The 576,716-nt window shown below is 34.6% G+C and overlaps 1 long non-coding RNA gene and 1 pseudogene across 2 annotated transcripts; one reads left to right on the forward strand and one right to left on the reverse strand.

Moving 5' to 3' along the window:
- Window positions 1-112,431: 112,431 nt before the first annotated feature.
- LOC307182326 (signal peptidase complex subunit 2-like) lies at window positions 112,432-121,673 on the reverse strand (annotated as a pseudogene). The gene is made up of 2 exons: window positions 121,509-121,673; window positions 112,432-113,054 (listed from the first exon to the last, which is right to left on the reverse strand). The product of its transcript is annotated as a signal peptidase complex subunit 2-like (transcript).
- Window positions 121,674-141,095: 19,422 nt separating this feature from the next.
- Window positions 141,096-470,757, forward strand: LOC307182158. The gene is made up of 5 exons (XR_013827137.1): window positions 141,096-141,176; window positions 192,309-192,384; window positions 327,377-327,447; window positions 469,181-469,292; window positions 470,502-470,757. It is a non-coding gene; the product is annotated as an uncharacterized lncRNA (long non-coding RNA).
- Window positions 470,758-576,716: the final 105,959 nt, after the last annotated feature.

A 576,716-nucleotide genomic window follows, 5' to 3' on the forward strand; every position in this document is an offset into this window, starting at 1 on the left:
ACTTAACCTGTCAAAGTAAGATATCCAGAACCTTGTATAATTTATAAAATATTTCAGATTCTTATTATTTACATTTAAAAATTAATACCTTAGCTTAAAACATTTACATGTGAAAACACAAACAGTATTTATAAAGACCTCACCAAAGAAGAAAAACAGATGGCAAATAAGCATCTGAAAAAATGCTCTGCATCATATGTCATCAAGAAGATGCAAGTTAAAACAAAAATGAGATTCCACTAAACACCTAGTAGGGTGGCCAAAATCCAGAACACTGACAACACCAAGCGCTCAGGAGGATGTGGAGCAACAGGAACTATCATACACTGTTGCTGAAAATGCAAAATGGTACAGTCAATTTGGAAGACAGTTTAGTGGTTTTATACAAAACTCAGCATACTCTTAACATACAGTCCCACAATTGCGCTCCTTAGTGTTTACCCAAAGGAGTTGAAGACTTAGGTCCACGCAAAAACCTGCACGTGGATGTTTATAGCAGTTTCATTCATAATTGCCAAAACTCGGAAGCAACCAAGATGTCCTTCAGTAGGTGAATGGATAAATAAACTGTGGTACATCCAGACAACGGACTGTTATTCAACACCAAACAGAAATAAGATTTCAAGACATGAAATGACATTGAGAAACCTTAATTGAATATGACTAAGTGAGAAAAGGCCAATCTGAAAATGCTACATAATGTATGATTCAACCAAATGACATTATGGAAAAGTTAAAACTATGAAGATAGCAAAAATATCACTGGTTGCCAAGGTTTGTGAGAGAGGAATGATCAGTCAGAGCACAGACTTTTTTTTTTTTTAAATAAATTTATGTATTTATTTATTTATTTTCGGCTGTGTTGGGTCTTCGTTTCTGTGCGAGGGCTTTCTCTAGTTGTGGCAAGCGGGGGCCACTCTTCATCGCGGTGCGCAGGCCTCTCACTGTCGTAGCCTCTCTTGTTGTGGAGTACAGGCTCCAGACGCGCAGGCTCAGTAGTTGTGGCTCACGGGCCCAGTTGCTCCGCGGCATGTGGGATCTTCCCAGACCAGGGCTCGAACCCGTTATCCCCTGCATTGGCAGGCGGACTCTCAACCACTGCGCCACCAGGGAAGCCCAGAGCACAGACTTTTAAGGCAGTAAAAATACTCTGTGATATTGTAATGATGGATACATGTCATTATACAATTTTTCAAACCCCATAGAATGTACAACATCAAGAGTGAACTCTAATGTAAATGTTAATGGACTTTGGGTGATTATGATGCATTATTGTAGGTTCATCAGTTGTAACAAATGTACAACTCTAGTGGAGGATGTTAATAATGGGAGAAGCTATGCATGTGTAAAGTCAGGAGGCATATGAGAAACCTATCTTCCTCAATTTAATACAACTGAACATTAAATAGTTAAAGTCTTTAAAAAAGTGTTTATTTCAGCATTTTAATATCTGTGTATCCATTGGAACTGGTAAATGAAATCTGTGATATCTAAATGCTGCTGACCATGATATTTTAAGAAAACTAGGTTTGCCATTACTTCTTAGGAGAACTTGTAAGATATCTTACCACATCAAGTTTAGTAAGGCTGCACAATCAATAATTAAGGATACAATTTCATATAGACTACCAGAGATCTTTAGAACATAAGACCATCTGACAAGATTTTTGAAAGACATAGTCTTCCCAAATTCATTATATCTATGTCTGTATCTATATCTACATATCTCTTTAAATTTTACTTTTTTCCACTATTATGCCTCCTTCTCACTACCCCAGCTTAAAGCAAGTTGAGTTTTTTGTTTTGTTTTGTTTTGTTTTTTATCTTAAGTGTAGGATTTCATTCTGTTACTACATTTATCCAATGATAGACAAATGCCCTCATTTGGAAGTATCAGATTTCTCCCAACCCTTACCTTTGATAGAGTTTTGCTTGCTTCTAGGTTTCCCCTTCTAGATACCTTGGTTTCAACTTTTTGTGTTGATGAGTCACTTAATTCTCATCTGTCCTTTCCAGCATTCCCATATTTTGTTTACATCTCTCATCTGCTTTGCTTTCATCTCTTCTCCTTGTGGATTTATGCCTGTGTATGGGGTATGGGGCATGGGGTGGAGGTAGAGGTGTACATTCCCATGTGGTAAACTATTAATAAACAAGTGGCATTTTCCAATAAAATAAAAAAGTATAATCACCTATGATAAACTGGAAATCCGGTATTTGCAATTTTAAAAAATGTTCTTCTACTTCCAATGACTCCAGTTTATAATAATGCTGAGGAATAACAAAAAATACAATTTACAGGAATCTGTGGCTAGTGGTTGCTAGAGGCATAATCATAAGAATTTACAGTTTTAACTGAGACAAATAAAGGAAGAAAACATATCCGTTTCTTTTTTTTTTTTTTTTTAGTTTAAGTGTAGCTGATTTACAATGTTCTGTTAGTTTCAGGTGTACAAAAAAGTGATTCAAATATATATACATATATATGCATATATATATGTCTGTATATATACATATTTTCTTTTTCAGATTCTCTTCCGTTACTAAGGTTATTATATACAAGATACTGAGTATAGTTCCCTATGCTATACAGTAGGTCATTGTTGGGTATCTATTTTATATATAGTAGTGTGCCTCTGTTAATCCCAAACTCCTAATTTATCCCTCCCCGCCCTTTCCCCTTTGGTAACCATAGTTTGCTTTCTATGTCTGTGAGTCTGTTTCTGTTTTGTAAATAAGTTCATTTGTATCATTTTTTTAGATTCCACATATAAGTGATATCATATGATACTTGTCTTTCTCTGTCTAGCTTCACTTACTATGATAATCTCTAGGTCAATCCATGTTGCTGCAAATGACATTATTTCATTCTTTTTTATGATGGAGTAATATTCCATTGTGTATATACCACATCTTCTTTATCCATTCATCTGTCGATGGACCACTTAAGTTGCTTCCATGTCTTGGCTATTGTAAATAGTGCTGCTGTGAACATTGAGGTGCATGTATCTTTTCAAATGAGTTTTTGTCTTTTCCAGATATATACCCAGGAGTGGGATTGCTGGGTCATATGGTAACTTTACTTTTAGTTTTTTAAGGGACCTCCATACTGTTCTCCATAGTGGCTGCACAAATTTGCATTCCCACCAACAGTGTTGGAGGGTTTCCTTTTCTCCACACCCTCTCCAGCATTTATTATCTGTAAACTTTTTGATGATGGCCCTTCTGACTATTGTGAGGTGATCCCTTATTGTAGTTTTGATTTGTATTTCTGTAATAATTAGCTCTGTTGAACATACATCTGTTTATTGATGGAAGGCGTAAATAAGTATTTATTTTAATATAGAGAATATTTTCTCAGAACAAATTCATTAGATTATATTTTCTTAATTCTATTTGTTTAATAGATTCAGTATAAAAGTAATTCTTGATATTAGAAACTAATTATAACAAGCAAATTATATACAGGTTAGATCTGTATTCTTTCTAACAATTTTTATGTGCTCGGTTTTGTCCTACTCATACCTATCTAGTTTTCTTCAAGATATAATGTAATTTGTAGTAATAAATGATTCTAAACATTGAAGTTTCTCTTATTCAGAACATAGGGAAAATATATCTTGTGTGGTACATATCCTTCTCAAATACTACAGATTTAACTTCATACTGTCAGCACAGAAGAGCTCAATACATATGGGAAGAGGAAATGATCCAATTTCTGTATTTTTTCTTCTTAAAGAAATGCAGTTATTATCACAAACACTAACTGAAAAGATTGGTTAATATAGCTTTTCCCAGTAATTGGCCCATCTCATTTAAAGTACTGAGATTAATTTTCTTAGTAATTAAACTTTATCTTTCTCTCTCTCTTTTTTGCTTTTATTGGTATTATTACAAAATATTTATATCAATAATAACAATGAATAAATAATACACTATCAATGAACTAAGATACAGAATAAGCATTTTCAGTGTTTTGCTAAAAAAGTAGTAGTGTGATATTGATATTTCTTTCTTGCCTCCTATTTTAAAATAGAGAGGATAGGCTAAGTAATTTCTAATGTGTCATCTATAAAATTGTGTAACAGTGTATGTTTCCATTGACCTAAAACCTCAGAAATATGTTCATAAAAAGAAAGTAAATAGAATTTGATTTCAGAGTGGGATGTAGAAGGTAGTGGCAGGGCATAGGGAAGGTTAGGGTTAGGTCTAGTATTAGGGTTAAGGTTAAGTTTAGGGTTAGGGTTAGGTAAAGGTGAAAGAGACCAGGAGTGTGAAGGGAAAATTTTCAGACCGTCACGCTGACCTGACTCTATTAAATGAGAGGACAATGAAGGAGGAACGTGTAGGAATATCCTCAGACTGTGATGTACATCTCAGGAAGTCTCAGCCAGACCAACATATAGCCCCAGAGCAAAGAATGGCCCAGTGAGCACTGGTACACTGCAATGCTCAATCCTCATGGGGGAGCTTCTGTGAAGAACATAGTCTTGGCTCAAATGCACTGGCAGTTCCTGAAGGTGTTTCTGCTGGAGGCTCTAAGCCTATACTTCTCATAGAAGAGTCTCTCATGAGGGAAGATCTAAGCAATGGATCTCTATGTCTGACACAGTTATTCCTAAAACTAACCATAGACCTATCCTGTGACCTATCATTGCCATTTCTCATTATTACCCAAGAAAACTTAAAAAGTTATGTTATAAGAAGACTTCTACAAGAAGAGCCAACTAGAAATAATTAAAGTGCCTGTTATCAGAAGAGGAAATAAATATATCGTATTATATTGATACAATGGAGTATATTCATTAAAACCAATAAGTAAATATATACACAGATATAAATAAATAAACTGACACAAAAAGCTAAACCCACACACATAAGTTTAAAAAGTGCCAACTACTAATATTCAGTAGTAACATGGATGAGTAACTCTCAAGTGCATTATATTGAGTCCAAGAAGCCAAGTGCAACAGTAATCTGTGGTGATCCAAACTCAAATAGTGACTCTGTAGGAGGGGGAGAGGTTGGTGATTGATGATTGCCCAATGTCATGAGGGATAAAATATCTTAGAATTACTAAAATTTGCCTGAATATAATCAAGAAATATATATAAAACAAGGGAAATGAAGGTAAGGACTTACCTTATTGGATATTAGGAAATAATAATTATATTGAAATCAAAATATGTGTGTGTATTTGTGAGTGTGTGCACTTGTGTGAGTCATAGAAAAATGGACCATTGGATAAAAATAACAAAGCAAAAAATAGAGCCAGGCACAGATGGTAATGGAATGGGCATGTGTTTGTGTGTGTAGTTACACAAATATGCAAATAAAGATATATCACTGCATAATAGTAAAAATATGAACTCTAGTTCCAAACTATGTCACTTTGAAACCCAAGTCTATTATCTCCTGACTAGGAAACATTAAGCAAGTGCTTAAACTCTCTATGGCTTAGATTTCTCATTTACATAATGAGAATAGCATATTTTTTCAGTTTATTAATTAAATAAATATGTGAAAACCATGTAGAATAGTGTATGGAAACCAGTAAGCTCTTAATAAATATTGCTTACTATTATTACTACCATTTTCTTGTTATTACAATTATGTGATGTAAATGGCATTTCAAGAAATAGAGAAAATTATTGCTTAATAAATTAGATCATACCTTCATTTGAACTTTATTATAATAAATGTAAATATAAATTTCAGGTGGTTAAATATTATACACACATGGAGAGAAAAGAAAATGTAATCATTGAAATTTCACAATAAAATCTGGGAAAATAGGTGTAGAAATTCTTAGGAAAGAACATAAGTACCAGAAGGCATACAAGTAAAGCTAGATATACATCGATATCTAGCTTTAAAATTTTTAGAAGAGAAAAATAATGTAAAGAAATAACCCAACACTAAAACTAAGTGTTAAATAATAGTTAATAATAAAGGAAGACCTCCTTCAAATTTATAAGAAAAAAAAAAATCCACCAGGAAGGGGAATAAAATACGTGAAGAGAAAAGTAACAGAGGATGAAATACATGAACATATGAAGGTATAAGCAATTCACCAGTATTTATAAATATGCAAATAAAGTAAAAACAAATTTTTAGTGTAAAATATATTGCAAAAAAAATAATAGAGCATTTATCGCTGGTAGGTGAATAAGATATGGTGTATACTTATATATCACTTGTGAAAATGTGAACTGTTATAAAGCCTTTCCAGAAAGCAATGTGATAATATCTCCTAAATTTAAAAATACTTATACTATTTAATTAAACCACCCTACTACATATAACTTACTTCATAGAAAGCAAAAGTATATTAACTACAGGTAAAAATATAATGATTCATTTTGCACCATAATTTATAGTAGCTAAAACTGTAAGCAACTTGTCTGCTAATCACTGAAGAATGGTTGAATATATTATGGTTGAGTCAGTTATGCAGCTGTTATACAAGAAAGAATTAAAGCTCTACCAGTAAACTTGGAAGAATTTGTATGAGGTATTGGGTGAATAAAGCAGGATTCAGAGTAATGCATATAGTATGCATCCGTTTTGTAAATTAAATTTTTCTTTCTAAAATTTCTAAAATTTTCTTTATAGAAAATGTTTTTTCCTATATAAACATGGATAGATGTGCATTATTATATAAATGTGATTATAAAGTAGTTATGAAAGATATTTAATCAGCTGTTAACACAGATTACTTAGGTTGGATGACAAGCAAGTAGAGGGAAGAGGTGATGTAGTGTGGTGACAAGGAAAATAAGCAAAAAGAAAAAAAAAGATAAATGTGTATATGTATAAACTCATGTCCCATTTGTATTAAGTTATATATTGTATGCATGTATATGTACCTCATAATAAAAATATTTTAAATTTTCATTAAAAATTTAAAGATAAAAAATGTTTGTTACATAAATTCTAATGTTCAAGATAAAGCCATGATATCTGAGTTCTCAAACCATTAATAAATTGCCAATTCTCAGCTCTCAGTATACAGTGTAATGACATGTTATTAAATGATATGTCCAAGTTGTTAATTTTGCTCATTGCTCCACTGTAATAACTGATTTTAACATTTGTGAGCACAAAATATGAAACTTATTCCCAAGTATGTATGTGTAGATAGAGAGGTAGGTAGGTAGACAGATAGGTAGATTGAAAAGACTACATATCTTAAGATATCATGATAAAAAGAAAAGTCACATAACTTCTCTGAGTCTGTTTTCACTTGAGTTAAAAACATTTGCAGTAAACACCAAAATTCTTGAATATTTGTCAATATCAAATGATACAATATATGAAAAATGCACATTAAGACAGAATATTCACATACAAATTTGATATATGTTTACAAAGGAATGATATTTTACATTGTCCAAAAAAAGAATATAGATTAAGTTATGACCATACATCTTATTCAAGAAAATATTTTCCATCAATGCAATTGTATTTTCACACAACTTAAATCAAATGTATTAATACTTTACCCTACATTTGATTAACCTGTAATAATGTGATACAGATACAAATCCACTGCATAAAATGTATTAAAGTCTAAATATAATTATCTTGCTTGGCAGTAATTTGCTTTAATTAGCTTATTATTCTCTCATATTTTACTGCCTTTGGCATGGGGCTCTTTAAAACAAATTTAGTAAATAGTATCAGTCAACCATGCAAATAGATGAAAAATATTTACCAGCCCACGAAATGTTTTACCAGCCCTTCTGCTTTTGTGACATCCCAAATGTTGTAAAATTAATGTGATTAGAATCCTTTATGACTCACACAGCAAAAGCTCTTTTTTCCTCTGAATCCATAACTAATGGCTAATTTCCAAATATTAATCATTATTTCTGAATTATTTCCAACTTGAAACTGTGAATATAAGGCCATGACCTAATAATGTCTTGAATATCACTAAATAAAATAATTCTTCTATAACCAATATTGAAATATGTTCATGTATATTTTCAAACCTGAATATTTAACAAAATAGGAAAGAAGAGTGAGAGTATAATTGGCAAGAAATTTTTGAACAAATATTTCTCCTGTGATGACTCTACGCAGATAATCACTAAGCACTTTCCATAAAAACTAAATTCATTTGTTTGAGAGGAAAGCTGTAAGGTTTTTGCTTCAATCACTGTACTCAGCAGTTCCTTTTGCATTATTCCCAGAGAGATCAATGACTGGGAATTGACAACAGGAAGGAACAGATGATAAAAGGTGATTCATGCAGATCCCTGTGACCATCTTAGACTTTTAATGTTTTGCTAGTTTCCCTGACAGCTAGTTGCTGAGTGACAATTGGTATATGACTCTAGAAACATAATTCTTCTCTCACCTCTATCATTATTATTCAATGTGGGGCCTAAGCTTTGTCATTTAAAAGCTTGTTGGACTCTGATGTGCCTAATGTTAGAACAGGATTACACAATTAGTTAGATAATTTCTAAGCCCATCTGGATCATTAGAATGTTGCACCATTGCCTGACCTGTTTAGATCAGTGTGACATGGCATACCTACTGACAGGTACATTCTCAAGGCCACTTTGCTTAACATATGTGTCATTTTTAAATTCATGAAAATGAATTATTGGTAACTACACATTAATCGATCCACAAAAGGTGAGCATCATCTATCCTAGGCAACTAAGAAAGGTGTAAAAGAAGTGAAAACAATATCTAGCATTGAAAAAATTTATAAAACATGAAAAGTAAGAGAGCAAGAATGTATACTTACAGGTATAAGCTGGTAGTAGTCCATGTAGAAGGATTTTCACAAAAATTAGAGAGTTCAAAAGGTACAGAAATGGCAGAGCTTGAAACTTTAGGGAAACTGACCTATACAGTCCAGACAGGAAACAGAGCACCCAAAAGAAACAGAAGAATTATAGCACTGGTCAAAAATTGGTAGAGTTTATCATAGATATCAAGGGGAGAGAGAGTTCTGTGATTAAAGGAATCATCAAAAATGCTAAATTCTCCGTGCACCACAACTACTGAGCCTGCGTGCCACAACTACTGAGCCTGTGTGCCACAACTACTGAAGCTTGCACGCCTAGAGCCTGTGCTCTGCAACAAGAGAAGTCACTGCAATGAGAAGCCCTCACACCACAACAAAGAGTAGCCCCCACTCGCCGCAACTAGAGAAAGCCCACACTCAGCAACAAAGACCCACCGCAGCCAAAAATAAATAATTTTTTTTTAAAAAAAGGAAATCCTGCCATTTGCAACAATATAGATGAAACTTGAGGACATTCTGCTAAGTGAAATAAATCAGAGAAAGACAAATACTCTATTATCTCACTTATACGTAGAATCTAAAAAAAAAAAAAAACAGCTCCTAGAAACAGAGGTTGGGGGGTAGGGGAGATGGTGGGAGAATTGGGTGAAGGAGGTCAAAAGGTAGAAACTTCCAGTTATAAGATAAATAAGTTCTTGGGATGTAATGTACAGCATGACTATAGCTAACAATACTGTATTGTATATTTGAAAGTTAAGAGAGTAGATCTTAAAGTTCTCAATACAAGGAAAAAACTTTGTAACTACGTGAGGTGATTGGATGTTTACTAAACTTACTGTGGCAGTCATTTAATAATTTATAATATATAAAAACATTGTGTTGTATGCCTGAAATTTATACAATGTTATATATTAATTATATCTCAATAAAACTGGAAAAAAAGAAAAAAATAAATTGGAATTTCAAAAAAAAAAGGAATATATATATTAAAAATATTCAGCACCCAACAAAAGAAAGAAAAAAAAGCTAAATTCTTCCAGGGGCTCAAGTGTTCATTAGATTGTCAACAAAGATGGCATTGGTGACCCTAGTAAGGACAGGTTTAGAATACCTAAAGTCCTTCTTTATAGTCACTTGCCTTCTCCAACTGCTTATAAAGCTCCTATTCGCTCCTAGACTCAAGGGCAGAAAGAAGGCTCCCTGAGGCATAATACAGTTTGTATAGGTACACAGAAACATCAAGTTGGAGGTTGTCATACCCTTTTTATATCTGTGTTGCTCTTTTACATACCCTTTTATATTTCTGTTTGATCTTTTTGTTGCCAACTTTTAACAATGTGACTGTAATTGGTAGGTTCGATAAATGTAAAATGAGTTATATCCCTTTATATCTATAAAGAGATTATTCTAAATTTACAGTGCCTTCTATTTTGTGAACTTACGGAATTTCTTTCAAATTTCTTGAGAAATTCAAAGAACTCTATGATGCAAATAAAGTGACCTAGGTAATAGAGTAATTTGGGGCTAGATCTACTTAGATTTTTCTTTTTAATTTAAAGTAGTATATTTACCAGCAAATTCACACATGCTGAAGTGATGTAATCCTCACCCTCATTGCGTATGCTTATTAACAAAATTGGACTCGAAAATTTTCTAAGCCTTTTCTTTGTTTTGTGCTCAGTGTCCATTTGCGCTGCATTTTCCTTTCAATATAGAATTGTGACATAGGATTTTGATCCCTTTTGATGGCCTTAGTTACATATGAAGCTGTGAACTGGACAGTCATTTCCAGCAGGTTCACTATTTATAAAATAGATCTCTGCGTGAGGCAAAAAGTTTAACCTAAACATTTGTCCTCAATAAAGCCAAAAGAAGAGAGCTCCTAGGATTTGGCCCCAACATTACATGAATTTTTTACTTTTTTCTAGTCATACCTATGAGAAGCCTTTTTTAGGGCAGATACGTCCCTACTGGTTCAATTGTTACGATCTCTTCCTGGACTTGATGAGACAATATCTTAGAGATTTCCATTAGAATGGGCTCTATTGTTAAATAGGCCAAGTCAGGGCAACCTATATTCAAAGTCCACTCTTTTCATATTTCACACATTTTCCAGGCACTCAGGACTTTTTGTCTAACCACTGTGGCATTCGACCCTTTACCTCTTCACAGTTTATATGGCTCAGTTCCTCAGTGATTTGTTAAGTGACAAAGTGATGTTAATGAACATCACTCTTTTACTTCAATTGGATCTTAAATAGGGAAAAACATGACCTATATAGGAATTCAGGTCCTACAAATGCAGTTGTGGAACATGAGGGACGGGGAACATCCTGAACCACACAAGTTATTCTTTTTTCTAGTCTACCCTCCTTCATGCCAGAGAGTTGTCCATCCAACCAAAAGATCCTAGTCATGTTGGTTACTTTGTAAAAAAAAATTTCTATTGATTCTTACTGACTGCCAGTTAACAGCCAAGCTATTAAACACATCATACATGGCTTTCCAAGATTTGATCACATTTCTTTGCAGTTGGTTCCGCATACTATAGTGCAATATTATGAAGAGTAAGGATATCTCTTGAATGTTTTAATTGAAATAAACATTTAATTTGTTTAAGATATATTTAATATGCTGATACTTATGGGAAAATAATTAGTCCATATGTTAGCTTTTATCTGCACATGAGGGAGAAGTCCATCCCAATAGAGAGGGTTTTAGTATTCTCTAAATTCTCCTGTTTTCATATAGTGTTTTTAGTTTATATGTCCAAGGTATGTGAATTCATAGAAACAAAATATCTAATTTTAATCCTCATGAGATCAAGTATCTGGAAAAACAAAAGCTCCAGGAAGAATATAATCCAGATAACGCAAGTAAGAATAGTAAGTAAACTGAAAGACACAAATAGACCAACAGCTATATTACATGTTAGAAACAATACTATTAACTCAAATTTGACAAGAAATTGCCCCCAAAAAACACTGGAATTTGCCAAAAAAGCCAATTTGAAATACAGATTTGTATCTATTACTGTTAAAAATAAGTTTCTCCCATGGAACACAGTGTGCTAATATTACTAATAAGGCATAATTGCAGACAGTTACAAACTAATACCTAGAACACAGCCAAAAACTCTTTTAGTAGCACAAAACTTGCAAAATGTCATTTACTTCATATTTACTTATCCTTTAAAAAATGTTCCGTAGTGTATCACTAGAAATACAATAGTGAATGTATGTCATTTATAAATATAAAAATATGCCTCTATTTTCATAGAGGTTTTGTATTCTTTTTGTCTTTCTTTTTGTATTAGTGCATTCAGAGCTTCAGCATTCAGGCATTAATTACAGTATGAATGCACTCCTTCACATTGTGCAATACAAAGACTCTGTATGTATCACTAAAAGAGGTAAAATACCATTCAGGCACTGTATCTGGTCACATGTCTCATTTCCCTAGGCTATGAATTCTCCAAAGAAAGAAATATATATATATATATATATATATATATATATATATATATATATATATATATATATATAACTTTTTTGTTATATGTGTTTGTATCACAGTGCCTTAGGGGATATGTATATATAACTGCATCAAGTCCATCTGCCGATCACCCCAGGGTTCTGGAAATCAGATTGTCTGATATTTTTCAGTAACTATAACATAGCATATTCTCATGAAACTTATTTAATATTTGAAGATCATGGTGCTGATAAATCAGAGGTAAAAATAGTTTTGTGGGTTTTTTCTGTTTTTGTTTTTTTTTCAGTGATAACTTGAGTAAAATCCGTTTACAGAAATAAAAATGCTTAGAGTGACCTTGGCATGTGGTCAGTTAGAGAACCATCCTGCCCACATTATTAAACACTCATTTTAACTATAACTAAGATTTGTGGTAAAGAGAATCATTTTCCTTCATTAGTCTCTACTGTACAATATCAAAAAGAATGGAAGAGAATAGCAGATAAAATGTTCCAATGACCTTCTTCAAATGTGTCTAGAAAAACTTCTTATACTTTATATTTTTGAAGTACTTTAATACAAAATATGTTTCACTGAATATCTAAAACTCTAGAACATATCATGAATGTTTATTATAGAAACTAGAGAAATTATGGAAAAGAAGATGAGTAAAACTTGTCTAAGTACACAATCTACAGAAAATTACTACTAAAGTTGTGTAGTATTTATTTCTCATTTCTATTTTATGTATATGTTGTGAGGTTTAACAGAAAATCTTTAATATTAAAAACTAAAAAGAGTTTAAGAATGCTTTTTTAGGGTATTAATTTCATATAACTTTTCTTTTTCATTTTTTTCTTCTTATGTAACTCAGGTCCATAGAAATGAAATAATCAAGATTATTGGTTCATGGTTGCTCCTTTCCTCTCTAATAAAATAGGTTTATATTAATAAGTCAATAAGTAACTTTGAAATCACCATCCAACATAACCTATGACTTTGGCAATAAATTTTATCTAGCTCTGTTGAGCTGCAGAATTCCACTTCTGTTTATTACATAACCTTCCTGAATCCTATTGTTATCAATCCATTGTTTTTCTTTTTATGCAGTTTAACTTCATCAGTATGTATTCCTAAAAGCCTTCTTTTTGGTGTGCTTGTTTTTTAACATCAAAGGAGTGTAATTCAACTTTTACCCCATAAGTTAAATTTATCAACTCCCTTGATTTGTTTATTAATTTAAAATTTGTATGACCAAGTATGTCCTTTAAGATAATTTAAAATTTTCTATTAATGAGGTTTATCATACAAATTAAATAATTTTCTTATCTCCAAAGTAACATATATTCATAGTAAACCCTTCAAATAATAAAAAAAAATCCATAAACTGGAAAATAAAAGTTCATCCAATCTCAACATCAAAAAGAAGGCCATAGCTAGAAGTTTGATGTAAATTTGCCCAAACATAAATATCTCACCCAATTTTGAAGACATTATTCCAAGTTGGTATACATAGAGCTACATCAATTTTTGTAGATATAAAATGTAAATGTGTCTAATTTAGGGTCATTTACACCAAATCTGATTCATAATCTTTTAATTAATTTATTTGTATATATCATTATTATTATTGCACATCTCTGTACATGTTTCCAAAAGAGACACATTTAAAGGTGAAGAATATTAAAATTTTGAGTTATAAAGAGATTGCCTCACATCGCGGGGTGTTCTAATTCACACTCTCACAAACATTATCTGAGAGCCTGCTTAACCTCATTTGATAACAGTGGTAATTATTAAGCCTTTTCATTCTGTTGTACCATATTAAAAGGTAAAAGCAATCATCAAAGTGCCATACAGAGAAAAAATAAAGTTTCTGAATTCTGGGCATTTTCTTTATCTTTAAATAAAGTGCACTTTGGATACATATTCAAAGCTACATGGAAAAACAAAACAAAACAAATTTCACTCTTTGGCAAACATATAGCTTAGTTTCTGTTTGTTAAAACAGGAATGTATCCAGAAAAGAAGGGTTAATCGTTGTTGGCCCAATTAGTGCAACTTGAATGAACAACTTTTTTTTTTTTTTTGAGAGCTTGAGGGTAAATTAAGACATTTAGCTGTGCTTCATATTAGCTGTGCATAACTTCTCCCAAGAGCCTAATTAGCTCTGTCACACTAAGTGTCTAATCCATTTACACAAGAGAACATTTTCCTTCCCCTTACATTTTGTCATGTAATAAATGATTGCAATACTGAATTTGAACTTGCTTTTAGAGTAGTGATATGAAGTTTGCTGAAGGTTACATTTCCTGCAACTAAATAGACATTTTTGAAATTTTTTTTCTTGTGACCCTTGGGATATTGATCTAATATTAAAACTGGGCATATACCCTGAGAAAACCATAATTCAAAGAGAGTCATGTACTACAGTGTTCATTGCAGCTCTGTTTACAGTAGCCAGGACATGGAAGCAACCTAAGTGTCCATCGACAGATGAATGGGTAAAGATGTGGCACATATATATAATGGAATATTACTCAGCCATAAAAAGAAACAAAATTGAGTTATTTGTAGTGAGGTGGATGGACCTAGAGTCTGCCATACAGAGTGAAGTAAGTCAGAAAGAGAGAAACAAATACTGTATGCTAACACATATATATGGAATTAAAAAAACAAATGGTTCTGAAGAACCTAGGGGCAGGACAGGAATAAAGATGCAGCCGTAGAGAATGGACTTGAGGACACGGGGAGGGGGAAGGGTAAGCTGGGACAAAGTTAGAGAGTGGCATGGACTTATATATACTACCAAATGTAAAATAGATAGCTAGTGGGAAGCAGCCGCATCGCACAGGGAGATCAGCTTGGTGCTTTATGACCACCTAGAGGGGTGGGATAGGGAGGGTGGGAGGGAGACACAAGAGGGAGGAGATATGGGCATATATGTATAAGTATAGCTGATTCACCTTGTTATAAAGCAGAAACTAACACACCACTGTAAAGCAATTATACTCCAATAAAGATGTTTAAAAAAAAAAGTAGCAAAGTCTCCTCCTATTTTTTTTTTCCATATAGCCATTATACTCCACATTTGATAAAAATTTACTTTGGTGATTAAAATGTATCTGCTATCCTTTTAATAGTTGTTTATTGGGAAGGAGAAATGAAAAAAGTGAGGGTGTAAATAAGGTTGGGGAAGGAGAGAAAAGGAAGAGAAAGCTCATTTAATATAGTAAAACAAAATTGTGTGACTTTTATATCAAATATGTAAAATTTGACTTATATTTTTAAATTTCAATCAAGATAATGATTAAGTGTAAGTCACAGAGGTGCACATGCCTATCAGTTGATTTTCCAAGACTGCCCTTGATCTCTTGCAGAAGGTCCTTTGCCCTGGCTGAGAGCTAGAGTGGGCTTGCCCCTCCTCTGATTGTACCTTGCACCTGCGATTGAGAAGACCTGAGGCCACAGGGACATGCTCACCAGGAAGCTAAACACTGTCTTCCAGAACTAGCTCCCTTACTTGTGACCTTGGAATTAACTGTCGAACAAGCCCTGAGAAACTTATAATTTTGCCTTTTTAGGCCCAAGAGGTGGCCAAAGGACAGCATTTATGAAGTTGGGTGCTTGCACTTGAGGCTGGAATGTGCACACACAAGTCTTTGCCCACAAAAGCTTGTGCACACAAAAACAAGGCCCTTCACATGGCAGGAAGGATGGACAAGGCCATGGGAGATGACTAGGCAGTGCTTGGGAGGCCCTCTGCTTGAAGCCCTATTCAGGTTCAGGCTCTGAGCTTCTAGGAGTCAGAGAAGTCTGATTGAAACCTGGCCTTTTGGAACATGAATGAATCCTTTTGTTAGTTCTGTTTGTAAATTTTAAACTTTCACATACATGTTTACTTCCACCTGTACCCTTGGCCCCAAGCCCTATAAATGTTAAGAGGGATCTTTTCAAAATAATTCTAAAACTGCAAGCTGGCAAGGAGTTAACTACCAGGAAAAAAAAAAAAAGTATCAGAGTAAGATATAAATTTTATATTAGGCCTTATATAGAAAAAGTAGAGACTCACCACAGATTCTCATCCCATCCCATCTCTTTTCAGTAATCAAGGTTCAAAGTTCACACTCTGCATCCTCATTTGCTTCATCCTCATTATAGAAGGCTCCTAATCTCCAGCTCTCTAAATCCATTCTTAATTTAGCACCAAAATGCCTTTTTTGGAGATCCCACATCCTCAGATACTAGTTTCTGGTTAATACCTTTCTTCTCTCTAATTTCAGCTTTTTCCTCTATTGTCTTTTTCTTGTCCACATATCATGTTATCATTAAAAACAAATAGCAAGGAATTCCCTGGTGGTCCAGTGGTTAGGACTCTGTGCTTTCACTGCCGAGGGCCTGGGTTCGATCCCTGGTCAGGGAGCTAAGATCCCACAAGCTGCACAGCACAGCCAAAAAAAAAAAAGCAAAATTTAGAGAAATGGCTTTTCTTATGCCACTTTTTCCTTTAGATATTTTCTACATACTTCCGTTTAAGTCCAAATTTTTATAATTTTTCCTTAGTATAACTTTGTCTAAACTATTCTCCATTATTATGTTTCTTGTCCACCTATAATGATGTCTCTATCATTATAATTGCTTAATCATCTGTTTTCTCTACACTGTAGGCTCTGAAATGGGAAGGGTTATATTCTCTTTCATTGTGATATTATAGATGGATTTAAGTTAGGCCTAGCATGTTTCAGTAAATGTCTATTGAATAAAGAAAAAAAAAATGAGTGTTGATACCTTTTTACTTCTTTGTTTAAATATGTTGTAGATGGATATACAAAAAGACACATAGTAGTATATATTATTAAAGTAAACAATATTGTGGAAGAATTTATAATCAAGAGCACAAAGCAGACTCCAGTTCCACCCCGTTCTCACTATAATACCACTCTTCAGGGTCATCAAATGTAACCAGTATTGCTTATTGCTCACATGGTAGCTAATTGCATGCCTCTAAATAGTGTACTATTCTGCTTTTTCTGAGATTATCATCATTAATACTGTCTACTGAATTCTTGATTTGATAACAAAGCAGGTAACTTTCTTTTCCGATTCTCTCTTCTTTCCCTTTTCCAATCTTTTCTTGTTACACCACTAATTTTTGCTTCTTTCACTATCTTGCTGACTTCATAAAAACCTGTATATCTCTTTTTTGTCCTAATAGCTTTTATAGAATTTCCTGTCCTTCATTTTGCAAAGGAAGCAATTGTCACTCCTACCTTTTCATTCAATTTTCCTCTCATTTCTATTTATATTTACTTTATGAAGTACATTAGTACCCCTTATTCACAGTTTCCCTTTCTGCAGTTTCAGTTACCCTTGGTCAACTGCAGTCTGAAAATATTAAATGGAAAATTCCAGAACTAATTTGTACACTTTAAATTGCACACCATTCTGAGTCGTGTGATGAAATCTTATGCCATCTGCTCCTTCCCACTTGGGATTCCCAACCATTGGCATGGTGTGCTCCTGACATCCAACCATTGACATCACCATGGCTTGATGATTCAGGATCACTTGAAGCAGATGACCCTTCTCTGACATATTGTCAGAAGATCAATAGTAGCCTAATGTTACCTCACAATGCCTATATCATTCACCTCACTTCATCTCATGGTGTAGGCATTTTATCATCTCACATCATCACAAGAAGAAGGGTGAGTACAATAGATATTTTGAGAGAGGCTGTTACCGAGTTCACCTGTAGTCATTCACAGGTGGGCCTTGTCATGATGTTTCTTGTGAGCTAAATAAAGGCATTTAGTTTAATACTCATTACCTGGGAGGCAGGGTTCCCAGAGATGGACCAATATGTATAATTTAAGCTTATAGGCAACATCTCTGTAGTGTTTAACTTGTAATAGAATATAAAGGTTCTTCCCCATTACAAGGCCACATTCATGTAGCCTGTATTACAGTATATCATTATATTTGTTCTATTTTATACTTATTATTGTTAATCTCTTGCTTTATTTAGAAAACATGCTACCACCTTCTCTTGCTATTAGTTCATGCATATTTTCATTTGTTTTTTTTTTTTGAGAATACCACTGGCATTCTATCTTCATACTTATGCTAGAAATCCATCAAAGTTTAAAATTTTATATGTAAAATTTTATTACATAAAAGTTATAATAATGTTATTTACAAGTTTTTTCAAAGAACTGATTAAACGTATCCCTTAGAAAACATTCAGTATGGAGATGGCACTAAATATCTATGTCTTAAAGCTCTTATTCCCTAGGAGTTATGGGAGCTAATTTTCAAAAGAAAAACAATATAAATGACAAACTATCAACACTGTTACTTATTTGGGAGACCAAATAAGAAAAGTGGCTGGTCTTTAAAACAGAGTCACAATATATATACTGTTCTTGAAAACTGAATTGTAGCTGTATGACCTCTCATTACTACTGGCATTTTCAAAGTAAATGTCAGAATTATACTTCAAAGAAAACCCACTGTGCCATGTCAGTTTCTATATTATAGGTCTGTCAACCATGAGATCACCATCACCATAGCTTATGATACAAGTAGAAGTAAATGCAACTCTCTATATTAAGTACTTTGGACATGTACTCAAAGGAACAGATGTCACAGTATAGTTTTGCTATTATAGATTTAGATTTCTTTGCTACACAGATTCTTAATATGTACATTTCAACAAAATTTTTATTTTAATAAGTTTTAACTAAAATGTCATTGTTATTATCAAAATAATTCATTAGAAACTTAATATTCAATTATTCAGAAAGCTAATGTTTCTAAAGTAATTTTTAAAAGGCAGAGAACATAAGGCACAATTCGATTCTCCTGTGAGGCAGTTAGCTTGACTCTGTTTTGTGATCACCAGTTGTACTGCACCCTTGACTGACCTCAGTCTTAAGTGATAAAAGCAAATGTCTTTGCAGTTAAAGTTGCATATGATCAAAATCACACCCGCTATGTATTATTCACTCCTCCAAACATCTCTAGAAAGTTTCTTAGCTGAAATAAATTCCAACAACAAAGTCAACAACTGTAAAATACAGAAGTCAGCCTGACTTTAGCCTCCAACATTTTCCATTAACACAGATTAATTTGTCTGCTTAGCAAGATGTCAAGAGAGATAACATTAGTTTCATGTCTACCAAAACTCAATTACCATACCTGTATTTTCATGTCTCTTCTTTAATCTCCACAGCTATACTCTGAGCTAGGAAAAATTATTTCCATTTTACCAAAGAGTTAATTGAGGTTCATTTCTGGTAAAAGGGTGTTTCTAAATCAATTCTCCAAAAAGTGGGGAGGTTAGGATTTAAACCTGGATAATTGAGATGTCAAAAAATATGATGTAAATCAACTATACCCCAACAAAAATTAATATATATATGATATTTCAGTGCAGATTAATAGAAATACACAATAGAATCATAAATTTTAGTAAGAAATTAAAGTATGAGGGAGGAATGGGTCCTGAGAAGATAATTACCATAAACTAGGAAGCCAAAGGGCAAAGCTATCTTGTCTCAAATTGTTACCTAGGACTTCATGTAGTTAATACAAACAGAAAATAAGGAAATAATACTCTGTCAATATATAAAAAGAAACAATGAAATGAGGAAGAATGAAGAAAGGAAAGGATTAAAATAAAAACAGGAGAAAAAACGTAGTGAACTTGATACAATATATGTGAGATACAGAATGTGAATGACAGGTATGTTATTTTCATGAAGAACTCATTTGCTTATATTTTGCAAGGTAGAAAAATACTTGTCTTTACTTATTGTCTGCTAGTTTGATATGTACTCATTTATTTAGATTATATGTATATATATATAAAATTAGCTCAAGATGAAATCTCATCAGAAACTGTAAATTCAGAGATGACTCTAACTGGTATGTTTTGACTTGATTATCTTTTCTTGCATTTGAAGATTCCATAAAAGTTTTAAATGTATATATAATAATTAGATCAAGCAGTGAAGTGTTCATAATTATAATTAATTAAAATATATATGTATATATTGGTATATCTGTTGTAATGTCTAAGTAGTCAATAAATATGTGGTAGAAAACAACATAAATTAGGTTTCCACCTTTTGCATATATAGTAGCTACATTTATCACTTGGTTCTTTAGCTATGAAAGAAAAATTATAAGGAGATTGTATGAAATAGTCTTCTTTTACTTTGCATTGTACATAATTTAACAGTAATCTTGCAGTTTAAAGGATTTTTATCCTGAAAAGAAAGCATAGTGCAAAGTACACTTTAGTGATGTATCTCCTCACATGGACCTCTGGCTGATTAGGGACATATATAATTTGTCACCATTGCTCTGAAACACAGTGTATGTATGGTTTCCTTTGAATACTGTAATTGAAGAAAATTATCCTCAAGAGAGGATTTACTTGTCTCAAAACATCAGGGTATTTTCAGATAGATCTGACTTTGAGGAGACAGATAAAGGAAAGTTGTAATTATCCATTGGAATTATCTTAAGGATTTTCTAGCACATGTAATGTGCTTGTCATGGTCTTGAATTTAAAATAAATGTTTCCCTTTGTTGTATTCTCTACTGCCTTTCAAGCCAGACCATGACCCATGATTCTGGTTCCTTTTTCAGTGATACTGGTAGACACAAATATGTAAAAATGTCAGTTTATCTATGAATTTATTCCTGTTAAGCAGTGAATTCTAGCTCTTGTCCTATAAGCGGTATGTTTACTAGTATGTCTGTACTAGGTTACAAAATACACTGGAATCTGGACTGATTTCAAAATGTTCTAAAATACATATACTTTAGATGGCTTGTCTTCTGTTGACTCTTCTGTTAGATACTGTGTATCAATTAGGTAAGACCAGTTTATGCTCTAATAACAAACAAACAACAACAACAAAAACCTTAGTTTATAATCCAAGTGGCTATAGAAAGAAAGATTTGTTTATTGACTGTGCCAAATGTATATCACAAGTTGGCTGGGAAATCTGCTGATAATAATCTGTAAGGAATCTAGGCCAAACAAGATTCAATCTTCAAATGTACTTCCATGACCACTGAGTTAGAAGGATGAGGATACAGTGGATCTAAGTTTCAGCTCAGAAGTAATACACATCACTTCACTTCTGTATACATTTTATTGTACAAAACAAATCATTAATCCAAGTGCCTGAGGAAGTGCAATCCTGTGATATTCCAAAATGGAAATGAATACTTGGTAAAGAGGGCCAATGAATAAACATAGTGCCTTTGTTGTTTTTCTAAAGAGTTTTCAATTTCTCATAATCTCTGCATACATTCTGCTGTTATGTGAGTTACAAGTACTTATTTAAATTTAGTCATTTCATTTTACAAATGGTATATTCTGTGTATGTGGAAGTATTTTGTATTCATTATGTAATGGTTTCTGATTTGGGGACTATTGTTGGAAAGATCTTCCCTACTCCAGGGGTAAAATATATGGTCCAATTATTTGTCTACTTTAGATTCATTTTTTTAACATCAAAATCCTCCATATATGTTGATTTTATCTTAGCACATGGTGGAGGGCATTAATCTAAATATATTTTGAAGATGTCTACTCAAATGACCCAATATTTAAATAGTTATATTTTCTAAAATGAATTAAAATGCTTCCTTTATTATCTACTAAATCACCACATGTAATAGCTATATTATCTGTACTTTCTATTAAACCTAGTTTTAAAAATAAATTTAAGGGCTTCCCTGGTGGCGCAGTGGTTGGGAGTCCGCCTGCCAAGGCAGGGGACACGGGTTCGTGCCCCGGTCCAGGAAGATCCCACATGCCGCGGAGCGGCTGGGCCCGTGAGCCATGGCCGTTGAGCCTGCGTGTCCGGAGCCTGTGCTCCGCAACGGGAGAGGCCACAGCAGTGAGAGGCCCGCATACCACAAAAATAAATAAATAAATAAATAAATAAATTTAAAAGATTTAGCCAGTTACTGTTAAATTGAGGGAAATTGGAAAAATGGTAAAAGGACTGATGAGTATAATTTATTTAAAATAGACCTAAGGGGCTTCCCTGGTGGCACAGTGGTTGAATCCTTCTGCAAACGCAGGGGACACGGGTTTGAGCCCTGGTCCAAGAAGATCCCACATGCTGCAGAGCAACTAAGCCAGTGCGCCACAGCTACTGAGCCTGCGCTCTAGAGCCTGCGAGCCACAACTACTGAAGCCTATGCGCCTAGAGCCCGTGCTCCACAAGAAGAGAAGCCACGACAATGAGAAGCCCATGCACCGCAACGAAGAGTAGCCCCCGCTCAAGGCAAATAGAGAAAACCCACGTGCAGGAGCAAAGACCCAACACAGCCAAAAATAAAATAAATAAAATAAATAAATTTATCAAAAAATTAAGAAAAAAAAAGACCTAAGGTAAATCTAAACATATGGGAATTTTAGGTATAAAACGGTAATGTTAATGCTACAAACTGCACATTATAGCATTAGAGGACTAAAAACAATTGAGGTAGGGAGCAGAGAAAATTGGAATGAAAATACTAATATCCCTATATTAAATAGCTGGGAGTTTGTCAAATCTCCTGAAAATTAAATCATATAACTAAGAAACTAACTTCATCTTCAACATACATTTATTTGAATTAAAAATATGTCAATTTCTTTTTTATCTTAAATATAAATATAAATAGACATAATTTATTTTAAAGATTTAAATAGCACCCCGAAGTAAAATCTCATAACAAAAGTATTTGTCTACTCATACCTATATATAGAAAGATATCTGTATAAGTTCAATTAACTGTAACAAAGATTATTATAGAACATTAAAATTACTTTATAGTTTTTATCTGTGGCCCTTTCTGCTTTTTTTAATGATTGATAATGAACACATATACTTTACCCAAAATTTTTTTAGTTTTTATAAAAATGACTAAAATAAAATATGTCAAATAGTTAATAATGGTTACTTCTGGGCAATGGATATATTGTTAATTTCCATTTTCTTCTCTATACTTTTCTGTATTTTTTATTTTTTAAAATTAATCTGTATGAAGGTAATCTTAAGAGAATACTTTTCAAATAATTTTATAATATTTCAATTGATTGCCAGTTTCTGCAAGGGTTGGCCATGCTTTGTTATTCCTTTGCAGAATGACCCCCTTATTGGAAGTGTTCATGGTAATCCATTTTCGATCTCTTCCATAGTAGCAAATAGACTAAATAATGTTGTAGCTTTTTGACATCAGCCAAAAAGATATCTTAAATAAAAGTCATTGTTATCAAAATGTTAGTCTAAAGCATGTTAAACTAAGGGAGTAACCTAAGTAAATGTATTCTCAGTAAGTTAAAGTATGAATGAACACATTGCCATCAAATTCTTTTGAAAGTATACTTTACATTACTAACAAACCAGCTAACTAACTAGCTAGCTAAGTAAATTAGTAAATACACTTCCACCCATATTTAGTCAGGTACTTTGAGTTGTCTATAGAAAAGCAGTAAACTTTTCTAGAGTAGAAATAAGAGATCTTCTATGCTTCATTTACTTGAAGCATATCAACTATAAAGGTGATGAACTGAGTGTGTTTCTGTATGATCCAGTGATTATATTTCTGGGTATATACAAAAAAATCAGTGAAGGAAGATACTCAGACAGGTTTGTATACTCATGTTCATTGCAGCGTCATTCACAGTAGTCAAATGGTGGAAGCAACCCAAGTGTTTATTGACAGATGAATGGATAACCAAAATCTGGTAAATAAATTTTGAGCCTTAAAAAGGAAATTTTGGCACATGCTACAACACTGAAGACATTGTACTAAGTGAAATGTCAGTCACAAAAGGACAAATATTGTATGACTCATACAAGGTTTCTAGAGTAGCAAATTCATAGAGATGAAAAGTAGAATGGTGGTTAACAGGGGTTAGAGGAAGGGCTGAGTGGAGAGTTAGTGTTTAATAGGTACAGAGCTTTAGTTGGGGAAGATGAAAACCTTCTGGAGATGAATAGTGATGATGGTTGCAGAACAATGTGAATGTACTTAGTGCCACAAAATTGTACATGTAAAAATAGTTAAAATGATAAATTTTATATTATGTATATTTTACCACAAAAAAAGAAGGAATGCCTCTGATGAAGTTGCCAAATCTCATGTCAGTAGGCAAATTGTATTGCAAGGTATTAGATAGAGCCTCTGATGCTAATGCAGATTGATATAAAATGCAATTAAGTGAAGACACTCAAATGTTCACAAATCATTTCAAGTCATGAAGGTCCTCCATTTATATAGGGAGTCTAGATTTCTTTTGCTGTTGACATTGTACTGGTTATAGATTTGTTTTAAATCAAAGGTAATGGAACTGTGACATTTCCAAAAAAGCCCCCCCGCAAAAAAAAATAGAAATCCTTTTCTGTTGATGATGACATTTGGGTTTGACCTTGCAAAGAATTGTTAAAGTGTTATCTTACACAGTGAAGCAAATAGCCTAATTTTCAGTTCTTCAAAGAAATGTGTTGAAATGTAATAAAAATATGTTAATGATCTGGGTCAAATGGAATGCCATTGTTCTTTTTTTTTCTCTTTGTTCAGTAATGGTGTTCTGGACTATTTCCAGGCTTCGTCACATCATTCCCTCTCTATTAGTATTCATCATATTATATATTTAATAGGAAAATAATAATAGTAATAATAATAACTTATATTTCTGGAATGCTGAGTATTTGTCAAATAAAAGATACCTAGGACATTATGTTGATTATCTCAAATGAACCCAAAAATATACCTACAATATAGGTAGTCATACATCATTCTTTAGAGTAGGAAATTGAGGCTTATATAGCCTGAAAAAAATTGCCTGATATCATTTGAGATCAATCTCAGAGACAGGCAGAATTTAATTCTCTATATGTATGCTTTTGTGTGTGTGCACAAGTGTGTGCTCTTAACCAAATATATGTATTGTGAATCAATAACAATTCTAGGTTTTCATGACCAGGCTTTTCTCTTCTCTTGGAAAAAGCTCAAGTTCCAACATTTTCAAATTATCTTCCCTTTTGTGTGTGAAAAACTATTTTAACTGTGGATTTTTAAGATGGACTGACATACATAATTCTCAAGGTGTTTTGGTAAGAATGTTATTTCCATTGGCAAAGGCATCACTTCTTCAGAGACTCTGGATGTTGGTCTCAATATGCTAGCTTATAGATGGGTGTCGGAATAAAGGTAGTGAAAACTTCTTTATGCTCATTTTGTTTGATATTTTCTATCCTTAATTCTAATGTAGCCAAAACTAATATTCATATTCTAACCATAATAAACTACCTTATATGACAATTTACATTCATAGCTTAGCCGCTTGACACTTGCTACAGAAGTGTACATTTTAAAATACACTTAAAATTGTACATTGTAGTTTAGCATTTTTAACAAAGAGGATTTTTTAAACAACATGAAAAATGCTTGAAAAGAAATGAGGTTCAGATCTGAGAAATTATTGCTTGTTTGAATTTGAGATTAATTAGGGATATTAAAAATTATCAATGATGATGTGGCAAAACGGAGAAATAAACATTTATCTCTATATATCAGGTAGAAAAAAATGAATCAAGAATACATAAGAATTACTGTGTGTAATCCTGTATGTAAAAGCAACTGATTACTAATATAGTTGCAATAAATCCTAATTTAAGAGAGTGGATTGCTATCCTCAATAAGGAATATGAACATTTAAGTCACTAGAAAGATATATCCTTCTATTTTGCATTCAGTTTACTTTCCATTCATCAGTCTTTTGTAAATTTTCTTTTTATGACCTTCACTGAGGTCTACTAATTTCTAAGTGGACAGATAAAAATAATTTTTAAGTGTAAGATGGAGGACCAAAGCTCCATGTAACAGTAAATTAACCATATTCATGCCTTTCCATAAAGTAATTCATCAGCCTTTTGCCAAGCATTTTCTGTGAAATGAAATGCCATGATTTCACATCCTTACTGTACACAGAAAAAAAAATGGTGAATTTTTCAACAGCTCTCTTACTAAAATCAGGTGTTTTTGGTTTTTTGTTTCTTTGGCTTTTACACCTAAGGTGCAATACTTCACTTTAAGAGCAAACCAAGTAACCACACAAATTACTGCATGTGTGTGTGTGTATGTGTGTATACATACACACACAATATATATACACATATATTACACATAATATATCCATATATAGAACTTATCCATATAATATATATTGATAGGTGGACAGATAGAGAGAATGAAGGCCTGAGGTCCCACAGGTAATAATCTCATAATCTTTTAAAATATCTGCTGAACCCCATAATTTGATTGTACTCTTTTATTCTGATATTAAATTTAAAAAAACTTTTCCATAAAGATTCAATTGTTGTAAATAGAAATCAATCCAATTAAGTTCACAGTAAAAGAGAAGTTCCTACATATTGTTGGTATGCTAAAACTGGGATACTATTATTAATGTATTTGAACACATATTATATTAACAGCTTTAAAATATTCTACATTTTTTTTAATCTGAAAAATTTACTTTGGATATTCTGTCATGAAGAAATAAAATCAAATACAAAAATTACAAAAAAGTACTATGAATGAAGTTATCCGTGTAACGTTATTATAATTGTGAAAAAAGTGGAAATGACACAAACATCCAAATATATGACATGGTTAGGTCACTAATAGAAGATTAATCAATGAGATGTTATATAGCCACAAGAATTATGTAATATATTTAGTAATTGGTAATAAACTGGAAATTATTTTGTGCAAAAAAGCACATAATTGAGAAACAGAGAGCACAAAATATTGATTTCATCTTCTCAGCAATATTACCATTGTTACTGTTTTATCTCTAATGATAATACTAGATACTCTAAAGAACGTTAATTTTCTCTCCGAATTGTTCACTGGAGAATTCCCGATTTAGTTTTACTCTAAGAGATAAAATGTGTATCTCCCTTTCTTTTAATAAAATACATATTTTATATTTTATAATCACTTTCAATTACCTTTATCCTTATAATTATGTGATTCTGAAGTAATATCTTCTCATATTTATTTACTGAAATAAACATCTATTTAATGAGAAAATATCACAGTATATATCGTTTCATCCAATTTTCCTTCCTGACAACTATCAATATATTTCTAGCAGTTGTTCTCAGTTGAGGTGTGGGCAATTCTGTCTCCCATAAAGCAAGTGGCAATGTCTAGAGATATTTTTAGTTGTTATTGCAAATGGAAATATGGTTCTGGCACTGGTGGATAAAGGCTGATAAATATCCCACAATGAGTAGGACAGCTAGCCCCTGGCTCCCGGTAAAGAATTATCTAGCCCAACATATCAATAGTGCCAAGGTGAAAGAATTCTGATTTGTAGTTTAGTTATTTAACACTTCTTAACAAAAGCAATTAGAACAGAATCTGGCTAATTTATGAAGTTAGGTAATTTATTAAAGGATGCTTCGAAGATCACAGAATCAACGAGAGAGCCAAAGATTTAAGTTCAAAGATGAAACAGCCAGGAATACTAACTGTAGATTATGTTGCATAACTAATCTGATATACATACCACTGTCACAGTCAGTAGCCCAAGACATTGAGGTTGCACAATACTCCCCTCCCCCATAGTTGGACCCTGCAATAAGAATTACCTAATGATTATACTAGGTATTATTAGCGTTGACATCCCTCCTGCCTCTAGAAACTGAGTGAAGATATATAGGCATACCTCGGAGATATTTGGGGTTTGGTTCCACACCACCACAATAAAGGGAATATCACAGTAAAGTGAGTCACATAATTATTTTTGGTTTCCTAGTGCATATATAAGTTACAGTTATGCTATACTGTAGTCTATTTAGTGTGCAACAGTATTATGTCTTAAAAATGTACATACCTTAATTAAAATGTATTTGATTGCTAGAAAAATGTTAACTATCAGTTGAGCCTCAAGCGAGTTGTAATCCGTTTGCCAGTGGAGGGTCCTGCCTCAATGGTGATGGCTGCTGACTGATCAGGGTGGTGACTGCTGAAGACTGGAGTCACTGCTGCAATTTTGTAAAATAAGACAAAAGTGCAGTTTTCTGTATCTCCTGACTTCCTTTCATGAATGATTTTTTGCAGCATGCAATGCTGTTTGATAATATTTTACCCACAGTAGAACTTCTTTTAAAACTGGAGTCAATTCTTTCAAACCTTGTCACTGCTTTATCAACTAAGTTTTTGTAATATTCTAAATCCTTTGTTGTCATTTCAGCAGTCTTTGCAGCATCTTCACCAGGGATATAATCCATCTCAAGAAGCTATTTTCTTGGCTCATCCATAGGAAGCAACTCCCCATCTGTTAAAGTTTTATTATCAGATTGCAGCAATTCAGTCACATCTTCAGGCTCCACTTCTAATTCTAAGTTCTCTTGCTATTTCCACTACATCTGCAATGACATTCTGCACTGAAGCCCTGAAGCCCTCAGAGTTATCTATGAGATTCAAAATTAATTTCTTCCAAACTCCTATTAATGTTGTTATTTTGATATCTTCCTGTGAATCATGGATGTTCTTAATGGCATCTAGAATGGTGAATTCATTCCAGAAAGTCTTCTGTTTACTTTCCCCAGATTCATCAGAGGAATCACTATGTCAGCTCTAACCTTACAAAATGTATTTCTTAATTAATAAGACTTGGAAGTTGAAATGACTCCTTGATCCATGGCTTGCAGAAGGGATGTTGTGTTAGCAGGCACGAAAACATTCATCTCTTTTTATGTCTTCATCAGAGCTCTTGGGTGACCAGGTACATTGTCAATGAGCAGTAATATTTTGAAAGAGTCTTTTTTTCTGAACAATAGATCTAAATAGTGGGCTCAAAATATTCAGTAAACCCTGCTGTAAACACATGTGCTGTCATCCAGGTTTTGTAGTTCATTTACAGTGCACAAGTACAAGATTTAGCACAATTCTTTTTTATTCTTTTAGCACAATTCTTAAGGACCCTAGGATTTGTGGAATGGTGAACGAACATTGGGTTCAACTTCAAGTCACAAGCTGCGTTAGCCCCTAACAAAAGAATCAGCCTATCCTTTGTAACTTTGAGGCTAAGTATTGATTTATCCTCTCTAGCTATGAAAGTCCTACATGGCATCTTCTTTCAATAGAAAGCTGTTTCATATACATGGAAAATCTGTTGTTTAGTGCAGCCACCTTCACTGATTATCTTAGCTAGATCTTCTAGGTAACTTGCTGCAGATTCTACGTCAGCATCAGCACTTGCTGCTTTACCTTGTACTTTTGTGTTATGGAGAAGGCTTCTTTTCTTAAACCTTATAAACCGACATCTGCTAACTTCAAACTTTTCTCTGCAGCTTCTTCACCTTTCTCAGCTTTCCTAGAATTGGAGAGAGTTAGGGCCTTGCTCTGCATTAGGCTTTGGCTTAAGGGAATGTGGTTGGTTTGATCTTCTGTCCTCCATATCAGCAATAATGCTGTTTGTCTTTCCTATGATTCGTGTGTTCACTGGAGCAGCACTTTTTTCTTCAATAACTTTTCCTTGGCATTCACAACTTGGCAAACTATTTGGCACAACAGGCCAAACCTCTTAACAAAGAGGTTAATGGAAATAAATATTTTGAAAGTTTCATTATATCTACAGAAATCAACCACTTAAAAAGACATAATGGGGAACTTCCCTGGTGGTGTGGTTAAGAATCCGCCTGCCAATGCAGGGGACACGGGTTCGATATCTGGTCCGGGAAGATCCCACATGCTGTGGAGCAACTAAGCCCGTGCACCACAACTACTGAGCCTGCGCTCTAGAGCCCGAGTACCACAACTACTGAATCCCACGTGCCTAGAGCCCATGCTCCACAACAAGAGAAGCCACTGGAATGAGAAGCCCGTGCACTGTAACGAAGAGTAGCCCCTGTTCACCACAACTAGAGAAAGGCCACACACAGCAACAAAGACCCAAAGTAGCCAAAAATAAATAGATAAATAAATAAATAAATTTATTTTTTTTTAAAAAAAGCTAGACAAAGATATCACAAGAAAATAAATAAAATATTAAAAGACAATGGGAAACACTCATTTATAATAACAGTACTTAGGAATAAGTATAATACAAACTAAGCAAAATATTACAATATAAAAATGTCTCATTCCTGATCCCCCACTTCAAATGTGGAAAATAATAGAAAGGATTCCAGGTATTTGAGTAGGAAGAAAATCTCATAAATATATCAATTCTATTTATGTTAAACTATACATTTAATACCATGACTTTTTAAAGTAAGCTGATTTTAAAAATCCATTTGAATAAATAAAAGTTCCATCTTTGCTCATTTTTTTCAAAAAATTAATAATAAGGTGGTATGAGCCTACCTTTTCAAGATATTAAAATATATCTAAAAACTATATTGTAGTACTTCACAAAAATAGACTGAGAGATCTATGAAAAAGAATAGAAAGTCAGAAAATACACCTAAGTAAATATGAGATTTATTATACATTAGAGATAGCATTTTAAATAAAATGACAAAGGAAAGGTTATAAGTAAATTGTTCAGAAATAACTTTAGCGCTACCTAAAAAATAAGCTGGATTCATCCCTCAAACCTTACACCAAAAGAATTCCACATTTCAAAGATACAGTTGTATAAAAAGACTCTAGATGTGCTAAAATAACTCATGAGATATTTTTGTCATCATTAATAATATTGAAGTGGAGACAGCTTTTCTAAACATATTATAAGTTGCTATAATCATAAAATTAAACATGAATAATTTTGACCAACCAAACATTAAAGCAGTTTTGTCTGGCAAAGTGATTGAAATAACTGGGAAAAAAGTTCTATCTCATAGGATGAGTAGTAGAGTGACTTCCTTAACATATACAAGTTTCTTTTAAACAAAAAGCAAAAAATATAATATATCAAAGTAGGCTATAAAAAACTTCACAGAAACAAATACGTTTTTCTTATGCTTATGGAAAGACGATGCTTTCACTAGTAATAACAGAAAAGCAAATTACAACATATTGAGATATAAAGTTTCACCTTTCAAATAGGAATAGAATTTTAATAATTTGTAAAAAATCTTGTGTAGTTGAATGCTGAGGAAATAGTCATTTTCATATATTGCTAGAGCAATAGTAAATTGGTAAAATTCCAACTGGAGGGCACTTTAATAATGTATCCCCCAAATTATAAATGCATTCTCATTCATACATTGACCCATTAAATCTACTCATGAGAACTCAACCTACAGATATACTTGCATGTATATGAACTTGCTTTTCGAAGGTCATTCATTACAGCATTACTTATAATAGCAAAAAACTAAAACAACCAAAATCCACCAATAGAAAATTAGTTGTTATAATTTACTCATATGATGAAATAATTTAAAATTTAAAATCACAAGTTCTTTCTGTATTGATATGGGATGAGTTATATGAAATAAATTGTAAAACAAACTATAATATGTAGAACACACTACCTTTTGTATAAGAAAATTATATGTGTTTATCTTTGTACAGGTGTAGGGTTTTTCTAAAAGCTGAAAACCTTGCCTGGCCACCAGGTAGGGAAACTGAGTGGCTGGGTGTTAGGAAGGGAGACTTTTCATTATATACTCTTGTAATTTTTGAATTGTGTATAGGTGAACATATTACATATTCAAAGAATAAACGCACTTAAAAATAACTTCCTCTCTAAAGTCAGACCATAGTTATTTATTTTCTTGTTCCTCTTTCTCTCTTTCTTCTCTACATTCATTTTGGAATAAGTTAACATTATTGATTCTATACTGCCTCTCTACTCCTCTTGTAATCCCAAGAAAAATTATTTTCTTTTTTATGTGATTACTTATTCTTACTCCTGCTCAGCTTTTGTGTTGCTTTAGAATTGTATTCTCTTTAGAAGAAAGAAAGAAAAAAACATTTGAATTTTCAACCTCTCTTTTATTATACTTATGCATTGAGAGTTAAACAAAAGGACTTTGGACCTTATCCAAAATGAAGAAAATTACGTGAAATATTGAAACAAATATCTTTTAAATTCACTTTAAATATTGTTGACATTTTCAGTTTTCATTCCATGCTAGTATTTTCCAGTGCCTAAAAAAGCTAGAGTAGCCTAGCTGGAATTTCCTGCTTTCTAATAGAAGCCTAAGAGGAACCAATATGAAACTACTACCAATACTACTAATAATAACAACAGCAACAATTATTATAATAACCCAAACAGAAGCCCTAGAAATGAAGAGAAAGCATTCAATAAATTACATTCAACCATGGTCAGGGTCTGATACATAGGGTAGCTATGTCTATTTTCCTAGTACTTGTAAATACTTAACTCAGGATTGAAAGATTAATACATAACAAATTTTATTTAGGTTAATTTATCTAAGTTGATTGTTCAGTTTCATTTTCCTTTTATAAAACATTAAAATGTGTAGAAACTAAAAATTCAAGAATACACTATTTGAAATATTGACATATTAATTTTAAGAATATAATTAATATAACTGAAGATAGGAAACAATAATTCTGAGGAATATTGTAAAAAATGTTCATAGTAAATTCTAATATATAAGGTTTGTAAATTAAATGCTCAGAAATTTACAACAGAGCCAATTTCTAAACAATATATAGTATTTTACAATGCATTACACAGGAAACATAATGAGGTGACACACTCATAAATTTATTGCTTCTGAGGTTAAAAATGGAATATCATGCTGTTCAACCCCTTCAGCAGTTACAGAAGTTAGTCTTTATTCTGAAGAAGATGTATTCATGTATATCCAATGAAATATGAACAAGAGGTCTTCACCTTTATTTTGGTGGTTAACTCCCACTCAGTGATTTTCTCAGAACAGCTTGCCTTAGGTTATAGCAATTTAATGGCATAGTTGGCCATTTTTACCATCTCCTTGAACTCACAAATGAGAAAATTTAAACATCCCACATGGGATTTTGCTCCAATTGCCCTCAGAATAAATGCATATTGATAATGATTATCATAATTACCATGTTAATATGAAAGTAGGCAAATCTACTAAAATAATTAACAGTCTAAACTGGTAGGAGGATGAGGTGGTAGTTGAAGAGAGAGTAACCCCAATCTGAAATATGAACACACCACATGAACATAATGAATTGCATTAATGTTGTTAAAATGTAACATTCTATTTCTATATTTAAACGATCATGAGTTTTATTTTATGTCAGCCATCTTTGTCATTGAGATTTTTCAGCAGCAGAGACTCCTGTCTGGAACTTTAGATATCTGCACTGATCAGCACCTCTTCTTCTGGCTATCCTTCGTAGTCCATCTTCTCAGTGAGGCTTTTTCTAAACCACTATTCAAGATGACAAGGTTCTTCCACTCTCTCTGACCTGTTCATGGTTTAATTTTCCCCCAGCACTTATCACTATATGACAACATATACTATAATCGTTTTTTTCTTTATTATCTCTCTCACCTAACTAAACAGGAAACTCAGTATGATCTAAGTCACTTTGACCGTTATATTCACTGATATATTCTTAGTGCTGGAACATTGTCTGGAATATGGTGGGTTCCACAGATATTTATTAAATAAAGTGATGAATACATGAAATAGAAGGAGATGAATAAAGAGTAGGAGTATTTTATTGATAGATATTGTATTTTAGATGTTGATATTTTATAATTTTCAATTGTGACAAACCACTCTAAATTTGAACTATATCAGTGCTGCAAATTTTAGGTGAAATTTCAAAGGTAACTTAAGCATCTTGCTAAATAGAATGTCTGGATAGACAAAACATAGTGTGTAAAGAAGTACCAAAAATGTAAAGGATTCTAGTACATGGTATGTCTACTATTTTAATTTTAGCCATTCTAATAGATGCATAATGGTATTGTATTGTGGTGATTATTTGAATTCCCTATTGACAGATCTTTTCATTTGCTTATCATATGTACCATTTTTTTATTAGACTGCTGGCTCAAACATATTGTCCACTTTAACTCTTGTTTTTCTTGCTATTATTAAGTAGTAAGAATATTTCCATTTCTACAGGTCTTTAAAAAAATTATATATATATAAATTATATATATATGTAATTTCAGCCTAGAAATTCTGTACATATTTAGTTAGAATTATGAGGATATATTGGTTTTGATGCTGTAGTGTTAGACTTATAATATACCTTTAATAATACTTAATTATACTACTAATAATATTATCATATAAAGTATATCTTACAATGTATTATACTAATTATTGTACATCATATCAATACCTTGTACTACATGGCAGTATTTTTTATATTATTTTCCAGATGTTCATTAATAGTGTGTGTATATACATTTATATATATATATAATTTTATTTTTATATAGTGAATATATATCCTTATCTTGCAAAACTCTTATTAGTTCTAGTAACTTACTTGTAAATTATTTTAAACTCAATACAAAAAAAGGTAGGAAGAAATATGAAACAAAATAAAGCAAAAGCAAATAGAATGCTTAAAATGTACTTCTCTTCTATTTCTTATGCTGGGTACTCATGGCTACATGTTTTTTAAAAATTACACCTTACATATGGCTTACAACTTTTCATATAGTCATGTATGATTGACTATTCTTTTTTATAGAAATTGCATTTTCAATTCATGTCCATTTTGTACTATGCAATCTATTTTTACTGCTTGGTTTAAACACTTTACATGTAATATTAAAGAAATCAAATACCTCTCTGTCATATATATTGAAAATATTTTTACTCAATGTGGCAGTTTGCTTTTTAACTTGTAGTTTGTTTTTTTATTCATGTTCAAAATGTTAAATATTTATGTAGTCAAATTTATCAAAAATTTTCTTTATGCCTTCTGTAACTTTATGTCTAGCTGGACATGATTTTTCATTCTGAAAACACTTATTCATGCTTTGTGAAGTTTTATGACTTATTTTTTGCTCAAATACTTGATTCATATAGAACTAATTTTGGGAATAAATATATTAGGAGATATAGATAGATAGATAGATAGATAAATTTCTCTCTATATTTGGGGAATGGTGGTAATAAGTTGCCCAATTTGTCTCAACAGCATAAACTGCACTGTATAAGCCCTCTTTTACTCACTATCATAAAGTGAAGTCTTGTATGTATGCCTATTTTTAGAATTTTATCCATTTAATTTATATTTAATATTATCTCTTCTCCAGAATTCAATAATCATAATTACCATGAATTCATGGAATATTTTACTATCTGGAGTACTGGCCAAATATGTTTATTTTTCCCTCTTACTTTGTAAGTTTCCAAAGCAAATTTGTTGTCATTTTAACTGGGAAAACAATTTATTGCATAGTACTGCGTTTTCAGTACTTTGTCAGTCTTAATTATTATTAATTCAAGAGTCAGACTCCCATCCTTTAGCCCAGTTTTATACCCAGAGCACAGTGGATCCAGGGTGCCTGGGTTGTAGCTATCTGTTCCAGTTCCTATCTAGCCCAATGAGAAAAGAAAAAAATAAAACCTGTAATTTTATTGTAACTATGTATTTTAATTAAAACAATAACTGTTGTTTTTTTATTTTAAAGACTTTATTTTTTTTAACTTTTTATTTTATATTGGAGTATAGCCAACTAACAATGTTCTGATAGTTTCAGGTGCACAGCAAAGTGACTCAGCAATACATACACATGTATCCATTCTCCTCCAGACTCCCCTCCCATCCAGGCTGCCACATAACATTGAGCAGAGTTCCCTGTGTTATACAGTAGGTCCTTGTTGGTTATCCTTTTTAAATATAGTAATGTGAACAAACAGCTCATGGAGCTCAATATCAAAAAAACAAACAACCCAATTAAAGAATGGGCGGAAGACCTAAATAGACATCTCACCAAGGAAGACATACAGATGGCCAAGAGGCACGTGAAAAGATGTGCAACATCACTAATTATTAAAGAAATGCAAATCAAAACTTCAGTCATGAAGTTTGCAAATGCAAATCAAAACACCAATCAGAATGGCCATCATCAAAAAAATCTAGTTACAATAAATGCTGAGAGGGTGTAGAGAACAGGGAACCCTTTTGCACTGTTGGTGGGAATGTAAATTGATACAGCCACTATGGAGAACAGTATGGAGGTTCCTTAAAAAACTAAAAACAGAACTACTATATGACCTAGCAATCCCACTACTGGGCATATACCCTGAGAAAACCATAATTCAAAAGGACACATGTACCCCAGTGTTCATTGCAGCACTATTTACAATAGCCAGGACATGGAAACAACCTAAATGTCCAATGGTAGATGAATGGATAAAGAAGATGTGGTACATATACACAATGGAATATTACTCGGCCATAAAAAAGAACAAAATTGGGTCATTTGTAGAGATGTGGATGGACCTAGAGTCTGTCATACAGAGTGAAGTGAGCCAGAAAGAGAAAAACAAATATCGTATATTAACACATATATGTGGAATCTAGAAAGATGGTACAGATGAACCTACTTGTAGGGCAGGAATAGAGATGTAGATGTAGAGAACAGACATGTGGACACAGTGGGAAGGGGAGGGTGGGACGAATTGGGAGATTAGGTTTGACATAAATACACTACCATGTTAAAATAGGTAGCTTGGGCTTCCCTGGTGGCGCAGTGGTTGGGAGTCTGCCTGCCGACGCAGGGGACGCGGGTTCATGCCCCGGTCCGGGAGGATCCCACGTGCCGCGGAGCGGCTGGGCCTGTGGGCCATGGCCGCTGAGCCTGCGCGTCCGGAGCCTGTGCTCCACAACGGGAGAGGCCACAACAGTGAGAGGCCCGCGTACCACAAAACAAAACAAAACAAACAAAAAAAAAAAAATAGGTAGCTAGTGGGAACCTGCTATATAGCACAGGGAGTTCAGCTCGTTGCTCTGTGACTACCTAGATGGATGGGATGGGGGGTGGGAGGGAGGTCCAAGAGGGAGGGGATATAGGTATACATATAGCTGATTCACTTCACTGTACAGCAGAAACTAACACAACATTGTAAAGCAATTTTACTCCAATTAAAATAAATAGAAATAAATGGTTAATACACATTAGAATAGTGCCCACCCCATCGTATGTATTATAATATGTAAGAGCTAGCTATTATTATTGCTGTAATAATTGTTATTAAACAAAAACTAGAAGAGTTAGTTGAGATTATCAGAAAATTTCAGTAAAATTTTACACTTCCCATTTTCCATACAATAAATAAATAAATATAGCAGTGTGTACATGACTTTGTTTTTTTAGAACAGTTTTAAGTTCACAGCAAAATTGAAAGGAAGATACAGAGATATCCCATATACCCTCTAAACTCACACATGCATAGCCTCTCCACTATTTATTGTTGTTTTGAGAGTGGAAAGAGAAGTTTGAAAATGGATCTCACAGTGCATTTTGAGTACTACCTGATAATACTGAGTTTCAAAACTATTTTAAAACTTTTCTTATGAGAAATCTGAACATAGCTCAAGGTTAATTCACATACAAAATAATCAATACCTAAAAAGTAAACAGAATAGAAATTAAATGGTTATGATGTGCTTACCTCTGAGTGATCTCTAAGTTCTAAAAAGACATTTGAATTTACCACTACTATCCCAAGACTGATCAAGCAAATATGCTATAACTTCATAAGGTTTTCAATATTTATGATTTAAATACTGGTTCTTTATAAATACCTCCCTCTTAAATTATCATTACTTTAAAAAATATTCTAAACAATTGACCAGAAAAACTACTTTCTTAAAGAGAGTGAAAATAAGAAGCTATATTTCCAAGCATGAATATACCTACACCAGAGATAGTTGTACTTCTGTGCTATGTTTATACATCTTCTGGGAGGGATATTTCAGATTTCTTCCTTACTCTTTCTTTTGTTTCCCTAACAACTTAAGCACTTAGACTTTGGGGACTGGTAAGAGTACAAAATAGCTGAATTTACACCATGCCTAGATTTAAAATGACATTGTTGTTTCCTTGGTAAAGCTACATCTTACAGCTAGGTGAATTAGTTGTCAGAAAAGTGGCAGTGATGATCTATTCATAAGCCAGGAGCAAGTAGCAAAGATCTAAGGAAAATACTGGTTCTCTGGAGAAATTGAAAAATTGATTATGCTTGCTAGTGTTAAAGCCAACATTCCCTAGGTTCCTGCTTCAACTGATGGGGAAACAAGAATCATAACATTTTAAATAAAATAGGGAGGTGAATTTGGATTAGGTAAATTATGTTAAGCATCCTGTGAACAAGCAGTACCGATAAAAGAAAGGAATAATTGTTGAGATAAAATCTCTGTGAAAAATTAATTGTGCAGTCTTTCAATTTACTTAAAAAGCAAACAAAATTGAAATGTGTTTATATTAAGCTGTAAAATATTCAGGAAATATTAAATGTCATTGGAAATTATTACCAATTTGTTTATTAGGTGATATTTACATTAGAAATAAATTAGAATGCCAAAGCAGCAACATGGATACATATTTACTCCATGTGTATGCATGTGTATTTGTGTAAATCAGAAACAAAAACAATGTGTAATATATACACCATATATTTTGAATATACATGATTGTGGAGAAGAAAAAATAATTAGAAGGGGTATGAAGTTTGCAATTCACCAAAGGAGGTAAATGCAGTAAGAAAAGTTAAACCAGAGATTATGAGAATAAAGCACGGCAAACCAGGAATACTACAATGAAAAAGTAGTGTCAACAGTGAGAGGAAATTTTTTTTCTCTTTTTAGTCTTGTTTTTTTCATATATGGTCACATATACACAAAATGTATTGACATAAATGTGCATTTAAATACAAATACATGCAAATTACAGCAGCACTGTATTAGCTACAAATCACTTCACATAATACACTATTTCAGGTATATTATCATCACAAAACAACTCAGCAGTATAAAGCAATGATATATGCATATTTTGAAACTAAGTATGCTGGATATATTTTGCATCCTTCCAGAGCCACTCCAGAATCACATCTAAGAGTTAGTTCATATGTCCCTTGCCTTCCTGTTGGGTTTAACCAATGAGAAATCATAAAGGAGGACTGGAGAGTTTGAGGAGAGAGAGGTCAAAGTATGCAGTTCCCTGTTTCCCACACTGTGAGTCTACCCTGTGCTTGCCGTATCCCTTCAGAGAAGGGTGCTGTTTCTCCCATAATGACCTGTTCTACAGAATTCTCCTTTCTTTTGGAATTCTAAGTCTCTTCCTCATCTCTACTATTTGGAGCTAGAGGTGATGATAGTTGTATTGATACTAACCTCAAATCTGAGCACTATTCATTATGGTTCCCCCATATACCTCCCAAACTTTTGAAATTATTTTTTGTGAATAAAGTCTTAGTTATTCAAATTTGTTTGTGCCATCTGTTTCACATTGGGCCCTGACTAATACAATGAGAAAATAACGTTGATAATGAGAAAACAAAGTTGACCAACGGAAACAGTAGGAGTGGCAAAGCTTCATATAGAAAATACATCTGAATATGTACATAAACATCTGCAAATTGTGTTGTTCTATATAAGTGGTAACTTAAAGAAAAAAGAATGAGAAGCATGCTATCAACTATCATTACAATGCTCTCTAATTAGAATATCCTGTAGGTGCTCCTGATTCTCAAACTTCATTTTCAGTGTTATTTAGAGGAAATTGTTAAGATTCTTAGGACCTCGCCATAGAAATTTTGGTTTAGCAGATGAGGAGTGATTCATAAAACTGCATTTTAAACATCACCACAGGTGATTATACTACAGGTGTTCCAAAGAGCAGGATTTGAATAAAACACATGGACATAAATAAGATTATATTCCTTAAGAACAAACAAAAAATAACACTGCAAAACACTTAGCTATTATAACTGCAATATCTCACTAAACACTTGCTTGAGAACTTTAGCCAAACCACTCCTGCCTTCTTTATAAAGTAATATAAACAAAAGACTAGAACAAAATGGTTTCAGGATAGGTTTTTAAAGAATATGCCTTTTGCTGGTCAAAATAGTTTATCTGATTTCACGTATGACAAACCCTTTTTCTATGGTTACATGAAAGAAGCACTATGTTCAAGATACAATAGATTTAAATATATGTCCTGAATTTTATTTCTGTGATTATTTAAAGTCAAGACTGGGGGAAAGAGAAGTAATTTGAAGACTGGTCTTGAAATCAACATTTGTTGATAATATAAAGATTGCATTAAAACATCAATAAAGGGGCTTCCCTGGTGGCGCAGTGGTTGAGAGTCCGCCTGCCACAGGGAACACGGGTTCGTGCCGCGGAGCGGCAGGGAACACGATCTTCCGGGAAGATCCCACGTGCCGCGGAGCGGCTAGCCCCATGAGCCATGGCCACTGAGCCTGCGCGTCCGGCGCCTATGCTCCGCAACGGGAGAGGCCACAACAGTGAGAGGCCCGTGTACCGAAAAAAAAAAAAAAAAAAAATCAATAAAAAACCATAACGTCTTATAAACTGTGAACTTACCTAAGTTAGTAAGCAGCAATGAACTCAGAAGATTATATGGTTAGATTTATAGCTAATGTAGCCTCTTTTTTTGTGGCTATCTAAAACAACTAAAATATGTAAAATGACTTTTGATTAAGATTATCCTAAAACATTTAATAGATGTCTTGGCAATACTCCTAAAAATTTAATCTTCCCTATACAACTTGAAAATGTTATCATATCTATATACCACCTTACTAAATATCCATGTAGTGTTTTTCTGTTAATGAATTTTAAATCAATTCAGTTTTTTAGACATGCTCTAGAAATAATATTCATCAAGCCATTGATTTGATATTTGTAATGTAAAATGGTTTGTCAAGTAAATGATTTACCAGTGTGACAGTTAAAATAATTCTCCATATTATCATTGTTATACATATTATATCTTGTCAGGTATTAAAATGTCTGTATAATATTTTCAGATTCTATTTCTCTAACTCTGGGAATTTATCAGGTTCTTTGAAAATGTATAATTTCTTGTCTAGTTTTGAGTAGGTCAGTATTGCACTTGGCCAAATCAGGTACTATTGAGTAAAGAGATTTTTCTTATTCTTTTGCAATTGATTGGTTAACTGTTATCTTAATTTTAGCTATTATTATGCCCCAAACTAACTGAAAATTGATTTTTCATTTTCAAGAAATGGCTAGAGACAAAATATTTTAAGTTTATAATAACCATATGCAGAAGACAGGATTGATGCCTACTAGTTATATTTTTAATAACCAATCCCAAACTAACTTAGATTCTGATTCTCCACCTTCTAGAGAAAGAATGTCTTACTGAATAAAATCATAAGATTGACAACATTTAAAGAGAAAAGAATATCTTTTGTGTTTATATCTCAGAAGACGAGGAAAGATTCATTAGGCATGCTAGCTAACCATAGATGTTGGCACTAGAGAAGGCCCCTGGTGGTGAGGTTACATTAAACTGGAGTGTTAAGTGACAAAAAGGGATACTATCAGAAGTGTAAATATGCATTCCAGTATAGGAGGAATCTCCAGGTCACCATCATTGGCATAGGCTAAGGGATGAGGACCAAAGGTAACAATGAAAGTAAAAGATAAACAGGTCAGGAAACAAGAATTCAATGGAATAAAATTAACAATATAAGGATATATTTTATCAGTTATATAATTGACATATTATATATTGAAAGCATGTTACAGGTGTGGGTTGGTTATTATAGACTCACCTAAGAATAGACTGCACACTCCTTCTTGAGCCCATCAAGTCTTGATGTAACTTGCCTCTGTCACTTCTCCAAATATATCTTCTGTCTTTGCCTTCCTAATTCACTACATGCCATGCCTGCTGGCATTTTTTCTGTTCCACTAATATGCCCTATTCCTGTTTCCCAGACTTCAGATTTTCTGTAAACTCTGCCTAGAAAACTTGTGCCCTCAGATCTTCATATTGTTATTTTCTTCTTGTTATTCATATTTCAGCTCAAAATTCACACTCCTTAGACATGCCTTCCTGGTAATCATATTCAAATCCTAGAATTACCTAGGACCAAAAACCCACTGTTATATATCATCAGTAGTACCTACCACTCTCCAAAATTATCTTTTTATTTGTTTATTTGTTTATTTGTTTTCTCCCGCAAGAATGTAAACTTCACGAAGGGGAGGAAGGGGATTGCCTGTCATGCTAACAACTCTACTTCAACATCCTAAAAATGCCTGGTACATGGTAGGCAAAAATATATATTCACTAAATGTACCTATTTTAGTCAATTTTTATTAAAATTTTCTGTAGAAACAAGCACCCCCCAAATCTCATAAGGCTATTTCTTGCTTATGTTTTATGTTTGCTGCAAGTTTACAGCCAACATGCTCCAAAAGTTTTTATTCTAGGACTCAGAATGAAGGAGCCACCTTCAGCTGGCCATGACATTGTTGTTGCAGAGGGAAGATAGGGAATGGAAAAAGAGTTCAGTGACACTTAAAGTATGTCTTTTCCATTCACATTCTATTGTCTTATCAAGCGACTTGACCAAGTCTGATTTCAACGGGAATTGTTGCAATTCACATGGCAATGGTCAGGGTTGTACAACTCTGGCAGCATTTTATAGGTGTAAGTTGATTAAAGTGTATTATGCTAGAATAAATTACACACTATTCTGTGCCTTACAGAGAGGGAAACCAGATAATTATGAATAATAATTCAATTTATCATAGTATTAGAATTAATAGAAAGTGGGTGTAGCAAAAAGCCATAGAGAACATTATTTTCTGAGTGAAACTAAGTGAATTTTAGGTAAAGTTCAACCTGTGACTCAACTGTCAAGCACAATTAACATGCTGACCTAACTAACACTGGAAAATCCTTCTAAAAAATGTATGTATTTCATGAAACTAACTTATCAACCATTCTAAGATAACACCATTATTTTATGTATACCTATGAAAGAAAAAATAGCCAATGAAATAGACACAATGTTAAGAAGCATTAAGCAGAGACAGTAAAAGGAGACTAACACATAGATATTAAAATCAATAAAAGATGGTGGTGCTACATATTAGAAATTAATTATTCAAATAATTAGTAATTTGTATTCAATATTAATTATTTAAGCTTATGGTACTTTTCCACAAGCTGAATATGTATTTATTTTTGACTGAATAAAGAGGAGATTAACTATGCAAATTAACAGATCAAATATACTTGTGGGATCATATTTAATCTGCTTAATGTTCTTTAAAAATAATCACCTATTAATTTTGATCTATAAATGATTATTATTTCTAAGAAAATATTATCTACATGTCAACTGGACAGCTGTTGATACTTCAATTTGCAAAGAATACTGGGAAACAAGATAGAAAATCTGGTTCTTATTGCCACTTAACGAGCAATACTTCTTTGCAAATAAAAGTTGACCTCAGTGAGTCTCAGTTTCACATTCTGTACAATAGGAATGGATTAGAGCAGCTATTTTCAAGCTGCGCTTCATGGATTCTTACTTGATGGTATTCAGGGACCATTAAGGGATGGGAAATGTGGAGAAAGTAGGGGAAAAAAATCTCTTTACCTCTTCCCCAAATAGATAAGTTCATTTTTTAATCTATTCTATATAATGAAGTATCAAGTAACATTTCATATAAAAATTTAAAAAAGAAAATGTCTTTCTGACAAAAAGTTGAAGACTAGATAATTTCTATGAAAATATGTGTAAAAATTAAAATGAGAAATCACATATATAAATTTCATGATTCCTGGGCATGTCAAGTCTGAGAGACTGAAACAGACTAATATGTTAGGGTCTATCAGAAAGTGTAAGTTTTATACACTCAGGTTTACTTCACAGTGTCAACTAAAAAGTGTATAAAATGCTTTCTGATTATTAAAATATATAATACCATGATTGCCAATTCTGGCAGGTCTGGAATTGTCCTGAGCCATTTTACTGAAGTGAGGCATGTATCTGTATGACACTAACTCCTAGTCAAGGCATAGGTTTACCGATTAATACTGTTGCCATATAAAGAGCTTAAAAACCAGTTTAAGCTTAGCAGCATAGTTTATTCACAGTGGAGATAAATGACTCGCATGTGGTCTCAGTGAGACCCACAAGAGGGCGCTGCCATTGCAGTAGGTTACATAGAAAAATAAAGCCTATGTGACCTGCAGGGTGTAAGTCTGGGCTTATACTCTATTGTGGACTCCCTGATTCCATGGTACTCCATGTACAAGATAGTGATTCCTGACCCCCAAAAGAAAGCAGATCATGGTTCCCCTGCAGAGGAAGGATGATTGGAGATTGTATGCACATTATTTGAACCTCATCTATGAGCCAGCCTTTGAATTGTGATTATTTCTGTAACCTTTGCTATATGGTATCATTTTCCTGTTAATGCAGGATTTGTAAAACTTACCATTTTAGTCCTGTGGGTCATCTTCTGCAGCAAATGAACCCTGTCTAACTGCCACCATTAATGTGTGTGTGTATGCACATGTACACACATACATACACCTACATTTGCTAACTCTTTCCTAAATGATTTACTACACCTTTCACCTACCTCATGTCATTTGAGAACTTACTGGATGACAATAAGAAAATTAATGGATACTGATGAGATAGGATGGAAATATGGATGGTATCCTCAACATAGACAATTTACCTTCCTGCGAGAAAAAGAGTGTCCAGAGGCAGCAGATCACAAGCAAGACGTTTGGAGCCACACAAACCAGTGTTTGATACTGGCTCTACATTTATTTTCTTAGTAATCTTAACCAAGGAGATTAAACTCTTCAATGATGATACGTAAAAGGAAAAAAAATAATGCCTTGCATGTTCTTATCATGTGTATTAGGAAAAAGTATATCTGTATCTACATCTATAGAGCTCTCCCTCTCTCTCTCTCTCTCTCTCTCTCTCTCTCTATATATATATATATGTACATTCTTTATAAATACATATATATAAGTACATATATACCTATATAAATAGCTATACATCTATATCTATATTATATCAATATTAAAATTGCCTGTATCTAGTTGTTACTCAATAGTACCAAAAAAACAAAAAAACCCAAACCCCAAAACAACACTGATCTTCGTATTGAAATATTTAAACTACTTTGACATCCTTGGAACTTTCATTTTACTAAATAAATGTAAAATTCCTGATAAACCATGGCCACGCTTGATGAGAGATTGTTTTTTTTTTTTTTACAAAATTTAGACAGTGGCCATAGAGAATTGCTACACTTAACTCAAAAACAAGACAATTAGAAATTAAAGACAATAAGACAAAACAAAATTGGCATAGAAGAAAAAATATGTATTGTTAATTTTATATTATGTGATTGTATAATATGTAAAATGTGTCATAATCTCTACTTTTTCAAATAAACTTTAAATTTTTAAAAATGTGTATGATCACCTGAGAAGAGAAACAAAATTAAGTGTTTATGCATCACCATCACGGATCTAATTTGGAAAACATAGAACATAAATTATTTCTCCAATATATATGTGTTTGATTCCTATCCATTATTTTGCTAATAATAAGTTCATAATATAGAAATTGTCATATTAGGGACCACAGGGGTATAGAATTATAAATCAGAGATATATTTTGCAGTGGGGTTTATAACAGTAGGTGTAATATTCCTGTGCACTAATAATTAAATGCATAATAAATAATTGCTAAGTAGTATAAAGAAAATAGATATAAAATGTTTCAGGAGTTTAAATGTAGAAGAAATTAGTACTAGACATTCTGGAAAATATCACTCAGGAAGTGGTATTTTGTGATTCCAATTTTTCCGTTTCGTTTTCTAACTTGTTATTGTTAACATATAAAAAAGTTATTATTTTATACATTTATCTTTTATCAGGTGACTTGACTGAATTATGTTAATTCTAATAGTTCCTTTGGATAATTCTCTTGGATTTTCTAAGCAAACATTATATCATCTGCAAATAATGAATTCTGCTTATTATAAGTTTGTCTTATTGCATTGATTAAACCCTCCAGAACAATGTTTATTAAGAGTAGTGAGCATCCTTATCTTATTCTTTATTTTAATGGCAAAAATGCTGTTTCTTTTCATTTTATATGGATATTTATTTTCCTGTTAAAGAAGTTTCATTCTACTCCTATTTTATTAAGACCCTTAACTTGGAATGGCTCTCTTAAATTCCTTCTTAACTTCTAGAATATTGTTTTTTTCCTTTAATGTAAAAATTGTATTAATACATTTCCTAATGTGTATCTAGTTTTGCCTTCCTATAGTAAAATATATTTCAAAAGGATACATTATTCTTCTGGTATACTACTAGGAAATTTTTTATAGTTGATGCAAGAATTATTTAGAAAAATATATATATGTAATTCCAAATATACACACACACACACGTATAAGTTTTTTTCTTTCCAGTTTTAATATATTATAGTCAAAAATGTATCTTATAAGAATTCTACTTTTTGAAATTTAGTAATATTTGTCTTTTAGCCAGTTGTTCTAAAGTCCTATAGACATTTAAAAGCAATGTATGAGACAAAGCTTTAAGTATATTTGTGTAGAATATAAGATTCTAAATCTGTTATATTAAAATTATTAATATTATTCAAGGTGTTTCCATTCTTATTTATTTTTTCAACACTCAAAATAGTCTCAGGGAAATGTTAAATAATTCTCACTATGATTATAGATATTTTTCTTATATTTCTTCTGGTTTCTGCTTTATATATATTTGTTTCTTTGTTGTTAGGTGTACAGTGGTTCACAATGTCTACCTACTTTGTGAATTGTACCTTTTATCATTAAAAGTAGTCATTTTTGTTGCATTTAATTTTTTGCCTTGGGGTCTGTCAGATGTTAGTATAAATTAGATTTATAAAGGTCTCTGTGACTTCTATAGATTATATGAGAGCAAGATGGAGGCAAGGAAACCTATCAGAGGCAGTTGTTGATGTTAGTGCCAGAAACAGTGGAGACTTAACTAACTAAGCTTCGGGGGAATATGCAGAATGGGTCACCTTTGAGATGTATTTCGAGGATAAAACAAATAGTCCTAATGAAGAAATAGATGAGTAGGTAAAGAAATAACAGTAATCAAAGAAGACTTAGATTTTGAATTTATTGGTGTATACAATATTATAATCAAGATGGAAATATCTAGGGTAGGAAAATGTTTTCTAAAAATTCCATGGATTCTGTTCTTCAACTCTTAATTTTGAGAAGCTATTAGACATCCAGTGGGATTTTAGGGAGGAAATGTATAAGTTTGGTTTTCAAGGAAAAGTTTTGGCAGCCTCCAGGAGCTAATCATGGCCTTCAGGGGACAGTGGGTAAGGAAAGAGGGATTTCTACAGTATTCAATTGACTAATAAAAAGGATTTGGCACAAAAATGACCTTTGGTAACTTGACAGTGATAATTTCTGTAGAGAGGAGACATTTGCCTTATCAGAGAAGGTTAGTGAGAGAATAAGTGATGAATGTGGAGCCACTGAGTATGCACAGTTTGGGGGATTTTCCTGTGAAACAGAGGGGAGCAGATAAAGATAGTCTGAGGGGAGCAGAGTGATGGTGAGTGCATATTTCTCATAAAGAAGTATATAGTAAAACTATGCTGATAGGTATGATAAATAGAAGGGAGAACAATCACAGGAGCAAAATCCTTGAGAAGACAAGAGAGAACACCAAGTATTCAGTGTTGCTGCTTTCATTATATCAATGCGGAAAACATTGAAGATGGATACAGTGGTGTTAGCTTGATTTGGTAGATACGAAATGTGGCAGTTCTTAATAGCTTTCATTTCCGTCCTTATGGAAGTGCTTGTTGACAGTTTTAGGTGAAAGAAAAAAGATATGAAATAATTACTTGGGACAGTTGAAAATATAGAAGGATTTCCAGACAGTGATTATACCCGTTTGAGCTCTTTGGTCGTCAATGCAAAGTGAGAACAGTCAGCTCTATTCTTAGACATTTTTCCAAACGGCAAGTTAAATTGCTTGGGGAAAATCCAGATGGGTCTAAGAGATGACTGGGATGACCTGAGCTGCACCATTTGCAAAGAACTCACTTTAATGATTGAAAATGGACAACTTAATCAAGAGAACAAATCTAGGACCCAGCATTCAGGTCAGATATTATGCATTTAAGTGAATAATGAAATAAATGTAACAGTGCAGTAAATGATACTGCTCTAATTGCAACAAATATGGAGAGAAGAATGATGGGAGAAATTAAAAATAAAAATTAATTTTCATGGACATACGTTAAAAAAGAATATCCAAGCAATTTAAAAAATCATTTTGCTGGTTTCACCCTGATTCATACTTATTTTTAAATAGAAACAGAAAAAAAATAATTATGATAATGTAAATTTTGGAACTGAAAACGAGAATCTTGTAAGACTGAACATGGAAAATACTTTTTAAATCATGTACAGAAAAAAATATTTTCATGATTACAGTTTGGTTGCTTGTGTGATTTCACAATTGATATATTAACAAAATGATAAATAAGGCAGGAATATTTTTAAAGCCAAAGATAATATTCTCATAAAATTCCCAACGTAACTTGTCAAAATCAGTTTCTCCTGAGAGCATATTTTACTCAGTTGTGTTTTTATGACCCACTTTGCTAATAGTTTTTCATCCATGCAATGAAACGCATAATCTCTAATTTTACATATTTTTCCTATTAAATTATTGTTATTTTTAGACTTCTTTATTTAAAGTGTTAGATTTTTAACACTCCTATTAAAAACCTAATTTGCTCTGAACAAATTGGATTGGAAGATGCCTATGTTTTAAAGAATTAAACAAACAAAAAAAGAAAAGTAGAAAAGGAGTTTAAAAGTAATAATTTTATTTTTGTGGGACCAGTGAAGGTAGATCACAAATCTCAAATCGTATTTGAAGTATAAACCAAGTGAGAAAAGAAAACATTTGAAGATTAAACAGTAAATTCTTGGGTGACTAAAGAGCGACTATATTGTTGGTATTGGTGAGGATTGGAGGAAAAACAAATATTACCATGTTTTTCTGAAATCAAATTATAGTTAGATGAGTATAAAATGAAAATATAGGCTATCATTCTTATAAATTATACTTTTTGTATATATACAGGAATATACGTATATTCCTAGTTCCTGTATATTCCTATTTCCTGTATATTTCTAGTTCCCAATCTTAATAACTATGTAAACTTTAGAAAACTTAACCTTGCTAACTATTTTTTCTCTAAAATGAGAATAATATTCCCTCCAAACATTCAAAAAACATATTTAGCAAGTATCATTTATTATAGAATATTGTAGGCACTGGGACAATGTTGACAAAGCAGGCATGGTCTCTGCCCTCCATTGTAAAGATAGATAATTAGCAATTATGTAAATGATTATTTAATTAAATTATGAAAAGAGATATGTGGGAAGATTATAAGAGTTTTAATAAAGGATAGCTGGAGAAACTAGTTCAATGTAGGGCTGTCTTAAGTGAAACTTTTCTAAGAAGTGAAATTGTACTGAGGACCAGAGTTTGGTTAGACAGCTCATTAGAGAAAATATGAATGTAGCCAATTATTATATTTTTTAAAAGTTTATTAAAAATCATTAAAATGAAATTGAAAAGAGTATTTTTTCTCCATCTACCACAAAATATGATGGTACCCAATACTGATAAGAACTTGGAGATATGAGCACTTTCAGCCAATGCTAGTGAAAGCTTAAAATAGTACAAACAGCAGGCAATTTTTTTCTATTTTGCCCAATCTATAAAAAGCATCTGTCCTAAGACTTACATGTTTAGCATCTAGGCAATTATATTGAATAACAAATAATCAAAGAAAAATTTATAATAGAAATATTTATGTAGTTGAAAAAATACATAATGTCTAGTTCCATAACAAGGCATTTAAACTATTATGATGCCTAATGTAGAATAAAGTATATCTATTAAAATGATTCTTTAAGTGATTCTTACTATATTTTCAATCAAAGCAGTTCAAATTTGAATATATTATGAATAGAGTAAACTTATTTTTATAAATTTTATTATAAAAATCATGGAAAAGCATTCACCAAATGTGAACTATTGTTCTCTCTGAGTTTTAGCATTAAGAAGAACTTGTATCATTTATTTTTGCTATAGCTATAACAACACCTTCATAGATTAAAAAAACACAATATTAACCTGTTTATCTTGTTGTCTATGGAAGAATTATGACATATCTTGAAATAATAATTTTGAATATTTTCATTAATTATAAAATATATTTCATGAAACATAAATTTCAGATAAAATGGATGTTTGTTAAAGTGAACGTAGCTGAAATATAATTTTTTCAGGTTGGATGGAAGTAAAATAGATTAAAAAATCAAATGTTAGAGGAGCACCAGTCACAGTGCTACCAATACAGAATTGGCAGGAATTGTTTTAGAAATGGTAAATAATATTTTAATAAATATTTTGCCCTTTGACTGCTGCCTAATGCAAATATTATCATGTTCTGTGAAAAGTGTGAAAAACAGTGTTTCTGTATCCAAAAAAATCAACAGATTTTTCTTCAAATGGGAAGATATTAGATTAATTTGTACCATTTGCATATCTGACCTGCCCAAAACACAAACAAACAAAACCCAAATACAGATAGCCTATCAATTTACAAATATTCTATAAATTGTGTTTTATGTTATTCCAAACACTCCTAAGTCACTAGCACTGAAGCATGAATACATGCTTTGAAACAGGAAATAGTAGTGCCTTTTCATTAATTAGGATTATAATTTTTATAGAATTGCACCATCCAACTAGAATTTTAGTACAGTTTGGAATTGAAATATCACAGTTTGTGTTAAGACAGTGCTCAGGATGCTGGGTTAAATCTGGTAGTTCTTAAAAATGTATAATGAATAAAACATATCAATTCAAACTTGAAAATTTACAACATATTTTATTGCCACTTTACATGGAACTTACTACTCTGTTCAGCTCAGACTCCAAAGTCTGCCACTTTGCAGACAAACATTATCCAATTTCTGCACGTTGGGATGGTGGTTCTTTATAGGTCAAATATTGCTTCCATGCAGTGGATATTTATAGCGACCTACTTTGCTGGAGAAACGCTGACATTGCAATACTGTATTTAACTTGTGAGCTCAAATAACAGATTGGGTTGATAACATTAGTTCCAGCTTTTCATTTCACCTTTCTTCCTTCTTAGTCCATTTCTGTGAATCATTCTATCTACCTAGTTGCACAAATGTCATGTCTATCAATTCAGGGAAATATCTGTTCCTTGTTTCTTTTCTCACCCTGGAGCATGTACTTTACCTTGACAGATGCAAAATGAAAATAAAGTGTGTCAGACTGTTTCTCTAAGCAAGCTGATAAAAATGCATAGTGTTCTTGTTTGTGAGGTTTGGGGGTTTTATTTTCTTTTTTTCCTTCTAAAGTCTCAGAAAAAGCAGTGCATGCAGGCATGTACTCATTAAGTTCAAAAGCATCAAATACTGATTGGAATATGAAGAATCACTACACACGTCTGTCAGATATCAGTGCAGCCCTCTTAACCCTAAAGGAAATCTGTTACTGGCTCCAGTAGCAACATCCTAGTTAAATACATTTTAGAGTACATGCCGATTTGGCATATATAGCATCTCTGGTAATTTCCAGAATAAATATGCTGCAGTGAAGTATGACTAGCTGAAACAAAATAAATAATAATGATAATATTATTATACTTATCTGAATTTTATTGTCCTTTCACAAATTTCAAAACTAACCATCCCAACAATCCGAAACCAAAACATTGCAGTGTGTATATATTACAGCAATAGAAAACAAATTTCAAGATAAATAAAGGTAACTTCTTGGACAAAGTTCAATTGAATGATACAATATAAACTGAGATTGTCCTCACAGAGGATATGAAAGAATAATGAAGTTAACGAATTCACAGCTGACAGTTTCACCATCGACCTTAAATGAGCTTAGTTTGTTCTACAAAAAAAGACAGAAATATTCACAATAGTAAGTCATTAAAATAGGCACAATCAAAGTTGAAGTTTCAAAACTTTCACATACTCCTTATGTTTGGCAAATATTTACTTTATCATGTAAAAAAAATTAAGTGGCATTTGGTAAATTTCTCTTTCAGCCAATAGATTTTCATATTTGTGGTATCTAGAATTCATTTATATGAATAAGTGACTCAATGTTAAGTCCTTCATAAAAGTCACATGAGATTTTTAAAGCAGCTCAATAGAGGTATAAATCGTATGCAATTCAATTCACTGTTTCTATTTGAGTGTATATTTAAAGAGTTTTACCAATGTATATAATTTTATTACAACTACCACAATTGATATAGGGAACCCCAAAATGTATATTTCTATACTTTATTGATACTGATTTACCACAAACATCACTAGTTCACTAGTATATGAAAATTTTTTCAATATTTAATTTTCAATATTTAAATATCCAATAAATATCTGATAAAAGTAGTTTCCACTACTAATGTAAGGTAATATTTTGTCAAGAGAATCTTAATTGTAATTTTTTCAAAAAGAAATGTATTTTATAAATTATAATTAAAATAAAAACTTTTCATACTACATAAGCGAGGAATTGCTTTTAACTTCTGTCAATGGGATCTGAAAAAGTATAACTTGAAAAAATTAGTGGTTTTAATTTCACCACATAAAAAGAAACATAAAGGTGATGGTCCAGGGCTAGAACTAAAGAACTTTAGTGTCATTAAGAACCCAGACTCTTTCTTCACAGTCACCCTTATTCTATGCTTATTTGTGCACAGTCACAAGATGTCTACTAGAGTTCCGAGTATGGATGCTTAATATTCCGAGGAATAAGAAAATAAGATACAAAAAGGCAGTGAACAAAAGACATGTGCAGACTGTCAGCCAACACTGACCCCTAACCTACAACAAGCATGAATGAATGAATGAATCAATCAATAATATTTTTTTAAAATTAAAATGTATGCATTTCATGACATCGTTGGTAAAATGAAAAGGCAAGGTACACACTTGGAGGCAGAAAATTTGTAAAACATCTAACCAATCATCTGGCCACAGAAGTATACAAATAACTCTTAAAATTGAATGAGACAAAAATCTCAATAAAAAGAGGGCAAAAAATTTTGAAGTCAATTTAGTATAAAACAGTTAATAAGCACATTAACACTTCTCAAGATCAGTAGGCTTCATGAAATGCAAATTAAAAACTCAAGGAGATACCTTTACACACACAGAAGCATAGCTAAAATTTAAAAGAATGACGATACTAATTATTGGAAAGTATGTGGAATATCTAGAACATTCATTCATTGTTGGAGAAGTTCTAAATGGTACTACAGTTTTGGAAAATAATTTGTTTCTTATTAAGTTTAAAATGTATTTACCATATAACCTACTAGTTCAACCTAAAACAAATAAAAACATGTTAACACAAAATTCAGATGCAAGTGTTCATAACAACATTCATCTTAATATCCCAAATCAGAACATAAGTCAACTGGTGAATAAACAAATTTTGGTGAAGGGATAACGATAGAATACTATTGGTATATACAACATAGATTAATCTCAACGTATTTCCAGTTGTCAGGAGCTAGATGGGAAAAAAATTATATACTTTATGATTCTATTTACAAACAACTTTAGAAAAGGCAAAACTATAGGGACAGAAAGCAGAACAGTTTTTCCATGTAACTGGGGCCAAGAAGACTGTATCAACTGCAGTGAGCACAAGAAAATTTGGGAGAGATGATGAAAATAAGCTACAGCTGTATTGTGGTGGTGGATTCACTGAGCTGTGTACTTAATATGAGAGAATTTTATTTTATGTAAATTAAACCTGATTAACAGTTTTAAAATGTGTTACATTTCTTCTTTCTCTTATTTTTCCTCCTCTTTTCCCTTCATGAATGAATCAGCCTAAAGCTACTAATTAGGGTTAAATAAGGCAGACTGACTCCTGTGCTGGTGTGGTGGTAAAGGTATGGCCATAGTGGCTCACAAGAAGTTAGTAAGTGCTTCTATGCCAGAGGGTGATGGCCAGACATAGCTAGAACAGGGTGTCAGAACCCAAGTGGGTCAAACTTCTTCCCTGGGGATGCTGCTAGGACCCAGTATCACTTCTCTGATATACCTTCCAAAGATGCATGAAAAGTATTCTAAACAAGAAGTATCAAAGAGACTCAGATTTGGGACATTATGCAAAACAAAACAAAAAGAAAAACAGAAACACCAAACAAACAATAACAACAAAAAAACTGGCTAGAAATGTCAAGATCTTTACAATCAAGAAAAGACTAAAGATATAAGATAATATTCTTGTATGTGGGAAATATAAATAAAAATACTGAGGCATCATATGGGTAATTTTCTCTCAGATACTTCAGAAAAATATTTTAAAGTTTCTCTACTGCACTTTTCTCTAAATTTGAGATAATGTCTAAATAAAATTGAACTATATTTTATAGAATTCCAAAAATTAACACTGTAAGGATGCTATAAAATTCTGAGAAAGATTAGATGAATATGATAGTGAAGAAACTATCCCTGATATTTAATATTTTAGTTTATTGAAAAGTAACAGATCTTGGTATTTAAGGAAAAAAATTATACAAATACATTGATTATACAAATTTTTAAAATCATCACCTAACTTACAGTAAGTCAATAGTTTGATCTTTGAAACATGAATCTTATACACAGTATTTTTTTTAATTTATTTTATTTATTTTTATTTTTGGCTGGGTTGGGTTTTCATTGCTGCGTGAGGGGTTTCTCTAGTTGTGGCAAGAAGGAGCTACTCTTTGTCGTGGTGCACAGGCTTCTCATTATGGTAGCTTCTCTTGTGGAGCATGGGCTCTAGGCATGTGGGCTTCAGTAGTTGTGGCACACGGCCTCAGTAGTTGTGGCTCGTGGGCTCTATAGCACAGGCTCAGTAGTTGTGGTGCACGGGCTTAGTTGCTCTGCAGCATGTGGGATCTTCCCGGACCAGAGCTCGAACCCGTGTCCCCTGCATTGGCAGGCGGATTCTTAACCACTGTGCCACCAGGGAAGCTCCTTATATACAGTATTTTAAAGATTAAAAATGTTTTTAAATTATTTCTCAAAAATTAAAGTTAATTTTATGTCATTATTCAAACAGTAAAATCAATAATTCTGTGCAATTTATTTGCATTGAAAGATTCTTCCTGTTAACATATGTAGAGTCTGATCTATGGGAGAATGTTTGAAATAATTTACATTTTATACATTTTTTATTGAGACATTATTTAATCGAGTATAATTCACACTTTAAGCATACACTTTTATGATTTTGGACAATATGTATAGTCATGTACCCAACATCAAATCAAAATAATAGGATAGTTTAATCACAATATCAAAATTAAATTATTTTCAACTAGCAAATTCCAAATATTTTAAACATTAAAATGCAAATATTCATTAGTTTAAGTATTTGCTCTCATACACACATTCAATATATCATTAACAGACAAAAAGCTTTAGTCCTATGTTTTAACATTCTTTGTATCTCTTTCTTTCCATCTTGATATTCTATGAGAATTTGTATTTTGGCAAGAGGATGCTAGGACCACTGAACACAATAAAGATGACTTTTTCAACTCTAAAATAACTCATATAATTAAATAAATTTTAAGTAAAATTATTAATAACACATTTCTCACTTTTTTTTTTGGCCTTTATTTTCTCCTCGGAACAAATTATCAATCAAACCTAAAAATATTTTCTTTTTATTATTCTGTATCTCTTGGTCTTCATAGGAAAAATTTATGTATGCATGTGTGTATGTGTGGTCAAACAGGATTCTTATAAATATGTAACACATAGTCTTAGTGGGATCTTTCACATATAATGAAATATTAATCCCCCCCAATAAAAGGAAAGGAAGGGTAAATTGTTATCTCAAAGTTAAAAAACAGTTGTTTCACCCATTTCGTGAAAATATTTAATTCCATAATGATGTTTTCTCATCTTACAGAGTTTCTTGATCTATTGCTATTATTTTACATTTAATGACAAGTATATTAAAAGTAAAGAGCAATGTATACACACAAATTTCTTTAATTATTTATATTAACAGGACAGGGCAAGCAAGTGAAGAAGAGTCTTTAGGAACAATCAGTCCCAAAGCAACTAGTTTTAGAAATTTGAAAAAAAAAAATTGATGTATGGGCTCAATAAAATCTTACCTGGCAATTAATAGAGTGAATGGTGAATGTAGTCTCAAGGTTGCACAGATATTTTTCTCTGATATGGATACTTTTTAATAATCCCAAAGCATTGATGATATTAGAATATTTTATGTAGCCTAGAATGCATAATTCAATTGCCCTTTTTTACTGCCCTGAATTTACTGTTTCTCTGTCACTGGATTGTAAACACTGTCCTTATTAAACACTGACATCTGACATACGTCCTTTATCATTGAGAATTTAATCAAAATCTAGTAGAGTTATACTTTAAATCTTTTCTAGAGAGGATTAATGTATTTTAAAAACAGCAATTAAATTAATTATTTGTGAGCAGATGTACAAAATCTCAAATTTTCTACCATCATCTTAAAAATCAAACGTGTTTGGTGTCAACAAGATTCTCTCTCCCTCTTTCACTCTCCATCATTCTTCTCCCCCCACCCCTTCTTTTGACCATAGTCATTTGAGAATAAGTCATTTACTGACTACTTATTCAATAATACTATAACTTATGTCCTCTTCTTTTTCCTCCAGCAGTTCTTATAGTTTAGGGAAACAAAGATAAAACACCACATTTCTATCACCCTGACATTTGTGGAGTATTTGCCACAAGCTTTTTTATACGTATCTGTCTATTGGCCAATTGTTAATTTTATATATACCATATATGAAAGGTGGTATTGAGCTTTTCCCCATGAAAAATCACCATGAGATTTTCCATATCCTCTTAGAAGGTAAGTTTTACTGAAAAAAAAGTAAATATATTTAAGAATATTAAAAATATATATGACCATGGTGAATGTGATATGATTTAAAATGCTTCATCATGATTCAGTATTGCATCTTATTCTGAATACATTTTCTGTTGTATTCTGGCAAGAATATGGGAAACAGTGAATAAAAAAATATTTTATATCTAATATTGAAGGGCTCAGCCATATTTTATGCAAATCAATATCCTAACTAAGTCAAATTCCAAACCTCCTCTTCATAAATTTAATTATGTATTGAAAGTTGTAGATGTTACCTAGGATACTTAATATTCAGTTTCACTGCAATTATTTACATATTTTTAAATAATGTCTAAATATTCATGGAGCTCATATATAAGTACAAGTCAAATGTGGATACATTGCATTTGATTAATGCCTCTAATAAAAAAGTTATTTACTGCTTCAGCTCAATGGAAATACTGACTAGCATTGCCAGTCAATATTGCTGTTATTCACAAGAGAAAAATATAGATTTTTACCCTAGCATTCACTTCTGTCATATTAGAACAATTGTGGTTAAAGAGATTCTGGATAAAATAACTAGACCTTTACTACAGTTTTCTATAATGTTATAAGAATAAGCACAATGTTAATAATTCCCTTAATTTTCTGAAGACTTCTTATTATAAAAGGCAATGAACAGAGTAACAAAAAGTGATGCTTTTGCTTTTCTTCATGGCATATTTAGATGGGAATAACTGATAAATCCTATAATTACAATTTTATTATATCAATTATGAAATGCTTTAGGATGTCATAAAATACAATTTAATCACTCACCCATACCTAAAAGCATATTGGTAAAGAATGCTTGTTTTTGGATGTGGGACACTCTTCTTTATAAGGAAGGATACATGTTGACTCAATAGGCCCCTAATTTTTTTTCTATCTATGAAAAGTAGTTCCTACTCGGAAGGTAATTACCCAGTGATGAGGTGATTGTTTGACGTATAACAGACTCAGCAAATGACAATCACTTTGGTATTTACGTTTACTAAAAGAAAAATGATCCTTACAATGAAAACGCTTTTTTTTAATAGTGAAGACACTTTAATGGATAATTTTGTCTCATCAATTTATTTATTTTTTATTGAAGTATAGTTAATTTACAATGTTGTATTAATTACTTCAGTACAACAAAGTGACTCAGTTATACATATATATATACATTCTTTTTCATATTCTTTTCCATTATGGTTTATCACAGGCTATTGAATATAGTTCCCTGTGCTATACAGTAGGACCTTGTTGCTTATTCATTCTATATATGCCAGTTTGCATCTGCTAATCTCAAATTTCCAATCCATCCTTCTCCCACCACCCTCCCTCTTGGCAACCAACAGTCTATTCTCTATGTCCATGATTCTGTTTCTGTTTCATAGGTAGGTTCATTTGTGTCATATTTTACATTCCACATATAAGTGATATCATATGGTATTTGTCTTTCTCTTTCTGATTTACTTCACTTAGTATGCTAATCTCTAGTTGCATCCATGTTGCTGAAGATGGCATTATTTTGTTCTTTTTATGGCTGAGTAGTATTCCATTGTATATACGTACCATGTCTTCTTTATCCATTCATCTGTCAGTGGACATTTATGTTGTTTCCATGTCTTGGCTATTGTGAATAGTGCTGCTATGAACATCAGGGTACATGTATATTTTTGAATTATAGTTTTGTCTGGATATATGCCCAGGAGTGGGATTGCTGGAATTATACGGTAATTCTATTTTTAATTTTCTGAGGAACCTCCATAATGTTTTCCACAGTGACTGTACTAACTTACGGTCCCATCAGCAGTGTAGGAGGGTTCCCTTTTCTCTACATCCTCTCCAGCATTTGTTATTTGTAGACTCTTTTTTTTTTTTTGTCTTTCAACTATTTTAATCCAACCACTCACCATTGCAGTGGATCAATTTACAGGAAAATATTATGTTTGTATATTTTTCCAGAGTGTACAACAACCAACTAAATAAACAAAAATAAAACAAAAGTGAGAAATGTGCTCAGTAATGGACCAGAGCCACAGAGTGGCTGAGACTCATCTACAGGTGACTGTTTTCAAAAACGTTATTTTCACTTCTCATCCATGACAGAAAGATTGAAGGAGGGAGGATTTCATTTAATGTTTGTATCCAGTTACCTAAGAATCCCTCTAGATTTCACCCTATACAAAGTATTCCCACCAATTTTTAAGACTTCCTTCCTCCAACAAATTTTAAAGTACAAACACAAAATAATACTATAAAAAATAAGTGTCAGGCTTCCCTGGTGGCGCAGTGGTTGAGAGTCCGCCTGCCAATGCAGGGGACACGGGTTCGTGCCCCAGTCTGGGAATATCCCACATGCCGCTGAGTGGCTAGGCCCATGAGCCATGGCTGCTGAGCCTGCATGTCCGGAGCCTGTGCTCCACAACGGGAGAGGCCACAACAGTGAGAGGCCCGTGTACCACAAATAAAAATAAAAAAAATAAGTCTCAATGTATAATTTATATAATAGATTGAGCTAACATAGGACTTTTTCACTCAAATTATTTTAAAATGCTAGAAAAATTATAATTAAACATTTTAAAATACAGTTATGTTCAAATTTAAAGAAAACTTTCGATGCTAGAAATAAAGAACTCAAAACCAGAGCAATAAGTAAGCACTATTTTCTCCTTTTCTCTATGTGGGTTTCAGAACCAGATATACACATAAAGGGCTGAATGTGGATACAGGAATTACAGCCACAGTCCCAATGTGAAGTGCTGTTTCTGAGCTTTTTACATAAAATCATGAACCAAGAAAAGCTGACCCATCTTTGAAAAAAAAGATTACAAAACTCTGCCACTGTACTAGAGATATGGCATAGAGGCCAACTACTACAGTGGGTGGGAAAAGAAAACAGAGAAATATGAAACCAAATCCTTTAATGTGTAAAGCTAGGAAACTCCAGTTTGAGAAATTAACAGAAAACTAATTCAGTACTGGCAAAACTCTTAGAGCACAAGGAGAGTCAACCATAAAACAATCCCATAGAGGTATCTTCACATGAAGACATGTAGGACTTCCATGGAAACAATTTCTTAAAAGACAAATTCATAAGTCGAACTTACCAAAAAAAAAAATGAAGAAACGGATTGCCACAAAGCCAGGTCACAGATGCAATACACTGGAGAACTCATAGCACAGAAACAGCAAATAATAGAAAAATATGGAAGATATCTTAAAATAAGTATGCTTAAAGTGATCAAATAGATAGCAATAACAGAGATCTATGGCAAGAATAAGATAATATGGAAAACAACAGACAGCGTTTAGTTAAGTAGAACTAAAAGGAAATTCTTGAACTAAATATACGGAAAACAAAATTAAGAAGAACAATTCAAATTTAGGCTAAATAGCTTACTAGATACAGCAAGAATTAGGGAACTGAAAGATAGATTGGTAAAATTATTTTGAATGCAGCACAGAACGGTAGAATTTTTTTTTTACATCTTTATTGGAGTATAATTGCTTTACAATGGTGTGTTAGTTTCTGCTTTATAACAAAGTGAATCAGTTATACATATGCATATGTTCCCATATCTCCTCCCTCTTGCGTCTCCCTCCCTCCCACCCTCCCTATCCCACCCCTCTAGGTGGTCACAAAGCACCTAGCTTACCTCTCTGTGTTATGCGGCTACTTCCCACTAGCTATCTATTTTACGTTTGATAGTGTATATATGTCCATGTCACTCTCTCACTGTGTCACAGCTTACCCTTCCCCCTCCCCTTATCCTCAAGTCCATTCTCTAGTAGGTCTGTGTCTTTATTCCCATCTTACCCCTAGGTTCTTCATGACATTTTTTTTCATTTCTTTTTATGGCTAAGTAATATTCCATTGTATATATGTGCCACATCTTCTTTATCCATTCATCCAATGATGGACACTTAGGTTGTTTCCATCTCCTGGCTATTGTAAATAGAGCTACAATGAACATTTTGGTGCATGACTCTTTTTGAATTATGGTTTTCTCAGGGTATATGCCCAGTAGTGGGATTGCTGGGTCATATGGTAGTTCTATTTGTAGTTTTTTAAGGAACCTCCATACTGTTCTCCATAGTCGCTGTACCAATTCACATTCCCACCAGCAGTGCAAGAGTGTTCCCTTTTCTCCACACCCTCTCCAGCATTTATTGTTTCTAGATTTTTTGATGATGGCCTTTCTGACCGGTGTGAGATGATATCTCATTGTAGTTTCGATTTGCATTTCTCTAATGATTAATGATGTTGAGCATTCTTTCATGTTTGTTGGCAATCTGTATATCTTCTTTGGAGAAATGTCTATTTAGGTCTTCTGCCCATTTTTGGATTGGGTTATTTGTTTTTTTGTTATTGAGCTGCATGAGCTGCTTATAAATTTTGGAGATTAATCCTTTGTCAGTTGCTTCATTTGCAAATATTTTCTCCCATTCTGAGGGTTGTTTTTTGGTCTTGTTTATGGTTTCCTTTGCTATGCAAAAGCTTGTAAGTTTCATTAGGTCCCATTTGTTTATTTTTGTTTTTATTTCCATTTCTCTAGGAGGTGGGTCAAAAAGGATCTTGCTGTGATTTATGTCATAAAGTGTTCTGCCTATGTTTTCCTCTAACCGTAGACTTTTTTTTTTTTTTTTGTGGTACGCGGGCCTCTCACTGTTGTGGCCTCTCCCGTTGTGGAGCACAGGCTCCGGACGCGCAGGCTCAGCAGCCATGGCTCATGGGCCCAGCCGCTCTGCGGCATGTGGGATCCTCCCAGACCAAGGCACGAACCCGCGTCCCCTGCATCGGCAGGCGGACTCTCAACCACTGCGCCACCAGGGAAGCCCTAACCGTAGACTTTTTAATGATGGCCATTCTGACCTTGCCTCATCAGTTTAGATGTCACCTTTTCCTGGAAGCTTTTCCTCAACTGCAAAGACTACATTAAGTCTACTTCCTTTAGAGAACTCTCTGTTTATTCCTATGTTTTAGACCACAGAAAGTAACTGACTGAAATGGTGTTGATCTAGAAGAGCTGCTAATAAAATTATAGGGAGGGATGGAGAACCAGATTAAGGTTGATCTAGAGAAAAGATAGTACAGAAATTGGGAAAGCAGGAAAAAAATTATACTTCTCCTAGAAGAACTGAAGTTTAACAATCAATACAGATACATTACTGGTTCTAATAATTCCCCTGCTGTCAAGTAGAAAGCAAGAGTGACAAACAAACCCTGCCATGTGAAGTTGAAGGTTAAGGTCATTATTTCTAGAGAAGCAGAATAGGAGCAGGTAGGAGAGAAACTGTCCTAATTGAATCACTTTTCCTTGTAGCTGTTGTCATGTTATAAATGTCTGTGTGTGGCCCTGGCTACTTCTAACAATGAGTTATAATTGCAAATAAAATAAAAAACTAATAATTTTATACACATTATATATATGTTTTTATACAAATATTATGATTGGCTAGCCCAGAAAAATACACCTGAGAAGCAAAATAGGTCTTAAAATTGTCAGGTTTGATATGTGATTCTGTGGAATTTTGTTAACCTGCCATGAAATTAGAATATTACCTCTTTCGATTATTACTGAGTAATACTCTCTGTATTATCCAATATTTGAGTATTCTAGTTAGGCTACAATTTTTATAAGTAATTTAACAGTAAATATATAAAGTTATGTGAATGTCATGGGAGTACTTCAACATGCATTCAGTAACTAAAATCTTAATTAGAAAAGGCAATTTGGATCACACCAGCAAAACCAAGATATTCATAATTAAACAAAGGAAATGAGCTTATATGAAACAACATGTACCCTAATCCAAATAAACTTTTAACCATTCCATCAAAGTCAAACCACCTGAAATAAATTGATCTATCTCTGAAATATTTGTCATGAAACAAAGATGAAGACTCTCAGGGCAGTAAGCACTTTGTGGGATTTAAAATTTTCTTTTACTGTTGGTAATGTCTAAGTATTAAATTTTTGTGATGTCATCTTTCAATTTTTGAATGATCTTGTTTTGCCATTTACTTTATGTTCTTTATCTCATGACACATCACAAAATTTTACAGATTAGAAAACTAAAGACCATGAGATTAGCTATTTTGATATAGATCCTCATAGATTATGAATGGCACAGTTGAGATTAACTCATGTCCATCATACCATAAAGTGTCTTTCTATTGCACCATGCAAAATATCTGCATATGGTAGAAATTATTTCAGAGAATCATAAAAATTTTACACATGTGCCTTGTTTCAATATGTTTTAAAATAGTTTAATATATAATTTTCAGATTTTTCTTAAAACAGAATGAGAAATACACTCATCTGATATCACTTTATAGTTTTTTTTAAACTAGATTTTTACCCATTCTTACCCATACCTAATTTAATATGTTTTTATTTTGTCACATTTATCAAACTTTCAGAACCATCCAAACTATAGGAAGATCAACTTGAATTATTTTTATACCCATATATCATTGGCCTATAGAATACAAAACTACTTTATGTATAACACCTAAAATTGATAGAAATAGCTTTGTGATCAGAACAGCTGACTCTTTGTAGGCAAAACACTCAAATGTTGGCAGAAGAACTCTATCTTACAACTGAATGGTTTAATAAGCCTTGTCAGGGTCAGGCAACATGTCTTACATTGAAATAGAAAGCATCCACTAATCCAGAACAGAATCCTATTTTAAAAGTTTTCATTATACAGCAAATCTGAAGGTTTGTTTTGCATGATACATAGTGATAAAATTCCATAAATTTCACTAATGACATTTGGACAAGACTACAAGCTCATTCATGTATTTCTATATTGTATCAGGATACCTAGATCATATTAGATGCTGAATGAATATTTGTTGAATAAAAAGTTTGGTGGTTGGATGTGTAATGTATAACTTCCAAACTAGGAATGATTAATTCACTCCATTCAACAAATAATTGTTGAGCATCTACCTTAGCCAGACATATTTATAGACATTGAGAATAAAGCTATGATCAAAGTAGAAGAAAAACATGTCCTCATGAGACTTATATTTTAGGGCATATGATAGATAATCCACAAGATAAATTGGTAAAATACAAAAAAAGTAAAACAGATAGCGATGAACCGTCTATAAACTGTGTGGTGACAAGTGCCAAAAATTGGAAGCAAATATTAATCATTGATTAATTTTGGTACTCTTGCACACTTGGGTATAAGCAACTTAAAATGTGATGCCCTAGAAACTAGATGTATTAGAAGGTGATAATGGATAGTGTAAGTGACAGATATGCTTCTAACTTTCATCTGAATGGAAAAGTCAGAATGTTTCTTAGTATATCTATGTACTCTAAAAAAGTTCACAGTAACATCAGACATTTTCTTTAGATCTGATATGTCACGTGTGACAGTTTCTCATTTAACTTGCTTGCAGTCAGTACCAAATATGACATTTTGTTAACAAAAGCATGTTAATGAGAATTTCTTAGTTCTAATATTCAATCCTTTAGAGATTATTTAAAATATTTCCAAGTATACTTTATATGGAAAAGACTCTTAAAGGTTAAGTAATGCAGATATTTTAATTGTGATTCAATCTCCTTTACAAGTGCTCATCTAGACAGAGTATCTAAATTATTTAATAAGGAAAGTAATGGAATTTTAAAATGTATAGCTCTTAGTTGTTTTTTGTTGTTGTTTTTTCTTCATATTATTCCAGATTCTTTGCTGACTATATGTAAATTAGTTAATTTTAAGATTAAGAAAGATTTTTAAAAGTCTTCTGCAGCTAACTTTCTTCAGCTTTCCCAACGCTTTGCCCTACTATCATTTTCCTAACATATTGGAAAGCCAGTTTTAAGGCTATAGAATTTTTAAATCTTTTTGTACCAGTGTACCTCTCTTAGTGCTGGATTTCAGAGACCAGCTTTTTATCTCCTTTCTTTGCTTTTCTTTTCTCTCTCTCTCTCTCTCCCTCCCTCTCTCTCCCTCTCTCTCTTATTTTTAATGGGCAAGAATCCCAGTTTCAATCATCTATTAAAAACTGAGTTAATTATATATCTGTATGCCTACATGCAAATTTGTGGATGGAGTAAAATGTTTCTAAAGAAAAGGAAATGGAACCCATCTTTGCCTTTACAGGTTGATTTTGAGAGAAGTAATACTTTTAACATGTATCTATTGCAATAGTAGTAGGAAATCTTTTATGTTTGTTGTCAGCTGTTTAGAGCAGTACTTCACAAGTATTTAGGCTCAGGACTCCTTTGCATTATATATATTGATATTCATTTTGTTAGATATTAGAACTGTGGAATTTAAAACATACTAATGGATTAATTCATTTAAAATAGTATTAGGACACCCATTGCATTTTAATATATTTAACATGTTTTATGACAACAGTAACAATATTTTCCAAAACAAAACAAAATGAAACAAAACAAAACATAGTGAGAAGAGCTGCATGGTTTTGAATTTTTACAGATGTTTGATGTCTTCTTATACCTGTTCCTGAGTTGTCTGTTCGGAGAACATGTGTCAAATATGTAACCTCTGAATAACTCTACTGTACATTTTGAGAACTGCTATTTTGGAAACTTATTCATAATGATCTTGTACATTTCTCACATGATTTCTTAGGAATATTAGAATTTTTTCAACATGATTGTGAATGCCATTCTATTTAATCCGACTATGTTTTCTGAGTGGTTATGATTGGCTACTAGAAAGATTGTTGAAAGACATGTTTTGTTATTGTTTCTTCTGGTTTATTATTTTGCCTTAAATTCTCATTTTCTGATACTGGTAAAACAACACAAACTCTCTTTTTATCTTTATATGTGCATAGTATATTTAATGCAATTGCTGGTGTATTTGGTTTAGACCTATCACATATTTGTTTTCATGTTATACCTATTTATGTTCCCTTTTCTCTCTGTTTTTGGCTTCTTCATGTGAATATTTCCCCTTCATTAGCATTTGTTTAGGCATTCTTTTAGTGGCATCTCTAGAGATTTTAATATTTTTTTTATTATAAAGATGAGTATAATATCCATTTCTATTATCTCAAGAGGCATCACCCCCTGTGAATCTAGATTAAGCTCTATTTAATTTATTGACATTTTACCCATCATTTTGAATTTAGCAATACGTTTTCAGGAAAAAGTGATACGAAACAGAGCTCATAAATCTTTTTTAATTGGTCTCTTGCTTATTATGCTATGAGTATATATTTTAACTCCCCATCCATTTAAGCTCAACAGGTGAATATTGTTATTTCATACAGGCAATATTTATTTACATTTACCACTCATATGCTTTCCCTGCCAAATTTTTAAAATTTTATTTCTCTCCTGTTTGTCTGAACTGCCATCTAGGAATTATTTTTCTACTGCATGAATAACATCACTTTCATGCCAGTTTGTGCAGGTCTATTAGTCTCTTATTTTAGGTCCCATCCTTTAATCCCTATGTGCTTTAGCATGTTTATATTGTTCTGAACTGTATTTCAGTTCACTAATTCTCTCTTAGGTTCCCTCAAATCACCTTTTAAACTCATTCACTGAATTCTTAATTTCAGTTGTATTCTTTTAAATTCTGGGACATTCGTTTGCTTTATTTTTATAGTTGCTGGTTCTCTGCTTACTTTCTCCATCTTGTATTTCATTTTCCTGATCATATTATATATAATAATATTAAAATTTGTATTTAATAATTTTATTACATTATATTTCTTTGGTCATTTTCTGCTGTTCAACTTTGTGTTCACATCTTTGGAGACAGTCCTGTGTTTTTATAGGTCTGGTCATTTAGATAGAGAGATGGATCTTCTTTATGAAAAATCCTGTAGATAACTCAAAGCTCTGGCTTAGGTTTCCCATTGAGGATTTAATTTTGCTTCAGGCTGTCAGCTTGGCTGGAGGCAAAAGCAATCATAGATCAACTTAATTTAAATTAATTATAACTGGGCTTTGATCCCTATGAAGAGTGGTCTATTTCTGACGTATGCTTTCTCTTAAAGTTTGCCCACCATGGTTTCATCCAAAAAGTGGCAGTTACACCCTCCTTTCCACTATCTTTAGATGCAACTTACGTTTCTCCATTTTATCTTCCCTAAGGCTTAAACATTTCACATTCATCATTCACCAGAAGGGAAAAGTAATACCAAATGGGACTCACAATTTTGGTTTTCCCTACTTTTCAGGATCTTAGCTTCACAAGTTTTTACTAGCTTGTTAGCAATCTAATGACTTCAAGTATACATTAAACATTTGTCAGCATCGTGATACCAGGATTCATCTCAGGGATGTAGAGCTAGAAACACTTCACTCTCCCATACTTACAACAATACAGAAGATGAACTGTATATTAATGACTTCTGTTGAACCCATCAGAGAACCTAGGTCCCAGAGAATGGTGAATAAAGGGGGAAACCTGAGCATTTGCTTACTTGTGGCAGATGCCACCTGATATACAAAAGTCATAAATATTAATGTTCCTACAAGAAAGTTTTAGAAATTGCTAAAGTTTAACTGTAACCTGTGGTGAAGCTCCTGCTATCCACAGACATATGGAAGTTCCCACCCACTTGAAGGTTTTTCTTTAAGGGTATCCATCTGGCTCTTAAGAGAAGGACTGAGGAGAATTTAGAGATAGCCTCCCTCCCCCTATGTGGTGCTACTTGGTGGAGAGGAAAAACAGCTACTGCTGAAATTCATGTAAACTCATGTTCCCTATCTCACTTATGGAGCAAAGAATTTATTCTGCTGGGGAAAATTTCCACAGCAGCTGTTGGAAGACCAGGGAAGCCACATTCTGCCTGAACCAATTTTTCTTATATCCATCAGGTAACTAAGGCTTTAATCTGCAGGGGCAACAAATCCTAAACTGTAGTCTGAAGACACTGATGGACATCCACTGCAGTTGGAGAAAGAAAGAGAGTCCAAAAAAATAAACTCAATCCCTGGAGGAGGGGAAGAAAACTGGTGAAGGCTATACCCTCAACTCAGGTTCATAGCCTGAGGCTCAAGATGTTCCAAGAACCCCAGAACATCATAGAATGCTCCACATGACCCTTCCCCTCCACCACCATACCAACAAGCCCCAAGGAAAAATTAATAGTGGAAAAGTTAGGAAAGCTGCAGCAAAGAGACCCTTTCAGGGAAGCAGTACAAAGGAGAGCCCAAAACCCAATCAGGGAGACAAAATAATAATAATAATAATAATAAAAATATTACTACAGGAATTTGAAGTATCTGGTGAACAAAACAACAACAAATTCCAACTCTGGTAATCACAGTAACAACAAACTTTACACACAATCTGACTCCTAAATAGATTCATACAAATCCTCATACTAAAGGCCTATGAAAAGGAAATGGACTGTTCTCCAAACATTAAAAATAAGTCCCCCAGTATCGTTGTTTGATGGATGTCCAACTTTCATCAAGCAATTACCAAGCATGCCAAAATCAAGAAAAAATACTCTGAAGAGATGAATCAATTATGACAATCAGACACAGGTGTGACACAGGTTTGAGGACTAGGAACTACGAGGTAGAGAATCTTAAATAACTATGATTAATATGTTAAAGACCCTGATGGAACACACAGGAGCAGATAGGTAATGTCAGAAAAGATACGGAAATTGTAAGAAAAAACCAAATGGAATTGAGAGAAATCAAAAACAGTGTAACAGAAATAAAGAATGCCTTTGATGGACTCATTAGTAGACTGAACAGAACAGATAAAAGTATGGTGAACTTGAAGACATTTTGTGAAATTACCCATACAGAAAGTATCAGACAAACCTAACTTGAAAGACATTCTTCAAAATACATGGCCAGAACTCCTCAAGACTGCCAAAGTCATGGGAAAAATAAAAAAAGACTGAGAAACATTTACAAACCAAAGGAAACCAAGGAGACACGAAACTAAATAAATTTGCTATCTTGTATTGGATTTCTGGAGCAGAAAAAAAGCACATTGGTAGAAAACTGGTGAAATTCAAATAAAGTCTGAAGTTTATAGTATTGAAGCTTGTGTCAGTTTCTTAACTTTGACAAGTGCATCATAGATTTAAGATGTAACAGCAGGAGAAAAGGAGGAGTGCTATATGGTCTGAATGTGTCTCCCTAAAATTCATATTTTGAAATCTTAACCCCCAAAGTTGTGTGTACTAGGAGTTGTGGCCTTTGGGAGGATCTTAGGGCAGGAGGGTAATGCCCTCATAAATGGAATGAATGCTTTGTAAAAGAGACCTCACAGAGCTCCCTATCACCTTCTATCATGGGAAGACATAGTAAGAAGTTGTCATCTATGAGCCAGGAAGCAGGCCCTCACCAAGCTGCCCCACCTAATCTGGCAGTACCATGATCTTGGATTTCTCAGCCTCCAGAACTACAAGTAATAAATTTTTGTTATTTATAAGGTATCCAGTCTACGGTATTTTGTTATAGCCACCCAAATGGAATAAGGCAAAGGTTATATGGAAACTCTCTGTCCTATTTTTTATACTTTTTGTAAATCTAAATTTGGTTAAAAATTAAAAGTTTATTAAAAATTTTCTAATTCTAATTTTTTTTGTGGAATAATTAATTGAAAACAACCTGAATCACCATTTCTTGCCTCAAACACATTTATAGAGGGTTTTTAACATCAGCCTGAGTAGTTTGAATTTTATGTTTGTAAATATCCACTGTGAGTAACAGGACATGATCAAAGCAAATTTTTTGAGACGAATCTTCTTGCTGGAATTTTGAATAAAAAGTAACTTTGGAATCCATGTATTAAGTTTTGAGGATATTTCTATAATTGTAGTACTTCTAAGTATGAATTAAAAATGGACTAGTAAATTGTGGTGGTGATGGGAATGGGAAAAAGTACACTGATAGTATTTGAGAAGGAAGCACTACTAGGACTTTGTGACATATTACAATCTTCTTCTGATAATTAACATTATCTGATATTAATAATTATTCTTCATGTTTCTAATAATTAACAGAAATAATAAGACAGGGCTTTCTAATAACATAATTTCAGTTAATTTATCTCTGTGGAACAGATGGCATTAATACCTTAAACTTACTTTCACCTCAGCATGTGTTATTTGTGTGCCACCTGAAGCAACTAATACACTCATCAAAGCAGTGTGTTCTATGCTTAAATAAAGAGAGAAGAATATTAATAGAATCAGCCCTTAAAATCAAATGGTATCCCACATAAAAAGTACCTTGTTGTTATTAGCAGTGGTGGTAGTCGCGGTGTGTGGTTGTTTAGGAATTATTTTCTTAGTAAGATCTTTTTTTGTTTCTTTTTGTCTTACTTTTATACAATACAAAATTACTAATTACAAGGGTATGAAATACCCAATAATTGTTCTTTTAGAATAATAAGACCATGAATTTCAAGTCATTCATAATCTGCAATTGAGACAAGAAAAGCATACATGGTAAAGGATGAATTCATATATATTTAAGAGATAAAGGAAGGAATGAATGAGTACTGAGAAAATTCAAAACTGGGAAACAATTCTTATTAAATAGAGGTAAAAATAATGCTTCCAGGAGAGCAAGTGAAATTCTGTACATAGAGCTCAGTTAGAATCACATGATGACCTGTAGGAAAAATAAATTTGAATAACTTCATTTTTTTTACCTACTTTGCCCTTAGTAAGAATTGATAAAGGAAGTAAAACATATGAAAGACAAGAAGAAATTTAGGAAGAATAACAAAAATATAACATATTTTATAGTTTTCCTTCACTGTCATCTACTCTTTACTGAACAATGGGTTTTAACCCTGTTTTTGTAATTTTTAGTATCTGTTTATGACACATTATGCTTATTTTTTCATCGTTAAAGGAAAATAGTCAGATGGACAAGGTGTCCTTAGGCATAGTTCTCAAGATTATTTCCCCAATTTAGTATTGTAAAATGTTCTGTATTTTAAGGCAACAGCTAGATTCCTACATTACAGTAATTGTAAAACAACAATTTATTTCCTTACAAAGCTGTGTTACTTGTATATAGTACATGCGCTTGATGTATCTATCATGATAGCACATCTAGGCAAGATGAGCTACATCTTCAATGATAAACAGTTCCTTAAAGCTTTGCAGTTTTTATTTTCTCAAGACATTTCCAAAAAGCTGTTCAGAAAAAAATACATGTACCTATTAGGACACAATAAAAAACACTTTATTCGCCAAAAACTGAAGAGTGTGAAGTGGGAGTTTGGGGTTTCAAAATTATCCTTAGCTTTCCTGGAATAAATGCAGACATTTTCTTTAATAGGTTATTAGTTCTGAGGCTATCTTGGAAACTGGAGTCGCTACCATAAAAAAGTGTTATGGGAAACAATATCTTTTTAGTCTTTTCAAGAAACAAATGCTCTGGTAGTGACATTTCAGAAATGCCTTTCTGAAAATGAATTAATTAAATGTTTTTCCAACTATAGTTCTGAGAAATGACAGCAATGCTCTCTGGTTATTTAAGTTAATGGCATTTACATGTTTGCAGCAAAGCTCCTTTTAGGACAAATAAAATATCTAGTTCCATAGGTCTTCTAACACAACTGTTTCAACAGATTTAGAGATAGAATACCTCTTGCCTATACATAGGGGTGTGTGTGTGTGTGTGTGTGTGTGTGTGTGTGTGTGTGTGTGGTGTGGTGTGTGTGTGTGTATAACATCAGCTTAAAAAGAAACTTCCATAGATTCTTTATAAATAATGTCTTGAAATATGGAAAAATAAAGACAAATAAGGTTTTATCCAATTCCATAACATATAAAAGATAGAAAAAAAAGAGGAAAAGCATTCAGAAGTACACCATGAATTTTAGCCTACATTGATTATCCGTATTGAAATGAATCCCATAAAGCAAAATCTAAAATAAATACAATTATTGTCTTAGTCATTCGGGGCTGCTAGAACAAAATGCCATAGACTGGATGACTTATAAACAACAGAAATGTATTTCTTATGGTTCTGGAGGCTGGAAATCTGAAATCAAGGTGCCAGCATGGTTGGGTTTTGATGAGAGCCATCTTTTTGCAGGCTGCCAACTTCTCACTGTGTTCTCACATGGCAGAAAGAGAGGAAGCAAACTCTCTTGTGATTCTTAAAAGGGCTCTAAACCCGTTCATGAGAGCTCCACCTTCAAGAACTCATTTAATCTTTATCTCTCAGAGGTCCCACCTCTTAATACCTTCACATTGGGGAGTAGGGTTTCAACATATAGATTTGGGGTAGGGAGATATAAACATTCAGTCCCTAAGAATTATAGAAATTAATTTTTACCAAGATGTCATCCATTATTTTATTCATGATATAAATTTTCAATGATAATAGTGATATTTTAAAGATTATTTTCTATCTAAAATTACATGTGCATTTCAAGTCATAAGTCTACATAAATATCTGCACCACTGATGTCCATATCCTTGTGGACTATTCTGATTACCTCAACCTCTCATTTTGCTTGAGTCAGAGCTAATAATGGAACTGATTGCTGCCACATGTTGTCTCATTCTCAAACGGTAATTTGCATGAGTGTATTTTGAAAAATATGAAAATGTCTTGGGAGAGATATCTCAAACTTAACACACATTGTCGTGATAAATAATCGAAGATTTTTCAATTATTTTCCACATGAAAAGAGCAAAAAGATCTTTTGAGTAATGAATAGTTGGTGGCATGTATTATACAAGCAGGAAAGGAGCTTACCTCTTTTGCATATATAAATTTTTGCATAAATCATAAAACTTTTCCAGATCTTCTGAAAATATGTCCTCTGCAGTAAAAGAGTTCACTGATGCAATTGTCTATATTATTTTAATTGGAAAAAATAAATCTTGGTGTTTTTTAAAAAAGTGCTAATTGCTTACATAGTTGTTAATAAATATAAACACTACATTCTGTATATATTGTTGGAAAAGGCAGGCATGTTGTTTGGAATTACACATATATTCAAATACCTGCTCTACTTTATTTATGACCTTGCAGGCATCATGTTAAAAAGTTACCGTTCTATAGACTCTTCAAAATCTGTTAACTCTAAAATGAAAATAATGAATGATAAGTTTGTTGGAAGGATTAAAGGAGGAACTTATCTGTGTGTGCTAGAAGCAATTGCCTTTCTAAGGCTCAGTTTCCTAGTATGTGTTTTTTAAAATTGTTAAGTGCAGTAATTCATGTAAAGGGCTTGAGTGTTCAATTATTAGTATTGACATATTGAACCATGCTTGGCATAATAGATGCTTAATGCATGTTAATCACTTATTCTTAACCAGTAAGATATATTGCCCCAGAGTTTTAAAATACGGAAAATAAGAATCATTAAATATATTCCATGGAGTTTGGTAATATAATTTTCAAGTATCTGGACTTGAGATTGTTTGCTTCAATATAATTTAGATTTATGAATTCCAGATGATGAATTTTATACTTTATACTAAAGTAATAAGGATTAAAAAATAAGTGAAGAAGGAAAAAAAAGAGCACCAGAAAGAAAGCAAGGATGAAAGAGAGAGAAAATAAGAAAGAGAGAGGGAGGGAAGGGAAAAAGAAGTGAGAAGGAAGGAAGGGAGGGAGTGAGGGAAGAAAGGAAGTTTAGCTTTGCAATATGAGGTTTGTTTGGGGTTTGTTTTTTGTTTTTTGCTTTTCTCCACACATAGTCACCATCTGAACAGTCAGAGCCATTTGAATATTTAAATGTGTTGTGAAGCTACAGGAGACCACATGGCATATAAAAGTAATGTACTATATTGAAACTGTCCACTGTAAAAAAGTGCACAACCTAAAAATTGAAAATTATGTTTTATTTGTAGGCCTTGTTGAGGACTTAAGCCTAGGAGACAGCTTCTCAGATAGCTCTAAGGGACTGCTCTGAAGAGGTAAAGGAGGAGCCAGGATGTATAGGAGTTTTTGCAACAAAAACCAGGTAAAGATTACTGTTAATTAAAGAAAACAAGACATCTCAAGTTAATGAATTTAGTGCATGTCTTTGTATGGGAAGATGCAAGAGTCTGGGCTTACTGAAATCATTTTTTTTATATGCATTTGAGTATCTAAGGCCAGTATCCTGTTTTTCTCCATCCTGAATCCCCTCAGGGTGCACAGCTGGGGGTGGCTACAGTGGCTGATGGCTTGATGGCCACAACATCCTTTGTTTACTGATATGGCAGGTAGAATTCTTCATCCACTAAGCCAATGGGAATTGATGGAAAAGACTTATTAAAGGCTACAAATTAATCTGAGACTTTAGTGCCCAAAAGCTTCAACATGAACTAGCCAGGCTTAAAATAATTCTAAGTGTTATACTGTTAGGTTTTGAAAGCCTTAGTGTTAAAATTAAGCATTAGTTAAGACATTTGTTCCTCATAACTAATATTTAACAAACAGCATAACATATAGAAGACATGAGCATCTTTGATTTTGTGTGATAAACTTAGAATAGGTCAGCCTTAAATGTTTATTCTGAGATATAAATAACTAATTATGACATATCTACCAATTTAATTGATACTATGTTGATATTAATATAGTAACAAATAGAATGATTCACTGTTTCCAAGACATAAGGTAATTTTTTTTTAACATCTTTATTGGAGTATAATTGTTTACAATGGTGTGTTAGTTTCTGCTTTATAACAAAGTGAATCACCTATACATATACATATATCTCCATATCTCCTCCCTCTTGCATCTCCCTCACACCCTCATTATCCCACCCCTCTAGGTAGTCACAAAGCACCAAGCTGATCTCCCTGTGCTATGCGGCTGCTTCCCACTAGCTATCTATTTTACATTTGGTAGTGTATGTATGTCCATGCCACTCTCTCACTGCGTCCCAGCTTACCCTTCCCCCTCCCCATGTCCTCAAGTCCATTCTCTACATCTGCATTGACATAAGGTAAATTTTAAAAGATTATTGTATATTTTCCTTCTATCCCCTCAGTAACTCCTATACCCCAGCCCCTTTTACATTAAACATGCCTTTAATATATGTTTAATTTGTTCAGAGATTTAAATTGTTTACATTTGTAACAATTATGGAACTAAATTGTCAACCCTGAAACTGTAATTCATGTCATCATTTAATTTATTTGCAAGGATACTTCTGTGTGTGTGTGTGTGTTAAGAATTCATGTGGGAAATAGGGGAAGTGATGGATATTGAATTGAATTCTCAGTATGAAGGCTCCTCTGATGTCTTTTCATTGCCATCCATCTTAATAAGAAAAGAGTTTTCCTGTCTTGTCTTTTTTGAGGGGAACTATGCCATACAATGAAATTTATGTTCTGTAATTTATTTCAATTTAAAATGCTGGAATTCTATGTGTTAAAAAATGTATATGTATATACATTTATATGTGTTAAAAAAAGAATATATGTATATATATAATATTTGTAATATATATAAAATATATAATCAAAAATATATTTTTCAAAAGTATGAAATACATATACACATGTATAACTTTATACAGATAATTAGTAGAGTAGTTTGATATGCATCTAACAGACTTTTTATTATATCAATAAAAAGGAGATTCAGATATTCTGCTTTTTTTCAGCCTTCAAAATATTATCATTAAATATCATATGGAAAGATTGTATGTGTGCACGTGATCACTTATTCCTAGTATATAGTGTATTCTATACAAATTGAAACAACAGCAAGAAAGATTTTTAAATATCCTCATAGCTTTGGCAGACTGCCACTGGTTCTAGCCTGAATTCAAATTAGTCCATTGCTGAAATTTAAACTGGAATAAAAGAGTCATTGTTTTCTTTTACATACAGTTATCACTGATATTTATAAATTTTTAGAACAAACTCAATCAGTGCAAACACACAGGAGTGCTATTATTTATTCAAATAAATATCAAACCATAATAAACAAATATGAGGCTGTAAACTGACATTCTACTTCCTCAATTTATTCAACATATCAGTTAATAAAATACAGTTTTCTAGAATCATAGATAATTGAATATTGCCTTCTATGATGAGTTAAATCAACCTAAGTCATTTTTAAAACAATCAAAGGAGATAGAAATGTGTTTTGAAGTTGTAGCAATTCAAAATTTGAAAATGATATATCTCAGCATGGCTTAATCTATATGAACCACTTTTTACTGCATCTGAAATAATATTATACAGCTAGTAATATTTGCTTATCTGATTAGCTTACTTCATAAAACTTATGAAATTTGTGAAGAGACCTTCAAGGCAGAGGAGTAAGACATGGAGATCACCTTCCTCCCCAGAAATACATGAGAAATACATCTACATGCAGAACAACTCCTACAGAACACCTAATGAACACCGGCAGAAGACCTCAGACCTCCCAAAAGGCAAGGAACTCCCCACGTACCTGGGTAGGGCAAAAGAAAAAAGAATAAACAGAGACAAAAGAATAGGGACGGGACCTGCACCTCTGCGAGGGAGCTGTAAAGGAGGAAAAGTTTCCACACACTAGGAAGCCGCTTCACTGTCAGGGACGGGTGGTGGCAGAGGGGGAAGCTTTGGAGCCACGGAGGAGAGCGCAGCAATAGAGCTTCAGAGGGCAAAGTGGAGATGTTCCCACACAGAGGATCAGTGCAGACAAGCACTCACCAGCCAGAGAGGCTTGTCTGCTTACCTGCCAGGGCAGGTGGGGGCTGGGAGCTGAGGCTCCAGCTCCTGAGTTCAGATCCCAGGGAGAGGACTGGGGTTGGCTGTGTGAACACAGCATGAAGGGGGCTAATGCACCACAGCTAGCTGGGAGGAAATCTGGGAAAAAGTCTGGAACTGCCTAAGAGGCAAGAGACCATTGTTTGGGGTGCACAAGGAGAAGGGATTCACAGCACCGCCTAAATGAGCTCCAGAGACAGGCGCAAGCCAAGGCTATCAGTGCGGACAGCAGAGATGGGCATGAAATGTTAACGCTGCTAACACAGCCACCAAGAATCCTGTGTGCAAGCACAGGTCACTATCCATACCTCCCTTTCCAGGAGGCTGTGCAGCCCTGCACTGCCAGGGTCCTGTGATCCAGGGGCAACTTCCCGGGAGAACACACGGCACGCCTCAAGCTGGTGCAACATCATGCCGGCCTCTGCCACTGCAGGATCACCCCGCATTCCGTACCCCTCCCTCCCCGCAGCTTGAGGGAGCCAGAGCCCCCTAATAAGCTGCTACAGACGCCCTCAGGCAACCTACACACAGAGGAGGGGCCAAATCCAAAGATGAAGCCCAGGAGTTCTACGAACAAAGAAGAGAAAGGGAAATCTCTCCCAGCATCCTCAGGAGCAGTGGATTAAATCTCCACAATAAACTTGATGTACCCTATATCTCTGGAATACCTGAATAGACAATGAATCATCCCAAAATTGAGGCGGTAGACTTTGGGAACAACTGTAGATTGGGGTTTGCTTTCTGCATCTAATTTGTTTCTGGTTTTATGTTTATCTTAGTTTACTATTTTGACTTTATTTTCATTGATAGATTTTTTTATTGATTTGGTTGCTCTCTTCCTTTATATATATATATATTTTTTTCCTGTTTCTCTTTTTGTGAATGTGTATGTGTGTGCATCTTTGTGTGATTTTGTCTGTATAGCTTTGCTTTTACCATTGGTCCTAGGGTTCTGTCTGCCCGTTTTTGGTTTTTTCTTAGTATAGTTTTTAGTGCTTGTTATCACTTGTGGATTTGTTTTTTAGTTAGGTTACTCTCTTCTTTCTTTCTTTCTATGTTTTTAATTACTTATTAACTTTTTATTTTTAATAATTTAAAAAAATTTTTACTTTAACAACTTTATTTTATTTTATGTCATTTTATTTTATGTTATTCTTTTTCTTTCTTTCTTTCTTTCTTTCTTTCTTTCTTTCTTTCTTTCTTTCTCTCTCTTTCTTCCTTCCTTCCTTCCTTCCAACCTTCCTTCCTTTCTTTCTTTCTTTCTTTTTCTTTCTTTTCTCTCTTTCTCCCTTTCCTTCTGAGCTGCATGGCCAACAGGGTCTTGGTGCTCAGACCTGGTGTCAGGCCTGTGCCTCTGAGGTGGGAGAGTTGAATTCAGGACATTGGTCCACCAGAGACCTCCCAGCTCCACGTAATATCAATCAGCAAGAGCTCTCCCAGAGATCTCCATCTCAGCACTAAGACCCAGCTCCATTCAACGACCAGCAAGCTACAGTGTTGGACACCCTATGCCAAACAACTAGCAAGAGAGGAACACAACCCCATCCATTAGCAGAGAGGATGCCTAAAATCAAAATAAGGTCAAAGACACCCCAAAACACACACCGGATGTGGTCCTGCCCACCAGAAAGATAAGATCCACCCTGTCCACAAGAACACAGGCACCAGTCCCCTCCACCAGGAAGGCTACACAGCCCACTGAACGAACCTTAGCCACTGGGGACAGACACCAAAAACAATGGGAACTACTAACCTGCAGCCTGTGAAAAGGAGACACCAAACACAGTAAGTTAAGCAAAATGAGAAGACAGAGAAACACACAGCAGATGAAGGGGCAAGGTAAAAACCCACCAGATGAAACAAATGAAGAGGAAATAGGCAGTCTACCTGAAAAAGAATTCAGAGTAATGGTAGTAAGCATATCTAAAATCTTGGAAATAGATGCAGAAAATAGAAGAAATGATTAACAAGGACCTAGAAGAACTAAAGGGAAGACCAAACAAACAATGATGAACAACACAATAAATGAAATATAAAATTCTCTAGAAGGAATCAATAGCAGAAGAACTGAAGCAGAAGAACGGATAAGTAACCTGGAAGATAAAATAGTGGAAATAACTACTGTACAGCAGAATAAAGAAAAAAGAATGAAAAGCATTGAGGACAGTCTCAGAGATTTCTGAGACAACATTAAACACAACAACATTCGAGTTATAAGGGTCCCAGAAGAAGAAGAGAAAAAGAAAGGGACTGAGAAAATATATGAAGAGATTATAGTTGAAAATTTCCCTAATATGGGAAAGGAAGTAGTCAATCAACTCCAGGAAGTGAGAAGAGTCACATACAGGATAAATCCAAGGGGAAACATGCCAAGATACATATTAATCAAACTATCAAAAATTAAATACAAAGAAAAAATATTACAAGCAGCAAGAGAAAAATAGCAAATAACATACAAGGGAATCTCCATAAGGTTAATCCCCATAAGCTGCTCTTTCAGCAGAAACTCTGCAAGCCAGAAGGGAGTGGCAGGACATAGTCAAAGTGATGAAAGGGAAAAACCTACAAACAGGATTACTCTACCCATCAAGGATCTCATTCAGATTTGATGGAGAAATTAAAACCTTTACAGACAAGCAAAAGCTAAGAGAATTCGGTACCACCAAACCAGCTTTACAACAAATGGTAAAGGAACTTCTCTAGGCAGCAAACACAAGAGAAGGAAAAGACCAACAATAACAGACCCAAAACAATTAAGAAAACACTAATAGGAACATACATATCAATAACTACCTTAAATGTAAATGGATTAAATCCTTCAACCAGAAGACATAGACTGGCTGAATGGATACAAAAACAAGACCCGTATATATGCTGTCTACAAGAGACACACTTCAGACCTAGGGACACATACAGACTGAAAGTGAGGGGATGGAAAAACATATTCCATGCAAATGGAAATCAAAGAAAGCTGGAGTAGCAATTTTCATAACAGACAAAATAGACTTTAAAATAAAGACTATTACAGCAGACAGAGAAGGACACAACATAGTGATCAACAGATCAATCCAAAAAGAAGATATAACAATTGTAAATATTTTTGCACCCAACATAGGAGCACTTCAATACATAAGGCAAATGCTAACAGCCATAAAAAAGGAAACTGACAGTAACACAATCATACTAGGCGACTTTAACACCCCACTTTCACCAATGGACAGATGATCCAAAATGAAAATAAATAAGGAAACACAAGCTTTAAATAACACATTAAACAAGATGGACTTAATTGATATTTATAGGACATTCCATCCAAAAACAACAGAATACACTTTCTTCTCAAGTGCTCATGGAACATTGTCCAGGATAGATCATATCTTGGGTCACAAAACAAGCTTTTGTAAATTTAAGAAAATTAAAATCATATCAAATATCTTTTCCAACCACAGTGCTATGAGACTAGATATCATTTACAGGACGAAATCTGTAAAAAAATACAAACACATGGAGGCCAAACAATACACTACTAAATAACCAAGAGATCACTGAAGAAATCAAAGAGGAAATCAAAAAATACCTAGAAGAAAATGAAAATGAATACATGACAACCCAATACCTATGAACTGTAGCAAAAGCAGTTCTAAGAGGGAAGTTTATAGCAATACAATCCTACCTCAAGAAACAAGAACTATCTTAAATAAAAAACCTAAACTTACACCTAAATCAATTAGAGAAAGAAGAATAAAAGGACCCCAAAGTTAGCAGAGGGAAAGAAATCATAAAGATCAAGTCAGAAATAAATGAAAAAGAAATGAAGGAAACAATAGCAAAGATCAATAAAACTAAAAGATGGTTCTTTGAGAAGATAAACAACATTGATAAACCATTAGCCAGACTGATCAAGAAAAAAAGGGAGAACACTCAAATCAATAGAATTAGAAATGAAAAAGGAGAAGTAACAACTGACACTGCAGAAATACAAAGGATCATGAGATAAATACTAGAAGTAACTATATGCCAATAAAATGGACAAACTGGAAGAAATGGACAATTCTTAGAAAAGCACAACCTTCTGAGACTGAACCAGGAAGAAATACACAATTTAAACAGACCAAAGACAAGCACTGAAATTGAAACTGTGATTGAAAATCTTTCAACAAACAAAAGCCCAGGACCAGATGGCTTCACAGGTGAATTCTATCAAACATTTAAAGAAGAGATAAACCTATCCTTCTCAAACTCTTCAAAATATAGCAGAGGGAGGAACACTCCCAAACTCGTTCTATGAGGCCACCATCACCCTGATACCAAAACCAGACAAGGATGTCACAAAGAAAGAAAACTACAGGCCAATATCACTGATGAACATAGATGCAAAAATCCTCAACAAAATACTAGCAAACGGAATCCAACAGCACATTAAAAGGATCATACACCATGATCAAGTGAGGTTTATCCCAGGAATGCAAGGATTCTTCCATATATGCAAATCAATCAATGTGATACACCATATTAACAAATTGAAGGAGAAAAAACATATGATCATCTCAATAGATGCAGAAAAGCTTTTGACAAAATTCAACACCCATTTATGATAAAAACCCTCCAGAAAATAAGCATAGAGGGAACTTACCTCACCATAATAAAGGCCATATATGACAAACACACAGCCAACATCGTTCTCAATAGCTAAAAGCTGTTACCATTTCCTCTAAGATCAGGAACAAGACAAAGTTGTCCACCCTCACCACTATTATTCAACATAGTTTTGGAAGTTTTAGCCAGAGCAATCAGAGAGGAAAAAGAAATAAAAGGAAACCATATTGGAAAAGAAGAAGTTAAGCTGTCACTGTCTGCCGATGTTATGATACTATACACAGAGAATCCTAAAGGTACTACCAGAAAACTACTAGAGCTAATCAATGAATCTGGTAAAGTAGCAGGATACAAAATTAATGCACTGAAATCTCTTGCATTCCTATACACTAACGATGAAAAATCTGAAACAGAAATTAAGGAAACACTTCCATTTACCATTGCAACAAATAGAATAAAATACCTAGGAATAAACCTACCGAAGGAGACAAAAGACTTGCATGCAGAAAACTATAAGACACTGATGAAAGAAATTAAAGTTTATACAAACAATTGGAGAGATATACCATGTTCTTGGACTGGGATAATCAACATTGTGAAAATGACTCTACTACCCAAAGCAATCTACAGAATCCATGTAATCCCTATCAAACTACCAATGGCATTTTTCACAGAGCTAAAACAAAACATTTCACAATTTGTATGGAAACACAAAAGACCCTGAATAACCAAAACAATCTTGAGAAAGAAAAACGAAGCCTGAGGAATCAGGCTCCCTGACATCAGACTATACTACTTGGCTACAGTATTCAAGACATCATGGTACTGGCACAAAAACAGAAATATAGATCAATGGAACAGGATAGAAAACCCAGAGATAAACCCATGCACTTATGGTCACCTTATTTTTGATCAAGGAAGCAAGAATATACAATGGAGAAAAGACACCCTCTTCAATAAATGCTGCTTTGAAAGCTGGACAGCTACATATAAAGAAATGAAATTAGAACACTCCCTAACACCATACACAAAAATAAACTCCAAATGGATTAAAGACCTAATTGTAAGGCCAGACACTCTAAAACTCTTAGAGGAAAACATAGGCAGAATACTCTATGACATAAATCACAGAAAGATCCTTTTTGACTCACCTCCTAGAGAAATGGAAATAAAAACAAAAATAAATAAATGGGACCTAATGAAACTTATAAGCTTTTGCACAGCAAAGGACACCATAAACAAGACAGAAGACAACCCTCAGAATGGGAGAAAATATTTCCAAATGAAGCAACTGACAAAGGATTAATCTCCAAAATATACAAGCAGCTCATGCAGCTCAATATCATAAAAACAAACAACCCAATCCAAAAATGGGCAGAAGACCTAAATAGACATTTCTCCTAACAAGACATACAGATGGCGATGGCCACCAAACATATGAAAGGATGTTCAGCATCACTAATCATTAGAGAAATGCAAATTAAAACTACAATGAGATATCACCTCACACCAGTCAGAATGGCCATCATCAAAAAATCTAGAAACAATAAATACTGGAGAGGGTGTGGAGAAAAAGAAACGCTCTTGCACTGTTGCTGGGAATGTAAATTGATACATCCACTATGGAGAACAGTATGGAGGTTCCTTAAAAAAATTAAAATAGGACTACCATAGCAGTGGTACCCAGCAACTACCCAGCAATCCCACTACTGTGCATATACCCTGAGAAAACCATAATTCAAAAAGAGTCATGCATCACTATGTTCATTGCAGCTCTATTTACAATAGCCAGGACGTGGAAGCAACCTAAGTATTCATTGACAGATGAATGGATAAAGAAGATGTGACACATATATACAATGGAATATTACTCAGCCATAGAAGGAAACAAAATTGAGTTATTTGTAGTGAGGTGGATGGACCTAGAGTCTGTCATACAGAGTGAAGTAAGTCAGAAAGAGAAAAACAAATACTGTAAACACATATATATGGAATCAAAAAAAAGTAAAAAATAAAAGGTTCTGAAGAACCTAGGGGCAGGACAAGAATAAAAATGCAGACGTAGAGAATGGACTTGAGGACACGGGGCGGGGGAAGGGTAAGCTGGGATGAAGTGAGAGTGTGGCATGGACATATATACACTACCAAATGTAAAACAGATAGCCAGTGAGAAGCAGCCGCATAGTACAGGGAGATCAGCTCGGTGCTTTACGACCACTTAGAAGGGTGGGATAGGGTGGGAGGGAGACGCAAGAGGGAGGAGATATGGGGTTATATGTATATGTATAGCTGATTCACTTTGTTATAAAGCAGAAACTAACACACACACACAAACTTATGAAATTTGTGTTACAAAATAATTTGTCAAAGGTATTGCCTAAATATCGTTTATAATTGTTTTGTACATTAGATAATGCTGATTACTGGACATCTTTTCTAAATTATGTTATACATTTCTCAATATGTCAAATTTTGATCATCTGATAGTCTTATCTATTATTACATAATTCAGTTCAGCTTCTGTGTTAGTGTGTTAGTCAGGGTTCTTTGGAGGAAAAAAAATACAATAGCATATATAGGTAATTAGCTCATGTGATTGTGGTGGCGTGGCCAGTTCAAAATTTGGTGGGGCTGTCTGGCAGGCTGGAGACTCTGGAAATTGTCAATTTGAGTTCAAAAGTGGTCTGCTGTAAAACCAGGAAGAGTCAATGTTGCAGTTAAATTCTAAAGGGGGACTGTGGAGAACTCCATCTCATTTGTGGGAGATCTGTCTTTTGTTCTATTCAGGCCTTCCACTCACTGAATGAGGTCCACCTAAATTATAGAGACCAATCTACTTTAATCAAAGTTTACCAATTTAAATCTTATCTAAAATAAACCTAACAAAAACCCCCAGAAGTGTATTTAACCAAATATCTGGGCACTGTGATCCAGATAAGTTGACACATAAAATTTACCAACACAATTCCACCCCTTGTCAACTTGGCAACCATATGCAGCTCTTTAAACCATACTTAATCTCCAAATAAAGAGAATAACAAGGTCATACTTTTGACTACCATGATATAACTATCCTGCATACAACCAAAGAATGTACTCTTGTCCCAGAAGAGGATGCAAAGAACTTGGATGATGTTTACTCTTTTCCTTGATATCCTGTACTTAAATACTATTAAGTAAAGTTAACAATACTTAAATAATACTATGATATAAAGTCAGTACACCTTATGTTACATGATAAGAATATAATAGAGGGAGAAAAACAAGATATTTGCTTAATACAATATATATATATATATTTATATATATAGTATTCAAACAAATATATGTATTTGCTAAATGTATAGATAGATAGATATAGATAAATAGACAGACACAGGCATGGAAACATATTTATAACAAAATAAGGAGGAAATACTTGTAAAAAATATCAGTCCTTATAACTGGTCAAATGGTTATAGCTGTTATTTCTGGCTATCATCTTCCTTTATTCATTTGTATCATCTTTAGTTTCAGCAAGGCCCTCCTCTGATTATGGTTCTTTACCTGGTTAGGTGACTTAAATCTTCATTCCTGAAGGAACTGGGCCATTAGTAGTCCTACCTGGTTCGAGTTGATTTTAATCACAGGACATGGTAATACTTTGAGATGCCCTTGGGGATATCCTGTATACTCTTCCTTTCTTCCATTGTGGAGTAGCAGTCCAATTGCACCTTGTAGACAGTAGCAGTCTCCCCAGCCAGCACTGTAACTCCCTTCTTTGCCTGTTGATTTAGAAGAATTGGGAACCCAAAGTGACGAGGTTGTAGTCTTAACTTCTAATTTAATGAAATGACTTGTGTCTCCTGGTGGAATCATTTCTCCCTTTGAAACTTAGAATGCTATACCAGCAAAGCATAAGGGCCAGGGACAGAAAGAAATATGCTAGTGAGTAATAGTAAAATTTTTCTATTATGAGGGGTAATGGTAGGTGGTGCCACTTCCATTTCCACCCCTTGATTTTTAGACCTGTGCATCCTAACTTCTGCAGAGATGGCTTGGATGCCATGAGTTGTGCCCATGACCTCTTTATCAAATGATTTTCTGCCATACCCTTGATATACCCTTGATATAAAAGTGTGCTTTCTAGAGCACACTTTTCTCTTTTTTGCAATATGGATAGGCTGATAATTTTCCAAAACTTCAAATTCTGGTTTTGTTTTGTTTTGTTGTTTAACAATTCCTTCAATTTATCTCTCTCCTCTCATATTTTACTATAATCAGTCAGGGGAAAAGAGGCACAGCTTCCTATGTTTTTCATACTATATAAATTCAAGCTGTTTTACTAACTAATACATACCATTTAATAAGTTAAATTCTATGCATGATTTGAATACAACTCAGATTCTATGAATGATGAAATTTGAGGAATTGCCAATCTTATTTAGAAATGCCATTATCTTAAGAACATCCTTATGAATTCTTTTAGACCAGAAGTGTCCTTAGAAACTAATAATCATATTTTTCCCTGAACCAAGACCAATTTAGAATATTTACATGACATAATGGTTATTGGGTGCAGTTGGGTAAGAATATGTATTTTATATAATATAAATAAATATATTCATGTAAAGTATCTTTTGGGATTAGGAAGGAAAGTAATTCTCAATGCTGAATATAGCTATTTTATTTTCTCCTCTTGAAAATAGATTCAAAAACTAACATTTAAGTCACACTAAGCCTCTTGTATCTTCCATAAGTGACTGTGTGTTAAAATATGCTAAATTTTTTCAACCTATGCGTGTACTGAGCAAAACTAAATTATGGCCATCAGTAAAATGTTAGTCTAGAAGCCATTTAGCAATAAAAGCTATAAAGACTTTTGTTGTAGTTAACAATAAGTAAAACTTACAGACTTTTCCATGAACTGTAAAAATCATAATTAGGAAATGAGTAGACAAAGCTGAGGCTCCACTCTTCATATTAGAATGTTGTTACATAGGAAAGAACATAGTGGGATTCTAAACTATGTCCACTCCTAGACACATCTATGAACTTGTTGACCCAGGTTAAGTAAAAGGATTTTTACATTGGTAGAGAAGAGAGAAATGGGACAAAATCAACAGATCCACTTTATCTTCCAGTTCAGACTAGTGTTTTATGTCTGGGTTTGAGTTAGATTTCTATTGCTATGAAAAGAAATTAACACAAATTTAGTGGCTTAAAACAACAAATGTATTGTCTTGCAGTTCTATATGTCAAAAGTCTTACATGAGTCTCAGTGGGCTAAAAGTAAGGTATGGAGAGGGATGCATTTTTTTCCCACAGGCTTAGGGAAACATCTGTTTTCTGTTTATTAATATTGTTGTCAGAATTCAGTTGCTTGAAAATGTAGTACCTATGTCCCTGTCTAGTTTCTGGTTGTCAGCTGAAGGCCATTCCTAGCTTTTAGAATTTCCTACATTCTTTGCCTCAAGGCTTCCTTCCTTCATCTTCAAGGTCATAAATGACGATTCTTCTTATATCACGTCTCTCTGACTCACTCTTCTGTTTCCCTCCTCTGTTTCCAAGAACTCACGTGATTAAAATGGTTTGTGGACAAAGAATGTTGTCCGCCATTTTAGTAAACAAAGAATGTTACCTGCCATTCCAGTAAACAAGGAATTTTGCCTGTTTTCAAGCTATCAGCTGGGGCAGGCAGCTGACCCCATGGTGTAAGTATGTAAACAGGATACTGGCCGTAGTGGTTAAGATGCATATCAAAGGAATAATTTCAATGATCCCACACTCTAGCATCTTCCCATATGTAGAAAAGCAGTAAAATCATTAACCTGAGATATCTGGGTTTTTTTGTGATTAGTAGTAATCTTTTGACATTCAACTACATGTTTTATTTTTCAGCAAAAGTTCCTATATATTCTGGCTCCTCCCTTACCTCTTTGGAACAGTTCCTCAGAGCTATCTGAGAGGCTTTCTCCCAGGCTATAATCCTCAGCTATTAAGATCAGCTAATATAACAACCTTAATTTCCTCTTCAACTTTAATTCCTTTTTGACATATAACTTTAACATATTCAAAAGTTCTGTGAATTAGGAAATGGACATCTTTTTATAAGCATTTATTCTGCCTACCACAGAGTTCAAAGAGGGTTGGTTTTCATATTGGTTCCAAAGAAGCTATTTTGTTAAAGCCATGGTCAATAACTGGGACATAAATAGCACTGCCTCAACATAGACATTAGAATTCATGTTATTAAACTTTCGTTTGATTTTCTCATTAATCTGCCTCATGTCAATATATGCTTAGACCAGACAGAAGAACCAAGAAGGGTAGAGGAAAATTTTTTCTCCCCTGACACCCTCAAACAGAATCACAGCAGAGGTCTTTGGACATAGGGGCTAGAGAAGGAAAGGAAGAAAAAGAAAATACTATTGTATTTGTTATTGACATGCTTTCTCATGAAAAATCATCAGGAGATGCCCTAGAACTAAATGATATATTACTGTGTTGGTACTGTATTATATACAGCATTCTCTAGTCTCAAAGTGTGTCTTAAGGGGGCTGGTAGACCCTGTCATGTAATTTGACACAAGATAACATAAACATTATGTTAATATCTAAAAGAACTTCCTCAGGACCTGCCTGAGGTAGTCTGGAGGAATTATTTTTGAAAAATAATATGACTATGCAAAATCTGCAGGTCATCTATCTATGCAGATAGATAATTGCTACTTAATGAAGATGATTGAAGAGTCTCACTCTGACATCAGTGAGAAGACAAGCCAGAATATTGAATATTACATGTAATAATGGCAAGATTGAGAGTTCTAAGCAATGTCATGTTAAAGGGCTTGATAAACAACTCAGTAATTTAGGGGACATACATGAGAAAGAATTAATTGCTTCCTAACAGGTTACTGATATGAGTTTAGCTGTGAAAGACATAGGCATGAGAGAATTACTGGTGCTGCCTCCTCTTCAACAAGCAAGAATGAAGAGTTGTAATTTAGGGACTTCAGACATTATAGTGAGTCCTAATAATAAAGTGTTTCTTGAACAAACTCAAAATCTCTAGGCCTCTTTCCAGTCTGCTGTTTCCAGACCTAACATGATTTCCAAAATAGACAATTTATTTTGTGTGCCTATATATCTAACACTTTAACTCTGAATTACCTACCACTAATTATTTTCCATATCAGTAGAATGTAAAATTATCCAATTTTCTCACTAGTATTGGATTCTATATACATTATGTAGGTGTGATTTTAACGCTTGCACAGTTATATTTTATTTTGTAATAAAGGTTTATAAAACTGGAAAATCAAAAGTTTAGATAAACATTACAGGCATATTTTTTTATAAGATGCCCTACTACAACTTGAATTTTCTTATCATGTGGTTGTGGTAGTATATTGTATACCTACTGAAAGCTGACATGTAAGTTATATTGACACTTAAAAGTAACAACAAAGTGACATCTGAGAAATGGCAGAGAGAGGACCACTGGAAATTCTCTCCTCCATAAAATCAATGACAACACTGGAAAGAATTTTTAGAATTAACTTTTTCAGACTTCTGAAAATTGACCAAAGGCATGCAGCAAATGAGAAGCATTTAGTCCAAGAAAAATGGCTGAATCTCTGTAAGAACAGCAAGGTTTGTAGCATTTTAACTGACTCTATTATTTCCCCCAGGTTGTGCAGTAGCTTTAAAAACTAACAGTCCCACAATCAAGATAAAAGCCAGCAGCCTGGTAGCCACGTAAGGGGTCAAAATGTGACCGAAGCTTTTTCAAAGCCTCATTCTTAGATAATTGTCATTATTTTAAATTTCCCGGGAAAACCCACTTGCAAAGTTGATTTATTTGACCTGACTCAGAACTTACCCAGTTCAAAAGTATGTTTCCATGGGATCACTATCAAAAACCATTGAAATCAGTTGTTTTAACTCTGTGGCTTCCTGGCGCAGTGGATAACAGCTGTAGCAAATTACAGATAAACTTGAAAGAAAGAGCTGGAGAATGAGATGTTCATAAACGCTTAGAAATGCTATGAAATACTCCTGAGAATCTGGAAGGTCACTTGCGTCATAGGACCATGTGCATATCATGACTGAGCATAAGTTTAGGAAAGACCTAAGAAAGCTTTAAGCTTTTATCTCTAGATAAAATCTTGAGGCTCTTCTCAATCAAGAAGTAAAGGCTAAGGTAAAGTAAAATGCCTGGTGAAGTGTAAAGACATACACAAATACTCATACAAAACCTCTCAGCAAAGATTGGTTGAATTATTGGTTTCAGACATTTAAGGAAATATCTGTGGAAACATTAGCTGACCCCTAAGCTAACCAATCAAACACATCAGTGTCCATGAATGACAACACAGAACTTACAGAATCATATCAGGAAACAAACAACAAAGAGCAACAAAAACAAACTCTAGGGAAGAGAAAGAATATAATTTCCAGAGTTGCCAATTTATATTACATAGCATTTATAGTTTTCAATCAAAAATTAAGAAATATACCAAAACAAATAAACAAACAAACGAACAAACAAAAGCATGGCTCATACATAGGAGCAAAAAAGACAGTCAATTGAAATTGTCCTTGAGGATGTCCAGGCATAGGAATTACTAGACAAATGTTTTAAATCAATTTTTTAGAATATGCTAAAAGAACTAAAGAAAACATGTCTAAAGAATTAAAAAATGAGAATGCTGTCTCAACAAATAGAGAACATCAACCAAGAGATGACAAAGAATCAAATAGAAATTCTGGATGTTGTAAAGTTTAATTACTGAAATGAAAAAATTTACCAAAGGAACTCAACAGCAGATTTAAGCAGACAGAAGAGAAAAATCAATGAACTTGTAGATTGGTTAATGGAAATTATTCAGTCTGTTAGAAGAGAAGAAAAAAGAATGAAGAAAGATGAACTCAGAGACCTGTGGGACATCATAAAAGATAGTAACAGACACATAATAGAATTTCCAGAAGGAGAGGAGATAAAAGGCAGAATGACTATTTGAAGAAAAAATTGCTGAAAAATCCCAAATTTCATGGAAAACATCACATATCACATAAGGTGTTTGCATTATAAAAAGAATTCTTATTAAAAGCTCAACGTTTAAAAGACAAAAAAATTCAATTTAAAAATGGGCCAAGGATTTGAATAGAATTTCCCCCAAAGAAGATACACAAATGGCAAATAAGCACATGAAAAGACTCTCAGCATCTTTAGTTATCTGTGCAATGTAAATCAAAATGGCAAGGAGATAAAATTCACTTTCTCTAGAATGACGTTAATTAAGCAAAAGACAATAACAAGTATTGGTGAGGATATATACCAATGGAAACAGTCATACATAGCTGGTGGGAATATAAAAGATTGCAACCACTTAGGAAAACATTTTTAGCAGTCTCTCAATAAGTTAGACATAGCATTAGCATATGATTCAATAATTCAACTCCTAGGTATATACCCCTCAAAATTGAAAACATGTTCACATAAAAACTTGTACATGAATGTTTATGGCAGCATTATTCATGATAACCAAAAAATGGAAACAACCCAAAATGTTCATTAACTGATTAAAAGATAAATAAAATATAGTATATCTATACATTGGAATAGTATTCAGACTTAAGACTGGAGTGTGAATATATGCCACATCATGGTTGAATCTTTAAACATTTAAACATTGGAAAGAAGCCAGACACAAATGCTTATTGTGTTATTCCATTTATATGTAAAGTCAGAATCGGCATTTCCCTAAAAACAGAGCATATGTTAATGATTTCCAGGGGCAGGGGGGAAGAAGAAAGAGGCAGTGGCTGCTAATAGGTACATTTTCTAACTGTGGTGATGAAAATATTCTGGAATTACAGAGTGGTGATGTGGTGATGGCTGCATTATGAGATTCATATTTAAACTAAAAAATATCATAGTTAGCATGAATAAAAATTATATTTTCCTAATCTATTGATTTGCTTTTATGTCAATACCTATATGAGTTACAAAATGAATTATAAAAGAAAAATGGATAGTGAAACTTTAATAATACAAGAAGTATTACTTGAATATGCAGTCAGGTGAAATAATTAGAGCCTTGTTTATTGGAGCATTTAATTTGAATTCTGTACTGGTTTTAATGCCAGAAACATAAGTGAAGCATTTCAACAGCTTTATTTATAGATTTCAGCACTCAGAAAAGGTAATCTTTGTAGAAAAAGTAGAATATTTGTTTAATTGAGTATATTTTTTTAACCTTCTGTTTTTAACCTCATTTTGTCAACCTTGTGAACACACTTTTCATAAAGTTAAAAAATTAGAAATAAAATCAGAATAAAATGGAGTATTAAAAATAACTTAAATCTTCTGTAGATATGTTTAAGTTCCCATTATACCTTCCCAATCAAGGTAGTTTGAGCTATTGTAAAAAAGTTCATCTCTCTTTACATATGCCACTAGGATAAATATTTACATTGTTTTCTATGTCCAACAAAACTCCACTAACTAAGGAAAACAAAGTGCTTATCTACTCAAAATATATGACAATAGAATAATGTTACTACAATAGAAGAGAAAGTAATTCAACAATGACTTTATACAAATTAACAAGGTATTAATTATGTAGCTATACAACATCTCTATAAGCAAAACGTTTTGGAAGTAAAGAACTTGAGCAAAAGATATTGGAAAAATTTGAGAATATAGATTGTTTTAATTTTTATTCTAGTTAAAACTTGAGATGTTGGAAGAGAAATGGCAATGTGCAGTTGAACAGTTGGTTAATTAGATGGTGAAGATGAAAATGATTTAATATTCTGTACTTTGGCTTGAGATGCAAAAATGATAACTTCCTGGCAAGAGATAAAGGAAATCTCACAAAGACATGAGATAAAATATTTGGTAAAATATTTTTAACTTAACGAAATGACTTCCAGTATTTTTTTTATCAATAATTATAATGAAAAATCTCAAAATATATAGCATTCAGTGGTAGAACAAACTTGACTTAAATAGATTAAAGGATTGAGTTTTCCTATGATTTCTCAGGTAAGCAGGGAGAGATCTAAGGCACTCTTCAAAAGTGTCAAGATTGTGAAAAACAAGGAAAGACAGAGACACTGTCACAGATTGCAAGAGACTAAGGAGACATGAAAACTAAATTCGGTGTAGTATGCTGGTTTGCATCTGGAACAAAAAAAATGTAGAAAAACTGATGAAATCCAAGTAAAGTCAATAGTTTAGTTACTAGTATTTTACCAATATTAACTTCTTGATTTTGGCAAATTTGCCATGATTATTTAAAACGTTAACATTATGGAAAGCTGGGTGAAGGGTTTTGGGGAATGTCAGTGCTCTATTTTCGACTATTCTGGAAGTTAAAAATCATTTCAGCATGAAATGTTAGAAAAAAATCTGGGAAAGAATAAAACGATCACTTGACCATTTGTATGTGGGTCTATCTGGAATCTATCTTCTGTTCCATTAATATATATGCCTGTTCTTATTTAAAAACCACACTCTCTTGAATACTATATCTAAGTCAGATACAAATCTTTCAACTTTGTTTTTTTAATTTCAAATCATTTGACTAATAGACTTTTCAAATTTGTTTTTGTTTCCAAAAATGTCTTACTGGGATTCTGAGATCACTCTGAATTTATAGATTACTTATTGAGAAATGGTATCTTCAAAATGTTGATTCTTCCAGTTCCTGAATATAACATGTCTCTTTCTTTAATTTCTCTCAAGATTGTGTGTAGTTTTCAGTGTACAAGTTTTAAAGACATTGTCAGGGACTCAGCTGAGCTGAAGCGAGAGCTGCATTTCCAGGTGTCAGAATAGGCATTTAAAGCAACAAGCCAAAGGTAAAAATGACAGTCAAGCCTTTAATCACTTACTGCCATAGTACAAGCAAGAGTCTAAAAGCAGAAAAGGTGCCCATTGCCTCCTGTTCCATTTTCCCTCAAGGAACTGTACTCAGGTGGATCAGCACATAAGAGGCCATTGCAAGGGATAATTACACTGTTGAGAGTGTCCTGAATAAAAGATTCCTACCATTTTATGGAGCTGTGTACAGTGGTAAAGGAAGGGGAAAGTAGTAGGAGTGGAAAAATACTGAATACTCACTGAGAGTGGAGAAAAATATCTTCAAGTTTCCCTTACAAGGAGACCTCCAAGTGGAGGTGCCTGGGCAAGGAATGCAGAGATGCATGAGAATGTGGCCAGCCAGAGGAGCAAGAGTTCTTGCTGTAACTACCTTCAGAGACTGCAATGTGCTAACAGTGCACCAAATCTAGTGTGAAGACAGGTCTTCCTCATGGGACCAGCCAGGTAACGCCTTTGTAATTGCCTAAGGTTGGGTCTGAAAAACCACACTTAGTTTTTTTGACCAGGAGCCTGATCTCTCACATATACTGTTAAATGTATCCCCAGATAATTCACTTGTTTGGATTCAATTTTAAACTATTAGTTTCAACTATTTTTTTTGTTAATTGCTGGTGTACAAAAATCCTTTATTTTTGTATGTTGCCTTTTTTTGTGTACAGTTGAAAAGAATGTGCGTACTTTAGTTGAATTGTGTTCTTAAATTTCACTACTCGTTAAGGATTTGTTTTCAACATTGACGTTTTTCATTATATGAACACAATAAGTTGAAGGTCTCTTCTCTTTCTTGAATATGAGAAAATTCTTAATCATTATTTCTTCAAATATTTTCCTCCCTTATTACTTCTATTTCCCTTAATTTTGGATTCTTATTATAGGGATATTAATACATCTTCTTGTATGCTCACATCTTTTTTCCTTTATATTTTCTATTTCTTTTTTTTCAGATGGATGAATGAAACATCAAATCAAAAATTTTAAATAAGCATAAACATTTCCCAAAAAAAGATATGAAAATATTTTGGAAATGTGAACCACTTGAAAATAGTGAATGTAAAAATTAATATTACTAATATGAAAATGCAGTCACTGGAGTAAAATAAAATGGATGCAAGAGAAGCACATACTATTTTTTTTAATTAAAGTATAGTTACTTCACAATATTGTGTTAGTTTCAAGTGAACAGCATAGTGACTCAGTATTTTTGTAAATTATATTTCATTATACATTATTCCAAGGTAATGGGTAGAGTTCCTTTTGCTATACAGTAAATTCCTGTTGCTTATCTATTTCATATATAGTAGCTTGTATATCTGTTAAACCCGGACCCCTAATTAGTCCTTCCCCCCTTCCCTCTTTCCTTCAGCAACCATAAGTTTTTTCTCCTGTGTCTATGAGTTTATTTCTATTTTGTATGTAAATTTATTTGTATTGTTTTTTAGATTCCAGATATAAGTGATATAGTATTTTTCTTTCTCTGACTTATTTCACTAAACATAATATTCTCTAGGTCCATACATGTTACTGCAAATGGCAGTATTTCATTCATTTTTATGGCTGAGTAATATTCCACTGTATATATATACTACATCTTCTTAAGCCAGTCATCTGTTGATGGACACTTGGGTTGCTTCCATGTCTTGACTACTGTAAATAGTGCTGCTGTGAACATTGGGGTGAATGTATCTCTTTGAATTAGTGTTTTCCCAATATATACCTAGGAGTGTAATCACTAGATCATATGGTAATTCTATTTTTAATTTTTTAAAGGAACCTCCTTAATTTTTTTAAAGACCCTTTCCCTAGTGGCTGCACTAATACATTTCCACCAACAGTGTACGGGGGTTTCCTTTTCTCCACATCCTCTCCAACATTTGTTTTTTATAGACTTTTTCATGATAGCCAGTCTGACAGTTGTGAGGTAATATCTCATTGCGCTTTTGATTTGTATTTCCCTAATAATTAGCAATGTTGAGCATCTTTTCATGTGCCTGTTAGCCATCTGTGTGTCTTCTTTGGAAAGAAAAAAATGTGTATTCAAGTTTTCTACCCATTTTTGATTGGATTGTTTGTTTATTTTTGATATTGCAGTTGATGAACTGTTTGGATATTAACCCCTTGTTGATCACATCATTTGCAAATATTTTCTCCCGTTCCATAGGTTGTCTTTTCATTTTGTTGATGGTTTCCTTTGCTGTGCAAAATCTTTTAAGTTTAATGAGGTCCCATTTGCTTATTTTTGCTTTTATTTCCTCTCATTTCCCCTTGAGGGACTGATTCAAGAAAATATTGGTTCAATTTATGTCAAAGAGTTTTATGCCTATGTTCTCTTCTAAGATTTTTATGTTTTCATGTCTTACATTTAGTTCTTTAAGACATTTTGAGTTTATTTTTGTAAATGGTATGAGGAAATGTTCTAATTACATTGTTTTACATGTGGCTGTCTAGTTTTCCCAGCACCACTTTTGAAGAGACTTTCTTTTTTCCACTGTATATTCTTGCCTACTTTGTTGTAGAGTAATTGACCATAGTGTGTGGGTTTATTTCTGGGCACTTTATTCTATTCCATTGATCTATGTGTCTGTTTTTGTGCCACTACCATACCGTTTTGATTATTGTAGCTTTGTTGTACAGTCTGACGTCTAGGAGTGTTAAACCTCCAACTTTGTTCTTTTTGTCTCAAGATTGCTTTTGTAATTTGGGGTCTTTTGTGGTCCCATGTAAATTTTATGATTGTTAGAGTTCTGTGAAAAATGTCCTGGTTATTTTGATAGCAACTGTGTTAAATCTGTAGATTACTTTGGGTTCTTGGCCATTTTTAATAATATTAATTCTTCCAATACAGGAACATAGGATATCTTTTCATTTTTTTGAATCATCTTTAGTTTTCTTCATCAGTGTTTTGTAGTTTTCAGTGTATAGTTTTCACCTCCCTGGTTAAGTCTATTTCTACTTTTCTTATTTTTTTGATGTGATTTTAAACAGGATTTTTTTTTGTTTTTTTACTTTCTCATTCTGATATGTAATGTTTAGTGTATAGAAACACAACAGATCTCTGTATATTAATCTTGTATCCTGAAACCTTGCTAAATTCATGTATTAGTTCTAATGGTTTTGGGGTGGAGAATTTATAGTTCTCTATAGAGTATCATGTCATCTGCAAATGACATCTCCTCCCTTCCAATTTAGATACCTTTTATTTATTTTTCTTGTCTGATTGTTGTGGCTTGGACTTCCAATTCTATGTTAAATAGAAGCAACAAGAATGGGCATCCTTATCTTATTCCTGAATTTAGTGAGAAGACTTTCAGCTTTTCACAGTTGAGTATAATGTTGGCTATGGGTTTGTCATGAATGGGCTTTATTATGCTGATATATGTTCCCTTTCTGCCCACCTTGATGAGAATTTTTATCATGAATGGATGTTGAATTTTGTCAAATACTTTTTCTGCATCTATTGGGATGATCATTTGGTTTTTGTCTCTTCTTTTGTTAATGTGGTGTATCACATTGATTGATTTGCATATGCTGAGCCATCCATGTGAGCCTGGAATAAATCCAAATTGATCATGGTGTATAATCTTTTTTCATGTATCTTTGGATTTGGTTTGATAATATTTTGTTGATGATTTTTGCATCTATATTCATCAAAAATTTTGGACATAATTTTATTTTTTTAGTGTCTTTTTCTGCTTTTAGTATCAGGTGATGGTGGCTTCATAGAATGAATTTGGGGGTGTTCCCTCCTCTTCAATATTTTGGAGTAGTTTGAGAAGGATATGTATAAGTTCTTCTTTAAATTTTTATATGTTTAATTGAATTTCCCTGTAAAGTTTATCCATTCCTTGACTTTTGTTTGCTGGGATTATTTTCATTACAAATTAAATTTCACTACAAGTGATTGTTGTGTTCAAATTATCTGTTTTTTCTTGATTCAGTCTTGGCAGGTTATACGTTTCTAGAAATTTGTCTGTTTCTTCCAGTTTGTTCAATTTGTGGGCATATAACTGTTTCTAGTATTCTCTTATGTTTTTTTTTTTTCATATCTCTATGGTATCAGCTATTATTTCTCCTTTTTCATTTCTTATTTTGTTTATTTAGATCCTTTTTTCTGCTTGGTGAGCCTAGCTAAAGCTTTATCAGTTTTGTTTATGTTCTCAGAAAATCAGCTCATTTTATTTATCTTTTCTATTGTTTTTTTAATTTATATTTTATTCATTTTTTCTCTGATCTTTATTATATCCTTCCTTCTGACTTTAGGTTTTGTTTGTTCTTCTTTTTCTAATTCCTTTAGGTGGTAGGTTAGGTTGTTTATTTGAGATTTTTCTTGTTTCTTAAGGAAGGCCTGTATGGTTGTGAAATTTCCTCTTTGAACTGCTTTTTTCTTCATCCCTTTCTGTAAAGTGTTGTTTTCATTTACATTTGTATTGAGGTATTTTCTAATTTCTTCTTTGATTTTATTTTTGACCCATTGTTTTTTTAGTAGCATGTTGTTTATTTAGTCTCTGAGTGTTTGTTCTTTTCTTGTTTTTCTTTCTGTAGTTGATTTCTAGTTTCATACCATTGTGGTAGGAAAAGATGCTTGATATAATTTCTATCATCTTAAATTTGTTAAGGATTATTTTGTGAGCTAGCAGATGGTCTATCTGGAGAAAGTTCCATGTGTGCTTGAAAAGAATGTGTATTCTGCTTTATTTAGATGTAGTGTCCAGCAGATAATTATCTATTGTGTCATTTGGGACCTCTGTTGCCTTATTTATTTTCTGTTTGGGTGATCTGTCCATTGATGTCAGTGGGGTGTTAAAGTCTCCTACTATTATGTATTATTGTCAGTTGTTCCCTTTGTGTCTTATTTGGGACCCTCTGTGCTTCCTATTCCTAGATATCTGTATCCTTCTTTCTGTTTGGGAGGTTTTCAGTCATAATTTCTTCAAATACATTTTAATCCCCTTCTCTCTCTCTTCTTCTGGAACCTCTTTTATGCACATGTTGGCACATTTTATATTATCTCATAGATCTATCTCACATGCTACTTTAATTTTTTGTTTGTTTTTCTGTCTACTGTTGTAAATAGGTGATTTCTATTATTCTATCTTCCAGATCAGTAATGCTTTCTTCTGTGTCATTTATTCAGCTATTCATTGTTTCTAGAGTGTATTTTGTCTCAGAAATTGAATTGTATATTTTTGATTGGATCATCTTTATAATTTATACTTCCTTGTTAAAATGATCTACATTTATATTGATACTCTTTCTTTATTCATTTAGCATTATTTTTATCACCAACTTTTTGAACCCAGTGTCTGGTAGACTAATTATCTCTGTTTCATTATTTTTTTCAGGTGTTTTCTCTTGCTCTTTCAATTGGGAGTAGTTCCTCTGCCTTTATATTTTACTTATCTTTCTTTGTCTCTGTGAATTTTGATGAAACAGTTATCTATTGTGAACTTGAAAAGGTATTTTTATGTGGGGGGGTGTCTGTATTTAGACTGTGTGTGCCCAGGAATGGATTTGATGTGGACACCAGCCATGCCTTTCCTCAGGATGTGCTGGCCAGTAACACCTTAATAGAAAGTATGCCTGGTGTTGGAGGAGCTAAAGCCTGAGCAGGGTGTGAGGTGAGACTTCCTCTCTGCTCCATAGCTGTAGCTTCCCTGTCAGGGGCAGGGTCTGCTTCCCCAGTTAATGGAGTGGAAGCCCTGAGGGTTGGGCTCAAGTAGGCTCTGTTCTCTTTAAGTTTATGTTATTTCTTCTCCCCGCACTGGGATCTCTCCTCTGCATCCCTAGATTGAGTCTTTTCTCAGGACCTGACAGCCCCAGGTCCAATACCCAGCTGTAGCATGGAGTGGGCAGGGTCAGAGCATTTGCTGGCCTGGGAGTGGGGATCATGATGTGCTAGTCACGAGGGCTTGAGTGGCTGCGTTGTCACCAGAGGTCTGGGCTGCTGCCCTGGTACTATCTGAATATGTGCTAACAGTGGCCACTGCCACCTCTACTGGACCAGTCCCTAGGACCCCTGGCCATCTCTGCATCACCAGATAAAGTCTTTTCCTAGGACCCAGCTATCCTAGATCCTGTGCCAAGCTCTGGTGTGGGGCCAGGGTGTTTGTCCAGCTTGGGTTAGTGAGAGTGGTAGGGCAGCAGCCACCAGTGCAAAGCTCTCTCCTCCCAGCACCCATGCATTCCTTGCAAGTGGAGTCTAGACTTTTCCGGCCACTCTATGTGTCCCAGTAGTTCTCCCAGAAACCAAGGGGGCTTATCTCCTCCATATAGGGCCCCAACACTGGGATATCCAGTCTGTGGCTCACATCCCAGGGCAAGAGTTTGCCTGTGCAGTCTTTCCTTTCTTCTTAGACCACTCCCAGGCACATAGGTCTCAACCAGATGCCTTTTTCCCCATCCTACCCAGTTATGTGCAATCTTTCTTGCAGCCTTGGTTGTATAGGAGTTCTTCTGCCAGTTTTCAGTTAATTTTCCATGATATTTGTTCTACATGTAGATGTATATTTGATGTGTTTGTGGAAGGATATTAGCTCCATGACCTTTCACTACACCATCTTGATCCCCCTCCCCCAAAGTCCATTTATTATTGAGTTTTACAATTAGAGAAAGCTTATCTAATAACAAAATACCTAGTAATTTCCATATTAAAAATAATAAAGAATATTTCTATTTTTATCTTGCTTAGTTCTGTACAATAACTGACATTATTGACCACTCCCTCCTACTTGAAATCTTATTTTGGCTTAGGACCATCAACATTATTAGTTACCTACTGCCTTCTGGCTTAGCAATTTCATTCTCTTTAGAACTTTGTATTCTACACAAACCTTACATATTGGTATTCCCTAGTGTTACTGTTTGCTCTTTCACTTGGCAAAACTTTTCTGGACCAATGTCTTTTACACATACAGTTTTCTATTAGTCCTCAGTTTGAGTGCAAGCAATCAAAGCAAAAGCAAAAAACATTTATTTAGACCAGAAAGGACCTAAAATTGCCATAAATCCTAGAGTAGTGTAGGAACATAGGCTGCACTCTCTACGAAATACATAATTCAGGAGTGTTATTGGAACTAGCTACATTCCTTGTTGTTGCAACTTTTTCCAAACATGAATTATCTGCCTCCTCCAGTATCAATGATAGATTGTTCACACGCTTTGCTAGTATTTCAGAAATTCTAGGTTGTTTGATCACATACTTTACCCTGAAGAAATGAAAACCCCTACCTGCTTTACCATTTGTGGGAAATGATTGTTGGAATTGCCCATTTACACTATCATCAGGCATGGAAAAATGATGTGACACCCCAGTAGTTCCCAGGCATTTTATGCTTACATTTTCCCACACCCATAGTGGAGCAGCAAACCTGGCTTTTAACGGTGATCAGAACCAATAGCCCCTGCAAGTAACTCTTTGCCTGCTGTTCCATGTATGGAGCCCAAACTGATTGCAAGGTGATAATATCTGTAACATCTGTCTGTGTTCCCTAGTGGAAGAATTTCATCAGTTCTCACTACTAGTACTAGGATTCCAGACCTCTGATCCAGCAAAGCCTAAGGACTCAGGAATGTGAGACAAAAATTCTCTAAGTGGTTCACTAGAAATAATTATTAGAAAAACAAGACATACTTCTATCTTTTGATTCAATGTATTAGAATATGATATATTAGCTATTGATTCTGCCACTGGGAAAATTTCCTTTACCAATATCCTTCTGAGCCATGCCTAAGTTGGTTCGCTGTGTTGTGGCAGTTCATCTTCAATTTTCACTTAATACATCATATTGGATCAACCCATCTGTTAACCAAACTGAGCTCTTTTTTGTCTGCTAATAGTTGGTCTAGGAAAGAATATTTCCCCCACTTTAGGCCCTAGGTGCAATTTAAGAAGGAGGCATTGGTGCAAGAGAAGTAATTAAAATGAAAAAATTGTACTATTTGGGCTTCATCCCAAATGTACCATTTCTAGGGTATGATAGATTGCTATTTCACTTACTTTCACTTATGCTATTTGCTATTTCTTATTACTTTCACTTATGACACTTGACTTGCTGAGTATCTTAATCCATTTATGCTACTGTAATAGAGTACCACAGACTATATGGTTTATAAGAACAGAAATTGATTTCTCATAGTTCTGGAGGCTGGAAGGCCCAAGATCAAAGCACTGGCAGATTCTGCATTAGATGAGGGCCCGTTTCCAGGTTCACAGATGGCAATTTTCTCATTGTGTCCTTACATGGTAGAGGAAGTATGGGAGATCTTTGAGGTCTCTTTTATGAGGGTGCTAATATCATTCATGAGGGCTACCTCCTCATGAACGAATCACTTCCCGAAGCCCCCATAGCTTAACACTGTCACACTGGGCTTTTAGATGTCACCATAGGAATTTGAGGGGAACACAAATATTCAGTCTGTAACAGAAATGTAGCAACATGACTTTTAACTTAAAGCAGAAATTCTGAGAGGACACAGATCACTGGATCCTTGATACTTTCATTGGAGTGGCAGGTCTTTGCATCTGCAAGGGGTTTATGTCCAATCCTTTGGCCTGCCTGTGTCTTTTTAGGGCAAGCAGAGTACTTAACCACTTCCTCCTTATCAAACCCTATTCCATAATAGCATAATGTCGTCAATATAGATCAGCATGATGTTCTTGGGAATGTTCAAGACTACCAAAATCCCTGAAGACTATTTTTACAGAAAATAAATGTTAACATAATCTTGAATAAGACAGCGAATGTTTACTTCTATCTTTCCTACATAAAAGAATAACTGGTTTTGATCTCTACTTATGGGCATATTAAAATAAAGAACACATTTTCCTATTTATAATGTAGCAGTGACACTTTTCCAACACAACAGCTGGTTCTGGGGCCAGCTTGTGTAAGATTCTGGTAGTTTGCCATCATTTGCCATGTTTCATCTAGTTTTCCAGGATCCGGACAAGTGTCTAAATGAGGATATGATTCAGAACCCATATTACAGTTTTTGATGGGTTGCCAGTCTCTGCATTTCCTAATGGAATCTAGCAATGCATCTGATGCACTATCTTGGCTGAAGCAAGTAGACACATACTGAGTCTTCCATTTTTGTCTTTCTGCTATATTTCTATTCTCATTTCACTGTCATAAATCCAATGTGAGGGTTCTACTAGATGTTCTATCTATTAATGCTGATGATAATTGCACCTGCCTTTTCTCTGAAGGTAAAGTGCTACCATTTAACCTTTGCCTTTCTATAATCTACACTACTCTGGGTGACCTCTAGGAGCTAAGAGCAGAACCTGGCACACAGGTAGCAGCAAAACAAGGACCTCAGTCCCTATAGCTGCAAAGAAATTAATTCTATCAACATCTCATGATGTTGGAAGAAAACTAAAAGTCTCTGCTGAGAACCACAGCTCCACACTTTGATTTTAGCCCAGTAAGAGCCTTAATAGGAAATTCAACCACAATTGAATTGTGGTTGTGCCCAAATTTCTGACTTATAGAAACTGTGAGACAATACATTTGTATAGTTTTAAGCCACTAAGTTTGTGATAATTTGTTTTGCAGCAGTAGGAAACTAATATACTTCCCCCACAATTACAATACTGTAGTGGTGAAACAAGAGGCTAAGGTAAATGCTGCTTACATGGTGGTTTGTTTCACAGCTGAGGAACTCCAACTTTATTAGCAAACCCAGACTTCTTATAATGGAATACAAGTAAATAAGTCTTCCCTTTTCTCCAGAGAAACAAATTCTATATGCTAAGGCACTTTGAAATAAATACAAACTTGAAAAAGTAGTATGAAATAAAAACAGCCAACACCTCTGTTTACAAGATATACAGAAACATAAAGACCTGTCTCCCAACAGAAGTGACTTCTGGCTTTTCTCAGGGAACATAGTCACACAGTGAGGTCTCTGGTCTCACAAAAATATTTAATTGTATTATATCTACCTACTATGTAATTGCAATCTGACTTTCATCCTAATCTATCTTATTTGGTGTTCATGTAGCACAAAGTTACCCATTTGATGACTATTGATTATCCATAGTCTAGTAATAGACTAGTATCTACTGCATAAGGTTGATGTTATAATTAAACATGAGTTTGAAATGTAGTGAGCCCCAACAAAGGTGGTGGTGGCAGTATGTTCTAGTCATGGTATTGCTGGCAGAACCTGCTCTGGGGATTGTATAGAATTAGTTCTCCACCTGTTAGAGCCATCACTTCAGAATGGTTTATGCAGGCTTAGTTTCTTTATTAAGATAATAAAGAACCTAAGAATATAAAAATACATGTTTATTTATTTGTTTTTTTAAATCTGTCATTGGTTTAGCATATCTCAGTTTTCTCAGGGTAACTTTTAATGGTATGTTTATGAAAGTATATAATAAATATAGCAATATCATCTATATGTCAAAAGGTAATTTCAACATGACTATTCAATTTATAGAATAAAATATCTTACATAAATAGTATTTCCCTGAAAATTAAAAGTGACAGAAAATATGTTAAAAAAAAAGCCAAGTGACAGAAAATATGTATTATATAATTTATCAGTTAAATTTGTATATGTAATTTTATTATATTAAACAGAATCTTAATTTTTTGTTTTATAGCTTGATTGTATAGAAAGTACAGACTTAACCATAAATCGTTTTTTTCTATAGAGAATAGAGAAAAATATAAATAAAAGTTTTAACTTCTCTGCTTCACATAATACCACAGATTTAACTTTAAATCATCAGGAAACCCTAACATTTTTGTATAAAGGTTAATTATATGATTTCTCAATTCCTCTATTTTTTAAAACACCTTTAATGGGTACATGTCCTTGATGAAATTCAAAATGTCATACAAATACTGACATTTTCTAAACTGAACTAGAAAGAGAATGCTTTTGAGTTGTACAGAGAACAAGTGTTCATTCCTACTTTAGTCACATTTGCCGTCAGATTTCCTCTGAACTTCTTTTCTCGAAAAATTCTGAGAAACGTTATGAATTATAAAAAACATTAATAGAGTAAAACATGTTAAATGTGGAATATCAGAAAAATTTTATTTTTTTTTCAGAATGTACATTTGTTATATAATTTCAGAATGTACATATGTTATATAATTTGGACTGAAATTGTAAAGAAAAATATAAAACTTTTGACTTGTACATTTTAGCCTATTTCTTTAGGATCTAAATAAATTTTAACTGGTGTTCATATGTGAAAATATAAATTACTTATTATGCTTACATAATAAGTGTGTATGTATACACAATTGCAACTATAATTTAAGCAGAATAGAATATTAAAAGTTAACATACAGCATGCTGTCAGTGATTATCTCTGAGTAGTTGTAAGTGAATTTTATTACTTTAATTGAGATTTGTTTATGTATTCATAACTTTTATAGGGTTATCTTTGGTAATACGAAATGTACATGTTATTTTTTTCTGTTACTGATGCCTTCAGCTGAAAGTAACATCAGAAAAGAGAAAATGGAAAGAAAGAAAGAAAGGAAGGAAGGAAGAAAGAAAGAGAAAGAAAGAGAGAAAGGGAGGAAGGGAAGGAAAAGAAGGAAGAGAATTACCAATAGTAGATGTCAATGATAGGATTTTAGATGAGCCCCTGTTAATATTTTTAGAAAAATGTTGAAGTATTGAATGCCATCTTTTATGATTAATCCCAGGGAATTATAGAGAAAATACATCAAGCTATGGAGTAAACAGTCAGATAACTTCTGGGGTGACAAGCACTGTTTTAAAATAGTGTATGAGGATTTGGTGGCAGCAGTGGGGGTCATGGCTCTAGAATGATAATAAAAGATAGAAATTCTGGTTTATGTTCCTCCATCTCTGTGTTCCTCTGTGGGTTAATCCTATATGAGACTCTCTGTGCTTCCTGAACTTGGGTGACTGTTTCCTTTATGGAAGTTTTCAACTATTATCTCTTCAAATATTTACTCAGGCCCTTTCTTTCTCTCTTTTCCTTCTGGGACCCCTATAATGCAAATATTACCACACTTGATTTTGTCCCAGAGGTCTCTTAAACTGTCCTCATTTCTTTCTTTTTCTTTCCCTTTAAAATCAGTTTGTATTTAAATATATAGCAGTTTCTGGATACCAAAATCACAAACTGTTTGCACATAACTTATTAAGGTTTGGATGCATAAAATCATAAATTTGGGAGGCATCATAGTGATAGTTTACTTCAACTTTCTTTCTAACTTGATTTTGTAATATTCTTTATGGAGAGTACTAAGCTTCCAGGGATGAAAAACAATCTTATAATGCAGGCTGTTTCTTTTGAAGAGGGTGATGAACAAAGTTTTTCTTATATGAAATAAAATCTACCTTTTTCCACTTCGGTTCATTAGTTCTAGTTCTTCCCACTAGAACAGCACAAATTAAATTCAAATTTTCCTCCACGCAAACTTTCATGTATCTTCCTTTGGTGTTTTCTTCTCCTCCTCCTCCTCCTGTTTCTCCTTTTAAAATGATTTTATTGAGATATAGTTTACACACTATAAAATTCATCCACTGTCCTCATTTCTTTTCATTCTTTTTTTCTTTTTTCTGTTTGGTGACAAAGATTTCCACTACTCAGTCTTCCAGCTCACTGTTCCTTTCTTCTGCCTCATTTAGTCTACTATAGATTCCTTTTAGTGTATTTCTCATTTAGGTTATCATACTTTTCATTTCTGTTTGGTTGTTCTTTATATTTTCTAATTCTTTCTTAGAAACTTCTAATTTCTCACTCTGTGCATCCATTCTTCTCCTGAGTTCTTTGATCATCTTTATGATCATTACTCTGAACTCTTTCTCAGATAGATTGCTTATCTCCACATCACTTAGTTCTTCTCCTGGAGTTTTATCTTGTTCCTTTTTCTGAAACATATTCCTCTGTCACCTCATTTTGGCTAAATTCCTATTTGTATTTTTATGTAGATGGTAGGTTAATTACATTTCTCAACCTGGACAAGTGGCCCTCTGTAGGAGACATCCTATGCACCCCAGCAGTACTCTCCCTCTCATCACCCAAGGGCCAGGGGCCAGCTAGTCCCAAAGTAGTATCTGGCCTGTGTTTGCAGACATGGTCTACAGGCTGTGGGGCTGTGGTTTTCTTTCTTATGGTGTCTCCCCCCCGGTGGATGAAGCTGGTAAAGCTTTGTGCAGGCTTCTTGTCAGGAGGGGCTGTTGCCTGCCCACTGGTTGGTGGAGCTGGGTCTTGGCCCTCTGGCTAGGCTGTGTCTGGGGGCATGTCTAGAGGCAACTGTGGGTTCAGGAAGTCTTTAGATAGCCTATCTGCTGATGCGTGGGGCTGTGTTCCCTGCTCAGTTAGTTGTTTGGCCTGAGGCATCCCAGCACTAGAGCCTATAGGCTGTTGGATGGGGCCAGAACTTGATGCCAAGATGTCAGCCTCCAGTAGCACTCATGCAGATAAATCCTTCCTTATATGTCCACCACCAGTGTCTATGTCCCCAGGGTGAGCCAAAGCTGCTCCCCCACCTCCCCAGGAGACCCTCCAAGACCAGAGATAGGTCTGGCCCAAGCTTCTATCAAATTACTCCTTTTGTACTTGCTCCCAGTGCACTTGAGATTTAATGTGTGCCCTTTAAGATTGAAGTCTCTATTTCCCCCTATCCTGTGCAGCTCCTGCAATCAAGCCTCACTGACCTTCAAAGCCAAATGCTCCGGGGACTCCTCTTCCCAGGGCCAGACCTTCAGGCTGGGGGGCTTGACATGGGAGAATCTCACTACTATGGGAGAATCTCTCACTCCTGTGGGAGAATCTCTGCTATGTAGTTATTCTCCAGTTTGTGGGTCACCCACCCAAAATGTATGGGATTTGTTTATATTGTGAGTCTGCCCCTCCTACCTGTCTTATTACAGTTCCTTCTTTATGTCTTTAGGTATAGATGATCTTTTCTGGGAGGTTTCAGTCTTTTTCATCAATGGTTGTTCTGCAGTTAGTTTTGATTTGGGTATGCCTATGAGAGAAGGTGAGCTTAGCATCCTTCTACTCTGCCATCCTGGCTGCTCTCCTCTGTTTTCCTTTTCTTAAACCAAGCTGAGCTAAAAAGCCTTGTGGGAGTCTAGGAGTCCAGCAGAAATGTTTCAGCACATCATTGGAGCAAGAAAAATCTGAATCAAGGTCCTCGAGCTACACCCTACTTACTGTGTGCAGCAGATAGTGGGCAGGACATGGCATCAATCTTTGCTATTCAGAGGAGAAGGAGGCTACCATTTATGATATGACATATCTAAAGTGCACTGTAAGATCTTCCAAGATCTTCTAGGGTTGACTTAAAAGGCAACCCTAGGGGTCCATGTTTTTTCTTAATCCTTATCAGGATCGCTAGAGAGCAGAAGTTCCCTCTAAGTTTAAGATGTCAGTCCTCTGGAGCCAGAGAGGGAGAATATTCCGAAGCTCAGGATAGGCACAGAGGCAAAGGCCATAGACAGCAGCAGCTGCAGTCACTAGAGAAAAGCTGAAACACCAGAGCAAGAGAGACCAGGTCCAGGATGCTGAGCCTGTTTTTATTTCACTTGCTAGGAGTCTGACCGGTGCTGACTCTAGAGAGAACACTGCCCAATGGGTAAACAATGAAAATACAAAGTTATATGACATCGAACTCCTAGAAACTGTGATCGTTATGTGTGAGAAATGTTAGAAGGGAATCTCTGACATCCAGGAAGAGCTGCTACTGGGAGCTATAGTAATTTTTAATTCTCATTCCTTTCACCTTAAAATTATAAAAATGCTTTTATTTTCCTTGTCTGACACAGATAAAAAAACCAAAATAATTTCAGGTGGGAAATTAATGAATTTATATGAACATAAAATATGAGCGTATATACATTAAATCAATTGGGAATATACTGAAAGGAAATAGAAAACTATTTTTAAGGATTATGTAACATTAAGCAGAAATCATTTTTACCAGCACCATATTGGGCAGGTATATATGCTTAAGGCGTGTTATAATTTGAAAATGAAGAAAACAATAACATTTTGTTTTCAGAAAGGTAGAATGTGTGGGATACAAGATCTTAATTAGAAATACTGACTTTTTTTTTTTTTTTTTTTTTTTTGCGGTACGCGGGCCTCTCACTGTTGTGGCCTCTCCCGTTGCGGAGCACAGGCTCCAGACGCGCAGGCCCAGCGGCCATGGCTCACGGGCCCAGCCGCTCCGTGGCATGTGGGATCTTCCCGGACCGGGGCATGAACCCGCGTACCCTGCATCGGCAGGCAGACTCCCAACCACTGTGCCACCAGGGAAGCCCCAGAAATACTGACTTTTAACAAGAGAACTACAACTTCCCCTAAGCCTAAAATCAAGGAACTATGAGTGGACTCAAATATAGGCAGTAGTCTTGAGGGGGAGGGACTTGAGTACATATAGATAAATATGTGCATATATATGTAAATATGTATGAACAGTCCTATCTGTAAGAAATATAGTCAATATGTGTATATATGTATACATTTTACCAACCTAAATATACTCTTCATGTACACAAAAATATCAGAAGGAGGAAGTTCATATTTAGATTTCTTCTGCAACCAGGGAGAAACAAAACAAAATCATTAATGAGAAGAGTCATATGGGAAGAAATTATATAAATAATCAAATACAGTAGTAATTTAGAGAAAGTAATTTTCCCTCAGGTAAGGAAAACATGATAATGATGCTTAATTTTTTCTTTAAAATTTAGAATATTCACTATCAAACCTAAATTTAGACTAATTTTCTTTCATTTAAAATTTGTAAAACACTAGCATTTCATTTTTTCTTAAAAAATTCTCTTTTGGAGGACTTAGTAACTCATTCACTTTAAGTGTAAACATTTTTATGTTTATAGGTTTTTACTTTTATCTGTATGCATATTGACATATATCTAGTGATGTAAATTAGAAATTAGTGTTTTATTATTTTACAGCTTATATCACGTATATTCACTTATTCAATCACTTGTAATTATCAAAACTATTTTGCTTCTCTTAATTTGTACCGCTTTCAACTTACTTCCCTGGTAAAACTCTTTTATTGTGAAGAAAACATTTATTTTTTTTCTTAGTTCTTCATAGCTTTGCCCTAACTTATTAAATTACCTGAGATGATAATGTTGCTAGAAAGTGTTCCTGTAGTTTTATTTCTATTGAGTTTATTCATGGAACTATTTAATTATTTATTATATGGACTGAAGCAACATCTGTCATATTTAGAAATTTTAAAGACAAAATAAGGTTTGCATTATATTTCTCTGAATTACATCCCCACTAGCTATTTTTAGTCATAATAGAAAACAACCATAATTTTATACTGTAGCAACTGTTTCATGTGTTACAATAAAGAATAATAGTTTAAAGGAATTGTTATGTGTATTCCTTGAGGTGGGACCAGGACCCTTCCCCAAGGCTGCACCATTGTTTCTTAGCTGCCCCTCCCTTGTCAGCATCCCTTCCCTTCCCAGATTAACAACTGTCTGAATCTGCCCTTTGGAACTCTGGGAAGGTCATGGAGGCTGGAGGTCTGTTCCCTTCGAGAAATGGGGGACAGAAAGTCTTCCATGCCCAGGAACCCCACAGGATTTTGCTCGGTTTCAAAAGAACCATCAAAAAATCAACATCAGGCACTGTGGACACTTATGGTAGCATGGCCAGTAGTTTCTCTGAAGATCGTCATGGAGAATCTCTGAAATTCTGTCAGCAGTAAAGATTCTTCCTAACTGGTACATTAATAAAGTAAAAAGAAAGTTTTATTCAGGATTGCTTGTCAAAAATAGTTTTGAATTGTCTGCAGCACCCTAAAAGAAAAGGCTTTAAATGAGGGTAATGCACTGCTACTTCTTCTCATGAGTTGGGAATGATTTAAATGCATAATTACAACGTTTAACTGGGAGGTAGCCTAATACATTGGAAAAGCAGAACATCTATTGAATGAAGTGAGTTCAGCAATGAGTGTGTTTTTCTATGTGCTGGGTGCATGTGACCACCTGAAATAGATGAGAAATAATTTTGATCATGGAAAAAGAAAAGAACCCAGAAGATATAGTGAGATTTTCCAGGAAATATTTAATAATGTCAAATAGACTTTCATATTTGGCTCATTGATTACTTTTTTTTTTTTTTTTTTTTGCTGTACGCGGGCCTCTCACTGTTGTGGCCTCTCCCGTTGCAGAGCACAGGCTCCGGACGCGCAGGCTCAGCGGCCATGGCTCACGGGCCCAGCCGCTCCGCGGCGTGTGGGATCTTCCCAGACCGAGGCATGAACCCATGTCCCCTGCATTGGCAGGCGGACTCCCAACCACTGTGCCACCAGGGAAGCCCTCATTGATTACTTTTAATATTTTTACTCTTTAGTAGAAAACTCAGATTTCACCAGGAAACAAACTAACACAGCATTAAATTCTTTCATGCTTTTGAAAAGTTTGAGCTGTATATTTTGGATGCAGAGTTACTGCTTGCATAGAGCAATACAGATCTGAGCACCCATGTAGAGAAGGCTGGTGCTGAAGAATCCCCAAGAAAGATAGGAGATAAAGCTAACCTTTCAGAGTATCTTGATGGTTATCAAACATTACATGGTGTGAAGAAAAAGGGAGTGGTGTCAAGCAACTTAGCTATTGCCTGATACTTTTAGATAATTATGTCAATATGGAAGGGAGGACACCAAGAGCCCTGGGAGGAGGTGTATGTATGGCTGTGTGGGGCAGAGTTGTCTTAAAAGATATTAAGACATAATGATATTGGAACAAGTGGATTCTGTCTTTTTCATTAACTACCTGTGTGCAGTTTACCAAGTTACTCTGACTTTCTGAGCATTATTTCTAAAATCCAAGATTGAATAATTAAATGATATCTCAAGTTTCTTATTACTTTGAAAATTCTGTTATTTTAAAATTCTCAGTTTTCACTTGTTCATGTTTTCTGGCAGAGAAATCTGATTCTTTAGTTATAAAGTAAGTCATGGAGATGTAATGCATAGCACGTTGACTATAGTTAATAATGCTGCATTGTATGTATAAAACTTGCTAAGAGAGTAGATCTTAAAAATTCTCATCATAAAAAAGAATTGTAACTCTGTGTGGTGATGGATGTTAACAAGATTTATTGTGGTGATTATTTTGCAATATATACAAACATTAAATCATTATGTTGCACGCCTGAAACTAATATAATGTTATATACCAATTACATCTCAATTAAAATAAAAGACGTCTTTTTTCTTTAAATATAACAACTAGGTAGAACATCTTTGTTCTGTAAATTTAAATGCTCTATTTAAATACTATTTTAATTCATAATTCTTGACTTTTCTCTCATTATATTTTTTCACATCTTTCCTTTTATTGAAAAAAATTTTAGAAAATGGCAGTTAAAGGGCACACACAAATCAACAGAGATATATTAGTGGACAACCTAGGCAAGATAAAACTAAAAAATGCCATTAGCTTCTTTAATTGGTTAAAAGCACAAAATGTAACAGGCAGAAAATTTCTTTTAAATTAAAAAGCTGTGTTTTTTTCCCCCAATTCTCCTCAAGTCAGATATATACACACCCACAAAAATAGTGTGTGAAGGAAAGCTGACATACACAAGAAGTTGTAACCTGAATTAAGGGAAACAGCCATTGAAGCAGGAATTAACACAAAAAAGTCAGCAACAGGTTAACAGTTTTCAAAACTGAGTCCTCAAATACTGCATGACACAAAGCTATACCATATAAAGTACTGCTAGGTATGAAGGAAGGAGTCTGTACCACTTTTAGCAAAAATGCTTTTCCAGAGAAGCAAATCAAAACAACACAATCAGCAAACTAAAGAAGCTATAGCTAGATATTAGAGCTACAACTACTCATATCTGACCTAGAAAGTCCTATTTATCCAGAATAGACCAAATTTTCAGGACAAATTAGGGACTTTTTTTTTTTTTTAACATTTCTTACTTTATCCATTTTAAGTTCTGTTTCTTTCTCCCATACCCCTTAATTCATCATGATTCAGCAGAAAGATGGCTGGTTATAGAATTGGCTATTTTTTTTCTCTGTGGTGAGACTGACATTGAGCCTGGATATTTCAGGCTTGTACACATATGTAACAGTGTTCTGCTGTGGTCAAAATCTTAACAATGAACTTGGTGAGCTCGGCTTCCCATTGATACTTTGTTCTTCCACTGATGAAGGTCAGCTTTAGAGTGTATTTGTCACCGAACCTTTTGAGAATATACCAAATATCATCAGGATACATCCCTGTAGAATCTTTCCTGGGGCCACAAGAAAGATGCTTTTCTCCTTATATGAGGTATAAATGGTCAGGATCTGCATCATCACAAAATAGGATATGATGCACAAAGCCAGAACAGGCTTGGACTCTGAGTCCAAATCAAAGCCACTGTGGCAAAGAAACAAGAAATGGTACAGATGGTGAGGCGAACATCAATTAGACCAAAATTCTCCACATACTTGTACATTTTGGCAGAATCATTCAAAGAATTTTTCACAGCTGACACATCCCATTTGTCAGTTTTTACAGGCTTATCATCAATCTTCCACTTGTCCAACAAGCCACTATGGCTACTGCCTGTCCCATAGCTGGGGCTGTTATCAAATCCCAGTCCGTGTGCCTGACACACGGTGAGGCCCAACAAACCAAAACATTGGAGTTTGAAGGGGAGAAAGGTTTATTGCAGGGCCAAGCAAGGAGAATAGGGTGGCTCGTGCTCTAAAGACCTAATCTCCCTAATAGTTTTTGGGGAAGAGATTTTATAGACAAAATTTGAGGGGAGGTCTGCAGAGTGGGTGGCCTTCCTGATTGGTTGGTGGTGAGGTAACACGGTGGTGTTCCAGGAATCTCAGTCATCAGCCTTCTAGTTCCAACCAGTCTGGGGTCCACAGGCTGTGCTCAAACTAAAGTTACCATCCTCCACCTGGGTGGGGGCCTTAGTTCCTGTAGAAGAACTTAGAGACATGTACCAAATTGTTATGCACATCCCCTGAGGAGGATCCAGAATGAGGCCCCACCCTGCACTATTGTTTCTTTCTGCATTGCCTTACTCCCCTAATTAGTAACTGTTTGAAACTGCCCTTTGGAGCTCAGAGAAGGTCTAGGAGGCTGAAACGTTTTCCCTAAAAACAGGAAGTTGGTGGGGGTGGGGGTGGGGGGACTTCCCTGACCGTCCAGTGGTTAAGATTCCGTGTTCCCAATGCTGGGGGCCCAGGTTCGATCCCTGGTTGGGGAACTAAGATCCCACATGTTGTACTGCACAGCCAAAAAAAAAGGAAAAGAAATGGGGGACACAGAAAGGCTTTTGTACTTGGGAGGGGCCAACAGTGTCCTGCTCAGTTTCAATTCCCAGTTTTATTTGATATTTCTCAATCTTGAGGAGAACAAGAAAAGGAATAACATTTTGGATAGAAAAGTTAATCATAAACTCAGCAGAGGAACTCAGTTTTAGTGGGACTTGTGTTCAGGACCACTGTCAGCCCCACTACTATCTCTGCCACCATCTTGTCTCTTTCTCATTATTTCTTTCAGTTGATTCTTCGACTACATTTTATACAACTGAACCTGCACAACCACACAGGCACACAAATACATTCTCATGGTAGAAAATTTTTTCAGCTGCATTTTTAAATAACAACTGAAAAGAATGTAAATATATATGTATCTATTTAAACTACTCAGAATTTTGAAAATAAATTAGTTTAAATAAGTATTTCAGTAGACAAGAAGATGTTGCTATTTAAAATATATTCAACAATTAATAGACTGAGTAAAAGGAAGGCTAAAATTTTGATTCAGGATGAAATTTTTGTCTAAATGAGTTAAGTATGAATGGTATTCCTAAATTGTGAATATAGTAATTAATTCATTTTTCTTCTTTGGAATCTCATGTCAGTTCAATTTACAAAGCTATACTCAATTTATTTACAAATATTTGTATTATCCCACTGTTCTATCAAATTCAGTTACTATCCAACCAAGTAGTAAAACTACCTGTTGTCTTTTTTTATTGCTTTTAGTGTCCTTGAAACATTAATTTTCTCCTGAAAAATAAAATTTGTAATTTCTATATAGATGGATCCTACTAACACTGGATGATATGAAGGATGACACTTTTAGTCCATATTTGTGAATCAGATAATACTATACCAATTAGATAAATTCTGACAAATTTCATTTGATACTATGACATAGAAGTTCAGTTTATGTTGGCTGGTTATACATGAGTGCATATATGACTATATATGAGTGTATATATGATTATATATGTGTATATGTTTGTATATGCATATTTACACACCCATATATATATATGCACACACACAAGGTGATCATACCTATAATTTTAGAAGTATAATTTGTAAAGTCATAGATGTTTGAGGGTTGTTCTAACAAGCAGATAATATTCAAACATATTCTTATAATTTTGAAAATTAATGTATACAAATTATTGCATATCAGAATTTCCTTGACAGATTGCTATAATACCAAATGGATATATAGGACAGCTGTTGCTATAGCAACAGGATAGGCTTTGGGAACCAAATACAGGATAATTTTTTTAAAATGATTGTACCCATTCACCTCAATCCACATACATAATAATTTTTTCTTCTGTATATACATTACTGGCTATACATTATTATCAATGATTTAAAAAATAAGGTTTGTTTGTACTTCTCTGATATATTTATATATAAGTACATTCTAAAAACTTTAAAAAAATTGAGACTTTGGTTTTCTGCTGATTATTTGCTCTTGTTTATGTTATGGTTTGATTTTCATGAATAACAGTTATATAGACATATGATAGATATAGAGATTTATATTTTTGTAATTTTGTATGCAGGTTAATTCTTATCATTGAGAGAATAGAACTATATATCTCAATTTCAGATGTATATAGATAGATATAAATATAGATATAGATATGTTCTAAACATTAACATAATTGACATTTGGGACCAAGTGAATTGGTCCCCTTTATTAGGGGAGGCTGTCCTGTGCACCCTAGGATGTCTAACTGCATCCCTGGTCTCTATCCGGTAAATGCCAGTAGCATTAGTGGATGCTATTAGTGGATCCCCCACCACTCCCAATTTCCAGAAGCAATGAACGTATATAATTCAAGCAATGTATACCAAAGATGTCTCCAGATATTGCCAAATGTTCCCTTGGAGACAAATTGGCCCCTGTTGTGAAAAGCTGGTCTAATGTTTTAAAAATATTCCATACCAGCCAAATATATATTAAAGATTATCAGCAATAGATTAAATATTTAAGCATTTGAACTATTTGAAAAATCCACATACATCTTTGATGAATTTTCATGGACTCTTCCAGTCATTCAAATCTTGGATCTTTAAAATATTTTAAAATATTAGATAAATAAGCAAATTTTCTTTCCTATAAACAAGTCTTTTAATAATATGTAGTAAGAAAAACACATAATGTATAAGTTAGGAACTTTAAATCATCTACGATTTTATATTATTTACAAGCTAATTAATTAACTTGCCTTGGTTTTATGTATGCTGGTAGATGACATGAGATTCCTTAATCTAAGATGGGCAGTTTATTGCTAAAGCAATAGCAGTAGCCAGAGAATCAGTTTTATTTGTGTTAGATTTCTGAGTTCCACTTCCTACAGGGAGACCCAAAGAGTCAGAGGATAACTGCACAGGTGGGGTAGATTGTATTGTAGGAAAGGAATGCTGAGTTTAGAGAATTCAAATCTCTTCAAATGGGGAATTAGTATGCCTGCCCTTTGATCTAGAGGGTGACAATATCTCTATTTTCAATCCTGTTTGCTATAAAAATGTCCTTTAAAAAAGAAATCTGGAAGAAAAGGCAGTCAGTTCTTTGCTTACAAATATACAAAACATATAAGAGACCCAGGAAGAATTGTTTCCCAACAGGAACTGCATATAGATAGATTACATGAAACATAAACTTGAATTTAATTATTGCTAAATAAATGCTGAAACAATTTGAAATCAAATTTGACTGACATGTACTGATTTTATCATCAGGACCAAGATATATAAAACCTATATAAAATAAATAAATACAGGCCCCAAATTTTAAAACACAAGTAATTGTGCTTTTAATTACCTGCCTTTTTTCCACTTCTAGAAAAAGAATATCCTGTGGTATTTACAGAATCAGACTTGGGAGCTAGCCTGTCTGGATTCAGATTCTGGGTTAGCTACTTAACAGTGATATGACATTAGAAGAGTTTTCTTTCTTTAGCTATTCATTGTTCAACTTCAGTTTTTTCTGTAAAAGAGAGAAGATACTAGTACTCATAGCACCAGCTGTTGCTAAAATTATAAGTGGTAATTCACGTAATGTATATAGTGTAGAACAAAATAAATAATAAATGCTACTTACTGTTATTTCTTCTTTATTGTATGAGTGAATTCAGTATGCAAGTCACTGAAGCAAACATTGAAAATGCCAAGATATATAAGACACAATCCTTGTTCCTAGGAAGATGATGGTTATTGGATGAGAGAAACAGTCACCAAAAGTTATTTTTATCTTTTTACATATGGTAAAGATATATAGAAAGTACTGTATTTTTATTAAGAAGATTCACAACTTTCTATGCTATATAGGTAAAGAGAAATATAATTTATATATTTTTAAGAAAAGATTCAATGGATATTTTAATTTAGCCTGAAAAAACAAGTATTTCATATTTCACAAAAACACAAAAACCGTATTTTTTACTGTGGTGTTTTGGAGATTGAATAGAAATTACAATGAGATAATGTCATTGCTTTATTTTTTTTAACCATTTAACTTAGACTTACCATTAGAATACTCATTCTAAAACTTTACTATGCTGTATATCATTGCTTTATTCTAGCAATTTAGTGAAATAAGAGCAGATGATTCTAACATTTATTTTATTACTGTCTCCTCAGTACAATTTTAAAGGTTTTTTCCTTTTTTATCTGATTTCTTGGAAAATAAATTTATATCTAATTGGGCCTTATATTTAAGTTTTTGTTCTTCTGAATATCTTTGTGCTCTTTCTGGGTTTAGTTGCAGGCTCTCTCTATATATATTTTTTTAAATCTCTAACTTGTCCTTAGCACTAATATTGCAAAAAAATACAAGTGAGCTTAATGTTTTCTGATATCACTTCACCGTTTTTTTTTTTTTTTGACAATTTGGCATACCCTGTTTCTTTTATTTGAATTATCCTCCACCTTCATGATTCAGTTCACACAACAACTCAGCAAAAATTCTCCTTGATTATCTTAATGCAAACCTAGCCCATATGAACTTCTATAATAATCTTCCATCTTTCATTCATTCATTTTTTTTCATTTAACCAATATTTGTTACACATCAACTATGTGCCAAACACTCTACAATGTATCTAAAAGGGAGATTAAATAAGACACCAACCCATCCTCTCCATGAGCTTGAGATTTAGAAGTGAACATCGGTATTTCAACTCATTAGTTTCTTTTCGTTTAGTGACTTAAAGTAGATTGTTAGCCATGTGCAAAGGAGCACACAAAGGTGATGAATAAGCTTGTACTTGAAAATAATAAGATATAGCTAATAGATAAAACAGGAAATAAATTCAAGATAGAGGAAGCAGAAGGGGGAAAAAGAGAGTAGTTTAAGAACAGAGTATGTTTTATTGAAATCATAAGTTGGGTGTGTTTGGAAAACGGGTTATGTGATAGGTGAGAAATTGGCATGGTTCTCTGGGTATTAGTTTAGGATGGGTCCAGTTACTGGAGAACTGACATTGCATGCTATTATTGTGTTAAACTTTATTATTTGGGCATTTATAAGTAAGATGTGACAAAATCACATTGATTTTGAAGACATTTGACTCTGACAGTAATATAGAAACTATCTATGGGGAAATCTGAGTTACTTAGAACAAGAAGAGTTCTGTTTGTCTGATACTACTCTGACTAATGAAAAAAAACAAGGACTATTCCCTTCAAAATATGTTTTCTCAATTTCTCTTTAGGATTGTGTTTTGTACCCCCTTCCTTTTATTTTTTACCTCTTTATATAACAGACACAATGGAGATACTTGAGGTACTTAAGAAGAACAACTCCATGTGAGCAAGGGGGAGAATGAAGGTGATGAAGTCAGGGGGTTAATGTGGAATTAATAATATATATTGTGTAATTATATGCAGTATGTATTACAACACACACACACATGCGATTACAGAACTAGATCAAATATGTTTGCAATATCAAAAAATAGAAATAGACTATCTCACTTATTAAAATATTTGTTTTACATGTTATATATGATATATAATTTTATAATATTGCATATATTTACTTTATAGTCTCTGCTTTTGGTATGCAGTATTTTTTGGTCTAGTAACTACTTTTATATTAATGTCTTATAAATACACATACTTCCTTGTTGTATAAGGTATTGTATATTGGCTTAACAGACATTAATAGATTTACATAGAAATATCTTCTACCTTATTTTTTTTCTAAATATCTGATTTAAAATTTTTTTCATTCCAAGTTAATATCTGTAAGGCAGCCAATTCTACTATTTATTTATTCTAGCAATTATTTGTTTTTCCTAGTTTTATTTTTATCTATTGGAGACTGTAATATTTGCATCCCTTGCCATCACTCATTCCTAGATTCTTAAAAACATTAAATGCTCACTTCCAGAACACATAATAAATCGTCTTCAAATGTTTCTTATTTATCTATATCTTATTCTAAGAAAGGATGTATAAGATTAGTATTCCCTGAGTTTTTGCATTTTTATTGTCTGTTTGATTCATTTATTCTTTTTTTTTTTTTTTTTTTTTTTTTTTTTTTGCAGTACACGGGCCTCTCACTGTTGTGGCCTCTCCCGTTGCGGAGCATAGGCTCCGGACGTGCAGGCTCAGCGGCCATGGCTCACGGGCCCAGCCGCTCCACGGCATGTGGGATCTTCCCAGACCGGGGCACGAACCCATGTCCCCTGCATCGGCAGGCGGACTCTCAACCACTGCACCACCAGGGAAGCCCCTGTTTCATTTATTCTTGAAAGACACTACTGCTTGATAGAAAAACCAGCTATCCTAAAAATGTTACACCATTCTGTTTTGGAATAAAATGTTGCTTTAAAGAACTGATTTTTTTTTCCCGTATAAATCACTTGATACGGACATCTAAAATTAATTTTTCTTCAAAATTTTTCTGTGTTTTAAAATCAACTTTTGTACTGTTACTTGGTTACTTTTCACCTTTTGTTACTATATATATATATGTGAATGGGTAATAATTCTTACTGATTTTTCATGCTTAAATGAGTTGTGTTTTCCGAGTTTATCTGGAGGTACTTAAAGTGATAAAACAGATTAGCTTTCCCAGTCTAATAACTAATGTACAGATTCCTCCCTTTGTATTTTTACCATGAGGTATTGAAAAAATGTCTCTTTGTGAAGTCACTTCTCTATCCCTCGCAGATAAATCAATTCAAAGGTACTTTCTTTGTACCATTTTTATCTTCCAGAGCTCTACAAACCTTTCTTTTAAATGGGTCTCTTGTTTCTGAAGAATGTATTTTGCTGCTATACTATATTCTGAATTTATCATCCTCTGAACCTCTCTTCCTTCATATCACTTCTGTATATCTGGGAGGCCCAGCATTTGTGCCCACCACTTCTGCTGCCTGCAGTTTGTGGTAAATTTCTATCAGTTGGAAAGGAGGTAGTTTTATCTGCACTTTTCAACAGCTTGAAGCTGGTCTGGATTTTGAATCTTGTCAGTTTTCTCAGATTTGTTCACCTGGTAGCTACTCAGCCAAGTACCTCACTTTTGGGGTATAAATTTTATTGGCCATACCTTCATTCTGAGACTTGTTAGATCTTTCAGTATCGTACTTTCCCTCTATCACTTCTACAGAGAAGTTGCTGATCCTGGTCACATATGCCTATGTTCAAGAGTTGATGCGGTTCCTTCTTACCTAGTGTTGTTGAAGATGCCATATATGGATTTTTTTTTTCTTTTTACTCTACAGTCCAGTCTGTCTGTTGACTATAGTAAAAAGCAATAATGTTTGTACTATATTTTTGTCAATGGGAATCTTCAGTGGTATTTTATTTATTTATTTTTTGTGGTACGCAGGCCTCTCACTCTTGTGGCCTCTCCCGTTGTGGAACACAGGCTCCGGACAAGCAGGCTCAACAGCCATGGCTCACGGGCCCAGCTGCTTCGCGGCATGTGGGACCTTCCCAGACCGGGGCACGAACCCGTGTCCCCTGCATCGGCAGGCGGACTCTCAACCACTGCGCCACCAGGGAAGCCCTTCAGTGGTATTAAAAGGCATGAAATTGGATGATGCAGCCTAGAAAGTAAACACAGATAAGAGGTCCCCAAGAAACTGTTACCTATACGAATTGGAAAGTGGAAAGGACAGAGTAGAAGACAGCAGTGTAGGAAGTCAAAGAGTTGGCATTTTGGAAACCAAAATTTAAAATGTTTCAACGAGGGTATGCTGCTGATAGGTGAAGTAAGATAAAAGCGAATACAAGATGGGATTGGTTTTATGTTAAAATAGTAAAACACCTCCATAAAAGTTTTAAAATCTGGTGTCACTCTGGTCAATATTGCAGATGCTCAACTCAAGGGTACCCTAATTTTTTTAAGGATTGGTTACCAATATTTGTCTTAAATATTATAAATGCAAATGATATTTGTGGATTTTCCAATTCATAAGTATTTCTAGACTCCACACTGGAATGAATCATATCCAATAAGTTAGCACAAGGAACAGAATTATGTTTTCATCTTGAATTTTTTGTTGTATTGTGCCAGTTACTAATTTATCGCCTTTCAGCTCCAAATTCACCCTGTCAGATTGCTCTGTGAAAATGGTACTCGACATTTTAAATACTTTTTTTTCCATTCCAGGTGGCAGGAAGCTCTGTCAGTAGAAGGGGCTGAAGAGACATTCCAGGAAAAAGGGTTTTTTCTTCCTAGCACAGGTCTGCTCACTCATAGCAAGCGACTCCTACAAGCACTTTCCCCTCTTCACTGCCCTTTCCTGTGGGACACGGGAGAGCAGCACTAAGCAGCCAGAAGCTTCTCCCAGCGCGTAGGCCTTCACCAGGCTCTCTGGTAGCAGTCTCTCAGCTCCTTCGGTGCTTGTAAATTCTCCAGTTCCCAGCTCCTGCAGTGCACAGCTGTGAGCACTCAGCTGCGGGCACCCTCCCCCACCACTTTTCCGGACCATCAGGCAGTTTTATAGCAGAGTCCTTCGGAACCTTGCGTCACATCCGGCTTCCCCAGTGCCCTGCTTCTGCACTGCATGACAGCCAGCAGCACCTAACAGGGAACAGCTTTCTCTGGCACCCCAGAGGGTAGATTTCTGGCAGGTTCCACCACAAGTGGAACAACACAGGTACTTCTCTGCCATTCAGTGAGTCACAGGGGTGCTTTCTCCAAGACCTGGATGTTGGTCTAGGGGAAGCAGGAGTCTTCCATGGGCATTCTGTCTCAGCCCTAGGGTTAGTGACTGCTTTTTCTATAATTAGAGTTCTCTTTCTTAATAGTCAATCCCTCCTTACTCTAATACTCTAATAATTAATAATTCTTGATATTAAAGTTCCCTGTTCAAATTATTGTGTTGTTTCTCTCTCCTGATTGAACATTAACTAAGTATATATGCAGGACAATGCAAAATTCAGAGTCCACAATTCCATTTATTGATCTTATACCGTAAGTTTAAATTTGACTCTCTCAATATTTTAGCATCATTATGGCTGTAAACCTAATAATCATCACCATATTTTGTATTGCATATATAACATGAACCTTGCACTGTTTTAATACATTCATATGGTTATCAAGTCAATTAATCTTTACAAAAAACATGTAAGAAAGATAATATTGTTTTCCTTTCTTTAACAGATGGATTAACTGATAGTAGGTAGGTTAAATAACTTTGTCCAAGATTATGTATCTCAGTTAAGTGACAAAGCTGAGAATCACATACAGTATGTCTGGCTCCAGAGTCTATGTTACCAACACTATGTGTAATTCAATTATTTTTCCTTTTAAATATGTGTTTGTAACAGGGAAGAGCCAAATCTGACTACACGTTGGATCTGTTTCTTTTACTTTAACCTTTGCTTTACACTGCTTTTGTTCACTAAAAGGATACTGTCTATACATAATGGCCTGCCTCAGGGAACCCTGCCCCTCTGTCTGAATGTTAAACCAAAGTGCCTTTGTTCAGGGAAACATCCGGACCCTGTCCATCTGTGGATGGTTGCAAGAAGAAAAAGAAATTAACACATCCCCTCCCCAAGGCTGGCCATTCCATCTGATATTTCCAAATTTATGGCCTTTTTACTTCCTCGTATCCTCCCCCTCTGTGCTATAAAAGAAGCTGGCATCCAAACCCTGATAAGATGATTATTTTGAGATGTTAGTCTGCCATCTTCTCGGTTTGACGGCTTTCCAAATAAAGTAATATTCCTTCCTCAACACCCCATCTCCGATTTATTGGCCTGTTGTGTGGTGAGCAGAGCAAGCTTGGACTCAGTAACATGTTTATTTTCATTATAGTTAAAAACTAACTGGAAAAAAATGCAGTGTATCCAAATTTCACAAGTCACATACTCAGCTAATTGACTAACAAATTCTTACTGTCCTGGATTTTCCTTCCTGAGACCCACCCACCACTTATCAGTATTTGGTTTTTGTGTAACTAAGTATGTGTTTGTGTACTAAGTATGTGTTTTGTATATTTGTAGAATATAAGCTGCTTGTGGAAAGAGTCCTGTCCATCTCATTCTTCTTTAAAGCTTAGCACAGTGCCTGCTTGTGTTTTATGAATAAATGCATAATGGAAAATAAATAATTCTCCCCAATTTTATTTTTATAATTCATACCTTTAATTTGGAGTAAATTTTTCTTTGGGGGAGAAAAATCTGTTTTTACATGTATGAATCATTAGACTGCACTAAACTTTTAGTTCTTCTCTCTTCACAAGGTATGTTAACACCATTCTCTTAAAGGAAGTTCTATTATTTTACTATTAAACTACTGTCTACATTTGATAGTTTCTGAACAGTTTGCGCTCAGTAAAATTTGTTGATGGATTCTTTAATCTACATTTTTAACTCTAAACAAGGAAGTATAATGAAGTAATACAATGCATTGCATTTTCTAGGTGTCAGTGCTTGGAATTATGTGTTCCTTCTAATGATGCTATGTTGAGGAAATGGAATGTAAAGTATCATTTTGAGCCCATAAATGTGGCATGTTGCATAATGAAAAAGAAAAAGTGGCAGTTTTTCAGAGATGTGTTGGTGGAGCCTTACAGCAGAATTGTGACAAAGAATACTGAGGGCGAGCTAGAGGATATTTTAAGCCCTGCTCTCATCTCTTTTATTTGTTTCTTCTCTAGTTCTATGTTTTAATTAAAAGAGTAAATTGAAACAGCCTGAATCTTTTAGCACCAATATTCTCAAGGGATGTTACACAGCCAATTGGGTTAAGAATCAGGCATCTACAGCATAATTTTCAGCCAACTAGTCAATGATTAGCACTCTGGCCCTGGATAAATCTCATAATCCCTTTGCAACAGTTTCAATACTGGCAAAGTGTAATAGCAAGTTTGTCAGCTCACATTCCACTCACTAGGAATAAAACATCTCTAAGCAACACACATGACAAAGGACTTCTGGATTCACTCCAAACCCAGTACTACAAAAGAAAATAGTTGACAGATCTTGATGATTATTTCAAATCAGGATACAAGAATTGTATTAATATTTAAGGGCCTGTAGAAACATTTAATCAAATAATAATGAACATACAATATTTGGTTGAACAGTAGACTTATATGTATATATGGCAAATAGATTAATCACTTCAGCAGACCAGCTCATTGACACTTTTCACTTTCATTTACCTATTTCTGTGTAAGCAATTTGTGAGATTTATAATTTTAGATATGAATGTGGCTTAAAACATCAAGTTGAATTTTGATTTGGACAGCTATGGCCTTCATAAAATTGTTACTGACACATTTTCTTTAATGTACTCCAGGATCCAAAACAAACAAAATCTACAATTAAAAACTATATATATTATCAAATTAAAGCAAAAACAATCTGTTAGATAAAGTAACAAAAAAGTTCCAGTTTCTTTACATGCCCTTTTCCTATATATTGCTATGGATATTAACTTTGGTTAGATTCCTTGTTCTTAACATTATTTTTAAGTAAAGTGGACCTGAAAGCAAAGATCCTGAGGGAATAAGACAGAGAGTGTACTTAAGAAAAAATATTACATTGTATTACTGCTCAACAATGTTTATTTTGTTTGATACCATATAAATTTGGAGGAAAACCCTACTATTGCCCTTGTATTTTCCTAACTTTGAACATCATAGATTTGCTTTCACCTCTTTTTAAAGTTTACATAGATGCAGTTATACAAACTATACTCTTATGTATGGCTTCAATCACAACGTTGTATTTGTGAGATCAGTAATATTGCATGAAGTAGTTCAGTCATTTTTCTTGCTATAATCTAATCTATTAAAGTTAAAACAATTTATTTACCCGTTAAAAAAAAAAGCAACAAAGTATTCCCCCCAATTCCTTGTTCTGATGGAACTGCACAAGTAATCCTAAGGCAGTTCAGATATATATATATTTTCAAGATAAGCTGCACATATAAATTTCTGTTTAACATATTTATGTAATAATATCTTCTGAATAAACCCATGCCACCATTCATGAGTGGATTCTCTTAAATTGTAAAACCCTAGTATTAACACTCTGAAGAACTGGTATTAAAGCAGGGCTGGATTGACCTCTATTCCTTCATCTCCTTTCCTTATACTTCAAATCACTTTTATATTCTGGCTCATTTATGTTTCAAAGCTAACATCTTATGTGTATATGTGTCTGTATGCTTTAATGAGGAATAAAAAATTACTTCAACCAGAAGACCCAGACTGGGTTCAACAATCTAGAATTCCTACAGTGCTAGGGGAAAACAAAACCCAAAAAAATAAAACTTACTTAATGAAGTGAAGTAGCATAAGCATGATAAAGAAGAAAAAAATTTTAAAACTTAGAAAAAAGGAAAGAAAGGAAGCAGAGAAAAAATGAAGATAGGAAGGAAGTGGGAGAGAGAAAAGGAGAAAAAGGATATCATGATTCCTATCAAAAGACAGAATTTGGGCTTCCCTGGTGGCGCAGTGGTTGAGTCCGCCTGCCGATGCAGGGGACACAGGTTCGTGCCCCGGTCCGGGAAAATCCCACATGCCGCGGAGCGGCTGGGCCCGTGAGCCATGGCCGCTGAGCCTGTGCGTCCGGAGCCTGTGCTCTGCAACGGGAGAGGCCACAACAGTGAGAGGCCCGCGTACCGCAAAAAAAAAAAAAAAAAAAAAAAAAAAGACAGAATTTATATTTTTAAATACTTTGAGTTGTTCAAGTGACTGTTTGCCTAAGCCAGAGTCTTTCTCTTGGAGACAAAACATACTTGTAAGTAAACAGATGTTTAAGGGAAGGGTGAAGAATTGCTCCCATTGTAAGTCACAGGTTTCAGCAGACTGAGATATCTTTCCCTGTTTGCGTAAACGTCTTGTCTCCACACGGTTTGACAAGATGGGCTTTAGGCTTTCACCACACTAACAAGTCAAGAAAACTGTGTACGCTAATTCTGTGTATGCTACCATTCAAAAGGCTGTTCACATTCATTGCAGACTAACTTGGTCTCACCCTTCAGGTCCTGTTTGATGCCACACTATGCATCAAGCTTTCTCTGCACCCACAAATTCAGGTAGCGCATCCCACTTTATGACTCCATAAAACATTGTACTTCCCTGTGATATCATTAATCATTGTATATTGCTGATATCTATTAACTTGCTTTTTCTCCCATTTAATTGTAAGCTAAGCACTAAGGTGTAGGGCGCGGTCAGCTAACTGCTACGCGGCAGGAAGCTGAAATAAGCTGAGTCATCCTTCCTGTGGCCACTGCGCTTGTGCTAAGTATACTAATGAGGTTTTAAAGTAGCGACCTATCCGATGCTGGCTCACAAATCGCACCATCGGCGAAAGCCAATCACAGAGCGACACATGTTCTTAATCCCTATATAAGCAGACTGCTATAGGATTGCGGGGTCTTCCTTCCATCTTTCTTCAACCAAGCTGTGCTCCAATAAAGTGTGATACGAGAAGAATCTTGCGTGTGGCGGCTCGTTATTCTGCCGGTCAGAAACGGCTCGCCGCAAGTGGTGCCGAAACCCGGGAACTTCGCGCCCTGCATGGAGGACCGATTCAGAACTCGACACACGGAGTGAACCGTCGGTGAGTAGTCCAGTCAGGTATGTTTTCAAGATAGCGCATCAGAGAATGAACAAACAGGGACTACGGTAGATAGGCCTGAAATTATGAAAAGAGAAAAAAGAAAACAAAAGGAAAAGCAAGAAACGGTGCCAGGATTATATCCAATCCTAGATGAGTTTAAGGAATTATATTTGTTTCAACCTGATATCTAATAGAGGGATAAGACGTAAGTTATAAGGCATGACCGCCCCTATAGAAGCCCGCGGAAATTTAAACCGCCGAGACTTGGGTTTTTCTCAAGGGTCACTGAGTTTATGATTACATGGAGGACCACAACACCTGTGTGGGTACCTCAGTGGCCATTGTCAAAGGAAAAGCTGGAGGCGGCATCCAAACTAGTGGATGAGCAGTTACAATTAGGGCATTTAGAACCCTCCCAGTCACCCTGGAATAATTAAGAAAAAATTAGGGAAATGGCGTAAAGATTGTTTCTTTTCTATTCCTTTGAATAGTCGAGATAAAGCCCCTTGTATGGAGTTGCTTGAACAGGCCTTAGGCGTTTTGATTAAATATTTAGGGAATGGGGGATTGTTTCTTGCTCCCGAGGGAATACAGAAGGGAGATGTTGTAAATTTTTTAGGAGCTGCTGTGTATTAGAGGGAAATCCTGATCTTAATTCCCCACGCCAGTTGACCCCAGAAGCCCATCAGGCACTTCAAAAGGTAGAACAAGCTATTACAAATGCCACACGCGCTCTAACAGCGCTAGACTCTACGACACAGGCTCAAGAGTTTATTCATATTACAGGCTTGCCCTATAATCCACAAGGCCATGGCCGACGAAAAGCCCAAGGAAGGAGTCAAGACTGAGAACAACGATCATATTAATTTGAAGGTGGCGGGGCAGGATGGTTCTGTGGTGCAGTTTAAGATTAAGAGGCATACACCACTTAGTAAACTAATGAAAGCCTATTGTGAACGACAGGGTTTGTCAATGAGGCAGATCAGCTTAAAGAACTCTTAATAAAACAAAAAGGGGGAATCGCAGAGAACTGTACCCCTAGACAGAGACTTTCACTTGCCTTATTTACACATTTAAATGATGCCAATCAATGGAAGGGCCCGGATCGTGTTATTACTCGATCCAGGGGATCTCTAGTGTCTCCCCACAGGATCAAGATCCGATCTGGGTGCCATCAAGACTGACGAGAATTGTTGAAGAAAACTTCAGAGAAGATGCTGAGTTGGATGTTCCTGATGATTCTTAATCGAAGTCTTTGTATTAGTTGGAATTCCACAAAGGATTATTCAGATTGTGCAACTGAGTGCTGCCGGGCTGGAGCCCGTTGCCTTTGGAGATTTTGCCTCTTGGCTCTCTTCTGCCTTTTCCTCCTTTGGGGAGTGGGTGGGGGTAGGAATCTTTGGAGTCTGCTGTGTATTTGGGATTATGCTGTGTCTCTGGTTGGTCTGTCGTGTGCGCATCAGGGCACATCGAGATAGGGTCCTGCTCACTCAGGCACTTCTGGCTATTAATGAAGGAGATTCTCCCGCAGCCTGGCTCTCCGCCCTGAATAATTCGAAATGATTGCCCTTGCACAGAGAGGCCTTGTTGCCATTGCACCTCTATAGGGAGTCATCCATTGTCCTGATTGCCCTTGCACAGAGAGGCCTTGTTGCCATTGCACCTCTATAGGGAGTCATTCATTCATTGTCCTGATTGCCCTTGCACAGAGAGGCCTTGTTGCCATTGCACCTCTATAGGGAGTCATCCATTGTCCTGATTGCCCTTGAGGTTTTAAAGTAGCGACCTATCCGATGCTGGCTCACAAATCGCACCATCGGCGAAAGCCAATCACAGAGCGACACATGTTCTTAATCCCTATATAAGCAGACTGCTATAGGATTGCGGGGTCTTCCTTCCATCTTTCTTCAACCAAGCTGTGCTCCAATAAAGTGTGATACGAGAAGAATCTTGCGTGTGGCGGCTCGTTATTCTGCTGGTCGGAAACGGCCCGCCGCACTAAGGCTATAAAATAATGGTAGTGATATGTTTTATAATATATAAAACTTCCTTTATGCCAAGCACAGTTCTTTACACAAATTATAGTCTTAAATTCTTTACATTCATTTAATCCTCACAATGACCCTGGAAGTTAGGTGATATTATTATCTTTTATTCATCATTAAAGAGAGGGAAACAAATAGAGGTTAGAGAATTTGCCCGGAGCAGTGATTAAGACAGGATTCTTACACAGAAAAGCTGGTACCAGAGACTTTGATCTTAACCATCATAATATTTTGTATCATTATTTTAGCCCTAAGTCACAGCATGAATGTCTGGGACATAATATGCACTCAGTAGATACTGCTCGAAAAATAATCACTCTACTATCTATATTTGCGAATGAAAACTATATGAAAAATAAGTCTTGTATCTTCCGGTATTTTTATTGTCAAAATTTCTCTACTGATTCTATGTGCTCTACTAGCATTTTGCCATCACAAATGCATTATCTTCCCTTAAATGTATGTTTGAGTTTTCTTTTCTGTTTTTCTTGCTAGTTATCTAAACTAGAGGGCAAGGAAAAGAATATCAAAACAACATCTTGTGTAGAGGAATAGTCTGTGGAATTATGCACATGATGATCTCCCCCTGAAAAAGAAGTAAAATTACAGTGTGTTTAAAGTTCATTCACCCATCTCTTAATGCATAAATCTATTCAAAAAAGGTTAATTGAACATTTTTGAGCCAGATAACATTTTAAGCCAGATAACATGTTAGACCTTGGACATGTTATGCTTTATAAGAATGAGTTATAAGGCATAGTCTTTCCCTCATGAAACTTAGTAGACTAGGGATGCAAATAAACATAAGTAAAATTAGAAGATATACATGTAATTCTAAACCCTGACAAAGTTCTGAAGGGGAAATATTCATAATTGACAAACCATGTATATATAGGGAGCCCACCCTAGGCTGTGAAATCAGGAAAGGTCCTAAGTCAGGAAGAAGCAAGAGTAACTAAACAGAGTCTGGAAATGAACTTGGAGAGAATCCTGAAATTACATCACTAAGGGCCTCAGAGGCAGTGTTAATTGTTTTGTGCTTCCTTCTAAGAAAAACAGAAGAGAATTGATAAAGTTTTGGTCAAGGGATGGCATGGTGAAATTGGCATTTCAAAAGGACTGTCCTTGCTCCTGTGTGGAGAACTGATCTGGAATATTCAGCATATATTTATAGCTATTGTCTCCTGCTATTCACAGAAAAGACTATATAATAGCTAAGTTTAGCAAAACTTTACTGACATTGTTATGCATTTATTAAATATGCGTCTATCTAGTCCTCAAATCACCCTCATCATTACTTCCATTTTTATAGGTGAGGAAAATGAAGCTAAGATTTTGTGTAACTTACCAAATGTAAATTTAGATAGCGTGAAATTTTGTCTCTCTTAAAGCATCTTGGGCCAGTGTCTTGCCAGTGAAAACAGAAAGAAGAATTACTTGAGTGCTATCTAGGAGGTATGGTATGCCAGACTTAGTGACAGATTGATTTGGGGAAGGTCAGAGTGGTGGAGCGGGGAGAAATGTAGAATTGACTCCTAGGTTCTTATTTATGCAACTAGATATGGTTGGTGATACTCACTGAGTTGGGGAAGAAGAATTAATCTTGCAGAGGAGATAAAAGTTTCAGCATTGGACATGATGTCTGTGGATGGTTTTGAGATGTTCAAGGTGCTGTCGCATGTGAATCAGAGGTAAGACCTGTGACAAAGGAATTCCTAAGCGCTTGGGGGTCCTAAGTATTGATAGCAGTTGTTGGGAAGGGTAGCCAGTGACAAAGGTGTGACTTTCTTAAAGACAAGAATATCCACAGAAGTGAAACTAGGCCTACATTTTTAGAACTTCCGAGATTAAAAGTAGAGCTGTATGTTTGAGAAAAAGTGTCTATAGTTGTGGGAAAAGCTCAGGAAATTACAGCTGAGAATGATTCAACTGGAAGAATTATCAAATGTGTAGAATAAAAATATAAAGTCAAGTTATATGAGAAATAAAATATATCTTTAAATTTCAAGCAATAGACCTAATTTCTGACCTTAATGATAGCTCTTTCAGTGTATCGATGGAAATACGGGCAAGGTAAATTGAGAAGTGAGTGTCAGATAAAGAAATGGATACAGAATGTGAGAAACAGGTAAGCATGCTTGATTTTTTTTAATTTAATAAAAACTTGCTTCATTTAAATTCTAAATGTGAAGGATAAAATGCCAAGGTGAGGTTGAAGACAGAAGAGGTAGAGTCAATAATATACAAGTCATTAGAGGGTCAGAGAAAATATGATCATGTGCCTAAGAAGAGGAACGGTTCTTCAAGTGAAACAACACTAAATAATAAATAACCATGTCTATATTTAAAATACAGAATGAATCAAAGAAAACTTTTCACTAGTATGTGCAATTACACTGAGAGTGTTTTATTTTCTAAATATAAGTTAACTCCATAGCTTAATCAAGTTAATATATTTGAGCAAATACTAAAGAGACCTCTGCACTTGTAGAGCTCTCTTCTGAAAGTTGTAGAAGACTAGTCTACACAGATGTATGAGGAGGCCAGTGTTAATGAACAAGAACAAGAATTTGTGGCATGACTTCAAACAGTAGAATCTCTGTAGTATATATCTAGCTTGTTCACATAACATTTTAAGACCATTGATTTGCAGCAAGAACAGTAAGCAAACTACCTGAAAAATCAATGCTTTTAAGTAGTCAAGTTTCTTGTCCTAAAGAAATAACGTAGCCGTTCCATCCAGACTTGCATGATATACAAGCCTTTAGAGTTTCTTCCACTGGGACCTCGGCTAGGAGAATAGGGAGAGTATTAACATTGTCATGCCTTTTTCCTATACTCTTGTTTGATTGTTTGTTTCCATTTGCATATTTATTTACTCATTAGGCTATAATATCCCCTACACACTAGCCTATCTTCTTTGAGGGCCTAGTATTGAGTACTCTATTTGGTTGACTTATGAAGATAGTACGGGGTATGGAGGATTTGTATAAATGAATGCCTAATTCACATTGCTGAAAAATCCATTCTCCAGTAATGTAGCTTAAGAAAAGTGATACAAAATCTTATTCAAACAAAAAATTACATGAAAACCCTTGCATTTTTATAGGATAAAGACAGATAGGAAGATAAGTATTATATGCACAATTACAATAAACAAGTTTATAATAATATCAGTAAAACAGAATCACAAAAGTTTCTTGTATGATGAACACAATAAATAACGGAAACAATTCTACCAAACTGGATTTCCTTGCAATTTATAAATATGTTGGATTCTGATGACATTGAAGTTGGTAAGCTAATAAACAGATTTAAAGATGTATATTTAACTTAAATATAATATTTTAACTAAAAAAATGTATAAATGCACATTTTCTACCAAGCTTTTTATAGGCAAATAATTCCTTTTAACATGAATAATAGTAATAAAGCTCTGGCAAAATTTTTGCAGAAAACACATGTACAATGTATCCTCTGCTATTTTCATCTTTTTTCTTTAGAAATGATCAAGAAATTAGACACTTATGAAATAATCTGTGTATAGAATTCTTACATTTTTAGTTAATTTGTCCATCCATTAAATACCTGGCATACATTGCTAGTTTGAAAGGCTTTTTCAAGTATTTTCTAAATATTTCAACTGTGCTTTTAAGAGAACTAGGAGTCTCTCTTTTAAATTTATTTATTTATTTATTTAATTATTTGGTTGCACTGTGTCTCTTAGTTGCAGCAAGCAGGGTCCTTAGTTGTGGGAGGCAGTCTCCTTAGTTGCGGCATGTGGTCTCCTTAGTTGTGGCATGCATGTGGGATCTAGTTCCCTGAGCAGGGATTGAACCTGGGCCCCCTGCATTGGGAGCATGGAGTCTTAACCACTGCACCACCAAGGAAGTCCCTCAACAGTGATTTTATAGAAACACCCTATTTCTTTTCCAAATCCTAATTTATGTAATATTTCATGACATAGTTTATAATATTTAATGAAATAACTATCAAGTAGATAACTCAAGTAAAACTAACAAACAGATTTGAGAGCAGACATTTAGAAAATTCACTCTAAACTAATGGGATTAGAAGAGAGCATGAAGTATCCCATTATAAGTAGGTCATGTGAACAGTTTGCAAGGCAGAAATAGAGACACAGATGTAGAGAACAAACGTATGGACACCAAGGGGGGAAAGAGGGGTTGGGGGCTGGTGGTGGTGGGATGAATTGGGAGATTGGGATTGATATACCCTAATATGTATAAAATAAATAACTAATAAGAACCTGCTGTATAAAAAAAATAAAATTAAAAAAACCTGCTATATAAAAATAAATAAAATTAAAAAAAAATTTTAAGTGGGTCATGTGATTCATGAATATGACACATTAATTAATTAAATTTATTTAATTTTTGGCTGTGTTGGCTCTTCATTGCTACACGTGGGCTTTCTCTTGTTGCGGTGAGCAGGGGATCCTCTTCGGTGCGGTGTGTGGGCTTCTCATTACGGTGGCTTCTCTTGTTGTGGAGCACGGGCTCTAGGTGCACGGGCTTCAGTAGTTGTGGCTCATGGGCTGTAGAGCGCAGGCTCAGTAGTTGTGGTGCACGGGCTTAGTTGCTCCGCAGCATGTGAGATCTTCCCGGACCAGGGCTTGAACCCGTGTCCCCTGCATTGGCAGGCGGGTTCTTAACCACTGCGCCACCAGGGAAGTCCCAGCCTTACTTTAAATATGTATTTATAGAACTAATATAATACCTGTTTGTCTTTAATGAAAAATGAATTACTTAACACCATCTATTATTTTACTCATCTAACAGAAATATTAAGGAGCAGAAACACGTGAAGTAATTAAGAACCACCAATAGCCCATCATCACTTGTCAGTACACACTTCGCATAATGAGATATATCCTTCCTGTAAAACTCGGCTTTTAAAATTTTATTTAAAATATCTCCTAGAAAGAGATTTTGTAATCCAAGTTTCATTCTGAAAAGAAATTTAATCACATAATTATAAATTGTTGAAAATACGGATTTTATAAGGGAAATGTTAACAGGGTCTTAACTGCAGTGTTACAAATGTGATGCTGCAATAGGACAAACAGGAAATGAATTACAGTTATATGCAAAAATCACTATGCATTTTATAATGTCAAAAGATGAATATCTTTACTCATAGATAAATGACACTACAGATTGACATTTATTATCATTGTCTCTATCTCATAACCCATTCATTTATTCGACAAACTAGAAGATTATCAGTTGTGTTGTATCACAACTTGTTAGTTCTGGTTTACTGTTAATTATTTATTTTTGTAATTAGTCATTCATGAATTGAGCTGGCAATAATTATAGTTTTTTGACATCACACTGATAAAGCAAACATTAACACTTTATTATATAATACGTGACTATAAAATGCCAAACCTTTAAAAAAAACTCTAAAATATACATAAAGATCTTCAAAATTAGTATCAGTTGGAAAATTTGTACTTCCTGCTTTTATATGTACAATGAAAATCTTTTATAACTCTCAATATCTTTGTAAGTATATGTTGCAGCTCCTTGATGTTATATTTTATTTGAATAACTGCTTAAAGCATTAGTTTTCTCACAAAATGCATATTGATATTACTTGTTATAGACACAAATTCATAAGATGTATTTTCGTTTGAATTTTCCATTCATATTTTATGATAAAAATACTGGATTTCTAATCATAAACCCACAATGTGCTCACTTTCATTTTTTGGTAGTTACATATAAAAAGTCAAACATCTTAAGGGAAAAATACATCTTTAATAAAAGAGAATATTAGGTAGAAAAATCAGGTAGTATTCAGTGGAATTATGATGTATATATTATCAATGTACTTATGAAATAAATCATTGATTTTTCATAAAATATATCCAATCAAAATTGGTTTATTAGTTTATATTTCCCAAGACATATATTTATCTCAAGTGGAGCATTTAAAAGCTAAAAAATTGTCTGTTAATCATTAGGAGGGATACTGACAGCATAATTTAAAGGCTTTAACTTCAGAAACTGTGATGAAGGAAATATTCCTAATGGTGTTAGCAGGATAAAAGGGAAAATACATGGTCGTTAAATGTCAGGCAAAACAACTGTGGGAAACTGTTATGTTCCCCAAGGGTAGGAAGGAAGCAGAGTTAAAGCCTTGAAGAGAGCAGAAGCCAGAATGAGTGAGTTGCCTCATTGAATTTGATAATCCAAACAATCTTATTTGGTAGGAATATATGAATTCAGGTTGTAGACTGAGACATACAGAAGTCAAATGATTTGCTCAGGTCACACCACTCAGAGTTCCCTATCTCCTCTGCATCTAGGAAAGCTTATGACATTGAATTCTGGCTGAAGGAATTCAGTGTATTTCTTCTTGCATCTGTAGGCAGAGTGTGGACATCTCCAAAGTGACCCTGGAAGTCACTTGTCAAAAATTGAAGAGCCTCCATTTTCTTCATCCATGAATAACTAGATGAAACAGTATCTTCTGATTTATATGACCACCATTAACTAAACTCATGCATGCTCTAAAAAAAATCTGCTTTGTATTGACACAGATTTCAGAGATTATTATTTCAGCTAATACTTAGCTCAACTAAAGTAAGGGTCTTTATTCTTTATTATAAGAAGAGTGTAATATAATACTAGTTAAATGGGCTTCTAGACAATTAAGTTTATCTAATCAGATGTGTTTTATTCATGTGTGTAGTAAATGTAATAGAGAATATAAATAAGAAAGGAATAATATAACAATGAGATATTAAGAAATTATCCTCATTCCAATAACTTCAAGGTTTCTTTTGGTATAATGCACACACAAGAGTTAGAAAGGAAGGTAAATCTATTTACTGATTCCCTTAATAAAAAAGATAAAGCCCACATCTAAGTAATTGGACTCTTCTCACAGTGGAATCCCACCTAATGCTTGGGCTCAAGTGGGTTGAGCGTGGTTATGTGGTAGGCTATAGAGAATTTGGGGGAGTGGTGTATTCTAAAATGTATGATTCTCTAATTATGCTGGCCAAAAATCAGTCAATTAAGAGTTAGCTAAAATAGTGTCTGGCATTGACTATCAAGTCATCACCAATACAGAAACAGCATCTGCTTTTATCAAGTGTTTAATGAATTAAATCAGAGCAATATTATATTGTTAATTATGAGTAATTAATAGAATAAATATTTAGTGCAAATTCTGCTAAGGACAAATATTAGGTGCTTTGCAGATAAGTAATAACAGAGCAGGTGAGCACAGCAATTCATAGCGTGCTAAATCAAGCAGAGCACATTGTGAGCCAGGTTCCTCAATGAAAACAGCCGTGTTAATGAGACAATCACTATTTTAGCTGAGCTTAAAGTAGCCACAACACCCAAGGAATAAAACATTCTATAACATGATAAAGTTACCTACATAGATTATATACCAGTTATTCCCTAAAATGGAATATCTAACAGAGTATTATCACGTTAAAACTAAACTTATGTTTTTTTCTTTTTAGTGGATTTTAATTAGATTTCTCAGAGACACATACAATTTCTGTCAGAATTCTATATGAATCTTAAAGCAGAATAACTATATATCTCCTTCCATAAAAAACCCCCAGAAAACAGGGAAAAAAAACGTAATGGACCAAATAAATTGCTTTAGCAGTTTAAGAGAAATCCAGTCTGAAGAGAAAATACTCCTCTTTGAGAGAGAAATATTATGTCAAGAATTACACATATTCTTTTCATACATATATTCAACAGTAGGTATTTTCCAATTTCCTATAGCAAATACATATGCGATGGCCAAATGTATATGATGAGAAGGAATGTAGCCCCAAAGGAATGTATATTAATTAATAATTAATAGCTATAGTACAATTAATTAAATATTAATTAACAGTGAAATTCCTGCTTTGGTTTTAATTAATGATATTTTCTAGTAGGTTGTGTTGGTAATGATGATTATCATCTCCTATGAGAATTATTTATTTGATTAACATATTGACTATAATTCTGTTTTTGAAAATTTGCTTATATCTTAAAAATAATGACAGCCTTTGGCTATATATATTTTATTAGACATCTAATAGATTGCTTAAATGAAAAATATTAAAGAATAATAGAATAAATGCTCAACTGTGTGCTATATAAAATTAGGGGAATGATCCTGTGTAATAAGCCACTTATTGAAAAATTTAGACTAACTGTGGAAACTACATATAAAATATTGAGACAGTAACCTCCAGTGTGGATTAAGACTGGAATAATGTTACATCCACAGTTGTATTATTTTTTTAATTAATTAGAAATTATATTATTTTATTTAGAAGATTAAGAATATATCAATTTCCTGATGGATAAAAATATCTTATTTTTAATAAAATATCTATAATAAGTCAAAGCAACTGAACCATGTGGGCAGTCAGTAAATTCTGTATCATTTTATTTTAGTAAGTAGTCCTGTGTTTTTCATAATCATTGATCACTTTTAAAAGCCTAATAATACGTATGACCTGAAATTCCTTGCAAGGCAGCTAAATGAATACAATGTTTGTAAATTCAGTATTTGAAAAAATACTGTTGCTGCATTGATTATATTGTGCTTTTTATAATCGAAATACTGAAAATCAGATATTATACATAGAATATAAATAGTATAAACTTGAAATTCCTAGGAATTATTGTTAGTATAATGCTCATTATTTTTCAAAGTACATCTCAAATGAATATTTTATAAAAATAGTGACAGAATATGTATTTACCTTCATGGATAAACTTCAAGATGAAACATCATAAACTGCAGGTTGCGTATCTTTCATTTATCAACATGCATTTTAATGAACTAATTAGTATATTTTTAAAGTCTCATTAAAAGTAGTGTAAGTATTGGGGCTTCAGTAAAATAGAAACCAAGATAACAAGATTTGGCTACTTAGAGAAAAATATTCCATATTGTGTGGACAGACTGATCACTCGGATGAAATGAACATTAGACAGGTCCATTTCATATACTGAGACCAATATTTTCCATCCTTGATGTTTCTTTCTATCTATTGCCCAGTCTACCCACATGCATATCCCTCACGTAATGTCATTTCTTGTATGCATTATAAGTTCTTGCTCCCAAGTTAACCTTAAATTAGGAAATTTCTATTAAATTTGAATTCTAAGAAGCCAAAATAAAATGAATTGTTGTTATATTGCTCTTTCCACTCGGATGGTTGGGAAACCAATTCAGTTCAGCTTTTACAAATTTTACATGTACCTGATTGTTGATTATTAACTCAGCATCAGCTGTCTCCTTCTACCCCTGAGGGAAGAAGCCTGGGAACTCCTTTACTCAGAATTCCTTGTGAGCTGGTTTCTAGGTTAGATTCTGCTAATGACAGGCATTCACAAGTGATTTAGGAAATGGAAAAGGGGGAACTAACGTGATAGCAGTTGCAGAAAGGTTATAGATTAGGGTTTTTAGAATCTTCTGGACAAGCTCATGTTAATAGCTTGGATACTCCAAGCAGGTGAAATCATCCAAGGCCTCCTTGAAAATCCTGCACTTGCTGACTGAATGACTGTTTCACAGGTGTTCCCTGCTGTGGAAGACTTTAGTTTTCTGCTTTAACTCTCCTGTTGCTTAAAATATTTAGAATGACTTTTATTTTATTGACAGAATCTTGATTAACCAATTAGCGTTCACAATAGATTATATTTGAAGCTTTATTATCAGTAAAGCATAATGTGCCCTTTAAATATGGTCTATGTCTTAGGGACAAATGGCCAGGCCTTAAAGAGATAGTACAGTATGTGTTTGTTCGTAGATTATTGAAGGAATTAAAGTTATAAATTCTAGCACATGAGGAGGTTCCACAATAACAACTAACAATATACTAATTTGAAGGAATGAGCATGAATTAAAGCAAAAGTATGCAAAGGAAAATGACCTGTTATGTATAACTTAAAAGAACATAATGCAATTTAACATAGCTCTACATTTCTGATATTTTTACAAAATATGTTTTAAAACCAGAATACAAAGAGTTATATGTACTTACTGCAGAAGATTTGTAAATTAGAGAAAAGCTTAAAAAGAAAATAAAAACATATGACATGTGATATGATGATCCAGAGGTGGAATGAAGAGAGTTGCTAAAAATAAAAATGTAAAGTATACTCACAAAGTTATCTGTATATATACAAGCACACACAAATTTTACATTAATTGGATGCTACACATAAATTGCAAATTATGTCATGAACATTTCCAATACTATTAAATATTCTGAATCAAAAGCATTTTTAGTAAATCTGATTTCCATCGTATTATGCACCACACTTTATTATATCAACCGTTCATTTTTTAAAATATGAGATATAAGAAATACCAGAATGAACATTCATGTTTATTAAAAAAAACTAAACAAAGGACAAAAGGAAAAGCAAACCTTTGCTCTACACATTTTTGCGAATTTCTCTCGGGAGATTCTAAGATGAAATTACTGTGTTAATATGTGAATAGCTTCTTTGTGTTTTACGTAATTTCCTTTAAAATTTTTGTTCTGGTACTATATAAGAGGATACACACACATACACATATATACAGATTTGGGGGACATATATATACAAACACATATATTTCAATTTACAAATAATTGTAAGTATTTTTATTTTTAAATATAGCCAGCTTAAGAGATAACAGCTGTTTTTCCTTTTTATATTTACATAATACAATATAATACTTTTAAATTATATTTTTAGTTTATCTGATTTCTACTGAGTTGAATATATTTTATACATTTATCACTGAGGTTTATTTCCTATTTTTAAGTCTCCTCTAAATGTATTTGGATCTTTTAAAATTATATTAATTATTTTCTTCCTCACAGAAATTTTTATATTATTAATATTTTATCATTTACATGTAGGTTGTTTTCTTTGCAGCTCAGAAATTGTATTGTTTTAAAATGAAATAGATATGTAGACATACTCAATTTAAAAATGCTCACATTGCCTTATTTAAAAAAAAACAACAAAAAGTCTTTATTTGAATCCATAACCTTGTCCCCATAGAGAATTCACCAGAATAGCCTCTACACACTGTCTAAATTTCTACCTTCTAATAACTCTTTTTGAAACCCATTTTAATTAAAAAATAGTCCAACCTTAGTCCAAAGTAGAAATAAATACAATAAAATCTCAAGCACACATCATGCACACTTTTAAAAGTTAAACAGTTGATTAACATACTAAAAAAATAAATACAATTTTGCAGAGACAGTTGCAGCTCACTCTGCAGCACCCCCTCAACCCCTTTGCTTCTCTTCTTCCCTAGCAGTAAACACTCCCTGAAGTTGGCATCTTTCCTTCCCTTCTAGGTTTTTGTAATTTTACCACCTATATATGCTTTCTATTAGTAACCAATGATATTTTTGCCATGTTTTTCCATTTTATGTACTTGATGTCATATTCTACATGTAAAAATAGTTTGTTCATTTTCTCTCTGTACAGTATTCTACTGTAAGCCTGTACTGAATTTTTAGGCCATTCTCCCATTTATGAGACTTTTGATGCAAGTTGGTTATATGATCTGTAAAAACAGTGCTGTAATTAAAATTTCCTTCTAGGTGAATCGTTGTGAATATGTACAGAAGATTAATTTATGTTAAATACATGGAGGTGGAATTGCAACAATTCAGTATGTAAAATATTTTGGTATTCCATTTGGCCCACTTTTAACTTATTCCAGCTGCTTTGGCAAGCAGTTGCATAACTCTCTCATTCTGTTCTGGGCCATCACTGCCTCCACTGGGATGACCGTGGGAACCAGCTCAGCAATTCTGATTCATGTGCAAATCCAGACGTGTAAGGGAGTTAAATGCAATAAGATGAAACTCTGATTGACATATGTATACTCAGGCAGTCAATTCTCAGGTACGTTCTACATGGCCCTTTAAAGTCCCCAGTGGGATCAAGCTCCAGTTCCCCAGTGTAGTATTTAGCTCAATAAACCATAGTTGGATTATGTTTTTGTACAGTCAGGCCGCTCAAGACGGCAGTGTTCTTGCTCTCTGTACACCCCCTGCCCGACCAGTGCCTGATTCACCTACACCCCATTTACATGACTGATCTTCCTACATACTTGCCCCAGGCCCCAGCTGGTAATTGTTCTCATCAAAGGGGTGGTGAGGGGCGTGCCCCTCTACTGGTTTCCCTGGTAACTAATGAGCCCAGCTGGCGTCAATTCCCCTATAACTGGTAATCTTCTCTCCTACCCAGCTTCCACCGGGAGCAAAGACTAGCCCCTCGTCCTGCCGGCCAGCAGCCACACACGGTGGGGTGTCACTCCAGGCCTTGCTTCAGACGTGTAAGTTCCCCCATTCGTTAAACCGTTGATGTCTCTGTTGCTGACTCTGGGCTGTTTCTTCGGTCTTGAAGGTGGGCAAGCACAGGCCTTATAGGCCTGCGGGGTGCAGCCCAACAGTTCTCCTCCCCTGTTTCACTCTTCACAGTCTCTCACTCCTGCTTTTTGGGGTCACTTCCCCAAGTAGTCTGCCTGCATGCAAGCCCTAGACTCCAGCTCTGCTTCAGGGGGCAAACCCAGATTACAGCTCTTGCTTGTAGTGGCCCTAGAGAAAGTATAATTTCAGGACGGGATTCTGAATGTGGTAATTAACCAAGTTGTCAGATGGTGAAGATAACTATCGCTGGTGGTAAGTGGGGAGGTAAAAAATATAAAATAAAATTTTGTTGAGAGCAGCACCTGACTGTGGTGTGTTCAGAAGGTGAATTGTTGGTGTTTTGAGGTAGCAGTATCATTTGTAATGTATGAAGGCAATCAAAATTATAAGAACTGTAGAGTCAGAGGAGTCAGGTAAAGGTTTTAGGTACCTTCCAAAATTGCGTAAATACAGAATAGCCAACCAACAAATCAAGGCACACAACTAACAACTAATGCCCCAAGGCATTATTAAAAGAAACTTTAGCTCTTGTAGACTTAGGGCAAAACGTGTTGAAAATCAGATCCAGGATTTATTATTTACGTATTTATTTATTTATTTGGCTGCGCCAGGTCTTAGTTGCAGCTCAAGGTTCTTCATTACCATATGCAAGATCTTCATTGCAGCACACAGGATCTAGTTCTCTGACCAGGGATCAAACCCGAGTCCCCTCCTTTGGGAGAGCAGAGACTTAGCCACTGGACTACTAGGGAAATCCCCAGACCAAGGATTTAATTTTAAGAACTACAAAAGATGAATACATAGCTTAAACAAGTCTCTTAAATGGAAGTCAGGGCCTCTACAGGGAAACAGTGAGACCTGAGTCCTAGGACAAAGTCATTAATATAAAGAATTTAAGGACCTTCTAGCTCAGATTTCCCTACAGCCTCCAAGCTGGTAGCAGCAGCTCCTTTTATCAGCTTTAAAAGAAAACCCTCTGGCTTGGAGACCCTTAGAAAGTCCTAATCTGAGTCAGCCCCCTCAAAAAAGGTACTCGTTCAACACCAGGATTTACCCCTACTTCATGCACTCTGTCTTCAAACCAACAATTAGGGTAGAGTCAGCCTAAGCTCCCCACCGAAGTAGCACACACCTGCAAAGAATCATCTCACTGATATGTGTGGAGGGGGTTTAGAGGGCATTGGAAACACGTGTGGAAGTAGATCTCGAGACTGCATGGGGAGGATTTATTGACGTAAAATTCCTCTCTTGTGATTTGTGGCTTGGTGTTGTGTTCAGGACACTGGTTTGTGCATGATAATGTGCTGCAATAAATATGTAGGTGATGTAAGAACTGCCTTGGCAGAGAATCGAGGAGAGACAGAAAACTTAGTGAACTGGGCATAGTCAGATGAAATTATCTTGTGAGCCAGAGAAGCTACCTCCAAACTATGATCCCTGAAGGAATAGGAGACAGATTCTGCTATTCTAGACTCATTTTTATTGATGTCGAAGACCTGGGTTGCAAGACAACAGCTCTCAGTCACACTGAATTACAGATGAGAGACAACACAGATTTTCTCAAAGACCCCAGTTTCTCCTCACTAGTTCATTTCATAGTGTCATGAAGAAAAAAAATGCCTCATGGGCAACAAAGCCAGAGGAGAAACTAGGGTGCCTTAATCTGCAGGCCTTTAGGGCAGTGGCTAGGAGATCATGGTATAGAAGTGAAATAGATGGAAAATCAACTAGTGTGTTACCAGATTTTATAACCTAGGAAAAAAGGCAAAGTCTGGGAAGCAGAAGGGTGATATTAGCTGCCTCAAAGGTAAAGTAAATGGTAATCTCAAGCTCAGATTACAGACTAAACTACTTCCCAATTCCAGAGACTATTGATTAAGAGAAATTCTGGGATTTTTTGTTTGTTTTTTAAGGGTATTTTTTGAGACTGAATCTACAAGAATATAAAATATCTAATACCCAATTTTTCCCCAACTGCACCTGAGTCCATTTACAAGGATAAACGTATGCTGGGAAAAGGAGGTAACCCACACCTCCAAAGAGCTATTTCATACAGTGACTTAGCTGACAAAGTAGTAAACCCCAAACATTATCATCTCCAGCAGTTAAGGCTGGGAGCTTATACTGGTCAATTGATAGGTGGACTAATGGCTCAAATCGGTGTCACATTTGGTCTGTGGACTTACCCTGCAGTAATTTTTCTAACCCTTGAATGCAGATCAGAATCTACATATTGTTTCCTGACCAGTAAGTAAAAACAACTATAGTAGGAATGGCAAAGGGAAAATGCCCGGCATTTATCACTTCCCCATCCCTTCACCTCCAACCAAAATGGTAAATTAGGAGCCATTAGTTGCTGAGTTGTTGCTCAATGAAAAACTGCACAAACCCCTACAATAGTGATGTTTTGAGGGCTGGGTAGTCTGACCTGTCAGCTTTGCATTTGTAAAATGCTGCCAAGTCCCGTGATCACATTTCTGCTCGGGTTGGTATTCAGAAATCAGGGAAGGGAATGATATCCTGATGAGACCTCACATCTCTAGATCAAATCACTCCTTTTCTTTTTGGATTCCACTTTGACCCTGGCAACTTTCTCAATTCCTTTCCCTTATGCCTTGTGGTGCTCTTCTAAGGTTTCAAGACAAAACCAGAGGTGCAGATAAATATTTCAGCAGAAGCAGTTGGTCAGTGAAAGAAGTGTTAAATCACAGAAAATATAAGTAAAAAAGACCAAAAATATTCCTACTATTTTTTTTTTACTTATTCCCCTCCTTCCTTCTGGGAATATTAATGTTGCCAAAATATTGGCCCTGTGTGCACCATTGCCAAATAGAAACACAGAGGCAGAGTATTGGAGGAAAGAGAAAGGGTAGCTTTATTTCTTTGCCAGGCAAAGAGGAAACACAGCAGGCTAGTGCCTCAGAAACTGTGCCCCCCTCCCTGGGGAATAGGGAGAGGTCTTATAGTCAGGGCTCGTGGTCAGGGGTAAGTGATAAGGATCAAGGAAGTGACAGGCTTGCATTCTTCTGATTGGTTGGTGGTGAGGTAAGTGGGAGTCCACAACATCAATCTTCAGGTTCCAACTGGTCTGGGGTCTATGTGCTTCCGGGCAGCACACCATCATTAATCGTTAACTTCTCCCACCTGGAGGGGGTTTTAGTATCTGCAAAACAGCTCAAAGATATCTTTGTGAGTATCCATTGATGGGGAACCTGGACCTTGCCCCAGGGTTTCACTATTGTTTCTCTTGACTGTTTGTTTCTCCCTTGCCTTGCATCCCCTCCCTTCCCTAATTAACAACTGCTTGAATCTGCGCATTGGAAGTCGGAGAAAGTTATGGAGACTGAATGAAGACTATTTCCTCTAATCAAATAAATGGGGGACACAGGAAGGCTTTGTGCCCAAGAGCCCCACAGGGCCCTGCTTGGTATCATTAATATTCATCACCACTTTTACCTCTATTCTTCTTCTTTCTATTTTTTCTGTTGTCTGTTTCTATCACTTGCTAGATAGTCTTCTAGGAGAGTTTCTCCATCTGAATTTCTATGTTGTTATTCACGTTTAATCAATATCAATTTGTGTTAATTTTTGTATATGGTGTGAGGTAGGAGTCCAACTTTATCATTTTACATGTAAATATACAGTTGTCACAACATTTTTTGAAGAATATGCCCATTGAAAGAACATGGATAAACCTGGAGTACATCGTGCTAAGTGAAATAATCCACACATAGAAAGACAAATACTATATGATCTTACTTATATGTGTAATCTAAAAAAGTCAAATTCAAAGAACCAGAGAAGAATGGTGGGAGGTGAGAGAAATGGGGAAATGTTGGTCAAAGGGTACAAACTTTCAGTTATAAGATGAAAAAGTTTTGAGGATATATATACAGCATGGTGGTTATAGTTAATAATACTGTATAGGATACTTGAAATTTGCTAAAAGAGTAGATCTTAAGTGTTCTCAGCGTGAAAAACAAAAACAAACAAAAGATATTGATTAACACATTGATGGATGTGTTAACTTGATCAAGTATGCATTTTACAATATATACATACAGTAATTTATGTTGTACAACTTAAAAAATATATTGTACAACCTAAATATATAAAATTTTTGTCAATCATACCATACCTCGATAAAACTGGAAGTAAATAAAATAAAAAAGAATTTTACTCACTGAATTATATTGGTCAGAAATCAATTGAACATAATGTAAAGATTTACACTGGACTCTTAATTGTATTCCATTGATCTAAATGCTTATGACAAAACTGTAATGCGTTGATTATTTATAGTAATTTATTACTGTATTACAATCAGTTGATTACTGTATTTAGTATTGATTACAGCAGCTTTGTAGTAAGTTTTGAAATTGGGAAATGTGAGTACATCAACTCACATTTGTTTCTCTTTTTCAAGATTGTTTCACCTCTTCTGAGTTCCTTAAACTTCCATTTGAATTTTAGGATCAGCTTTTCAACTTCTTCAAAAAGCCCACTGGGAGGTGATATCTCATTTTAGTTTTGATTTGCATTTCCCTGATGATTAATGGTCTTGAGCACCTTTTCATATAACTGTTTGCTATTTATATGTCTTTGGAAAAATGTAGAAGTGAGAATAGAATGATGGTTATAGGGCCTGAGAAATGGGAGATATGGAGAGAGGTTGGTCAAAGGGTACAACGTTGTGGTCATGTAGAATGAAGAAGTCTTGAGTTCTAATGTATAGCATTATGACTACAGTTAATGTACTTTGGAAATTTAAGAGAGTAGATTTCAGGTGCTTTCACCACACACACACACACACACACACACACACACACACACACACACCACACACCACACACCACACACACACTAAAGGTCAATGTGTGAGGAAATGCATATGTTAATTAGGTTGACCATAATAATAATTTCACTGTATATCAAAGCATCATGTTGTACTCCTTAAATACATACAATTGTTATTAAAAACATTTTCAAAAAGCCAGCTGGGGGGTTGATAGTAATTATAATGATTCCATTTAGTGGAATTCAGTGAATCAGTTGGACCTACACTTTTTGTGTATGGGAAGTTTTTAATTTCTAATTTACTGTTTTTACTTATTAAAAGTCTATCCACACTTTCTAATTCTTTTTGAGTCGCTTTTGATAATGTTTGTCTTTCTAGGAATATGTCCATTTTATCTATGGCATCATATTTGTTGGAATACAATTATTCATGGTATTCCCTTATAAAACACTTTGGGTTTTTTTTTCTATAAGGTTGGGAGAGATGTGCCTTCTTCCATTTTTGTTTTAGTAATTTGAGGCTTCTGTTTTTGCTTGGTTAATCTAGCTAAGTTTTTGTTGATTTTGATGGTCTTTTTAAAGAACATACTGTGGTTTTTGTTTTTTTTTTAAACATCTTTATTGGGGTATAATTGCTTTACAATGGTGTGTTAGTTTCTGCTTTATAACAAAGTGAATCAGTTATACATATACATATGTTCCCATATCTCTTCCCTCTTGCATCTCCCTCCCTCCCACCCTCCCTGTGGTTTGTTTTACAGTCTTTATTTTTCCATTCTCTATTTCATTTATTACTACTCTAATAGTTATTATTTTCTTCTGTTTATTTTGGGTTTGATTTCCTTTTAGTTTTTTAGTTGTCTATTATTATTACTATTGTAAGAACACTTAACATGAGGTCTTTCCTTGTAACAGATTTTTAAGTGTGTAATTAAATATTGTTATCTATAGGCATAATGTAAATCTGGTCACTAGGAAATCCAGTAATATGTGACAACATGAATGAACTTTAAGGACATTATACCAAGTGAAATAAGCCAGTCACAGAAGGAAAAATACTACATAATTCCACTCATATTAATATTGAAAATAGTTAAATTCATAGAAGGAAAGAATAGAATGGTGGTTGCCAGGAGCTGGGGGGAAGAGAAAGGAACTGCTAATCAATGTGTATACAATTTTGGTTACGCAAGGGAATACGTTATTTTTCTAGTTTTTTTAAGGTGAATATTTAGGATATTGATTTGACATCTTGATCCTCGTTTTATGTAGATGTTAACTATAAATTTTCCTCTAGCACTGCTTTAGCTATATCCTTTGTTTGGAGATGTTGTGTTTTTTTCATCTCAAAGTATTTTAAAATTTGCCCTGTGATTTCTTCTTTATTCTGTTGCTTTTGAATGTATTGTTTAATTTTTACATACACTAAGTCCCCTACATATGAACCTTCAAGTTAGGAACTTTCAACAATATGGGTGTGCATTTGCATATCCAATCAAGTAAGTTAGTTCAAATGTCTGATGTACATTGTCACGTGCATGCATCCTCTACAAGTGGTTGCGCTTCTGTGTACTTGACTATACAGTACTGTATAGAGTACAGTAGTACAGTATCTTTATTTCAAGTCCAGGATGTCTGAAAGCAAGCGTAAAAGCATCAGTGTCGTAGCTGGTACTGCTAAGAAGCACGAAGCCATAACGATAGAAACAAAAGTGAAAATAATTGAGAGAGTGGAGTGAGGCAAATAGATGGTAGACCTCGCTCATTCTTGTAACGTTAATTGCTCAACCATCAGCATGATTCTAAAGAACAAGGACAAGATCATGGAACATGTAAAGTCTGCTGTGCCAATGATGTTGACAAGAATATCGAAGAAACATGGAAAAGTGATGGAGGAGATGGAGAAACTTCTTAGTGTGTGGATGTAAGATCAGCCTCAGTGTTGAGTCCTGCTCAGCTTAATGTTGATTCAAGAGAAAGCTAAAAGCCTTTATGAAGGCTTGAAGAAGAAACATGGTGGAGAATCAGAGGGTGCATCTTTTAATGCCAGCCATGGCTGGTTTCATTGGTTCAAGGCTAGAGCCAACCTTCACAGTGTATAAGTAAGTGGTGAGGCAACAAGTTCAGATACAGTAGCTGACAGGGAATTTCCTGAAATGCTTTGAGAAATTATTGATGAAGGCACATATTTACCCAAGCAGGTTTTTAATGTGGATGAGACTCAACTGTACTGGAAGAGGATGCCAGACCGAAGTTACATCAGTAAGGAGGAAAAGCTGATGCCAGACTATAAAGCAGGAAACGATAGGCTAACTCTGACTTTTTTTCTATACAGCAGGTTCTTATTATCTATTTTATACATATTAGTGTATATATGTCAATGCCAATCTCCCAGTTCACCCCCCCGGCCCCTGCTTTCCCCCATGTTTGTTTTCTACATCTAACTCTGTTGTTTGGTGGCAGTGCTTCCTGGGATATAAAACTGATGCCTTAGTTTATCATTCAGAGAACCCAAGGGCCCTTAAAATATAGCCGCGGGCTCTCTTCCTGTTGTGTGGAAGAGTAACCCCAAAGCCTGGGTTACACAGGCCATTTTCCAGGGCTGGTTTTTCCACCACTTTATCCCAGAGGTAGAGAAATATTGCTTGGAGAAGGATATCCCACTCAACATACTTTTGCTGTTTGACAGTGCTTCTGGCCACACCGCATTCATGGATGACTTTCATCCCAACATCAAAGTAGTACATCTGCCACCGAATACTGTACTATATCACTCATCCAACCTATGGACCAGGGAGTTATAGCAACTTTCAAGAAATATTATTTATGTCACACTTTTTGTAAAGGTAGTAAAGGTGAGTGATGAATCAGGAATAACCTTGTGACAATTTTGGAAGGACTATAACATCTACAAGGCCATAAAAAACATTGACTTTGTTTAGCATGAGGTTAGAGCCGTCACCATGAATGGGATTTGGAAGAACCTTTGCCCGCAGTTTGTTCATTATTTTCATGGATTTGAGAAAGTGGATGAGGAGTCCAAAGAGGTCTTCAGCAACTTAGTGACCCTCAGCGAGAAGCTGGAGCTAGATCTGCAAGAGGATGACTTCACTGAACTCCTTGTTATGCAACACGGGAAGCTTACTAATGAAGACCTGATGGAATTGGAGGCCCAGAGAAAGGACGAAGAGAGACAAGAGGAAGAAGTAGTATTGATAACTGAAAGACTGAAGAGATTCATGATGCAGGAAATGGCAAGGGGATTTTCTTTATTTGAGGATGCACTGTTAGTTTTTGAGGCACAAGACCCAAACGTAGAATGGTACACAAAGGTTGCTGCAGCATTTCAGAATGCAATCCAGTGCTATCATGTCATTTATGATGAGAAAAAAAGAGCTAATACTCAGACATCACTGGATCGTTTTTTCAAGTGGGTGGATAGAATTGAATCCAGCAAGGAATGAGAATCTGTGCCATCAACGTCAGGCATGAGTGAAATTGCAGCTTGCCCTCTGTCTCCTGTTGCTGAAGATCTTTCAGCTCTACCATCTTCCACCTCCTCTCTCTCCTCTAGTCAGTAACTCTTCTTGCCTGTTCTCTCAATGCCAGCCTCTGTATGCCAGCTTTTGTACTGTACTACTGTACTTTTCAAGGTACTACACTGTAAGATTAAAAATATTTTATGTTTTGTGTTTGTTTTTTATATAATATTTGTGTGAAAAGTATTATAAACCTATTACAGTATAGTACTATGTAACCAATTAGCTGGGTACCTAGGCTAATTTTGTTGGACTTAGGAGCAAATTGGACTTACGAACCTGCTCTCAGAACAGAGCTCATTCGTATATAGGAGACTTACTGTATTTGTGAGTTTTCCCAATGTGTGTCTCTTGTTGGTTTCTAATTTCATCCCATTATGTAAGAGAATATACTTTGTTAATTTCAATTTTTTAAAAATTGAGATTTGCTTTATGGCTTTACCTATCATCCTAGAGAATATTCCATGTGCACTTAGGAAGAAGGTATATTCTGTCATTGGGTGGGATGATATTAAATATTTATTAAGTATGGTTGAATTATATTTCAATTCATCTATTTCTTCATTGATCTACTGTGTTGTTGTTATCACTATTGAAAGTGGGATATGGGTATCTTCAAACTAATCTTGTGAACAGTTGATATCTCCCTTGAATCTGTTAGATTTTTGCCATGTATTTCTGGCTTCTGTTATTAAATGCATCTATATTTATAATTATATTTTATTGATGAATTAGCCCTTTTATCATTATATAATGGCCTTTTGTCCCTACTAACATTTTTTGTCTTAAAGTCTATTTTGTCTGATTTTAATGTAGCTACTATAGCTCCTTTAGTTACTGTTCAGATGGTATATCTTTTCCCATTCTTTTCAACCTATTTGTGTTTTGGGATGTAAAGTTTGTCTTTGGTAGATAATATATATTTGAAACATGTTTGTTTATCCCTTCTACCAGTTTCTACTTTTTCATTCAAGTGCTTAATCCATTTGCATTTAATGTAATTACTGATAAGTTACAATTTCTGTTATTTTACAATTTTTTGCATATGTCTAATGTCATTTTGTTCCTCTATTCTTCCAATACTGTTTTATTGTGTGCTATATCAATGTTTTCTAATGTATCACTTGAATTCTCTTATATCTTTTATATATGTATTTTTCCTTTTTTATTATTTCTTTTTTTGTTATTTCTGTAGTGGTTACCTAGGAATTACAATTAACATGTTATAACATTTAGTTTGAATACCAACTGAAGTTCAGTATTATAAAAAAAGTTTCTCTTATATAGCTCCATTCCCCCCTTTTCCTTTTGCTATCATTGTCATGAAACTTACATCTTTATACGTTATAATCCATCAATGCAATTTTCTAATTATTACTTCCCGCAGTTCTTTTTAAAATTGTTTAAATTATCAGTTTTTAATATGAAAAGATGGTATATAATTTATTATGTATGTATTTATTTAAATAGATGGAGTTTATTACATGTCGATTACACACAGCATGTGGGATCTTAGTTCCCCAACCAGGGATGGAACCTGCACCCCCTGCATTGGGAGCATGGAGTCTTAGCCACAGGATCACCAGGGAAGTCCCAATGATGTATAATTTAAAAGGGTATACAGTCATCCCTCAGTACTCATGAGGAACTGTTTCCAGGACCACTCCCACAGATACCTGCAAATGCTCAAGTCCTTTATATAAAATGGCATAGTTTGCATATAACCTTATAAAATTTTTAAATCATATCTAGATTCCTTATAATACCAAATACAATGTAAATGCTATGTAAATAGTCATATATATAAAGTAAATAGTTGCCAGAATGGACCAAATTCAAGTTTTGCTTTTTGGAAATTTCTGGCATTTCTTTTTGAATTTTGTTGATCTGCAGTTGTTTGAATCTGTGGATGTATAGCCCACACATATGAGAGCCAACTGTGTTTATAAAGTCCCTTCTATTAGTCTATGTAGTTACCTTATCAATCAATGTTCTTTTTTTCTTTGTGTGGAATTGAGTTAATACCTAGTGTTCTTCCGTTTTAACCTGACGGACTCCTTTTAATATTTCTTGTAGGGTGTACCTGCTGGCAAGGAAGTTTCTGTTTTGTTTATTTGAGAATATTTTAATTTCTTTCCTTCTTTCAGAAAGATAGTTTGGCTGGATATAGGAATCTTGGATGAAAGTCTTGTTCTTCAGATTCTTTATTCTAGCAATGAATTAAAGTATATCTGAACTTGTGGTAGAATGCTATCCTTCATTTTGGAATTCTTAAAAGATCATTTTAGTATGAAGTCCACTGAAATGTGGGTCAGTAGTCAGAAGTTCTCCAAAGTTTCTGTGTGTGTGTGTGATTTAGAAAGAAGCTAGCTGACTATGAATGATGTTCAAATTTATGTTTGAAGACCTTCTTTAGAAATGACTACAATTCTGAAATATGTAGTATAGTTATGTCATTGTAATTCTTAATGTTGCTTTTAATGAAGTGGTATTTTAACAAAATGGAAAGAGTGAAAATTTGGAAATAGAAATAGCACAAGTTTGGGAACAGTACGTCTGCTGTATATAAGTACTATAATGTTGTGTTACTGAGTCCAAGCTTGCTCTGCTCGCCGTACTCATGACAGGCCAATAAATCAGGAGATGAGGTGTTGAGGCAAGGAATAGCAACATTATTTGGAAAGCTAGATGTCCGAGAAGATGGCAGACGAGAGTCCTAGAGAACCATCTTATCGGGGTCTGGATGCTAGTTTCCTTTATAGAACAGAGAGAGGGGGAGGTGAGGAAGTAAAGTAAAAAGTACATAAGCCTTGCAAAATATCTTCTGGTTTCACCAGACTAGGCGAGGGGATGTGTTAATTTCTGCTTTCCTGCAGCCATTCACTGGTGGGCAGGTTCAGAATGTTTCCCTGTGAGCTGAACAAAGGTACTTTAGTTTAACATTCAGGCAGACGGGGCAGGGTTCCCCAAGACAGGCCATCATGTATGCTTATAGCTATAGACAACATCCTTTTAGTGATTACAGTAACTTGCAACAAAAGAACTGAAGGCAAAGGTTAAAGTGAAAGAAACAGATCCAGCATGGAGTCAGATTTTTTTCTTCCCTATTACAATTGCAAAAGTAACATTTTTTAATTTTAAATTTGAATTATTGTTTCCTCAATTGAATGATTTGGGTTATAACCGTTGCTTGGTAGAGTTATTGTTAGGAGACTTAAGATAAAGAAAGATCCTTATACTTAGAAGATGTCTAATCGGGGCTTGCTAAAACAATTATCTTCCTCAAGTAAATAACTGTTAAAAAGAAATTATAATTTTTCTTTGGGCATTTTCATTAATGTCTGTTCCATCCATCATCCATTATCATGCTTCTTTTCCATTCTTGCAAAACATTTCTATTGAAGATTTAAAATGTGACAGCCTGTCATGTAGATATTGGAAACAGAACAATGAAGTAAAAAGACAATAATCCTAGCCTTCATTGTATTACTTGTGCCAAGATAAACTAGAACATAATATATTTAATAAACATTTATGGCTAAAATAAATTTATGAATGAATTAAAGCTGAATTCTAAGTAGTTTTCAGAATGTTCTTGCCAATTATTTGCTTGAGGGTTCATATGTTTGCTTGGGGGTTAATATGTTTGGATTAGCTAGTTTATGCAATAAAAGATAGCCCTGAAATCACAGTGGCTTAAAATAATGGATTTATTTATTTTTTCACTTACTTATTTTTTACCAGTCAGCACAGAAACTCATTTATGGACCCAGGCTAAATATTGACAATTTCTGTTTGAGAGAAAGAGTATATCACTGGCCAGAACCCTGTCACATGGGTTCTGTGAAACTGTCTATGAAACTCATAGACAATTATAATTTTGCCATGTGCTTTGAATCAGGGAAGAACAGAAAATATTAGAATAGAAAATATTAAATAAAATGCAAATATTCCATAGTATATTTCATATCTTGCTAAATATTTGGTGGTAAAAAGAAATCCACTTCAGTTAATCAGACTAGTGGTGATGAAGAGAATAATGTAATTAGAAAGCAGAATTGTGTCAAAAATAAGGTTAGACATGTAAGATCATAGACTCAGAGATGAAATCAAAAGAAGAAAAATGGAGTCTATCATTGGTGATATCAACAGTTAAAAACTGTTAAACAACAGTTAAAATAACAGTTAAAACCTATGTCAGTTATTTACTGCAGTGGTCCCAAACCTTTTTGGCACCAGGGACAGGTTTCATAGAAGACAGTTTTATCATGGACGGGGTGGGGGGATGGTTCAGGAGGTAATGCAAACGATGGGGAACGATGGGGAGTGGCAGATGAAGCTTTGCTCACTCGCCCGCTGCTCACCTCCTGCTGTGTGGCCCAGTTCCTAACAGGCTGCAGACCAGTATTGGTCCATGGCCTGGGGGTTGGGGACCCCTGATTTATTGCATTTATTTATTATTAAAGTGGCCTGAAGAGACATTCTCTTGTCCTTATAAAATTAAATGTCAGTTTCTCAAAGCACTGGCAGTTTTATATACTTTTGAAGGAAACATACTGCTATCACCTAATGGATATTCTCATATGTAGTAAGAAAAGATAATCTAATTTTGTACTAAAATATTTAGGATGTTAAAAAATGATTACAATCAAAACATATGAAATTGTCTTCACCACCACTAGAAATCACCAAGTGACTCCATCCCATATTTCTATTTTAAGAATCTTTGCCTATTTTGAAAACCTCAGACTTATAATAATTCCCAGGTGAGATGTATGTCATATAATATTTTGTAATGAAATGCTTTGTTTCCATTTTCTAGAACATATCCATAAAATTAAATTTAAATCTAATAATGTGACATACATAAGCAAACATAATTTTCTTGTGTCTTAGATATTCATTTAAAATAGCTCCAAGATTATTCTTAAATTCATTAGAAAAGTTTGTTTTAAAATGAACCCTATTTAATACTTTTATTAAAAAAGCTATATGTTGCTGGAAACCAAAGCAATTGATGAAATAAATTTACCTCTAGCAATTTAAAAGTCTAATTTTCCATTTATATGGCATTTTATACTGTGCTACATTTTCTCCAAAATTACATGTACACAAATGATGTTTAGAAATAGTAATTTACCAGGATATAATAATACATGATTGAGATGTGGTGCTATATAAGTTTCAAAACTTTAGTATTCTTTGCTTATTAAAAATTCTAGTTTTAACAGTGTAGCTTCTGTTTCACACTCTAATATGGGCACAGTTTTTTTATAAAATATTTCATATTGCCTTACTATGTTGCAATATATAATTTTTCCATCTAATACTTTTGACAAATCTATAGTGTCCATAATTTTACTCAAGAGAAATCTATTCTTTGTTTAAACATCAAAACCCCTCAAAATATTCAAAAGCAAATCCTAGCATCACTGATATATCATTTTGTGTCATCTAACAAAATTTTGGTTTCCAAATGTGCATAAGGAACTATGATAGATGATTGTGCAATACTATGAAACACAACAAAATTCCAAACGTTAAGGATGTTAAATCTGAGTGAATAAGATTAATACAATTTTCTGAGGTTAATTTTAGAGTTATATTCTAATTATCACTGAAAAATAACTAAATATAGGTGGTTTTTGAAAAGCTTTCAGGGCTTAGGAGAGTATGTTGGGCTGGGTAGCATTGTTGGTTAGAGGGAGTTGGTAATAAATAAAACTTAGAAGAAAAAAATTAAAAATACAAAGGCAGTTTAATCTCAAACTGAAAAGTCTGAACCTTATTCATTTACTCATTATATGCTTTTAGTTGAGAAAGTATGAAATAAAAACGTGTCCTTTAAAAATATTAAATTTTTACTATTGTACAGAGGAGATTGGAGGAAAGCTAGAGGTAAGAAAACAATTAGAGACTTGCATTAGTTTAGAAATAAGAAAATAAGAGCTTGGATTGGAAAATTAGCCATGGGAATAGGAAATAAAGCATAACTAACAGATATATTTCAAATATTTTACATTACTTAATAAAGCATTAGCTATTAATGTGAAGAAAGACAGTTTTAAAATGATTTATAGTTTTGAGCTTGATTGACTAGAGACATAGAGTAATTCCATAAAGGAGGAAGGTCAGAGATTCTGGCCATGGGGATTCAATATGCGTCTCATTTAAACATGTTGAGCTGGAGGGCACAACATATTGTGCAAGAATATATTTTAGTAAGTCGTTGGAAATGTGGAACTAGAACTTGTAGAATAGTTTTTAGGATCCTAAGAAATAGATAAATTATATACAATTGCATAATTATACTTGAACATCCCTATGTATAGCTTTATTTTAATTATTCATTTATTACAAGCTGTAAAAGTGAATTTGGAGGATGTGAATGATCGTATATCTGTAAAAGCCCTTATTTTTCTCTAGCCCAGTGGGTCGAACTAAATTTTTTTTTAAAGTTAATGAAAGTATGGTGACCTACTTTTCTTCTGAGAGGTCTTAAAATGCAAGTTTATTTTTCTGATTCTAATAATTCAAGTATTATTTTAAACACTCTTTTTTTGGCAGTAATAGCATGCATGATGTATTCTGCAGAATAAAGCTTATAGGGATTTCATACTTTGACATCTTGTCTCCTATAAGTAGATAAAATGTTAAAAAGGAAAATAACTATGATGAATCAGGAATATTAAAGAAAGAACATGTCACACTAATGAAGGAATTTATGTCACAAGAAGATTCATTTTGAATAAATATGTACAAAGACAATTGAAAGCAATAGGATATATAGGGCAAAGGATTTATGTCATATAAAGAATGTGGTTTCCTCTCAACTTCTTTTGTTAGTGCAAATGAGTAATATGATCATTCTGAAGGCGTGCTATTAATGTTATTAATGCTAAGATAAAGCAAATATAATTGTAACAAAATTATTTGTCTTACAAAATTGTCAATAGAGATTTTGCTAAGTAAATAATATTCTATTTACAATAGACAAAAAATATTTGTGCAGTTTTGTTACCAGTATCAGATTTTCTGTTTAGTTAAAGCTTTTTCTCCTCTTAAATCTGAGGTTTTTGAAAAAGTATGTTTCAAATGTTAAGTTTAAGATTAATTACTGTGTGATCAGAATTCTCTCCACAAGTCGTAAGATCTCTTTTTGTCTGGGAAGAGTTTTCATTCATTCAATCAACATTTTTAAATCAAAAAGCTGTTATGGGCCTGTTCCAGGTATTGCTTATATAGCAGTAAATAAGACAAAACATTACTTTACATTCTGAGAGGAAGATATACAAAAGAAAAATAACTGGATTAATGTAAAATATCCTATTAGAAAGCCATAAATCCTATGAAGACAGGCAAAGGAAATAGAACTCTTAGAGTGTTCATTAGGGACAAATCATATAGGTCCTTATACAGTATTCTCAGTGATAGAAATTTGTGGAAAATTTTGGAACAAGAAGTAACATCATCTAATTTTAAGTTAGTAAAAGAAAATAAATTTCATAGACCATTATATGAGGTGATGTTGGTTTGGTCAAATATAAGAGCATAAAAATTACAGAGAAGTGACAATACTAGGCATCTAGTTTACAGGTAGAAATGACAAGACTTGCTAAGGTGTAGAGAGACATAGACTATGAGAGATTGAGACAATTCAAGGATAATTTTTTTTGGCATTTTGGGGTCTGAGTTACTGAATAAGTGTTGTTATTTACTGAGCTAGAAAATATTAGAGAAGGTACAGGTTAGATTTGCTTATTAGTATCAAAATGAAGATTCTTAATATGAATATGGCAGACATGGCATAGATTTGTGACAGCTTCGCTTCCCATCAATCATGTAGGTTATTTTGTTTTCATTAATGCAGCACCTAATTATTGCCCTCTATAATAAAAGTCTCTGATAAAAACTTAGTCTACAGTTAGTATTTAAAGTAAGCCATGAAACTTGTTTAGATTAAAAGGAGTTTTTTTAATAAAGAAAAGTTCTTGAAGAGTTAGTCTTGGGAAATTCTATTATTTACTAATAAGAAATAAAATGATCCAACAAAATAAATGAGAAACACATAACAAGGCAGGAGGAAAACAGGAGAGAATGGTGTTGTATAGCATGGGGTAAAACATAAAGAAGGAGGAAATAATCAACAATAGCAAATGCTGCATGGCTGAATACCATAAGGACTGGAAATTATTTATTAGATTTCCTGACATGGAAGTCATTGTGAACAATAAGGAACTGTATCCATGGAATTGGACACATATGTTTGATTGAAGTGGGTTTAAGAGAAAATAGGAGGTAAAGAATTGAAGCTGGTGAGTATATAAAAATTAGAGGAATTTTGATATAAAGAGCTATGAAGAATGAGATATGGTGAAGAGTTACAGAGAATTAAAGCATTTGTTTTTCTTTTTACTGGGACATATCTCAGCATGTTTCTCTGCTCATAGGAATGATTCAAGTAGAGAAAAACATAATGTCAGAGTTTGAACGCGTCAGACTCTTTCTAGAAAGTGTCAGAGTTTGAAATATCACCCTGATGCAGAGTTCTAGAAGCTGAATACTTAACCTCAAATTGTACTGCTTCCTTAACTGCATTTTAGTCTCATAAAAATAAAGCACAATTGAAAAAAAAAAATGTCCATTGGTTTAAAGGAATAGATGCCATGGGTAACTTTTGAGAAAGAGATAGCAAACTTTTTCTGTAAAAGTCTAGATGTAAATATTTCAGTCTTTGGGTACAATATATCTGTGTTACAACTATTCAGCTTGTCCACTGTAGCAAAATAGCAGCCATAGACAATATGAAAATGAATAGGCATGTCTATATTCTAATAAATCATTGTTTACTATGGGACATAATCTGCTTCTCACTGAACTAAGTGATAGTCTTTGGTGAGCTAACTGAAATGAAAGCCATTGTGAAATTCCTTAAGGATGAAATTTACAAGTTTAATTATACCCTATTTGCCAGTAACTAGGCTCAAAGAGATCCTTACAGTTGAGTTATACTGATAGAAATGTTTGACTCTAGGAGCTTTTTAAGGTATTAAGAAGAGAATAAAAAATGGGAGATACTTAGGAGAAGGGAAAGCTATAACAAGGAAACAAATTAAATGCTAGAAAAAAATTTACAGTAGTGTGAAAGACGAAATGAGAATGTAACTGAAAGAACTTGATATAGTATCAAATATTTTAATCGATTTTGCTTTGAATTGTTACATAAGAGTTTAAAGTAAATCAACACCTTAAAATTTTTAGAAGGTATTGCTATTTAGAAGGTATGATATATCAAATGCCATGTCATACAATCATAGTTTATTAAGGTAAAAAAATGACTTTAAAATCAGTAATACAGCAGCTTCAAAAATTTTATTTGCTATGTACTATCATATTCAGAGTCTTTCCAGGTGTTTTCGAGACTGTGTTAAATAATTTATAATTATGGTAACATCAACATCTTCCGAGGCAATTCATTCCATTTTTGAATATTCCTAATTAGAAAGTTATTCCACTATGACAAAAGAAATCTAATCTTTCTTTCTTTAATAGCCTTTCAGATATTTAAATATAGGTATAGCATACTTTAACCATTCATGAAAACTGCAGTCAAGTACACTAAACGTAGAAAAATTAGAAACACATAAAACTTTGAATTCCACTTCAGCTATTTAATAGATAAGGCAGAAGGCACATATTACAATAAAATTAATTGGAAACAATGAAGATAAAGAAATTTGTTGACACAGTACTTTTGAGAATGCTGAAGACTAGTTTATTCATTAACATTGCTGTAAAGATAAAGCCTGTTGAAGACTATTAATAAATCAGTTACCATAAAGATTCAAAGAGTAAAATCATGGGGGATGTGGTTAGTGAATTTCCAAATCTATTATACCACTAAATAATCTGTATCTTGTAGTTATGAAAAGGTTTTTTTTTTGCAGATAAAAGCAAGCATTCTCCTATGATAGTGTTTCTTACAAAAATATATGCTTTGGTAGCGTATGTAATATAGCTTTTTGTGTCCATGCTCTAGTCATTACATTCTTTCTTTATAAGGCTATTATAAGGAAATTGAACTTGGAGAAAATTGAGCCTATAATGTATACACCATCTGTATGATGACTAACACATTATCTGGAATATCATTCAATTATAGCTATAATTCCAATAATATTAAATGATATAAATCCACTTGGTAGACAGGAAAAATTTAAAAACCTTTGTTTTCATTTCCTCTCTAAACTCTCTTGAGAAATTAAATTGGCAATTTTAACAGATGTACTTTAAATTCATAAGAAATTTTTTCTTTTGAAACTATATGTCATACTATGACTTCTTTTTAAGCAATTTCTTAACTACACCCACAGTTTTTAAAATTACATTTACTGAGGTAAAATTTATATACAATAAATGTTTCTAAAGATTTTCATTTATTTAAGGTCTTGCTTCCTGTTGGTATTAGTTCTTTTCAGTCAGAAGTACTCCCTTAAGCATTCCTTAGGGAGCTGGTCAATTGAGGAGAGTAGCTTTTGTCTTCCTTTACCTGAAATTCTCATAATTTTGCCTTCATCCTTAATATATATTTTTAACGGATAAACAATTATGAATTTTCTATTTTTTCTTTAAGCATTTTAATGACGTTCCATTGTTTTTTGGTCTACCATGGTTTGTGATGAGAAGTCCATGTATATTTGAATTGTTGTTTCTCTCTCTGTATATTATATTCCTCTAGCTGCTTTAAAGATTTTTCTTTTTATCTTTTTTTATCTTAAGCTTTTCTGTAGCTTGACTATAATTTGCCTACTTATAATTTTCTTGGTATTTATCTTGTTTTGGGTTCACTGACTCTCTTGAATCTGTAATTTTTTTTTCTTTTACAAATTTTGAGTAGCTCTTAGCCATAATAACTTTATTTTTCTGCCTTTTTCTCGCTCTTGTTCTCTGGTACTCAAGGTACATGTATGTTGCATTTTGACATTATCCCACAGATTCTTAGGTTTTATTCATTTTTAAATCTCTGTTTCCCACTTCGTTTGATTGGATAATTTGTATCAATCTGTCTTTAATTCTTTCTTCTGTCTCTCTATTCTGTTTTTAAATATATTCTGGTAATTTTTATTTTAGTCATTGGAAATTTCAATTCTAAAATCTTCAGTGCAAGAAAGCCATTTCTTTGCTAGATTTTCTATCATTTTATTTATTATAAATATGTTTGCATTTCTTTACCTCATTGACCATAGTTATAATATGTTATGTAAAGCTTTTGTTTGATAATTCCATCATCAGAGTAATAGCAGGGTTGACATCTGTTGACTTTTTTTTTTCCTTTTGAGTCTTGTCATATTTAGTATGTCAAGTCATTTTAGATTGAATCCTGGTCATTGTAAATGGTTATGTTGTTGGGACTTTGTATACTATTATATTCCTCCAAAATGGTGATGTGTTTGATTTTATAGACAATTAATGTAGAGTCAAACTGTAAATCTTGTTACACCTATGCAGAGGAATTGTTCAGATTCCAGTTTAGAGTGATTTTAATCTCCTCACGTATAAGTGGTTCATGATCGGAAAGAGACTTTGGCAGTTTATATGCAAAATCTGAGGTTCTAGTTTTTTCAGCTATCTCTTACCCAGTGATTCTCTCTCAAGCTCAAATGGTTTTTGTTGTCCTAGGCTTCTTTCTCTTTTTACTATGTCCAGAAAGACGGCAGGCTTTCTCTCATAGTTTTAACCACCTCAAAAAAATACAATTATGATTCAGTCTGCCCCCAGAATTTATAGCTGTTATTTACAAGATTGATAGTTTTTTAGGAACTTTCTCTGCATTATACACTTATTCAAATTTGATTATGTTTTAATTTATTTCAAAATATTTCCTATTGTCTTTGATTTTTTTACTTTACCATGATTGATTTACCAGTATGTTTAATTATCAAACAAATGGGGATTTCCCAGTGGTGTTTCTACTGCTTAATACTAATTTGATATTGATCTTTACAAATAACATACTCTGAATAATTTGTCTTTTTATTTTCAATTTTTCTCAGTTTCATTGAGAAATAATTGACATATAAAATTGTGTAAGTTTAAGGTGTACAATATGATGATTTGATACAAGTATATATTGCAAAATGCTTGTGACAAGTTTAGTTAACAACATATATCACATCATACTCTTACAATCTTTTGTTCTTCATGAAAACATTCAAGGACTACTTCCTTAGCAAGTTTCAAGTGTGTGATACAGTATTGCTAACTATAGTCAACCTTCTTTCCTATTGGTTCCTAACACATTCATCTTATAACTGAAAGCTTGTATCCATTGAGCAACATCTCATTGTATCCCCCACTCCAGTCCTACTCTTGGTTTCTGTGAGTCTGGCTTTTTTTATTTTTTTTTTTAAGATTCCATATGTAAGTGAGATCATATAGTATTTGTCTTTCTCTGACTTATTTTACTCAGCATAATGACCTCAAGGTACGTCCATCTGTTTTGCCACTAATAGCAGGTTCTCCTTTCTCATGGGTGAATAATATCCCATTGTTTGCCATATATATCACATTTCTTAATCCATTCATTAGCGTCCATTCAGTGGATGCTAAGATTGTTTTCATGTCTTGTCTATTGTGAATAATGCTGCAACAATCACTGTGTGGAAATCTCACTGAGATTTTTGATTTCACTTCCTTCAGGTATATACCTAAAGGTGAAATTGCTGGATCATTTAGTAGTTCTGTTTTTAATTTTTTTAGGAATAAACATACTGCTTTCTACAGTGGTTTAACCAATTTATATTCTCAACAACAGTGAACAAGACTTCCCTTTTCTTTATAGCCTTGCTAACGCTTGTTATCCTCTTTTTTTATGATAATCATTCTAAAAGATGTGAGGCAATATATCGTGGTTTTGATTTGCATTTTTCTGATGATTAGTGATATTGAACATCTTCTCATGTATGTATTATTCAATCTTTTTGGAAGAATGACTATTTAGGTCCTCTGCCAATTTTTAAATTACATTATTTGGTTTTCTGAATACTATGAGGCTTTCATATATTTTGGATATTAATCCCTTATTAGATATATGTTCTAGAGATATTTTCCCCTATTCCATAGGTTGCCTCTTTGTTGTTTGTTTCTTTTGCTTTCAGAAGCTTTTGAGTTTGATGGAATTCCTCTTGTTTACCTTTACTTTTGTTGCTGTGCTTTTGGTGTCATATCCAAAAAAAATGTTGGCCAGAATAATGTCAGGGAGCTTTCCCCTGTGTTTTCTTCTAGGAGCTTTATAGATACAGGTCTCACATTTGAATCTTTAATCCACTGCAAGTTAATTTTTGTGAGGGATATTACATAGGAGTCCAATTCCATTCCTTTGCATGTGGCTGTCTTGATTTACCAATGCCATTTATTAGAGTGACTGCCCCTTCTCCACTGAGTATTCTTGGTTCCCTTGTTAAATATTGGCATGTGCATGTCACCTCCATTTCTGGGATCTGTATTCTGTTCCATTGCTCCATGTGTCTGATTTTATGCCAGTATCATACTGTTTTGAACATTATAGCTTTTTAGTAGAATTTTATATTAAGAAAAGTGATGCATCCAGCTTTGTTCCTTTTTTTTTTTTTTTTTTTTTTTGTGGTACCCGGGCCTCCCACCGTTGTGGCCTCTCCCGTTGTGGAGCACAGGCTCCGGACGTGCAGACTCAGCGGCCATGGCTCACGGGCCCAGTCGCTCTGTGGCATGTGGGATTTTCCCGGACCGGGGCACAAACCCGTGTCCCCTGCATTGGCAGGTGGACTCTCAACCACTGCGCCACCAGGGAAGTCCCAGCTTTGTTCCTTTTTAAGGTTGTTTTGGCTATTCTGGGTCTTTGTGGTTCCATGTGAATTTTAGGTATTTTTCCCACATTGCTATGAAAAATGCCATTGAATTTGAATTTTTTTTTTTTATATCTTTAACTCTCTGTCTGCATTTTCTTTTTTTTTTTTTTTACATCTTTATTGGAGTATAATTGCTTTGCAATGGTGTGTTAGTTTCTGCTTTATAACAAAGTGAATCAGTTATACATATACATATGTTCCCATGTCTCCTCCCTCTTGCGTCTCCCTCCCTCCCACCTTCCCTATCCCACCCATCCAGGTGTTCACAAAGCACCGAGCTGATCTCCCTGTGCTATGCTGCTGCTTCCCACTATCTATTTTACATTTGGTAGTGTATATATGTCCATGCCACTGTCTCACTTTGTCACAGCTTACCCTTCCCCCTCCCCATATCCTCAAGTCCATTCTCTAGTAGGTCTGTGTCTTTATTCCTGTCTTACCCCTAGGTTCTTCATGACATTTTATTTTCTTAGATTCATATATATGTGTTAGCATATGGTATTTGTCTTTCTATTTCTGACTTACTTCACTCTGTATGACAGACTCTAGGTCCATCCACCTCACTACAAATAACTCAATTTCTTTTCTTTTTATGGCTGAGTAATATTCCATTGTATATATGTGCCACATCTTCTTTATCCATTCATCTGATAATGGAAACTTAGGTTGTTTCGAACTCCAGGGTATTGTAAATAGAGGTGCAATGAACATTTGGGTACATGACTCTTTTTGAATTATGGTTTTCTCAGGGTATATGCCCAGTAGTGGGATTGCTGGGTCATATGGTAGTTCTATTTGTAGTTTTTAAGGAACCTCCATACTGTTCTCCATAGTGGCCATACCAACTCACATTCCCACCAGCAGTGCAAGAGTGTTCCCTTTTCTCCACACCCTCTCCAGCATTTATTGTTTCTAGATTTTTTGATGATGGCCATTCTGACCGGTGTGAGATGATATCTCATTGTAGTTTCGATTTGCATTTCTCTAATGATTAATGATGTTGAGCATTCTTTCATGTGTTTGTTGGCAATCTGTATATCTTCTTTGGAGAAATGTCTATTTAGGTCTTCTGTCCGTTTTTGGATTGGGTTGTTTGTTTTTTTGTTATTGAGTTGCATGAGCTGCTTGTCAACTTTGGAGATTAATCCTTTGTCAATTGCTTCATTTGCAAATATTTTATCCCTTTATGAGGGTTGTCTTTTGGTCTTGCTTACGGTTTCCTTTGCTGTGCAAAAGCTTTGAAGTTTCATTAGGTCCCATTTGTTTATTTTTGTTTTTATTCCCATTTCTCTAGGAGGTGGGTCAAAAAGGATCTTGCTGTGATTTATGACATACAGTGGTCTGCCTATGTTTGTTTCTAAGAGTTTGATAGTGTCTGGCCTTACATTTAGGTCTTTAATCCATTTTGAGCTTATTTTTGTGTATGGTGTTAGGGAGTCTTCTAATCTCATACTTTTACATGTACCTGTCCAGTTTTCCCACCACCACTTATTGAAGAGGCTGTCCTTTCTCCACTGTACATTTTTGCCTCATTTATCAAAGATACGGTGACCATATGTGCATGGGTTTATCTCTGGGCTTTCTATCCTGTTCCATTGATCTATATTTCTGCTTTGGTGCCAGAACCATACTGTCTTGATTACTGTAGCTTTGTAGTACAGTCTGAAGTCAGGGAGCCTGATTCCTCCAGTTCTGTTTTTCGTTCTCAAGATTGCTTTGGCTATTCGGGGTCTTTTGTGTTTCCATGCAAATTGTGAAATTTTTTGTTCTAGTTCTGTGAAAAATGCCAGTGGTAGTTTGATAGGGATTGCATTGAATCTGTGCATTGCTTTGGGTAGTAGAGTCATTTTCACAATGTTGATTCTTCCAATCCAAGAACATGGTATATCTCTCCATCTATTTGTATCATCTTTAATTTCTTTCATCAGTGTCTTATAATTTTCTGCATACAGGTCTTTTGTCTCCTTAGGTAGATTTATTCCTAGATATTTTATTCTTTTTGTTGCAGTGGTAAATGGGAGGGTTTTCTTGATTTCACTTTCAGATTTTTCATCTTTAGTGTATAGGAATGCCAGAGATTTCAGTGCATTAATTTTGTATCCTGCTACTTTACCAAATTCATTGATTAGCTCTAGCAGTTTTCTGGTAGCATGTTTAGGATTCTCTATGTGTAATATCATATCAACTGGAAACAGTGACACCTTTACTTCTTCTTTTCCGATTTGGATTACTTTTATTTCCTTTTCTTCTCTGATTACTGTGGCTAAAACTTCCAAAACTATGTTGAATAAGAGTGGTGAGAGTGGGCAACCTTGTCTTTTTCCTGATCTTAGTGGAAATGCTTTCAGTTTTTCACCATTGAGGACGATGTTGGCTGTGGGTTTGTCATATATGGCCTTTATTATGTTTAGGTAAGTTCCCTCTATGCCTGCTTTCTGGAGGGTTTTTGTCATAAATGGGTGTTTAATTTTCTTGAAAGCTTTCTCTGCATCTATTGAGATGATCATATGGTTTTTCTCCTTCAATTTGTTAATATGGTGTGTCACGTTGATTGATTTGCATACATTGAAGAATCCATGCATTCCTGGAATAAACCCCAGTTTATCATGGTGTATGATCCTTTTAATGTGCTGTTGGATTCTGTTGGCTAGTATTTTGTTGAGGATTTTTGCATCTATGTTCATCAGTGATATTGGCCTGTAGTTTTCTTTCTTTGTGACATCCTTGTCTGGTTTTGGTATCAGGGTGATGGTGACCTTGTACAATGAGTTTGGGAGTGTTCCTCCCTCTGTTATATTTTGGAAGAGTTTGAGAAGGATAGGTGTTAGCTCTTCTCTAGATGTTTGATAGAATTCACCTGTGAAGCCATCTGGTCCTGGGCTTTTGTTTGTTGGAAGATTTTTAATCACAGTTTCAATTTCAGTGCTTGTGATTGGTCTGTTCATATTTTCTATTTCTTCCTGATTCAGTTTTGGCAGGTTGTGTATTTCTAAGAATTTGTCCATTTCTTCCAGGTTGTCCATTTTATTGTCATACAGTTGCTTTTAGTAATCTCTCATGATCTTTTGTATTTCTGCAGTGTCAGTTGTTACTTCTTTTTCATTTCTAATTCTATTGATTTGAGCCTTCTCCCTTTTTTTCTTGATGAGTCTGGCTAGTGGTTTATCAATTTCGTTTATCTTCTCAAAGAACCAGCTTTTAGTTTTATTGATCTTTGCTATTGTTTCCTTCATTTCTTTTTCATTTATTTCTGATCTGAGCTTTATCATTTCTTTCCTTCTGCTAACTTTGGGGTTTTTTTTGTTCTTTCTCTAATTGCTTTAGGTGCAAGGTTAGGTTGTTTATTCTAGATGTTTCCTGCTTCTTAAGGTGGGCTTGTATTGCTATAAACTTCCCGCTTAGAACTGCTTTTGCTGCATCCAATAGGTTTTGGGTCGTCGTGTCTCCATTGTCATTTGTTTCTAGGTATTTTTTGATTTCCTCTTTGATTTCTTCAGTGATCACTTCGTTATTAAGTAGTGTATTGTTTAGCCTCCATGTGTTTGTATTTTTTACAGATCTTTTCCTGTAATTGATATCTAGTCTCATAACGTTGTGGTTGGAAATGATACCTGATACAATTTCACTGTTCTTAAATTTACCAAGGCTTGATTTGTGACCCAAGATATGATCTATCCTGGAGAATGTTCCATGAGCACTTGAGAAAAATGTGTATTCTGTTGTTTTTGGATGGAATGTCCTATAAATATCAATTAAGTCCATCTTGTTTAATGTATCATTTAAAGCTTGTGTTTCCTTATTTATTTTCATTTTGGATGATCTGTCCATGGGTGAAAGTGGGGTGTTAAAGTCCCCTACTATGAATGTGTTAATGTCGATTTCCCCTTTTATGGCTGTTAGTATTTGCCTTATGTATTGAGATGCTCCTATGTTGTGCATAAATATTTACAACTGTTATATCCTCTTCTTGGATCAATCCCTTGATCATTATGTAGTGTCCTTTTTTGTCTCTTCTTATAGTCTTTATTTTAAAGTCTATTTTGTCTGATATGAGAATTGCTACTCCAGCTTTCTTTTGATTTCCATTTGCATGGAATATCTTTTTCCATCCCCTTCCTTTCAGTCTGTATGTGTCTCTAGGTCTGAAGTGGATCTCTTGTAGACAGCATGTATATGGGTCTTGTTTTTGTATCCATTCAGCCAGTCAGTGTCTTTTGGTGGGAGCATTTAATCCATGTACATTTAAGGTAATTATCGATATGTATGTTCCTATTCCCATTTCCTTAATTGTTTTGGGTTTGTTATTGTAGGTCTTTTCCTTCTCTTGTTTCTTGCCTGGAGACATTCCTTTAGCATTTGTTGTAAAGCTGGTTTGGTGGTGCTAAATTCTCTTAACTTTTGCTTGTCTGCAAAGCTTTTGATTTCTCTTTCAAATCTGAATGAGATCCTTGCTGGGTACAGTAATCTTGGTTGTAGGTTTTCCCTTTCATCGCTTTAAATATGTCCTGCCACTCCCTTCTGGCTTGCACAGCTTCTGCTGAAAGATCAGCTGTTAACCTTATGGGGATTCCCTTGTATGTTATTTGTTGCTTTTCCCTTGTTGCTTTTAATATGTTTTCTTTGTATTTAAATTTTGACAGTTTGATTAATATATGTCTTGGCGTATTTCTCCTTGGATTTATCCTGTATGGGACTCTGTGCTTCCTGGACTTGATTAACTATTTCCTTTCCCATATTAGGGAAGTTTTCAACTATAATCTCTTCAAATATTTAATCCGTTCCTTTCTTTTTCTCTTCTTCTTCTGGAACCCCGATAATTCAAATGTTGGTGTGTTTAATGTTGTCCCAGAGGTCTCTGTGACTCTCCTCAGTTCTTTTCATTCTTTTTTCTTTATTCTGCTCTGCAGTAGTTATTTCCACTATTTTACCTTCCAGGTCACTTATCCATTCTTCTGCCTCAGTTATTCTGCTATTGATCCCATCTAGAGTATTTTTAATTTCATTTATTGTGTTGTTCATCGTTGTTTGTTTCAACTTTAGTTCTTCTAGGTCCTTGTTAAATGTTTCTTGCATTTTGTCTATTCTATTTCCAAGATTTTGGATCATCTTTACTATCAGTATTCTGAATTTTTTTTCAGGTAGACTGCCTATTTCCTCTTCATTTCTTAGTTCTGGTGGGTTTTTATCTTGCTCCTTCATCTGCTGTGTGTTTTTCTGTCTTCTCATTTTGCTTATCTTACTGTGTTTGGGGTCTCCTTTTCGCAGGCACATGTTTGTAGTTCCCATTGTTTTTGGTGTCTGTCCCCAGTGGCTAAAGTTGGTTCAGTGGGTTGTGTAGGCTTCCTGGTGGACAGGACTAGTGCCCGTGTTCTGGTGGATGAGGCTGGATCTTGTCTTTCTCGTGGTCAGGTCCACATCTGGTGGTGTGTTTGGGGTGTCTGTGGCCTTATTATGATTTTAGGCCACCTCTCTGCTAATGGGTGGGGTTGTGTTCTTGTCTTGCTAGTTGTTTGGCATAGGGTGTCCAGCACTCTAGCTTGCTGGTTGTTGAGTGAAGCTGTGTGCTGGTGTTGAGATGGAGACCTCTGGGAGATTTTCGCTGTTTGATATTATGTGGAACTGGGAGGTGTCTTGTGAACCAGTGTCCTGAAGTTGGCTCTCCCACCTCAGAGGCACAGCACTGACTCCTGGCTGCAGCACCAAGAGCCTTTCATCCACATGGCTCAGAATAAAAGGGAGAAAAATTTGAAAGAAAGAAAGACACTAAAATAAAATAAAGATAAAATTAAATAAAGTTATTAAAATAAAAAGTAATACGAAAATTTTTTTTAAAAGTAAAAAAAAACACAGAAGGATAGAACCTTAGGACAAATGGTGAAAGCAAAGCTATAGAGACAAAATCTCACACAGAAGCATACACATACACACTCACAAAAAGAGGGAAAGGGGAAAAATAATAAATCTTGCTCTCAAAGTCCACCTCCTCAATTTGGGATGATTCGTCATCTATTCATGTATTCCACAGATGCAGGGTACATCAAGTTGATTGTGGAGATTTAATCCACTGCTCCTGAGGCTGCTTGGAGAGATTCCCTTTCTCTTCTTTGTTCGCACAGCTCCTGAGGCTTAGCTTTGGATTTGGCCTCGCCTCTGCGTGTTGGTCGCTGGAGGTTGTCTGTTCTTCGCTCAGACAGGACGGGGTTACAGAGCAGCTGAGTTGGGGGCTCTGGCTCACTCAGGCTGGGGGGAGGGAGGGGTGCAGATGCGGGGCGAGCCTGCGGCGGTAAAGGCCAGTGGGACGTTGCACAATCCTGAGGCGCACCATGTGTTCTCCCCGGGAAGCTGTTCCTGGATCCCAGGACCCTGGCAGTGGCGGGCTGCACAGGCTCCCCGGTAGGGAGGTGTGGATAGTGACCTGTGCTCGCACACAGGCTTCTTGGTGGCGGCAGCAGCAGCCTTAGTGTCTCATGCCCGTCTTTGGGGTCTGCGCTGTTAGCCGCGGCTTGCACCCATCTCTGGAGCTCCTTTAAGCAGCGCTCTTAATCCCCTCTCCTCGCGCACTAGGAAACAAAGAGGGAAGAAAAAGTCTCTTGCCTCTTCGGCAGATCCAGACTTTTCCCCGGATTCCCTCCCAGCTAGCTGTGGTGCACTAACCCTCTGCAGGCTGTGTTCACACCGCCAACCCCAGTCCTCTCCCTGTGCTCTGACTGAAGCCCGAGCCTCAGCTTCCAGCCCCGGCCGCCCCAGCGGGTGAGCAGACAAGCCTCTCGGGCTGGTGAGTGCTGGTTGGCACTGATCTTCTCTGCAGGAGTCTCTCTGCTTTGCCCTCCGCACCCCTGTTGCTGCGCTCTCCTCTGCGGCTCCAAAGCTCCCCACCTCCTCCACCCGCAGTCTCTGCCCGCGAAGGGCCTTCCTAGTGTGTGGAAACCTTTCCTCCTTCACAGCTCCCTCTCACTGGTGCAGGTCTCGTCCCTATCCTTTTGTGTCTGTTTATTGTTTTTTCTTTTGCCCTACCCAGGTACGTGGGGAGTTTCTTGCCTTTTGGGAGGTCTGAGGTCTTCTGCCAGCCTTCATTAGGTGTTCTGTAGGAGTTGTTCCACGTGTAGGTGTATTTCTGGTGTATCTGTGGGGAGGAAGGTGATCTCTGCGTCTTGCTCTTCCATCATCTTCCCTCCTGCTCGCCATTGAATTTTGATAGGTATTACATTGAATCTGTAAATAGCTTTGAGTAATATGGACATTTTAACAATATTAATTCTTCAGATCAATGAACGTGGCATATCATTCCATTTATTTGTGTCTTCCTCACTGTCTTTCAACAGTGTCTTATAGTTGTCAGTGTAGACAACTTTCATTTCCTTTGTTAAATTTATTCTTATGTATTTTATTGAATTTGATGCTATTGTAAATGAGATTGTTTTGTTAATTTCTATTTTTGACAGTTTGCTTTAATGAGTAGAAATAAAAATGATCTTTGTATGTTGATTTTTGTATCTTGAAGTTTACTGAATTTACTTATTAGTTCTAATATTTTAGTATTTTATGGAGACTGTAGGGTTTTCTATGTATAAGATAATGTCATCTGCAAAGACAATTTCACTTCTTGTGTTCCAGTTTGAATCCTTTTATTTCTTTTTCTTGCCTAATTGCTCTGGCTAGAACTTCCATTACTGTGTTAAATAAGAGTGGTGAGGGCTTCCCTGGTGGCGCAGTGGTTGAGAGTCCACCTGCCAATGCAGGGGATGTGGGTTCGTGGCCTGATCTGGGAGGATCCCGCATGCCGTGGAGCGGCTGGGCCCGTGGGCCATGGCTGCTGAGCCTGCGTGTCCGGAGCCTGTGCTCCATAACGGGAGAGGCCACAACAGTGAGAGGCCCGCGTACCAGGAAAAAAAAAAAAAAGAGTGGTGAGAAGTCTTCTTCCTGATCATAGAGAAATTTTTTTTCAGTTTCCACTGTTGAATGTGATGTTAGATGAGGATTTGTCATAAATGTTCTCTATTATGTTGAGGTAAGTCAGTCTATATTCATTTTGTTGAGAGCTTTCATCAGGAAAGGGTGTTGAAGGGAGTGAAAAAGTACAAACATCTAGTTATAAATAAGTCATGGGGATGTAATGTACAGCATGGTGACTATAGTTAATAATACTGTATTGCTGTTTGAAAGTTGCTAAAAGGGTAGATCTTAAAAGACCTCTTCACAAGGGGAAGAACAGTTTTTGTGACTATTTTATGGTGATAGATATTAAGTAGGCTTATTGTGATCATTTCACAATAGTGTACACAAATTTTGAATCATTTTGTTGTACACCTGAAAGTAATATAATGTTAAATGTCAATTATACGTAATAAAAAACAATAAAAATAAATGGGAAGGAAAGAAAGTGTGTTGAATTTTGTCAAACACTTTTTCTGCATCTATTGAGAGGCTTGGATAATTTCTATCCTTCATTCTATTAATGTAGTGTATCACATTTATTGATTTGCCTATGTTGAACCATTTTTGCATCCTAGGGATAAATCCCACTTGATCATTGTATATGTTCCTTTTATTGTGCTGTTGAAGATGGTTTGATAGAATTTTGTTAAGAATTTTTGTGCCTATATTCATTAGGGATACTGTCTTGTAGTTTGCTTTTAATGTTCTTGTCTGGCTTTTGAATCAGTGTTATGCTGGCCTTGTAATGTGAATTTGGGAGTATTCCTTCCTCTTCAGTTTTTTGAAAGAGTTTGAGAAAAATTGGCATTAATTTGTCTATAAATGTTGGTAAAATTCACCATTGAAACCATCTTGTCTTGGGTTTTTCTTTGTTGGGAGGTTTTGATTACTGTTTCATCTCCATAGTCATTATTGGTCTATTCAGATTTTCTACTTTTTATGATTCAGTCTTGGTAGTTTGTGTATTTCTAGGAAATTATCCATTTCTTCTAGGTTATCCAATTTGTTATTGCATAATTGTTTGTAGTAGCCTCTTTAAAAATGTATTGAAATATAATGACATATAAAATTATATTAGTTTTAGGTGTACAACATAATGATTCAGTATGTGTATATATTGCAAAATGATCACCACAATTAGTCAACATCTGTCACCACACATAGTTAAACATTCTTCCCTGTGATAAGAACTTTTAAGATCTCTCTTAGCAGCTTTCAAACATGCAATACAATATCATTAGTTATAGTCACCATGCTGTACCTTACACACATATAACTTATTTACTTTACAACCAAAAGCTTGTACCTTCTGACCCCCTTCACCCCTTTACCTACTTGAGTCCATCCCTTGCCTTTACAACAACAAATAAGTGAGATCCTATGGTATTTGTCTTCCTGTCTGACTTATTTTACTTAGCAAATGCCCTCAAGGTCCACTCATGTTCTCTCAAATGACAATATTCCATTCTTTTTTTTTTTTTGGAGGAATCATATATCATTTTATATATGTATAGTCTTCTCTCCTTTTTCTTGGTTAATCTAGTTAAAAGTTAGTCAGTTTTCTCTTTTCAATAAACCAGTGGGGTTTTTCACTGTCTATAATGGGGTCTGCAGTTGGCCAGCTTGTTACCAGGTGCTTGGTATGGTGTGGATCCTGTCTGGTCATTGGATGGATGACCACCATTGAGTGTTGTCTCTAATACACTGTTCAATAAGGTGGCAGTGAGACAAGGGCCTGTTTCAGAGTCCAAAATTGGGACCTCAGACACGGGCCTATTGCCTTGTCACTGAGTGAGTCCCTGAATGGGTAGGACTGGCCCTGAACTATGGCTGAGAAGGGCTAGAACTGAGCCCAGGGCTGTTTCAGGTTCCACAGCCAAGAATGAGGTCTGCATACTTGGCTTTGGAGGCATGAATAGATGTGCCTCCTACCAGGTCCATGAGTGGGTTGAACTGGTCCCTGACCATGGCTGGAAAGACTAGAGCTGAAGATATGGCCCTATACAAATTTCCTGAGGCACAGATATGAGTGTCTCCCGTCAGGTCCCTGTGCTGCAGGACTGCTCATGGACCACAGATGGGAAGAGCTGAGGCCTAGTGTAGTACCTTTTAGAATCTTCTGGGTTGTAGACATGAATGTTTCCCATGGGGCCCTGGAACCCCAGGACTGCTAGCAGATTATCAGTGTGAGGAAAGTGGCACTGTATATAAAGCCCCTTCCTGATCTCTGGGGGTCCAGATGGGAATTTCTCCTGCTTGATCCCTGTGCCAGAAGACTTGCTCACAGACTACTACCACCTAGTATACGGCCCTTTCAGAATCTCCCCTGCATGATCCCTGTGCCAGCAAGATGGGAGTGTCTCCAGCAAGATTCTTATTTTTGGATTGTGGCAGAGACGGGCTAGAGCCCAGTTATAGAGCCATTTAAGAATCTACAGTCTGACCAAGTTTAGTGGGCTTATCTCCAGAGGTTTCCAGACTGCAGCCAAGAGGGGCTAGAGCTGGTTCACAATCCACTTCAGGGTTCACAGCTGGGACTGAGGTCTGTAAGTCTATTTATTTCCTGTTGCACAAGTGGGCATGACTCCTCCCAGATCCCTTGGTGACGGTAACAGACCCACAGCCAAAGGTGGCATTGGCTGAGTTATCAGGGGCACAGAACTGTTTCTGTCTCTGTAGCCAGCACCATACTCATCGAGTCAACTACCTTCATTTGGACCGGACTTCTTAAAGTGGCTCTCGGTCTTCAATTACATCAGGGTTTCACAGTCTCCTACATGGATCCCAAAGCTCTCGTGAAGGCACTTCTGTCTGTGGATGGCTGCCAAATTATTGTTGTTGAAGGGAAAATAAGGGAAGGGTCTTCTTATTCCACCATCTTGCTGACGTCGCTCCCCTCAATCCTTTCACATTTACTGAGGCTTGATATATGCCCCAGCATATTGTTTGTCTTAGCGAATATTCTGTAATGACTTGAAAATAATTTTAATCTACTGTTTTTCATTGGAGTTTTCTATAAATATCAATTAAGTCAAGTTGGTTGATGGTGTTTTTCAAGTCTTCCTTATCTTTACTGATTTTCTGTCAACCTTTTTATTAATTGCTGAAAGAGGAATGGTGTAATCTCCAATAATAATTGTGTATATGTCTGTTTTTCTCTGCAGGTCTGTCAGTTTTTACTTCATATATTTTGAAGCCTTGTTATTAAGTGAATTTACATTTCAGATTGTTATGTCTTCTTGATGAATTGCCCGTAATTTTGAAAAGTCCCAGTTAATAGTTCTTTTTCGTAAATGTACGGTATCTCATATTAATTTATTGTCTCTAGGTGCTTATGCTTTGCCTATCTGTTTAAATTTTTAAAGTGGAATTTTTGTCCATGAGAATTAGATTTGTCTTATTCTTCAGGTTTTTTAAAAATTATTTTTTCGAAAATTTAAAGAGTTTAAACAATTTTCATTTGATATAGTTATTGATACGGTTTAGTTCGTATCTCCCATGTTGCTATTTGTTTTCCATTTTCTCCATTTGTGTTTTGTTTCCTTGTTCTTTTTTTTAATAACTTCTATTTGAATATTTTCAGTACATTCTCTCTTAAGCCTAGTACTGGCTTATTAGCACAGATTTTACTAGTGTGTGATCAGTGTGATAATGTAGACCCCACAATCAAAGGAGCTGCATGGTTCGTTTAATATTCTGATGTAGCCATCTTGAAATTCTTAATAAGTTTTTAAAAGGCTTCAGCATTTTTATTTTGCATTGAACACCAGAATTTATGTAGCTGGCCCCCACACAAATATTTTATTTTTTAGTGTTTACCTTAAGATTTACTATTTTCATCTTTAAATTTTTATAGTCTATTTGCAGATAATACTGTTATCACTTCAAATATAAGAAATTTAAAACTGTAGAATTCTATTTGCCTCCTCTCATTTTTTGTGTTATTATTGCCATGTATTTTACTTCTACATAATCCCTATATTAAATCATTATTTTAAAAATTAGTTATTTCTTAAATACATTAAAATAAAATAATTATTTTTATATAGACCATCCGTTTACCATTTCTAACATTCTTTTTTTTTAATTTAGATTGTTTGGTTTTATTTATTTTTTTGTATTTAATTTATAAATTTACTTAGAGGTTATGTATGTGCAAGGTCTAATTGTGCAGGGAGATTAAATATAGTTTTGTGATTGTATTTATATAGTAACATTTGTCATCATTGGAGTTCCACGGAAATTGCTTTCTTTTTTCCTTTTAGTTGAAGTATAGTTGGCTTCAATAACAATATATAGTTTCAGGTATTCAATATAATGGTTCAATATTTTTATAGATTATACTCCATATAAAGTTATTATAAAATATTAGCTATATTCCCTGTGCTGTACATTATGCTTTTATATCTTATTTATTTTATAGCTAGTAGTTTGTATCTCTTAATCCCCTTCACTTATCTTGCTCTTCCTTCACCTCCCCACTGGTAACCCCTAGTTTGTTCTCTGTATCAGTCTCTTTTGTCATATATGTTTATTTGTTTGCTATGTTAGATTTCACATATAAGTGAAAACATACAGTATTTGTGTTTCTCTGACTTATTTCATTAAGCATAATACCCTCCAAGTCCAACCATGCTGTTGCAAATGACAGAATTTTTTAATGGCTGAGTAATAGTCCGTGTGTGTGTGTGTGTGTGTGTATATATCTATATCTATCTCACATCATCCTTATCCATTCACCTGTTGATGGACACTTGGGTTGCTTCCATATCTTGGCTATTATAATAATGTGATAGATAAGCATGCAATCATCATAATAATTGGGGTACTTTTCAAATTAGTGTTTTTGTTTTCTTCAGATGTATATCTGGGAGTGGAATTGCTGGGTCATATGGTAGTTCTATTTTTAATTTTTTGAGGAATCTCCAAACTGTTTTTTATAGTGGTTGTACCAATTTACATTCCCACCAGTGGTGTACTAGGGTTCCCTTTTTTTCCACATCCTTGCCAACACTTCTTATTTGTTGTCTTTTTGATACTCTGTGTGTCCAAAGGGCATGCACTCCATCATCTCGTCTATCAATATATCCAATGCCTATAAAAATAAAAAGGAAGGTAAATCTAAACCTTTATCGGAAACAGATGCTAGAGTTTTATCCTCTTTAAGATAAAATATAAAACTAAAAAAATATATTTCCCCTTCTAAAGAGAAATGTGTGTGTGTGGTGTGTGACTTCTCTACAGATATGTTTGGAATATGCAGGAATACGCAAATATAAACATACACACATTTTCATGTCCAAAATATGTTTCTTAAAAATATATTTAATGTTTGAAAAGTTCATGAGAAATTTGTACAGAAAAATGTATGTCTGGTTACAGACTGGTTTCTTTGTGGATATCAATAGAAATTTTTTAGGATTTCCATATAAATAACTTTTTTCTTTCTTTTAACATGAAAATTGTACATATTGAATCAATTGCAAGGATATGAAACAAGGAACAATTTCAGAAAATTCTATCACTTCCAGTTTTCTTTCTATATTGAATAATATTTCTACTAGGATTCCTAATATAGGTAAGTTCTGAATAGCTTTTAAAAAAATATTTTCCTAGTTCTTTTTATTCATCAATAGTTTCTAAATTCGAATTCAAATATCAGAGTAGTAGAGCAGGTTATTAAAGCAAGAATGTAGTTGAGATTGATAATATTCTGTTTCTGCAGCTTAGTGAGTTAAGATATTGGGGGCAGCATTACCTTTTTTGTAAGTAATTTATGCATGATACATAAATCTGAAAGCTAGACCTCCAACCTTGGCAGACTAAACATATTTCCACTGTTTCATCTGCCTGGTTTATTTCTTGATCCCCTTTCTGAGGTTGAAGGATTGAAACAAAAGCTCAAAAGTGGCTGTGCAACTCTGCCTTCTACCCGTATCTTTGCCAGTACTGAATTCTCTCCCATCTGTGCCTGTTTGGCTGCCTAAAGCTGTCCTCCAAATCAATAGGCAGACTGGGACTCTTAGCAGATATGTATACATAAACACTTAATTTTACTGAACAAGTAGAATCTGCATAAACTGTATCATAGAGGGCATACACATAAAAAAGTATATTGATTTTTAAAAATATGAATATATTGTAGAAGTTGAGAATAGAGGGAGGAAACAAAAACTTTAAACAGCTTGTTGGAAAGCTATTTGTTGAATCTATACTCTGCATTTCAAGGGGGATTTTATGCAGCATAAAATAAAATATAAGGTAAATTGGAGAGCAAAGAATGCAAGCAAAATAAAGATATGCTTTGAAAGTCTTAGAAGCAATAAATATTTCCAGGAATATGAGCTAAAGCTTCTTTGTAAATGGATATATATTTTAACACTCTATTGCCTGCTGACTAAGTTGAAAGAGGAAATATTCTGGTCCAAATAGTAATCATTGCTGACGAAAGGAGTACGGACGTTTATATGCAGAGAGATACTTTTTGTCCCAGAAATAAATTTAAGATTTTATTATGCGGTTGCCTTCTTTAGGGACATTTGGAAGTGTAATGAATATTGTCTCCTCTACCACCAGAAACTTATTTTTGTTCTTGGTTCAGTAACTGCAATATAAGATGTGATTAAAATTTTAGAGCCAGTTATTTCAGCCAACTAAGCACATTCCTTTACCTTTACCCATATGGTTATTTCACTGGACTTCCTACCGCCATCCATATTCATACCCATGGCATTCTTTCATAAAGCCACCCTGTGCGTTTATTTCAATATGGTTCAATACCTTTCTTCACAGGGCTGTAATTTGTCTCCTCGTAAATAGTTTTATTGTGTTTGTGGATCATGCAATATCTTCTGGGGAAAAAAAATCTCTTAATACTTAACTTTCAGTAGTATTTAATGTCCTCACTGCAATGGAATATAGTTTTTCTCAGAAGAAATAAAATCACAGTTATTTCAAAGACTCTTCCTACTTTCACCTCCACAAAATTGAAGGGAAATTATGTAAATGATTTGTGAATAATACAGCCCACCTCTTGTATTAAACAAGGAAACATTGTACTTCAGCATTTTTCTTTTGCCTTTTTAAAAGGCTCTTTCCTCTTAAATGCAGGCTAGCCACTTTCCTCTTTTTACTCTTGCTATTACCTGCTATGCTCTAAGATATACATCTCTCTTCGATAAACAGTTTAGACCACATTGCTTTGCTTTTAATTAGGAAATTATTCTTGAAAAATTCAGCACTTGTTTGGTAATTTTTCCCTCAACATCTGGTGCACAGATTTCCTTGAAACCTTTGATTTTTGAGAATTTCAGTCCTATTTTATTTTATCTCCTTGTAGGAAGGTGACAACAGAAGTATCATCAGTGTTTAATATTTTAGCCTTCCTAAGATCTTGATGAAATTCCTCTCTTGATTTACTATGTCTTACCCTTCCAGTGTTAGGATTACATTGCCTCAAGCAGTTCATCTTAACCACGTTATCACAGCGTCTCTCTCTCAGACTCACTGTGTTCAGACTCCATCCACCTTTGTTTCTTCATCTAATCAAGATTTCATTAACATGTCCTTCAAAAATTGAGTTGTAACTCAGTTTCCCTTTTCTATACAGCTGTCAATTGATGCAAAATAGCAATAGGTATTCATATTTTATAAATTTATGGAATGCATTTTACCAATTAATTTATAGATAGTTCAATGCAGGGTAAGGTTAATCTTTGGAAAAAATTGATATATAAACATACTTAAAACGGATAAATAAGTAATACATTATTATCTAATTGGGTAGGATATTTGCATGATATTTGTATAATGTTTTATATTGTCACATTCATTAAAATTAGCCTTGTAGTATGAATAGTGCATATATATCTCAAAAAATTACAATTGAGAAGAAAGGCTAAAGAAAAACATTAAGTATATAGTCAAAGCCCCTGGCAAAGTCTGAAGCCAGAATAATATCAGACAAAATAGAGAGTAATAGAAAAGCATTGCTAAATAGAGGGTAATTTGATTATGATTAATGATACACTCATCAGAAAGATGTAACTACAAAGAAAAATGTAATAATCTATAATGTAAGATTTTAATACACCACTCTCAGTACCTGATATATGAATCATACAAAACAGCAAACATCATGAAAGTTTAACCAATTCAATGAGCAAGCATGATCCGGTAGACACATATAAAACACTGTGCTGACACTTGCAGTATAATTTTTTTTAGAATACATCGAATGGTTTTTAAAATTGACTAAATGCTGAGCCGTAGAAAAAGTCTTAATACATTTCAAAGGGCTAAAATCTTATGTCATATTGTCTTTGATCAGATAGAAAATTCCATATATCTGGGAGTGTACTCTTAAATATTGCTTGAAAAAAGTTACAATGGATATTTGAAAATATATTTACCTGAAAAACAAACAAACAAAATTTGTTGGACCCAGCTAGAGCAATTTTTAAAGGGAAGCTAATGGCTGTAAATCCATATGCTAAAATTTAAAAAGTCTAAGATATCAAAATGTTATGCATCCATCTCAAGAAAATGATATGCAAGTTAAATTCTCAGAAATTAGGACAATGGGAATAATAAGGATCGAGCAGAAAGTAATGACATAAATAATACAATAGAGGAAATCAACCGAACAAATGGCTCTCTGGAAAGATTAATAAAATATATTTACACTTTCTAAGACAAATCAAGAAAGATGAGAGAAGACAAAAATATCCAATCTCAGATAAAAAAGAGGAGAATACTATAAATGCTAGAGATATTAAAAAGATAAAACTTAATGTCAACAAATGTGAAAAATTTAGATTTTATCATATTGCTTGAATTATGCAACATCAAAACTCACACAAGAGAAAATAGAAATCCTGAATAGCTTGCTATTTTAAAAAAAATTGAATCTATATTTAAAAATCTTCCAACAAATAAAACTACATAGCATAATTATATTACCCATTATTTCTGGCAAATATTTAAGGAAAAGATAATTCCAAAATCATGCAAGTATTTCTAGAAAATAAAGAGAGGAAGCATCCAAATGCAGTTGACCCTTGAGCAATGGGGGAGTTAAGGGTAAAGACACTACATGCAATTTAAGTCTACATATAACTTATAGCCAGCCCTCCACGTATGCAGCTCTTCCATATCCTTGTTTCTTCTGTACCTGCAGTTCCACATTCATGGATTCAACCAACCCCAGATTGTGTAGTATTGTAATATTTACTACTGAAAACTCTGCTTATAAGCGGACCTGCACAGTTCAACCCTTGTTGTAAAGGGTCAACTGTACATTTTAAAAAATTAAATAAATTTGGCATGTAACATTGTGTAAATTTAATGTGTATATGTTTCTTTGATACATTTAGATGTTGTTGTGTGATTGTCATTATAGCAATATTTATCATATTACACAATTACAGTATGATATTGTTGTCTATATTCATTATACTCTACATCAGATTTTGATAACTTATTTACTACTTCTTGCACGTATGTACCCTTAAACAACACCAGTCTTATCCCCCAACCCCCATCCACTGGTAACCACCAATTCTCTCTTTTTTTTAAAATGAATTTGACTTTATTAGATTTCACATAGTAGTGATATCATACAACACTTGTCCTTCTCTGTCTGACATCTCACTTAGCATAATGTGCTCAAGGTCTATCCACGTTGTCACAAATGGCAGGATTATCTTCCTTTCTCATAACTGAATTATATTCCATTGTGTATGTATGCTGCATCTTTTTAATCCATTATTCCTTTGGTGGACATTTAGGTTGTTTACATATATTGGCTAATGTGACTAATGCTACAATAAACATGGAATGCATGAAATTGAAATTCTGTTTTCATTTTCTTTGATTATATAACCAGAATATATGGATCATATGGTGGATCTATTTTTAATTTCTTAAGGAATCTCCATATTATTTTCCACAGTGGTTCGACCAATTTACTTTCCTGCTAATGGTGTATAAGGACCCCCTTTTCACAACATCCTTGCCAGCACTTGTTGTTTCTTCTCTTCTTGATGACCACTCTAACTGGTGTGAGGTGATATTTCACTGTTTTTTTTTTATTATTATTTTTTTTCGGTACAAAAAATGATTTTTGTATGTTGATTTTGTATCCTACAACTTTACTGAAATTATTGCGTAGTTACCACCATTTTTGATTGACTTTTTGAGATTTTCTGTGTATAAAAATGTATTAACAAATAATGATAATTTTACTTTTTCTTTTCAATTCAGATGTCTTTTGTTTCTTTGTCTTGCCTAATTGCTCTAGCCAGGATTTCTACTTCTATACTGAATAGAAGTGGTGAGTGTGGGCATTCTTGTCTTGTTCTTGATCTTACAGGAAAAGCTTTCAATTTTTCTCCATTCAGCATAATGTTAGCTGTTAGTTTGTGGTATATGACCTTTATTACATTGAGGTTTGTTCCTTCTAAACTCAATCTGTTAAGGGTTTTTATCATGAAAACATGTTATATTTTTGTCAAATGCTTTTCCTGCCTCTATTGAGATGATCACATAATTTTTATCTCTCATTTTATTGATATGATATATTAATTTATTGATTTGCATAAGTTGAACTGTCCTTAAATCCCATGGATAAATCCTACTTGGTGATGGTGTATAAACCTTTTCATATGTTCTTGAATTAAGTTTGCCCATGTTTTGTTCAGAATATTTGCACTGATATTTATCAAGGATATTGGTCTATAGTTTTCTTGTGGTATTGTTATCTGGTATTGGTAATGGTGGCTTCATAGAATGGGTTTGGAAGTGTTCCCTCCTCAAGAACAAGTTAAGAAGACATTCTATAGACTAACAAAACTTAGTATTTAAGATGATGTGGCATTGAATAAATGATAGACAAAGGTCAACTGAAAAGAATTAGTGAGTACACTAACAGCCCAATACTTATACATAATCTTAATTTAGGACAGAGACAGTGGGGAAAAATGGTATTTTAATAAATCGTGCTGAGTCATTTGAATGTCTATACAAAGGACAGTAAATCTTGGCTTGTTTTGGTAATGTTACCCGCATACTCAAACTTGATGATTTGATCCAAGGACTCATAAGAATTGATAGCAGGTTTTATATATGTATGATAAGCAAACAGATAAAGAACAACAGAAACACGAAAAAAAGATAAGCATTGGGCAAACTTCTGAGGAATAAGGTACAGGCTTCCATGTTCTTCCACTTCTGGTACTGGATAGAATGCATTTATCTCTGGCCTGTGACTTTCTGGGACACATGAAAAGTGTCCCTTCTCAGGGTGTTGATGGAAGGCTGGTCACATAAGCATATCCTGTTATGTGACCAGCGATGGTAACTGAAACACAGGAACCCCAAAATGAAAACTAGTGCACATTATCGATCTTGGTGTTTGTGCAAAGCAAAACTGATAAGTTGATATGGCACAACTTATTTTTCCAGATAAAAAAATCATCAGTCATTAACATAAAGAACCTTCCAAGGAGCACATTCTTGGGAGTTGGCCAAGGGTTCATGATGGTTACAGGCAGCTTTGAAGACATGTGAGGACTGAGCAAACAGACCTGTTATGTTAATTCTTTTTCACACAATCCTATTTCACACCAAGAATTAATTATAAGTAGAGTGTAGATTTAAATAGAAAAACAAAGTAACAAAATTTATAGAAGATAATAGATATCACCTTTACCTTAGAATAAGGAATGATTTCTTAAATGGGGAACACAGTGTATAACCATAAAGCAATGACTGACAAATTAGGTTTAAATTAATAATTTATATTCATCAAAAATAGAGTTAACATTTGTAAAAGGAAAAGCACAGATCAGAGAAGACATTTGCAAAACATATGCCTAATGAAAGAACTCCTACAAATCAGTGATAAATCAGCAGAGAAAATGTGCAAAATACTTGAACAGGCTTCACAAAAGAGAATGTTTAAATAGGCAATGAAAGTATGAAAGTTTACTCAGCCTCATTACTAACCAGGGAAATGCAAATTTAAAACCATAATGATATATCACTCCTTACCCACCAGATAGGCTAAAATTAAAATGCTTGAAATTAAGAAATATTGGTGATGATATGGACAAATTAAAAATCTTATGTATTACTGGTGGAAATGGGATTTTATATAGTCACTTTGGAAAGCTGTTTGCCATTATCTACTGATGTTAATACATTAATATCCTTTGATCTAAAAAATATTTTTTCTGAGAGTATAACTAACATAAATGCATGTATATGTTTGCCAAAAGATACACATGAAAGAGTGGATAGTAATAGCATTATCCGTATAGGCCAAAAGCTAGAAAAAACTACACTGTACATCAAAAGAACAGATAAATAATTTACGGCTTATTATATGAAATATTTTACACAATGATAAAAATAATTGAAATCTACTTGCATATATTCACATGGAAGAATTTTCCAACATTATGATGAGTGAAAAAACTAGATAATAGATGTATATTATGTAATTCAATTTATATAAGGTTAGAAACAAGCAAAATAATAACTGCAGTTTTTGAAATCTGGTTAAAGACTACCTTTAAGGAAGAGGAAATGATAAATATTGGATTCAGGAAGGGAAATTCAAAGTGTCAGTGTTACACTATTCCTTTTTTTATGTTACACTGAAACATCTTTGTTTATGTAACAGTGGCCATCTTTCACTGAGCAAATTACTTTATCTCATTTGAGTTTAGAAACTGTCCAGGAAAATAAATTATATACTTATTGTTTTTTAAATGTGGGCAATTCAAAACAACATGGTTGATTTGATTAAAAATCAATTTCATTATAAGGGTATGAGCTAGCTTAAAGAAATGAAGGAAAATTTCAACCAGGCTTTGGAAACCACGCAAACCAGAGTAGCTCTTAGGATTCAGTTTTCAGTAGTAAATTAACATGTTCTTCTGTAGGTAACACTGGGGAAAAAAATCAGCTCATTTCCTTCCTTTTGCCACTATATTAACTTCTTATTGTAACCTTGACAAATTTCCACACACTAAGTGGCTTTAAGCAACACATATTTATTCTCTTAAAGTTCTGGAAGTTGGAAGTAAAAAATGGATCTGCAAGCAGGTGTTTTTCCTGTAGGCTGTAGTAGAGACAGTGTTCCTCGCCTTCTCCAGCTTCTAGAGAATACCTACATTCCTTAGCTCATGGCCCTTCTCCATCTTCAAAGTCTGCAGTATAGTGTAATCTCTCCCTGGCATCTACTTCAATTCTTATGCATTCTAACTCTGATCTTCCTGCCTCTCTCTTATAAAAAACTTTGTGATTGCATTGGACCTGCCCAGACAATGAAGGATAATCTCCCCTTCTCAAGATTCTGCAAAGTCTCTTTTACTTAGTAAGATAATATATTCGCAGGTTCTGGGGATTAGGATATAGACATCTCTGGGGGGCATTGTTCAGCAAACCATGGTCATTTTGATTAAACTGGGCCTTCTAAAGGGAGAATTTATTTCAATTATTCCATATGCCTAATTTTTCATGAGGAATGTTCAAGTACCAAGATTGAGCAGACAATCAAATTCATATAATATTTCAGGGATTGCTATTATCGTGTGTGTGTGTTTTTGTGTGTACAAATCATAGCTTTTCAGGTTTTATAGGGTGTGATTAGGTTAACATCCCCTCATGTTGTGATAACTTCAAAGAAATGTGATAGTCACATCACATAAAATTTAGTGTGCATATCAAAACTGATGACACCACTTGTGCACCAAGAGGGTAGGTAAAGGTCTATTACTAACATAATGAGGCTTTCTGGAAGGAACAAGGCTGACTCTCAAGCAGGTCTAGAAATGGCTTGAGATGGCAAGGAAAAGAGACTGACTGGGATTTTACTGTGGTTAGAGGGTAGGACTGAGTTGATGGTTCTCCTGCACATGCAGCCTAGGGCAAAAGGAGGGAGCACTCAGGCCCTTTTATCAGCTGGCCCAGATGAGGGGCGAAAAGGAAAGGGAGTATTGGGCCTGAAAACTCTATGAAGTATCTCAGGTCCCGTGAACAACTAAGATTTAGTTGTAAGATAATAGACTGCTTCCCATCCCCCTACATCTTGCCACCAATCAACAAGGTTCCAATGTGTTAACAGTGGATTACTCAGAGAGCCAAAAGGCACAGACAGTATTTAAGAATTTCTTAAGGAAGCCCCGAGACAACAGGGAAGAAAGAAAAAAGAGAGTAAACATACTACAGGAAATTTAAGCTCCAGGCATCTATGCTAAAGCAACCACTGAACATGCCAACAACAAACCAGTTTATCATAAAACCTCATTAAAAACCCAATTACCTTGGTTCTTACTACTTGATACATTATGTCCAGGTTTCACCAAAAATTTACAAGTTGTGCTAAAGAGCAAAGGAAAACACTGAAGGATTTTGGCTAAGCTAAGGACGGTCGTGCCCACCCGGCTGCTGGAGCTGTTCTGCTGCAGTACCAGCTGAGCGGAACCCAAAACAGATGTAGTAACTCCACTCATTGGGCAGAACTTAAGGCCATCTCATAACTCTGGCAAATACTCCCTTAGATTAACCTTGGTATATTTTTCTACTGATTCTTGGGCTGTTCCCAATTGCCTCACTGTTTGATCTGCCCTTGAAAAATTAAATACTGGCAAATTGTAGACACCGTTCTTTGGGGCCATGAAATGTGGAAACAAATCATGGCTATTTATATAAATACCTGGGTAATTCATGTGGATGTCCATGGTAAAAGATCATTTTCTGATGCAACTGACTAGAAACAAGCTGCTGATCAAGCCTGCACTCCTCAGATTGTGACAATTACTGCCTAGATCAATCATCGTACTAGACATGGCAACATATCCACTACTATAAACTGAGCTACCACTGTATGATAGACCTGTGACTCCCGCCAAAAGTTTACTAGGTTATCTCCCAGTAGACTAGATCTCATTGCACTAGGTGTTTCCCGTATGTGTTCCACATCTGCAGATTGACTATATCAGGCCTTTGACCCCAGCTCAAGGCCACACATCATGTCTCACCACTGTTGATACCTTTTCAGGTTGTTATTACTGTTCCAGTCTGACCAACTGACCTGAGCTACAATGTGGTGCCCCTTGAAACTACTCTATCATTTTTTTTTTACTTTTATTAATCATTTACAGTCTAACAACGGTATTTTCTAATCACAAAAGCAATTCAACAATACACTGATAGTTAAGATATTCAGCGGACCTTCTTCACTTCCTATCATCTACTGGTATCTTTTATTGTTGCACGTTGGAACATCTTCCTCCAAAAATGACAAAAAGACTTCTTAATCTACCTCCTCCACCTCTTTGTGGTCTATACACATTAGAAAGACAGTTTCGTTGCTGAATGCAGCTACCTCCAGGAAGGAATAATCTCTTCTTGGTTGCTTGCTGGGCTGCTATCAGGATAAAAATAGGAACATTAAATAGACCTATTTTGAAATTTTATTATTTCAGGCTCTCCTGTTTCCCATGGGAAAATCAATCTCCTATGCCCTCTATATTTGATTTTTTTTCTTAAAGCCTATATTAAATAATAATAAATGATAATGAAGAACTTTGTACAAACAATTAACAGACTTCTACAAATTAAAGGGATATTATTAAGGTTTTTGTTGTTGCTGTTGCTTTTGATATTTTTGCTTTTTCCTTTGATTGGAAGTGATCGTCTCAAAAATGTAATACATATTAATAGGGGTTGAGGATACTTCTGATCCCTACCAAATGGTGGAGCAAACAGGCACTTAGATATTTGAATTTTTGACACACAGAACATACAGCCAATCACAAAGTGGATATGTCAATGCATTAAATTCTAGAAACATCTATCTCTTTCTTTTAACCTCAATATTAAATATAATTAAGTGAAACGACCATTGGTCATTTCCTAAATTTGCCATTCGTATGGGCTCACTTTCTCTCTCTCAATGACGCTAGATTTTCCCTACATTTTAGAACTATTTCTGTTCCAAAAAAGCCCTGATTTTCTTCTACGCTGGTGCTGGTTTCCTTTATTTCACTTGCTTTTTTTTTTTTTTTTTTTTCAGTTTGCTGACTTGGTTTGGAAGCCAAGATTCTGCATCAAATTGTATGATTCTTAACTAGATATGAGTTTGTAAGAGCATTTGATTTTCATTATTTCTCGGCTATGGTATCCTGGTTTACACCTGGTTGAATTCATTTTGTCATATTCCCCTATCTTTATGGAGATAGAACGGTGCTCAAAAACCAATTTCTTAATTTATTAATACATTAGTGAAGAATCCTCACAGATTTTTGACCCTCCTTCTTCAATTTTTCCACCTTACCTATTATGACTAAGGGTTGGGAGGAGAGAATAAACTTTATTGTCCCAGGAAATGATTGGGCCTACAACCATGATGAAGGAAGAGAGAAAGTAGATTTCAGGTACATGCATTTTATTAATAAAGCTAAAGTCAAAACAGTCTTTTAAATCTTGATGTTGGCACATGCCCTGTGCACGCAACCAAAATTATGTTTTGATGATAGAGAATAAGAGGACATACTCAGGGTCATTATCTGTATGTTCCCTAGTTCTTCCAGAAAAACTAAGTGGCATTGTTTTGTAATGCTTTACTTCACCAATACATGTATGCTTTGAATGTTTTTAACTCAACATATCAAAAGTTAAAGTGACAAGAATTTATGATATATTCCATTCAAGGATGACCTTAATAAAGTTTGAAAACTAATCTTCAGAATCTCTGTATCCTTGGGATGCCACTCTACTTAAGGAAATAAATCTCTGATGAAATTTAGCCTGGTATAACAGAGAAAAGCCCTAATATGGATTACTTTTGGAGCAGTTTGCCATATTTTATTCTCCTTTCCTCTGTCATGATTTACCTTAATACAAACCCTGAGAGTACCATCATTTTCCATTACAGCTATTTAAACAATAAATTAATTTATGCAAATGTGCTAATAATTTTCTTTCTCTGTTAATATAATTACTTTTGAACAGGGCCGTTCTGGAGATATAGTGGTTCATATCACACGAATGACAGTAACAGGGAATTTACACTTTCCACATTACACTGGGTCATGTAATACTTTGGTTCTTCTCAAAATGTGTCCCATAAAGAACAGTTACTCTGAATTTACAACTGGCTCTTTTCTGACCATTAAGTTAAATGGCAGTTGTTTTGTTTTTCTCAGCCCTTGGTTTGTCTCTCAAGACTTTCTCATAATTTACCTTCTTGTAAATACAGACATGCAGAAACACAAATGACTATTAAACATGCAACTAAGTATTAAACTTTATACTAATTAGGAAATAAAACTATAACAGATATATGACACTTAAAATATTTTTAAGGAAAGATACAGTTGACCCTTGAACCACATGGGTTTGAACTGTGCAGGTCCACTTACACACAGATTTTTTTTTTCCAATAGTAAATACTTCAGTACTACAAAATCCCTGCTTGATTGAATCTGAGGATGCAGAGGCTCAGATAAGGAGGAATCATTTATGTGGAGAAACCTTAAATACAGAGGGCCAACTATAAGTTGGATTTTCGACTGCTTCGGGGGCTGGTGCCACTAACCCTTTGCTCAAGGGTCAACTGTATTTTCATTGTAACTGAATAGAATATATACTGGTAAATGTCTACTGAAGATACACTTTTCTTCCTCCTTAGTAAAAACTTTTTTCTGAATTTTTATGGATAACAATGCATCTGTTAGGAAACGTTTTTATTTAAAATTTTAACCTTTATGATGTATAATTGATGTACACAAAATTGCATGCATTTAATGTATTCATCTTGCTAAGTTTGAACATATGCATACACTGGTGATATTTCACCACAATTAAGATACTAAACACATCCATCTCCTCCAAAAACTTCCTTCTGTTTGTGTGTATGTGTGGTAAGAACACTTAATGTGACATCTATCTTATTTTAAAGTGCACAATAGTATATGGTTAACTATAGGTACCATGTTGTACAGTAGATTGCATCTGGGTTTGGTCATGTGATGTAGTTCTAGCAAATGATGTGAAGGTGATTGTGGTGATGGGATTTCAGATAAGGCTGTTAAAGACAATGTACCAGCAAAATTTCCTAGAAAGTGCTTTCTCTTTGCCCTTCCTTTCTTCCTTGTTTCTTTCTGAAAATTGGATCACAAGTATGGTGTGAGAGCATCTTTCTTATACTTGAGTATTAAAGTCAGCAAATCATAGGATGCTGGCACAATGAGATAGAAAGAGACTGAGTCTCAGATATCATGGAAGAGCTACAGAAGCCTTGTACTACCTACTTCTGGACTTCTTTTATATAAAAATTAAGCACTTATTGTATTCATTCACTTTTATTTTAGGCTTTTTGTTTTATGCAGTTGCCTAATTCAAATGCATGCACTAATTCTGGGGAAATAGATTAAACAATCTCACTGGTTGTTTTGTTTCTGCATTTAGGACAATTACTCAAATATTTTAAATTACTTAAACATTGTGCATTTTAATTACCTTTATGCAAAATATAAGGTTTTTCTCTTTAGCTTCTTAGTTTATGGACTTTTTTCCTCCACTTTATTAAGATAATTTACATATAACATTGTTCATTGTTTAAGGTGTACAACATGTTGATTTGATACACTTATATATTGAAAAATGATTACCACTACAGCATTTATTAACACCTGCATCACAATACATAGTCACCATTTCCTTTTTTTTGTGGTGAGAATATTTAAGATCTGCTCTTTCAACAGCTAGAGTATATTCATTATGCTGTGCATCAGATCCCCAGACCTTATTCATCTTTTAGCTGAAACTTTATACTCTTTGACCAATATCTCCTCTTTTTCCCCAACCTCCTGCCTCTGGTAACTACCATTTTAGTCTGTTTCTATGAAGTTGACTTTTTAAAAATTTGTATATAAGTGATAGCATACAGAGTTTCCCTTTCTCTGTCTGACTTGTTTCCCTTAGCATAGTGACCTCAAAGTCCATTATACAGTTGAAAATGACAGGATGTCCTTTTTTCACATGGCTGAATAATATTCCATTGCATATATATATACCATATCTTCTTCATCTGCTTATCCATTGACTGGCACTTAGGTTGTTTCTATATCTTGGATATTGGGAGAAAAATGCACCAATAAACATGGGAGAGCAGATATTTCTCTAATATTCCCTTTTCATATTTTTTAATCTATACCCAGAAGTAGAATTGCTGGATCATATGGTAGTTCTATTTTTAATTTTTTGAGGAAGCTCCATACTGTTTTTCAGAGTGGCTGAACAAATTTACATTTCCACAAACAATGAAACAGTGTTCCCTTTTCTCATCAGTATTGCTATTTCTTGCCTTTTTGATGATATCCATTTTAAAAGGTATGAGGAAATATCTCATTGTGGTTTTGATTTGCAGTTCCTTGATGATTAGTGATGTTGAGTACCTTTTTGTGTACTTGTCTGTATATCTTCTTTGGAAAAATTTCAGTTCAGTACCTCTGCATATTTTTAAACAGGAGCAATATACACATTAGACCAGATGGACTTAACAGATATTTATAGAACATTCCATCCAACAGCAACAGAATACATGTTCTTCTTAAGTGCATACAGCATATTCTTCAGGATAGATCATATGTTTTGCCACAAAACAAATCTTAAATTTAAGAATTTTGAAATCATATGAAGCATCATTTCTGTACACAGTGGTATGAAAGTAGAAAACAGTTACAAGAAGAAAACTAGAAAATTCACAAAAATATAAAGGTTAAACAACATGCCTATAAACAATGAATGAGTCAAAGAAGAAATCAAAAGAAAAATTCAAAAATATCTTGAAACAAATGAAAATGAAAACATGACATACCAAAAGGTATGAAATGCAGCAAAAGCATTTCTAAGAGAGATATTTATAGCAACAAATACCTTCATTAATAAAAAAGAAGAATCTTGATTTGTCTTCTTCCCTCATACTCACATCCAAATAATGAGAATTCTTCTGGCTTCTCCTTGTAATACATTCAGATACCAATCCTTCACTACTATGTCTCTTGCTACCATCCTAATCTAACCCCACAGCACCTAAATTTCTCTCCTAGGCCAATGCAGTAAAATTCTAAGGGATCTTCCTTCTCTTACTCCTTCATTCTCCTGTCCATAGAGCAGCTAGAGGAAGAGGCTGGAGATGATGGGATTTTTAAAAGCTCCCCCCAACAATATATCTGCTTTTATTTTTATTTGATTGCCTCTTTTTCAATTGTATTTTATTTGTCTTTTGCCTCTCTCCCTCTCTAGTTATTAGTATGCTCTTACAGAGGCTTATTTCTATTGTTTTTGTTGTTGTTGCTGAATCTCAAATACTACTATAGCATCTGACACATAAAGATTTTAATACACTTTTGTTGAATGGATGCATGGATTGTGAAACTTGGTATAAACCTATATGCTTAATATCAGCAAAGTGTTTAAATGAATTATGGGAAATCCATTCAGTGAACAATTTGCTGCTGTATAAATAATTATGTAGCATATTTTGTTTTATTTTAAATGAAATTTACTTTTAAGAAGAGATTTAGTTTTATTTTTAAAAGTTGTAAAGGTAGTACAGAGAGTTCTCATGTAACCCAAACACAGTTTTAGCGGTTATTAACATTATTACATTTGTATGGTACATTTCTTACAAATAATGGATGAATATAAATACATTATTATTAGCTAAGCATATTTTATTCAGATTTCCTTAAATTTTACCTAATATCTTTTTCACTCCTAGATCCCATCCAGAATATCACATTATTCATAATTTTCTATCATTCGTCATTCCATCATTCAAGTTCATTCATCATTTCTCTTTCAGGTCCTCTTGGCTGTGCAAGTTTTCCAGATGTTCCTTGTTTTTGATGACCTTGACAGCTTTGAAGAGCACTGGCCAGGTATTTTATAGAATGACCTTCTATTGAGATTTTTCTGATATTTTTTCTTACCGTGAATCAAAGGTTATAGCGTTTGGGAGGAAGAACGTAGAGGTCAAGTGCCATTTTCATCACATAATACCAAAGGCACATACTATCAACATGACTTACAACAGTTGGTGATGACCTTGAGCACTTGGCTAACATAGTGTTTGTCAAGCTTCTTTGTTGTAAAGGGACTCTTGTTTACCTCTGTCATGCTGTACTCCTTAGAAGGAAGTTACTATGCTTAGCCCACAGGTGAGGAGTAGGGAATTATGTTCTGCCTCCTTGAAGACAGAGTATCTATGTAAATTATTTAGAATTTTTCTATATCGTAGGTTTACCCTCATTTTTATTCAGGTTATTTATTTATATCAGTATGGACTCATGTGTACTTAGTCTACATTTTGGGTTATAATTAAATGTAAGTTTATTTTGTCATTCAAATTACTGAAGAGCTTTGAATTTTGGGAGGTTTTTCAGTTGTCTCCTGTGTCATTTGGCATACTACAACCATTGTGGGTGTTATTTTGCATACTTCCTTACTTTCTGATATTATGAGTTCTCTTGGCTCATGTATATTTCATAATATCAGTCATTTCTCTTAGGAGCATGGGTTTTTAAAATTGGAGAGTGGTGTTAGAAACCAAGACATAGGTGCTAGGTGTGCTTCTTGCCTATTGTCATTGCTTTCAGTTTTCCTCAACTGACAGAGCAAGGAAATATATGCTCTATACTAACATATATATATGCATGTATATCTATCAATATATGTGTATGTTACGGACTGTGTTTATATTAAGCTAAACTTGATCTCATAATGATGTCTCAAACTCTAATGTATCCGTTATCAAATGAGTCATTCTAGTTCCCCTCTCCTTGCTTATCTGCAATTTCCCACTCTAACAGTGAGAAAACTGGCTTCAATTGTCTGCCATCCATTTACTTAATTGTTCAGTTCCAGTATATATTTATAGTAGTACCAGAATTGTTAACCAATATCCTCTGGGGTTTAACTTTATCAGCTAGTGTACCTTGCTTATATACAGTTTATTTTGTCTTTAATTTTAGATAGTCCACTCATTTCTAAACTTAGGTCAGTGCCTGTTTTCCCTACCCAGTTCTGTGAGATTTCTTCATACATTTGTGTTATATTTGGATTCTTGCTACCTCATATTGTGAATTAGGAAGTGTTCTCTCTGCTTCTATTTTCTAGAAGAAGTTGTGGAGAATTGGTATAATTATTTTCTTAAATGTTCTTTAAATCATTTGTAAAACAATCTGTGCCTGATTATTTCTTTTTAGAGGGCTTATTAGTTATTGAATCAATTTCCTCAATAGATATAGGCCTATTAAAGTTATGTATGTTTCCTTGCATGCTTTTTGGTAGCATGAGTCCTTCACACAATTGGTCTATTTTATCTAAGATATCAAATTTGTGGATATTGTGTTGTGTATAGTGTTCCTTACCTCCTTAACAATTTTAATAAATAGAAAATATACTAAAGATAAATACTTTGAGGTGGAAACTCCATTCTATCTCATTTTTGCTTGCAGTTGATGCAAATGAAGTGACTGACAAAAGCATTCCTGTTGGGTAATTAAAAAAGAAACAACTAAAATTTAATTTGGGTTCTAAAACACATTTTAGTCACCAGTAATACTAAGAAAGGTTATCAAGTCATATATAAATGTTCACTCTTCCAATCGTGTAAAAATTAATGGGATTTATAAATTAAAGCAAAAGTCTTTCAAAAATCTTTCTGGCTTTCAAGTAAGGAAGTAGTCACAAGAAATTAAAAGTTCAAAATAAATTTTAAATCCCTTATTGAATATACGGAATATCAATATGGAAATCCGGCTAAATTGCCTTTCTTCAGGAACTAAGCATATATTGTATAATTAGAGTGATGTAATGTGCTACCATGGTAACACAGGAGTTTATATTCTGCAGCTGAATTTCTAAATTGAAATAATAAAACTCATCAATCATTTTTATTTTCACAAAGTGGTCAATAGGATCCTTACATTTCACATTTGCATGTAGTATAAAACATACATTCATATGTGTGGCAAAAGATATTATTGCATTTTTGTTAAGTATAGACATCATAAACCATAAGAACACTCAATTCAGTACTCAGATTTCCTTGGTTAAATTTAGAACCATCTCTACATGAATGTATGACAATTTATGTTTTTAAACATACAGCTGTCTATAGAAATAAAAGGATTATAATTTATTGTGCATTTACTCTGAGCATAATTATCTTACATATTTGAGATGTTATATTTAATTTCATCAGAAAAGTTTTTTTTAGGTATTATTATCTCTATTTTCCTGGTTTAAATGGGTATGACACTTGCCAAATCCATACAATTAATAAATTTATGAGCTATGCTTTAAATTCAGGTATTCTTGATCTCAGGCCCAAATATAAATCACTGTACAGTACCATCTATTATAATAGGTTTTCCAAATACATAAAATAGGAATTTGAAAGTTATACATTATAATATTATGATATATCCCTGAGAAAGTTGTTACAAGTATGCATATAATGAATATGAAATTTGTTATTAAAATGTGGAAGATAATTTTTTATAAAGTAAAGCATTAATCTCTTTTATAAATGTAGATTCATATAGAAGATTCATTTATAGGAGACTATGCCTATACCCATCAAAATCTATGCTGCATTCTTAGCTTTATCACTTAACATCTAGGTGACATGAGACAATTTATTCAAGTGTTTTTTTTCCTAGTTTTATTAAAAACAAAATAAATATAATAAAAGTATATTGATTTTGGGTTTGTTGGGAGGTGTATTAAGGTTATCCAGAGAAACAGAACCAATAGAGTGGATGGATGGATGGATGAATGGATGAGTGGATGGATGGATAGATAGATAGATAAACATATAGATATAAGAAGATTTATTATAGGAATTGGCTCAGGTGATTATGGAGACCAAAAAGTCCCATGCTCTGACACCTGCACTCTGAGAACCAGGAAAGCCAGTGATGTAATTCAGTATGAGTTTGAAGGATCAGAACCAGGAGCACTGATGTCAAAGTTCAGGAGGAGATGTGTCCCAGCTCAAGAAAAGAAAGCAAATTCACTCAACTTTCTGTTCTATTCTGACCCTCATTGGATTGGATGCTGCCCAACCATATTGGTGAGGATGTACTTGGTTATCTTCTTTACTCAGATTCAAAGACCCTCACAGACACAATCAGAAATAATGATTTTACAGCTGTCTGGGCATCCCTTAGCCTAATCAAGTTGACATGTTAAATTAACCATCACAGGTGAATTAAGTGAATTAATGCATATAAATTACTTTTGAAATTGCTTGCTGCTAAATAAGCAATAATAAATATAACTGTTATCTACAACACATGCTATCAGATTTCTTGAGTTGGGATCATAAAAAGTTAATCCATGAGTTTTGTGGATTTGCTGTAAGAAATGTTTGATGTATTACTTCACTAATGTGATTTGACATAAGGATTCCTGTTGATTATTTACACAGACTTACTGGGAAATATGGAGGATAATTAATATAATGAGTGACATCATCAAGCAGCAATAATTTAGCTGGAATCACAATAGTAGATGCAGTCTAGGAATAAGAAGTATGAATTTTACAAATGTAAATTTGTCTTTATATAATACAAGGAATGTCCCACATAATGGTCCGAATTACCATACCACTGTACTCTTTACTATCAAAAGATTGCTTTTCAGGAGTAGCATTATATTTATTATTTTATATTAGCTATTAATAAAATGTATCATATTTGCAAGATCTGACTTGAAGAGAACAGATCATACTTTTCATATATTTTAGTTCTGACGTGGCTAACAGCATGATCTATCATCCCACCTTATGTGAGAGAGCAAGTTACTCCATAAAATATTGGCAGTGTTTGAGTAGAGGATTTTGATGCACAGATGAAGATAATTAGAAAAAAAAATTAGTAATTAATAATTAATTATAATTAATAATTAAAAGCTGTTTGGACCAAAATCTTGTTACCAGAAAAGAAAGGCATCAGACAGGAGAAATAAACCACTCACATAATATTTCTGAGCCTCGGTATTTGCATATACCTCCACTACACATATAATTTCAGGGCCTCAGCAATCATGGTGAATGAGGGCTTTTATTTCTACCAACAAACTAGTTTTAAAAACTTTACCAGACAACCTCTCTTTTTCCTATTGAAAAGAGAAACAACACATTTCCCCTGGTGATCCTCTTGATTAAGTCTTTATTTACTATGTTACAGATAATGGCATATGGGTTGGAGAGGATAAACTAAACATAAACAGAGTGGTATCTTCTTCCTTTTCAGCAACTGCTTTACTTCCTTCTTAGACTTTATGACATTATATCCTAAATATTTATTATTCTTTGTCTCTAGATTCTCAACACATACTCATTCTTCAAATTTTAATATTTATGTACTCTCAGTGAGGCTCTGCATCCCTAACCCACTTCCACTGGTTGTCTCCAACTAGTTTGTTTTCTCATTTGCCTAGCATTATTTGTATTAACATTTTCAAAGCATCATGACCTTTGAATTTTTTGTTGTTGTTTATTGAAGATAGTTGACTTAAATATTAGGTTCAGGTACAACATAGTGATTCAGTATACATTATGCACCATAAAATGTTATTACTGTATTATTGACTATATTCCCTGTGCTGTACATTACATTCCTGTGACTTATTTATTTTATAACTGGTAGTTTGTACCTCTTAATCCCCTTCACCTGTCTGGCCCATCCTTCCACCCTCCTCTGCTCTGGCAAACACAAGTTTGTTCTCTTTATCCATTCATCTGTTGATGGACACTTAGATTGCTTCTATATCTTGGCTATTGTAAATAATGTTGTGATGAACATTGGGGTGCACATATCTTTTTGAATTAGTGTTTTTGTTTACTTCAGATCCAGAAGTGAAATAGCTGGATCATATAGTAGTTCTATTTTTAATTTTTTGAGGACCCTCCAAACTGTTTTCCATAGCGACTGTACCAATTTACATTCCCACAAATAGTTTCCTTTTGTCCACATCCTCACCAAAACTTATAGTTTGCCTTTTTGATAATAGCCATTCGGATAGGTGTGAGGTGATATCTCATTACAGTTTTGTTTGCATTACCTGATGATTAACAATGTTAAGCATGTTTTCATGTGCCTGTTGACCACCTGTATGTCTTCTTTGAAAAGTGCCTATTCAGGTCCACTGCCTATGTTTTTAATTGGATTTTTTTATTGATATGGAGTTATATGTGTTCTTTATATATTTGGGGTATAAACACTTCATTGGACATATAAGTTGCAAATTTCTTTTATCATTCAGTAGGTTACCTTTTGTTTGTTGATGGTATTCTTCACTGTGCAAAAATTTTAATTTCCATTTGTTAATTTTTTCTGTTGTTGCCCTTGCCTGAGGAGATATATCCAAAATGTACTGATAAGACCAATGTCAAGGAGTGTACTTACTGTGTTTTTATCTAGGAATTTTATGGTTTCAGGTCTTACATTTATGTCTTTAATCCATTTTGAATTTATTTTTGTATATTGTGTGTGAAAATGGTCTAGTTTCATTCTTTCACATGTAGCTGTCCAGTTTTCTCATCACTACTTATTGAAGAGACTGTCTTTTCCCCATTGTATTTGTCTTCTTTGTTGTAGATTAATTGACCATATGTGTTTGGGTTTATCTCTGCCCTCTCTGTTTCATTGAGCTGTGTGTCTGTTTCTGTGCTGGTACCATACTAGTTTGATTACTATAGCTTTGTAGTATAGTTTGAAGTCAGGGAGTATAATGTTCCAGATTTGTTCTTTTTTCTAAAGAGTGCTTTAGATATTCAGGCTTTTTGTGGCTCCATATAAATTTGGGGTTTATTTGTTCTAGTTCTGTGAAAAATGCCATGAGTATTTTGCTAGAGATTGCACTGAATCTATAGATTGCTTTGGGTAGTATGGACATTTTATCAATACAGTTGACCCTTGAACAACAACAGTTTGAACCATGTGGGTCTACTTCTACACAGAATTTTTTCAATAGTACATACTACAGTACTACACAATCTACAGTTGGTTGAATCTATGGACATGGAACCATAGGTACAGAGGGCCAACTGTAAAGTTATACAGGGATTTTGGACTGCATGGGTGGTTGGTGCCCCTAACTCCCATATAGCTCAAGGGTCAACTGTATTAAATTTTCTGATCCATGAGCACAGTAGATCTTTCCATTTATTTGTGTCATCTTTAATTTCTGTCATCAATGTCTTATAGTTTTTAGAGTACAGGTCTTTCACCTCCTTGGTTAAATTTATTGCTACGCATTTTATTCTTTTTGATGTGGTTGTAAATGGGATTGTTTTCTTCATTTCTCTTTCTGATAATTCACTGTTAGTGTATGGATATGCACCAGATTTCTGTATATTGTCTCTTGCAACTTTACTGAATTCATTTATTTGTTATAACAGTCTTTGGAAGGAATGTATAGGGTTTTTAATTTATCGTATCATCTCATCTGCAAAGAGTGACAATTTTGCTTCCTCTCTTCCAATTTGTATGGCTGTTATACAAATTGCCTGATTGCTTGCCTGATTGCTGTGCAATCTTGCCTGATTGCTGTGACTAAGACTTCCAAACTCATTCTACGAGGCTAGCATTGCCCTGACACCAAAACCAAACAAAGATACTATAAAACAAAAGAAAATTACAGGCCAGTATCCCTGATGGACATAGACAAAAAAAAAAATCCTCAAAAAATATTAGCAAACCAATGAAGGGGGCTTGTCCTCTCAACACTGGTCCGCAGGGACAGGGTGCCCAATGGGGGATTTGAATACCTTTCTCCTAATAAAGGATTTCCGAGTTTGTGATACCCCTTTTTGCTTGTGGGTTGCCAGTTGGAAGTGTGGGTCCTGACTATATTGCATCTCTGCCACTCCTACTCATCTCAGTGTGTTGTTTCTTTATATCCTTAATTGTAAAAGAGGTGTTCTACTAGTTTTTTAGGTTGTTCTGAGAGAGTTGGTCTATATGCGGTTTTAGTTTTGCTGTGTCTATGGGAGGAGTTGGGCTTAGGATCATTCTACTCCACCATCTTGATCCTGCCCTTTGAATTTAATTATTGACAATTATATATACACACACGTGTGTGTGAGAGAGACAAAGCTTGTTGTTTCTATTTAATCCAGAGAGTTTTGAAATTCACCATTATTAGTTAACTCAATTTATGTATAATTTGTTAAATACTAAATACTTGTATACTAAGAGTACTATGTTAAATAGTGAAATGGAGATTATAATGTAAAGGAGAAAATTAAAACCCACATAGATCTTGGAGTAAGGTAGGCCTGGCTTTAAATATCAGGTTTGAAAATAGACATGTAATTTGAGTCCTTTTCACCACCTGCCCATTTACTGCTATGATACAAAGCACAGTCATCTCAAACCTGGATTCTTACAACAGCCTCTTATAGCTCTTCCTGCTTTAGTGCCTGCCCCCAGGTTCATTTTCAACACTGCATCCAGGATGATTCTTTAAAACAAAGTCAGGGCTTCCCTGGTGGCACAGTAGTTGGGAGTCCGCCTGCTGATGCAGGGGACACAGGTTCGTGCCCCAGTCCAGGAGGGTCCCACATGCCGTGGAGAGCCTGAGCCCATGAGCCATGACCCCTGAGCCTGCGCTTCCAGAGCCTGTGCTCCGCAACGGGAGAGGCCCGCGTACCGCAAAAAAAAAAAAAAAAAAAAAAAAAAAAAAAAGTCAGATCTTTTTTCTCAAAATACTACAGTGGGGAATACTTCTCACTCACAATAAATGCCAGAATTCTTGGAATGGTTTATTAGGTTCTACAAACTGTGCTTTCCACACTCCACCCCTAACTCTTTGATCTCATCGCTTACTACTTTTTCCTGAGTCTCCCTCAGGCCCCTCACCTACTTCAGATCTTAACTCAAATGACACTGTTTCACAGAGCATCTCCTAGCTACACTATCTAAATTGAGATTACTCTCATATACTACCTGTGCCATTTCCCTGCTTTATTTTTTAGAGCTTATCAACATCTATATTATACATTATATTTATTAATACTGATATTTTCTTTATATTGCCACTAGAATGTACGCCACATGAGCTTTTGTTCTGTTTTATTGCTTTATTCCCCAAGCCTAGCCTAGTAGGCACTCAAGAATAATTTTTGAATAAAAGAATAAATGAATTGCAGTGCTGCTAATTTTTAGATATGTGATGTCAAATTCTTCTCAATAATCTGAGCCTCAGAATCTTCATCTTTTTAAAGACCATAATATTATAATAATCATAATATCACTGTGAAGATTACGTATAATTCACCAAGGGCTTAGAGTAGAGTAAATGATGGTTTTATTGGTAGCAATTATTACTATTACTGGCTATTATTATGTCACTACTACTAATTATTATTCTATTACTAGTTATTATAATAATCTAGTTGATTTTTAGCTACCTTTTTGTTTGAAACAATTACAGTAAAGAAATACCCTCAAATGAAACCAAATCTGATTTTTAAAGTATGAATAAAATAATATCCATCCTCCTATTGTAAAAATCTAGAAAACCAAACAACTGTTAGATGACAGTTTTCAAACACTGGATGACAGTCAGCAAAGAACCGTGCTCTATCACTAAGAGAAGGAAAACCTAGGAAAGCCCTGGCTTTCTGCCTGGAGACAATCTCCAGGCAGCAAAGCTGAGAAGGGAAAAGAGAGTCCAGCAGTTTTTTCGAGTTGAAAAGACAAAGAACAGAGTTCAAGGAAGCAGACTGAGCAAGAATTTTCAGGGCAAGTGCTGGGAAGGAGAGAGATGTCGAGACAGAGCTTCAAAAATCAGTAAAGCATCCTCTTGAGCTTATATCCACTGGGTGAAATTTCATGAATTCAAGCAAAGAACAAATGCCAGGAAAGAATAATTTCAGGAAAACCATGAACCACACAATTCCTAGAACACATAAAGGTTTATAAATCATTCAAGTTCACACCAGCCAGAGTAGAACAACCTTATGAATGTATAGAGCATTCACTAGACATCAGAAAGGTTCACTGCTTAGTAGTAGACTATAGGCTTTATTCCAGAAGTTCCCTGAAAAAAAGTGTATAAATAAGCTTCAAAATGTTCAGCTGATCTGTAGATAACTGCCTGCCAGAACAAAATTAAACTCTTTAATTTTTTTAAGTTCAGCTTTTAAAAATACAAAATTAGAAATCCTGTCTCATCATTAAATTTACTAATCAGACAAATAAGCAAGAAAATATTACACATAAAATGAGAAAAACAGCCAATAAGAGCATGATTTCTAATCATAAATTCATAAGGTATAAATTCATAAAGATTATGAATGTGCTCAGTGATTTAAAGAAAACAATATAATAAGGAGAAAAAGATATTTAAAAAACCCCAAATATCTGAAATAAAACTTTTCTGGATGGTATTATTCACAGAGTGGACACAGTAGATTTAAATAGTAGTGAACTTGAAGATATATCAATGGAAATTATCTAAATTAATCATAGAGAAAAAAAGACTGATTATCTGCCCTATAATTATGCTTAAAACATAATTAACAGCATCAGTGACTTGTAGGACAGTATTAAATGTTCTAGTGCATGTATAATTGGAATTGACAAAGGAAGGTTGAGGAGGGAGGAAGAAAACACATTTGCAAAAGCAATAGCCAAAAATTTCCCAAATTGGATGAAAACTATAAACCCAGAATTCCAATTTAGTCTGTGAATGTCAAGCTGGAAATATATTTTTTTTAAAAAATGAACAAACATACACATCCCAATTCATATCATAAGTTATTTCCAGAAAGACACATTATGTATAGAAAATCAGAGGTAAGGAAAACCAAATAATCAATGCTGCTGTATTCAGAAGACAACAGAATGATATATTTGAAGTGCTTAAAGATTAAAGAAAAAGTAAAAACTTTTCTAGAATTCTGTGCTTTAACAAACATATGGTAAAACCATAACATGAAATAGTACTCAGCCATCAAAAGGAACCAACCATTAATAGATGGGACAACTTAAATAAACCTTAAGAGAATTATGGTGTATGAAAGAAGATAATTTCAAGTGAATACTTTATGATTCCATTTATATAATATTCATAAGATGATATTATTATAGAGAAAGAAAACATATGTGTGGTTGCTAGTGGTTAAAGATGGGGGTAGTTGAGGATGCCTTTAAAGAAATAAGAAAGGGAAAAGGAAAGAAATAGGAAGAAAGGGATTTTAAAAGGGAGCTTTTGATGATAGTAGTTTTGTAACTTAATTGGGGTAGTAGTTACATGAAGCTACACATATAATAAAATTGCATAGATTTATACACACACCCACACAGAGAAACATACACAAATGTGTGAATATGTAACTGGTGAAATCTGATTATACAAAGTGGATTGTACCAATTGTGTCTTTGATGTTGTACTATACATACAGAAGGTATTAACTTTAGAGGAACCCTAGTGAAGAATGTATGTGGCCTTGCTGTCTATTTATTAGTTACTTCCTTTGAATCTATAATTATTAGATATTATAATAAATAGTTTTTGAAAAGTGAGGCACATAGAGATGAAGGATAAAAAAGGGAGCCTAGATTTTTATATGAAAATAAAATATCTTTCAAAATAATGAAATACCAAATTAAAAAAGTTGACAGGATCTACTATGACCATTAGATCTGAAGTATAAGAAATGTCAAAAGAAGTTATTTAGCTCAAACAAAAATAATATTAAATAAAATCATGGATCTATGCAAAGGAATACAGCTCCAGAGTTGGAAAATATGTGAGTAAATGTAAAAGACATTTTCATATTTTTAATTTCCTTGAAAGATAATTATCTATTTAAAGCAGAAATAACCGTGTGGGATTTAGAGCACAGGTATAAAAAGTCTGTGCCAACCCTAGGACAAAGGATATGAGGATACTGGATAAACTTGGACAAACTGGGACCAACACTAGGATAAAGGATATAAAGGTGCAAAGGAGGAATACTGATAGAAATCTGTAACAATCTCTTCCCTTTAATACACTTTTGCTAAATCTTCCTCCGGTAGACATTGTGGGCAACCTCCCCACCAGTTTTTGGCCACTATATTTTCTGAATTTAAGCAAAATGTATATAAAATAATTTTACTATTAACAATTTATATGCAAAATTGTTATACTATCAACTTACGTTAATAAATAGGGTTGCATCAATTAGAATAATTATATGTATTATAAAAATTCAACTTTAATTGAAATGCTGTATATGTTAATAGTATGCCCTTGAGCTACTCAAGAAACAGTTTTGAGTTTTACATAAGCCGTTGAGGGAGTGTGAAAGTGAAGTCAATAGACTTCTTGAACAAGGGAATTCCGCTCATCAGTATTCCATTTTGCAGTTACTATACTTGAACATAGATTAGAGAAGATTCTTTGTGACTGTTAATCATTAACATTTTTTGTTTTAACGTAAGGTCTAGTGATTCTTCACACTGTGAATTTTATGAGTTGAATGAATATGGACACTGTTCGTACTACATTGTATTAAAAGAATTATCAATAAAAATAATGTTTCAGTATTTCTGTGAAAATATATAATCATGACACAATTTGCATAACCTGTCTTTGAACCATCAGAGCTGTTTCGGTTGGGTACCACAACAGGTAATTTAGGTTCATATTGGTCACTGCACTCAATTTATACAAATGTTTTGAAACTTTATCATTTGGTGGTCCAGATAGACCACTAAGATAGCTAAACTGAGTAGTTTAGCAGAGTCACAGCTCATTTGTATATGTTTATACTAAGCAACCAGTAATAGAAATGCCAGAGAATAAAAATGGTCACTGCAAGTATACAGGCCTTGTCTGTATGTCAGTTCAGTTGAAAGTGATTTGGAGAGTTCACAAGCTTATTTGATAACAATAAGACTAAAGAACTGAAATAAAGTTTCAGGTCTGTTGCTTATATTTTGTTATTCTGCTCTGATAGAGAGCCATGCAATGGATGTGGTTAGTGGAAGTATAAATGAGGAAAAGGGTGGTTCTCTTCTGTGCATCTTATCTTAGCAAGTTAGAAATATACAATATGTGATCTCTATGTAAACTATGTTACCTAAATTATTTGAATACATCATTAATTTAGCAAACCTTTTAAAATGCTTTCTATGCTTCTAGAATATAAAAACACTTGGATTGTTATATTTGGTTTAATCACTTCCCTAATTTCCTGTGCTTTATAGAAAAAGTCATAATCCACTGAACCAAGCATGTAAGACCCATCAAACTCTGATTTTGGGTAACTTGTCCCTTCATTATCATTAGTCAACTTTGGCTCTAGCCTTCGTTAGTCATTCTTTCCTTAAGATGATGTTTTTGAAACAGTTTCTTAGCATCCTAGGGTTTTGTTTTGTTTTGTTTCCAAAATGGCAAGGGCTCCATTGAATGGTGGGGTTGGGGTGGGGTGGAGGTGATGAATGGGTGGAATTTGCTTCCCCTCACACCAACCAAAGAGATAGCTTTTTTCCCCCCAAACTCTGTATTTTTTGCTGTTTCATTTCCTGCCCTAATTTTTATTCTGGGCATTCTTTGGGTAAAAAAGAAGATTCTATTTTTAAAATTTAGATTGAAAGTATGCATTCGGTAAATTTCTCCCTTTCTACTTATTCACATCAGCTTATATGTTTTCTACAGTTTTCTCAATCTCTTGAGAGAGTATGGATTTATTATTTTGAAGATGCATACTTTGTTTTTAGATCGTTTAAAAGTGATACATATGTCAGCAAGGATCTCTAAGCAATTCATTCATTGCATAAATATTTATTTAATGATAACTAAGTGCAGGCACTGTTCTAGGTGTTGTACATACACCAGTGATTTAAACAAAGACTCTTGCCCTTGGAGACATTATAGTCCAGCAGGAAGAATATGGATACTTCACCATAAGCATAAATAAGTAAATAATATACAGTACTAAGTTAAAAGGAGAAAAGTGCCAGGAATAAAAGAAAAGGTAGAGTAAGGATAAAAGGGAATAGAGCTTATTGGTGTAGAAAGATTGAGGAAAGTTTACAATTTTATGTAGAATAGTCAGGAATAGACCTCATTTAGATGGTGACAGATAAGCAAAGACTTGAGAAAGATAGTCAGGTTAATAATCTGAGGAGAGAACATTACAGGCAAAAAGAACAAGAGCAGTTTGGGGGGAGCAGGTTCACTGAGAAGAGTAAGATTACTGGAAAAGGTCATTATCCATCCAGTGAAATGAACATTTAGACATATTTTCTGTTTCTTATCTCTACACATAATCATAAATGTTAGTGCTGAAGGGAATCACAGAGATCAAATCTTAAGTGTTTACTTTAGAGGAAGGAAATAGTTCCAAGAGGCTAAGTGACACCTAGTGGCAAAACAGGACTGACTCTAGTTGCTTATTCTGTAGCCATTTGATGCTCTGAGGCTTCTAAAATGGTTGAAATGCTTTTTTTTTTCTTTTTTGGAGTGACAGCTTTTAATAAAGCCTTGGACAAATCTAAGTAAATTGCTTTCACTTGAAGGATACCTGGCTTGCCTATATTTAATGCCAGATCTACTGGATGTTAAATTGTTGTTTTATTTGCAATAAAGAGCAGGTGGATATGTGAAATCCGTCATGGACCTGAGTCCCCTGCGACCTATAAAAAGCCCTGTGCGCTGGAGGCACCGTGTTAAAGCAAGTTCTGATCACTGTCTTTAAATTATCCAATGTACCCATGCTCAGAAGGAGTAACAGCTTATTTTTTAACGCAATCTCTTGTAAAACATTTGATTCCCATACTGATTTTTTTTTTTTTTTTTTTTTTTGCTGAAATATAAAGGTGTGGCCAGTTTGAAATGATAAAACATGAGTGTAGCTACTAACATCTGGTGTTATTTTTGGAGGAAAACATACATTTATATGAGTACCTTTCCTCATTGCATAGGAGAAGAACTATACATGTGTTAGTCTTATTAAATATCATTGTTGACATGTTGAAAACAACAAAGAAGAATACTTACAAATCCAGTAAGGAGCTAATGTATATAATTGGTTGCTGTATGTTATGAACAATAACAAGTAGAAAGTACGGGAATTATATAGAAAAGGTATATAATGTCACGCATTTCTGAAAATATATGTCAACATAAAATAGATACAAGTAATATGGAAAAACCCAACGATGTAACAGATATTTTCATTTTTACAGTGAATAGCCATATATTTTTCCCATTTGATAATTATTTTCTTCTATAATGAATATTTTTAAGTAAATGATAATACTAATATCCAACTGAAAGTTAAAATTTAACCTCTCAGAAATGAAAAAGTAGGTAAGAGATAAAACTATTAAAAAGAGGTTAAATTCTCAGTAGACATATTTTTTGTGGATGATAGAAGAGTATTACACATCACCAGAAACATAAGAAAATTTAATGCCTTCATTAAACAAGTTTAATAAGCTTGAACTTTTAGTGTCTGCAAGGCCAAATGATGAGTCTACCTACACTCTCATCACCCTGTACAGCTACCAGATGCAAGTTGAAAAAATTCTCAGAACTATATCAGAGTGGCAATGGGTTAAAAACATATAAATTCCTAAGAGATAGTAAAATTCTCTCTCTTTTTTAAATTATTCAATACCATATAAACAGTCTGTCAACAGAATGGTATGCCTGAGGAAGAGTTAAGCATAATAGGGAGTATTCATTAGGATCAAATATAAGTTGGCGATATTTATTTAGAACCCACTCTCTCATAGAAAAGTGAATTTACGAACTATCATATTGATTAATTAATATAGATAAGTGTAATAGATTTAACTTTATATAATACAGGGCTTGATCCTGTGGATAAAAGTGATGAATAATATCTTGTCTCTGCTTTCCAGAAATCAGGAAGAATGTAGTGAAAGCTATACGTACAAAGTAATCACAGTAATACATTTTAAATGTTTTAATAGATATTTAAGTCAAATTCCTAGAGTAGTGAAGTTGAATTAACAGTCTGCAAATGTTTTATGATAATGATAAAAAGAACAACAGACAACAGATAAAAACAACAATCTTTACAATAGGTAAAGATTTCAGTGGCTGAAACTTTTCCCTCACGGTCTATTTCCTGCTCCACTTGTCAGTAGGAAGATCTATGTGAGATTACATGTGATAAAATTTAGGCACAAATTAAAGCTAAGAAGACAGTTCCAGCAAGTATGAAAAATTTGCCATTCCTTTTTTTCAGATAAAAAAATGTAATATAAATTTATACTAGCATCAGTTGTCTCTTCAATGTTTTGTAATCGAAGGAATATGGTCCCTTAAAAGCACAAAATATGTCTTCATGATAATTTTAAACAGTTACATTTTTATTTTTTATTTGACACTCTACTAAAAAATACTTATAAAATAAATCTGTACTACTATAGCTTCAAAAGTGTCCTACATACCGAATTATTAGGCTGTTAAAAAGGATATACTTCATGATTAGATATATTTTCATTCAAAGCGTCAGTTTATCCATTTAACTTCCAATGTTATGTTAAGATCTTTAACAAACATAAAAATTACTGAGCTACCAACTGTTACAGCACCTTTTATTTTGATTTCTATTATAATTCTGTTTTGTAATTCTCAGTAAAATTTTCTAATTCTATGTCTGAATTGTTAATATTATTGCAATCTCATCACCTGTGATTTCATTTTTAACTGAAGAGATTCCAGTAAAAAATCAATAATGTATAAAACACATGCATTTTGAATATATCTTCAAAATATTATAATACTAGATAGTAAGTTAAAATTTACTGTAATTTTAGGCTTTGTTATTTCATGTAAAATATGTCCATATTTACTGTTTTGTTTTCTAAAACCATATTTCAGTATTTCCATTGCTTAACCCTCAGTTAGGATTCTTTGATTATAGGAAACAAAGAAATCAAACTCCCATTAGCAAAAGTGCCTTTTTTTCCCCCTGACTTGGGAAGACTAGAAATAATGTGTTTTTAAGCAAAACTTGATGCAGATACTTAGAGAAATTATCAAAATCCATTCTTCCTGTTTTCCTTTCTCTCTTCCACTTCTCAGTGTGCTGAGAAAAATGTGGTTGATAATTCCTGATTCTCATTCAGCAGGCTGTATTATCCAAATCTGCCTTTTCCTTAAGCTCCTAAAATGAAAGAAACATATATCTGGGGAAGAATAAAGATCTGTCTTAATTTAACAAAGGCACAACAGAATGTGATAACTGAATGTCCTGGAACACATTCTCAAACTTAACTTATGGCTGGGAAAGAAATATACTAGGAAGGCAGCCCCACCCCATTCACATGAATAGATGGGAGGAAGGAACAGTTACGCAAAGAAGGAAGGAGGGAGTCTCTGAACAGACAAAATCAACTCTGTTATATTAAAATATAAACTTCAAAAAGTTAGAAGCATGAATGATAAGAATAAAAAATAAACCTGTCAACCATTTATTAACTAAATCGGTAATTAGGAGACTAATGAGATGGTATAGCTGATTCAAATATCACTTGAAGAAGTGAGATACATATAAGTACATTAAAATGGCATGCAGAAATAAGGTGTTTTTAATAAAGAAATTTACAGTTAATACTGTTATCTTTCCTACTAGAAAAGAGACATTTACATTACATTACTATTAGGCCTATAATCAGTTGCTTTGCTACAAGTAAATATCAATGAATAGAAAATCAGACCAAGGTACATATGAGATAATCCTCATATGGACCTATTAGATAACACCCAGCACAACTGAAAGAACAATCCACAATCCCATTGACCTGTTTCCAAATCTGGATATTTTTTTCTTAACAGGTGAAATATGCAAACACATAATTTGGAGTCGAGGCTTTCCTTTTCTAAACTTGGCTTATTACTTTAGACCAGGCACTGAATTTCTCTGATATCTTGTTTTTCACATCTAAAATCTGTCTACCAATCTTCAAATACATTGTTTCATAGGAAGAACAATTATTTTAAACTATGGTATGCATAAACTTATTATCATTATACAAAACAACTTTAGTGCTCTTCTATTCCAACTCTACTCAGACCTAAACAACAGATACATTTTGGTAACCATTATGTTTCAGGTACTACACTATGCTAGAAATACACAAGTGGTTAACGTATGAGATCTTCTCTAAGTAATGTGAGGTCAATTATAAAGAAAAATGTGTAAATGAGTATTATGTTATAGAATTGCAAGTGCTATAAAGAAATCTATGTAATAATTTTCAAATGGGATTGAAGCTGGAAATTGGACATCATCAGTCCTATCTCAGTGTTTCAAGGTGAGGGATAAGTACTGATGGGGACGACCCCTGAACTCAGGAAAACAGATATGTGTGGTAATAAATGTAGACAACCCTTAGCTCTCGTTATCTGTCTTCCTTGTTAGATGGTAAATTTTGAGGACAAGCAATCATGTGTCTTTTTTTTTCAGTGAAACATCTCAAGACTAAGTGTTATGATAGCAAGTAGGTGCTCAATATTGTTCAATGAATGGGTTATAGCAAAAAGATCAACATAATCAGCGACACTCATTTTATAGCTTAGTGTTCAATAATATTTAGTGATTCAAACTGAAAGTGAAACAAAACCTTACTGTATACAATAGGAGTTATATATACTTAAAAATATAGTGAGAACATCCCAAAGAGTTATAATTTAAAAAAAAATTAAGGGATTAAGTATAGCATGATTTATACTACATATTCAAAGATGCACATGTTATACTATTAACAATATATTTTAAAAACAATATTCAGTATGGTAGATTTATTCCATTTACTTCCATAAGGAATGAATCAAATTTATTTCTCACTTTCCATCACCAGGTAACAAATAGCCCTCAGATGCTTGTCAAAATCCTAAACCAAACATCTTAACTGGTGGAAACTATTTTTAAAAAATTGTGGGATACTATCTCCAGTTTCATGGCCTGACTTGATTTGATGGAAACAAAAATCACCTGGAAATGATTTTTTCCAGCTGGGAACATCTTTCAACACAGTTCTTTTCCCTTCCCTGTCAGATCTCATTTTATTCCTATATCCTTAAACACTTCAGTAACTTTTTTGCTCTGTTTCCATTTATGAGCATGCCAGTGACATCCACAAGTTTCTTCTCATCTCACTTTTGATGTTCCTATATAATTTTATGCCTCATCTTTTTCAGCAAGCACAGGGAATACTTTCAAATACTTTTTTATGTCTTCCTCAACTTCAAATTGGCAAAATGTATTGTGCAGTGAGGGATATTCTACTTAAATTAGCAATTCATTTTATTTGATGTTCTAACCATTAGTTTTAAGTGCCTTAATTATTTTACCCTTTTTCTGTAAAATTTTAATAAGTGTAGGTATGTATTTTTATAAGAATTATTTGCTTTCTTATGATTATTTATCTAAGTTGAGATCATTATTACAGCATCTTAATTCACCGTTGCACATAACTCGCCAACATTCTAATAAAATAAAGCAAATGAAATGTAAATTGGTATAACTTTTAAAGCTCTAAACATTGTGTTTGTTGGAGACAGATATTTTTCTTATAGTTTCTGTAGTCTTGCTTTCAGACAGAATTAAATATTCTTAGACCTGAATTTAATTTAATACTCATTTTCTGCTTTTGGTACTGTTATATTAGGCCATTGCCTAATGAGAACAAAATTATTTTCATTTTTATTCTTTAAATAATTTTGTATATTCCAAACCAGAAAAACATCTTAAGGAAATTATCAAACTTCCTCTTGTGTTTTTTGTACACAATAGAAATATATGTGTTATTATCCATCATTCATGAATCAGTGCAGTCTTTAGATTTTTCCCTATGAAATGTTGATAATGCATTTGACTAAAGAAGCAATAGAGATATATCATCTGTTTTCACTGCTGAGAAAACGAAAACAATATCTACAAAAATAATTAAAATATTTTATAAATTAAAATATTTTATAAATCAAAATGTCTTTGGCTGTCAACAAAAAAGACGAGGAGGATTTACATATAAACTTCATTTATAAGTAGAGTGTCTCACCAAAGCCAAGTATATTGCTCGGGAAATATCAAAGTTACAATGTTAAAATATGGCTCTATGTTTCACAGCCATTAGCCCACAACTTTGATATTTTAAATTAGTAGCTCAATAACATTTGGTGATTGCCACCCATTGGGTGCAGCTTCCAAAGGGGGCTTGATAAGTAAGGGAGTACTACGACTCTATGGAGAAATTGGGATAAATGGATAGTTGGATGAGGGATTAAAACTAACTTTTGGTGAACTACTTCATAGCTGGGACTGAGCTTACAAAACCTTTTAATCAACTGAAGGCTCCTTGAGGTCACTTTCCTCCCTCAATTTATATTACTTAGGATACTCACAAAACATATCTACTCTTAATTTGTAAACTTAGGATACTCATAAAATATATCTACTCTTTCTAAATTATAAAATATGTAAGTGATCGGAATTTGAATATGGACAACTTGAAATTTAAATCCAGGCCACTTTGTCTTTTTCTTTTATTCTCACCTTAAGGATGCCTAATTTGTCCAGCTGTCTCAAACCATCTTTCTTGTCTCCATATATCACGCTTAAATTGTTCTTTTACTCGAGGATTGATAGTGTAATAATAGTGAGAGTGCTTTCTTTCCCAGAAACATTTCATTTAAAGGTAAATCCTTGTACTAATGTCATCAGCTGGTAAATGAGGAAGGGCTTAATTTGTTTTGGAGCTTTATCTGGCTCTGTTTATTATAGTCACATTTCTTATTGTAGGGCCAACCATCCACTTCATATAGACACCTGAATTTTTATACCATTCTGCTAATAGAATAATCAATATAGCTAATTAATTTTAATATCAAGTTTTGCATGAGGAAACCATGCATTCAGTTCTGAGCTCCACTAACTTCTACCTTTGTGAACTTTTGAAATTTATTTGAATTCTCAGAGCATCCGTTGACTTTGTTGCTTCATGTGTCAAAAGATTCCCTCAAATCGTTGTTTGGGGAATTTGTGACAATATATTCAAAAGTGATACAGTTTGTTATGATTAAGGGCACCATGTACACAGGAAAAAATATACTAGGGAACAAATAAACCCACTATGTACCAGGCATAATTCAAATCTAGGTAGTAGATGCCAAAAATGTCTTTTGATTAAGATGTACCTTAAAACAATATTCCCAGGGATTTAGCATGGAAAGAGCCAGTGTCATCCCCATCCTTCCTTCTCTTCCTTTCTTCCTTTATTCTGTTTTCCTTCCTAACTTCCCATTTTCATTTGACATTTGTAACCTTTCAATAAAAGTCCTAATTAAAATCATATTTAATCATAGCTGAAAAAATAAGTGTTCAAGGAAGTATAGTTAATAACCAGAAAATGGACAAGAAAGTTGTTGAACCTTCTCTCCACATATAAAATATAACTTTTATATATATACATGCATATATACACACACACAAATATATATATATATATAAGCATAAAGATGGATTTCTATTGCTACTTTGACCTATTTATCTTATGTGCTAAAAACACAATAATTGATTTACAATAGGACTATAGAGTATTGTGAGACCTGAAAATGTAATTCCTCTTCATTATTCTTATTTATTAATTTTTTTGGTGTAGGCATAGAGAATAATTGTGATAGAATAAGTTTTTAAGATACCTGCAGAGCAATACGTGGTGCTGGGAAAATTGGACAGCTACATGTAAAAGAATGAAATTAGAACAGTCCCTAACACCATACACAAAAATAAACTCCAAATGGATTAAAGACCTAAATGTAAGGCCAGACACTATAAAACTCTTAGAGGAAAACATAGGCAGAACACTCTATGACATAAATCATAGCAAGATCCTTTTTGACCCACCTCCTAGAATAATGGAAATAAAATAAAAAAATAAACAAATGGGATGTAATGAAACTTAAAAGCTTTTGCACAGCAAAGGAAACCATAAAACAAAAAGACAACCCTCAGAATGGGAGAAAATATTTGCAAATGAAGCAACTGACAAAGGATTAATCTCCAAAATTGACAAGCAGCTCATGCAGCTCAATATCAAAAAAGCAAACAACCCAATCCAAAAATGGGCAGAAGACCTAAATAGACATTTCTCCAAAGTACACATACAGATTGCCAACAAACACATGAAAAGATGCTCAACATCACTAATCATTAGAGAAATGCAAATCAAAACCACAATGAGGTATCACCTCACACCAGTCATAATGGCCATCATCAAAAAATCTACAAACAATAAATGCTAGAGAGGGTGTGGAGAGAAGGGTACCGTCCTGCACTGTTGGTGGGAATGCAAATTGATACAGCCACTGTGGAGGCTGTATGGAGGTTCCTTAAAAAACTAAAAGTAGAACTACCATATGACCCAGCAATCCCACTACTGGGCATATACCCTCAGAAAACAATAATTCAAAAAGATACATGTATCACAATGTTCATAGCCAGGACATGGAAGCAACCTAAATGTCCATTGACAGATGAAAGGATAAAGAAGATGTGGCACATATATACAATGGAATATTAGCCATAAAAAAGGAACAAAATTGAGTTATTTGTAATGAGGTGGTTGGACCTAGAGTCTGTCATACAGAGTGAAGCAAGTCAGAAAGAGAAAAATACTGGATGGTAACACACATTTACGGGTTCTAAGAATATCGTACTGATGAACCTAGTGGCAGGGCAGGAATAAAGATGCAGATGTAGAGAACGGACCTGAGGACGCAGTGGGGGAAGGGGAATCTGGGACAAAGTGAGAGTAGCATTGACATATATACACTACCAAATATAAAATGGATGGCTAGGGCATCCCTGGTGGCGCAGTGGTTGAGGGTCCGCCTGCCGATGTAGGGAACACGGGTTCGTGCCCCGGTCCGAGATGATCCCACATGCCACGGAGCGGCTGGGCCTGTGAGCCATGGCCGCTGAGCCTGCGCGTCTGGAGCCTGTGCTCCGCAATGGGAGAGGCCACAACAGTGAGAGGCCCGCGTACTGCAAAAAAAAAAAAAAAAAAAAAAGGATGGCTAATGGGAAGCTGCTGCATAGCACAGGGAGATCAGCTCGATGCTTTATGATGACCTAGAGAGGTGGGATAGGGAGGGTGGAAGGGAGGCCCAGGAGAGAGGGGATATGGGGATATATGTATACGTATAGCTGATTTACTTTGTTGTACAGTAGAAACTAACACAACATTGTAAAGCAATTATACTCCAATAAAGATATAAAAAATACCTGCTGAGGCAGGAATTAGAATTGATTATAGCTGGTTGTAATATGAAGAAATGTTATGTATGACAAGTCCTGATATTAGCAGAATCTAAATCATATGGATGAGAGAAATTCCTACTAATTTCATATGATTACTGTCATAATCAGAATTAAGCTGTAGCTTTAACTGTGGATTTTCCTAATTAGAGTGACTTAATTTATGATATTGACAAGCATTTTAATATATTTCATTTAAAATTCAATCCCACTGTTTTCCAATCTTGTCAACTAAAATGTGTTTCAAGAATATTCAAGTCCTTTTCACTCAGGACTTCTTCTATGGAAAAAGAAAGTGTAAATATCATATGCTTACAGTTTCCTTGGGGATTTGTTTTACGTTTCCCACCAACCGCTATAGTAAAAGCATATAGTAAAAAAATTCATCTAAGTAATTTATCATTAGTTAAGTGTTATTTCAAGACAGTGTATTCGTTATAGATATTTTGTTACCAAATTTGGGGAATTATTTATCAGGCTATAAACCTACTGAATACGTATAATTTTGGAGGTGGTTATATTCACTTATTTGGTCAATATTGGGAAGTTTTTCATCAGTTTCTTTTAATAGCATTGAAGGTGAGAATCTAAAAGATAATTGTTTACATCTGCACAGATAATTATTAATTTTGTTTTCTTTAGGGTTTAAGCAAACTTTTCATATTTTTTTAAAACTAGGATAAAATTCCAATAATTGTCTTTCTCAAAAGCAATTTTACCATTTCCCCTTAACTACTCATTTAATACTGATGAGCTCTAGGATGGGATTTAGTCTCCTGATTCATTCACAAAAGATCATTAGTATACTTTATAATAAGTCAAACCAAAGGCTTAGGTGGAATAAAAATATTCTTAACAAAATAAGTGTGCCATATTTCTATTCCTCTATCTATACCTACGTCTACATCTCTAAAATCACTTATATTTAGCAAAAGGTACCATAAAATACTCAGCAGAGAAATGGTAGATATGGGAAAATATAGATTTTTGATATGGATGGCAACAAAAGGTATAATAAAGTAACATGTGGAAAAATGTGCAAATTCATTAGTAGTACAAGTAAATTATTGTAAACTGGTAGGTCTTTCAACATATCAGACTACAAACAATGAAAATTAAAAATTATTTATGTCTTCCAGAGGCTTGATTAGAAGAGTATTTACATACATGGCAGGTGTAGGCATTGTTTTGAAATTAATCAGGCAACATTTATTAAAACTAAAATTAGCAGCTATACTCCAATAAAATTTTTTTAAATAAAAATTTTTTAAAAACCTTAAAGTCGGGCTTCCCTGGTGGCGCAGTGGTTGGGAGTCCTCCTGCCGATGCAGGGGACACGGGTTCGTGCCCCGGTCTGGGAGGATCCCACATGCTGCGGAGTGGCTGGGTCCGTGAGCCATGGCCGCTGAGCCTGTGCGTCCGAAGCCTGTGCTCCGCGATGGGAGAGGCCACAGCAGTGAGATGCCCACGTACAGCAAAAAAACAAAACAAAACAAAAAAAAAACCTTAAAGTCAAAATTAAAAATATAGATGGTCTGTGAACTAGTTTATGCTGAGTCTTGGACTCTCTCAATTAAAATGAAGGCACCAAGGTGAACAGATATATAAGAAATAATATTTATTAAATATGATCAAGAAAAATTTAAAGCAAAATACATGCCCATCAAAGGGTTTGCTGGGGGAGAGAAAGCAAAAGGAAAGAGAGGGAAAAAACTGAAAAGGAAAAAATGGTGCATTTGATTATTACGTACATTAGAATAGTCTGTCCTTTAGTTACTTCTTCTGGTTCATCAAATAGATGACATTCTGAATGTTGCATAATGTAGTGTGTTTGTGTGTGTGTGTGTGTGTGTGGCAAGGGAGAGGGAAAGAAAGGGAGAGAAGGAGGGAAGGTAATGAAGGGAAGAAAGAGAGGGTGTATAAGATTATATTTAGAAATAAAGTAAAAATAACAAATAGTTGAATGGAACCGGTCCTATATTTCCTTATCTAACTTAATATTGCAAAGTAGCTCTCCAATTAACCCTCTCCTGGAAAGCTAAGACATTAATGAGAGGGATTGTTAGTGTTTATGTGGGTATGGGTGGTATAAAGTGGGATTAATCTTACACTGGCTCAACTATTTAATATTACTTGGGAGATAATATTTGGCAAGAGAAATAAAAACATTGTTTTAGTCAGAATGAGCTGACCAATACTAATCTCAGTTCTGTTGTGGATATAAAATAATGGCATTCACTTTTAAGACATACAATGTGGCATGTGTTTCTATTTGTCATGATTAGAAAGTATAAACATTATTTTCTGGAGTTAAAAGCCTAATATAGAGGTCTATTGTCTAGTAATATCCTAGAGTGAGAAAAGTAGATACACACTTTTTCTTCTCCTACAGAAAAAAATAGATACACACTGCCTTTTTCTAACACTCAAGAAAGTTAAAAGTTACGTCATTATATCAGACGGACTGAAAACTCAGAGGACCTGATATAACTGTGTTTCTTTTAAACAGCCTCATTCTGATGGAGCATGAAAAAATGAGAGGTATTATAGTATTTGCTGAAGGAAAATGGTGGTAGCTTCAAAGATTCCGTCCTCACAGCAACCTGTTTCACACCTCCAAGTGTTGAGGTAGACAGTTGAGGCTATTGGAGAACAAAGCTTTCATAAATCCCAATAAGAAAGGCTATAAGCAAATTTTTTTCCCAGATAAAAGTACAGAATTAACTCTCACAGAAATACAAAGAATGAAGATTTTTAAAGTTTAAGTTATTTATTGGTTAGCTATATGCACATATTTACATCCTCATGTCTTTAAATGAGGCTGGAAGTCCTTAAATATTTAGAATGTAAATAGTAAATGTTTATGAATATTACATAATTTTATGAAGGATTCTTTACACTGCAGCCTTAGACCAAAGCTTTAAGTCCATAACATAGGATTTTACTCACTAGTTATGCCTTTATTATTTTCAGTAATTAATTATTTTAATGTTTTCTGAAATGTATCCACATTAACATGATTCCTGGCCTGTAGAATTACGAAATTATAGTGAACTTCCCATTGTTCACAGTGCCAAAAACAGCATGATAGTATATATGATGTACTGAATGGCATTTAAAGTTATTCAAAAGTCTCAGAAGAAATTTCAATCCATTGTCAGTAGGACCACCGTACACTGAATAGGCTGCATGAGGAATTGAACACTAGCATAAATCTCTTCTTCATTCTACATTTTGTATTTCAGCTGCATTCTATCTTTAAGATATCTGTTAAGACATTTCATCTATGTGTCAGTATGGCATGCTGATATATTTATATTGTCTTTGTAAGCAAATTAATGTTCCCCTGCTATATTGAAAAACAATATAATCAAAATAGTTCATATGTAATCAGTATTTTGTTTTAAAGGCTACATGTCTATTGGTTTGTAGTGCCCTAATTATTTTTCTCTCCCTGAAGATAGCTTTCATAAAAGGTCATTTCTTTTCTTGAACAGGCAAATGGGATATTTACAAGTTGGCAATATGTAACCTTATAGTAGGATACCTAATGGAGCGTGGCAAAAAACAAATGAAACAATTTGACTGGCTGATAACCATTTCAAGCTATGCTAGTTTCAAGGCAATTACAGCAGTTAGAACATATCCAACTATTCAAGCATTTCTGTGAGTGCAAATCTATAACCATTACATGATTTAAGTAATCTTTAATAATATGAAACATTTCCCATTACTTCATGTGACATGTAGAGCTAACTGGCAAAGAAGTTATGAAATACTGAGAAATTGTTCTCTAAATTTGACCAGATGAATTCTCGTGAGTTGTCTCAGGAATCCAGTTCAATGTCCTAAACACATTAATTTCATCAGAAAATCAAAGGGAATGGAAGAAAATAATCTTTAGAGATAAAGAATTTATTTACTATAGATTTTCTTCATTTCTGTAAAATCCCAATGTGTAGTTTTGCATAAGCATAATTGTTGGGTTAGCATATATGTATTGACAAAAATCTAGAGCAGTGATGCTATTATTATTATAAAAATATTACAAATTTTATTGATAGTGTCACAACATCTACTTTAGTGCTTGGGTTAGTGACAATGTACTTAATTTTCTTTTCCAAAAACAGTAGGATGATATCTATACTGTGAAGTAATAGAATTATTAGGCAAATACTTCTATAACTTCCTAATGTATTAGTTATGTAATACATTGTTTTGAATTATTAACATTTTCCAGATATTCATATAGGTACTAGGGAAATATAATAAACAAGTTACAGGTCCTATTCATAAAGTTTTTGTGTTCTATAGGAAGAAACATAGCAGAAAATAAACATTCCACTGCTTTCTATGATTTGACACTGTATACAAGTATCATGAAAAGAAATGAAAATAGGATGAAGAGCTGGTGCTCATTTACCTAGGAAGGTCAAGAAAGGTATCACACATTTTATGAGGGGTATTTGAGATGAGATGTGAAATATGGGGAAAAAGGAGTCCCATAGACATGTAGAGAAAAGCTTTCATAAAGAAAAAGAGTAAGTGTAAGGGCCATGATATGGTAATAAAGTTGGCATATCCAAGGAACGTTAAAGTGGCTGCTGGGATGGGTCACTCAGGTTCTACCCTCCCAGGACAAAAGCATTCCCACACTGCTGAGGATTGCTGAAAATTTTGCTTGAGAAAGTTGATTATATTTATATCTATATAAATATAGATATATTTAGTCTGTTTATATCTCTATATATATCTATCATAAAGCTAGACCAAAGCTCTAACAAGGTAGCAGAGCTAGGGAGGAGAGCAAAAGCCAGAGTCTTATGGCTACACTGAGAAGTCTGAGAGAAGAGTTAAAAACAACTAAGGAGCAATCAGAAAGATAGGAGCAGTGGTATGCTGGTGAATGTTTAACGACTGACTTACAGAAGGGCAGAGGGGAGCAACTTTATAGTGTGTGTCAATTCCTGTGTTGTCAACCCTCCCACTATGGCATATTTCAACCTATCAAAGCAAAGTCACTGGAGGCAGAGTTGGGAAGAGAGGTGCAGTAGGATATTATAGAGGATATTATATTATTATATATGCAATAGACCTAAATAATCTCAAGAGCATAGTAATAGTAAAATGTAGTAAAATGACTGATTAATAAGTTTTGAGTATTGACTACTTCAGTTTTTAATATTATTTATTGTGAGTTTATATAATTTAATTTTTATAAATGGCTCACAAAATACATGAGAATTAAAGGATCAGCTCTTATGAGCCAGTTCAAGCCAGAAAGCACACCAATGGGCAGGAGACAAGTGAATTATGGAGACAGATTGAGTGTCTAGAAAACAGACACTGAGATAAAAGTCAGGAATTCAAAAGGTTTTTCGGGGGGTAATATTTTGAAAGAAAAAGTGGAGGAAGCAGAATTTTGTAAGAGAGGCTGTCAGACTGTGATATGGTCCTGACACAGTCACAGCCAGACCATTGGTGAGCAGAGATTTCCTGTTACTGGAGTCCCATATTGGGAAGAAATGGCTTAGCTCCATACCATTGCCTTTCTCAGTTGTTGGCCAGGGATCATTTAAGAAGGGCATGAGGGCTTCCCTGGTGACGCAGTGGTTGGGAGTCCGTCTGCCGATGCAGGGGACACGGGTTCGTGCCCCGGTCTGGGAAGATCCCACATGCCGCAGAGCGGCTGGGCCCGTGAGCCATGGCCGCTGAGCCTGCGCGTCCGGAGCCTGTGCTCCACAACGGGAGAGGCCACAGCAGTGAGAGACCCGCGTACCGCAAAAAAAAAAAAAAAAGCGTGAACTGAAAAAGAACTAACAGTGGGATGCTGTCAGCCACTTTCCCTCCTTACTGCTGGGCAACCCTTCCTTTCTTGAAGGGGTGTCGGAGGGGCACATCTCTGTGGCTACCACAGTTACCATGAGGTAGGAATGACCAACCATGATAAATTATGCTTTGTAATTGATGAGATAAACACAGAGAATTAACTCTTGGGAGTAATGAGATGTAAGTCTTCATCAGTGGTTTTCAACCTGATCTGAGAAAGAATATGAGGTGAGAAATGGAGACTTCGAGCATAAGTGTTTCTTTAAAGAATTAAAAGGGAGTGTATTCAAACAGATTCATGCATCGAACTAAGAAACAGCGTGGTAGTAGAGACATAGGAAGCATAGGAATGTTCCAAAACATTTAAAAGTTTTCATAAGCAACTTAATAGAAAAAAGTGTCTTTCAGAAGAAAGATAATTTGGTTGTAACAAATTTCCCCACTTGATTTAAAGGAACAGATGACTCAGTAAATAGTTCTTGGTTTTCATTATATCCATCTTTTGAAGAAAATCAGGAATAAAGAGATAGTGGGTTTTGTCCAAAAATGGCAATAGATCTACACTGAAAACCATGGGGAAATGACATTTCCTCCTAAGAGTTATATCACTTTTGGAGCCAGGAATTCTTTCATTGAATTTGGTGATTAAATGACCTTTGTATTGAACGGTTGTTTCTACTCCAGTGGCCCTTTAATGGTGAAAGGCATTTTTAGTGAAATAAAAAGTGTTTTCATTGCAAAGTGTTAACACATTTTTGGTCATTAAGCTAACAAGTAGTTGAACAAATAGTAAGACCTGTTGCTCCCTTAACTGATGTGTGCCTAGCTCCCAGTTTTGACATATACAAAGATCTTGGTGAAAGAATATTGGTAAAATTATACTAAAAACTATGAAAATAAGAGGGATTTCTGTGCATTTCTAAACATGTAGATCTTATTCCTTTAAAACTGACTTTCATTTGTTCTTCAAACATGCCAAGTTTGCTGCTGCATTTGCTGTTGCCACTGCCGCTCAGAATGCCCCACACTAGACCTTTGCATGACTGCTCATTCAGACATCAGCTCACGTTTCATCTGCTCAATAAGCCCGACATAGATCACCCAGCTGAACTATCCTCCAACTCCTCAGTCAAGCTCTACCACATTTTCCTCCCAGCACTTACCAGTTTCTGAAATTATCTAGTGCATTAACTTTCATTCTCCATTATACTAATGAAAACAATGACCTTCTCCTGTTCACTTCTCTATGAATGTTGCTACCAAGAAGTAGAACAGAATAGGACACATCATAGGACCTAAATAAAGAGATACTGAATGAATGACAACTAATTTTATACCTTCTTTATAGTGTAAAGTTATTAATATTTGCTGATGTTTAAAATTAGTTTTATAAACAGCCCATTTTTCTCATCTCCAAGAATGGGATATTATTATTATTTTATTTTTTGCCTGCGTTGGGTCCTCGTTGCTGCACACGGGCTTTCTCTAGTTGAGGCAAGCGGGGGCTACTCTTTGTTGTGGTGGTTTCTCTTGTTGTGGAGCACGGGCTCCAGGCGCGTGGGTTCAGTAGTTGCAACTCACGGGCTCTAGAGTGCAGGCTCAGTAGTTGTGGCGCACGGGTTTAGTTGCTCTGCGGCATGTGGGATTTTCCCTGACCAGGGATCGAAACTGTATCCCTTGCACTGGCAGGTGGATTCTTAACCACTGCACCACCAGGGACGTCCCAGAAAGGGGTATTATTTTAACTTCTCTACTGACTTATTCGTTGTCTTCATTTTCTCTCCTTCTACGTACTCTTCAAAATACCGTAACCAGGCTTAAACTGTCAACAACCACAAGTACTTCTGAAAAAAGTTAACAATAACCTCTAATTTAAAAATTGAAGAAAGGGCTTCCCTGGTGGCGCAGTGGTTGAGAGTCCGCCTGCCGACACAGGGGACACGGGTTTGTGCCCCGGTCTGGGAAGATCCCACATGCCGTGGAGCGGCTGGGCCCGAGAGCCATGGCCGCTGAGCCTGTGCATCCGGAGCCTGTGCTCCACAACGGGAGAGGCCACAACAGTGAGAGGCCCGCGTACTGCAAAAAAAAAAAAAAAAACAAATTTTTAAATTGAATATTTTGGTTCTTGTCATACCATACTCAGCCTACCTTAATTTAACACCGTAGATCTTTCTTCTATTGACATTTTTCCACTGGCTTCTGGATACTTCTTGATCAAGTTTCCCCTCCTACATCTTTAAGTATTAAATGCAAGTCTCTATCTGAAGTTGGTTACCCTTCTGCCCACTTTGAGCTGTCAATGTTAGTCCTGTCCATATTTATCTTTTCTTTTCTTTCCATTCTAACTTCTCTTATCCTGTTCCATATCCCTCCTGTATTATATTTTCCTAAATTATTTCAGTAGCCATTAAGCTGGCCTCCCTGAGTCTGGATTTGCCTGTATCCTCTACAAAGCTGTCAGAAGAATCTTTCTAAAATAGTAGTCATACTCTAGCTTGAAACTTTAAAATGGTTTTCTTAACCAGTTAATAAACTTCTCAACAGCAAGAAACATGAAAGATTTTGCTCTGCATCCTCAGCATGTAGTTCACAGAGGGCATTCAATAAGTGTTTAAGGAAGAAAGAGAAGGAGGAACAATTGTTCAGACGATGCCAAATTACTGTGAATAATGAATTTTCTCTTCCTCTTGAGGTAAGGAATTAGAAAAAGAGCTTTAAACGAAAGGTTACAACTCTGGTATTCCCAACTAGTGGTTAAAACCTTGCAAATACAAAAAGTTGAGCAAAGTGGACATTAGAGGGTTTAATGAAATTAATTTAAATCATTGATATAAATAATGTGTGTATATATTCATGTACCTGCATATATGCATTACACATCTACTAGAAGCAGGAAACAGCAAAAACATCAATAATTACTCCTGTTCTTCTTCCTCCATATTGTATTCAAAGAAACCAGTATCAGTGAAAAGGAAAGAAATAGGCAAGTTAGGCAAGGGTAGCAGATTTCTGCAGGGGAAAACTGGGATCAAGGGGGAATTTCTCATTTTAAATAGAAGAGCATATATTAATGCTATTGGTAAGGTTCCATTAGAAATAGAACAAGTGAAGGGAAGAGAGGAGATAATCTTACACATACTTATGACATGTAATCTAGACATATTCTTAAGTGTTTTTAGATGCATTTAGAAACTTGTCCTATCAATAGAGAGTAATCCTTAGGAAGACAACACAAAGGTATGTTTTACCTAATTGTCAGTATGTATAATCTTTTAAAATGATCATATTTAATATTGTAGATTATTTTGTGTTTCCTGAACAGGTCATGAGGTACAAATATTAATGTATTTATTTGAAAGTGAATATAGCTTGTTTATTCACAATGCAAACCACTATGAGAAAATAATTTTCCTGTATAGCAATATTCTAATGAAAAAAAGCCATATAGCTTTCATTTACACTCTTATTTGTCCAAAGATAAATTTTTTTGGCCCCTTTTAAATTAAGGGTTTCCATTTTCTGTGCATTTTAAATGTTTTAGGAGCTTTTATATATAAAATAGTTTCATTAAATTGTTTTTTTGAGTGCTTTAAGCAGGGATGGTATAGAAAAACGTAATATTAGTAAAAATGACTTATTTATGGTACTAGACATTTATTTATGAATAAATGGAAAATTTTCTCCTTATGGTCGAACATGAAACAAGATGTTAACATATTTCCATGGACTTCCTCATGATAATTTTTATTTCTAAATTTATGAAGGCAAAGATGAACTTAGATACAGAAAATCTAAAACACAAGACATCATGTTTCATTCCTAAACACAATATAATTTTCAGGGCCAAGCAAAACATATATTCAGCTTTGACAGAAGAATTCAAATGTTAATTTCATACCAAGAAATGAAGTTGTTTGTTGTCACTGAAATTCAAGGAGTAGAACCTCTCTGTAATTCTTCACAAGACCTACAACTGGATTATTAGAATAATATCAGTTGTATATACTCTGCACCCTTCATCCCCAGCTGAACACTAAAATAAAATAGATTGTGACACAAATGATAGTGTTTGCATGTCTCATTGTTCATGAATTTGAACTATTACTGTCTATTGATGTGTCCCTGTGTGTATTTAGACTAAATATATCAAACTGTTTCTTAAACTACTTATATAAAGGGCCACTGAGCTCAAAGTTGTATATTATAATCCTTTCTTTCCTGAAAACAATGACATTACAGTGGAACGAATATGATAAATATTGCTATTATGTGTAGAGTGGGAGTTACATTTTATAGTAAGAAATAATAAAGGCAATGTTACTTTATATGACTTTTCCATATGACTAATGAACACATTATCCAGAAGTTAGTAAGAGTCATGCTAAACATGTGATTCAAATGATAACAAAGATATTTATTTATTTTTTTAAAAAAGATTACCAGCTGTACTAACTTTAAGAGACATGATGTATAATGGGTATGGTTTAACATTTCTTTATGAAATAAGGAGAAAACTGAATCTAAAATTCTTAATTATAGTTAAATTCAATTTGTGGATTAAATGAAGCAGTCTATGATAATTCTCACCTCTCAAACTGGCACACAGTACTTTTCAAAAGGGTATGCTGTGAACGAAGAATATGTAATTAGGAAAATGTTTTTGAATCCGATAATAATTTCCTAAGACATAAATTATACAAAGGTATTATTCACATAATAAAAACTACAGAAATTATAGCTCCACAAAAATCTTGTAAGCCGGTGGTAATAGGCAGAAGATGCAATAGGGAGGTCACTCAAAGCATATTCTGCAATTACCATGATCTATGGATGACACATATAACACAGGCAATGGATTCATATGGACCTGAGTTTAAATTCAGGCTATTCCACTGACCAGCCCCGTAACATGGGGCAGTAGCCTGGGTCAGTTTATCCTACTCCTGCCTCAGTTTTCTTTTTATTTATTTCTTTTTTAAAATTTAAAAAATTTTATTGGAATATAGTTGATTTACAATGTTGTGTTACTTTGAGGTGTACAGCAAAGTTATACATATATTCATTCTTTTTCGAATTCTTTTCTCATATAGGTTATCACAGGATATTGAGTAGAGTTCCCTGTGCTATACAGTAGGTTCTTGTTGGTTATCTATCTTATATATGGTATTGTGTGTATGTTAATCCTAAACTCCTGATTTATCCCTCCCACCGACGTTTCCCCTTTGGTAACAATAAATTTGATTTCGATATCTGTAAGTCTGTTTCTGTTTCGTAAATAAGTTCATTTATGTCATTTTAAAAATTAGATTCCACATATGAGTGATATCATATGATATTTGTCTTTCTCTGTCTGACTTACTTAGTATGATAATCTCTAGGTCCATCCACCTTGCTGCAATCTTTTTATGGCTGAGTAATATTTTATCATTTATAAGTACCACATCTTCTTTATCTATTACTCTGTCGATGGACATTTAGGATCCTTCCATGTCTTGGCTGTTGTAAATAGTGCTGCAGAGAACACTGGGGTGCATGTATCTTTTTGAATTATGGTTTTCTCCGGATACATGCCCAGGAGTGGGATTGCTGGATCATAAGGTAGTTCTGTTTTAGTTTTTCAAGGAACCTCCATACTGTTCTCCATAGTGGCTGTATCAATTACATTCCCACCAACAGTGCAAGAGGGTTCCCTTTTCTCCACACCCTCTCCAGCATTTATTGTTTGTAAACTTTTAATGATAGCCATTCTGACCTGTATGAGGTGATACCTCACTGTAGTTTTGATTTGCATTTCTCTGATAATTAGTGCTGTTGAGAATCTTTACATGTGCTTTTGGCCATCTGTATGTCTTCTTTGGAGAAATGTCTATTTAGATCTTCTGCTAAGTTTTCTTACCTGAAAATGAGCCACATGAAGATTCAATGGGTAGTGCAGGTAAATGACGTAGCACTGTTCTAACACATAAAGAATGTTCTAAGAAAATTGGCTTTTTTAAAGACATTTAAAAAAATTGATGTTAGATGCATTGGATATGGTATGTTTAGTAATATAATACTCTTTTATATTTAGTTCAATATTATAGTTTTTTATTTTGAACTTATTTTACATTTGAATGATTACTAAAAGTGGTTTCAGCTCTCCAAATTTATTCTATTAATTTCCCATTTCATCTCTTCCACAGATTAATTTTTAACTGCTTTTTTAAGTAAGAGAATTTTTAAATTGTGAGTATTTATATTTGCTGCATACTCTGTCAAGCTGTGGTGGTTGTTAGGCTGCCAACATAGGTATTTAAGGAAAGTAGGACTAACCCTTGACTAGATAGATGAAGTTAATTATAAACCTGCCAGCCTTCATTTACCACGCTGGTATATAACTAGTATGAGTGCAAAATCTCTTGTTATTCTCTCTTAAAAATGTAGCTTTTGAATAATAAGGACTAAAGCAATCAAAAATTTATACAAGTGTAACTTCTCAAATTTTACAGAGGTCCAAGAATCAAGGAGTGTTGTCTTTCAGAAATAATATGTTTCAAGGTGAATAATATTTTAGTCCAGTACAAGAAAGATTTATTTTTAAGAAATCAGAGGTGTTTCTTTTTCTGCAAAGTGTATTTCATGATATTATGGGCATACATTATTAGAAATGATTCACATATTTTCTTTCATATTTAAGTGATACCTTCCTTGTTTTAAAGATAAAGAATCTGTAATTTAGAAGTGAAGTCAAGTTTACAAGGTCAGACAGAAAATGGTCTACTGGAGTTTGAAAATAATTATAATTACAAAGCCTTCATTTTCCTCCACTTCTCTATAGAGCCCCTGCAAGCCAATGAACCAAATGTTATATTATTACTTATGGAAATATTGAGATTTTGCCAGTCTTAATATGGGTTCTCATGGTTAATTTTATTCACCAGTATAGTGAAATTGTTTCATAGAATCATCATGCTTTGATTTTGAAAATATAACCAGGATAGTTCAAATCTACAGCTCACAAATATAATTATTATTTACTACTTTCCTTATGCTTTGTAGGCATATTATAATTATTAGTTACTCTTTTAAAAAAAACTTTTAAAATAAAGTGGTAATACTTTCTTCATTATAGACATGAAGAAATGGGATATCCAGAGGTGAAGTGATCTGTTAAAGCTCAAATAAAAAGCCATGGCCGAGTCAGAACTAGAGTCCTTATTTTTTACTAGGCCATTTTCCTACAGCAGATTTAGACACATTGGGAAAGAGAGAAGGGAGGGAGGGAGGGAGGGAGTGAGGGAAAGAGGGATAGATAGAAAGGCTGAGAGAAATTAAAAGGAAATATTTTAAAACCAGGGCAGAGTCAAAACGTTAGTGGTCTTTAACATCAATAAAAGCTGAATATGTTTCTAGTGTAATCTTTAAGGAAAAAGGAAGAAAAAGGTCACAAATTACTTTACAACACCAGAAATAGATCATGATATAGAGACATGTGAAAGAGAGAAAGAATGATTATATGAGAAAGTCATGCAGGACTTTGAGAAAGTGAGGTCTATTTGAAGTCCAGTGCTCAAGTAGGGAATCCACTTTTAAAGTTCTACAGGAAAAACTGACGCGAGTCAGAACACAGGTGCTCTTATATCAATAAGGCAAATAGGCACAACAGCCTTAGAGTTTTCTGAAATCTGTATGATAATCTATCTTCCATAGCTTGGGAACATGGAAGTAGTTTATAGTGATTTGTTTAACTCATTGAAAACCTTTCCAACCAAACTTGCTACTCCCATCTTTCCATATTTTTTTTTAAGTGTCTCTCTAAACAGTTAATTAACAAGTATTATTGGGAGTTAAATGGCTAGCAAGGAGAACACTAACATTCTTCCTGTTTAATGTATCGCCAGACAAGTCTCTGGAAATATTATTTTATGGCTTTCTAAAAGATATTTGTGATATAATTGAGTAATGATATCAAAGAGAGAAATTAGCAATATGGATCAAAGAAGCAGTGCACTGAGAGGGCAGCACCTGAAAATCCTACTGAATCATCCTAATCTAGATATTTTGCACAAGCCAGGTCCTTAGAAGGAGACTGAGTAGAGTTTAGAAATCTGTGACTTTAAAAGGCATCAAGTAGGAGTTAACAAAATTTCAAACATCTGAATTCAAGACAAAAATGTTATAGAAAATAGAATTATTTTATTTGAATTCTAGGAGAGATGATGTATCTTTCAATAAATTAAAGAAATTGACTTTTGGATCTTGCCTGGAAAATATTCAAAAGTAACGGCTGAAAGTGAAAAAAGAAGAAGAGATAAGGGCTTTGAGTTGCAATTTTAGGTTTATTATCCTCTTTATTACTAGTTGGCTTTGTGACCTTAGAAGAGAAACTTAGCCACTCTGAACATTATTTTTGAATCCATTAGATAATTATACATATCTCATGATATTGGTACAGTAATTTTATTAGATAATGTGTGAAAGTGCTTTGCAAATTGTATAATACTTAAAAGTTAGTTGTAACAAACTCAGAATGTTGTGGATCCTTAATTCCAAAACTGGCTTGAAACCCACTACCTAGAATATTTTGGGTGTCTGATTTTCAAGCTATAGATGAGGCTTCCAGACGTTAGATGTTTCATGATTTTTTTTCACTCTTTGATGGGTTTTAACTACTTCAACAAAAAATTATTAATAGCTACCCAGAAAATATGATCGTTTTTAGTTCCACAGAAGATATTGAAAAGTTTTTCCTAACAGTTAAAAAATAGAGTGTCTGACTTGGTTAAATATTCTGTAATAGACTAAGCTTCTTATCTTGGATTTACTTTTTATGAGCTAATACAGACTTTTATATGTTTACCTGAGATAGAAATTTTAAATATATATATTCTCTTGAGGTAAACTTGGATGTTCATGGAACAAATGCCATTGCTGGGTCACATATGAAAGGTAATTGGAAGAGTTTAGGGTTTTTTTTTTTCCATCTGGTTGATATAGAATTAGTAATGTAATGGGTTTGCACCTGGAACTTTCTGCTCATTGCAAAATACTGGCAGTTACTGAAGCAGCAGGTTGCAGGAGTGTGGCTTCAGTTTATGGAAATGCTCGGACTACACACAGACTTTGATATGCTACAAACAGGAATGCTCTATGTAAGGGAATGTGACTGAATTGTGCCTCTGCAGGGTTGGTGTCAACAGGAACCGAGTAAGAGTCCATGTCATGTAAATATATTTGGCCTGAAATCTGCCCAAATGCTAGGGCTCTTTCATTTCTCATGGATTTTATATAGAAGCCCATGGGTAAAACAGCTGTTGTTTTGCAGGAGCTGGTATACAGCTTTAGGCAAGGGATATTAAAAAAACAAAACTAAACTAAACCTATTTCAAAGAGAGTATCTCTTTTAACAATAGGTGAATTTATAATTCAAATGTTTGATACATCAAATTAAAATATAGAGGTAAACTAGCAATTCCCTATAAAATGGACTACAAAATTACACTGTAATAATTTATTCTCTATGTCTTCATTTTAATGCCGCTTGGATTGTTTATTAAAAGCCTGCTTATAAACCAAATCAAGGGTTAGTTGCAAAATCAAATCATAAGCTACCAAGTTGTTAAGGTGTTGAACGTCTTCTCTTATATCTCTTGGTTTCAAAGATAAATAATTTAAATTCTGGAATTCAAAGATAACTATTCTCTTCATCTATTGAAAATGTAAAGAATTGGAGCATGACGATAATTCAGCATTTTACCATATATCTAAAGGATGATTCTGTAGACTTAAAAGTACAATGACCCTAATGACCTTGAGCACCATGTACCAGGGTAACAGATGACTATATGGGTTTACATATTTCTTTTTTGAGGGGCAGGTGGTGAAGACATAAATCCTGATTTAATGAGTAGTATTTTAATCCAATGATGCCACAGCTATTTCTTCCTTATATCTTAAATCCCAGTAGTTGGTGAAAATATTAATGTCTTTGGGATATTTTAAGCTAAATGCAAAAATTATTGAAAATTTTTCTGGAAATTAAAATTTCCCTAAATTTTTCTGTAACAACCTTCTTTTTAATTTTTTTTTGCAATAGTATCATTCATTCACAAAACTAACAAAATTAATGAACAACTCCCATGAACTGTATTATTTCCCTTTATTTCTAAAATATTTCTAAAGCAACTAGCTAAGGCTGAGCTTATCGCTCTTCAAAAGATACTCTTTTTTAAAAAATCTTGTTTTGAATCATCAGCTATTTTGTAAAGGTCAAAATATATTAATTAAAATGTACTTAGTAAATCTCTCCAGAGCGTAGTTTTGTCTGTTTAGCTTTTTAAAATGCCTGTGTGTTTATCAAGTAAGATAAAATATGCTTTACAAGGAACAAGATTTTCTGAAAAATGACCTTTAGGGAGGATCCTGGGTGGCCCAGACCACAAGTTGATAGGAGAGCCCAGCTTCGCTTCTCCCAACAGCAGGATTGGTGCCCAAGCTTAGTTTCCCACAGCACTCTGGGCTTCTTCAACTTGGCAGGGGTATTTGTAACCACAGACAGGCTCCAATAGCCTGATTGTTCCACAAGCTCCAGGTACAGAGCAACTGGCTTTCCCAGCAATTCCTGTAAACAGCTGCCACCTAAATCAATACTGCCTGGTGTCAAGCTGCCCATGTATTCTCCAAATGTAAAGTAGCGTTCCTTTGATCGCCATATTGAGGGAGCTCACAGTGGGAAAGTGTCTTCCCCACTAGGTGAAACCCACACTATGTCCAAAGGACGGCCTGGCCCTGGCACCCCTCTCCATGAGTTGGTAGAGGAACTAGGGGATCTTCATGCTGCTAACCTGATCTTGTAATTTTTCCCTTTTACCAAGAAAGCCTGTTCCTTAACCCAAGCCAAAATTCTGTTTGACAACTAGTAGCCCTAAAAGGACCCACCTATCCATAATAATACATTTTTTTCTTAATGCCATAAATATTACCCCTTTTTTGAGAAAGTTTCTGTTTTCAAGGAAAATATGATTTTAAAAATGTGGACAAGTTTAGTCATATATAATCTAAATTTCTTGATGAAATTAAAGCCATAGGAAGAAAAGATCTTTGTTGAGGAAATTTCACTTCATAAGTGGACAATTTCTATAAATAGTTCTATAACTATTTCAAACATACAAATAACTTGAGAGGATAGCAGCCACTTTTACTCTTTGTAAAAGAAAAATCAATACTAGACACAATGCTAAGAATCTATGCAGGTGATAGCACTGTGAAAAACTGACCAGATGTGGCTATGGAGAGCACATGCCCTGCCAGGGGGAGTCAGACAAGCTTCTTAAGTTCTATATGACCTGTGTTTATGTGAATTTTTTTTAAAAGGAAACACTGCCTTATTTTAGACACTTTGGGCCTATAAAGCAAACAACATCAGCAAACAACTCTACATGCAATTTTAGGAAGATTAAGGCCAGCTGGAATATTTTGTGACTCTTTCAATATGCAAAAATTGGTATATTGTACCTTTTTAAAGAATTTCTATTGCAAATGAACGATTTTAATACCTTTAAAGAGTGATTAACAAATTAAAGACATCGTGCTAATTGTCAGTTTTCAAAACTAATGTTTTAACAAGTATCCTTTTGATATTGTTAAAATAAACCAAAATGGAGACCAAGCTTGAGAATCCCCCAAGCAGACAAAACCATTTAAGACACGTAAGCAAAACCACATCTAGCTTATTTCATGAATGTAAGTGAAACTTAACTTAGTTTATTTCTTAGAAATACTTGTATTCATCATAAAAGAATCTTAAGTCATCCTCCTAAAATGGTATGAGATCATCACTTTTAACCAATCCCCTGCTGTCTGGAAAACCCCATTTTAATAACCAATCATTATAAAGGTTAAGCAACTAACTTTTCAGGTTATAAGCCATCCTGTTACATCATGCCCCTGAGCTTCATATCAGTTTGGATTTGAAAGTTGCCAGTTCTCGAGCTTTTCTTAGGTACACAGTATATCCTTGCAAAATATTATTTTATTGATCTAGTGTTTTAAATTTTGCTATTTCTGGATTTTTGACGATATGCTTGCTGACCTAAATGAAGACTGGTAAGGCAATATATTTATTACCCTAGAGAACAGAGAGTCAAATTACACAGGTGTTATATCACTGTCAGAAAATTAATTTATACTAAAAAATGTAATGCCTCTCAGATATAAAGTATGTTTTCAGATTTATCTCCAGAAAAGTCCATAAATAGGAGAGAATAACTATAGCTACAAGTATTTTAATGTATATTAAAATATATAATTTAAATATGTTTTCCTAGTAAAGATGAAAAGGGGCAAGTTTTGGTAGAATTTGAGAAATAGATAAATAGTTTTAAATTTTATTTTAGAAATAAAGCTAATTTTTGAGCTTAGCTCTTCCCTTAAATGTGGAGAGGATCCCTATAGATTTATGTTGTAGCTATTGAATTTAAGAATATATATCTATTTATATCACATGATCCAATATACAAAATATAGGTACATTCTAATAGCACATATAAAATAATAGATTAGTGGTAAAAATGTGTGAGCTTTTTCAGTATATTGTGTAATATATCAAATATATTACTTCACAGCATGCATTAAAAAAAGCAACAACAATTTTAGGAAGTATATTTTGAAATTATGCTGAAGCAAGTGAAATTTTGCTAGTGTCAAGCAATTAAACTTTGATCCTGGTAGAAAGATTCTATTTCAAAATGCAAATTTGGAGTCCTCTGCAACTTCATAAAACTCTTGGTAAAGTTTTGGTTTCTAAGAGCAAAACCTTACTTGTATCTAGAGCAGTTATACCAAGTGTTTTGTCTAGTTTAATAGAAAATGCAAAGCTGAATTTACAGAAATAAAGTTTCAGCTTAACTTGACTTTGATTTGATGAAAGCAGTCAAGTTTCCAATTCCAGTTCAGTGTGTATTTGGATCTGGCTTTTCAGTTCACTAAGCCCAGCTAGTAAACCATACAAATTATCAGTAATTTGTCAGCATATGATAAATGACTTAATGCCAGTGAGCTGCCACTGATCCTATGTCATCTGCCTCTGCCTGGGTCAGCACATTTTCCTAATGCTCTAAGAACCTTAAAAAAGACAGTATAATAAAAATCATTTACTTAAGACCTTGACCCAAGTTTGTCCAGTAAAATGTGCTTAATATGAAAATAGTGCATTATGTAATATAATATGTTTGACTATGATAATCTACAGTTAACAATAAAGTTAAACTACTAGGAAACATGTAACAAGCAGGAAAAAAAGATAAAGCATTCATTATTCATGCATTTCTTTCAAAATAATTGTTTACCAAGCACTAAGATTTTTTTTTCTTCCAGTTATCTTATTTTCTAACATTTTATTCATAACTTACTTTAGCGTACTTACCCATACAGATGATTAGTGTCATAATGAACAAAATGGGTCACTGGTCTATCACTATATAGATTAACTTCTAAAACAGAGAATCTCCATTTTAATATAACAACCACTGCCTATTAACCTTGTTGTTTAGAAGAGAGGCTACAGAAAAATGGCATGAATGACTGACTTAAACTGGGCTCCCTGAAAACACTGGCCTTGAAGCCAAAGATTACATCATAATGCTTTATTGGAAGGATGTAATCCCAAGAAAAATGGACTGAAAAATTGGAAAAGCAGTGAAGAGCGAATATAATTTATGTGGTGTGTTAACCAGCTGGCTACAGCTTCCCAATAAACACATCTGCTTTCTCAGTCAAGTACCAGGGCTCCAGAGATGCATTATGGCACCATCGAGTTTCTGGATGGTCCTAGATTCCCTTCTCACTTGCTCAGAGTCACCCCAAGAGGCATTACCTCCCTGGCACTTCTGTGTTCTGTTGCACAGCCCTTCCAGGCACCTGCTGAAGAAGAGATCTGCTGTGCATGCAGTATGGTCAGGGAGAAAGCAGAGGCAGTCTCTCGTGTCAACCGGCCCTACTTGTGAGGGCTTCTAGTTCTATGGTGGCTGCAGCAACACAGAAGGCAGCTGGGGTTTTTCAACTACTGTGGTGGCATAAGCCAAAGGAAGGATTATTTTGGCCTAGAAATAATGCAATTGGCTAAAACTTGTCAGAGTGGCAGGTAAGCATATCTGGAATATAGAATAAACTTCGCCTGGTATAATGGTACAACTCAATCCATAATGATTGAAGCAAAGAGCTCAATGTATATCACTTTCAAAATTGAAGGACATAATGCAGTATAACGATCTATAATTTTAAAAGGAAAAATAAAGGTATAGGAAGAGAGGTGGTGAATATCAGGGCGAGCAGGAAAGAGAAAATAAACATGAAAATTTCAGATATCTTGCACTTGTGCTCAGAGTAAAAATACATTTGATGCTGAAATTTCTCTTCACCTTTTTGCAAATGGGAGTGAGAAATGTTCCCACAGAAGACTAACCAACTAATCTCAGGTCCATGGGGTATTTGGCTCATAATACGCTCAAGTTGATTTCCCTGTGCTACTTTCATTGTAGGAATCACTTCCATCTCTTCTTATCCTGATTTCTTTCTCCTGAGGCTGTCTCAAAAAATGAAATGAAATAAAATAAAATAGACACATTTTTGTAGGTCGTTCTATTCCTGATATCTTCCAAATTAGCATACCTCTTTAAAATTTTATATCCCTCTTTGTAGTTTTTTGGTTTATTTATCATGTTGTTGAATATAATACACATATAGAAAAACTAAAATCTAAGACAAAAAATGAACTTTCAGTCTCCTGATATGGCCTCTCTCAATCATTAATCCTTCTTCCATCCTATAATTGTAATATAATAAAAGCAATGTTACATACATATATATGTGTATATATGTAATAAGCATAATCTTATTTCACTGTAGATTAATTTTGCCAGGATTGTCTCTTTATATGTATAGAATCACACAGTTTGTATTCTTTGTGTCTGATTTCTTTGCACAAAATTATGTTGAGATCCACCTATGTTTTACATGTGCAGCTCATGTATAGATAGTAGTCCTTACTGTAGATATGTAATATTCCATTGTATGAAAATATCATTATTTATATATCCATCCTACTATTGATGGATATTTGGGTTTTTTACCAGTGTTTAATTATTATGAAGCATGCTATTATGAAGAATCTATACATGTCCTTTGATACATATGTGTCTGTGATTTTGTTGAATACATCTCCAGGAATAAAATTATTAGGTGACAGTATATGAATATCTTTTAACTCAGTGAAAAATGCCAGAGTTTTCCATGATATTTATAGCAATTTACACTCTGATCAGGAATGTTTGAGTTTCTACTGCTTTTGCTAGAACTTGGCCTTCAGACATTTTTGGGCCATTTTGCTGTATGTTTATTGGTACATATGGACTGGTTTCACAGTGTGATTTTATTGGTTTGAATATCTTTTCATAACTTTATTAGTCATTTACATATTCTGTTCTTTGAAGTGCTTGTTTAAAACTTTCCTCTATTATCCTATTGAGTTATCTGTCTTTTTCTTATAGATATTTTGGGGTTTATTTTATTTGGATAATAGTTTTTTGTTGTTCAAATATTATGCAAATGTCTTTTCTTATTTTCTGAATTGACTTTTCTCTTTCTCAGTGGTAGCTTTTGATGCCCTAGTCAATTTATTAGTACCTTTATTTGTGGTAAGCAATATTTGTGGTCTGTTTAAGAAATATTTTCCTACACAAGGTTATAAATATATTCTCTTTTAGAAGCTGAATGGTTTTACCTTTCATATTAGAGCTATAATTCCTCTAGGACTGTTGTTTGGAAAAGAGTGACTGGGATAAGCTTTATTTTTTCCACTTTTAAAAAGTATAATTGATATAAAATAAACTGTACATATATGAAGTATATATTTTTATGAGTTTGACATTTGTATAAACCTGGGAAATTATCACCACAATGAAGACAATAAATACAGTCATTGTCCACAATAGTTTCTTTATGCCCTTTTGTAATCCATACACTTCTCCATCTCAGGTGGCCACTAGTCTCTTTGAGTCAGAGTGGATTAGTTTATAATTTCTAGAATTTTATATAAATGGAATCAAATAACATGTAGTGTTTGGGGTTTTTTTTGATAGGCATTATTCATCTGCTATTACTGGTTTAAGATTCATTCATGTCACATTTGCCCATTGCTTGCTCCTTTAAGGCTAAGTGGTATCTCATTGTTATCTATTCATTTTCTGATGAGCATTTAGTTTGTTTTCAGTTTTGTCTATAAACATTCAAGTGTAAGTCTTTGTATGGCCATATATATTCATTTATCTTGTGCAAACACCTAGGGGTAGAATGTAATTGTACTATTTTATGCTTCTACAAGCAATGCAGGAGAATTGCAATGGCTTTACCCAATTATTCTAGCACCACTTGTTGAAAACATTATCCTTTCCTCATTAAATTGTCTTGGTACTTTTTCCAAATCTGTTGAACTATCTATTTATATACTCTCTACACTATTTTTAATTTGTCTATATATTTTTCTTTATGCCAATATGGCACTGTCTTGCTTACTGTAGGTTTATCATAATTCTGAAATCAGGTTGTAAAAGTCCTCCAATTTTGTTCTTCTTTTGACTATCCTAGAATCTTTATCTTTTCATATAAACTGTAGGGACCAACTTGCTATCTTCTTTTTTTTACCAGAAAACCTACTAAGGTTTTAATCAGAATTGCAATGAATTTGGGGAGAATTAACAAAATCACAATATTGACTCTTCTACTCAGTGTGCATCATATACCACTCCATTCATTTAGGTCGTCTTTAATTTCTCTCAGCAATTTTTGAGAGGTTTCAGTGCACAAATTTTGTCCATCTTTTCAAATTGATCCTAAGCACTTAATGTGACTGTACTTAATATGTTTATTTCAATTTCCTTTTATCCATTGCTATAATATAGCAATACAATTTATTTTTATAAAACCTTATAATTAGCAAACTTATTAAACTTATTCTGTTAGCTCTTTGTAGATTCCTTAGATTTTGTATATAGATAATAATGTCTTTTTTAAATAAATACAATTTTACTTCTTTTTAAAATTTTTTGGTCTGGTCTTATATTTATTTCTTTTCTAATGCCGTATACAGTTCAGTACAGTCTTGATGAGAAATGGCAGGAACCAACTTCATTTCCTTGTTACTATCTAAGGTAGAAAGCATTCAGTAGAGATTTTTTGCTAATATGTGTGGTTATTGCATCATCTTTACCAGAAAGTATTATCAAAATTATATGAATCTTAACGGGAAACTCTTCCTTAACCAAACCTTGTGAATCTGGATGAGCTGAAAATATTTTTTTCATCTTTATTTAATTGTTTATGCTAGATGAGAATATTTGCAATTACCTAAACACATTACGTTGGTTAGTTTAAACTATTCTAAGATTCCTGACAACAAGAAATTTCAACTTTAGTTAAGAATATGTTAGAAGCAGGTGTATTGATACTCACAAATTTTTTATCTATAATTTAATATGGCCAAAGAGAAAAACTGATTGATCCTAGAGATTAATTGTACGCTATACAGGACTGAATAATATCATAGATCCAATAGTGTCAGTTGATGCAAACTGTGCAAGAAGCTGAAGGAGACTGTTATTCTGTGATTAATGGGCTGATACATTCTTTTAATACCTATTGCAAAAAAAAGCTAGTATCATTTTGCATTCATGTGGGACAGATTCCATAACACATTTATTGTTCTCTCACAGGGATTTCAAATTATCCTGTTTGTTGTCACAACACAGGGGGAAAAAAAGACTGAGATTGTATTTATTATTAATTATATTGATAAAATGATGTTTATATCTCAAGATGAAGATCAATCTAAGACCAAGTTACAAATGTGTGGTAAACACTTAATAACAAAGTCAGGCTAATTAATCTGACTAAAGTACAAGGCCCAGTGCAAATCGTAAAATCCTTAGGCATAAGTTAGTTGAAATGACTAGAAAAATTTGACTTTATCTTACAGTCTCCATCTCTGTTGAGATTCCCCATCTGTTCATGAATGTTGTCTACCTTTACCATTAGACCCTTTCACGTGTTAATCATAGCTATTTTAAATTCCTTACCTGATAGCTCAAACATCTGGGTCCGCTATGAGTCAGCTTCATTGTTGACAGTGGTTATGTATGTGTGATAATTTTTTATTCTTGCCAGGGAATGTCACATCTTCTTTTATACTAGGCTGCTAGTGTGGGGTTTGGTTTACTAATCTAGTCATGGATTAAGCCAGGTTTGGATTTTGTAGTGGTTATGGTTAACTTTAGTGCACAAATGGCTTTACATTTCTCTTGCAGCTGGGGTGATGGTGGGCTTTTCTCTGTGTTTCTGCTTGCTCCTCAGTTTTCAGCCTATTCTGTGCACCTGCACTTCAGAGAAAGTCTCTATTCATCCTCTTGCCCCTTCTTCAGTGCAGTCTCCTATTTCTTTTTCCTGGTGTTTCCTGGCTTGGTGGTGGTGGACAAGCTATGTTGTCTATTACCTTGATCAGTCTCAGAGCTAGGCAGGCTCTTGTCCCTAAGGTCTCAAAGATGCTGCTTTCACAGTGATCATGCCTCTCTTTGCCATGATAGCCAAAGTCTGCCTTGTCTCTCTAATGAATTTACGTAGAGAATTTCCTGCTAGTCCTTCCAAAGTTTGGAGGCTTATAATAGTATTTGGTGTAGGTTGCTTGTCACACTTTACCCACAGGGATGGTGGATTTTTTTCTATTACCCTTCTCCCACTGCCAAGAGTCATCCTCTGCATACTGGCAGTATGGACTTCATTAATTTTTCTCCAGAGCTTAAGGCTTATTTTCTGTGGGTGGAAGTGTCTAAGGGGAACTTTGTGTCTTTCCTGCAGCAGTGGCAGTATACTTCTCCAGGCCTGCACTCCAACAGAGGCCACTTTGCACCCAACATCCTTGTGAGCAACTGCTCAAAAGTCTGTAGAGTAGGTCCTGTGAGTAGGTGTAAACTGCCCTTGTGTCAGTATTTCTCAGTTTCTATTCTTTCACATTAGTTCATACTCAACTTCAAAGCAATATCACTTCTCCCTGTTTGTATATAAATTTAATATCATCCAACTAAAAATGCCAACAGTTTTTTCTAGCTAGACAAGTTAATTTTAATTTTTATATGGATAAATAAATGAGTAGGAAAGACATAAAAACATTGAAAATGGAGATAAATCAGGGAGGGGGAGAAAGCTCTGTCATATATTAAAATATATGATAAAGTTGCTTTAATTAAAATAGTACGGTTTTGATGCCTGAATAGTCATATTACCATTGGACCTGAATTGAAAGCTAAGCAATACACCAAATTTTGCATATGACAAATATGGCCTCTCAAATCAGTTGGTGAAAAGATGAAAGTCTTAATAAACTAAATTGAGAAAACCAAGAAGGTAGTAATATATTTGTATATCACACCATGTATTGTGAAGATGTCCACATAGATCAGTCATATAAATGTAAATATTTGAAACCATATAAGTACTAGAAAAAAAGTTATGCCTGATTTGCATTACAGCTCTAAGACTGTGGTCCCAAAATGACAATAGAGAGATAAATTCAATTGATGTATACATGTGTTTATTTATTTGTGTTTTTTTGGGGGGGTGGATATGAGGCTATATTATTGTTTATTTGTTATGTTTTTTTCCTGTAGAACATATACTCTCTTTTGGACAAATTCCTATCCCTCCCTATTGGCTCTTAGCTAACTTGCTTCATCTACTTTCCTGTAGGGTCCCTGAAGCTATTTTAGCTATCTGATTCACAGATATAACAGGGAGATTTAAATTCTCTCTGGTCAGGGAATGCTGAGAATTAAAAGTAATTAGAGGGCTTCCCTGGTGGCGCAGTGGTTGAGAGTCCGCCTGCCGATGCAGGGGACACGGGTCCGTGCCCCGGTCCGGGAAGATCCCACATGCCGCAGAGCAGCTGCGCCATGGCCGCTGAGCCTGCGCGTCCGGAGCCTGGGCTTCACAACGGGAGAGGCCACAACAGTGAGAGGCCCGCGTACCGCAAAAAAATTTTAAAAAATTAAAAAAAATAAAGTAATTGGAGCATTGAGCCATTATTTCTCAGTTACTGTAATATTTTGCAATTTAATTCATGGAAGGAAGAAGTAAATTCTTACCTATCATAATGTCAGTGTATTCACTCTGAAGAAATAGCATAAATATTATTAGTAGTTAAAAGCTATTATAGAAAAATGATTTTATAAAATAAATTCATACTTAATAAGAGGAATATATTTAATTTAAAATATTTGTTGGGTAGACAGGCACATGCTGAAGTGAAACACCTGACCGTACCCAAACCCACCACCCCTGTCATCCATGGCAAGGAAACTTTCCCCTTCCGCTTGTACACATTCCTTATGTCAGGAGAGCCAATAGAAACTGGAGAAAGGGCAATGAAAATGGCTTGAACTGCTGCCAAGGGATGTGGAACTTGCCAGGCACAAGAAGGAAATAAGGGAACTGGAGTTATGGCAGAGGACTGGGAGATGTGGAAAGTGTAATCTGATAAAATTTAAGTTGGAGTAAGAAAAAAACTACTCTCTCCATCACCTTTTCTCTCTCCTCCCTTCTAGCCCCCAGACATGTGGGTCAGAGTTGAGTTAGGCAGACTGCAGACATTTAAACCAGTATGTGCAAAATTAGAATTTGAATGTAACCTTGTCTTTGGTTTTTAAGAGCTAAATATAGGAGAGTTTGTTTAGTAGAAAGCATCTAGAAAGCTATGAGATCTGTCCAAGGTATCAGTGGGAAGACTGGAAGAAAAATTCATCGGAATGTGATTAAAGACAATGGAGGCAAGGCCATGTATTTAGGGATGCAGACATGGCCTTGCCATCAGGACAAGTTTGAAAGTAACACAGTATGATTCAGTGAAGAAAGTTTGGTTTTTTGCAAGAATATTATCTAAAAGAGCCATTCATAATTATTCTATATAGAATTTAAAAATTAAAGCATTGTCTTAATTATAATGGCCCAGAATAGTCATTACATGTAGATTTGTGTGGAAAACTCAAATGTATGAGCAATTATTTAATTTTTTAAAGCAGATACAAAGTTTTTTTATGAGTGTTAAAGTAGTAAATGACATTAAAATTTCTCTTTTCCTTAATCACTTAGGTAATAACGTCAGGAAGAAGTTTCATTACATGATAATTTTTTTCAACAGAATTTGTTATTACTATGCTTTAAAATTTTGCAAAAAGACTTTTTTTTTAGTGATTCTGTCCTTTTAATCAGAAAAGTGGATGCCCCTTAGTGATGAAGCCATATATATATATATCAATATGTTGCATAGATTCTAGAAAACATAAAAATACATTATTTATATGACTAGAGCCACATTGTTGCAGTGCTATCACGCTTAGGGGGATTTCATCTCTAAGAAAATGCTTAGTCTCTAATGAATATTTATATCTCAGTTTCACTCTAATCTTAACAACATTGATGTTTTAACTAAATTCTGGAGAAGTGTAAGAGATTAGATGCTTATCAAATACTTATGAGCAGCAAACTACTGACCTAAACAAAGAAATACATGCATTAAATTATTGTGGTGCTTTGCAAAGAAAAGTATATAAATAAATCTGAATAAAGTGGCAACAGCATACTTGATTTTTTTCTTCTACCAGGCTGGTGAATTTAACAGTATTTAATTACATACTTTTTCAAAGAACTGGCACTGAGAAATATTTACTATGGGTGGGTGTTAGGAAAAATATTAAAATTTTTACCTTATAGAATATTTAGCAATAATAGAGAAATGTTCTATACTGTGTATTAGCCACAGTTAGATGGGAAAGATAAATAGTTCGGAAACTTTATTTTGAGAGGTATATAAGTAAGATATGGAGAAAAGTATGATTTACAAAGTTATGGCACACATAAATATGTATTATAATCTGTATGGTTAGAATGAATCTGGGAATATTATTGTACTTGCAATATTATTTTAACTTTGGGGTTAAAAAATGTACTTAAAAATCACTCCATTTTCCCTTCTCTCCTGCTTTACTGAAGCTCAGAAAAGGTAGGGACTTATTACTTTGTCTATTTCTGTCTCAGGACAATCTGCTGAATGAAATACTAAAATCCTTAGAAAAGATGAGAGTAATTTCAAATCAGTCATGTACACACAGAGCAGAGTTCCTGGGAAATTTTAGCAAAGTCATGCTCATACTTTAAAATTTAAAATTCCTTAGGTGATAACCATATGGCTTCCATATCTGTTCAGAGATTGATAGTCTAAGCCATTCAGTTCACTGGAAATATCAGAGTAGACTGGGTTTTGACTAGACTGTTGTTTCAATACATCAGTTTTGCACAAAAAAATGAAATTATGATAAAACATGTTTACTTATAGTTTGCAAATGAACACATTAATTGGGGTCACACTTGCCAGAAATAGATTGTTTCCACATAGCTCTAATCTTTAATGTTTTTACTATCTGGAATGTCATCAAAGCTTAGCCATTTGAAATGCTCACTGGCAGTACACACTTCTTTTTCAATTCTACATCAGCATAATGGTTAATTTAATAATGGGATCCAATTTGCTCTCTGAGCATGAACATTTTAATTATGTAAAATATAAATAAAGAAATCTTCATTACAGAAATTCTTTCTCTGAAAGGTAAGGCAAACATAAATATTAATTTTTTTCTCTCATTTCATCCACCATGTTATTGGTTCTCAGGAAATAATTAAAACAAAGAATTTATTCATCTAGAATAACAAATCATGCAGATCAAATCTAGTAATTTCATAATCTTAGTGTTTAAATATGCATCTAAACATATTATACTGTTGTAACTCTTAAAACCAAATGAAATAAACAGGGTAATAAGACAATAACATTATATGAAAAGAGATATATGTGAAATAGTAAACATGAAAGTTACTGTCTGTATGATTTATAATGAAGCTGGCAATATGTTTTTACTTCCAGAGACTTCCAAGTAAAGGATAAAGTTATTAACATATTTAGAGTTACAGTTACTCTGGAATGTAATATTTGAGGAAAGGTTTATGAAAATGCAATAAGCACATATATTTCTCTCTGTGTGTGCTTAGTCTATCATTTTGAGGTATATATTTTTAGATTTGTTTTTACCTTATAATGCTTTATATAATATATTTTTTAATAAAACAGTATAAATTGAAATCTAGCTCTTCTTTTGGACTCTCCTCTGTGTTCCATACTTGCGTGGTAGATGGTTTGCTCAATATCCCATTTGATTTCTAATTGACATTTTAAATGTAACAGGTCCAAAGCAAGTTATTTTATTTCCTTCTTCTAGTCACCTCATCTCAGTAAACAACATCACTCATTATCCCTCCTTTTTGTTCAGGCAAAAATCAAGGAGTTGTCCTGTACTCTCTATTTTATCTAATCTTTGGGGAATTTCTGTTGACTGTGCCTCTGTGGTAGGCATTAATCTAAGATGACCCCCATGATCCCCATCTCCTGGTGCTCATGCTCTGTGTAATGCCCTCCTCTTGATTGTGGGTGAGACTGTGGTTTGCTTCTAGACAGTAAAATATGGCAAAGATGAGGGATTTTGCAGATATAATTAAAGTCTTAAATCAGTTAATTTTGAGTGAATAAAAATGATTATTTTTTTGGCCCTGACCTCATCAGATGAAATCATTCAGAAGTGGCATTGAGCCCTCTCTAACGTTAGAGATATTCTAGGGGATAATGGGATCCAATGAGGCAATTAGGGTATATGTCTAAATACATGTAATTGTTTGAGAGTAGCTCACCAAAAAAAAAAAAAAAAAAAAAAAATTGCCCCTGAAGACTGAAATTCAACCATTCTTGTTTATTTTGTTAGTAAGAATTTGCCTGTATTGAGATGAAATAACTTGGTGAAGGAAATCATATAAGACTTTCCCTTAATTAATTTTCAAATTAAATTAAATTCATACAACACTTAAATGAGATTAAGGAATTAGAGAGAGAGCCTGGTGTCATTGCATACTTATTGCAGGAAGAGATAGTCATACAGAATCACAGAGCCATAGAACGGGGGAAAGGGAATTGAATATAAAGATGACCAAGTTCACATTTCTGGCTAAGGGTGGATTCAGTTCCCACACTTTCCTGAAAATATGCCACTATGTACAACTGCCGGAGACAAAACGTCGGAATTCAGAGCTAAATATGTCACAGGACCATCTTAATGTAGTGTTTCTTATATCCTGTGTTCCTAAATCCAGGTCTGTAAGCAGAAATTTAAACATCTTATCCTAAGGGTGATGAGAGGAGGCTGCTTCCATAAAAATTTAGGGATCGAGGGTTAACAGCATGCATCCATATTAAGGATATAAGATTTGCTATTCATTTAAAAATACCTCATTGCTTTTATTATGCAGCTATTTTTGATTCCTAAATAAATGAAACCACATCATAAATATGTATGTGTGTTTATTCTCAAGGAGAGCCCGAGGGTAGTGGGGAAAATGATTCAAGTGCACAGCCCCTCTCAGTGGCACTTCAGATGGAAACACACATGCACTGGTATAAGGAGGTCAGGCTCTCTGAGAGTTAATATAGAAATCAATATTCTTCTATGTAATATAGGTGCAACATGAAAAAGACATGAGCTCTTTGGCTAGCTTCATGGGAAGGATTGCTCCTTAGGGAAATTATGCTAGCAATTGGTTCACTCATTTTGTTATTGAATTTTTGTCAGCAAAGTTGTTTGTGCTTTGATCAGCAGCAACTTTTATTTATAATTGAAACCTTTTCAGTACAGGTACCATAGGAATTAAATGATAATGGGGGTGGGTAAGTGCTTCCTGTTTATGAGGTAATAACTATATTAAGTCTAGAATTAACTTGGATATTGAAGTCCCCTAAGGACCTAGTAACTACTGAGTTACTAGGCAAGCCACACTCTCATTCTGATTATCAAATACATTTTGAAAAACAAATTATTTAAAGACCATACATTCAAAATAATTTCAAAAAAAACAATTTATTAGGAAGGCTAGAGATAGCAATTTTTTTTTTTTTTGACTTGGGTACTGTTTTTGATAGTATACTATCTAAGAGTCATCACTAGTCTGGCAAAACTGTTAGTATGTTTTTTAAAAATATTTTAGCTATTCCCTATATTATATGAGCACCAGACACTGTGCTGGTTTTAAAGGATGCCAAGATAGATGTGCAGAATAATACTACCATGTAATGAGCATTATAGTAGAGAAAAAAAAGTGGAACCATATAAGTACAAAAGTACAGATGGATATCAGATAGTATTCACAACAAATGTTACACTTGTACTGAGATGTAAAAGATTAGAAGTTTGCCTGGAGGAAAAGTTCTCATTTCCTTTGATAACTCTAATTTTCAAAATTCTTGATTTTGGAAAAGTATATACGTTTACACCAAAATGCTGCAAAAACTTTTCCATAAATCAAAAAAAATAATTGTGGTTAGTTTTCCCAGGAAATTCCAATAAATGTAAATAGGAAATAAATGTAAATATCTAATTGATATGTTTAAGACTATTAACAATTTGCCTTTTTTAGGTTTTATTGCACATTTAAATATTTGACTCATTCATTTGATAGTTCTCAGTTGAAGCAAGCAAAAATATTGAGTAATAATTACTGAACAGTCTAATTTTAATCATGCGTCCATTTTGAAGAAAAGATTCATGGACAAAGACTAATTTCCCTATGGTTCTCTTCCCTGTTTCCCTAAACTGTTATTGGCAGTTTAGGTCATTAGTGTTTCCGCCATTGTTGTCTCCTTATAATTTTCTGATTCCAATAATTTTGCTCTTGCTCTGCTTCTCTTCTTGCAAATATATATATGCTTTCCCTAGATCATCTATAACCAATACATTACAATTTCTATTATCCTTCAGAATTATTCCAAAAATCTTCACTCTCTGCCCTGTACCTATTGCTATTCCCTTATTTCAAGTCTCAGCTATTTTAACCATCTTCTAATTGATCTCCTTGTGACTCTTTTCTCTCTACATTAGTCCATTTTCCGTGATGCCTGTGTGATCCTCTCAAAACTCTGGTTATATCCCTTCCCACATAAAGAACTTTGGTGGTGATCTATTGAACAGACCAGGAGGTCCACACAGCTCCTTCTCAAGCCTCTACTTTTATCTATGACCATCTCTTGACATTCTACTTTGTATTCTGTCTACCCCTGTGCTACAATCATCACTATATTCTGTTCACAATGATAGTCTTACATGATATGCTTGAACATATCATGATGTTCTTTGAAAGTTGCTTGTCCTTCTCTTGAGTAACTCCAGCTCTGACTTCTAATACTTCTTGATTCTTCAGGGAATTTGTCACTGAACTTGCAGTCTTTCACTAAGCTATGCATACCTTCAAATATAATATAATGTATACATTAATGACTTAAATTTTTTGGAAGGAGTTAGGTAGTACACAAACATGTGTATGTGTTTGTGTGTATGTGCATAAGAAACAAGGAGAAGAACAAAGGAGGAACAAGTGGTAGAGGCAAAGAACAGAAGATAACCTGAGTAATTCAAAACAAAGTTTGGAAACTTCATTTTTGCATTTAATCCAGAGTTACCCAAACATTTGAGTGATGAGAGTAGCCAGTTACATTGATTTCCCTATAAATAATAACACTACAAAATTCCGAAGTTACATTTCTATGGCCAAATCCACTTAAAAATGGAACAGAGTGCTAAGAAAATTTAGGCAAAATTCCCAGCAGCTTGATTTTGATTATCTAGGCAATTGAAGCAAAAACACTTTTAATGCTTGAATTAAGCAAGTGATTACCTAAACTCTTCACTTCACTTTAGCTATGGCGACAAACACCTCATTGGCTTTCTCCCTAATCATACTTTTTCTGTCACAAGTCACTAAGCAGTTTCATGTATACATACTATCTAGAAACTCTATTTACTTAACTGGTAAGTTTAATACTGCACAAGAAATAAAGAAGGAGGCAAATTGTTTACATGGCCACATTATTCAGAGTCATTCTAAGAATTAATTTGGTAAATTGTCTCATACAATAGAAATAAATCTGAACACTAAGAAATCAAGAAATTACTTTTCTCATAACAAGAAATAAAAACACATACTAGTAAAACATCAACCCGCAACATTTTTCCCTCTCTATTCAGATATGCAAGAAGTGCTAACCATGTGATATCCGTGATATTAATAATCTATATTAGCAAAAACATGTATCATGGTATTTGAACATAATTAGATTCTTAGAAAGTTCTCATAAATCTTTAAACATTGTAAATTAAGGGAATTATAATTACTCTTAATTTTAGAGGTAAACTACATTAATTAGTTTTGACTCAACTTTATTGTTAATTTTTTTAAAGCAGGCATTTTCTCTTCTGATGATTCCCTTTACCGTCCTATTATAGTTTTTAAATTTTTTCTCACTAATTTAATAAAAGTAACTCATTTGTTTTAGATTTGCCAGCCATGTATCTTACAAGGACTCTGTATTTAGCATCCTGGTAGTTGTAGCATGCATTATATTTCAGCTAACTAGCTTATATGCAAAGCAATAGAGTGAGCACAACTTGGCAAGACAAACCTCCTGATAGATGAAAAACACACACAGATCATTTTCAGTTCTACTTTATCATATTTGAGTATAACCTTCCTTGAATTTACTTTCTCCCCTTATATAGTATCTTAAAATTATTTATTTTCTTATTTTCTTTTTGATCTTTCTGTTTTTAACCAGATTTATTGTGAAGTACAACACATGATGAATACATGAAACCGTAAATGTATTGCTTAACCAGTTATCAAAAAATGTTCAACTATATAAGATCAAGGAATGAAATACTGTCAACAGCACAAAACCTCTCCCCCAGTGTGTCTCTTCCTAATAATTAGCTTTTCCTCTAAAATTAACTCCCCTGGGCTTCCCTGGTGGCGCAGTGGTTGAGAGTCCGCCTGCCGATGCAGGGGACACGGGTTCGTGCCCTGGTCCAGGAAGATCCCACATGCCGCGGAGCGGCTGGGCCCGTGAGCCATGGCCGCTGACCCTGCGCGTCCGGAGCCTCTGCTCCGCAACGGGAGAGGCCACGGCAGTGAAAAGCCCGCGTACTGCAAAAAAAAAAAAAAAAAAAAAAAAAATCAACTCTCCTAACTGACTTTATTGCAATTTTTCTTGCTTTTCATTTTAGGGTACTGTATCAGTCTGCTCAGGCTGATGTAACAAATTACCATAGACTGAGTAGCTTCAACAAGAAACATTTGTTTCTCACAGTTCTGGAGGCTGGGAGGTCTATAGTCGAGGTGCTGGCAGATTCGGTTCTTGGTGAGAGCCCATTTCCTGGTTTGCAGACAGCTGTCTTCCCATTGCATTCTCAGTTGGCAGACAGCGCTGCTTGCAAGGGCACTAATCTCATCTTGAGGGCTCTACTCCCATGACTTAATTACCTTCCATAGGCCTTATCCCTAAATACCATCATATTGGGCATTAGGGTTTCAACCTATGAATTTTGGGGAGACACAAATTTTTCTAAGTATTCTCAGTTTTTAAATTGTATATAAATGGGATCATAGAGCATATATTATATTGTATGTCTCCCTTATTTTTTAAACTTTATTCCATAAAAATAATATAATTGTATGTAACTCTTTCACTCATGTTTATTGCTGCATAATATGCAATTGGTGATTATAGCACACATTATTTAACTGTCAGTGAACAGTTTACCCTATGATCTTTCTTGTATATGTTTCCTGGCACACCTATCTGTAAAGTATATTCAGGAGTGGAATTGTTCACAATAGGGTATGTTCCCTCTTTCTCTGTTTATACAAAAATGAATGCACCTATCAATCTATCTTTGCAGTTAATACTGGTGTAATTTTAATCAGCAGTGGCTCCCTCCACATCTTCTTCTGAAAGATATGAGTTTTGAGGACTAACATTTCTACCTGCATAAGTTCTCCAAGCTATTCCCCCCATCCTGATGAGATACAACAAAGCTCAAAAAGAGAATAGATTGAGTGCAGTAACTCATTGAAATTTGATGATGGAACACATGACTAAATTATACTATAATGTGATGCTCTTTTGCTTTTGTTTAATTTTTTGGAGTGTAATTGCTTTACAGTATTGTGTTAGTTTCTACTGTACAGCAAAGTGAGTCAGCCATATGCATACACATATTGCCTCTTTTTTAGATTTCCTTCCCATTTAGGTCACCACAGAGCACTGAGCAAAATTTCCTGTGCTATACAGTAGGTTCTCATTAGTTATCTATTTTATACATGGTAGTGTATATATGTCAATCCCAATCTCCCAATCCATAACACCCCCTCTTCCCCCCTTGCTATAAGTTTGTTCTCTACATCTGTCTCTCTATTTCTGCTTTTCAGATAACTTCATCTGTACCATTTTTCTAGATTCCACATATAAGCAATATTATACGATATTTGTTTTTCTAAAAAAGAATGAAATAGTGCCATTTGCAGAGATGTGGATAGACCTAGAGACAGTCTTTTTTGCTTTTTAAATGTTTGGTATACTTTTCTGTTATTCTTATGTTAAAGTATTCCATAATAGTACATTTCCATTCTATCTGCATCAAATGCAAAGAAAATTTGAAGCTTGGCAAGTATAAAATAAAATAAGACACTTGTATTATGGCCTTTACCTCAATTCAGTCAAATGGTTCAGAGGTTACTACTACTAAATTAATTGTAATTGAATCAATAAATCACAAGTTTCCAACAACTGTTCACTGTAGAGACTAGTATTGGGAATTATATTTTTGGCAAGAATGTCTGTAGGATTTTTGTTTTTTTTCCTTACCCCAAATGCTCTTTTGGCAACACTTTCCTTGATTTGGTGTAACAGAAGACAAACACAACCCAGGGTCATCAAGTGAAATTTACCTTGTAGCTTTCTGTTTGCAAAGTTCTTTTCTGACTAAGGGTTACAAAGCTATTACTTTTTTCATTGACATTTCTTCAGGAGACTTGCATGAGTAGAGCTGACTTTCACTATTAGATTTGTAGATATGGGACACAGAAGTTAACTAAAGGTTTCTAAGGGAAATATTTTATTTTTTACCACATCATTTGCATAGTATAGATATCATATTTGCATTATATCCATATATTTTAATTTTTTCTGTTCCTTCAGGGACCTATACGTTAGTTTATTCTGCTCATTATTTGAGCCAGTTGAAAATGTCTGGATAAAAAAGGGATAGCTCTCCTAAAGAGAAATCCTCATCATTTGGCCAATGATCACCTTCCAAAATATAGGCAACAAAGCTGAAAACATAACCTCTAACTGTCTTGGTTACACGTTGATGTGTCTTTTCTATCTCATTAGGATATATTTTCATCCATATCAAATCTAGACACATTGAGAATTAAAAGACAGTTAATTAACTATGTTTCTAAGTAAAACCAAGTGATAAATTAATTGTATGGTGGCATTTGACTAAACTGACTAATAGCATTAAATTTTACATATTTAACTTAGCCAGAAAAATGTCTGTAAATGTTTTACTGGGAAAGTAAGTTCATACAGTAACTTGATAAAATTATTCACTCTTTAATTTATTTTTGCCAAATATGGTGATCAACAATTACCATTGGTAGGAGACAGTGGTGAACCTAAATATAGATGTAGACATTTTCAAGGTTTACATGGTTCTCCCTTTTTCACTCTATATGATCTGATGAAGTGAATTTATTTACCCTTGCAAAATCTATTAATTAACCACACAAAATAATACTTATTGAGTCAATGCAGACCATGTTGCTCTTCACCTGAAATCTAATTCCTAATGTGTCCAGTACCTACTGGTTTTATCTAGACATCCTCATTTTGAGATGGTTATCTAGACATCCTCATTTTGAGATGACAACAGATACTTATACTCCAAATTGTGAAGATCAAACTCATTATCCTTTATTCTCTAAATATTTTCCTCTCATTGCTAACTTACATACCCAGTAACTTAGCCAAATTCATGGGCTTCATCTTTTACTCTTTTCTCCCTCTGTTACTTCACAATAGTCTCTCTGTATTTTATTAATGTTCTCTAAGAAGTATCTCTTAAATCCAAGTCTTCCTCTCTGACAATGCCTTAGTTCAGACCTTCACCATCTTTTTCTTTAATTATTATACTAGATTTCTACCTGTGCTCACTTCTCCTAGTCTCATCCCCCTCTACACTGCCAGTAGGATGATATTTCTATTCTCTTAATCAGAAAAAACGTCAAGAATCGTAACAAATTCCTGGGCATATACCCAGAGAAAACCATAATTCCAAAAGACACATGCACCCCAATGTTCATTGCAGCACTATTTACGATTGTCAGGTCATGGAACCAACCTAAATGCCTGTTGACAGACAGATGGATAAAAAAGATGTGGTACATATATACAATGGAATATTACTCAGCCATAAAAAGGAACGAAACTGGGTCATTTGTAGAGACGTGGATGGACCTAGAGACTGTCATACAGGGTGAAGTCAGAAAGAGAAAAACAAATATCGTATATTAACACATATATGTGGAATCTGGAAAAATGGTACAGATGAGCTGGTTTGCAGGGCAGAAATAGAGACACAGATGTAGAGTACAAACGTATGGACACCAAGGGGGGAAAGCAGGGGCGGGGGGTGGTGGTGGGATGAATTGGGAGATTGGGATTGACATATATACACTAATATGTATAAAATAGATAAATAATAAGAACTTGCTGTATAAGAAATAAAATAATATTCAAAATATATCATAACTTCTGATGACTCTCATCTGTTCTTTACTTGTTTATAAATCCTTATCATTTAATAGACAAAATCCAAATTTGCTTTCACTGCAAATTTCCACATTCATGTTCTCTAACTCTTTAACATCACACTTATTCAGCATTTTTTTACCCTGAAATTGGACTATTTGTCCCAACCATATAAAGTTACATATAGCTTCAAGTTACATAAATCATCCATGGCTCTATATTTCTATATATGTTATCTTTTGTCATGTCTGTTTACCTTCTATCTGTCTGTAATATACCTATCTAACCTGAAATGTTGGCTTATCTTTCATATATATTATGAAAATAGAGTTCAATAATTTGCTAAACATTTAGTGAGTACCTGTAATTAAAAAGTTCTAAAATTGGCACCAGGGATACAAAGAATTGTTTTTAAATACTGCCTATTCATTCAACAAATATTTATTGATTACCAACTCTGAACAGAGCACTGTAGTTGTGGACATTCTAGATAGAGTACATTTCAATGGAGGAGAGATAATATTTGACAGGGAGGGAGAGAGAGATAGAGGGGGGGCAGGGGAGAGATGTATGGACGTACGGACACCACCACCACCCCGCCCCTGCTTTCCCCCCTTGGTGTCCATACGTTTGTTCTCTACATCTGTGTCTCTATTTCTGCCCTGCATTGGGGCTACGAGATCTCTGGTGGTCCAATGTCCTGAACTCAGCTTTCCCACCTCAGAGGATCAGGCCTGACACCAGGCCTGAGCGCCGAGACCCTGTCAGCCACACGGCTCTGGGAATTCAGGCAAAGTTGACAGGAATCAGCTCCAAATGTTAAGCAAGAAATCAAAGATTTACTTTTGATTAAAGTGGAAGAAGAAGGAGAAAGAGAAGGAGGGAAAGAATGAGGCTGGATAGGAAGAGGCAGAGGTCCAGGATAAGAACAAGGAGAAGACAGAGAAGAAACGTCAGTGTGGTTGGACTCTAGTGACAGTAGCAATAACAAGAAAGATGCCAGATCACGTAGAACTATGCAGAACCTAATAGGAAAACTGGACTTTAATACACCAGAACACCATTAGAGGGTGTTAAACAGGGAAGTGACAGGGTCTTTCATCATCATGACATATCTCTATTCTGGAGCTGACTTGATATTGCATTAATTTCTTTATATGTCTGTGCTTCCTCCCACATATGATGCTCCTTGAGGGCAGAGAGAGTCCTATATACTCAATGTGTACATTTTGAACAAGGGAATGATTGAATGAAGAAATGAAATGAATGAAAATAACTTCAAGGGCTTTAAAATAGAGTTCTATAACTAATAAATTAGTGAGTAGTTTTATATCCCTACTTAAGGCCTGAACAAAGACTAATATTATATATAAAAACCATTTTTCTCAAGGTAGGTATACTAAATGGAAGAATTCAGTAACTGCAAATTATTTTATAATTCTCAGTCAGAGGGAAATCAGATAATTTTATCTACTGTATTTCTGAACAGAAATACTAGTAATACAACAGAAACCAGAACAAAATAAACATTTAGAATCAACATATAAAAAACTTCTTCACTGACCACACTTAAAACAAGCTTTTCTTAAAACATTTTTAAAAATCATTCCTTCCTTCAAAGTTATATTTTATTCATGCACACATATTGCTTATATCTTCATTTATAAAACAAGTTGTTCCTTAACATTTTTTGCTGACACCTTTAAAAATAGTCGGGAAGAAAATAGCCCAAAATAACCGGTCAGTGGAAAGCTTGGAGAGCTGCAAGTAATATCCAATGCATCCCACTAATGAGGGCAATACTGCCCGAAATGACCTTGCAGCAGATGATTTGGAGGCACTTGAAATCTTGCTTCAACAGCAGATCTGAGAGTTGTGGTGTTATTTATTTTTTGCCAAAGCTTAGCAGTTGGACACAAGAGTATGTGCTGCAGTAGTGAAAAATCAATATGATTACCTCTTTGCCACAGGGCTACATCTGACTACAATATCCTGGACACCACATATAAGCATCACTCACAGATAATGCTGCATTGCAGGTGGGAACTGGATGAGAACAAATAACAATGACATTTCTACTCTCAAAAAAGTTACAGATGGCATTAAGTTTTAACACAGAGTACATTAAAATAAAGGATTATGGTTATCTTTGTGGTATGAAATTAGAAACTGACTTGTTAGTGCTGCTTTCTGAGATCAGATTGAGTATATTTGGCCAAAAATGGGAGGCTCAGCTTACATAAGAATCGAGATCATATATATTTTTATTATTTTCTGTCACATTACTAAAAGAAATCATCAACTCACTTCACCTTCCCTATATGTTCAGTTAAAAATACCTTTTCATTGAAATAGCATTTAAGGTAAGATTGAAATATTAGCATCAACCTTCAGCATGTTGAAACTGGTGAGGTGTTCTTGACTTTCAGCTCCAGTGGTTTGGGTAAAATGCAGCAAAGAAAGGCAACTATTTTAATTAAAGCAATTTGAGGGTTTATTTGCTGTTACAAAAGGTAACAGACTTGTAAAGCTAGAAGTGTTCATATGCTTATCACCCACATTTCTGCACTCATATTATCTGTATACATGATGTTCAAAATTATATTTCCTAGTTAATAACTTTTTTTTAAAATAAATAAATTTCAGCATATATTAGTGGCTAAAGACCAAGCAGTAAAGCTATAATTGATTTCTCTGTTCACAGTTTTCTCAAGCTTCATTTCTGTATTTTGCAAGGGAAATAGAATAACTACACCTCAGTAAATGGTTGAAAATAAATTTATACATATGAAAACCATTATCTAACAAATAGAATATATTTATCCACTTTACTTTTAGTGCACTATTATATTGACTCAGCCGCTGGACATGCTTTGATATAAATAGCAGATAAAAGCCCTCTGACTTGGAGACATTAGCCTCCATCACAACTGGTGGCTTGCTTTTAGTGATTTGGACTGTGGTTCAGGCTGTTCTGTGTATAAAACTACTTAGAAATTACGTGACAGATTCAGGCCAGAATTCAGAGTCTAAATGGAAAAACTGTACGTCTGTAGGCTTAGCATTCTAAACTAAACACATGACTCAGAGCAGGTGGATATGCATAATTACAAAACACTGTTTTAAGCTTTTAAAAATATTTATTCACCTAAGATATTAAACTGTATTAAAATAATGAAATTCTTCAGTGGAGAAAAATGTGAAGGTCTTCTGCTATGAAATATGTGCATGTCTGTTTATATTTATTCATTTAATAACAGTAATTTGCCACAAAAATAGGTAGAAATTTTATACCCTCTCATAAATGAGGTTTGGGCATTGGTGGATTCAGCTATTTTAGAAAGACCAGAGTAATGATTCAAGCTGGTATGAATTAAATTCAACTTCAGGATGTACAAACAAAGGCAGCATGAGAAATCTAGCTGGTCTAAGGGCTCCTAAACATGAGTTTCACTCCAGTTTCAGGAATGAATTAGGACCAGAGGAAGGTGGTGGGGAAGAGCAAAGGATGGATTTTTATGTCTGAATGTATTGCGCCTTGCCATTTCATGTGGAGTGAGAATAAGATTGATGAGCTGCACCTGGCCCAGATGAGGTGGTTTCACAGTGGTAAATCTTTAAAAAAATTATTTTCCACTGAATGAGATACTTTCCATTTTTATGATACTAATGCTTTCGTCATAACAATAAACAGCCAACACAAAACAAATGGGGAAGAGTTTTTGTCCCTGTGTTTAATTCTTTTCAGGCTGTAATTTATGTCTTTTCTTTTTCGGCAATTTTATTAATTTTCTACTGTTTTTTGTTATATGTACCTACACACATATATAAAACATTTTATTTTATTTTTTCAGTATACAGTATAATATTATTAACGATGATTTTAATGCCATACATTAGATCTCTAGACTTTTCCATCTTACATAATTGCTACTTTGTACTCTTTGACCAAGATCCAATGCTTGATTTGTGTACTACATACTTGTCTTTTTTTTTTTTTTTTTACTTTAATAGGTTCTGGACCTCAATACCCAGAATTTTTAAATATTCAGATGCACTAGTTTATAATATATTTTATATATAAAACAAATAGTATACTGAAAATAAAATAGATATTTCTCTCCCTCCAATTCTATGACCAGTTTCCTCTCCAAAGAAGTAACCAACTACAGCTGACCCTTAATCAACACAGGTTTGAGATGCAGTGGTCCACTTATCTGTGGATTTTTTTTTTCAATAGTAAATACGACAGTACTAAACAATTCAGAGTAGTTTGAATCTGCGGACATGGAACCAAGGATACCAAGGAACCTTGTGGAGGAACCACAGATTCAGAGGCCTACTGTTAAGTTGTATGTAGATTTTCCACTGGGTGGGAAGGTTGGTGCCCCTAACCCCTGTGTTGTTCAAGGGTCAACTCTGTATATTTAATATGTTCCCTTCTACTTCATGATTTTATATTTATACTTTATTTATTATGTAGCACTACATTGCTTTGTATGTTCTTTGAAAGTATGAGCAAATGTTATCTTCTCTTCCTCTTATTTTTCACTCAAGATTATTTATAATCTCTATACATTGATATGTATAGACAACATATTCATCTGTCTACTGTTGATTGATATTTGGTTTCTCACATTTTAAAAATTATTATAAGCAATGAACATCACTTCTGTTACACATACTCACTTTTCTAGAACATGCATCTAAATGTTGAAATGCTGAGTGATAACAAAAATTTTAACTTCACTAAATATTGTCAAATGTCTCTGCAAAGAGAGATACAACTTAAAATTCTAACATCAGTGTGAGAGTCTGTGCTTCACCCTCACTAAAATTTAGCATTATCAATTTTTCCTTCATGTTGTATTCTTGATAGGTATAAATTTGTATTTCACGTTTATTTTCAACTACATGTATTTATTTACTAATTAACATCTTTTGTATGCTTATTAGCTATTCAAGATTTTGATTATGCAGATTGCATAAATTCTTACCTTCTTTTGCCATTGAGTGTTTGTCTTTTTGTCTTATTGATTTGTAGAGACATTTAGTATATTTCCATATTATTTTAAATTATTTTAGTCTTTAAGTGTAAAATTTTATTTTTTCATGTGAATATGCTTAATGTTTACCAACTTTATCAATATTTTCTTTATTAGTTATGATATTCTGCCTCCTGTATGAAGAGTTCTTTTTTTACTTGACCCTACAAATGAATTTTTAAAATTTCTTTGAATAGTTTTAAAGGTGCTTTTTAATTCATTTTTTCACATGCAGTCCTTAAATCATTTGGAATTTACTTGATAAATATTGTGAAAATTCAAATTTTTTCATTTACCAAGGCAATTTTCTCAATATTACTGATTGAATAGTTTGTTATTTTCTCACTGATATCTAATGTAAATTTTATAACATGCCTATTTTCTTGATGTTAATTTCCAAATTTATCTTCATTTATATTTTTAAATATTTATGTTCATTTTGGGTTTAACTTAACTTTACAGTCAACTTGTTTAGATCTATGAGTAGTCTATTGGGAATTTAATAAAATACAATTAATATTATAGATTAATTTGGGAGAAACTTAAATGAAAACAATATTGACAAAGTAAGTCTCACTACTTATTCAGTTGCATACCCTTAACAGTGTTTTGTAATTTTACACATTATTATTTGTTGGTACCTTATAGTTTTGTAATGTTATGATTGGGATTTTTTAAAAATTTTAAATTAAAACAAATTTTAATTGAAGTATAGTTGATTTACAATATTATGTTAGCTTCAGGTGTACAGCACAGTAGGTCCTTGTTTATCTATGTTATATGTAGTAGTATGTACGTGTTAACCCCAAACTCCTAATTTATCCCTTCCTTTTCCCCTTTGGTAACCATAAATTTGTTTTCTATGTCTGTGTCTCTTTCTGTTTTGTATATAAGTTCATTTGTGTCTTTTTTTAGATTCTACACATAAGCCATATCATTATTTAATGTTATTTTTTCTAATTAATGATTTCTGATAAATGGCAATGCTTCAGATTTTTACAAATATTCTTACTATGTGATTGATTCAATTTATGAATTCTGTAGTACGTCTGAGTGTTTTTCGTAGAAATAGACCATTTAAACAAATTAATTTCTAAAGAAGAAATTTTTTAAAAAATCAAAGAACTATTCTCAAAACAAACAATAATACAAAAAACTATGAAGTCAAGATAATATTTTAGGAGATTTCTACTAAAATTTCAAAAATCAGATATCTCCAAATCAATTTAAATTACTCCAGAACCTAGAAAAAGGTAGAAAACTTCCAAGCACCTTTATGAAACAGTGACTTAGATACTTATAGGTGATAAGCATTGATTAAAAAAGATAATTACAGACCAATCTAAATTATGAATAGAAACACAAAATTCCTAAATAAAATAGTGAAACAATTTAACTGGGCATTATACATCCTGCCTTAGCATTTTTTTTCCTAGGTAGCTCAATGTTAGGGGATATATATCATTCAACATAGTATTAAATCTAAAGGGGAAATCATATTACTTTCTTATAGTAAGATTTTTAAACAAAGTTATGAAAATAATGGCAGAAGTCTGTGGGGTATTTTTTTTGTTTTTTAAAATAGACTTGGGTCTAAGTCATAGCACTACTGCCTGCTATTTGTGTTATTCTGAGAAGTGACTCATCCACTCTAAGTTCCTGTATTAATATCTATAAAATAGGAACTGTGTTAGTCACAGCTCTTCCAGCTCAAGTAGGAGAAACCTAAACTTATTCAATATAGTTACTAAAAACAGAGTTATTATAAAGATATAAAGTCTCTCCACGATTTCTCTTTTCCCTCATACCACTTGACCAATTCTTTCTGTTGGCTTAATTTTCAAAATATATCTACCATTCTGGGTCTACTGCAATAAAACTTTGATTTCTGTGTTTTTGCACATGTATTATGGAAGTGCTTCTCAAGTGTTTTGTGGTGAATGACCAACTTTTTTTGTTTGTTTTCAATATATCTTACACTGTCATTTTTAAAAAATACAATGAAAGTGAATGAGCTTAAAAAAAATCACACACATTTATCTTGCCACTATGTCACATTACACAAGTTTTCAAATGTTTACTCTCCATTCTTGTGCTTATCCTAGAGTGGTAAAAACAGTTCATGGACTGACACTCATCTGAGTAGGACTACTCATAACAATTTCCTCGATTTATTTGATATTGTAAAAACATAATCTAGAATAATCTCCTGTTGCTTAAAACCAATGTCTTCCCATCCCAGTTAATAGAATAGTAGCCAAACTCTTTAGCTCAATGCAACAAGCCTTACCTTACCTGGCCTCTGTTTACTTATTCTGCCTCATTTTTGGCTACTCATTTACTTGCTCAGATCACTTGATTTACTCTGGCCTTCTGGCTCTTCTCAGACAAATTGAGCATATTCCCTGTCAAGAATACTTTTAATGAGTTTTATCAAATATACACAACAGATACAGAGAACAAATCAAGAAGCAGCCAAGAACCCACAGTTCTAATTGAAGTTAACATTGTAGTGTACCGTATATTTTTTCTAGATCTAATTTCTTCATTTCTAATACACATATTACCTAACATTCTGATTTTATTTTTATCATTTCATGCATATTTTAAAATGTTAATATATTAATGCATTCTTGTTGTTAAAGTCCTTTAAGATGGTATTTTGCTGTAGTTTATCTTTTTTTAATTCTTCCTTTCCATTTCTCTTTATATTAAATGTTTACTTTGTCTTAATACTTTCCTCCAATCTTTGTAGGATTTGCTTTTTCACAATATTCAAGTCTCTGCTCAAAAGGCACTTCCTCAAAGACCACCCAAAATGGTCCCCTACAGCTACGCATACTCTTCTCAAATATGCCTTGATTTTTCTTCCTATCAGTACTACCTAAAATCACAGTATTTATCTATTTGCTTGATTAATACTTGTCTCACTCATTAGGTGGGAAGCTCCATGAAGGCGGAGGCATTTTCTTGTTTACTGTTTTATCACCACAATTTTAAACTGTTCGGCACATAGTAGGTTCTTCAAATATTTCATACATGTATATAGCTACATGAATTATCTCTCTGTGAACTTAATGACACACATTCCAGACAAGCCTTAGGAAAGGGCTAAAACGAATTTAGACATCTATCAGAAATTTAGGCAACTTCTCCTATAGAGAAGTACTGTTATTTTTTACTTTAAAAAAATCTGCATATCAACATTTTATGTTTCTCAATCTACACTGAATGAAAAGTGGCATTCCAGGCTAACCAAGCTTACAATGTTCATTATGGTTCAAACTAAGCTACCAGGTATTTAGATCAGTTTGATATTCCCAACAGAGAAAATGTGATTGTTCTTTCTTTGGCCAAATGTCCAAATGCCCAAGTGGCCCAGTCACCTATCGCTGAGAACCTAGATGGGGTATGAAATCAAGAGAAGCATATGGTACATATATAGCACTTAGGATTCAAATCTAAGGATTGGGGTGACTATGAAAGCATTATTTTGAATGTATCAGACACTCACATAAGAAGTTAGTTTAAATATACTAGCATGAACATTTAAAGGTACTATGTGAAGAAGAAATAGCATGAATGAAATCACCTCTATTCCTGTTATATAACCAACAATATATGTACAGGTTTAAGCATTTGTGTTTATTGTTGTACCAGAGATGCTTAATCTTAATTCTGTCAGTTTGAATTATGCATCTGTGTTCATGAGAAATATTGGTCTGTAACTTTTTTGTTGGTAATATTTTTGTCTGGTTTACTATTAGCGTAATGCCTGGGTCATAGAATAATTTAGGAACTATTCCCTCTGCCTTATCTTCTAAAAGAGTTTGTAGAGAACTGGTTTAATTTTTTTCTTAAAATTTTGCTAGATTCACCAGTGTACCCATCTGAGCATGAAGTTTTGTGGTTTGGAAAATTATTAATTATTGATTTAATTTGTTTAATAGATATAGGTTGATTTAGATAGACTAACCTTACATGAGTTTAGGCAAATCTTGTCTTTTAAGGTAATAGGTCCACTTTATCTAGGATATGAAATTTGTGAACATAGTTTTCTTCATAGTATTCTTTTATTATCCTTTTAATGTTCATGGTGTCTGTAGTGATGTCCACTTTTTCATTTCTGATATTAGTAATTTATGTTTCCCTCTTTTTTTTTTTTTTTTTTTTTGCGGTACGTGGGCCTCTCACTGTTGTGGCTTCTCCCGTCGTGGAGCACAGGCTCCAGATGCGCAGACTCAGTGGCCATGGCTCATGGGCCCAGCCGCTCCGCAGCATGCGGGATCCTCCTGGACCGGGGCACGAACCTGTGTCCCGTGCATCAGCAAGCAGACTCCCAACCACTGAGCCACCAGGGAAGCCCTATGTTTCCCTCTTTTTTTAGTTCATAGCTAGAGGTTTATCAATTTTATTAATCTTTTCAAAGAACAAGCTTTAAATTTTGTTGATTTCACCTATTGATTTTATTGATTTCTGCTCTATTTTTTTCTTTTTTCTGTTTTACTTTGAACTTAATTTACTCTTCTGTTTCTAGTTAAAAGTGGAAGCTGAGATTATTGATTTTAGATCTTCCTTTTTTTCATTTGTTCACAGCTTTATTGAGATATAATTGTTATATAACATCATGTAAGTTTAAAGTGTATAAGATGTTGATCTGATACCCTTATATATTACAAAATTATTGCCACCATAGTTTTAGTGCATAGTGCCACACCTACAACACATTACATAATTATCATTTCCTTTTTGTGGTGAAAACATTTAAGATTCACTTTCTTGGCAACTTTCTAGTATATGATAAGATATCATTAACTATAATCACTATGCTCTACATTAGATCCTCAGAAGTTACTCATCTTATAACTGTAAATTTGAACTTGTTGGCCACCATTTCCTCTTTCCCCCCACTCCCAAGCCCCTGGTAACCACCATTCTAGTCTCTATTTCTATGAGTTCAGCTTTTTTAGATTCCATATATAAGTGAGCTCATACAGTATTTGTCTTTCTGTGTCTGATTTATCCCACTTAGAATAATGCCATCAAGGTCCATCCATGTTGTCTCAGGCAGCAGGATGTCATTTCTCACTCCTGAATAATATTCCATTGTATATATATCCCACATCTTCTTTATTTATTCATCTGTTGATGGAACCTAGGTTATTTCTATATTTTAGTTATAGTGATTAATGCTGCAATAAATATGGGAGTGCAAATATCTTTTCAATATCCTGTTTTCATTTCCTTTGGCTGTATACCAAGAAGGGAGAATGCTGGATTATTTGGTAGTCCTATTTTTAATTTGTTGACAAACCTTCATATTGTTTTCCATTGTGGCTGCATTAATTTACATTCCTACCAATAGTGCACATGGTTCCTTTTTCTGAACATCCTCAACAACACTTGTTATCCTTTGTCTTTTTTTTTTTTTTTTTTTGGTGGTATGTGGGCCTCTCACTATTGTGGCCTCTCCCGTTGCAGAGCACAGGCTCCGGACGTACAGGCTCAGCGGCCATGGCTCACGGGCCCAGCCGCTCCGTGGCATGTGGGATCTTCCCAGGCCGGGGCACGAACCTGTGTCTTCTGCATCAGCAGGCGGACTCTCAACCACTGCACCACCAGGAAAGCCCCTCCTTTGTCTTTTTGATGATAGCATTTTAACATGTGTGAGGTAATATTTCATGTGGTTTTGATTTGCATTTCCCAGATGATTAGTGATGTCGAGCACCTATTTATTGTCCTATGTGGAAAATGTCTGTTTGGTTCCTCTGACCATTTTTAATTAAACTGTTTTTTTTTTGTTTTTTTAAATATTGAGTTGTGTTAGTTATTTATGTATATTGGATATCAACCCTTACCAGGTATGTGGTTAGCAAATATCTTTTTCCCATTCCAAATGTTGCCTTTTCTTTTTATTGATGGTTTCCTTTGTTGTGCAGAAGCATTTTAGTTTGATGTGGTCCCATTTTTTTATTTTTGCTTTTGTTGCCTTTGGCTTTGGGGTAAAATTCAAAGAAATCACTGCCAAGACCAATATCAAGGTAATTACCCCTATATTTTCTTTTAGAAATTTTATAATTTCAGATGTTACATTCAATTCTTCAATCAATTTTGAGTTGATTTTATGTATACTGTAAGATAGAGCTCCAGTTTTTTTGTTATGTTTTGTTTTGCATGAGGCTATCCAGTTTTCTCAGCACCATTTATTGAAGACTGTTCTTTCCCCATTGTATACTTTTGGTTCCTTTGTCAAAAGTAAAGTGTGCATACATGCATGTGTCTATTTCTGGGCTCTTTGTATTGTTCCATTAATTTGTCTGTTTTTACACTAATACCATATTGTTTTGACTGTTATGCTTTATAATATAGTCTGAAATTAGGAAGTCTGTTGCCTCCAGCTTTGTTGTTTTTTCTCAAGATTGCTTTGGATATTCAAGTTCTGTTGTGGTTCCATACACATTTTAGGATTATTTTTTCTATTGCTGTGAAAAATTACACTGAAATTTTGATAGGGATCGCATTAAATATATGGATGGCTTTGAGTAGTATGGACATTTTAACAATGTTAAGTCTTCTGATCTGTGAACATGGGATGTCTTTCCATTTGCTTGTGCCTTCTTCAATTTCTTTCATCAAAGTCTTCTAGTTTTCATTCTACAGATACTTCACTTCCTTAGATTTAAATTTATTCCTAAGTATTTTATTGTTTTTAATTGTGTTGTGAATATGATAGTTTTCTTTATTTCTTTTTTTAGATATTTTTTGTTAACATATAGAAATTTCTGTATTTTGATTTTATATTCTGCAACTTTACTGAATTCATTGATTAGTTCCAACAGTTTTTTGGTTGTGTCTTTAGGATTTTTTGTGTATGAAATTATATCATCTGCAAATTGTGACAGTTTTACTTCTTCCTTTCTGGTTTGGATGACTTTTATTTACTTTCTTACCTAATTGCTCTAGCTAAGACTTCAGCATAATGTTGAATAAAAGTTGAGAGTTAACACCTTTGTCTTTTTCTGGTCTTAGAGGAAAAGTTTTCAATCTTTCACAGTTCAATATAGTGTTAGCTGTGGATTTGTTGTTTTATTATGTTGAGGTGTATTCCTTCTATACCCAAGTTGTTGAGAGATTTTTTTCATGAAAGGGTGTTGTATTTGCCAAGAGTAGCAGAACATACTTTCTTCTCAAGTGCACATAGAACATTCTACAGGATATATCATATAAGAGGCCACAAAACAAGTCTTAGAAAATTTTAGAAGACTGAAATTGTACCAAGTGTCTTTTCCAACTACACTGATATGAAAACTAGAGATCGGCAATAAGAGAAAAGATGAAAATTTTACAAGCATGTGGAAATTAAACAACACATTCTTGAACAGCAAGCAGTCAAAAGAAATCAAAGGGGAAATAAAAAACTCTCTAGAAACAAATGAAAATGAAAAGATATTACACCAAGAAGTGTGAGATGCTGCAAAAGCAGTTCTGAGAGGGAAGTCTATAGTGATAAATGCACATATTAAGAAAATAGAAAGATCTCAAATAAACAACCTAACTTAATATCTCAAAGAACTAGAAAAAGAAGAAAAACTAAACCCAAATTTAACAGAAGGAAAGAAATAACTCAGAGCAGAAATAAATGAAATAGAGTTCAGAAAAACAATAAAAAGTCAGTGAAACTAAGGATATTTTTGAAAAGATTAAAAAAATTGACAAATCTTGAGCTTGATGGAATAAGAGCAATGAGAGAAGACAAATAATAAAATCAGAAATGAAAGAGGACACATGTATTTCTGTTGAGTGATACTAGAAAAATACATGGGAATATAGGAGACTACTATGAACAATTATTTGCTAACAAATTAGATAAACTTAGACAAAATGGATAAATTTCAAGAAAACATAAAACCTACCAAGACTGAATCAGGAAGTAATAGAAAATCTGAACAAACCGATAGTAAGGAGTAATCAGTTTTGGATCAGTAATCAGAAGCCTCCCAACACAGAAAAGTCCTGAACCAGATGGTTTCAACGGTGAATTCTACCAAATATTTAAATAATTAATGCCAATTATCTTCAGACTCTTCCAGAAAAATGAAGAGGAGGGAACACTTCCAAATTCATTCTATGAGGCCAGCATTACCTTGATACCAAAGTCAGATAGGGACAAAATAAAATGAAAGAAAAGATATATATCAATATCCCTAATGAATATACAGGCATGCCTTGGAGATGTTTTCAGTTTGATTCCAGACTACCACAATAAAGAGAATATAGCAGTAAAGAAAGTCACAGGAATTTTTTGGTTTCTCAGTCTGTATATAAGTTACATTTACACTATACTGTAGTCTATGAAGTGTGCAATAGCATTATGTCTTTAAAAAGTACATATCTTAATTTAAAAATACTTTATTGATAAAAAGGCTAACCATCACCTGACAATGCAGGGTAACCACAAATCTTCAACTTCTAATAAATACAACATCTGCAAAGCACAATAAAACAAAACATGATAAAATGAGGTATGACTATATATGCAGAAGCATCAAGAAAATATTAGCAAACTAAATTCAACAGTACATTAAAAGGATCATGCACCATGACTAAGTGGGATTTATCACTGTGATGCAAGGATGGTTCAACATATGCAAATCAACAGAGGCCATGTACCACATTAATAGTATAAAATATAAAAATCATATGGTCATCTGAATAGATGCAGAGAAAGCAGAATACTGAAAACAGAATACTGTTGAATTTTGAGTGTTCTTTATATATTCTAGATACTAGTCCTTTGTTGAATATTGGTTTGCAAATATTTTATTCCAGTGTATGGCATGTCTTTTCTAAAATATTGCAGAATTTTATTTACTAATATTTTGTTTAGCATTGTTACATCTAAATTCCTGAGGGATATTTTCTTTATTTGATTTACTTTGCAGTTGTTTTTTTTGTTTTGTTTTGTTTTTTTTGCGGTACGCAGGCCTCTCACTGTTGTGGCCTCTCCTGTTGCAGAGCACAGGCTCCAGACACGCAGGCTCAGCGGCCATGGCTCACGGGCCTAGCCGCTCCACAGCATGTGGAATCTTCCCAGACCGGGGCATGAACCCGTGTCCCCTGCAGTGGCAGGCGGACTCTCAACCACTGAACCACCAGGAAAGCCCTTGCATTTGATTTTTTGTATGAGTACAATGCTAGGTTCAAAAAGTGAATTGGAACGTGACCCCTGCTCTTCTAATTTCTGGAAGTATTCATTGTTTAGTAATGAGTTTAATAATTCTTTAAAAATTTGGAAGAATTCTCTACTGAATTTCTGGATAAAATAATTTTGGGGGGATATTTTTATTTACAAATTCAATTTTCTGCTTGTATTAGGGCTATTCAAATTATTGATTTCACATTGTATGTGTTGTGGTAGTTCATGTTTTTCAATAAGTGGATAATTTCATCTATTGTCAAATGTATATGTGTTTATTGATTCATAGTATTTCCCTATTTTTGATACCTTGGTAACATCCTCTGTCATTTCTTTCTTTTTTTTTAATTAGAGTATAGTTGCTTTACAATATTGTGTTAGTTTCTGCTGTACAGCAAAGTGAATCAGCTGTGTATACATGTATTCCTTCCTTTTTGGATTTCCTTCCCATTTAGGTCACCACAGAGCATTGAGTAGAGTTCCCTGTGCTATACAGTAGGTTTTCATTAGTTATGTAATTTATACATAGTAGTGTATACATGTCAATCCCAATCTCTCAATCCACCCCCCATTTCCCCCCTTGGTGTCCATACATTTGTTTTCTACGTCTGCGTCTCTATTTCTACTTTGCAAGTAGGTTCATCTGTCCCATTTTTCTAGACTCCACATATATGTGTTAATTTACAATGTTTGTTTTCCTCTTTCTGATTTACTTCACTCTGTATGACAGTCTCTAGGTCCATCCATGTCTTTGCAAGTGGCACAATTTTGTTCCTTCTTATGGCTGAGTAATATTCCATTGTATATATGTACCACATCTTCTTTATCCATTCCTCTGTTAATGGACATTTAGGTTGCTTTGATGTCTTGGCTATTGTAAATAGTGCTGCAATGAACATTGGGGTGCATGTGACTTTTTCAATTATGGTTTTCTTAGGGTATATGCCCAGTAGTGGGAATGCTGGGTCGTATCATAGTTCTATTTTTAGTTTTTAAGGAACCTCTATACTGTTCTCCATAGTGGCTGTATCAATTTACATTCCCACCAACAGTGCAAGTGGGTTCCCTTTCCTCCCCACCTCCTCCTGCATTTATTGTTTGTAGATTTTTTGATGATGGCCATTTGGACTGCTGTGAGGTGATACTTCATTGTAGTTTTGATTTGCCTTTCTCTGATAATTAGTGCTGTTGAGCATCTTTACATGTACCTTTTGGCCATCTGTATGTCTTCTTTGGAGAAATGTCTATTTAGGTCTTCTGCCCATTTTTGATTTGGTTCTTTGTTTTTTTGATATTGAGCTACATGAGCTCTTTTACATTTTGGAGATTGATCCCTTGTTCATTTCTTCATTTGCCACTGTTTTCTCCAATTCTGAGGGTTGTCTTTTCCTCGTTTATGGTTTCCTTTGCTGTGCAAAAGCTTTTAAGTTTAATTAGGTCTCATTTGTTTACTTTGTTTTTATTGTCGTTACTCTAGGAGGTGGGTCTAAAAAGATCTTGCTGAGATTTATGTCGGAGAGTGTTCTGCCTGTTTTCCTCTAAGAGTTTTACAGTGTCCAGCCTTACATTTAGGTCTTTGACACATTTTGAGTTTATTTTTGTGTATGGTGTTAGGAAGTGTTCTATTTTCATTCTTTTACATGTATCTGTCCAGTTTTTCCAGCACCACTTATTGAAGAGACTGTCTTCTCCATTGCATATTCTTGCCTCCTTTGTCATAGATTGGGTGACCATAGGTACATGGGTTTATCTTTGGGCTTTCTGTCCTGTTCCATTGATTTATATTTCTGTTTTTGTGCCAATACCATACTGTTTTGATTACTGTAGCTTTGTAGTATAGTCTGAAGTCAGGGAGCCTGATTCTTCCAGCTCCGTTTTTCTTTCTCAAAATTGCTTTGTCTATCTGAGGTCTTTTGTGTTTCCATACAAATTGTAAATTTCTTTGTTCTAATTCTGTGAAAAATGCCACAGTAATTTGATAGGGATTGCATTGAATCTGTAGATTGCTTTGGGTAGTATAGTCATTTTCACAATATTGATTCTTCCAATCCAAGAACATGGTATATCGCTCCATCTGTTTGTGTCATCTTTGATTTCTTTCATCAGTGTCTTATAGTTTTGTGAATATAGGTAGTTTGCCTCCTTAGGTAGTTTTATTCCTAGGTGTTTTATTGGTTTTGTTACAATGGTAATTGAGATTGTTTCCTTAATTTCTCTTTCTGACTTTTTGTTATTAGTGTATAGCAATGCAAGAGACTTCTGGGCATTAATTTTTTATCCTGAGACTTTATCAAATTCATTGATTAGCCCTAGTATCTTTCTGGTGGCATTTTTTTGGATTTTCTAGATACATTATCATGTCACCTACAAACAGTGACAGTTATACTTCTTATTTTCAATTTGTATTCCTTTCATTTCTTTTTCTTCTCTGATTACTGTGGCTAGGCCTTCCAAAACTATGTTGAATAATATTGGCAAGAGTGGACACCTTGTCTTGTTCCTGATCTTAGAGGAAATGCTTTCAGTTTTTCACCATTGAGAATGATGTTTGCTGTGGGTTTGTCATATATGGCCTTTATTATGTTGAGGTAGGTTCCCTCTATGCCTACTTCTGGAGAGATTTTATCATAAATTGGTGTTGAATTTTGTCAAAATCTTTTTTTTTTCATTTATTGAGATGATCATATGGGTTTTAGTCTTCACTCTGTTAATATGCTGTATCGCATTGATTGATTTGCATATACTGAAGAATCCTTGCATCCTGGGGATAAATCCCACTTGATCATGGTGTATGATCCTTTCAATGTGTTGTTGGATTCTGATTGCTAGTACTTTGTTGAGGATTTTTGCATATATGTTCATCAGTGATATTGGTCCATATTTTTCTTTTTTTGTGATGTCTTTGTCTGGTTTTGGTATCAGGGTGATGGTGGCCTCATAGAATGAGCTTGGGAGTGTTCCTCCCTCTGCAGTTTTTTGGAAGAGTTTGAGAAGGATGGGTGTTAGCTCTTCTCTAAATGTTTGATAGAATTTACCTGTGAAGCCATCTGACCCTGTACTTTTGTTTGTTAGGAGATTTTTAATCACCATTTCAATATCATTACTTCTGATTGGACTTCATATTTTCTATTCTTCCTGGTTCACTCTTGGAAGATTGTATTTTTCTAAGAATTTGTCCATTTCCTCCAGGTTGTCCATTTTATTGGCAAATAGTTGCTTGTAGTAGTATCTTATGATCCTTTGTATTTCTGCAGTGTCAGTTGTAACTTCTACTTTTTCATTTCTAATTTTATTGATTTGAGACCTCTCCCTTTTTTTCTTGTTGAGTCTGGCTAAAGATTTATCAATTTTGTTTATCTTCTCAATGAACTAACTTTTAGTTTCATTTACCTTTGCTATTGTTTTCCTTGTTTCTATTTCATTTATTTCTGCTCTGATTTTTATGATTTCTTTCCTTCTCCTAGCTTTGGGTTTTGTTTGTTCTTCTTTCTCTAGTTGCTTTGGGTGTAAGGTTAGGTTGTTTATTTGAGGTGTTTCCTGTTTCTTGAGGTAGGATTGTATTGCTGTAAACTTCCCTCCTAGAACTGCTTTTGCTGCATCCCATAGGTTTTGTGTCATTGCATTTTCATTGTCATTCGTCTATAGGTATTTTCTTTATTTCCTTCTTGATGCCTTCAGTGATCTCTTGGTTATTTAGTAGCGTATTGTTTAGCCTCTATGTGTTTCTATTTTTTACAGTTTTTTTTCCTGTAATTGATTTCTAATCTCATTGTGTTGTGGTCAGAAAAGATGCTTGATACAATTTCAATTTTCTTAAATTTACTAAGGCTTGATTTGTGACCAAACATGTGATCTATCCTGGAGAATGTTCCACATGCACTTGAGAAGAAAGTGTAATCTGCTTTTTTTCAGATGGAATGTCCTATAAATATCAATTAAGTCTGTCTGGTCATTTGTGTCATTTAAAGCTTGTGTTTCCTTATTTATTTTCTATTTTGATGATCTGTCCATTGGTGCAAGTGGTGTGTTAAAAATCCCCTACTATTTTTGTTTACTGTCGATTTCTCCTTTCATGGTTGTTAACATTTGCCTTATGTAATGAGGTGCTCCTATGTTGGTTGCATAAACATTTATAATTGTTATATCTCCTTCTTGGATTGATCATTTGATCATTATGTAGTGTCCTTCCTTGTCTCTTGTAATAGTGTTTATTTTAAAGTCTATCTTGTCTGATATGAGCATTGCTACTCCAGCTTTCTTTTGATTTCCATTTGCATGCAATATCTTTTTTCATCCCCTCACTTTCAATCTTTGTGTGTCCCTAGTTCTGTAGTGGGTCTCTTGTAGACAGAATATATACAGGTCTTGTTTTTGTATCCATTCAGCCAGTCTGTATCTTTCAATTGGTGCATTTAGTCTATACACATTTACAGTAATTATTGATATGTATGTACCTATTACCATTTTCCTAATTGTTTTGGGTTTGTTATTGTAGGTCTTTTCCTTCTCTTGTGCTTCCTGCCTAGAGAAGTTCCTTTAGCATTTGTTGCAAAGCTGGTTTGGTGGTGCTGAATTCTCTTAACTTTTGCTTGTCTGTAAAGGTTTTAATTTCTCCATCGAATCTGAGTGACATCCTTGCTGGGTGGAGTAATCTTGGTTGTAGGTTTTTCCCTTTCATTACTTTAAATATGTCTTTCACCTCCCTTTTGCCGTGTAGAGTTTCTGCTGAAAGATTAGCTGATAACCTTATGGAGATTCCCTTGTGTGTGTTTTTTTGTATTTTTTTTTTTTTTTTTTTGCGGTACACGGGCCTCTCACTGTTGTGGCCTCTCCCGTTGCGGATCACAGGCTCCGGACGTGCAGGCTCAGCGGCCATGGCTCACGGGCCCAGCCACTCCAAGGCATGTGGGATCTTCCCAGACTGGGGCATGAACCCGTGTCCCCTGCATCAGCAGGTGGACTCTCAACTACTGCGCCACCAGGGAAGCCCCCTTGTATGTTTTTTATTTTGCTTTTCCTTGCTGCTTTTAATATTTTTTCTTTGTATTTAATTAATATGTGTCTCAGCATGTTTCTTCTTGGGTTTATCCTGTATGGAGCTCTGTGCGCTTCCTGGACTTGGGTGACTATTTCCTTTCCCATGTTAGGGACATTTTTGACTATAATCTCTTCAAATATTTTCTCAGACACTTTCTCTTTCCCTTCTTCTTCTGGGACCGCTATAATTCGAATGTTGGTGCATTTAAAGTTGTCCCAGAGGTCTCTGAGAATTTCTTCATTTCTTTTCATTCTTTTTTCCTTATTCTGCTCCTTGGCAGTTATTTCCACTATTTTATGTTCCATGTCACTTATCCGTTCTTCTGCCTCAGTTATTCTGCTATTGATCCCTTCTAGTGTATTTTTCATTTTAGTTGTTTTATTGTTCATCACTGTTTATTTGTTCTTTAGTTCTTCTAGGTCCTTGGTAAACATTTCTTGTACCTTCTCTATCTATGCCTCCATTCTGTTTCTGAGATTTTGGATCATGTTGGCTCTCATTACTCTGAATTATTTTTCAGGTCTATTGCCTATTTCCCGTTCATTTATTTGGTCTTGTAGGTTTTTACCTTGCTCCTTCATCTGTAACATATTTCTCTGTCGTCTCATAGTTGTTGATGGTTGATGTGTTCCTGTCTTGCTGGTTGTTTGGTCTGAGCCATCCAGCACTGGAGCTTGCAGGCCATTGGATTGATCTGGTTCTTGGTGCTGAGATGAGGACCACTGGGTGAGCTCACACTGATAAATATTCCTCAGGGCCTGAAGTTCTCTGGTAGTCCGGCAGTTCAGATTCAGTCCTCCCACCACAGGGGCTCAGGCCCTATCCCCAGCCTCAGAACTGAAATTCCACCCCCCCCAAGCTACATGGTATGACAAAAAATAACCCAGACAAACAAAGCCCAAGGCAAATATAAAATAAAACTGAACAAAAAGAAAAGCAAACCTACAAACAAAAAAAATAAAACACAAATAAAACCCAAGAAAAATAATGAAAACAAATCTAAGCAAACAAAAGACAAACCAACAAGCAAACAACAACAAAGGAAAGCAAAAAACAGAAGACACACAAGTAAACAAGAGAATCCAAAAATCAAAACCAATAATAAAAACAAAACTAACCTAAACAGAAAACAAAAAACGAAAAAGCAAACTAAAAGAACAGCTCATTTCTTGAAGATTTTTCTTGTCCACTTAGATTCTGAGGTCCTCCACTAGTGTTCAGTAGGTGCTCTGTGAGAATTGTTCCAATGTATTCTTGATGTACTTTTGAGGAGATCTGAACTCCACGTCCTCCTATTCCTGTCTCATTTCTGAGATTGGTAATTTGTATAATTTCAGTTCGTCTAAATTTGTTGTTGTGTGTATGTGCACTTTATGGTCTAGAAAGTGGTCATTCTTGCTATACTTTTATGATCACTTATATAGAAGGTATATCTGATGTTGCTGTGTCACATTTTTTAAAATGTGTGTAGATTTTATACTGTTGGTTGGTTTTGTTTTTGAGTTCTTCTATGTCCTTCTTTGTCTTCTGTCTAGTTGTTCTATTAATTAGTGGTAGAGGGTATTTGTGGTTCCAATTATAATTGTGGACTTATCTATTTCTTAGAATTCTATCAGTTTTTGCTTCACTATTTTGCTGCCTTCTTCTTAGGTGCATATGCATTTAGGATTGGTATGTCTACTTTGTATAATGACCCTTTAATCACTATATATTATTCCAGTCTCTCTCTGCTAACTTTCTTTGTACTGAATTCTACTTAACTTATATTAAATTATCTACTCCTTTTTTCCTTTGATTAATATTTTCATGATACATGTTTTTCTATCCTTTAATTTTCAACCTGCCTATCTCAATATATTTAAAGCAGGTTTCTTATAGACCACATATATTTGAATCATATTTTTTAACCTACTCTGCAGTATCTGCCTTTTAATTGACCCATTTAGATTATTTACATTTAATACAAGTATGATATATTAGGGTTTATTCTGCCACTTACTTTTTTGGTTTTTCTTTGGTCTCTCTAGTCTTTTTTGGCATATCTTTTGACTTTTTCTACTTTCTCTTTAGTTACTTGAGCAAACATTTTTGAGAATTCTATTTTAAATAGAATTCTATTTTAAATAAAATTCTATTTTGACATTTACCAGTTCAAGTCTAGTGCAGCCACTTTAGCTCTTTTTAAGTTCTTTCGCCCTCCCCTATTTATAATATAATCCTCTTACATAATTTCTGTACTGACACTTATAATTTCATCAGGCAGTGTTCTAATTTTTGTTTCACCTGCCAAAAATAATTGAGAAGATGCATGAGAAGGAGAGTTTAGTTATCTGTGCATATTTTGCTTATCATGTTCTTGTCTTGTTTCTGATCTTCCAAGATTCCTTCTTTGTTGGTTTCCTTCTGTTTAGAGAACATTTTTATATATCCTTTTAAGGTAAACCTCCTAGGGACAAGTTCTCTTATTTTTCAATAATTTAAGAATGTCTTTGTTTCCCTTTAATTCCTAAAAGATACTACACTGGGTAGATGATTCTGAGTTGGAAATTCTTTTTGAAATATTTGAAAAATATTGTGATACCTCTTTATGGCTTCCAGTTTCTAATGAGAAGTCTTCTGTCATTCAAATTGTTTTTTTTTCCTCTACATAAAGTTTCATTTCTCTCTTGCTGCTTCAAAGATTTTTTTCTTTTTCTTTAACTTTTAGAAATTTGACTAACATATGTTTTGGATTGGGTTTCTTTAAATTTATTCTGTTTAGAGTTTGTTCAGCTTTTTGAAACTGTAGGATTATATTCATTGTCATTTTGAGGAAGTTTTCAACCATCATTTCTTTAAGTACTTTTTCAGACTTGCCCTCTTTCTCTCCTCTCCTTCCAGGAGTCTAATGACACATATGTTAGATTTTTAAAAAAATATTCCCACAGGTCCCTGAGGCTCTCTTAAATTTTTTTTAGTCTGTTTTCTCTCCTTTGTTCATATTGGGTAGTTTGTTTTGATCTCCCAGTTTCCTGATTGTTTCCATTTTGCTGTTGAGCCTTTCTACTGAGCTTTTTATTTGGTTATTGTATTTTTCAGTTCTAAAATTTCCATTTGGTTCTTAGTCATGTCTTTTCTTCCTTTGCTTACAACTTTATATTTCTTTGCTGAAGCTTTGTATATTTTCATTTGCTTCAAGCATGTAGGTAATAGCTCACAGAAGCATTTTTATCATAGCTGTACCAAAATCTTTGTCAGATAATTCTAACATGCCTGCTATTTTAGTGTTATTCATTGCCATTTTCATTTAGTTTGAGATATATTCTAGTTCTTGGCATGATGAGTGATTTTTTTTTGCTGAGTATTATGAGAATAGATCTAATTAAACTTTCTGTTTTAGCTGGAATTTTCTGATACTACTTTGGCAAGTGATAGGGCACCACCTTGCTACTGCCAGATGGAGGTAGAACATCAGGTTTCTCATTGGGCCTCCATTAGCCAACAAGGGCATGCTCCTCATTACTGCTGGATGGGGATGGGAATTCTAACTTCCCTAGTGGTCTCCACTAACACTGGTGGGAAAGCTTCATTATTGGTAAGGGAATGTGAAAGTCATGGCTCTTCTCTAGGCCTTTTCTGATATCACTCTGGCAGAGAGAGGGAGGAGCACCTCATTACTGCAAGTGAAGGAAATCCAGGCTACTCAAGTGGAGTTTACTGAAAGCACTGTGCTTCTACTTCCAGTGGAGGTGAGAATCTTAGCTATTTGGTCTTTTCCAGCATTATATATTGGGTGTACCTCATAGAGTCTCTCTATGGTGGAAGTCTAGGATTCTCACATTGCCTTTGCTTACATGTGTGGGGATAGAGGATTATATTTCTGTGTGTGAGTGTGTGTGTGTGTGTGTGTGTGTGTGTGTGTGTGTGTGTGTGTGTGTGATGTTTAGCTCGAGTAGAGCAGTTATTATGTAAAGTTGTTTTTTATTTTTTTTCTTTCTAGAGAGCTTTCTTACTACTCTGGCTAGAGATAATAGGTTTTGGATGTAGTTTTTTTTGTCTTTTTGAGTTTCCATAATAGCAGTCTTTTTAACACCCAGCCTGGTATATACGAGACAAAAAGAAAACCCAAGTAACCCCCACCATGTTGTTCCCTGTGTCCTGAAGTAACCCAGCAAGTCTTTCTTCTATTCACTCCTTAGAGTATTATTTTTGTTTTATATGTAATGTCTACATTTTTTAGTTGTACTTAGCATGTGGAATAGGGAAAAGTACTCTGTGTCCTGGAAGCAGAAGCCCATCTACATTTTTGTAGATCTAAATCAATTACTACTTTTTCCATAATGATTCTTTCATATTTTATCATCTTTGTACCTCTATTTTATCAGGTATTTCACTATCATAGTTCTTATGACCTGCATTTAATAATAACACTATTTAAAATAGTAATTGTCAATCACTCATATCTATATCTCAATAAAATGTTCATTAATAGACTGCCTCTTAGGAAAGTGTGCAGTTATTATTTGTTATTCACAAATAACTAGATGAATAATTGTTTGCTCTACACATTTGAAGAATTCTTCCTCCTGAAAGAGATCATGGTACAGATAAGGGCATCATGGTATTAACCTTCAAATAAATAATAGGTAATGTGCTTTTTTTCATAATTTTATCCAGTAGTACATCTAAAGTAATGACCTGGTGACCAACTAGTTGCTTAACTGCATTGGAGTCACTGCAGTTATTCAAGCGCCCTCAAATAGATTCCATTTCAAAACTAGAAGAAAATAAAAAGATACAATGACTTTGGGCTTAATTTGTATTACATATATATCAAAGTTCAGTTCTTGCAAGTTAACATAGTTCTTCAGGGTTCACTGGAAGATAAAAGTGTGAGATTTTAAAAAAAAACAACAAAATAAAACACCATAGTTTTGTTGGTCAATAAACACCTCTAATTTTGTACTTCATTTGATTGTTTTTAAAATATTTGAATTTTACAGATAATATTTACATGATAAAATTTAATGCCTCAAAATGGAAAAGCATAAACTGCTTAGTGAGTTTGAGATGCTGTTATCATGTAATGGCATTTACAATATTTTTAAAAAATCCAAATGTAGCTCTTCTTGCAGCATGACAAAGAGAATTAAATGTATAACACTTGGCTTTCTAGAAACTCATATCAAACAAGTAACCCAAAATTATATAAAAGATATATGAATAAAAGCTGAGCAAGTACACAAATCAATCAACATACCAACTTTATATACCAACAAAGTGAAAAACAATCACATTGTTTCTCTTGAATGAATAAAGATTTGCCAATTAAGGTTTAGACAAGTAGACCAAGAAAATTTTACTGCCTTTAAATACTCCCTTGATAATAGTATACTACAGATGATAAAACAAAATGGCTGGATTAAGTCCAAACATTGTTGATTAAATAGTACTAGTTTGGAGATTAATTTGAACACATATTACAATACTTCATTTTAACAGTTATGAGTCCTGGCTATCATACAACTTGTTTGGTATTTCAATCATTTTTCTTTTCATCTTAAAATGAAAATAAAATCATGATCTGCATTATTTTCTTTAGAGATACTGCAATAAGATATTATTTAAACACATTATGTGTAAATGCATTCTGAGTTATGATAACCTGATCAATTTGATTTGGGAGGAAGAACACTTTTATCTTCTACTATTATGTACTTCTTTTCATATTGAAAGAGTTCCATATGCCATAATGGCATGTTCACTCTGTAGTCAGTTTACTTCCTTTAGGAAAAGAAAGAGGCAGGGTGGGATAATACTGTGTTATAAAGAATTTGTCTGGTCTTTGTTCTGAGCTCCTGGAAGAGAAACTCTAAATCCATGGAATTTCCCCACGTGTGTATCTTTTTTATTAATGATGGGCTCCTCAGACTACACCTGAGTTTACACTAAGGAATTTATTAATGTTGGGCACCTAGATGGTTTCAGGATGGGAGCTGGACATGTGAGAAAGACCATGTGATGATTAGACAGTTAGGCCTTTGAGTGATATCAGCTAGGCCTCTGGAGAAGGGAGAGGGGCTAGAGATTGAGTTCAACTAAAAGGCCAGTGACTCAATCCATCATGCCTACAAGATGAAATTCCAATAAAATAACTGCACACCTGAAGGTCAGTGAACTTTACTCACTGGTAATCAAATGGAGTGCTAGGAGAGTGATGAGTACTGAGGCAATGGAAGCTGCACATTTGGGAACCACCCAGACTTTAATTTATATGTCTTTTCATTTGACTGGTCCTGTCTTTTATCTTTTAGAATAAAAATGTAATCATAAATATGGCACTTTCCTGAGTTCTGTTAATCCTTCAGACAAATTACCAAACTTGAGAAAGTAGTGGGAACTCACAGATTGGAACACAGTTGGTCAGAGAAACCTGGAGCTTGCAGCTGTAGTCTGCAGTGAGGACAGTCTTGTGGGCTCTGGGCCATTAGCCTGTAATATCTGTGCTCACTCTGGGTAGTTAGTGTCAGCTGCAATGCAGGTAGTAATAAAGAAAAAATTATTTGTGACACTTGTTAAAGATGGTAAGGCATTATTCAGGACTATTAGATATAGGTGATAGGTATAGGGACAACTAAGATAGAATTTTGCAGTAGATGAGAGAGATTGGGTCCAACTCCAAATATAGCATGGACACATGGGAATTTGTGTATAGCCAAGGAATAGGATGGAGGACAGTGGATGAAAAATTACTAAGAGGAAACATATCAAGGATAATGGGGATTCTGGCTAAAGATTCTTGCTGAAGACAGGCCAGGGAGATCAGAAATCACCTGGGGGATGGTGAAGGATGAAAGGCCTGATCAGATAATGAGAGTGATCAGATATGGAGGGTGAGGGATTCTGGTTAATCAGACCTAGCAGCGTTCTCGTTAAAATTAGCTTTTTTAAGAAAGTGCACAGATGAGCCTAGAAGAAGGTTCAGAAGCCTGATTAAAGTTTGGTTAAGCAAAAAATCTTTGTCAGTAGTTAGCCTCAAAATGGTCAGCAATGATCCCTGCCATGTGGTATTAACACCATCGTATATTGTCCATCCACATTGTATGATTACTCTGTGTGATGGGTCAACTGAATATAGCAGAAGTGATGGTATATTACTTTCAAGATTGTTAAGGTATACCAAGCATTAAAGCTTTCATTTGTGTCCTCCCCTTTACCTACCCTCCCATGTGGTCTTGACTGATTTGCCATGCTATGGAAAACGGCTGTCACGGTGTAAGCAGCCCTGTACTAAGTGTGCCTACTTTTGGGAGACTAAGTCTAAATCCCATATAAACATGTTTTGGCCAGGACTTGGAAAAAATGGCAAAAATTAAAATGTAGGGGTTGAAATAAGTGTAAGATGATGGAAAGTGTTGGTACTGCCAGTGTGCTTGGTCCTGTGCCCTCCACTTTACTTTGTGGATTGTGCATTCAGACCATGGCTGTTTGCAGCACTTAATTTGTTTTGATTTACTTTTAATAAATGTGAGTATGTGGTTGTTCATTATATTCACATTTTTTTGGTAAATCTGAAATATTTCATTGTTTTAAAAATGGAAAGGGCATGCATTCAAGTTAAATTCTGTAGTCTTAACACCTTCAACCTTCTATTGGATTCTAGTGTAAATGGTATATTGAAATGAATGTCATTACTTTGAATAAAACTAGTGGGAATTTTATAGAATCATCAGCATTTTCCCCCTGATATTTGCCCTCTCCTACTCAAAAAACCTGCATACATCTTGAGAATCAAATTCTTCCCTGTCTCTGAATCTCTCTGGGTAAAGCTGCAACTTTACCATTTCCTGACTAAGGAGTGAAGTTTTCCTATGGGTCAGCATTTTCTCTGGTGCCTGATACTCCTCCAGGAAGCCCACTACTAATGCTTTGATCACTTGTGCTGTTAAGAGCACAGAGTTCTACGGAAGGAGAATTCATCACTTCTCTCTGCTATTCAGTCCTGCAAGTATGCTTTGATAATTTTTAGAGTTTAGAGACCAGAGATTTTAGGTTTATTTACACCCCTTTTCCCTCAAGATTTCAGACATTTGTGTAGGAACTTGGACCACATACATATTTGATTTAGTCCTGATTTTGTTCTCCAAATTACCTCTACTTTTGTATTCAGCATGTTAAGTGAGTAACTTCATCAAGCTTGGTTCTCTCTTTCATCAGGATTAGTTCTCCCCCAGGACTTCCCTCAGTTAAGAGACTTTTTTTTTTTTTGCTATATTTTAATAGTGCTTCAGGCAAACCTGTATAGACAGTACTTTAACAGATTCTCTGCTATTCTACCCCACCCCCTAACCTCAAGTGGAGACTCTTAAAACACAGTTTAAGAGTGTAAGCAGTATGAGTGTGACCCGCTTGTAAAATTTCATTCTGATTAACAGCATGGATTTTTAACTTTGGAAACTTCATTGTAGCATAACATCCTTACTTGATTCATTCTCAAGATTTATGGATTTTATAAGTGCTACAATAAAGAAACTGACTGAAGCTATGTCTGCTTCATCTAGACTGAATGATTGCTTTTGTTGTAGTAAGGTTTTGAATATGCTTATTACCATCTCAAAACTTGTGCTTGTGCCTTTTTTTCTTATTTAATCACAAGCTGAGTCAGAGTATAAGTACAATTTAGCAGATGCTCTGTTTAATATGGTTAACATTCAGAAACTAAGTTCATACTCCCTCGTTTTCCCCCAACTTTGCCCAATATACTTCTTTAATGATCAAGTCATTCAGTAGTACATCTATTAGTGAGTACCTACTCTGTTTCCAGAGATAAGCAAACAAATATAAACACAACCAATGAGAACCTTAATGTGCTTAATACCTAATTGGCAGGGCAGGGAAGGGTGACAGTTATTTGAATACATTGGTATAAGGAAAGAAAAATTGAAATGAATATAACTTGAAAAATAAGTATACTATACTGTGGTAAAAAGAAATAAGACCAACTATTTGCAGCTGAGGAAATTAGAGCATGTTTCTTGACGGATGATTCATTTGAGTTGAGTCTAAAAGGAGGAAGCTAATCCCAGGAGGAGATGGATTGGGAATGGGAAATATTATAGGTAGATTGCATAGGGACCAGATTAGAAACTTATATTTGTGTGAAGGAGTTTAGCTTTTGACATCTTGCTATTGTTAGAGAAGGAAAATAATATTTTCTGTGTTTTAGAAAGAGAAGCACTACAGAATGGATAGGAGGGAAAAGAGAGGGGAATTAATGAAATTAATCAATATTAAATTCAGAGGTCCCAAGAATGTTGTTTTCCTTTCTCAGTTCTTTTTCCTTTTAATTTTATATTTCTCCTCAGTCCAAATAATGGTGTGGGTTTCACACAGCACATACTAAGTAAATGTAGAGTGTACACATCTGTCTGAGCATAATATCATTTTCTTACATCTGACAACACAGGGACAACTGTCATTTATAGTCCCTTTGTGATTCACCAATGAGAAAGATTGTGTTTTAGGTACAACCATAATTATATAATTTTTACAGTCAAGAGGGAACTATATTTCCACTTAGGGCAAGCTTCTCTTTCTTACACTGAAAAGTTGTAATGATAATGAAACATCCATCTAGTTTAAATAGAGCCATTCTTTCTGCATGACAAAACTGAGTGACTCCTTCTCTCTCTCCTACACTGTTAAATATATATCATAATAATTAACAGGCAGAAATGTCCTTAGAGAAGATCTAGTCCAATCTCCACAAATTATGGATGAGGAAACTGAGACTTAGAAAAGCTTCTTTCAATTCTACACATTAATTTCTACTTTCTGTTTTATTTTTATTCTTTCAGGCACCCAATACACTATCAATACTGGTGTAGATACTTAGTCAGTACCTACTTAGAAAACTTAGCAGGAAAAGAAGCTGAATTTTAAATAACATTATATATTGCCATCTTTCCCCACAATAATAATGCTCTTCTCAGCATTGTGAGCCTGTATAACAGAGCAGATTTATTACTTTTAACAGTAATAAACTACAAGTTTATGCTCTTTATTTGAATAATTTATGTAGTACTATTGCTGAAATCTAGATTTATATTAAAATCTACAAAATGGTTTAGAAGGTGTCTTAATAGAATTTTTTTCGCTGTTTTTTAAAAGAAAAAAATGAAGGAGAGCATAGCAGGTGACAGTAAGAGTTATGAACTCTCATATGTAAATTGGTATGGAAATAAATATAGTCTTCACGTTTTTATATACAACATTTAGGGACCCTTAAAGAATTATGAACTTGACCTAACATATTTCAATTTCTGGGACTTGGGTTAGAATGTAATTTTCTGAATAAAACAGTTTTTCTCTATGAACTTCATGACTGGGGACAGACGTTATATACTCTTAACATTTCTTTACACTGCTACTGATGAGACGGACTAGGAGGTCTAAGCAGGAAGACCTCACATTCCCTAGAATTGCAGCATTTTGCAGAGGTTGTATCCCTTTTTAATGAACATGTTTTATTTTTCTTTAGAATACACATTAGTTTTTTCTATATACATAAGTTCATTTATTAAATTAAACTAATTTCTCATAAGTGTCTGGATGAATAGACTTCAAATCACTGAGCATTTGATTAAAATTTTCATAGATTTAATAAATATTAAAAACAAAAAATTCCTGATTATATCCGTATTTCCTTGACTCGACACAAATGGGATTTAAGTCATTCCATTACTTTATTTTTGGCAGCCTTTATACTCATGTTCTTATTGTTTCTATACATAGAACAAAGGAGTTTATTAGTAAGGGTACAAAAGATAAACCTTACTAATGTTGGTTATTTTTTTACAACCAATTATAAAGTGTCTCCCAAGAAAATTCTTTTGTGTGTGTGAAACAAAAAATTTGTTCTAATAAAAAATTTTGATGAGACATTGAAGAGGACAAGTGATTCCAAAATAATACATAAAGTCACTACCAATAATACCATGTTTTTCTTTCCTGTAAACAATGGTTAATAATAATGTAATGGTATTTAGAGGTTCAGCTGCAAAATCAAGAAAATAAAATTTTAGGAAGAAAGTACACTCTTAGAGAATGTAATCTAATGATGAGTGTATGAATGAAACCCCAGTTGGTTTCTTAAGCAATCCAGGTAGAAGGGCTAAAAGGAAATTAGTCAATAAATGTAGGTAATTCTTCTGCACAGTGTAATTCAGTAGCTTCTGTTAATGTGTGACGAGCAAGAAGTTATTTATGAGTGCTTAATAAATATATGTTTTGCAACAAATAACAAAATTCTAAAAAATGATGTGATTTTATTGAAATACATCATTATACCTACCTAAAAGACATGGTACTTTAAAAGATGCAAAGGTTAATGTCTCTGCTTATATGAGAGCTGTGTGAACTTGTATATATGTATGCTCACTGAGAATACATGTTCTAAACATTTAAAAATACTAAAATTCAAACTTCTCACATGTATCACCATAGGCAAAGAGTTTATTTAAAGAGATCCATACAGAGATGTAACAAGATTTGATTGAAATAACACACAGTGATATGTGTGACAAAATTTAATCCCTCTGATTTACAGAACCAGATGACAGGGGCTTATATGAGGCAGTTTAAGACTGAGGGAGAACCCCCAAGTCTGAAGGGACATTCACAAATTTTCTTAGCTATCTGATATCCTGTCTGAGTCTGTAAGACGTGTAGTGTAGTTCTTATCACCTTATAAGGTATATATGAGAGTATATATGATACATTCAAATTAATGAACAGATGATTTCACTATGCATGATAATACTGTGTGACCTATGTCAGCCTATGGACAACTGAACTGTCAAGTTTATAGACAAGTCTATGTAGGTAGGTAGGTAGTCATTATATGAACCCCACACTTACGCATGCTTTTCCAATTATAATAACCTCAGGACTCATCTTTAACTTGAGAAAATTAATAAAAATTATAGAAGTGTTCTCACAGAAAATGATATTTATAAAATTTTTTAACTTAGGATAGCCAAATGTTTCTGCTCTTATTTATAAATAATGGAAGTTATTATTTGAGGCAATAGCAACATTAAATATTGAATGAATATTTTCCTGAGCAAACACAAAAGCTAAAGCTAACATAGCTATCTGATAAAGAGTATAAAATATTTATGTGGGAAATTCTTAAAGAATACAAGATGAGAATCATGAGCACATCACAAGAAGCTACATCTATGACTAATTCTTTTGAAAAAAAAGGTTTGAAAGAAATATATTTGTTAAAACTCAAAAAAATAAAAAGGACTTAGTGAGTGGGTTGAACAATAAATTAGACAGAATTGAACCGGGAATTAGTGACTTGGGAACTGGGTCATAAGTAACTACAAAGGATGCAGCAGAAATCAAAGCAGCTGTAGTTCATAAAAGTGAAGTCAAAATATATGGAGATATAGTGACAAATTCTGACATACATTTAATCAGGACTTCTAAAGAATAAAATAGAGAAATAGATGAGAGACAGTACATGAAAAAGTAATAACTGAATTTTTGAGAGCTGAAGAAAGCCGTAAATTTATTGATATAGGAATTATGTGTTAAGTAGCATAAATTAACTTGTAGACATATTTTATTAAAAGGGCAGAATACAAAATGAAAAGAGAAGATATTAAAAGTATCCCCTACGCAAGAGAAGAACAAAAATTATACTGTGCTGACTTTTCAACAAAAACAGTAGACCTTAGATGATCAAATCTTAACAAAGCAGACACTAGTGCAGGTGTGCCAGGGTTAAATTCCATGGTTGTCATTTACTAACTCTATGACTATAGGCAAGATAATTAAATTTTGTGTGCATCTATTTCCTCACCAGTAAAAGAGAGATTAAAAATAATAACTAATACATATGTTAGAGTAGGCACAGAGCAGCAATTATATGTTCCCAGACTTAGAAACTATATGTTCCCAGGCTCTGGTAAATTTTAAATGCTAAACAGGTTTGCAATTATTATTATTTAAAGTTTGCAATATAATACTTCATTCATGAATTGTACATAAAGTATATTTATTGTTCAAAAAGTACAGTAAATACAGTGCTTTCAGGTGAATAGAAATTGAAAGAGTTTGCTAATTAACAGACATGATCATAAAATCTTTGACCCCCAAAAATGTATTTAAACAGGAAGGCAAATGATCTGGAATTGGACGAAGAGAAGAAGGAAGGAAAAAAGGGTAACATTCAAGAAGAAACAAATTAGGCAAAACAAAGCTAAATCCACTAGTAAAGTAGGTAGGATATAGTGTGTGAAAAATAAAGTAATAGCAATGATAATGTTGGTTAATTTGGAACTAGAAAAATTAAGAAATACCATTCTGGATAACAATAGCATTGAATGTGGGAGGGGAGGTATTTTGAACTAGTTTTTATACAAGTTTTAGAATGTTCCTGAGGACAGGCAAGATATTTAATCATCCGTTTAATTAGTCAAGGCAATATTTAAATGACATTTTTAAAAGAAAAGAAATTATAAAATTTCCATCCTAGTAAATGAAATGTTATAAATAGTATCAAACCACCACATTTTTAAAAAAAAATTAATTTTAAAAGTCAAAAATTCTAAGATAACAGGGCTTCCTTGGTGGTGCAGTGGTTGAGAGTCTGCCTGCCGATGCAGGGGACACGGGTTCGTGCCCCAGTCCGGGAAGATCCCACGTGCCACGGAGCGGCTGGGCCCATGAGCCATGGCTACTGCGCGTCCGGAGCCCGTGCTCCGCAACGGGAGAGGCCACAACGGTGAGAGGCCCGCATACCACAAAAAAAAAAAAAAAAAAAAAAAAAAATCTAAGATAACAGTAAAAGAAGAATAAGTATAAAACAACATAATATTGTAGAAAAGTAAAAATATGGTATAAGAACATCATGATTGAGATAAAAGTATTAAATTAATTTTTTAAATAAAGATTGTCAGATTGGATTAAAAATGAAATTCAGAACTTGTTTTGTTTACAAGAGATACATCTAAAACAAAGATTGCGATTAAATAGTAAAGCATATACTGAAAAAACTAACAAGTATAAAACTAGAATATAGACTAATATTAGTGGAAATAGTCTTCAAGGCATAAAATATTAGGGAAAGAATAGGTTACTCCATAACTATACAGATTTTTTAATGATTGGGAAGATTTTATGCACAAATATATAGAGAACAAAAATTGAAAGCTCTATAGGAGATATTGGAAAATTTGCTACCATAATGGGAGATATTAACAAATCTGTCTCCATTACAGGAAGTTCATGCAAAGAAAAAACAAAGCAAGCATATAATAGACTGAAAACATAATTAAGAAGATGGAATTATTGGAAATAAATAAACTTATGACACATGAACAGGGCAAAAAGAAGTGGTCAACATTAATTTTCCTAAGTCCAGTACTTGGAGCCATTGTCACTTGAAGTTGGCTCTTTAGAAATATAAAAAGAGCTGAAGCCTCTTTCTGTATGCTTTTTACCATTCCATTAACTTACAGCTTTCTATACTTCATTTCCTTAGAATTTGAGACTAGGTACCTATATATTTCTGATATAACTATTTAGGGTGCACAGGAATAATATAAACAATATGAATGGCACAGCTATTCAGAAACTTAGAAAAATACCTAACAAACACGAGGCTCAGTTTTCCTTTAAAAGCTCCAAACTACATACTGAAGCATTAAGAGCAGTTTGTTTTAAGAGCCTCAGTTAAAAAAAAAAAATCCCATAGGAATATAAAATGCAGCGATTTTAAATTTCTTGCAAAGTGATTCAAAGATAAATGATATTCCAGAAATAAAATTGATTAGGTTTTTTATTTCCCCTGGGGGACAATTTTATCCCACATCTGGGGATTTCAATTTTGAATATTCTTAAATAGGAGGGAGAATTTGGACATAACTTTTACTGTGAGCAAATTAAAAATTTGCCAGCCCTGTGCTACCTTCTCTTGTGTGTGTCCCAATGTGCGTCCATCCCACCAGTGTTCATGGGTGTTTGATCAATAAGCAAGTTTGTCCACAAGCAAAGCCCCAATTCAAAGTTTTATACTAGTTGTGTGTCCAAAAATATTTCCTTAGATAACATATAATTATTAAATTCAACAGGCTTCAATTTTTAAAATATATGATGAAAATGATCAAAGAATACAATTCTGTTTTGTGTTTGGGGGAGGGTAACAATTTTTCATATTTACTCTAAAGATTTTCTGTATCTTTAAGTAGAAATCAGCCTCTTTTGCAGATATTGTAGTGATTCCACTAAAAATAATCATTTCTAATTTTTTAAAAAAATCTGGCTACAAACAGCAGAAATGCCAAAAATTTTGACTTACTCAAAATAAAATTTATTATTCACATAAAAGGGGTTAAAAGCAGTCATGGTGTGACTTTACTCCCTAGGTACCTTTACTCTCCAGGTTCCTTAGGGATCCAGACAACTTTCAGCCTGTCCTCCATCATTCCAAATATAGCCTAGGCTTTCATGACTTAAGATATATTCATGTTTCAGGCAACCAAACCAAAAGAAAGATAAAGAAGAGATACAGTTTGTGTGTGTGTGTGTGTGTGTGTGTGTGTGTGTGTGTGTGTTTCAGTTGTCTCTTAGAAAAGGTCCTCGGAAGTTTGTGTTACCTACCCTTCCTTCAACTGTTTCCCTACCCAGTTATTATCTGCGTCAATAAGAAGAAATAGCCTTTCCTTTTTGTAGCAGCCAGCAGAAACTTAATTGGCCAAGGAATGGAGAAGGGGAGCTCATGCTCTGAAAGCACCTTCTTCCTGGGTCTAGGCAAGGACAAGCTTTTTATAGGTATGGGGTGGTATGGGGCAGAGACCATTATCACTTAAGTTCATAGAAATGGGTGGAAATTTCCTGGAATGGGGTCCATGCCTCTTTTCTGCCCTTTTATGGTCCTTCAGGGTTTGGGTTGGAAGGAGGTTGAACTAACATGGAGCCACGGAGATGGGAGGGTAGCATTAAAATGAGATGATAATGAGCTTTAGAGTGACCTTTGTCCCAGTTTTGAAGTTCAGCCAGCCTATACCATTTTCTTGTGGTTAAGCCCTCTTGTTCCCATCATGTAAACACAGCTGGAGACACAGTCAGTTTTGGCTTTGCAAGTTTGCCTAGAGGGAGGTTTTTATTAGAAATGGGGATAAGGGGGGCTTCCTTGCTTCCTTGTCTAAGGCGGGTGTACTTGTGTTTTATAGACACACTTTAGGCACAGGTTAGGGACCCTCTGGTTGCTCCCCTGGGTGACATTTGCACAGGATACATCTATCAATACTTCATTTTGAGAGATTGAATATACAAGAGACAATGGCCTGACCATACATGAGCATAGAGCTCTGACCCACAGCCTCTGCAGTAGTCATTCCAGGAAGCTAAACCGCGCTTCTTCATCAATCAGTTGAAAACAATCAAGACTTGATCAGTGCTTCCTTGATTACCTAATTATTGCCACCACCTGCATCTCAGAACAAACCCAGGAAAGTAAAATATGTTCCTCAACCCAGTTTTGTAAGTTTTCCCTCATGTAGTTAGCCCTCTTGGAGCTTGCCCCTGCAGACAACCTTTAATCAGGGCATATCTGAAGCATTAACAGTTTTTTCACTAAAAAATTTCCCACTCTCCTGCATGTCTTTGAGTCTCTGCCAAATGCAAGTGCAGGTGACTGACCCCTTTACCATAACCTCTGCTGCTTCTCATTCTTCTTTTATTTCCACAATTCTTTGACTATGTTTATATCGGACCACTGGAGATGCTAATAATGTAGTTTTTAGTACCCCCAAAACCATGTACCAGTTTAAAAACCCATTACTATGAAAGAGGCAAAAATGAACTTTAGAGATCAACAGTTTCTGCCACACATACCAAAAGAGGCATGGAAAAATTTTATAACCCAACCTTGTAAGAACTGAAACAACATAATTTCCTGTCCCTGTTTTAGATAAGACTAAACACTCTTTCCTGTCCTCATGTTAAATAATTTTGGAGTGTGCATTTTTTCCTTCCCTATCTTAAATGAACCTAAAAACAAGTAAAATTATCTAGCTACTTTCTCCAGGAAATAATTTGCTGGAGATGAGAATTTGCACAGGCACTATCCTTACAAACTGGTACCATTTTATGGGGTGTTTTCAGCCTACTTGGCACAACAGGGCAAAGACCTGCTTCCTTCATATAAAATCTAGGAAAAAAATTGAAATCACAGTGATAACTTCAGGAACTTTTACCATGCAAAGGATTTGAGTCAAATTAGGAAAAAGTAAAAAGGAAAAAGAAAAACAAAGGAAGAAAAACTTGAGGATATTCTCTATCTTCTCCATCTAAAAAAAAATGACATCTGCATTAGTAAGAGCTTTTTAATTATACAAGAGTATTATCATACTCTTGATGAAATTACTAAGAGTTCAAGTTATTGGTTAAAGTACAGCAATTTCCTCTCTTGTACATGTACATGTTTTAAAATTTGTTTTTCTACACAAATGCCACCTCCTCTCCTTGAAAAGGGACTATAGTTAGCCTTTTTACAGTAATAATTTCATACCTATTTTAATTCTTCTCTTTCCCTTCCATTGCATCTCTTTTTATCTTCTCTGGGAAAACTATGAAGAGTACTTCAATAAACAAGAATTCTCTCTCCATTATGTGTACACTCTAATAGTATCTACTCAAGTTAAATGGTTAATAATTTCTAAAAGAAAGAGGAAACAATTCATTGTGCATCTTTTCTATGTTTTCTCCTTGCAAAACTGAAACTTAGAAGAAATATTGCTTGTAAGTTTGGAAAATAGTTTTGGTTCCTAGACAAGAAGAAATAGTATACAATTCAAGATTTTAGTATAAATTCAAGAGATAGAATCTTTTGGTATATACATAGAGATTTACATAAAATACATAAAATATACATAAAATAATTCATGTAATATTCCTGATAATTAGTTTACTCTTTGAAACAGTCTTTTATAGTTCAACTTATAAAATACTCTTTGTTCTCTTCCTAAAGATATCACCATATAAAAATAATTTTTGCACGATATTTAAGAGATTTTTGTTTTATTACTTATGATTTAAACTTTATATGATTTCTACATTAATTCTATGAGCCCAGTAGTTACCATAATTTGTTTCTACAAATTATTTAAGACTGTAAAATATAAACATGTTTAATTAGAAATTGCATTGAGATCTTTTTAAAAGATTTCAATATTGTAAATTATTTGCATACTACAATAATAAGGAAAGGAAATTATTTGTTGCATTAAATTGTAACTTCTAGATCCTTAGTTAACTTTATTTCAATATCTGTAATATTAAATTGAATTAATTAATATATAGTACTTGGATACCTAGACAATTTCCAGATGGAAAAAAAAGATGAAGTGTTAGTTATTAGACTATACATACCCATGTTCCTAATTTTTTATACAGACATGCTATAGAAAAACAGGTGAAATTTAAGCAATATTTACATGTATTTACTTTAAAATTTGTTAAGTGATACATAAACTGATATAAATGTAAGCTTCTGTCCAGAAAAACAAAACAAAAATTGATTACTTTGGTTCAAGGTGGTAATTAATATAAATGGTTCAGAAAACACGCAGTATAATGATTACAAATAAATTTGAAAATGAACACAAGATATTAAGTATGTTTGTCTATTGGCTTTTTAGGAAACAATTATACTCTATTAAGAGAGTAAATTGTTATAAATGTGAATAGATGCATCATTTTATTTAATATGCTAAAAATTTAATTATATTTTAAGCATAATGTAAATGACTAAATGTTATTATTTACATATGTACATTTTTTGTATAAATATATAAATATAAAAGTATATTAAGATCATTGATCTTAATATTTTAGTTTATAAATAATAGTTAAAAACAAACCTATGGACATTTTGTAAATACAAAGTATCTGAGGAATGTGGAATCTGGATTTATAATGCCTAAATATGATGACTTAGTTGGTTCATTGTTAATGCATATATTAAGAAAGAAAAGAACTTAGGGATCCTAAACCGTAAATTTTTACATGCCAGATATTTAAAAAGTTGAAATTAGAGGGACTTCCCTGGTAGTCCAGTGGTTAAGACTCTGTGCTTCCAATGCAGGAGATGTGCATTCAATCCCTGGTTGGGAAACTAATATCCCACATGCTGTGCATTGCAGCCAAAAGAAAAAAAATTAAAATTAGAATTTTGGTTTTCGTTTTATAAAATCATTAAGTTTCCCTGTGGCCAAGTTATAGAGATTATTTTTTATCACCAAGATTTTCTGTTAAGTCTGAACTTTCATTTTTACAGTTTCTTAATTTTGAAAATAACATTATATTCCTAACATATATATTTTAGTTGTATATTATCAAAATGTCAAGTACATCAATTCTTTTACTCTTGAAGAGTATGATTTTTGTTTGTATTTTGCCTCCTTTGACAATCCTACTTTATTTTGTTTGTCCCAAATTTAGGCCACTCAGTTGGAGTTTTAAAAAATCAAACAAAAACCCTGTTAAACTGTCTTTCAACACAAAAGTTAAACAAGGTTTCCTAAAATGACCACACATAAAAACTATTTGTTCCGGGGCTTCCCTTGTGGCGCAGTGATTGAGAGTCTGCCTGCCGATGCAGGAGACACGGGTTTGTGCCCTGGTCCGGCAAGATCCCACATGCCGCGGAGCAGCTGGGCCCGTGAGCCGTGGCCGCTGAGCCTGCGCATCTGGAGCCTGTGCTCCGCAGCGGGAGAGGCCACAACAGTGAGAGGCCCGCATACCAAAAAAAAAAAAAAAAAAATTATTTGTTCCTTCAGCTTATAAAATAAAGCATAGTAGAAATAACTGGTTCTTTTTGATGTTATCAGCATTTTATCTTGAGTCATCTTTCATTTATTAAATTTAAGATCAATAATCTTATAAACACTGACAAATCAAAAAAAAATTAGTAATCCTATGTAGAAGTAAAAATAATTACTATGATTCAGTGCCTGTGTTATTAACTAGGAATATATTTATGTATTATATATTTATTAGGAGCATATTCAGGTACTTGTAAAAAGACTGCCACCCATATGCCTCTTACTAGGTTCCAATGCATTTATTAATTAAAAATATCACAGTATGCATTATGCTTTAAATCAAAAATCCCCCTTTCCTCACCCCACTGTTATGCATGAGTTTTTTTTCTATATCTGTGAGTCTGTTTCTCTTTTGTTATATACATGTTTGTTTTACTTTTTAGATTCCACAAGTAAGTGATAATATACAGTATTTGTCTTCTGTTTGACTTATTCACTAAGTATAATACTCTAGGTCCATCTACATGGTTACAAATGGCAGAATTTTATTCTTTTTTATGAATGAGTAGTATTCCATTGTATATACATACCATATCTTCTTTATCTATTCATTTATTGATGGACACTTGGGTTGCTTCCATATCTTGGCTATTGTAAATAATGCTGCTATAAACATTGGGGTGTATTTTATCTTTTTGAATTCTATTTTCTTTCCTTTTTTTTATTGGCTATATTCCTGAGTGGAATTGCTGGATCATATGGTAGTTCAATTTTCAGTTTTTTGAGAAAAATCTCCAGACTGTTTTCCATAGTGTCACCAATTTACATTCCCAACAGTGTACAAGGGTTCTCTTTTCTCCACATCCTCTCCAACATTTGTTATTTGTAGAGGCTTTGATGATAACCATTCTGCCAGGTATGAGATGATATCTTATTGTGGTTTTGATTTGCATTTTTCTAATAATTAGCAATATTGAGCATCTTCTCATGTGCCTGTTACCCATCTGTATGTCTTCATTGGAAAAATGTCTACTCAGTTCTTCTGCCCATTTTTTAATTGGGTTGTTTGTTTTTTTGATGTTGCATTATATGAGCTATTTATATATTTTGGATAGTAACCTCTTATTGGTCATATCATTTGCAAATTTTTTCTCCCATTCAGTAGGCTGTCTTTTCATATTATTCATGGTTTTCTTTGCTGTGCAAAGGCTTTTAAGTTTAATTAGGTACCATTGGTTATCTTTGATTTTGTTTCCTTTGCCTTAGGAGACAGATCCAAAAAAATATTGTTATGATTTATGTCAGAGTGTTCTGCCTAGGTTCTCCTCTAGGAGTTTCATGGTTTCAGGTTTTACATTTAGGTTTCAATCCATTTTGAGATTATTTTTGTATATATAGTATTAGGAGATGTTCTAATCTCATGTTTTTACATTTAGCTGTTCAGTTTTCCCAACACCACTTATTGAAGAGATTGTCTTTTCTCCATTGTATATTCTTGTCTCCTTTGTCATAGATTAATTGATCATAAATGTGTGGGTATATTTCCAGGCTCTCTATTCTGTTCTGTTGATCTATGTGTTTGATTTTGTGTTGGTACCATGCTGTTTTGATTACTGTAGTTTTGTACTATAGTCTGAAGTCGGGGAGGGTGATACCTCATACTTTGTTATATTAGCAAGTGTAATATCTCTTCTTGTATTGATCCCTTTATCATTATATAATGCTATTCTTTGTCTTTTGTTATAGACTTTTTTAAAGTCTATTTTGTCTGATATGAGCATTGCTACCCATGCTTTCTTGTTTTTTCCATTTGCATGAAATATCTTTTTCCATCCCCTCACTTTTAATCTTCGTGTGTCTTTAGTGTGAAGTGAATCTCTTGTAAGCAGCATATAGATGGGTCTTATTTTTTCATCCAATTTACCACCCTACGTCTTGATTGGAGCATTTAGTCTATTGATATTTAAAACAATTATTGATATGTATATACTTATTTCCATTTTATTACTTCTTTTCTGGTTGTTTGTGTAGTTCTTCCCATTTTTTGTTTGTTTGTTTGTTTGCTCATGGTTTGATTATTCTTCAGTGGTAGGTTTGTGTTCCTGTCTCCCTTGTTTTTGTGTATCTGTTGTAGGGTTTTGATTTGTGGTTACCATGGGGCTCATATATGTTGACCTATAATGATATTTACTTGTTTTCAACTGGTAGTCATTTAGGTTCAAACACATGTTAAAAGATCTCCATTTTTTACTCTCCTCCCCCACATTTTGTATTTTTGATATATTTTACATCTTCATGCTTATCCCTTCACTGCTCATTGTAGTTATTGTTGCTTTTACAATTTTTTGTCTTTTAATCTTTTTACTAGCTTATTTAAATGGTTGATCCTCTGCTTTTACTATATATTTGCTTTTCTTAGTAGGATTTTTTCATTTCCTATAGATCCTTACTTCTTGTTATAGCCTTTTCTCTTCCATTAGAAAAGACTCTTTAACGTTTCTTTTAGGGTAGGTTTAGTATTGATGAACTCATTTAGTTTTTGTCTGAGAAGTTCTTTCTCTCTCCTGCAATTCTAAATGATAATCTTGCTGGGTAGAGTATGCTAGGTTGTAGGCTTTACCCTTTCAGCACTTTGAATGTATCTTGCCACTCCCTTCTGTCCTGTAAACCTTCTGCAAAATATCAGCCTGATAGTCTTATGGAGGTTCCCTTGTATTTGACTCTTTGTTTTTCTCTTGCTGCCTTCAGAATTCTTTTTATCTTTAACTTTTGCCATTTTAATTATGGTATGGCTTGGTGTGGTTCTGTTTGGGTTTATTTTGTTTGGGACCCTCTGTGTCTCCTGTACCTAGATATGTTTCCTTCTCCAGGATTAGGACTCTTTCAGCCATAATTTCATCAAATACATTTTTGACTCCCTTCTCTCTCTCTTCTCCTTCTGGGACCCCTATAGTACAAGTGTTGGTATGCTTTATGTTATCCAGAGATCTCTTAAACTGTTCTCATTTTTTAATTTTGTTTTTCTTTTTGCTCTTCTTATTGGGCAATTTCCACTATTCTGTCTTATAGAGCAGTTATGTATTATTCTGTATCACTTGGTCTGTTTTTTAATTCCTTCTGTAAGTTTTTCATTTCAGTTATTGTATTCTTCATTTTTGATTGGTTCTTTTTTGTATTTTCTAGTTCCTTGTTAAAATTCTCACTGTGTTCATCTATTCCATCCCCTAATTCACTTAGCATTCTTATTACTAATGCTTTTAATTCTTTATCTGATAAATTGTTTACTTTTGTTTCATTATTTATTATTTCAGTTTTGTCTTGCTCTTTCAATTGAGACCAGTTCCAATGTCTTCTTATTTTGCTTAACTTTCTCTCTCTCTATGAATTTAGGCAAAACAGTTAGTTCCTACAGTCTTGAAGGGGTATCCTTATATGGGAGTGTCCCTATAGACTCTACATGTTCCCAGTGGCTTTGGTGAAAAAGCTGGATTTGACATGAACACAAGTCACGTCTTTCCCCTGGATATGCTGGCAGCTATAACCTTGGTATGAGGTAGGGCTGGAGATGGAGGGACTAGGGCCTGAGCCAAGTGTGAAGCAGAGCTTCCCCGCTGCTGGGTGGCTGTCACCACCCTATTGGGGATGGGGGCATACCCCAAGTTGCTGGAGCAGAAGCGCTGAGTATCAGGTCTGCTCTGGCTCTATTCCCTTTAGTTGTGTGCTCTCCCTTCTCCTGGCACCTGTACCCTTGCCCCAGAGGTGAGCAGTGCTGGAGCAGGAGGGGGTTGTGTATAATGGAGATGAACTGCAGTTGGCCAGCCACAGACAGAGGTCCAGGCTGCCTGAAATGTGCCACCTGTGCAAGCACCAGCGATGGATGCCCCACCCTGGTTAGTCACAGCTTCTGGTCTGATTCGCCTTTTTCCCTTACAGCCAACCACTACACCAAGCCTCCATTACCCCTGCCCTCTTATGGAACCATGCTTCAAGGCAGGTGGGGGCCTAAATGGGCTCTCAGCATGTATTGGCATGTGGGCTGTGGAGGTCAGGCTTCCTTTAGAGATTGGTACCACCCCGATATGCTGCCTTTAAAAGCACCAGCAGTGGCCACCCTAGTCGATCTACTGCCACCAGTAGATCCCTGGTCATGGCAGCCTTTGGTCCCCTGCATACCTGCCAATGTGAAATAAGCTTGGTTGGAGCTTTGCTTGGCTCAGGCTGGGACACCCCCTGAGGTAGTCACTGGAAACTAGGCAGCCACTTGAGCAGTCCTCAATCCTCCCCTCTCTGCCCTACCTCAGGAGCAAGCCAATTCTCACATGTCCTTAGGAGTGAGGTCCAGGCTTCCCACATCCCCACTGTTGATCCCAGCAGGCTCTCAACCAGCCAATGGGACTCCTCTTCCCTGTGTTGGATCCCATGACTGGGGCACCCAATATGTGGCTTGAACTGCTCACTCCCTAGGGCAGATCTCCACCCATGTAATCTCCCTTTGCCTCTGACTCCCCTCCCAGGGGCACAAGTCCCAGACTGATCGCTTCTCTTTCCTTCTTTCACAATTCCTTGTGGATCTTTCTCACAGCCTTGGTTGTACAGGAGTCTTTCTGCCAGTTTCCAGTCAGTTTCAGTGAGAACTGTTCCACATGTAGATGTATTTTTGTTGAGTTCTTGGGGTGAGGTGAGCTCCATGTCCTCCTAATCCACCAATTTGGTCAATATCCTTAGTATACTAATTTTAGACTTTAAATATTTAATTTAGTAAAATTGAGGGAAAACAGTCTTACATAAGATAATTATCAAGATTAATGTAATTAATAAAAATGTAAATCTGGATACCACATACATTTATTTTTCTTTATAACACAAAATGGTTATAAAAGAATTTCTAAATAAAGAATTCAAAGAAAATTCTATTTCAAAATCAGAATTTGTACAGATGATAGTCTAATCAAAATACTATTAAAATAGAAATTAATAACTCTTTATAACCCATGGTTATTTGTAATGGTCACTTTGGGTTTGAATTGAAAAATAAAACTTCATTGGAATCCCATTTTAAAATTAATAACAATGGAATCTAAGGATGAAGACATTTTGAGAGAGTTTCACAGGCTAAAAGAAACCTTGAAGTTGAGGGAGATTAATTCTAAGATAGCAGTAACCCTGTTATTCAGACTTGTGCCTTGAAGGGTGATGTGGAAAGTACAGACAAAATCAAGATGATAGATAGAGACATAGTTTCATCTAGCGTTTCACATGTCATTTTCCTCAGTAACACTGTTTTTGCAGAAATAAAGAGCAGTAATAGAATTCTTTAGAAAAATCTAACCATGGACTGATGGTAGTTTGGCAGGCTGTACTTATTTTAAAAAATTGTGGAGGACATTTGGAGTTTGCCGTTGATAAGATAAACATTATGGCAGAGGGATTAGTGAATTAGTTTTCAGTTTACAAATCTATCACCATATTTTTCTGCAGTTTGTATAATTTGCAATCTGGAAGATACCAAAGACCTCCTACTGTGCAATTGCTGCATACACCTCAGTTTTGTGAGATTTTAGGGCTTCCCTGGTGGCGCAGTGGTGGAGAGTCTGCCTGCCGATGCAGGGGACATGGGTTCGTGCCCCAGCCATGGCTCACGGGCCCAGCTGCTCCGCGGCATGTGGGATCTTCCCGGACCGGGGCACGAACCCGTGTCCCCTGCATCAGCAGGCGGACTCTCAACCACTGCACCACCAGAGAAGCCCCCTTGAGATAGTTTTGATTTGAAAATCTTTAAACACACAAGTCTTCCTCAGCTTAAGGGGTTAAGTCCTGAGAAGGCTTATAGATAATAGCTTATCCTAGCCTACCTAAAATATGCTCAGATCAATTACACTAGCCTACAATTGGGCAAAATCATCTAACACAAAACCTATTTTATAATAAAGTGTTGAATAAATTATGTAATTTATTGAATACTGTACTGAAAGTGAAAAACAGAATAGTTGTATGGGTACAGAATGATTGTTAGTATCAATATGTCAACCTCATGATCACGTGGCTGACTGGGAGCTATGGCTCACTGCGGCTGCCCAGCATCAGGAGAGAGCATCATACTGCATATCACTAGCCCATGAAAAGATCAAAATTCAAACTTCAAAGTACGGGGCTTCTAATGAATGCATATGCTTTTGCACCATCATAAGGTTGAAAAATCATTTAAGTCAGACCATTGTAAGTTGGGGAATTTCTGTAGTTCTATTTCATTAGAGAATCAGTGGTACTACTTTAATTACAGTCATTTGCCTCCTGATACAGTTTTTGATTCTTGACATTTATTTCAATAAATACTTTAGTAGGCATTTTACTACTGTTATCTGTGTGCATTTGTAAGCTCTCTTAGGAAAAATAACCAAATAGGAAATGCTTTCCAAATCTATGCTTCATTGCTGCTGGATGATTAATTACTTCTGTTCCTTAAGAAGTAAGATCAGTCTTGCTTTCTGAATAATCAGTAGATTAAATTAGTGTCAACAGAAACTTGGTGATGGCTGGGAGCATGCTATTAAAAGAGCACTTTAAAAATCATTATTAAATAAATGAGTACAGTATAGCTGTCTGTTTTGCAAGGCTATCATCTTCACTTTGAAAACTTGTCTGTTCCATTTTACATTTAATTAATGTCATGACAATTTAGATTTTTGTCATGTGCCTGTTAGGCATAAAATGAAAGTATGTTTTAAAGCCCAAGGTTTTTACATTAGCAAGAAGTTTTAATAGATGTTATACATTCAGTTTATCAAACACTAATGGCTTTATAGTTATTCTGTAAACACATAACATGTAAAACATATAGACAATTCTGCTTTTATATCTGGGATCCACAAGGAACACAGTTTTCAGAGTATACGTAAATATTCTGGAAGGCACCACATTTTAGTGAAAATAGTAGAAAAACTTTGAGAATTTTCACTAATATACTAGAAGGGGCTGGATCATAAGACAATTGTGTTCACAATGGCATAACTGCAACAGGATTTGCCTTCCTTAGTAAACAACAAGAGAACTTAAAAAAATAAATGAAAGCATTATTTTACCATTAGACAACAGACAGAACGAGACAGTGATCTGAAAGAATGGCAACAAGCAAGGTGAGTTTGACAGTCATATTACGTACTGGCTATAGGCACTTTCTAGACCACGATATAGATGCAAGATGTGGGAAAGTAAACAGACTGTGACAGTCTGGCTGATTTGAGGAGATGGAGATTGAAGTTTGGAGAGGCTGAAGTAACTGGAATTTGTGGAGCAAAGGACCACAGAGAGGGAACTATACAGAAAAGCAGTTCCTGAAATGTACATAGGGCTGCACATTAGGTGGTATTTTTGGCTGAGAACTAAGCTGCTCGTGCACAGGGCAAGAATGCATGAAGCTAAGCAAAGACTCACTATTGAAGAGCAACAACTGCAAAGTTTAAGTAGAACAATTCCTAGAGTCATGCAGGGAAGGGAGATTTTCTAGTCCTGATCAACCTGAGTAAAGAAACTTTGTTTATTAACTAGGAAATCTGTAAAGAACATGAATAAATATACTAATTCCTAGAAACATAACAACCTACTAAGACTGAATTATGAAGAAATAGAAAACCTGAACAGACTAATAATGAGTAAGGTGGTTCGATCAGTTGAATAGTTGAGCTAAACTAGCTCAAAAACAAAATCTTCATAGTCATGCCAGAAAATGAAGTTTAAAAACGAGGTTCGAAAATATCATGCTGATCTACATGCAACTAAACTTCCTGTTAAAACAAAAATCAAAACACTTTAAATGAACATAACAAAATCTAGGCATTCAGAAAATTAGTATTCCAAATGTAACCCATAGCAAGAGAAAATTAGGCAATGTAAATGATGCAACAACTTAAGTAAATAAATAAAATGAAACATCAAAGCTATATGTAATATCACACTGGAAGAGATAAAATGAAATTAAAATATGCAGTTTATTCAAAAATGCATAAAAGTGGAAAAAATAACAATGAGAAATTGAAAACAAATAGCAAGATTATAAACTAAGTTTGCATATATAATTACATTAAATGAGTGTTCAGTCTCTTCAGCTAAAGATGGAGATTTTAACAGTAGATTCAAAAAGCAAAACCAAATTCTATCTTGTGGTGGTAGGCAAAATAATAGCCCCCAAGGATGCCTACATTCCAAACTCTGGAACCTGTGATTATGTAACATAATATCATAATACTTGATACATACATAATACTTGATATCAATATAATATCAAGTAGCAAGGGGAAATTACAATTGCATATGGAATTAAAGTTGCTAAACAGAAGACAGATTATCCTGAATATCTAGGTGGGTACTACATAATCACAAGAATTCTTGAAGGTGGAAGAGGGAGGCAAAAGGAGAGTCAGAGTCAGAGAAATTAATGTGGAGATGAAAAAGTCAGAGTAATTCTATGCGCTCAGGATTTGGCCTGCACTTGCTGTCTTTGAATATGGAGAGAGGAGGTGATGAACCCAGGGAGGTTGCTGGCCACTGGGACCTAGAAAAGGCAGGGAAACGGATTCTTCCCTACAGCCTACAGAAAAAATTAAAACCATAAAAGAGATAAAACTGTAAACAAAAATGACTTTAGTTCCTCACCTTTATGCTCTAATAAATTTTTTATATTTTAACGGCATACTTTGCAAAATAACATTTCCCTACCTTACTATAAATTTTCAATAAATTATTATTTTTAAATCAATGGCAACATAACAGATTTACATAACCATTTCTCTTTGTTCTTTTATTTACATATTAATTGACATCAAATTTTATTTATATATCTGGATGCTATCAATCTTATGAAATGAAGAAAGAATTGATTTATTTTAATTGATTTACTTTTATAATCCTTTAGAGGAAGACATTATAGTATAAAAATACATATTTGCTCTTTTGAACAGTTTGTTGCAAGAAGTGTGTCAATATCATATGAATGAATTATTAAATAAAGTATTTAAATGATGGTATTTTAAAAACTTTAGCTATCAATACATAGTGATGCAAAAGTGGTTGTGTATGATGATCTCTTGCATGATGCCAGTTAATATATTCATTTAACAGATATATGTTAAGCATCTAAAAATGCAAGGTACCAGATAAGTTTGTGCTAACATGTGGCTAAGACTCTTAATCTTAATTCCAGTGAAATGTAAATGAAGGATCAAGTCTTCTTATTTCTTTTACTGTATTCCTGCTTTCCAAAGCAGTCAAATCAAGTAGTATCTCATGCATACATCTTTACAGAGGGGAAAAATCTATAGTGTTTAGATATTGAGCATGTTAAGTCCAGATTTGTAGCTGGAGGGGAAAAAGGGGAACTTTTCATTGGAATAGCTATGAAAAATGCACATGTCCTTTCCAGATTTAAAAATAAAAAGACTGATTTTCCAACTATGGTCAGAAATTGCTTTCAACCCCTAAATGAAATCATTAAAACCCCAATAATTTGAAGTTACAATCTCTTAGTATCTGTTTCTTGTCTGTTTGTTGGCAGTAATATCTGTTTCTTATCTATATCTCTGTCTGTACCTCTGTCTAAATCTATATCCATAAGCATCTGTATATCTCTTGATATAAGGAGAGAGAGAGGAAAAGAGCCATAAAATATTCAGATTTTATACATGGTCTAACTATAAAATATATTGCAAGGCAAGAAAAATACTATTTTTTTCCTGTCTACCATTACTTGCAAGCTATATTGAATCAGAGACTCAGTTTTTCAACAAATATGTATTATATATTTACTATCAATATCAGTTTCCTTATGAACATTTAATAAAATGGGTTGTAAAAGTGACTAACTTAGGGTTAGTTTCTTCAGCTTGGCATACTGTGGAATGTAGGAGCATGTTTGGGTTGTTGCAGGACCCACAGCTTACTATTAAATAAGAATGGATGTAAATGACCCAAACACATAGCAGGTTATTCCTGAGGGGACAGCTAGCCTGATAAATTGGATAAAAGCCACATTAAAGCTTGTTTTCCACAAGAATTGGAATTTTACAGACGAAGTGACTGATGGGCTACGTATGTAAGCCTTGTTGGACTGGCTTTACAACGATCAGGATGTTCACCCGCCTAAATATACCCCTTACTCAGGTCATAATAAATGCTGCAATTAAAGGGGCTCTATTGCATGGGCACCCCATGTAACCTTACTACCACAAAATCAAGTAATGCTCTGAGAAGCCGTATCAGATTTGTTTCAGCTTCCACTTATGAATTTTACATATGGTAAGAAAATTAGAGTGATCTACAAGACTATATGGACAGACCAAAAGATAGTCAAGGGATGCACACTAGAGGTTGGAAGACTAAGGAACATGATGAACTTGGCAGACCCTGACTGGAGTGACACAGGGGCTTAATTCTGTACTATCAGTTGTTGGGTGGACTGATGACAGGCTCTGCTGATCCCCCAATATTGAAGGCTTCTAAACAAATGACTCTACTTACTCTAGTTTGGAGGAATTTATGATGCCAGAAGGCAAAGAAGGTAATGAGAAAATTGACCTCAAAATGTCAGGGGTGATAGTGGGACAAATTAATCAGAATGAGTATTGATGAAAGGGCCACAGTCTGCTGGCCTGACCTTCAGTTGGGGACTTAAAGCCATATGCACATATGTGAGTGAAATGGCCAGGGATTGGAAAAGAAACTTTTCTGAGGTTTCTTGCCAGGAGTTCCCAATGCACTATGATTCCAAAATATGTTGGTGAAGTCCTAATAGAGTCTAGATTAGTAGTATATGAGAATGCAATGGTTGATGGGACCAAGGTGAAAATTTGGATGAAAATTGGAATATTTGGACTGACTTTATGTAAAGTGATTGTGGCTCTTATACCCAGGATTATTGGAATGGATATTATGTCTGACTGGGGAACATTTCCCCTATCTTGCATAATAAAGCAGAAGGCATGCATTTGTTCTTTGTTAACTATTACTTGGACATGCTGAAAAGGAACTTACATAATTTTCCAAGCTCATACAGGTTTTCTTTTTTTTATTATTAATTTTATTGGAGTATAGTTGATTTACAATGTTGTGTTAGTTTCATGTGTACAGCAAAGTGATTCATTTCTACATATATTCATTCTTTTTCAGATTCTTTACCCATATAGATTATTACAGAATATTGAGTAGAGTTCCCTGTGCTATACAGTAGGTCCTTGTTGGCTATCTATTTTATACATAGTACTGTGTATATGTTAATCCCAGTCTCCTAATTTATCCCTCTCCCACCCCACTTTCCCCTTTGGTAACCATAAGATTGTTTTTGAAATCTGTGAGTCTGTTTCTGTTTTGTATATAAATTCTTTTGTAACATTTTTTAAAATTAGATTCCACATATGAGTGATATCATGTGATATTTGTTTTTCTCTGTCTTCACTTAATGTGATAATCTCTAGGTCCATCCATTTTGCTGCAAATAACATTATTTCATTCTCTTTTATGGCTGAGTAATATTCCATTGTATATATGTACCACATTTACTTTATCTATTCCTCTGTCAGTGGACATTTATGTTGCTTCCATGTCTTGGCAAGTGTAAATAATGCTGCAATGAATATTGGGGTACATGTATCTTTTTGAATTATGGTTTTCTCCAGATATATGCCCAGGAGTAGGATTGCTGGATCATATGGTAACTCTATTTTTAGTTTTTTAAGGAACCTCCATACTGTTCTCCATAGTGGCCATATAGATTTTCAATTGTACCAGTGTCAGATACCTGGTGGATAAAAAGATATTACTGTATTTACTAACATGCTAGAATGTAGAGTTCTATTTCCAACAAATTCTCAGTACTGTAGTCCGATGTGACCCATGAAAACTGTGCAAGTCTCATGGAGACCAACAGAAGATAATTAAGGCTTGAATAAAGTACTACCACCTCTGTTGTCAGCAGTTCCTGATTTGGTTTTAACAGGAAAAAAGAGAAACCTAAAGGAGACCAGTACTCAGTGATAGATCTTGCAATTGCTTTATCTTGATTTCAGTCTTGGAAAAGAACAAAACTGCAGAGTGCCTTCACATGCAAAGTATCAAAATTTGAATTTACTCTATTCCCCCCAACGTTATTTGAATTCACCAATTTACTGTAATGATTTGGTTAGAAGGGATTAATGCTGGTCCCCAGTTGGATAATATTCTACATTGATGACATAATGATAATTTTCAATGGTGACACATGTGACTAAGAGTTGCTGGATGATAAATCCAACAAAGTATCCAAGGGCCATCCAAACAGGAAAATTCTTATGAATAACAGGCAGAAGCTACCTGTGACATTCATAGGCAACTAAAAATAAAACACTGTCATTGCCTACCCTCATAACTAAGCAAGAAGCACAGTGCCTGGTGGACTTGTTTGGATTTGAAGGATTCATATTCTATGTGGATGCTGAAAGCTCAGCCTCTCTGCGCTAGTCCTGAATCAAATCTCAGAGACAGCGTTTTGGGTGAAGTAGAAAAGAATAGTTTTGTTGCTTTGCCAGACAAAGGGGGACACAGCAGGCTCCTGCCCTCAAAAACAATGTGTCCCAGCCCAGGAGAATTTGATGAAGAATTTTATAGCAATGGTTCAAGGGTGGGGTCTCTGACAAGACTAGGGTGTGTGCAGGGCCTCCACTCCCTTAATCTAGTCTCAGGTGGTTGGTCTCCTCATCTTGATGAGCTTCTCTCCTCCCTTTAATCTTGCCTCGGGTGGTTTCTTGGCTGCTCCTCCCTGAATCTGCCCTTTGGAACTCAAGGAAAGTCATAGAGGCTGGAGTCTTGCCTACAAGAAACGGGACAAAAAAGGCTTCCATGCTCAAGAGTCCCACAGGGTCCTTCTCAGTTTCAATATCTGGGAATTTTGCTAGACACTATCTACAAAAATACCTGAAAGAAAGTCATTTTTGAACAGGGCCCTGAACAGCAGCAGCAGACTATGTCTGAATTATAAAAAGTGGTGGCTCATTCCATGCCTTCTAGCCCTTATAACCCCACTCCAACTTGGTTTGGAAATCTGTGCAGTTTGAACTTATGCAGGTGGAAGCTTATGGCAAAAGCCTGTGAGTGTTGCCCAATAGCAAGTACTGGGATTTTGGACTAGAAAATTTCCAACACAGTGGTAAGATACATGCCATTTGAGAGACAATAATTGGCTTAATATTCTGCATTAATTAAAACTGCCCCTATTACTGAAGGACTTAAGATAATCTTGAAACCTGAAATACCTACAGTGTCTTGGGTTATGTCAGAAACACTCTACTAAGGCAGTATTCAGAAAAGTTCTATAAAAAGATGGAAAAGTTTTATATGCAGACATCCTGCTGAAGGGAGGTACTCACTGTATTCATGAGCAGGTAACCTCTCTTCCTCTAGGGTTGGCTTCGAAACCACCTAAGTAAGTTGCTAGATCCTATTGCTACAAGTGTGTTGCCCTATGAACCATTCCCAAAGGACACTATAAAGCACTCAACTGACCAGCAAAACACCATGTTTACAGATGGCAGTTCCAAGGTGGATGAACAGCATCCTATTTTGAAGGCTGACACATTACTACAGACTAATGAAAAACTCTAAAGAAGATAGTAAACAAATCAGTTCAGTGGACTGGATTGCAGTGATGGAGTAATTGAAAACCAATAAAAGCCCTGATGTTTGGGTATATGCTAACTCATGGCTGGTGGCCAGTGGCTTGGCCATATGGTCAGGCAGATGGTCAATAAAAAAATGAATTATTAAAGGGATGCCTCTAAGTGTTACAGACTTACTTTAATGTGCTCCTTAAATTCCAATAGGATTTTAGTAAGGCATGTCAAAGCCCATCAGAACCCAGTCACAGATTGAAAGTTAATTAGAACAACCCAGTGGATATCCTGGTGCAGTTGCTTGAAGCGGCCACCTGGGTTTCTGAAGTGAGGAGACATGGGGGAGGTGCATCAATACAGAGATGGGTTACTCACAGCACACAAGGGAAACCAGTCTCAATACAAACTATGAACTAATGAATGGTGACTAGTTTTGTCCTCAACTGACTTAAAACCCCCAAATAATTGAATCATGGCCAGTTGTGATGACATCATTCCATAATAAATTCTGATATATGGAGACAATTCAATTTTGTTAGGAAGGTATAACAAATACTTTTGTAATTCTTATTGATTTGTTCTATAATAAAACTGAAATTTACCATGAGGATACTGCAATATGGTATAACACCAGCATTATTGGAAAGATTCAAGTACCTAAGCAAGTAAACTAAGCAAATTGGCTTTATAATAATTCTGATATGAATGATCAAATGTAGTGGGAAGTCAAGTTAAATCCTCCTTAGGATATAATACTGATGAAAATTGTCTTGCCTGAGTAAAAACTGAATTTGGCTAACCACAAGTTGATTTCTATGCTTGCTACTTCCATGCAAGTTTATCTTAAGGTACAAGTAACTGTCGATCGAAAGAGGAAGCAAATAACTAAATTAGTACAAAAATATTTTTTAAATGTATGTAATGGCTTTATAAAATGGATTAATTATTTCTTTAAATCCATCCCTACCCTACACTGACTGCCCCAATGCTAGGCATATTCGTGCTCATACTATTGCTGTGTATGTAATATAAATTCTTCACTAAATATAAATGCCTAGAAAATTTTGATTATTTTGCTGTAGCAGAATGTAGGCCATGGAATAGAGAGGTAGTCTGTGAAGGAAAGGGTTAATTCAGCAGACCTGAGTTGTTTAAATTCTGCACACCCTCCCAGAAAGGCCTGTCTTCAGGACTGGTCCTTGGATGGCTCCTAAAAGTTAAGCTGAGTTCATGAATATTCTGCCTGATAAGAATGTTTTTCTATGCCTGATACCTTGACCTACACATCAGCAGTTTAATAGGCTAACAATGTGGTTTATGGTGAATTCCTGTTTTTGTTCTAAGACTTGGAGTCTCAGTTACTGAGGTCAGTCATATGGGTGCTGCATGACTATTTGAGTGACCCCCAATCAAAACCATGGACACTAAGGCTCAGATGAGCTTCTCTGGGTAGCAATACTTCACACACGTTGTCAAACATTGTTGCTAAAAAAATTAAGTGCATCTGTGAAACTCCATTGGTGTGGTCCCTTGGAAGCTTGTGGCTGATTTCTCCTGAACTTCATCCCATGGGCATTTTGCCTTTGCTGATGTTAATGTGTATCCTTCTGCTGTAAGAAGCTGTCGCCATGAGTATGAAGCTTTTCTAAGTCCTATGAGCCATTCTAGTGAGTCACAAAGTCTGAGGTAGTCTTGGAGACCTTTAACATAGTTAGAAACTTAAAGAGTGGATCAAATACTATGTAAGCTAGATACAGAGTAAATTTGTCAATTGACTGAAGAGAAAGCTCAAGAATAAATGTTACATATACCTCATTTACTGTAGTATCCAAAACAGTACAAAGAGCAGAAATAATTGGGTGAAAGATCTTACGGATACTAACTCAAACATTTTATTCATAATAACTCAGTATGTGGCATTTATATCTTTTTGGGTTTGTGTCCTTAAATCTCTAACACCTGCCCTCAGACATATGATATTTACTATCCAGCTCTGTTGCTGGCTCTTTTTCTCTGAAAAATAGACTAATTCATCCCCTTCCAGGACCTGGAGGCTATGTCACACATAGAACACCAGAAGCTGGCAGGCTGCTTTATGGGAAAAAAGAAATTTTAGATATTTTGCCTGTTATCTCATTATTTTCTTCCTTTCCCCCCAAGTTTTTTCCACTTTTATGAAGGCTTTTCCTAAAAGCATCTCTTAGACTTCCTCTTCTTGGCCCTGCCTCTCAGTCAAATACATGGGCCTTTCTTTGCATAGTACTTTTGAGGACAATACCATACCCTGCACTAAGGACAGACAAATGATCTGTTTTCTAAATGTATGTATGTGTATGTGCTTGTTAGATATATATTATGATACTTTTCAGGAGCAAAAAATACCTTTGTAGGTAATTACTTTACATACAAAATAGACAAAGGCAGTGGCAGGTACTGTTTTTGGCTTACAGAGCCCACCTCCCACCCTTCCTCCTTTCTAGGAATGACTGCCTCCCTCTGTATATATGAAAATGCCAGGCACTCACTTTCCCAGCTATCTTTGCAGGTAAAATAACATATGTGGTTAAATCCTGGCCTGTGTGAACAAATGGAATGTGTTAATGTTATATATTGTGTTTCTAGGAAAAATTTGCCATCCCTTATAATAGAAAGTGATGTAAAAATAGAAGTTCCCGGGGCTTCCCTGGTGGTGCAGTGGTTGAGAGTCCGCCTGCCAATGCAGGGGATGCGGGTTCATGCCCCGGTCCAGGAAGATCCCACATGCTGTGGAGTGGCAGGGCCCGTGGGCCATGGCTGCTGAGCCTGAGCATCCGGAGCCTGTGCCCCACAACGGGAGAGGCCACAACAGTGAGAGGCCCGCATACTGGAAAAAAAAAAAAAAAAAGAAGTTTCCTCCCTCCATTTCTCTATTTAGATGTTTCGATTCACTGAAAATGTTGCTTGGATCTGTTGTAGGCAGTTTGCAACATAAGCAGAGTATCAAAAAAGAAGGTGATATAAGGCTATGATATCATTGTTTTGTTAAATGAATAATGGACTCAGCTACCTCTGGTTTCCTGTGTTTAGGGAAAAGAGCCACTCGGTGTTCTACAATAACAAACACACTAATAGGGTCATAGAAAGTATTGTTGAGCCTAGGAGACCAAAATAAAGATGCTTAAGTTTAACTAATATTAAATTTCATAATCAATCATTAACATGAAATAAATATATTGACCATGTTACTGAACCAGACTCAGGAAAGTACAGCATTTATTTGAAGAGCACCAAGCAAGGAGAACAGGCAGCTAATGCTCAAAAGACCCAAACTCCCTGATGGCTTTCAGGCAAGGGTTTAAAGGCAACATTAGGGGTGAGGGTTGCAGGGTGCATGATCAGCTCCTGGACATTCTTCTGATTGGTTGGTTGTGGGTAATAGGGTGATGTTTTGGGAATCTTAATCATCAGTCTTCTGGTTCCAGTGAGTCTGGGGTCCTATGTGCTTCTCATCAGCATGTAGTCAACATCCTTCACTGCATAGGAGTCTTAATTTCTGGGACAACTCAAAGATATGCTTCAGATTGTTATCTATATCCCTTCAGGAAGAACTAAGAGTTCTCTGACTCTATTATTCAAGCTATTATTTACTTTTCTTATTCAAGCTATTATTACTTTTCTTACTTGACTGCTTTCCTCTGTTTCTGCCTTTTCCACTTCTCTCATCATTAACTGCATGATTCTGCTCTTGGGAACTCAGAGAAGGCCTAGGAGAAAAAAGCTTTTTCTACAAAAAAGAGGTGGGGGACATGGAGTGGCTTGTAGCTGGGAGGGCCCTGCAGGGTCCTGCTCTGTTTCAACCACCTGCTACGTTTTGTATATTGTTGACAAACTGAGGATACAGAAGTTAAATAAATAATTGTTGCAATCAAAGGTGGAAATGAGATGTTGGGGAAAAATGCTTCTTCCTCACATTTGGAGGAATCAGGAATGCATCACCCAACCATGTTATTTTTTAGAAGCTGATATGTCTGGAGAATGTGCTTTCTTTCAATCACTCATGGTTATGAGGTGAGCTTAGAGATATGGCCTTGCTTATGGGAGAGGTGTGTATTGGTCTAGTATGAATACCTGTTCTATAGTCACTGCCTAATTCTGATATTCAGAAGCTCACTTGACCTTACGATTAAGGCTCACTTACAAATGTCCTTTTTAAGAGGTTTTTAATCTCTATCTGTATTATTTACCTCTTACTTTTCAATTAGTCCAAAACTAGCATGTGAAAGAGCAGTTTTACTACAAGACTTCGCTCAAACTTCAACATGATAAGTTAACCATGACCCATTCAGGTAATTAAGAAAATGGCATAGTAAACTGGTGCTGGTGCCCCACATGTATCCCTTTCGCACTCATCTGACACTATGGAAAGATTTTCTGAGAAACCAAGCACACCACAGAAATCTAGTGATAAGCTGAATCATTTGTAGTGTATATGTTTTATTTCCCTGAAATTAGTTGGGGAGTGGTCTTTATTTTGGTTCCCTCACCAATAAAAATGGCTAGCTGTGTCAAAATCATCGCTTTCCTTAGATTGCTCTTCATTGCATATGAATTAGGTTGAATCCCCCAATAAGCACAAATACATTTGCAGGATACTCCAGCATTTCCTGAAATCTTGATGATTTCCTTCTTACTGTCTCATGAATGGCTTTTGCATTTTGCACTCTGACTTGAACTTTGTGTATTTAGAAAGGACCAACAAATTCTTTACCAACTTTTTTTCTATTTTGCATGGAATCAGTCAAAATTTAGTAGGAGCTAGTTGATGTTTCCTTCAATCACTTCTCATAAGATTAATATTTCCGTACACTTAAAAATGCTGACTTCCTGGTGGTACCTGTTTTGTGGTGTTACAATTCACTTTTATATAAAAATTTATTTTGGGTTATTTTATTCACATTTTGAGAAAATAGTAGGTGTTTGGTCTCTAGGCATCATACTGAAAATATTCTCAGATATTTTAAAATAAACTTTCACATAAATTGAATCATAATCAATAAACATTAAGGGATTAATTTCTGTTAAACATAGACACATACATGCAAACACTACAGATTAATCAGTCCTGTACTTTTTTGTATAAGTAAATTAATGTCATAACAAATTTCTATTTAAGAACACCAGAGCTCTTCTGAACCAAGAATCACTTATTTTGGCTAGTAGATTGAGATGTTTTAATTGAATACCTGGGGCTTGCCTGCTGGGTGGGAAAAGAAACTAAGTGAAAGGGTACAATATTTACCACCACAAAGAGAATAGGAAACATATGAATAATTGAAATAGTTTTATTTTAAAATAAATACCTATAAGCTTCACAACTGCAATATAAAATACTCAGGTATTCAAAACCACATAATATCCATAAGTCAAATGACTACTGTTAATATTTATAAGGGAAGAAATTATTTTTAGTCACCTAAAGAAACACTCAATTAAGTGGTGAAAACTTAACAAACATGATTGAATAAGTATATATAAACAAGAATTGGGACTTCTCTTGTGGTCCAGTGGTTAAGACTTTGCCTTCCAATGCAGGGGGTGTGGGTTCCATTCCTGGTCGGGGAGCTAAGACCCCACATGCCTCGTGGCCAAAAAAACAAAACATAAAACAGAAGCAATATTGTAACAAATTCAGTAAAGACTTTAAAAATGGTCCACATCAACAAATCTTAAAAAAAAAAAAAAAAACAAGAATTGCACATTACTACTTCCTAAGAATTGTGTAGAAGTATCCAAATTATATACACATTGTTGAAGAGTCTGGTCCATGCTGTATGTTCCCTTAGAACTTATAGGATGACTCATATAATTTTAAAAATAAATGAATAATAAAAATGTAGAGGGAGACCATCAAGATAGCAGAAGAGTAAGATGTGGAGATCACCTTCCTCCCCACAAATACATCAGAAATACATCTACATGTGGAACAACTCCTACAGAACACCTACTGAGCGCTGGCAGAAGAACTGAGACCTCACAAAAGGCAAGAAACTCCCTACGTACCTGGTTAGGGCAAAAGAAAAAAGAAAAAACAGAGACAAAAGAATAGAGATGGGACCTGCACCTCAGGGAGGGAGCTGTGAAGGAGGAAAAATCTCCACGCACTAGGAAGCCCCTTCACTGGCGGAGATGGCGGGTGGCCGGGGGGAAAGCTTTGGAGCCACAGAGGAAAGCGCAGTTACAAGCAACTCATGCAACTCAATATTAAAAAAACAAACAACCCAATCCAAAAATGGGCAAAAGACCTAAATAGACATTTCTGCAAAGAAGATATACAGATTGCCAACAAACACATGAAGGAATGCTCAACATCTCTAATTATTACAGAAATGAAAGTCAAAACTACAACGAGATATTACCTCACACCGGTCAGAATGGCCATCATCAAAAAATCTACCAACAATAAATGCTGGAGAGGGTGTGAAGAAAAGGGAACACTCTTGCACTGTTGGTGGGAATGTAAATTGATACAGCCACTATGGAGAACTTTATTGAGGTTCCTTAAAAAACTAAAAATAAAATTACCATATGCCCCAGCAATCCCACTACTGGGCATATACCTTGAGAAAACCATGATTCAAAAAGAGTCATGTACCACAATGTTCATTGCAGCTCTATTTACATTAGCCAGGACATGGAAACAACCTACGTGTCCATCGACAGATGAATGGATAAAGAAAATGTGGCACATATATACAATGGAGTATTACTCAGTCATAAAAGAAACGATACTGAGTTGTTTGTAGTGAGGTGGATGGACCTAGAGTTTGTCATACAGAGTAAAGTAAGTCAGAAAGAGGAAAACAAATACCGTATGCTAACACATATATATGGAATCTAAAAAAAAAAAAAAGGTCATGAAGAACCTAGGGGCAGGATGGGAATAAAGATGCAGACCTAGTAGATAATGGACTTGAGGACACAGGGTGGGGGAAGGGTAAGCTGGGATGGAGTGAGAGTAGCATGGACATATATACACTACCAAATGTAAAAGCGATAGCTAGTGGGAAGCAGTCGCATAGCACAGGAGATCAGCTTCGTGCTTTGTGACCACCTAGAGGTGTGGGATAGGCAGGGTGGGAGGAAGGGAGATGCAAAAGGGAAGAGGTATGGGAATATATGTATATGTATAGCTGATTCACTTTGTTATAACGTAGAAACTAACACTCCATTGTAAAGCAATTATATTCCAATAAAGATGTTAAAAACTAAAATAAAATCCAAAAAAAGTAATATACCTGCCATCAATATATACATTTTTCTAATTTTGTTCTCATTATGATTTTAATATTTAAAATACTGTTAAATATTTGGTAGACATTTAACTAACTACTCAGTTGATATAAACACCATCTTTTTCTCCTGGTAAACGGACTTTGGAATTTAGCCAAAGTAAGGGAATATGTATGATCTGGAATTTTCAGGGAAAGGACTAGAAGAGCTTAGTGTTTTTCTAAACTATTTGGAATAAAACAAAAGCTTGGGGTTCAGTAACACAGTGTGTTAGTTTGAATGCTGAAGACAAATCTGTTTCTAGGCAGTAACCAGAGAAACATGAGCAACAGGTGGAGGAGCCGTGTGTTGCTGTGTGTTTGAGTTAGACTGTCAAAGAACGGCTGGATGGTAGAAGTCCAGAAGCTTTTGTTATTTTCCACAGCAACCAACATAGCACCTGCTAGCCACATTGGCTGGATATAACAGAACTGCCTGCATTTGCAGTGGGGTAACGAAGAAGGGCTTACAACTGTAGTTCTCATTTAAAGAAGCATTTTCTAATTTCAAAAATGGTTTTATGGAGATAACCCACCCTGGAAATTCAGGCAATTAAAGAAATTAATGATTTCATATTATTGAAAGATGTTGGTCTTCCAAAGAAACAAATATCTGTTTGCAAAATAGAATCTGCATAATAGAAATATAGCAGTTTTTTTCATTTCTCTTGAATGTTTTTATATCAAAATTTAAAACTGTCACTTGCCCTGTGTGGCTTCAGTATCAGTCATTAAAGATTTGCTTGAGCCAAATTCTAATCACAGTACAGTTAGAACACTTAATTGTTTCCAAGATTTTCTCTTAGAGACAAGCTAAGTTGTGAAGCAGGATTTAGGATACAGGTGGGTAATTGGTCAGCTCCAGTTGGTTGAGAGGTATTGAATTCCTTTTAGTTCATAGGCAACATACCTTGAACAATTATTAACTTTTAGGGAATAATTGGAGAATTATTTATTCATTCATTTGACAGTTACTTATTGAGTTCCGCTTGTATGCAAGGTTGTTTCTAGGTAATTGGACTACATTAGTGAACAAAATAGACAAAGAATCTACACATATAGAAGTGGATTTACTTTCTAGAAGAGTTAGATAATAGCAAATAATCATAATGCACAAGTAAACTTAAATTAGATGGTGATAAAATCTACAGATAAAAAGAAAACTAGAGCCTGGTAAGGGGAATCTAAAAGGAGTGGAAGATGGTTCAGAATAGAGGTTGGATTTTTAAATGAGGTGATTAGGTCTGGCATAATTTTTTAAATTTCTTTCTTTTCTCTCCTTTTTTTTTTTTTTTTTTTTTTGCTAAGGGAAATTCAAGTCAGTGACTCAGTGGAAAAGCAATGCAAATTGATGCTCATCTGAAGAATTAAGATTGTCACATCTCAATATTATGGCAGTTATACAGATTTAGAGTCAATTAACCTTTACTCGGTTCCTACTATTTGCCAAGTTTTAGTGCAAAGTGTAATCACTAATAATATGCTGATTAAATAACAGTGCTTTGAAGCAGTTATCACTGCCCAGGACACACTGTAGCTCATGGAGGCTAAGTGAATTGCTTAGGGCCACGATGGAGATTGATCAGAGGCAGGAAAGATGGAGGTGTGCTGAAGAGTGGTTATTAGCAATTTGATTTTATTTGGGTCAATAATTGCTTTTCTTTCTGTTTCTTCAAAATCAAACCTTGTAAATCAACATATTTATAAAGAAAACTTTAGTTTTAGCTGTTTTTATTTATGTGTTGAATATGATTTTCTAATTCAAACTCCTTTTAAGTTTGTTGTATCATCACATATGTTGTTACCTAGATTACATTTCTTCATTCCACATCAAAAAATAAATAATGACCACTCAGAACTCAATGATTGTTGGAATAAAATATTGGCTTCTAAAGGAATTTAAAATAACAGTTTCAGAAACTAGAGAAATGCAGTGCATCAAGAAACCAGTTTGTTGCTTATTTATATGCATGCGTGGTGGTTGAGTAGATTTCGGAAGAATTCTGCTTCTATTCCAGAGAGGTAAAATTTTTCAGCTCTGAAGTAGCCATTCAAGGACATGTTACATTAAGTAGAAAGAAGAAACCAGACAGTACTTTCAGTGCTTTGCTTGGAAGTCCCCTTAGCTAGATAATCAAATTCATTAGACATATTTTAAATGTCCACATAACTGCAGACAACAGTTTCATTAAGCTCTTTGCCACTTCGTAACAAAGGATCTCTTTTTTTTTCCAGTTTCTGATGACATTTTTCTTATTTCCTCTTTAGTCATTTTTATTATCTCCTTTTTAGACAGCATCCTCAAAACCAGATTTCTACTAACACTCTGTTGAAATCAGTTTAGGGTTACCCTTATGTGCTCCTCAAAATCTTTCTTGCCTGCGGCATTCCATTCCTTTTGCCATATTTTGTTTGTTAGAAGCAAGTTTCTAGGCATGGTCCTCTCTGGAAGGGAAGAAGTTATGTAAGGAACGCCTACCTGGAGTTGGAGGTCACTGGGAGCCATCTCAGAGGCTCCTGTCACAACTACATTCAGATAACTAGCAGTCTTTTTATATTGTACCAGCAAATAAGTTAGGTACAGAAAAAAGAAACAAGAATGTGGTATCTGCAGCAAGGTAGTACTCCATTAGAAATTCTCATAAGTACGTGGCATCGGGTATGCAAATGCAGGAAATTCCATTTTCTAGGTTAGAAGTTACCAAGAAAAATGGATAGCTGAAGGCTCTCAGGAGAACATATTCTCTGATTTCTGTTTTTCAGGGTTTTTTTTCCCTTCTTTCTCTGCTTTAATTAGAAAAATTCCTATTTTCCAAATTTTCAAGTTTATTCATATTTTTTTCTAAATGTCTAATGTGCTGTATGCCTATCTAGTACCTTTCTTATTTTAGATATTACATTTAACTATATATTTTATGATTATCCATATAGTCCCCTAAAATTTCCTATCTCTTCACAATTTTTATTGTATTATCAACATTGTGTATAAAAGTTGATTGGAAACTGAAGCATAGTTTTGTTTTGTTTTGTTTTTATTTCCCAGAAAGTGTAGGCCTTTTCACCTCTGGGAGTTAGTGTGTGCATGTGGGTAGAGGAGGGCGCTAATCACTTTCACTCCTTGTGAAATTTTATTAATAAACATTTTCATTTAATTAAGATAACCAAAGCTATAAATAAAAGTAGATGTATCTTGATCTATCATTTTTCTTAATGCTATTCATATTGATGTGATTTATTATTATAGATGAATAAGCATTTCCTTAAGGACAGATATATTATTTCAAGCATGTAGATAAATAAGTGATTTTTTTCCCAAGTATGACCTCACTTTTTAGTTTTAAATTTATTTTTCTTTATTCAGGTACAGTTAACAAATATACTTACTTATAAGATATTTGAAGTGTACAATGCAATAATGATTTGATATAGGTATACATTGTGAAAGAATTCCCCCAGTGAGTTAGTTAACACATCCATTCATATATATTTACAGTGTGTGTATGAGAAAATTTAGGTTCTACTTTCTTAGAAAATTTCAATTATACAATACAGTGTTATCAAGTATAGTTACAATATTATACATTAAATCCTCACTCTTTATTCATCTTATAAATGGAATTTTGTACCTTTTTACCAACCTCTCCCTGTTTCTCTCACCCCCCACACCTGGCAAACACTTTTCTCTGTTTCTATGAGTTTTTTTTTTTTTTTTCTTTTTTAGACTCCACATATAAGTTAAACTGTGTCCTATTTGTCTGTCTCTGCCTGGCTTATTTCACTTAGCACAATGCCCTCCAGTTTCATCTATATAGTTTCAAATGACAGAATTTTCTTCTTTTTTTTAAAGCAAATAACATTCTATTGTGTACTATATGTATAATATAGATAGAGAAAATATTATATAGGTACAGATATCTCCATATTTCCAGTTATTTGTGGAGGGACACTAAGATTGTTTCCATATTTTGGAACATAGGAGTACAGATTATCTATTAGAAATAATTATTTCATTTCCTTTGGGTATGTATCAAGAGGCAGGATTGCTGAATCATATGGTGGATCTATTTAAAATTCTTTGAGGAACCTTCATACTGTTGCCCATAGTGGTTGCACCAATTTACATTCCCACCAACAGTGTACAAGAGTTCTCCTTCACATCCTCATCAGTATTTCTTATTTCTTGTCTTTTTGATATAGCCATTCTGATAGGTATAGAAAATATCTCATTGTGGTTTTGACTTACATTTCCCTAATGATTAGTGATGTTGAACACTTTTTCATGTACCTGTTGGCCATTTCTATGTCTTCTTTGAAAATTATCTATTCAGTTTACCTGCTTATTTTTAATGAGTGTTTGTTTCTTTTTCAATTGAATTGTATGAGTTCTTTAATATATTTTGGATATCAACCCCTTATCAGACACATAATTTGCAAATATTTTCCCCCATTCCATAAGTTGCCTTTTCATTTTGTTGATGGTTTCCTTAGCTATACAGAAGCTTTTTAGTTTGATGTAGTCCCACATGTCTATTTTGCTTTTGTTACCTTTGTTTTTGGTGTCAAATTAAAAAAAAAAATCACCATGCATGACCAATGACAAAGTGCTTACTAGGAGTTTTATATTACATTCAAAGCTTTAATCCATTTTCAATTAATTATGGTACGTGGTATAAGATAGTTGTCCACTTTCATCCTTTTACATGTAGTTGTCCAGTTTTCCTAACACCATTTATTGGAGAAACTATCCTTTCCTCATTGCATATTCATGGCTCCTTTGTCTTAAATTAATTGACCATATATGTGTGGATTTATCTCTGAGTGTCATTTCTCTTCCATTGTTCTGGGTGTCTGTTTTTATGCCAGTACCATACTGTTTGGATAACTGTAGCTTTATATTACAGTTTGAAATCAGGAATTGTGATGCCTCGAGCTTTGTTCTTCTCTCTCAAGATTTATTTGGCTGTTCAGAGTCCCTTGTGGTTTCATACAAATTTTAGGATTGTTTGTTCTATTGCTGTGAAAAATGACCTCAGAATTGTGATAGGGATTACATTGAATCTGTAGACTGCTTTGAATATTATGGTCATTGTAACGATATTAATACTTCCATTCCATGAGCATGGAATATTTTTTCATATATGTGTGTCCTCTTTGATGTTTCTTATCAGTGTCTTATAGATTTCTGTGTACAGGTCTTTCACCTTCTAGTTAAATTGACTCCCAGATACTTTATTCTTTTTGATGTAATTGTAAATATAATTTTTTTATATATCACTCCATTATTTTGGTCTTCTTTAAATTCTCTCATCAATGTTTTGTAGTTTCAGAATGCAAAGCTTTGTGCATATATATTTTGTTGTATATATCCCTAAGCATTTCACGCTTTTATGGTATTGTAAATAGTACTTTTTATTTCAATCTCCAGTTGTTCATTGCTAGTATATAGAAATAAAATTGATTGATGTGTAGCACTCTTATATCATGCAACTTTGCTAAATTTGCCTACTGGTTCCAGTAGATTTTTTGTAGAGTTTTGTGGAATTATCTACAAATCATATCATCTACTAATACTTTATTTCTTTTCCAAACTGTATTCCTTTTACGTCTTGCATCACTGCACATGTTAGGACCTCCAGTAAAATACTGAAGTGTTGAGATCAGACAAATTTGTCTTATTCTTGATATTATGGGGAAGATATGTATTCAGTTTTCACCATTAAGTATAAGGTTAGCTTTAGGTTTTTGCACATGCCTTCTTGACAACATTCCCTTCTAATCTTAATTTTCTCTTAGATTTTCTAATGAATGGATGTTGAATCTTGGCAAATGCTTTTTCTACATTGAGATGATTATATGTTTTTATTTTATTTGTTTATTTTATTTTATTTTGTAGATATAATGAATTACACTGATTGGTTTTTGAACATTGAACCACTCCTGAGTTCCTGGGATAAACCAAAGAAAGTTTTTCTCTCCTTTTACATTCCTAGTTTTGACTTGCTAATATTTTGTTAATGACTTTTGCATACATGGTGATAAAGAACACTGATGTGTATTATTATTTTTTTTTTGTAATGTCTTTGTATGGTTTTCATATTAGGGTAATACTGGTTTCATAAAAAGTTTAGGAAAGTCTTCCCTCCTCTACTATTTTCTGAGCTCTTCCAAAGGTGAAGTAAGTGATGTGTCCTGTCTCCTTCTGGAAGGGCTCACCTTCTCTGGAAGTCAGAATACTCTATAGCCTTAAGACCTTAGCTCTCTGAAAGATTTTTTTAAAGTTATATCTTTGTACATTAGCTGGATTTTTTAAATTGTTAATATGGGAGCTATGTGCCCTTGTTACTTTCTAGATGTTAAGCAGAAGCAGAATTCTTCCATCCCAGGGTTTGTGTGTTGTACTTTCTTTATCATTTAGTTCAAATATGCTATGGTTTTCATTACAACTTCTGCATTAATCTGATTATTGGTCACATTATTAATCTAATAGATTATTAATTTCCAAGTATTTTATTTGAAGATTTTCTATTATCTGATTATTACTGATTTCCAGTTTAAGTATAGTATGGTCATAGGACTTTGCTGTATAGAACAACGTGATCTATTTTGGTAAATACTTCCTGTAATGCTTCCTTTGATAATATGCTACGAAAAACATATTCTTTAGTTGTTGGGTGCAGTCTTTTATGTGTGTGTACATGTGTGTGAATTATGCCAATAAAAAGATAATTTTGTTCAAAAAAAAAAAATTATCTTCCTGATAATTAATTGTTAGTATAGAGAAATGCAACAGATTTTTTCATATTGATATTGTATCTTTCAAATTTACTGAATTCATTTATTCTAACAGTTTTTTGGTGGACTCTTTAGGGTTTTGTATATTTAATAAACTGCCATCTACAAATAGAGATAGTCTTACTTTTTTCTTTTCTATTTAGATACTTTTTCTTTTTGTTGCCTAGTTGAATCAATGTGGTGAGAGTGGGCATCCTTGTCTTTTTCTTGATCTTAGAGAAAAAGATTCTCACTTTTCAAGGTTGATTATGATGTTAGCTGTGGGTTTGTCATAAGAGCCTTTATTATGTTGAGGTACATTCCCTTTATACCCAGTTTTAGAATAGATTTTATCATAAATGGATATTAAATTTTGTCAAATGCTTTTTCTGAATCTATTGAAATTATATTATTTATATCCTTCATTTTGTTAATATGGTGTATCACATTGATTTATTTGAAAATATTAAAACATCCTTGCTTTCCTGGCATAAATCCCACTTGATAAAGGTGTATGGTTTTTTTAATGTATTGTTGCATTCAGTTTGCTAATATTTTATTTAGGATTTTTGCATCCGTGTTTATCAGGGATTTTATATACCTTAAAATAAGGAATAGTGGGCTTTATTGTACATGTTGAAAGAATGAGGTAAGAGTATTATGTATTAATTTATCTATAAATTTCATGTGTAAATAAATTTAATTTAGAAGCCATAGTCTTTAAGGGAGTTGTGGTCTGAATTTGTTGTCTTGTACTGACCATTGCATGTAAATACAGTATACTCATTTGGATGCAAATTTTAGAAATTCAGTATGTGTTAACATTAATAAAAAGGTTAATCCCAGTCTTTAAAAAAAGTTTGTTTTCTTTTTCTTTTTTTTTGTAGTGTCTTTGGCTTTGGTATCAGGTAATATCTTGTAACCTATATGAATTTGGAAGTTTTCCCTCCTCTTCAATTTTGGGGAAGTATTTGAGGGATTGATGTTAGTAGCTCATTAAATGTTAGAATCTCCCTGTGAAATCATCTGATTCTAAACTTTCAGTTTTGTGAGGTTTTTGATTACTGATTCAATCTCCTAAGTAGTAATTAGTCTGATCATATTTCTATTTCTTCAAAATTCAGTCTTTGTGAGTTGAACATTTCTAGGATTTTATCTGCTTTTTTCAGGTTGTCCAATTTGTTGGTATGTAATTGCTCATAGTAGGCTTTTATGATTCTTATACTTCTGTGGTATCATTTGTAATGTCTCCTCTTTTTCTTGATAAGTCTATGTAACAATTTGTCTATTTTGTTTATCTTTTCAAAAAAAGCTCTTCTTTTCATTTGTCTTTTCTATTGTCTTTTAATCTCTATTTAATTCTGCTCTGCTCTTTGTTATTTCCTTTCTTCTTCTAACTTTGGGCTTAGTTTGAAGGTATAAAGTTAGATTGTTTACTTGAGATCTTTCCCTTTTTCTTAATATTGACATTTATCACTATAAGCTTCCTTCTTAGAACTGCTTTTGCTGATTCTCATAAGTTTTGGTAAATTGTGCTTCCATTTTTATTTGTCTCAGAATATTTTTTAATTTCTCTTTTTAAATTTTTTCTTTGACTCATTTGCTGTGCTGGAACATGTTATTTAACCTCTTATTTTCGTTAACTCAAAATATTTTTTAATTTATTAAAAACACCCAGCATTCAAGAACAACTTGAAACTCCATATGAATTTTAATCCGCCTCCTTGCTGTCTTCAGAGCACTCACAGACAGAAGGGCATGGGGCAGAAACCTGAGACTTGGTGGAGCATTAGGGCTGACTCTGCCAGAGATTGGTTGTCACTGAGGCCAGGAGGCAGTTAGCACATGTCAGGGCCACATTAGTTGGGGGACAAGGCAATAGGAGGCTGGGGGTTTGTGAGGAAGTTGTGGAGATAACAGACTCCAAGCTCCGTCCAGCAGAGGAGTCAGCACTGGGGGAGCTCAGGGCCTGCTCACAAAGGATCCAGAATCATCATTTCAGACTGGCTGCCCCAGCGGGCCTTACCATGGGGTCTTGTCCTCTTCTGAGGCAAACCTTTTAATGAGCAAGTCTTTCAAAAGGGAATCATTTGTTTCATTTGTAAACCTAAAACAGATGTTGATTTCAGTTGGGTTATGTGTCCATAGCTGTAAACATATTCTACCATAACTTACATAGCAAATTACAGATGGTACAGATAATCACAGTTTAATTGTATATATGTCTTAATTCAGAAAGTTGTTATATCTAATCTGAAAAGTTGGAAGAAATTCCTGGGAAAAATCACCCCCTACATGCCTCACCCAGTGAAAAACCAGCCTTATAACAGGGAGAGGAATATAGCTTTCTACCTTAAATTAAGTACTTCCATAAAGGATATTAAAATTTCCTTGTAACTCTCTTTGAGGTGGCAGTAGATGCTTTAATTTAAGAGTGATTAAGACATGATTTGCATTACTGTTTAGGTTTAGTTTGAAGAGGGAGCATAATTGATAGAATGGGTAACACCTTCTGTAATAAATTTTTGTCTCTAAAAAGCTTGATCCTGAAAAAAACTCACAACCTTATGAATGAGTGTCATAATTGTTCTAATTCATGATTCATTCCATAACAAAATAAATCCTTTTACTAAGTACTTTATTATAGTGCTCTTAAATTTCTTAAAATTAGATAGCTCAATGTAATGTTAAAACTGCAAAAGCATTTACCACTTGGAAATCATAATTGTCGTTATTTTGCATTTAATAAACAATGCATCAACCAAATATCTTTGTGATGGTGAGCAAGTTGAGCTTTAGAATAGTGATTATTAAATGTATTTTTTCAATAGATGACATACAGTTTTAATTTTAATGGCTACAAGACTTTCTATCGATGCAATTATATGAATTTATACTCGCACCAGATACATATTTCTGCTAACATTTAATGTTATCAAAATGTAAGTTTTTGCATGTTTGTTGGATAAAAATTTACTTATTTAACAAATGTTTGTGCCTGCCTCTATATGCTAGGTCTTAGTTTAGGTTTTGAGAATTTGGTAATGAACAAAACAGCTAAAATTCCTGTCCTTGGCAGGAATTTTGGCACCATATTGTCTTTTTATTTTCATTTATATGAAGTGTAGTGAAGTTGGGCACATTTTCATGTGCTTACCTGACAATTCTTATGATTTGCATTTTACCTTTGGTTTTAATGACTGATGAGTTTTTAAGTTAGTCACTTACATAGTTGTTTATAGTGAACAGTATCCACATTTCTTTCAGTAATTTTTTTTTTCTGTAAAGAGTTTAAGGTTTTTCAAATCCGAGATGATATAAGGAGGGCTCAGTATTCATGGATAACTTTCCTTTGCTAAATGTGTATCAAAAGTGAGGAAATATCTGTATATTAAATCAGTTTGTCAAGAGAAATAAAAATCAAGCTAAAAAATAATTACATGATATTTCAAAACAAAAATTAGGGTTTTTAGAAATGTCACCCTAAACTTCCCACATTTTCACAGTTTGAAATAATTTTGCATAAATAATAATTTGAAATTTGTGAAGATATATAAAAAAAGCCAAACTCTTTTTGGTACCTCTTTTCAAGAACGTCAGAAGAGAGATAATTATCTAGTTGTCTTGCTAAATATACATGTAGTTTAAAAATATGATTAATTAATGCTTTTCATTTTTTATGACAATTTTACTTTCTTCCTTTTTTTATTCCTTCTTCGCTTCTTGTAACCAAAATACAAAAAGAAGGCCATGTGCCAATGTACTAAAAATATTGTAAAGAATTTCAACTAATTATAATAACAATAATTTAATGTTAAATATTGATAACATACTTTATTAAATGTGTGTGTATACTTATTTAATCCCCATAATAATGCTCTAAGGTAAATCATACTACTCTATTCCAATTTTATCCATAAGGAAACTGAGGCAACATTGTTATCCAAGGTTATACAGCTAGTATTTAGCAGAGCAGGTAGTAAAACCTAGGCCTTCAGGCTTCAAAGTCTACTTCGTTAAAACTGGAATAAAGGTGTATACACATTGAGGCTTCAGTTACTGGCCAGGTCTTAGGGCTAGGCACTTGTGTGAACATTTAACACATTTAACCTGCAAAAACAACCCCCTGAGAATAGTTTCTATCATTGTGTGCCTGAGGAATCAAATGCAGAATGACTAAGTAATTTTTCAAAGTTTACAGGGAGTTATATTAGAGCTGAAATTTATACTCATTGTTCTATGACTTCAGATTCAAAGATTTGAGGAGATAGTATGCCCTGGTTTGTCCCTTTGATTGTCAGTTTGTCTCTGTTATTCCAGCCTAATTATTCATAGGGATTCATTTAAATATGACAAGTACCTCAATTAGGATGGGAAATTGCATCATTATCCTATTAATACCTCCTAGTTTGGAGCTCTTAAACTGCCCACCTTGAGTTGCAACTCAGAACTGTTACCAGGAGATCACATTATGCTGACCTCTGTAGCAGAAGCTATCTTACTGATCCCATCACCCCATATCAAGCTTCCTTTATAATTGACTGCTTGTATGGTTATCCCCTTAGGTCTCCTCTGGCCATATTTATGTCTGAGTTTCTCCTGCAGGGAAAATGTGTCCCTGTCTCTGTCATCATAAATAATTCTTTTACAAATATAGATTCACCATGAGAAAAATCATTCATCACTTGGGAATTTCTGGGTTAGATATATTGCTTCAGACCTGTTTGGAATAGGACCAGACACCTCATCCTCCCATTCTGATCATTGCTAGGTTTTTAATATCAAACAGTGGGTGAATACTTAGCCATTTCTATAAAAGAGCTTGGATTACATACTTCATCAAAAATGTCATAGGAATCAACATGATATAGATGATACGGATCGTCTGTAATAAAGATGATTTAAGCCTATATTTCCACTGTAAAAACATTTCAAATTAGCGGGACTAATGGGAAAGCCAAAGACCCAAACTAGTATCACTGATTGGAATGTCACACAAAGAAGGAGATAAAAGAAATGACAGTATTCATTTCTTTAAAATTAAATAGAAATTCTATGGAAGCATTTTTTTCCCTGAGAAGCATGAAGCACTGTTGTTGTTAGATGCAGATGGGTCAGTTCCAAACTCTAGCTCTGCTGCTCACTACTCACTAGCTCTGCTGCATTATATAAATCTACTCTGACTTTTTCTTTATATGTGAAAGATGAATAATAATAGTGAATACTTCATAGGGTCCTTGAATATTAAATTAGATAATGCATGCTTGACTACTGGCATATAGTAGATGCTTAATACATTGTTGTCATTGCTGCATTTAACAATCTTATCAAATTTTCAAAAGGGAAATCTCACCCAACCTACTATAACTTTTAAGATAATTATTTATAAGTCAATAAGCATTTTAAACAAGTATCAGCACATTTAAAAATTCTTAACATCATAAAATTTATCAGTTGTTTTGAAGAGTCAGAGTAAATATTCATAGTTCATTCTTGGGATTATTTCCTTATTTTCATTCCATAATTTGGTTTTGTAGTATGACAATATATTCTTCTTCAAAAAGAGACAATATTTAGACATTTTTTTCTGGGTTCTTATGCAATATCAAAAAGGCCCTGTGAAAATACAGAATGTTAAAAGAAAAATTAACTGCTGTACACAAGCGTGGCTTTAATAATGTCTCTTCATTTTGGAGAGCTTGCTTTGGTGGCAGAGTTTGTCCAGCCCATGAACTTTAGCTCTTATTTAAGAAAAATGAAATGGATGACCCAGGGATACTATCACTCTCTGAAGATAATCATTAACAGTTCATGGGAGAGTAACCTCATAAGGTCAGTGGCAGGCTCATCTAAGACTTCTTCACCTCAGTGCACAGAATTGGGAGGTAATTGACCAAGTTACCACTGTCCTTTTAGCACTGAAGATTTGTTGATTGTTAGTTGATAAGGAAAATGACATTACTGTAATATCTTGTCCCTCACATTATCACTGTGTGCATGCAAAGAGATGATTTTATATTAGATCAGGTCTAGGACCTTGAATGAATGAAGAGAAGTTTTATAGGTCTAGTGAAATCTCTGCTTTTAGAGGATGAATTATAGTTTTTACTAGAAGGGAGTATTAAGCTAATAGCTTTCAGGCAAGTAATGTATTTCAAAGGGCAAAAGAGCTGCTAAGGTCTCTGTGCCTCTTTTTCTTACTTTTATTAAATATTTTATTACTCTAGAAAACACCTTAGAGCTTGTTACTGCAGAAGAGGGTCCTAAAAATGCAATAACACAATGTGCTGCAAAGACAACTCCCATTCTTATATATCTAACTTGAAGCCCCAGACTGTAAACAATGATCCTCACAGCAGATGTACCTGTTTTTCAAAATGTATTTCACATAATTTACTAGTAATTAGGCAGAAGCCTTTGTATTGAAGCTGTTTTATAGGTAAGCATCACATTAAAATACCTTCTAGGTATTAAGAAAAAATGGCACCCGACAAGAGGAGAAAAAAGAAGTTGAATTTATTCTTACACTACTGCAGTAGGGGAGTGAAACAGAACCCAGCCTCACTGTGGGAACAAAAAGGCTGGGAATAGGCTGGGGATTTAAGCACTGGGTAAGCTAGTGAAAAAGCACTGGAGGACATTCAGAAAGGAGTGGGGGTAAGGTTGATCAATGGATGTGCCAAGCATTATGTGAGTTATTCCTGAGTTTGCAAATGTTTCTCTTTGTGATCAGGCCATCTATGTTTGCTAATTTGTGCCCACTGAAATTAGGCTCATACCCTCCCTCAGAGCCTGGGAGATAGAGGTGCTATCTCTTTCTATGACTACATTTCAGAGATAGTTCTAAGGACTTTAAGAGAATCTACAACTCTTAGTCATCTTATTATCTGTAAAGCAGGAAAGATGATAATAATTCTTACTGTTTTTGTGAGGATGAAATCAGCTAATGAAATACATTTAGAATTGTTACAAGCACAGGGTATGGCTTTTCGTAAATGAGAGCTTTCATTATCATTACCTAATATCCATTGCAGCTTTTTTTTTTCCCTGAATCTCAGTGGAACACATTATACTCTTAGAATTCCAGTATAAAAACAAATAATAGAAAATATAAAATTGTAAAGAAAATTATTTGACATTATATGAATACCTTTAATTGTTACAGCGATGAAAAATATCAACAACTACTATTACCCAGCTGGTAGAGTTCAAATCTTTCCCCATTCTCTCTCCCCAGTGCAGACTGTCAGTTTGAAGATATGTGTACTAAGTATTTGGATCAAAGGAAAGAATAAATCACTTAGTAAGAACATGAAATTTAACTTTACATGCTGATTTTCTGTTTGAAATCTATGGTGGGAAATTAAAAGTGGCAATTTTAATGGCTAAAAATGTATATATACACACATACGTATGTATGCATACATATATGAACACATATAGGATAAGTATGTATTACATATGGTCTTACTACATACATATATAGGTTAGGTATATTAAATCCATATTTACTCTCATAAAAATTTAGGATAGATTTTTAAGTGGACAAAAATATTTTAGATACCTTTTAATAGAGTCTTAATTACTTAAATAAATAAATGGTAGATGTTAATATTTATTAATATCTTTGGAAACCAATCCCTTATGTAAAACAACCTAGCAGGAAGCCAGGCTGCTCTAAGTCTTGTATATAAGGTTTGTGAGAAGTCAGACTGCTGTCTCTAGTAACAATCCAGGAAGTCAAACAATAACTTCTATAGCAATCAGCTCAACATGGCCAGGGCTTGATTAATAACTGAACATTTCCCTGATTTCTGAACCAGTTTCCAACTTACGGCCAATCAGAGAAAGCCCAAATATGCATCCCTAACCAATCATATAGGATGCTCCCCTTCTAGTTAGCCTGCTGATAGCTTCCCCATACCAATGATCTCCAATCAAGGCACACCTAAAGCTTTCTCTTTTTGTTCACTATAAATCTTTTCCACTGCTCTGCCTGATTTTGAGTCTGTACCAAACACAAGTGACAGTGGCTGACTTTCTTGCTAAAGCAAGCTCTAATAAATAGCCTTTGCTTGTTCTTATTTGGTTGGCCTTTGTTTATTTTCACAGATACAGTGGAAGTCCCACTAAAGCCCACCAGTCTGCACTGCCCTTCACCGCAGATCCTAGCCTTCGACCAGGTACAGTATCCACAGGGGTCCCTTGTGCCTTGCTACTTGCAGGTTGTCTAGTCTGTGAAGATGTAGTAAGTCAGCATGGGGATCTGAAATCCGTTTTTTTCATTGTCTTTATGTTGAGTTCCTGGGCTATTTATTATTTGGTTTGGTACTTGGATTTTATTATTGGTTCCTATTTGTTTGGCATCCTTGTTGGAATCAGGCATTCTTTCTCATCTCCCTTTGCTGTCCTTGTTAACTGTTTTGTGTTATGCAGTCTAAAAGTGTTCTTGTCATAAGAAGGACAATCATAGCGTAGAACACAGGCATATGCCTTATAATCCTGTTGTTCAAGCCTGACTCATAGACCAGTGCAAATAATTTGGTCTTTATTTCCACAAAATGCAAATGAACTGTTTTCTAGCTCAAGAAAGAATTTATTAACATCATTGTGGAATAAGTCAATTTTGTAGTCCTGATTGCCTATAAATGTGTCTGTCGTTTGCATTCTCCTCTGAAACATTTTTTAAAAAATCTTTCTGATTTCCTCAATAATTAATAAGTAAAATGAAATTGCTGACCTATGTTCACTTATATGTGTCTGTCATGAATTTCCTCTTTAAAATTATTTTGAGACTGCATATAAACCATATGAGTTAAAGTTTATATAAAAGTATATATTTTTAACTGGTGAGAAGTTTCATTAAGATTTGAGTCCCTTTAAAGAAATTAAGTAATGGGGTCTTCTTCTTGATAAAAACAACAAAAAACAGAGAACAAAACTGTACACCAAAAATGTTTACTTCACATTTGAAAAGATGCCTTTCAGTGATTCAAGAATTACATATGAGAATCATAAGGTACGTGTTTAATATGTTTATTATTTAATTTGAAAATATTGCATAAGGCATAATGCTAATTTTCAAATGGATTATCCTGCATCAATTCTTATGTGGTCCACTTAAGTTGCTGGTTTAATATTAGATTGTTTTGTGGTTGATATGAACATAGTGGTTGATGTTAGATTTCAATTCTCAGAGATGCAGGTGGCTATGACTCAGTCACTACATATCATATTTTCAACAAACAATAAGGAAATACACACGCATACACAAAACCTAAAACGTAAAGGAAGTAAATGTTTGTTGCTTCTTTGTAATCTTTTGCAAAGCTAAGCAGGTCTTGTGTGACTCTTCAGAAAAGCGTGGAAATCAGGGTAAGTCTATACAGTCTCAAAACAAAGTATTGAAAGCATAAAATTGAGAAGGTACACTGGGTATTTTCTCAACTAGATATTAAAAATATATATATTTTAATAAATATCCTTTTTATTAGCATAGGAACAAAGCCTAGTTCCCAAAAGAAAAAGAAAATTACATGTTTTCTGGTAAAAAAGAAAAATCAGAGAGTGATAATGCTTTGTCCTTCCTAAATGGAAACATAGCTATAGATTGGGATAAAGAAGATAATGAAGGAGAATATTTTATCAGAAATTATTATGGGAAAAATGTGTTATGAGGTTGTTAATAGAGTCAGCCAAAATAAAGGACAGGAATTGTGCTTTATCAATTGTACTTGATGTCTAGGCCCAGTGCTAATCTGTAGTTGTTGGAGAACATTGAAAAAAGACAGCTAAAAATTACAATGAAAGGTTATCTGTGGCCCCTAGGTATACTTTACAAGTTCTAATTTATTGTTGTTCACTGAACTGTTTCAGTCTTTCAGTAGCCCACACATTCTATTTACTCTAAAACCAAAATGACAACTAAAGGCCTTTTGTACATGTGTACATTTGAGAAATAGAGTACATTTCCCAGAGTGTTTGGCCAGTATTTTTTTACAAAGACATTGAAATATATAGGCAAAATGACTTAAGCTTGTTATGTTGTCCCTGCTGTATTTTTATACTGTGCAACTTTGATTTTCAATTCCATAATCTGCTGGCTGAGTTTCGTTTGGCTACTACTGTTGGGATACTATCATATATATTTTTTGCTGCTTTTCATCCCTTTGATAGTATGATTTTAATTCCCTAGTGGTAACACATATGTTCTCAGACATGATTCAAGGAATTATTAAAAACAATTTAAAGAAAATTGAATAAAATAATAGCAAAATATACATCTTGAATGCTTCCAAAAATGCTACCATTGTAAAGTTGTGTGATTTCCTTCACTTAGTTTTACATACATATTTTTAAAAATCTTTTGAAATCATAATTTATTTGTAATATTTCATCACATTTCTTTGCCTAATATTATAAGATAAATAGTTAGCCATGTTCCTGAATAGTTTTCATAAGCCTAATTTCACCATCTGTATTATGTACCTTTAATAGATGCTCTAAAATATGAAAACTCTCCCATAGAAGCTTTAATTTTGTTGTTTTTGGCTTTCATTGATGTCGTGTTGAACACGTATGTGCACATTTTTAAGTCTACAATTTTGATTCAACTGAAATTCAATTGTATTTCTGGGTTAGCCATTGGAAATAGACAGATGATTAATAATTTGTCCTGTTCCCAACAAGCTCATGTTTTAGAGAAAGAGACCGTTAAAACATACATACCCAAACACAATATCTTCTCTTGGTCCCACATATACACAAATATTATGATCCTAATGAGAATAAAATAAACTCATGAAAAATTTGGTATAATTTTGTGTATTATCAAATACCAAATAAATCTGTGATTTATAAGGCTCATTAATTAGTGTCAATCAATTTCTCTGCAAAATTTGTTACTGTTTTAAAATGCCCATTTCAGAGGATACGTGTAACATTTTTCTCTTCTTTGCACTGAGACTTCTTTTTAAATTCATCGTATTATTCAAACCTATATTTAAACAAATCTTTACCTACCAGAGAAGTTCTTACTCCACATTTCCCATTCAATGGTATAAATACACAATTTAATCTTACTCGACCCATGACAATTTTATGCACAAACTTATCTATTAGAATAGGGTAAATCATTTTAACTTCAGTCCTTCAGTGTCTCACAGGTTTTAGCTCAGTTTCTTTTTGAGAATGCTGCAAATAGTTCTGAAGGGGTTGGCTTTGTCTCATCTGCCTTTTATCTCTACCTCTGCTCCTGATCTGTCATCTCAGCTTTGTGTCCTTTGATGTTCCAAAGTTCTAGTTCTCTTTTTCTAATTATTTCCAACTTGAATTACTGCGGACAAAGCTGTACGTGATCTCAAACTCCTTTGACGGTGAAATCTTAAAAGCAAGTTAAAGACAATCACTTGAGGAATTGAAAACTTTCAGACTGAAACATTGGCTTGGAGCTATGCATAAAAGCAGAGAGAACTTGATACAGTCAGAGGACTGCGGAAGAAAAGCGTTTCTTTCCTTCATGGATTTAACATTAGTGTGATTGTCTGAACAACAAAAACAAAAAACCTAAACATTTTATATTATTTTCAATTATTAAGTTTTCTTATGTTTATGGAACGAATCTTTTCAATCTATTCAATATGTGATTGAGTGAATCTAACCAATGAGCTTCCAGCTTAATTCAGTATTATTGCTCTCAGTTGACAGTTGTTTTCTCTTAATAATTGAAACTAATTTGTGTGACATATTTCTGCTTCCAGCCAAGATTTAGTACTTCAGGCAGTGAATGACAGTGATACTTGAGAGATGAGAAACAAGAAGTGTGAGCCTTATGACTGCCTCATTTATTTCTGTCAAAGCAAAGATTGCAACAGGCAGAGTTTATTCAAGTTTATTTCAATAGAGAAGAGAGACTTGAACTCAATTCTGCTGGGGTAAAAAAAAAAAAAAAGAGCTGGAGGGTTGTTCATTGCTGGGTTGGGCTTTTGGAGAAGTACTGGAGGGGGACTTTAGGGAGAAGGTCAATCAATGGAATGTTATTTGTGAGTTAATGGGAATTAATAGAAGTTATTCCTGAGTTTGCAAATGTTTTTCTCTGTGATTAGGCCATTTGTTTGCTTACGGATGCCCACTGGCTCCTACCTCCCATAGGGACTGGGATATTGGGGCCCTATCTACTTTGATGTTTACATTTCAAAGACATGGTTCTCAGGTCCTTGAGAAAGACATTCCCTGGGTCCTCAAGTGGTCAAGAGGCTTCTGTGGAGATTTACGTGCATTGTAGAGAGGCAGAAGAAGAGTTTGCAGTTATAAAATTTCAAGGTAAATGCTCTGGGAAAAGGGATGTCAGGACCATGTCCAGAAAAGAACCTGTCTGAAGTACAGTCCAGCTGAGAGGAACATTAAGACCATCTTGGTCACTGCCCTGAGAATTTCCTTGCCAAGGAGCAAGGATGGAGAACAATGCATATTCATAACAATGTTGAACTTTGCCTGATCCCTGTACACCTGGAAAGCAGTGATGGCTATAAAGTTCCTCATCACTTTATCTTTGGAAACAGTTAACTGCAGGGACCACCTTTCCTCATGACTAAGATAGTCATTGCCCACCATTCCCTGTGAGTCCCTTGTTTAACTGCCTTTATAAAACTTAAGGCTTACTTCCTTTTCTCTAAGACATTTTCCTGCAGAAATGAACTTTCTCCCTATTAAAATAGCCTGAATAAAATAATCTTCTTAATTGTCCAATGCATATTTTTTTCTTTTAGTTTTCATGCCATGACTCATTTTTAAATTCCCTTTAAAAACGAGTCTTTTTTGCTCCTTTCTTGGCTGTAACCTGGGGACCAGACAGGAAGTTTAACACCTGATCTTGCGCTTCTGAGTCTTGCTCATGTGTAGCAGGGCAAGAATTTGATTTTGATTATTTTTGAGTACTGGCTTGATTTTAGTGCTGATTCCTTCTGCTTTGAGTTTTATTTTTGGTTTGTTTACAGACAATAAGTTATTTCCCATTGGGAATTTGGTTTTATGGTCTAACAATTTGGTGATCTTTATAAACAGGTTAATGGCTTATAGAGCTCTTAGCATTATTGGATAAGAGACAACAGGTAATCTGGTTTATTATTCTTTTCATTTTTTTCTGTTCTGAGCTCAAATCAATTAAGAATGTGTCTCCACTGAGAAGAGAACAGATCTTTGATATGGACCTGTGAGTTTTATATATCTGTGTTTACTCCTGATCCAGGGATGGGATTTTAGAATTGAGTTTATAAGCTCTGATATGTGTCTGTATGTACATTTTTGTGTCTGTAATTCAGAGAAGTCTTTCCCACTCATTAATTGTGTAATATTTCCTCCCGCCAGATGGTAATACCAAATTAGATTGTAGAATCTCATTAAAAAACTATATTCTGATTGGATTAGAGATAGACCTTACATAAATACAATATTCTCAATTTCTTTTATAGAAAATAAGAAAACTGAAGTAACTTCTGAGAGTTTCAGTTCTGAGATTTTAAAAGTATCCTTTAAGAAACCAATTTGGAATTTTTTAAGAATTCAAGTTCACATAATTAAGGTAAATCTTCGATAGGTGAGATTGTTACCTAATCAGATTCGGCTGCTTGCCGCTCAAAAAATCAGTACTCAAGGGAGAGAGACAAATGTTAGTAGAAAGAAAATTGCTTTTAATCAGAATGCTGGCAATCTGGGGAGGTGGTGGACTCAGTGTCCCCCAGAAACCATCTCCAAAGATTCTGCTTGGCCATGAAAGGTTTTAAAGGGAAAAAGGGAAGTAATCTCAGTTAATCATTAAAATGGGGGTCAGAGTCATCACCATCCCCCACTGTTTGCAGGCTTGTGTGCCGGCTTGTCAACTTCTTGTGATTTTTCTTTAGATGCTCTCTTGTTCGCACAGTTTGTGAGATTACTGAAGGGGAAACTAGGAAAGAGATCTGGTCTTCTGTTAATTACTTATTCTTCATTTCTACTTCTTGGATGTATGGAAAGAACCAACAAATTAGGCAAGGTATTGTGTGGTCAAAAGATTTAAAAAGTGTGCTAGGGCCAGAGATGAGTAGAGCATGGGGGTGCCTGGTTTTAAGGTTTGTGACAAAACAAAGGGGCCTCCTGCAGAGAGCTCTTTCCTGCAGAGAGCTCTTCCCTGTCAGAAGGGGCTTACAAATCCCCACTTGTCAGAACATCATTCCTTTTTTATGGGATCATGGGCAATGGTCCCTCTTCTGTAACTTCTTCATGCTAATGTAGGGCGCCATATTCTTAGAGTGCAAGATGTCAACAGGGGTCTGTAGCATCTCTTTGCTGACCGTTATAGTTGCCTGTTTACATACATGGGCAGAACAAGCTACAATTATTTTGATGCCCACAAAGATATAGATTATTTTGAGCAATAGTGTTAATCCCATCCTCTTAAGGCCAGTTCTTGGAACTGTGTTAGCCATAGACTCAGTACTGCTCAAAATAGAGCAGTTTATGTCATGGCTGCAGTCTGGTCACCACACAGTCAGCCTTTCCCCTCTGGTAGCAGTTACAGTATATGTAAAACAACTGAGGAATGTGCATCAGACACTGTCTGTGACTCTATAGTCCTAATCATTAGCTGCTTGAGCCTGCTCCTTTATGACTCAGGAAGACCTGGGAGACTTCAGCTTCTCTAAAAACAAGAGGCAGGAAACCTGGAGGGGCCTTTGTATTTGGGGGGCGGGGGGGCAGGCAGGGTTCTGCTTGGTTCCAAGATTAGTTTAATATTTTTGGTTTAATAAAAACAGCTATGCGTTTTCTGATTTGTCAGTATTAAATATAATATACATATACATTTTTATTCTACTTGGGTATTTCTCCCTAAACTTATACAGATTTACTGATTAAATAGGCTAATATTGCCTCTACTTATAATTATGAAAATATAAATTTTTAAACCAAATTGAATCATTATTCTGACAAACTATTACAATAATAGTTGTATTTTATAGTGTGTCAGAAGATAATTTCAAAAAACTTTAGGTAACTTGCATACTTGGACTGATAGTAGGTTGAGTTAATGGATACTCATAAGATATCTAGAACATTTCTAAGTAAGAGAATGCTACATTGATTACTAAGCCTAATTTAACTTTATATACTTCCACCTTTTATTTTTATATGCTGCAGAAAAACTATATCTTTAGGTATATCCTGAGCATTCATTTCTGTCCCTTTGAGAACTGTATAAATGATGTGTATGGCTATAGACAGCTGTGTTACGTTTTCATGAGCTCTGCAAATTTGCTGTAAAAGGCTGCTGTATGATCACGCACAGTTATCAACATCACCCTATCCCAGTTTTCTCTGTGAGATACAAGTTAGTTTCTTTGGTTAAAAGTTATAAGTAATGTGATGTTTAAACTATACATAGATACACTAGTTCAGAGAAATAGATCTGTGTAAGTTCTTCTGTAGTTCAAAGGAATAACAAAATCTGCACACAATCTGTTCCGTGTAAATAATATAATACATTATCAGGCAAAACTTTGCTCATTTTTACCTTTTAAATGACCCCAAAAGTCTATTACTTAGTGTCAACATATCATTAAATAAGTTTTTAAAGAGATTCTATTAATATTTACACTTGGTACAAGGCTAACTGAGGATAAACCAAGACTCTCTGGGCAAAATAGATATTAAACTTACCCCACAATTAGAAATTCATGGATTACTGGAAACACCAAAAAAAAACACAAAGTTCCAAAAGCACCAGAAACACCAAAGTAACTGTTTTCCTATACTCTTAAGTCAGTTAACATTTCTAGTCAGAATATGCTTCCACCATACTGTGAGTAAGCCTTTTTAAACGTTTTTTTCTTCTTTTAAATTGTGGTAAAATACATGTAACATAAAATTTACTGTTTTTGCCATTTTTAGATGTACAGTTCAGTGCTATTAAGTACATTAATATTGTGCAAACATCACTACAATCCATCTAATGGAACTCCCTCATCTTGCAAAACTGAAACTCTGAACTCAAACAATAATATTCCATTTCCCCCCATTTCCTGGCAACAACCATTCTTTTTCTTGTTCCTATGATTTTGACTACTCTAAATACCTCAAATAAGTGGAGTTATACAATATTTGTCTTATTGTGATTAATATTTTACTTAGTATAGTATCCTCAAGATTCATCCATGTTGAGGCATATATTAGAATTTCCTTCCATTTTAAGGCTGAACAGTATTCCAGTGTGTGTGTGTGTGTGTCTAAACATATATACAGATATATATGTGTGTGTATTTCATTTTGCTTATCCATTCACCTGTCCATAAACATTTGGCTTGATTCCATGTTTTAGCTGTTGTGAATAATGCTGCTATAAAAATGAAGTGGCATATATCTATCCAAGACCCTGTTCTTAATTCTTTGGGGTATATACACAGAAATGGAAACATTGAATCATGTGATTATTCTATTTTTAATGTTTTTGAGGAAACTTCAAACTGTTTTCCACAACAGCTATAATATTTACATTCCCATCAACAGTGAAAAAGGGTTCCTATTTCTCTGTATCTTCCAACACTTGTTATTTTCTGGATTTTTGTTTTTTGATAATAGCCATCCTAATGGGTCTAAGGTGATATCATTGCAGCTTTGATTTGCATTTTCCTAATGATTAAGAATTTTGAGCATCTTTTCATGTGCTTATTGGCCATCCAAAAATCTTTGGAGATATGTTTATGATATTCTTTGCCCATTTTTGGAATCAGTTGTTTGTTTTATTATTGTTGAGTTTTAGGATTTCTCTATACATTCTGTGTTATATCCATAATCAGATATATGATTTGTAAATATTTTCTCCCATTCGTTTTTATTTTGTTGATAGTATCTTTTGATGCACATTTTTTTTCTTTTCCGTGAAGTCTAATTTTTCTGTTTCTTCTTTTGTTGCTTCAGTCTTTGGTGTCACAACTAGGAAATCACTCCCAAATCCAATGTAGTGAAAATTTTCCCAATATTTTATAAAAGTTTTATAGTTTTACCCCTTACATTTAGGTATTTGATCAATTTTAAGTTAATTTTTGTACATGATGTTAGGTAAGGGTCCAACTTCATTCTTTTGCATACGTATATCAGTTTTTTCAGCACCATTTGTTGAAAAGACTGCCCTTTCCCCCAGTGAATGAATTTGGCACTCATCGAAAATCATTTTACCTTATTTGTGAGGTTTTATTTCTGGGCTCACTATCCTATTCCAATGGTCTACATGTCTGTCTTTATGTGTGTATCATAGTGTTTTGATTACTATACTTTATAATATAGTCTGAAATCAGAAAATATGAGACCTCCAGCTTTGTTTTTGTTTTCAAGATTGTTTTGACTATTCAGCATCCCTTGAGTTTTTATATGAATTCCAGAATGGTGTCTCTATTTTTGCAAAAATACTTCTTTGGAGTTTTGATAGTGATTACATTAAATCTATAGATCATTTTGAATAGGATTGACATTTTAACAGTATTAACAATATTAAATTTTCCAATCTTTGAATATGGGATGTGTTTCCATTTATGTGTGTCTTTAATTTTTTCAGCAGTGTTTTGTAGTCTTCACTGCACAAGTCTTTTGCTTCCTTAGCTAAGTTTTTTTTTTTTTTGATGCTATTGTAAATAGAATTGTTTTCTTAATTTTATTTGTAGATTGTTAATTGTTAGTGTATAGAAACAGAACTATTTTTTGTGTCTTAACTTTGTGTCTGCTACCATTTGCTGAATTTGTTTGTTCTAGCAATATTTGTTGAAACTTTAGAGTTTACTACGTATGGGAAACAATAGGTGATATATAGATATATGTGAGAGGAGATGTTTATAGGAATTGATTCATGGGATTACGGAAAATGAGAAGTGCCATAATCTGCCATCTGTAAGCTGGTGAATCAGGAAATCTGTTGTTGTAAAGCGGTCAGTGTCCAAAAGCCTGTGAATTGAGGTATTGGTGGTATAAGACCCTATCTGAGTCTGAGAGCCCAAGAATCACAAGTGCCACCAATGTCTGAGGGCAGGAGAAAATGTTCATCTCAGCTCTCTGGGCATCCCTTAGCCCAGGCAAGTTGACACAAAATAATAGTCTCATATATGTATTCCAAATGCTTTGGAAGCTTTACTGTCTCTTTAGCAAAATGATTCTATGGAATGCCTCTTTGTATCTCCAACGCCAAAAGTTTTTCTTGTAGATGCACTTGTGTTCTTATAGAATATAGCAAGTCACAAAATAAACTAGAAATATAATAACATTATAAATAACATTATTTATCCCCAGATGTTGAGACAATGTGTAGATACTTTTTATCTTCCCACTGCCTATATTTTTCAATTTAAAAAGAAATTAGCACATTTAAACATTTAAGTTCAAGTCTGAGTCTGAGTCTGAAGGCAGGAGAAGACCACTGTCCCAGCTTGAAGATAAACAGGCATAGTGAGTTAATTCTCCCTTACTCAGCCTTTTATGCTCTATTCAGGTGTTCAGTGAATTGGGTACACCCGCCCTCATTGGTTAGGGCAATCTGCTTTAACTCAGACTACTGATTTAAATGTTAATTTCTTCTAGAAAAACCCATAGAGACACACCCAGAATAATGTTTAACCAAATATCTGAGCACCCTATGACCTGGTTAAATTGATACATAAAGTTAACCATCACACTACATAATCCTTTATTGTCTCTTTTGCAATAATCTATTACAGAAAAATTGTCTTTCATTTGAATTAGTACATTTTTGTTTTATATGTTTTTGGACTAATGTCTAAAAATTTTATTATCATTCACAGTTTTGCATTAAGAAATTCTCTTTATAAACCAAGGTGTATTCACTGTAAACTCTGAGAATTTAGTTATGAGTTTATTTCTAAAGCTTAATGCTTACATTTATATGATGAATTTAATCTTTGGAAGTACAATCAAAAGCCAGTTTTTATTCAATATGCATATCTAAAGTAAAAACATCTATAAGGAAGTATATTTTGATATTCTAGAAGGAGGCATTAAGGGAAGCCTATTCACAGCAGGCTTATCTTCAAAAGTGATTGGGGAAAAAATCTTAAAAATGAATAAGTATTGAAGATAACTTTTCTTTAATGACAACAGTTGTTGAAAGTTCATTTTAGTTATGAGAAATGAATACTAGTATTTTTAGTTGAATAGTCTGATGTTAATGTGAGTGTGAACCTACTCCATGGTGACAGAAATTAAATGAAGTTTCTTTTGAGTAACAAAAACTACATAAAAGCAAGTTATATCTTTAATAGAAGCCTGAGACAGAAACCACTTGTAAGTTTAGGTTGTAATATAAATTTAGATTGGCTAAACATTAAAATGCTCATGTGAGTGTTTTTTCTCTTTCCTGGAGAGAAATTGATGTGTAAAGTGTGCCCTTTTATTGTCTAAAATCTTTCCTGATGTAGGAAATCCTTATATTTTACAAATCCCTCCCACTTTGCTCATCTTCCTGTGCAGTCTTATCCATCAGCAATCTGGTGATTCCTACGTCTTTCTCCCTGCCTGGACCTATCTACCAGGCAAGAGGTTATAAATCAACTTTCACCTAAAAGTATGCACTCTTGCATCCTCTAGAAAACTCAAATACAACGTGGAAGGATTATAAGAAGTGCTTGTTGTGGGTGCATGTTATATTAAATAGGATATCAGGGAAATCCTCACTAACAGAGTGCCATTGGAGCCAAAGTTTGAAGAAGAAAGAGAGCAAGCCATAAAAATGTCTGAGGGAAATTTTGTCCAGGCAGTAGAATAGCAACTACAAAGTTTAAAATTATTTATATGTTTCTTCTTTGTCTAAGCTTGGGTTTCACCACTCCCATCCCAAATAGACCTGAGAAAAAAATTTGAGTGGAGATATTGTATTTGGAAATAATCATAGAGAGCAGGAGTGGGATGTGGGACAGGTATACAGGGATGGGAGAAAAGCCAGTAAAGTGTGAACTGCAGAGCAGGTTACACTGTGTGCAACTGAGGACCCTCTACATTTGGGTAAAATGTGTCTCAGAATTATCTCACTGAGGGGTGAAAAAGTTTAAGTATTTATCCACCAAATTCTTCTTTAGTTTGGACTGATTTTTTTAAGGGCTAGAGAAATTGCTCACAGAGAAACTAAAAGACAGGAGTGACAGTGTATATAAAATATCTACAGTACTGAAAATGAGTTTTCAGATGTAGGCCAGTGGGGTATGGATGGGCTTTGACAACACCTACTGTCCCTCAACCTAAAAATTAGCAAATTGGACTGATTCTGTGTAATACATTTCACTCAAACCTCTCTCTTACATTTATACCAATATTGGGCCAGTTTAAGCCTTTACCATAAACTAAGTGATTTTCAGTTCTATCAAACTGAAATTCCATTTTTATAACAAGCCATTTTTAATGCTCACTTCACTCTTCTGAAACAAAATATATAGAAAAAATAGAATATAACATAAAATAATTTTGAAGTACTAATATAGTATACTAATACTAACATAAAGGAAAAACCAAAAAATAACTTAAAGTAATATGCATTTCAATAAGTATGCCCTGAAAAACCACTACACAAGAAGGCACAGTAATGCATCATAATCAGTGACATAGACTATTACAAAGATGTTGAATTGGTAGGTAACTGAAATATCAGGAACAGTGTAGTCATTGCTGATATAATTTCCCAAAAATGAACAACTTATTGTAGAGTTGCAAAAAAACCCAAGTGCAAGTTTACCATTCTGTACAAACTGCTTGCATTTCTGAAAATGTTACTGTATATTAAAATAAAGAATCAATACAGACACAGCTAAATTCAAACAACATTTTTTACAAAGTTATTACAATTTGTTGACCATAAGCCCCATGCTATACATTTTATTCCCATGGCACATTTATTTTGCAACTGAAAGCTTGTACCACTTAATCTCCCACACATATTTCACTCATCCTCCCATTCCTCTCCCCTCCTCTCTGGCAACTACCTGCTTGTTCTCTCAGTCTCTGATTCATTTCTGTTTGGTTATGTTTGTTCATTTGTTTTTGTTTATTTTTTTAGATTCCATATATAAGTGAAACTTAATGGTATTTGTCTTTCTCCAACTGACTTATTTCACTTAGCATAATACCCTATAGATCCATCCATGCTGTTGAAAATGGCAAGAGTCCATTCTTTTTATGGCTGAGTAGTGTTCCATTTTATATATATACATATGCATATATGTTTCTGAATTAGTGTTTCTGTTTTCTTAGGAAAAAATACCCAGAAGTGGTATTGGTGGGAGGTATGGTGGTTCTATTTTAATTTTTAGAAGAACCTCCATGCCATTTTCCATAATGACTGTGCCAATTTGCTTTCCCACCAGTGGTGCATGAGGGCTCCCTTTTCTCCACATCCTTGCCAACATTTGTTATTTGTGTTATTATTATTATTATTTGCGGTACGCGGGCCTCTCACTGTCGTGGCCTCTCCCGTTGTGGAGCACAGGCTCCAGACATGCAGGCTCAGCGGCCATGGCTCATGGGCCCAGCCGCTCCGTGGCATGTGGGATCTTCCCAGATCAGGGCACGAACCCATGTCCCCTGCATCGGCAGGCGGACTCTCAACCACTGGACCACCAGGGAAGCCCTACTGGTGTTATTTTTGATAATGGCCATTTTGTCAGGTGTGAGATATCTCATTGTGATTTTGATTTGCATTTCCCTGATGATTAGCAATGTTAAGCATCTTTTCGTGTGCCTGTTGACCATCTGCATTTCCTCTTTGGAAAAATGTTTATTGAGTTCTGCCCATTTTTAATTGGGTTGTTTGATTTTTTGGTATTGAGTTGTATGTGTTCTTTATATATTTTGGATATCACCTATATCATTTGCAAATATCTTCTCCCATTCAGTAGGTTGCCTTTTTTTTTACTTTGATGTGGTCCCACTTGTTTATTTTTGCCTTTGTTTCCCTTGCCTGAGGAGACATCTAAAAAAATGTTTATAAGACTGATGTCAAAAGGCATACTGCCTGTGTTTTCTTCTAGGAGTTTAATGGTTTCATGTCTTACATTTAAGTCTTTAAGCCATTTTGAGTTTACTTTTCTATATGGTGTGTGAATATGGTCTAGTTTCTTTCTTTTACATGTAGCTGTCCAGTTTTCCCAGCACCACTTATTGAAGAAACTTTTCCCGCATTGTATATTTTTGCCTCCTTTGTCATAGATTAATTGACCATGTGTGCATGGGTTTATTTCTGGCCTCTCTTTTCTGTTTCATCAATATAGGTGTCTGTTTTTGTGCCACTACCATATTCTTTTGATTACTGTAGTTTTGTCATATAGTTTGACATCAGGGAGCATGATACCTTACAGTTTTGTTGTTCTTTCTCAAGGTTGCTTGGGTGTTTGTGGTCTTTTGGTTTTCCATACAAATTTTAGTGTTAGTGGTTCTAGTTCTGTGAAAAATGTATTTTGATAGGGATTTCATTGAATCTGTAGATTGCTTTGGGTAGTACAGACATTTTAGTAATACAGTTGACCCTTGAACAACATGGAATTGAACTGTTTGGGTCTACTTTTAGGTGGATTTTTTTTTTCCAATAGTAAATACTACAGTACTGCAAGATACATGGTTGATTGGATCTGAAGATGTGGAACTGTGGATACAAAGGGCCACTATAAAGTTATACGGATTTTTGACTGTGTAGAGGGTGGTGCTTCTAACTCTGGTATTGTTCAAAGATTAGACACATTAATGCTTCTGATCCACAAGCATGATATATCTTTCCATTTATTTGTATTGTGTTCAATTTCTGTCATCAATGTCTTTTAGTTTTCAAAGTACAGTCTTTTTACCTCCTTGGTAAATTTATTTCTAAGTATCTTATTATTTTTAAAGTGATTGTAAATGGGACTTTTATCTTGAATTCTCTTTCTGATAGTTCATTATTAGTCTACAGAAATGCAGTAGATTTCTGTATATTGTCTCCTACAAAGTTACTAAACTTATTAGTTGTAATAGTTTTTTTGTAGAATCTATATGATTTTCTATATATAGAAAATCTGCATCATACACTATTTGCATCATGTCATCTGCAAATAGTGACAGTTTTACTTCCTCTCTCCCAATTTGAATGCCTTTTATTTCTTTTTATTGTCTGATTGCTCTGACTAGAAATTCAATAGTATGTTAAATGAAAGAGATAAGAGTTGCATCCTTGCCTTGTTCCTGATTTTTGAGGAAAATCTTTGACCTTTTCATACTTGCGTACGATGTTAAGAATGGGTTTTTCATAAACAGCCTTTGTTATCTTGAGATATGTTCTCTCTATACCCACTTTCTTCAGAGATTTTATTACAAATGATGTTGAACTTTGTCACATGCTTTTTCTGCATCTATTGAGATGATTGTATGATTTTTATCCTTCATCTTGTTAATATGTGTATCACATTGATTGATTTGTGGGTATTGAATCATTCTTGCTTCCCTGGAATTAACCTCATTGATCATGAGGTAGGATCATTTTAATGTATTGTTTAATTCAGTTTACTAATATTTTGTTGAAGATATTTACATGTTCATCAGGGATATTGTCCTACAATTTTCTCTCTTTTTTCTTCTTTTCTTCTTTGTGTGTGTGTGTGTGTGTGTGTGTGTGTGTGTGTGTGTGTGTGTGTGTGTCTTTGGTTTTGATATCAGGGTAATGCTAGCCTCATAGAATGAGTTTGGAATTATTCCCTCCTTTTAAATTTTTGGGGAGAGTTTGAGAATAGGTACTAGCTCTTCTTTAAATATTTGGTAGAACTCTACTGTGAAGCTGTCTGATACTGAAATTTTGTTTGTTGGGAGTTTTTTTTATTATTATTACTGATTAAACTGCATTACTGGTAATCAGCCTGTTAATATTTTCTATTTCTTCCTGATTCAGTTTTGGGAGATTGTATATTTCTAGGAATTTATACATTTCTTCTAGGTTTTCCATTTTATTGGCATACAGTTGTTTGCCTCTCTTGATGAGTCTGGTCAAAAGTTTATCAATTTTGTTTATCTTTCCAGAGAACCAGATGTTAGATTCCTTAATCTTTTCAATTTTTTTTTTTTTTAGTCTCTATTTCATTTATTTCTGCTCCAATCTTTATGATTTCTTTCCTTTTACTAATTTGGGATTTTGTTTGTTCTTCTTTTTCTAGTTCCTTTACATGTAAGGTTATGTTGTTTATTTGAGATTATTTGTCTTGTTTCTTAAGGAATACTTGTATCACCATGATCTTCCCCTTTAGAACTGCTTTTGCTGCATCCATAGATTTTGAATTGTTGTGTTCCATTTTCGTTTGTCTCCAGATATATATATATATTTTGATTTCCTCTTTGGATTCTTCACTGATCCCTTGGTAGTTTAGTAGCATATTGTTTACTCTCCATGAGTTTGTTTTTTTCTTGTAGTTTATTTCTAGTCTTTTACTGTGTGTTTAGAAAAAATGCTTCATGCGATTTCTGTCTTTTTAAACTTATTGACTCTTGTTTTGTGTCCTAAAATGTGCACTCTAATCTCATAATCTCTTTCTCTTCACATCATCCACCTGATTTGGAAGAATGACTCTCAAAGTCTCATCTCCTTTGTTAAATCTCTTTAAAACATTGTGTCCTCACTATTTTTATTATTTATATTCACTGCAATGTAATTAGTTGTTTCACATTTGTGTTCCCTATGAAACACAATTTTTTGAGCAAAATTATATAACCATATTTTAAAAATTAGTGGCTAACATATTTATTCATCAGCACAACTATGAATGAATGAATCAATGAATGAAGTGAATATTTTGAACTAGACTCTTGTTTGGTCACATGTTCTGTCTACTTATGTCTCTCAATTTAGTGTACTGTGTCTTCATTATTCATTATTCGATTTTATAAAAATTGTGTTCCCTAATTTATTAAAATCAGTCATTGTTTAGATAATCATTTATTGTTTAAATTGTGAATTTTGTAGTTTTATATTTTTATATCTCTTTTTTTTTTTGCATAGAAGCAGTTATATGCCTAATTTTTAATTGGAGTTTGGTATAAAATGATCTATATATTAGGGCCTAGACAATAAAATTCCTACCATGGGACAATGACTAGGAAGATTCTGTTTTTAAAGAGTGTTCTTTTCTCCTAAACTGTATCAACCAGGAGATTTTGATTTGTAGTGGACAAAACTATCTTAGAGGACATTATGAAGTAAGAAACTTTATCATCAGTTGTCCTTTAAAGATGTCCAGCCCTTACTTCTGGCATAGGCACACACAGGAGAAGAACCTCTCTCTACAACCCTTGTTCATTCCTGGGCAATTTTCCCATCTACCTACATTGTTCCCAGTATTCTGTTTTCATCTCTCTGCTTCATGAGTCCTAATTCTGTATTTTGTTTTCTAGTATATCCGGCCATAGTTTTGTGTGTATTTAATTTTTTTTTAACCTAATTCATTTTTTTTTTTAAGATTTCTTCCTTGGTTCATTCCTTTCTTTCTTCCTTTTTTTCTTTCTTTTTTTAATCTTTCTTACTTTTTCCTTTAAATAATGTCTTATGAAAAAGTGCATGTCTAAGTGCACTTATAGGAGAACAAAGTTTATTATAAACTATTTCAAGAACTTAAATGCATTTTTCTGTTATCTATATAAATGCCATAACTTACAACACTGCAATAAAAGGTGACGTTACTTATCAATATCAGTATCAAGATCATTGAGCTAGCCAGGCTGAAATTGAATAATAAAACTTCAGAGTTGGAAGGGCCTTAAAGATTATTTAATAATGCAGATCTTGCATTTGCATATAGATAAGGGAACAGATAAGGTCAGTAGAAGCTGAATTACTTGTGTAAAGTCACATAATTAGTTTGAGGATGGAAAAAATACCTGTTCTTTGATACCTTTGCAGAGCTTTCTCTACCGTATTCCACTGCTTCTGTTGGTCTGACGCTCAGGACTGATACTCTTAAAAGTAATCATATATCAAGTATACTAGAAAACTCTGATATAGTGATTATTATGTACCAGGGTGTTAAAGGAGAGAGATAATATAAAAATATAAATGTATGATATACATTTGCATATAGAATGTGATTGTAGCCATAGAGAATGAAATATAATAAGAGAAAATGGCATAGAATTGAGCTTTGAATATCTCTAATATTAATAGGCAGGATAAAAATAGAAGAATAAAAATAGCACTATGAGATGTAAACAGAGTATCTGGATAGGAAAAAATCCAGAAAAGATCAAAGGAAGAAAGACTTTCAAGAAGCAAACAATAAAATGAATGAGTAAGATAAGAAGTACAAAATGTCCATTAGGTTTATATTAGGTTTGCATACATGTAGGTCATTTTTGTCATTAGAAAGAGTGATTTCTATAGATTGATGGAGGAAACTATAGCTGGAACTTATTAGGGACGCTCTTGTGAGGAGACCTTAAGGAGATAGTGACAAAATTCTTTGCTTGACTAAACTTTACTCAGGCTCCTGAACCTTCTCCTAGGCCCATCTGTGGACTGCCTTATAAAACCCAGTTTTAGCAAGAATCTTGCTAAGTCACTTTAGTCAGTATCTTCCCCACCATTGATATCTGATCATGTTGATATCTGATCAGGTTTCTCATTCTCCACAATCCCCCAGGTGATATCTGATTACCCTACCCATCTTTAGCAAGAATCCTCTTAGATCTATTAGATTGGTTTAGCCAGAATCCCCCATATCCCTGATATTTTCTCTTATTTTCCATACACTGACCACCACCCAGTTCTTTGGCTGTAAATTCCCACTTGCCCATACTGTATTCAGAGTTAAACCCAGTCTCTCTCCCACACTGCAAAATTTCATCATAGTGTTCCCTATACCTATTAATATAATGACGCGTCTCCAAATAAAGTCTTCCTTACCAGGCTTTAAAAAGTGTCATTGAATATTTTTTTCTTTAACAATGTATAACAAATATGAATCATTTTTCAAAAAGTTTGTTATGAAAGTGTAAGTGTTATGAAAGTGTAAGGTGGTATAATGTATTATTTGGAGAGTAAAGTAAAGGGGTAGAAAACTTCTGTTTAAGTTTTAGTTATATACTTTAAATAATGAAAGAAAGATAAGATTTAAATGGGAAATTAGAAAATTATATGAGAGATCAGGGAGACTCAGTGACTAAAATTCTTCCAGAAGGCTAGAGGGCCTGCCTGGGAACTAGCCAGCAATAGCAGAGAAGGATTGTTCAGATGCACATGGCCGTGGACTGAGAAAGTTGTGGTGTTTTCTATTGTGATGACTCTTGTATTCTCAGGGAAGCAGAGGAGGGAGATGGGGAGGTGAGGTGTGAAAAGGGGAGGAGGAAGGAGGAAGAATCAAAAGTCTGGGAATTGTGAGAGAAATTTGAATTAACTATTGAAGTGAACTGAAGAGCAAGTTAGTTATAATATATAGCCAGTTTGGGACAAAAACACAATTAGAATATGAATCTCTAGACTTGAAATACAAATAATATTACAATTCCCCTCAGATAAGTACTAAACTTAAATATAAAGTAAACAAAAGTGGATGTTTTAGGAGATATGGATATGTCATTTGTTTAATATATATGATGAGGCATTAAAGGGGTAAAAATTTAGTACCAGTGATATCTTACATAAGAGGAAACTACAGTATACCTATCACTCATATTCACTCTACTCAAATAAAAGAAGGGAAATCTAACTTGATGATACTTTAAAATTATGTGTGACAAGTTCAAACAGATAGTGTATGAGCTTGAAAGTAGAAGGATGGATCAAATTCCTGATTTCCATTCTAGACAAATATTTGAGCCAAACAGCTAATATGGACATCTGATTACCAAATTCACGCTAGTTTACCTGTTTTAATTTATAGTCCCATCAGCAGGGTATGAGAGTACCTGTCCCACTTAATTCTTGCTAATCATAATAATATTTGTAAACTTTATTTCTTGAAAGGTGATAAAAATTAACATGAAGAGAGAAAAATTGAATTGTTATGTTGAATTGTTTAATTTTTTGAATCTGAATATTATTTTCCTGTGTGTTTATCCTTTTCTGAATGTGTATGTATTATACATCTCATTTGTCTATTGAGGTTTGGTTATCTTCCAACTGGTTTTCATGAGATTTATTATACTATATATACCTGTCTGGCTCAAATAGACTGGTTAATAGTGTTGCTTTTTAACCATTTACTCAAAGAACTTGGGGGCAGTTTGCACCAATTTAACAGCACTGTTTTTAATAGCAGTGAGATTTGTGAATTGCACCTGGTCCTTCTAAGACTCCCAGAGGGCTTTGTCTTTAGGGCTGGTTACATAAAAACAATATGCTGAGGTGACCAGCAGACTACAGCAACTCCGTCTTAGTTCCAAAAAGTTTCATGGCCAAAATACTGGTTCCTGATTTGAGAAAGAAGAATATCTGGTACAGACCCTATGGAGGTAAGGCAATTGGGGAATCACACAAGATCTGTTCATACTCCTTGCTGTGAGGCAGCCCTTGGTTGTGATTCATGTTTCAACTAATGCTGTTGCTATACTGTATTTTTCTGCAGTGAACTGTGGATTTGTAAACATTTTTATCTATGGCTCTATGAATCTTGATTGGAAATTGAACCTTGTACAGCTGCCACAATTAGTACAGATTATTTAAGAATTCAATTTTTATATGTCAAAATTGTTTATATTTTTATTTGTGATTTCTTTCCTAGACATTAACCTGATATAATTAAAAGAGTAACACCCTCCCTGCTGCTTTACACCTGCCTTTAAGGTGTTGATTTACTTAAGGATTATACATACATTGCCTATTTTCAGGTGACTAATGATGAGAAAATAGTGCCTCTTCTGGAAATTTACTTAGCCTAAGGTACCTCACTTTAATTACTTTGAACAGAGTTAATTATGAAAATATGCCTCTGAGTAGCTAAATTTCAGGTACTAACAGATATTTCCAAAAGGGATCTTATTTCTTATAATTTATGTGATATTCCGATAGCTAGAAGATAAGACACAATGGTGTGAAGTGTTTTCTCCAAGAGTTCAATGGCAAAAATAAAGAATATGGAGCAGTCAAGAACATATTTTTTAAGAAATGGCAAATGATGATGGTAACTATCATGTATTCAGAGATCTCTTTGTTCCAGACCCTACATAAGCATTGTCTCAATTAATACTCCAGGTTAAATTATGGCGTAGTATTCACACATTGTAGGTGAAAAGTAATGGTATAGAAAGGCTACATAACTGCCACAATTTCCCCCAGATAGGAGAAGGTATACCACCAATTCAAAAACTATGATTCCCGGAGCTTAACTCTTAGGTATTCTCCATTCAATATGTGCTTACTATGCTCCAAGTATTCTTCTAATGCTATTGCAGTTACTGAAAAAAATCACTCACTGAATTTTCCTAATAACCCAATGGGGTAAGATATTATTATCCCATTTTACGATTAACTAAATTTCACACTTTCAGAAAGTGGAGGAACTGAGATTCAAATGTAGACAGCTCCAGAGTCTCATCTCCTGAGTGTTAAGCTATGTTGCCTCCCATAGGCTTTACTGACCACAAAATGATAATTTTCTTTATTGAACATTCTCTGTATACTTGGCACAGTGCTAAAAGCTTGTGTGCCACATATTGAGAACAGTAAAAAAAATAATAATAACTCTTTATTGGTGTTTTTTAAGGGAGGGAAGAGAAACAAATTACAGTTAATGCTCCTGTATAAGAATGTGTGTTCCCTGGTTCTTTCCTACAACTCTTGTCCTTCTAGTGATTTGATATGCTGAAAGAGAAAAATTTATAACCATAATTATAGTATACATGAGAATGTTATAAGTGCTCAAAATGGTTATGGAGGATAAAGGGGACAGTGATTAATTCAATTTTTGAAGAGTAGGGAGTGGAAATGCTGTATAAATACTTTTAATCTGGGCCTTGAAGGAGAAGCAAGAGTTGTCTCTGTTTTACTGTGAGGTAATATTTGATCCAAACCACAGAGATCAGAAATTACAGATAATGGTGAGCAACCTGGTATAGTTGAACTTTGTACTGTTGAGCACTTATGTGTGAGAAGAAGGGGCAAGGATGTAATAACTTAAAGCAAAGGAACAAATGTTTTTTTTGTTTTTTTTTTTTTTGCGGTACGTGGGCCTCTCACTGTTGTGGTCTCTCCCATGGCGGAGCACAGGCTCCGGTCGCGCAGGCCCAGCGGCCATGGCTCACGGGCCCAGCCGCTCCGCGGCATGTGAGATCCTCCCGGACAGGGGCATGAACCCGTGTCCGCTGCATCGGTAGGCGGACTCTCAACCACTGCGCCACCAGGGAAGCCCGGAACAAATGTTTTAATAATTTCAGTTGGGTAGACTTATTAGGTGTTTTAAATATATCATCCAATTTATTCTGACAACTCTGTGAGACAGATTTTAGGGTTTTTATTTTACTGATGAAGAAACTGAGCCATGAAGAAGTTACATTTCCTGTCCAACATGACACAATTTTAACAGACAGATTCAGGTTTCAAAAATAAGCCTCTTTCCAAAGGACACACACTTCTGACTATGTAATAATGCCTACTCTGATTATGGAGGAAGGTAGATAGTTTGAACCTCCATATGTAATAACATATATATATCTATAAAGAAGGATATAAATTAAGACGAGTTTCTCAGTTAATCATTCAGACAAGAAAAAAATTGATTTAATTTTTTCAGTTCTAAAATCAAGCACAATAGATCACTTTAAACATATCATTGAAAAAAAAAACACTCATAGCATGAGCTGCACGCAGCAACATTCTCTTCAAAAATAAATTCATGGTAGTCAGTGCCAGGTTTGATGATAAAAACATACCATCCTCTAAATACAAGGATAAAAGCACTCTCCTGAATTGAATTGTGTTGTATACTTAAGTTATATATTTTCATTGATCTAGTCAACTTGTTACTATCTTATGTCTTTTTAAAAAATGGCATAAATTTTCATGATGCTAATTCAGATCAACCCTTGAGAAAAAGCACATACCTGTAAATAAAATAGAATGCATCTTATATTTTGCACTTTAAGTCCTTATTTTTCTTTTTTTAAAAAAGTAGTGATTAAGTATCAGTAAAGATCGAGCTTTGTGTACATCTTCACATGGATGTATTTCAAAAGAAATGCAAATGATATGAAGTTTTATTTTATTGTATTCCATTTTTTCAGTTAGTGTTATTTGGATGGAAAACAAGAAAAAGTATAATGGCCTTTGTGCTATTTGGTTGACATTGTATCACTTCTTGCATTTGAATTTGATTTTTCCTTTTGAAGAACCACTATTCATACCACATTGGTCCACATAATTTTGAGTGATGCTCACTCCACCTTCTAGATTCCTGAGGTGGCCTCATAACTTAGACTTTCTCAGAGCCCCCTTTCACTCTTGTTTAGGTTGCAAATTACTTTTCTTTCTCTAATGATATCTTTCCAGGACATTCTTTGGTTTTATCTGGAGACATATTTTCTGTCCATCTGAAATGTAGATCATGACAGAACAATGGAGCTGTAGCCATATTTCTTAATGATGACTTGTATAGAGATGCCTAGAAAATGAAGTCAACACAGAGAAGGTCATCACCAAGAGAAAGAGAAAATCTGTACCATACTCAGTAGTTTGGGGCCCTGAGTCCATCCATGTCTGGAACTTTTCATGGATGAGTGAACAAATGTCTTTCTTTTTTTCTTTTATTTTCTCCCTCCCTCCCTACATTCCTTCCTTCCTTCTTCCCTATTAATCATTTCTTTCTTTTTTCAAATATAAGCTACTTTAAGATGAGGTGTCTATCAATATCAAAGAATTCTTATTACTAAAGGAAGTGACATTTAAAAAAATTAAAGTTTATGTACTGGCAGATTACTGCTTTGCTAACATACGGAAGGCAGCTTAATAATGGCAAGTGACCATGACACTTCTGGGATCTCACTTTCAGGCACAAACCTCAGGCGATTCAGTTTCAAACATCTTTTGACTATAGGTGTGTTCACTCAAAATACAAATTACCAAAAGAGGACTTGAATAATTTAGCTTGTGACACATTAAGACTATTGCTTGGTGTAGAGGTTACCCAAATTTGGGTTTAGTCATCTCCTCCCATATGGTTTAATGTATGACAGTGCCAAAGGAAAGAAGGGCTGTACCCAGAGAAGTTGGAAAATGATGTTCTGTAGGAAATAAATGCCCAGTCAAATGTATAAACATATGTACCAAATTGCCATAATAAATAAGAGAAGGATGATATTTCAAAATGAACTATTTATATTTATAATATATAACCACAGATTAATAACTGGTTTAGAAAAAGTCTATATTTTACCTGTGGAAAGATTTAAGGATGGATAATTCATTCAAATTATTCTAATTAGATATCTTCTAAAAACAGAAACTTGGCTAAAGTAATATATAAAACAAATGTGGGAAAATCGGTTTCACAGCCAGAAACTACTAAGTGATTAAGAGAATGAATGGGTACATAAGATTTCAATTTCCCGCAATATCACAGATTAGAAACACTGAATAAACTTCCTATTGAAAACAACTAAAAACATAGGATAAAATATTTAAATACTTAGTATTTCGAATCTAATGCCCAGATGACAAAAAGTAGCAAATCTTTAGAGGCCAAAAATAAAGTGGAGGCTGAGAGGTGTGAAGACAGACAAATACTAAATCTGGTTCTTGATCTGACATTATGCTCTGAACCCTAATGTGCTTAGGCTTTTGCTTTAAATATTTCAGAGGACACTGGAGCCGAATTAAAGGTTAAGGCTTACCCAAGGCAGCAAGTCAAAGAGCATCCAAGATAAACTTGGGATGCCAAAGGGCTTTATCCACATTATAAAGATGAATGGAAAATAAACTTTAACCTCTAAGCCTGTGCTCATGAGGGTTTAGCATGGAAATATATGAAATTTTACTGTCAAAAACCTTCAAGCAAACAGTTTATTTTAGAGGAGTGACATCTCTAAGACAGTGAAGTAGGAGACCCCAACCTCTGTGCCTCCACGGAGATACCCCAACCTCTGTGCCTCCACGGAGATCAACAATTAAATAGCTATCCACAGAAAATCAAATCGCTCAGAGAGAGCTCAGGAGTGCACTTAAGAAACTTCAGCAACACAGTGGAACAAAAACTTTGAGAATAACTACACAAAATGGAAAGGAAGAAGAGTTTCATTTTGCCTGCATCATCCAATCCTCTAGGCCAGAATTGTTCAGTGCCAAGACGGAACTCTCCAGCTAGAAAGAGTTCCCCTCACTGGCAAGTGGAGAGCAGGGTGAATAACCAGCTTCCCCAACTTTTCAGGGCCGTGCACAATGGACCTACTTTAGCTTCATCCCATCCAAAGACCAGCAAAGCTGAGATGTATAGAAATGGCTAGGAACAAGCAGGAAGAGCAGGGACTACCAATATCAGCTATGGAGCATGAGCAGCCATCGTTCCCAGTCCTCTTCAGAGGACTATCTGCTTTCACCACTGAAGAACCAATGGCCATCACAGCTGCCACCAACCCCCTGCAGATTTCACTGGTTTTGCCCCACAGGTATTCATGTTGTCAGATGCCAGTCAATTGAGTTCCTCTCCATTTCCTCAGCCCCTGTCCTGCCCCCACAAGAATAGGGGATCCATACCCACATCTATACTAGACCTCTGTGGCTGGGTGAGTGCAGTACACTAGCCTAGAACACCACGACTGAACCCCACTGCTGGGAGTGTGCTTGGGACTAACCCATCTAGCTGTGTACTTGCACACCACTAGGCTGAGTCTCTTTACTGCCCTCCACTGCTGGACAGCCATCCTGCTGCCACAGTAGTACATGCCAACAGCCAAGTCCTCAGCAGCTGCCAGTGTGCTCACAGTTGGCCCAGGCACTTGCTTCTGGCCCTGACCCCCACCACTACATATGTGTTTGCAACTGACCCCTGCCACTACACCAGTACCTACAGTTGGCCCCCGCAGCACAGTGTGTGCACATCACCTACTCTGGCCATCACGGCTACATGCCTTGGTCCCTAGCTACTGAAACTGGGGGCACTGCTGAGGAACCCAACTGCCTTGCAGCCAGTAAGGACCTCCTGCAGTGCTTGTCAAGGTCCATGCAGTTGTCAATGTGATGAGTCTCAGTGGCCTGAGCCAATGAGACATTACATTCCCCTAGGGCCCAGAGCTGCCATACAGTCCTGCACTTGGCACACTACACAGGTAGACCTGGGGTCATAGCATGTCCCACCTGTTGGTGAAGAGGAGACTGCTTCTTTACATGTGCAGATACCTATGTAAGGCTATAGGGATCAGGAAGAATCAAACATGACTCCATCAAAGAAACACAGTAAACTAATAGTAACTGACTCCAAAGAAATGGAGATACATGAATTGCTCAACAAAGAATTTAAAAATAATTGTTGTAAACATGCTCAGACATCAAGAACACTGATAAAAATTTAACAAAATGAGGAAAAAATACAGGAACAAAATAAGAAGTTCAACAAAGAGATAGAAAACATAACTTAACCAAGGAAGTGAAAGATCTATACACCATAAACTATAGGGTGTTGATGAAAGAAATTGAAGAAGATACAAGTAAATGGAAAGATATACTATATTAATGGATCAGAGAGTTAATATTGCTAAAATGCCCATACTACCCAAAGCCATCTATAGATTTAATGTAATCCCTATCAAAATTTCAATGGCATTATTCACTAAATAGGAAAAAACCCTAAAATTTGTATAGAAACACAAGACTGAATAGCCAAAGCAATCGTGAGAAAGAACAAAGATAGAAGCAGCACACTTCCTGATTACAAACTATATTACAAGGCTATAGTAACCAGAACAGTATAGTATTGGCATAAAAATAGACACATGGACCAATGGAACAGAATTGAGAGCCCAGAAACAAACCAATGCATATATGGTAAACTATGGTAAAATATGTGACAAGGAGCCAATGCGGAAATATAGTCACATCTATAAATTATACTATAAATGATGTTCACATGCAATAAAATGAAATTGGACCCCTATCTTACACCATTCACAAAAAATTAGCTTGAAACAAAGACTTAATTGTAACACCTGAAACCATAAACTCCTAGGAGAAAACTTAGGGGCAGAAGCTCTTTGACATCAGTTCTGGAAATGATTTTTTGGATATGAAACCAAAGCACAAGCATCAAAAGCAAAAATCCAGAGAGGAGTACGTCAAATTAAAAAGCTTCTGAACAGCAAAATACACAATCAACAAAATTAAAAGGCAGTCTACATAATGGGAGAAAATATTTGTAAGCCATATATCTAGTAAGGGGTTAATGTCCTAAATATATAAGGATCTCATAGGACTCATGAGCATAAAAAAAAAAATCTGATTAAAAAATGAATAGAGGACTTGTTATTTCTCCAGAGAAGACATGTAAAGGTTAATAAGTACATCAAAATGTACCCAACATCAGTAAGTCCTCAGAGAAATGTAAATCAAAACCACAATGATATATCACCATTAAAATGGCTACCATGAAAAAAATAATAGATAACAATTGTTGGTGAGAATGTGGAGAAAAGTGAACACTGGCGCACTGTCGCTGGGAGTATAATTCGTAAATTTCCACTATGGAAATCAGTATGGAGTTTCCTCAAAAATTAAAAATAGAACTAGCATATAATCCAACAGTTCATTTCTGGGTATATATCCAAAGCAAAGAAAATCACTATCTCAGATAACTGTACCCCCAAGTTCATTGCAGCACCATTCACAATAGCAAAGACATGGAAACAACCTAAGTGTCCATTTATATATGAATGGGTAAAGAAAATGTGATATATATTAGAATAAATATATTATATATTAGAAATGTATAATAAAGTATTATTTAGCCATCAAAAAGTAGGAAGTTGTGCCATTTGCAACACATGCATGGACTTTGAGGGTGTTATACTAAGTGAAATAAGTCAGAGAGAAATGAATACCATATGATCTCACTTATATGTGGAATCTAAAACTATGGAGTTCATCTTTTTAAAATTAATTAATTAATTTTTTAAATACATATGGTTGATTTACAACATCATGTTAGTTTCAGGTGTACAGCACAATGATTCAGGTATATATATTCTTTTTCAGATTCTTTTCCCTTATAGGTTATTACAAATATTGAATACAGTTACCTATGTTATACAGTAGGTCCTTTTTGTTATCTATTTTATATATAGTAGTGTATATATAAAATATATAATATAGTACATATTAATCCCGTCCCCCAAAGGAAGGGACAGAGAAAGGAAGAAAGGGAGGAAGGGAGGAAGTGGGGGAGGGAGGAAGGAAGGAAAGAAGGAAGGAAGGAAGGAAAGGGAGGAAATAGAGGAGGAGGAGAGAGGAAGAGAGGGAGGGAAGAAAGAAAGAAGCAATGCAGAAATAAGGAGATGAGTCAGCAGTTTCAACAGACAGCCAGGTCATCAGATTTGGGTGTAAAATAAGTATGAAGAAATAAATGTGGGGATGAAAATGTGAGTAAGGAAATACAAGTAGATTTGTAAAAGTACAAAAGTAAATCTCAGGAAATATGTTAATTGTTAAATTAAAACCTCTTATATTAGGGGGAAAAATAAATATAAAGTACCCATAATACATACAAAATATAAAGAAATAGTGACTACTGTCTGTCCTTCATATCCCTATCCAAGGGCTCAGCACTGTCAAAACAGAGGCCCTGGAGGGCCGACTGTCCTACACCATTTTATACAAGGGACTAGAGCATCTGTGAATTTTGTTATCCATGGGGTTCTGGACCAATCCCCTGTGGATACTGAAGGAAAACTGTATAATGTTAAGAAACATAAACTAGAATAAGAAGTTTTAGAATGAGAATGACTAGCCTGGATGGATGGATGGATGGATGGATAGATAGATAATAGATAGATATATGTAGATATGTCCAGATATAAGAAAGAGAATGTGACAGGCATATTCAGAAGACAGTGACTGAAAATTCACTGATGAACACCAATAAATAATTTTAAAACAGTTCATACATACTTATAAAATTGAAAATCACTAAAAATAAACAAATCATAAATGCTAATAGAAAAAGAAAAATGATTTCCTTTAAGTCAGTGACAGAGTGACAACTGAGAACTCCTTAGTAAATTGGAAGCCAGATAATAATGACAACATGAAGAATATTACGAATTTTCTTTTGCATGCTTGTAATAACAAGTGACTCAATTGAAAATGATTCAACATTTTCAAATTTATTCTTTCCCTTAGCAATTTCTGTAGGCATATAGTATGGTTATTTTTTAAATTAATTCTTAAAACTATATAAGGCTAATTTTGTGTTTTATATAATGTTATTAACTGATTTATGGAATTTAGGTTACAACTAAACTTTAGTTCTTTCTAGATTCAAGAGTTTGTGAAAAGGCAAAATGTACAGCCCTGGTTATATGTACTGCTCTCTGTACAAATAGCAAGACAAGCAAGCTATAATTTATTTCAATTATTTTATTTATATTATCAGTATTTTATTATGCCTCATAAAACTTTCTTATAATTCTATTTATAGTTGACGTAAAATAAACATTTACCAAGTACCTACCCCTTTCTAGGTCCTTTATAGGGAGAAGTGCTTTTTGATATCTGAAAAAAAAAATTGATACTGGGGGGAAAAAGAGATGTAGTCAGATAAGTATTTCAATAAAATAATAGTGTTGGATATTTTGGATGGAAGAAATGGAAACTCTTCCTTAAAAATATAAGCTATGATTTGAAGGAATTGTACATGCAGACTTTCTAGACAGAAGTATCAAACACATACTAAGAAGGTAACTTGAAAGAGCATGGAATTTTGGGAAAGTGAATTATTTTTATATAATTAGGATTGAGTTCCAAGTGGAAAATGTGGCAAGAGACTAATTAAAGTGGCCTATAGTTTTCAGATCATGAAGGACACTCTAAGGTATGAAAGAGATATTGGTATTTAGTCTGAGTGAAAAAGAGCAGTATATAATGGATTTTGAAATAAAAATGACAGGATTAAAAATTTGTCTTTTACATCTATTACACCTGAAGCAATATGAAAGACAGTAGGTTCATCTGCAAGTATTTTCTCCCATTCTGAGGGTTGTCTTTTCACATTATGATTTCCTTTGCTGTACAAAAGCTTTTAAGTTTAATTAGGCCCCATTTGTTTATTTTTGTTTTTATTTTCATTATTCTAAGAGGTGGGTCAAAAAAGATCTTGCTGTGGTTTATATCAAAGAGTGTTTTTCCTATGTTTTCCTCTAAGAGCTTTATAGTATCTGGTCTTACATTTCGGTCTTTAATCCATTTAGAGTTAATTTTTGTGTATGGGGTTAGGGAGTGTTCTAATTTCATTCTTTTACATGTAAGCTGTCCAGTTTTCCCAGCACCACTTATTGAAAAGGCTGTCTTTTCTCCATTGTATGTTTTTGCCTCCTTTGTCATAAATTAGGGGACCATATGTGTGTGGGTTTATCTCTGGGCTTTCTATCCTGTCCCATTGAACTATATTTCTATTTTTGTGCCACTACCATACTGTCTTGATTACTGTAGCTTTGTAGTATAGTTTGAAGTTGGGGAGCCTTATTCCTCCTGCTCCATTTCTTTCTCAAGGTTGCTTTGGTTATTCATGGTCTTTTGTGTTTCCATACAAATTGTAAAATTTTTTGTTCTAATTCTGTGAAGAATGCCATCGATAATTTGATAAGGATTGCATTGAATCTGTAGATTGCTTTGGGTGGTATAGTCATTTTCACAATATTGATTCTTCTAATCCAAGAACATGGTATATTTCTCCATCTGTTTATGTCATCTTTGATTCTTTCATTAGTGTTTTATAGTCTTCTGAGTACAGGTCTTTTGCATCCTTAGGTAGGTTCTCCAAAATATACAAACTGCTCATGGAACTCAACATCAAAAAAAAACAAATAACCCAATTAAAAAATGGGCAGAAGACCTAAATAGACATTTCACCAAAGAAGACATACAGATGGTCAAGAGGCACATGAAAATCTGCTCAACATCATTAATTATTAGAGAAATGCAAGTCAAAACTACAGTGAGGTACACTTCACACCAGTCAAAATGGCCATCATCAAACAATCTACAAACAATAAATGCTGGAGAGGGTGTGGGGAAAAGGGAACCCTCTTGCACTGTTGGTGGGAATGTAAATTGATACAGCCACTGTGCAGAACAGTATGGAGGTTCCTTAAAAAAATAAATAATAGAACTACTGTATGACCCAGCAATCCCACTGCTGGGCATATACCCTGAGAAAACCATAATTCAAAAGGACATATGTACCCCAATGTTCAATGTAGCACTATTTACAATCGCCAGGACATGGAAACAACCTAAATGTTCAATGACAGATGAATGAATAAAGATGTGGTACATATATACAGTGGAATATTAGTGGGTCCTTTGTAGAGATGTGGATGAACCCAGACTCTCATACAGAGTGAAGTAAGCCAGAAAAAGGAAAGCAAATATCATATATTAACATATATGTGGAGTCTAGAAAGATGGAAAAGAAGAACCTATTTGCAGGGCAGGAATAGAGATGTAGACATAGAGAATGGACCTGTGGACACCGTGGGGGAAGGGGAGGGTGGGACAAATTCGGAGATTAGGTTGGACACATATACACTACCATGCATAAAATAGATAGCTAGTGGGAACAAACTATAAAGCACAGGAAGCTCAGCTCAGTGCTCTGTGATGACCTAGATGGGTGGGATGGGGTTGTGGTAGGAGGGAGGTCCAAGAGGGAGGGGATATAGGTATACATATAGCTGATTCACTTCACTGTACAGCACAAACTAAGACAACATTGTAAAGCAATTATACTCCAATTAAAAAAATCAAAAATGAAACACATCAGGGAAAGGATACCACTTAGAAACATGTTACAAAAATCCAGGAGGAAATTAAAGAGATATAGATTAATATACTTTCTATTTATAGATGCCCATTTTAATCTGATAACTTTAAAATAATTTCCAGTATGCAAAGTTTTATTTCGTTCATTAAAAACATTGCTTTACAGTAGGTCCCCTACATACAAATGAGTTCTGTTTCGAGAGCACATTCATAAATCCAATTTGTTCGTAAGTCCAACAAAGTTAGGCCTATGTACCCAACTAACACAATCGGCTATATAGTACTGTACTGTAATAGGTTTATAATAGTTTTCACACAAATAATACATAAAAACAAATACAAAAAATAAAACATTTTTAATCTTACAGTACAGTACCTTGAAAAGTACAGTAGTACAGTACATCATCTGGCATACAGGGGCTGGCTTTGAGTGAACAGGCAAGAAGAGTTACTGACTGGAGGAGGGAGAGGAGGTGGGAGATGGTAGAGCTGAAGGATCATCAGCAATAGGAGATGGAGGGCAAGCTGCAATCTCACTCACGCCTGATGGTGATGGCACAGTTTCTGATTCCTTGCTGGATTCAATTCTATCTACCCTCTTGAAGAAACAATCCAGTTATGCCTGGGTAGTAGCTCTTCTTTTTCTCATCATAGATGACGTGGTAGCACTGGATTGCATTCTGAATGGCTGCTGCAACCTTTGTGTACCATTCTACATTTGGGTCCTGTGCCTCAAAAACTAACAGTGCCTCCTCAAATGAAGAAAATCCTCTTGCCATTTCTTGTGCTGTGAATCTCTTCAGTTACTTCTTCCTCTTGTCTCTCTTCATCCTTTCTCTGGGCCTCCAGTTCAATCCAGGCTTCACTAGTAAACTCACGTTGCGTAACAAGGAGTTCAATGCAGTTGTCCTCTTGCACATCTATGTCCAGCTTCTCGCTGAGTGTTGCTAAGTTGCTGAAGACCTCTTTGGACTCCTCATCCACCTTCTCAAATCCACGTAGATCTTGAAAAAACTGCAGGCAAAGATTCTTCCAAAGCCCATTCATGGTAATGACCCTAACCTCACACCAAGCAAAGTCAGTGTTTTTTATGGCCTTGTAGATGTTATAGTCCTTCCAAAATTGTTGCAAGGTTATTCCTGATTCATCACTCACCTTTACTGTCTTTACAAAAAGTGTGACATAAATAGTGTTTCTTGAAAGTTGCTGTAACTCTGTGGTCCATAGGTTGGATGAGCAACATAGTATAGTATTCGGGGGCAGATACACTACTTTGATGTTGGGATGAAAGTGGTCCATGAATGGGGGGGTGACCCAGAACATTGTTGAGCAGCAAAAGAATGTTGAACTGGGCATCCTTCTCCAAGCAATATTTCTCTACCTCCAGGATAAAGTGGTGGAAAAACCAGTCCTGGAAAGTGGCCTGTGTAACCGAGGCTTTGGGGTTACTCTTCCACACAATAGGAAGAGAGCCCTTGGCTGTGTTTTTATGGGCTCTTGGGTTCTCTGAATGATAAACTAAGAGAGGCTTCTGCTTCATATCACCAGAAGCATTGCCACCAAACAACAGAGTTAGCCTGTCCTTCGCTGCTTTATAGCCTGGCATCAGCTTTTCCTCCTTACTGATGTAACTTCGGTCTCGCATCCTCTTCCAGTACAGTTGTGTCTCATCCACATTAAAAACCTGCTTGGGTAAATACATGCCTTCATCAATAATTTCTCAAAGCGGTTCAGGAAATTCCCCAGCAGCTACCGTATCTGCACTCACTGACTCCCCACTTACTTTTACATAGTGAAGGTTGGCTCTAGCCTTTAATCAATGAAACCAGCCATGGCTGGCATTAAAAGGTGTGCCCTCTGATTCTTCGCCGTGTTTCTTCTTCAGGTCTTCCTAAAGGTTTTTAGCTTTCTCTTGAATCAGCATTAAGCTGAGTGGGACTCGATGCTGAGGCTGATCCCGCATCCACACACTGAGAAGTTTCTCCGTCTCCTCCATCACTTTTCCACACTTCTTCAATATTATTGTCGATATCCTTGGCACAGCAGACTTCACGTGTTCCATGATCTTGTCCTCTTTCTTTAGAAGTGTGCCAGTGGTTGAATGATTCATGTTGTAAGAACAAGTGATGTCTACCATCTTTTCATCTCTCTCCACTTTCTTAATTATTTTCACTTTTGTTTCCATCGTTATTGCTTGGTGCTTCTTAGCAGTACCAGCTACATCACCACAGCTTTTACTCTTGCTTCCAGACATCCTGGGCTTGAAGTAAATATACTGTACTACTGTACTCTATACAGTTCTGTACAGTAAAGTACACAAAAGCACAACCACTTGTAGAGGATGTACGCACTTGACAATGCACATCACATATGTGAACTAACTGATGTGATTGAACATGTGAATGCACGCACACATCTTTGAAAGTTTGCAACTTGAAGGTTTGTATGTAGGGGACTTACTGTACATGATTTCCTCTTTAGATCCACTAACTCTTGTCCGTTCTATTACTCTTTGTTTCTGTATATTCATGGTCTTTTGACCAGTTTTTGTTTGGTCCCATTTTTAATCTCCACTTATTTATATTATCTTTGTGTTTGGTTACAATTTTATTTAATATCCTAGCTTTTCATTTTATAACACTTTAAGAAATGCCTTTTCCCTGAGTACTCACACTCCATACATAGCTAAATCGAACAAATGGATTACTTTGGACTACTCTGTTGCACATCAGGCTCTCTGAACTCCATGGACTGAGTTCATCATTCATTCATTTGATGTTTCTGCATCAAAGAAGAAGGATCCTACAGTGATGAAGAAATGAGAGAATTGGGGGTTATAATTGAGGCATGCCTTGTAAGGCCATAAGGATGCAGGAGTTAGGGAGAGGGAAATGCAGGTGATTCCTCATCCTCTAACTTTGGTCACTTGGATGATGTTGATTTCACACTCTGAAACAGAAAATGTCGAATACAGATGGAGGGTGTTGAAATCTGCCTTTGATCTGATAATTTCAAGATACATAGCAGGTGATATAGAGGTCAAGATATAATTCAGATTTCAGTAACAATGGTCTAGGAATCCTCAAAATATAGTTAGTAGTTGAAGTCACTGAAATGAGATTTCTTAGGATGTATATGAGTGAAAATGGAAGAAAGGTACACAAAGGGAAGGAATAGGAGAGAAGAGGACAAGAGTAAAGAACACAGCTTGAGAAGAGAGAGAAAGAGAATTTTTTAAAAAGTAGAAGAGAACTGATACTGCTGCCAAAAAACTCAGCCTCTGTTCACCAGTGCCAAATAGAAACTTGGAGACAGAGCTCTGGAGGAGTAGAAAGGAGTAGCTTTATTACTTTGCCAGGCAAAGAGGGGAACAGGGGGCTAATGCTCTCAAGACTGTGCCCCCTTTCCTGGGAAGCTGCAAGGGGTCTTATAGTTTCAGGGTGGAAAATAGGGCTGTAGATAAGGATCAGGGCTGATGTAGTCTTGCATTCTTCTTTCCTTCTGGAGACATTGAGATCATTAGGCCTGGCATCAGGTGGTTCCCGAATAGGTTCTGGTGGTCCTCAAGGTTGTCATTCTGTGACCTTCTTTTAGGAATGAAGAATGCTCACAAAGGAAAGGAGAGTTAGGGAGTGTTGTCTTGGAGAAGGAAACATCAGGTGCATAGTACAACCTTAGCTAGAGGGCAATCATTTTCACAGGGAAATTAAGCAAGAAAGAGCGGGAGAAAAGAAAGAAAATCAGTAGGAGACCAGTTGCGTGGGCGGAAAGAATAAGGGCTGAATAAGGGCTAACATAATGGGGATGCCCCAACTAGTTTCTGCTACAGCAGTACCATGAACAGAATCCTGAAGTTAACCGCTTTTAAGAGGATAGAGAAACCTATGAACTTTATATACATATTTGCAACAAAATTCATGTCTATTCACAAGCATTTACCACTGCAGGAAAAAAAAAAAAAAAAAAAAAACAGAGCAGGGTGGGTGGGGGTGGCAGGAGAGCCAGTGGGTTAAAAAGATTGGTGCCAGAGAAGGAAAGAAAATGTTTCAAAAAGAAGCATCATGTACACCGCTCTAGAAACATCACATCATAAAGTACTGAAAGTCATTTACTTCATTCCACAACTAGGATATCATAGTGTTCTTGACCAAATAAAAAAAAAAAGTTATTTTTTAATAACAGAGGTAAATAGATTTCAGTTCATTGAGAATAGAGACAGTGAATATCTTGAGTATGAACACTTCTCTCAAGGAGGTAAAAATATAAGGGGAAGGAATGAGAAATAGCAGAATTAAAGAAGGACTTATGTCCAAGAGGTTTTTGTTTGGCTATTTGTGCTTTTTAAAAAATTTTTGAGAAGGAAGACAATGGAACAATTTTACAAGATGAATAATATCGATCTGTAGAGATATTTGATGGAATATTTTCACTTGTCTTAAGTATGTGATTTAAATACACTTTCTTGGAACATTAAAGGAAATTAAAATTCAGCATTTTTGTTTGTGTAAACTACGTAATTAGTTCCCCTCTTACTCCATCCTCCATGGGTTAACGGGAATTAAAGTAGATAAAAAACTTTAAATTATTTGAAGTTTAAGTAAATAATTACAAATTTGCTATGAATGAGCTGTTACAAATTAGAACACAGATACTGCTAAATTTAAGAAGCTATTTCCTCTCCAGGGAGCAGGTCATAGGCTTCTACACAGAATTTTCAGTCTTAGATCCTGCTGCCTTATATTGACAGCATAGAAGCCCAGTGGTGGGAAAAGAGGAGGGTTCTTGTGTTAAGAAATCATTTAAGACACGCAAGTTAACTGGCTTTTGATTTGAGGCATGGGGACTAATATGGTGCTCATAAAGACACAAGTAGCTAAATACAATAATAAATACTAAAGATAGCACTTTATTAATTCAAAAGTACATGTACATTTAATAGAAAAGAGCCTGGTATATACACGAGATTCAATATTATTTAATGAAATAATTTTAGAATCATAAAGATAAACTGAGTTTCTCTTTTTCTATTCAATGTAAAATGATGATTTAATGTCTCAATGTAAATCAGAGTAATTGGAGAATAGATTTAGTTGATTGGATGACATAGTCTATGCCAACCTCAGCTTATATTGTTTCTTTTTTGTCTGATATTGTTTTTTGCTTTTTTAAAAAAAAATTAAGGCTTTTTTGTGGAGGGTCGGGGAGAAGTTTAAGGTTCACAGCAATATTAGGAGACAGTTCAGGGATTTCCTATATCTGGAAGGAAGAAATTTTCTTTTACCCATATAGGTTTTTCTGGCTGGTCTAAGAATTACATTGACATGAGACAGATTAACAGGAGAAAATGAAACAAAAATTTAATATACATACATGGGAGAGACGCAGGAAAACTGAGTAACCAAGATGGCCAAAGCCCTCACCTTAAACATCATCTTCAGCTAAAGACAAAAAAGGATGTTGGGGGCTTCCCTGGTGGCGCAGTGGTTGAGAGTCCACCTGCCAATGCAGGGGACACGGTTTGTGCCCCGGTCCGGGAGAATCCCCCATGCCGCGGAGCAGCTGGGCCCGTGAGCCATGGCCGCTGAGCCTGCGCGTCCGGAGCCTGTGCTCCGCAACAGGAGAGGGCACAACAGTGAGAGGCCCGTGTACCGCAAAAAAAAAAAAAAAAAAAAAAAAAAAAGGGATGTTGGGGGTAATGGTTTGGGACTTCAAAGGGGAGGAAAAAATTCACCTGGAGATGGAAAAGCAAATGTTTGGTAAACAAATGTCTGTTGGACCTTTCAGAGACAATCAGGCACAGAGTGAACTCTGATCTCTAGGCACTGCCTACTCTCTCCCACCACATCTAGCCCATATTCTTTGCAGATATCTCTGGTGATAGCCCTTTATCTAAATTATTTAAGGAGCTAAGAGCGGGATAACATGAAAGAATTCTTGAGCCTTCTGTTTCTTAATAAAAATCAACCTGAATTAATCCTCATACCAGTGAGACATTTGGGGGTGGCAAATTTTGTTTCCTTACACCTACATACCTCCTGCCCCACAGATGCCTAGCATCCCACATTATCGAAGTCCCTCGCCAGAGTAGTATATTTGTTATAGTTGATGAACCTACATGGACACATCGTAATTACCCAAAGTCCATAGTTTATACTAGGGTTTACTCTTGGTGTTGTGTAGTCTGTGGGTTTGGACAAATGAATAGTGATTTGTGTCCATTATGATGGTATCATACTGAGTATTTTCACTGCTCTAAAAATCCTCTGTGCTCTGTTATTCATTCCCTGCCACCCCACCACCACACACACCAAACACAAACCTCTGGCAGTCACTGGATGTTTTTATTATCTCTATTACTTTGCTTTTTTTTCTGATATTTTTATTCCAGAGCAGATAGCATCATCCCTGTAAAATGAATATTTAATGGTTTTGTGGACTAATATGGTTCAGATCCAAGGTTCAAAATCCAAGATTCTTTCCCTTGGAGTGTTAAAAGTAAGTAGACCTATTGGTAATATAGAATTGACCCCCATTCCTTAATAAAAGAAACATACAGTCTAATAAATAAAATTCTATGCCAATAGAAGCAGTTCTAAGCTTGGGCCTATAGGAATGAATGCAATTCTCTTCTAAATACAAATTTCCAGCATTGTTTGAATCAACCTTGTTGTTGATCCTGAATTCCTCCATAGTTGCATTTCCTCCATAGTTACACAGCTTTGTTTTACTTAACTGAATAATTGTGGCATTGAGGATGATGATATTTTTAGGGAAAAAGATCAGTAAAATATGAACTTAACAGTGTGGCAACTTAACCTGTCATTTATAAAGAAGAAGAAACCTATTCATTTTGCATGGGAAAAGATAGTTATCACATAATGGAGTTTTTCAAGTAAATATGCAAAATGCCATTCACTACCACCATTGGGGTTTGGTTTTCAAATATGAACATAAACATATGCATAAATATTTAAGGATTACATACTTTGTGCAATATACTTAGTGAGGTATCTTAATGAGAGAATATTTTGCATAAAATATATATAGGAGTAAATGCTTCTTCAATTACTTAAGTGTTTTATTTATTTTCGGGGGGGTAAGACAGGTAATTTATAAACTTGAATAGTTAAATAGAATCAGAGACAGAAAGAATTAAAATAATACTGAAGTCCATAATCACTACAGGCATCCAGAGAAGGGAATGATTACTTTAAGAAATAGGTTTTCAAAGTGTGTGGCATATATTCACTATAATATTGAGCCACTATCGCATGAACATTCAAAGTGTACCTACTGCCATAGGAATATACAAATGGTCATACATACTTTATAAAAAAGTAAGTACAAAATGTTTAGTACAATATTCTATACATTAAAAATATAGAAACAAACTATTAGGTTAGAATATTTTATGAAATTAAAACTTAAATAAAGCAAACAACAAAATTTAGTTGAGGCAGTTCAACAAGCAACATTTCTATCGGAAATGATTGAAATATTCATTACTGGGCAATATATAAAGGCTAGCTTCTGAGAGTAAAATTCTTTGATTTCAGATTTTATTCTTGGTATCATGTAACTAATTAGCTAAATGCCTTGCAGTTGAAAAGCAACTGTTAAAAGCCAGATAGAGACCACTGTAGTTTCAGTAGTTCTTTTGAGTTTCTGAAAATTTCTTCCTCCTAAAGGTCATCATTGATACATAGTTCTAAATTGATACTGCTGGTCAAACACAGAAATATGACCTCACAGTCAAATGTAACAGACTTTATTTGTTTATCTAAATAGTCATTGCATACTGACATGTCTTGGTTTTAAAAAAATTTTTAAGTCATTAAATGAGCTGAATGGGACAACTAGAAACAAAGTATTTGACCCAGTTTAATTTTCTTTTAATATACATGTTTCAACAAGATTTTTCAACAGAATGTGACAGATTCAGTTTTTCTATCACCAGCAGGTGCTGTGCTCAAAAGCTTAAACAGTTATGGTAGTTTAAGTGGAAATAACTGAATTAATTCAAGTGAAATGAAGGATAATTTCAGTTTCTAGCTGTTAACCTCATTGTATTTCTAGCAAAAACAATATGGTCCCCCCTTTTAAAAATTTTAGTGGGAATTTGGGTAACCTTTATTAAATATGTATTATTGCCACTTACCTAAACACATTTATTAAAAAAAGAAGATGCTAAAATAGGACTCACTTTTTGTAAAGTAGGGGTATGAAGATAAGAAACTATGTGGTGGTAATAAAAATAATGCAGTATTTACTTAAAATTTGAAATATGAACTTTTAGGTATAAGACACTAAAGGAGGCTCACTTGTTTTTTTTTCTCAAATGGGCTGAATTGCATTTGAGGTCAGTCAGTATGTAGCTTTATGAATATCACACAACTCTGATTTTCGAGGGAGTTTTGTCTCTAAAAATAGAAAATATAAACTGTAGACTATAATTGTTAGGTAACAAGTGTGAGAGTGAACTAAAGTTCACATGACTGAAAATACAGAATATGCAAAAACATTTAGTAAACTAAAGCAATGACCATTTTAATATGGATTTTAACATTTAATTTTTGGAACTACATTTGAATGGCAAAATCAATCCGTGTTATTCTACATTTATTGATATTAAGCATTAGTTTTGATTAGTAAAGCTAGATTTACTTTAGTCAAGAAAATGAGTTGTGCCAGGCAGTAGAGGGATCAAATTTTATTTCCAGTGGATACAGATTGGAGGACTTAGTGAAAATAATAAAGTGTTTCCTGTTTTACCTTCTTGGTTTAAAGATACTCTTAGAACAGTAAACCAAATAGCGTAAGCCTTTGGCTTCCCTCAACAGTTTGGTTTTAAGTTAGAATCATTTTCTGAAAACAGTCAGTGTCATGAAAGACGGGTGAGGTCAAAATATTGTGTTAAATTTCTCTCTGGGTAAATTTCCCTCTGCTGCTATTACATTATTCGATATCTTAAAAAATCATATTCTCTGGTATTTAATTATTGCAGCTCTTTTCTCCGTTATGAAGTAATATTCATACATTATTAAAGAAAATCTTCCGTACTCATTGACTTTCTGATGTTTATGCGATATTAGTCCTAATAAATAACACGTCATAACCAATGGTTGCATGTGTGTCAAATGCCTTTTAGAGTGTGACCTTTCTGCTCAGAATACACTAACTGACTATAATGTTAAAAATACTTTTATTCAAATGTTGTTCCTAAATCTGTGTCTTAGGGAGTAATTGTTAAAGGTTGCAGTGATGACTTTGTCCACAAATGTAACAATAAAAAGGGTTTTGATAAAGAAATATATTTAAGAAAACTAATCAGTCAAGTGGCATTTTAGGGGGAGTGCAGTACAGTATTGTTTAGAATCTATAATATTTTGAGCTCAAAAGTATGCATTATGCCATAATGTTTTATAAATCAACAATAAGTTATAATTCCTTTGAGAATGTCCTTCTAAAATGGGCCTTGTCATTTGTATTCTGGATATGAAGAAGGCAAAACTTCATAAAACTTCTACAAGTCAAAGCTTTCTCCAAGGCTATGTAGCTACTTTAATGTGTTTTTCTCCTAAATTATTATCTTGAACAAGTTAGGATTACCTAAACTTCCAAAATAAAGTCCCACATTTCTTTTATATTAGTATCTATATGTTAATGTAGGCACTCTACATAAAGTATTATATAATCAACATAAAAACTGAGCTGGATTTCTGTACTCAGTGAAATTACTGTTCCTATTAACAAAAGTTTTCATTACAAAGATACAGTCTATGCTGCATCTACATATGTAGCATTATTAGCAAAATAGCTATTCTCATTTTCTCTGATTCCTGGAAGGGCTGCAACTAATAGGTACTGTAATCTTTTACTCTAATGAATGACTCTGATATCCCCAAAGGATATTTATTAATGCCTTTCTTATTAACCAATTGATCATTCATTCTTCCATCCATCTTCCTAACATTTTTAAAGCATCACCTGTGTGCCAGGCATTGTGATATATACTTGCGGAACAGAAATAAACAGAGTTGAGATGAATTTCTTGTAATTAATTTACTGTGGTTAAAAAGCTGAGTTAAGAAGGGTGCCTACTAGGGAGAGAGTTAGTTTACTTGGAGTAAAAACTCACATAAAAGTTTAATTTTGTTAAGTAACTCCTTTTGTTTAGGGAAATATTTTTTGTCTCATCAATACAAGCTGAGGGTTCATGAACCTGAGCTGTGAGGAGATAGTAAAATGTTTAGCCAAGTTGTCTACTAAAAAGTGAACAGGCATCTAGGGATGTAATAGATCAAAAATGAGAAAAGGCAGTGACACGTGGGAAGAGGAGAGATGGCAGAACAATAGGGTCAGAGGCTGGTAGCTGGGTCGATGGATGGGGCTGAAGACTTTAAGAGTTGGAAATTTGGGGGCCATCTGAAAACTATCTTCCATAGCGTGCTGTCATATAGCATCTCCTATAGTTAGTTATACTTAAATCTCCAGCCAATAATTTATTTTCTGTAGTATTATTTGTGGCATAGGGTAGAGGAAACAAAGAGATTTCATGCTTCGAAACTGGATCAGCATTAGACCACTGCAAATAGATGGAGTATGAGAATTCACCAAAAGTTGAAAATCACAGCCAGGTGTAAATAGAAAATAGCAATCAAAAGAAAGTTCTTGACAGATAATGAGAAAGCACTTAGTTTCACAGAGGATTTATGGCAGGATTGAACCTGTCTTATCTGGAAATTAAGGAGCACCTGCCAGTCGGGCTGCACTAAGCATATTAGCATGCCTGTTTTTTTTTTTTTTTGCGGTACACGGGCGTCTCACTGTTGTGGCCTCTCCCGTTGAGGAGCACAGGCTCCGGACGCGCAGGCTCAGCGGCCATGGCTCACGGGCCCAGCCGCTCTGCGGCATGTGGGATCTTCCCGGACCGGGGCACGAACCCGTGTTCCCTGCATCGGCAGGCGGACTCTCAGCCACTGCGCCACCAGGGAAGCCCTAGTATGCCTGTTTTACTCCCATTTTTAAGTCTACAGTTAACATTTTATAAAGTCACAAGGCAAATACCTAGCTCTATCATTCTTCCTCTAGAAATACTAATTTTATCTCCTAACTCTTCCCATTTTCTTTCACTTATGTCTTTTCAAGTGTTCTAACTTATTTGAACTCTCTTATCAATTGACAAAATAATGGTTTTTCAGAATCAAGTTGAATATGTCTACTGTGAAATGCTGAGCTTCCATTTCCTTAGAGTAAATTTTACTGATACTGAGTGAAATTTTTATTGGCGCCCAGGTATCCACACTATGGACCAAAAGCCCAGTCAGAGAAGGCATCAATGTGTCCAGGAGATAACACTTTCACTGGGCTTATGCCATCCCTCCACTTGGGTCACCTCCTTTTGATTCTCTGAGCTATACAGTCCACTCATGTCACAGTGGTTGTCTGATAACTGTTTCTTTTAAACAATATTTTAGTAAACTCTGCAGGAATTACTTTATAAAGTAATACCTGAGAAAAAACTCTGTAAATGTGAAACTATAAAGACTGAAAACTTTCTACATGTGTGAGATTTTTTATGCATGAGATTCGTTTGATTTTAATTTCTTTCAGGTGAACGTTTAGCTAAGGCCATCTCTCAATTTTGAATAATTGTATATTAAGAAATAGAATCTCATTTGCAAGCTAAACAGCACCATGAACATTATAAATTTCAGAAGATATAACTGGCATTTTTTCATGTTAAAATATTTTTTTAAACTTTATCACAATAACTATTGGGATGGACCTATGTATAGTGTCATAAATATTCATGAAATTTACAGTGATTAACTAGGTAAAGCATAAACCACATTTTTATTAGAAAAACATTTTCATTTATATTCTAGGAAATACAGTAGGCACAATTTCCCCATTGTTACATATTCAGAGAGGCAGTTTTAAAGATAGGGTTTATATAATGTTTTGCTTTCTTATTTTTATACAAACACTGATAAGGTAAAGTTTATTTTTCAGGGTTATTGATCATATGATATACATTAATTTTTATTTGTCCTGACACAGCAATTTTTAAAATGCTAATAATTAGAGCAGGAGTTTTGCAACAGTTAATGAGTACTCGTAAATTTTTTTCAATGATGCTTGTTACTAATTACTGCAGAACTATATAGGTAAAAGCAGTTGTTCAATAGTATATACTCAGGAACTGTTCAACATAATACAGCTGTTCAACACATGAGAATATTATGGTATGGGATTTCAGTTTAGAAAATGTACAGTATCAAAAATTTCCATCAAAAATGGTAAGCTGTGACAAAGTGAGAGAGTGGCATGGACATATATACACTACCAAACATAAAATAGATAGCTAGTGGGAAGCAGCCGCATAGCACAGGGAGATCAGCTCGGTGCTTTGTGACCACCTAGAGGGGTGGGATAGTGAGGGTGGGAGGGAGACGCAAGAGGGAAGAGATATGGGAACATATGTATATGTATAACTAATTCACTTTGTTATAAAGCAGAAACTAACACATCATTGTAAAGCAATTATACTCCAATAAATATGTAAAAAAATTTTTTTAATGAAATAATAAAACTAAATCAAATTTAAAATATTAAATCTAAGTAAAATGTAGATTAAAATTAATTCATGTTCAATGTCAAGCAGAGTGAGCAAGGTAAACAGACTTATTCATTTAAGTAGATAATTATAATTAGATATACATTAGATCTATAATGGAAGAATTGCAGTACTACATAGGTAAAATACCTAACTTGTATATAAGAATGAAATAAAGCTTTCTGAGGAAAAATAGTTAAGGTGAGACTTGAAGGAAAGTTAGGGATTAACCTGACAAGGGTTGAGAGTGTATGGGGAGGAGGATGCAGAATCATTCAAGTACAGAACCAGTATGTATGAATAGCAAATCAAAGAGGAAAGAGAGAAGGGAAAAAGGTCAGTAATGACTGAAATAAATGAGACATAAGGCCAGAGAGTTAGACATGGAACAGACCTTGCAGCACTCTGTAAATGTTAAGTATTTTGAAACACATTTAAGGGTAATGAGAGTCTTTGAGTCTTTGACTCCATTAAGTAAGAAACTGATATAAGATTTGTCTTTTATTAAGGTCACTCTGACTGTAGAGTGAGGAATGGATTGGAGATCATTCAACCAAGGAAAGAGACACTATTGATCTGAGACAGGGGGGTGGAGAAATAGAGTTGGAAATAAGATAGCATAAGATAAAATCAGCCAGTCTTGCTGACAAATTTAATGGGGAAAGGCAGAGAAAAAAAATTGAAGAAATAACAATAATGTTCAGGTCTGTGGCTTGAACTACTAGGAAACTGTCAGTCCCATTTTAATAAGATGAAAAACAAAAGTAAAGGTATAGGTCTGAGGCCAAGAGAAGGATTTAATTATTGTTGGATATGCTGAGCTTGAAACATATTTCAGGCCTTGTGGTGGAAATATCCAATAGGGGAACTATGGGGGCTTCAAGCTCAGAAGTGGATGGACTAGAGATATGGATTTGTTGATCTTTGCAATGCTACATGTACATGGCAATTAAAGCCCTGAGAATACTTTGTGGAATTGCATAGTTAAAATCATAAGATAATTTAAAAGTGATTAAAAATTTAATAATTGTGCATTGAGTTGGTTATATCTGCTGGGCTTTAGCAAAGTGAGAGCAAAGCAGAATATCCCAAATTTAGTTTCCCTGAGAGAATTCAACTAGGAAGAACCTAGTCATATTAGGACTCTGCTCCTGGAAGTCGGTGGCAGACAATTAACAATCATTGAATATTCATGAGCACTTCCACAGTTCTCAGCCAACTTGCAGTTGGGGCCATGTGATTGGGTTCTGGCAGGGGCCCAGCTATACAATCATGAAAACACTTTCCATACGAGAGGAGTCTTTGAAAAGGTTGTAAAGAAATAAAGATTAAGACCTGTAAATGAATACTCTATATTATAATAAGCATTCTTGTCTTTCATCAACATTCTCAGGCAGTGGCCAATTCTGACAGGGCTATGGGAAGGGGAGTTAATGGGGAATGTATATTGTAAGAAGGAGGTAGACCTGTTGGTCTTGTAGGATCAATTAAAACTGAGTATTAATATCTTTCACACATTGGGGATGGGAATCCTCTGGTGTTTTGTCTTTAGTTCATCATAAACCATGATATTCCCATGAACATTAAGGTCTCTCACATATATGGCCAGGAAAACATCAACCTACCATACAAAAGCCTGTTTAGTTCACACTGAGATCAATATATCAGTGGTTCTCCACTCCTCAAATATTTTACAGATCACTTTACAGAGAAATTTACCAAAACAAATTACTGATTGTACAAATGAAAAACAGAAGGATGACTATTCCAAGTATGGCATGTGGGCACAACATATTAGAAGTCACCAGTATTGTTGGCATCTGTCCTCATTTTTCAATGAGGGGACTTTGCTTCAGTCTCAGTAATGTATAATATTAGAGTGAGCAATCTAGGTGTTTTTATACCCTCTATTTATTCCTTCCCATTGATGGATTGAGTTATCTTATTGGTGAGATATGGAGAGCTGAACAGGCTAGAATTAAATCCTTAAAGTCAAGCTAACCACTGGCTGGGGTCACTGTATTCAAATTAGATGTATATTTGTCCACTGATTTATCATAATTCTCTTTACTGCATTATCCTATTGACTTGTAAAACAGGCCTCACTAATCTTTCATGTGGCTGCCTGGCAAAGTGCTATTTAGCACACCCAAACGTCCCCACAGTAGTTCCAATTATCCTCGTTTTTGCAAGTGTTTCTTTTTCTCCTTCAGTGGTATAGCTTTTTTCCTGTCCCCTACTCTTTCCCTGACTGCAACATACACAATCTATGTCCTTCAAGCTGTGTCTCTTGTTGACAATGCTTTTTTACCCCTTAGGTGAAACAGGAAGGCTGGAGAGTGCTGGAACGGGGAGAAATTCTCTCTCCCAGCCAGAGTTTGTTTCCAGAATTGAGCTCTGGCAAAGTCCTTTCACCTGGGGACTAGGCTTGTCTTATGGAAAATGCTTTGGCCACACTTCATAATAGTTACTCTCCTCCTCCCCCTCCAGAGCCAGCAGTGGGCTTTCTCTAGTTGCGGTGAGCAGGGGCTACTCTTCATTGCAGTGTGCGTGCTTCTTATTGCGGTAGCTTCTCTTGTTGCGGAGCATGGGATCTAGGCATGCAGGCTTCAGTAGTTGCAGCACACGGGCTCAGTAGTTGTGGCGCACGGGCTTAGTTGCTCCACAGCATGTGGCGTCTTCCCGGACCAGGGATTGAACCCATGTTCCCTGCATTAGCAGGTGGATTCTTAACCACTGCGCCACCAGGGAAGCCCCCCAGAGGATTTTACTGAACCCTAAAATTGAGAACCTGGTCAGGTTCCTAGAGGGGAAGTTCATGAAAGTTTAGGGAATCCCTAAGAATGTTCCCCTCAGAAGTTTCTCACTCTCTATTCCATACTCTGCCTCCAGCAACTCACCAAAATCGCCATTTAAGTGTTTCTACCAGTATATTGATCCTGTAGTTTCTGCTTCAGGTAATCAGACCCACCTTGCTCTATCTCTCTGGATGCACTTGTCTTTCCAGGCTTTATGGCAATTGTGTGCCCTGCAAACTTAGTGTCCAAGAAAAACCATTGATTCTTAGTTTGTGTAGCTTTATCTTGTTCTAAGAACAGGAGTGATGAGATCAAGCACTTTGCACTTTAGAGCTGAAACTGAACCTGTGTAATTTGGTACTTTATTCCACATCTATACCTATGCCACTTTGTGGTAGTTTGGCTTCCCACTGATGAGAGTAAATAAAACCCCGGAGTAAGTCATTATAGGTTTTGAAAAGAAATGGTCATCACCTAGAGATTGTGGACTTTGAGATTGACAGGGTTTGAAAATTATGGATCTGTATCATCAGGGGAGCTTTTACAATATGTCAGTATCTGTGTTCTACCCCAATAGATTCTAATTTAATAGGTTTGGGATGGGGTCCAGACATCAGTGCTTTTTGATATCTCTCCAGGTTACAGTAATGTGTTAACCAGGTTGAGAACCACTGCCACAAAGGAACTTAAAAGACCATCTCTAGAAAAAATTTAGGCTATGGCTTGGAGGTGTTCCCAGTGAGGGAAAGAAAGAGAGTTTTTGATATTGCCCATTGAAAGTTTGAACATTTTAGCTGAAAAACATTTGAAAATATATAGAGAGAGAAAACACTGTTGGGGCATGACATTCAAGAATAATGGTACTAATTGTGTCACTCAGGGTAACTATGCTGCTTATACCATCTTCTAAGGATTGTTGCCTCACTCACAACCCAAACTGTACTCCTTTTGGTAACAGAGAGAGCTAGTAACAGTTCAAGAGGTTTAAAACTTACCCAAGGGCACAGATTCCATATTTATATATGAATTTACTTTCTAATAGGACTTGAACTAATTGTTCTCTCTCAAAAGTTGTAAAAGAACCAGGTAAAAAAAAGTGTTAGCCAAACATAATAGTGTATAAATGCAATATATAATGTTTTAGGGACCATGAGGAACGATTTGTAAATTGAAGTTATACAGGAACAGATGTTAGGAGTGGCCGTGTGAAGCTCGCTGATCTATCTGTGGCAGAACAGAAGAGCGAAGCGATAAGAACCACTGACTAGGTCCCTAGAATTACTTTGAATTCAGCATTAAGTTCCAGCTTCAATTGCTAGAATCATATTTCCACTTCAGTTTTCATGTAGTTAATCTGATGTTTCTGTGAGATTTTATGTGTATCCTAAAAATGTAACCCCTTATTTGATGTAGTTTGAGGAGTCTGTTTCTTGCACTCAAATATGGCTGATTAAGTTATTCAAGGAGCCATATAATTTAGTCAAATGGAGCACAGGGTCATTTTAACCTATGTTTAAATCTCAGGCTCAGCCATGTCTAAGTATCCCATTTAATTAAAAAATACAGGCATGGGGACTCCTCTGGCAGTCCAGTGGTAAGACTTCACCTTCCAATGAGGGGGGTGAGGGTTCAATCCCTGGTCAAGGAGCTAAAATCCCACATGCCTCATGGCCAAAAAACCAAAACATGAAAAAGAAGCAATATTGTAACAAATGCAATAAGGACTTTAAAAATGGTCCACATTAAAAAAAAAAACAAAAAAAAAACAAAAAAAAAAATACAGGCATGGCTCGTTTTGTTGCACTTCACTTTATTGTGCTTCACAGATATTCTATTTGTGGCAACCTGGGTCAAGCAAGTCTATTGGCACCATATTTGTTATGGTACCTGTGATCAGTCATCTTTTTTTTTTTTTTTTTTTTTGCGGTTCGCGGGCCTCTCACTGTTGTGGCCTCTCCCGTTGTGGAGCACAGGCTCCGGACGCGCAGGCTCAGCGGCCATGGTTCACTGGCCTAGCCGCTCCGCGACATGTGGGATCTTCCCGGACCGGGGCACGAACCCGTGTCCCCTGCATCGGCAGGTGGACTCTCAACCACTGCGCCACCAGGGAAGCCCAATCAGTCATCTTTGATGTTACAATTGCAAAACTCCCTGGAGGTTCAGATGATGGTTAGCATTTTCAGCAATAAAATATTTTTTAATTAAGGTATGTACATTTCTTTAAACATAATGATATCACACACTTAGACTACAATATAGTATAAACATAACTTTTATATACACTGGGAAACCAAAAAATTTGTGTGATTCACTTTATTGCAATATTTGCTTTATTGCAGTGGTCACGAACTAAACTGGCAATATCTCTGAGGTATGCTTGTATTGTGGTGCTAGTAGGGATAATTACTAAATCCATACTCTTTTTTTGGAGAACTGTTGCTCAGTCTCTTAAACCTGGAGCCACATTCTGGGAACCTTCATCATGTTTGTAATATGAGTAAAGATAAAAATAAAGAGAAAAGATTGTAACCAGGAAGAAACTAATTCCTGAAATAAATTTCATCGGGTAAGCCTAGAGGTGGGATCCGGGAAGACTGAATCATTTTAATAAGGGGGTTTTTGCTGGAAGAGTATCTATAATTGACCGTAACAAGGTGGTATCAGGGAGAATTAACCAGAAAGAACTTCATTGGAGAAGTTCTGGTTTTGTTTATATGAGATAGTAAGAATGGTATTTGGGGCATGGTCACAGTAACTAGGAGAATAAAAACCTTACTTCTAACCCAAGAACTTGTTCCCCATAAGATGGCTACAGAAGTACAGAAGAGAACCAAGTTTCAGTCAAATATAAGCACTAAAAGGAACTTGATTACCATGGAATGAGAATTATAAATACTATAGAAGAAGTCTGGGAAAGATGTTCCCAGCAGATTTCCTAATAAATGTTTCACTGGGCTCCAAGTTGAGTCCATATATTGCACAGAAGTCCTGCCTAAGTAAGAGGTCTGTGTAAATTCTTCAGATTATCAACATATGAAAGAGTTTGGTTTCCATAAGGAGTTATCCTATTTGAGGCATTTTGCCTCACCCCTTATTATTATTTGTGTGTGTGATTTGATTCACATACCATAGTACTCACTTTTAAAGTGTAAATTATAGTGCTTTTTAGTGTATTCACTAAGGTGTACAACCATCACCAATGTCTAATTACTGAGTATTTTCATTACCCCCAAAATAAATCTCATACCATTAACAAGTCATTCCCCATTCCCCCTGTCCTCCAGCTCCTGGTAACCACTAATCTACTGTTTGTCCCTATAGATTTGTCTCTTCTAGGTATTTCATATAACTGGAATCATCTAATATTTGTTCTTTTGTGTCTGGCTTATTCTACTTATTATAAGGCTCATTTACGTTTTTAAGGTAATTATCAATATGTATGTTCCTATGACCATTTTCGTAATTGTTTTGGGTTTGTTTTTGTAGATCTTTTTCTTCTCTTGTGTTTCCCACTTAGAGAAGTTCCTTTAGCATTTGTTGTAGAGCTGGTTTGGTGGTGCTGAATTCTCTTAGCTTTTGCTTGTCTGTAAAGCTTTTGATTTCTCCATCGAATCTGAATGAGATCCTTGCCGGATAGAGTAATCTTGGTCATAGGTTCTTCCCTTTCTTCACTTTAAATATGTCATGCCACTCCCTTCTGGCTTGTAGAGTTTCTGCTGAGAAATCAGCTGTTAATCTTATGGGAGTTCCCTTGTATGTTGTCATTTTTCCTTTGCTGCTTTCAATAGTTTTTCTTTGTCCTTAATTTTTGCCAATTTGATTACTATGTGTCTCAGCATGTTTCTCCTTGGGTTTATCCTGTTTGGGACTCTGCGTTTCCTAGACTTGGGTGGCTATTTCCTTTCCCACATTAGGGAAGTTTTCGACTATAATCTCTTCAAATATTTTCTTGGGTCCTTTCTCTCTCTCTTCTCCTTCTGGGACCCCTATAATGCTAATGTTGTTGCATTTAATGTTTTTCCAGAGGTCTCTTAGGCTGTCTTCATTTCTTTTCATTCTTTTTTCTTTATTCTGTTCCACAGCGGTGAATTCCACCATTCTGTCTTCCAGGTCACTTATCCGTTCTTCTGACTCAGTTATTCTGCTATTGATTCCTTCTAGTGTATTTTTCATTTCAGTTATTGTATTGTTCATCTCTGTTTGTTTGTTCTTTAATTCTTGTAGGTCTTTGTTAAACATCTCTTGCATCTTCTCGATCTTTGCCTCCATTCTTTTTCCGAGGTCCTGGATCATCTTCACTATCATTATTCTGAATTCTTTTTCTGGAAGGTTGTCTATCTCCACATCATTTAGTTGTTCTTCTGGGGTTTTATCTTGTTCCTTCATCTGGTACATAGCCCTCTGCCTTTTCATCTTGTCTAGCTTTCTGTGAATGTGGTTTTTGTTCCACAGGCTGCAGGATTGTAGTTCTTGCTTCTGTCTGCCCTCTGGTGGATGAGGCTATCTAAGAGGCTTGTGCAAGTTTCCTGATGTGAGGGACTGGTGGTGGGTAGAGCTGGGTGTTGCTCTGGTGGGCAGAGCTCAGTAAAACTTTAATCTGCTTGTCTGCTGTTGGGTGGGGCTGGGTTCCCTCCCTGTTGGTTGTGTGGCCTAAGGCAACCCAATACTGGAGCCTACCTGGGCTCTTTGGTGGGGCTAATGGCGGACTCTGGGAGGGCTCATGCCAAGGAGTACTTCCCAGAACTTCTGCTGCCAGTGTCCTTGTCCTCACGGTGAGACACAGCCACCCCCCACCTCTGCAAGAGACCCTCCAACACTAGCAGGTAGGTCTGGTTCAGTCTCCTATGGGGACTCTGCTCCTTCCCCTGAGTCCCGATGTGCACACTACTTTGTGTGTGCCCTCTAAGAGTGGAGTCTAAGTTTCCCCCAGTCCTATCAAAGTCCTGCAATCAAATCCCGCTAGCCTTCGAAGTCTGATTCTCTAGGAATTCCTCCTCGCATTGCCGAACCCCCAGGTTGGGAAGCTTGACGTAGGGCTCAGAACCTTCACTCCCGTGGGTGGACTTCTGTGGTATAAGTATTCTCCAGTCTGTGAGTCACCCACCCAGCAGTTGTGGGATTTGATTTTATTGTGATTGCGCCCCTCCTACCGTCTCATTGTGGCTTTTCCTTTGTCTTTGGATGTGGGGTATCTTTTTGTTGAGTTCCAGTGTCTTCCTATCGATGGTTGTTCAGCAGTTAGTTCTACTCCTCTACTTTAAAGAGAAGCAATTCTTATATGTTGAAAATAAATCTGTATTTTTATTCTTTATAGATATCAAGTTTTCAATTTAGTCCTTACCTTGGTATTTAGGTTAACTGTCTTTTCTGAGAAAATCTTTACTCAATCTTAAGACTCAGAAAGAAAAACCTTTATTTCTGTGCATCACAGCTAAAATCTACTGTTCAGTCTTACTCCTTTCAAATAAGGAATATAATGAGAATACCAGTACCAGATCTACTCCCATATACTGCATAGGTTTAGTCAATATGCCTGTGGCGATGTTATCCTTATCTGTGTCAATTTCCTTGTATTACCATGGTTTCCAGGGGCTTCTAGGAGACCAAAAATGTTTCTCCTGTCTGCACATTATTTTCAATAAGAAATCTGTGTTTTATTTAGAGCATTTCTTCATTCTCCAACCCTTCAATGCTTAAATAATTCAAGCTTGTAGTATTTGTCTGTTTGATGAAAACTAGTTACTTTGGTTTCTTTAAACAGATAAAATTCTAAAATATTTAAAATTTTAATGCAGCAGGAAACCAATCTTAAGCCTAAATTTAGTTCACACCAATATTTTAAAATATCTGGAATTTGGAGGAGATACTTAAAGATATGCATTTATTTGAGGTATACTACTATACCTGGATTGCAAAAAATAAGCCCACATACTAAACAACAACAGCCAAAAACCCTTACCTATCATAACTGAATACTTATATATAGGGAGACATACACCATAGCCAAAAATTACTAAACAGATTTAAACATTTTTATTAATCAGAGTTCTCCAGAGAAACAGAACCATATATATATATATATATATATATATATATATATATATATATATATATATATATATATATATATATATATATATGAAGAGATTTATCTTAGAGAATTGACTCATGTAGTTATGGAGTCTGAGAAGTCCCACATTCTGCACTCTGTGAGCTAGAAACCTAGGGAAGCTGATAGTGTAGATTCCAGTCTAGATCTGAAGACCTGAGAACGAGGAGCTCAGAGGGTGAGAGAAGATCCATATTCCAGCTCAAGCAATCAGTCAGGGTGAAAAAAGGGGTTAATTCCTCTTCCTCTGTCTTTTGTTCTCTACAAGAACTCACTGGATTAGATGATATCCACTCACATTGTGGAGGACAATCTACTTTATGAGAGTCCACCAGTTCAAAAACTAATCTCATTCGGAAACACCTTTACAGACACATCCAGAAATAATGTTTAATCTGGACACCGGTTGGCCAGCCAGGTTGACCTAAAATTAACCATTCCAATATTGCTGTATAAAAAATTATGTATATGTAGTTCTATAAAATAGGTATTTTGTTACATCTGATGCATATATTAAGGTATCCATTCTACATTTGTAAAAATGATAAAATTAAAAATTCAGTTTTACGAAGCAGTAAACAAAGATAGAAAAGTAGAAAAATAAAAAATACTGACTAAGAAACAAGATCTTGGGTATTGAATTTACATTGCTCATGACAACTCACTTTCCTTTAAAGACAAGTAGGTCTAGGTCACTCTTAAAAAAACTTCTTAGTTCTCTCTCTCTGTCATTCTCTATGATTGAAACATACTAATTTCAGTCCAATAATAAAGTATTTTATTATACACTTAAAAACTTTAAGAAAAATCTTTCATTTCATTTTTTTGGTATTTGTTAAAATATGTTTTCTTTTTTCCTCCTCACATTTATAGAAAAGAAAGTTCCCTTTTATAATAACCATTTAAATTATATTTAATTCTTAAAAGTGTCTATTAAATTAACATCATTTAAAAATAAAGTGAAAGCTGAAAGATAAATTACTACTTCTTGCAAAGTTCAACAGATATAAAATGTATAAAGCTATGATATGGGCATTTTTGTTTTAAATTCAATTAAAAACCTGAAAAGGCTTTCTTTGGACATTTTCATTGTTACTGTATTTATCCAACTAGAACAATAAACGTGATTGTCATTTTAAAAACTCCTATTATTGAAATGTTTTTCTTATTCTCTTATACTTATCATTGGGCTTAATTTTTAAAGTCAGGCTTAATTTGTATTCTATGTTAGCATCATAGCAAAATGTACACAGATACAATATGTCCTTGATTTTTATAAAAGCAAGGATTAGTGCCTATTATATTGTTGTGCTTTGCCTCATTCTTTCATACAACAGCTTCGGTCCATTTAATGGTAGTTTTTGAATCCAAATAAGATCCTTTAATTTGATTTAGCACTTTAGCATCTAAAGTCACTTTGCTTAATGGATCTGGTTTTGACTTTTTAGTCATTTTATTCATAAATGTACCACAATGTTCATCATCATATAAGGCTTATGATGAATCCAACCACAGATCACTGAAAATAAGGCACAGAGTCAGATAGCAGGACACCTTATTAGCACTTTTTCCATACCAATAATCATGTTATTATTTGAATTTAGCAAATTGCTGTCATACCATCCACTTCTAGCCCTTTTTTAAATGACCCTGTCAGATTATTTTGCTGCTGGGTTGAAGCCAACCATGATAATGCAGCTAAATATGAAATTTGGAGGTACACAGCTCTTGCTCCAGACCATTGGAAAGGAAACAGCATTTCCCCACCACAGTGCAACAGAGTACATCTATATTTCTTAATTTCAATTTTTATTTGAAGATAGGTATCTCTTAGCTGCTCATCTCCTTTAGGTAGCAGTCAAGCCTAAATCATACTGGAAGGTATAGCATTATTTTTTTAAGTTTATAAAGTCATTTTAAAAATTTTCACTCATATCTCTGACCCCAAGTGAATGTATATTTATGTCTAAAATTTAATTGTGCTCAAAAACTTAAAAAGAGATGTTACTGTGCATATATGTGTGTATACGTGTGTGTATATATATGTATATATATATATAGTATGTAAAGGGATGTAATCTACTCTAAAGATGAAGTTACTTTCCCTGTATATTTGAAGATTATTAAAACGTGAGAGAATTGAGATGCTAATTTTTAAAATTAATTAATTTATTTATTTTTGGCTGCGTTGGATCTTTGTTGCTGCACGTGGGCTTTCTCTAGTTGCGGTGAGAGGGCTTCTCATTGCAGTGGCTTCTCTCATTGAGGAGCACGGGCTCTAGGCGCGCAGGCTTCAGTAGTTGTGGCATGAGGGCTCAATAGTTGTGGCTTGCGGGCTCTAGAGCGCAGGCTCAGTAGTTGTGGCACATGGGCTTAGTTGCTCCGCAGCATGCAGGATCTTCCCAGAGCAGGGCTTGAACCCGTGTCCCCTGCATTGGCAGACAGATTCTTAACCACTGCACCACCAGGGGAGTCCCAAGATGCTAATTCTTATATTCCAAAATAAACTTTGGATTCTCTTGAGTTCTCAGTAGTATAGATGGCAAATTTATATAGAGAAATACAATTATTTTACATAAAAATCAGATCAATTATCTATTTACTAAGTTTCTCTAAGTCAATACAGATTATCTACAAAATGGATCAATCACTAAACTTCTAAAATTTTCACTCTTAGGGGAAGTTTTTAATTTTTAAAATCTCTCTGTTGATATGGAGCACACATAAATACTTAGCACCTAGAGCATTTGTAATCTATAAAATAGATTACATAAATAAAATACAGTTTAAATATTTACCAATTATTTAATATGTGCTTGGCATTGCTTTTAGAGTTTTAACTACATTATTTCTATTATTGTGTATAGAAATCATATGAAGTAAATATTGTCATTTTAAAAATAGTAATAATAGCTGGGTTTGAGCCCTTGCTTTATGTCAGGAACATCAGACATTATCTTTTAAAATCATCACCTATGATTATTAAAATAGGGATCAGACTAAAATAGGTAGATGTTAACTTAGTTTTGATAAATTCAGATTCAACCTTAAACTCACTCCTCAGATCCTGTTCAAAATGCTTCCTCTTGGTAGATGCTTTAGAGAATTTATGACTCGTTCATATTAAAACTGAAAAAAAAAATCAGACACTTCTTCTAATTGATAAGAAACATAGAGGAAATTTTTTGAATGTTTTTATTCCCTGAGCACATTGTTTGAATATTTGACAGATTATAGACTACATTTTATTATTTTGTCTCATAAAATTTACATTTTCTTATCTTCTCTCAAAAAATTTACAATGACAAAATTACACTTGACTCTGCCAATATAAACATTTTTTCCCTCAGAATGAAGCAAATGAGGAATTATTTTCTTAGATGGAATAGTGGTATTCAGCTATTTTAAGTTTTAAGAAACAGAGACACGTTCAGTCATCTAACTTACAGTGCCCTCTCTCCAAGATTACTTAGAGAAGTTGTTAGACCTGCGCGGTCTCCTAGGAGTTTCGACTCGCCCAGGAAACAACAAGAGTCGGAAGTCGATGCAAAACGCAAGAGGTTTATTGAAGGCCGGTGCACCGGGGTTCCTTGGTCCTCACGCAGGAGGTCGAAGAAGGAACCCTTTTGGGCGGGAATATGTCAGTTTTATAGGTTCCCACTTCCCCGTATGTAAATTATAGATTTGGTTGTGTTCTCCTGCTGATTGGTCCCGGCTTAGGCTCGGACCAGAGAGGGAACTTATCCCCAGCTGTCTGATTGGTCTTTGACAGACACCTATTTTGTTTATCTCCCTCCTTCTCCCCAGCTGCCTGATTGGTCTTTGACAGACACCTTTTTTACATTTTGTTATCTCCCTCCTTCTCGGAAGGGGGCCGGACATCCTGGAAATTTACCCATTGTCTAAGAAGCCCCTATTGTCTGGAGAGTTCTTAATCATTAGCTGGAACAATGTCCCTCGAGTCCCACAAAGTAAGATAGATAGAAATAAACACCCGGCCATGTCTCTTCCAAGGAGAAGCTTGTTTGGGTCACAGAAGTAATTCTAAAAGTCCATCAGCAATTCTAGGGGATCAACTGGACCTTAAGTAATTGGTCTTTCAGAAACAGTAAAATGATATTCCTGAATAATATTTTAGCTTCTGTCTCTATATCTATAGCTCCCAACTATTTTTTTCTTCTCATGTCTTTAAGAGTAAAAAGTCCCTGAAAGAGAATCTGATTGGTTTCCTCAATTATAGCTGCTTGTCTAAAACAGTGATGGCTCACACAGCATCTTCTAGATATATTTAGTTAGACATCCATTCTTCTTCAACTAAGTGAAGGCACAGTGGGAGGGTCTTAAGTTGACTTAATGCCTAGTCAGTAAGCAATGTGGCCATGGCAATAATAAAGCAGTTTCCTTGATAGGAATGGAGTTGCTTGTAGATACTTCACTTCATTCCAGCTCTGATTTTTGCTGCTTTGATAGGTAAGAAATGTTTGATTTGGAGGAACAGTCACTCTTACTCATTGCTGGTAGGAATAAAAAATTGTACTTTTGGAAAGGAATTTGGCAATAGTAATGTGCAAAAATTATATATGATATGCAACTTTTGTGTAAGAAAGAGGAAGAAGTAAGGAAATATATAGTATTTGTGTCTTTTGAACATTTTTGGAAAGGAAGGGAGAGAGAGGAATGGTGGGGGGGGGAGGAAAGGAAAAAAGGGAGGCAGGGAGGAAGGAAAAGGGAAAGAAAAGGGAAGAAAGAAAAAGGGAAGGAAGGAAAGCCAGAGAGAGAAGGAGAGAGAGAGAGAGAAGGAAATGAGGGAAGGATAAACCAAAAAGTAATACTAATAATATTGTTAATCTACAGGGAGTAGGTAGAAATGATCCTGGCTCTCCAGAAGTGGCAGTTGGGGTTTTTTGGTCTTCTTGTATCTTTTGTCCAGAATTTTCCCCAACTGCACATGCACAGTTATTTTTAGTTCCATACAGTTTCTTTGTATTTTGTTGCTTGAGGAAACGTGTGTCCAGGGGCAAGCATTGCAGCAAAGGGTCTCAGGTCGCAGCCTGTCTCATCCTCACATGGTCTTTTCTATGTGTGTGCACATCCCTGGTGTCTCTCTGTGTGTCCAAATCTCTGCTTCTTTTTTTTTTTTTTTTTTTTTGCGGTACGCGGGCCTCTCACTGTTGTGGCCTCTCCCGTTGTGGAGCACAAGCTCCGGACGCGCTGACTCAGTGGCCATGGCTCACCGGTCCAGCCGCTCTGCGGCATGTGGGATCCTCCCGGACCAGGGCACGAACTCGTGTCCCCTGCATCGGCAGGCGGACTCTCAACCACTGCGCCACCAGGGAAGCCCAAAATCTCTGCTTCTTGTAAGGACACTAGTCAGGTTAATTAGGGCCCACTCTAACAGTGTCATTTTAACTAATCACTTCTTTAAAGACCCTGCTTCCAAATAATTGAGGCAATGGGAATCAGGACTTTAACGTATGAAGGGTGATACCATTTGGAGAGGACACAATTCAACCCATAATAGGACCCACATGCAATATAAACAATAACAAATGAATCACATAATCACAGTGACCGGGGTGGGGAAGAAAAGCACTACCAATCTGGGAAAAAGTAACATGGGAAAAGCAGTATTTGGGTTATATACTCTAAGGTTAAAGACAGTAGAAAATACTGTACACAAATGTTGAACTCTAGTTTGTAGTTTGTGTTCCATAGAAGTATGTGTTAGAAATTCCAAAATTATTTTATAAATCTTCAAGGATTATAAATTTCCCAAAAGTAAGTAGATATATTGAGGTAATGAGAGCCAAGGCTCTCACTTTCAGAGAAGGGAGTTACAAACAGAGAAGGTTAGAATAAATTCTGCAGAGTTGGATTGTAATTTGAAGTATCAGTTTAACTTGTGGAGAGAGAGAGAGTGATATAGAAATAGAAATAAATGTGTTTGTATAAATGCATATTTAAAAAAATTCTAACTAAAATCAAGCTACCCATATGTCTTGAAGGTAAAAAGAATTCCACGTTTTTGGAAGTGGAGGAAATGTATTCACCATCAAAGAAAAAGTAGGAGCCAAAACTAAGATAGAAATTGGTTAGTTAGCCTCTAAGTGGAATGAAGACTGTAGGGTTATAATGAGTATGTACCTAGAAATTTACCTTGAAACAGATCTTTGAAGCCATAAGTATCCATCCATTAGGTTTGAAATCTCTGTGGTAGATATCCAGAAAAAATAATACTTTTTAAATAAAAAATAATAAATGAAAAGTTGTCTTATATCTGAAAATGGATTTTTATTGTGATGATTAACATCAATGATCCAGTATAATTTTCAAAAGCAAGAAAAATATAGTGATTACAAAGTGATGTCTGCTAATTGTTATCAATTTAGAGGGAATATAAATCTCAGTTTGAAAGTGTAAGTATGCCAGTGATGAAACTTCAGTTCGTAAGCCTTTCAAAGTCCCTCATTTGACAAAATTAAATACATTTGAAAACTTAATTCAACAAAATTTTAAATCTCACTCCTGATTTTCTTTAGGTGACATCTATGTTCTAAGGAGGTTATGCAGTGCCAAGTTTTCTAAGATGCGGGGTAGGGCTGGGCATCTTGTCTTCAGTTCTTGGTGCACCAAAGTTAATTCACTATTTTTCCTTATGCATGTAACACTTGAGAAAGACCCAAATAAGTTCCCACCCCTACTCCAGTTATTAAAAGCACAAAGCCCAAAATACAGATTGGAACACATAGTGTTAGAACCCTCTGGACCAAAATCAGGCCACTGATCACAGAAAATCCATTTCAGCAGCAATCAAATAGGCCACAGCTCTACAAACTCTCAGAATTTTCTATCCCTTTCCTAATTTCCTGTTAAATATTGTACTTGTTTGAATTACTAACCATTTTTGAGGGACTGTATTGATGTGGTCGTTTACCCATGAAGAGGATAGAATAGGTGGTGTTGCAAGATTAGTAGCTGAATCCGGGAGACGTCACTTTGATAAAAAAAAAATACCCAAACTTCAGGGAAGGGGGTTAGGATAAGTAGATCTTTGAAGGACTAAAATAAATACTGAACTATAAGTAGAGCAAGTGGTTCTCTTCTGGGAGAATGAGAAGGAGAATCATCTGGATGGAAAGAAAACGAAGTGTTTCAAAGAAGTATTTGGAGGTAACTTTACAGCCTGATAGGAATGTATTGGATTGATACCTTTCATCATTTTTATCCCAGTTAACACTTCCATGGTGATACCATATCCTCTGCATGTGTTTTTCCTTCTTATCATAACCCTTTTATATAAAGGCTGATGTGTTTATATTATTGTTATTGAAATTCAGATTAGAGACATTTTTCATTTCACTTTGTTAACATGCATGAATTTGAAAATAGCTGTTGTTTAACTGATGATGATAATGTGAACTGATATTAATCAGTAGAGGTTATGGCACTTATGTCTGGGTGCTAAGCAGACTGACACTTGTGAGTTATCTGGCGTGAAACAATTATTTTCTCAGAGGATCTTACCATTGCTGAACATGTACGAGCTCTGCCCAAGGTAAACATACCATAGTGCTATTTATTTATTCCAGCTGATGTTCTGGCTGTTAACATAATAAGAAAAAACATAACTATATACAATCATTTACAGCTTTGTTACAGATTTTTGTTCACTTCTTGGAAAAAATTTTTAATCATTTTTAGTTTCCTTAAATACTTACTAATAGACATTTCATTTCTCCACATGAGCTGCAAAACCCAGCATGCGTTCGCCTCTCACTGAAGAATACCTAACAAACTCCAGTATCTGCAAAAGTGATTTGCCAAGTTGCCTCCTATTTTTCTCCAGTCGGTACTTTCCTTAGCTTTTGCATCATTCTGGTTTGTGGAAATGTATCTGATACCTAAACTTTATGATACGTGCACCAAAAAGGCTTTGTTTCTCTAATTCATTCTTTTATTTTTAATTTAATTTTTATTTTATATTGGGGTATAGTTGCTTTACAATGTTGTGTTAGTTTCAGGTGTACGGCAAACTGGTTAGTTATACATATACCCATTCTTTTTTGGATTCTTTTCCCATATAGGTTATTATAGAATATTGAGTAGTGTTTCCTGTGCTATACAATAGGTCTTTGTTGATTATCTATTTTATATATATTCAATAGTAGTGTGTATATGTTAATACAAACCTCCTAATTTATCCCTGCCTCCCACATTTCCCCGTTGGTAACCATAAGTTTGTTTTTGAAGTCTGTTTCTGTTTTGTAAATAAGTTCATTTGTATCATCTTTTTAGATTCCACATGTAAGTGTTATCATATGATATTTGTCCTTCTCTGACTGACTGACTTCACTTAGTATGATAATCTCTAGGCCATCCATGTTGCTGCAAATGGCATTATTTTGTTCTTTTTTATGGCTGAGTAAAATCCCCTTGTGTATATGTACCGAATTTTCTTTATCCATTCCTCTGTTGGTGGACATTTAGGTTGCTTTCATGTCTTGGCTATTGTAAATAGTGCTGCAATGAACATTACAGTGCATGTATCTTTTTGAATTATGGTTTTCTTTGGATATATACCAGGAATGGGATTGCTGGTAGTAATTTTATGTGGTAGTTTTATTTTTAGTTTTTTAAGGAACCTCCATACTGTTCTCCATAGTGGTTGTATCAATTTACATTCCCACGAACAGTGTAGGAGAGAGTCCTTTTCTCCACACCCTCTCCAGCATTTATTGTTTGTAGATTTTTTGATGATGTCCATTCTGACTGGTATGAGGTAATACCTCGTTGTAGTTTTGATTTGTATTTCTCTAATAATTAGTGAGGTAGAGCATCTTTTCATCTGCTTTCTGGCCATCTGTATGTCTTCTTTGGAGAAATGTCTATTTAAGTTTTATGCCCATTTTTTGATTGGGTTGTTTGTGTTTTGGATATTGAGCTGCATGGCCTGTTTGTAAGTTTTGGAGATAAATCCCTTGTTGGTCACATTGTTTGCAAGTATTTTCTCCCATTCTGTAGATGGTTTATTTGTTTTGTTTATGGTTTCCTTTGCTCTGCAAAAGCTTTTAAGTTTAATTAGGGCCCATTTGTTTATTTTTGTTTTTATTTTCGTTACTCTGGGAGGTGGATCAAAAAAGATACTGCTGTGGGCTTCCCTGGTGGCGCAGTGGTTGAGAGTCTGCCTGCCGATGCAGGGGACACGGGTTTGTGCCCCGGTCTGGGAAGATCCCACATGCCGCGGAGCGGCTAGGCCCATGAACCATGGCCACTGAGCCTGCACGTCTGGAGCCTGTGCTCCGCAACGGGAGAGGCCACAACAGTGAGAGGCCCGTGTACCGCAAAAAAAAAAAAAAAGATACTGCTGTGATTTATGTCTTAGAGAGTGTTCTGTCTATGTTTTCCTCTAAGAGTTTTATAGTATCCAGTCTTACAGTTAGGTCTTTAATCCATTTTGAGCTTATTTTTGTGTATGGTGTTAGTGCTCTAATTTCATTCTTTTACGTGTAGCTGTCCAGTTTTCCCAGCACCATTTATTGAAGAGACTATCTTTTCTTCATTGTATATTCTTAACTCCTTTGTTGTAGATTAACTGACCATAGGTGCCTGGGTTTATTTCTGGGCTTTCTACCCTGTTCCGTTGATCTATACTTCTGTTTTTGTTCCAGTACTATACTGTTTTGATTACTGTAGCTTTGTAGTATAGTTTGAAGTCAGGGAACCTGATTCTTCCAGCTTCATTTTTCTTTCTCAGGATTGGTTTGACTATTCAGGGTCTTTTGTGTTTCCATACAAATTAAAATTTTTTTTATTCTAGTTCCTTGAAAAATGCCATTGGTAATTTGATAGAGATTGCATTGAATCTGTATATTTGCTTGGGTAGTATAGTCATTTTTACAATATTGATTCTTCCAGTCCTAGTACATGATATATCTTTCCATCTGTTTGTGTCATCTTCGATTTCTTTCATCAGGATCTTATAGTTTTCAGAGTAAAGGTCTTTTGCCTCCTTAGGTAGATTTATTCCTAAGTATTTTATTCTTCTTGATGTGATAGTAAATGAGATTGTTTCCTTATTAATTAATGGGTTAATTTCCTTATAATTTCTCTTTCTGATCTTTCTTTTTTATTGTATAGAAATGCAAGAGATTTCTGTGTATTAACTTTGCATTCTGCAACTTTACTGAATTCATTGATGAGCTCTACTAGGTTTCTGGTAGCATCTTTAGGATTTTCTATGTATAGTATCACATCACTGCAAACAGCGACAGTTTTACTTCTTCTTTACTAATTTGGGTGCCTTTTATTTCTTTTTCTTCTCTGATTGCCACGGCTAGAACTTCCAAAACTATGTTGAATAAAAGTGGTGAGAGTGGACATCCTTCTTTTGTTCCTGATTCTAGAGGAAATGCTTTCAGCTTTCCACCGTTGAGTATGATATTAGCTGTAGTTTTGTCATATATGGCCTTTATTATGTTGAGGTAAGTTCCTTCTGTGCCCACTCTATGGAGAGTTTTTATCATAAATGGGTGTTGAATTTTGTCAAAAGCTTTCTCTGCATCTATGAGATGATCATATGGATTTTATTCTTCAATTGGTTGATGTGGTGTACTGCACTGATTGATTTGCAGATATTGAAAAATCCTTGCATCCCTGGGATAAATTCCACTTGATCATGATGTATCATCCTTTTAATATACTGTTGGATTTGGTTTGCTAGTATTTCATTGAGGATTTTTGTGTTTATATTCATCAGTGATATTGGCCCTGTATATTTCTTTTTTTGTGCTATCTTTGTCTAGTTTTGATATCAGGGTGATGGTGGCCTCATAGAATGAGTTTGGGAGTGTTCCTCCCTCTGCAATTTTTTGGAAGAGTTTCAGAAGTATAGGTGTTAACTCTTCTCTAAATATTTGATAGAATTCACCTGTGAAGCCATCTGGTCCTGGATTTTTGTTTGTTGGAAGATTTTTAAACACAGTTTCAGTTTCATTACTTGTGATTGGTCTGTTCATATTTTCTATTTCTTCCTGGTTCAGTCTTGGAAGGTTGTACATTTCTAGGAATTTGTTCATTTCTTCTAGGTTGTCCATTTTATTGGTATATCATTGTTCGTAGTAGTCTATTATGATCCTTTGTATTTCTGTGGTGTCAGTGGTAACTTCTCCTTTTTCATTTCTAATTTTATTGATTTGAGCCCTTTACCTTTTTTTTTTGATGAGTCTGGCTAAAGGTTTATCAATTTTGTTTATCTTTTCAAAGAACCAGCTTTTAGTTTCATTGATCTTTTCTACTGTTTTCTTTGTCCCTATTTCATTTACTTCTGCTCTGATCTTTATGATTTCTTTCCTTCTCTGGGTTTTGTTTGTTCTTATTTCTCTGGTTGCTTTAGATGTAAGGTTAGGTTGTTTACTTAAGATTTTTCTCTCATGCTTTTAAAAATATATGTTACTAAGTAAACTGATGATTCAACTAAAACAGCGAGTCGGAGTTTTCTGTTCATTAGCATCTCGAAATGAGCCATCAGCAGTTTTCTGAAAGTTGAAACATTCACAATTTTTGATGTGTGATTTGATAAGGGACATATTGATGTGTTAAAAGTTAATGCAGCTTCCTATGGTGCCAAATTTATGCCAAGGGAGTATCTAATGCACAAGGAGAATCTGACTCAACAATCTCATATTTACGGTCAGTAGATTAAGCTTTACTGGAATTTTAGGAAGAAAGCAAACAAAAAAAATCACATAGGTTGGCAAAGTCATGCTTCCTGATCCCCAAGTGTTTAAATTGGGAACCAGGGAAAAAAGTGCACTGTAGGTGGAGAAGTGCTGACAGAGAGACAATCTTTAACAAAGGTTAAATAAAGATTAAGCTCAGAGCAGAAACAAGAGCCCTAGAGACTTTGGGTAGGCAAGATGCCCAGATGTTCTTCTATCATTTCAGCCTGGCATGTGAGCAAAGGTGTAGAAGGTCAAGTGGGTAGGTGGCTGATTGTTGAAGATGATGGCAGGGTCATCAGTTATTCTTGTAGTGTCTGAGAATAGAACTGCACTGCTAGCTAGTTAATTAATGATTTCCTCCACATACTTAAAAGTCTTTTGAAATTTTATTCTCAGACTCATCTGATCCCAATAATGATCCTTTAGTCATCCTAACCTTATACAATAATCTTAGCTACCTTCAAAGCAAAACAGTGTGGTTTTCACAAAGAATTACATGAAAAGCTAATTTCATGATTTCATGTGTATATGTAATTTGGCAATATGGCTACTATTACATTGTATTTGTACAATGGTCTAAGAATATAATGAATGGGAAATATCCTGAATGGTCTTCTTGTGATCAATGAAGCAAGGATTGTAAGGCTTTTCCTTATGAGCAGTTCTTACTGTCCCACATATAAGATTACCAAAGCATAAAGATCCAGACATGTCTACCTTCTGACTTTGTTTCATTCCCTGATGATTTTAGGTTTCCTACTTATCAGAAGAGTCATAGTAGAGTAGGAAATAATATGAGTTCTTAAACGTATGTAATATTTTGTAGTCTGTGTTTTTTCCTTGTTAAGTTACCCTCAGGAACAATCATAAACTTGGTTGATAACCAAATGGGTAATTAGCACTACTTCATTTTCATTTTGGGGTCTCCAAACTCATAAGTTACTTCAAAATATCATGCCAACTCAGAATCTCCAGAAAAAAGAAGTGTTGAAATCCAACAATTCTGGAATCTCACACAAAAATTTTTAATTCAAAATTATCACGGGCTATAGTAAAGATGATAGCTACTGCCTCTTCAAGCATACATTTTTATAAATGATGCTTCTCCACCTATGGTTACTCCTAAGGGGTGGACCTAGGTAACAATTTGAACAGCTGACCTTGCCTCCTCTCCTACATATGATATAACCAGTGATGTACACCAAACTCAAGTTGATTTAGTCAAATGCTCTTTTGTGAGAACTTCAATTTGGGACATTTAAAAAATGTGTCAGCTGCAAGGGAAGCCCAGTCGCAATTCATTGGGGTGATAAATGGAGCCATGACAATTCAAAACTATCCTCAAGCTGAGGTTAGACAGTAGTGGAAACTAAAAACCTGGTCCACATGTTACAGAAGAGCAAATCTGCAGAGATGCTGATAATAGAGATCGTGGACAGAGGAAACACACAAACACCCCCCACAAACACACAAAGTGAATAAGGGTGGAAGGGAGGGAAGATGAGAGGAAGGGAGAGAGAGAGAAAGAGAAAGAAGGAAGAGAGGGAGAGAACCTAAAGAATCATAGAAGGATGAGTGACAAAGAGAGTCAGAAACTGAGAATGTAGTTTTAAAGGCAGAGAGAATCCGGAACATGACAGAACAGAGGGAAGTAAAAAGAGAGAAAGAGAAAACACATGATGAGTGATATTCCCATTTCACTGAAAAACAGTGGCTTCAATTGTATTCCATGGTATTCCTTGTACTCCTCCTTCGAAGTATCAACCTCTGTTTTAACTTAAAGTTTAACCTCCTGGCAAAATCCCCCAAACTTCCAGACTTCTGAGACCCCTCTTTCCCTCGTTATCAAAACATACAACCCCCATGAGTGCAATAATGTCAAGAACTTCTATCCCATATGCCAAGGGGAACCCTGTGAAAATTCCAGTGATTTCAAGTTCTTGGAGAGGTTACATTTTTCTCATGAGCTTTTGCTCCATTTCTGCTAAATTCTTGATTTCACCTAACCTCTGACTTCTTCAACCTTTTTTTCAACACATGTTACTACAAGCATGAAATATGGCTTCTTTTTTTGTTTTTTCAATTTAACCAAGATAATCTCACAAAAGGTAGTACTGTTTAGCATCAGCCATTGACAATTCATAGGAAATAATTAGAGATTATGGCATAAACCGGTGTAGGCTACATTGTACAAGTGAAAGAGCCTGGTCCTACAACAAACAGATTATTCCCTACAGTAATAGGGGATGGCTATTTTCCTTATAGTAATTTTCACTGCTTAGATTTCCTCTTTAACAGCCACACCTGCCAATTTGTCACCATAATTATGAGTTTTCTTTATCCACTAAGACTACAGGACCCTTCTCCCTCATTTCCCCTAGTCTATGGTTTTTCATTATCTGGGCTATTTCCAGAAAACTTCAGTTTTTCCCATTTTATTTTGCAGAACAAGAAATTTGAATAACTGGTACTAAGTGCAACTGAAATTTTCCTTTACTAACATATCTGTAAGGGCAATTTTTTCAGCACCCATTATTTTTTTCTGACCCTTAATTCCTCCAGAGTTTTAATCTCTTTGCTCTGAGTGCTGTCAATCCCAAAGCCCCCTTCAGAAATTTTCCCAGCAAGACTACAGGCACAATATAATTATAACTTCAGTTAGCCAGTGTTGAGACCTCAGAATTCCTAAGGAAGGGATATAACTTGCTAGAGTCACAAAAACAATAATTTGGGGGAATACATCTATCTGTTTATCTACTTATCTATCTAGATGGATAGCAGCACAATAATAGAAATATACATATATTTTCCCTTATAGATATTTAGAAAAAATAAAATTGACTTATTGAGGATATTTACATGAATAGCTGTATAGTTAGTCAAGAGACAGTGGTTCTTATTTTGGTCCTGCATATTGTTACCAATGAGAATGAGCACTGACAGAAAAGTGTCCATAATATTTTACTTGATCTCTCTCTGACTTCGTTATGCTTATAAATTCATTACAGCAGCTTGGCCTACATTATTTTATTTGTATCAAAAATGAACAAATCTTTTAATCACAACCATAAATAGACTTCATATAGTTATGTCATAATTACTTTATAATTGTATATGTTAGAAATTCTAGGAAAATTATGCTCAAAATTACCAGGACACTTAAGAAAGCACTTATCTTAAAATTGCTTGCTTTATGCAAAAATAGGAGGTGTCTGATCTTTCAGAGTAAATTGGTGTACAGAGGTGGGGCATTGAGTTGAAATCCTTTGAGTCATCTCTCTGTGATGTCAAGAACCTTGTTCATGGCATCTTGAGTCAGGGGATAGTTCCTTTTTTTTAATTTTTATTTTTTCTCTAGCTTGCACTTAGTAATATTTGATACATAAAGCTGCAAGCAAGAATGTTCGACTTGGCAAAATATGCCAATTGAAAAAAATTTATGTAAACTCAAATGAAAAACTGGTATCAAAATTAACACTAACTGCTGACAGTAGTGCCACGTTTTCATTTTCAGACCAACACTTTTTCTTTGTACTTTCAGATGCACATATATTTTATAGTTTAAGTTAATGATTTTTATTTTGCTCACAGCTTCTCAGAATAAACACTTAAATTATCATAATAAGTGTTCTGCATGGATCCCTTAGATACAGAGATGATTTCAAATCAAAATCTAAATTTTAAGGTTTTGCTTTCACATAAAAATGTTATATAAGATATTTTTATGACCTCACTATCCATTATTAACTTTTATGCTATTTATCTGACAGTTGTATTGACCTTGGCAGGCTGGCTGGCTTGTTATCTGTCATCTATCTATCTTGCTTTTCCTCAACTACTTCTTATGATTCTGTTAATCTAACCCACAATTCTGAGCATTCCACAGATTTTTTACTCTTTCTCTGCACTCCTCAACCCACTGAACTCATTTGGTTAAAGGTCTTTTTATCAGGATATGTTTGACTCCATGAACATTTCCAAAAACCACAAATACTCCAAATCACATATTTATATTTCCCCCCATTAAACAATAAAACACATCTTACACTTAATGAGACTGTAAATAAAAATTAAGATAAAACTTTCAGAGGTTGAAAGATTCTAAATGTACTCAACAGTGGGCATTGTAGAATGACTGTAGTAATATTGACTGTAGTTAATATTAACATTACTATTAAATGTTGTATCTAGAAACCTGAAAATAAGATAAAAATATAGAACAATCAGTAGTTTTGAGTGAGTGTCATGATAAAACTTACCAGTCATAGAACACAGGTGATTTCACCCAGGTGGCATAGTCTTCCTTCACTTGACTTTCTGGCTCATCAGATGTACCTGTAAGGGATGATGTATGCATATCATACGTTCTTTCTTAAGGCACAATGACTGGTAGTTGTCTTTTACAAATATAATAGTCTCTACAAAATTACCATGTAGAGATCCAAGGCCAATATTATTTCATGCATGTTCCATTTAATTAGTAGATTGTAACTTATGAAAATGTCATTTGCCAAATTAAGTTATGACATTCCCTCCCCTCCTTGTATTAATATATGTTCAAGGAACTATTATATTCCATAAGGCTATTTTCATTGATTTGAACATTTATTCCAGCCAATAATCCTTTTCACCTATGGGCATGCTTAGATCTGTTGGAAATAATTTTGTGACACATAGTCAGTTAATGCCATTTCCCTTATATTTTAGTTTATTGGAAGAAAGATCTTTTGTAACATATTCAAATCAACATTTACTCAAAGTAATGTTCACTTCAGTGGCCTCATCTCTGCCTGAAACTTCATGAAGGTGTCTAAGATTTGTATTTTTTCCCAAAGTCAATCATATTGATTCAAGTTTCCATGTGTGCATATACTCTTACATGATTAATGCTTTTTCAGCCTTTACTAAACTCTCATCTGTTACTCAGTGAGTAATTTTTACACTTGGTAGGTCACTTTATAATTTTCATTATTTTAAAATAATAGCATATTCTCTACTTATCAAGTCATCATTGTAGAATAACTTTAGATTCACTAAGGACATTCCACCTTCAATGCATATAAAACCATTATCTGGCTAAGAATCAATATTTTCTTAGCAATATTTCCTACTCTTATATCCTGATAGGTGATTTTTTTTGTTATTATTTTTTACTTTATCTCTTGGACTGTCTGCCAGAGAGAAATACCATTTTTATCCATTCACAAGAGGCTCTGTTTACTAATAACAGGGTAAAGAATAACAAAACTATGTTGAGATATGAATTCTGTGACCTAGAATAGTTTTATTTACAAGGAGAGTATTGTGGCTCACTTCCTAACCATGCATTCTTGCTGTAGGAACTATTGGTCTTGCAACTAAACATAATTTTAAAAATTACGTCATAGACCTATGCTTTTTTTATTGAATAGTTAACATGAATACAAAAACATGCCCTATTTCTAGCATTTACCTAGCATTTAATTTCTAATTCTATATTGGAACACACACACACACACACACACAGAAAGTCACCGCTTAACGAACAGTTTACTTATTGCTAATTTATCACAATAATATGAACTTCTCAATCTCATTCTACAAATATGGCCTACCTCTGAGAATCATAAATTTTATTAGAAGTCTCACTGATATCTCAGTCATTTATACTTCAGGATATTAAGTATTCATTTTCTTTTTTTTCTAATTTTTAAAAAAAATTATTTATTTTATTTATTTATTTTTGGCTGCATTGGGTCTTGGTTGCTGCGCGTGAGCTTTCTCTAGTTGTGGCAAGCAGGGGCTACTCTTTGTTGAGGTGCGCGGGCTTCTCATTGCAGTGGCTTGTCTTGTTGTGGAGCACAGGCTCTAGGGCACACAGACTTCAGTAGTTGTGACTCGCGGGCTCAGTAGTTGTGGCTCGTGGGCTCTAGAGCACAGGCTCAGTAGTTGTGGCGCACGGGCTTAGTTGCTCCACAGCATGTGGGAATCTTCCTGGGCCAGGGCTCGAACCCATGTCCCCTGCATTGGCAGGTGGATTCTTAACCACTGCATCACCAGGGAAGCCCCTGATTTTCTTTTAAACTTTATGATTCATTAGTCACTAATTTCTGTTGATTTTTACTTTAAAATAATTCTAAAATCATCTCTATTTTCAATGTGATCTCTATAACCCTGTTTTTTATTAAGTTTACCCAGTTTGGTTTTTGGAAATCTGTGTTTGTGTGTTTTGTATTATACCAAAATTAAATCATCAAAGAAATTTTTAATATATACTTTGCAATAGATTAACAAAGATTTAAGTATTTTCTCTGCACATAATACTAATGAAACTTCTTTTAAGCTATACACATCAATAATAAATTATATTTTAAGGTATTTGTATTGTTTCCTAATTTAAAAAGAAGAGAGAGATCTGAACTAATATTGTGTTATAAAACAGCTTGCAATAAAAGTCTGTTAAAGAATTCAGACACAGTTTTCTCAAGGCTCCCCGCTGCTCGTAGAATGAACTCCTTGTAATTGGGCAAATGTCAATGAGGTAGGAAAGTGAAGCAAACTTTAAATCTGCACAATAGTTATGATTTCACGTGCATATCAAACTGTAGCATTGATTTGATTCTCAAGGGCTATTGCAGAACCACATATGTTGTATTTCTCAGTAATCTAAGCAGGCCTAATTGGCTAAAGAACTTGTCCTACAGAGACAAAAGGGGAGAACTGAAACAAATCAACGTGAAAGCCTTTCCCCCGCCCCCCATAAGGAAACTAAGCACTCCTTAGAATGCAAGAAACTCAATAAATCAAGTTGAAGGTAAAAGAAAATATTGGACTACCTAATGAGATAACTTCTCAGAATGCTCCAATACTGGTTAAATTTAAAAAAAGAAAAAGAAAAAGGAAAAAAGAGTGCCCTGAAGGTCCAAAGTCTTTTTTCTCTTTTGTTGTAAAGCAGGCTCCACAGTCTACTCTCGACAGCAAACCTTCCATCAAGAAGAGGTCTCCAGACTTTTTATTAATTCTTCCTGTAAAATATTTTTTAGATCTTCAACATAGCCTATAAATAGTCTAGACCTTTTCCACAAAATACTGTAGAAAGTTTTAAATACTGGTACCTCTGTTCCATTCTGTATCTATTCCTATTATTATGAGCTTCTCTTTTCTCCAATATTACTCTTCTGTTCATTCTTGGGAAGTTTGATAGTTCCCTTTAGAAGATTAGTATCTGATATGCGAAAATACTAATAATGTAATAAGAATTAGAGTAATAATGTATAGTTTAACAACTTCCTTAATAAGGAAAAGTCAGAGTTGAAGGTTTAAAATATTTAAGTAAATATTAAATTCTTTATATGTTGTCTATCACTAAAATAAAATGATGCAAAACTAAGACTGAATTTAACATATTTGCTATATATGTTGTAATTAATTATAATTATAGAGGTAATTTACCATTAGTCACCTTGAGATGACTCCTGTAGGTTAAAAGATGCTTTGGTTCTCTAACATGTGGGAATGACAAATCATGTCTATATTCCTTTTCTGAAAGAACTGTACCTTCCCTTTAAAACCAACATGTAATATGATCTACTGTCATTAATATTTTTGATATATATTTATACCAAGTCATTTAAGACTTATTTGAAGTCTGTATTCAGACTTTGCTTATATATCTTTTAAGAGTGTAATCCTTAAGGCAAAAATTATATTAGTTACTCCCATTATAAGACTCAGCAATCCACTCCCAGGTTTTTAGCCAAAAGAAATAAAAACATGTCCACATAAAGACATGTACACAAATATTAGCAGCTGTATATTTTTATAATAGTCCAATATTGGAATCAACTGAAATCTTCATCAAATGATGAAAGTTTTACCACAAATGAAATCTGTAGAAATCCATGGGTTGCACATTAGCATTATCACCTGTCTTATTTTCTTCACAGCACTTACCACTCTCTGAAATTAACTTATTTTGTAATTTTCTGAGTTTCCTGGGAGAATGTTGGCTCCTTAGAATTTATACCTCGTTGCATTTTTATTTATCAAGTGCCTAGAACAGTACTTGGCACATAGTAGTTTTGCAAAAATTATTTTTTGAGTGTATGTACAAATGCTTCATAGCTATAATTTTGTTTGATGATTATTTTGTTGTTTTTCTTGTAATGGAATAGAATTGTGATCTAAGCAGCTACATTTCCTGGTAAGGATATTTTTTTTTAGTAATTTTCAGGTGAATTAATCTCAAGATAGATTCAATGCCTTAACAAAGCTTCATTATGAGATTTGCTGAAAGTTGACTCTTCTAAGCATTACCTTCAATAATATTCTCTTCTCATTTTTCCACCCATTATTATATTAGTAACTGCCAAAAGCTAAGGTTTTTAAGAGAACAATGTTCTGTTCAAGGCTGAATATATATTGAAAAAAGTATAATAAATGTAGCAAATTATGTGGCAAGAAATCTGTTTCTTGACAGCAATTAGCTATAGCTTAAATACATGTTTTTGAGCACTATATATATTAAAACCACAGCATTTGTAAATATAATGATATTTACAAATGGGGGCTATAAAAATGAACTATGCATTTTGTGGCTAACTTCGTCTATATGCAATTTGGAAATTATAATTATTTTTTTACCTTAAAATGTCAATTGACAAAATTTTGAGTTCAAAAAAAGTATAAAAAGGGGGCTTCCCTGGTGGCGCAGTGGTTGAGAGTCTGCCTGCCGATGCAACGGACACGGGTTCGTGCCCCGGTCCGGGAAGATCCCACATGCCACGGAGCGGCTAGGCCCGTGAGCCATGGCCTCTGAGCCTGCGCGTCCGGAGCCTGTGCTCCACAACGGGAGAGGCCACAACAGTGAGAGGCCCGTGTACCGCAAAAAAAAAAAAAAAATCCATTTATTATGTGTAGTTATTAATAAGTTATAGAAAATATTATCAATTCAATATGTCCTTTCAAAATCCAAGTCTTATAGCACAATTGATTTTTAACATGTATCATTATTTATAGTCATATAAATAATATATCATTATTTATATTATTTACAGTTAAACCCCCCCTTTATTGTACAGTTCTTCTGTTATCTACCAAAGGTATTTTCCTCTATTAAAATCAGCTCCTCTTTCCTATAATTCTATTCTAGGTCCAGACATTATTTTCACAACTCTGTATGAACTCAATTCCCTAATGTATGTTTAAATTTAAGCTTTTCAGAATATATTTTAGGAATTCATGTATAGCTTTGTTTCTCAAATGTGATTTAGAACGACCTCAGAGACATTTGAAAAACACTGATTCTGAGGCACTTTCCCAGATTAATTAAATCACAGTCGGGTAGTGTGTCCCAGGCATTAGTAGTTTTTAAACTCCTCAGGTAGTTTTAATGTGATCCCAGTACTGATAATCACTAACACCAAACCGTATTAACCAATATTAACATGCATTGGGCAAACATAGATGCCTTGATAAAAGTGCAGATTTTGATTCAGTAGGTCTAGTGTTGGGTGTGAGAGTTTGTATTTTCTAATCAGTTCCCATGTGATGATGTTGCTGCTGGTCCAGGAACCATACTTCATGTAGCAAGGAAACAGGATAGAGATGGTTGCTGAGAAAGAGGATAGCTCCTAATCTCTATGTAATCAGGAAAAACAAGGAAGAAGGAAAAAGCAAGGAAAAGGAAGCAGGAGCTAGCAGAGACAGGAACAATCTTTAAAGAAAATTGATCAGTGTTAGTATTTGAATTTACCAACTTTATTTAATGAATGTCTACTGGATATGGAGATTAATTGTTACCCTAATTAGCCTTACTATATTTTTAAATGTGTACAATAAAGCTCTTGAAAAATAGATTCTGTTTTAAAGGACTTTTGCTCACATCCATTATATACATTGGTTTCTTTCTAAAAAAGCATAAAAAATAAAGAGCAAAGAAGACTTTGTTTACCTTTACACTGATTTACCTGGTTGTTTGTACTCACTGCTTTCTCAGCCCAGCTTTTCTCTAGTGTCACAGCAGAGCCTTCTCCATCAGGGCAGCTGGTGGGTACTGCTTGTATAGCTCCCAAGAGAATGAAGCAGGTGAAGAGGCTGAATAGTGAACGATTAGCTGGCAAGAGGAGCAGGCAGTTCTTGGCTCAGATTCAGAAATTATTTTAACGTAGGCACTTCTTCCTTCAACATACTTTGGTGGAAATGGTTACCACCTGTCCCTATTCCCAGGGGCTAATTTTCCTGCTGCCTAGTCAGCTAATAGTTCAAGAGGCTGTTAATGTTTGTAAAACTAAGAATCAGGAGGCATGCCCTTGCTGCCCAGATGGTGACTTCTGTACATCAGGTACAGTACATTTAGATGGGCAGAGTCCCGTACTTAGAATTCACTGCTCCATATACTTTTGCTGCTGATAATGTTTGGTGATAGCTACCTGGACATAATGTGATCAGTGCACCCATAAACACCTGAAAAGGTTTGTACATAGAAATGCCAAGTTGGATTTAGTTTCAAATAGAATAGCACATTACTCTTCAGGAAAAGAGTACTCTTCTTTATAGGAAAAGAGAAGGAGAAAGAAAACAAAGAGACAAAACAGAATGTAAATAAAAGTGAATATAGAGGGAAGATGCTGAGAAAGGAGAATTTTTTTCCTAATTTATTTCCAAAGTGCTTCATGAGGTTAAGAAACATTGTATAACTTGAGTTACACTTAGATTTATACTTTTGGAAACTTGCAGATGTTCTGGTTCGATGTTTTCTCATCAGTGATGAGACTGTAAGAAAATTCATAGGAAATCCAATTTTAGATCAGATGTGTGAGAAGGTATGAAAATTTGTGAGCTTGGTGCTTAGTGCAGAGTAAAATTTTGGCATATTCCAATAATAACAAAACCTGAGTTACACTCATAAATTCACCATCAACCTAAACATTGAATTTTACTTTCCAAAAGAGAACTGGTTAGAAACATAAAAAGTATATATTTGACATGGACAGATGGATTTTTTTTTTTTTTTTTTTTTTTTTTGCGGTACGCGGGCCTCTCCGGACGCGCAGGCTCAGCGGCCATGGCTCACGGGCCCAGCCGCTCCGTGGCATGTGGGATCTTCCCGGACCGGGGCACGAACCCGTGTCCCCTGCATCGGCAGGCGGACTCCCAACAACTGCGCCACCAGGGAAGCCCCAGATGGAATATTTTACCAAATATTTATAGCATGATTTGGTGGTTTTCTGTTGTTCAAAAACATATTATCATTATATAGAAAACATGTGAGGTGTTAGTATAAAAATAAACTTCAGTTAAGAACTACATTGTATAATTTGTATCATACTAGAGATTTTAAAGTGCTTGAAATTTTAACTATCTTCTGTATTAAGGTCTCCACTGTGACTTTTCATTGATATTTAAAATTTATATCAGATGAGTAAGGAATAGAAAATCATCCAAATTCTTACAGCAATCACTTAAATTGTAAAACAACATAATAATTATTTTAAGAGGCAATATTGCTAAAAGTATTTTGATATGATTAATTTACGTGTTGATATATTCACTCATTTAAATTTACGTGTTTTTCAGGTGAATGGAGGTTAATCTTTTCTAGAATCAAAATTAATTGCTCTGTATAGCACACAGAGCAAACAAATATATGGTCTATTTTAAAATCAGCCACTGTGAAATTCTGGTGGAGCCACATTTTATACGAAAACTTGAAACCAATGTGCTACTGAAAATACCATTCTACTTGGAAAGGTACAGTTTTAGAGTTAGAGAAGCTATGGAAATGGCTTTGGTGGAGTGTTCAGACAAGATCGGAACTATAAGGAAGTGTTGGAAAATTAAACAAAAATGTGTTAAAAATAGTCAGTTGAAAAATTACTACTTAACAGACACATTAAACAACAGCTATATTTATTTAGCTCTCCACAGATCCCCCAAAGAGATCGTTTTATGATGATCAAGTTAAGTTTTATGGCAATCAAGAAGTTCATCTGTTTCTCAAGGATTTCCATTATTTTAACTCTAGCTCTTAACTCCCCTTGCATTCCTTAAAGGCTCTGCTTATATTATCTTCATCTATGCCTGAATATAGTTATATGTAAATCTGAAACTTATAACACTTCTGTTTTCTAGAATATTTACATCTACTTCGCCATGAAGCTTTCTTTTTCTAATATTTCTAGATAGCATTCAATTCTAAAACAAGATGCATTCAGTCATTGTAAAATGGAAACCTCTGATGGTCAACAAGACTACAATTTTTTTTTTTTAATTTTTATTGGGTATAGTTGACTTACAATGTTGTTAGTTTCAGGTATACGGCAAGCAAATCAGTTTTATATATATTTATATATATATACCTCCATTCTTTTTAGATTCTTTTCCCATATAGAATATTACAGAATATTGAGTAGAGTTCCCTGTACTATAAAGTAGGTCCTTTTAGTTATTTATTTTATATATAGTAGTGTGTATATGTTAATCCCAGTCTCCTAATTTGTCACTTCCCTCCACGTTTCCCCATTAGTAACCATAAGTTTGACTTAGATCTGTGAGTCAGGTTCTGTTTTGTAAATAAGTTCATATGTATCATTTTTTATTTGATTCCACATGTAAGTGAGATGATATGACCTTTGTCTTTGTCTGACTTACTTCACTTAGTATGATAATTTCTAGGTCCATCCATGTTGCTGCAAATGTCATTATTTCATTCTTTTTTATGGTTGAGTAAAATTCCATTGTATATATGTACCACATCATTATCCATTCTTCTGTCGATGGACATTTAAGTTGCTTCCATGTCTTGGCTATTGTAAATAGTGCTGCAATGAACACTGGGGTGCATGTATCTTTTCGAATTATGATTTTCTCCGGATGTATGCCAGGAGTGGGATTGCTGGTTCATATGGTAGTTCTATTTTTAGTTTTTTAAGGAACCTCCATACTGTGCTTCATAGTGGCTGTATCAATTTACATTCCCACCAACAGTGCAAGAGAGTTCCATTTACTCCACACCCTCTCCAGCCTGTACTGTTTGTAGATTTTTTGATGATGGCCACTCTGATCAGTGTGAGGTGATACCTCATTGTAGTTTTGATTTGCATTTCTCTAATAATTAGTGATGTTGAGCATCTTTTCATGTACTTTTTGACCATCTGTATGTCTTCTTTGGAGAAATGTCTATTTAGATCTTCCACCCATTTTGATAGGGTTGTTTGTTTTTTGAATATTGAGCTGCATTAGCTGTTTGTATATTTTGGAGATTAACCCCTTGTCAGTTGCATTGTTTGCAAATATTTTCTCCCATTCTGTGGGTTGTCTTTTTGTTTTGTTTATGGTTTCCTTTGCTGTGTAAAAGCTTTTAAGTTTAATTAGGTCCCATTTGTTTAGTTTTGTTTTTATTTTCATTACTGTAGGAGGTGGATCAAAAAAATAGTTCTGTGATTTATGTCAGAGAGTGTTCTGCCTATATTTACCACTAACATTTTTAAAGTATCCATCCTTACATTTAGGTCTTTAATTCATTTTGAGTTTATTTTTGTGTATGGTGTTAGAGAATGTTCTAATTTTGTTCTTTTACATATAGCCATCCAGTTTTCCCAGCACCATTTATTGAAGAGACTGTCCATTGTATATTCTTGTCTCCTTTGTCATAGATTAATTGACCATAGATGTGTGGATTTATCTCTGGCCTTTCTATCTTGTTCCATTGATCTATATTTCTGTTTTGGTTCCTGTGCCATACTGTTTTGATGACTGTAGCTTTGTAGTATAGTCTGAAGTCAGGAAATCTGCTTCCTCCAACTCTATTTTTCTTTTTCAAGATTGCTTTGGCTATTTGGCGTTCTTTTTGTTTCTATACAAATTGTAAATTTTTTTGTTCTTGTTCTGTGAAAGATGCCATTGGTAATTTGACAGGGGTTGCATTGAATCTGTGGATTGCTTTGGGTAACATAGTCATTTTGACCATATTGGTGCTTCCAGTCCAAGAACATGGTATATCTCTCCATCTACTTGTGTTGGCTTTGATTTCTTTCATCAGCATCTTATAGTTTTCTAAGTACAGGTCTTTTGCCTCCTTCAGTGGGTTTATTCCTAGGTATTTTTCTTTTTGTTGGCAGTGGTAAATGGGATTGTTTCCTTAATTTCTTGCTCTGATCTTTCATTGTTAGTGTATAGGAATGCAAGAGATTTCTGTGTATTAATTTTGTATCCTGCAACTTTACCAAATTTATTGATGAGCTCTAGCAGTTTTCTGGTAGCATTTTTAGGATTTTCTACGTATAGTATCATGTCATCTGCAAACAGTGACAGTTTTACTTCTTTATTTCCAATTTTGATTCCTTTTATTTTTTTTTCCACTCTCACCACTTTTTTCAACATAGTTTTGGAAGTCCTAGCCGTGGCAGTCAGAGAAGAAAAAGAAATAAAAGCAATTCAAATTGGAAAAGGAGGCATAAGACAACTCTTGGTTTAACTTTTCCCCTTTATCTATGAGATCTCTTCTAATGCTACATTCGTTTGGTGAAATTGTAACCAGAGCATGTTGTAGCATAGAATATGCTTGATAGTTACAACTTGCTGTAAACAAGTTATGTAGAGGAATTAATCCTATCACTAGCTTTATCTAATTCCAGTTAAACATCATATTTGGCTATAAATATTCTTGGTTTTTTTAATGTCCTTGTTGTTGCTTTAAAGGTCACTATAGGGAATGTATATGCTATAATTTGATAGAATATTTTAAATATAATTTCATTTTATATGCGAGATCAATGAATATTCAAATAAAAATAAATAGTGGTAACTGGAAGCTCTTCTGCTAGTAGATTATTTAAACTTCTCTGAATTTATATCCCACTTTTATCATTCTTACATTTTTACAAAACCTTTTCGCAAGGTAAAGAATTAATCAAAAAAATTATAGAACTTCTTTCTAAGGAGGTTAAAATTTTGCTTTTTAAAAAACACTTTGCATCTTTTCTAATGATTATAACATTAATATACCAAAAATCTTTTTAATAAACTTACCCGGAATCCTGAAAGAACATCTTAAACCTCACATGGTTTATGGCTTGATGCCCAGAAAATATGTCATAACTCTTCTACCAGAAGGAACTCACAAATACTCTAAACCACTAATTTTATTTATAAGGAAGGTTGATTTACTCATGGATATTAAGATGATCAGATAACCACACCAGAAGAAAAAAAATAGATACAATATTGCAATTGTGAGGATTTTTTAAGAGATATATCAAAAGTAGTTTCATTCAGGGACTTCCCTGGCAGTCCAGTGGTTAAGATGCTGTGGTTCCATTGCAGGGGCATGGGTTTGATCCCTGGTAGGGGAACTAAGATCCCACATGCCGTGCAGTGCAGCCAAAATAAAAAAGAAAAGAAAAGAACTAGTTTCATTCAAATCAAGCTAAAATAATTAAGTAGTCAATAATCTTTATATCTTAGTGTATAATTTTAATAGTAGTAAGAATGACTCCAATTCCATTTCCAGAAGTTATGAAACTTCCAATTCCTTTCTGAATAATTATCTAAGATACTGGGGTGTGGGGCTTGTGCTCTCATGATTATCTTGGATTCTGTGCTCTTACTTCCATGTGTTTACTCTAGTTTGTGGATCATCTCATCATCCTGCTAATGTTATTCATTTCTTGCGTACCACTTTTGCCAAAAAGCGATACTGAGACTGTTTAGTAAATTTCAACTGATAAGAAGCAAACAAACAAATAACAAAATATACACCAAGTCTTTGTGTTCTACATCACATATTTTGCTGTCGTGAACAGTGATCCTTCAACTTCAGTGGTTTATAAAACTAAAGTTATTTCTAATTCATGCTGAATGCACATCTCAGGTTAGCTGCAGCTCTATTCCACACCCTCTTCTTTTCCCAGACACAAGCTGCCAGAATACCTCCTACCAAGAACATTCCAAAAGGCAGAAGAAAAAGAGCTGAGTGAAGCACATCTTGGTTTGTGTAACTTCTAGTCAGAAATGATTCAGTATTTTGCTCATATTGCATTGTCGAAAGTAAGCCCTGTCACATGTCCATACCTGAGTTCGACAGTGTTGGAAAATATGATCCTCCTTATGGAAGGGCACAGAATAATTGAGAACAAGTAATCCACACTTCACCTAAGATAGGGAGCTAGGGAGAATCTGTCTCAGCATGCAAATAATTTAACTGTGTATATGCTATTCCACATTATTTTTTTTAAATATGTTATTTGGGGATAATTTTAGATTTCTACAAAAGCTGCAAGGATAGTACAGAGAGTTCCCATATCATCACTTGTCTTCCTTAATGTTAACATCTTACCTCACCACAGTACATTTGTCACAATTAAAAAACCAATATTGGTACATCATTATTATTAACTAAAGTCAATGCTCTGTTAAGATTGCCTTCATTTTTACCGAATGTCCTTTTTCTGTCCAGGGATCTCATTTGATTGGGATTGGTTTCATTTTGATTTAATTTTTAAAAATTTTATTATATGTTGGAGTATAATTGATTTACCACATTATCAGACTCTCCTCCTCTTATTGGATTCTTTCTCTTTCTCTTTTCATCCAAATGCTCTTTTCATTCTGTCCCTCCTAGATTTCTCTCAAGATAATTTAGTGTTTTCTCTCTCAGTTATTCAACAAAATATGTTGTGACCTATTAAGTGTGAGTAGTTCTATGCTCAAATGAGCACATGGACATGTTCTGCTTACTGTTAGAAAATTACATATATGGGAAAAAGTATAAAATACAGTTGTAAAGGAATTTTATTATAGTCCAAAGAAAGAAATGCAAAATATATTTGAACATCTCTATATCTATGTTTTAATTCCAATAAAATTGATATTTTAAAAAATGATTATAAAAAAATATATGTAGTAATTCCACGTTGTGTTAGCCATTTTTAAATATTTAAGATGTTCCTGACGTCAACATCACATAAATGTAAAATCTGAAAAGATAATTTTTCATGTAAATTGGTTTATTTTCACTATTTAATAATTGCCTGATGATTGGTTGATTTGATTGGTCTTAGCACTTACATTTTCCACAGCTAGGTAAATAATGTGCAATATGACATGTATTATTTGACATGGGCTGATTAGAAAACTCTAGTAGTAATAAAAGAACAGTTTTAACACCTTCAGAGTCATAGAGCAATAGTAACCTTTTCCAGTTTAAACTTTACGTATGTCTTATTGTTTATAGAAAATGAAAAGCTAGAATTCAAAAATCAGTCCCAGAAATTTGTTCTTTCCTGGATTATCTGATGAGTTATATTAACATCAATCATTGATGTGAGTCCATAATCAAATATCCTCTAACAAGAGGGCAAGAATCTATATCAATCTCTCTATCTCTACTATCTCTACCTCTACCTCCACAATTACGTCTATATCTGTCTATATGTACAAATTTATATCTATATCTATCTGTACCTGTATCTGAGTCCATATCTGTTTAAATTTGAAAAAAGGAAACCAAAGTCAGACTGCAGTTGTGGCAAATACGCAGTCAAAATTAATGGGCAAAATATTTTTATACTTCAGTCCATGTCTAATTGGGGAACAAATGCATCTGCAATTAATTGGTTGATAGTTTCTGTTTAAAATTTATTACAAGGCCAGCTTTTTCTGTTGACTTGTTTCTGAATGCTGGGGTTTATTTATGCTGCACAGCACTCTATGCTGAATGCAAAAGTGGAATGCCTGGGAAAAATCAATTGTCAAACTGAATTCAGACATTACAGTTTTTTTGATGTCAAAAAAGTCAGTACCGTCACATCCAAACACTTTTAAGGTTGAGAAACATGTTTTTGCTGTTTTTTTCTTCTTAGGTTTTAACAGTTTTCAAATGCTGAGTACATAGTACCCTCTCAGTCTTAATAGTTTTGTGTGGGGTGGGGCTGGGGGTGAGGGAGGTGGTTAAGGCCATTAGGTTTTGTGTGCTGTACGTTTACTTATATCTATGGACAAGGAATGGAAGAAAATCGCAAAGAACAAAGATTTTATATTGCTCTCAAAAATTATCCTGCTGAGCATTTCTCTTTCCCAGTACAAAGCACAGAAGGGTGAAGTCTTAAGTTTCCCAGAAGCATTTTGCAGATTTACTGTTGCTTTAAACAATATTTTAAGAAGTAAGTGCTTAAAGTTCTGGAAGATATCTAGGTGAAAAAGTAAGCAAAATATGCACAAAGAAAATTAAAAACAATAAAAGGTCTAATCATTTTAAAATCTAACTTTTATTCATCAGTTTTGACAGAATGGTTTTTCTGCTTTCTATTTGTTTTCAATGTGGTTGCTTTGTGAAGAGGCAACTAAATGTACATCTTATAATATCAGATATTTATATATTTATATACTCATAAGCATCTTAGATTATATATATGTATATATGTGTGTAATGTATGTGTGTATATGTTACGTATTCCATTAAATCTCTCCTCTAAGTGACCTGGTAAGGACTCCTAACATAAATCAATTATTGTAACTTAAAATGGATTTCTTCACCTGTAAATAGGCATTTTGCCAGGACAGCAAATCTCAGTTTGCCCAAATGGTGTCTGTGCAAAAAAGATGAACTAATAAACAGCCTTTTAAACATAAATCCTATAAAATAAACTTTGCAACAATATTGTTACTCATAGGAGTTGTATATTTGTGGTATGGTTTTCAGAGGGGTGAGCCAAGGTGACTTTAAAACTATGAATTAAGAACAGTATCATAGGGCTTCCCTGGTGGCGCAGTGGTTGAGAGTCCACTTGCTGATGCAGGGGACACGGGTTCGTGCCCCGGTCCGGGAAGATCCCACATGCCACGGAGCGGCTGAGCCCGTGAGCCATGGCCACTGAGCCTGAGCATCCGGAGCCTGTGCTCCGCAACGGGAGAGGCCGCGACGGTGAGAGGCCCGTGTACCGCCAAAAAAAAAAAAAGAACACTATCATAATTTAGGCTTGTATAATTGTCAGGTTTCTAGTTTCTGCTGTCTACTTTCTACTAACACACCTATATTCCTTCTTTTCTTTGTATTCAGAGGTATATCTTCTTCTATCTCATCCAACCATCCACTCATCCATCCATCCGTCCATCTGTCCATCTGTTACAGTTGTTTGGTGCAGCAGTGTTTTATTGGGCATTCTCTGCTAACTGCTGGGCAATCCCTCTCCTCTCATTCCAGGAACTTATAGATGTGTATGAATGACACACAGGCACCAAGAGATGTAAAATAAAGCTATTGCTCTCATAGTAAATAGCAAAAGGATTCCCCAGGGAGGAGGGCTCAGATTCAGTCAGGAGTGAAACAAGATGAGGAGTGCAGAGTGAGCAGGGTGGTAGAGTCATAAGGAGGCAAGTGGTTTTGCATTTTTAATTGTGTTTAAGGGTAGAGCATGGTTTGGGGTGACCTCCTGTAACCTGGGTCTCATGTGATTTGAAATTTCAAGGAATGCCAAGGGGAGAAAGAAAAATGGGCTTTCTTTCAGATTGCACAGATGTGGGGCAAAGAACAAGGGGAAATTTGAGGACTTGAAAATTCTCAGAGGCCAAACATCAGTAATGGAGTCTCTCTCTTTATTACAAGTGACATTTTGATTGCTGTCCCACGATGCTAGGATTGATCTCACCCCTACATCCAATCAGAGTAACCTCATTCCTCTTTTTAGATCCCTTTCAGATATAGGAAAGTAAGTCGGTCCAAAGACAGTCAGCTTATTGATCTGGTTGTAGTCTGACTGAGCAGTAATTATGGGAAGAGTAAACTGTTTACTTTTCAATCCATTTTGAGAATTCTGGTTGACCCAGAAAGACACTGATTAAGGTGGCAATTGTAGCAGCTCTAATGGAATTTGGCTCAAGAAACCAAAAATAAAATATGTGTCATAATCTTCCACTGACCCTTCCCAGACCTCATCCCCATCATGCCCAATAAAATTTTGATAGAAGTTATAGAATAAAAGTATAATAGTAAGAGGAAAGAAAAATAGTATTTCTCTCTTAAAGCTGGGTCAATGCCAGTGCTAGAACAAATGACTGCCTATGCCTGATTGTAAATCTCACCAATTTTCAGCCACCTGCATGACATAAGAAATCAAATAATGGTCAGCATGTTAATGAAGACTTTTATGGTAAAATATATGTTTATTTTAAATATGTTCCTTATGTGTTTATTTCAAATATGTTTACATTTTAATTTATCCACAAGAGTAGTTGTTGCAATATAAGGGACTTTCCTTACTTGTTCTTATTGGTTTCCTTCCTGTACATTTTAGGGGTTGCCACTCACTGATTTTTTAATTCATATCCCTTTATGGGGTTTATTCAAATTTTTCATTCAATGTATCTTTCTTCTCCTTTAGTTCTAGTTCCTGTACCCCTCCATGACCTAAAATGAATGGGAAAATACCCCTCTTTCATATCCAAATCTTTAAAATCAGTTAAGTATAGGTTAATATGACGACAAGAGGTATATTCATCTCATTGCTAGCTCTGTTTACATACGGACATAGTATAGAAAAGTATTTCAGGTGTTACTGGATTAAAAAGAGAGATGTGAGATCAAAACAACTAGCCTCAAAACTTGGATATTTCTACAAAAGAAATTGTTCCCAACTTTGACTTCTATCTTGGAGTCATTCTTAATTTTCCATTTATATAGCAAATCTTGCAATTTTAACCACAAAACATTCATTTTCCTTTAAGATGTTATCATAGCTCTATTCTTTTTTTTTTATAAATTTATTTATTTTTTTATATTTGGCTGCGTTGGGTCTTTATTTCTGCGCGGGCTTTCTCTAGTTGCAGCGAGTGGGGGCTACTCATTGCAGTACGTGGGCTTCTTATTGCGGTGGCTTCTTTCGTTGAGGAGCATGGGCTCTAGGCGCGCAGGCTTCAGAAGTAGCTGTGGCACACGGGCTCAGTAGTTGTGGCTCACGAGCTCTAGAGCGCTGTCTCAGTAGTTGTGGTGCACAGGCTTAGTTGCTCCACGGCATGTGGGATCTTCCCAGACCAGGGCTTGAACCTGTGTCCCCTGCACTGGCAGGTGGATTCTTAACCACTGTGTCACCAGAGAAGTCCCATAGCTCTATTCTTAGAGCTAGAATTTTTAGGAGCATTATTTTCTCATTTTCCTGTTTAATTCTTGCTTTAGGAATTAAATGTTCATTAAAACTTTACTTTCCATATTTTTCGGAGAAAATGATATATGTCTATATACAAGAAAGCTAATTTTCCTTCAGCTATTTATTAAAATACCCACTGCAATTGAATACACTGAAACCCAAAACATGATTCTAAGGATTATTTCCATCATGCTTCACTACATGACCAAGAATGCATTTCACAATGAGATAAATAAAAATTCAATTTTCTTCCAAGTGCTATGCTCTGTCCGTATGTTGTGAGATAATATGATATGGCTGTTAGTGGAATTTTTAATCATATGTAGTAAAGGAACACGGGGTGTCTGTATCTTGCCCTGCCTACAACAAAACTTCCTGCACATTGGCATATTCATTGCGGATTTTAATCCTAACTAGCTTGTCATACAATACAATGTGGAATAAAGAAAAAAGTGCATTTCTTAGGCTCTCCAGAAGAGCAAGCATATGTGTAGGTTCTGCCAATAGTGGCACCACAAGAGGACCTGAGGAAAAAAATGTGAAACATTTCATAGTAGTTGTTTTCTACCAAAAACAAAAACACCCTGGCCAATTATTTTTCTAAGAGATCTTTACACACAAGGAATAAGAACTAAAGGAAAACCAAGTGCTACAATGACAGATACACCAGTGCTCAGTGTTGAGTTGGGCCAAACAACTTGGGCTCACAGTCTAAGTGAGACCATACACTCACCATTGCCAGATTTAATTCATGCCATCAGCTAGAATAGAAACTTTAAACATTGATGAGCAACTCATTAGTGGGTAGATAGGGAGGATAAGGGAGAGCCAAAGGGAGACAGGATAAGGAACCTCTTAAATGAAGAGACAACAGAGACAAAAATATGTGAACTTTTAACATGTACAGAGACAGGATAAGAAACCTCTTAAATGAAGAGACAACAGAGACAAAAATATGTGAACTTTTAACATGTCCAGAGACAGGATAAGGAACCTCTTAAATGAAGAGACACCAGAGACAAAAATATGTGAACTTTTAACATGTACTGGCCCACTACATGTTTAAGGGGGCATGATGTTAGGATTATCTCCTCTGTTCAGGAGAGCTAGGAGGGAGGGGGAGAGAAAGAAACAGACCTCCTCTTTTTGCAATAACTGGTTAAGCTGTAATGTCCTTCTTGGGGATCTCAAGTTTTAAAAGAGAACTTGTAAAGAATAAAGAGACTCATTGAAAATGTCTTTAAAAATGAAAAGAAGTGCCAGGAGAGAGAGTTCCCAGCACAAAGAGTGCACATAAATTTTATCATACCACTGAAAAGTTGGAAAGTTCTGATATACTAATCAGTTCAAGGTGCATATATTTTTTGAAACTTGTATAGTTTCCATTTTAAGTTTTTTAGTGCCGTAATTATCAATTATAAAAATTATTTTTTTTCCAAAAGATCACACTTTAATAACTAAAGTGTGCAATCTAGCATAATTTAGAGGAATTTAAACAAAGCCACTTGTGAGAGGCCTTTAATTATGTAAACATTTAGAAGCATTATGTTAGTGACAGTTTCTAGGGAATGCCTAAAAATGAAATAAAGTAAGACTGATAGGGCTTCCCTAGTGGTGCAGTGGTTGAGAGTCCGCCTGCCGATGCAACGGGAGAGGCCACAACAGTGAGAGGCCCACGTACTGCAAAAGAGAAAAAGAAAAAGAAAAAAGAGACTGATACTTATAAATTTGAATTATTTTTGATAAGAAGAAACAAGTGGTTTAAATTAGTAAACATCAAGAATATGAAAAAATCACAATATTTTAAAAGTTTCTTATTTAGCTTGTCATACTTGATATTTTAAAATAGCAGTAACATTCAAGATATACATGTACCTTTCCATGATGGATGTTCCAGAGAACCAGTCATTTAGTCAGGTGTTATTTACACACTTAGATTTCCTTTTTAAACATTTTTGTGTGGGATATCCTGAATAGCCTTATCAGGCCTCATGTGGGTGGATTGTATTACCATTTAGATTATACATCTAGATACATTTAGATTATACATCATACTTACACGGCTGTGGACACAAGTTTAAAGAAAGAGAGATGCATAAATTCAGATGTAAATATGAATACTCACATATTATATTCAGAGGCAAAATCCTTTCATTAAATTTTTATAGTGAAATTTTTCAGATAAAGAGAAAAGCATGCTTAATCCCCTAAAGGTCCCTTATTCAGCTTTAACAGTTATAAGTACTTTCTGCATTCATTCTAATGGATTAATCTCTAGGTAGCATTTATACATTATCAAACTATCTCAGTAGATTAAATATTAATAGTCTAGATATGATTTTTTAATTTTGAATTTCTAATGAATATCTTGAACTTGAGTAAACTGATCTGGAAAATATTGTAAAGATTAAAAGACGCATCACTTTTGTTGGCAGTATCTAACAACATTATTAATTTTCTTTTTTCCAAACAATGTAGGAAAAAATAATTTGCAAACATTTCTTGATAAGAAGCTGTTTGATTCTTTCCACAAGAACTGGAGAAGGAGAGGTTGAAGTAACTCTAGACCCTCATCTCTGGCTCTTCCCAACTTTAAAATGGCAAAACTAACAGATGTGGGAAAAGTGGAAACATCTCTTCTATCCTATCAGGACTACAATTACCAGATCATACGTGAGAAAGGGAGAGTTCAGACTTCTAGTACACATATGGAAAATACCATATTGGATTTCAATGTCTACTACTTTTGATCTTCCAGAAAGATTCTAGCTGCATTGTTCTTATAAGTATCCCATTGACAACAATGGCTTCGAGTCAGCTTGTTGCAGTTAGGCCAAGAAGAATCCTAAATTATTAGCTACCCACCTTATTCTTAGCTCTTGCCAAACAATTATGTAATTTAACAGAATTTATTTAATATTATTTACTTTTTATCTTTGTGTATAGTAAATGACTTTAAAACATACCTAATATTTTTTGCAAGGACAAAATGAGGGAATATCAAGAGACATTTAACAGTGCATGCCTCGCACATGAGTGACCTCCCCCAGTGAATATTATTTGCCCTTCCTCCTGTTATGTTACACATAGGATAGAGACTCGTAGAATTTAGTCAGGTAGAAATTCTTCCATAATAAATTCTAAATTCTTTACAGCTTTCCTCTCAAATTAAATCTTTGATATCCCTGAAATTGATATGATTTCATTTTTCTAACTGTGGATCACTACTTGTCCCAATATCATTTATCAAAAAGCCTAACCTTACCCATTGTCCAGTGGCACCTCTTTCCTGCATGGTGTTTATTTAAGAGTCTCTTCCTGGGCTTTCTATCATGTAGAAATGTTTTATCTGTCTATTCTTGCATCATTTTCAAACTGTCTCTATTACTATAACTCTGTAATGGTCCTTGAAACCATATAAAGCTCTCAGAGAACAATTAGTCCTTTCCCCCAATCACATTTCTCTCCCAGCCCCTACAATAGTTATTTCTAATCATTACTATACATTCTCAAAGCCCTTGCCTGGCCACTTTCCCCACTACATTCAGCAGAACACCTTGAATCCTACTTAATCGAGAACATAATGGCTTCCAGGTCTTCCACCTCCAAAGTTATCAGCATCATTAATCATCCTTATAACCTTTCTTCTAGTTTTAGTAGAGGAGATGTTACTGCCATTTATAGCAACAACTACAAGTGTCATCTGAGTCCCATCTTCTCCCATTTTTTCAGACACTTTATACCATTAATTAAATTTTTTCATTTATTATCTTCTATTCAATATATTCTGCCTCACTTTTTGGTAATAAGGTTGGTGATTTTTCCCCTATTTTTACAAGTAATATATTTTAAAAATAAAATAGAGGAAAGGAAAACATGTTTGTTATATGTGAGTATAACATCTTACAAAGTTCATATCATACTCTAAATAATGTTGTATAAACAGGTTTTATCAGTATAGAGTATGAATTTAGGTCATAAATATCCTTTTAATACATGAGCACTTCTATAGAGAATTACAGTTTATGGATGCCTATATATCCCTTTTCGTTTTATAACATTTTGAAAATAATGCAAGTTCTTTTATTTTTGCTTCAAATAGACACAAGTATAATGAAAAGTGACTGTTCTTCCCACTCTACAGAGTTAAGTATCTTGTGAATACATATGTGTATAAGTTGATATAATCCCCTTCTTATCGACACAAATAGAGAAATATATGCCCTGTGATGAACATTACTGTTTTCAATTAAATGATTTCTCTTGATAATTTTACATTACATGTTTTACATGTACAAAGTGACTAATATTTCCTAACGTCTGTATAATATTCCCAAACTATACTTTATTAACTACTTGCCTATTTTTCACTTCCCATTTTCTACTATGCCCATTATTTCTTTTTTTTTTTCTTTTTTTTTTTTTTTTTTTTTTTTTTTTGCGGTACGCGAGCCTCTCACTGTTGTGGCCTCTCCCGTTGCGGAGCACAGGCTCCGGACGTGCAGGCTCAGAGGCCATGGCTCATGGGCCCAGCCTCTCCACAGCATGTGGGATCTTCCCGGACCGGGGCACGAACCTGTGTCCCCTGCATCGGCAGGTGGACTCTCAACCACTGCACCACCAGGGAAGCCCCCATTATTTCTTTTACTCATGCTCTTACTTCTGCTAATGTTTCTTAAAATTATAATATTGATGTTTATTCTAAATGGGTATAAAATTTCTGCAGTACCAATCAGTGATTACTCACAGGTCTCCATAGACAATTCAATCCACTTTTTGCATTCAAATCTCATGATAACTGATTAGAAATCGTCTAATCCCATGGGCATATGAAAATCAACATTTCTAAATGAGAATGAATCTGTTTTCTCTAAACCTGTATCTAATATTTCCTTCTTACTCAATTCTGTTCTTCTTCGGTTTAAGCCAAAAAGGAAAGTCATCCTTGAGTCTCTTCTCTTATAGTCAATCAGGAACAAAGTACAGCAGATTTTACTTCCTAAAGTGCCATCCAAATCTATCCCCTCTGAAATCTCCTTGCTCTTATTGTTTTATTTTGCTGTTCACTTAGCTCTAAACTTAATTGCAAAGTGAGCATTTTAATTGGTCTCTCTGAAGCCATCCAGTCTCCTCCACTCTAATATTTCAAGCTGTACTCAGTGATCTTTCTAAAATGTGACATTGATTCTGTTACTTCTATGCACAGAATCATTTCTTAGAATTATTTTCTTCAAGATAAAGCTGATGTTTTTAATTTTACATGAAAAAATAGCCTTCTGTGGCAATCAGAATTATAAAGCTATTTCCAAGATTATCCTCTGGCTATTCAATCAAACACTAATCTAGGTACTGTTGTAAAGGGAGTAGGTTACCTTTCAGCTGACCTTAAAATAGGGATTTTGGTCATACCCTGGATTATAATGGCAGGCTCAGTCTAATCACATGAGCTTTTAAAGAAAGAGGAAGGCAGAAGGGAGATACAGATAGAATCAGTCATAGAGAAAGGGTATGAGAAATGGAATATTGTCCGTCATATCAGTAAACAAAGGATGTCACAGTCATCAGCAATTGCAGCCACCACAATGGTGAGCTAGTGAGCCCTAAGGGAACTCAGGAAGGGAAAGAATACCTGCCATTTAGCAGCCATCAGACTGCAGCCACTCTCTACAGTGAGCACAGAGATAACTCAGGATGTAAAAACACAGGATGATGGCCCCAAGATAGCTGAGGTACATATCAAAGGAATGATTGCAGTGAGCCCAGACTCTTGCATCTTCCCACACATAGAAAAACGCTAAATTCCTTAACTTGGGATTTCTGGTTTTCTTTTTTAAGAAGATGTTGGGGGTAGGAGTTTATTAATTAATTAATTTATTTTTGCTGTGTTGGGTCTTCGTTTCTGTGCGAGGGCTTTCTCTAGTTGTGGCAAGCGGGGTCCACTCTTCATCGTGGTGCACGGGCCTCTCACTATCACAGCCTCTCTTGTTGCAGAGCACAGGTTCCAGACGTGCAGGCTCAGTAGTTGTGGCTCACGGGCCTAGTTGCTCCGCAGCATGTGGGATCCTCCCAGACCAGAGCTCGAACCCGTGTCCCCTGCACTAGCAGGCAGATTCTCAACCACTGCGCTACCAGGGAAGCCCTCTGGTTTTCTTTAATTTACAATAAACTTTTGAGGTTCCAACTACCTGCCCTTTGTTGCAAAACTTCTGTATAACCTGGCTCCCCACCTCACCTCCTTGCAGCAGTTTTCTCAGGGTTACTTGAGTTGCTGCCTCCCGGTCTTGAAGTCCTAAAAATTCCCATCAAATAAAACAACTCTCAACTTTTAGGTTGTGAATATTTTTTTAAGTCGACTGTTAGAAGGGGAAGTCAGAGAGATTCAAATCTTGAGAGGAGCTGAACCCTCCATTGCTGAAGGGGGTGATATGGAAAACATGAAAAGGAATGCGGGCAGTAGGTAGGAACAAAGCGTGACAGACAGCAAAGAAATGGGACTTCAGTCCTATAACCATGAAAAACTGGATTCTGCCAACCAGAATGAACTCAGAAGATCCTTTCCAGATCTTCTTATCTTTCTTATCTTTCCTTGATAAGAGCCCAGAAGGCTAACACCTTGGAATGGACTTTGTAAAAACTCAGAGCAGAGAAACCAATCAAGCCGACCATAATTTCTGACCTATAGAACTGCGAAATAATAAATTTGTGTTGTTTATGTTGCTAAATTTGTGATAAGTTATTACAGCAGAAATAGAAAATTAGTACACGTTCATAATCTTGACTTCACTCTCTCAAACTTTATCACTGCCTTTTCCTCACTTTACCTTGAAGTATTCTGAAATATTTTCCCATATTACCAGGCTCTTTACTGTCTCAATGTACATACATCCATGATGGCTCTTTTTCTAGCCTTTCTTATTTTACCTGGCTAATTTCTACTAACTCTTCACAGCTCACCATAGCTAACATCTGTTCTAGAAACCTAGCTGAATTACTAAGTCTCTGTTGAGTCCTCCACTTCTTTCCTCCCATACACTGATTTATTTCCGTCAGAACACTTAAGGCATCCTCTGGTAATTATCAACTTGTCTGTCTCCCCATCTTTGAATATAAGCTCTTTGAAGACAAAGACTATAAATCAAATCTGTGAATTTCTTAGGCCCAGCACAAAACACAGACAGCATTTATGCACATCAAATATTTATTGAATGCATGCCAGAATGATGGGTGTGTAGTTTGCAATGAATTCTTGGGAATAACTTATTGACTAACAAGTATATCAATGAAATGTCACTATCCTTTCTGTAAAATGATTTTGTCAGTAAAGATTAATCTAAAGGGGTTTTTACTATATTCTAGCAAATTATCCTTTTTTTCAGATAGCTCATTTTAAGCTAATTGTCTGTGGTTGATAATGATGATAATTTTTCCTATTTAATTAAAAAACATTATTTCCTTGAAACTGTGAACTTTTTAAAAGATAAATCTTGTCACTCCCATATTTGCATGTGCTTGTTCCTACTAGATGGATATTTATGTCTAATTTTTTTCATAGATGGATGATTAATTGTATTCCCCCTTAGGGAGCAATATTGAAAGATTATTCCCTGCCTTAATTTTTCTCTACATCCACAACATGCTCTACCCCAAATTGGAGAAATATTGATAACTGTAGTGAGCCTGAATTCCATTGACCTCTTTTTTTTAAAAAAAATATTTATTTATTTATTTATTTGGTTGTGCTGGGTGTTAGTTGCAGCAGGTGGGCTCCTTAGTTGCAGCACGTGTGCTCTTTAGTTGTGGTTTGCCGGTTCCTCAGTTGTGGCATGCAAACTCTTAGTTACAGCATGCATGTGAGATCTAGTTCCCCGACCAGAGGTCGAACCTGGGCCCCCTGCATTGGGAGCATGGAGTCGTATCCACTGTGCCACCAGGGAAGTCCCCATTGACCTCTTAGGTTCAGACTTTTCCTCCACTTCATTCACTAGGACCTGCCTTCTTAAAACAATATTTGTTGTTATTTACTATCACTGTCAATGATATTGGCTTCTCCAGACTACTAGGAAAGCTTGCATTTTCCCAACTTCTCTATTTGTGACAGTTGTAGCACTAGAAGTTCATTTACCAAAGGGTAAGGAGTAGTAGAAGGCCCATGTTGGCCTTAAGGCAAAGCAGAACAGTCACATATTTTTGTGCTGTTTTGCCCCGCACAAAGGTATCTGTCATAGGCGCCACTAAAGGCTGAAATATAGCCCAAGCCTGACTTTCCAAAACCTATGGCCTGCAGGGCAAAGGCCAGAGGGATGCCTTATGTTCATTCACAGGAAGTTACATCATGTGCATTCCTGTATCAAATCTACCATTCTGGATTCCTTTGTCTATTTGCATTTGGTTCAAAACCAATGGTTAAAAGATGTCATTAATTAGTTAATTTTTAATCACACATCAGGCAGTAAAACTAAGGGAAACTTAATTTTTAGTACCATATCATTCTCTGAGATAATTTTTTTTATCTAAAATAATTGTGTCACAGTCTGTAAATATCTTTTCTCATGTTTAATCTTAGACATGCAAATTTGGCTAAACTACTTAGTGATTAAAAAGATTATAGGATCTCTATGCTAGTCGTATGCATATGATAAACATATCTATGTTTATGTATACATTCACATGTGTTCTATTTTTAATGTTATACAGTCCTAGAAGGAAGACTGGTCTATTGTTTTATAAATAACTTTTGCCTCTTCTTAGAAAAGTAATAGTATCAGCTTAATGATGCATTGCTCTATTTGAAACATATTTATGTTTTTGAATAAGAAAGGGCAAAATCTTGCAAATTAATCTGATTAAAAATGATGATAGGGCTTACCTGGTGGCGCAGTGGTTGAGAGTCCGCCTGCCGATGCAGGGGACACAGGTTCGTGACCCGGTCCGGGAAGATCCCACATGCCGCGGAGCAGCTGGGCCGGTGAGCCATGGCCGCTGAGCCTGTGCGTCCGGAGCCTGTGCTCCACAACGGGAGAGGCCACAACAGTGAGAGGCCTGTGTACCGCAAAAAAATAAATAAATAAATAAATAAATAATGATGATAACCTAAAACTTATTGTAAAATTTTATTATAATGAAATTCTCATGTTTTTGGATGCTATTTTTACTCATCAAGCGTTTAAAGTATTCAGTTCCCTCTGCAGAATGTTGTTTGGATAAGGGAAAACAGTAAAGTGAGGTTGAATGCCAGCTGTTTAATTAACACCACTCATCTAGCCTACTTCAAATAGCATAATACTCTCATAGAGGAAGGAATTTTCTGTCAGTATTTCATTTAAAATATATAGTAAATACTTCTAAATGATTTAATGACTCTGCATTGCAAATCAGTTAATACATAAAATGAACAGAGAATATGCTTATTTCCTAGTTGGTTTTACAAAAATAGTGTTAGGTCAAGAAAACAAGCTTGGGATATTGTAGGATAAATAAACACAATGTAAACAGGACCACATTCACATATTTGTCTATAAAACTGGTTATTTTGTTTTCTTTCTATATACAAAATCAGAATGTAATGTACTTGTCAATATAAAGCAAACTCATAAATATTTTCCAATTAAACTCTTCTTTACTGCCTTTGTCTGAGTTGTTAGCTCCTCAACTTATTAGCCATGGCAGTTTGCAAAATTAATTCTCAGTTTCCTAATGTTTAAAATCTGCGTAATACTAGAGATTTATCTCCCTAGGGTGTTGGGGGGATTAACTGAGATAAGCCATGTAAAATGTTTTGCTTAGAGTTAGATACATTGAAAATGACCAGTAAGTGTTAACTATCATTATCATGATTATTTTTGAAAGCACTAGACATTTCTAATCACCTTATTTTATAAACTCCTATTTCTTGCTAAAAATTGAAATGTGTAAGACATACCAAAATGATGGTCCAAATTGCCTTCTATCCTTGTTAGTGATAGTGGATACATTTGTAAGAGAGTACACATATACAATTATTTTTAAAAATCAAATAAATTTTCCTTCTCTACTTGGACTACTCTTTAAGAGATGATTCAAAGCTTCTTGAATGTCTGTATTAACATTATATTTAATTAAGCCTTAAAAATAAGGCAGATTATATTACTTTTCTTCTAGTCTTGCTATACGTTATTTAAGATGTTGATATGTAGTATGGGAATATTTTTGTGGCAAATTTTTCATTTCCACAGATCATTTAGCCACATTAAGCTTTAGGACCAAAACCAAGAAAAGATATTAAGATTCTTAAATATTTTCAATATATTTAAATATCTATTTTGATTTAAATAGGTATAAACACAAACAATACCAAAGATTACAGGCAGATCATTAGACATATACTTCCCTGTTCATCTAATGTCCAAGCAAAAACAGCTGCAAAGGGCAACAATGACACACAATACAAAAGCTTAAACCAAAGAATGGCCTAGAGAAACCAAAATATCTGAATAAATAGTAAACCAGTTAAGTGCACTATTTTGCCCACAAAACCAATAAACTCCATATTTCATTCATTAAAAAAAATTTAATTAATATGCTTAGTGTTTTTTCTACTATATGTTAGGAGATAAAGGAAGTTAAAAACGCTATTGGTTACTTAGAATGTGTCATGTATTATATTCAGCACCAGACACTAAATCATTGATTTCTCACATCAGTGTTAGATATTACACATGTATCTTATATAATACTCTCAACAAATGTGTGAGTTGCATTTTTAATTCTATAAAGAAAAATCAGAATTCTTCCCTTTAAAAACATACCCAAAGTGGCAAAAGTAGAAAGTATCTAGGAAAAAGCCTAGATAAAAACTCATGAGTCTCAGATGCTAAAGCTTGGAGGCCTCCTTTTAATAAAACTCTTCTCCAATTGAAGTTCAGTGCTCAGAAAGAGATTAATAATCTACTTTATTAGATATGACCAAATATTTAAATGCTCTATGACATATACTGAATGTATCTCCTTTTATTTAGTGACTCTATTATTGTGCAGTCATACCATGAGGTTAGTCAAAAGGTGCCAGGGTCTTGGGGAAGTGATCAGGCTTAGTTATGACTGAGACATATGTGTAAAGGGCAAAATGGGAAGAGGAAGATTAGAGGGTGAATTCAGGAATAATTATCAATAATCTCCCTCATTTCTCCTGATCATATCATAATGAATAGGAATGTAACAGTTTGTACTCACTTAACCATCTAATCTTTATAATTTTCATGCAGAAAGTTGTGATTTTTGCATATGTACATAGTTCTAGATACCATTCCCCATGCATAAAATATTGCTTGTCTTTCTAATTCTACTGAAATATTATTTGTGCCCCTTGTGTCTTTATATATAAAAAGAGAGGATAGATATTTTTCAGGTTTATAATTTAATCATGTTGTAATTATGCTTTAATGGAATTATGTGTGCATCCTGATTATTTTATACATGCATCCAGCCACTACTGTGAGCAGATCAAGGACAGAGAATGCCTATTTTAGTGTTGGTCACATAGTAGGAATGGTAAAAATAGATCTGATGAAAGGAAGAAAAAGTTAAGGGAAAGAAAATGAAGAAAAATGAAATAAAATGTAAACATTTAAGGTTTGATGGTTAAAAGGAATTCTAAATAAAAAATAGCAGTATTTCCAAACAAAAGAATTGCTTTCCTAGACTGTTAATAACTTTCAAAGATATTTATTTTTATGAACTATAGAACATTTAGAATATGTGTAATTATAACAAATAATTGAGGTAGTATGTGATAAATAATTTCAGAAAGAATACAGAATACACACATTGTCAGTTTTGGCATCTCTAACACTGGAAACTAAAGTATGAAAAGGAAAACCATAAATTAGAATTTTTGTGGAATTCCTTTTTTAAACTACACTACAACATAGTTATGTTAAGGATTTTAATTATAAAGTAATTAAGTTTATAAGACCATTATTTGAGAATTTATGATAATTAACAAATGAAAGACACTTCTGCAAAATTGTCTTAAAGCCTCACACCTGCCACCAAATGCAGTTTTAATCCAAATTTGAAAGTGTAATTAACGAAATGACAATGAGGTTTGTAAACTTGATGACAATTTTAATTTCAAACAAAAACACTGAATGTAAGAAACTATCAATGCTTTCTAAAGAGCATTTAATGCTTTCCAAGTATCTTAAAGGCAGCAATATATTTCCATTTTTCTCATGTGTCAGATATCAGAGAAAAAATAATTTAGTCTTCAGTGCTTATCTTCCCACTAAGAAAAATAAGGAAAAATAGTTCAAGTTACATTCATTGTAAGGTTTTCATATGATATTCTAGGAATTTAAACAATGTTATTCAAATATAAGTATGCAGAATCATATATATATGGAATTATTATGTATTTATATCTAAGGAATTTTGATGGGGGACACATTTTGAAAATCATTATATTATAAATGAATATAGTTCAGGGTAAAATGTCATAATTGTACACTATAAAATTAGGTTTTATCAATATTGGCATATTTCTCAAGGACGTATACCTTGGAAATATTGCAGATTCGTTTCCAGACCACCACGATAAGGCAAATATTGCAATAAAGAGAATCGTGAATTTTTTGGTTTCCTAGTGAATATAAAAGTTATGTTTACATTATACTCTAGTGTATTAAGTGTGCAGTAGCATTATGTCTAAAAATGTGCATAACTTAATTTAAAAACTTTATTGCAAAAAAAAAAGCTAACCATCATCTGAGCCTTCAGTGAGTAATGGTAGCAACATCAAAGATCACTGATCACAGATCACCATAACAAATATAATAATAATGAAAAAATTTGAAATATTGCAAGAATTTCCAGAATGTGACACTGAGTCAGGAAGTGAGCAAATGCTGTTAGAAAAATGACGCTGATAGACTTGCTTAACACAGGGTTGCCACACACCTTTAATTTGTAAAAAAACACAATATTTGTGAAGCACAATAAAGTGAAGCACAATAAAATGAAATATGCCTGTAATTATTTTCTAGTTGAAGAGAGGGAACGGGTGATGGGAAGAGAGCCAGTGTAAAAGATGAGTACAGTTTCAATCCTGAAGGTATACTCTGTCACATCAGATTTAATAATCCTGCAATTTTAGGAGTTCTACTCCCCAGAAACAGGTTTCTACAAACAGCAAGACACATATCTAATCAAAAATATCAGTTGACCTTAGGGTTTATACCTTAGCTAATTTTTATCTATCTATAATTAGAATTACTCTTGTAATATCAATTCATACTACTTACAAAAGTATCTAGGATAGAAATATAGCTTTGCAGATAGCACTTTTCTGAATTGGAAATCTAGTATTTTTTATATTAATTGACATTTTCCAATTGCTCTAATTTGCTAAATTAATGGAATTGTAATATAGTTTTATATAGCTTTCAATTTATTTGAAGTAAACTTTTAAGAATAACTAACATATTCAGAAATTAGAAGCATAAAGTTCAGTTGAATTATTCATTTGTGTAGTTTTAATGTTTTTCCCCTAAAGCCCAACTTTCTCTACACTACCAAACAACATGCAATTTGTTTGTAATTATTTAAAACGAGATGTCCTCTATCTTAGTATATTGCCTACATCCCAATGTTGTCACAGTAGTTTCAGTATAGAGCTTTGATTTCATGTCATATCGACACTTGAGATAGCAAACAGCTATGCTCTACTAGAACAGAGGCATGAACATGAAAGTTAGTCTCATGCACAGCACACAATTAAAGTGAAAAATATATAGCAATAACTGTACTGCACAGAATAGAGAGTGGTATTGTGTTAGTCCACTATTTTATCATTTGAAGTGAGATTTTTACATTTGTTCCATTAAAATATTTGAAATTCAATCCTACCTTGTATTTCTATAGACTGTAAGAACATGTAAGCAAATGTAGAAAATAATCCATAATAGTTCTTTTCAGATTTCTCAGAATTTCAGAATAAAAATAAGATCCATATTTTCTCAGTTTATTTCCTGTCATAGATTATGTTTTAATTGAACCCTGGCTAACCATAAATTCCTGCAAATATTTTCTATATGCCATGCACTTCTGTCCTAAGTGCTCTATATAATCCTTGCAACAGCTTGACAAGGTAAGTTTTGTTATTATCCTGAGTTTGAAGATAATGGAATTCAGATACAGAGAGGTTAGATCACTTGTCAGCAACATACAGCCAATAAATGACAGAAACAAGTTTTAAACTCAGGCAGTCTAGGCCATGTTGTTATACTTTACCACACACTGTTTCTTTAGTTCCCATTTTTCCACATACAAGTACAGAAAGGAATAAATCCAGATTTTGCGGAGGCCTGAAAATGATACAATTTTGGTGGGTCAACCTTAAGAAAAGGAATACAAAATTGTAAATATTATATTAGTTATGAAAATAAATATATAGTTAAAATGACAAAAGAAATTGCAGCAAATAAAGCTGAAAATGCCAAAAACATCACAAAATTCAGAATAACAATCTGTTTACTAATTAACTGCCTAACGGCCACCTAGGATGTATAACTTCACTATTTTTGATCACCTCTTTATAGGATAAAGATTTCATAATATCTTTAATATATAGATACTAGGAAGGTAATTCAGTATTACCACTAGCGTTTTTTTACAACATCTTTATTGGAGTATAATTGCTTTACAATGGTGTGTTAGTTTCTGCTTTATAACAAAATGAATCAGTTATACATATACATATATCTCCATATCTCTCCCTTCTTGCATCTCCCTCCCTCCCACCCTCCCTATCCCACCCCTCTAGGTGGTCACAGAGCATCAAGCTGATCTCCATGTGCTATGCAGCTGCTTCCCACTAGCTATCTATTTTACGTTTGGTAGCGTATATATGTCCATGCCACTTTCTCACTTCATCCGAGCTTACCCTTCGCCCTCCCCATATCCTCAAGTCCCTTCTCTAGTAGGTCTGTGTCTTTATTCCCGTCTTGCCCCTAGGTTCTTCATGACGATTTTTTTTTTTTTTAGATTCCATATATATGTGTTAGCATATGGTATTTGTTTTTCTCTTTCTGACTTACTTCACTCTGTATGACAGACTCTAGGTCCATCCACCTCACTACAAATAACTCAATTTCATTCCTTTTTATGGCTGAGTAATATTCCATTGTATATATGTGCCACATCTTCTTTATCTATTCATCTGTTGATGGACACTTAGGTTGCTTCCATGTCCTGGCTATTGTAAATAGAGCTGCAATGAACATTTTGGTACATGACTCTTTTTGAATTATGGTTTTCTCAGGGTATATGCCCAGTAGTGGGATTGCTGGGTCTTATGGTAGTTTTATTTTTAGTTTTTTAAGGAACCTCCATACTGTCCTCCATAGCTGCTGTATCAATTTACATTCTCACCAACAGTGCAGGAGGGTTCCCTTTTCTCCACACCCTCTCCAGCATTTATTGTTTGTAGATTTTTTGATGATGGCCATTCTGACTGGGGTACCACTAGCATTCTTGATTCAAAAAAATATTGTAGATAGTTTGTATCCATAAACATCCTACTTCACAGATACACACACTTTGTAGTACTACTGCAGAATTTTACCTTACAGAGCAAAGAAATATGGTAAATTTAATGTTGTGATATTCTTTCCTCACTTTCTTCCATGCAGTTAAAAACAACCAACCAACCCCATTTTACTCTTTATTTTGACAAATAGTCTAAGTGAGCAAATATTGGTGAGTCAGGACTTGCCTTCTACTGATACTCAATTACAGGTATCAAAATTTGATTATTTTAGTAATTCTTTGCTGCATTATGCCATGAAATATTAGTCTTATTTATTATAGGAAAGAGAGTAATTAGTGCCTTTAAATTTAATGAGATTAGATTCCAGAAAACCCAGATTTGATTTAGAAAACTCCCGCTTAATATTCTGTTCCTATAGAACCAATTCTAGTACCAAAATCTTTATGAGAGGGTTCAATCAGAGAAACAGAACCAGTAGGATATATCTATACCTATATCAATTTTATATCGATATCTAATCTATATATGTATATATATGTGAATGCATATGTACACATCTGTCTCCTCTATTATTTATCATATTATCTACCTATATGGGACATTTATTAGAATGAATTGGTTTACACAGTTGTGAAGATTGGCTCAGCAAATCTGAAATCTGTACAGAAAGCTGTAAGGACTGGAAGATCAGGACAAGCTGGAACCCCACAGACATGGGATGAACTTATAATTTTCAGGCTGGAATTTCTTCTCACCTTAAGTGAATCTTAAACATTATGGAGTCAGGTATTGGTGATCTTCAAACTATATATTCTAATGAATACCTAGGATAAATTATTGTTAGAAGAATGCCACTTATTAGCACAATTTGCTTCATTGAACTGTGTCAGATTATCTTTACTGAATTATGTGTCTTTTATAATTGAAGTGCTTCTGTCACAGTGCCTAATTCCTTATCATTTACTTGTTTTGTTTTGGCCCTCCATTCCCACTGAATGGCTATGTGTAGAGAAAAACAAAACAAAGCAAAAACAAACAAAAATCTGTAGTGAAATTATGTGAAATCAACTAAAAAATTACTACTACTGGCTTGAATGATCAAATAATACTTTCAGTGGTAGATATATTCATGATATACAATATATGGGAGAACCAAACATGGATAAATGTTGATTTATATATGTATATATATATATATATTTATTCATATATCGCAATACAAAATTTTGTTTGACTCTTAATGTCCTCCTTCAGAATTCTACTTTAATATACTCCCAATGTAAAAGTATAATTTTTTTTTTTTTTTTTTTTTGCGGTACGCGGGCCTCTCACTGCCGTGGCCTCTCCCGTTGCGGAGTACAGGCTCCAGACGTGCAGGCTCAGCGGCCATGGCTCACGGGCCCAGCCACTCCGCAGCATGTGGGATCTTCCCAGACCGGGGCACGAATCTGTGTCCCCTGCATCAGCAGGCGGACTCTCAACCACTGCGCCACCAGGAAAGCCCTAAAAGTATAATTTTTAACATGTTGAAATATAATTTCTTTACACTGAGCACAGGTTAAAAAAAAAATTAACTCTGTGAGGAAATCAACATGATGGCAAAACTAGTCCAAAGGAAGATATGAGAAATTCACGTATTTTCAATAAAAAAAGAATGCTGGAATATGATTGTTAAATGAGAGAAAAAACTTAATTTTCTAAAGGATAATAAAGACATAATTGTTGGGTTATCAGTTCCACTTGACAAAAATCACTGAAACCTCATTCAACAAAAATTATTTGTATCTTGTCAGTTTTCAACAATTTAACATCTAACTTTAAAGAGTGGACCTGAATCAGTAGTAAATAATAAATTACACAATGTTATACTCCCTTGGAGAAAAAGATTACTCTTTGGCAAACTTGTTACACAACGCTCTAATAAAACCATATGTATTTGCCTTATTTTTAAAATGTTTTTTCTTAATATTAGACCATTGACAACCAGTGCCATTATATATATTTTTTCTGCATGGAGAGGACATACCTCCAAGATAATATCTATCTTAGCAGTGTCCATAACATTTTCTCTGCTCATCTTGTTATCAAATTTTAACAATAGATGCTATCAGTTACTGGAGATTTTATACTTGTGTAGCCAAAAGAAAAAAAAAAACAGAATAAAAAAATTAGAACAAAATTATATGCTGATACACAGAGACTGAGTGTTATATGTATAGGTATACAATAAAATCTCATGAAATAATTTATTGGCATAATGCAAGGAGATCCAGGTTCTGGGACACCCAGGATTTCAGATAAAAGAGAAAAGGCTTTATTTATAATCCATATTATTACATGACAGTCATAAGTTCTGTCCAGGTAATGTTTGGGATTGATTATATTAAAACAAACAAAGAGAAATAAACTGCAGTGTCCTATTTCTTGATATTAAGCTTTTAATTGTAATTCCTGCTTATCTTTGGGGATGCAGGACTTTTAAAAATGTAAAAAATGTAAATTATGTCTTGACCTTGGTAGCTGGCATGTTCCATGTCAGAGAGAGCTAGGCTAAACTAAGTTTTAAAATATCAGTTTGAATTTTTCAAGTGTTATCTCAATATGGTCTCTTGGAAACAAATGACTCTCCAAAAATGTGTCGTTAATATCAGGCACTGTTGCACACACTATTGGAGAATCTATTTGGGGCAGTGTTGTTTATAGAGTTGTCTATGACAATTTTTATAAAAGTGAGTGTGGCTTACCTTTTTCTTTTCTTTTTTTGTTGTTTACTTTTTATATGCTCATACATGATAGTTGCCTCTTCTGCTTATACTTAAGGATACTTTTTTAAAAAGGAAATAGTGTAATCATGAACAATAGTAAATTCTAAGCTATTACTCAAATGGAAAAAATGCTACAGGTAAAATAAAGGTGCATTGATGATTATTGAATTCAGCAGGAAACATCATTCTATTACCAAAATTTCTTTGAGATTTGTGAAACTGGTTTATTTGACCAAAGTATGTTGCCAAACTCTTGGCTCTTTGTGTACTGATGCCGAACAGAAATATGGAGACAAAGTTATGCAGGAGAGAGAAAGAGTGGCTTTATTTCTTTGTGAGGCAAAGAGGGAACACAGTTTGCTAGTGCCTTAAGAACTCTGCCTCCTCCCTGGGGGATAGGGAGAGGTTATATAGTCAGGACTTTTGGTCAGAGGTATGTGATAAGGATCAAGGCCGTAACAGTCTTGCATTCTTCTTTCTTCTGCAAAGTTTCAAAAGGGTGGAGTTGCTGACAAGATTAGGGTGTGTGCAGGGTTTCAGGTTGTTGGGTCTCCTAATCTTGATGAGTTTCTCTGGTCCCTTTAATCTTGCCTCAGGTGGTTTCATGGCTGCCCTCCCTTGATTAGCAACTGTTTGAATCTGCCCTTTGTAACTCAGGGAAGGTCATGGAGGCTGGAGTCTTGCCTAAAGAAACAGGCGACAAAAAGGCCTCTGTGCCCAGGAGCCCCACAGGGCCCTGCTTGGCATCAAGTATGCTTGAAGGTTAACAGTTTTTAGCAAAAGATCACGTTTGAGTGGGACTATTTCATATTTGGAAAGTATTTTCAATATTTGAATAATGACTGTGAACTATTAAATTGGAGAACAAGCCAGTGTTTGATTAATACAATTTGAGTGGGCTTGATGCTCTACCTATGTACTAATGCAACTATGCAGGGATTTGCCTAATGATGGAAAGGACTATTTCAGGCAACATAGAGCAGGTTGTCAGCCAAGTTTGCTATTCCCCTTGGGTGTCTCCTTCTCTCTCTTTCTCTCCTTCTCTTTCTCTGTCATTTTCTCTATTTCTCTGTCTCTGACTCTGTTTCTGTCTCTACAAATGATTTTTATAATGAGAGTCAAAGTATAAACTACATAACTAGCAAAGATCAGACAGCTGTGTCTATAGTTTATGGACAGAGCCTGTCACATTCCTCTTAGTTTTCACAATTGTAAAATGAAATTATTCATTTCCTTATTTGTAAAGACTTTCTAGTATTCCCATTTTTCTAAAGCTTTAATGAATTGGTGTTTCTCTCACACTAAAACCTAGGTTAAAATAAAACACCCTCTGTGCCTGTCTGCCTTATCTTTAGTTCTGGGAATTCCAATTGAGATATTAAAGCCTGGTACAATAGGATTACTGGCAATCAGAAGAATAGATGGTTTATAAGGCAGAAAAGCAGATAAATAGTAAATTATTTTCTAAAAAAGTGAAAGATGAAGAATAAGAAAAGAGTAAAATAAAGTAATAAAAAGTTGGAGAGAACAAAAGTGAAGTCATGGTATGAAGTGATTGTAAGGTATAAATCATTATTTCAAGATTCTCTTCATGAGATAAAATATTGAAATACTTTTTTAAATACAAGAAGAGAATAGAGGACTGGGCAAGGATCCATCTAGAAGTTCCAAAAGCCAAACCCACTCTCAAAGTTAAAATTTTCATAGTTATATGGCTGTTTACCAAAAGGGAGAACAGCGCTGTTTCCAGGCGCCTCACTGGCAACTGTACCCTAATATTGTTATATTTATATAAAAAAATATGAAACAATTTAATTTTGTCACATACAGCATAGGGTCTATTTAGAACCAGATGTTGCAAGATCCCCTTAATAGAAAAATATAACTACAGGTTAACAGTTTAATATAAAACCTTACTGAAAGAGATAATAAATATACTTATTTAAATATATTTGAGGGAAGTATAACATATATATTGAAGTATAAAAATCATTAGTTTTCAAATAATTATAACAAATTGAATAGACATGTAACTGTGTCCTATATTAAGAATAAAATATATCTAGCACTCCCAATGTATGTCCCTTCTAATCACTACTCCCACCTTCTTCAAAGGTTATGGATATATGGATATACATTATGCTTGCTAATAATATCCATATAATTTTGCCTGTATTTGAATATGAATGGAACCATAGGATATGTATGTTTTTGTATGTCTTTTTGCTCCAATATTCTTATGTGTGTGTTTTTAATATTATACACTGAAATTACATATAGCAGCAGTTCTTTCATTTTTCTTCCAAATAATATTCTTTTATGTAAATATACCACAATGGATTTATCCATTTTAGTAATGTGCATTTATGTTGTTTCCAGGTTTTGTTAGTACAAATATAACAGCTACATATATTTTAATACAAGTTTTTTTTTCACAGAAATGCACATATTTATTGGGATTACTGGGTCAATTTCTATATATGGATATGACCAGATTTAGTAGCACCAAGCATTTTACAAATTGGTGTACTAATTTATAGACCTTCCAATTGTTCCAAATTCTCATCAATAATTAGTATTGTCTGTATATTATATGAGCTATCTGGTGAGTGTGTAATGTCATTTCACGGTGGTTTTAAATTACTTATTTCTTTTTCCTGATAACTAATAAGGTTGAATACTTGGTTAGTGCTTTCAAACCTTGAGCATCCACTTTTGGGGAGAATTCAGAATCTTTTGACAGTTTTTAAAAATTGGTAACCAATCTTTTAATTTTATTTTTCCAATTTTTTTTATTTTTAAAATTTTTATTGGAGTATAGTTTTTTTTTTAATTTTTATTTAATTTTTAAATTTTTATTGGAGCAAAGTTGATTTACAATGTTGTGTTAGTATCAGGTGTACAGCAAAGTGAATCAGTTATACACATACGTATATCCAATATTTTTTTTTTAATTCTTTTCTCATATAGGCCATTACAGAGTATTGAGTAGAGTTCCCTGTGCTACAGAGCAGGTTCTTATTAGTTATCTATTTTAGATATAGTAGTGTGTATATGTCAGTCCCAATCTCCCAATTTATTCCTGCTGTCCCATCCCCTGGTAACCATAAGTTTGTTTTATACATCTGTGACTCTACATCTGTTTTGTAAACAAGTTCATTTGTACCCTTTTTTTTAGATTCTGCATATAAGTGATATCATGTGATATTTGTGTTCCTGTGTCTGACATACTTCACTCAGTATAACAATCTCTAGGTGCATCCATGTTACTGTAAATGGCATCATTTTGTTCTTTTTTATGGCTGAGTTATATTCCATTGTATATATGTACCACAACTTCTTTATCCATTCCTCTGTTGATGAACATTTAGGTTGCTTCCATGTCTTGGCTATTGTAAATAGTGCAGCAGTGAATACTGGGGTGCATGTATCTTTTCCATTTATGGTTGTCTCCAGATATATATCAGGAGTGGGATTGCTGGATCATATGGTAGTTCTATTTTTAGTTTTTTAAGGCTCCTTCATACTGTTCTCCATAGTGGGTGTATCAATTTACATTCCCACCAACAGTGCAAGAGAGTTCCATTTACTCCACACCCTCTCCAGCCTGTATTGTTTGTAGATTTTTTGATGATGGCCATTCTGATTGGTGTGAGGTGATACCTCATTGTAGTTTTGACTTGCATTTCTCTAATAATTAGTGATGTTGAGCATATTTTCATGTGCTTTTTGGCCATCTGTATGTCTTCTTTGGAAAAATGTCTATTTACATCTTCCACCCATTTTTTGATTGGGTTGTTTTTGTTATTATTATTATGAGCTGGCAACTCATAATATGAGCTGTATGAGCTGTTTGTATATTTTGGAGCTGTATGAGCTGTTTGTATATTTTGGAGATTACTCCCTTGTCAGTTGCTTTGTTTGCAAATATTTTCTCCCATTCTGAGGGTTGTCTTCTCATCTTTTTTATGGTTTCCTTTGCTGTTCAGAAGCTTTTAAGTTTAATTAGTCCCATTTGTTTATTTTTGTTCTTATTTTCACTCTAGGAGGTGGATCAAAAAAGATCTTGCTGCCATTTATGTCAAAGAGTGTTCTGACTATGTCTTCCTCTAAGAGTTTTACAGTGTCTGGCCTTACAGTTAGGTCTTTAATTCATTTTGAGTTTATTTTCATGTATGGTGTTAGGGAGTGTTCTAATTTCATGCTTTTACATGTAGCTGTCTAGTTTTCTCAGCACAATTTATCAAAGAGACTGTCTTTTCTCCATTGTATATTCTTGCCTCCTTTGTCATAGATTAGGTGACCATAGGTGTGGAGATTTATCTCTGGGCTTTCTATCCTGTTCCATTGATCTATATTTCTGTTTTTGTGCCAGTACCATACTGTCTTGATGAGTGTAGCTTTGTAGTATAGTCTGAAGTCAAGGAGCCTGATTCCTCCAGCTCTGTTTTTCTTTCTCAAGATTCCTTTGGTTATTTGGGGTCTTTTGTGTTTCCATACAAATTGTGAAATTTTTTGTACTAGTTCTGTGAAAAATGCCATTGGTAGGCTGATAGAGATTGCACTGAATCTATAGATTGCTTTGGGTAGTATAGCCATTTTGACAATATTGATTCTTCCAATCCAAGAATGTGGTATATCTTTCCATCTGTTTATGTTGTCTTTGATTTCTTTCATCAGTATCTTTTTTTTTCTTTAACTTATTTAGTAAGGTCTCAAAATTTTCTTTATTATAATATTTATTTATTTAGCCTGCGTTGGGTCTACAATGCTGCCTGCAGGCTTTCCCTAGTTGCAGTGAGCAGGGACTACTCTTCATTGCAGTGTCCTGGCTTCTCACTGCAGAGGCTTCTCTTATTGCAGAGCATGGGCTCTAGGCACACGGGCTTCAGTAGTTGTGGCACACTGGCTCAGTAGTTGTGGCTTGCAGGCTCTAGAACACAGGTTCAGTGGTTGTTGTGCATGGGCTTAGTTGCTCTGCGGCATGTGGGATCTTCCCAGACCAGGGCTTGAAAGCATGTCGCCTGCATTGGCAGGTGGATTTTTAACCATCTTTCATCAGTACCTTATAGTTTTCTAAGTATAGTTTTTTTGCCTCCTGAGGTAGGTTATTCCTAGGTATTTTATTCTTTTTGTTGGCAATGGTTAATGAGATTGTTTCCTTAATTTCTCCTCTGATCTTTCATTGTTGGTGTATAGGAATATAAGAGATTTCTGTGTATTAATTTTGTATACTGCAACTTTACAAAATTCATGATGAGCACTAGTAGTTTTCTGGTAGGATCTTTAGGGTTTTCTATGTATAGTGTCATGCCATATGTAAACAGTGACAGTTTTACTTCCCCTTTTCCAATTTGGATTCCTTTTATTTCTTTAGAATTTCTTTGTATATGTTCAGGATAAGAGTCCACTGTTGAATGTATTATATGGAAAAAAGTCCTTTACCACTCTGTCCTTGCCTTTTCACTCTCTTGGGATATGTGTCAATGAATAGACCTTCCCAATTTTGATATAGTCCAAGTTATCAATTTCTTATTTGAATTCTCTGTTCTTTTTAAAAAAACTATTTTCAAGTTTGGATGATATTCTCTAGTTATCTTACCTATGCTATATTGTCTCATTTTTCACTTACATCTTCAATTGATTTATGTTTATAGAATAAAAAAAGGATAAGATTGGTATTCTCTTTCTCATGTACCCATATTTATCCATATATGAATCTTTAGATCCAGCACCAATTTTTTTTAACATCTTTATTGGAGTATAATTGCTTTACAATATTGTGTTAGTTTCTGCTGTATAAAAAAGTGAATCAGCTATAGGTAAACATATATCCCCATATTTACTCCCTCTTGCATGTCTCTCCCACCCTCCCTATCCCACCCCTCTAGGTGGTCACAGAGCATCGAGCTGATCTCCATGTGCTGTGCGGCTGCTTTCCACTAGTTATCTATTTTACTTTTGGTAGTGTATATATGTCAATGCTACTTTCTCACTTAGTCACAGCTTACCCTTCCCCCACCCCGGGTCCTCAAGTCTATTCTCTATGTCTGCATCTTTATTCCTGTCCTGCCCCTAGATTCTTCAGAACCATTTTTTTTTTTTTTAGATTCCATATCTATGTGTTAGCATATGGTATTTGTTTTTTCTTTCTGACTTACTTCACTCTGTATGAAAGACTCTAGGTCCATCCACCTCACTACAAATAACTCAATTTCATTTCTTTTTATGGCTGAGTAATATTCCACTGTATATATTTGCCACATCTTCTTTATCCATTCATCTCTTGTTGGACACTTATGTTGCTTCCATGTCCTGGCTATTGTAAATAGAGCTGCAATGAACATTGTGGTACATGACACTTTTTTTTTTTTTTTTTTGGCGATACGCTGACCTCTCACTGGTGTGGCCTTTCCCGTTGCAGAGCACAGGCTCCGGATGCACAGGATTAGTGGCCATGGCTCACGGGTCCAGCCGCTCCGCAGCATGTGAGATCTTCCCGGACCGGGGCACAAACCCATGTCCCCTGCATCGGCAAGACTTTCAACCACTGCGCCACCAGGGAAGCCCCATGACTCTTTTTTAATTATGGTTTTCTCAGGGTATATGCCCAGTAGTGGGATTGCTGGATCATATGGTAGTTCTATTTTTAGTTTTTTAAGGAACCTCCATACTGTTCTCTGTAGTGGTTGTATCAGTTTACATTCCCACCAACAGTGCAAGAGGTTCCCCTTTCTCCACATCCTCTCCAGAATTTATTGTTTGTAAATTTTTTGATGATGGCCATTCTGACTGGTGTGAGGTGATACTTCATGTAGTTTTGATTTGCATTTCTCTAATGATTAGTGATGTTGAGCATCCTTTTATGTGTTTGTTGGTGATCTGTATATCTTCTTTGGAGAAAAGTCTACTTAGGTCCTCTGCCCATTTTGGGGTTGGATTTTTTGATTTTCTGATATTGAGCTGCATTAGCTGCTTGTATATTTTGGAGATTAAACCTTGTCAGTTCTTCATTTGCAAATATTTTCTCCCATTCTGAGGGTTGCCTTTTCATCTTCTTTATGGGTTCCTTTGCTGAGTAAAAGATTTTGAGCTTCATTAGGTCCCATTTATTTATTTTTGAATTTATTTCCATTTCTCTAGGAGGTGGGTCAAAAAGGATTTGCTGTCATTTATGTCATAGAGTGTTCTGCCTGTTTTCCTCTAAGAGTTTACACCGTGTGGCCTTACATTTAGGTCTTTAATCCATTTTGAGTTTATTTTTGTGTATGGTGTTAGGAAGTGTTCTAATTTCATTCTGTTATGTGTAGCTGTCCAGTTTTCCTAGCACCACTATTGAAGAGGCTGTCTTTTCCCCATTGAATATGCTTGCCTCCTTTATCAAAAATAAGGTGACCATATGTGCTTGGGTTTATCTCTGGACTTTGTATCCTGTTCCATTGATCTGTATTTCTGTTTTTGTGCCAGTACCATACTGTCTTTATTACTGTAGCTTTGTAGTATAGTCTGAAGTCAGGGAGCCTGATTCCTTCAGCTCCATTTTTCTTTCTCAAGATTGCTTTGGCTGGGCTTCCCTGGTGGCGCAGGGGTTGAGAGTCCGCCTGCCAATGCAAAGGACACGGGTTTGTGCTCCGATCCCTTGCAGAAGACCCCACATGCCGCTGAGCAGCTGGGCCTGTGAGCCATAGCCACTGAGCCTGTGCGTCTGGAGTCTGTACTCCACAATGGGAGAGGCCACAACAGTGAGAGGCCCACGTACCACAAAAAAAAAAAAAAAAAAAAAAGATTGCTTTGGCTATTCGGGATCCTTTGTGTTTCCATACAAATTGTTAAATTGTTTGTTCTAGTTCTGTGAAAAATGCCCTTGGTAGTTTGATAGGGATTGCACTGAATCTGTAGATTGCTTTGGGTAGTATGGTGATTTTCACAATGTTGATTCTTCCAATCCAAGAACATGGTATATCTCTATATCTGTTTGTATCATCTTTAATTTCTTTCATTAGTGTCTTACAGTTTTCTGCATATAGGTCTTTTGTCTCCTTAGGTAGGTTTATTCCTAGGTATTTTATTCTTTTTGTTGCAGTGGTAAATGGGAGTGTTTCCTTAATTGCTCTATCAGATTTTTCATCATTAGTGTATAGGAAGGCAAGAGATTTCTGTGCACTTATTTTATATCCTGCTATTTTAACAAATTCATTGATTACATCTAGTAGTTTTCTGGTAATGTCTTTAAGATTCTCTGTGTATAGTATCACGTCATCTGTAATCAGTGACAGCTTTACTACTTCTTTTCCTATTTGGATTCCTTTTATTTCCTTTTCTTCTCTGATTGCTGTGTCTAAAACTTCAATAACTGTGTTGAAAAACAGTGGTGAGAGTGGACAACCTTGTCTTGTTCCTGATCTTGGAGGAAATGGTTTCAGCTTTTCACCATTGAGAACGATGTTGGCTGTGGGTCTGTTATATATGGCCTTTACTATGTTGAGGTAAGGTCCTTCTATGCCTACTCTCTGGAGGGTTTTTTATCATAAGTGGGTGTTGAATTTTGTCAGAAGCTTTCTCTGCATCTATTGAGATGATCATATGGTTTTTCTCCTTCAATTTGTTAATATGGTGTATCACATTGATTGATTTGCATATATTGAAGAATCCTTGCGTTCCTGGGATAAACCCCACTTCATCATGGTGTATGATCCTTTTAATGTGCTGTTGGATTCTGCGTGGTAGTATTTTGTTGAGGATTTTTCCAACTATGTTCATTAGTGATATTGGCCTGTAGTTTGCTTTTTTTGTGACATCTTTGTCTGGTTTTGGAATCAGGGTGATGGTGGCCTTGTAGAATGAGTTTGGGAGTGTTCCTCCCTCTGCTGTCTTTTGGAAGAGTTTGAGAAGGATAGGGGTTAGCTCTTCTCTAAATGATAGAATTCACCTGTGAAGGCATCTGCTCCAGTAATTTGTTTTATTGGAAGATTTTTAATCACAGTTTCAATCTCAGTGCTTCTGATTGGTCTGTTTATATTTTCTATTCCTTCCTGGTTCAGTCTTGGAAGGTTGTAGTTTGGTAAGAATTTGTCCATTTCTTCCAGGTTGTCAATTTTTTTTGTCATATAGTTGCTTGTAGTAATCTCTCATGATCCTTTGTATTTCTGTACTGTCAGTTATTACTTCTTTTTCATTTCTAATTCTATTGATTTGAGTCTTCTCCCTTTTTTTCTTGATGAGTCATGCTAATGGTTTATCAATTTTGTTTATCTTCTCAAAGAACCAGCTTTTATTTTTATTGATCTTTGCTATTGTTTTCTTCATTTCTTTTTCATTTATTTCTGATCTGATCTTTATGATTTCTTTCCTTCTGTTAACTTTGGTGGTTTTTTTTTTGTTATTCTTCTTCTAATTGCTTTAGGTATAAGGTTAGGTTGTTTGATATTTTTCTTGTTTCTTGAGGTAGGATTGTATTGGTATAAACTTCCTTCTTAGGTCTGCTTTTGCTGCATCCCATAGGTTTTGGGCCATCATGTCTTCATTGTCATTTGTTTCTAGATTATTTTTTATTTCCTCTTTGATTTCTTCAGTGACCTCTTGGTTATTTAGTAGCATATTGTTTAGCTGGTTGGTTTTTACGTTTCTCTTTCATCTGCTACTTATTTCTCTGTCTTCTCATTTTGCTTAACTTACTGTGTTTGGCGTCTCTTTTTCACAGGCTGCAGGCTCGTAGCTCTTCTTGTTTTCGGTGTCTGTCCCCAGTGGGTAAGGTTGGTTCAGTGGGTTGTGTAGGGTTCCTGGTGGAAGTAGCTTATGCCTGTGTTCTTGTGGATGAGGGTGGATCTTGTCTTTTTCCTGGGCATGACCACATCTGATGATGTGTTTTAGGGTGTCTGTGAACTTAGTATGATTCTAGGCAACCTGTCTGCTAATGGGTAGGTTTGTGTTCCTGTCTTGCTAGTTGTTTGGCATGGGGTGTCCAGCAGTGCAGCTTGCTGGAATGGAGCTGTGTCTTTGCATTGAGATGGAGGTCTCTGGGAGAGCTCTTGCTGATTGATATTACATGGGGCCGAGAGGTGTTGGGTGGTCCAATGTCCTGAACTCGGCTCTCCCACCTCTGAGGCCCAGGCCTGACACCTGGCTGGATCACCAAGACCCTATCAGCCACACAGCTCAGAAGAAAAGGGAGAAAAAAAAGTAAGAAAGAAAAAATAAATAAGTAAAATGAAATAAAAATTTTTTAAAATATATTATTAAAATAAAAAAGTAATAAAAAAAAGAAGAGAGCAGCAAGTCCAAAAAACAAATCCACCAATGACAACAAGTGCTGAAAACTAAACTAAGATAAACATATAAATCAGAAACTAGTCAGTCACATACAGCAAACCCCAAGTCTATTTTTGCTCCCCAAACCCACTGCCTCAATTATGGGATGATTCGTTGTCTATTCCAGTATTCCACAGATGCAGGGTACATCAAGTTTATTGTGGACATTTAATCCACTGCTTCTGAGGCTGCTGGGAGAAATTTCCCTTTCTCTTCTTTGTTCGCACAGCTCCTGGGGTTCAGGTTTTGATTTGGCCCCACTTCTGCATGTAGGTCGCCCTCTGGCATCTGTTCTTCACCCAGACAGGATGGGGTTAATGGAGCGGCTAATTATGGTACTCTGGCTCACTCAGGCTGAGTGGAGGGAGCTGAATGCGGGGCGAGCCTGCAGCGGCAGAGGCCATCATGAGATTGCAGTAGCCTGAGGCGCGCCATGTGTTCTCCTGGGGAAGTTGTCCCTGGATCACAGGACCCTGGCTCTGGCGGGCTGCACAGGCTCCTGGGAGGGGAGGTGTGGATAGTGACCTGTGCTTGCACACAGGCTTCTTGGTGGCTGCAGCAGCAGCGTTCCATCTCTGGTGTCCGTGCTGATAGCCGCGGCTCATGCTCATCTCTGAAGCTCATTTAGGCAGTGTTCTGAATCTCCTCTCCTCATGCACCCCGAAACAGTGGTCTCTTGACAGGCAGTTCCAGACTTTTTCCCAGGGTCTTTCCTGGCTAGCTGTGGTGCAATAGCCCCCTTCAGGCTGTATTCATGCAACCAACCCCAGTCCTCTCCCTCAGATCTGACCTCCGAAGCCTGAGCCTCAGTTCCCAGCCCCCACCCTCCCCAGCAAGTGAGCAGACAAGCCTCTGAGGCTGGTGAGTGCTGGTTGGCGCTGATCCTCTGTGTGGGAATCTCTCTGCTTTACCCTCTGTACCCTGTTGCTGCACTCTCCTCCGTGGCTCCAAAACTTCCCCCTCTGCCCACCCTAGTGTGTGGAAACTTTTCCTCCTTCACAGCTCTCTCCCAGAGGTGCAGATCCCTTCCCTAATCTTTTGTCTCTGCTTTTTCTTTGGCTCTACCGTGGTACATGGGGAGTTTGCTTTTTGGGAAGTCTTAGGTCTTCTGCCAGCATTCAGTAGGTGTTCTGTAGGAGCTGTTCCATGTGTAGATGTATTTTTGATGTATTTGTGGGGAGGAAGGTGATCTCCATGTCTTACTCCTCCACCAACTTGAAGGTCCTCTCAAACTTGCTGTTTAAAATGTATTGGAAAAATAAATAGCACCACCTCTCTTTCACAATTGTTTGGCAAGAACTAGTTGCATGGCTATACATATATAACAACTACAAGGAAGAATTTTAAATATAGTTTAGCCACAGCCTTTGCTACATACACATTATTGGGGAAGAATAGTATGGGCTGTGAAGAATAGCCAAGAGTCTCAATTACTTCACATAGAATGTGTCCAGTTGTATCAAGTAGGAATTCAATTCTACTTGATTTTTCATCCTGTGATCTTCATTATACAAATGGATGAAAAATAAAGAAATTGTGTATGAATTACTTGTCACAGTGTGTCTTCTCATGGATGCACCTCCAACCAGTGTCTTTTCTATCAAAGATTTTTAAGTTAGTATGTATTTATAGAATTTAGAAGTTAATTATGTTCCCATAAAGATGGAAAAATTTTAATCAGACATTTGAGACATCCATGGCCTTTTAATTAACCATATTTTAAGGTACTTTAATAAAACAAAATATGTTAACTGGAAATTTATCGGCAAAAGTGATAATTTTATTTCAACAGTTGAGATACATTGTTTCAAATAATAATTAGCTTGATTTTAATACTCATATTTAATTCAAGATAGCTTCAGTGAGTTTGATGGGAGAGGGATAATGGTTGACTAATATGAGAAAAAAAATATGGCTTATGATTAGTGACCTCTCATAGGTGGTATAAACTTAATTTTATATTAAAGTCACAACACTCAATTTTGCCAAAACTCCACTGTATGTGCTGACATTTGAACACTTCCCACCCTGAGTTACATTGGTTATATCTTTACCAGAATATCTAATCTTACACTTGTATCATTTCTAGCCCTCATCCAGTGTATACACTCATTTTTGGATATGGGCAAGAAAATAGTCCCAATATTCTCATTTTATTTCAGCTCAATGTCTAGCATCTGCTCAGTTCTTTCCCACAGATCTATCTTCCCAAAGACCATAATTAGTCTTGGTATGGGCACTCCTTAGCTCAAGCAGTGGGGATTTGGAAGGAGTTTACCCATGTAGGCTGGGATGTCTACAGACATTTATGTGAGATCCATATGAGGCAAAGCAGAGACTCAGTATGGGCCAAGGTTAGGAAATGGTTCTTCCTTCCCTGCTTCCATGAAAAAAGAGGAGTCTAATAAATAAATAAATCTAACAAACTGTTAAATAAAATATGAGGTACATTTATCAAGGTACAAAAATAGAACATATTTTATTTAACAATTTATTTGCTATACTTATAACATTTATATATTTGGCCATATGATATATGAATCTATTTCTGTGGTCTTGTCCAAGTCCCTGCAAACGTTAGGATTAGAACTGCCTTTTATATATTTTTTTCACAATGGAAGAAACTTAATTTCTTTTGTTGAAGGAGCATTTCTTGTATCTGTACTCCTCTGTGAAATTATTTCTCCTAAAGTATTGCCTTTTGTTTCTTACCACCATATTCTTTCCAGTCAGTACCTCAGATAGCTACCATTCCCTCAGATACTTGTCACTGTTGGCGGTAGAAAACAGAGCTCTGAGATCAGCATCCAACCCACCTCTGCCTCATCATCTTCCTTAAGCACAGAGCCTCACCATTAAATTCTTCTTACATAGAATTTCTGGAGCTGCTACTGATGGAGGCAGACCTTTTTTCTCTACATTTTTTGTATTATACTATAGCTCTCTTAGTCCAGGTATTGCTCTTAAACTTGTATAATTGTTATCTGCATAGTTATTTTAACCCATTCTCTCTCTTTTTTTTTTTTTTCTGAATCTTCTAAACTGTATTTGGAGCTGACAAAATCTTCCTAGAGACAAGGCCCTGAAGCAGAGCCTGTCCCCACCATAAAGTTTTACATCAACTGTACACAACAAAATTAGCAGAGTGATCTTTGGCACTAGAATGGGTAACTCCTTAGCTGTTCATACAATATCCAAACTGCACATCACGTGACATTAAATTGCTGGTTAACAGTTGAATTTTACATTTAAATTATCTTAAAAAGTTAGAAGTCCTAGCTAAGATTTTTTGGTATCAATATGCTAACCATATCTAACACTTAGTGCCTGACATAGAGACTTCTGTAAGAGATTTATTAGAGAGAACACAACTGATAGTAAAGAAAAACACTTCCAATCTTGGAAGTATATAGTCAAATGTCTTTGCTGGTTCAACAAGCCGACCCTGAAACGTAGAACTCTTACTTCTTTTATTTCTGTAGAGATTTTGCATGGGAGTAGGGCTTTCTTTTGTTTGGACTCCTGGATTTTGAAATACATAATCCATTCTCTTTCATGTAAGCTTCTTGAGGGCATAAACTATATCTCACCTATGTACACTGCCCCACATACACCCATTTCCTTTCAACGCCCCTTTCCCCATACTGTACATACTCTATGAATATCATGCTCTAGTATTCATAAGAAATTTCATCAAACAATGTTGAACAAATAGAGGTATAAATTATTTCCATGGTATTTACTATCCAAAGTATATCATATTTCATGTCATTTTTATCTTTTAGATTTATCTTTAAAAATGAGGATTTATTGTTAACTTGATTTAGTAGATATAAAACTACAAGAATAAGTCTTTCTTTGAATAAGTTCAATGGAAGTAAACGAAATCTAAAAGCTCTGCTTTGGCTTTTTAGAAATGTTATTTTATACGTATACCTGCTCTCTTCTTTCTAACACATTACAGAACGCTAAATTAAATTTAACTATGGGTTTTAAAATGTAGTACCTCTTGGATGAGTCAATTATTATAATAGATTGGGCTGAACAAAAATTATCTGTATTGTATGCTCCCAAAATTATCAGTTGCCAAATTATTCCATGGTTAATTAAAATATCATTGGTATGAAGTTTATGAAGCTGTCATGAATATACTGAAGCATTTTTCATAGACTTTTCTTACTGATGAGTCACAAACTTTATTATAGTTACCAGAAATGTGAGTGGCTATGCCTGATCTAAGTGTAGGCTGGATTTTTTGGTAAGCTTGAATGGGAATTTTTGGAATCGTTTTCCTCTACTAAATTCATTAAAAAAAAGATTTAGTCTTTATGGTTTTGTATTTGACAATCAACCCCATAGTAAATCATGTTTATGTTTTAGTTTTAATATGATATATGCTATTTTTATTCCGCATAAAATGCCTCATGCAATCTGCAGAAACTGGAAAATATTTTAATGATTAAAAAATATTTACAATTAAGATGTAGACTACTCAGTTAAAAATAACCCTGCACTGAGATTTGAAAACACATTTTCTAATTCTTCCTCTATGTTAATGTGCAATTCTTTAATAATGGCACTTACCTCAAGGATTGTTCTGTGTATAAAATGGTATAATGCAAACTAAGTGCATAATTGTGTTATGTGTTCAACAAATGCTAGTTTTCAAAATTATTTTACTGTTAATATTATTTCACTTTTGTAGTTTTCATATTCTTTACCAGTAACATGAGGGTCTGTACTTATTAATCTCTAACATTATCTGTTGTCTTAAAATTCTATTGTGCTATGAGTTATATAAATGTTGGCTTATTATCAGTGAGACAGTGAGAGATAAGTCTCTGGGTCTTTTTCTTTCTTTTTTTTAATAAATGCATCTTTTTTTAATATATGGGTTTTTTAAAATAAATTTATTTATTTTTGGCTGCGTTGGGTCTTCGTTGCTGTGTGCAGGCTTTCTCTAGTTGCGGCAAGCTGGGGCTACTCTTTGTTGCGGTGCGTGGGCTTCTCATTGTGGTGGCTCCTCTTGTTGTGAAGCACAGGCTCTAGGCGTGCGGGCTTCAGTAGTTGTGGCACGTTGGCTCAGTAGCTGTGGCTTGCGGGCTCTACCGCACAGGCTCAGTAGTTGTGGCACACGGGCTTAGTTGCGCTGTGGCATGTGGGATCTTCCCAGACCAGGGCTCGAACCTGTGTCCCCTGCATTGGCAGGTGGATTCTTAACCACTGAACCACCAGGGAAGTCCTCTGGGTATTTTTCTGACTAGCAGCAGAAGTCACTTTTCCTTACTGCTAAATATTCTCATGCATTGCAAGGAAAACGTAAGCTGTAGTTTTACAAATATCTTACCAGAATAAAATTTAAATTTATGAAATCCCATTGATTAACATTTGATCAGGAACATTTAGTTTAGATGAATGTTTTACTTTGCTGTTCTATAAAACTTTATTACAATGTAAATGTCTGTTCTCATTTGCTTAACATGAAAATGATGATAAATGTGTGGGAGAGTTGAGACTGCTACTTGCTTCACTTCCACCTATTAAGATTAAAAACAAACAAACAAAAAAACAAAAACCCTCTGAAACATGTTTTATTCACTGGCTACTCTAAGAGTCACTATACCCCAAATGCTGTGAGTGATGTTTGGCAAGACAAATGAAAGAATATTGTAATAGACCTAAAGAAAAGTGATAGGGGTTAGACATGTAATTATAGAGGTTTTCCAACCTAGATGAGAAATGCTTTTCTATATGGGAAAATTGACAAAGAAAAAAGGAAATAGATAAAGCAACCTAAGAAAGTTGACACAAATGTGATACCACATCACATAGAAATATTAATAAGGATTCATTAATATAAAACTATAGGCAGTGATGTACTTACTCTATACACTCTTGAAAGATGTCAAGTATAGCAAATCTCCATAAGCATTAACCAAGGAAACTGGCAGTAGAGCAGGAGCAACTATGCTGGGATGGATTCTAGGGTGTTTTCAGTGCATCTGTTTTCCATATGAGAGGAAAAGGATTAAAGTTTCCTTATTCTCCATATGAGAGGAAAGGGATTAAAGAATATGCCAAATGCGGATATATCCAGTTGAGGTCTAGGAGAGGATTAAATAAACAAATTTAGTTCATAGAATCATATAATTTAAGAAGGGACAGTAAAAATCAAATTAGACTTTTCCTTATAAGCTACAGATCAGATGTTATGACTTTTATGAGAAAACAATTATTTAATGACATAAGTACTATATTAGAAAGTCTGAGAGTCAAGGCTCTAGGGCAAGTAACTTATCCTCTGTGATCCTTATTATAAAATGTACAAAATTGGATGAGAAGTCTTAAAATGTGCCACCCCCCCTAAAATATTGACACTTTGGAGACAGAGATCAACTTGAAATAACATCTCCTGAATCCTCTTCAATATTCTTCATTAATCACCTGTAAAATGAGAATATAATCGAGTTACATTATCTGTTAAATACCTCTAAATAATGTACTTCTGATCTCTTTGATCTATGGGCAAAGGTAACGATTTTTTATTTTCATACATTAATTAGTGGATCTTTATTTTTAGTGGTTGAAGTATATTTAGGACATAAACTACAAACAAACTAAAAGATAAAGGAAAAGTTTAAACTCATACATTCAGGAGAGATGTAGCCATATTATTGTTAAAAACCAACAACAACAATGAAATGTTTGTGTGGTGAGTCATGGGAGGAACAGCAGAAGGAGGGGATAGTTCAGAATTGTAGAATGTGCAAATGGAGATTCTGTTTGCTGATGTTCTGAAGTGGAAATGTACCAGGCAAGTACCCTCCTTATTTAGAAGCCTCAGACTGCCTGGCATGGATGTAACTCTCTCATGAGGGATTCCTTATGAATGAATAATGCAATTTGTACCAAATTATCTTACCACAGTATAATGATTAGACTAGGAAATGTGGTTGGATCTCACAACAGCCACATCTACTCTGACCAACAGCCTGCACAATGGTCCTGCAATCGAGTTGCCTTGTAGGATAGTTACTAGCTAAGTTAAGGACATGTTTTGGTTACAGAATTTAAATGTGAGTAGAGAAGAAAGGGTTAGTTAATCCATCATGGAGTTAGAATAAGTAGCAGATGGAGAAAGGACCTAATAATGGAGGATTTATTCATTCTTCCTTAAAACCTGTGATGTCTTACAATATAGTTTCACATTATAAGTTTCTCACATCATGAGGTTGGCTATTTATAATCAGAGCACTGAGAATGGAAAAAATGACATCTCTGTGAATATTCAGAATGTCAAGGGAAGCCCTGGTTCACCTAGGCTCTCATATAGACTAGCTAAACACAACAAAAAGAGTAAAACTTCTTGTATTCCAAAGGAGGTTAAAGGAAAACTATGAATCGGAAAATGTATGAAATAAAAAGTGCAACAGATAGAATTCATCAGGAAATATATTGAAGTGAGTCAAATAATAGGGACAAGAAGGAAGAGGCAGTACGGAAACTAAAATTAGGAACCCAGGATGGAATATGGAATATTCACGAAAGTAATCTTTTTTTTTAACATCTTTATTGGAGTATAATTGCTTTACAATGTTGTGTTAATTTCTGCTGTATAACAAAGTAAATCAGCTATATGTATACATATATCCCCATATCCCCTCCCTGTTGCATCTCCCTCCCACCCTCCCTATCCCACCCCTCTAGGTGGTCACAAAGCACAGAGCTGATCTCCCTGGACTATGCAGCTGCTTCCCAGTAGCTAGCTATTTTACACCACAAAAGTAATCTTAACATATGGTCTTTCTTCTCCCCCTACTGGGGCTTCTGCAAGGCCTGGGCCACCCAGTCTCACTTAATGGTTTTGGACTGAATTGTTTGGACAGTGAGAGTAAAGGAGAACTTAGACACTACTTGAAAACTTTGTTTTTTCCTTCCTCTGAACTTTTGCTTAACTAGCTTTCTTGCTGAAGACTTTCCTCTGCCTTCTCTTTCACTTATCTGAATCACACACATCCTTTGATACACTAAGTGCCAAAGCCAACATCAAAGTGGAGTCTAATTTTCCACTTGAAAATCCTTATATTTGTCTAATTTAATTGAATACAATTTGATGTATATATTAGAAGTTAGAATACTTCTGTAATTGTCCAATCTAAATCTTTTCACCCGTTACAGCTGGTTAAATTCTATTTCCACATATATGATACATTCAATACTTAACAAAAAATTTCATACTCTTCTATCTCCATGGGCAGACTGTATACACATCCATTCTTGACTTTGGACTTAACCACATGAGTTATTTTAGGCAATGCAATGTTAGTAGGCAAAATGAAAATAGATGCTCAAAATGTGTGTGTGCAGTCAGTATGCCCCCTTTGGTCACTGCCATTACAGAGAAGAGTTTCCTCCAGGTAGCTGTTGCCTGTCCAACATGGGCCTCAGAATTAAAAATCAGAGTAGACTAGACTACAAGCTGCAACCAAAAGTAGGCCAGAGCTAACTTGAAACTGACCCATAGATACATGAAAAAGAAAATCTAATTGTTAGATGCCACTGAGATTTGATGATTGTTTATTAAGCAATCATTAATAGATAATATTCCTTTTGCTAAGTAGAGAGCCTTGAGATAATCAGTTCTATAGAGAAAAATAAGTTAGTGATAAGGCTAACTTATGAGGATGATAAGGTAGAATTAAAATGTTTAGAATTAAAATGATGATAAGGTAGAATTAAATGTTTAAATAAGGAAGTCAGAAATGGTTTCATAATAATGATGATATTGCAAGTTGTTGAGGAAATGAGCCATGTACATATCTGTGGGGACAGAATTTCAAGCCAGCAGACTGGTAAGAGCAAAAATCCTGAAACCAGAATGTGCCAACCTTTTTTAAAGAATAGCGCAGAGGTAAGTAGGGCAGGGAGACAGATCTAAAGGCCTTAGAGTCACTGTAACTTACATGGGAAATCACTGGAGGATTTTTTAAAGTATTTGTGGAATGAAATACGAGATATATCTTTTAAAATAATTACTCTGTCTGCTTTGTTGAGAATTGGCGTGAAGGATGGAAGGCTAAAGCATCAGGACCCTGGCTGGTTAGGAAGCTATTGAAATAATTCAGAAGACAGTTAAAGATAGTTTAAACCAGTATAGCAGTGGTGTTCCAGGTCAGAAATATTCAATTTCTGGACATTTTTGAAGGTACAGCTGAGAATATTTGCTCATTAATTTTGATGTGAACTATAAAAAAATGGGAGGATCAATAATAATTCTAAGCTGGCTGGAAAAACTGTAAAGTGAAGTTGCTATTCACCAAGATAGGGAAGGCAATGTAGGGAGCAGTGACAGAAGACACCTGAAAGCATGGAATGTAGCATGAGTTGAAGTGATATGTTTTTGACTGGATATTGACTGAAGAATTTTACTGATGACCCTGCAAAACAGTGCTAGGATCCACAGTAATAAACAATGGATACTAGATGCTCCATATTTTTAAAACGTTAATTCATAAATAGGGTCAGACACTATCTTCCAGGGCTTACAAAACCAGACCAAACCCTCTCTTCCTCAGTGAACTCCCTTTTTCCTACTCCCTTGCTCCTACTTCATTGCACTCCCCACTAGGGTATATAATGAAAAAAACTAAAGCGAAGGAGAAAAGAAGAAAAATCTGGGTTACCACTGTTGAGGAAATTGATGTTAGAAATAAAATGATTTTACTCCCCTGCCTATTTGGGAAAAAAGTAGGATTCTTTCCTCCCCAAGCAGAGTGAGAATTTACAGGTAGAGCTTTACTCTTAGAGACATAGACACTGGAGCTTTCTGCAGGGTAGGAGCCTGGTATCTCATTTTCCTACTAGAAGTTTACTGGGCCATTGAATTTCAGAATCTCCCTTATGTTATTATAATAACATAATGAGCTCTTTGCTCATTATACATGTTCCTGTATTTGGTGTTTAGTGCTTTTTTTGAGGTGGTGTAACTTGACAGAAGCTTAAGCAGAGGAACAACAAGAATCTATGGCATCTATGCCTGGGAAGAAGACAGTGAGGGGCACTCAGTGGTTCCTTTGGCTCCATATTTGGACATGGAAGTTAGAGATGGACATGGGACTGCCCAAGGGTCTGCTGCACCTGTAAAAGTGTCGTACTACTCAAAGATAGTTTATAATGGACCATTGCTGAAGCCATGTTGAGACAAAGCTTCTCCTTTGCAGAGAGCTAATCACAGAAAGCAGGAAATAGGGTAAAGCTCAACATGGCTCCCAGAAATTTATGAACATTGTCGTCTGAAGCCACTAGGAGGAGACATAAACAAAGCAAGCCAAAATGAAAATGTAGATTCTTTCTTATCAAAGATGAACAGATTATAAATGAAGTTACCTGCCTATTTCATTGTTCTTCTTAGCCTCAATTTCTCAGTCTCAGAATAAGAATCTTCAAAACAGAGAGGAAGACTATCTAAGAATCAGACCATAATAACCTTCTTCTTCCTGTGCAAGGTGCTGGGGTAGGGGAAGAAATAAGAGTGGCAAATGCCACTCCAGCTACTATAAGAAGTTCCACTCCGACTACTGTAAGAAACAACCCTGGGTGTATCTGAAGGATTACATAGGATTTAATTAGCAATAAGATTGGCTTTTTAAATAACTGTTTTTAACATTTAATATGAGAAAGTGATCAATAACCTGTGGGATCTTCCTGAAATATTCTTGTTGATCAGGAAATAGAAACCTAATGATCATAGTTGAAAGTAATGATTAGAGAAAAAGATAATAGCTTTTAACAGGCTCCTTATGTCATACCTCTGTAAACCACATATATAGGTATAAATATAATAGATATAGATATAAATTTCTGCCACCTTGAGTAATTCCTTCTTGTTTTCTTCCTTTTTATAATGTAGATGTAAGAGTAAACATCAAAATTATGTCCCTTAGGCCTTCAAAGGATATCTGTGTTGATAGCAACTTGAGTGTTCTCCTGAAATATTAATATAAAATGTACATTTAATGATAAATGCCCCCCCTCTGAATTTATACAAATTCTGGTTGACCCCAGGAAAAAAGTTTTTCCTAGTTAAGAGAAAATATTTATTTCAGATAATCTACCTTAATGGGAAGAAGGAATCAGTGAATCAATACATAACAATGAAGAGTTTACTACAGAGTCTTTAAGAGTATATCAGGTGATTCTCTATGTGTCTAAGATATGTAACTTAAAAAAAAGAAAAGCATGCATAGATTTTAGATAATTTTTAACTGTCAACGCATACCCCATGGTGTCAGCTTGATGTCAGCTCTCAATTAGAAACACATAGTCATTTGGTTTCTTTAATTTGAAGTATAGTTGATTTACAATGTTGTGTTAGTTTCTGGTGTACAGCAAAATGATTCAGTTATATATATACATATATAATATATATACACATATATAATATATAATATGACATATTAATTTTTAATATGTTGAAGAGACTTCATTTACTTTTTAAAAAAGTACACAGCACATCAGTCTATCTTTTTCTCTTGTTTTTTGTTGCTTGACTTTGAGATATTTTACCCCTAAGTATTGAGAAACAAACTGGGGGTTGTCTTTTTGTTTATGGTTTCCTTTGCTGTGCAAGACAACTCTCAGAATGGGATAAAATATTTGCAAACAAAGCAACAGACAAAAGGATTAATCTCCAAAATATACAAACAACTCATGCAGCTCAATATCAAAAAAACAAACAACCCAATCGAAAAATGGATGGAAGACCTAAACAGACATTTCACTAAAGAAGACATACAGATGGCTAAGAGACACATGAAGAGATGCTCAACATCACTAATTATTAGAGAAATGCAAATCAAAACTACAATGAGGTATCACCTCACACTGGTCAGAATAGCCATCATCAAAAAATCTACAAACAATACATGCTGAAGAGGGTGCAGAGAAAAGGGAACCCTCTTGCTCTGTTGGTGGGAATGTAAATTGATACAGCCACTGTGGAGAACAGTATGGAGGTTCCTTAAAAAACTAAAAATAGAACTACCATATGACCCAGCAATCCCACTACTGGGCATATACCCTGAGAAAACTATAATTCAAAAAGTCATATTCACCCCATTGTTCGTTGTAGCACTATTTACAATAGCCAGGACATGGAAACAATGTAAATGTCCATCAACAGATGAATGGATAAAGAAGATGTGGTACATATATATAATGGAATATTACTCAGTCATAAAAAGAAATGAAATTGGGTCATTTGTAGAGATGTGGATGGACCCTAGAGTCTGTCATAAAGAGTGAAGTAAGTCAGAAAGAGAAAAACAAATATCGTATATTAACCCATGTATGTGGAATCTAGAAAAATGGTACAGAAGAACCTATTTGCAGGACAGGAATAGAAACGCAGACGTAGAGAACAGACATGTGGACAAGGGGGGGAAGAGGAGGGTGGGATGAATTGGGAGATTAGGTTTGACATAAATTTACTACCATGTGTAAAATAGATAGCTAGTGGGAACGTGCTATATAGCACGGTGTGCTCTGTGATGACCTAGAAGTGTGGGATGGCTGGGGGGAAGGAAGTCCAAAAGGGAGTGGATATATGTATTCACATAGCTGATTCATTTCACTGTACAGCAGAAACTAACACAACATTGTAAAGCAATTATACTCCAATAAAAAAATAAAATACAAAAAAAAAATAACTGGGAGGATGTACCTTGATCAACCAGTGTTCAATACAGCTACAGACAGAGCTTTCAAATTACACTATGCTGCAAAATGACAGCGAAGAGCAAAGCATTGGCACTGCAAGAGGTTAGGGAGATCTCCCTCTTGGTAAGCCTGAGACCAACGAGTATGCAATATGCTCAATACCTCTGGAAATATCAGGGGGCCTCTACATGCCCAGATAACTCTTTTGTGGTTAAAGCCAACTAACTGGATGTTTCAAAATTATGAACAGCAGTTGAGATCGCACTTCAAATAGCACAGAATTGGAAAAGTAACTAAATCATTAACAACTTATTCAAACATAGTTTGTTGGGTGTAGTCAAGTAAGCATTTTCTCCCCCAGATCAGTTTCAGTGATTGCATTGTAATAATGGTTTTATTCAAGAACTACAGATGACCCTTCCTAAGGTATAAATTTTCATGCCAGGTTTTCAACTGGTAGCAGTTCTGCTCACAAATTGACTGAGATTATTGCCAAGTCTGGCTAAAAAGAAGCATTATGTAGCAATGATGTTATCAGTTTCTGCTTTCCCTGATTCTGTTCAGAAATAGCTACTTAAACTTGTGCAATATGCCACACTGGCCAAACTGTTCATGAGCCATTTCTAATTATGCTCAAGAGATTTTTGTTGTTTTCCCCTATCCCCTCCACTGGTGGTTTTGAAAATTAGTGAACATTCCTCATTCATCCATTTGCTTGTTCAACTAATGTCAGTTGAGCTTCTATGGGATTAAAAGCACTCAAGCAGTTTATTGGTTATGGTCCAGTTGAAACAAACTACACAGTGATTTGAACAGAGAAAGTTTAATTTAAAGAACTGTTAACATTAATACGGGATTGGAGTAATAATTAATTGACTAGTAAGAAGTAAAGAGAGATCTAGAGAACGTGGGAACAGCAGATATAAAGAGCATCCGCTACACTAGGGCTTAGAGGATGCCTGAGGAAGAGCTCTCTACCCCAGGCTGAGATCTAGACAGTGATGGTGAAGGCATAACCATGACTCACTGAAAGGCAGAGACATCACCGTGGTGCCACACCAGTGGAAACTGATGCAAAGTCACACTCTATATTGCTACAGAAACAGCTAAAATGGATATATTTTACCAGAGGCACCGAGAGAGTTGCTGGTGAAAGATGATAGTAGATGCTGCTGGATGCCATGTGTCAAAGGAGCCAGCAAGCCACTGTCCAAATTGCAGGAGTCTGGCAATGGAAAATCTCCCACACAGTAGGAGTCTTGTACTGGTTTTTCAGTCTATCTCATTCTTGTAAACTTCCTCATATTTTTCTAAAGCATCTTATGTCACACATTATTTTGCAGCATTCCTATGTTTTGGTATGAGCCCATGAAAGAGATTGTCATGCAAGACACTGGGCAATTATAAATCTTCAAGACAAATTCCTTTTTTTCTTCACCAGCTGCAATGCCCAGTAGTGATTAAACAAAGATATGAGTGAAGTTCTTGGGTAGGAACCTTAAGTATGGGATATACAACCATCTATTTTTATATGGAATGGCTTCAAAGGCTACTTCTGAGGTTCTCAGTATATCATATAGGTACAATATGTGTAAGAATATGCAAAATAGCCACCTGCCTAATTTGTTAATTAATACGATGGCCCAAAGTACTTTGGCTAGAACACTTGCCAAAATAGAATTATGTTCTGTACTCTCTGGTACATTGCATTTGGAATAATGAATCTTACTGTTATTTTTATTTCCTAATACATTGGAGATTTGTGAAATTAAAGCTCTTTATTTTCATATTTTCTTTTATCAAACTATTTTTAAAATTTATTTATTTATTTATTTTTGGCTGCGTTGGGTCTTCATTGCTGTGTGCGGGCTTTCTCTAGTTGCGGCGAGTGGGGGCTACTCTTCATTGCAGTGTGTGGGCTTCTCATTGCGGTGGCTTCTCTTGTTGCAGAGCATGAGCTCTAGGCATGTGGGCTTCAGTAGTTGTGGCTCGTGGGCTCTAGAGCACAGGCTCAGTAGTTGTGGCTCACAGGTTTAGTTGCTCCATGGCATGTGGGGTCTTCCCAGACCACTGCTCAAACCCGTGTCCCTTCCAAAAGCAGGCATATTCTTAACCACTGAGCCACTGGGGAAGCCCCTTAAAGCTCTTTAAAAAATATAACAATTTTCCAATAAAACTTTTAAATAGAATATCCCATCCTTCCATGATGGGAGCTAATACATCATGGGAGCTTTCTTAGTTTTTATATGGTAGAGACTTCTGATTGCAGTGTGATAGTATTCCAGGTTCACTAGAGAAAATTTCCATAACACAGGAACATGACAATAAATGGTTAGTAACTCTATATTAGTTTCCTATTACTGCTGTAACAAATTGCCACAGATTTGGTGGCTTAAAAAATGTATTATCTTACAGTTCTAGAAGTCAAAAAACTGGTATGGTTTTATGGGACTAAAATCAAGATGTTGGCATAGCTACACTGATGCAACTGTTGTTGAAAAGTGTGTTGTTTAATTTTCACATATTTGTGAATTTTCCAATTTTTCTTTTTTTTTTTTTTTTAACTGATGTCTAGTTTAATTCCATTATGGTCAAAAAAGATACTTGGTATTATTTCAAATTTGCTAAGACTTGTTTTTTAACCTGACATATGATCTATCAGAGAATGTTCCATGTGTACTTGAAGAAGAATGTATTCTGCTGCTGTTGGGTAGAATGTTCTGTGTATGTCTGTTAGGTCTATTTGGACTATAGTGTCATTTAAGTCCTCTGTTTCCTTATTGATTTTCTATCTGGACGTGCTGTCCTTGTTGGAAGTAGGGCAATAGTCTCCTACTGTACTATTACTGCTGTGTATTCCTCCCTTCAGAGCTGTGAATATTTGTTTTATATATTTAGATACTCGGATGTGGGTGATGTATATATTTATGCAATGAATTGGCCCTTTTATCATTATATAATGACCTTCTTTGTCTTTTGTGACAATTTTTGACTTAAAGTCTATTTTGTCTCAGTATAGTCACTCTTGCCCACTATCAGATCTATATTTGCAAATATTTTCTCTCTTTCTGTGGGTTTTCTTCTTACTTTCTTTTAGCACTTTTTTTTTCATGTAGTACAGTTTACCTATTTTGGCTTTTGTTACTTATACCTTTATTTTCATATCTAAAAAATAACTTCCTAACCCAAGATTACATAGATTTACTCAAACATTCTCTTCTAAGAGTTTAATAGTTTTAGCTCATATATTTAGATCTATGGATTCATTTTGAGGTTTTTTAAAAATATGGTGTGAGGTAGGGGTGCAAATTCATCCATTTGAATGTGGATATCTAGCAGTTCAAATAGATGATGCTTCCCCCAACTAAATTGTCTTGACAGCTTTGCTGAGAATCAATTGATCATAAATATTATCCTATTCCATTTATCTTTATATCTATTCTCATGCAAGTGCTACATGGTTTTGATTACTATAGTGTCATAGTAAGTTTTGAAATTCACAGGTGTGAGCCTTCCAACTTTGTTCTTTTTCATGATTGTTTTGGTCATTAGGTTTTTCATGTCCATATAAATTTTAGAATCAGTTCTTAAATTTCTACAAAAGAGTCAGATGAGAGTTTTAATTGAGAGTGTATTGAATCAGGTAACCAATTTGTGGAATATTGCCATCTCAATAATGTTAAATTTTCTAATCTATGAACTTGAAATGCCTTCTGTTTATTTATATCTTTATTTTCAACAAATTCTTATAGTTTTAAGTATAAATATTATACTTTTATTAATCACATCCCTACATATGTTTGATATTTATATGGATGGGATTGTTTTTTAAATGTTTTTATTGTTCACTGCTAGTGTAGCAAATGATTTTTATATATTGCTCTTAGATTCTTTATCCTTGCTTAATTTATTTGTTAGTTGTAGTAGATTTTTAGTGGATATCCTGGGATATTCTATGTACAAGATCATGTCATCTGTGAATAAGCATAGTTTTACTTCTTTCTTCCCAACCTGAATTTTAAAATTTTTTTGTTGCATAATTTTCCTTGCTAAAAGCTCTGGTACAGCCTTGAATAAAAGTAGTCAGAGTAGATATCCTTGTCTTGCTTTCAGTCTTGGCTGGGAGGAAACAGTTGGTTTTTCACCATTAAATATGATGTTATTTGTAGGATATTTTTTGTTGGTGGTGATGCTCTTTATCAGTTGAGGAAATTCTCTTCTAGTCCTAGTGTATTAAGTGTTTTTATCATGAATTGGTGTTGTAATTTGTATGATGCTCTTTCTATGAGTAGCAGGTGTTTTCCCCCCTTTATTCTATTGATATGATGAATTACATTAACTGATTTTAGAATGTTAAAAAAATCTTGCCATCTTGAGATAATACCTAATTAGTCCTAATGTATAATCCTTTTTAACATTGCTGGTTTGGGGTTGCTAGTATTTTGTTGAGAAATTTTATGTCTATATTCATAGCAGTTGTTATTATATAGTTTACTTTTCCTGTGATATCTTTGTCTGGGTTTAGTATAAGGGTAATACTGACTTTATAGAATGAGTCTGGAAGTGTTCTTGCCTCCCTTATGTTCTGGAAGAGTTAGTGAAAAGTTAGTATTAATTCTTCTTTTAGTGCTTTGTGAAATTCACCAGAGATGTCCTCATATTTCACCAATATGTATGACACTATTTAATTTTTAAGAAACTTATTATCAGTTCATGAGTGGATGTTAAATTTTATTAAATTCTTATTCTACGTCTTGATATAATCACTTATTTTTCCTTCTTTATTCTGTAATGTGTATTATTTAACTGAAGAAATTTTTTGAATGTTAATACTATAATCATGGCAAAACTATTCTTTTTTACACAATATATTGCTATTTTATATATGAGTGGACTCAACTTGCTAATATTATATTAAGGACGTTTGTATCTACAGTTATGAGGAAATTGATTTGTATTTTTCTTATTTGTCAGGTTTGGGAGTCAGGGTTATGCTGCTATCATACAAGAAACTGTACGCTCTTCATTTTTAGAAAGGTTTTTGTGTGGGATCTGTATAGTTTCTTCCTTAAATGTTTTACAAAACACTCTAGGAAGGAATTTTCATTACGAAAAGGTTTTGATTATGATTTCAGTTTCTTTCATGGATAAGGCACTATTTGACTTTTTTATTTCTTCTTTCGTTTTTTTGTCTTTCAAAAATTGTCCATTTCGTTTAACAAATTTATTGGTATATATTACACTTCCCTTTTGATTTTTAACTCTTTGTAAGATAATATCTTTAAGCATCTTTTAAAACAGAAAAATCTAATTACAAATGCTGTAAAGCTGACCTTTAGTCACAATGAGTGAATGCTATTATGAATGAAAGTAACTTTCTACTTGCTCAGGTCAAAGCCCTTTTATTGTTCTTTGTGATGAACATTGCAAGTAGGCATGAAGGTGACCACTAAAAGGATTGAAATTTATCTGTAGATTAATAAATTTTAGCCATTTTTCCCCCAAAAATAAAGAGGCTTTTGGGAGAGGGAACCATATATGCATATAGATAAAAGAGAATGGAATGTTGCTTTAGACTCAAAAATTAAAATATTTATCACCAGGTGATTTTTCCTTTAGGATATTTCAGGTAGGGGATAATCATTTTTGTAGCATCCTTTAACAGCAGCAGAAGTAAACAACTTTGCACAATCTGTTTGGGTCCCTAGGTGAGTTGTTGTGTTATTATTAGCACTACCAAGGGAAACAAATTTTATGCTGGTGCATAAGTTGGCAACCTGAATCATCAGCTCCATTTTACAAAGTTACATTACAAGGGACAAGTTATATAATAAAACACTGAGCATGTCTCTGTGAATAATTGGCTTCTTTTACAAAGTTCCAAATGATAAATACATTTAAGCACCATCAGCAATAAATTATGTTTACAAAATTAAACTCTAATAGACATAATAAATTACATGGTTTCCAAAACACTCAATTTTTGTCCTGTCTTATCACCTCATATAAACAGGTTTGACACTTTAGTCAAATGTCTTATTCAGGCTTTTTTCCTCTTTCTTCTTCCTCCTCTTCTTTTTCTTTCTCTCTCTCTCTCTCTCTCTCTTTTTTCTCTTTTTTTCCAGATAGGCCAAATTGACTGACATAGAGTGGGGACTAGTTTACTCAGTTTCCTAATCTCTCCTTACTATCCATTTTCTGAAATGACTAACAACTTCTTTTCTCTTCAAACATCCAATACACTGCCTTCTCCTAGTTTTTCTTTTACATGACCCTCTGTTCTTCCTCAGCCTCCTTTCCTAACTCCTTACCCTACAGAAACTCTCTCTGTATGGTTTAGTGCACAAGAGGTCTAGCTACAGACATTTTCCACTCTAATTATTCTTATTCCTTAGATGATCTAAGTGTATAGATTTAAATCTCATATATGCACAGATATGTCCAAATTAATGTTTTACCCTGAACTCTCTCATGAAATACCTATTATAGCTCTACTTTGAAGTCTCATGGGCATCTCAAACTCACAATGTCAAACTTAAGTATTTATTAATTCCCTTTTCAAATTTGCTCATGGCTCAGTTTTTTCACATCTTTGCCAGAGCACAAACATTAACCCAGTTTATTGGGGGTAGAAGACTTGCAGTTATCCTTCTCTAAATTCTTTCTTCACATCCTAGGACTAACCCATTAGCCAATCCTGAAACTCTGCTTTCAAAGTAGGCAGTGAAACTAATGACCATGTACCACCTCCACCTTCTTTAGGCTGTCCAAATTAATATTGTAGTAATCATTTAACTTGTTATCCTGTTTCTGTTCTTTCAGTTTTTTGAATATTTGATAAAAGATAGTGTTGTGTGTTTATGTGTATGACATAGGAGTTTTGAAAATAAAAATACATTAATAAACCCATCATCAAATTACTATTATATCTATTGTGTAAAACTCACCTTACTTTTCCTTCAGAGGTGATCATTATTGTAGAAACTTTGTTCACTGTCCCGCCAAAAAACAATTAGAAAGCTGATGAGATATATGGAACAATGGTTTTTAAACACTGGATAGCAGTCCGTGCAGAACTGTGAACTCTGAGAGAAAGATGACAATTGAGATGAGCTTAGTGACTGCCCTGCTTTTTTTCTCTTATAAACACATTGTGGACTACAATGCAAGGATGAGAATTCCAGTATGGTGGTGCTGTTGAGTTGAGGAAACAGATCAGAGCTGAAGTTGGCTGAGGGGGCTGGATGTTGTCAAACAATGTTTCCCCAAACAGGAAGCTATACAGGAAAGAGCACCAGAAATCTGCATAGCAATTCCTTTTAGTATTTACAGAATAATAAACAATGGATGCATAGCTCCATGATACATGGCAAAAAATTAACCCTTTAATAAAGCTACTTGAGGGCTTCCCTGGTGGCGCAGCGGTTGAGAGTCTGCCTGCCGATTCAGGGGACACGGGTTCGTGCCCCGGTCCAGGAAGATCCCACATGCCGCGGAGCGGCTGAGCCCGCGAGCCATGGCCGCTGAGCCTCCGCGTCCGGAGCCTGTGCTCCGCAACGGGAAAGGGCACAACAGCGAGAGGCCCACGTACCGCAAAAAATAAATAAATAAAAAATAAAAAAAATTAAAGCTACTTGAGTTCTATGCCTGCCCTAGCTTTAATCTAGGGATAGTTTAGCTCTGCTACTAAGGTGTGATCTGTGTGTGTGCTCTCCCTATTGAATGCCTCAGGAGATCAGTAAGAATTTCCACTCCTAACTAACTTTGGCTGTCTAGAGCTTATAATATCTCCATGCCCTGTTTGAGCTCTAGAAATTTTTTAGTTCACATCTCCCACATTGATATTTTTGGTTAATGATTTTGTGTCATTATTATATTTTCTTCTAAATATTAAAAAATTATGCCTTCCATATTCACTTCTTATACCCATCTTAAGCTGTATGATAAAATATATAGAGATTAAAATTCATTTTATTTCTTTATGGATAACAATTTACCCTGCAAATTTATTGAATAGTCCATCCCTTCCTCCCAATCTACAATGGATTCTCTGTCACATCAAATTTACATATATGAAAAGGTCTGGTTTAGACTGCTTAATGTTTAATGCTCTGTGCCAATACCACCTTTCCTTAGTTACCAGAACTTTATAATATCATTATATCCTATAAAGAGTTCCTCTACCAGAAACTTGCTCATTTTGAATGATTATATAATTCTGTTTTGTTTTCTTCCTACTCTTGATCCTTATATACATATGAGTCAACTTGTTAGCTCCATGAAATATCACAATGTGATTTTGATTCATATTATATTGTGTCTATGGATCAGTTTGGGGAGACTGCATATATTTATAATAAATAGGGAATATCACTCAATGCATTTAATTCTTTTTAATGTATTTAGAATTTTAATTTTTCTTTCCTAAACATCTTTCTCACCTATTGTTTGATAACAAAATATGCTTTCTGCTCCTTTTTACCAAAACTGTTTTATAAAATGTATTTCTTATTTCATTGTGTCAGCTTACATTTATCTTTTTCCTTTCTTCTTTCAGTGTGTTCTCTATATGTAGATACATTTGAGATCCAGATAAGCAGCTCTCCCATTTTAGTTAACTAAGAATATTTTTATTTTACTCTCATTTGTAATATTTATTTTATTTTCTGAGTTCAGCATTCTAGGTTGACAGCTAGATATTAGTTCACTTCATTTAAATTATATTTTTGTTGTTGAAAATTCTGTTATTTCTATTTGTCCAGTGTTATTAGGTAACCTGCTTTTGTTATTGTTGTTGTTCTGCCTGTTTTTAAGACCTTTTTCTTTCTTCGACATTTGATAATATGCATATGAATTTATATTCATTTATCCTGCTAGAAATTTTTACAAATAATTTATTTGGATTTATATCTTTCATAAGTTCTAATCATTATTTCTTTATTATGTTTTCTTCATTTTTGGTCTTCTCTACATCTAAACTTCAATTGATAGTTGTTATAACATTTAATTAATCCTCCATCTCAATCACTATTACATGTTTTCTATCTGTGTTTCACATATATTTTCCAGGTCACTAATTTTTCGTCAGCTGTATAGTCTTTGCCAGGTTTTACTTTGTTATAGTACTTATTATCTATTTTAATAGTATACATCAATGTGTATATATATGTATACATGAACATAGATGCATACTTACACATGTATATGTATTATATGCTTATATGCATATATGTATGTGTATATATATGTATATAAAACATATATAACATGCTCTGACTATATCATTTGGATCAAAGTTACATGAAGATATTATATTCTTTGCTGTAAGTTCTGCAGCACATATCACCACTCGATAAGTACTTCTTGATGACTTTATATGCACTTCTCTTTTCATATTTTGTTTTAATTAAACAATATATGTATACTCAACTAAATATAGTTTTATTAACTGATATAACCCCAAAATTATAACCCCAAAATTATAACCCAATAGGCTATTGGGTTTTTCTAAATAAAATTATATATAAAATTTACAAATATCAGATATCCTGATAGTGCTTAACTATAGAGGTTCTATCCCTAGATCATACAAATGCTCCATTTTGTAGTCAAATGGGTAAATGAATGAATACATGAATGGAACCAGCCATTTGAATTCTATGACAAGGGAGGGGCAATTACCAGAGACTAGGCCATGTTGATTGGAAAAATATCCAAATACAAATGTTTTGGGGAATAAAAACTAAAATAGTATTGTGATTGGATTATAATGTTGGCAGTTATATCAATTAATAAAACTTTGCATAATTCAGTGTTTTTATTTAATTAAAAATTATAAAACATGATGAAAATATAAGTATATATACTGATCTCATGTTGGTTGCAGAGTTATATAGAGGAGTTCTAATATAATGCCTACTCAGGAAAAAGAAATAGGAGAAAGGAAAATAGCCATTTTATTAGGGAGGCAGTCCTATTAAATGAATACATGCCCAGGAGTGTTCATGTGAGAGAAGTCAAGTTATTCCTCAATGGTTATTATTTTTAAGCTTCTTCCATAGGTTGAACATCTTTAATATTTAAAATGTAGTACTATAAAATTGTTTACATATACATTTTATATATTTGGAATATACATTTATTTGGACATATCACAGAGACGTTTACACAAAAGTAACTACAGTGTGTTTTATTAGTGACCAAAGAATTTTCAAGAGTGATTTTGACTATCCCTTATTAACCAACCTGGAATGTTAACCATTTGTATATCTCATCTTTTTGCTGTAGCAATGTTTCATAGCAAACAAACAGCATGGGAAATAAGTGGCTTAAAGGCAAAACCACTTATTTTGTGTCCATGGGTATATGAATCAGCTGCATCTCTGCTTGACTCTGCTAGGCTGTCCCGGGTTCAGTAAGATTCACCTCCAAGATGCAGGTTGGCTCTAAATGTGTGTTTAGATCCAAGCTGAAAGGGCATACCCTATCTGGGATATGAAATTCTCACACCTGTGGACAGGGGCACAAGAGAGAACTAACCAATCCATGCAAGCACAGATAAAGCCTCTCTTTGGATATGCTCATGTGTCATACCCTCTAACATTGTTTTGGCCAGAGGGAATCACATAGTCAAATGCAACACTCACAGGGTGGGAAAATAAAATACTCCCCTAGAAGTGGGTAAGAAAGATTAATATTTTCTGAATAACAAAATATACCATATTATGTAAGGACAACTCCAAAGTTGGCTAAATTTTCCTTATGAAAAAGTACCTACAATGTTCAGTTTGTGTTATACATAAAAAAGAATTAGGAAATATTATATTTCAGAAACATTTGTTTCTGTTTTCCCCAAACTTAGGCTCTTTTGATTTCAGTATTTTAATAAGATTTTGAACAGCTTTTTATAATTTCTTTGCATTGCTTTAGTTTGTGACAAAGAATATTAAACAAGTTTGTTAGAGATTTCAACATATACCATGAGTTGGTCTACTAATTAGCTTTATAGAAACAGAAGTGATGAAGTCCCACAGAAGTGTTATTTATGGAGAATCTAAATTTCTTCCAAGTGAACTTGTTTACTATTAACTGTCCTTTGCAAAAAAAAAAAAAAAGTTGCTATAGCTATATTTAATGAGAAGCATAAATCACACCTAATGGACCATGATTCAGATTACCACCAATTTATGATGCTAAAATATGCACATAGGAATCTATCTTTCTATGACTAGTTCAATTTGGGGAGAATAGCTTTAATTTTTTTAAAAAACTGCAGCAATGGAACATTGCATGTCTTTGTTTTATTTGGTTTATAAATATTGAAGTCATAAATATTGATTAAAACTAGGAAATGAAAATACAAAGGCAGGCAAGCATGTCAACCTAGAAAACCTGTCTAAACAACAACAACAAAAAAAACAATTTTGGGGACAAGGAAGATGAGGAGAGAAAAAGAAGTATGTGAATTAATGTTTTATTAATGGTATCAGTCCCCTATTTACAGAAGCTTGTGACACTGGGTCATTGGGTCGTATACTGAAGGCTAGACCAATTGGTTCCCAGATTGTTAGATCATTTTGATGCTTGCAGTCTTGAGATCTAAAATGTGAATGTCTTCAGTTTAGCAGAAGAGTACATTTTAAAATTTAAGATGAGAACATAGTTTATGCATTTCAATATTCTCCTAAATTTAGACTTTTCCTAACAAACACCATAACAATTAGAGGAATGACTAGCTTTTTCAATACTTCACCCAAAGCTAAGGTGTATGATGAGGGGCATTTCCTACTTCTTCATTCCCCTCCTTTATTCCTTACATGGCTGTGATAATTAATCTCCTACTGATAGTTACTTAGTGTTTTTCTAGCCTTTTTTTTCTTATCGTATAGGTCGTACATGCCTACCTATTTTACATATGTATTTCAGCAATGATTGTGAAAGTGTCGATTGAGTACTGAAAGCCAGATTCTTTCCTCTAGTCACTTATATTTAGAGTAACTTGTTTGTAAATAAATAGGCAATATAAAATCTGTGGGGGGCTTCTCAAGGATACCTTATTTTCTGATAAGTGACAGGTGTGAAGAGAGTGTGCATTGCTTCTGTCCCTTTCTCCTTCTTTCTTCCTGGAATAGACTTGGTTTCTGATGAGTTTGACATATTGAAACCATGATGAAACAAGTACAGGGAGAAAAACACAAGATGCTTTAAGGATGTCAGGGAAGAATAAGAGAGTCCCCAAACGGGTTAGATTGTTGAACTTCTTTGCCAACATCAAACACTGTCTATGTCCAATTATATGTGGAAAACAAAAGACTCTATTTTTAAAGGCATGATTTATCAAGTTTTCAGTTCTTTGTGTCAGAAGCACCTATACACAGTATAGAATATTTATGTAGAATAAATGTTATATAGAATTTCAATTATAAACAATATCAAGTTTTCCTTTAAAAATTATTCAAATTTACACTCTACAAACAGCAAATAAGAATGCATGTTATCCTACATCTCTATGATATTGTTACTAGTTTATGTATTCGCTAACATTTTTTAAGTGCTTAATAAATGTGGCCAGCATTGTACTAATTGTAAGAACAGGAAAATAATAAGGCTTCTGCCTTCCATGTTTCCAGTTATGTTTTTAGGTCAATTTTATTTGTTTCCTTCATTAATCCTGCAAAGTTCTTTATATTTTGTGTTTGTTCTATTGTTTAGATCAAGGGACAATATAAGAAGTTTAGAGAATAGATTCTAGAATCAGTATGCTTGGGACAGGAATCTTGTCACCTCTATAGCTATGTGATGATGGCCCATTTAACTTCCCTGAGACTCAGTTTCACCTGTAACTTGAGGATAATAAGAATACCTATTGTAAGACTTATGAGTTATACTCAGCACCTAGAACAGATACTGTCTAACATCACCAAATATTATAAGATATTCAATTTATTTTATAATTAGTTTATATGTATAAATGTTACAAATTTTGGCATATTAATTTGCATATCATTGTCTTTTAAAATTTTGTACTGCTTACAATAGCTTAACTGTAATGTTTGTAGATATTTAATCATATTATCTGAAAATGATGTTTTATATTTCTTTCTCATATTTATACTATTCTTTGTTATCTAATGGAGTTAATTAGAATTTCCAGAACAATATTTATTATAATTATTATGTTAGAAGGCTTTCTATTTGAAATATAAAATTGCTGTTTCCTAACTATGATATTTTTATCCACCTTGGCATCTATTTTCTATCTCTCTCATGATTTCGTAGTAATGTTTTTGCATAGTTTTCATACCTTTAACAATTTGTTCATTATATCAAATTAATTCCTTATTTAATTTGTAATTAAATTTATTCTTTGAATTATTGATTCAAATCAAATTATTTACTGTATTGAAGAAGTCTTTGAAAAAAGGTGTACCTAGTCCTTCTAAATGTGTAGTAATAGTGTGTGGGCCATATTCTTCCCTCTGACCTCTGTTTAATAAGGCCTATGTATTGGTACCAGGTGAGTAGAACAATTCCCTCTATATCATCTATTGCCATTAATAGTACTGCATAACCAAGACTTTTCTCTTGATCCAGTAAGCTAGGCTGAACTTATTCAGATGGTAGTCACAGTGTTCTAAGAGAGAAGGCTGAAGCTCTGTTTCAAGGGGCTGGGAATTAGACACCTTTTCATGGGAGGAACTACACATGAAGGTACATGGATACAAAGATTATTTTCTACAAATTGTCTATTACACTCTCTCTTACTCCTGAGGAGTCATAGTAAATCTCATTTTGCAATGAGGTTTTTTGTTTTGTTTTTCTTATTTCCTCATATATAACCTAAAGTATTTGAATCACATAATTACCAAATAATTAGATGAAATTGACAATAATTTGGCAGGTTTTCATTTAAACACTACTACTTGTTTGATATGTAAATGTTGGTGTGTGTTTTGCCATGTTTGAAACTCATTACTACATTACTAGTTCTTGGGCAGTTCAACACCTGAATGCCTATGTCACTTTACTTGGATTAATTGTGTAGCAGCTAAATACCTTGCCTCCCTCCTGGTATATGTAAGATTGTAAAGACTGTACCCAGCTGGGTCCCAAAAGGAGGCCAATAAAATTCACATTTGGTTGTTCCATATAATGTAGGAACACTTTTTCTTTTCTAAGCAACTGGATAGTAACCATATATTAGAATTCTTAAGAGAAACAGAACATATATATACATAAAACATACCTTTTTTCTATTGTAAGGAATTGTCTCAAGTGGTTATGGAGGCTGAAAAGCTGAGATGTCCCAAGATATGCAGTTGGCAAGGTGAAGACCCAGAAGAACTGATGGCGTAAGTTCCAGTCTAAGTCCAAAGTACGTGTCAACAGCGGAAGTTCCAATATGAGTCTGAGTCAAAAGGCAGGAGAAGACCAATGTCCCACCTCAAAGACAATTAGGAAGAGAAAGTAAACTCTCCCTTACTCAGCTTTTTATTCTACTCAGGTCTCCAATGATTAGATGAGGCCTGTCCACATTGGGGAGGGCAATCTGTTGTGCTCTACTGACTCCAATGTTAATTTATCCAGAAATACCTTCACAGATACATCCAGAATAATTTTTAACCAAATATCTGGATACCCTGTGGCACAGTCAAGTTGACACATAAAATTAACTATCATAAACCATTATTTTTTGATTACACATAGATAGTAGAAATAACTGTTCCTATCTCTGCATTATTAAATCCTTCCTGGGATATCAAGAAGCCATATTATCCAACAATTACTTTTGACTACCCTTGTTCCCTCACCTCTCCCCACTACACTGGGCTGCACTCTCCCTTCCTCTCTACTAGGTGTTTGGAAGATGATTAGCAGCAGTAAAATTGGTTTAGATTTTATTCATATTCCAAGAAATTGAATTTGTGTCTCTTTAAGGCATATGCATTTAAAGAAAAAATAACCTATTTTATCTGCACCTTTGATACTAAAAATAAATATAATCAATCATTCTTAATCACAAAAATACTTTTATCTTTAGTGTACCCACTTACTTAGGAACTTGAACTGAAAAATTTCCTAAAGATTTTCAAGAATTAAGAGTAGATATGAAGAGTAATACCTAGGAACAAACTATAAGTGACTACCCACAAACAGAAATGGCTGATTATAAAAATCACAGAACAAAAAGTGTTATGAATTATATAGTCCTGAACTAGGTGTGTATGTGTAAGCACATGCAGGAAGGGGAGTTCATACACCAAAACTCCAAAACAAAATTAGAAACATGGAAGAAAAATATATATTTATTAGAAAACAAACAAAAGCCTTTCTTGGTAGTAAGAGGAATCACTTAATGTGTACAGGTCAGGTAGTTACCAGTGCATTGTTTTCAATAAAATTGAAGATGACTTTTAATCTAGTTAGTTATCCATGGAGATATTGTTACAACAAATTCTGATGATAAATTACCTTGTGAGTTGTTTTGTTTTTTGGCATATAAATCAGAAGGTTAAAGTATTCAGTGACTTTGCTGTAGAAAAATTATTTCCATGTAATTTTTTTTTTTTTTTTGGCTGCACAGCTTGTGGGATCTTAGTTCCCTGACCAGGGATTGAACCCGTGCCCCTGCAGTGGACGCACAGAGTCTTAACCACTGGACCACCCGGGAAGTCCCTCCATGTAATTATTTTTATGAAAATGTTTTTCAGTGATTACTCATTATAGCATTCAGAAATTATCATCCAAATACATAAACTGATGAAAATAATACAAAACATCCATTTCATTAAGTTGAGCATTCCAATAAACATAAACTTTATATATTTGCAAATTATCTAAATGCGTTCTATTTATAATGTGTTGATCAATTTCTTGCTATTTATAAAGATTACTAAAGTCAGAAAAATTTTTAAAAATTAGACTTAAGAGCACAATATAAGTACAGAAGATGTTAATGCATATGCATGTTTTTGTTGTAGAGAAATAAGAGGACATAGTCAGACTTTAAGAAATATACATCACACTAAAACAAAACTTGCATTGTAAAAGTAGAAATATCAACCCAAAGAGGAAAGGAAGGTAGTCTTACATTGGTCTAAGTAAATGATTTGCAAACTCCAGTTTAGCCATAATCTTGCTCTTCAAGTAGTATATAATAGAAGACTTGGGGTGGGGGGGTGGGAAGATTAAGTGTGGCTGTGCTAATTGAAAGGGAATGGGACAAATATCTAATATCCAGGAGAATTCCTGAGACTGTAAATCACAGATTTGAACGTACTATATTTGATGATATCTATATACCTTTCCAAGTATGACTATTTTATGAAACGTAATTAAAATACTGTCTTTAAATGGTGGCATTCACACATTTTGTCTTCAAAGTATTTATAATTCAGTTTTATAAAGTTGTATTTCTGTACTGATTATAATTTCTGTACTGATTAAATTCTGTTAAAATTTTATAAGTATTTTCATCTATAAACAGTTTAAATAATGTAGAAGTGTAACATATGAAATAGAGTCACCATCCCATGCTGATCTTCATATTTATTTTCTCCTCAGGAATTCATACTGTTACAGTTTTGCATATATCTTTCTCTATTTTAATATTATAAATGTATAATGTATATAAATATTTTTAAAGTTTTAAATGTATACTTAACATAAAGGTAAAGCAAAATGCCTCTCTTTCAAAATATAGGGTAATGTGAAACAATGTTCTGGGGGGACAAGATGGTGGAGCAGAAGGACCTTGAACTCATCTCCTCCCACGAGAACACCAAAATCACAACTAACTAACTAACTGCTGAACAACCATTGATTAAAAGACTGAAATCTACCAAAAAAGATATTCTACATCCAAAGACAAAGAAGAAACCACAATGAGACAGTAGAATGGGTGCGCTTGTGAAATTATCAGACTCCATACCCCTGGGTGACCAACCCACAAACAGGAGAATAATTATATCACAGAAGTTCTCCATGGGGAGTGAGAGCTCTGAGCCCCATATCAGGCTCCCTAGCCTGGGGGGGTCTGGCATCAAGAGGAGGAGCCCCCAGAGCATTTGGCTTTGAAGGCCAGCAGGACTTGATCACAGGAGCTCCACAGGACTGGGGGAAACAGAGACTCCACTCTTGGAGAGTACACACAAGGTCTCCTATGTACCAGGACTCAGGACAAAAGCAGTCACAATAAAGGATGATAGGCCAGACCTACCTGCTTGTCTTGGAGGGTCTCCAGGGCAGGCAGGGGGTTGTGTAGCTGTCTGGGGACATAAAATCTGGTGGTGAACATATACAGGAGTATTCATCTGAAGGCTGACATCTTGCTTGGGTCATTATCACCAAGACCTGGCCCCACCCAATAGCCTGTAGGCTCCAGTGCTAGGATACCTCAGGCCAAACAACAAATGGGCTGAAAACAGCCCCACCCATCATCAGACACACTACCTAAAAACTTCCTGAACCCACAGTCACCTCTAGACATGCCCCTAGACATGGCCCTGGCTCACCAGAGGGGCCAGGACCCAGCTCTACTCACCAGTGGACAGGCAATGGCCCCTCCCACTAGGAAGCCTGCACAAGATTCTAGAACAGCCTCATCCACCAGGGGGCAGACACCAGAAGCAAAGAAAGCTAAAATCCCACAGCCTGTGGAACTGAGTCAGAACCTACCCTAGGGCCAGCTGATCCCTGGCCCTTAGGTGATGAGAGGAGAGTATAGTGCTGGGACACATAGGATATCCCTACAGAGGGCCACTTCTCCAAGGTCGAGAAGTATAACTAACCTTCCATGTACATAAAAATACAAATAGAAATTTAGACAAAATGAAACAGCAGAGGAATATGTTCCAGATGAAGGAATAAGATAAAACACCAGAAGAACTAAGTGACATGGAGATAGGCAGTCTACCCAAGAGTTTAGAGTAATGATTGAAAGATGATCCAAGAACTTGGGAAAATAATGGATGAACAGAACAAAAAGTTAAAAGTTTTTAATAAAGTGTTAGGAAATATAAAGAACAACCAAACAGAGTTGAAAAATACACTAACTGAAATGAAATTAAGGGGCTTTTGGGACAATGTCAAACACACCAACATTCACATTATAGGGGTCCCAGAATGAGAAGAGAGAGAGAAAGGGCCTGAGAAAATGTTTTAAGAGATAATAGCTGAAAACTTCCCTTAACATGGGAAAGGAAACAGCCAAGTCCAGGAAGAGCAGAAAATCCCATACAGGATTAACCCAAGGAGAAACATGCCAAGACACATAGTAATCAAATTGAAAAAAAATAAAGATAAAAAGAAAATATTAAAAAACAATGAAGGAAAAGCAACAAATAACAAACATACAAGGGAACCCCCATAAAGTTATCAGCTAATTTTTCAGCAGAAACTCTACAGGCCAGAGGGAGTGGCATGATATATTTAAAGTGATGAAAAGAAAAAACCTACAGACAAGAATACTCTAACCAGCAAGGTTCTTGTTCAGATTTGAAGGAAAAATCAAAAGCTTTACAGGCAAGCAAAAGCTAAAAGAATTTAGCACCACTAAACCAGCTTTACAACAAATGCTAAAGGGACTTCTCTGGGTGGAAAATAAAAAGCTACAAATGAAACAAGAAAATTATGAAATGAGAAAGCTCACTGTTAAAGGTAAACATATAGTAAAGGAAGGGAGGCAGCCACACACAAATGTATCTAAAGCAGTAATCATGAGAGGAGGAGGGTACAAACACAGGATAACTGGAATGCATTTGAAATTAAGAGATCAGCAACTCAAAATAACCATGTATATATATAGACTGCTATATCAAAACATCATGGTAACTGCAAACCAAAAATCTGTAAGAGACATACACACAAAAAAGTAAAAGGGATCCAAACACAACAGTAATAAAAGTCAAAAAATCACACAAAAAGAGAACAAACAATGAAAGGAAGAAAAAAGACCTAAAAAAAAACAAATCCAAAACAATTGACAAAGTTGCAGTAAAAAATTACATATCTATAATTACCTTATGTGTAAACAGATTAAATGCTCCAACCAAAAGACATAGACTGGCTGAATGGATACAGAAACAAGACCTGTATATATGCTGTCTACAAGAGATCCACAACAGATCTAGAGACACATACAAACTGAACTGAGGGGATGGATAAAAGTTATTCCATGCAAATGAACATCAAAAGAAAGCTTGAGTAGCAATACTTATATCAGACAAAATAGACTATAAATAATGTTAAGAGAGAGAAAGAAGGACATTGCATAATGATCAATGGATCAATCCAGGAAGAATATATAAAAGTTGTAATATATATGTACCCAATACAGGAGCACCTCAATATATAAGGCAAATACTAACAGCCATAAAGGGAGAAATTGACAGTAACACAATAATAGTGGGGGACTTTTGCACCCTACTTACATCAATGGACAGATTATTCAGACAGAAAATCAATAAGTAAACACAGGCCTTAAATGACAATAAGACCAGATGGACATAATTGATATTTATAGAGCAGTCCACCTGAAAGCAGCAGAATACACATTCTTTTCAAGTGCACATGGAACATTCTCCAGGATAGATCACATGCTGGGCCACAAAGCAAGCCTCCGTAAATTTAAGAAAATTAAATCATATAAAACATCTTTTCTGACCACAACATTATGAGATTAGAAATCAACTACAAGAAACAAATGGCAAAAAACACAAACATATGGAGGCTAAACAATATGCTACTAAACAACCAATGGATCACTGACAAAATCAAAGAGGAAATCAAAAATACCTAGAGACAAATGGAAATGAAAATATGATGATCTAAAACCTATGTGATGCAGAAAAGAAGCTCTAAGAGAGAAGTTTATAATGATATACGATTACCTCAGGAAACCAGAAAAATCTCAAACAAACAACCTAACATTATACCTAAAGAAAGAACAAACAAAGCCAAAAATTAGTAGAAGGAAAGAAATCATAAAGATGAGAGCAGAAATAAATGAAATAGAGACTAAAAAACAATAGAAAAGATTAAAAAACAAAACTAAAAGCTTTCTTCAAAAAGATAAAGTGAATAAAATTGATAAACTTTTAGCCAGGCTTATCAAGAAAAAAAAGGGAGAGGGCCCAAATCAATAACATTAAAAATGAAAAAGGAGAAGTTACAACCAACACCATAGAAATACAAAGGATCATAAGAGAGTACAAAAAGCAACTATACACCAGTAAAATGGACAACCTAGAAGAAATAGACAAATTCTTAGAAAGGTACAGTCTCCCAAGACTGAACCAGGGTGAAATAGAAAAAATGAACAGACTAATTACAAGTACTGAAATTGAATCTGTGATTTAAAAAGTCCCAACAGGGCTTCCCTGGTGGCGCAGTGGTTGAGAGTCTGCCTGCCAATGCAGGGGACATGAGTTTGTGCCCCAGTCCGGGAAAATCCCACGTGCCACGGAGCAGCTGGGCCAGTGAGCCATGGCCGCTGAGCCTGCGCGTCCGGAGCCTGTGCTCCACAACGGGAGAGGCCACAACAATGAGAAGCCCGCATACCACAAACAAAGAAACAAACCAAAAAATGTCCCCACAAACAAAAATTCAGGACTAAATGGCTTAACAGGAGAATTCTATCAAACATTTAGAGAAAAGTTAACACCTATCCTTTTGAAACTATTCCAAAAGTTTGCAGAGGTAGGAACACTCCCAAACTCATTCTATGAGACAGCCATCACCCTGATGCCAAAACTAGAAAAAGATACCACAAAAAAAGAAAATTACAGGCCAATATCACTTATGAACATAGATGTAGAAATCCTCAATAAAACACTAGCAAACCAAATCCAAGAATACATTGAAAGGATCATACACCATGATCAACTGAGATTTACCTCAGGGATGCAAGGATTTTTATATATCCACAAATCAATCAGTGTGATACACCACATTAACAAATTGAAGAATAAAAACGATATAATCATCTCAGTTGATGCAGAAAAAACTTTAGATAAAATTCAACATCCATTCATGATAAAAACTCTCCAGAAAGTGGGCATAGAGGGAACCTACCTCAACACAATAAAGGCCATATATGACAAACCCACAGCTAACATTACACTCAATGGTGGAAAGCTGAAAGCTTTTCCCCTAGGATCAGGAACAAGACAAGGATGTCCACTCTTGCCACTTTTATTCAACATAGTATTGGCATTCCTAGCCATGGCAATCAGAGAAGAAACATAAATAAAAGGAATAGAATTGGAAATGGAGAAGTAAAACCATTACTGTCTGTAGGTGACATGATACTGTACATAGAAAATCCTAAAGATGCTACCAGAAAATGACTAGAGGTCATCAATGAATCTGGTAAAGTTGCAGGACACAAAATTAGTATACAGAAATCTGTTGGATTTCTATACACTAACAACAAACTATCAGAAAGAGAAATTAAGGGAACATTTCCATTTAACATTGCATCAAAAAGAGTAAAATACCTAGGAATAAACCTACCTAAGGAGGCAAAAGACCTGGACTCAGAAAACTATGAGACACTGATGAAAGAAATTGCTGTTGACACAAACAGATGGAAAGATATACTAGATTCTTAGATTGGAAGATTCAGTATTGTTAAAATGACCACACTACCCAAGGCAATCTACATATTCATTGCAGTTCCTATCAAGTTACTAACAGCATTTTAAACAGAATAAAATTGTTTCAACTTGTATGGAAAAACAAAAGACCCCATACAGCCAAAATAATCTTGAAAAAGAAAAATGGAGCTGGATGAATCAGGCTATATGGCTTCAAGCTATACTACAAAGCTACAGTAATTAAAACAGTATGGTACTGGCACAAAAACAGAACTATAGATCAATGGAACAGGATAGAAAGGCCAGAAATAAACCCATGCACCTATGGTCAGTTAATCTATGACAAAGGAGGCAAGTCTATACAATTGAGAAAAGACAGTCTCTTCAAAAAGTGATGCTAGGAAAACTGCAAAGCTACGTGTAAAAGAATGAAATTAGAACATTCTCTAACACCAGACACAAAAATAAACTCAAAATAGATTAAAGACCTAAATATAAAACCAGATACTATAAAAGTCTTAGAGGAAAACACAGGCAGAACACTCTTTGACATAAATAGTAGCAATATTTTTTGTATCTGTCTCATAGAGTAATGGAAATAAAAACAAAAATAAACGTGACCTAATTAAACTTAAAAGCTTTTGCACAGCAAAGGAAATCATAAACAAAATAGAAAGACAACTTACAGAATGGGAGAAAATATTTGCAAATGATGCAACTGATGAGGGATTAAACTCCAAAATATACCAAAAGCTCATGCAGCTCAATGTCAAAAAAACCCAAAAATCCTAATCAAAAAATGGGCAGAAAGTCTAAATAGACATTTCTTCAAAGAAGAGATACAGATGGCCAAAAGGCACATTAAGAGGCTCAACACTGCTAATTATTAGAGAAATGCAAATCATTACTAAAGTGAGGTAATTTACATCAAAAATTCTGCAAATAATCAATGTTGGAGAGGGTGTGGAGAAAAGGGAACCCTCCTACACTGTAGGTGAGAATGTAAATTGGTAAAGCCACTATGGAGTTTCTTTAAAAAAATAAAAATAGAGCTACTGTATGATCCTGCAATCCCCATCCTGAGCACATACTTGGAGAAAACCATAATTTGAAAAGATACATGCACTCCAGTGTTTATAGTAGCACTTTTTACAATAGCGAAGACATGGAAACAATCTATGTGTCTATCGACAGATGAATGGATAAAGAACATGTGGTATGTGTACACAGTGGAATATTACTCAGCCAGAAAAAGAATGAAATAATGCTATTTGCAGCCACATGGATGGACCTAGAGATGATCATACTAAATGTGGTAAGGTAGACAGAGAAAGATAAATATCATATGATATCACTTATATGTGGAATCTCAAAAAAAGATACAAATGAACTATTTACAAAACAGAAACAGACTCAGACATAGAAAACAAACTTATGGTTAGCAAAGCTGAAAGGCGGGGGGGTGGGTAAATTAGGAATTTGGAATTAAAATATACACACTGCTATATATACAATAGATGACCAACAAGGACCTACTGTATAGCACAGGGAACTATATTCAATATCTTGTAATAACCCATAATGGAAGAGAATATAAAAAAATAATATATATGCTTATATATATACATATAGCAATCACTTTGTTGTACATCTGAAACTAACAAAACATTGTAAAAGACTCTATTTCAATAAAAAAAAGAAATTTAGAAAATAATGTTCTGGGCTTACAAGAGAAACAGAAGACTTAGCGTCAGTAATAAAGAAAGCATTGAATACCAGAATCCTGAGCATGTAAGCTAATGCTGCAGCAACTCTGAGGATGTGAGAGGAGGGAGTTAATCCAAAATTTTTAAAACACATGCAAGGATAGGAGATGAATACATTATCCTCAGAAGGCAAAAAGTTGAAACTGAGACTCTTACACAAATACAGCTGCTGTATAGAAAACTCCATATTTCTATTTCATCTGTACACACTTAGTCCAAAGTCCCATAGTTTTCCATTTTTAAGCAAATTTGTAGAGGTCCCAAGAGTAGACAACATTTTTATCATAGTTGGTTAATCATGTTAACTAAATGGATATATATATCACATATAGTATATTTACTAAATATATATATTTTATATAATGGAATATATATGTTATACATACATAATCCATTATATAAAACCAAAATTTCTGCAAGAAGAAATAAGAAATTTGAATGGTCATATATTTAAATAAAGTAAATCATTATTAAAGTCCTTGTGTCAGAAATCTCAATATCTTCAAAGTCAACTCTTTAAAAGATTAAACAAAAATATCAATCTTATAATTATCTCTTACAGAAGTGAAAAACAAGTATATTTCGCAAATTGTATTTTGAGACCAGAATTGCAATGGTAGTAAAAGTTCTTTTCATAAGACAAAGAAATTATAGCCCAATCTCCCTCATATATTTAGCAAAATAATTGAATTAGTAAAGAATAGAAAACATTTTTATTTATAGGTGATATGATTATATGTATAGAAAATTCAAGCAAATTTATTGAAAAAATTAGGATTAGCAAATTTAACATTGTTACTAAAGGAAATATATTGATAAAACAATAATTGTAATTTGAGACTGCCAATAAAAATTAAACAAATGATAAATGATGTCAATAACCTCAAATATCTATGGATCAGATTAAGATGTCAGAGTAAGAAGACATGGAGCTTACCTCCCCACCCCCTCCAACAAACACAACCATAATACATCTATATGTGGAATAATTCTCATGGAAAATTAACTGGAAACTGTCAGAACACCTATATAAAAAAAGCTACATGAAAGATTTCCATGTAACAGAATAGGAAGGAAAAAGGCATAGGGTTGGAATGTCCACCCCTGGGAGGGATCCAAAAGGAAGAGAATGTCCACACAAGCAGACTCTTGTCCTGAGGAGGGAGTGGGTTGAGCCACAGACTGGTCATCCCAGTCCTGGGATCCTATGCAGAGGAGACAAGCCTCCCTGGCTGCTGGGAGAACTTCTGGGATAGATAGAAGGGCTAGAGAAGCTTACATTCTACTCATGATGATTGCACAAGTGCTGGCTTGCAACAAACAGGGCTGAGAGAGCTCTGCACTGGTAGATACCACCTCACTGCACTCCCCAATCCAAGTGGGGAAACACCCTTGCCCCACTCACTCCACACCACAGCTTGGGGCTAGATCTGAAGCATACAAGGCCTGGAGGAAAGACTGATCTAGGGATGCAGAGGTGGCCCAGGGGCCTGTGATGTGGTCTGGGTGGGGCAGTAGCCATCTCAGCACTTATTCAGGCAGCCCCTTGGGAAACACCGTGATCATCAGGTGGCAGTCCATCTCCCAGCTGAGCAAGTGCACTGGCCCACTCCATACCACAGCTTTGTGCTGGATCTGGAGTGGACAGGTTCTGATAGAAGAATACTGTAGAGGCAGTCCAGATCTCTGGTGTCAGTGTAGCTCCATCAATTTCTGTAACCACAATGCTCCAATCCACAGCTCCATCCTAGCAAAGGCTCCAGCCCAGCTCATTCCATGTCATAACCTTTCCCTAGATCTAGGATGACCACAACAGGGAAAGGGACACAACCTTGTGTTGCATCTAAGCTGAGTTGTGGATGGCTACACAGGTAGCAAGTTGGACCTCTATGAACAGACAGACCTCACTTGCTACAGGACTCCCCTTCCTTTGGATAGGGCATGCACTCAAAGGGAATGGAGCCTGATTGAATCCAATCCTCAGGGCCTCTACTCCAACAACTGAGGAGCAAACATGGACCCTAACAGGGTGGGAACAGCCACAGAGCAGAGAGGATGTCCCGCCTCACACCCTGAACAGATTTTAGCTCCCCCAACACTAACTACACCTCCTATAAAAGTGATAGGGGCCAGAACACCCTGAGAAAAGACATGGCTGGCATCCCCATCAAAACCAGCCCAAGCACCAAAGACATTGGACAGTCTACACAGAGATGCTCCCACAAAATAATAAAAAAAAAAACCCTTCAAGACCACCATAGCTAGCTGTTACTCCTGGATTCATAGAACCAGAGACAGTAAGTAAAATGAAAAGAGGAACGATTCCCAGTTAAAAGAGCAAGAGAAATAACCTGAAAGAATAAATAGTGAAACATAGATCACCAGTCAACCAGCCCGAGTTCAAAAAGATGGTAATAAAAATTCTAACTGAATTAAAAAAGATTATTGATATAAACACAGATCACTGTAGCAAGGAACTAACAATTATAAAGAAGACCCAATCAAAAATAGATAATTCAATTTCTGAGATAAAAAGCAATCTAGAAGCAATGACTAACTGACTAAATGACACAGAAGAACAAATAAGTGATCCAAATGATAGAATGATGGAAAGCACTCAATCAGAACAGTAGACAAAAAGACAAAAAAAAGGCAACAAATAAGATGTATGGAATATTATAAAACATGCAAACCTATTTATAGGGGTTCCAGAATAAGAGAGAGAGAGAGAAGGGGATCAAAAATATATATGAGGCAATTGGAGCTGAAAATTTCCCAGACTTGAAGTAAACAGATATCCAGGTATAGGAAGCACAGAGGGCCCCAAACAAGATGAATTCAAACACATATCATAATGAATTCACACATATCATAATTAAAATGGCAAAAGTTAAATAGAGGATTCTAAAGGCAGCAAGAGAAAAATAGAGTCAGTTACAAGGGAACACAAGTAAGACTAACTGGTTTCTCTGCAGAAACTTTGCAGGCCAGAAGGGAGTGGCATAATATATTCAAAGCCCTGAAAAGGAAAAACCTGCAATCTAGGAGACTCTACCTAACAAGAATATCATTTAGAATAGAAGGAGAAATAAAGGATTTCTCAGACAAAAAACAAACAAACAAACAAAAACAACTAAAAGAATTCAGCAATACTAAACCTACCCTAAAAGAAATATTTAAAGGTCTTCTCTAAATGGAAAAGAATCTACAGTCTACAGGAAATGGAAAAATGGCAATAGGAAAGGCAAGTATAAAAAATGACTGAAGATCACTTAAACCAGTACATAGATTTTAAAAATCAAAAAAATATATATAACTAAAATAAACAGTAAAAGGATAAGCTTGAAGATGTAAAGTACAATAGGATATCAAAATCACAAAATGTGGTGGGGGTGGGAGGGACATAGATCTCTTAGAATGTGTTTGAACTTAAATGACTATCACAGTTTAAAGCAAGTAGATATAGTTATGGGTCAACACACATAAACTCCATGGTAACTGCAAATCAAAAAAATACAATAGATATACAAACACCAAAAAGAAAGGAACTCAAGTATACTACAAAAGGAAACCAAACAAAAAGAAAAACAGAAAGAAATCAACAAAGAACTATAAAAACAACTAGAAAACAAGGAATAAAATGGCAGTAAGTATATAACTATCAATAATTACCTTAAATGTCAATGGAATGCAAGATGCAGTTATATGCCAACAAATTGGACAACTTAAATAGACAAATTTCTAGAAACATACAACTTGCCAAGACTGAGTCAAGAAGAAACAGACAATATGAGCAGACCATCACTAGAAGTGAAACAGAATCTATAATAAAAATTAAAAACCCTACAAACTAAAGTCTAGAACTGGATGGCTTCACAGGGAAATTCTACCAAATATATAAAGAAATTATATACCTATCCTTCTCAAACTCCTCCAAAATTCGAAGAGGAGGGAATGCTCCCCAATTCATTCTATGAGGCCATCATTACCCTGATACAAAACCCAACAAGGACACAGCAAAAAAAGAAAATTACAGGGCAATATATCTGATAAATATAGATATAAAAATCCTCAAGAAACTATTATCAAACCAAATTCAACAATATATAAAAAGGATCATACACCATGATCAAGTGGGATTTATTCCTCTGTCACAAGGATGGTTTAACATACACAAGTCAATCAATGTGACACACCACATTAACAAAAGAAAAACCAAAGACCAAATGATCATCACAAAAACTGCAGAAAAATCATTTGACAAATTTCAACATCCATTCATGATAAAACTTTCAGCCAAGTGGGTACAGAAAGAACTTCTCTCAACATTTATGTTAAATCTATAGGCAACATAATACTCAACACTGAAAAACTGAAAGCCTTCCTGTTAAATTCAGGAGCAAGACAAGGATGCCCACTCTCACCACATCTATTTAACGTAATATTGGAAGTCCTAGACACAGCAATCAGACAAGAAAAAGAAATAAAAGATATCAAATCAGAAGAGAAGAGGTAAAACTGTCACTATTTGCAGATGATATGATACTCTATATAGAGAATCCTAAGGTCTTCACACAAAACTATTAGAATAAATGAATTCAGCAAGGTTGCAGGATATGAGATGAATATACAGAAGTCTGTTGCATTTCTATACACTAATAATGAAATATCAGAAAGAGAAAGTAAATAATCCCATTTAAAATTGCATCAAAAATGAAATAAAATACTTAATAATAAACTTAAAAAAGATAAAAGACTAGTATGCTAAAAACTGTGAATCTGCATTCATAAAATGAAGATTCTGATTCTGTAAGTTTGGAGTGGGGCATAGAATCTGCATTTCTACCATGCTCCTGAGTGATACCAGTGCTTCAGATCCATGAATCACATTTTGAACAACAATGCTTTAGAGCTCATTTCTTTCACCAAGATGTGACAACTCCATATTGTGAATTTATTTATCCTATTTTTCTGACAGTAGTGTTTTGTGGGAGTTTTGCTCAATTTACCTATGGAACTCATTGATAGTATTATGTTGGAGATTTCTTTTGTCAGTTCCTAAAAAATTAAAAATAAAATGTTTTTCACTATCTCAGGTAATTTTTCTTCCTGTACTCACTTGTACATGGAATGCCCTGTCCATTTGTATTTTTTGCAAGCTAATTGGTCTCAGATAAGAATCACCTGACTCTTCAGCTTGCACTGGGCAAAGGTGAACTTTACAGCTGTCACTGATTTAAACCCAATAAATCCTTGGTGAGAAATAAGACAAGATCAAAATCTTTCCCTTAAACTAAATGCCTCATCAGATGAAGAAATAACAATATCCATCCTTCCAGAACTGGGGGATCAAAAGGTCAAAAACAGAGGTTTCACATTTTGTATACTAGAGTAGAATGGTTGAAACGTGTTCAGAAAGATATTTGATTTATCCAACTGGAAGGACAAAAAAAAAGACCACAGAGAATTATCCTTTCAGTAAGTCCTGATAGGAGCTATTACAAATAATTCACATATTTAAGAAAATCTCTATAAAGATAAGGTTTTGAGAAATACAAAGGTACCACCGTTGTGATGTAGTTGGCATATTATACCATTTTCCTAACTTAATATTCCATCTTCCTGACTTAATATCTTGCCTCTAGCTTGATTATTCTGACTCGTGCAATTTCCTGTGACCTAAGGAGCAAAGTGAGGCTTATTTTCTGTTCCCCATCTCCATGTGAATTATCTTAGAGAAAATAAACAAAATGAATATCAACCTTCAAGGAGAGAAACATTTTACTGAAATTGCTATGCCACCTTTTGTGGTTCCTAGAACATGGAGCTTGGCTCCACAATTTAACACTCACTGAAAACTAAAAAGTAGCTGCAATTTTATTTCAATTAGAGGTCTGTATCTTTTTATCTATTCTGGAAATTCTAGTCAGATTATTATAACATTTGCACTTTGTGGATGGTCTCCAGTTTACTGCCCATTAAGGACTATTATGATAAATTTATTGATTACATGCTGTTAAGCATTTAAATGCTCTGTTGTGCAGAGTAATATATCAGAAAAATTGAGGAAAAAAATCATTTTTGACCTATAAATATGTGGAATCATAAGGACAGAGACATAAGAGGTAATATTAATAAAACAATACTCATATTTTTGACCAGGAAACAAAAACCAATCTCTCTCTCCAACTTCATTTTTCTTTTCAGGAAAATAACACCAGTTATACCTGCCTCATCTCTTATGGTGTGCTGTGATGATAAAATTAGACAATGTATGTAAAGTGGATTTATAAACTGAAAAATTAGATAAACAAGTTTTTTTTTAATTTATTACACAGCATTATATAGTATAAGCCTGAAAAAGCAGGTCCAGAAATTAGTTCTTATACTTCCTAATTCTCTCTTTAATCTATGATGATATCTCAATCTATTCTACACATAAAAACAAAACCAAATACCACCACCACCAACAGAAAAAAATAAATAAAACTAGAACTAATTCTACAGAAACTTAGATCAAGTGAGTAATAAGGAAATATAGACTAAAAAATTTTTTAATAGTCAAAATGTTGAAAAGAAAAATGCTGTTTCAAACTATTTAAACATGTTCATAGCAGCATTATTTACAATAGCCAAGATATGGAAGCCACCTAAGTGCCCATGAACAGTGAATGGATAAAGATGTCGTATATACATTACAATGGAATTTTATTCAGCCATGAAAATGAACAAAATTCTGCCATTTGTAACAAGGTACATGGAACTAGAGGGCATTATGCTTAGTGAAATAAGTCAGAGAGAGAAGGACAAATACTCTATGTTATCACTTACAACATATAAAAATAAGGAGTGAATATGACAAAATACAAACAGACTCACAGATGAAGAACACAAACTAGTGGTTATCAGTGGGGAGAGAGCCGAGTGAAGGGGCAAGATAGGGGTAGAGGATTAAGAGGTACAAATGACTATGTATAAAATAAATAAGCTACAGGATACATTATACAGCACATGGAATATAGCCAATATTTTATAATAACTTTAAATGGAGTATAATCTATGAAAATTTTGCATCAGTATTGTATACCTGAAACTAATATTATACAACTATACATCAGTTTTTTGAAACTAATTAAAATCTAATTAATTTTAAAATGTTTCAAACTACTTAAAAGTATTTATTTCATAGACCATTAACTTTATTACCTATGAATTTTTCAAAACTCATGTAGAGAACTACTCCCAGGGGAAAAAACAAGAACAAATGCCCTCCACTGCACTGTTTCCTAAAGGGTACAACATGCATGAAAGTTACTTAAAATATTGTAATAGGTATCATTTATGCCAAGAAGCTCTTCTCGACTTTGGGAAATTTTCAGATTTCATATCATCAAGTCACTGATTCATATTGAATATCATTTTTCGTGTCCTTAAATTTATTACTTTTAATTCTTGAATTATAGTATTTTCAGTATTGCAATTTGCCAGTAATTTTTAGGGAAAGCAGCATTCTTAATTGCTATTTTTATTTACATGGAGTTATGTTTTATCCTTATGGAAGTGTTTATAATTTTTTTCACTAACACTTTTCAAGTTTTTTCTACAATGTGTACATAAGATAAAACAGCAGGAATATTGTGAATATCATTCTAGAGAGACCATTAAATTTACTGAGAGTGAAAGTTTCAATATCCTATAAAATATGCTAAAATTTATTAAAAACACATCAAAACCTTGTTTATTACATTATAGTCTATTACTCTTCATTAGAAATATTTAAGTTGCTTTTAAAATATGGATCCTTGTTCCCACCTTATTCTCCCCCCCTTGGTCTCCCTGTATTCCCTTAGTCTCTCTGTATCAGATCACTGCATGGCACTCTTGTATCCCTTTTTAACAAGCATTACAGCATAAGGGAGCACTCTTTAAACACTAAAGCTTAAGAAAACTCTGAAAATTCCTTCCCAGATTTCCTTAAAATAACTTAATTCTTCACAAGATAGATTGCTCTGTAGAAAACATAAAGCAAAGTTTAAAATATGGTGAGAGAGATTATTACTCCATGAACTTCAAAGAATGTGCAAAAATAAAAAGGGCAAGTATGATATTTCTTATTTAATTCTCAGGCCCTTCTCCCAGTCTAGTTCTGACTCATGAAGCAGATGAAATGTTTATCTTTACAATTCCTTATAATTCTAATGACAGAATGCATTGTTTTTGGAACATGGTAGATTAAATTGTCAAGCTGGAGAAACTGACTAGTTTTCATAGAATTGACTAGTATAGCCAACAACTGAGAAAAACCAACCTATCAGTATCCTACATTCTGAGTCTAGAGAACAGCAAGCTGTGAGACCAGAGCCCAAAGAAAGGCACAGTTTCAGGAAAACTGTCATTAAGATCCTCTCCCACTTGCCTTTCCCTATTTAAGAGAACTGTTGAGATACAGGGACAAAGGTGGTCTTTTGAGGGAGGACAGATGATGAAAAGAAGTTATTCTCTAGGAGGGGATGTTGACCGATTTTCATTACCACCCTGGCATGTAGCAGTCATTGGAGAATTGCTTGTAAGGCAGGCTTAATTATTTACATCCCAAATAGGATATCTGCTTAGCCATTGGCCTTAACGGCTTTCGCATGTGATACTGAATTAACAAAGGCAGGAGGACTGAGGAGAAATGCTGTGGCCAGGCCAAGATTAGGTAAGGAAAACCCTTAAATGTACGTTTCCCAAGAGGTACAGAAAATGGACTTTACCCTTGCCTATAAGAACAGGCTCATGATTAGAGGTTTGGAGGACAGATTACACATTTACCTGGCAATATTTTGCTGGGACTGCCAGAGTGTGATTCAGAGTTTCAGGCATATTAGGCACATGCCACTAGGCCTCCCTCCTAGGTATCAAATTGAGTAAGTCGACACTTCTAAGTGTCCACTTTGCCACTGTAAGACTAAAGACAATGATCAGTTATGACCAAAAAAAAGAGTGGGAAGATCAGTTATGACCAAAAGAAGAAAGATCAGTTATGACCAAAAAGAAGAGTGGAAAGGACAGCAACTTCATCTCTCCTACCTTTGTATGATTTGTTATGACAGAAAAGATGGCCAGTTGACACACACTCAAATACTCATTCAAAGAAATATATTTTATTGAACATTTTCCCGTTCTTCTTAGCCTTTTTCACCAAGGAAAATAAATTGGTGGGCAAGAGAGGTGACTTTGAAAGAGCTTCACAGGCCCCTGACCTCTCCTCTCAGACCACTGGAGACACACATACAGCCTACATTAGTGAGAGAACAGCTTTGAATCCAATATAAAACATATGCTTTAAACTGAATTACTCTAAATTTTGAAAGCCACAAGAGAATTTAACAACCAAAATCAACTGAAAATTTAAAGGTTTCTACTGAGATATCATTGAGGGAGCCCGAGACTCAGGTGGAATAGTGGGGGTGGGGATAAGTTGCAAGGGCATAGAGGTGGCATTAGATAAAGAAATAAAAATTATTTAATGTATATGCTTCAAAGAGTTGAGTGAAATTAATCAAGCTATTTATCCTGATTTTCACTAATTATCCCTTATTCACCACTTTTGCTTCTTCAAAAGAGGAAATACTAGGCCACAGTCCTCTGAAGAAACAATACACTGAAAGAAGCTAAATGATTTGAATATGTAATATATCCTCTCTTAGCATGATTTTCCTCATGTTTTTGCCATATACCCACGGGGGTGGGGGAAGAAGGGTGACATTGCCCTTGCCCCCAAGGAGCTTACAATGTTGCTAACATTTAAGAGGAATTACAAATACAAAAGTATGCCAATTATAAATGTATTTCCTCTCTGCTCCAAATCCAGCCTTCTTTGCCCTGCTTTGCTGTTCTGGCAATAAACCCGGTAAACATTTCTGCTTTTGCCGGATGGTGTAGTGTTAGGATTTGTCGATAGAATGTGCTAGAGGTACACGGCAGGGCAGAGGGGTTCCTCTTCCTAATGAGTTTCATTTCTGGCCCTGCAGCACACAGTGGCCAATGGTATGCAGAACACGCAAAGGTACTCACCCCTCAGTGAATTTGAGCACTCCCACAGTTTTCAGTGGCATTCGTACAGGCAGCTTCCCAGGAAATTCCACTAGTAACCCAGAGGGCAGCTTCTCATAGTGTTTGGGCAACTTCCCACAAATATCATCAGCACCCCAGCAAGTAGCTTGCTAGAGGTGAGCTTATTTGGCACCCCAGTCAGTCCCCGTTCACAGCACCTCAGTGAAGTTTTCCAGTCTCCAGTGTGCCATGCCAACACTATCTTCACTATGGTCTGAACCTCAGCCTTAGTGGGAAGTGAGGAAGCTCTTCCAAATTTGTTTCTGCCTTGGGTCCTCTGCCTCAGCCCTGGAGGTAGTGGCTGATCCCTGTATCTGCTCTCCTTATATCCTTTAGAATTATCTTTAGCCATTAGTAGTTAATCTCTCATTATTAGTTAATAATTCTTTACATTAAACTCCCCCTGTTCACCCTATTTTTCTCACTCAATATAGTAATAATACTGCTTACCTCACAGGACATGTAATACTTGATGCTTGGCATGGAATATTTTGTGAGTAGAGGACTGAGTAAGACACTTCTGACTGATCTTTCTGAGTCTCTTAGTCTATTCTGGCTGCTAGGAAAAAAAAAATGCCTCAACTGGGTGGCTTATGAACAGCAGAAATTTATTGCTCATCGTTCTGGAGGCTGAAAGCCCAAGATCAGGGTGCCAACACAGTTGGATGAGGGCCCTCTTCTTGGTCATAGACTTCTTACTTAAATACTTAGACTATTTTCACGTGGTAGAAGGGTCCAGGGAGCTCTATGGGATCTCTTTTATAAGGCACCAATTCCAACCATTCAAGATTCTACCCTCATAACTTAAACACCTCTGAAAGGCCCCCACATACTAATACCATCACTTTTGGGGGTTAAGATTATAACATATAACTTGGAGGACACAAATATCCAACTATAGCACTGAGATTTAAATAGATAGAAAACACACAGCTTGATTGACCATATGTGAAAATGTACCTAAATTAACTTTATGGTAATATTCATCATCTTCTAAAATTTTCATATAAATTCATGTTGAAAAGTGTATTTTGACTCTATATACAATTATTAGACATGATACATCTTTGGAGATTCAGATTACAAAAGGCCCATATTACTATATTATATAGGACCAAAAAGTACAAACATCCAGTTATAAAATAAATCAGGAAGTTGTAATGTACAGCATGGTGATTATAGTTAGTAATATTATACTGAATATATCAAAGTTGTGGAGAGTGGATCATAAAAATTCTCATCACAAGAAAAAGATATATAACTGTATAGTGATGGATGTTAACTGGACTTATGGTGGTGATCATTTTGCAATATATACAAATATCGAATCATTATGTTGTACACCTGAAACCAATGTTACATGTAAATTACACCTCAATTAAAAACAAATGAAAGGCAATAAAAAAAGATCCAGAAATTTAGGATCTTGCATATTTTGAAAGAGATTATTTTCCCCCAAAAGTAAAAAATGGAACTTAAAAGTCTTTGAATGTCCAGGGCTAATCAAATTTTTCAGCTGAGTAAAGTTATTTGGAGCAAATATCAGGGGGTAGCCTCCCAAGCTGCTCTTCTGGATCACCTCAAAATGGTTACACCCTTAAGTTTAGAGAGTGACCTATGTACTAGAACGCTTAGAAATAGTCCAAATAAACTATACCGATTGTTTAATTGGATGGCTGATGATCATCCTGCTTGGTCCAGTAGTAAATTCCCATCTATTAGCACATAAAACTCATCTTCCTCTCCATTTTCTGGTTCTAAATCTTATCGATACTAATTTATTCCTTCAGCTGACTAATTACAGAATTAGTCCATGACAAATCATAACAACTCTCAGGACCTCAGGTGGGCAGTGACTGACGATAAACCCAAAAAGAACACATGTAGTAGGAGTAATCAGACTTAACCTTGATTCACATTCCAACCCTTTGTATTGCCATCTGGCAGGAAAAAAAAAAAAAAAAAAAGCCTAGTTTGACTCTATGTACTATCATTAGCGATAATACACCCTGTAGATCCAGATTACAAAAGGTCCATATTACTATATTATATTATCTAGCTCAATAAGGCATTTTCAGTAAAACATCACAGTGTCAAAAAGTTCCAAATGTTTGTCCTAGGACTGTAACTCTACAAAAATTAAAAATGTGTTCTAACCAGGCATGTTAATAGTCTTTTAAAACAATGAACATTACTTCCCAGGGGTACTGCACCAGCCAAAAAGCACTTAAATTCAGTTTATTTTATAGAGCATATTTATAAATTAAATGTATTATTGGTCTAATTTTGAATTTGTGTCTATAATATCCAATGATAAATCAATGAGCCAAGCATCATGTTATATACCACATGCTATACAAAATGAAGAAAACTGTCCACTTCTTTTAAAATTTCATAATCTACAGATATTTTCTCTTTTAAGTTTCTCCAGTTGATTGGAATAAACCAAATGCTTCCATATTCCCTATTATTTATGAACTATAATGTCTTAACCTGTTTAGCAAATCTTCTGTTGATTACTTTTTATTGAATTAGAATACTTTGACAACCAGAATAAAAACTCTAGCTTTCATATGCCTTAAAATAGTCTGTTGGTGATTTTTTTAAGGTATAAATTAAATTAAATATAAAAAATATAGCAAAAGCATAGTGGGTTAGCTGCCTTAATTCAATTATTTCTCAGAATAAAGGAAATTAAGTTACATGAAAAATATTACTAAAAATATTTCTGGTAACTAACTTCAATCTCTAATTTTTTTTCTTCCATATTTTCAAATATAGACCATTATTCTGAGCTAAGCAAAGACCCATTACAATCACCTTTTATTTCTGTATCATTCTTATTTCAAAGTTTTCATAGGTACCCTACTTTTCTGTCATTCCAACGATTAGGTGATCGATTATTAAAATTACTAAAACCTTGCTATAAGGTATAATGTAAAAATTTGAGATTTTTAACATGCTTTAAACACAAAAAAATTCATGCAAATGAAAATTATGATGTTACAATGCTTGGCTTCCATGTTAATCTCATGTTTTAATGGATATAAGAATTTAATGGAGATGGCAGAGCATATACATTTTCAACTGGCAGTAGAGGAAAAATTGCAAAATAGTTACAACTGATTGAAATTGCTTGGTGGAAACATTCACTTATGTGGTCCAAAAATATAATGTCTAATATTATGCTGGGTAGATTTAGGAAACAAATGCACTTAACTGGCACTTATGCAGAATATTTCAGATATTGCTGCAGATGAACCCTTTATGGATGGTAATCTGAGAATAAAATGCAGACAAATATCTTGTCTAGCAGAGTAAGCCCTGTTCTTCATTTCTATATGTTATGCCAACTTTAAAACACATTGTTACTGGCATGCCCATGAAAATAATTGAAATGAACAGAAGCACTTATAAAAATTACTTGGAAGGAAACATTTTATTGCATTTTTACAACTGAGTACTTAAAATGCATATTATGAATAAGGAAATAAAGGCAACATTAATCGATTTTGCCATTTTTCTATGTGCTAAGAGAGTGGGATGGAACAAATTTATTTAGCAATTTCTTAAACAAGTGAATTGATAACTTAAAAAAATACAGATACTTATGTTAAAATAATGAATAACATGATTTGGGGGGGTCCATTAGTTTTTTGTATCATGTAGTGTTTGCATAGTATGTATTTCAAGGTATCACTTGCACCCACACCCCCACTATAGGAAGGCAAAATATTTTTCTGCCATTATACTTAATGGTACCAACATAGGCTTGTTAGAAATCCTGGTATGTAAATATAATTCAGTTTTCACACACATTATTAGCCTCAAACAAATCCTCTTAAACTTATTTCCTATTCTGGATAATAAAGCTCTCAGTTAACCAGCTGTAGATAGCACTTTTATAATGTAGATATTGGAATCTATACATTTTTTTTGATGTGACATTTGTAAGTTCTATTTGCTGAAGGTATACCATGCCCCACATACTGAACCATGTATGTCATTTATGTATTGCTTTATTAATATTTACAAAAAATATTGGGAATTAGGGTATAGTCTCATATTACATCTGAGGAAACTGAGGCTTAGTATTGTTCAATAATTTGTCTTTTTTAATAAGCTCTTCTATTAGATGACGAAATTTTCTAACTCCAAAACTTGTTATAAAAAGACCATAACAATGTATTGCTATAGTCAAGATCAGCACTAAATAAATTTTGATATTAAAAAAAGAGAAAAATAAGCCATAAAAGCAAGGTTATCAATGAAAAGCAAGCAAAGAATTTCTGCCTGAAGATATGACATTACACAGAAAATTTTTAGATTAATAGGCCCGAATTAAAACCAAATTGTGCTGTGGAATAACATATGTATATTATTTTATCTTTCTGAATGTCAGGCTGTTCATCTCCAAGGAAAATAAAACTTGACATATAGATCATTCTGTGACTTGAGTGATAGAGGATACATAAAGCATAGTACACTCTAGAAGCATATACTACAAAAATATAATCTTTTAAAATTTCAGTCCTCCTTTGTTTCTTCCTTGGGGGAAGGTGGTTATAAGTAAGCTAGTAGCACAGGTATAAGGACTGTTTTATCTAATGTAAAACTGTAATTGCAGAACTAGGGTGGGGTCATGATAAATTGTTAGAACTAAACAATAAAATATGCAAATGACCAATGATATAATGAGAGATTTCAACAAACACCTCTCAGGACATGTGAGGGCAAAAAGACAAATACAGTAAGAATATATTTTTAGAAGACCATTCTTCATGGATCTCTTGCATTTCTGAATATCTTGTGAGCAAAGGTACTATTTTCTGGACTTTTATTCAAGAATATTTGTACAGAAAACATCTTTGAAAGATACAATGTTTCCTTCCCAGAGAAAAGGACATATTTGCTTGGAAGATAAAGATAGTGTTTCCCTCTAGAACTGCAGTCTAACAATCATATTGTTTAGTATTAAAGATTTGGATTCCATAGGCTCATGTGTCCTCTCTTGTACCACAACTTACTGCATGGCCAGTGCCACCTGTCTTCTTTCCATTGGCCTTTGGGAACTGGGGCTGGGAGAACTGTCTTAGTTTGTTTGGGCTGCTATAATACCATATACTAAGTGGCTTATAAACAACAGAAATGTATCACATTTCTGATGCCTGGAAAGTTCAACATGAAGGCACCAGCGGATTTAGTGGCTGGTGAGGATCCACTTCCTGGTTCATAGATAGCCTTTTTGTCACTCTGTCTTTACATGGTAGAAAAGGGGAGGAAGCTTTCTGGAGTCTTTTTTTTTTTTTTATAAGAGTACTAGTCCCATTCTGAGGGCGCCATCCTCCTGACCTAGTCACTTCCCCAAAATCCCAGCTCCAGATACCTTCACAGTGGGGATTAAGTTTCAACATATAAATTTTGAGGGGACACAAACATTCAGTATATAGCAAGAAGTGATGCCAAAATAATGATATTGTGGTTATTGCTAATGCTGAGAGTAATAAATTGTCCTTTGACCCTGAAGTCCATCCTGTGCTTTTAGTCTACCACAGTATGATGAATAATGGATGACAAATCTGTTCGGTTGCATGTTGGTTAAAATCTCATGCTCTTCACCATATGTTACTCTTTTGATTATGAGGGTAGAATAATGAAAGAAACATGACTTTCAGGTGTGCCTGACCTAATCACAAAATCTTTAAATGTGGATCTAGGCCAGAGACATGAGAAATCAGACAATTTATGTACCCTTTCTGGCTTGAAAATGAAGGGGACACCTTGGGGCAAAGGATGCTGGTAGAATGTAGGAACTATGAGTAGGCCCAAGCTGACAGTCAATCAGAAAGGAAACAGTGACCTCAGTCCTAAAACTGCAAAAAACTGAATTTTGCTTTGAACTTAACTGCTCTGGAATTTAACTTGGAAGTGGACTTTCTTCCCGAGCCCCTAGATAAGAGATCAACCTGGGCAATTCCTTGGTGTCAGCTCTGTCTTACCCTGAGCAGATATCCCAGTCATGTGGTACTGGACTTTTGACTTACAGAAATGGTGAGATTCCTAAAAACTCAGATGAAGATGGCAAAGTAGAAGGATGTGGAACTCACCTCCCCTTAAAAACACATCAAAATACATCTACATTGGAACAATTCTCACTGAAAACTAACTGGAGACTGGCAGAAAGACGCCTGTACAACCAACATTGTAAGAAAAATCCACATGAAATTAAGTAGCAAGGGAAGAGAAGCAATCAGTTTGGGACCTGTGCCCCTAGGAGGGGACTCAAAAGAAAAGGGAGATTACAGGGGCAGAGATCCTCCATGGGGAGTGAGTGGAGGGTGCCCCAGCCTTGGGGTCCGACAAAAGGAAGACAAGCCCCCTTGGCTATTTGGAGGGCTGTTGGGACTAAAAGGAGAGCTGTGGAAAGCCTGGACTGCACTTGTGAAGAGCAGGCAAAGGTCTGCTTACTCCCAAAGCAGGGAAGAGAGAGTGGATTGAGAACACGCATTGTTAACTGATTTCCCACATCCATCCCTGTGCATGCATGAGCCAAGCAAGTTCTCCAGCCCTGCTTGCCTCACATTGTAGCTCCACACTGGAATGAGAGCTGCTATGACCACAGAAACACTTTGGTGTGAGACACTGAGGCAGTAAAATGGTATCTAAGCAGAGAAGGGGCAGCCATTGCCAGTGTTTACACAGGTGGTGCATCAGAGGCAGTTCAGATATCTTATGGCAGCCAGAGTACCACAGCCTGCACCCCAGGCCTCCCTGAGTACCATGCCAATGAGGGTGACACTGCTGGAAGGAGTGACAGCACACACTTGAAGGGAACTAAGCCAGCTTGGACCAGAAGTTCAGGGCTTCTGCTCTAGCAACTTGGGACCTACCCCTGCCTCCTATGGAGCAGTAATGGCCACTGAACATAGGAAAAGATCTGGCTCATTCTTGGTTCTGGCCCTAGCCCCTCCGTCTCCAGCCTCACTTCCTACCAGTGATAGCTGCCAGCTCACCCCAAGGAAAGACGTGACTTATGTCCACCTTAAATCCAGATCTCACACCAAAACCACTGGCCACAGACAATATAGGGATGCTCCCACCCAAGGACACCACTTAAAGACCACAACAGGCAAATGTTTCACCTAATTTCATAGAGACAGAGAAAGTTAAGCACAATGAGAAGACAGAATAATTTATCTCAATTGAAAGAACAAGGAAAAAACACCTGAAAGAACAACTAATGAAAGAGAAATAAACAATTTACCAGATAAAGAATTCAAAGAATTAGTAATAAGAATGTTAACTGAATTGGAGAAAAGAACAGATGAATACACTGAGAATTTTAACAAGGACCTAGAAAATATAAAAAGAACCAGTCAAGGGCCTCCCTGGTGGCGCAGTGGTTGGGAGTCCACCTGCCGATGCAGGGGACACGGGTTCATGCCCTGGTCTGGTAGGATCCCACATGCCGTGGAGCGGCTGGGCCCGTGGGCCATGGCCACTGAGCCTGCGTGTCTGGAGCCTGTGCTCCACAACGGGAGAGGCCACAGCAGTGAGAGGCCCGCATACCGCAAAAAAAAAAAAAAAAAAAAAAGAACCAGTCAAAACTGAAGAAAACAATAACTGAAAAGAAAAACACACTAGACAGAATAAACAGCAGATTAGGTGATACAGAGGAATGCATAAGTGAGCTGTAAGATAGAATAATGGAAATCACCCAATCAGAACAGCAAAAAGAAAAGCAAATTTAAAAAAAATTAGGACATTTTAAGGAATCTCTGAAATAACAAGAGGCATACCAACATTCACATTATATGGATCCCAAAATGTGAGATAGAAGGGAGTTGAAAATGTATTTAATGTAATTATGACTGAAAACTTCCCAAACCTGAAGAAGGAAACAGACATCCTGGTATAGGAGAAGCAAAAGGTCCCAAACAAGATGAACCCAAAGAGATCCACACCAAGACATATCATAATTAAAACAGCAACAGTTAAAGGGAGAATTCTAAAGGCAGCTAGAGAAAAGCAAAAGTCATATACAAGGGAACCTCCATAAGGTTAAAAGCTGATTTTTCAGCAGAAACATTGCAGGCCAGAAGGGAGTGACACATATTTAAAGTGCTGAAAGTGAAAAACCTTCAACCTAGGATACTGTAACCAACAAAATTATCATTTAGAATCAGAGAGAGAAAGAACTTCTCAGAGAAGCAAAAACTAAGAGTTCATCAATACTAAACCTACCCTGAAAGAAATGCTAAAATGTCTTCTCTAAATGGAAAAGAAAAAGCTATAATAAGAGTAAGCATCTATAGGAAAGGAAAAATCCTACTAGTAAAGGCAAATACATAGTAAAGGCTGAGAATCAACCACTTAAATAAGCTAGTACAAAGATTAAAAGACAAAAATTGTAAAATCAAGCACAACTACAATAATCAGTAAAGGGATAAACATGGATGCAAAATATGACATCCATCAAAACACAAAATGTGGGAGAGGGGAATGGAAAATGTAGATCTTCTATAAAGTGTTTGAGCTTAAAGGACGACCTGTTTAAAACAAATAGATATAGTTATCAGTCAACATTTATGAACCACATGGTAATACAAATCAAAAACCTACAATAGACACACAAAAACAAGAGAGAAAGGAACACAGCACACACTGAAGAAAAATCAAGCCACAAGCAAAGACACTAAAAGAAGACAAGAACAGGGAAAAACTACAAAAAACAACCAGCAAAGAAGTAATAAAATGGCAGTAAGTAAAAACATATTAATAATTACTTTAAATATTAATGGACTAAATGCTCCAATCAAAAGCCATAGGGTGGCCGATTGGATGAAAAAACAAGACTCATCTGTATGCTGTTTACAAGAGACTCACTTCAGAGCTAAAGACACAAAGACTGAAATTGAAGGGATGGAAAAAAGATATTTGATGCAAATTGAAATGAAAAGAAAGCAGGGGTAGCAATACTCATATCAGACAAAATAGACTTTAAATCAAATGCTGTAACAAAAGATGAAAAAAGAGCATTATATAATGATAAAGGGATCAATATAAGAGGATGATACCACACTCATTAACATATATCCACTCAATACAGGAGCACCTAAATATATAAAGCAAATATCAACAGACATCAAGGGAGAAATTGACAACAATATAATAACAGTAGGGAACTTTAACACCACACTTACATCAATTGACAGATTATCCAGAAAGAAAATCAATAAGCAACAGTTGTCTTAAATGACAAAATAGAGCTGTTGGACTTAATAGATATCTACAGGACATTCCATCCCCAAACAGTAGAATACACATTCTTTTCAAGGGCACATGGAACATTCTCCAGGATAGATCATATACTAGACCACAAAACAAGTCTCAACAAATTTAAGAGGATAGAAATTGTATCAAGCATCTTTTCTGAACACTATGGTATGTAACTAGAAAAGAACTACAGAAAGAAAAATGGGAAAAGAACAAACCCATGGAGACCAAACATCATGCTACTAAAAAAAAGCAATGGGTCAAGAAGAAATCAAAGAGAAAATCAGAAAATACCTCAAGACAAATGAAAATGAAAGCACAACTTTCCAAAATCAATGGGATGCAGCAGAAGCAGTTCTAGAAGGGAAGTTCATAGCAATACAGGCCTACCTTCAGAGACAAGAAAAATCTTAAATAAGCAACCTAAACTTCCATCTAAGGAATTAGAAAAAGAAGAACAAACAAAGCCCAAAGTCAGCAGAAGGAAAGAAATAATAAAGATCAGACAGGAAATAAAATAAAAACAAAAAATAGAAAAGATAAAACCAATATCTCCTTTTTGAAAACATAAATATTCATAAACCTTTAGCCAGGCTCATCAAGAAGAAGAGATAGAGGGCCCAAATAAACAAAATAAGAAATGAAAGAGGAGAAATAGCAATCAATACCACTGAGATACAAAAATCATAATAGAGTACTGTAAAGAGTTATATGCTAACACATTGGACAACCTAGAAGAAATGGACAAATTTCTAGAAATATATAACCTTCCAAAACTGAATCAGGAAATAATAGGCAATCTTCTCAGACTGATCATTAGTTTAAATTGAATATGTAATTTAAAAAAACTCCCAGCAAACAAAAGTGCATGACCAGATGGCTTCACAGGGGAATTCTACAAACATATAAAGAGCTAATACTTATCCTTCTTAAACTATTTCAAAAATTTGAAAAGGATGGACTGCACCCAAATTCATTCTACAAGGCTACCATTACCTTGATACCAAAACCAGAACAGCACACTAAAAATTAGAAAATTACATGGCAATACCTCCAATAAATATAGATGTAAAAATCCTCAAAGTATCATCAAATTGAATTCAACAATATGTAAAAAGGATCATACACCATGATCAAGTGGGATTTATTTCAGGGATGCGAGTATGGTTCAGTATTCTCAAATCAATAAATGTGATACACCATATTAACAAAAGAAAAGATAAAATCACATGACAACCTCAAATATACAAAGTTTTTGAAAAAAACTGAAATCTATTTATGACAAAAAATTCTCATCAAAGTTGGTATAGAGTGAATCCATCTCAACATAGTAAAGTCCATTTATGACAAACCCACAGTTAACATCACACTCAAGGGTGAAAAGCTGAAAGTTTTTCCTCTAAAATCAGAATCAAGACAAGGATGCCCATTCTCACCACTTCTATTTAATATAGTATTGGAAGTCCTAGCCACATCAGTCAGAAAAGAAAAAGAAATAAAAGGGATCCAAATTGGAAAAGAAGAAGTGAAACTGTCACTATTTGCAGACATCATGATGCTATATAGAAAGAACCCTAAAGCCTCTCCCAATAAACTATTAGAACTAATGAATGAATTCAGTAAAGTTGCAAGTACAAGATTAATATACAGAAATTTGTTGCTTTTCTATGTACTAACAATGAACTATCAGAAAGAGAAATTAAGGAAAAAAATCCCATTTATAATGGCATCAAAAAGAAAACCTAGGAATAAACTTAACCAAGGAGGTTAAAGACCTATATATTAAAAACTATAAAATATTGATGAAAGAATTTGAAAATGATAAAAAGAAATATAAAGATATCCCTTATACTTGAATTGGAAGAATTAATATTGTTAAAGTATCTATACTTCAAAGCAGTCTACAGATGTAATTCATTCCCTATCAAAATACCCAGGACATTTTTCACAGAACTAGAACAAATAATCTTAAAATATATATGGAATCACAAGAGACCCATAATTGCCAAAGCAATCTTAAGAAAAAAGAACAAAGTTGGAGTTATCATGCTCTCTGACTTCAGACTATACTATTGGGTTGGCCAAAAACTTCGTTTGGGTTTTTCTATAAGATCTTGTGGAAAAACCCAAATGAACATTTTGGCAAACCCAATACAAAGCTACAGTAATCAAAACGGCATGGTACTAGAACAAAAACTGACACATAGGGCAATGGAACAGAATAGAGAGCCCAGATATAAACACACACTCTTATGGTCAATTAATTTACAACAAAGGAGACAAGAATATACCATGGAGAAAAGACAGTCTCTTTAATCAGTGGTGCTGGAAAAACTGGAGAGCTATATGTAAAAAAAATGAGATGAGAAAATTTTCTTACATCATATATAAAAATATCAAAATGTATTAAAGACCTAAATGTAAGACCAGAAACCATAAAACTCCTAGAAGAGAACATAGGCAGAACACCGTTTGATAAAAATTGTAGCAATAATTCTTGGATCTGTCTCCCAAGGCAAAAGAAAAGCAAAAATAAACAAATGGAACCTATTTAAACTTATAAACTTTTGCATAGCAAAGAAAACCATCCACAAAAAGACAAGACAACCTACTGAATGGGAGAAAATATTTGCAAATATATGACAAATAAGGGGCTAATATCCAAAATATATAAACAGCTCATACAACTCAATATAAAAAAAGATTAAAAAATAGGCAGAAGACCTTAATAGACATTTTTCTGAAAAAAGACATACAGATAGGCAGGAGGCACATGGAAAAAATGCTCAGCATCACTAATCAGAGATATGCAAATCAAAACCAAAATGAGCTATCATCTCACATCTGTCAAAATGGCTATCATCAAAAAGTCTACAAATAACAAATGTTGGAGAGGATGTGGATAAAAGGGAAACCTTGTACACTGTGGGTGTTTTGTACTTTTGTGCAGCCACTGTGGAAAACATTATGGAGGGTCCTCAAAAAACTAAAAATAGAACTACCATATGAGTATATATCCAAAGCAAACAAAAACACTATTTTGAAAAGATACATGTACCCTAGTGTTCATAGCAGCATTACTTACAATAGCCAAGATATGGAAGTGACCTAAGTGCTCATCAACAAATGAATGCATAAAGAAGATGTGGTATTATACACACACATACACACACACAATGGTATGTTACTCAGCCATAAAAAAAAAACTGAAATTCTGCCATGCGCAACAACATGGATGGACCTAGAGAGTATAGAGTGAAATAAGTCAGATAAAGACAAATACTCTATGTCATCACTAATTTGTAGAATCTAAAAATTGAGACAAATAAATGTCTAAAACAAAATAGAAAAAGACTCATAAATATAGAAAACAAACTAATGGTTACCAGTGGGGAGGAGGGAGGGGGAAGGGACAAGATAAGGATGTGGGATTAAGAGACACTATTATGTATAAAATAAATAAGCAACAAGGATATATTGTAAAGCGCAGGGAATACAGTCAATATTTTATAACTTTAAATGAATTATAATTTATAAAAATATTGAATCACCATATTCTTCACCTGAAAATATTGAAAATTGCATATACTTCAATTAAAAAAAAGAAACATGATTTTCCAAAAATGAAGAATGAAGGCCTCACAACTGCTTAACAGAAAATGTGGAAAGCTCATGGAATTCAGCAGTCAACCTACTGACCAAACTCTAGGTCACCTAGGCAATAAATCACGTCTATTTATTGCCCATTTCTGGATACCAGGAAATAAGTTAAATTACTGTTGCCTGAACAGTGCCATGAATGTTGCTGACTCTCCTCCATGTGGGAAAGCTTCCTCACCAATCTATCAACTTCCAGCTTGCCCCTTTATAATAACTAAAATAGCACTAAGATACATCTTGGATAGGAATAAGATTGTGACTCCTTTCAGACAACAGTTACAGAAACACAGTACCAGTGAGCAGGTAAAGAAGGAAACTTACAAGCATTGTGGATGTGAATCAAGTAAATGGTTAGAACTGTGGCTGGTCCACTTAGATAAGAGGTAAAGATATGTAATGCTTTCTAAGAAACAATGGCAACAGCTGTATTGTCTTATGACCCTACTTATGCTGCATTTATCATGCCAAATTTTGATCAATTTGGAGATGGCAAGGCAAGGTCTCATCCTAGTTGGCATAAGGGATCTTTTGCCCTCTATGGGAGTTACCCTTGAGACAAACAAACTAGCCCAGAAAAACAGAAGGACTGGCTAGAATTCAAGTTCTTATTGCTCTGGATTGGGTTTACAATGTTAATAAAGGTGACTTACCAGAGAATGAGAAAATGATATAAAGAAATCTAAATTCCATTGTCCCTTATATTGAAAATGGGTGAAATGCAAATCAAAACTACAATGAGGTATTACCTCACACCAGTTAGAATGGGCATCATTAGAAAATCTACAAACAACAAATGCTGGAGAGGGTGTGGAGAAAACGGAACCCTCTTGCACTGTTGGTGGGAATGTAAATTGATACAGCCACTATAGAGAGAGGTTCCTTAAAAAACTAAAAATAGAATTACCATGTGACCCAGCAATCCCACTACTGGGCATATACCCAGAGAAAACCATAACTCAAAAACACACATGTTGGGCTTCCCTGGTGGTGCAGTGGTTGAGAGTCCGCCTGCTGATGCAGGGGACGCGGGTTCATGCCCCGGTCCGGAAGGATCCCACATGCCACGGAGCGGCTGGGCCCATGAGCCATGGATGCTGAGCCTGCGCGTCTGGAGCCTGTGCTCCGCAATGGGAGAGGCTGCAACAGTAAGAGGCCCACATACCGCAAAAAAAAAAAAAAAAAAAAACCACACATATGTACCCCAATGTTCATTGCAGCACTGTTTACAATAGCCAGGTCATGGAAGCAATCTAAATGACCATCGACAGACGAATGGATAAAGAAGATGTGGTACATATATACAATGGAATATTACTCAGCCATAAAAAGGAATGAAACTGGGTCATTTGTAGAGACGTGGATGGATCTAGAGACTGTCATACAGAGTGAAGTAAGTCAGAAAGAGAAAAACAAATATCGTATATTAACGCATATATGTGGAACCTAGAAAAATGGTACAGATGAACCAGTTTGCAGGGCAGAAATAGAGACACAGATGTAGAGAACAAATGTATGGACACCAAGGGGGGAAAGTAGCAGGGGAAGGTGGTGGTGGTGTGATGAATTGGGAGATTGGGATTGACATATAGACACTAATATGTATAAAATGGATAACTAATAAGAACCTGCTGTATAAAAAATAAATAAAATTCAAACATTCAAAAAAAAATGGGTGAAAGTTTGAAAGATATGTTCTTGGAAATGGAGCAGCAGTTGCCCCATATTAAGGAAGGCTCCTTAAAAATCGTTGCCACCCCATGCGTCAAGCAGAAGCGAGCCAAATGGTGCAAATCTCACAGCCCTAGTCCAAAAGCATGGGTCTATGGCTGCTTAGTAAACGGGTTCCCAAAGCTAAATAAATGGTGTTAGTAGTCACAACCATACCATATGATTCAAAGCTTTGGGTAGACAAAAACCAACAGAAGTTCATTTAGTTGAAATAGAAGCAGTTGCTACAATATTGGAAACCAAATGTAAATGCATCTTGTTTAATGGAATGGATTCAATCTCTCCTATGTCCTCTAATCTTTCCCTCCTTACTAATGAACTTAAATTCTTTAGGGGAAGGTAGGAGAGAAGGGTGGAGAGAGATGTGGTCAAGTTTTCGCTGTCGCCAAGAGGGACCAAAAGTGCTATGAACTCACCCATTTTAGTATGTGGGAAACTCCAGAAAGGGGACGGACTCAAGCTTTTATCAATCTGTTGGATTCAGGTGTCTAAATGATCAACCTGTTCAGTTTTGTGGAAGGAAGGGGGAACCCAGATTTAACTGGCAAAGTGTAAATGAGGTTCCAATGGGGAAGGGAAGCTAACGTGACCTTGTGCGTGGTGCCCTTTGTGCCAACTCAATTTATAGTTTTAGCCACTTCTGAATGCATAATGTTATTATTTTGCTTGTTCTCTGAAAATATTAAATTATAGAAAGGATTATTTTGATCAGGAAGAATTCATGTATAGAAGTGCCAGTGGGACACATGGATAGCTCCAAATTTGTTTCCCAGTTCAGTCTCAGGCGGTCCAAGAAAAACAACACAGAATTTCAGTAGGGGAAATGGAAATCACAGCCTTGATTTAGAACTTAAAACTCTACAGATGTAGTAAAGTAATGTGATATCTCAATATAAAAGCCCCATATGGTCTACAGTTGGTGAAAAGACAAATGGAGGTGGAAGTTTACACAGGATTATCACCAACTAATTTTAATTTTGATCTGGCAGTCCTGGTTTTTCCAGATATCAAGGTGATAACTGAATCCATTGCAAAAGCTGATGATTTTTGATATGCTATCATGGACATTTCCAGCTCCTTCTTTTCTGCCCTCCTGTCACATAAAAACATGATCAATTTACATTTGTATGGCAAGGCCTCCAATATACATTTGCAGAACTCTCTCAGGAGTACTTAAACTTCCTTGCCTTTTGCCTCCAGAACCTAGGACAGGATTTAGTGCAAGTACCTCTACTGTCATATGTCAAAAACTTTCATCAAAAAAAGGATGCCTTATTGGTTGGCAAGTCAGAAGCATCCGTATCAACAGCACTGACGGCGCTATCTCACTTCCATCTGCAGAGCTAGCTGGAAATACCAGACAGAATTCAGGGGTCACCACATAAAGTTTACTGGGACTATGTGGGCAGATCACACTGTCAATCCTTTTGGCAGTTAGGGAAGGAAAAATAATTGCTGCCTGTTGAGACCCCCCCACACACACCTAAAAAAGACCTTGAAGGACACCTGAGACAGTATGTGCTTCACTTGGACATTCTACCTAGTCCCTTATATCAGTGAAACTCCAAATCAGCATTCATTGAATGGGACCCAAACCAACAGGCTGTGCTATAATCTGTTCAGCAAGCTGTGATGTAACAGAGAAGAACAAACCTGACTCCATATCTGATCTATTCCTTTAGATCTAACCTTTGTGCTCTGTTGCATGTGCTTAGTTATGCTGGCTCTGTACTTTTGTAAAAAAATGTTGCCTATTGTCTGAAATGTACATGATAGCCCATTCTCAAAGGCTCTGACTCCCAGGCTTGACCTTTAAAGGTATATCATTTTTCATTCATATAGAGAAAAAAGGTATGGAACAGATAATAGCATTTGTCTTGCTGGAGATTTATAGGAACATTGTGACCAGACCCTATGTGGATAGCTGCAAGAACAAAGGATTCCAGCAACAAGAAGTTTGCAACAACCAGCTACACACTCTCCTGCTAGTATAAAAGACGACTAAATTTAACTCGAGTAAGATGGTTCTTTGGAACACTAGTCCACCATTTTATTGGTCTGCTGGCTTTCCTAATGAAGTCACTATTCCTTGCCCTAATACCTTGTCTCTTGATTTGTTGGCCTGTCAAGAGGCAAGCAATATGAGATTTGACTCAGTAACAGTGACACACTCTATTTTGGGGGACTCATAACTCTGATATAATTCCATACATGCAAAAACATTTAAAATTTAGCCATAGGTTTAGAGATTGATACATAAGTGGTAAAATTATAAGGAAAATAAGAAAATAATTTATGAAAGTAACTTTTACTGTAGTAAATACATTTTCTATACTTTAATTACTTGAATAAGTTCTATATTAATTAATTGATTTAAGTACTTCAGTGAAAATTTTGTATCCACAGGTGTGGGAAGATCCAGAAACTGCCATATCCTGGTTCTTTTGCAATTTGCTCTTTGGTTACATGCCGTTTTCAATCTGCTTGATGGAAAATAACTTGACAAAATATTTTGGAGTCTGGAAAACTTGAGAACAAGCAAAGATTTTGGTATGGCCAAACCTACTGTTACCTTCAGTTTGTTTTATTACAAGCAAATCCACAATGTTGGTTTGCTATTAATAGCTGAGACAATATTGCTCATCACTGTGGAACTATTAAATTTTGAAGGAAATTATATATGCATTAAGACCAATACTTAGTGTTGATATTCTCAACTATATTTTTGATCATGGATCCCCAAATGAGTACTTTAAATGTGCTGGCTGGCAGAAGGAAAAAATCCATGGTGTTTTTTTGACCTACTTCCTACTTAAGATAAATAACTGAAAATCAGCAAGAGAGATACCTGCTGTGTGAATAATACGTGGAGAAGACTTGAAAAGGAACTCCAAAAATGAAGTTATAGTATTTATTTTAAACATATAATTGGAATATTACATGTATCTTTAAAAGACTATTCTCAAATATACTTTCATGATTATTATCCTCAACATAATATCTGCCAAAACTAACCTGAGGCAATGGAATTCAGAAAAATGATGACTGAGCAGAAGGAAAGAACTTGACTCATCACAGAGGAAAGACAAAATATATGGACTAGGTTAAAGATCATTTTCCAATTTCTTAAGCTATATATATTTTACTCAAAAAGGTTGTTTTTTATATGTAAATTGAAAAAAAGATTAGACATGCTCAGAATCTTCACCAAAATATCCATTCTTTTAAATGAATCCTGCTTATTCAAAAAATGTCTGCCCTAAAGACACAGAAATTATAAATTGCTAAGTTAAGAAGCTAAATGTATATAATACCATCAATTTCTCAAAACCAAGAACAATGCCTTTCTTTTTAATACAAAGGTTTTGCAAATTTTCAAAACTCTACCAAAATATTAACATCCTATGTTCACAAACCTAACAGCTACTTTGCTATTTGAGAAACAAAAGGGAAATTTATGATAAGGGCCACTGTATGCTACCATTAAAAGTAGTCACTGCTCTCATTTGAAGGAGGAAAAATATTGAGCCAATAGAGAACATGTAATTAGGTAGTCCAGTGTTTTTCAAACATTATGCATATGACTCATCTGGGAACCTTAAGAAAATGGGGATTCTGATTTAGTAGGTCTGGTGTGAAGCCTGATGTTTTGTTTTCAACAAGCTGCCAAGTAATGTCAGTGTTAGTGGTTCACTAACCACACACTTATATCGTTTTTTAGGAATCAAAAAAAGACAAGTGAAAAAAATTGAGTGACTTTCTCAAAATGTAGGCACACTAGGCAAGAGAACACTTTAGGGCCACGGGATACATCAAACCTCTCCAGATGAGGTAATTACTTGGTAAGCCAGACTGGGAAAGCCCCAGACATGAGTTAAGGTTCTCCAAGGGATAATTCTCATCCCAAACTTGGATGCATTTTAAATTTCAAAGCAACGTTTTTGTTTTTGTTTATTATTTTAAAGCTCTGTTGCTGCAGGGATCTGCCATTACTCCAAAGCCACAACTATTTTAGTTTCAGCAGTGGTGGTTCATGTCTGTCACTGGTAGATTTATTCAAAGTTACGTTTTTGAAAAGGAGAGGGATAAAAATGTAAAGAAATAAAGGATTTTAAAATGTAGAGAAGATTAGTTGTTTTAGCAGTTTGCATTTTCCAAAATGGGCTATCGAGTCAATTAACACTTAAACCATGTCTTCCTCAATACTTCCTCAAACACTGGTTGTCAATCCACCTATCAATGAAGTGAATTTTGTTGGGCTGAGATTTGACTTCTGGAAAGCCAGCAGTCTCCATTACTTTCTGAAATTTATTTTTTTGAAGAATTCAAACACTGGAATAATGAAAGCTATTTAAAATGGTTTCTCCTTCCATTCATGAATTTTTGCTGTTGAAATACAAAGCTACAAAGTTCAAATTCATGTATTTGTACTATTCATTACTAATATATGCTCTATATAACTGATCTCAAACTTTTTTTTTTGACTTTTAAAAGCTACTTTTATTAAGGTAAAAACAGCAAATTACAAAGAATGAGGCTAGTGTAATTTCCTTAGCTCAAGGTTTTTTACAAAAGTTAATGACCTTGTACTTTAGTTCAAGAATAGTGGATTACAGGCTACTAAAATATTAAGTTTTATAGTTCTTTACTCCCAATTCCAGTGTTATTTGAGTTTGGGCAGATCCTATCTTCCCAAAGCTGCCAGGATGTGGTTGGGCACATATTCCTTCTTAGGCTCTGCTATGTATACATTCACTCCCTTTTGTGGCAGAAGCAAAGAGCAGATGTATCCAGTTTACTTTCATAGAATTAGTCATCAAATTTCATCATTTCTGTGACAGTAAAAATTCACCAATGAATATGTATTTTTTAAAGATTTGAAATATGTTTTAACCTCTGAATATACTTGTTTTCCTCATGCTAAGGGCAGCTTTGAGTTATGATTAAAACACTCTGATAGCTATAGTTTAGCAAAACATATTCTCCCTGATCTCACAGAAATTATCTCAAACTTTCAAGTGCATACTTTCTGTTTTGAAGTATAGGAAATCAATTCATCCTTTTTGTTTATTTTTCTTATGACACTTAGTATACAGCTATAGACATTGTGGGTGCTCAATAAACGATTATGAACATATGAGAGTTTATATCTAAACTTTATGACTGATGTATTATAAGTCTGAAATTTTGCTGCTTGGTTTTCACATGGTTTTAATGCTTAAGGGAGTAAGAAAAGAAACAGCTGCATCTCTATTATGACACAACCAGTTGATGAAATCACTGGCCAGGTGGCTGATGGACCCAGTAGCAATTCTGGAACAAGTGTTAAGGCTCAAATTATGTTGGGCCACTTTTCCAAGCTTGATGTTACCCATTTGGTACAAGCATCTGAGAATGTTATTTTGTCATAAAGTATATCATGTGCTAAAGTCATTCTCTATAGATGGATTTGATGTTAATGTACTTTAGTTGAACAAAAAACTCAATTTGCATGCTGTATCCTTTTTTCATTTTTCATGCTGTTCAGTATCCCTTCCCTCTAACTTTTATGCTCTAATGAACATTTTTGTCTCAACTTTATACATACTTTATACATAGTCATTTACCTATGTATTGTATAATAATTATACTATATATACTGCCTTTCTTGCTCTTGTGCTCTCTCTATATACATATGTATGGTAAATAAGATGTAAACAAGTTTGACAAATTTTCTTCTCAGCCTCAGTTTACATCTGTTTCATTTCACATATTTACTTTTTGTTATTAATTGAAAAGTTGAAAATGTGCAATTATAGTAAATACCATCTAAAGTGGACCACATAGTCAAAATTATTTTTCATATTTCATAATGTGTTTCTTGAGAAACTTTAAAAATCCTGAGAAAAATACAGGAAAGAAAACAAAGCCTGTATTTCTATTGCCTAATGATAGGTTTTGTTAGAACTTTAGGTTTTGTTAGAATTTTTATTTCCTTTCTTCCTGTGCCTCCCATCTTAGATGTACAAACTCAGACATCATAAATTCACTTATGTTGTGGGATTCATTTTCTACATAAATTCTTGAATCATGCTATCCTTTTTATCATTATAGTATGGCATGGGAATTGTTTACAAGATTGTCTAATGATATTTTCTCATGTAAAGTAAGAATAAGTTATATAAGTATTATCTATGTTTGAACACTTTATTTACATGTAATTACTGCTTAGCTTACATATTAGCTATTAGATATTTAGAACTTGGAATTTTGTTGACATAAAGAATACTGACAAATTTTTATTTCCAGAAAAGTCATTTCATGCTCACACTAGCATTTAATTAGAGTGACTCTTTCAACTCACCATAATAAATGTTGAATATTAAAGTTTTTTAACTATTTCTAAGTGTTTAATTATTCTTCTTAATCATATTTCTTTATATTTCTTAATCATATTTCATTGTTAATCATTTTTACACCATTTTACTTCCTAATATTTGACTTGTCTACCAAGATTATCATGGAAAATATTATGTTTTATTAATTTTCTGGAATATTAAAATATTTTGAATTATTATTATTGAATTATTCATGCTTTGCCCACACTATGGTGTTGTTATAGCATGTATATAAAATTTGATGTATATCAATTTTAAATGCTTATTTGCTTAGGTCTAGTGAAATTTATTTTTTTCATTTCTTTTGTTGTTTATATGCTTAGAAAGACACTCCCCAGACAAGATAAGGAAAATATTTACCACTGGTTATTTCCGGTTCTCTGTTTTTACATTTAATGATATACTTTAACTAGAATTTATAGGTGATGAGGATCTGTCATATTGTTTCCATAAATTCCCACAGTTATCTCATTTATTGAATGATCTGTTAATTATGCATTATTCAAATATATTATCTTTCTTTTAAAAATGTTTTATGTATTTTTCCAGTCATGATAGAGTAGCTCAATACAGTAAAAGCTAAAAAAAAAGCTTAAAAAATTATATACAAAGTCTCTTTTGAGACATTCCACATAAACTAAAATCATTCTACTATCTTTGAAAGAAGGATAAGCTCAGGAAGTGAGCTCCACATTCAACTCAGCTCACTCCTGCAGGGCACTGTCAGAACCTGAGATCAGGGAAGTAGAGTCCAAATAGAGAACGATGGGACTTGGAGGAGAAAATGCAGAAATCAAACATTGGTGTTGACAAGGGTATTTGAGGGAGTAGGTAATAGAATGGGGGTACAGAAAAGGGGTTCTAAAAATATGCATGGAACTTCCCTTGGTTGCTGGCCAAACTCCTAAGTTCTGCATACTCAAGGTATGACCCAGATGTCTCAGCAGAAAACTGTTGCCTAGAGTTCTCCACAGAGATTTCAGAGGCTACACAGAGCCACAAGATATTCGAGTACAGCCCCACTAGAGAGAAAAGTTTGTAATAAATACATAGTCAAGACTTTCAAATTCTTTAGTAATATGCAAAGCTTTCTCTGTCAATTCAGGGCACATATCCCCATAGTGGGTGACCCATATGACCTCCATGCAAATGATGATGAGGAACAGTGACAGAAAAGGTGCAAGAAAAATTCCATCCAGTAAAGAGTGAGAAATCTACAGCAATGATGAAATAATGTTAAACAATTATGAGAAGCCCTTGTATTATAGTGGAAGATACTCCTGTTTTTAAAATGAATCTATTTCTGGATGAAACTTTCTTGTCCATGAACTTTCATTGACAGAAAATGATCTTTAGGGCTTATGTCTGGGGGCTATAGAGATGAGCAGATTTCACAGCTCACTTTTTGCTCGGCAAGTTTGAGGGCCTCAAGTGTTGCTTTAGAAATTTTTTTATTGTGATATTCATTTTCTTTTCTTTTTTTTGAAAAAAAAGTTAGTAAGTCAGAATAGGTTATTCTGTATTGAACTCAGAGTGGTACAGACCTGAAAGGGCATTATTTCCACTCTTGAAATAAACTAACATATAAAGCCTAGAAAAATTTCAAATTAAGGATTTTTTTGAAGCCAATGGAGAACTGCAGTCATGGGGCAAACAAATGAAAACTGAAGGGAGACAGGCACATACTAGAATTGAATCACTTGCTTACCTGAGCCAAGCATTGTAGGACACTGTATAATCCCATGAGAAGACTTAGCTAGACAATTTTAATAAATTGATGAGGACTAAAGTGAAAGTGGGAAACCCCTATGCAGCATGAACATAGGGGGATTTGTACCTTATTCCAGGCTTTTCCATCAAGGAACACTAGTGAGTGCTCACAGTGAAGGTTGAGGAGAATTTTGAGAAATAGTCCCCATGATATTGGCTGAGGGAAGAGAATAGCAGCTATTGATGATATTCCATCCCAAACAGCACCCCCTATACCATTTATAGAATCAAAACTTAAGTCTCCAGAGGGAAAAGGAAGTGGAAATGGTTTCCAGAGGGTATAAGAGATTATCTACAGCAGCTTGGGGCAGAGCCACAACAACCAAAACTTCACCCAAATTTATGTCACCTATCTCCCCTAAATAACAAATCCTTAATATACATAGTCAGGAGCAATGGAATTATAGTCTGAATACACTGTTGGAAATCCACTGCAGCTGTCAGAAGGGAATGGGAAAAAAACAGCTTTAGCCTGTGGAAGAGCAGGAATGTGTACTAGTTCTGGCATTGTATCTGGAGGAAGAGCAACACAGTAGGCTGAATAACAACCCCCCAAAACTGTTCACATCCTAGTCCCAGAACCTGTGATATGTTGTTAGCTTACATTATATAAGGGAATTTGAGAACATGATGAAGAGTCTTTCAGTGATGAGATTATCCTGGACTCTCTGGTGGGCCAGATGTAATAACAAGGGTCCTTTTAAGAGGAAAGCAGGAGGATGAGAGTCAGATAAAGCTGACATAATGACGTAACTAAAGGATAAAAGAGGAAAGCATAAACAAGACAAAAAGACAACCCTCAGAATGGGAGAAAATATTTGCAAATGAAGCAACTGACAGAGGATTAATCTCCAAAATTTACCAGCAGCTCATGCAGCTCAATATCAAAAAAACAACCCAACTGAAAAATAGGCAGAAGACCTAAATAGACATCTCTCCAAAGAAGATATACAGATTGCCAACAGACACATAAAAGGATGCTCAACATCATTAATCATTAGACAAATGCAAATCAAAACTACAATGAGGTATCACCTCACACCAGTCAGAATAGCATCATCAAAAAATCTTCAAACAGGGCTTCCCTGGTGGCGCAGTGGTTGAGAGTCCGCCTGCTGATGCAGCGGACACGGGTTCATGCCCCGGTCCGGGAAGATCCCACATGCTGCGGAGCAGCTGGGCCCGTGAGCCATGGCCGCTGAGCCTGCGCGTCCGGAGCCTGTGCTCCGCAACGGGAGAGGCCGCAACAGTGAGAGGCCCGCATACCGCAAAAAAAAAAAAAAGACTTCAAACAATAAATGCTGGAGAGGGTGTGGAGAAAAGGGAACCTTCTTGCACTGTTGGTGGGAATGTAAATTGATACAGCCACTATGGGAACAGTATGGATGTTCCTTAAAAAACTAAAAATAGAACTACCATACGACCCAGCAATCCCACTACTGGACACATACCCTGAGAAAACCATAATTCAAAAAGAGTCATGTGCCACAATGTTCATTGCCGCTCTATTTACAATAGCCAGGACAGGGAAGCAACCTAAGTGTCCATCGACAGATGAATGGATAAAGAAGATGTGGCACATATACACAAGGAATATTACTCAGCCATAAAAAGAAATGAAATTGAGTTATTTGTAGTGAGGTAGATGGACCTAGAGTCTGTCATAAAGAGTGAAGTAAGTCAGAAAGAGAAAAACAAATACTGTATGCTAACACATATATATGGAATCTAAAGGGGAAAAAAAGGGTTATGAAGAACCTAGGGGGCAAGACAGGAATAAAGATACAGATGTAGAGAATAGACTTGAGGACACGGGGAGGAGAAAGGGTAAGCTGGGACGAAGTGAGAGAGTGGCATGGACTTATATATACTACTGAAATAGATAGTTAGTGGGAAGCAGCCGCATAGCACAGGGAGATCAGCTCGGTGCTTTGTGACCACCTAGAGGGGTGGGACAGGGAGGGTGGGAGGGAGATGCAAGAGGGAGGAAATATGGGGATATATGTATATGTATAGTTGGTTCTATACAGAAACTAACACACCATTGTAAAGCAATTATACTTCAATAAAGATCTTAAAATAAATAAATAAATAAAATCATGTCCATTCATTATTTGAATATAAAATTTTAAAATGATTTTTAAAAGAAATAAATATAAACCACTCCTGGGGGGAGAAAAAAAGGATAAAATACTGTGTTATAAAGATGGAGGAAGGGTCCACAAGCTAAGGAATGCAGGAAGCCTCTAATGGCAAAGATTCTCCCCTGTAAGCTTCCAAAGTAACATAGCTCTGCTGACACCGCGATTTTTAGCCCACAAGACACATTTTGGAAGTATGATCTGCAAAACTGTACCATCATAAATTTATGTTGTTTTAAGCCATTAAATTTATGGCAATTTGTTACAGTAGCAATAGGAAACAAATACAGAATTATCAACCATTTATTGCCAAAATCAAATTTTGTGAACAATTCCTCTAGTAAATCTGCCATACCATACAACTGCTATTGCTATGCATTTTTAATCGAATTCTTCAACTGCAAAAGTTAGAATGAGATGTGATGAAAAAACCGGAGGTTAGAGCAATGGTCATTGAGGATGGAAGAAGCAGCCCTCGGCCAAAGAATTCCCCTAGAAACTGGAAAAGTCAATAAAACAGATTCTCCCCTGAATCCTCCCAAAGGAACACAGCCCTGACAATGCCTTGATTATAGATTTTTGACCTTCAGGATGATACGATAATGATTTTACTTTGTGGTGTTTTAAGCCACTGATTTTGTGGTAACTTCCTATAGCTGCTATAGTAGATAGCAGCTATAGTAGATTTCACAAGATCCCTTCTGAAAGTCACACCACCAAGAAAAGGGTTCAGAGTATCTACTTAAGACTGAATCTTTGTCACAATAATCAGAAAACACCCCATTTCCCAGCCCCTACCACCAAGCAAACAAGCATCAAATGAAAATAATAGGAACAGCCAAAAGAACTGCAAGAGAAAGATTCTTTCTGGAGAGCAGCAAAAATAAATAATTTTTTAAAAAGTCTTACCATGCATAGAGAAAAGTTTAAACTGGGCTCAACGTCAGATTAGAATAACAGGAACCTACACTCTAAAAGCCTAGCCAGAAAAAAAGGTGTACTCATCTCCAAACAGAAAAAAATGTTTATATCAATATTATTGTGCTATATAGCACACCTAGATTTTAACAAAAAGTAATGTGGCACACCAAAAGACAAGAAGGAACACAGTCTAAAGAGACAAAGCAAATATTGAGATAAGAATCAGATATGACACAGATGTTGGAACTATCAAACAGTAAATTTAAAATAATTATGATGAATATGATAAAGGCTATAATTGAAAAGTTATAAAACATAAATATTAGATAAATAATTCCCTCAAAGATAATAAAACGTAGAGGAAAGAAGCAAGCAGAAATGCTAGAAATAAAACTATAGTGACAGAGATTGACTATCTTTGACAGATTCATCAGATTAGACACTGCCAAGGAAAGAATCAATAAGCTTGAAGAAGAACTTGTATAATCAGAACTACCTGACTAAAATGGAAAGAGAAACAAATATTGAATAAAAAACAGAATAGAATATCCAAGAGCTCTGGGACAATACCAAATGGTCTAACATATGTAATTAGAAGCCTAGAATGAGAAAATAGAGGTTGAAGATATTTGAAGAAATAATGTATAAGAATTTTCCAAAACAGTGACAGACACTAAAACAGACCTATCAAGCTCAGAGAGCACCAAGCAGAATTCATATGAAAAGCAAAGCAAAATCTTGAAGGCAGATAGAGAAAAAGAGCACACTACCTCTAAAAGAAAAAGGGGGAGAATTATACCAGACTTCCCATCATAAAGCATAAATAAATGGTTTAAGTAAATAACTCACCCATAAATAAAGTGATATCTGCAAGCTGCTGAAAGAAAAATGTTCAAACAGAATTCTTACCTTGCAAGAATGTTTCAAAAGTGAAAGAGAAATCATTAAATTGATAAACCTCTAGCAAAAATAAAAAGAAATAAATCATGAATGTTAGAAATGACAGAGCATCATTTGTACAGAACTACAGACACTGTAGCTATTAAAAGGACATCAAGGTAATAGTATGAACAACTATTTACTCATAAATGCAATAATTTAGAAGAAATGGATCAACTCCTTCAAAACTACAAGCTAGCAAAAATAAATCAAAATGAAATAGATAAACTGAATAGTACTGTAATCATATTAAATAAATTTTTAATTAAAATTTTTTTGTAAAACAAATCTCAGAAAACTTCACTGGAGAAATCTTCCAAATATGTAAAGAAGAAGTAATACTAATTTAGCAAATCTCTTCCAGCATATAGAAGAGGATGAAACATTTCTCAAATCAATGTTTGAGGCCAGCATTACTCTGGTAACAAAATCAGAACAAAGCATAACAATTAAAGAAGTTTCTCTATCATAAAATTATATGTAAATGTCTTCAAGAAAATATTAGCAAACGAATAATCTAGAGTTGTATGGAAATTGTATACCATGACTAAATAGAATTCATTCTAAGTATACAAAGTTGATTTAATATTTGAAAATCAACCAAAATAATCCACCATATCAACAGGCTAAGGAAGAAAAAGCATGTGATCACATCAGTTAATTCAGAAAGAGCATCTGACAAAATCCAACATCAATTTATGATTAAAAAAAACTATCAGGACATTGTAGAGGATATTTTTTATCAACTTGGTAAGATCACCTAGTAAAAAAAAATAAACCTACAACTAACATTGTACTTAATGATGTAAGACCGAAAGCCTGCCTTCTAATTTTGAGAACAAAGAAAGCATATCCATTGTCACCACTCTAAACAGTAGTGATGTTCCAGCCATTAGAACAAAAAGAACACGAGAACATATAGTGTATGTTTTAGCCAGCACAATAAGGCAAGACAAAGAAATTAAAGGCCTGCAGACTGAATTTTTTTTTTTTTTGCAGGTGACATTATGGTCTACATAGAAAATCTCAATTAATCTCCAAAAGTCTCTGTGAATAGACTTTTTCGTTCAGAAAGTTCACAGGATACAAGGTCAACAACAGGAAAATCAATCACATTTCTACATAATAGCATGTAGAAACCAAAGTTAAAAATAATAGTACTGTTTCCAATAATTCATAAAAATGAAACACTTTTGCATTAATCTAACAAAACTTGTACTGGACTTTTAAGCTGAGTACTTTTTAAAATTAATGATAAATATTCAAAAAATATCTAAACAAGTAAAGGTATACTGAGTCCATGGAGTGAAAGACTTGACATACTAAAGATATCTTCCCAAATATATGTGTAGTTTAACACAATTCTTACAAAAATTCCAGAAAGATTTTCTTTTTTGCATATATAGACAGACATACTAAAACTTGCATGGAATGACAGTGGACTTAGAATAGCTAAAACAATTTTGTAAAAGAAGAATAAAGTAGAAGGAATCACCCAATTGACATTAACAGCTACTTTATACTCATAGTAATCAAGGCAGTGTGGTATTAGTGGAGAATAGACACACAGATTAATGTAATAGAATGGAAACTCATAAATAGATCCACACCAATATGCCTAATTGATAAATACAAAAGCAATTCAGTGGAGGAAGAATAGCCTATTAAACAAACAATGTGGAACAATCGGACATTTGTAGGGAAAAAAGGAACTTTGAACTAAATTTCAAACTTTATACAAAAATTAACTAAAATGAATCACTTTTGGAGAACTTCTAGGAAAAAAAACTCAGAAAAATCTAAGCTTTTAGAAAAAAAATAGAAGAAAAACTCAGTACTTAAGGGTTGGTAAATAATTTTTAGACTCAAACCAAGAGCACAACCCACAAAAGGAAACCTTTATAAAAAATGGATGTTATTAAAAACTTTTCTCTGCAAATGACTCAGTCAAGAGCATAAAAAACTAGCTGCAGACTGGGAGAACATATTTGCAAACTATATATCCTACAAAAGCTTTGTATCTAGAAGACGTAAAGAACTCTCAGGGGGGCTTCCCTGGTGGCACAGTGGTTGAGAGTCCGCCTGCCGATGCTAGGGGACACGGGTTCGTGCCCCGGTCCGGGAAGATCCCACATGCTGCGGAGCGGCTGGGCCCGTGAGCCATGGTCGCTGAGCCTGTGCGTCCGGAGCCTGTGCTCCGCAAAGGGAGAGGCCACAACAGTGAGAGGCCCGTGTACCGCATGAAAATATATTTCACCTAAGAGGACCTATCAATAAGCATGAAAACATGTCCAACATCATTAGCCTTTAGAGAAATGCAAATTAAAACCACAATGAGATACCACTTCTCTCTGTCAGAATGACTAAAATGCACAATACTGATAATACTATATGCTGACAAGGATGGAGAGAACTAGATTACTCATACATTGCAGGTGGGCATCTAGAATGATACAGCCACACTGAAAAGACTACAACAGTCTTTTTACAAAACTAAACATTTACTTATCATATAACCCAGCAATTGTACTTTGGGGCATTTATTCCAGAGAAATTTAAAAGTTATATTAACATGCACATACAGGCACAAACAAAGAAAAAATTGTTAGCAAACCCCGTTCCTTTTACCTGATGCACAGCAAGCCAAACCGCTGAGAAGCTGAGGTGTGCAGCAGAGAGGATTTATTCCCAATGCAACCAAATGAGAAGGGAGAACAAATCTCCGAACCTCCACCTCGAGGGCAAGGACCTTAGGAGGTTTGTGGGATAAAGAATAAAGAAGCAGGGCATTCTGAGGTATGGGGAGCTTGGGGAGGGTGGGGAAAGGTGATTGGAAAAAGGTGCAGTAATCTTCTCAGGTGTAATTAAGCTGCAGGCCTCTGCACGTTTAAAAATGGAGGTGATTAGCATGTTCTGAAGGTGGAGTTTTGGGTCTTCTGATGTCAAAAGGTCACTGGGCGGACACTCCTTCAGGCCAAATAGGAGGGTCTCTGGTCCTATCCAGTCTTACTAGACACAGCTGACTCCAACTTCAACTATAACTAGACACAGCTGACTCCAAGTTGCTGAAAAACAACTCCAGCAAACATCTTACTGTTTAAGCTACGTGCTGCTTGGAGGACACACAAGTCTTAAAACTACCTTGATTAGTGAAGGCAGGTGAAATGGATTTGACTAATGATTACGCACGGTTTCAAATTCACACTCAACTATTCATAGCAGCTTTGTTTCTAATAGTCAGCAACTGGAAACAATCCAAATGCCTTTCAGTGAGTGAATGGTTAAACAAACTGATATATCTATATCATAGAATACTGCTTAACAATGAAAATTAAATTAAACAATTAAAAGGAATGGATTCTTGATACATGCAACAACTTGGATGTATCGTAAGTCCATTATGGTAAGTGAAAACGCCAATCTCTAAAGGTCCCGTATTGTGTAATTCCTTTTATAAAAAAGTCTTAAAATGACAAAATTATAAAAAAGGAGAATAGATGAGTGGGTAGATGGGGCTAGAAATAGTGAGGAGCAGGGTGTTTGGGGGAAACTATAAATGAGTAGCCTGAGAGATCTTTGTGGTGATAGAATTGTTCTGTATCTTAATTGCAGTGGTAGACTCCACAAATATCTACATCTCATAAAATGACATAGAATCATACACTCACATTTTCCCAGTGTTAATTCTTTGGTTTTGATACTATACTTATAACAGATGTAACCACTGGTAACGTTTGATGAAGGGTACATGAGAACTCTATGTACTATCTTTGCAACTTCCGGTTACCTGGAATTAGTTCAAAATAAAGTTTAAAAATATTTGAAAAATGGGAAAAATATCTGAGAACTTTCACCACAGAATATAAATGGATAGCAAATAAGCACATGAAATATACTCAATATCACTACTCATTAGGGAAATGCAAATAATACCATGAGATACCAGTTCACACTCACTAAAGGGCTGTAATCAAATAGGGAGACAATATTAAGTTTAGATTGGGATGTAGAGGAACTGAAACACTCACACATTGCTGGTGGGAATGTAAAACGGCACAGCCACTTTTGAAAAGTTTGGTGACTTCTTATAAACTTAAAAATACACTTACCGGGCTTCCCTGGTGGCGCAGTGGTTGGGAGTCCGCCTGCCGATGCAGGAGAAACGGGTTGGTGCCCCGGTCTGAGAAGATCCCACACGCCGCGGAGCGTTTGGGCCAGTGAGCCATGGCCGCTGAGCCTGCGCGTTCGGAGCCTGTGCTCCGCAACGGGAGAGGCCACAACAGTGAGAGGCCCGCGTACTGAAAAAAAAAAAAAAAAAAAAAAAAAATACACTTACCACATGACAGCCTTCTTCTAGGTATTTTCCCAAGTGCACTACAATGTTATGTTCACATAAAGCTGCCTGTGAAGGTTTATAACAACTTTTATTACAATCACCAAAAACTGGAAATAAAACAAGTTGTATTTCAACAGGTGAATGAATAAACAAACTCTGGTACATACATAGAGTGAAATATTGCTCAACCATTTAAAAATATTAGCTATAGATCCTTTTAAAACATGGATGACACATGTATTTTGCTAAGTAAAAGAAGTCCGACTCAAAAGACTACGTTTTGCATAATTTCATTTATTTCATTCTGGAAAATGCAAAACTACAGGAAAAGAAAATGGATTAATGCTTGTCAGGATTTGAGGGAGAGCAGAGTGGTTGATGAGATGGGGACAGCACAAGTCTATTGTTTGGGTGGTGGAATTGTTCTGTACAGCATTGTGTTGGTGCATCTGTCTGCATCTGTCAGAAACCATGGAAGTATACATCAAAAAGAGATTTTTACTGTATGCACTTAAAAAAAACAACCAACTAGGGTGTCGGGGGATGCAGGGATGGAATAGAGACTGTCAGAAATGAATCTAACTATATTACAAATGTATGCTATAACCTCACTGAAAAGGGTAGGCAGAAAAAGGAGCTGTATAAGTAATTTTGAAGAGCCATATTTTTAATGGATACTCTAAATATAAAGTCAAAATAGAACCGTACATCAAAACTGTACTCTAGTTAAACTTGTTGCTCAGAATGATATCAATTAGCGATTCTGAATCTAGGTGTATACTAGGTTGAACAAATAATTTTAAAATTATATAGATATATAGATATTGGGAGTCAGGTTTCTCATGTCAAAAAAGTTACAATAGGCCAAGGGTAAGGCTAGAATGAACCCTGTGTAACTGAATTAGAGTTGGAGATATCAGAATGAACTCATTTTAAGAGATAGATACATAGATGATAGATAAATAGATGATAGATGGATAGCTAGATAGCTAGATAGTCTGAAACTGTACATATATTACATACATATACTTTCTAACACCATTCACTGAAAGGGTCAAAAGTGGTGACAACCAGTAGCAATAACCATACTAAATGCTGACATCTTAGATTTTAAATACTTTTCTCCTGTAAAAGGAAATAGGCCTCCCTTGAGAAATGACTGATTCTAAAGCTAGGACAGCATAAATACAAGATAAGCCTGAAGTACCTTGTGATGCTAAAAACAACAACAACAGCAACAAAAGGATGGGACACATGAGAAAGACACAGGAGCTAAGTGAAAGACCTCTCAATGGACAAACTGCCACAATTTGAGTAAATAAATATCTATAGTATTGTACAAGAACTCAAAGAATAATATATACATATGAATCCATACTAGTATAAATACGTGATTGGATATGTAAAATAAGTGGGAGGAAGGAACAAATCTTCCTTCTTAAAAAAGTCCAAATCATATCAGTAAGAAAAAATGAAGGAAATGGAAAATCGGTATTAGAACATGAGAGCAATCATTCTTCTTAGGCAAGATCCACTGATGAATGGCAAAATTAATCTGTGAGACTTTGGGGAACAGGATATTTGCATACCTCACATTGCCTCTTCCAAAATATTCATTAATTACCATGATAGCTCTAACATACGCCCACAAATTATTTGATAATCTTCCCTCCAGGAGATGAACCTTAAGTTCTCTTTCCTGGAGAGTAGCCTGGACTAAATCACTTTCTTCTGATAATTAGAGTATGAAAAAGAGGAGTGCCTTTAGAGTAGAGAAACTTGGCAGATGCCACCTTCACTCCAAGGGAAGGTTCATATCACCAGTGATAATTCATGTTGCTATTGTGTTCCCACTTGTATGATACCAAGAGAAGGACATTCACCTGTGTGATACTTTCCCACATAGCCATAACCCCAATCTAATCATGAGAAAATGTCAGACCATCCCACAAGGACAGACAGTCTAAAAATACCTGACCAGTAGTTTTCAAATGTAAAAATAATGGAAGACAAGGAAAAACTGAAAAATTGTTATCCTGATTGGATCTTGGAACAGGAAAAAGGAAATTAGTATAAAGAAAACTAGATAAAGTCAAATAAAATCTATAGTTCAAAGTGTTGTACCAATATTAATTTTTTTTGATAAATGTACCATGGTATATTAGGTGTTGACATTAGGATAAGCTATTTGAAGAATAAAGAGAAGCTGTCCAAACTATCTTTACAATTCTCCTATAAATCTAAATTATTTCAAAGTGAAATATTTTAGAAGTAAAATAACATCATGTTTTTGTTATTTTTGCCTTCGATTTAATGTATTGTTAATAAAAATAACATTTTTTTTCTGAGACTTAGGGTATCAAGTCAACTTTCGTTCTTTGCTTTCTTTTTTCCTTATTTATTCTTTGCTTTATTGTCATCTTTCTTAATTTAATAGAAAACTTAGAGCCAGGTGAAAATAATAGCCTATGTGGGAGGTCAACATACTTAATCAGAGCTTTGCCTCAAGGCCAAGACCCCTTGTTTACAGAGAACTTCTAATGGATCTTCATTGTTCATAAACTTTTTCATTATATTTCCTGTTGTTTAGATCCAGAAGTAGTTTGTTTCTCTCACTCTGAAAGTCTTACATTTATAGATATAACTTACTTTCATGTCTGCTTAAAAACTGGGTAATTATTGCCTGAGCTAATCTCTTTCTTATATCTTGCTAAACACAACAAGCAACAGTCAGTATTCAATAATGTACCAACTTTTTGCAATCTTATCTCCTGGAGCTACAGGCTAAGTAGTCACTTGATTTGCTTTTCAAGTTATTGTAGACAGTACATTTACTAAATATGTTGTTACTGATAAACACAATTTCCTTCTCAGTCTCCAAAATAAATTTATCTTCCATCTATAAGCAGATACCATTTTCTTTTGAATTATATGAAATTAAAAATTCATAATTTATTATATTTTGGTTTGTTGTTTTGGTAACGCCCATCTTATATATTGGTATATAACAAGTTGCAACAAAACTGAATGTCTTAAAGCAACTTCACCTTATTATTTCTCACAAACCTGTGGGTTGGCTTGTGCAAATTTCAGGAGTCTCCAAGTCCACCCTCACTTTTGACACCAACTGCAAGTTCAGTGGTCTCCAATATCACTCTTGCTTCTGACATAAATGCAATTGTGGGGTGGGGGGTGGGCAAGACCATCCTCAGTTTCAATGTTTCATTAAAAGGACCCACCAAAATCAGTACAAATGTTATTCTCATGGTTGTGATTTATTATAATGAAAGGATGCAGATTTGAGCCATCCAAGGGAAGAAGCACACAAGGCAGGGTCTAGGAGACTTTCAAGCACAGAACTTCCAGTTGTGCTCTCCACAATGTCTAATCTTCCCAAGAAAAAATGTGTGACAATATAAATGGAGCACTGACAACCAGGGAAGCTTTCCTGACCCTTGGTGTCTAGAGATTTTATTGGGGAGTGTTGTGTAGACATGGCCTTAGTCTCCAGCCCCTCCAGAAGCTGACCTGGTACCCCATGGCCCCCATCATAAATCACATTGTTAAAATAGACTATTTAGCATGATCAAAGTCCCCCTGGAAAGTAAATATTATTATCAGGCAGATTCCAAAGGTCTAGGGGTTACCTCTCAGGAAGCTGGGAAAATACAAAACATTTCTTGGGTAAGGTTAATCCTTTACTGCATGACCAGGCTCAAGTATACAGCTATTTTGCTCTACATGGTGTCATTTGAGGTTATTTATGTGCCTAAATTTAGTTGGGAGATGGGCTGGGGCTTATATATTCAAGATGACTTTATTTTTCTCTCTGGAGCCTCATCTGGGATACCTGGAAATTCTGAGAGCCAGCTGGAACTCTATGCAGCAGAGAGGTCAGAATTTTTACATAGTGGCACAGGGTTCTAAGAGGATGAAAATGTGACCTGAAAGTTTTCTTAAAACATAGATAAGCTCAGAAATCTAGGCAAGTCACTTCTGTCACTTTCTATTGGAAAAAGCATATCAAAAACCCAGTCAAGATTCAAAAGATAAGGAAATGGCCTCCACCTTTTGAAGAAAGGAGAGGCATATCCAGACAGGGATGAAAGGAATTGTTAGCCATCATATTTGCAGGTAATTTTCCTCCAACAGTATGCTTAAAAGGTACTAATAAATAAATTCAATGTGACTTTCTGCTCTATACAATCTCCTTTATCATACGGTCCAATTATTATGTAATGGGGGAAAAAAGCAGAAATTTTTGACTCTTCTCACAAGAGTTTAGGTTATTATCCAGGATAGAATGTCTCAGATAATTTTCAATTTATGTATTTTTCAAATCAAATGAAATTATTAGCTATTGAAATGGAATTTAGTAGTATCAATACTAACATATCCAAAAGAACTATTGATTGAATTTAGTTTACAAAAAGTTTTATAGGGCTCAAATTGAGCCAAAAATATTTTGAATGTGATTCAGAAATACAAAACATCCATTAGAAAGATTCAGTTATAGATGGAAATATGTGAAAATCCTTGTACTGACATATGTTTCTATCACATACAAAATACTGGAGAGTAATATAAAACTCAATGGTGAATCTTTTTTTTTTAATTAATTAATTAATTTATTTATGGCTGTGTTGGGTCTTCGTTTCTGTGCGAGGGCTTTCTCTAGTTGTGGCAAGCAGGGGCCACTCTTCATCGCGGTGCACGGGCCTCTCACTATCGCGGCCTCGCTTGTTGTGGAGCACAGGCTCCAGACGCGCAGGCTCAGCAATTTTGGCTCACTGGCCCAGTTGCTCTGTGGCATGTGGGATCTTCCCAGACCAGGGCTTGAACCCGTGTCCCCTGCATTCGCAGGCAGATTCTCAACGACTGTGCCACCAGTGAAGCCTCCAATGGTGAATCTTTTAGTTAAAATATCAGACAATGTTTTCTTGACTTAGTGTATCCAAAAATTAATCGAAAGCTTCTTATTTAATATTAAAGTTATACACATCATGACTTGAGTAATGGAGAAAATACACCCAAAGAAAATGGGAAAATGCATAATTTTCTTTGCACCTGATGACTCAGTTTCACAAGAAGTGGCATTATTTTAGTGAACAAAATAATTTTTCAAAATCTCTCAGAAAATTCTCTATTGAAAATAATAAATTCATACTCAGATTACTCCTTCAAGAGGCATTTAAAGAACCATGGATATCAATTTATAATAATATTGTGATTGAATTTACAATAAAATACCAACCTGAGTTTTACTAATTCATATTAGTAATATGATTAGTGGATAGTTAAGTTTTGTCATTTGTATCCACAATTACAAAATCAATAGCAGGTTGAACTGTAAATGGTTGATGCATTTTGGTCTTTCTTTTCGTTTATTGGTTTCAGATTCTGTGGATAGGTAAATAAATAACATGACAAACTAACCTTACAACTTAAGGAACTAGAAAAGTAATAACTAAACCCAAAGTTAACAGAGAAAAGGAAATAATAAATATAAGCAAAAATAAACAAAATAGAGATTAGAAAGGAAATAGAAAGAGCAACCAAAACTAAGAGCTGGTTATTCTAAAAGTTAACAAAATTGACAAACCTTTTGCTAGACTAACTAATTAGAAAAAAGAAATGACTCATTAATAAATTTGTCAATGAAAGAGGAGATATTACAAGTGATATTGCAGAAATGCAAAAGATCATGAGACTACTATGAACAATTATATGTCAAAAAATTAGGTGACTTAGAAGAAATGCATAAATTCCTAGAAACATACAACTTACTAAGACTAAATCATGAACCAACAGAAAATATGAACAGACCAATAACAAGCAATGAGATTGAATCAGTAATAGAAAATCTCCTAAGAAAGATAAGCCCAGGACTAGATGCTTCACAGGTAATTATACCAAACATTTAAAGAAGAATGAATACCAATCCTTCTCAAACTCTTCCAAAAAATTGAACAAGAAGGTTCACTATCAAACTGATTTTGTAAATCCAGCATTGTTCTGATATTGTTGTCAGACAAGGACACTACTACAAGAAAAGAAAATTACAGGTCAATGTCATTGATGAACATCAATTCAAAAATCCCCAACAAAATACTAGCAAATCAAATTCAAGAGTGCATTAGAAGAATCATACACCACGATCAAGAGGGATTCATCTCTGGACACAAGGAGGATTCAACATACCCAAATCAATAAATGTGATACACCATATTAACAAAACAAAGGATAAAAATTACATAATCATTTCAATAGACATAGAATTTGAAAAATTTCAACATCCTTTCATGATAAAAACTCTCAACAAGTTTGGTATAGGACTCTACCTCAGCATAATAAAGGCCATGTATGAGAAGCCCAAAGCTAACATCACACTCAACAGTGAAAAGCTGAAAGCTTTTCCCCTATGGAAGAAGACAGCTCTTCCCCAGGAAGAAGACAAGGAGCCCCACTTTCATAATTTCTAATCAACATAGTAATGGAAGTCCTAGCCATAGCAATTAGTTAAGAAAGTGAAACAAAAGGCATCCAAATCGGAAAGGAAGAAGTAAATTTGTCTCTGTTTGCAAATATTGTGAATATATATATATATATATATATATATATATACACACACACAAACATATATATGTATACACAAACACACAGACACACATACACACACACACATATCCCTAAAGATTTCACAAAAAAAATTGTTAGAATAAATGAATTAATTAAATTGCAGGATAGAAAATCACACAAAAATCAGTTGTATTTCTATACACTAACAAGATATTCTCTATAAGGAAAATTAAGAAAGCAATTCCATTTACAATAACATCCAAAACAATAAAATACTTAATAATAATAAATTTAACCAAGGAGATGAAAGACCTGTACTGAAAACTATGACATTGATGAAAGAACCTGAAGGAGACAAAAATAAATGGAAAGATATCTCATGTTCTTGGATAGAATATAAACACACATATTTTTTCCATGACCTGTTTTTCTTTTCTTTTTTACTCTTTGGATTGTGTCATACCCTGATCCAATTCTGTATCCTATTTTGATTTATATTCATCAGTTGGTTCATTGCTGACATCTATCAGACCCATGCTTTATTGTAGCTAGGTAGCTGGGTCTCATTCCTTATTGTCCAAAATTCAATGATAATAAAAAATTCCCTGAACTGTATTTCTTTGTGATTTAAATATTTGTGAAATGCTGAAACCATGTTTTCCTGATCATGCAAATTTTTTTTAATAAAATATCTGTGAATGTATTCCATGAATTCTATATGGCATGTCCTCAGAGATGTTTAATAAAATCTTATTTATTGAGAAAAATTATGTATTATTATCTGTCCTCTGAGGCTGAAATGCTGCCCAGAAAATCCCCCCTTATTACTGAGAATTCTTGACATTTTTCATGAGGTGTTTTACCAGTGATAACAGTTGTTTTAAAATTAGTCTAACGATATATTACCTATTGGAGGGAATACAAAATAATTACATTTTTGATTACTCTTAACACAAAGTATTGCTAATTTAAATAATGTGAGAATTTTAAATCTTGGAGTCACAAATCTCTGTGAGTAGATTCCATTTGCATGTACACACAGATTTTGTGTATATTTCAGTCATTCAATGGTGCTTACCCATCATCCCCAGGAAAGATTCCTAGCCATAGGTTTTTAATTAGGTGAAGTAGTATGAGAAGGAAAACTATAATATGGCACAGAATATTACAAAATCAGGTCAATTCTATCTGTTTATTCAGTCAAATAATAATCAGAAATGTTAACGCATTTAGGAAAATGCCTGTGACATAGTAAGTGTTAATCGACTAAAGGGGATTTCTTATTGTTTTGATGAATTCATACCTCTAACTGTGTGCACTTATTTTTTTTGTTTCAGTTGTTATAAGATGCATATTTAGTTCAACATGTATTAACAGTGTCACAGCTTTTGATAATTATTAATAAATTTTTATACAATAAGTTATGTTTTACTTTACAGATGCCAAATCATTGTTAATAAAATTCCTTAAACTTTTGCCAATTATATAGCTAAAGTTCCATAGCTAAAAGGAATGTAAAATTTACTTTAATGTATTTTTATATCATCAGAATCAACATAAAAATGTGCAAATAAATGGGTGCATTTACATGTTCTTCACCATTATCTTGCTAAAACATTAATTTTCCCTTAGGTCCTTCTATTGTACTGGTTCCTATACCACTGCACATCTTAGAACATCATTCCCCATGGAAATAGATAAATTTAATGTAAAAGCTACCATTTTCTTCCATTAAAAATATGTTTGAAAAAATTCATTATCATTTCTCTATAAAAATATATATATGTCATTTACATTAACTTCCATGAGAGATTTTTATTTGATCCAGAGCATATGTGTATTATTTTACAATATATTGAAAGGTTTTGACTTAATTACAGGATTGAGTCATAAAATGCTATTTGAGGGCTTCCCTGGTCGCGCAGTGGTTGAGAGTCCGCCTGCCGATGCAGGGGACACGGGATCGTGCCCTGGTCCGGGAAGATCCCACATGCCATGGAGCGGCTGGGCCTGTGAGCCATGGCCGCTGAGCCTGTGCTCTGCAACAGGAGAGGCCACAACAGTGAGAGGCCTGCATACCGCAAAAAATAAATAAATAAATAAAATAAAATAAAGTAAAATATTATTCGAGTTCCAACTCAGATGCTCTGAAATAGGGATAATTATTCTTAGTGTAGTATGAGTGGAATTAGGAATACTTGTATGTCACTTATAAAATAAAAGATCATTGTTGGAAAGAACAGACTATCACATTATTTTCTCTTACCATTCCTTAAAAATTGAAATGAGAATATCACTAAATTTTCAAGCCTTCAGGAACACTCACCACCTAGAATTCAGATGTTTAATTCTAAATTCTACATCTAGCTTGTCACTAAGTTCACATATAATATATTCTCCAAACCTTATTTTTCATCTGTAAATTAGTGCTATTTATTAGACATTATCAAAAAATTCTTTCTGTTCTAATAATCTATAATTATATAAATTAAAAAGTAAAAAAGAAGCTACTTATTCCCTCTCACCAAGAACATCATACATTACTTTCACTTTCCTTCTGCATTGTCTTAAGATTTACAAGAAAGAGGAACATGCTGGCATGTTTAAGTACTGGAAAAAAAATTTTCTAGCAATTTTGGCTATATAAAGAGTAAACAAAGGGTTGTCTCATGATTAACAAAACCTCAGTTTTCTCAATCTTTCTGAGAATTTGAACAGATAATTCTTGGAACAGAGCTGAACTTTGACTTGCCTCCTGCAATACACCCATTAAATCTTTCTTCTTGCCCTCTCACCCCAACAAGTGATCTTGAGCCCTTCTGGCCTTAGGACATTTTAATAAAGTCTTAAGCCAAGACCTTTCTGTTGTTTTTGCTATGTCTACACTATAAACGTGAATTACAACTCTGTAAATTTAGCCTTTATCTGTCTCTGAATTTTTCTCCTCTTTTGTTTCTCCACCAGCACTACAGACATACTTGGGCACTTTACAGTTTCTTAAATGGTCAGGGCTCCTTTTTGTGGAAATGTTTTCACCGTAAGACTATTTGCTCTTAGTAGAATATTTTACTCTGATAAGATTGATGACAGTCTTTATAACAGCTCAAATAAAATTAACTTTGATCTCATTTTGTAATATTTTCCTTCCTCCATCAGCCAATCCATCAGCAAGTTCTGACTCCAAAGTATATACCAAATCTATCCATTTTTCACTTTCTCCAACACCATCTACTAATCAAACTCTCTCTGGTTTACATAAGAATCTTACTGTTTTGATTTTTGTCTCTGACAAAGAGGATTATACCTCCTATACTAATCAGGTTGCTTGTATTTAAAAAAAAAAAAAGGCTGGTTATATTATTCTATTGCTTTAAATCATTCCAATGGTTTTCCATTGTATATATAATAATATCCAAACACTTAATATGGCTCATTTGGTCACACATCATCTGGCTCCTCCCTGTCTTGTGGACTTCCTCTACAAATCTTCCTTCACTCCAGATAAAGAATCTGACTGTCCCTAGAAAATAACAGGATCATTCAAACTCAAGACTGTTATACCTTCTCTTCTTATAGCCAGTAACACTCTTCCTCCAGACTGTCACATGGCTGGCTTGTCTTTGTAATTAGGACTGCTGGTCACATGTCGCTTCCTCAGAGAGCTTCCCAGATGATACTATCTAAATACTATCCTCTCCCCACCACCAAGTCATGCTCTATTTTGTTTTATTTTCCCACAATTTTATCATTTATTTATTTGTCTTATCACCAGCATTTCCCCAATTGGCCCTTTATTTGACAGGGCTCTTGTCTGTTTTGTCACCCCTGTGTGTCACCATTTTGCAAATATTCAAATATTTTTTGAGTTCCTGGAAAAGTATAGGTAATCAGTACATAATTTTGAAAAAAAGAATGAATCCCCTGAATATTTATAATATTTCTATATTTACCTTAAGCAAAATACTAAAAAAAGAAATGCTATCACATTCCTTTCATTGATAATAGGCCTAATATAATCAAGGTTTATAGTAAATCATTTCTATCAAACGAAACATGTAGTAACTTTCCACTCTTTCCAGAAGCAGTATGATTAAGTTCAATTTCCTTTTTTCTTAATTAGCCACTTAATTCATTAGTCAGAGAGCTTTAAAATGAATAATGCTTTAGAAAGACCAGAGATAATTATAATTTAGAGAAATTCAAAATTATTCATCAAAATATAATTAGAATATCAGACCAAATGAAAATAATTGAATCAAGTTAGTCATTCTATTTATGATTTCTACATTTATTATAATAAAATTGATTTTATAAATCAAATACTTAATGTGTATATGACAATAAGCAACATAAAATAGACATGAATATTTAAAAATTAGCTACTTTGGAAATTTATTTAAAAACACCAAATTAAAAAAAAAATAAAAACACCTAAAAGCATATTTTTGAAAGCTTTTGTCAAATAAAACACATACTTTTTATGTGAGGGAGACAATGTAATGCATTTCACCAACTGAGATTTAAACTTAAATTATATGCTAGGTAATTTTTTCCATGATTTTTCACCTTTGGGGAAAATAAATATCAAGGTATGCTTGCTACTAAAATCCCTCAGTCTTTAAAAACAAAAAAAAAGTAACTGTCATCTGCATTTGTGCATAAGGTTCAGTTAGGAATTGTATGCAAAACAAATATTTTCATATGCTATAATTTTTATTTGATTCTGTAATAATTTGAGTTGTCTTTCCAACTCTACATGTTGCTACAAAAATATAAAAATCACACAGGCATTGTAAAATTTAAGTATCCTTTGGCTTTTTGGCAATGTATTTTCATGAATCCCTTTGGGCAAGAGAGAAAATGAACAATCAGTCCATGTGATATTTATACCAAGGTATTATAGTTTTTTGTATTAAAATCACCTCATAGATAATTTTCATATCATTTGGATTTCTAGAATATTACACATTTAAATAGGCAGATTACATTTTGTGATATGAAAAATACATAATATTAAGATGTGACTGCCTCTGTTTACTCTTATTAAATGTGAAGTACATATCTTTCAAAATATATGCTGTTAGTAGATGGAAGAATTAAATATGAAAATATAAAATACCTTTCAAATTTTTGTTGATGATACTACCCTTTTAAAGGCAAAGTACTTGGAGAAAGTATTAGGACAAATATTAACATACATTATTTTAAAAAGACATATTTTCAAAAAATTATAACAATTAGAGTATAGGGAAAAGTGGGATTTGTTAATATGTCATCAGCCCTTGAGAAGGAGGGGGGTAAAAAAACACAGATTATAGTTCAAACACTGATCATATTTTGTTTTAAAATGCAGTCTGAATCTAAAGTAACTGTATATAACTCTTTGAGATCAGATCAGAAGAACACTTGATTAGTGAAAACTGTCATTCTTAGTAAGAAGGTAGTTGGAGCCTCATTCCTCCTTATCCTGACTAGGTCAGAGTATAAAAATCTAACAAGAAAATGTAGAAATCCCATTCAATCAGTTAATGAAGGATGTTTCAACTTAATACCCAAACTACACAAAATCAGTACAAGAGAAGAAACATTTAGTCAATTCTCACTTTTATATACTGCAAATTCTTAATTTAATATTAACAAATTGAATCCATCAGTGTGTAAAAAGTAAAAATAGGGCTTCCCTGGTGGCGCAGTGGTTGAGGGTCCGCCTGCTGATGCAGGGGACGCGGGTTCATGCCCCGGTCTGGGAGGATTCCACATGCCGCGGAGCGGCTAGGTCCGTGAGCCATGGCCGCTGAGCCTGTGCGTCCGGAGCCTGTGCTCCGCAACGGGAGAGGCCACAACTGTGAGAGGCCCGCGTACCGCAAAAAAAATAAATAAAATAAAAAGTAAAAATAGATCATAATGACATAGAAAGATTTATTTGGGATTTAAAGTTGGTTAATATTAGAAATATCTATTTAAATAATTCACAATTCTAAAAGATGAGAGGAAGAAAACCTTGTGAGGAACTCAATACATTCAGATAAAAGCACCTGATGAGATTCAATACACATTACTGAAAGATATGGTTCTACTTGAAGAGTAGAAAATTTTCCTTTAGGGAAATAGCTGAACAGGTCAGCCCTGCTTGAAAATAGGGAGTAGGCTCTAGGAACACTGTAAATTATTGCAGTTAATGTGTTTTAAGAATGCTCAGTGAAACCTTTTCCCACTCCAAACAGGCACTTGAGGGAAAGATAAGAGAATAGACTTAGGACTCAGAAGGAGCTAATGACAATTTAGTTGCCATCACCTACATCTATTCCAAAAAGAAAAATGCCTAGGCCATGAAAGTATCTCGTTATGGAACAAAGGGAGTCAGTGGAAAGACAGATGTCATATACTTCTCTGAAAAGAATATCCAATCAATAGGTTTATTTCCCCTTTTTCACATTCTTGTTGAAAAGATTGTTTACTATTCTTAATCCTATGGGTGTGTTTAGAAAAATTTTAATAACACAATCTTTTTTATTTTATAATTATCTATGTACATACACTGTCTTACTAATCTTAGTATTTTCATTTATTACTACATCATTATAATATTTTTATTTTTATATACACATTTATATTTTTCTTTTAAAACCAAATACAATTCCATTGTGCAGATATGTTATAATAGATTTAAATATACCTATATTTACAGTCAGTTCTGTGGTTTACAATATTGTGTTACTGTCTAGAATATACTTACATATATAAATTTGCACACTTATTGCACTTTTTTTTTTTTTTTTTTTTTGCGGTACGCGGGCCTCTCACTGTCGTGGCCTCTCCTGTTGCGGAGCACAGGCTCCGGACGCACAGGCTCAGCGGCCATGGCTCACGGGTCCAGCCGCTCCGCGGCATGTGGCATCTTCCCGGACTGGGACACGAACCCGTGTCCCCTGCATCGGCAGGCGGACTCTCAACCACTGCGCCACCAGGGAAGCCCAACTTATGGCATTTTAACATAATTTATTGGTGATGTAATTCCTGGGTCATTGATACCGTGTTTTGTTTAATCTGCTGCCTATTACAACTTTGTATTTCAGAAACTTCATGTTCTCTTTTAACATCTGTACACTATAACTATTAACATAAAATCTAAGTAGCATGTGAATTTTAATCTGTAATCATTGCAAGCTGGGTAAAGGAAAAAAACTCTATTACTCTGCATTTCCTAGATCACTAGTAATACTTGTTTATTGGCATTTTTAAATTATTCTTTGTAAAATAGATGTTAATATACTTCACCTGTTTTTCTACTGAGGTATGTATTTTTCTATTTGTGTACTGTAAAATTAAACAAACTTACTAAGATCTCCTATATAAAATTTACAGTATTGGGAGAGCAATTAAAAAATATACACAAATAAGTTTTAATTGTATATTGACACTATTCAGAGGTACACTTGTATATTAAGGATTACAACTTTTATCATATAATTGAAAATTCTCCATTCATTCATTTGCCTTCAAACTTGTGAAAGTCTATATTCTTTCACATTTTCCAATTCTTCTGTGGTTGGAGCTTTAATTTTCAATGCTTAACCTATCCTTTTGGAATAAGGTTATGGTAGGTACTCAGGATTGCCTCCTACAGTTGTGCAGACTGCACAAGTTTCAAGTTCCAAGGAGATGCCAAAAAACAATTTTAAGAGTGTTCTCAAGGAAATTCAAAGTGGAGACCATATTTATTGTTCCCAAAATCTTTACCTAGTGCTCTAAATAATATTTATTGCAAAATGAAGACTTTACTCACTAATTATAAAGACCCTTACCTTATGCAACAATTTTATTCTATCCTTTTGGTTTTTAGGCTTTGTGTAAAACTTTCTGTTTTTAGTTATTTGGATGTTTTATTTTCTTGTATTATACAGTATTAATAGTAATGTATACATACAAATTTCTGATCAACTTAATATTCCCATTAAGATTATTAATATATTAGTTCACTTTTATTGTCAAAACCCATAATGTCATTTGATCCTCTATAAATCACAATATATTTTTATTATCCCTCTTCTAATATTTGTTAACTATGGCTATAATCTTAGGATATATTAATATTATTAAATTCTCATTATTATATATAACATCTTAGATTTTGGAAATTATTATCACTTTTTGGATTTAGAAGTATTATTTAGATTTTCCAGTATTTTATGTAATTTCTTGTTCCCTGAGAGTAATATTGTATCAAACAAAACTAATTTTTGAAGTGTTCACAGGGAATACATTTTCTCATTTCTTGAAAATCTGAGCATGTGTTTTTGCTCCTTATACAGATGAATAAGTTTCTTTGATAGGTCACTCTCTTATTATCTTAAAACAATGATGATATGATTAGTATATTTTGATATTTAATGTATCAGAGGAAAAATCTAATGCCAACTATTTTTGGTAAAAAAAAATACACGTCAAAAATGTATGTAATTAGTCAATGACGGTACCATTAAGATATTACAATTAGGCAAAAAGGAATACTGAAATAAATTTCCAAATAGAAGTAAAACTTGTCAGTATTCACAGTACAATAATCAGAAGTATCTCATAAAGTTCATTTGGATTCCTATGGACAAAAATCATGTATATTATCATCCACATGATTCAATTTTTTAACAATGTACCTAGTTTTAAATAGCTCAGGAGATAACCCCAAAGTGTGCTCTAGAGGACATCCAGTAATTGTTTTTGCCCATTTCAATACTGTACCATTTTTCCTAGTACTCCTCACCTGTGATCATAATGATCACAAAGCAAGATTATTCTTGATGCAAAAACAAATCACAAAAACCTGCCACCATTATGTTGTTCTGATTATTTATATAAGTGCAAGGAGAATGTCAATTAAGCATACATTTGTTTTTCTAATTTGCTTTGCAAATCTAGAGCCACGTACTATTGAATAACCAACCCCTAACGCCGTAAATGTCACTACTAAACTATTAACTAAAATATTTCATAAGGAAAGTTGGATTGAACTTTTAAAAGCCTTTAGAATTTGCTAGGAAACTAATCTTAAGACACTCTACCAGGTTTCTCCTTCAATATCTATAAAATTAGGTGACTTCTTCTATTTTCAATATGCCTAAAGTTTATTAAGGTTCCTGGCCTACCAAGACATGTTCTCCCTTACTACCTGTCAAGATGGAACCCTGTAACCCATACACCAGCCAGGCTATATCCTGAAAATGTTGATTTATATCCTTTCCATACTAATAATTCCCCTTATTTTTACTACCATCCTAGTAACCATCATCTCAGGAACAATAATTATAGTAATAAGCTCACACTGATTAATAATTAAAATCAGCTTCAAAATAAATAGACTAGCTATTATGCCTGTCTTAACATATTTAACCCAGGAGCCATAGAAGCATCCACTAAATATTTTTAACACAAAACATTACATCAATATTTCTTATAATAGTGTTATTATTAGTGTAATATATTCCAGTCAATGACAATCACAAAAAATTTTAATCCAACAGTATCCACCATCATAACAATAGCCCTCATTATAAAACTGGGAATTTCACCGTCTCTGAGGAGGTTCTGTATGTACTAGCTCTACAAATATAGCCAACATTTATTTCTTAAATGTGGTCTCTTCTATCTGATTAAATAAACAACATTCTCAAGGTAAGATCTCAGTTATACAATTGATTTGACTAAATAAACCCTAAATATATCCTAGCAATATGTGGATGAACGCTTACTGAACATCTGCAAATCAGTGCATTTCCATGAAAAGGAAGAAATCTAGTAAATTTCTTAATATTTGGAAGTCAGTAAGAATAAAATATGACTTAAAACACTTTTAGTTTACACAACTTTCGTTTACTAGTTTGTTGTGGGGTACCAAGATTTTAATATGAAAGAGAAATAGATTCAACAAAAAGCACAAAAAATTACTCTAAGAAATAAAATCATTTCTAACAAGACAGATTATATGTAAGATAAAAAAAATCTATCATATTGCAGCCAAATTATTCATCAATAAACCAAAGAAGCAAACCCATCAAGTTTGAGTGAAATTTTCTTGATTTTAACACATTTTATTGTATTTTTTTTACAAACTCAGTTTTTCTAAACAAAGCAAATGAAATTCACTTTACAAGTTTTATCCATTATTATTTCATGTTCTGAGAAAAACTAATACTTTATGTCAGCAGTTCTCCCTCAGGGGATTTATGAAGTCAAAGCTATTTTCACAATATACCAAGACCTTATTTTTGTTAAAATGCACTATGTTCATCATTGCTATCTTCAGATGAATTGAAAATATGTACTTAATGACTTTTAAGCTTCACATTTTCAACATGGTAAACATTGATGGTTATAACCCACATAAACAAAAGCTCCTCAGAGACTTCAGTAAGCCCAAAAGTATAAAGAGGGCTGGAAACCAAAACAGTCTGAGATTCAGTGCTGTAGATCAAGCTGCTTATTTCCTTGTAAAACAAAAGCATCTGCATAACTGTATTCCTGTCACTACTGCTCCGAGTATAGATTCAACTACTCATATTAATTAACTTTAGCCAGTTAACTAACTTCTATTTCACAGAGACAACTGGGGACTAGGAATGAACAATTGAAAACTGTCTGGTATACTCTTGCATTTGGCAGACTATCAAAACTGTGAGCAAAGGTAAAAAACTCTACAGTCACACATCCCTTATTCATCTTCTTAAAGTAGCAGGAACAAACAAAATCAGTAATATTACCAAAAGACATAATCTATATATATATATAACATAAAAATAAGAAGTAAAAGTATATAAGCTTAAATTTATGCTTTATAATGAATGTTTCAGAATTCTTTCCCCATTAGAAATTATTTAGAAATCTAGTGATTATACATTAATTAAAATCAATTTTTTTTTTTTTTTGTGGTACGTGGGCCTCTCACTGTTGTGGCCTCTCCTGCTGTGGAGCACAGGCTCCGGACGAGCAGGCTCAGCGGTCATGGCCCATGGACCCAGCCGCTCTGCAGCATGTAGGATCTTCCCGGACCAGGGCACAAACCCGTGTCCCCTGCATCAGCAGGCGGACTCTCAACCACTGCGCCACCAGGGAAGCCCCTAAAATCAATTTTTTATATCAATCCAAGATTTTAAGTTACCTGAATATCCTGGAAATTAACATCAAGCAGGCATACTACAAAATATGTGTACTGCTAAAATAATCTTTAAAATTACTCAGAAATAATGTTAACTTATTTGACTAGTCGTCCTATATAAGCTCAGGAAAGAAAAAAAAAAGTAGAATAAATGTATGCTTGTATAATACTTAATACTGATAAACATATGTGTGCTTATTCATATCTTCAAGCCATCAGACAACATCTATTTTGGAAAGTTTATAATATACTGATACTCTCTAAAGATAGAAAAACATTACAGATTTACCAAATGAGAGGTAAAGGTTTTCTGAATTATAGACACAGAGTACTTATGACTTCATATCTGTAACTTCAGACACAGGTAAAGAGTAAAGAAAAAAACAAAAATTCACATTTTTAGATATCAGAAAGTGATTCTCCTTCACTGGGAGCATACATTCTTAATTGATATAAGCTAAAAATATAGACAAATAAATCAACAGAAAAAGACTAACAAACCAGATTTTCTACAAAAAGAGAAGAGACATTTACTATTAATCTACAGAGATCATCAAATGGTCAGACCACAAAACTAAATACCCAGTCATCTTTGCCACTAGTGGGGAAAAACATTGATTGTAAACAAAGGAGGAACAAAATGAAAACACACAATTGGAAGAAAGATAAAATAGAAAACCTAGTGGAAAAATGTCAGAAACATTATGTTCTATTGACACCTGGGTTTCACTTCCAGAATCCAGGCTATGATTTACCTGGGCTTAAGCTATCTGAGGTGCACTTCTCTGACAACATAATTTTTCTGACTCTCAGATAAATATAGCACATTATGGTACATGAACAACAAAACTACTCAAAAATAAATTTAATAAGAAGGTGAAATAAAAAGAAACAAAAGGAATCCAAATTGGAAAAGAAGTTAAACTATCACTGTTTGCAGATGGCATGATATTATACATAGAAAATCCTAAAGATGCTACCTGAAAACTGCTAGAGCTCATCAATGAATTCGATAGAGTTACAGGATAAAAACTTAATACACAGAAATCTATTGCATTTCTATACACTAACAACAAAAGATCAGAAATAGAAATTGAAGAACTGATCCCATTTACCATTTCATCAAAAAGAATAAAATATCTAGGAATAAACCTACATAAGGAGACAAAAGACCTGTACTCTGGGAACTATAAGATGCTGATGAAAGAAATCAAAGATGACACAAACAGATGGAGAGATATACCATGTTCTTGGATTGGAAGAATCACTATTGTCAAAATGACTATACCCAAGGCACTCTACAGATTCAATGTAATCCCTATCAAATTACCAATGGCATTTTTCACAGAATTAGAACAAAAAAAAATCTTAAAATTTGTATGCAGATACAAAAGACCCCAAATAGCCAAAGCAAACTTGAGAAAGAAAAACGGAGCTGGAGGAATCAGGTTCCCTGACTTCAGACTATACTACAAAGCTACAGTCATCAAAACAGTATGGTACTGGCACAAAGATAGAAATATAGATCAATGGAACAGAATAGAAAGCCCAGAAATAAACCCAGGCACCTATGGTCAATTAAACTATGACAAAGGTGGCAAGATTATGCAATGGAGAAAAGACAGTCTTTTAAACAAATGGTGCTGGGAACACCAGACAGCTACATGTAAAAAAATGAAATTAGAACATTTTTTAACCCCTACACAAAAATAAATGCAAAATGGATTAAAGACTTAAATGTAAGGCCAGACACTATAAAACTCTTAGAGGAAAACATAGGCAGAACACACTCTGACATAAATTGCAGCAATATCTTTTTCGATTCATCTCCCAGAATAATGGAGATAAAAACAAAAATAAACAAATGGGACCTAATAAAACTCAAAAGCTTTTGCACAACAAAGGAAACCGTAAACAAAACAAAACAACAACCCACAGAATGGGAGAAAATATTTGCAAATGATGTGACCAACAAGGGATTAGTCTCCAAAATTTACAAACAGCTCATGCAGCTTAATATCATCAAAACAAACAATGCAATCAAAAAATGGGCAGAAGACCTAAATAGACATTTCTCCAAAGAAGACATCATACAGATGGCCAAGAGGCACATGAAAAGATGTTCAACCTCACTAAATATTAGAGAAATGCAAAGCAAAACTACAATGAGATATCACCTCAAACCTGTCAGAATGGCCATCATCAAAAAATCCACAAACAATAAATGATGGAGAGGGTGTGGAGAAAAGGGAGGCATGGGAATGTAAATTGGTGCAGCCACTATGGAGAACAGTATGGAGGTTCCTTAAAAAACTAAAAGTAAATCTACCATAAATATTTTTATTTATATTTAAACCCCACACTATATTTAGGTTGTTGTGGTTATATTTTCATTCACTTTCTATAGAAACCTGAATTCTATAGAATTCACACACAAAATTCTCTACTTGACACATAAATATTTTCTCCTACTGTGTTATAGATTATTGATTTTCACATTTTAAAAATTATATTCCTTGGAAAACAACATTTAGCAGAATGCTTTCTAATTTCTTACCTTATTTACATTTTTGTCTTCTTCTGTCTTGACATTCTTTATTTCATTGAACCCATTTTCTGTGCCATCACTTTAATATTTTAATAATTCTGATGAAAATTTTTCTTATGATAATTTTCTTGCATTCCTTTCTATAGCTCATATGTCTAGCTTTCATTTTGTATGTGTTTCCTCTCTTTATAATACTTTTGGCTTTGTGTAATTGCTTTTTTTAAAGAATATATGCTAAATATTCCAGTTTTATGACACTAGAATCCCATAGTACCTAATTTTAAGAAATATTATCTCTTAAATCTCCAGGATGTTCTTAATTTTCCTTTTTACTACAAAATATTTTACCTAAGTTATTTTCCCCCATTCTTCAATCTGAAACAAACTACATCATTTCTAGACTTATTTTGTTAATAGACAAGTTAGTTAAATTTCTTTTGGTTCAGTTCTGCCTCAATTCTACATCTAAAGTTCTACCATGTCATTTCCAGTTTGTGGTTTCTGTCAGAAAATTGTACGCCTCAATATATATGGCATTGCAACTTTTCCCCACTATCTTTGCCTAATTATCTATGTATGAATGTAGTTGATGGGGCATTACAGTTTATCCACATTCTTTTTTCATCACCCACATCACTTAACTAAAAAGTCTATATCTCTTAAGATGTACAGACCCCTATTTGTATTTTTCTCTTTTTTTTTTAACAGAGCATTTTCTGGCATTTAATATAATTAACATAATCTTTAAGTACAGCTCTTACATTCACAAAATAGCAGTAAAAAAAAAATTAGGGTCATCATGCTACCTTTTCTTAGATGGCCTCTTTCATGAATCAAAGCCTTGGAATGCTAGTATCTAAAGTTTGAACATCTCTATCGCTGAGAGATTATAATTCCTTTAAGTAATATCTATTTTTTTAACATTAAGTTACATTTAAGCTTAAACATTTAGTTAAATTTTTCATTAAGTTGAATTTAAGTTCTCAATTTTGTCATTTTTTCATTATTCCATATTCATTTTATGAAGCTAAAATCACATAAGCTATTTTCTTATGCTGATTGGCACATACTAGCCACTCCATAAAAATTGTTACATATTTATCAGGAGACATCTTTTCTATACAAATTAACACCTCTGCTTTCACTCTATTATTTATCACTATAGATTTTATCACTTTGGTATACTTATCTGAGTATAATATGCATTTAGTAGCAATAAACTACATTGTAGGCACAGTTACCTATGGCAGTGATAATTAAACATATTTCAGGGATGCACCCATTTCAAAGATCAATTTGATTTTTTTCTAGTGACAGAAAAGCAAATACTAAAGAAATGATGAAACGTATGAAAGAAAACAATACAATTACACTAATTATATATTTTGAATTTTGTGAAGCTTGAGTCTATCTTATGGTTTCACAATGGTACAACTTTACAAAAATTAATTTTGGGGTATATTAATATAGAGATTTACAAATAAAATAAAAATATTATAAGAAGTAATTACTGGATAAACGAGACTAACACAAATATGTAGATAATTCTTCTAAAGTTTATTACAAAGTACTCTAATTGAAGCAGTAAAACTTGTTATTTAAATTATTGCAATAGGAAAATCAACACATTTTAGTCTAACATCTACTGTGTGGCTGTCCCTATTATAAACCTTGAGAATATGAAGAACATTAAGCTGTAATCATGTCCTTGAAAAGTTCACACTGTAACTGCTGAAAACAAAATGTTTAAAAAGTCAATAGGTTGGTTCCACGTCCTGGCTATTGTAAATAGTGCTGCAGTGAACATTGTGGTACATGTCTCTTTTTGAATTATGGTTTTCTCAGGGTATATGCCCAGTAGTGGGATTGCTGGGTCGTATAGTAGTTCTATTTGTAGTTTTTTAAGGAACCCCCATACTGTTTCCATAGTGGCTGTATCAGTTTACATTCCCACCAACAGTGCAAAAGGGTTCCCTTTTCACCACACCCTTTCTAGCATTTACTGTTTCTATATTTTATGATAATGGCCATTCTGACTGGCATGAAGTAACACCTCATTGTAGTTTTGATTTGCATTTCTCTAATAATTAGTGATGTTGAGCATCTTTTCATGTGCCTCTAGGCAATCTGTATGTCTTCCTTGGTGAAATGTCTATTTAGGTCTTCTGCCCATTTTTTATTTGGATTGTTTGTTTTTCTGATATTGCGCTCCATGAGCTGTTTGTATATTTTGGAGATTAATCCTTTCTCTGTTTTATTTGCAATTATTTACTTCCCATTCTGTGGGTTGTCTTTTTGTCTTGTTTATGGTTTCCTTTGCCGTGCAAAAGCTTTTAAGTTTCATTAAGTCTCATTTGTTTATTTTTGTTTTTATTTACGTTACTCTAGGAGATGGGTTAAAAAAGATATTGCTGTGGTTTATGTCAAAGATTTTTTTCCTATGTTTTCCTCTAAGAGTTTTATAGTGTCTGGTTTTACATTTAGGTCTGTAATCCATTTGGAGTTTATTTTTGTATATGGTATTAGGGAGTGTTCTAATTTCATTCTTTTACATGTAGCTGTCCAGTGTTCCCAGCACCAGTTATTGAAAAGGCTGTCTTTTCTTCATTGTATGTCCTCGCCTCCTTTGTCATAAGTTAGGTGACCATATGTGCATGGGTTTAATCTCTGGGCATTCTATCCTGTATCGTTGATCTATGTTTCTGTTTTTGTGCCGGTACCATACTGTCTTGATTTCTGTAGATTTGTGGTATAGTTTGAAGTCAGAGAGCCTGATTCATCCAACTCTATTTTTCTTTCTCAAGATTGCTTTGGCTACTCAGGGTCTTTTATGTTTCCATAGGAGCTGTAAGGTTTTTTATTCTTATTCTGTGAAGAATGCCATTGGTAGTTTGATAGGGATTGCATTGAATCTGTAGATTACTTTTGGTAGTATAGTCATTTTCACAATGTTGATTCTTCCACTCCAAGAACATGGTATATCTCTCCATCTGTTTATGTCATCTTTGATTTCTTTCATCAGTGTTTTATACTTTTCTGAGTACAAGTCTTTCACGTCCTTAGGCAGATTTATTCCTAGGTATTTTATTCTTTCTGTTGCAATGGTAAATGGGAGTGTTTCCTTAACTTCTCTTTCAGATTTTTCATCATTAGTGTACAGGAATGCAAGAGATTTCTGTGCATTAATTTTGTATCCTGCTACTTTACCAAATTCAATGATTAGCTCTAGTAGCTTTCTGGTGGCATCTTTAGGATTCTCTATGTATAGTATCATGTCATTTGCAAACAGTGACAGTTTTACTTCTTCTTTTCCAATTTGTATTCCTTTTATTTCTTTTTCTACCCTGATTGCTGTGACTAGGACTTCCAAAAGTATGTTGAATAATAGTGGTGAGAGTGGATATCCTTGTTTTGTTCCTGATCTTAGAGGAAATGTTTTCAGTTTTTCACCATTGAGTATGATGTTTGCTGTGGGTTTGTCATATATGGCCTTTATTATGTTGAGGTAGGTTCCCTCTATGCCCATTTTCTGGAGAGTTTTTATCATAAATTGGTGTTGAATTTTATCAAAAGCTTTTTCTGCATCTATTGAGATGATCATATAGTTTTTATTCCTTAATTTGATAATGTGGTGTATCACATTGATTGATTTGTGTATATTGAAGAATCTTTGCATTCCTGGGATAAATCCCACTTGATCATGGTGTATGATCCTTTTAATGTGTTGTTGGAATCTGTTTGCTAGTATTTTGTTCAGGATTTTTGCATCAATGTTCATCTGTGATACTGTCTATAATTTTCTTTTTTTGTGACATCTTTGTCTGGTTTTGGTATCAGGGTGATGGTGGCTTTGTAGAATGAATTTGGGAGTGTTTCTCCCTCTGCCCATTTTTGGAAGAGTTTGAGAAGGATTGGTGTTAGCTCTTCTCTAAATGTTTGATAGAATTTGCCTGTGAAGCCATCTGATCCTGGACTTTTGTTTGTTGGAAGGTTTTTAATTACAGTTTCAATTTCATTACTTGTGATAGGTCTGTTTATATTTTCTAATTCTTCCTGGTTCAGGCTTGGAAAATTGTACCTTTCCAAGAATGTGTCCATTTCTTTGTGGTTGTCCATTTTATTGGCATATAGTTTTTTTTGTAGTAGCCTCTTATAATCCTTTGTATTTCTGCAGTGTGAGTTGTGATTTCTCCTTTTTCATTTCCAATTTTATTGATTTGCATCCTGTCCCTTTTTTTCTTGGTGAATCTGCCTAAGGGTTTATGAATTTTGTTTATCTTCTCAAAGAACCAGCTTTTAGTTTTATTGATCTTTGCTATTGTTTTCTTCGTTTCTATTTCATTTGCGCTGATCTTTATGAGTTCTTTTTTCTACTGACTTTGCGTTGTCTCTGTTCTTCTTTCTCTAGTTGTTTTAAATGTAGGGTTAGATTGTTTATTTGAGATTTTTCTTGTTTCTTGAGGTGACATTGAATTGTTATTAACTTCCCTCTTAGAACTGCTTTTGCTGCATCCAATAGGTTTTGGATCATCGTGTTTTCATTGTCATTTGTTTCTACGTATTTTTTTAATTTTTTCTTTGATTTCTTCAGTAATCTCTTGGTTATTTAGTAGCACAAGTACTATATTTGTTTCAGTAGTTCAAGGGGAGATAAAGATTTTCTTAATTATGACTCAGCACCCAGAAACTCTTAAGGAAAGGAGTAATATATTTTAAAACACAAGATGAAAATATTTGTTTAGAAAATTCACCAGATTAAAAAAGTTGAAAGACAAGCCCTAGATTATGGAAGCTACTTTTGTGTACTATGGTCTGCCTCAGAAGCTTTGGTTGGGAGGAACAATTCATAATACCAATATGCTTTTCCAATAACTTGTTTTCCTGGTAGGTAAACACTACTTTTGGGCTCCATGTCTACCTGGAGGTACTGAATTTCTTTGTGCCTCAATATTTGTACTCAATGGTATATATGTTTCCTGTGTCCATTACATATCCCCATTTCTTCAAATCTGGTACATGAATTAATCACTTACATAATACCCTAGCATGCTTTCCTACTTATTGTTTCTTGGACCTCTGAGGTTGGGGCAGCCCTATAAAGACCTCAATCTCTAAAGCATTCCCTTCTAATCATTGTATTCATTTTGTTTTCTCTCCTTGAGAAATTCAGCCAAATTATGTCCATTAAAGACATGCTTCCTTTTTCTTTACTTTTCTATTTTAGTACTTATAATTTTTTTAAAAAATTACTTTTTGTCATTTCTGCAGTGTTTGTAAAAGATAATAAGTAAATGTACGTTTCACAAATTTCAAGCTTTTGGAATTTAGTAAAGCAATTATATGCATTCTCATTGTAAAAAAATAGAAATAATTGGAAACTACACACTTATTTTAAATAATGGAAGACATGAACAGTGTTTTGAAAATTCAACAATTTAAAAAATAATATAGAGAATCAGGTATCACAAATTGCTCTAAGGCTAGGACGTATTTTCTCCAAAAGGTTTTAATTAGAATAAGTTGATGTGTCTATTATAGGATATAATAGAATATGAAATATATATTTAAAATATAATTTATATAATATTTCCATTTTTAATTATAGCTATGAAAATAAAGCAAAATCCAAAAATTAGTTATATTTAGAATGCTGACTCTCTTGTAGTAGATATTAAAATTATATGAATATTTGTATTATATACAACATTTCTTCCTGCAGAATGAGTAGCCTAGACTAGGCTAGCCTAGTTCTAGCCTAGATATTTTTATATATTAACTCAAATAGGTTTTTCCTTCTAAATTTTCAAAAAATGTGTTTCTAATACAATTATAACTTTGTGACATTTGTAATTCTTAGAAAAAAAATCATCATTTAGTGTCTTTATTTAAATGAATTACAATATATATTGGATATCCTTTATATTCATGACATATATATTGTCTACTGTCTACTTATGGCATATATAAGTAACATTATTTCATACACTATATCATGAAAATAATAAATATTATAATACTCTAGATGGACATAAAGCAAATACCAAAAGAAGTGGAAGTTCTAGATAGATACATAAGCACTCTGAATAGACCCTATATTGATATGATCTGAAGTCATACTTAGCTAAATTGTAATATCAAGATGTTTTCTGTAATATCATAAAATGATATCAAAGGGCATAACATTGCAAAACTAAAAATTCTGTGGAACTGCGACCCATATTTTTCTCAATTCCTCTGCTTTTGTTTCTTACAGAAAGGAATTTATGTATTTGAGTTCCCACACCCACAGATATTTTAAAGAAGTAATCACTGATTCATTTTGTAATATTGTATTTTATTAATTCAGAACTTGTACATAGAATTTTTTATATTGTGCATGGGCTTAAAAATTTCATCATTAATCATAATTATGAAACTTATTACTCTGAGTTATATCACAGCTTAATATATTAAGCTGCTGAATGAAGCTAAGCAATACTTCAGATTAAAGAAAGCATATGAAAATCAGATTAGAACTTTTGTGTCCTATAAAATGCTCAAATAAACTTACAAATCTGAATTATTAATATACAATGTTTGTCCTTTTTGAATGTCCTTTGGGTGCATAAAAGCAATTCATAGAGAAGAATATGGTAGATAATTGGCATTGGGTTGAATTCATAACATTGTTAGAAAAAAATCTGCCATTCTAAACCCTGGAAAATGATTCACAAGCCAGAAAAATCACCAGTACTATATATCACTCAGCATCATAATTCTGTTTTGTCCAAATAAGCTTTACCAAATACCACTCTCAGATATGAGATTGAACACTGTTCATTCAATGCAAATATGAGTCATTAAAAATAAGTGTTTATGTTACATAAAATATTTCCTTTTAACTAGAAGTAAAAGGGTTTCTTATTCACTTCAATTACATACTTTGTCACTTGACAAAAATCACTATTATATACTTAAGTGATAAAAAAGAATAAAAAGTGTAGCATATCAACATTGTATTTAAAAAAGCAATCATTTATTTTATCCATGATTCTACAAAATTGCCAGATTAAATTATTTTATTTTCAGTCCAATTCTTGTTTATCTGATAAATTTAATCAACTGTGAATCTGTGCATCTGTGTGTATATACACTGACATGTATTTATGAATGTAGGTGGTGAGTTCTTCCCAAAGACTGAGTAGCTGGTCATAGTAAACCTTTCTCCCACAAGTTATATTCTAAATCATTATTTACAAAACATCCACAGATGGAGATTACAAAACATTTATAGACGGACCTGCCTCAGACTTTGTTAGATAAATGAATGATTGAATTTCAAAGCCAATGTTACTCATTGCAACACTACTTTCTGAAAACTTTATCATTTGAAGCAAAATGTTATACATTCCCCATTGTTCCTGATATTCTATCATTTAATGCTCTCCTCTGCTGGGCTGTGTAATCTCTGAGTCAAACAAAGTTTCTTGTGAAAGAACTGAACAACTGGAATATGCATTTTCCACTCCATTGCTCAAGGTGGTTTTCTTGTGTATTTTGTTCCTACTCCATAACAGAGACATCTTCCAGGGTATTTCTTATATTCTTATACAAAATTTGGTGGGTATAATGGTTTGTTCTTTAATAACATTTTGGTCCCCATGATACCAGGTACCTGATTGGTGGGAGTTTTCTCAATCTATTTCATGTGTAAGGGCTGTTTTTGTCATGAAATATGAAAAGTGAGATTTTATCTTACATGCAAGAAACATCATGGTTGCTGGTAGAAGACATGAGATGCCTGAGTCAGAGATGAAGGATAGTTTATTATCTATAGCATTAGCAATAGAGTTTCAGCCTGCTTTGTTCCAGTTGACTGAGCCCCAATTCTCACATGGTGACATGGCAAAGGCCAGGTGACATTGCATATTAATCATATTGTGGTTCAGATGAGAACTCCTAAGTTTAGTGCGCTCCATCTCTCTTAAAACGTAAGTAAGCATGCTCACCGTTTGCTCTGTAAGGAGACACTATCACTATCTTCCCCTTTGGTACAGAGCGAGTCATTGTGTTTTTCAAAGCTATTTTCCATACAGAAATCCTTGAAAAGATATTCTGAAACAAGGGCAATTGGAACCACACTTCACAAAACATGAAGAAACATGACAAACCTATGGAAAATTGCCTCTCAAAAGTTTTAAGCCACAATCACAATATCTTTTAGTCCAAGCTGATTATTATTTTGTCAGTATAAATCTAAAATACCTAGTTTTGTGTCTGTTTGATCTAGGTACATGTACTCATAGCTGCACCCAGAGTTACTATCAGTATACTTTGTTTCATTAAATTAATATGTATGTATCTCAATAAACATTGGTGTTAAGCTTATCAATAATTTTTAGCATATTAATAAAAATGTTCAACTATCACAATATAAACTTAGAACGTCTCTATCACCTCAAAGAGAAACCTTATGCCTATTTACAATCATTCTCTATCCCCACTCCCAGTACTATGCAACCACAAACCTACATTTGCCTCCAGATATTTGCCTTTTCTGGATATTTTATATAAATGGGATCATAAAATGAATTCTTTTGTGTCTGGCTTCTTTTACTTAACATGTTTTTGAGGTTCATCCATGTAGTAGCATGTACCATCAATTTATTTTTTCTTATGGCCAAGTAATATTTCACTGTATGTATAACCACGTTTATTACTGATTCACCAACTGATGGACATTTGGACTGTTTCTACTTTTTGATTATTGTGCACAAAAACTTATCCAAAGTCACTGCACCATTTTACATTCCCAGTCACAATATGTGAGGTTTTAAATTCTTCCACATTCTTGTCAACATCACTCTGTATTATCTTTTGACGATAGCCATGCTAGTGTGTGGGAAGTGATATCTCGTTGTGGTTTTGATTTACATTTGCCTAATCACCAATGATGCTGTGCATCTTTTGATATGCTTATTGTTCAATCCTATATCTTCTTTGCAGATATGCCTACCCTAATCTTTTATTCATTGTTTTAGGTGGGTCATTTGTCTTTTTGTTATTGAGTAGTAAAAATTCTTTATATGTTTTGGACATAAGACCTTTATCAGATATATTATTTGCCACTATTTTCTTCCAGTCTATTAACAATCTTTTTTACTGAATGGTATGCTTTGAAGTGTAAGAAATTTTAATTTTTAAAACTCATAAGTATTATGTTGTTTTGTTTTTGTTACTTGCGCTATTGGTATCATATGCAAGTAACTGTTGCATAACCAAAGACCCTGCTTTTTTTTCCTTAGAATTTTATAATTAGGTATACTTAAGTAATTGTCAAATATAGTTATATTTTTTCATATTTCCATGAATCTTCCCATATGACTATCTCTTAGATTAAATATGATTATCAGGCTTTAGTAGGAAAGACATTCCTTTCCATTAAGTCCTTTGTTCTAAGTGGAGTAATTTTATTTCATGACACATCATTAATTGGACGCTAAGTCTGAGAAATTTTTATAGGTTTAGTGATTATGACTATTGGGTGTGACCATTGTATACTTCACTTGATCCTTGATACAACACTGAGTTTAACTGGCAATTATTGCTGAAAGTATTTCTCAAATCTGACTTTTACTTTTTGGAATTAGAAGCAATGGCAATTCCAAACCTGCAAATTGCCAAATTTGTGGGCTTTTTCTAGTCTTTTTCAGTTTTGCTTTCAAACTAACCAATTCTTTTCTGATATATTTATTTCTTTTCTTACCTTGTATTACTTTACTAAATATGTCCCCAGAAATCAAGTCATAGTACTAGCATTTTACTTCCAAATTTTTCCCCTAGAGCTACAAGTGCATTACATACTTGATATGCTTCCATGTTTCCACAGACACAGGTTGACCAAATAATATGCCACTATATAAATAGGATCATCATCTTTCCAGCCTACTATAATAATTTAATTACAGAATACACACACACAACTTCAATTTTTGTATGATATTTACCACTGATAATAATTTATGCATTAGACAGGATATATTAAGTTATATTGCAGTAACAATAAACAAAATTCTTAGTGGCTTATAATAACCAAGTTTTTCTCACACACAATACAATCATTGTAAGTAGGCTGGGTGCTCTAAATTACATGCCCTGCTTCAGAACCCAATCTGACAGAATAGATACCATCTGATATGTCTCTGGCCATGCTTTGAAATGTCTATTGGCTACAAGAAAGGAATAAACACTAAAAGAACAGAAATAGACAAAATAACTTTCAGACTCTTATATGAGGGTGATGATAAAAAAAGCACACTTCATCCCTCCAAATAAAGGAAAAAAGGAAAGAGAAAATTAACAAAGAACAGGCTGCAAATGTAGAAAGCACTTAAATAAATATGACCCAATAAAAGAGCAACTAAGATAAATATAAATAGACTGAATGCTCCAGATAAAGAAGAAATATTTAGAATGCATAAAATAAACAAACAAATAATAAGGTCTTTACAAAAGATGTATGAAATGCAAGAATTTTTTAAAAAGTAAAAGAAAAAGAATGAAAAATATGCCATGCAATAACTAATTAAAAGAAATATGGAGGTTGCTTTCTTAATATAAAATAAAACATTTATAGTAAAACACATTCATAGAGACAAAGAGATAACTTCTAGAAATAAAAGGCTTAATCTAATATACAAATTAGGCCTCATGTAAGCCATCTATAAAATGATGCACAACCAAATAAGGAGCTAGAAAAACCAAGTAAGGAGATCATGAGAAAAGAAAATTGCAAGCCAATATTATTTAAAAATGTAAATCTTAAATAAGGTAGTGACAGCAACATATAACTAGAATAGTATACCATGATCAGACTGAGTTTTGCATTTTGAGGAATGCAAACTAATTTAACATTAGAAAATCAATTAATTAATGCAGAATATTAACAATTAAAATAGAAAAAAATTATATAGTAATATAGAATATGTTTGATAAAAATCATAAACTATTGATTGTTGAAATAATTACTTACTGCTGAAAGTTTAAAAGTTTTCTCTTTGTGTTTGAGAACCATTTCTGTTCAGCATTTTATTTCAGGTACCAGTCACTGAAGTAAAAATATAAAAAACAAAATGTATAAAACTTACAAAGAAAAAAATTATGTCATTTTAAAAATTAGAATTATTAGAAAAAATATTATCTAATAACTTATCTAAAATATTACTATTAATAATTATAAAATTAATATATAAGAGATTGTAGTAACATTTCTGAATACAAAATTTTAAAGTGTATTTATATATTATATATTAGGAAAAAAAAAGTAGAAACTGCTCCAATAGGTAACCAAGAATCCATAAATATTGTTCCTTTAAAAAACATTCATGTTGTATTTATGTGTGTATATAGATATATATGAACTTATGTGTATATGTATATATTTGTACATATATGAATATATGTATGTGTATATATATACATACTGTGCCTATAAAAAAGATTATAAATTATGACATTATATACCACAAAGTTAATACAGTGTTGATTAAGCTATTGTACAATGCTTTTTTACTAGTTAGAATTTTTTATACTCATTGAAAGAGCTTATTTTTACTTATTTAAACTTAGTCATATATCATTGCCATATATTCATAAAAATAAAATAGTGAATGGAATTTTTAATAAATTCCTAAAATGTCTATAAATTTAAAAATTTACAGTTCTGAATAATGTTTTACTCAGAACTGTTGATATCCATGTGTTTGAAAACATTTTTCTTTGTGTTCAAAGAGTTTTAGTGACTCAGGATTTTACTTAAAATTCAAAATGTGATAGACATTCTAAAAATGTTGAAGTTCTCTCATCTGGCAAAATTTCTTTTTTTCTTTTGTTGATTGTTTCTAGCATATAAGCAGATTCTCAAAAATTTAACAATGAACTTCAGAGAAAAAGACATTCAATTATTCTGTTCATGCAGAGCATGAATTTGTTCACCAGCTCTGCTGGGGCTTTGACATTCCTCTTGCCCATTGGGAGGGAAAGGTCAATTTTTCAGCCTCTGTTGTATTACTTTGAGAGACAGGCACTTCATCTGCACTTAACTCACTAGTAAAGCATTAACAGATCTTTATCTACCCATTGGCCATTCTTAGGTCTCATTATAACAGTTGTTGCTTTGGAAGAAGATAGGGAATTGCCATAATTTCTCCAGTAATGAGTGTTTGCTTGATAGCATCAAATTCATGCTCCACTTCTCTGTTTTTGTGCCTTTCTGTGCACTCAATATTTCCATTTCAATTATCAATCAGAATGTAACCTTTTTAGTAAACATTTTATTTTTGAATAAATTTAGATTAAAGTTGCAAAAATAGTACAGAGATTTCCACATATCTGTCACCCAGTTTCCCCTATTGTTAACTTACATTACCATCATAACATTTGTCAAAACTAAGAAAACACTGATACATTACATTACTATCAGTTAAACTCAGGCCTTTATTTAGATTTCACCAGTTTTTCTGATATCATCTTTCATCTTTGTATTCCAAGATCCAATCATGGTACTACATTTTATTTAGTTGTCATGGCTCCTCTGCATCCTCTGGTCTCTGACACTGCTTTACTCTTTCTTTGGTCTTTATGACCTTGACAGTTCTGAGGCATAATGAACAAGTAACCTGTAGAATATCTCCTAATGAATTTAACTGTTTTTCTCCTGATTACTTTAGTTCCATCCTTTTGAAGACAATTTAAATAGTCAAACAAACCCAAAATGCTTAGTAACAAAATGCACTAAACTGCACATAGATTAAATGAAAATGTAATTATATGAACACCTGTGACCAAGGTGATGCTGCCCAGCCAGTAACAACTATCTACTCTGGCCACCTTGCTGATGGTACTTATAAGATGCCATTGTTTATGAACCATCTCCTTTCTTCAAATGTTAAAATGTGTTACCAGGTACATCTTGGAATCTATGAAATAGAGGGGCATCTCATCACTTAAGATTTCTTGCCGAACAAGTAAACAGATAGCTGAAGACAGACATCACCTGAGTGCTACACAAATATAGATCCAATAAATCCTTTTCTGAATTGGCAATGAAAAGCATATCTTAGAAAGGATGGAAGTTAGTCATGCCAATATATGTAGTTCTTTCTGGGCATTTTCCATCTTAGCATAAATCACCAATAGATAGTGGAGTTAATTGTGCTAATCAAGAAACAAATTGAAGAGAGTAGGCAAAGCTTGTGGTTCTTCCTAACTGAGATAGAAAGGACCAGCAAATACAGAAGTGCTCCTTTTTCTAGGTCCCTGATAACTACAACTGCATGAAGTTAGAGCTTATTGGTGATGTCACTGAAGAGAGAGGTGGTTTAAACCTAAAATTTTCTGATTGATATAACTTCAAAATTAATTATCTTAAAGAAAGAGATAATTTGTAAGTCTTAAACAAAAGCAAGGACATGAAAATAATTTTACTAGAAGGCAGAGAAAGAAGGCTGAATCATTTTACTTAGTTCTTTTTCTCTGTAATATATAGCCGTTATTTTATTTTATTATTTTTTTTTTAAATAAATTTATTTATTTATTTATTTTTGGCTGTGTTGGGTCTTCGTTGCTGTGTCTGGGCTTTCTCTAGTTGTGGTGAGCAGGGGCTACTCTTGGTTGCGGTGTACGGGCTTATCATTGCAGTGGCTTCTCTTGTTGTGGAACATGGGCTCTAAGCATGTGGGCTTCAGTAGTTGTGGCGCATGTGCTCAGTAGCTGTGGCACGTGGGCTCTAGAGCGCAGGCTCAGTAGTTGTGGTGCACAGGCTTAGTTGCTCTGTGGCATGTGGGATCTTCCCGGACCAGGGCTCGAACCCATGTCCCCTGTACTGGCAGGCAGATTCTTAACCACTGTGCTACCAGGGAAGCCCTAGCCAAGTTATTTTAAATGATAAATAGCAGAGAAAATATATACTAATTAGTATAATGCAAGGCAGTATACAAGAGATGAAGTTGTTTCCACAAGAAAAGAACAGGCTTACATTGGGTTAGCCAGAAAGTTAATTCGGGTTTTTCCATTAAGATGTTATGGAAAAACCCAAACGAATTTTTGGCCAACCCAATACCTGTATGTGGGCACTATTTGTGACCTCTCTGAGTAACAGAACATCATCTAGAACTGTCTTGTTTCTCCTCTCTGAACCGCTTTGAATTATTTGTTTTTGCAGCTGAGATCAATACATAAAGCTGAAAGACATGTTTGGGAGTTTTCTTTTAAATAAAATTCAATAAAATTGTATTTATTATATTCAAAGTTATTTTAATTACTCAAAAAAATTGATATAACTCTAAGTAATAATGAAAATCAAATATTAGTGTTTAGAATAGTTCAGGTAATCCTCTAAGCATTTTAAATATATTAACTATTTTATCCTTACAACATCTTTATGAGGTTGGGGATATTACTATGTCCATTTTACAGATGAGAAAACTGAGAGGTAAGTTTCATAAATGGCAGATGTTTAGTAATGGCAGGACCAGAAGTTGAATATAGACCCTCCTTACCATACATAACCACACTCAACTGCATCCTGAACAAACTGAAGTGTGGTAATGTTTTTATTTTACTTTCCAGTGTTTATTTGAATTTGTAGTATTTTTTTTTACAGGTCACAATTTATAAGCATTTGTGTAATGTTATATACCATTCATATTTATTTTCTAATGAGGAAATTATATCTAATCACATTACATATTTCAAAGCATCTTTGTCATTTTGACGTGCACCCTAATATTGCAACAAATATGTGAAATTACATGGTCATTATGTCTTTTGGATGGTTCTTATTAACACAGATTCATAGAATAGGAAATATTGTTTTGGATTTCAGTGTCTGGTGTCAGTTCCTTGTTCCCATATATATCCATTCCCTCCCTCTTCCTTATATATATATATATTTTATATATATATATAAATATAATATATATGCATATATATGCACATATATAAATATTATATATATATGCAAATATATATATAATATATTATATATAATATATAAATATTATATATATATTTGCATATATATATATTTTTTTTGGGGGGGAGTGAAATTCACAAATACATGGCAATGAAAATTGTTAGAATTTATAAAATTGATATATACATCCAAGCACATAATACATTGTTATTAAACTGGTTGTTTTTTAAATTGTCTTCTAAATCACTTTTAAAAAAGAATAAGAAAAATTACATTTTCTCTAATAATTACCTACATAACTTTTTTCTGATATGTTTTAGAAGATTCAAGTTATTATCTGCTGTCACTTCCTTTCAGCTTGAAGCAGTTTTTTAGTATATTTTAGAAATCAGTCTTTATTTATTTTTTTAATTCAGTCTTTCGTAATCTAGGAATGTCTATATTTGGATTTCATTTTTAACATGTAGTTTGCTGGGTATACAATTCTTGGCTGGCAGTTTGTTATTTTTCTATTTCCTTTAGGTAGAAGATAAAGTTATTATTTTGAGATGTTTCATTTCTTGAAATAGGCCTTACAGCTTAAATTTCTTGTATAGACCTTACAACTTAAATTTCCTCTAAGCTTGTTTTAGCTGAAGCCATTCAATTTTGCCGTATGCTTTCATTTTAATTCATTACAAAATATTTCCTAGTTTCCCTTGTGATTTCTTTCTTGATCTATTTGTTATTTAGGTGTGTATTTTTAATTGCTATACATTTGTGAATTTCCCAAATTTCCTTCTGTTGTTGATTTGGAATTTAATTCATTGTAGTTGGACAACATACTTTGTATGAGTTCATTCCTTTTAAATTTATTGAGGCGGGCTTCCCTGGTGGCTCAGTGGTTGAGAGTCCGCCTGCCGATGCAGGGGACATGGGTTCGTGCTCCCACATGCTGCGGAGCGGCTAGGCCCATGAGCCATGGCCGCTGACCCTGCGCGTCCGAAGCCTGTGCTCCGCAACAGGAAAGGCCACAACAGTGAGAGGCCTGCATAACACTAAAAAAAAAAAAGCAAATAATAAGTTTATTGAGGCTTGTTTTACCATCCACCATACATACTATCATGGAGGATTTTTCATGTGCATCTGATAAAAATATGTATTCTGCTGTTTTGGGATAAAGTGTTCTATAGATTCTTTATTATATCCAGTTAATTTTTAGCTTTCTTCATGTCTTCTATATAATAGCCAATTTTCCTGCCTAAGTTTTCTATACATTATTGATTGGAGTATTGAAGTCTCCAACTATTATTTTTAAGTCATCTATTTCTCTCTTTAATTCTGTTAGTGTTTGATTCTTGTGTATAGGGGTTCTAGTTTTGGGTGTATATATGTATAATTGTTACATTTTCATGAAAATTTGATGTTTATTTTTATAAAATATCCAATATTATTTCTAGCATAATTTTTTCTTTAAGTATTTTTATTTGATTTTACTAGTTATTCCAGCTCAGTTATGAGTGCTACTTACATATTTTGTCTATCTTTTAAGTTTCAAGTTATTTTTAACTTTTTGTCCAGTTTGACAATCTTTGCTTTTTGATTAGAGTGTACTTCATATAAGTGTAATAATGAAATATTTACCCCTAGATAACTGGCTAATTTCACTTAGCACTATCCCAGTGCTATCCATATTGCTGCATATGGCAGAATTTTTTTAGATTTTTTTAAAATTTATTTTTTTATTGAAGTATAGTTGATTTACAATGTTGTGTTAATTTCTGCTGTACCTCAAAGTGATTGAGTTATACATACATGCACATTTTTAAAATATTCTTTTCCATTATGGTTTATCATAAGATATTGAATAATTATTGATATTGAATATGGTTTATCATAAGATAATTCCCTGTCCTGTACAGTAGGACCTTGTTGGTTACCCATTCTATGTCTAATAGCTTGTATCTGCTAACCCCAACTTCCCACTCCATCCCTCCCTCAATCCCCTCTCCCTTGGCGACCACAAGTCTGTTCTCTATGTCCATGTGTCTATTTCTGTTTTGTAGATAAGTTCATTTGTGTCATATTTATTAATAGATTCCACATATAAGTTATATCATATGGTATTTGTCTTTCTCTTTCTGACTTACTTCATTTGGTATGATAATATCTAGTTGCATCCATATTGCTGCAAATGGCATTATTTTGTTCTTTTTTATGGCTGAGTGGCATTCCATTGTATATATGTACCACATCTTCTTTATCCAGAATTTTCTTCTTTTTTTTTTTTTTTTTTGCAGTACGTGGGCTTCTCACTGTTGTGGCCTCTCCCGTTGCAGAGCACAGGCTCCGGACGCACAGGCTCAGCAGCCATGGCTCATGGGCCTAGCCGCTCTGCAGCATATGGGATCTTCCTGGACCGGGGCATGAACCCGTGTCCCCTGCATCGGCAGGCGGACTCTCAACCACTGAGCCACCAGGGAAGCCCTGGTATTTTCTTCTTTTTTAAGGCTGAATAATATTCCACCCTTTGGCTCTTTAACCTTTAGTTTTTCATCTAAACTGGGAATAATGTAGTTTCATCATTGGATCATTATAAATATTAAATAAGATATTCCATATAGAATCTGAGCACCTGGATATATTAAGGGCTTAATAAGTGCCTGCTGCTTATACAAGCAGCAAAGCATTATTACTTATATTATTGCAATAAATTCAGTGAACTTAAGTAAGTTACAAACTCCCAGATCCTGAATTTACTTAAGTTATAATATATTTCTGGCCAGCCTCCATGATTCTGGTGAACTGCAAAGGACCTAATGGTGTAGTTACAGGAATAGAACCCATCCAAGTCTGGAACCAAGCTATTAGAGGAGTGTTACACTAAGAAAATTAGCCCTGTGAATTTGACCTTTGATTGATCCATATGTGCAGTCAGCAATTCCTGATGCATAAGTTTGTTACCAATCAATGGAACCTGATGGGAAGGAGACAAGAGTGCCTAGAAGAAATAAATGCTTCTGTAAGGATAATTAAAAGAGGTTATTGAAGGAAATTATGGAATCTGGCATTGACTAAGTTGTGCTACTGACTCAGAGGACTTAGTTGGGATTTGAAGATCAGATATCTTAGTCTCTGATGTGGGGTCTAATATGTGTTCTGCAACATGTAGTTATGTCTGTGTTTTGAATCTTTCAACAGTATTAATGTATTTTTTGTATTTTAATATCTTTTAGAGGTATTTTGTATTTGTTCAATTCTGATAACTACACAGCAATTACTGTCTAAACTGTAAATGTAGAAATAAATAGTCTTTATGAAAAATAATAGTAGTATTTATAATTGTTCAGGTGAATAAAAGCAGGAACCAGACAGAAGAGAATGCCCAGGTTCCTAAGTAGACTGTTTTTCCTCACACTTATGATTCTGGGCTACATAACAAAAGCTACCTGTTTGCTGTTATTTTCTTCTCCAAAACTATCTTTTAATTATTTTCAATATAGCATATCGTTGGAAGACTAAGAATAGCTGCATCAGTGAACAGGATATAAACTCATAGTGCATGAATGCCTCATTAGTTTTATGCATTTTAACCACAGAACTGACATAATTGAAAAGAATCTTAGTTCTCTTTTAACTTTGGCTTCATTGCATTTCCGTGAATTTTTCTTATAATTTGCAGGATGTTTTAAAGGTAGTTTTAATCAGCAGTACACTCTCCATTAAAGAGTATCCAGTTAAAAAGATCATTTGTTGCCCAGACACTCTGCAAATTGCTCATAGGTATCTTTAATGTCATGATAATGAGCTGGTGACAGTGTTTGTGCAGGATTTAGAGATGCTGGAATATTCATGGTCAGAAATAAAGTAGAAAGAATAGCTCACTTTCTAAGACTATGTACGGTATTTTAGAAAATATTTTTAATTATACAAATCATGTGGTACTTAAAATTTATAAATAAAAGCAACTTTTAAAGTCTATACTTCTCATATGATCACAAGATCTTGAAGATCACAGACTTCAGGGCTCATAATGTTTCTTCTATAGTGTTAACAAAAGGCCATGAAAAGAGTAAGAGCATAAAATAAGTATTTATTTATTCACCAAATATTTAATATCCATGATACTGTGCTAGAATCTATAGTAACTCAAAGATGACTGCAACAGTTATTAACGTATGGTCTCTCATCTCCCTGTGCATCCCTGTGTATACTCTTTTTGATTACTGGGGCCAAGACTCTGCAAACTGTATTTCTCTTTGGCCAAATGGCTCCCTGTTGGGCTCAAGCAGAAAGGAACTGGATCTTTTCTCTTTTCCTACTGTTCTTACTAGAGTTACCCCAACAATGTTCATTCATACAAACAATAGCATTTTGTTCTAATAGCGACATTAGGTTTCAGATTGTAGTTTGTCCAGTAACTTAAAAATCAGCATTATCTTGTACCCTCAGAGATATTAGTACCTGCTTTATGGAATAAAGTTTCCAGATTCCTGGATCTCAGCTATATGAAATCCTTCCTCCAAATTCCTGAGGATCAGTCCTAGCTGAGAAGTATCCTTCCTCAGAGATCTTGATATCAGTTCCATGTGCCGCTTATTTTAAGATACTAAGTTTTCATTTTTCCAAACTTTTTCCTTTATTCCTCCACCCTCAGATTGACTGGTGTTTCCTGCAATTATCATCTGTATGATACCTTACTTTTTATTTCCTTCCTCACTCCCTAGTTAACAGGTTTTTTTAAATTTACTTTTTTATTGTGGCAAAAGATACATAAGAGTTACTAATTTAATCATTTTAAATGTACAGTTCAAGCTGCATTAAATACATACACAGTTGTGCAACCATGCCCACTGTCCATCTCCAAAACTTTTCATCCCAAACTGAAACTCTGTATTCCTAAAAACAATGCTTCCCCGTCTTCCTCTTCCTCCAGTGCCTAAGACCACCATTTTACTTTCTGTGCCTATGAATTTGCCTATTCTAAATCCAAAATATGAGTGGAGTCATCCAATATTTGTTCTTTTGTATATGGCTTATTTCATGTAGCATAACATCTTCAAGATTCATCCCTGTTGTAACATATATTTTAATAATTCTTTCTCTTAAATTCTCTCTGTTAAAATAACTGACATGGTTTCTGTCTCCTGACTTGACCCTGATCAATACAGTGACTCAAATGACTTGCACTTTACTAGTGGAGAAGAAAACCTGATAGCCTTCAATTCTGGATAAAAATTTAAAAGAATTGTTTTCAACTGACAATTCCATCCATAAAGGTCATTTATGTGAACTATTAGTCACATATTACTTCTGGAGGAAGTTCATTTTATCTGGTCCACACATTTTGATGGAAGCTTTCATTCTCACAGGGAAGGGAATGGGTTTTAACACTTCCATGACACTGTACCTCAAGTTTGACTTATTTAACTTTGTTTAAAAGAAAACATTAATTCTCATATTTTCATGTAAATTCATATTAAGATTCTCTTATTTTACTAGGATAGACAAGAGGTATATAGAGTGAGAAATGTGACATAGATGGGCCAGAAGGAAAGATTCTATTATTTGTAGCTTTGATTCACCTTGTAAACCTTCTTATGTTTTCTTTTATACCCTTTGATGATGTTCTGTATTTCATGATAACTTCCTAAGAGTTATTTACATAATGCTCTTTTTCCTTGAACACACTTGTAGGGAAATTTAGGGGCATAAAAATGCAAAAGGAAATGCTTTTATTGAGTCCCATTACTCAGCCATAGGCAGAAGCTTCAGGGCCCACATATATAGTATAATGTGTAGTAAAACCTTTGTGTAGTTCTATCCCTATTAGGACCACTTATCCCTATTCTACAGCTATAATTTGTGCCTCTGAGTTTTATCCACTATCTGTTAAGCTTATGCTCCTGATCCCAAGGGAGACTCTAAATTATTAGATATAACCAAATCCAAATACAAAACAAGGCTTGGAAGAGTAACCCTAATGGTGCCTTATTGTCCTGAAGTAAAGAGCCTCAACATCTCAAGAATCTATTATTTGCCGAAGGCCTTTCTGTGATTATTAATGAGACTCTGGGATGAAGGACTTACTCAAGATTTAGTGAATTATTTTCTTACCAACTTCATCTAACCTGGGTTTAAACTATTTTCCCTCAGAGATTATGTATTTTTTATTATTCATAGTCATAATTAAATAATTTGAAAGCCATTATAGTACTATACATAACTACAGGTAATGTATTTATCAGCCAAATTACAAAGTTTATAATATCAAAGCATTTTGATTACTCCCTTACCCTCCATCCTTCCTCACAATTTCAGACAGATTTTATTGGCTAGAATCTTAAGAAATATCTGGGCTTTAAGCCAAAATTTGGTGCTATTGGAAAGCCACTGAAAATTTCAACATTATATTTGAATGAAATATTCATTATTTTATCTACCAGCAGAGACAGTATTACTGATTAAATGCATTTATCAACAGAAAGAATAGTTTTAAATAAATCAGGACTGAAACTCTCTCAACTGACTTTAAATTTCACATTTATTATACAAAATCATAGTTAAGAGTTAAGTAAATTTTAATAGAAATGTAGCCAGCTTTTTTCTTTTAGTCAAGAATTTGAAAAAGTATTAGCTTAAAAAGATATTTGCTTTTGGGCTTCCCTGGTGGTGCAGTGGTTGGGTCCGCCTGCGGATGCAGGGAACACGGGATCATGCACCGGTCTGGGAAGTTCCCACATGCCGCGGAGCGGCTGGGCCCGTGAGCCATGGCCGCTGAACCTGCGCATCTGGAGCCTGTGCTCCGCAACGGGAGAGGACACAGCAGTGAGAGACCCGTGTACCACAAAAAAAAAAAAAAAAAAAAAAAGAAAGATATTTGCTTTTTAAAATAAGAACTGAGGAATGATGTGTGTTCTATGTATCAATATTATAATCCAATAACGAACTTGAAGGAAAGTATGTGGAGTACTATAAAATATAATGTCTTAAAATGAAAAGACAACCTACTAAATGGGTAAAACATTTGCAAATGATATGACCAATAAGGGATTAATATCCAAAATATATAAACATCTCATACAGCTCAATTAAAATAAAAAACAAACCCTGATTAGAAAATGAGCAGGAGACCTAAATAGACATTTTCTCAAAGAAGACATACAGATAGCCAGGAGGCACATGAAAAAATACTCAATATCGCTAATTATTAGAGAAATGCAAATCATAACCACAATGAGACATCACCTCACACCTGTAGGGATGGCAATCATCAAAAAGTCTACAAATAACAAATGTTGAGGAGAACAAGGAGGAAAGAGAGCCCTTGTACACTGTTGGTAGGAATGTAAATTGGTGCAGTCACTCTGGAAAACAGTATGGAGGCTCCTCAAAAAAGCTAAAAAAAGAACTACCATATGATCTAGCAATTCCACTTCCAGGTGTATATACAGAAAAAAATGAAAACACTAACTTGAAAAGATACATGCACCTCAATGTTCATAGCAGCATTATTTACAGTAGGCAAGATATGGAAGCAACCCAAGCTTCCATGAACTGATGAATGGATAAAGAAGATGTGAGATACATACACACACACACACACACACACAATGGAATGTTACTCAGCCATAAAAAAAGAATTAAATTTTGTCATTTGCAACAATATGGATGGACGTAGAGAGTATTATGCTTAGCAAAATAAGTCAGATAAAGACAAATTCTGTATATTATCACTCTATGTGGAATCTAAAAATGAAACAAATGAATGTATACAACAAAAGAGAAACAGATTCACAGATATAGAGAACAAACTAGTGGATACAAGTGGGAAGAAGGGGAGGGGGAGATAGGGGTATGGGATTAAGAGACACAACACATTATGTATAAAACAGATAAGCAACAAGTATATATTGTAGCACAGGGAAATATACCCATTATTTTGTAATAACTTTAAATGGAGTATAATCTATAAAAATATCAAATCACTAAATAAGTAAATAAATAAAAATATTTTAGAATAATTACTATAAATGTCAGCCTCAGTTTTGTAATCTTATATTTTTTGTAATCTTATATTTTTTGTAATCTTTTGTAATCTTATATTTCACTAAAGATCCCACATGCCGCAGAGCGGCTGGGCCTGTGAGCCATGGCCGCTGAGCCTGCGAGTCCAGAGCCTGTGCTCCGCAACGGGAGAGGACACAGCAGTGAGAGGCCCGCGTACTGCAAAAAAAAAAAAAAAAACTTTATATGCTTATTGTCAATATAATTAATTTTGAAACATTGGGTAGAATTAAAATATTTGAGAGTATACTAGACCAATATTATGGGTATATATTCATTAAAACACTGAAACGAAGTATGAAATATAAACAACCTAAAATAATTGTAATTAACTTCTACTTTAAAAATGAAACAGCATTAAATACTAAAAAAAAAGTTAAATATTTCAGAATCCAACATCTTATTTGTCAGACAATTATGTTATTTAGAGGCTGACTTATATATATACATATATATATATAATCACTTTAGGTATGTAGTATGCTCACCCCATATAAATATCCCAAGTTCATAAAACTTGTGTCATCATCCAACCTGTTCTAGAGTTCCAAGAAGTAATGACATTTAACTCTTATAGAATAAATACATACATGTGAGTTTTGTCTCAGAAAGATGATATTTGTAAGGTTCAAACCCTAACTTTTTGCTAAAAATATTTTTTAATCCATTATTCATGCTACACATCAAACATTTAAAGCTTTATTCTAGTTACCTATGAAGGCAACATTAAAATGTTTGGAGGAATGACTTTTCAGAGAGAAAATAGCCAACTGTTTAAATATTGTCTTTTGGGGCCATTTCAGTGTTGTAGAAAGTTTTATTATAACTTGGGCCTTCATGTATTCCAAAATGAAACAAAATAAAAACAAGAATAAAATTTTACCAAAGTTACAAAAAAAATTAATAGTTTGGAATCCCTAGAGTCATGATGATTTTTATTACTCTTTGAAATGAATTTTAGATGGGAGGAAAAAAGAACATAGCACATACTTTAATTTTATGAAAATAGTTTTCCATGGAATTCCTTATACATTGTTTTATTTGTATGATTTCAACATGAAGAGAACTAAATTCATTACAGATTTATTAGACTTGGCTTAGAACAAGGATCTATAAACTACTCTTCTGAAAAGAGCTAGATACTAAATATTTAGACTCTGCAGACCATGAGGTCTCAATTACCCAATGTCTTTGTTATACAGTAAAAGCAGCCATACATAGGATCTAAATGAATGGATGGGGCTGTTTTCAAATAAAATTTTATTTACAGAAACAGGCAGCAGGCTAGATAACCAACAAGGACCTACTGTGCACAGGGACCTATACTCAATATTTTGTAATAACCTATAAGGGAAAAGGATCTGAAAAAGAATATATATATACGTATATATATGCATATATATTTCTGTCTGAAGAGGTGGCAAGATTGGCTTTCCCCAGAGCAAGTGATCTCAGAGAAACAGTGCATGAGAGAACAAGCAAAACAGTATCATACTGTCTTTTAGAATCTATTCTTTAAAGTGGCATCCATCCTTTCTGTCATAGTCTACTATTCACCGAGTCCAACATCCTAGCAAATTTGGAGGGACTATAGAAGGGTGTGAATACCAGGAGGCAGAATTACCAGAGGCCATCTTGTAGGCTGGGCTACCACGCCAGGACTGACAGTGGAAATCACTATCTGAGAAACCATGTGGATAGAAATGATAAGAATGAACCTCAGGGTTGAACTCACTGAATCCAAAATCTCAAGGCCAAATTTTATTATAAAAAATTACTTGCGGGCTTCCCTGGTGGCGCAGTGGTTGAGAGTCCGCCTGCCGATGCAGGGGACACGGGTTCATGCCCCGGTTCAGGAGGATCCCACATGCCACGGAGCGGCTGGGCCTGTGAGCCATGGCCGCTGAGCCTGCGCATCCGGAGCCTGTGCTCCACAACAGGAGAGGCCACAGCAGTGAGAGGCCCGCGTACCGCAAAAAAAAAATTACTTGCAAATAATCTAAGTCAGAGCTTTGTATATTTTACATTCCTAAATTTAAGTAAAATAATGTTATATAATAAGTAAAACCATCACTGTTTACTATACATAGTTCTACTGATAAAGTTGTGCTAAAATCCAATCTTTTGAGAATAGCCATGCCACATTATTTTATAAGCCAAACATTCTAAGTAGAAGAAAAATATATGTATCAGTGTTTGTATCTTTGTTTTTGTGTATCACTGACTCAACTATTCTGTAGAACAAAAAATTTCATGAATAAGGACAAAAATTAAGCTGGATGAGATATAATTCTATAATAGCTTACTTCTTTTAAAAGAGGTTTCATGAAATTAAAACCTGGTTTAATGACAATAACTAGTGGATACTCATAATTAACTAAGTACTCATAATTCCCAGTCTCTAACTCTGACTTTTCTGCTGGTCTGTCTTATCTGCCAGATTAATCATTCCTTCTCAAGAGACTGCCTGTAGAGGATACACTTCACCTGCCTCTTTTCATGGAAAAATGAACATAAGTCACAGGCTTCTAAGTAAAACTGGGGCAAGCTTCTTGGTTTTTTTTCTTTTTCTTCTTTTTCTTTTTGCTGTAATTGCAGACTTCTTTGCTGCTGAGCTCAGACACTAAGAAAGCCATTACTTCTTTTCTACCTAATAGAAAATGTATGTATCCCTTGGCTGCTCTAAAGGGAGAAGATAACACAGACAGGACAAAAAAATTATCAGTCAGAACTGGAAGATGCTGACTCAGGTTTGTACCTACAGTACAATAGCCACTGTTTCTTAGAATGCAGTTATATATAGACACCAGAATTAATCCTTTCCAGATGCTTTCAGGAATACTTTAGGGTTGCAAACAGTTGATCTTGAATATTGTTCATGCAGTTTTTCCACCTCATATCCTAAAAACTGTAACTTAATATAAAATCAATGATATATGAGGCATGACCATTTATTATATGGAAAAATTAGTTTATGCCACAAGGGTACTTAAAAAATATTTTTGTTGCCTGTCCCTACATTTTATTTCCTTCATTACTTAAATGAGCCTTCTGGTGGCATAAAATGCAATGGTTTCCTTTCCACAAGATCTTTTCATCCTATTTATCATTTTCTCACTCTATACATTATTAGTGAATTGATTAATTGACCAATTCATTCAGCAATTCAACATTCATTGTTTATGGAATGAATGTGAACCATAGAAAACAGATAGAAATATAAGCCTTTTTGAAAAACTGTTTCAGAGCTGATATTTATCGGAAGAATGACATACTCTTTTTTTTTTTTTTTTTTTTTTTTTGCGTTACGCGGGCCTCTCACTGTTGTGGCCTCTCCCGTTGCGGACGCGCAGGCTCAGCGGCCATGGATCACAGGCCCAGCTGCTCCGCGGCATGTGGGATCCTCCCGGACTGGGGCACGAACCCGTGTCCCCTGCATCGGCAGGCGGACTCTCAACCACTGCACCACCAGGGAAGCCCCAAGAATGACATACTCTTGACTAAAGTGATCAGGGATCACCTTGTTAAAATATTGTTTTAAACAATTATATATGTTGATAGGAATAGACATAATACATATTTACTTTTGTGCAAGGATCGCTCAGGGATCCATTTTATGCTCCATCCATATGTGCACTGAAATTACTAAAAAGCTATACATACTCTTCTTATGCACACAAAAAAATAAGGGAATAAGGATAAGTACATTGTATAGATGAGAAATTTATACTATTATTGTTGTTGATGATGATGTTTTCCCCTAGTCAAGTGCAGAGGGGCTAGACTGATTGGAGGCAATACCTTCAACACACAATTCCACTTACTGAAGAAACAGCCAGAGAAGAGATACAAGCAGGATCTCATTAACACCTCCTAACTGAAGGGGCAAGAGCAAGCCATGGGATAGATAGAGGACAAACCACTTGGATCAATTTTTATAGTGCAAATAAACAGCTTTGAGAAGCAGCTGTGCTGGAAGCCCCAGGATTTTCTTAGTGCCTAAACCAAGTAGAAAGCTGGTACTCCTGTGGCTCCTTTCTCATACGACACCAAGCATCAGTGGGAAACCTAGGAAGAGCCACACCTTATGAGCATCATAGAGGCAAAGCAACAATAAAGATGGGGCTGAAATTAGGGCCTTGGCAATACTGTTTCAAATAATCAGTAAAGCCAAACAGAAAGTGTGTTTCTCAAAATTGGCAGCTCTCTCCCAACGCTCCTAAGGGCTGCTGGATCACTGAATTCAAAACGTCTGCTCTAATCAACCAGCCCTTCACCATGACATCTTTGTTGCAGAATATATTTCAGGTTAGTTTGAGGATTTTATACTTCACCTAGTTTCTTTCTTCTTTCTCCCCCTTGATGTTTAATTCAATTGAATCAGTTTTTAAACCAAATACTTTAAAAGTAGGCTTTTATAGATGTTGTAGAAAAGAAGGGAGTGGCATCAAAGGACAAAGTCCATGTTATCCCCCATCTTGGACTCAGGAAAAGTTACCATCACAGGCCCAGATGGACTCATGTAGCACAGAGTGAGGGCTCTTCCTGGAACCTGCCTGAGCTGTCGGACTCCTTATCCTTACTGTCCAGTTAAAACAAGAGGATTAAGATGAAGTGCCATGATTTTTCCAACTAAGATAGATGAAATATCATGAGTAGCAAGAAGAAATGTCAAATATTGTCAAATTTGTTTTATGCACCATTTTAGGTTATTTTTGTACTTTGATATATTTAGATGATAGATTGTTATATTAAAATATTAAACTCTCTACCAGGGGGAAGGGTGGGGGGAGGGAGTTTGGGATTCACATGTACACACTGCTCTATTTAAAATGGATAACGAACAAGGGCCTACTGTATAGAGCAGGGTACTCTGCTCAATATTATGTAACAACCTAAATGGGAAAAGAATTTGAAAAAGAATAGATACATGTATATGTATAACTGAATCACTCTTCTGTACACCTGAAACTAATACAACATTGTTAATCAACTATACCCCAATATAAAATAAAAAGTTAAAAAAAAAGAGTGGATTGTCAGATGCAAGCTATTATACAGAGAATGGATAAACAACAAGGTCCTACTATATAGCACAGGGAACTATATTCAATACCCTGTGGTAAACCATAATGGAAAAGAATATGAAAAATAAATAAATATGTGTGTGTGTGTATAACTGAATCACTTTGCTGTACAGTAGATATTAATACAACAGTGTAAATCAACTATACTTCAATAAATTTAAAAAAGAGTGGATTGCCAGAAAAAATATAAAATAAAATATTAAATTCTCTTTTTATATGAACTTTATACCTAACACTTATCATGCAAGAGATAACACATCAGAAAAATCCATATTATTTTTTTATGCTCAGATTAAATATAGCTCAGAACCTGTGCTGACAGCCTGTTAGGAAAATCACTCTCAATCATTACTGAGGCTCTTTACAGAAGAACCAAGGAGTCTTAAGCAATGATTTGAAATGGCAGAAAGTGTAGTTTTTCTTTATCTCATCATGATTTTCTGTAATCTAATTTTCCAGAATATAAGGACTCTTGAATTTTTCAGTTCTTCTGCATGAGTCAAACTTGGGCCTGGAAATCTTTACTAAGAGTTGGAGCCATGGCATACAAGCTCCAGTTTCCTTAAGGTCCACACTCAAACACTGCCCTAGGTATTTATTCACTTTCATCCTGGTGTGTCTCAAGAATGTCAGTCACGGTATGCTTTTCACATTGGCATCTATTTGGAGTCTTAGGGAATCCCCCCTCCCTTTCTCACAAGTTTAAAAGCCATCCACCTATTTCTCCTCTCTAATAGCAAAATACTCAGGAATATCAAGTATCTGGAATTAAAACACCAGGAACACAGTTGTTTACATGCTTCTCATATTTAGCCTAGCAACACAAATCTCTTCTGGGGCAAGGAAACCAACAGTCTAACTACCAAATTGAATGAGGGAAGGAGAGTACAAGGGAGAATAAAACTCAAATTAATATCTCAATAAATTATCCTGCCCCACTTGCATCCTTGAAATAAAGAAAAATACCATTGTGGTATATTTTAATTTTAGCTGGATTGTAGACTTGATTTATTAGTATTTTATTTCCACAATAAAAGATAACTTAATTATTTATGGCAGTGATGTATATGTTTCTTGGAATATTAAAGCAGCTCACTTATTAAATGTTGAGCCTGATGCTCCTATTATAAGTGATTCATTGGCTAATTATGATTATGATAATTATAACCCTAATAAGATCTATCATTAAATAAATGTCTGTTAAGTGCCAAAAATATATCAGGAGATTTGCATACATTATTAACTCTCAACAATGCTAAAGCAGATATTATTATTTCAATGTTTCATATTAGGCTCAATTAAATTAGATTCACATAGATAGTAAGTAGAGGTACCTTCAGTCCTGGGTAGCTTCTCAATGGCAATAGTTTTCCTGGTGATCCAAATAAGGCTGGTTTTCCTTGCGTTGTGACAAGAATAATTAAATTATATGGCACGCTATTCTCTCTGTGTTTACATTTATCAGATTAATGCCTTGTTTGATTGCCTAAGTAGAGTCACAACTCTCCATCCTGTTGCCTTCGTAAGGGGCATAGTCCTTTATCTAAGTTCTCCTTAGTCCCTGATCAGGTCTCTTTACCATATCTGCTTTCCTAGCTACCTGGTGTGTGGATGAGAAGGGACTCTTGGAGGTGGAATCTGGACTAAGATATGAAGTGGACTCAGGGTTAAGCCACCAGGACACAAGCCTGTGTCCTCAAACGGAGCACATAATTCATTACCAGCTAAAGAAGTTATGTCCTCATCCCTCTTTATGTGAAAATGCATGAATGAAGGGAACCACCAACTAAAAGATCACTTCCCCTTCCCCAGGAGTCAGACTGACGCAGGAAGGGATAAAGAAATGCAGGAGAAGCAGAGGAAGCAGAGACAGCAGAGAAAAGAGGAGGAAGGTTCTGCGAAAGGGACTGTGCTATAAATTCTTGTATTTCTCTTCTATTCTTCTCAATCTTTTCTCCTGTCTATCTCAAATCATTTTTATTAGAATGATATCCATTCTATAAATGCCAGTAATTTATTTGCTTGAGATGAGGACTGTCAAAGAAATCCAAGAGGGACTTCCCTGGTGGTCCAGTGGTAAAGAATGTGCCTTACAATGCAGGGGATGCAGATTTGATCCCTGTTCAGGGAATTAAGATCCCACATGCCGTGGGGCAGCTAAGCCCAAGTGCCACAATTACCGAAATCGCGTGCCTCATCTAGAGCGCAAGTACTGGAAACTACAGAGCCCATGCACACTGGAGACTGCACGCCACAACTAGAGAAGAGAAAACCTGCACGCCACAACTAAAGAGAAGACCGCGCACCACAATGAAAGATCCCGCATGCCTCAACAATGATCCTACGTGCAGCAATTAAGACCTGACGCAGACAACAATAAATAAATCTTTGAAAAAAGAATATTACAACAAAACATTAATTCATTCAAAAAAAAAAATCCTTTGGCCACTGCAAGACTGAATTCCCATATACTCATTTTAAATATGATGGACAGATTTTTTTTAACATCTTTATTGGAGTATAATTGCTTTACAATGGTGTGTTAGTTTCTGCTGTATAAAAAAGTGAGCCAGCTATATGTATACATATATGCCATGTCCCCTCCCTCTTATGTCTTCCCCCCCCACCCTCCCTATTCCACTCCTCTGGGTGGTCACAGTGCACGGAGCTGATCTCCCTGTGCTATGCAGCTGTTTCCCACTAGATCTAGATATCTATTTTACATTTTGTAGTGTATATATGTCCATGCCACTCTCTCACTTCGTCTCAGCTTACCATTCCCTCTCCCGTATCCTTAAGTCCATTCTCTACGTCTGCGACTTTATTCCTCTCCTGCCCCTAGGTTCTTCAGAACCACTTTTTTATTTTTCTTTAGATTCCATATATATGTGTTAGCATACGGTATTTGTTTTTCTCTTTCTGACTTACTTCACTCTGTATGACAGACTCTAGGTCCATCCACCTCACTACAAATAACTCAGTTTCGTTTCTTTTTATGGCTGAGTAATATCCCATTGTATATATGTGCCACATCTTCTTTATCCATTCATCTATCAATGGACACTTAGGTGGCTTCCATGTCCTGGCTATTGTAAATAATGCTGCAATGAACATTTTGGTACATGACTCTTTTTGAATTATGGTTTTCCCAGGGTATATGTCCAGTAGTGGGATTGCTGGGTCATATGGTAATTCTATTTTTAATTTTTTAAGGAACCTCCATACTGTTCCCATAGTGGCGGTATCAATTTACATTCCCACAAAAGTGCAGGAGTGTTCCCTTTTCTCCACACCCTCTCCAGCAATTATTGTTTGTAGATTTTTTGATGATGGCCATTCTGATGCCTCAATGTAGTTTTGATTTGCATTTCTCTAATGATTAATGATGTTGAGCATCATTTTATGTGTTTGTTGGCAATCCATATATCTTCTTTGGAGAAAGGTCTATTTAGGTCTTCTGCCCATTTTTGGACTGGGTTGTTTGTTTTCTTGATATTGAGCTGCAGGAGCTGCTTGTATATATTGGAGATTAATCCTTTGTCAGGTGGTTCATTTGCAAATATTTTCTCCCATTCTGAGGGTTCTCTTTTGGTCTTCCTTATGGTTTCCTTTGCTGTGCAAAAGCTTTGAAGTTTCCTTAAGTCCCATTTGTTTATTTTTGTTTTTATTTCCATTTTTCTAGGAGGTAGGGAAAAAAGGATCTTGCTGTGATTTATGTCATAGAGTGTTCTGCCTATGTTTTCCTATAAGACTTTTATAGTGTCTAGCCTTACATTTAGGTCTTTAATCCATTTTGAGTTTATTTTTGTATACTGTGTTAGGAAGTGTTCTAATTTCATTCTTCTACATGTAGCGGTCCAGTTTCTCCCAGCAGACTTATTGAAGAGGCTGTCTTTTCTCCATTGTATATGCTTGCCTCCTTTATCAAAGATAAGGTCACCATATGTGCTTGGATTTATCTCTGGGCTTCTATCCTGTTCCATTGATCTATATGTCTGTTTTGGGGCCAGTACCATACTGTCTTTATTACTGTAGCTTTGTAGTATAGTCTGAAGTCCGGGAGTCTGATTCCTCCAGCTCCATTTTTCTTTCTCAAGATTGCTATGGCTATTCGGGGTCTTTTGTGTTTCCAAACAAATTGTGAAATGTTTTGTTCTAGTTCTGCGAAAAATGCCATTGGTAGACTGATAGAGATTGCACTGAATCTATAGATTGCTTTGGGTAGTATGGTCATTTTCACAATGTTGATTCTTCCAATAAAAGAAGATGGTATATCTCTCCATCTGTTTGTATCAACTTTAATTTCTTTCATCAGTGTCTTATAGTTTTCTGCATACAGGTCTTTTGTCTCCTTAGGTAGGTTTATTCCTAGTTATTTTATTCTTTTTGAGAGTGTTTCCTTACTTTCTCTTTCAGATTTTTCATCATTAGTGTATTGGAATGCAACAGATTTCTGTGCAGTAATTTTTTTTGTTTTTTGGTACGTGGGTCTCTCACTGTTGTGGCCTCTCCCATTGTGGAGCACAGTCTCCAGATGCGCAGGCTCAGTGGCCATGGCTCATGGGCCCAGCTGCTCTGCAGGATGTGGGATCTTCCCGGACTGGGGCATGAACCCATGTCCCCTGCATCGGCAGGCGGACTCTCAACCACTGTGCCACCAGGGAAGCTGCCATGTGCAGTAATTTTGTATCCTGCTACTTTACCAAATTCATTGATTAGCTCTAGTACTTTACTGGTAGCATATCTAGGGTTCTCTATGTATAGTATCATGTCATCTGCAAACAGTGACAGTTTACTTCTTCTTTTCTGATTTGGATTCCTTTTATTTCTTTTTCTTCTCTGATTGCTGTGGCTAAAACTTCCAAAACTATGTTTAATAATAGTGGTGAGAGTGGACAACCTTGTCTTTTTCCTTATCTTAGTGGAAGTGGTTTCCGTTTTATACCATTGAGAACGATGTTGGCTGTGGGTTTCTCATATATGGCCTTTATTATGTTGAGGTTTGCTTTTTCTGTGACATCTTTGCCTGGTTTTGGTTCTAGAATGAGTTTGGGAGTGTTCCTCCCTCTGCTGTATTTTGGAAGAGTTTGAGAAGGATAGGTGTTAGATCTTCTTTAAATGTTTGACAGAACTTGCCTCTGAAGCCATCTTGTCCTGGGCCTTTGTTTGTTGGAAGATTTAAAATCAGACTTTCAATTTCAGTGATTGTGATTTCTCTGTTTATATTTCTTCCTGGCTCAGTCTAGGAAGGCTGTGCTTTTCTAAGAATTTGTCCATTTCTTCCAGGTTGTCCATTTTTTTGTCATATAGTTGCTTGTAGTAATCTCTCATGATCATTTGTATTTCTGCAGTGTCAGTTGTTACTTCTCCTTTTTCATTTCTAATTCTGTTGATTTGAGTCTTTTCCCTTTTTTTCTTGATGAATCTGGCTAATGGTTTATCAATTATGTTTATCTTTTCAAAGAACCAGCTTTTAGTTTTACTGATCATTGCTATTGTTTCCTTCATTTCTTTTTCATTTATTACTAATCTGATCTTTATGATTTCTTTCCTTTTGCTAACTTTGGGGTTTTGTTGATCTTCTTTCACCAATTGCTTTAAGTGTAAGGTTAGGTTGTTTATTTGAGATGTTTCTTGTTTCTTGAGGTAGGATTGTATTGCTATAAACTTCCCTCTTAGAACTGCTTTTGCTGCATCCCATAGGTTTTGGGCCATCGTGTTTTCATTGTCATTTGTTTCTAGGTAGTTTTTGATTTCCTCTTTGACTTCTTCAGTGATCTCTTGGTTATTTAGTAGTGTATTGTTTAGCCTTCTTGTGTTTGTATTTTTTACAGTTCTTTTCCTGTAATTGATCTTATAGAGTTGTGATGGAAAAGATACCTGATACAATTTCAGTTTTCTTAAATTTACCAGGCTTGATTTGTGACCCAAGATGTGACCTAGCCTGGAGAATGTTCTATGAGCACTTGAGAAGAAAGTGTATTCTGTTGTTTTTGGATGGAATGTCCTATAAATATCAATTAAGTCCATTTTGTTTAATGTGGCATTTAAAGCTTGTGTTTCCTTATTTATTTTCATTTTGGATGATCTGTCCATTGGTGAAAGTGGTGTGTTAAAGTCCCCTACTAAGATTGTGTTACTGTCGATTTCCCCTTTTATGGCTGTTAGCATTTGCCTTATATATTGAGGTGCTCCTATGCTGGGTGCATAAATATTTACAATTGTTATATCTTCTTCTTGGATTGATCCCTTGATCATTATGTAGTGTCCTTCTTTGTCTCTTGTTATGGTCTTCATTTTAAAGTCTATTTTGTCTGATACACAGCTTTCTTTTGATTTCCATTTGCATGGAATAATCCCCTCACTTTCAGTCTGTGTGTGTCCCTAGGTTTGAAGTTGTTCTCAGGTAGACTGCATATATATACGGGTCTTGTATTTGAATCCATTCAGCCAGTCTATGTCTTTTGGTTGGAGCATTTAATCCATTTACATTTAGGTACTTATCAATATGTTTGTTCCTATTACCATTTTCTTATTTGTTTTGGGTTTGTTTTTGTAGGTCTTTTCCTTCTCTTGTGCTTCCTGTGTAGAGAAGTTTCTTTAGCATTTGTTGTAAAGCTGATTTGGTGTTGCTGAATTTTCTTAGTTTTTCTTGTCTGTAAAGGTTTTAATTTCTTCATCAAATCTGGCTGGGTAGAGTAATCTTGGTTGTAGGTTTTTCCCTTTCATCACTTTATAAATGTCCTGCTACAATCTTCTGGCTTGCAGAGTTTCAGCTGCAAGATCAGCTGTTAACCTTATGGGGATTCCCTTGTATGTTATTTGTTGCTTTTCCCTTGCTGCTTTTAATAGTTTTCTTTTTATTTAATTTTTGATAGTTTGATTAATATGTGTCTTGGCATTTTTCTCCTTGGATTTATCCTGTATGTGACTCTCTGTGCTTCCTGGAGTTGATTGACTATTTCCTTTCCCATATTAGGGAAGTTTTCAACTATAATTTCTTCAAATATTTTCTCAATGCCTTTCATTTTTCTCTTCTTCTTCTGGGACCACTGTAAGTTGAATGTTGGTGTGTTTAATGTTGTCCCAGATGTCTCTGAGTCTGTCCTCAATTCCTTTCATTCTTTTTGCTTTATTCTGCTCAGTGGTAGTTATTTCCACTATTTTATCTTCCAGGTCACTTATCTGTTCTCCTGCCTCAGTTATTCTGCTATTGATTCCTTCTAGAGAATTTTTAACTTCATTTATTGTGTTGGTCAGCATTGTTTGTTTACTCTTTAGTTCTTCTAGGTCCTAGTTAAACGTTTCTTGTATTTTCTCCATTCTATTTCCAAGATTTTGAATCATCCTTACTATCATTACTCTGAATTCTCTTTCATGTAGATTGTCTATTTCCTCTTCATTTGTTTAGTCTGGTGGGTTTTTACCTTGCTACTTCTTCTGCTGTGTATTTTTCTGTCTTCTCATTTTGCTTAACTAACTGTGTTTGGGGTCTCTTTTTCACAGGCTGCAGGTTCGTAGTTCCTATGGTTTTTGGTGTCTGCCACCCTTGGTTAAGGTTGGTTTAGTGGGTTGTGTAGGCTTCCTGTTGGAGAGGACAGGTGCCTGTGTTCTGGTGGATGAGGCTGGATCTTGTCTTGCTGGTGGGTAGGACCATGTCTGGTGGTGTGTTTTGGGGTGTCTGTGAACTTACTATTATGTTAGTCAGTGTCTCTGCAAATGGACAGGGTTGTGTTCCTGTCTTGCTAGTGCTTTGGCATGGGGTGTCCAGCACTCGACGTTGCTGGTCATTCACTGGAGCTGGGTCTTAGCATTGAGACAGAGATCTCTGGGGGAGCTCTCACCGACTGATAATATGAGGGGTTGGGAGGTCTCTGGTGGACCAATGTCCTGAACTCAGCTCTGCCACCTCAGAGGCCAAGGCCTGACATCTGGATGGTGCACCAAGACCTTGTCAGCCACATGGCTCAGAAGAAGAGGAAAAGAAAACAAAAAAGAAAGGAAGGAAAATAATAGTAAAATAAAGTTATTAAAATAAAAAAATAAAGTAATTCAAAAAAAAGAGAGCAACAAAACCAATAAACAAATTCACCAGTGATAACAAGCAGTAAAACTATACTAAGAAAAAAAAAGGAAAGACAGAACCCTAGGACAAATGGCAAAAGCAAACCTATACAGACAAAATCACACAAAGAAGCATACAAATACACACTCACAAAAAAAGGACAAGGAAAACATATATACACAGATTTTTAAAAGAGAGCAACCAAATCAATAAACAAATCTACAATGATAATATGCTCTAAATACTAAACTAAGATAAACATAAAACTAGAAACAAATTAGATGCAGAAAGTAAACCCCAAAGTTTACAGTTGCTCCCAAAGTCCACTGCCTCAGTTTTGGGATTATTCTTTGTTTATTCAGGTATTCCACACGTGCAGCGTACATCAAGTTGATTGTGGAGATTTACTCCACTTCTCCTGAAGTTGCATGGAGAAATGTTCCTTTCTCCTCTTTGTTTGCACAGCTCCTGGGGTTCAACTTTGGATTTGGCCTGGCCTCGGCATGTAGGTCGCCCTATGGCATCTGTTCTTTGCCCAGACAGGAGTGTGTTAAAGGAGTAGCTGATTAGGAATCTCTGGCTCACTCAGGCTGGGAGGAGGGAGGGGTATGGAATGCGGGGTGCTCCTGCGCCGGCAGAGGCCAGCATGACTTTGCCACAGCCTGAGGCATGCCATGTGTTCTCCCGGGGAAGTTGTCCCTGGATCACGGGACCCTGGCAGTGGTGGACTGCACAGACTCCTGGGAAGAGAGGTGTTGATAGT

This window comes from Stenella coeruleoalba (genome assembly GCF_951394435.1).
Source record: "Stenella coeruleoalba genome assembly, chromosome: 2".
In the NCBI taxonomy this organism is placed as follows: domain Eukaryota; kingdom Metazoa; phylum Chordata; class Mammalia; order Artiodactyla; family Delphinidae; genus Stenella; species Stenella coeruleoalba.